General features: G+C 46.6%; 9 protein-coding genes and 1 non-coding gene across 30 annotated transcripts in view; 6 read left to right on the top strand and 4 right to left on the bottom strand.

Annotated features, from left to right (window-relative positions):
* Positions 1 to 1,454: 1,454 nt before the first annotated feature.
* On the bottom strand, positions 1,455 to 21,412 carry C11H14orf28 (chromosome 11 C14orf28 homolog). 2 transcript variants are annotated; one of them, XR_006387081.1, is made up of 6 exons: positions 21,260 to 21,412; positions 18,183 to 18,707; positions 8,828 to 8,917; positions 7,700 to 7,834; positions 6,446 to 6,869; positions 1,455 to 4,588 (listed from the first exon to the last, which is right to left on the bottom strand). XR_006387081.1 is itself a non-coding variant. In XM_044272509.1 (5 exons), exons 2-5 carry the CDS (start codon positions 18,704 to 18,706, stop codon positions 6,686 to 6,688), a joined length of 933 nt encoding a protein of 310 aa, XP_044128444.1. In that variant the 5' UTR covers position 18,707; positions 21,260 to 21,412; the 3' UTR covers positions 5,860 to 6,685. The 2 variants fall into 2 exon arrangements, 1 of the variants encoding a protein (XP_044128444.1); XM_044272509.1 differs by lacking the exon at positions 1,455 to 4,588 and having other exon boundaries at positions 5,860 to 6,869.
* Positions 21,413 to 21,453: 41 nt separating this feature from the next.
* On the top strand, positions 21,454 to 70,171 carry PRPF39 (pre-mRNA processing factor 39). 5 transcript variants are annotated; one of them, XM_044272504.1, is made up of 14 exons: positions 21,454 to 21,616; positions 29,118 to 29,446; positions 30,605 to 30,730; positions 31,340 to 31,458; positions 32,405 to 32,572; positions 33,981 to 34,134; positions 36,655 to 36,762; positions 37,150 to 37,314; positions 37,611 to 37,737; positions 40,763 to 41,031; positions 49,435 to 49,619; positions 59,168 to 59,242; positions 66,474 to 66,615; positions 69,464 to 70,171. In XM_044272504.1, exons 2-14 carry the CDS (start codon positions 29,141 to 29,143, stop codon positions 69,521 to 69,523), a joined length of 2,004 nt encoding a protein of 667 aa, XP_044128439.1. In that variant the 5' UTR covers positions 21,454 to 21,616; positions 29,118 to 29,140; the 3' UTR covers positions 69,524 to 70,171. The 5 variants fall into 5 exon arrangements, with proteins under 5 accessions (XP_044128439.1, XP_044128440.1, XP_044128441.1 ...); XM_044272506.1 differs by lacking the exon at positions 21,454 to 21,616 and having other exon boundaries at positions 29,423 to 29,446; positions 30,605 to 31,206; XM_044272508.1 differs by lacking the exons at positions 21,454 to 21,616; positions 29,118 to 29,446 and adding an exon at positions 31,100 to 31,206.
* On the top strand, positions 49,280 to 49,364 carry LOC122922260. The gene has a single exon (XR_006387117.1). It is a non-coding gene; the product is annotated as a small nucleolar RNA SNORD127 (small nucleolar RNA).
* Positions 70,172 to 88,213: 18,042 nt separating the features above from the next.
* SPATA7 (spermatogenesis associated 7) lies at positions 88,214 to 108,007 on the top strand. Of its 2 annotated transcripts, none has more exons than XM_044272107.1 (12): positions 88,214 to 88,321; positions 95,361 to 95,435; positions 96,302 to 96,394; positions 97,412 to 97,459; positions 99,250 to 99,368; positions 100,433 to 100,845; positions 102,577 to 102,625; positions 104,174 to 104,250; positions 104,375 to 104,431; positions 104,616 to 104,693; positions 104,770 to 104,827; positions 104,956 to 108,007. In XM_044272107.1, exons 1-12 carry the CDS (start codon positions 88,246 to 88,248, stop codon positions 105,673 to 105,675), a joined length of 1,863 nt encoding a protein of 620 aa, XP_044128042.1. In that variant the 5' UTR covers positions 88,214 to 88,245; the 3' UTR covers positions 105,676 to 108,007. The 2 variants fall into 2 exon arrangements, with proteins under 2 accessions (XP_044128042.1, XP_044128041.1); XM_044272106.1 differs by having other exon boundaries at positions 104,171 to 104,250.
* Positions 108,008 to 111,674: 3,667 nt separating this feature from the next.
* On the bottom strand, positions 111,675 to 150,943 carry PTPN21 (protein tyrosine phosphatase non-receptor type 21). Of its 2 annotated transcripts, XM_044271747.1 has the most exons (20): positions 150,639 to 150,943; positions 141,973 to 142,250; positions 139,026 to 139,195; positions 138,554 to 138,651; positions 134,059 to 134,126; positions 133,179 to 133,249; positions 131,338 to 131,425; positions 130,036 to 130,124; positions 128,638 to 128,725; positions 125,894 to 125,970; positions 123,824 to 123,928; positions 123,337 to 123,391; positions 122,818 to 122,899; positions 120,747 to 122,209; positions 118,611 to 118,751; positions 116,720 to 116,941; positions 116,499 to 116,627; positions 115,170 to 115,404; positions 113,541 to 113,701; positions 111,675 to 112,925 (listed from the first exon to the last, which is right to left on the bottom strand). In XM_044271747.1, the coding sequence occupies exons 2-20, from the start codon at positions 142,150 to 142,152 to the stop codon at positions 112,797 to 112,799; spliced, it is 3,651 nt and encodes a 1,216-aa protein (XP_044127682.1). In that variant the 5' UTR covers positions 142,153 to 142,250; positions 150,639 to 150,943; the 3' UTR covers positions 111,675 to 112,796. The 2 variants fall into 2 exon arrangements, with proteins under 2 accessions (XP_044127682.1, XP_044127683.1); XM_044271748.1 differs by lacking the exon at positions 123,824 to 123,928 and having other exon boundaries at positions 150,639 to 150,940.
* A 2,596-nt stretch (positions 150,944 to 153,539) lies between these two features.
* ZC3H14 (zinc finger CCCH-type containing 14) lies at positions 153,540 to 182,650 on the top strand. Of its 4 annotated transcripts, none has more exons than XM_044272102.1 (17): positions 153,540 to 153,689; positions 155,513 to 155,555; positions 155,643 to 155,757; positions 161,517 to 161,557; positions 162,803 to 162,977; positions 166,163 to 166,589; positions 167,357 to 167,529; positions 168,765 to 168,865; positions 169,420 to 169,560; positions 170,724 to 170,795; positions 173,443 to 173,584; positions 174,453 to 174,676; positions 175,556 to 175,670; positions 176,134 to 176,270; positions 181,693 to 181,775; positions 181,867 to 181,973; positions 182,367 to 182,650. In XM_044272102.1, the coding sequence occupies exons 1-17, from the start codon at positions 153,654 to 153,656 to the stop codon at positions 182,371 to 182,373; spliced, it is 2,139 nt and encodes a 712-aa protein (XP_044128037.1). In that variant the 5' UTR covers positions 153,540 to 153,653; the 3' UTR covers positions 182,374 to 182,650. The 4 variants fall into 4 exon arrangements, with proteins under 4 accessions (XP_044128037.1, XP_044128039.1, XP_044128038.1 ...); XM_044272104.1 differs by having other exon boundaries at positions 170,721 to 170,795; positions 174,453 to 174,664; XM_044272103.1 differs by having other exon boundaries at positions 170,721 to 170,795; positions 181,696 to 181,775.
* A 1,037-nt stretch (positions 182,651 to 183,687) lies between these two features.
* Positions 183,688 to 298,154, bottom strand: EML5 (EMAP like 5). 8 transcript variants are annotated; one of them, XM_044271781.1, is made up of 43 exons: positions 297,787 to 298,154; positions 259,172 to 259,331; positions 257,330 to 257,428; positions 256,973 to 257,041; positions 250,548 to 250,733; positions 250,044 to 250,179; positions 247,876 to 248,077; positions 245,153 to 245,290; positions 244,039 to 244,295; positions 243,562 to 243,774; positions 235,780 to 235,947; positions 233,815 to 233,921; positions 230,308 to 230,426; positions 229,889 to 230,075; positions 228,033 to 228,138; positions 224,295 to 224,388; positions 222,589 to 222,689; positions 219,575 to 219,777; positions 218,952 to 219,063; positions 216,833 to 216,960; positions 216,525 to 216,666; positions 215,931 to 216,083; positions 215,714 to 215,845; positions 212,985 to 213,073; positions 212,622 to 212,798; positions 210,820 to 211,021; positions 210,392 to 210,518; positions 206,595 to 206,609; positions 205,387 to 205,465; positions 205,153 to 205,282; positions 204,978 to 205,076; positions 203,229 to 203,249; positions 202,867 to 203,040; positions 196,955 to 197,163; positions 196,697 to 196,854; positions 193,214 to 193,328; positions 192,921 to 193,109; positions 192,658 to 192,830; positions 192,425 to 192,587; positions 192,050 to 192,153; positions 187,846 to 187,999; positions 187,655 to 187,755; positions 184,891 to 185,058 (listed from the first exon to the last, which is right to left on the bottom strand). In XM_044271781.1, exons 1-43 carry the CDS (start codon positions 297,981 to 297,983, stop codon positions 185,022 to 185,024), a joined length of 5,925 nt encoding a protein of 1,974 aa, XP_044127716.1. In that variant the 5' UTR covers positions 297,984 to 298,154; the 3' UTR covers positions 184,891 to 185,021. The 8 variants fall into 8 exon arrangements, with proteins under 8 accessions (XP_044127713.1, XP_044127714.1, XP_044127715.1 ...); XM_044271778.1 differs by lacking the exon at positions 187,655 to 187,755 and having other exon boundaries at positions 183,688 to 185,058; XM_044271779.1 differs by lacking the exon at positions 187,655 to 187,755 and having other exon boundaries at positions 183,688 to 185,058; positions 192,658 to 192,827.
* A 16,255-nt stretch (positions 298,155 to 314,409) lies between these two features.
* Positions 314,410 to 345,271, top strand: TTC8 (tetratricopeptide repeat domain 8). Its single transcript, XM_044272113.1, has 14 exons — positions 314,410 to 314,638; positions 323,701 to 323,821; positions 325,158 to 325,221; positions 325,478 to 325,637; positions 326,496 to 326,585; positions 330,868 to 330,912; positions 332,595 to 332,680; positions 334,168 to 334,255; positions 335,050 to 335,160; positions 336,400 to 336,539; positions 337,392 to 337,566; positions 342,968 to 343,090; positions 344,408 to 344,491; positions 344,848 to 345,271. The coding sequence occupies exons 1-14, from the start codon at positions 314,525 to 314,527 to the stop codon at positions 344,962 to 344,964; spliced, it is 1,518 nt and encodes a 505-aa protein (XP_044128048.1). The 5' UTR covers positions 314,410 to 314,524; the 3' UTR covers positions 344,965 to 345,271.
* Positions 345,272 to 381,675: 36,404 nt separating this feature from the next.
* LOC122921922 (cholesterol 24-hydroxylase-like) lies at positions 381,676 to 456,234 on the top strand. The gene is made up of 16 exons (XM_044272249.1): positions 381,676 to 381,850; positions 410,752 to 410,829; positions 415,059 to 415,140; positions 416,670 to 416,743; positions 418,742 to 418,828; positions 419,641 to 419,779; positions 419,860 to 419,973; positions 420,102 to 420,258; positions 422,532 to 422,594; positions 423,073 to 423,145; positions 424,372 to 424,456; positions 432,013 to 432,123; positions 434,660 to 434,748; positions 435,339 to 435,405; positions 446,660 to 446,845; positions 456,097 to 456,234. The coding sequence occupies exons 1-15, from the start codon at positions 381,696 to 381,698 to the stop codon at positions 446,798 to 446,800; spliced, it is 1,515 nt and encodes a 504-aa protein (XP_044128184.1). The 5' UTR covers positions 381,676 to 381,695; the 3' UTR covers positions 446,801 to 446,845; positions 456,097 to 456,234.
* An 11,640-nt stretch (positions 456,235 to 467,874) lies between these two features.
* Positions 467,875 to 482,300, bottom strand: part of FOXN3 (forkhead box N3) — a 141,465-nt gene continuing 127,039 nt past the window's right edge. For 3 of the 4 annotated variants that reach the window (XM_044272819.1, XM_044272821.1, XM_044272820.1), the window contains exons 5-6: positions 474,165 to 474,273; positions 467,875 to 469,137 (exon numbers count right to left, since the gene is read on the bottom strand). In XM_044272819.1, the coding sequence (XP_044128754.1) occupies positions 468,600 to 469,137; positions 474,165 to 474,273 (647 nt within the window). In that variant the 3' untranslated portion in view covers positions 467,875 to 468,599. Of the gene's footprint in view, positions 469,138 to 474,164; positions 474,274 to 481,189; positions 481,256 to 482,300 lie in introns of all 4 variants that reach the window. The other variant, XM_044272822.1, reaches the window with a different exon arrangement.

The following is a 482,300-nucleotide window of genomic DNA, read 5'->3' as shown; positions in this document are numbered from 1 at the left end:
TCCTAAGTGCAGGTCCAAAAGGTGGAACTTGCCATTATCTTCCATGACCCTTGACCTGTTGAAATCCAAATATTCTTCTCCCAACATCTGCTGTCTGGAATTTAAGGACACCCCCATACACATTAGATGGTTGACTAGCACAGCTGAGCTCGGCGTGTTCAGCCAACATTTATTGTAAAGACTGTGGCCCAGTGCACAGAACTGAAGAATTTAAAGGGAGTCTGTCACCAGGAAATGATGGCACAAAGTCTTGTAGGGCTAGCTCAGCTGATTGTATGGACACCTTTCACTTGGCAATCCGCTGCTTCATTCTGGAGAAAAAGTGCTTTCAATCCATATGGAAATGAGCAGTTAAGTGCAACAGGGGCGGGTCCAAGCCACTTTGCGCACCCTCGCTCCTCCTACTTCCTCTGCCAGTTGCTCACTCTCCTTGATTGACAAGACCAGATAATATAACTATGTAGCAATCTGGCAATCAAGGAGAGGGAGGGGCTGAAGAGAAAGCAGGAGGAGCAAGGGTGCACCAAGGGCAGGCCCCTCCCTCTCCTTGATTGACAAAGCCAGGCAAGATGACTATACAGGAACCTGGTCTTGTCAGTCAAGGAGAGGGAGGGGCAAGGATGCACAAAGTGACTTAGCCCCGCCTTTGGTGCACTTAAGTACTCATTTGCCTATGGATGAAAAGTACTTTTTCTCCAGAATGTGGCAATTTCTTGGTGCAAACTCTCCTAATAAATAACAATTTTTACAATTTTTTGGACTATGAGGGACATCATTTGGTAGTTTTTGTGTCACTTTTAAGTCTGGTTTTGCTTTGTGTGGTTGTGCCAAATTTATGAAATGGCGCACAGTTTTCATGTATTTGGCGCAACTGCACTGTGTCTTACGACTTAGTCTTAAAAAAAAAAATACACCAGGGGCCTTCCTTTTGTAGGTTGTGACTCCATAAAAGGTCACAGAATTTGACCAAATGTCGCCAAAAAAACAAACCTGAAACACCCTAACGTGCAACATTTTATTCCAAAAACCAGACGTATCTGGTTTGATAAATGTCTCCCGATAAACACACTTTTTAACAAGAAAAAAATCTTGCTAAAAAGTTAATGCGTCTTATAGTCCAAAGTCTGGGTGTCAAAGTCAATGTGTGCGGGAGGCGAGTATACCCCCTTTTTTCACGCTAAGTGAAATATTATTTGATTCATCCTCAGGATAGGTCATCAATATCAAATCGGTGGGGGTCCGACCACTTCGCTCATCAGCTGTTTGAAGGGGCCGTGCCACTTGGATGAGCGCTGTACACTGTATAGTGGCGGTGCTTGGTATTGCAGTTGGGCGACCAGACACTGATGACCCGTCCTTAGGATAGGCCATCTGTATTTAAATCTGAGAAATCCCCTTTAAATAAGCTTCTGATACACTGTACAGTTAATAAAAACACAAAAACTGATATTTTTATAAGAAATTTATTCCTGGGACAAATGCGAAAGTGTAGAAAGAATTACAAAGTATTGCATAGATCATTTCCCACTTAATCATTCTGAGTCACGATATACATATAACATTATAGAACTATCATAGTCCAAACATTCTTCTTGGATGCCAAGTGTGAACAAGCAACAAGCCCTTATTACACCAGGGGCGGTGGAAGGAATTATTTTTTAATATACGGATTTTAACATAACAACTAAAATGTAACCGAGTATTTGTGAACTTATATTTTCACACCAAAGCATTGGAAATTTTAGAAAAAAAAAAAAATGCAACAAATTTTTTTTCCAAAAACAAACTTCCCTTTTTTTAAGACATTTGAGATCAGCAGATTTGGGGGAATTTCTTAGGCGGCAGCAATGTTCCATGTATTATGGGCACAGTAGAGGTGATAAATGTACGGTTGCTGGGGGTCCGACCGATGGGACGAGTCCAACATGGGTTCCCCAAGTCCCATACGTGTGTGTGTGTGAATGGGGCGGTAGTTTACATGTGTGAAGACCACTCCGTTCTCCGTCTATAGTGCTGTGCATGTCTCTCTTCATCAGTCCCACAGACAGAGAATACATACTCCCTGAGTTGTATTAAAGGGGTTTTCCACCTTCAGGGACCTTTCAACCATCCCCTCCACCCTCCACATGTTGCAGGACCTGCAGATGCAAACATACCTACCCTCTCTCCGTCAAAGGGTTTCCGCTCCTACGGTTCCCGCTGCCACGCTCTAGTCCCGTTGGTCACCATCCAGTTTGATGGAGGTCACGTGCGACACTGCAGCCGATGACTAGCCACAACAGTGACACGTCTCCCATGCGTGACATGACGCACAGACATCACTGATGCCGCAGCTGACATGTCCCCCATCAAAGCAGATGGTGACCAGCAGGACCAGAATGTGGCAGCGGGGAGCCAAAGGAGCTGGAATACTGCATCGGGAGCTGGTATGTATGCTTACCTCCACAGTTCTAGCAACATGGACAAGGCCGAAAGGTCCCTGGAGGTGGACAGCCCCTATAACAGTGATGGCGAACCTTTTACAGATCGAGTGCCAACACACCAATTTAACCTAAATGCTACAGTCCAATATAGTGCATCTTCCATGTACTGCTATAACAGCCTGACTACATTCAGTGCGCTGCCTGTGCCGTTCATAGCGTGCCCTGCACTGACGAATGGCAGGAAAATTCTAAGGCATATTGGTACAGCTTAGACTGTTTCCAGGGTGCGGGTGCCCACAGAGAGGGCTCTGAGTGCTGCCTCTGGTACCCGTGCCATAGGTTCGCCACCACTGCCCTATAAGCACAACCCACTGGTTACTGGAAACATCCATGGAAAAATAAAAATGGAAGGCACGATTTATATATACTTCACTGTCATACAATGGTAGGAAGGTATGGGCTGCTGGGCTTGGATGGGCTGGTTGTTAGATAACAGACTGCCCAAAAGTTAGCCATAAATGTGCAAACACGCTCCATTATATTCAATGACAGAAGCATGAGCAGCAAGGCAAGGGGTTGTGCCAGCAGAATAACCCCCTTTCCATATGCCCTATTAAAGGGTCTATGAGTCTTAGTGCCCAAAGGGTTGTGCAGTGCAAAGATATTATTGACCTATCCTCAAGAGAGGTCATCAATACCAGAGTGGCGGGGGTCTGACTCCCAGGACCCCCCTGCCGATCAGTTGTTGGGACGTCTCAGTTGCAGCGGTGGCACAGTATAATTACGGGTGGTGGTGCCCGGAGTCAGAACCCCGCCGATCTGGAAGTGATGACCTATCCTGAGGATTGGGCACCAATATCTTTGCACTGCACAACCCCTTTAAACATAATTTTGAATTGCCGTCATGTAATACTACACCTTCACCTACAGGGAAACGTATGGCTGGTCTGGAGTTTTCAGCTGATCACTGGGGAGGTCAGAAACCGGACCCGTGCTGATCCGCTGATCGCACGGCTGGCATTTACGGAATGGAAATGCAGCTTCATTTTAACCACCAATACTAATGGACAGTCTATGCCCAGATTACACTGAAAGGTTTTTTTTTGGTAATGAAATATTTATGATTAATCCTTATGTAAGCCTATGGACGTGACATTCACCCAAGTACTGCAGCCTCTTCACACAGCCGATCGTCGGGGTGTCAGACCCCCACAGACTTGATAATGATGAACTATCCAGAGTGTAGGTCATCAAAATTTTAATCCGAGAAAAAAAACCCTCTAAGCGGGCCATAAACATTACTTGGTTGGCAAAATCTGCAGACTTTGGCGGGAGCAGGCGACCATCTAATCTGTATGAAATGCTCAGCACGCGTTCATCACAGATTAGGGGGCGAAAGGATTGGACATGCTGCATTTCACCATGGCCGAACTTTGTTCTGAAGGGTGATGAGCAATGGCTCATTCCCCTCTCCCTGTTGGAAACACATGCATGCTCGGCCTATGGGAAGTTTCTAAGTAATAGCTCCGAGCTGCACAAGTGTATGAAAGTGTATGGCCCTAAGGGTTAAATGGGCCCTATAACCTACCTTTAAAAAGGACGGGGGGGGGGGAGACACCCACCATTACAAGTGATGGCGTATCGCTTAGATATGAAATTACATCCTAAATGGTGGAGACGGGGGGCAGACTGCAGAGACCCCTACCCATCTTCAGAAAGAAGACTCCTTCACAGACACCTCCCTGTGCCCTGATGTGCAGGGTAAACGTTGACTGTGGGGGACGCAGAGGTTCACGAAGTGCCGATATATCCAAGTGATATGCCATCACCTCTCATGGTGGTCCTACCCCATGAAACAGTTAATGACATGATTCCATATATAAAACAATAACCTATAAATGACAGTAAAGTAAACCGTAAGAACCTGACCACACACGTACATCATGATTGTGTAACGTAATAGCACAAAGTATATTGCTTTATCCTTACACTGTCCGGCTAGATTATCCAACTCGATATTAACCATTTGCATTACATAGCACTACACACAGCTACAGCCACATTGTGCTCCTGTACATTTTACAGCACGTCACAAGTTACCTGTCATTCTGCAGATATTTCTAGGGGGTCTGCGCGTCACCGCTGTAAGAAACTTCTCTGTATACCTATTAAAAATCATAGAATATAAAATGAATCTTAAAGGGGTTTTCCCAGACTTTTATACTGATGATCTATCCTCTGGATAGGTCATCAGTATCTGATCGGTGGGGTGTCCGACACCTGGGACCCCCTGCAATCAGGTGTTTGAGAGCCATGGCCTTCTCAGTGCTCGTCAGGCACAGCGCCGTACATCGTAAAGTGGCTGTGCTTGGTATCGCAGCTCAGCGCCATTCACTTCTATGGGACTGAGCTGCGCCTAGGCCAAGTGACCAATGACTGTGACGTCACATGGCCTAGAGAACGCTGCGGTGCTACTGCAAACTGATCGTCAGGGTTCCCAGTTGTCAGACCCCCACCGAACAGATACTGGGGACCTAGCCAGAGGATAGGTCATTAGTATAAAAGTCTAGGAAAACACTTTTTAAAGAAACCTGTCACTAGGTCAGGCCTTCACAATATGCTTTCGAAATGCTGAGCTAGAGGGCGCAATTGAGTCCACTAAACAGTCCCTCAAAGGGTTTGTCCATTTTCTTTTTTTTTTTTATCAAGCCCCCTCCCAAACCAGCAAAACCTGGGAACGAAAGTATATGTAACTGCCCCGCACCTCTCCACAGGTCCCTGGCTGTCCTCATTAGACTTCCAGTTCCCGCATGTAAAACTTCCTGCACTGACAGGGTCATGTGTGCTGCTGCAGCCAACCACTGGCCTCAGCGGTGACGTGTTCCCAAGCAGTATGCCTATGCTAGATGACATGCAGATCATCTCTGAGGCCAGTCACTGGAACAGCGCACATGACCCTCGTCCAAGGTGGAAATTTACATGCGGGGACAGAAAGTGAAGGGAGGACACTTCGGGACCCATGGAGCTGGAACAGAGTGGCAGGGAGTAGGTAAGTATACTTCCCTTCACATGTCCCGCTGGGTGAAGAAAAAAAGTAGACAACCTCTTTCAAGATTATTTCTATCTTATAAAGTGATGGCATAGCGCTATCACTTATGACTACTGGTCGTCTAACCTCTGGGACCCCCCCACTGTTCCTTAGTATGGTGTAGCACTTTATTCCCTTACCCCAACTGCTTAGTAGACACTGCCGATATATGGGTATTGTACACAATGTAAGGTCTCGTTCACACGAACATATTTTGCGTTCCGTATACGGGCCGTTTTCTACATTCCACATACGGAACCATTAATTTCAATGGGTCCGCAAAAGATGCGGACAGCACTCTGTGTGGTGTCCGCATCCGTTGCTCCGTTCCGTGGCCCCGCAAAAATTATGAGTCCTGTTCTATTCTTGTCCGTTTTAGCTGACAAGAATATGCATTTCTATAAAAGGCCTCCTGTTCCGTTCCGCAAATTGCGGCAGAGACACACGGAGCGCCTTCCGTGTTTTGCGGACCTAAAGCAGTGATTTACCCAGGTGACCGCTTTCTCTGCTGTCCCTGGCTCCATCTGCTTCTGCACAAGCACCGAATGGATATTGAACGTGTCCAGGGCATACGTACAGTAGGTACAGACAGCATAGTCTTGGGTACCTGCACAACAGCTAAGTTACTGTTTAGCAGAGTGGGTAAAGTACGTGACCACCGCCATCTTGCATCCTGTGGACGCAGAGACCACGGCTCTACAATGTTAGTCTGCAGATGGCAGTGGGGAGCCTTCTACTAAGCAGCTGGGGTAAAGCACAGGTTTATGGGCCACACCAAACAGCTTAGGGTCCTTTAGAAGCTATTTTTATAAAGTGGCCAACCACTTTACTCTAAAGCGACCTTCCCTTTAAAATAACGTATCATTAGACTCTTCTCTGCCACCACTAGGATCTTACACTGTCCATGAAGTATCGCATGTCTCGGTGAGGTTACCTGCTCCATATATCTCTATAGAAAGAATACCGTCTCCACAGCGTGCAGCTTCACCTCCACTCTACCTTGTAGAAGATACAGCGTAGCTGAAATATTAAACATTTTTAGCACCAACATGATTAAAGTTTCTATAAATGACAAAAATTTTAACTTTTTTTTCTAAAATTTCCATTTTTCTAAATTGCACCTTAAAAAATAGAATTCTGTAAAAAAGAAAAAAAAAAAGAAAAGAAATTCCGGTCATTTCTCGGCTGCGCGTATGTAAACCAGCGATGACAAGAGGAGCAGCTCCGGAGGTTTGTGTAAAAGAATTAAGTTTACATTCCTGAGGCCGTCGTAATGCATCCAATACCCATCGATCTGGAATGCTGCAGAGTAATGGTGTTCTTCCTTGTTGAAAAGAGTGGCGCCTTCTAGAAGATACCTGAAAGCAGAGCAGGTGGACAACATTAAGTCACTGGTTTCATCCCGTGCCTACCACCTGGGCGTCTTTTGCACAGAGACCTCTGGGTCTCCCGGCCAATGGTGATGGGTGCCGTTATAAAAATGAATGGGGCTGTAACACGCATTTCAGTTCCATACAATACTATGACACCTCAGCATTGGCTTGGAGGACCAGTAATAAAGCCAGAAGGTTCACCCATGTGCTGTCCGCATCCGTTGCTCCGTTCCGTGGTCCGCAAAAAAAATATAACCCGTCCTATTATTGTCCGTTTTGCGGACAAGAATAGGCAATTATACTAATGACTGTCCGCACACGGACGCCATCCGTGCAGTTTGCGGACCGCAAAACACACAAAGGGTCGTGTGCATGAGGCCTTAATTTGGAGCTCCGAATTTCTAAAACCTCTCCGCCTGCATAACGGAGTTCAAAGATAAAAATCCTAGCTGCCTGCAGCCACCAATAGAGGGAGCTAACTGCATACTGGTTTAATTATTTTATTATAACTGGCATGCTGTTAGCTCCCCCTAGTGGTGGCTGGAATTTTATCATTTTGCCCAGTGCCACGGATTTAGAGTTCTGTGTAAGAAAAACAGAGCTCTGATCGTTATAAAGACCTATTCAAAAATGAATCAGCACGGAATACTGAGCTGCAAAAAGGACACAGTTGTCACGTCAGGTAGGGAACAGTGCAGACCTGACCTCCACCTACTTGGACAATCTGCCCCCCAACTGGGGGTCTCCAGCCTCGTGAAGAGCTATGCAATAGGTTGGTGCACTAAATGCGGAGATTACAATCACTCTTCACTTACTTATGGTCGGATAAGTCCAGATAATACGGCACATAAGCCAGGTCTTCTGACTTCCACTGTTCCATGTTTAAGATGACAAATGGAGGAGCTCCATGGCAGAAAATCCGCTGGGAAAATTCTCTCAGGCAGCCGCACCTGGAGGACACAAGGGTCATCATCATCAATCCGGACTGCGAATATCCTATGTGTGCATTTATACATTCATCCGTCTATAGCGAGGCTGGAAAAATACCAGGAGATGGGGGAGCCAATACACCTGGATAGTTGCCGTTGCTGCGGCATCTGCCGCCATATGGTGTGCTGTAGTGCACTGTGAAATTCACAGCCTCGCAATACAGCGTCCTATGGTAGGTACCATCATTTCTTGCTATTGGATGCATGCAGAATCCAACAATCCCAAACAAAAACTGGCATAAAGAGGTCTATGGGCACATAGTGTACAGAACAGTCATAGGCGGCCACATAAACATTATATCGCTGGGGGTCTGACTCCTGTTACCCTTCCCGATCTGTTATTTGAAAAAAGGGACAGTGAGCACTGTATCCCCTTCATTTTAGTAGCAACTGTCCCTGGTATTAGGCTAAGGCAGTGATGGCTAACCTCCGGCACTCCAGCTGTGGTGAAACTACGACTCCCAGCATGCTTTACTTATTTCTATGGAATTCTGAGAACAGCCAAGCATCTTGGGAGTTGTAGTTTTACCACAGCTGGAGTGCCGGAGGTTAGCCATCACAGGGCTAGGGCTACACGATGATGTATAGGGTACAACTACACTGAGACATATTTCATAATGCTAGTCTATGGTGTTGCACTGCGACGCGATCTTGGATGGATTTTTGCAACACCATAGACTAGCATTACAACATATGTCGTATGCCCCCCACCCCCCCCCCCCCATATCAGATTGGTGGTGGTCCTACACCCCTCACTCCCCGCCAATCAGCTGTTCTCTTGTGAATGAATGGGAGCAGCCCTGCGGTTACCAGCTTTTTGGTGCCGGAGCCACAAGTTAACAGCTGATCAGTGGGGGCGCGCGGCGTCAGACTCTGAGGATATGCCATCAAATAACAAAATCCTAGACAACCCCTATAAATCAGGAGAAAACCATCTACCCAGGGATCACTCACCCAATCTGTTCACATACTTCAATCCGAGAACAAAACAGCTCATCCACCGCCATCTGAATGAGATCTCCATGCGGTATGTCATGGGGAGGGCTGAGGGAAACAATCAGCAGGTGAAACAACTTGGACTTACAAGGCTAAACTTTACACTAATATTTGCACTGTAGCTACCCCCAGACAGCTGTGGGAATGTACTGTAGAGGCTCACAATTCACATAGATGACTCCAGCAGCACCAGCCTTCACATTAGGCTCTGTGCATTATGCCTCCGTCAGAGGTATACAGCGAGAGGATCCAGTGAGGTACACCAGTGTAACGCCTCGCTCTATACACTTTAGGAAAAGTCAGGGATCGGTCGTAATGACGTTTTCGCAGCCTGGTCCTGTCCATCAAAATGCAGAGGGCGTGGCAGTTGCATTGAGAGCAGAGCCTCTAGGTGTAACGGCAACGCCCCCGTTGCTCCTAGAGGCTCATTTGCATATAATAAAACATCCTATGTCTCAGCAATGCGGGCACATATGAACATGGGACCAACACAGATGCCTTCAGTTGCCAAGCACACATGTAGCAAGTCAGCCAGTGTCATAGGTACAGAACTGCTGACAGATGCCCTTCCAGTCTAAATTATACCTTACAAATACTGATAGATTAAAAAGCGTAGTTTAACTCAATTTATATCTAATGATACCATTTTCTTGCAAATCTGACATGTGTCACTTTATGTGATAAAAACTTTGGAACACTTATTTATCCAAGCCATTCTGAGACTGTTTTCTCATAACACATTGTACTTTATGATAGTCATAAATGTGAGTCAATATATTTTCTTTATTTATGAAAAAAAATCAAAAATTTACCCAAAAATTTGAAAACTTTGCAATTTTCTAAATTTCTATTTCTCTGCTTTTAAAACAGAAAGTGATACCTCATAAAATATGTATTACTTAAAGGGGTTGTCCGGGTTCAGAGCTTAACCCAGACATCCCTCCATTTTCACCCCGGCAGCCCCCCTGATTTGAGCATCGGAGCAGTTCATGCTCCGATGCTCTCCTTGACCCTGCGCTAAATCGCGCAGGGCAAAGGCATTTTTTAGAGATCCGGTGACGTACCGGGGCTCTCCATGGGGCTGCCAGGAAGCCCGGTGACGTCACCGGCACTGATGGGCGGGCTTTAGCCGGTGACGTCACCGCCCGGCAGTGTGTTTTGATGAACAAAAGAGCCTGTGCCCTGCGCGATCTAGCGCAGGGCAAGGGAGCGCATCGGACCATGAGATGCTCCGATGCCAGCCTCAGAGGGGCTGCCTGAGTGAAAATAAGGGTATGTCCAGGTTCAGAGCTGAACCCGGACAACCTCTTTAACATTCCCCATATGTCTACTTGTTGGCATCATTTTGTAAATGTCATTTTATTTTTTTAGGACGTTAGAAGGCTTAGAATTTTAAAAGCAATTTTAAACATTTTAAGAAAATTTCCAAAACCCACTTTTTAAGGACCAGTTCAGGTCTGAAGTCACTTTGTGGGGCTTACATAGTGGAAACCCCCCATAAATGACCCCATTGTAGAAACTACACCCCTCAAGTTACTCAAAACCGATTTTACAAACTTTGTTAACCCTTTAGGTGTTCTACAACAATTAAAGCAAAATAGATTTCCCTTTTTTGGCAGATTTTCCATTTCAATAAATTTTTTTCTTTAACACATCGAGGGTTAACAGCCAAACAAAACTCATTATTTATTACCCTGATTCTGCAGTTTACAGAAACACCCCACATGTAGTCGTAAAACTGCTGTATGCCATATGGTTTTTGGAAGGTAGATTTTGCTGGACTGGTTTTTAGATGCCATGTCCCATTTGAAGCCCCCCTGATGAACCCCTACAGTAGAAACTTCCAAAAAGTGACCCCATTTTGGAAACTAGGGGATAAGGTGCCAGTTTTATTGGTATTATTTTGGGGTACATCTGATTTTTAATTACTCTATATTCCATTTTTTGTGAGGCAAGGTAACTCCAAAAATTGCTGTTTTGGCACAGTTTTTATTTTTTACAACATTCATCTGACAGGTTAGATCATGTGCTATTTTTATAGAGCAAGTTGTTACGGACGCAATGATATCAAATATGTCTACTTTACTTTGTTTGTTTCAGTTTTTTACATAAAGGATTTTTGAAAAACAAAATTATGTTTCTGTGTCTCCATTTTCTGAACGCCTTATTTTTTTTAAATTTATCTGCCAATTGTCTTGTGCAGGGGCTCGTTTTTTTGCAGGAAGAGTTGACGTTTTTATTGGTACAATTTTTTAGGTACATATGATTTTTTGATCATTCATTATTACACTTTATGGGGCAAGGTGACCCCAAAAAAATTGGTTGTTTTGGCACTGTTTTTATTTTATTTTTACAGCGTTCACCTGAGGGGTTAGGTCATGTGATATTTTTAAAGAGCTGGTTGTTACGGATGTGGCGATACCTAATATGTATACTTTTTCTTGTTTATTTTTTACGCAATAATAGCATTTTTGAAACTAAAATTATTATGTTTTAGTGTCTCCATAGCCTGAGAGCCATAGCTTTTTGTCTTAGGTAGGGTCTAATTTTTTGCGGGATGGGATGAGGTGATGGTTTGATTGGTACTATTTTTTTTTGGGGGGGGGGGGGGGGTTATACAGCTTTTTGATTGCTTGGTGTTGCAATTTTTGTGATGTTATATATTTAAGGCAGGACAGTCTGGCTTTCAGACTCCCTGTCCTCCGTCAGGCGCAGAGCCTGGACGGACACAGGGATGTCCTTTTGAACAGCTCACTCTGTGCTGTCTGAGTGTGATCTGCAGGAAGAAAGTCACCCTCCCTCCCACCCCTGCAGCTGACAGAAGTTGATTTCCTTCATTTTTTTCAATCCCCGTCAGCTGCGGAGTTGAAGGGGACGTGTCTTAGCGGGATCTTGGGGCGAGGTTTTTAAGTCCGTCTTTTGACCCTACCTGCCCCCTGAACTGTGACCTCCACAGCACTTACAGGCTTCAGGAATACCACTGACCTCAGGCTCACAGCACCAGAATAAGTGGAGCCATGAGGCCACACCTAGATCCACACCTTAACCCCACACACACCAGACTGGGAAGGAACAAAGATAAAGGGAGCAGTGCACAAACATGCAGAACAACATGTTGCCCCAGGCAACTGCATGCACGGCAGACGTGTCACGGCAAACAACAACCGAGACACCGCTGTCACACCAGGCTTCTGTTGGCTATCGCATATTTTGGGAATATCTCAGGAACTGTACGTGCTAGAGGGCCGAGACGGTCTAAAACCTTCCCGGACACCTGATGTACCTGTGTGCCAAATTTTGTGAGTGTAAATGCGACGGTGCGGATTCCTTTAGTGGACATACACTCAGCTTTATATATTAGACGAGCAGAAGGACCCGGCTTCACACGGGTATATTTCATCTATTTCATTTAATCGTTAAAAGATAGCGACAGTATCCCCCATAATAGTGACCTCTACAGTACCCCCCCTTTAACAGTGACCTCTACAGTACCCACCCCCCCTTTAACAGTGAACTCCACAGTCCCCCACTGTTACGTACCAGGGACCACCAGACCGGCCCACCGCGTCCCGTGACAAGGGTTGCCCAAGGCCTTCAGGCCGATTCACCTGACGCCCTCATACTGTTACGCCCTGCGCCGGGCCGTAACTCGAGCATAAATCGTCACCTGAAGCCTGTAAGCACACCCACGCAATAACAGGAAACTTTTGCCGCCACCACCTGCCCGTTATAAGGTCGACAGGACACCCCTGAGTGTTCCACTCGCAAGCAGACCCCCACACGATAGCAAGCCTCACAGAACAACATACAGCCGCAGACTGCCCACACACTCTTCATGGAGCTAACAGGTTCTTAAGGTTACAAGACAAACCATCAAACTTTTAGGTTTAATGTATGGAAAATGGACAGCACTTGGTTACAAAAAATGATTAACAAGAGACATACATAAATGGCAAACAATTGTAAAAAGGAGAAAACAAAGAAAGTTCTGATACTTAGCAGTGGCATGGTAAAAGTCCTTTCCTCCCAGGAGATTTGGGCAGAGCAAGGGTCCATTCACCCGTTTGCAAAATCGGTCCACATCCGTTCCACAATTTTGCGGAACAGGTGCGGACCCATTCATTTTCACTGGAGCCGGAATGTGCTGTCCACATCCGCATTTGCAGATCCGCACTTCCGTTCCGCCCAAAAAATCAAACATGTCCTATTCTTGTCCGCAATTGCGGACAAGAAAAGGCATTTTCTATGAGAGTTCCGGCAATGTGCGGTTTGGTTCAAGATGGATTTTTCTGCGACTGTCGCGTCGTAGCATGTCACGTTCCAGTGCAACACCATAGACTCATTATAAAAAATGTCGGGCGAAACATGTAGCAGTGTAGTTGTGGCCTATGTGTCATGAGACTTATTGTCGTGCGACACATGTCGTCCTGTAGCCCTAGCCTAAAGCGGACCTACAGAAATGAAGAAAAATGGCTGGGTTGTTATGGAAGCCTGGAGTAAAACTATGTGTATGTGGAGACTGAAGGGCCTGCGAGCTTCTATTGGCTGATAAGGGTCATGTGACCAGGCTTCTATTGGCTAATGCATTTTTTGGGAATATCTCACACAGGGATGTCTTTTTGAACAGCTCACTCTCAGACAGCAGCACTGTGCTGTCTGAGAGTGAGCTGCTGGGAGAAAGTCACCGTCCCTCCCACCCCTGCAGCTGAAAAAAGTTGATTTTTACCTTCCTTTTTTCAATCCCTGTCGGCTGTGGAGTGGGAGGGGCGTGACCTAACCAGATTGGGGGCGTGGCTTACCAGGACCCGAGGGTGGGGTTTTTAAGTCCATCTTTTGAGGGTGGCCCGAATCAGGGCAGTTTCTAGGGAAATTTACCAACAGGGAGAACATCAAAAAAGTGCCCCCCTCCCCCCGAGATTGTGGCTGGAGTTCTGCCGTACCCCATTGTAGTTGATGGGGGCGGCGGGCATTCAGTCTGCAGTGCCGGATCCAGTGAATTCCGGCAGGCTGTCCTCAGCTGGAACAGCCTGCCAGAATCACTAACGCAGATGTGAAAGTAGCCTCATACAGCGCCCCATACCTCTTCCATCCAGTGACGTCTCCTCTGATGTAGATGTTCTCTTTCTTTATCTTCTCTATTCAGACCGGACCGCCATGATGACTTCTTTCAGCCAGCTCTTCTCTCTGCAGAGTTTAACAGACATCTTAGTTTCCTACTTTTCCATCCTCCTCCCACCTTCTCAACATCCCATTATACACCTCCAAAACTATACTGTAGAAACAGATAAACCCCCTGAAAATACTAGTTACACACAGATAGCGCCCCCTTCAATAATTATTGGAACACAATGCTCTAAAAAAAAATAACTGCACCAAGCAAATAGTGTCCCTGACACTAATAGTGTAACCATAATGTCCCTCAAAAATAACTGTGCTAAGCTGAGTGCCCCCACAGTAATAGTGCTCCCCAAAATCCCAACAATAGTAATAATTCTGTGCCAGAGTGCACTTAGTAGTAATAGTGCTCCTACAGTGCCCCCAACAGTAATTGTGTCCCACAAGTAATAATGCTCCCATAGTCTCCCAGTTGTAATAAAGGCCACCATAAACACCACATCTCTTAGTGCCCCCAGTAGAGCCCCAGAATGCCCTCATGTGTTCCAATGACCTGTACTGTGTACCACTAGAAAAAACACTTAGTGCCCCCAGTTGAGCATAGGTGCCCATAGTGCCCCTATAATTTTTGCCAGTATAAAATACTCCTATATAGTGCCCCCAGAAGATGCCCCATAGTGCTTCTCCCCCGTCCCCATAGTGTCCTCCATAATGTGCCAGTATAAAATGCCCCTATAGACTGCCCCACAAAGATGCCCCCATAATGCTCCTCTCCCCCCTTCCCCATAGTGGCACCAAAATGGGTGCCAGTATTAAATGCGCCTATATAATGCCCCCATAGTGCTCTTCTCCATAGAGCCCCCCATAATGAGTGCCAGTATATAGGGCCCCCAGTAGATGCCCCCATAGTGCTCCTTCCCCCCCCCCACTTCTCCATAGAGCCCCCCCCAATAATGCGTGCCAGTATATAGGGCCCCCGTAGTGCTTTCCCCTCTTCTCCATAGTGCCCACCCCAAATTTTGGCAGTATATAGGGCCCCCATAGTGCTTCCCCCTCTTCTCCATAGTGCCCACCCCATATTTTGGCAGTATATAGGGCCCACAGTGCTTCCCCTCTTCTCCATAGTGCCCCCCATATTGTGCCATTATATAGGGCCCCCATAGTGCTTCTCCTCTTCTCCATAGTGTCCCCCCTTAATGTGCCAGCATAGTGCCCCCTATAATGTGCCATATGTCTCCATAGTGCCCCCCCCCCATATTTTGGCAGTATATAGGGCCCCCATAGTGCCCCTCCCCATATTGTGCCAGTATATAGGGCCCCCATAGTGCCCCCCATATTGTGCCAGTATATAGGGCCCCCATAGTGCTTCCCCATATTGTGCCAGTATATAGGCCCCCCCTAGTGCTTCCCTCTTCTCCCTAGTGCACCCCCATATTTTGGCAGTATATAGGGCCCCCATATGGCACCCCCCATATTTTGGCAGTATACAGGGCCCCCATAGTGCTTCCCCTCTTCTCCATATTGTGCCCCTCCATATTGTGCCAGTATATAGGGCCCACAGTGCTTCCCCTCTTCTCCATAGTGCCCCCCATATTGTGCCATTATATAGGGTCCCCATAGTGCTTCTCCTCTTCTCCATAGTGCCCCCCATAATGTGCCAGTATAGTGCCCCCTATAATGTGCCGTATGTCTCCATAGTGCCCCCCCATATTTTGGCAGAATATAGGGCCCCCATAGTGCCCCCCCATATTGTGCCAGTATATAGGGCCCCCATATTGTGCCAGTATATAAGGCCCCCATAGTGCTTCCCCATATTGTGCCAGTATATAGGGCCCCCCTAGTGCTTCCCTCTCTTCTCCCTAGTGCACCCCCCATATTTTGGCAGTATATAGGGCCCCCATATGGCACCCCCCATATTTTGGCAGTATACAGGGCCCCCATAGTGCTTCCCCTCTTCTCCATAGTGCCCTTCCATATTGTGCCCCTCCATATTGTGCCAGTATATAGGGCCCCCATAGTGCTTCCCCCTCTTCTCCCTAGTGCACCCCCCATATTTTGGCAGTATATAGGGCCCCCATAGTGCCCCTCCATATTGTGGCAGTATATAGGGCCCCCACCCCCCTTCTTGCCACAGTATACTATAAATAATAACAATAAACACATATACTTACCTTATGCTGCTCTCAGCGATGCGATGCAGGCCTCTTCCGGCCTGTGTCCCGCTCTGTACGGCTCAGGCGGCGCGATGACGTCAGGCCTATCAGAGGACCGGGCAATGGAGATGCCTCTCCCCTGCAATGCACCGTTCATCTGTATCGCTGTCCTAAGGACGGTGATACAGATGAATATGGAGATGAGCGCTTCCACAATGGAAGCGCTCATCTCCACTCCTGCTGCCTCCAGACAGAAAGGGTCCCCCTCCGGCGCTGGGCCCTGCTGACAGCGCCCCCCTCTTCTGTCCTGAGTAACGTGCCCTGTGCGGTCGCACCCCTCGCCCGGCTGTAGAAACGGCCCAGGCCTGAATGGCCACCCTACCTGCCCCCAGAACGGTCACCTCCACAGCACTCCGCTACCTTAACAGTGTCATCCACAGCGCCCTACTCTTTAAAGCTTACCTGCAGCAGTGAAGAAAAATGGCTGGGTTGTTATGGAAACCTGGTGTAAAACTGTGTGTATGTGGAGACTAAGGACCTGCGAGCTTCTATTGGCTGATAAGGGACATGTGACCGTGTGTATGGCAGTTGGGATATGAAGAGAAAGACCTGCAGGCTTCTGTTGATGTGAGGTCATGTGATGTGCCTTATTTGCATTTTTTGGGAATATCTCAGGGACGGTATGTGCTAGAGAGCTGTGACCCCCACAAGATTTCTTTCCAGGTAGCAGGGGATGTGTATACCAAGTTTCGTTGAAATCGATGGTTGCGTTTTTGAATGATTGCGGAACATACATACATACGTCCTATGGTACCTAATATCCTACCGTTATATAACACTGCACGTATAACTATTACTGAACATCCTACTGTTATATAATACTGCATAAATAACAATTACCCAGTATCCTACTGGTTAAATAACACAGCATATATATAGTAATTCCCCAATACACACATGCATACACTCAGCTGTATATATTAGATGTATTGTACTCTTGTCTCTAATACATCAGATCATGCACATTGAACAAGTAGAGGCTGGTGAGACATGACAGCGAAGAAACCAGCAACATCCTAAATATCATTGTAAATGGTGCCAAAGCGTGACCGCCGCTCCATCCACTTCTATGGGACTGCTGCAGACAGAGTAGTGCATCCCCATCAGTGAATGAATGGATAAAGTTTGTTGGAAAACTCAGGATAGATGATAAGGGTCTGATCGCTGGGGGTACAACTGCTTGGATAAACAGCAGTCATGAGTACGGGGGTCCCGGAGTACCCATGTGAATGGTGTGGTAGCATGCATATGTGACCATCGCTCCATTTACTTCTATGGTACTGTTGGAGATTGGGCTTAGCTCTCTCTCTGTCTTACAGAGGTGAATGGGTAACGGGTGACTGTTCATTGCGGGAACTCTTTTTGTTTTGTACCTATGACACTGTCTGACCTTTTACATGTGCACTTGGCAGCTGAAGACATCTGTGTTGGTCCCATGTTCATATGTGCCCGCATTGCTGAGAAATATGATGTTTTAATATATGCAAATGAGCCTCTAGGAGCAACGGGGGTGTCGCCATTACACCTAGAGGCTCTGCTCTCTCTGCAACTGCCACACTCCCTGCACTTTGATTGACAGGGCCAATCGGTGAAAACATCATCACACCTGGTCCTGTCAAAGTGGAGAGGGCGCGGCAGTTGCAGAGAGCTGATCCTCTAGGAGTAAAGGCAACGCCCCCGTTGCTCCTAGAGGCTCATTTGCATATATTAAAACATCATTTTTCTCAGCAATGCGGGCACATATAAACATGGGGCCAACACAGATGCCTTCAGCTGCCAAGTGCACATGTAACAGGTCAGCCAGTGTCATAGGTACAAATCCGCTGACAGGTGCCCTTTAAAAGGGACATTCCTAGTAGAATATTCTATGACTAGTGCAGGGCCCTTGGGGGCTCGTGTCATGCTGCTCCCCCCCCCCAGAGAATCAAAACTTGATGACCGCGAAACAGCATCCCGTCCCCCCCAGCAGAATCCATATTCCTTACTTGATTAGAATAGTTTGCATGTGGCTCTCCTGGGCACGGAGCGGGCACCTCGAGCTGGAGCAGTAACTCTCCTGTATGGTGGCCATGAGATGCTCCAGATTTCTAGTGAAATTCTCGTGCTCGTTACCAAACAAGTCAATCTCCAGAGTGGCCTTGTGTATCCCGGACTTGTACTGCCGCTTCTCCATCTTGTCCCATATCCACAGCAGCTTTACCGAGGTGAAGCTGTAGGTGTCCATCAGGTGAAGGAAGCAATCCACAAACTCCCGGCCCAAGTAGACCGACAGCTCCCGGGGGAAGGAATTATTCTCGCGCAGGATGACATACAGCAGCATTAAGAAGCCATCGATAGTGCAGGTGTTCTTCAGCGTTATCTCCACGTACAATGGCATACAAGACACCGCTTTCCTGCCGGCTTTAATGGTGAAGACCCCTCCCCATGGGAGTACCGGCCTCCAGAAAGATCGATCCTGGTCGGAGTTGTTCTTAATGGAAGCTTTGATCTCTTGAAACAATGTCTTCATCCTGCAGAGAAAGGAAGGGTCACAATATGATAAATCAAACCCCATACCGAGCACGAGAATGTTACTTGAGGGGGGACGGCGTCACTTAGGTGATTTTGTTTAGTTGACCTTCTGTACATGAACGTGCAGTATGCTCTGCTTTCCTATCCCAACTGCATCCCCCCCCCCCAAGGACCCTGAAAATGAAAGGTCCCTTCTCTAAATGGAGTAATAATGCGCATGTCTGTCCACTACTCCATTCACCGCAGTGTCTACGTCAGTCCCACAGAAGTGAATGGAGCACTGGACCACTGACCCACTCAAGAGTGGACCCCTTGTTCCAGGCCCCCTGCGATCCAAGATTTATCAAGTATCCTGCGGATAGGTGATAAATAACATTTCATGGGATAACTACTTTAAGAGGATCTGCCCCCAACAGCGGCCGATTAGGAATGTAAAGTGGCCCTGAAAAAATAAATAAAAGTGGCCTCATGTTGTAGGCGGGTCCAAATTGACAAGTAGGCGGAGCCAGCAATACCCTAGTGCAGAACTAAATACCGCCCCAGCAGAACCAAATACTACAGTGCAGCACAATATACCGCCCCAGCAGAACCAAATACAACAGTGCAACACAAAATACCATCCCAGCAGAACCAAATACCACAGTTCTTCATAGTACACTGCCCCAGCTGAAGCAAGTACCACAGTGCAGCACAAAACCCTTCCACCTGCCCCACCGTATAAAGCTGTATTATCGTCCTGAGGATGGCCATATATTAGAATTCGGGAGGACACCTGTGGCCACTGGTCAGGTGTATAAGTGCCTGATGCTCCTACATTAATTAATGCTGAGAGCATAAGATCTTTATGTACCAGGCTGGCGGCCATAAGGAGGGATTAAGCGACTCCCCTGGGTATCAGCACATCTGGAAATTTCCCTGTATGGTCTATGACCAATCTGCCTATGGCCCCTAATGTCTGAAAGGTGCGAGTCCCACCTCTGGGACCCGCACCTCTCTCTAAAATGGAGCCTGCATACAGAAGGAGAGCAGACTACGCATGTGAGGCCACCCTCCATTCATTTCTATATGACTGCCGAAAATAGCTGAGCAGTCCCATAGAAATGAATGGGAAGTTCACAGCGCAAGAGCGGCCACCACTCCATTCACTTCTATGGGAGTGATGGAAATAGCTTAGTGTGAAGCTCTGGAGGGCGGCATGTTGCAGCAGTGACATAGAAGTGAATGGCCGCGCTTGCACAGCGTGCAGTCTGTTAATTTCTACGGGAGTTCCGAAAATAGCCGAGCCCATTTGCATCAGCGTTTTTGTTTGATTGGAATGAGTCCTGGAAAACGAAGTGTCTTGGACTAACGAACGCACAGTGTGCGCCAGGTAGTCCGAGATGCGGTGCGGCCACCTTGGATGACAGAATAGGAGCCTGGAAATTGATAAATCTGCAGCTGAGAGAAGGTCACCAGGTTGGTGTTCTGTTCATTCCTCAGTTCATGTGAATTTGTTTCTTAAAGCGGAGGATTGCATTAATAAAAATGGGCAAAAGGGCAGAGCGAGAAATGCACCTGTAAATGACAAGTGGCCTACGCGCCACCCAACCCTGACCAGCTCACCCAGAGCAATGCGAGAAATGCGCAAGCCACCGGAGGAGCGCGGCCAGAGCGTCAGGTCACCGAGCTAAGGAACAAACATGCCAGTCCATGGTGTGCATGGGGGGGGGGGGGCACACCCCTACAGCACATAGCTAGGAGGCCAACGGGCTACTACACTCGGTTAGGGTGGCCGACACACCCCACAGCTAGGAGGCGGATGAGCCAGTATACCTGGTCAGGGTGGCTGACGCACCACTACACCGCACAGCTAGGCAGATGACATGCACTACACCCCATAGCCGGACGTCTGACACACCCCATAGCCGGACGGCTGACGTGCTACTACACCTGGTCAGGGTGGCAGACGTGCACTACACCCCATAGCCAAGTGGCCAACGTACCCCACAGCTGGGCAACCGACACACCCCTACACCTCATAGCCGGGCGGCTGACGTCCTACTACACCCCATAGCCAAGTGGCCAACGTACCCCACAGCTGGGCAACCGACACACCCCTACACCTCATAGCCGGGTGGCTGACGTGCTACTACTTACCCATCCAGGCAGGCCAAACAATGCACCGCTACGCCCCAGACAGGGCAGCTGGTGAGCCACTACGCTCCATTACACCCCCCATGCCAGGGTGGCCAAAGCACTGCTACCCATTCCTCTGGCCAAGGCGCCGCTACACCCCGGGCAGGGCAATAGATTTATTTGGCCCCAGATCCATGTAAATTGGCAAATGGATCTGGGGCCCCTGAGCACAGCCACTGCTGCAGCTTGTTACTGTGCAAGCTCCAGCTAAACCCATGTCCTAGAATTAACGTGACAGGAGTCAATGTGACAGGAAGGTTCTGTCAGCCCCGCTGTCATTGGCCCTGCGTCCAGCCAATAGCAGGCGAGCTTCACCACTACTACCGCGGGCCGCAGACAGAGCCCCCGTCCGTCCTCCGAGCCTTCAGACCCTCACCCGCTGGTCGAGCTCGTTATCAGTCCAGGAGAAGACCGGCGGGGCCCCGAAGGGCGACTCCAGCCAGCACCGACATCCACTCAGCCGCTCCTCCACCCAGCAACGTGCATAAACAACCGTGACGTCACTGCGTTCTTTGCGTTCCACGCTGGAATTCGACGTACGTTACGTCGGGCGTTCCTGACGTCCTTAAGTGCGTGCTTTCGCTGGGCGGAGCGGCCCTTTCTGGCGGCGTGTGTTAACTCACCAGCGCGTTACCGCCACGGACACCCGGGCTGAGCGTAGTCTGTGAGGCGTGTGACCGGTGTGGACTGGAGGACACCCCGGGAGACGAAGAGAAGCGCGCTGCGGTCGCCGGTACGTGTCAGGAGTGGGGAGGTATAAAATGGCGGGAGGCGCTGAGGGGACCGTGTGCGAGGGGAGTCCTCGCCGTGTGGCGCCATTAGAGCCAACAGCCGCACGTTTGGTTCACGACACGTAGGTGCACCTGGCGTCTCTCTCCGTGACGGTGGGCCTCAGTAGCGCCCTTCACGGGCGAGGATTGGTCTCAAGGGGCTCGTGAGGCCGAAGAGGAGGAGGAGGAGGCGGCTGCGGCCTCCACGTGCCATAGACCCGAGTGTCCCGGGGGTTTACCCTGGAGGAACCCTGGGGCCCCCGCTCACTACACCAGGGGGTGCAGGTGCATTTGCGTGGAGTTCTCTCATGCGGCTTTGGCTCAAATTCTGTCCCAAAACCCGCTCCCCACGTGTCCGCGGCTTCTGTGGAGGTTTCCAACAGTCAGTGCCCCGTCTCTTGTTTCGGCTGTTAGGCTCTGTACACACATGCCCTATTCCCAGGGCCCATCCGTCACGTGACTGGTACCAATACAATGGCTGGTAACCGGACCCGTCTGTTTTCCGTTATTTTATTGACATCGTTGACTCCAAGGCAAATGTGAATACAGCCTGCAAGGCCTTTGAGGGCAATATAATTTATATATATCAGCTGTGGAGTATCTTCATGTCCTGACAGCTGAGTATGGTCATTTAAAGGGGATGTCATCAGAGAATATGGTAACCTGTTTCTTAAAAAAAAAAAAATTATTTTTTTTTTTTTTTTTAAAGATGTACTTTAATTTTCCATGTCACAATTTATAGTTAAACAGCCTGCTGGATCTCGCCAAAGCTAGTGGGAAACTAATAGGTGCCACTTTGTGGTCTGTACAGATCACTTTACTGCAGTTATCTTCTTATCTACACACAGAGGTGATATCATTACAGGCAGGATTAGAATGACAGATAAGACAGGATCCAACATTCACAATAGGTGATTGTCACATCTTATCTATTCTTTCCTGGTACAATGACCTCTGCAATGACCATGCCTAGAAGACTCTCCCATAGAAGTCAGTGAGGTCCCATCCTGACCATTGAGTCTATGGACCATGGGGCTGTCATAAAGCAGTTTTCTTAATGTTTTGCAAATGCTGTTAAGAACAGTTTAGACAAGATGTCCGCCCCCATAATCATGTTCAGGAAATTGAATAAATCTACAATTAGAATATAAAAAAGGATGTTTGTCACTATCTGGTTTTAACTGGAAGATACCGTATTTTTCGCCATATAAGACGCACCTAGGTTTTTGGGGAGGAAAATAAGAAGAAAAAATTTTTTGAACCAAAAGGTGCGCTTTTGAACTAATTGTGGTCGGGGGTGATGCACTGTTATGGAGGATCTGTGGGTGACGCACTGTTATGGAGGATCTGTGGGTGACGCACTGTTATGGGGGATCTGTGGGTGACGCACTGATATGGGGGATCTGTGGGTGACGCACTGATATGGGGGATCTGTGGGTGACGCACTGATATGGGGGATCTGTGGGTGACGCACTGATATGGGGGATCTGTGGGTGACGCACTGATATGGGGGATCTGTGGGTGACGCACTGATATGAGGGATCTGTGGGTGACGCACTGATATGGGGGATCTGTGGGTGACGCACTGATATGGGGGATCTGTGGGTGACGCACTGATATGGGGGATCTGTGGGTGACGCACTGATATGGGGGATCTGTGGGTGACGCACTGATATGGGGGATCTGTGGGTGACGCACTGATATGGGGGATCTGTGGGTGACGCACTGATATGGGGGATCTGTGGGTGACGCACTGATATGGGGGATCTGTGGGTGATGCACTGATATGGGGGATCTGTGGGTGACGCACTGATATGGGGGATCTGTGGGTGACGCACTGATATGGGGGATCTGTGGGTGACGCACTGATATGGGGGATCTGTGGGTGACGCACTGATATGGGGGATCTGTGGGTGACGCACTGATATGGGGGATCTGTGGGTGACGCACTGATATGGGGGATCTGTGGGTGACGCACTGATATGGGGGATCTGTGGGTGACGCACTGATATGGGGGATCTGTGGGTGACGCACTGATATGGGGGATCTGTGGGTGACGCACTGATATGGGGGATCTGTGGGTGACGCACTGTTATGGGGGATCTGTGGGTGACACTTATGGGGGATCCTCTCTGGATGGCACTGTTATGAGGATCTGTGTATGACACATATATAGCATCTTATGCTATGTGTCATCCACAGATCCCCTCCATAAGTGTGGGGGTCGCATTTGCTTTTATAATGGGGGTGGGGTCGCATCTGCATTTATAATGACTATTCTACTACACGGGCCCCGCTTACTGTATAATCATATCCCTAATAGTTAATTGTGTGCATGTAATCGCATAATGAGCGATAATGATGAGCGCTATTACTTACAATTAGAAGCGCTCGCCGTTCGGAGCAGAGAGGAGGGAGGACGGGCGCTGGCAGTGTGAGTCATACATCATGCGCCCACGCCGCCTGCTTCATTCATAAAGTGGGCGGCGCAGGCGCGTGACGTATGACTCACGTTGCCAGCTCCCGGCCTGCCTCCTCCCTCCTCTCTGCTCCGAACGGCGAGCGCTTCTAATTGTAAGTAATAGCGCTCACCATTGCTCATTATGCGATTACATGCACACAATTAACTATTAGGGATATGATTATACAGTAAGCGGGGCCCGTGTAGTAGAAGTCACTGCACGGGCCCCGCTGTCATTATAAATGCAGATGCCGCCCCCAGTCCCTCCTCCCTCACAGCTGATACACCCGCCGCACGGCATCGCGGCGGGTGTATCATTGAAAACTAGGCAAAATCGGCTACATTCGCCGTATAAGACGCACTGCTATTTCCCCCCCACTTTTGGGGGGGGGAAAGCGTCACGGCGAAAAATACGGTAATCTTTTTGGTGACAGTTCCTATTCTCTTCAGTTTGCTAAGAATATAGCAGTTTTGGTCCACATCCGATACAAGTTTTTTGCAGATCGCACGGGGACCCTTTAGTTTCTATGTGTTTGTGAAAAATGGGGCCAGCGTGCTGATGTCATCCGTGTGGCCATACCGCGATTGATCAACCTTTGTCTAATTATTTAGAACGTTCTTATCCGCAAATGAGATGTCAACTGATGGAAGTTAGAATATTGCAGAACGTACATGGAAGGGATCCGTATTTTGCAGAGCTGCTGTTTGTGGACAACATAACTGATACCGTCGTGTGCGTGAAATAGAAACTCAGACTTTCTGCAGCTCGACTGAAACTGCTGAAAACGTGATAAAGACCAATTTGAGAATAAGATTTATATCCAAATATGAGTAAAATCGCTCAAGTGAAGCGTCTGCAAAAGTGTGCGTCCTATAAAATCTTGAGACAGTCGGCAAGGACGAGCAAGTTGGAGCCTTGGGCTGTAATCTGGAATGAGAAAACAAAAGGGCGACCCAGGGGGGCCCACAAGGAAAAGGATGGGATAAGGCAAGGGACCGTGCCCAAACCTGATATACCCACCAAACCACCCCTATGGAGTAACTCGGCAACAGCTCCCGAGTGCACATATACGAAAACAAGAAAAAAGGAGCCAAAGCGCCGGATAATAAATATAGTTAATCCTTTATTGGAATGATATAAATATAAAATACACATATAAATGCGGGGGAACAAGAGAAAAAAGGGAAAGCAGGGAGGAACAAAGAGCGTCACCCTGGTAGGTCCACTCCGGTCTGGATAGTAGAGTATATACAAAGTCAGCGGGAAAAATAATTTTATATAGTAAGTTCATAACCTACCCGCTGAAAGATCTAATTGTACAGTAAACAGGTGGGTCAGGAAAACTAGCAAGACCAAGGATCAAGCTAGACATTAGCACCCGGCCATGCAAAAGTCAAATATAGAAATGAATGGGTACGTGAGCAACAGGCCGGGGAGAAGTAATGGAGCGAGACCTCACCTTAAACAGAACCAGGAGTGGACCGACCAGGATGGCGCTACCCCAACGCGCGTTTCGGCGTGCCTTCGTCAGGGGGTGACAACATAACGGATACGGTCGTGTGCGTGAAATAGAAACTCAGACATTCTGCAGCTCGACTGAAACTGCTGAAAAAGTGATAAAGACCAATTGAGAAAAAGATTTATATCCAAATATGAGTAAAATCGCTCAAGTGAAGCGTCTGCAAAAGTGTGCGTCCTATAAAATCTCGAGACAGTCGGTAAGGACGAGCAAGTTGGAGCCTTTCATACCTGAAGTGCTGAGGCCCGGGGTGGACTGGGCTGTAATCTGGAATGGTGGGTCTTGACCTTTAGCGTGGTACACTTCCGCAAGTGCCAAACAATTCCATGGCGCTATGGTGACCTTTGACACTGCCAGTCCCTTGCTTGAACCATCCGGAGTAAGTGTATGCACATCTGAAAGAAAACATCTAAGTGAAGTAGACGTGGTTTGCTCAAACTAGAGTGTGACTGAGAGGGACAAAAAAGTAAAAACAATATCTTCGTTGGAATGAAAAGACACGATTCATGGTTAAAAAAAAAAAAAGTGGCACCAGACGAAGGACCACCTTATCCTGATGGTTTACCATCAAAGAGCTGCAAGTTCTGAAACCCTCGAAGGTTATGGGGGTTTGGTAAAAAGATGGGGGTAGAATGGGCAACCTCTTCCAGGAATGTGCTGACTGTAGAGTTGAATGCTAATTTGCGCTGAAACTTGCCCTTCAAGAGAGGACAGACAAAGACCCAATTGCAGACTGGACTGGTGAAAAGCCAAATGTTTGGGAAGCAAGAGTGGAAAAAATATCTGTCCTCGCACCAATGGTAAAAGTCCACATCCTATGAAAAATCGTGGAGGGGGGGGGGGGGTTACTTGCACATGGATCATGGTTTGAATAACTGAATCCGAAAACCCACAAGCAAAATATATAATGTTGCGTACCCAGCCGTCTGAAATGTGCACCGACCAGGCATCTCAAAACAAGTGGAGGTGACTTCCCACCTGACTGCTTTGGAGGATGTCTTTTAACCCTGGACACATTGGGTGCCAAGATGGGTGTGGTCTGAAGTTCTTGGGAGGGTTTCCTGTCTGTGTTTTGGACTAGAGAGAGTTCGAAAGGGATAACAAAAATGGTCTACCCTTCCTGGCTTGGCCGGACCAGGAGGACTTTTTCTAAGGCAAATGAGTCGTTAACACCCCCCCACCCCCCCTTCCTTTCCAATTGTGCCAAATGTTGTCCAGTTATCCAGCTACCCCAAAAAGGGGGTGCCCTGTGTGCAGGAGAGCCAGAGCGTTGTGCAAATCTCCATAAGTGAAGCTGAAGGGCAAGCCATGAGTCTGGTTGTCTTGTGCTTGTGAGGTCTCTCAAAGATCAGAGCTGGCATGGAAAAGCTATAAGACATTATCAACAAGTTCTTAAGGAGATTCTCCCAGAGAGGATACCCTAGTTCAGACTGTTGGCCATGGCTTTAGTGACCAAGATGAGGTGTATACCGGGCGTAACACTGAGCTGACCGCCTTAAAGTAAGACTGCTCCTAGTTCTGCATTTAAAATTGCACCCTCTGAATTATTGTCGTCTTTGGAAGACACCTCTGAGAGCCTTGTGAGGGAGAGAGCAACTATTTAAGAGAAACAGAAGGTTTCTGGGGGGGGGGGGGGCGCGTTGTTCAGGCCCTTCATTGTGGATGCTCACTGTGGGAGGCCCACATGTGACCTCATGCGTCTCAGTATCTATGATGGCCCTGTAAGTTTAAGAAGGTCTTGCGTGGTCTTGGCCAATAAATGGGCAATAAACGCGCTAATGACAGTTCAGCGAACACCTGGGGGAGTTGGGACTAATGGGCTGGGTCACAGGTGCTGAGCAGGAGATGCACAGGGGGTCTGACCGACCGCATGGAGACTTGGTGTGGCAAGAACAAGCAAAATGCTGCACTTTATGTGGAGGGTTTAGCCTTGGATTCCGACCTGGTGGTCATGAACTATCCCTAGGAGAGAGGCAAGAGGGTGGAGGCTTACACCTAGTAGAATGGAAAGTGTGCCAGCTAGGGCTGATCTTACACTCTGGCAGGTAAGGTCCCCAAGGCATGGAGAAGACTGTCCCGTCTGTCTGGCAAGCAGCTGTTTCCACAAGGATCTCCAGCGGAAGATGGACCAAACGAGAAGGTGCAAACTTTTCTTGCCACTGAGGGGGTAGTAGGCAGAGCGATCCAAAGTGAGTGAAAAAGCAAAAACAATGAATGCCGTCCCCTTACGACCTGGAAGAGGCTTAGGCCTAAAACCTGGGATTACAGTGAACATCTGAGCTTGCATCCCCTGCTCCCTTAAGCAGAGGAGAGGTGCTGAGGATGGACTGGCCTCTGGTATTGAGCCTGGCTGGGTTGTGCCAGTTAGTGACGTGTGCTAAATGGAGCACCCACTCTGCTCCCATATAACTCCACTGCCTGGGAAGACAAAGCCAAGCAGGGGGGCTGAAGTAGCCAAATAGTGCTGGAGCCGGGAGTGAGGGGCACGGAGAGTCGTACCCCTGCAAGCCAGACCAACAAGGCAAGAAGCTTGACATCTGTTAGAACCCTTCAAAAAGTGGGGCAGGTTGGGAAAATACCAGCCTTAATCTGAGGGAACCCGCAAGGGGCACCCTATATATATTTACCTGCCACGCTGTCTGAAGTTTTCAGCCTACCCAAATTCAAGCCTGTCAGCCTGTTGCCCCATAGGGAGGTTAAGCTGCATTGGACTAAGGGGAGCCTCTGCAGTGAGGTGACCCGATTGCTGGCAGGTGACGGTGGATTTGCAATCTACCATCCCCGCTTGCTTTCCAGAGGTAGGCAACAAGCAACAGTATTGGTGACCTGTTGGTCTTCCCTTTTCATGTGTGGGATAATAGGCGTTTTGGACTCCCTGTTTTGCCCCATAGTACCTGCCAAGCATTTCATTTGTCTGCCTCCTACAGATGGAGCTAAAGCTGTCTTAAAGGGGTTGTCCCATGATTAATGTAACCGTACAGTACATAACTGCCTCTAACAAGAGTGGGACCAGCCCTGTACCTTATATAAATCCAGAGATCTCCCCATTCATAGCTCCAATTGCTCTGCTAGACTTATTTTAAGCTGGCAGTTCAGAGGGTGTCTCCGGTCTGCTGCAGCTAGTTGAAGGATGGAACTGAGCATGTGTGACCACCGCAGTGAGGTGAACAGAGAAATTAGAAAGGAAAAACTGCAGAAATTTAATAAAATTAGTATAGCCACAGTTTTTCAATTGCAAATGTATTTAGATGCAGGTGCTGGTTTGAAAATGTAGAATACGTCTTGTGGGGCAACCCCTTTAACGTGTTCTCTGTAAGATGATTATAGCAGGCAAGTTTGTTCTTTTTGCTTAGTGTCCCCAAATGACATGGGTGAGAAATAGTTACAGCTTTTCGAAGGCAGGAGGAGTAAACGCTGCCACTGTACAGTCTCTCTGTGCCAGGCTAAGTGTTATATCTAATTTTTGTTCATGTTTTCTTGCAGATCCACAGGAATATTGTGCCACGATGCAGGAGCCAAGGCCAGATCCTAGTCCTGTGACTGAGAATACAGAGAAGAAAGTGGAGGCCCCTTCAGAGGCTTCACAATCTAATAAGGACAGTGCAGATATCCTAGAAGTGACTGCAATGGAGCAATCTCCAGAACAAGAGGCTGCCAATGAAGTGGAGGAAGCTGCTGAACCTCCTGAGAAAGTAGAGACAGAGCCTGAGCCGCCTCTTCCTCCAGAATTTGATAAGTATTGGAAGGCCGTTGAAGCAAATCCTGAGGAGTTTACCACATGGACCTACCTGTTGCAGTATGTTGAACAAGAGGTTAGTAGCAGTGACATCAGTTACCTTCTCCTTTCCAGGACCCAATCACATTCTCTTGGGCTAATTTTAGACAGGAGTGTCCACACTGGCAAATATGGTCAGCCCCATACTGCCTCGGATAAGCCCCATACTGCCTCATGTTTTATAAAATAAGAAAACCTCTTACCTCTCCTGCTCCAGATGCCTCTCCTCTGCTCCAGCGCTCCTCCTCCTCCGTCGACTGTGCTGTTTTCTGACACGCACAGCGTGAGGTCACAGAGCGCCCTCGCGCTGTGCGCAGCCACTGCACAGCAGTTGACCAGGAAGAGTTGAGTACGGAGCCTTCATCGCTTCCCGGTCCTCCGGTACTAATGAGTGCTTCCATAATTGAAGCACTCATTAGTATTGACCCCATAAGACGCAGGGGCATTTTTTTCCCCCCTACTTTTTGGGGCGAAAAATACGGTATTTAGTTGTTACCATAATTGCGTGTCATTCAATCTTTGCCCAACGATCACAAGAATGAGGGCCCTGCAGCCTGAAATAAACAGAGCGACCGGTCGGGCATGAATGCAGCCACTATTTATATGGGACTCCTACCCGCTGAGCTGCAGTACCGAGCACAGCTGCTATCAAATGGACAGTGTTGTGCTTGGTAAGTTGCGAGGAGGCTGTGGTGCTCACCAGTCTGCTGCTACTTTCTCAAAAAGCCGGATTTCGGACCCTTGCAATCTGATATTGATTACCTATCCTGAGGAGAACCTTAGATCTTGTGTCCTCACCGGACTGAGTGTTATGTGCCTTATATATGTATGTCACTGCTACACCCAATGAATGGCCACAGTAATGATTTGTGTAGCAATAGCACATGTATTTGCCATATATACTACTTGAGACCACCATTGGCAGTGATGGCATATTGCTAAGGCATTCATCAGAATGAAGCAGCTGCACTGTGTCGCTCCGGACCCCCTCCTATGCGGCACAGGCCGATTAGGGTAAATGAAGTAGTGTTACAGTTCTTTACAGAGGGGCTCAATGCACAGAAAAGGCACTCACAGGCGTCACCGTTACCCTATTCAGAATGTCTTATCACGTAATTGCGGGCTCCAGTGTATCAGTGTGTGTGCATTAATGGAACGAAGTTTGTCCTTGACACGATTTCTGTCTTTTATCTAGAATCATATATACGCTGCTCGGAGAGTGTTTGATATGTTCCTTGCTCGTTATCCATATTGTTATGGCTACTGGAAGAAGTACGCTGACATTGAAAAACGGAACAACAATGTGATGGAGGCCGACGAGGTAAATGTGACGCTATGTAGACATAAGAACGGAGACTGGATGTTTGCTTAGGGCTTCTCTGGCCCCCTGTGTAAGGTCAAAGCAGGATAATTATTACAGCATTTGTCACTCAGCGTGACATTTGTCCTAATATCTCCTTTCTTTGTTGACAGGTGCCTTAAATCTCCACAGTTTGTCAAGCTGTGCAGTGCAAGCCAATATTACACTGCAGCTTAACAAGTAGGGCAGGGCTTTCTGTCATTCGTTGTGTGGTGGCTTTAGTTTAATTTTTTTGCTGGTTTACATTTTGCTACTTGTTTATTGAATTTGTGGTCAGACGCTGTGAATGAGAATCTAATGGGTCTGTGCCTTATGGTCTGTACCCCAAAGCCAGCCCTCAGCTCCTGCTAAGAATACAGCTGCACATTGAAGATCAAGAGACACTGCAAGTGGAGCTCAGAACATAAGCCATGTTCTATCCAACCTCCACTTCAATGGTAATGGCAGATTTTCAACGAAATTCCAAATATTTTAGCCTTTGTAAGGTTGACCGGATACAAATCATTCTTCTGGGTCATGAGACGTATCATTCTCCTTGGTGTATTTTTTGTCTTTTATCTTGCTGTACAGGTTTATCGTAGAGGAATTCAGGCGGTTACCTTAAGTGTTGATCTTTGGATACAATATCTTCTGTTCTTAAAAGAAACTCTAGATCCTTCTGACCCAGAGACCACCAACACTATGAGAGGGTGAGTTATTCTACAGTTTTGCCTGCTCTTCACCCTGACCCATGGGTTCAGCATTACTGAACCATGTAACACGGATCTGTGATATGGCTTCCAGGCATTTTTCACAGACTCCTATGAACATTTAGTTTTTTGCATGTCTGTTGCAGTAAGGATTTGGGTAGTCAACGTTTGAACAGTTTAGTTGACTCGTCTGATTTCACCTTTCCCTTGCAAAGTGACCCTAAAGATACTGCCATATTTGTCACTCTATAAGACGCATCTAGGTTTTAGAGGACAATAAGATTTTTTTTTTTTTCTGTTAGACTTCAGATCAGACCTCGGCCCACAGCCCTAATTAGACGACCAATGTTAAGACCCTCAATCGGACCCCAATGTGAATGACCTCCCCCAATCAGACCTCAGATAATAGCCCCAGTATAAATAAAAAAATAAAAAAAACATTCAGACCTCAAATGGAGCCCCCTCTCCCATGCCTCATATCGGCCGCCTATCAGCCCCCACACGTCAACACAAAGGGGGGGGGGGGGGGGTTGTCTTATGGGGCGAAAAATATGGTACTTGTGTACCTAGTAGTATCCTGATATTTTTTTATTATTCAGTCTTAAGTCATTTTCTATTTAAAGGGGGGATATTTGGGCTACAGATAATGGTGGCCTATCATGAGTATAGGTCAATATCAGGTTAGTGGGGTGGCAGCTGCGGCACCAGAAATCATACTGTGTATGGAGCATACTCTACACTTTGTAGTGGTTGTGCCAGGGTTCTGCAGCTCAGCTCCAGTTCAATGAATGGGAGCAGTGCTACAGTATGCAGGGGTTGTCTGGGCTATAGTATAGGTCATCAATATCAATCAGCTATTTCAGGGAGCTAAGGGGCCAGAAAGTATACAGTGTATGCAAAGGTGAGATATGTTCTGTATTATGATCTTTTATCCTTTGTCTTGCAGGACATATGAGCATGCGCTCATGTCAGCAGGTCTAGACTTTCGGTCAGATAAGTTATGGGAAATGTATATTAACTATGAGACCGAACAGGGAAATCTAAGTGGAGTCACGTCAATTTACAGTCGCCTTCTGGGAATCCCAACTCAGCACTATGCCCATCATTTTCAAAAGTAAGTTTGAGAGAAGAAACACAAAGAAATTAATTACCTGTTGTCTGTTCTAAGTTACCGCACCATTTTCTGGCTTTGAACTTCGTCAGACCATGGTTTGCTACACCCCTCCTGCTAAACATTTCCACAATTGGAGACAGAAGCATAAATGTATTTAAATATGACATGCGTCATAATTTGTGACTTTTTATGACAAAAAAAAACTTGATTTCTCCCTTGTGCCCCGAATTTATTAATCACATTTATCATTAAAGGGGTTTTCCTATCTCAGACAATGGGGGCATATCGCTAGTATATGCTCCCATTGTCTTATAGGTGGGGGTCCCACCTCTTGAACGTAGCCCCGAAAGTTGTGGAGGGTGTACTGTGCATGCACAGCCGCTCTCCATTCATTTCTGTGGGGCCGCCGAAAATGGCCACGCCAGCTATTTCCGTCGGGCCCCATAGAAATGAATAGGAGCGATGGCCGCTCAAAGCACAGTGCACTCTTATTTACTACTATGGGGAGAGAGCTTTTCCCTAGAAAACCCCATGATATACTTCACAAACTTTAAAATATTTTTTATAACAAGACTTTATGCCCTATTGCCATCAACAAATTTCTGTATTTTTCCTTTTAGTTTTACTTGGCCTGCATCACAGCTATGCACTGACTCAGAAGAACAGGTTCTCTGGCTGGACAGTTGTGTACTTAGTATTTGTGCAGCCTTAGATCTGCTTTGTAGGAAGGATAGATGTTCATGTAAACTATAGGACTTGAAAGAAACTACCTTTTACATCAAGCCAAGTGGAGGCTAAAGTGGTGACATTTCAATTCTGCCTTTCTATTTCAAAGCTGTATTCGAAGGTTCTAAGTACAGCAATATCTGCAGAACTGCCTGCTCCTTTGCATACAGTATTCTCAGAACCCTTATATTTTTGCAGTTCCTGATACTACTGCTGAGCCTGTTCAGGTGAATGGGTTGCGCTTACATGTCCAGATGAAGCACCACAGCTTCATTCTGTTCTTTGGTGGGTGGCTGAAAAGTGAGATCACCACCTCCCCCGTTGATCATACATTATTGGCATTTCCTTTCAAAAGGGACTAATGTATAATCTGACTCCTTGTTTCATTGAACACACTAATTAGTAGATCTTATCCTCCCTTTTAAAATGTTTCTAGGCCTATACTTGAGCTGAAGCTGCCAGCAACCTAACTTTGCAATCCACTGTCATTAACAGATTAAGTCTCGCCTCATGCAGAGGGTTAATTTTCAAATGGTTTTATGGAGAGTCCACTGGACATGAAATGCTGCTTTACAGCTTGAGGGAATAATTGTAGGTTGTATAACCTTCCCTTCCTCAATTGATTACATGCATTTGCATTTTGTTGACAATTTACTATACGAACTGCGTTCCCAATCTACAGGTTAAAAGAACACATACAGGGTCACTTGCCAAAAGAGTTTCTCACTGCTGAAAAATTCATTGAGCTGCGAAAAGAGTTGGCTTCGATAAGTCATCACAGTGGGGCTAAATTTGAGTGTCCCTCGGGCCTCGAGGACATAGCTGATCCAGCACAGGTACGCAAAGTTGTCTTTATAAGATCGGATCACAGAGCGTTGGTCCCTTTTCTTTGTTGCAAAAAAGCACTATTTGGTTTTGTGCTAGAGCCTGAGTGGTGACATTTAGGCTGAGCTGTAAGGCACACGTTCAGGATTCATGTGCGGAGCATCCGCACTGAAATCCGCAGGTGTTCGCAGGCAAATCTGTGCGTTCAATCCGCATCAATTGGTGCAGATTTGGTGTGGATTTTCCGCATGTGGATTTTACTAAGTGAATGAAGAAAATCTGGTCAGGAAAAATTGACATGCTGCGGATTTTAAAATCCGCGCGGAAAAAAATCTGCATAGTGTGCACTGAGAATTTCAAATTCTCATAGAATACAATGTACATCCGCGTGGAAAATCCGCACGCAATCCTGATCGTGTGCATTTAGCCTTACATTTTCTTGTGGAAAGCGACCAGAGAGTACAAAGACCTGTCGGGAACCAGGAAGCCGGGATCCCTTTTTTTTTTTTTTTTTTTTTTTTTTTGTCTCTAACCATTTTGTATAACTAAATTTTTTTTTTTATAGAAGTCTCCTTGAAACTTTTAATATGCTCCGGGTTGGTCCAGCCATTCTTCCTATAATCTCCCTTGGCCTACAGTCACATGAGCCACAGTTCAATGTGACAGTCATCAGAGTATAAGGACTTACTTGTATAGAGCTGAAGCAAAATTAAAGTGGTTGTGCAGTGCTAGGATATTGATGGCCTGTCCTTAAAGGGGTTCTGCACCTTCATTTAACTGATGATCTATCCTCTGGATAGATCATCAGCTTCTGATCGGCGGGGGTCCGACACCCGGGACCCCCGCCGATCAGCTGTTTGAGAAGGCAGCAGCGCTCCAGCAGCGGCGCTGCCTTCTCACTATTTACCGCCGGGCCGCCCGCCCACTGACGTCACGACTAGTATCAACTAGAGTGGGCGCGGCTAATCTCTGTTCACTTGAATGGAGCTTAGCCGCGCCCACTCTAGTTGATACAAGTCGTGACGTCAGTGGGCGGGCAACCCGGCGGTAAACAGTGAGAAGGCAGCGCCGCTGCTGCCTTCTCAAACAGCTGATCGGCGGGGGTCCCGGGTGTTGGACCCCCGCCGATCAGAAGCTGATCTATCCAGAGGATAGATCATCAGTTAAATGAAGGTGCAGAACCCCTTTAAGGATAGGTCATCAATATCTGATCTGCAGATGTTGCACTCCTAGGACCTCCCGCCTATCCGTTGTAGCAGGTTTGTCTTCACTGTTTAACTCCATGCCATCTAGCTTGTGGCAGTGCAGTGTGAGTACAACTGCTTGTCCTGTTCACTTGAATGGGGTGAACAGTTGTAATTACACTGCACCTCTGCTTCAGTTACAGTGAACAGGATGTGGTGCTTTAAAGGGGTTGTCCAAGTTATAATTATTGATGACCTATTCTCAGGATAGGTCATCAATATCAGATCGGCTGGGGTCCGGCACACCCCTGCCGATCAGCTGTTTGAAGAGAAATCGCATGCTGTGCCAGCGCTGCCTCCTCTTCATTGTTTACCTGCTCGCCGTTGCATCTGCAGGTGTAATTACACCCAAGCCGTCCCATTCATTTCAATGGTACGGATTGCTTCCATACAAGTGTATGGGAACGATCCTTCCCATTAAAATTGATGGGACGGTTAGGTGTAATTACACCTGCTCACAGCTTCAGATGCAACGGCGAGCAGGTAAACAATGAAGGAGGTAGCGCTGGCACGACACGCGCCTTCTCTTCAAACAGCTGATCGACGGGGGTGTGCCGGATGTCGGACCCCAGCCGATCTGATGTTGATGACCTATTCTAAAGGATAGGTCATCAATAAATATAGCTTTGACAACCCCTTTAACGAGCGCCACAACCCTTTCAAACTGCTTATTGATGGGGGTCCTTGGAGTCTAACCCTAGCTTATCTGATGCACAACCCCTTTAAATTATATCTTTTTTTTAAGCATAATCTCATCCCTTTCGACATCTGGCATGGAGAGAAATATTGTGGATGCAACTGCAAAACGCTTGAGTGTCATGCAGAGTGCTATTTTTATATTGATGGCATATTTGTCAGGGATCTGAGATCCCGCACCCCCGCTGATGATTCTAGGGTGCTGGAACTATAACTTTTGGCGCTCCAGCTACTGTGAAACTACACCTCCCAGCATGCATACTTACTCGGCTATTCTTGTAACTCCCATAAGTGAAAGGAGGATTCTGTGAATTGTAGTTTCTGGCCACATGGAGTGCTGAAGGTTGCTGATTCCTGGTCTACTGTGTAGTGAACAGAGCGTGGGTGCTGCAGCGCTGACAGTTGCTGACTGTAATTTTTTTTGCCCATGGCAGAATTAAAATATTTGTCGAGATCTAAGTAATCCAGTACATACACACTAGCTATGCAAGCAAGACTATTGTGCAAGTGAGAAGAGGTGGTTTCATCCTGCAGAAACAAAAAAAACTGCTTGAGGGGTGTTCAGTTTTAATTCCTGCTATCGTCTTACAGCGTACAACAGAAGTGGAGAACATGAGACATCGAATCATTGAAGTTCACCAAGAAATCTTCAGCCTCAACGAAAATGAAGTCCACAAAAGATGGACCTTGGAGGAGGGAGTAAGTTTCATTTTTGATTTTTTTTTTTTCCCATGCAGGCTCATTGTAAGGGGTCATGCACAGAACTGTATTTTATCTTATTTTTATTTTCTTGTGGGTCAGATAAAAACCCATTCACTTCAATAACGCTGCAAAAGATGCAGACAGCACACCATATGCCTGCTTCGTGGCACCACTATAAAATAGAACATGTCCGATTCTTGTCTGTATTACAGACGATAGAGTTATTATGGACAGGATGTTCAGTTCCGCAAAATGCAGAATGCACAAGTCCGGTATCCATGTTTTGTGGATCTACAATTTGCGAACTTCAAAAACAGCTACAGATAGATGGATGTCTAAAGGCCCTTAAGGGAAGCTAACTGTTAACTCTTTCTTTTCTTAAAGATTAAGAGACCCTATTTTCATGTAAAACCTTTGGAGAAGGTGCAAATAAATAACTGGAAGGAGTATTTGGACTTTGAAATTGAGAATGGAGCCCATGAGCGCGTGGTCATCCTCTTTGAGAGATGTGTCATAGCCTGTGCATGCTATGAGGAGTTCTGGATAAAGGTAAGACCCGTGACCTCTTACTTGGAATATCGTCTGACACATTGATGTCGTGCCTAACCCTGTATACTTTTGAATTCTGTTCATCTATAACTATATCTATTGCATTAGGGGATGGTCTGCTTGCAACCAGATTTGACTGCTGCATATGCCAACAGCGTTGCCTCCCTTCGCCCTTCCTTACAGAGTCTAGTCTAGTGGTTCAATAAAGGTGCTGAATGGGTTTAAAACAAGAATTTTATTGTTCACACGTTACATAGTTCTTAGACGCATTAACGGAGAACTTCTCTTGTGTTTAGTATGCCAAGTACATGGAGAATCACAGCCCTGAAGGAGCAAGACATGTCTACAACCGAGCCTGTCATATCCATCTCCTGAAGAAGCCTTTAGCTCATTTACTATGGGCTGCATTTGAGGAACAACAGGGTAAGATATCAGAACTCTTCTCTGCCCTAATACAGTAAAAACATAAAGGTTATGGACTCCTTTGGGGTGCAGTTTTCTTTTACATTGCACTCCTTTTTGAGTTGAATCATTTTTTTCAATTGGTCTTTATTTAAAAATATTGAGCCTCTGTATTTTTTACTGTTTCTTGTCAGGCAGCTCAGCTGAGGGCTCCTTACATCTCTCCTTAAACACTCATAGTTCAATTCTTACTGGTAACAATGTGGGTTACAAACTGGTATGCTTACCAGATGGGGCACCCCCTACAGATGCCAGCCCTTTTTTTTTTTTTTTTCCCCCATTCTAAAATACCCCTCCGTTCTGGCGCTGTCCCCTGCTGTTTTTGATGCTTCAAATGTTAGTTTGGAGTATTAGTACAGGGAGGAGGCGACGGCCGGGTTTATCAATGGCTGTAGTGCGATCCAATCACAATAATCCAAATTACCATATGAGGCGCCAAAACCAGTGGCGGACACAGAGCTGGAATGGAGAAGTATTTTAGAGAGAAAAAAAAAGTGCGAGAGAAAAAAAAAGTGCGAGAGAAAAAAAAAGTGCGAGAGAAAAAAAAAGTGCGAGAGAAAAAAAAAGTGCGAGAGAAAAAAAAAGTGCGAGAGAAAAAAAAAGTGCGAGAGAAAAAAAAAGTGCTGGCATCTGTATGGGCCCGCCCCATCTTGTAAGCATACCACTTTGTAACCCATAATCCCATGAAAGGTCCTCTTTAAAGTGGTATTCCCATTTTAGACAATGGGGGCATATCTCTACGATATGTCCCCATTGTCTGATAGTTGCAAGTCCCACCGCTGGGACCCGCACCTATATCGAGAACAGAGCAGGGAGCACTGTTGCTGGAGGACCTCAGATTTCCCAGGGTCCATCCACCACCAAGCGCTAATCCCTGCCTCTCCCATAGAAGTGAATGGGAGCGCAGCCCATGCTCCCAATCATTTCTATGGGACAGACGGCAATAGCCGAGCCAGTGCTCGGCTATTTTTGGTGGCCCCATAGAAATGAATAAAGGGCGGCTGAGCATGCGCAGTGCGCTCTCCTTCACTTTCAGGGCTTCGTTCTCGATACACCTGTAAAGGTACTTTCACACTAGCGTTTTTCTTTTCCGGCACTGAGTTCCATAAAAAGGGCTCAATGCTGGAAAATAACTGATCTGGTATATCCCCATGCATTCTGAATGGAGAGTAATCCGTTCAGGTTGAGTGGCATTTTTTTCCCATAGGAATGTGATACTGCCGGATCCGGCATTCAAAATACTGGAATGACTGATCTGTCCTTCAATCTGCGCATACGCAGACCGAAAAAAAGGTGAAAAAATATAAATTCTGCATCCGTTTTGCCGGATGACACCGGAAAGACTGATCCGGCATTTGAATGCATTTTTCTGACCGATCAGTCTTACAAATGCCATCAGCTGGCATACGTTTTGCCGGATCGGCGATGGAACTGCTTGCTGGATCGCTCTGCCGCAAGTGTGAAAGTAGCCTAAGACAATTGCCCCATTGTCTGAGGTGAGAAAACCCCTTTAAGGCTCCTTTCACACTAGCGTTCGCTGGTCCGCTCGTGAGCTCCGTTTGAAGGAGCTCACGAGCGGACCCGAACGCAGCCGTCCAGCCCTGATGCAGTCTGAATGGAGCGGATCCGCTCAGACTGCATCAGTCTGGCGGCGTTCAGCCTCCGCTCCGCTCGCCTCCGCACGGACAGGCGGACAGCTGAACGCTGCTTGCAGCGTTCGGGTGTCCGCCTGGCCGTGCGGAGGCGTGCGGATCCGTCCAGACTTACAATGTAAGTCAATGGGGACGGATCCGTTTGAAGATGCCACAATGTGGCTCAATCTTCAAGCGGATCCGTCCCCCATTGACTTTACATTGAAAGTCTGGACGGATCCGTTCGAGGCTATTTTCACACTTAGCTTTTTTTTTGCCATTTTAATGCAGACGGATCCGTTCTGAACGGAGCCTCCGTCTGCATTATTATGAGCGGATCCGTTCAGAACGCTAGTGTGAAAGTAGCCTAAGTGATTTTGTTTTTGAGCCATTTGTAATTTAGCAATAAGTGTAGATGACAGCACAATATGGAAAGTGAAAATATGATTCTAACAGGTGGAATTTAACCCTTTATAACAAAGCTGCTGAACATTTTTACATTTGAGGACCTCACCAAAAAATGCAGTGCAATCTGACATCAGTGTTGTAGAGCAGGAGATGCCAAGCAGATTGTATATTTTTGTTGGAAAAGATGCAGTAAAACCTGTAATTTATATCTCTGCTTTTTCTACCTCCTGTGAACGGCTATCTGTACAGGCAGGAGGTTTATCAGTAGTGGCATTGTGTGTATACAGAGCTGTCCGTCGGTGGTAACCCCTCCCTGTACAGTTGGCTGTCCACAGGGCTGCAGATAAAACTGTAAAATAAACATGTTATACTGAATTTTCCCCCCCCACAAAAATATATATCAATCTGCTCAGCTCCCCTTGCTTCTATAACATGGTGCTTTCAGATCACATAGCATTTTTATTGGTGACAGTTCCTCTTTACAGCCCAAAATGGAAAAAATGCAATAAATATAAAAAATTGCCCCTGAAGGTGTATATAGCCATTAAACGGGTCTTCTAGCCAAATAGAAAAGGGATGAAATGGGATCTAAATAGTGAAAAGAAAAACAAAAAACAGACCTTACACTCACGATCTGCCGCCACTACTGTTTGTTCAGTGCCCAGGGTCTCCACTGTGCTCTTCCGGGCCACTGTTCCATTGTGGCAGGAAATAGCTGTGAATGCTGCCCAGCCAATCAGCTGCAGCAATCCCTGCCGCAGCCACAGGTGGTCTGAACGGCATTCCCAGCCATTTTCTACTGCGTCAGAACATGAGCACGTAGAGCACAGCAAAGACCCAGGCACCATCAAAACTGCATTGGTGAGGTATACTGCAGCCTTTTTCTTTTTATTTGACTGGAGTACCCCTTTAACATAGCTTTGTCTTAATTGTCTCTGGTGTTGCAGGTAACGTTGATGACGCAAGACACATATTAAAAACACTGGAAGAGTCTGTAGAAGGTCTAGCAACGGTTCGACTAAGAAGAGTGAATTTAGAGCGGCGGCACGGGAATATGAAAGAGGCTGAGGAGCTCTTGACTGAAGCAATGAAAAACTCTAAAGCCACACATGAGTTATCGTTTTATGCAATTAAGCTTGCCCGCTTTTATTTCAAAATTCAGAAAAATGGCATCAAGGCAAGGAAGGTGTTAAATGATGCCCTTCAGAAAGACAAAGTAAGTGACTTGTCAAGCACAATGTAAGCTAGAGTGATTTCAAGAACCATAATCTGTGGCATGGATGTTACTATCAGACTTTTGGTGCGTTGCGGTTTGCTGAACCAAATGATTCATTACAAGTAATTGATATTGTTGCAATGGGGCTGTCTTTTAAACCGTGTAAAAGTTCCTTGCATTGAATTGTAATTTTTAGTTACATGAGAGCTAGAGGGAGCTTTTAGGCTCTGTTAACATCTCATTTAGCTGTTTTAAGGCGAATGCACACAGTCGTGGAACACTGATGTGAGCAGTCCGTGGTATCCCGGTCTGGCATCCTGCTGACAGCAGGAGCGCACGGCGTCATTGGTTGCTATGACGCCGTGCTCTTCATGCCGCAGCTGCACTACAGTAATACTCGTATGATCTATACATTACTAGTGCAGCGGCGGCATGAAGCGCACGGCCTCATAGCAACCTCTGTCCCCTGCCAGCAATTGCATCACCACGGCCGCCCCAGCGAAAGTCCCCTCTGTTTCCGGTTAAGCGTCCCTCATGAAGGGGTCGCACACCGAAGGTGGTGATCTGGCTGGAGCCAGGGGGTGCAGGGGCAGAAGATTTTGCACACTGGCTCGCTGAAGCGTTCTATTCTGTTCAGCTGGGATCGCTTCCCAGCCTCCTTGGATCGGCCAATGTGTCTCCTTGCGCCAGGCCTTCAGATGGTGGATTGTCTTTGTGACATTGGGCCGACCATCTCAGGGGTTGTGCGGAGCGGGTGCAGTCCTACAACTCCACGGCTGTGGCGTACATCAATCACCAGTGTAGCACCTGGAGCCCAGCAGTCATTGTGGTGATTCTCAGCCTGGTGGAGAAACATGTTCCGGCACCGTCAGCAGTTTACATACCCGGCGTCGACAACTGGATCGCGGACTTCCTCAGCCGGGAGAGTCTCGATACCAGCTAGCAGGTCTTTCGGGCCATCTGCGAGAGGTCAGCCAGATGTGGATCTCATGGCCTCGCGCTTCAACAAGGTCGAGGACTTCGTTGCACGGTCCAGGGCCCTGGCATGTGATGCACTGGTGATCCCGTGGAGTCGGTTCAAGTTTCCTTACGTGCTCTCGCCGACTAACCTTGGCGTCTTCTGGTCCTAGAGGACCTGCTGTCGCAAGGGCTGATCTACCGCCTGAATTTAGGGTCGCTACATTTAATGGCATGGCTGTTGAAGCCTCTGTACTGAAAGCTCGTGAGTTTTCGAATGCAGTGGTCCAGACTATGATTTGGGCCAGGAAGCCGTCGTCTTCCTGAATCTACCACTGTACCTGGAAGTCCTACTTTAGTTGGTGCGAGCGGCTACAGCTGTCTCGAGTTAGCTTTTCTTTGGCACGACTTTTGGCTTTCCTGCAGTCGGGCATGGACTTGGGGCTGGCTCTCAGTTCTCTCAAAGGGCAAGTGTGTCGGCTCTCTATTCTTTTTCAGCGACATTTAGCTTCACTTTCGGCGGTTCGGACTTTTCTGTAGGGGGTGGCACATGCTGCGCCCCCTTTTTGTCCTCCTTGGGATCCTTGATCTTAATCTAGTGCTCACCGCTCTTCACTCTTCTCCGTTTGAGCCTTTGCAGCAGGTGTCGCTGCGCCTCCTGTCTAAGGTGGCTTTTTTGGTTGCAATTACTTCCATCCGTAGAGTGTCGGAACTTGTGGCTGTCATGTCGGTCGCCCTTCCTGATCCTCCATAAGGATAAGGTGGTCCTTCGCCCTGTGCAGTCCTTCTTGCCGAAGATGGTGTCGACATTCCATCTAAATGAGATTATTCTTCCTTCATTTTGTCAGGACCCGTCTCCTCCGCGAACAGTCGCTTCATACTCTGGATCTGGTGTGTGCAGTGCGTATCTATCTGTCCCAGACTGCATCTTTCAGGCGGACGGATTACTTGCTTGTGATTCCAGAGGGTCCGCGACGAGGTGTACAAGGCGGCGACCTGGTCGTCTTTGCATACTTTTTTCAAGTTTTACAGAGTGCACACCTTTGCATCTTCTGACGCTTCTTTGGGGCGTAGAGTTTTGCAGACAGCAGTTCTGATTTGGCAGGGGGTTGTAGTTAAGCCCACCCTCAGGGACTGCTTTGGAACATCCCATGGTCAAGGCCTGTCGTCGTCCCCCCCCCCCCCCCAATGAGACCTAGATTTTTGTACTCACCGTAAAATCCGTTTCTCTTCTGTTCATTGGCGTACACGGCTCCCACCCATTCTTTTGTTTATGGGCCTTTTCAAGCCTGTGTGGTTCTGGGTTTGCACATAATGTGATTTTCTTATGTCTGCCTTCTCCTACTGCTTTTGCACTAAACTGATTAGCTTGTTCTCTGCAGGAAGGGATATAGCTGAAGAGGGAGGAGCTTACACTTTGTGTGCTTAGTGTCGCCTCCTAGCGGCAACAGCTATACCCATGGTAAATGCTTGTGTCCCCCAATGAACGGAAGAGAAAACGAGATTTGTGAACTCGCCTGTAAAATCTCTCTCTCGCTGAGTTTTCATTGGGGGACACAGGACCTTGGGTATAGCTTGCTGCTGCCACTAGGAGGAGACACTAGGCTAGAACTGTTAACTCCTCTCCTGCAGGCTATACCCCCTCCAGCCAGGAGAGAGCATCTCAGTTTGTGCCCAAGCAGTAGGGGAAACAAACCGAAACCAGAAGAATAAAAATACACAACAAACGCCAGTAGTCCGAACCAAACAGAGGACGCACCTGGCTAACCCATCGCTAAACATTAGCGTCAAAAGGAAATATCCATACTGGGTGGGAGCGGTGTCCCCCAATGAAGACTTGGCGAGAGAGATTTTACAAGTGAGTTCACAAAAATCTAGTTTTCTCGCTCGTTATCATTGGGGGATACAGGACCGTGGGACATCCCAAAGCAGTCCACGGGGAGGGAAGAGCCCACACCTCTGAAAAAACGCCCTCATGAAAGCTCAAGACACTGCCGCCTGCGAGACCTTGCGGCCAAGGCAGCATCTGCCGATGCAACAGAGTGCAGCTGGTAAAACTTGGTGAACCTGTGCAAGGAGGACAAAGTCGCTGCCTTGTACAACTGTGAAGCTGACGCATGGTGGAGATGAACCCAAGAAGCGCTGGTCAGGTGTACCGTAACTCCGCTGGGTGGTGCCTAGCTCCGAGAGCGGAATGCCTCAGCAACTGTAAAACAGATCCACTTGGAAATGTCCCCTTAGAGGCCGCCGAGCCTTTACAAGGACCTCCAAGAATAAGTAGGCAAGAGTCCGTACGGCGGAAAGAGCTAGTCACGGACAAGCAAACCTCCGAGCCCGAATCCCATGGCTGATGGAGAGCTCACTCTCTAGAATGCGGGGGGGGGGGGGGAAAGGAAAACCGTGTGTGACGTGGAAAGTATTGGCAGATCCTTGCCTTTATGTGGGTGCATGACGAGAGAAAATGTACGTACAAGAAAAGCGCCACCAACTCCGAAATTCGCCAAGTGGATGAGCCTGTCGCCAGGAATGCCACCTTCCCAGAAAGAAAAGGGGAGAAGATGTCAGAGGTCATGTTCCTCACTGAAAAGCCACCAAACGACCTGGCCCTAACCCCGGAAGCAGAATCAAAATTCCAGGACCGCAGGATCCTCCTCTGCTAAAGGGAAACGCTACCTAGGAAGCGGTAAATTGGTATCCCGATGCCCGTAGAGGCTTGTGGTGAAACTTCTAGCTCGAGAAGCTGGTTGACCAACCACAGAGAAAAACACCTGAATCAGCCATGCCCAACCGCAGGCAAAAGAACCAGTACCTGGGAGATGGGTAGAAATAAAGCTGATGTGAGAATCGCCAGCAGTGGGAAGCCTAGTCAGCGACCATATATAGACAGCGTGGCAACGCTGCCTGACAAGGAAAAATGAACAGGACCAAGATGAGAGAGATGCTCCTGCCGGATAGTGCGGAATATGGCTGGAAGTAGAAGGCCACAAACTAACACCCCGTGCAAATGCAGATGAGGGGAAGGTAGTAACGTAGGAGCCAGCAAGGCATGCGGGGTGGCTATGAGCCCTAAGCCAGAGCAGGAAAGGACGGAAGGAGAAAGAGGCTAGGTTTAAAGCCCATTCCCCATGAGACTGCCGCTATACCGAAGTAGCCACAGGATCTAGTGGCTGTGCAATACTCTGCCTGAGGAGGAAGCCATGCAAGGGGAGCTGCAGCTCAATTACTAGCACCATTCTCCAGCTGAGGGGGCCACAGGGCAGAGGCCACCGAATTCAGTGCTAGAAGAATCCGCCACCTGACGAAGGAACTGTGCAGTAGGAACCATAGTATGTAGTGACGCAAATGCCACTCCCACAGTAGTAGCCGCCAACGCAAAACTGAGGGGGGTCCTGAGGATATCCAGTAGAAGCCATGGTACCATACTGCCCCAGTTCAGTAGAGCTGACCTTAAACACTCCACATGGGAAGGGTGCTGAACAGGAGTTAGTGCCAGGGTAGAACCCCTACCTGAGGGGGGCTGCCCCACTGCAGAGACTACGAACTCTGGCACTAGCGTAAACACTGCACCTGCGGAGAAGAACACTAAAAAACAAGAGTGCCAGCATAATCACTTTCCCAGATAAAGAGGAGTGGCGCCTACGGCGGAAACTAATGCATATGGCTAGTCCTGTACCCAGTGGGAGTGAAATTACTCCACCTATGTAAGGGGGTAATTAGGGGTGGGCGATATAAATTTGTGCCACGATATGGATTTTGTGCATATCGCCTATATTGCTGGACCGCGATATGATTGCGCTCTCTGTGCGCACCATGTTCTCCTGAGCCGGCACAGTGGAGGAGGAGGGAGTCCCTCCCTCCCCACTGTGCGCAGCTGCCGCTGACCACCAATGAGAACAGAGGAGGAGGGGAGGGACTGACAGTTAATCATCGTGTTTTCGTGATCTCAGTGAGATCGTGAAAACTCAAATCCGATGGTATATTCTAACCCCCAGGCGTTCCCATGGTGACAGGGACGCTTGCCTGGGGGTTAGAATATACAGGGCCACGCTGCTCACAGGAAGACATTTATAAACTAATCAGTAACTTTAATAATTGTTGATCTCTTTACTGGATACCTTACTCTGTTTTAGCTCAGGTAACAGCAGGCAGGGCAGGCGGCGCTCACTCGCTGACGTCACGCGCCTCCGCCGCCTAGTGGGAGGAGCAGACGCTTGACGTCAGTGAGTGAGTGCCGCCCGCCCTGCCTGCTGTTACCTGAGCTAAAACAGAGTAAGGTATCCAGTAAAGAGATCAACAATTATTATAAAGTTACTGAAACATAGAATGTGTCGGCAGATAAGAACCATTTGGCCCATCTAGTCTGCCCAATATATCTGAATCCTATGAATAGTCCCTGGCCCTATCTTATATGAAGGATAGCCTTATGCCTATCCCATGCATGCTTAAACTCCTTCACTGTATTTGCCGCTACCACTTCTGCAGGAAGGCTATTCCATGCATCCACTAATCTCTCAGTAAAGTAATACTTCCTTATATTACTTTTAAACCTTTGCCCTTCTAATTTAAAACTGTGCCCTCTTGTGGTAGTTTTTCTTCTTTTAAATATGCTCTCCTCCTTTACCGAGTTGATTCCCTTTATGTATTTAAAAGTTTCTATCATATCCCCTCGGTCTCTTCTTTCTTCCAAGCTATACATATTAAGGTCCTTTAACCTTTCCTGGTAAGTTTTATCCTGCAATCCATGGACCAGTTTAGTAGCTCTTCTCTGAACTCTCTCTAGAGTATCTATATCCTTCTGGAGATATGGCCTCCAGTACTGCGCACAATACTCCAGGTGAGGTCTCACCAGTGTTCTGTACAGCGGCATAAGCACTTCACTCTTTCTACTGCTTATACCTCTTCCTATACATCCAAGCATTCTGCTGGCATTTCGTGCTGCTTTATTACATTGTCTTCCCACCTTTAAGTCTTCTGAAATAATTACTCCTAAATCCCTTTCCTCAGATACTGAGGTCAGGACTGTGTCAAATATTCTATATTCTGCCCTTGGGTTTTTACGCCCCAGGTGCATTATCTTGCACTTATCCACATTAAATTTCAGTTGCCAGAGTTCTGACCATTCTTCTAGTTTTCCTAAATTCTTTTCCATTTGGCGTTTCCCTCCAGGAACATCAACCCTGTTACATATCTTTGTGTCATCAGCAAAAAGACAAACCTTACCATCGAGGCCTTTTGCAATATCACTTATGAAGATATTAAACAAAATTGGTCCCAGTACAGATCCCTGTGGAATCCCACTGGTAACATGACCTTGTTTTGAATGTTCTCCATTGACTACAACCCTCTGTTGTCTGTCACTCAGCCACTGCCTAATCCACTCAACAATATGGGAGTCCATGCTCAATGACTGCAGTTTATTGATAAGTCTTCTATGTGGGACAGTGTCAAAAGCCTTACTAAAATCTAGATATGCGATGTCTACTGCACCTCCACCGTCTATTATTTTAGTCACCTGATTAGTTTCCTGGGAGGGGGATCTGTGGATGGCATTGTTTGGGGGGGGGGGGAGAGGGAGAGATCTGTGGATGGCACTGTTTAGGGGAGGGGGGGTCTGTGGATGGCACTGTTTAGGGGAGGGGGGGTCTGTGGATGGCACCGTTTAGGGGAGGGGGGGTCTGTGGATGGCACCGTTTAGGGGAGGGGGGGTCTGTGGATGGCACCGTTTAGGGGAGGGGGGGAATCTGTGGATGGCACCGTTTAGGGGAGGGGGGGAATCTGTGGATGGCACCGTTTAGGGGAGGGGGGAATCTGTGGATGGCACCGTTTAGGGGAGGGGGGGATCTGTGGATGGCACCGTTTAGGGGAGGGGGGGATCTGTGGATGGCACCGTTTAGGGGAGGGGGGGATCTGTGGATGGCACCGTTTAGGGGAGGGGGGGGGGGGATCTGTGGATGGCACCGTTTAGGGGAGGGGGGGGGGGATCTGTGGATGGCACTGTTTAGGGGAGGGGACTCGGCTCCCTGCTGTTGTGTGCACAAAGCACAGGGCAGCAGGGAGAGTGTAAAGTCCTATTCACCCTGATAGAGCTCTATTAGGGTGAATATGACATGGGTTCTAGCCCTTAAAGGATAACTGTCACACTTGGACCCTAATTTCAGTTTTCATATATGTAGTTACTAATAACATGATATTCCAGAATCAGTTACTATTAGACTGACTTACCCCATATTTAATAAGATTCAGCCCTTAGCAACCAGTCTGCATAAAACTGCAATTTCACTATTCAGTTAAGATGGCCGCCACTGCCCTCGCCCTGAGGCGAATCCCGCCTGCCCTCACTAGCCAGTAACAATAGCCCCCCAAAAGTGTCAGTAACCAGAGCCCTCCCCCTAAAGGGTTAATCTCCTGCAGCGCAAAGGGGTCCTCTTATCACATGTTGCTTTCATTTATACACTGAGCAGACAGCAGATCTCCCTTCCCTGGTCTGCGCTGCTTCAGCTCTGCATTCTCCAGCTCTGCTGAGTGAGGGAGCGTCTGCCAAGCGCAGGGACAGGGAGAAGTGCACACAGTCCAGGCACTGTTATCAGCTGCTGGGAGGACCTGGCTTTAATCATTTACTTACAGTCCCTGGCTGTCTGTAATCTGACCTTGCACGCTGTGTGTCCTCCAACACATAGACGGACCCTGCATAGCGACCTGATTTTAAGCAGAGGTAAAAGTAGGCAGTACAGGTAACAAAACTGTGGAATTAAGGGGTAATTGAATACACAGTGAAAAGTTTAAATAGGGCCACCAAGGAGATGTGGGTTGGGAGAGAAATAATCAGCTAAGTAAGCCGCCCTGCATAAGGCAGGGAAGTCTGCCTCATATCTACACTAAGATAAAAACTGAGATGCTCTCTCCTGGCTGGAGGGGGTATAGCCTGCAGGGGAGGAGTTAACAGTTCTAGCCTAGTCTCGCCTCCTAGTGGCAGCAGCAAGCTATACCCACAGTCCTGTGTCCCCCAATGGTAACTAGCGAGAAACAGATTTTATGGTAAGTACAAAAATCTAGTTTTCATGTGTAAACAGGGATGTTTGCCGGCAAGCATAAAAATTATATTCATGCATCACCGATCATTGCTGTGTATATGCAGCTAACTAACCTGGAATGAGCTGCTATTTCCCACTTATTGCCCTCTTTCGGCCCATGTTAAAGGGCCCCTAGTAAGCAAGTCCTGTAGACATTGAAGGTATATTTTGTGGGTGCTTACCCCACCCTTTTGTAGACTGCGCTCTGTGTGACGTAGCCAAGGCAATAGTGATGACACATGTGACGTCTGTATGTAGTTTCTATTACTACATGATGACAGCAGTCCCTCTAAGCTGACATTGCCTGGTAAGTCGCAATGAAAATGTATGCCCTTGAGGGAGAGAAAAATACTAACTGGTGTTTCTTTCTGGGCAGGAAAACATAAAGCTGTACCTCAACTTAATTGATCTGGAATTCAGCGGAGACGTGAAACAAAATGAAAGCAACATCTTGTTACTTTTCGATAAAGTGATAAAAAGCTCAATGCCTTTGACTACAAAAATTACCTTCTCTCAGAGAAAAGTAGAGTTCTTAGAGGATTTTGGTTCAGACATTAATAGGTAAGTTTAATAGAGAACTATGACATATGGGAAGTAGTTATATTGTGATGCCTTTCTCTTGGGGCTACTTTACAGTTTGTGTTTAATTGGAAAACTGCATTGTATTCATGTAGTGTGTTGTATTAGTGGCCTTATCCTCAGCTTCCAGCATCTGTGCCTGCAGGCTCTTTGTAAGGGCTCATGGACACGAATGTGGCTTCCCCCCAATGTCTGTTCCTTGTATTATTATTTTTTGTGACTTATATGCGGAACCATTCACTTCAATGGGGCCACAAAGAAAACCAGAAATGAGTGTGCATTCTGTTTCCGTATGGCCGTTCAGCTAAAAAATAAAACGCATTGGCCACATTACAGACAAGGATAGGACTCTTCCATCAGGGCTACTGTTCTGTTCCGCAAAATATGGAATGCATGCGGCCAGTATCCATGTTTTGCAGTTTGCCGACTGTTGTGCATGAACCCCAAGCGTTACCTCTCTGGTCAGTAAAAAGCTTCTTTGGGAATATGGGAACTAAATATATAGGAAGAGGTATGATGATGGAAAGTAAAGACAATATATATTGTATTTAGCTCATGCAACATTTACTACACATTGCAGCTGCCTGAGAGTTCATCTTATGTAATGAAATTCCCTAACAAGGTCTTTTGCCCTCTATCAGTCTGACAATATGAATTGCGGTCAGAATGGCTGACTGTCGGCCACTGACTACTCTCACTAATTTCTTTTTTAAATTGCAGCTCTGAGAGCTGAGCGTATATAATAACTTTATGGACGTCTATATAGCTGACCCTGTGCTTAAAGGCTATGTACACCTTTTGGGGGCAAGTGTTTGACCTTTAAGTAATTTACAGATAAGGTTCATTAGATGACCGGCACAAAGTGACAGTACAATTCATAGATGAAACAGTTAAAAATGAACCTGTCACCGGGATTTTGTGTATAGAGCTGAGGAAAAGGTCTGCTAGATGGCCGCTAGGCCTAGAATATTTATATATTAACCTTAGATGAGTCCAGCTTGAAGGAGCCCAGCACCGCCCCGCATCCTCCGAATCTCCTCCCTGCTCCCTGACGTCACAAAGCTAGAGCGCCGTAATCTGGAGATGCGCAGTTCCTTCCCTGAGGCTGATGCCAGCACAGGGAAGGAACACTATGCCGACACTGCGCATCGTGAGATAACGGCGCTCTAGCTTTCTGACGTCTGGGAGCAAGGAGGAGATTCTGAAGATGCGCGGCGGTGCTGGGCTCCTTCATGCTGGTCTCATGTCATGTACAGGACACATCTCAGGGTAATTTGCATATGTATCAATAAAACAAAAGCACACAGAGCTATGGGGACTGGATATTGCGGATGTGCTAGCGGCCATCTAGCAACCCATGTCCTCAGCTCTATACACAAAATCCCGGTGACAGGTTCCCTTTAACCATTTTGGGACAGAACCGCTCAATATTTTAATAAAGACCAATGGAAGAAATGATTAGGCCAAAATGAGTAAGATGCAACCATGCATCAAATATTTGTGCGGTTTACAACAATATCTAGTTGCCACCACACTAGTAAATATGGTTTGATTGTGTTTACAAGTCCAACTTTGTCAGGCGGTAATAATTCAATTAAGAATTATTAATTATGGTCATAAAATAACCATATAATTTGTCATAAGTTCTTGAAATCATGACCTAGTGAGTTGTAGACAACCTAATCGATACAATTCACATCAGAGTCCGGCGATTTCCTCAGATAAGTTCTTTTGATGTGAGATGAGGTCAATGCTAAAGGTAGTTCTGCGTTATACAATAATACACAAGTATTATAAAAAATATGCAGCTTTCTTGGTCACAAGGTTATAAACAAGTAAACACAATGATGCATGCAAATGAATATATTCAGCGTTGATATAAAGCTAAAAGCTTAACAATACATGTGAGTAGAAGTAACTTGTCACAATATAACAAAGCTATTAGGTTAGGATATCAAAATAGGAAAAGAAGTTATATACATCACTTCTGTTCAGAGGAAACCTTATGATATCGGGAAATGGGCATGTTTAATCCTAGACCTCAATATGGAATGCTAAATACATTCCGGCCCCTTGTAACCAACTACACATCACATGACTTCCAGAATGGGCAAATCCATTCAAAGATATAACTTGGAGAGAACTGTATCCTTCCGCCCTATCATGGACTATTTTCACACATATGACTTTGGTAAGGCTATTCAGACAAACTGGGATCTATGATCAAAGCTATTAGATTCCCACAGACTTGTTCCAAGTTCTTCCCATTTAAGATATATCGCTTGGCGAAGAATATTACTATATATCTTCTATATCTCGTCTATAGATCGAGTCTTGATTTTTCTGCAGGTAGAATAAAGCCCCACAATATTCTAAGACTACATCTCAATTTGAAGATTATTTATTAGCCAATCCCAGATGGTATAATTTCACCCACATTATCAAATTTAGTCTTAATAAAATGAAATATCATTCTTTGTGTCTTATCAAGTCCTAGTAGGAATCTCACTTCTGCTCCTAGGAAAGCTGGGTGGTCAATCGCATATCTCACCATGGCTTTCATCTTGATAGACCCCTCTAGAGAGCTCAACTTGTCCTTGTGTGTCTAAACCTGTCTTCTAACCTCTGTAGGTTTCTAGCTCTTTGCTTTTCTAATCTCCTGGTTGCTTGGTCCCTTTGGGCTTCTTCCTCCTTTTATACCCCCTCTATGTGGGTTCTTAACTAAAAACTTATAAGATGAACACGCCTCCTTAGTTTGGAACTTTCCAATCATTGTTGGATAGGTGTGTACATTGATGAGGAATGTGATGTCATAACACTACCCAGAAAGCACTTTTGCTACTGGTGTAGTGTTACCTACTCATACTTAGGTGGCACTGTTTTATAAATCATAAGCATCATGCCCTAAAGAGTTAACTATGCAAATCTTACTTCATCTTCACTACACACACCTGACATCTGGAAATTTAAATCAAAGCTAGAGGGATTAATTCTTACACTTCTAGCGATATATTTTAGGGGTGGAAGCATTCGTAGAGGAATTATATAAGAATATATATGTATTATATATCTTTTTTCTCGTGCATGGCATTGGGGGACACAGCACCATGGGTATATGTCCAACTACCACTAGGAGGCACTAGACACAAAAAGTGTTGGCTCCTCCCAGGTGGGCTATACCCTCTCCACAGGCACGAGGCTATTCAGTTTTAGTCTAGTGTCCGTAGGAGGCAGACCTGTCCTGCTTTTTTGCAGGTTCTGCTGTTTATTTTTATTCTTTTTTTCTCTCTTCCGCAGGTCGGTTTTTTTCCACCGTTATACCTGCTGCAGGCTGGGGCTCCATCGTGTTCCACTTTAGTTGCCCCCCCTGCGGGCGCGTACTTCGGTACCATCGCCGGTCACCCAGTCCCCACGGACTGCATCCGCAGTGGCTTGCCGGCATTCCCACGGTTCCCGTGTTGAGTCTGCCGAAGGGGTGACCGTGCTGCGCCCGAAGACATCGGATGGTGAGTATATCGGATGGTGAGTATACTCCCCTGTCCCTGTGTCCCTGCCCCAGGGTTAGGTTCCCTTCTGTGGCCAGGGGGATGGGATCCACCTTAGCTGGGGGTCCTGGGGAGCCTCTTCGTTCCTCCTAGCCAACCCCCTCCCCCTCCTGGGGGGGTTATATTCATTTTTTTCCTCCCTTCTTTTCCCCCTCGGTTGGTCTTTTCTCTCCTCCCTGGCCACAGTCTCTCCCTGGCTTCCCCGCTACTTTAGTCCCCGGCTTCTGCCGGGACTAGGCCTCATCTTCTATGGCCTGTCCCCGGCTCCCAGGTGCTCTGTTTGCCCTGATCTGCCTATCCCCAGGTGTCGCTTCTCCCCCCCTACCCTACTCACCTATTTTTATGGTTCGGTGGGCCCTCTGTCGGCCGCGGTTCGCCCCGCCCCCCTTGCTCCATTCCCGGCCGCCTCATAAATCGAGGCCCCGGCTTTTGGGCCTGCTAGGCCGCAATCTTCCCGGCCCCTCCCCCTTGCTTCCCGGGCTTTTCTGAGCCCCGCCCGGCCCTCGGGAGGAGCTATCTCCTCACCCTTTCCTGGGCTAACATGTTTTTTCTGTTGGAGGGGGTGGTTAACCCCTCGATTGCTTCATGTCCCCTGCAGCCCTACTGACCACCTCTTTTTTGGGGAACAGCTGCTGCTGCACCTCTTTGGGGGAACACTGCGTCCGGGTCAGGATAGACAGCCTCTGCTGGCTGCTTTTTGAGCATCTCTTCTCCCAACAGCTCCTCGGTCGCCACGTGTTTTCACGTGCGTCCGCTGTCTACAATGGCTGCCATGTGGTCATCCTGTCCCTGCTGGTGTGCAGTACCTCTTCCCAGATCCCATTGTTTTCCCTGAACAATCTTTTTGTGTAGGTTCCCCATGAATGGGTCCCTCCGTGTCAATGCCATGGGAACCTTGGCCGACTCTCCCTGGCAGTGTCGCTGGAACGCTACCAACCCAAATTGCGGCCACCTCTGCCCTCCCAGGGTCCTCCCTGCAGATGGGGCATGCTCAGTTAGGGGTACCTGCACCCGGGTTCGGCGAGGGGTAGCTCACAGTACACCCTCGGGTGGTCTCAACGGGGTCCCACCCCTCCTCGGCATCCTCGGATCCCCCCCAGGACAGGCCTGAGGCTGGTGACGAATCCTTCCTGTCACCCCATCCGTTGCCTCTGGGGACACCTCTGCACCGATTCCCTCGGAACAGAGCATCAGGCGGTCTTCCTCCATATAGAAGCCCTCTGGGAGGTCAAGACTACGTGCACGGAGGAACCTCTCCTACCTAAACAGGGTTGGTATCCCCTCTAGTGGATTTTCGGATGGTGCTCCCCTGACCGCACAGGTATTCAACCGCACAGGTAAGGCAGCCGTCCCCGTGTTTAGCATACTGAGTCACCTACCCGGTGTCTGATACGTACGCCTTCTCCTTAACAGGGGGGTTCCTGCACCACTGCCATAGGCTGTCCCTGACAAGCCTTCCTGGTTCCCCTATACCAGGGGTTATCCTCTACACATTTGAGAGTGTTTCCGTGGGGTTCCCATCCTGGTGTTGGTGTTCGCCACTCTACCTCATTACAGGGAGTTCCTGTTCTGGGCAAGCGGTTAGCTCGGCTATCGCCTCCTGTAGGTTGGTGAGTTCAGAGCAATTGTACAGCCGCCTTGCCCCTTTTCTTAGGTAGTGTACCTACAGGAGCCATTACTCCTGGCTGGCTCTATGGTGTTCCATACAGCACTATTTCTCCCTTCCGGGTGAGATATACAGGCCGCTTCAATTGCCGTTGCAATTGCACCTGTCTGTTCCCAGCCACTTTGCTCCTGTCATAGGTGGAGTACCTACACCATCTCCTGATGCTGTAGCCGATTCCCCTGGCTTGGCGCTATGGTGTTCCATGCGACACTATTTCTCCCTTCCTGGCGAGATATACAGGCTGCCTTTAATTGCCGCTGCAATTGCGCCTGTCTGTTCCCAGCCAATTTGCTTCCTTCACAGGTAGAGTACCTACGCCATCACCGGTGCTGTAGCCGATACCTCTGGCGGGCTCTGTTGTGTTCCATGCGGCAACATTTCTCCCTACGGGCGGAATATAGAGGCCACTTTCAATTGCCGTAGAATTGCCCCTGTCCGGTTCAGTTACCTGTCTGTTCCCTGCCGCCTTGATCCCTTAACAGGTGGAGTACCTGAGCCATCTCCGGATGCGGTAGCCGTTCCTCCTGTCCGGCTTTATGGTGTTCCATGTGGCATTTTCTCTCCTTACAGGACGAGATATTGAGGCCTCCTCCTATTGCCGTGGCCATTGCACCTACCTCATCATAGTGTGCACCAAACGGCCATCTTACTCCCTTCATGGGTAGAGTCCCTGAACCGTCTCCGATGCTGCAGCCGTTCAACCTGTCTGGCTTCTAGGGTGTGCTATGCGGCCCTGTTTCTGTTGCCATTGCACCTACCTGATTGTGGTGTGCACCTGTCTTGTTCTTTGTGGTACCGTGCGGCCCTACTGGGTTCCATTGTTAACGCGGTTGCTGTTGCACCTCTCTGGGTCTAGGGTGCACCATGCGGCCACATTGCTTCGATCTTAAATGTAGTTCCTCTAACACAGCCATATTTCTACTTTACAGGTTGTGTACCTGTACCCTCCGTATGCTGTCTCATTCCCAGATGCTGTGGCTATGTTTCCACTCTCCTTAGTTGGCAACATGCAGCCACTTTGCCCATATTTTAGGCGTGTGTTTGTAGTACCCCAAGCGCTGGGCCCTGTGGTGCGGTCTGTAGCTCAGACAGTTTCTGTATCACTGGGTGTTTTCTGCCCACGGGTTCTAATCTGTGCTGCGGATGTTGGTTCCATCCATTTGGTTCTTCCATACATCTGCCACTCCTTTACTGTCGCGCTCATTGGTCTCCTTCTACCTCTCAAGGCACTGTCTGCACCAGGCCCCCTTCGTTCAGCGTGTGCATGGTTTCCATGTCTGGCAGGTGTGGGCCAGCCCAACCCCCACCTTGTCGGTCTACTGCTACTTCTGGTAGCTCCAGTATATGACTGATCTGTCTGATCCGGCGGGTGGTCCTCATTCAACCACGCTCCCTACTCCGTGGCCAGGTGGTTGTTGGCCTTCGTGCTGTAGTTGCTCTTGCCTTCTCTTTACGGTACTACGGTATGCTGTGCTCCGCGTTACCCCATGTTATAGGGGAGTACTCGCGTTGTTTCCTAATTGCTGAGCGGCCCATTCCTGGTGAAGTACAAGGATCTCCACTGGATCTTCTACCTTGTTTGGACACGTAGCTGGTGGCATCGGCCGCGGCTGCGGTTTTCTGTCATCGCTGGATGTCCGCCACACGGAATCCTTCTGGGTCCACGGCTTTTATCATTGCTGGACGTCCTCCCTGATGGGTCAAGGACAGGACCTCTGAGCGCCACACACACCTGTCTGAATTTTCAGCTGATTGCTCTGGTATCGGACAGGGCCCCGTAGTTCCTTTTGGGTCCAGGTGTTTTCGGTATTCCCTTGTATTTTCTGCTTAGTTGTGCTACATGGCGGAGGGGCAGTCCTCTTGGACCTTGCCGTCGTCTGCACCTGTCTGGTGCTTTCTCCCCCCTGGAAGTTTTCTGTATGCCGGTCGCAGCTGGTTTCTACATTTCTATGTAGGCTACCCCGGTTTTTTCATGGCGACTTCTGCATTCCTTATGCATATGGATGTCTGTCGTTTTGTGGTACATCCCGAGCTGCTGTACTTGCCCTCTCTGGGACAATGTTTAAGGTTTGCTGGTCAATATTCTTGGTACGGCTAGTTGTCCATGGCCAATGCCCCTTCCCCTATGGTGGTTTCTTTTCGCCTTTCCTGGATATTCTGGCTTGCGTTGTCTTCTGGTGGTTCAGCTTCTGGTTCCTTGTGAGCCCATACTGGGTACTCCTTTCTGGAGTCCCTGTCCCTGTTCATTTGAGGTCCTCTTGGGATTTGTGTCTCTTTTTCCAGCCTCCCACGTCAAGTACCTGGTATTGAGTGGTTTAGTGCTGCGGTTTGCAGTTCCACCGTATGGTCTCCTTCGGGAGGGACCTCCTCCTGTTGTAGGACCTTTCCTCTTTAGGTTTTTTGGAGTGCTCTCCTTCTACTCCCATGTCTCTCAGTCCAGTGTGTCCTGCCGAGGTTGCCTGGCCTGTATCTGGCTTCTTTTTTCCATGATACTTCACATGCCCAGTGTTTCCTCTGGTCTTACGCTTCACGGTGATATCTTGTTTTCGGAGGCTTGCGCCTCGTCTCCTGTTTTTGGGGACGCAGGAGCTATCGTTCTTTTCCTGGTTTTTTACCTACAACCCCCTCCTTCTCCAGGGTTGGCGGTTTCCTCTAGCAGCCTTGGGTTTTCACCTTTACATGGGGCGCTTAGCTTCTTTCCTGGCCTTGCGGTGAGGGGAGTCCCCTCCCTTCACATGTGAGCCTTGCTATGGCTCCCCCACTCGTTTGGTTTTCAGTGCTTCCCTGTTTCTTTTCTCCCCTGGCCTTTCAGGGGATGGCCACAGGTTTTTTTGGGTCTGGAACAATGTAGAGCGTTGGGTAGTTTCACCACGCGGTGCTGTCCTAATTTTTTCTCCAGCCCTTGGCTGCGCTCTGTTTCCTTTTGCCACCTTCTTGCATTTGGGATTTTCTTCCAGTCATTTGTCCTGGGGTGCTGGCAGTCTTCCCTGCTTCTTCTGAGGTTTCTTCCTTGTTATGGAACCTCTTGCCCATCTCGTGTTTTTTCCCGTTGGGTCACATGGTTCTCCTGCACCTGTATGCCCAACCGGTGGCGCGTCTCTTCTTTTCCCTCCCTCAGGGACTGCTTTGGGACGTCCCATGGTGCTGTGTCCCCCAATGCCATGCACGAGAAAATTGGATTTTTTGTACTCACCGTAAAATCCTTTTCTCGTAGTAGGCATTGGGGGACACAGATCCCTCCCTATGTTTTTTCTTCCGCTTCTCCGGGCTGGTCTCTTGATCTTTCCCGGTACGGGAGTTGTTGGTTCCTTGCTTTTCTTCTCTCTCCTACTGCTTTTGGTACAAACTGAATAGCCTCGTGCCTGTGGAGAGGGTATAGCCCACCTGGGAGGAGCCAACACTTTTTGTGTCTAGTGCCTCCTAGTGGTAGTTGGACATATACCCATGGTGCTGTGTCCCCCAATGCCTACTACGAGAAAAGGATTTTACGGTGAGTACAAAAAATCCAATTATAACATTTAACATGCATAATACCATATATCCTATTGATTATCTTATACTTAACTGATCTTATCTTGTACTCCTCTGGATAGATCATCAGCTTCTGATCGGCGGGGGTCCGACACCGGGACCCCTGCTGATCATCTGTTTGAGAAGGCAGCGGCCCTCCAGCAGCGCCGCGGCCTTCTCGCTGTTTACCGCAGGCCCAGTGACGTCACGACTAGTATCAACTTGCCTGGGCGGGGCTAAGCTCTGTTCACTTGAATGGAGCTTAGCCCCGCCCAGGCCATTTGATAGTAGTCATGACGTCACTGGGCCAGCAATAAACGGTGAGAAGGTCACGGCGCTGCTGGAGCACCGCTACTTTCTCAAACAGATGATCGGTGAGGGTGTCGGACCCCCCCCCCCCCCCCCCCCCGATCAGATGCTGATCTATCCAGAGGATAGGTGCACACTCAATGGGAAAAGGCTTGAGATAGAGGTAGAGGTTTTCGTTTATCTTATTCCTCTATTTGCTCACCCCCTGCTTCATTAACAGACAGCAAGCTGTAGGGGCGATTTGTACCAGATGTTGAGAACATACTAACTTCCTCATGCTTTATCTTTAAATATAAATCTTTTAAAAGACGAGGAGTACCCTCCCAAACTGGCACAATTATAGAGGAAAATATGAGAATACACTTTAGGAACGTGTGGCCTTTCCATAAACTCGCACAACATGGACATATCACAAGATGGCAGATGCCATACTATTAAACATAGCAATTCATGTTTGATTCATTTCAGGTCAATAATAATTGCGACAACTTTTGTTTCAGGTTGTTGACCACTTATGATGAGCACCAGAGGCTTTTAAGAGAGCAGGAAATTCTGAAAAGGAAAGCTGAGAATGGGTAAGTTAATCTTTTGCAGACACTTTGTTTTCTATCCTTAAAGGGAACCTGTCACCGGGTTTTTGTGTATAGAGCTGAGGACATGGGTTGCTAGATGGCCGCTAGCACATCCTCAATACCCAGTCCCCATAGCTCTGTGTGCTTTTATTGTGTAAAAAAAAAAATGATTTGATACATATGCAAATTAACCTGAGATGAGTCCTGTCCCTGACTCATCTCACATACAGGACTCATCTCAGGTTAATTTGCATATGTATCAAATCAGGTTTTTTTACACAATAAAAGCACACAGAACTATGGGGATTGGGTATTGCGGATGTGCTAGCGGCCATCTAGCAACCCATGTCCTCAGCTCTATACACAAAAACCCGGTGACAGGTTCCCTTTAACCACTTCAGCCCCGCTAGGTGAAACCCCCTTCATGACCAGAGCACTTTTTACACTTCGGCACTACACTACTTTCACCGTTTATCGCTCGGTCATGCAACTTACCATACAAATGAATTTTACCTCCTTTTCTTCTCACTAATAGAGCTTTCATTTGGTGGTATTTCATTGCTGCTGGCATTTTTACTTTTTTTGTTATTAATCAAAATGTAACGATTTTTTTGCAAAAAAATGACATTTTTCACTTTCAGCTGTAAAATTTTGCAAAAAAAAACGACATCCATATATAAATTTTTCGCCAAATTTATTGTTCTACATGTCTTTGATAAAAAAAAAATGTTTGGGCAAAAAAAAAATGGTTTGGGTAAAAGTTATAGCATTTACAAACTATGGTACAAAAATGTGAATTTCCGCTTTTTGAAACAGCTCTGACTTTCTGAGCACCTGTCATGATTCCTGAGGTTCTACAATGCCCAAACAGTAGAAAAACCCCACAAATGACCCCATTTCGGAAAGTAGACACCCTAAGGTATTCGCTGATGGGCATAGTGAGTTCATAGAACTTTTTATTTTTTGTCACAAGTTAGCGGAAAATGATGATGATTTTATTTTTTTTATTTTTTCTTACAAAGTCTCATATTCCACTAACTTGCGACAAAAAATAAAAAATTCTAGGAACTCGCCATGCCCCTCACGGAATACCTTGGGGTGTCTTCTTTCCAAAATGGGGTCACTTGTGGGGTAGTTATACTGCCCTGGCAATTTAGGGGCCCAAATGTGTGAGAAGAACTTTGCAATCAAAATGTGTAAAAAATGACCGGTGAAATCCAAAAGGTGCACTTTGGAATATGTGCCCCTTTGCCCACCTTGGCAGCAAAAAAGTGTGACACATCTGGTATCGCCGTACTCAGGAGAAGTTGGGGAATGTGTTTTGGGGTGTCATTTTACATATACCCATGCTGGGTGAGAAAAATATCTTGGTCAAATGCCAACTTTGTATAAAAAAATGGGAAAAGTTGTCTTTTGCCAAGATATTTCTCTCACCCAGCATGGGTATATGTAAAATGACACCCCAAAACACATTCCCCAACTTCTCCTGAGTACGGCGATACCAGATGTGTCACACTTTTTTGCTGCCAAGGTGGGCAAAGGGGCACATATTCCAAAGTGCACCTTTCAGATTTTGCAGGCCATTTTTTACACATTTTGATTGCAAGGTACTTCTCACACATTTGGGCCCCTAAATTGCCAGGGCAGTATAACTACGCCACAAGTGACCCCATTTTGGAAAGAAGACACCCCAAGGTATTCCGTGAGGGGCACTGCGAGTTCCTAGAATTTTTTATTTTTTGTCACAAGTTAGCGGAAAATGATGATTTTTTTTTTTTTCTCTTTTTTCCTTACAAAGTCTCATATTCCACTAACTTGCGACAAAAAATAAAAAATTCTAGGAACTCGCCATGCCCCTCACGGAATACCTTGGGGTGTCTTCTTTCCAAAATGGGGTCACTTGTGGCGTAGTTATACTGCCCTGGCAATTTAGGGGCCCATATGTGTGAGAAGTACTTTGCAATCAAAATCTGTAAAAAATGACCGGTGAAATCCGAAAGGTGCACTTTGGAATATGTGCCCCTTTGCCCACCTTGGCATCAAAAAAGTGTCACACATCTGGTATCGCCGTACTCAGGAGAAGTTGGGGAATGTGTTTTGGGGTGTCATTTTACATATACCCATGCTGGGTGAGAGAAATATCTTGGCAAAAGACAACTTTTCCCATTTTTTTATACAAAGTTGGCATTTGACCAAGATATTTTTCTCACCCAGCATGGGTATATGTAAAATGACACCCCAAAACACATTCCCCAACTTCTCCTGAGTACGGCGATACCAGATGTGTGACACTTTTTTGCAGCCTAGATGCGCAAAGGGGCCCAAATTCCTTTTAGGAGGGCATTTTTAGACATTTGGATCCCAGACTTCTTCTCACGCTTTAGGGCCCCTAAAAAGCCAGGGCAGTATAAATACCCCACATGTGACCCCACTTTGGAAAGAAGACACCCCAAGGTATCCAATGAGGGGCCTGGCAAGTTCATAGAATTTTTATTTTTTTTGCATAAGTTAGCGGAAATTGATTATTTTATTTTTTTTTCTCACAAAGTCTCACTTTCCGCTAACTTAGGACAAAAATTTAAATCTTTCATGGACTCAATATGCCCCTCAGCAAATACCTTGGGGTGTCTTCTTTCCAAAATGGGGTCAGTTGTGGGGTGTTTGTACTGCCCTGGCATTTGAGGGTCTCCGCAATCATTACATGTATGGCCAGCATTAGGAGTTTCTGCTATTCTCCTTATATTGAGCATACAGGTAATGAGATTTTTTTTTTCCGTTCAGCCTCTGGGCTGAAAGAAAAAAATGAACGGCACAGATTTCTTCATTCGCATCGATCAATGTGGATGAAAAAATCTCTGCCAAAAAAAAAAATGGAGGGGAAAGGCGTCTGCCAGGACATAGGAGCTCCGCCCTACATCCATACCCACTTAGCTCGTATGCCCTGGCAAACCAGAATTCTCCATTCACATCAATCGATGTGGATGAATAAATCATTGCCGGGATTATATATATATATATATATATATATATATATATATATATATATATATATATATATATATATATATATATATATATATATATATATATATATATATATATATTATACACATACACAGTGCTTGCCAAAGCATAGGAACGCCGCCTCAGCTCGTATGCCTCGGCAAACGTATCTGTCACTGCAGAGGAGAAAATCCCGTCTTGCAGCGCCGCATACACCGACTTGCGTGTAATCTGACAGCAGCGCAATGCTTCTGTCAGAATGCACATCGGTGCTGCAGCTGGTCGATCGGTTGGTCCATCTGGAAGGTAAAAAGACAAAAAAAAAAAAGAGAAAACCAGGCCGCAACGCAATAATTTTATTAACTTTGCAACAGAACATGTAACTTAAACTTTTTGAACTGAACATTAACGTGTTTGCTTACTGGTGTGTTTTTTTTTTTTTTGTTTTTTTTTACCTTTATAGAACAAACCTCTCCTTCCCCATGGGTCAATGTGCAAAGCGCAAATCGCCCAAAGATGTGGCGAAGTGCGTTATGCACTTTGTCCCATGTGAAAGGAGACGTTTGCAGCAGCAGTGAGTGAATGGGCCCTAATAGCCCTGTGTGCCTGTCCTGGTGAGATGATCCCTATGCTAATAGTGTACCTGTGAGTGGTACTTCCGGAAACACTCTCCAAAGCATAGGGCAGGGTGGTCCGGACAGTCAGGACAGAAATAGCGGGTGTCACGCCTTATTCCACTCCTGCTACAGACACGACATCTTTTTCGGGGTGACTGTTGGGTTGAGGTACCAGGAACGACATTGGGGAAATGTCGCTCGTGTAGACGGCTAACTACACTGGTGGTTGGGGCCACGGAACCTCCTGGATACAGGAGGTTCTCGATGATCTCTTCCTGAAATTTGAGGAAGGATCCAGTTCTCCCAGCCTTACTGTAGAGAACAAAACTATTGTACAGAGCCAATTGAATTAAATATACAGACACCTTCTTATACCAGCGTCTGGTGCGTCGGGAAACTAAATACGGAGACAACATCTGGTCATTGAAGTCGACCCCTCCCATGTGGAGGTTATAGTCGTGGACTGAGAGGGGCTTTTCAATGACACGGGTTGCTCGCTCAATTTGTATTGTCGTGTCTGCGTGAATGGAGGAGAGCATGTAAACGTCACGCTTGTCTCTCCATTTCACCGCGAGCAGTTCTTCGTTACACAGTGCGGCCCTCTGCCCCCTTGCAAGACGGGTGGTAACGAGCCGTTGGGGGAAGCCCGCGCGACTAGTTCGCGCGGTACCACAGGCGCCAATCCGTTCTAGAAACAAATGCCTAAAGAGGGCCACACTTGTGTAAAAATTGTCCACATAAAGATGGTACCCCTTGCCGAATAAGGGTGACACCAAGTCCCAAACTGTCTTCCCACTGCTCCCCAGGTAGTCAGGGCAACCGACCGGCTCCAGGGTCTGATCTTTTCCCTCATAGACCCGAAATTTGTGGGTATAGCCTGTGGCCCTTTCACAGAGCTTATACAATTTGACCCCATACCGGGCGCGCTTGCTTGGGATGTATTGTTTGAAGCCAAGGCGCCCGGTAAAATGTATCAGGGACTCGTCTATGCAGATGTTTTGCTCTGGGGTATAAATATCTGCAAATTTCTGGTTGAAATGGTCTATGAGGGGCCGAATTTTGTGGAGCCGGTCAAAAGCAGGGTGGCCCCTGGGACGGGAGGCGGTGTTGTCACTAAAGTGCAGGAACCGCAGGATGGCCTCAAAACGTGCCCTGGACATGGCAGCAGAGAACATGGGCATGTGATGAATCGGGTTCGTGGACCAATATGACCGCAATTCATGCTTTTTTGTCAGGCCCATGTTGAGGAGGAGGCCCAGAAAAGTTTTAAGTTCGGAAACTTGGACTGGTTTCCACCGGAAAGGCTGGGCATAAAAGCTTCCCGGGTTAGCGGTGATAAATTGTGTGGCATACCTGTTTGTTTCGGCCACAACTATGTCTAAAAGCTCCGCAGTCAAGAACAGCTCAAAAAATCCCAGGGCCGAACCGATCTGAGCCGTCTCAACCCGAACTCCAGACTGGGCAGTGAAAGGGAAAACTACAGGTGCGGCTGAAGTTGGGGACTGCCAATCAGGGTTTGCCAGCACCTCTGGGATTCTAGGGGCTCTACGGGCACGTCTTTGCGGTGGCTGCGACGGGGTCACTACTGCACGTGCCACCGTACCAGCTTCAACTGCCCTTCTGGTGCTCGCTACTTCACCAGGTTGTACGGCAGTGCTGGTACTAGGTCCAGGGAGGGCTGGGCTGCTGGTGTATGCCTCACCACGTAATCCGACAGCACCAGCCCCACTCTGCTGCTCTTGAAGCGGATCCTGCGCAACCTGCGGTCTAGCGACACGGGGCCGGGTACGCCTGGTGGTATCAGGGACCTCAGCCTCCTCGTCCGAACTTTGGGTCAGAGAGCCACTGCTTTCTACAGGTTCGTATTCTGACCCGCTGGATTCATCAGATGAGGGTTCCCACTCCTCATCCGACTGGGTCAGAAGCCTGTAGGCCTCTTCAGAGGAATACCCCCTGTTAGACATGTGGGCAACTAAATTTAGGGGTATTCCCTGAGACTACCCAAGAAAAAAAAAGCAAGCCTGTCTTACAAAGGGGAGGCTAGCGAAGTACCGGAGGCCGCTGCGGTTGATAAAAAATATCAAAACTGATTTTTTTTATCGCCGCAGTGCGTGTAAAGTGAATGTGCAGTGATCAAAAAAAAATATTTTTTTTGTCACTGCGGTGGGGCGGGTGTGGGCGAACGCACGTGTGGGCGACCGATCAGGCCTGATCGGGCAAACACTGCGTTTTGGGTGGAGGGCGAACTAAAGTGACACTAATACAATTATAGATCTGACCGTGATCAGTTTTGATCACTTCCAGATACTATAAAAGTACAAATGCTGATTAGCGATACGCTAATCAGCGAATAACGGACTGCGGTGCGGTGGGCTGGGCGCTAACTGATCCCTAACTACCTAACCAAGGGACCTAAACTATACCTAAAACCTAACGGTCAATAACCGTGAAAAAAAAAAGTGACAGTTTGCACTGATCACTTTTTTCTTTTCACTTGTGATTGACAGGGGTGATCAAAGGGTTAATTGGGGTTCAGGGGGGTGATCAGGGGCTATAGTGTAGTGTTTGGTGTACTCACTGTGAAGCCTGCTCCTCTGCTGGATCCAACCGACGAAAAGAACCAGCAGAGGAGCAGGCAGCCATATAACAGATCATATTTACAAATATGATCTGCTATCTGGCACTTTGATTGGCTTTTTTAAAAATCAGCAACCTGCCAGCCACGATCATTGGCTGGCAGGTTGCTGACGAAATACTTCTCGATTAAATGCCGGCGCGAACTGCGCACGCGCGGGCGCATACTCGCGTCATCTCGCGTCTCGCGAGATGACGCGTATATGCGTGACTGTGCGCAGCGCTGCCACCTCCGGAACGCACATGTGTGTTAGGCGGTCCGGAGGTGGTTAAACATTCGGATCAGGGTTGAAATTCAGGCTGCATGGGTCGTGTGCAGTTTCTTAAATGCAGTCCATGGGACTGCGACATTTTCCAGACCTTTATGTGAGCCGAACTCGCTGCATCTCTGTGATCTCTTATGCTGTGAGTGCGGGTCTACTGTCCTGTACTCACAGCATTAGTCGCGTACGGGGCAGTAGATTCATGGTTGGGCTGGAATTCACAGCATTATAGAGGACTGACACAGTGAGTTGTGCTCACTTGAACTGCAGTCTGTTCAGGAATATGCGGCAGTCACATGAACTGTACAAGACACATGTGAATGCAGCCTTAGATTTGTATTCCAGAATTTAATTGGGTACGGTATTTTCTGTGCCTCATGGAGTAATGGCAGTTAATGGGATGTCAACAGGTATTTAGTAAGAGGTCAGGTGGCTGCTGTACAGGACTGTTCATTGAGTGGCACATTCATAGTTCAAAGTGACCCTTTGTTGTAAATGTCATTCACTTTACTGCTTGATCCTAGGTTTTCATGTTGGCATCAATGGACTCAAGCTGGCCATACACAAGATGGCTGTTTGTTGGTGTATAATTACTAGACATGCTTATTTTAATGACAGGAGGGGATGAGCTGCTGCCAGACACTTGATCTGCAGGGATCTGGCATGTTCTTGTTTTTGCATTTTCCATATTTGCACACTGACTTTTGTCTATTGCAGGTTAGAACAGCAGGATGCTAAGAGATTGCACACAGAGGATGGTGCAGTAATGGCTGCTGCTCCAATGGCTGCAACTCCAATGGTTGCTACAACCACTGCTGCAGTTCAACCAGCATATAATAACTATGCAAACTGGTACCAGGTATGTTACCTCTGAGCGTGTTAAAAGGCATGTTCTGGAGTCAAGTAATCAAAAGGTTTGTCTGGGAGTTAGAGGTATTTCCATCACAGACAATGGGGACTCGCCCCATTGTCTAATGGGTGCGGGTCCCACCTCTGGCATGATGGAGGGCACATGCACAGCTGCGGGGCTGCCGAAAATAGTCGAGCACTGGTTTGGCTATTTTCGTCAGCCCCGTAGAACTGAATGAGTGGTGGCCCTGCAAGTGCGGTCCATTTGCTTGTATGGGGAGAGCGCTTTGTGATGGCTGGACCCTGTGTTTTCCCTCCAGCCACCACTCCCTGCTCAGTTCTCGGCATATGTGCGGGTCCCACCTCCTAGTGATATGCCCCCATATCTGTGATGGGAATACCCCTTTAATGTGATGTTCAGTCAGAAACAGTCATTACCTTTCTGACAATCGGGTTGAGTCCCAGCAGTTAGGCACAGTGGATAGGTGAATATAGCTTTGTTTCTTTAAAGGGGTATTCTAGCCAGAAGCAGGCCTTCATCCTTTCAATATGAACAAATAGTAAGAAGCCATGTTTAGAACTTTTTTTGTCTCTACTTCTGGAGAATGAGAGAACACATTATTCAAGGCATTTCACACGAACAACATGTCCACAGGTTAGGGTCTGGTGGTTAAAAACCTGTTGATCACAAGAATGGTGTCCTGTGTCCTCTTTAAATGGAGCCACAGTTGTGCATGTCTGCTTGTGCTCCTTTCACTTGTATGGGACGGGCTGAAGATAAGACTGCAGGGCTCTATCTGCAGATGAATGGAGCAGCAGCGTGCATGTGTGATTTCTACCCCATCACATGACCAGTGGAGGTGACAGTGGTTGAATGCCCTCCTATCCGACACATCTCCTCCTATGCTGTGAATGAGGGATAATTGGTGTTCACCAGAAAAACTCCTTAAAGGGAACCTGTCTGCATCAAAATGATCATAAACCGCCAGCAGTACCTTTTTTAAAGCTGTTAACATCAGGCTTTCTAATCTTGTGTAAGATGTCCGAGGCGCATGAATGCTGTAAAACAACTTATTCCTCTGCAGGTCGTATGCAAAGGAGGTTCTTGAAGTCAAGCATGCAGTGACCCCCTTGCTTCCCCCTTCACATTTGATGGCAATTTGGATTCTTTCAGGTGCGATTCCATCCTGAGATTTCACGCATTTGCTATATGATCTAGTTTTCCGGTGCCTGCGTATTGATTCCTGCTGTAGTGTAATTGGCTTCAGCGAGTCAATGCGCATGGGTAAGCGCTTCAGAGAAGACTACCCTGCATCACAGGATCAGGAGCACCTTCGCGTTGACTCGCGGAACAAAGTACACTACAGCTCGGATCAATACGCAGGCGCCGGAAACAAGATCAGGATGGAATCGCTGCTGGCGGTTTATGGTTCATTTTTGTGCTAACGGGTTCCCTTTTAAATGCAGCATTTCCCTCCTTTTCTCCCTGATTTTGTGCTCTACACTAATGAGAACATTTAAAAAAAAGTTAATTTATAGTTTCAAATACTGGTTATCAAAATTTTGAATTATATACTGTGTAATCAATGTTCTTAGTCTGCAATATCTTGCATAAGTTAGACTCGTGTTGTATCTACACAAAATTATTCCTTTTGCTTTCTCGTCTAAAAGCTACTTGGATTACTCCCACGTATCATCCTGTGGGGACATAAAGGTTCTTGTTACAACATTTGGGATAATGCAAAAGGTCAATTTAAAACCCCTGCTGTAAAGCTTAACACCTGAGGGTTGTTTCCCCCCCTATAAATTAAAGAACCTTCTGGATTTGTGGGGTACCGTCCTTATGGAGAGCACCTTAATTGGCATGAGGAGGCTCAGAGGCCAGGCGTCGCTCCTGTGGAATTATGGGAAACTTGCATATATTCCACAAATTCCAGAGGAGCGTTTGCCTGGCCTGTGACTCCTCATCCTGATTTAAAGTGCTCTCTATGAAGAGATATTACCCCCAAATCCAGACCTAGGCCTCTCACCAGGTTAAGACAGTACTAGGCAAACATCAGTGCAGAGCAATCGCCCTGAAACAGCTGTCTGCAGATGAGGTGCTACTTTCACACTTGCGTTTTGTGCGGAACCGTCTTGTATCTGCACAGATGGATCCGCACAAATAGTGCAAACGCTTGTAATCCGTTAACGCATCTGTTTGCATTATTTGTTCAAAAAAAGTCTGTCAAAACAGATCTGTCCTGACTTACATTGAAAGTCAATGGGGAACTGATCTGTTTCCTATTGCACCATATTGTCAGTGAAAAACTGATCTGTCCCTATTGACTTACATTGTAAGTCTAGACGGATCCGTTAGGCTCCGCATAGTCAGACGGTCACCAAAACACTGCAAGCTGCGTTTTAGTGACGGTCTAAAAAAAACGCAACTGAGACCAACCAAACGCAGCCAAATTTTATAAATTCTAAACTGATTCTTATCCATTCAGAATGCATTGGGCCTGAACTGATCTGGTTTGGGCCGCTTGTGAGAGCCCTGAATCGGATCTCACAGGCGGACCCAGAAACGCCAGTGTGAAAGTAGCCTTAGTTATTTTCGAAGTTGGTTTGGGGCCTATTTAAAGGCTCAAACGTTGACTTATAGGATAGCTGCCTTACATCTGGTGACATTAGATGCAGAGCTTGATAAGAGCTCATTTGCATCCCTTCTGGAGGAACGCCAAAGGATATATCCCACATTAACATGTACTGCGTCCCCACACTGAATCTCTATAGTGCATCCTGTGTGAATGTCATTGAACGTCCAGCACTTTTGCATGAGCCTGAAATCTGTATTTATTTTTTATTTTTTTATGTAGCATTACAACTACCAGAACACGTGGAACTACGGACAGTACTACCACCCTCCTTCCACATGATGGCCTTCTCGCTCTCCCCAGAATCCATTTCAAGGCATATTGAAAGTTGATATAACTTATAAAATGTTCTAATTTTGTCTTTCACTATGGGGAAAAGTTGTTTTGGCACCTGAGGGTTGTGCGGCATATGAGTAGACTGTAAACTAATTTTTGGGCTGAAATTCACAGAAAAATGGGTTGGGGGGCCTATTCTCATACCCCCTCTTCACCCCTGTGTTTCCGATTTTTCTTTTGTTGGAAGTGGTTTAGGTCCGGTATGATCTTTTCTTTTTGTATTTTCTGCTCCTGACTTTTGTACCATTTTTAAGACCTAATCCAATCACTTTGCTTTTAAATACTGGCGTGTTTTTTTTTTTTGCGAAGAAAAGTATTTAAAAAGGGACATGTACCAGATAAAGGGTGTGGCTGTGTTGGATCAATCTCTAGCAGGTAATGGACGCACGACGTGGTGCAAACAGTAATTTAATTTTATTTCGGTTATCCGATTTTTTTTGAGATGTTCATGTTTGTATTCATCTGTACGTACTTTCTCTATCACATTTTGCTGTTAATAAAATGTTGGCAAAGTCATGACCTTAACTTTTTTCTCCCTCCCCCCCCCCCCCCCTTTCCTTAAAGTACTGTATATATTAAATCAGATTAAGAATTTCCTCATGTATTTTCTTCATATGCTTGAGTTTGGTTTTCAATGTTGCGAGACAAATTTTGTTTCCTATTTCAATAAACATCCAATGAAACGCAGCAATTCAGTATCCAGTATGTAGTCTGCAGCGTATTACAGTACTGGCATAGTGGATGAGATTTTAGCTGGCCTGATCTACCTGCTGCTGGAAGAATCTGAAATGTGAATAGACCCGCGGGGCAGATTTAAAATGTCAATTTCTGATGCAGATTTAAATTGTGGGTTTCATAACTTGTAATGCATGAGGTGACATGCACGGCTGATCTGCGGGACAATCCGAGAAAAATCAGCATTTTCTCCTTCACCCGTAACTGAACCCCTGGAGCAGACCTCCTGCTGTTGGACAAGAGACGCCTCACTTCAGGTTTCCTGTCAAGAGTATAATGAAGCCGGTAAGAAACCTGAGGGAAATATCGCCCAAAATGCTATCTTCCATTTAAAACACACCTTTTTTGCCTAATGTTTTTTTATTTTCTGATTGCAGATTTATTCTATTTTCAAAACATGCTTATGGTGGCGGTCATCTTCTCAGGGGCCACAGACACTGGTCTAGAGCTGACCCTATTAGCTTCTATAGTAGAGTTTTCTAGGTATGCTCTGTGACCTGTGCAGAGGTCAGGATGGAGCTTTGGCCCTCGCCTATTTTGAATGGTGGCTCCTGTCTCTATAGACAGAGGTGATATCGTTACAGGCAGGATTAGAATGACAGATAAGCAAGTAACTTCAATAGTGATATGTACAGACCTGTCAGAAGTGGTGCCCATTAGGCTGTGGCCAGTGCAAAAACCTGCAGCATTTTGTTTAAGTATAGATTATCGATTCTTTAAAAATGTTAAAACATAATAGGATTTAAACAATAGGTAATTTTCTGATGGCACCTTCCCTCTAAAGAGGACCCGTCACCTCTCGTGACATGTCTGTTTTAGTAACTACTTGCCAATGCTTTCTAAGGCCCCTTTCACACGAGTGAGTTTTCCTGCACTGGTGCAATGCGTGACATGAACGCAATGCACCCGCACTGAATCCTGATCCATTCATTTCAATGGGTTTGTGTACATGAGCTTTTTTTCACGCATCAGTTCTGCGTTGCATGAAAATTGCAGCATGTTCTATATTCTGTGTTTTTCACGCAGCCCTGGCCCAATAGAAGCGAATGGGGCTTTAGTGAAAAACGCATTGCATCCACAAGCAAGTGTGGATGCGATGCGTTTTTCACTGATGGTTGCTAGGAGATGGTTTGTAAACCTTTCAGGGTTTTTTTTTTATCATGGTTGTGAAAAACACATCAAAACGCAATGCACCCGCATGGGGAAAAACAAAACCCAATCGCAGACAAAACAGACTGAACTTGCTTGCAAAATGGTGCGAGTTTCACTGAATGCATCCAGAGCCAATCAGTCTCGCTCGTGTGAAAAAGGCGTAATACTGTACAGAGCGCTCGCTTCGGACATCATACATGACAATCTCTTTCTAAGGCTACTTTCACACTAGCATTGTTTGAATCCGGCGTTCAATTCCGACACTGGAACTGCCCGCCGGATCCGGAAAAAAATGTGAAAACTGATTACATTTGAATCCTGATCAGGATTTTGATCACAACGAAAAAATGCATTGGAAAAAACGGATCTGCCATTTATGGCCTTTTTTTTTTTTTTTATTCACATTTTTCTGGTTTAACATGCAAAAGCTGGATCTGGTTTGATGGAACAGACGGCACCGGATCCGGCATTAATGCAAGACAATGGGAAAAAGGCCAGATCCGGCGTTCAGTCAAAGTGTTCCGGATTTTTGGCCGGAGGTAAAAATACAACATGCTACAGTTTTCTGAAAAGCCTGATCAGTCAAAAAGACTGAACTGAAGACATCCTGAACGGATTGCTCTCCATTCAGAATGCATGGGGATAAAACTGATCAGTTCTTTTCTGGATTTGAGCCCCTAGGACGGAACTCTGCGCCGGAAAAGAAAAACGCTAGTGTGAAAGTACCCTAACAAAGTTAGAACCAGCCCTGTACCTCACATGGATCCAGAGATCGCCACATTCATTGCTTTGCTAGATTTATATGAAGCTGATAGCTCAAGGGGCGTCTCTTTTCTGCAGCAGCTCTGGGGGCGTGTCCATGCTCCTCCTATTCCAGCTCAGGATGCAGTTGAAGGATGAAACTGAGCATGTGCGGCCATCTCGGTGAGGTGGACAAAGAAGAAAAACAGCAAGTGCCGCTAAACAGATTTTATTTAACGTGGGGGCTATTCAATTTTTTTTATTACATGCAATTACAATAGAATTCAGATCCAGGTGCTGGTTTAAAAACTAGAATATTTTTTTGTGGGACAACCCCTATAACGACAACATTGCAGGATTTGGGGAGTACGATCTCCTTGGGGTGAGAGCGCTGACTTGGCCTCTCACCCAGTTAAGCCAGTACTCTCTGCTCTGCACTGATGAGGGTCAATCATCCAGAAACAGCTGTCTGCAGATGAGGTGCAAGATTAGTTATTTAATATCTGAGTCATGTCTCAAGGCCTACTTCAAGGGCTTGTCCAGGATTGGTGACATTTGCTTAAGTTCAATGCAGTCACTTTAATTGTACATGCCTGCAATTTCCTTTTCTGATGCCCTGTTTTTTGTAATTTCCAAATTCTGAGCTGGAAGTGTAGTTTCTCTACAAGTTAGTGATGTACCGGGCCCCTTTTGTGGAGAGTGAAGCCTCTTCCGCTTCACAAGGAGCCTGGTGATGTCACCGGCACGCAGGGAGGGCGGGTAGTAGGCGGGAACAGGCTGCGCTAATTAACGCCCCTCTGGTCCGGTGATGTCACTGGCACACAAGAATATTCTGCAGAGGGCAGGGAGGGAGGTTTGTAGGAGGTAACATCAGGGATATGTAACACCCCTCTGGTCCGGTGACGTCACTGGGTATTGCTCAGCCTTATCTATGAAGATGGAGAGGAGGGATATGCCGTCAGGAGGTGGAATCTCTCGCCTGTGCCGTTCCGTATTCGGCGCAGGCATAGTGAAGGAAGGACGCTCACCGACTGCTGCCTTCCTTACTGCGCTGAATGCTGAACGGCATGGGGCAGGCGCGAGACTTACCATGCACTCAGGGCCGGCAGGAGAATGCAAACTCTGCCTGGCCCTGTTGATCAAGACTTGGAGAGAGGTCACAGAGGCTAATTTGCATATTATAAAAGTCACATTTGTGGAGTAACGCGGCATAGATAAAACTAGGAATAGGCTCGTTAGGTTCAGCTGACATTAGCACATCGATAATATCAGCCAGTTTAATTTAGGTATTTCTGGTGACTGAAACCCTTTAAGGGCAAGTCTGATGACTGTGAGGGAACAACCGTAAGGACCATGTACACTGGAATTACAGGTAGGAAGTCTGCATGTTCTACAGTGGGAGCAAAATAGGTAAGATTTTCACATCTCATTCCGATGCTTAATAAAATAAAATGCACAGAAATTGACCTGCAGTGCAGATTTTCAAAGGTTTTAGTCACTATATTTCTAGCTGCACATGTGCTGGGAACATCGCATAAATGCAGCTAGCCATAAGTTATTAAACCATCGGCACTGACCGTTCAAGGCAGAGTTCACACTGAAGTTGATTGGTCAGTTATTTCCATCCAGGTGTCGGTCAAAAACACAGAACAGGTGCAGATCTTTCCGTTATACCTGTCCTCTGAATAGGCTTCACTACTGATTTTGCCGGGGCTGCTGTCCTAAAATTGCTGCCGATGGATGGTTATGTGAATAGTCCTGTCCATCAGTGGCCTCCTTTCACTTACAGTGCAGGTAGACTGCGCATGCGCGATTTGCCCTGTGTGAGTGAATGGAGGCCGCGGATGGATGTGGGTTCTAATGCAGGTCCCCAGGTAGTTGGTGACAAAATCCACAGCGGAGAATCGCAGAGAGGTGGTGAAGAAGGGCCCAAGTTTTGGGGAAATGTTTTAACTTGCACTGGTGGCACCTCTCCAGTCAGACCGAGCCCCATGCTCGAGATTCTGCAAGTCCCTGAGTATTGGCGATTCCATAAATGATGAGGTTGGAATATCCCTTTAGCTTTATTTATGTGAAACCATAAAGGGGTTTCTGAGAGGTATGGCATATCTTCACAAGAGGTCATCAGTATCTGATCTCTGGGGGTCTGACTTCGGGCACCCCCACCTATCAGCTGTATGAACAGGCTGCAGAGCTACGCTAGGCGCTGCGGCCTCTTTCTAGGCCAATGATGTCACATGATCTACTTGGCCCCTTCAAATTGGTGCGGATGGCTGTAGTCTTACCCCCATCAACGTTCAGTTTTTTGCTTTCCGTATATGGAACCATTCATTTCAATGGATCCGCAAAAAAAAGGAAGGTACTCCGTATGCCTTCCGTATTTCCATTCCAAAGATAGAACATGTCCTATAATTGCCCACAAATCACGTTCCGTGGCTCCATTCAAGTCAACTGTTCCACAAAAAAAAAAAAAACTGAATGCACCCGTATGTCTTCCTTATCCGTTCCGTTTTTGCAGAACCAGCTATTGCAAAATCTTATGCCCAGCCCAATTCTTTAATGTACTTACTGTTTGTTTTTTTACTCTTTATTGACAGTTAACAGTACCACATCAATATACACATGTTATCAAGTACAGAATATACATGACGGATTCAAGACCTTTATGGTCAGTTTCTCGATTCATTAAACAACAAAAATGAATAATAATAATTTAGTTACTGTCTTAACTATTCTTCTGACCGCCATCTACTTTATAATAACACTTGAAATACAGTGATCCGATGCATACAGGGTTCCTGTTACACCTGTTGAGCCATATCCCCTCGAGGTGTTGCGATTGCCTGTCTCAATCTCGAGGTTGAATACATAGTTTGCGCTGCTCCACACCATATGCCCCATACTTTGTCAAATTTTTGTGGCTTATTGCGGTGTTTATAAACTAATACTATGTAGGGTAGACTCTGATTTAGTTGTCATTTCCACATGGTCAGAGTCGGTGTATTAGGACTGTACCATCTCAGTGCTATACACTTACGTGCCGTAAACAGAGATTCCCTTAGGAATATTGTCATATAGTGATCCCAATGATCATCGCCCATTATACCCAACAGGCAGACCCCAGAAGTGCATGGCATCCAGATCGGCAGTAGTGAGGAAAGCAGATCCGTCTCTTCCCTCCAGAATGTGGCTATCGGGTTGCAGCTCCAGATCATGTGCCAGAAGTCTGCTTCTAGTTCCCCACACCTCGGGCATGCAGTGGAAACCGTTCTGCCCATCCTAGTTGGTGTTAGATATGACTGATGAATAATATAGAGTTGAATTATTTTATTTATTGTGGGAGATACTTGCAGATGTGACTCTAATAAATCCGTTATAGTTTTATTTGTAAGTGTGGGTATCCTCCTTTTCCATTTGTCAATTACTGGTAGAGGTTTTGCACTAATCTTTGTTTGAACTAAATGTCAGTAAACTGCTGATATTAATCCTTTGGGGCCCTGGGTTTTGACAATGACCCAATACTTGGACACTGGTGCTGTTGTGTGGGAATTTGCTCTGAACTGCAGCCCTGCAGATAGAAGAAAAAATGGGTACGTGGTAAGTCCATATTTCTGAGTCAAGGCTTCAAATGTCATCATGATACCTTACTCATATATGTCACCTAGAGTCCTGGCTCCCGCTGATTTCCATTCGTCCGCTCCCATTACTTCCTGCATAGTCTGTATAATCTGATTATCCCACGAAGGTGTGTCCGAGGCTACCTCAGTAAATTTGGCTAGTGCTTTGGCTTCTTTCCAGACCGTCTGGGCTAGTCTGTGTACTGGTAGCATTGGCTTTTGGAATTTTAAGTGGTCCTTCTAATACTGCCCTTAAGGTAGGACTTTTAAGGCCCCTTTCACACGGGCGAGAATTCTGTGCCGGTGCAATGCGTGAGGTCAATGCACTGAATCCAGACCCATTCACTTTAATGGGGCTGTGCAGATGAGCAGGGATTTTCAAATGTGGATTGAGGGGTTAAAAATTAACTCCCCTCATCCAATTGATTGCGCAGCTGGCATAGTCTTCTTGCTTCTTCTTTCAGGACCTGCAAAAGGACCTTTGACGTAATCAATTTCTATCTTTATTCAGCAGAACCTGCGCTGATGTCATCAAAGGTCCTTTTTTTTTTTTTGCAGGTCCGCAAAAGAAGAAGCAAGGAGACTATGCCGGCTGTACGATCAAGTGGATGAGGAGTGAGTTAATAATTTATTTTTTTAACCCCTCAATCCACATTTTAGTAAGCATTCTGTATTAAGAATGCTATTTTCCCTTATAACCAGGTTATAAGGGAAAATGATAAAATGAATAGAACACCTAACCCAAACCCGAACTCCAGTGAAGAAGTTCGGGTCTGGGTACCACATTCAGGTTTTTTTTTTGGGGTTTTTTTCACGCGCGTGCAAAATGCATTGCATTCGGGTGGAAAAAACATCGGAACACAATCTCAGTCAAAACTGACTGCAATTGCGTGCCTACTCGTGTGGTTTCCTGCAATGCACACATGACAAATCCAGAACGCCCGTGTGAAAGAAGCCTAAGTCCTCTGATATGGGAAGGTCCTCTATCGTAAACCAAGTGTGAATGAGCCATAGTTGGCCAGATAAGTAATATATAAAATAGTCTGGTGAGGCCATACCTACCTTCCAGTTTCCAAATTTATTATGGATATGTTCAATTAATGGAAGCATATTGAGTGCCTGGGAGTGGCGCCTGGTAATTTTGACACCTAGGTATTTGAAGGTATCCACCACTTTCAGCTGGGAAACCTGGAAGGGTCCACTCCAATCTGTCCTGTACACCGATTTCCTACAGTTAATTTTCAATCCTGAGTAGTTCCCAAACTCCTCTATTAGGTTCACCACATTATGGAGAGACGAGTCAGGCGATGACAGATATAGAATCATGTTGTCAGCGTACAGTCCTATTCGAACCTCCCTTTCCCCATGATTATTCCTGTTATATGGCCAAGGTTTCAATTGCCAGGGCGAATAGAAGTTGTGAAAGGGGGCAACCCTGCCTTGTCCCTCTATGGAGGGGGAAGCTGTCTGACATTTCTCCATTTACTAATAGCCTACTTATTGGGTTATTGCTCACCCATCTGAGGACCAAATCCAAAGCTTCTAAGACAGCCAATCAAATATGGCCATTCTATAGAATCAAACGCCTTGGCTGCGTCCAGTGAGGCCAGCGCCCAGTCTGCATAGTGTCCCAACTGTGCCACCACCTGTACCCTTATATTCTCAGTGGTAGATTTCCCTGGCATGAAGGCAGTCTGGTCCTCGTGAACTAACGAGAGGATTACCTGGTTAAGGTGTGGGGCTAATATTCTAGTTAGTATTTTATAATCCACATTTAGCAGTGCTATGGGCCTATAGGACCCACAGTCTAAAGCAGGGATGCCCAACCTACGGCCCTCCAGATGTTGCAAAACTACAACTCCCAGCATGCCTGGAAAGCCTACAGCTATCAATCTACAGCAGGGCATTGTGGGAGTTGTAGTTTTACAACAGCTGGAGGGCCGCAGGTTGAGCATGCCTGGTAAAGGATCCTTGTCAGGTTTAAGCAAAAGTACTACTGTGGCTTCCCTAAATGACCCTGGTAGGTGTCCTGTCTCCAGAGACGAGTGAAGAGTGGTCAACAGTTGGGGAGCTAACACCTCTCTGCATACCTGGTATAGACCTCTTTGGAGGGCCCATCTGGACCTGGTGATTTCCCATTATTGAGATCTGCTATAGCTTGCAGTACTTCCTCCAAGCATCTAGGTCGATACAGTTGGGCACTTTGAGATTTAGTGAGTTTGGGGAAGGAAATGTCTTTTAGGTATTTTGCTATTTCCATTTCATTATATTAGACCTGTGTAAATCACAATAAAAATGTGTGAAGGCATTAAGAATGGTTTCTAAGTTCTTGCCCCGTGTGGTCCCTAATAGCTAAAATCACTGTAGATGGTGAGTCATGTCAAATTAACTGGGCCAGTAACTTAGCTGATTGGTTTTCTAGCTCGAAGGCAGTTTGTTTCATAACTTTATCCTTAAGTATTACCAAATATTGTCGTCCTGCCTGCAGCCATTCGTTTCTGTTGGCCTCAGGCGGGTGACTAATACTGCTGTTCCAGTGTGGTGCACCGGGATTCCAGCTCAGATCTTTTAGTGTCTCTTTTAATATAGGATATATTGGAATGCAGTGCCCCGCACAGAAATGCTTTTAGAGTGTCCCATACCAGCCCAGTATTAGGTTCATTTTCGTGTGTTTTAAGAAAGATTCCTGTAGTTGGTATGATATCCCATCTGATGCACCCATAAGACTCAACAAGAATGGATGTATGTTCAATCTATACATGACTGAGGGGGTGCTGTGAACCAGTGTGCCAAAAATTGGCGAGTGATCTGAAATTCCTCAGAGCATGTATGTTATAGACCTCAAGTTTAGTAGTGCTGGTTCATTACCTAATATAAAGTCTATCCTGGTTAGGGAGTTATGACTGCTGCTGTGACATGAGTATATTCTAGATCTAGGATGCTTAGACCTCCAGAGGTCGAGCCATCTAAACTCTGTTAAGAATCTGCTAAGTTGTGACGGGTTCCCTGTTTTAGGTGGGCTTACCACATCCGTGAAACGATCCAGTGAGGGATCTAACATCATATTTAAGTCTCCCATGCAAAGTATTTTGGCGTTTGGATATGCAGCTGCAAACGTGGCTGCTAGATGTAAAATCTGCATGGATCCCGGGGGAGGGTTGTAGATGCCGATTAAAACATAATGTGCATTGTCAATAAGTATGAAGGCATATTTGCATACCGTATCTATGGTTTTGTTCTTTTACCTCTCATCTTAATTGCTTGTGCACTAATAGGGATACCCCCTTTGAGGACGAGGAGTGATAGGAATGTGCAGGCCATTGTACCCGTGTGTGTGTGTGTGTGTGTGTGTTTTTTTTTTTTTTTAATATAGTACCTGTGATGTATTAGGTGTGAGGGGTGTCTTTTGGAGACATAGTATTTGCGGGTTAGTGTTTCTGATAAAAGTATGTACTATTGATCTTTTTTGTGGAGAGCCTAATCCTTTGACATTCCACAAAATAATTTTCAATTCAGCCATGGAATTTTGTGCCTGTATGTAACCTAAGGAGGTAAGCATATTGCAATGGTCATGGTAACTCTGGACAGGTTTATTTGGATGACCATAAACGTCTTAACAATAGCAACGAAACCACGAAAACGTTAACTCTTAACAACGTAATATTGGTTAATTGTTATGTCTGGTATAGCTATCCATCTACCAGACTCTGGGCCAGTAAAACCGGGATGCCTCTGTCTCTAGTGTTAATGTGACAGAGGCATGCCGGCTACATCAACTGCCATGATACTTCCATCTATAGTGAGTGCGGCCCTGGATAAGTAAATAAGTGGGACCTATATAGTTCTAAACCAGAAGCTGAATATAAGAATGTTCGATGCACATCAACTTGGCATAGCCAGTCCCCTGGTGCCATCAGGTGACTTTTCAGCAATTGGTTTCAAGGACTTCATCGACTTGGTGACCTTCTTCGTAGGGCTAGCCACTTGTTAACCTCTCCAGGAGAGGTAAAGAAGACCGCTCGATCACCATCTATTATTTGTAGCTTTGTTGGGTAACCCATGGAGTAGGGTATGTTGGCATCTCTCAGCCGCCGCTTGAAATCCATGACGGTGGCATGTTGTTTCTACAGTTCCATGGAGAAATCCGGAAAGATGGAGACCTTGGTGTTGTCATACTTGATTTTTTTTTTTGTTGTCTTTTGGCCAATCTCAATATTTTGTCCCTATCTTTTCAATTTAGAAACCTTGCGAGCATAGGTCGAGGTGGGGCCCCAGGAGGTGGTGGTCTGGCTGGTACCCTGTGGGCTCATTCCACTGCGTAGGCCGCTGAGAAGTTTGCATCAGGAAAAAGTTATTTTATCCAGTTCTCTATGAATTCATCTGGTGACCGACCCTCTGCTTTTTCTGGCAAGCCGATGATTCTTATATTGTTTCTATGGAGCCTGTTTTCCAAGTCGTCCACTTTTTGTCTTCAGCGGTCTGCTTTGGTGTTGAGTTCAGAAAAAGACCTAGGAACATTGGCCGTAGCATCCTCTATTCGGGATATACGCTCTTCAGTGTGTTGGACTCTGTCCTTCAGGTTGTGCATGTCTTGTCGAAGGAGGCCTAAGTCAATTGTGACCTCGTCTAGTTTTCCCATTAGAGACGTCTTGCAGGCAGTGATGGCTTCCAGGACCTGTGCTGTTACTTGTTTAAGAGTGGGTTCATCTGGAGCGCGCTGATCCACCGGATCTTTGTAGGGTGATTCAGCCGTCTCTATTATGGCTCACTTGCCTTTGATCGGAGTCAGTTCTCTGCTGCGATGGGAGTTGATGGAGAACAGGATTTATCCCGCAGTGCTGTGCCGGCCACGGAGCTCTGCTTAGGCACGTCTACAATCTTGGCCGCTGGCCATGCCCCCTAATGTACTTACTGTTACAACATTATTTTATGTTTGCGACCCGCAAAAAACTGATCACAAACGTGTAAACACTACCTGCAAGAGGCCTAAGGTAACGCTCACACATTCAGGATTTGATGAAGCTTAATGTAGCTTTGGATTCTGCATCTAAATCCTCCTAATCTGATGACCATTCACATCCAGTGGGGGATTTTCCACAGGGAAAAAGCCATGGATTAGAATGAGGCTGATCCACAGAAGAATCCCCTTCATATTTGTCAGGCAAATTCTCTCCTCTTTTTGAATCCAGTCCAAAAACTGAAAAAACATGAACGAGTGAACACACAACATACTTACCATTGAGGCAGACCACAGAACCGCTATGTGGCCCGATGCCGAACTGCTTCTGTTCCAGACATAGATTCAATGCATGTACTGGCAACCACCACTAGGGGGAGCTCTGTGCAAAGCAATAATTACAGCTTTCAATTATATCAATGGAGACTGTAAAAATGTCTGTGCACTGAGCTCCCCCTAGTGGTGGCTGCAGACAGTTTTCTAGTATACTATGTGAGGGAAAGCAATATCATTGTATTTATGCCACTTGTCAGAATTAGCGACATATGACACTTCCTCTGCCAGTTAGGGGACATAATGAGGTTATTGGGGACTTCAACTGCCCAGATATAGACTGGGAAACTGAACGCTGTACAGGTCCTTCTCCAAAAATTTGCATATTGTGATAAAGTTCATTATTTTCTGTAATGTACTGATAAACATTAGACTTTCATATATTTTAGATTCATTACACACAACTGAAGTAGTTCAAGCCTTTTATTGTTTTAATATTGATGATTTTGGCATACAGCTCATGAAAACCCAAAATTCCTTTAAAAAATCTAAAAAAATTAGCAGATCATGAAAAGGTTCTCTAAACGAGCTAATAACCTAATCATCTGAATCAACTAATTAACTCTAAACACCTGCAAAAGATTCCTGAGGCTTTTAAAAACTCCCAGCCTGATTCATTACTCCAAACGGCAATCCTGGGTAAGACTGCCGACCTGACTGCTGTCCAGAAGGCCATCATTGACACCCTCAAGCAAGAGGGTAAGACACAGAAAGAAATGTCTGAAGGAATAGGCTGTTCCCAGAGTGCTGTATCAAGGCACCTCAGTGGGAAGTCTGTGGGAAGGAAAAAGTGTGGCAGAAAACGCTGCACAACGAGAAGAGGTGACCGGACCCTGAGGAAGATTGTGGAGAAGGACCGATTCCAGACCTTGGGGGACCTGCGGAAGCAGTGGACTGAGTCTGGAGTAGAAACATCCAGAGCCCCCGTGTACAGGCGTGTGCAGGAAATGGGCTACAGGTGCCGCATTCCCCAGAAACAGCGGCAGAAGCGCCTGACCTGGGCTACAGAGAAGCAGCGCTGGACTGTTGCATGTCATTCGGAAATCAAGGTGCCAGAGTCTGGAGGAAGACTGGGGAGAGGGAAATGCCAAAATGCCTGAAGTCCAGTGTCAAGTACCCACAGTCAGTGATGGTCTGGGTGCCATGTCAGCTGCTGGTGTTGGTCCACTGTGTTTTATCAAGGGCAGGGTCAATGCAGCTAGCTATCAGGAGATTGTGGAGCACTTCATGCTTCCATCTGCTGAAAAGCTTTATGGAGATGAAGATGTCATTTTTCAGCACGACCTGGCACCTGCTCACAGCGCCAACACCACTGGTAAATGGTTTACTGACCATGGTATTACTGTGCTCAATTGGCCTGCCAACTCTCCTGACCTGAACCCCATAGAGAATCTGTGGGATATTGGGAAGAGAAAGTTGAGAGACGCAAGACCCAACACTCTGGATGAGCTTAAGGCCGCTATCGAAGCCTCCTGGGCCTCCATAACACCTCAGCAGTGCCACAGGCTGATTGCCTCCATGCCACGCCGCATTGAAGCCTCCTGGGCCTCCATAACACCTCAGCAGTGCCACAGGCTGATTGCCTCCATGCCACGCCGCATTGAAGCATCCTGGGCCCCCATAACACCTCAGCAGTGCCACAGGCTGATTGCATCCATGCCACGCGGCATTGAAGCCTCCTGGGCCTCCATAACACCTCAGCAGTGCCACAGGCTGATTGCCTCCATGCCACGCCGCATTGCAGCATCCTGGGCCTCCATAACACCTCAGCAGTGCCACAGGCTGATTGCCTCCATGCCACGCCGCATTGAAGCATCCTGGGCCTCCATAACACCTCAGCAGTGCCACAGGCTGATTGCCTCCATGCCACGCCGCATTGAAGCATCCTGGGCCTCCATAACACCTCAGCAGTGCCACAGGCTGATTGCCTCCATGCCACGCCGCATTGAAGCATCCTGGGCCTCCATAACACCTCAGCAGTGCCACAGGCTGATTGCCTCCATGCCACGCCGCATTGAAGCCTCCTGGGCCTCCATAACACCTCAGCAGTGCCACAGGCTGATTGCCTCCATGCCACGCCGCATTGAAGCCTCCTGGGCCTCCATAACACCTCAGCAGTGCCACAGGCTGATTGCCTCCATGCCACGCCGCATTGAAGCAGTCATTTCTGCAAAAGGATTCCCGACCAAGTATTGAGTGCAGAACTGAACATCATTATTTGAAGGTTGACTTTTTTTGTATTAAAAACACTTTTCTTTTATTGGTCGGATGAAATATGCTAATTTTTTTTGATAGGAAATTTGGGTTTTCATGAGCTGTATGCCAAAATCATCAATATTAAAACAATAAAAGGCTTGAACTACTTCAGTTGTGTGTAATGAATCTAAAATATATGAAAGTCTAATGTTTATCAGTACATTACAGAAAATAATGAACTTTATCACAATATGCTAATTTTTTTAGAAGGACCTGTAGATCTCATGAAGGAAACAGGTTCTTGGCAATAACCAAAGACAATTACCTTTCCCAACTGGTTGAGGACCCGACTAGAGGGACAGCCCCGCGTAGATCCAGTATTAACCAGTAGACCTGACAGAGGAACAGATGTGCAGGTTGAGGGACACCTGAGGATAGTGACCATAAAGTAATAATATTTTTAAAAGCATCCTAAACTCTAAGGCCTCTTGCACATGAATGTTGTGTGCCCACCACAAAATGCAGTCCCCAATGCACAGAACGGATGCCCAATGTTCGTGTGCAAGAGGCCTTGTTGTGAGAGGTACATACCAAAGGCTGTCAAAGCATGATGGGAGTTGTAGTTTTGCAACAGCTGGAGGCAAGCTGGTTGGGAAACACTACCTAAGGCCTCATGCACACGACTGTTGTGTGCATCCGTGGCCGTTGTGCCGTTTTCCGTTTTTTTTCGCGGACCCATTGACTTTCAATGGGTCCGTGGAAAAATCTGAAAATGCACCGTTTTGCAGCCGAGGCCGTGATCCGTGTATCCTGTCCGTCAAAAAAATAGGACCTGTCCTATTTTTTGGACGGACAACGGTTCACGGACCCATTCAAGTCAATGGCTCCGTGAAAGAACACGGATGCACACAAGATTGGCATCCGTGTCCGTGATCCGTGGCCGTAGGTTGCTTTCATACAGACAGATCCGAAGATCCATCTGCATAAAAGCTTTTTCAGATCTATTACAATAGAGGGAGGAAGGGGGGGGGGGCACACTGTGCCACCAACGATTTATTACAATAGAGGGAGGGAGGGGGGGGGGGGCACACTGTGCCACCAACGATTTATTACAATAGAGGGAGGGGGGCCTATGGGGGGGCGCACACTGTGCCACCAACGATTTATTACAATAGAGGGAGGGAGGGGGGGCCGCACTGGCCACCAATGATATTCAAACTGGGGAGGGGGGGTCTGCCCCCTGCTGCCTGGCAGCCCTGATCTCTTACAGGGGGATATGATAGTACAATTAACCCCTGAGGAGTTAATAGTGCTGATCACGGCCCCCTGTAAGAGATCGGGTGCTGCCAGGCAGCAGGGGGCAGTCTTGTACACAGTTTGTAGTGTATTCTAACTAGAAGCGTCCCCATCACCATGGGAACGCCTCTGTGTTAGAATATACTGTCGGAAATGAGTTTTCACGATGTAACTCATATCTGACAGTATATTCTAACATAGAGGCGTTCCCATGGTGATGGGGACGCTTCAAGTTAAAATATACCATCGGATTGGAGAAAACTCCAATCCGATGGTATAAAAGGGACTCCAGACTTTACACTGAAAGTCAATGGGGACGGATCCGTTTGAAATGGCACCATATTGTGTCAACATCAAACGGATCCGTCCCCATTGACTTGCATTGTAATTCAGGACGGATCCGTTTGGCTCCGCACGGCCAGGCGGACACCAAAACAACTTTTTTTTCATGTCCGTGGATCCTCCAAAAAATCAAGGAAGACCCACGGACGAAAAAACGGTCACGGATCACGAACCTACGGACCCCGTTTTTGCGGACCGTGAAAAAATACTGTCGTGTGCAGGAGGCCTTAAGGGAATAAAAAGAAACAAGAAAAAAAAGCCAAATGTGGATAAATAGAAATGTAGAGGAAGAAATAAAAGGACAAAAAGAAAGCATTTAAATCACTAAAGCAGGAGGGTAGCGAGGAAGCAAAGTATAAATCTGAAGGTGTCTGCCCTTTAGGCCTCATGCACACGACCATTGTTGTGTTCCGTTCCGCAAAATGGGGTTCTGTTGTTCCGTGATCCATTTCCGTGTGTCTTCCTTTATTTTTGGAGGATCACCAGACATGAAGGAAAGTAAGAAAAAGTCAAGTTTGCCATGCAAATGATAGGAAAAAAACGGACACGGACGCGCGGACACGGATGACAATCTTGTGTGCCTCCGCGTTTTTTCACGGACCCATTGACTTGAATGGGTCCGCAAACCGTTTTCCGTGAAAAAAATAGGACAGGTTATATTTTTTTTGACGGACTGGAACCACGGACGCGGATGACAAACAGTGCATTAGCCGAGTTTTCAACGGACCCATTGAAAGTCAATGGGTCCGCAGAAAATCACGAAAAAACTGAACAACGGACACGGAATGAAACAATGGTCGTGTGCATGAGGCCTTACAGAGTGATGAGAGGGGAGTTGCAGAGAGTCATGAGGAAGAAGCAAAGCTATTAAATATTTTTTTCTTCACTGTATTTACATTTTTAACCCTTTAGCTTCCAGCGAGTGCAGCAGGCGCCATGACCCACAGCTAATGACCACGACCAGCAATAATGCCAGTCGCAGTCATTAAAGCATTTAGAGGCCTTTATTACAGCATCTAAAAGCTAAAAAAAACGTATTACCTGCATCCTCTGCAGTCAATGAGTATGCCGGTAATTGATTTCAATATGCTGGGTCTCTCAGAAGAGACCCAGGGTATGGAGCTGCAATTCTTATTTTTGCCAGCAGGTGGCAGGCCAACATAAGAAATCATCAATTCACATATTTCCATGCTCCTGTATGGAGTGTGATAATATTGAAGAAGAAAAACAATAGTCCGTTTACAAAATAAACATCTGGTGTCGGGCGGAGCCTCCCTAGCATCGCAGATGACGCTAGGAAGGCTCGTCACCGTCACTGCCTGCCATTGGCTGCCCTTCACCACCACTCACCCACCCTGAAACCAGATGTTTTCATCCGCGCATGGGGAGAAGCAGCTGCGGGGAGCCGGAGAAAACTGTGAAGGAATTACATTTTTTTTGCACTAGAAAATAAAGCTTATTCTTATCTGTAAAACGGACAAGAATAGGATAGGTTCTAAAATTTGCGGCATGGATGTCATCCGTATTTTTTTGCAGACCCATAAAAATGAATGGGTCAGTGTGTGAACCGCCAAAATATGTGGATCGGACACGGACCAAAAATACAGTACATGAGGCCTAAGGGTAAGTTCATACCCTGGCTCAGAAACCCTGGAGGCACCAGTTTGAGCCACTTTGACAGATTTTTGTCGCAGACACGTAAGGGCCCCTTCACACGCTGCAGATTTAGTTGCAGAATTTTCAACGACTGAAAAAAATCAGTTCCATTCATTTGAATGGGGCGGCAAGCACATGGATTTCTGTAAGCCCCATTCATATATAAATGAGGGGTCATGCACACGACCGTATGTATTTTGTGGTCCGCAAAACGCCAATCCACAAAAAATACGGATGATGTTTGTGCAACATCCATGTTGCATCCTTTTTTTTTTTTTGCAGCCGGTTTATTTTCTACATGGATTTTGGGAAGGGGGGGTGTTCCACCAGTAAAATTCGCATGCAAAACACATCCCGCCTCCCATGGATTTCAATGAGAGAACCACATGGTAATTTACACAGCGGTTTTTTTCACCCCCATTGGCATTTTTAAAAACTGCGACATGGAAAAAACTACATTTTCATTCTTGGTGCGAATTCTCCATCAAATCCGCATTGAACCTTTCCATTAAAATGGTCAGGATCAGGAAACCACGTGCAGTTTTGAAGCCGATTCCCCTTTGGGTTTTTTCAGCACAGAAACTCCATGTGAACATACCTGAAGGGTTTATTCACATATTGGCTTTTTGCCGCTGATTTCAGGGTACTTTCACACTAGCGTTCTTATTTTCCGGCACAGAGTTCCGTCCTAGGGGCTCAATATCGGAAAAGAACTGATCAGTTATATCACCATGCATTCTGAATGGAGAGCAATCTGTTCAGGATGTCTTCAGTTCAGTCATTTTGACTGATCAGGACGGAGATAAAACCGCAGCATGCTACAGTTTTATCTCCGGCGAAAAAAACTGAAGACTTGCCTGAATGCCGGATCCGTAATTTTTTTCTATAGGAATGTATTAGTGCCAGATCCGCATGCGCAGACAGAAAAGAAAAATGTAGGATCCGTTTTGCCGGATGACATCGGAAAGACGGATCTGGCAATTCAATGCATTTTTCAGACTGATCAGGATCCTGATCAGTATGCCATCAGTTGGCATACGTTTTGCCGAATCTGGCAGGCAGTTCCGGCGACAGAGCTGCTTGCCGGATCTCTCTGCCACAAGTGCGAAAGTAGCCTTAGCGCTGTAACCACCTCCCATTGTTTTCAGTGGGAGCCCGCACCGCCGTTCATGCAGCTGCAGATTTACGCCTAGGCTGCTAAGAAAATGGACATGTCCAGTCTTGGCGCGGATTTCGCGTGGGCACCAGCGGAAACTGCGTCAGGCGTCTGCTCGCGGTTTAGCTCCATTCAGTACTTGGCAGAAACGGTTGAATAATTTGACAGCCTCAAAATCTGCAGTGTGAACACGGCCTAAGGTTAGGGTCACAACTGCAGTTTTTTTTTCTGCCAAAGCCAGAAGTGGATCCAGCAGCCTGGAGAAGAAGAACCCTGTCTTCACCAGTCCTTTTGAATGCGTTTTTCTTAAAAAGAAAAATAAACCCTTCATCAACCAGTGCCTCCTGGTCCGGGGGTCGCAGAGCTCAGGCAGGGGGCGCTGCACCAGTCCCGGCTTCCTGTGTGAGGTCCCTGTGACAGGAAGCCCCGCCCCCTCCGGTGATTACATCCCAGTATCCAGGGAGACGCCGGAATCACCAGCGCCCACATGTCGCCCGGACACTGCGCTGCGACAGATGAGCCCCGGCCTGCGACACACAGCGGCCATGGCGGAGCCCGACCGGGTGAGTGACCGGAGATCGGCGGGAACCGTGAGGAGAGACCCGGGTACAGCGTGCAGCCTCTACTACATACATGTATACACATGACATAGTGTACAGCGCGCAGCCTCTATATACAGCACATAGATACCTCTGTGTACAGCGTGCAGCCTCTATATACAGCACATAGATACCTCTGTATACAGCGTGCAGCCTCTATATACAGCACATAGACACCTCTGTGTACAGCGTGCACCCTCTATATACAGCACATAGATACCTCTGTATACAGCGTGCACCCTCTATATACAGCACATGGATACCTATGTGTACAGCGCGCAGCCTCTATATACAGCACATGGATACCTCTGTGTACAGCGCGCAGCCTCTATATACAGCACATAGATACCTCTGTGTACAGCGCGCAGCCTCTATATACAGCACATAGATACCTCTGTGTACAGCGCGCACCCTCTATATACAGCACATAGATACCTCTGTATACAGCGTGCATCTTCTATATACATCACATAGATACCTCTGTATACAGCGTGCATCTTCTATATACATCACATAGATACCTCTGTATACAGCGTGCATCTTCTATATACATCACATAGATACCTCTGTGTACAGCGTGCATCTTCTATATACATCACATAGACACCTCTGTGTACAGCGTGCAGCCTCTATATACAGCACATAGATACCTCTGTGTACAGCGTGCATCTTCTATATACATCACACAGATACCTCTGTATACAGCGTGCATCTTCTATATACATCACACGGATACCTCTGTGTACAGCGTGCATCTTCTATATACATCACACGGATACCTCTGTGTACAGCGTGCATCCTCTATATACATCACACGGATACCTCTGTGTACAGCGTGCAGCCTCTATATACAGCACACGGATACCTCTGTGTACAGCGTGCAGCCTCTATATACAGCACACGGATACCTCTGTGTACAGCGTGCAGCCTCTATATACAGCACACGGATACCTCTGTGTACAGCGTGCAGCCTCTATATACAGCACACGGATACCTCTGTGTACAGCGTGCAGCCTCTATATACAGCACACGGATACCTCTGTGTACAGCGTGCAGCCTCTATATACAGCACACGGATACCTCTGTGTACAGCGTGCAGCCTCTATATACAGCACACGGATACCTCTGTGTACAGCGTGCAGCCTCTATATACAGCACACGGATACCTCTGTGTACAGCGTGCAGCCTCTATATACAGCACACGGATACCTCTGTGTACAGCGTGCAGCCTCTATATACAGCACACGGATACCTCTGTGTGCAGCCTCTATATACAGCACACGGATACCTCTGTGTACAGCGCGCGTCCTCTATATACAAGTGTTTCTGTAACACCATCCCGGTGTGTTGTGTTTTTTGCTGTGGATTTACCACAATCTCATTCTTCCATGAGAGAGAAAATTAAATCGCAGAAGCAACTAAAATGCCGCAGATTTGAAAATCCACACAGCGAGGTGACTTCATGCAATAAAAAAGCAAAGTACATGAGATTTGTCTGAGCTCATACACTGCGCTGGTACCGGATTACTCTGCGGTTGTAATCTGTAAACCGTGGCTAATTAGGGCGCCTTCACATGCAGCCATTTCTGCTCAGCGATCAGCAGTGAGGCCCACTGGTCCCTCGTCCAGCGTAGATGCTCCCTGTGGTCAGGTAGCCTTGCAAGTCGCAGACCGCGCTGATCTGAACGGTTTCGAATGGTCTGACGTGACACTCGGGTGCCTCTCACCTCCCTTAAATGTGCCAGGAGCTGTGTGGCATTCATCATCCGGTTCCGCGGGGCATTGTTGACAATGAAGCGGTCATCAGTGTGGGATGTGGCCAAAGGAGGTCCACTTCTCTGCCTTCCTGTGACTCTTCCAGTCTCTGTATCTCTGATACAACCTGCTGGGGACACTCTGTGACCCTCTAAGCTCCGTGGCCACTTCCGTCTGAGAACATCCTGCTTCAAGCCTCGCAACGGCGAGGTACTGATGATCAATTGTTAGGTGTCATCTTGGTCTCATGATGTCACAATGTGAACAGCATGATGAGGAGGACTGTTTAATTGCCAATTCTAATTGAACCGGGAAATTTATTGGGCGATTCGCGGATCAACCGCCTGATGTGAATTTTGACATTAAGCTCCTTGTTAGAGAACAGCAAGTTGTGCGAAAAAGTACTGAAACTCTGAACAGTTGGACATGTGCAACCAAAAGTTTAGAGAAGGTCACATTAAGTTCCCCTTGTAAAGGTTAGAGGGCATTTTAGGTTCATCCTGAAATTTCACCCACAAGCCAAATATCCACTTTTTGTGATTAGTGTATATTACACATATAATGGCTACAGCTGTACATGTAATACACTGTAGAGACCGTGGCTACAGCTGTACATGTAATACACTGTGTAGAGACCGTGGCTACAGCTGTACGTGTAATACACTGTGTAGAGACCGTGGCTACAGCTGTACGTGTAATACACTGTAGAGACCGTGGCTACAGCTGTACGTGTAATACACTGTGTAGAGACCGTGGCTACAGCTGTACGTGTAATACACTGTGTAGAGACCGTGGCTACAGCTGTACGTGTAATACACTGTGTAGAGACCGTGGCTACAGCTGTACGTGTAATACACTGTGTAGAGACCGTGGCTACAGCTGTACGTGTAATACACTGTGTAGAGAGCGTGGCTACAGCTGTACATGTAATACACTGTGTAGAGACCGTGGATACAGCTATACATGTAATACACTGTGTAGAGACCGTGGATACAGCTATACATGTAATACACTGTAGAGACCGTGGATACAGCTATACATGTAATACACTGTAGAGACCGTGGATACAGCTATACATGTAATACACTGTAGAGACCGTGGATACAGCTATACATGTAATACACTGTGTAGAGAGCGTGGATACAGCTGTACGTGTAATACACTGTGTAGAGACCGTGGCTACAGCTGTACGTGTAATACACTGTGTAGAGACCGTGGCTACAGCTGTACGTGTAATACACTGTGTAGAGACCGTGGCTACAGCTGTACGTGTAATACACTGTGTAGAGACCGTGGCTACAGCTGTACGTGTAATACACTGTGTAGAGACCGTGGCTACAGCTGTACGTGTAATACACTGTGTAGAGACCGTGGCTACAGCTGTACGTGTAATACACTGTGTAGAGACCGTGGCTACAGCTGTACGTGTAATACACTGTGTAGAGACCGTGGCTACAGCTGTACGTGTAATACACTGTGTAGAGACCGTGGCTACAGCTGTACGTGTAATACACTGTGTAGAGACCGTGGCTACAGCTGTACGTGTAATACACTGTGTAGAGACCGTGGCTACAGCTGTACGTGTAATACACTGTGTAGAGACCGTGGCTACAGCTGTACGTGTAATACACTGTGTAGAGACCGTGGCTACAGCTGTACGTGTAATACACTGTGTAGAGACCGTGGCTACAGCTGTACGTGTAATACACTGTGTAGAGACCGTGGCTACAGCTGTACGTGTAATACACTGTGTAGAGACCGTGGCTACAGCTGTACGTGTAATACACTGTGTAGAGACCGTGGCTACAGCTGTACGTGTAATACACTGTGTAGAGACCGTGGCTACAGCTGTACGTGTAATACACTGTGTAGAGACCGTGGCTACAGCTGTACGTGTAATACACTGTGTAGAGACCGTGGCTACAGCTGTACGTGTAATACACTGTGTAGAGACCGTGGCTACAGCTGTACGTGTAATACACTGTGTAGAGACCGTGGCTACAGCTGTACGTGTAATACACTGTGTAGAGACCGTGGCTACAGCTGTACGTGTAATACACTGTGTAGAGACCGTGGCTACAGCTGTACGTGTAATACACTGTGTAGAGACCGTGGCTACAGCTGTACATAGATCCAGTCTATGGGGCAGATTATATATATTACACGTCATGCAGGATGGATATGGAGCAGATTACATATGTATTATTGATATATATGTTTATGCTTCTGCTCTTACAATCCCGGCGTCGCGCTGCTTGCTGTGCCTTTCTCAGACCCCATTCCCTCTCCTTGTTCTTGGTTGTGGATTTTCAGTGCAGATTCCACATCTGAAAATCTGCACCAAACCTGTGTGTGAACTCGGCCAAGAGGAGGTTTTCCCTCCCGGAGATGAGCTCTGGTGACAGATGGGGATTTACCTGGGGACTCGGGGACGTGTCGGCGATTAGCTGCCCAGTTGTCAGGAGAGGCAGCGAGGGATTGTGTGACTCCCCCTCCCCCCACCTTCCATTGACTTTACACTGTTATCACCGACACCAGTAGTTTTCTGGGGGGGTTTTATAGTAGGAAAATCTGAGAGTTTGGCTAAAGTCACCATATGACGGTTTATGCCATTTTGTGACGAGAGAAAATTTAGTCCTGATTGGATGTCATAATTTCTTATACTCGCCGGACTCCTCAGTCTGTGTCTCGTCTCCCATGGGAATAACGGATCAGGCATGTCGAAATCCGACAGGCCAAACTGTCATAAATGACCCCCATTGTATCTAAAGAGGTTAGAGGAAGTGGTGAGCTATGCAGTAGCCATCAGAATTGGGGATCATTCATATGGCCGTATGCTGTCCGCCCCCAAAAAAAAACAAACGGATTGCATTCTGTATGTTTGCGGACCCACAGTCTTCAGTGGGGCCATGTCCTGATTTTCACTGACAAGTACAGGATATGTTTCATTTGTTTTTCGGAGCCGTGGAATGGAAGAAAAGGGCCCCATAGAAGTGAATGGGTCAGCATTTAATCCGCCAAAAAACGGATCTGTGTATTTTGCGGACAGCATATGAGCCCTTATGAATGCAGTTCTTGATCCAAATTGAGTAGTAGACCCCTTTCACACCTCCAAGTCTGTGATGACATCCGTGACGTTTGGTCCGTGTATCCGTTTTTTGCCCACTGCGTGTGATCCATATTCCACGGACACCGCTGGGCTGAAAAATAATTTCCAGAGCATCTCCTAGCAAGGATCCGTGAACAGCACTGACCAAACACGGATGGCGTCTGTGTTCTGCCCGTTGTGTTCATGGACCCATAGGCTGTGATGTATGTGAGCGATCCGTGATCATGGACAAAATGGGGCTCTCCAGCTGTAGCTAAACTACAGCTCCCATCATGCCCAGACTGACTAAAGCAGGGCATGATGGGAGTTGTGGTTTTACAAGAGCCCTAAAACAGGGCATGTTTACGTGGAAAACCACTGATGTGTAAAGTCAATGGATTTCTGTGGAAATCACGGACAGCACACGTATGCGATTCACTGGCCTAAGGGGGGCTGTGCAGTCAAGACTGTAAAAAATGGCCGTCACGCCGCTCTTTTTCAGAACCATTGCAGTCTGTAGTTCTGTTCACATGGCATTTTTATTTTTGTAATTTTTTTATGGGACATCAAAAAATAGGACATGTCCTCATTTGTGCACTTTCACGTACTGATGCCCCCCCAACAATTCAGAGGGTCTGTTTTTAAGGTCCGTTTTTCAGCCGTTAAAAACAGACCATTTTGCTGTTATGTGAATCTACCCACAAGCATTTTGTAGTAATCACAGCTCTTGTCCAGAGCACTACATTGACTTCGATGTGATCGGTGCCCTGCAGCGGTCACTTAATAGTTAAAATACAACTGAAAGTCCTACAGCAAGTCCAGGTGCAGCCCCAGCCGGGGACCTGAGAGAGAACTGCGGCTGCAGATGTTGGACGTCACAATGAGTCCTGTGATGTCACACTGCCCCGGATTGCTGCTCTCAACCCTGGAACGTCCGCTGCCAGAGATCTGGTCACCAGCAGGTGAGGGCGCATCTTTCTCTATAAAGTGTTACTGCCATACACATGCAATGCAAATACCGTAAGGATTTTATATACATTACATTTTCCTCTCCGGTAGTGCCCCTTGCTGTTTGTTCTTCTGTGTCCACCATCGTCTGTGTAAAGTGCTGGACGGACATGCTCAGTAGCGCCCCTGCTCCATAGTGATCTGATAGAGAAGTGGTCCAGGCGCCTTCCATTCATTCGTCCCTCCTTCTACATTCTGTGTCTCTCTCTCTAGACCAGGGACACTCAACCTGCGGCCCGCCAGCTGTTGCAAAACTACAACTCCCAGCATGCCCTAATAGCTGTACTCTGTTTGGGCATGCTGGGAGTTTTAGTTTTGCAACAGTTGGAGGTCCGCAGGTTGAGCGTCCCTGCTCTAGACAGCGGAGAAGGAGATTTGTGGGGGCATCACCTACCATATGTATCTCTGGGGCTATATGTAAGGGACTATTTGCTATAAAGGGGTTAAGAAGAGCAAATTTTTTTGGATAGGACATTTATGGGATAACCCCTTTTATTTTCTGAGCGTCGTCACAGTTTTATATTGTTTAGGAAAAATGTACCGTCCCTTTAAGGGGCTTGGCACTTGTAGCATTGTTAAAATTGTATTCTATTGCCCGTTTTGTGCCCTGCGAGATGTTTTAGTTTCGTCCTTGCGTTGCGTCATAAATTAGGCTTATCTATGGCAGTCCTTGCGCCAAAAACAGCCCCTGACTGATGTCGCTTTCTGCCAAGTAAATTTCCTGGGGCCGGAGTTCTGTCCTAACAAACTCTGTGTGACACCTGATAAAGAAGAGACTTGTGACTATTTTAGTGGAAAAATAGTCACAAGTCCCTTTAATAAATGACCCCCTTTATCCTTCGAGTCAAGATCCTTCGTATTTGGTCACAGGTGCTGTTCGTTACAGTGTATCAGCTGGATAGGTAAGAGCGATGCTCCTGTGAGAAACTTCTGCTGCTGTTCACAGAGGATTTCCTGCACTGACACACTGTCAAGAACCCTCAGCTGTGTGCGCCGAACTAAATCAGTATAGAGTTTCTGTCTCCTCTGAATGTAAAGAATGATCGTGATACTGTTGAACATGATAGGAGATTGCGCCATTTTTCCGGCACGTTGATGCTACCTGCGCAGTTGCAGTATATATAATTATATGACTGTTTGTTTCGGTTGCAGGGTCTCGGGCTCCATCCGTTCCCCCGTGCGGAGTATCGAGCCCGTTCAGAGGACACCTCAGTACAAAGAGTAATGGTAAGAATTCATAGCGGCACATTTAACTAAGCGCGCCTTTTTCTAAAAAAAATAAATAAATTACCCTCCCCCCATGCGATCACCCACATGTCCTGTCCCAAAAGCGGCATATTCGTTTCTATCTTTGGAGGATTTTATTTTCTTTGTTATTGTTTATTTATTTGTATTTTTGTATTTTTTATTTATATTCTGGATGTACAACCTTTTCTGGTCTGAGGGCCACAACCGCCAAGGGTTGCAATAAAACGTAAAGGGGTATTACCATCTCAGAATTTATGGAATATCAAAAGTAGATTCCATCAATGTTTGCTTAGTGCAGGGCTCCTTCCCCCCGATTAGTTCTCCACTAAAGATTATGGGGTTATTTATAATGACCGGCTTTTTACGCTTGTCTTTGTTTCCCCCTGCGCTGGTGGAGAAAGCCTCGTCATAAATTGGGTGCACCGCCGGCAGTCCAGCCCCTGACCGCAGTCGTTTTTACTCCCTTTTTACACCTGTTTCCAGGCGTAAAAAGTAGTAAATGCTTCAGGGCCCAAGTCCCAGCCCCATCACTCCCTCGTGGTTGGAACAGCGCAAAAACGTCCATGCAACAAATATTGTCACAGGCATTGAAAAAGAGAATCTTACGACTATTTTTGCGCCAAATGACCCCCTATAGGTGATGTGGTAACACCCTAGCATTTCACAACCCTCATGAACTACAATGGAGAGAGCCACGTGTGTCGAAAGCCACCTTTAACTGGAGGGGTGAAAGGGACCCCATTCTCCTGATACGAGGGTCCCAGAGTTGGCTCCATTAACACTTGCCTGTCCGCAGGTTTTGCACTATTGTCGTTCGTTTCCTTAATTTTCTCTTCTGATTGCAGCATTTTGCATCGGCCACAGCAGCCGGCTGAGCGACCAGTACCGGATCCGGGACCGCATGCTCATCCACTACAATAAAATCCTCTCGGCTAAAGGTAAGGCGTCTACCTAGGGTCATGGCAAGAAGCCAGCGCCTCCGTGTTCTTCAGAAGTGACAGGATTGTGTGTGATATCAGTCACATGTGATGTAATGTCTCTGGAGGTTATATCAGTACTGGAGCGTTATAAGAGGAGCGGCTGATATCAGTCACATATGATGTAATGTCTCTGGAGGTTTTATCGGTACTGGAGCGTTATAAGAGGAGCGGCTGATATCAGTCACATATGATGTAATGTCTCTGGAGGTTATATCAGTGCTGGAGCGTTATAAGAGGAGCGGCTGATATCAGTCACATGATGTAATGTCTCTGGAGGTTATATCAGTACTGGAGCGTTATAAGAGGAGCGGCTGATATCAGTCACATATGATGTAATGTCTGGGGGTTATATCAGTGCTGGAGCGTTATAAGAGGAGCGGCTGATATCGGCCACATATGATGTAATGTCTCTGGAGGTTATATCAGTGCTGGAGCGTTATAAGAGGAGCGGCTGATATCGGTCACATATGATGTAATGTCTCTGGAGGTTATATCAGTGCTGGAGCATTATAAGAGGAGCGGCTGATATCGGTCACATAGGATGTAATATCTGGAGGTTATATCAGTGCTGGAGCGTTATAAGAGGAGCGGCTGATATCGGTCACATATGATGTAATGTCTCTGGAGGTTATATCAGTGCTGGAGCGTTATAAGAGGAGCGGCTGATATCGGTCACATGTGATGTAATGTCTCTGGAGGTTATACCAGTGCTGGAGCGTTATAAGAGGAGCGGCTGATATCAGTCACATATGATGTAATGTCTCTGGAGGTTATATCAGTACTGGAGCGTTATAAGAGATAATGTCTGGAGGGTCTCTGCACTGGACATATGACAAAGTATTATACGTGGGGTCAGGTAGGTTTCTATCACTCATCCCAGTGGTCGGCCTCTCCCCAGCCTGACATGGCCGATAACGGGGAGAAATAGACTAAGATCTGTGCGGCCAGTAATGTTTTGTGTATTTTCCTCTCCAGCTGCTGTTGACTGTTCCATTCCAAAGAGTATGATAAAGAGCGTAAAATGTAAGTGTTTATTCCCATTTATCTGCCCTTCACAATGGAAATGCTCAGTGTACTTATTGAGCCGTGTATCTAATCCTCTCATGTGTGATTCTGTCTGCTGAGCGGCTGTATCTAATCCTATGATGTGTGATACTGTCTGCTGAGTTGCTGTATCTAATCCTGTGATGTGTGATGCTGTTTGCTGAGCCGCTGTATCTAATCCTCTCATGTGTGATACTGTCTGCTGAGGCTCAGTACAAGTCCTTGTGTAATGCTCGGTTAATACCTTGGGGTTGGGGCTATTCACTTGCTGTGCAGCCAGTTTCCAAGATCAATACTACCCGGCCCTTGGACACGTTTTTCCTGCTCCTCCTGGCACTGACTGCTGGGTCTGTCACTGTGAGCGTGGCCTCGGGGCAGGTGAAATTCTGTGACGTTCTTTCGTCTACTATCCAGCCATGTTTATGAGCCGCCTGGGCATCCGCACAGGAATCCTTGATCATTCATTGTTGCAAACCTTCAGCTGTGAGAAATATTAAAGGGGCTATACTATGACTATTGTAAAAAACTTAAATCAGACATCATATAGTGCATGACGACCTCTTTGTAACAAAGCTAGAACCAGCCCTGTACCTCACATGGATCCAGAGATCTCCCCATTCATTGCTCTGCGAGATTTATATCAAGCTGAACGCTCAGGGGGAGTGTCCTTTCTGCTGCAGCTCAGGGGGCGTGTCCATGCTCTCCCTATCACAGCTCTGGGGGGGCGTATCATTTCTGCTGCAGCTAAGAGGGCGTGTCCATGCTCTTCCGATCACAACTTGGGAAGAATGAAACTGAGCATGTGCGGCCTTCTCAATGAGCCGGACAAAGAAATAAGAAAGATAAACAAACAGCAGGTGGCGCTATACAGATAAATTTTATTGAATAACTCAGTGGCTATACAAAATTTTTAATTAGTGGCAGTTACAAAAGTATTCAGATCCAGGCACTGGTTTGAAAAATGTACAATAGCCTCTAGACAAAGCCGTTTCCATTCAGTGACAGCAAGCAGGAATCTTTTTAAAAAAATGTTGGGGATCTATATATTCCTTTGTGACCAGTGATATACAGTAACATTGTAGATTGAAGGTGTTAAAGGAGTATTTTGGTTTCGTGTGACTTGGGGTCCATTCAGACATCCGCGTGAACGGGTCCGCATCCGTTCCGCAATTTTGCGGAACGGTGTGGACCCATTTATTTCAATAGGGCTGCAAAAGACACAGACATGACACCATATGCTGTCCGCAGCCACGGACACGAATAAGCATTTCCATCACCGTGTCGGCCATGTGCTGTCCGCAAAATACGGAATTTACATGGCCGGTGTCCGTGTTTTGCGGATCCATGTAGTGGCCATGCTGGGGTACTGCAGCTCAGCTCCCATTCCGTCCCCCAGAAAATCCACAGTACAGTGTCCAGTGCACACCCAAAACAGCTGATTGGTGGGGGCGGCAAGCGTCACACCCCAAAAGATCTGATATCCTTAAGTCCTGGAAAACCCCTTTAACACACTTTCTGTTCCAGTTCACCATTTTCAGGGAATGAGAGCATTCTTTCCTATAGACTCTGAAATCCACCCTGACCTAAAACTTCTCACAGCTGAAGGTTTGTCACAGTTGCATCCAGCACAGAGAATCCTGTGTCAAGCAGCCTGAGCTGGTTACACAGATCTCCGGGGGTCTCTTCTTGTGGTTTCTGTGCGCTGTCGGACCCTTATGTCAGGCTCTTCTCAGTATTTTGTAACTTGTCGTCCTGTATTTGTCTTGAAGACAGCGACCAGCAGAAACGGGAGAGGATGAAGAAGGAGGTGGCGCGGATGGAGAGGACCTTCACGGTTTCTTCTCGCCCTCGCTCCAGAGACAGCGTGGACTCCATTATGCACAGGAAGGTGAGGCGTTGTTTTTTTTTTTACCTCGGTCACTAATGGGCCTTAGGCTAGGGGTCTCCCTTTTTACAGCTGCATAGGTCTCCGTCATGAGAGCCAGGCTCCGGTTCTAACAGCCTGGACCGGCAGAAGTGCCAATACAGGTCATTGAGCTCCTTAGATGCCACAGTCAATAGAGACACCGGCATCTAAGTAGTTTAGAGAGTGGAAGCTCCCTCTGTACCCCATCAGCTCCTGGTGAATGAGATTGTAGGTTTTCCCCTAATGAAGGCACCAAGCTTGCCTGCAGAGTACCCTAGGAGGCAGCACCCCTTTGGCGCAGCCTGCTGGTGACTGTTAGTATAGCACCAACACTATAATTCTCTGCAGTGCATGAGTAGTACAGAGAATTATATAAGCGATCAAAAGATCACCTATTAACGTCCTCTTTTTTGGACTATTACCGTAAATGGTTAAAAAAAAGTTTTATTTAAATTAAAAAAATAACCACTTTTCAGTGTAAAAAATAGCAAAAATAAAATCTCCTCTCCACATATTTTGGTATATCCCCTTCCATAACGACCCTAACTGCACAATTTATACGGTGTATGTATGTTTAAGTATACATATTTAATATTATAACTTATTATACTGTGCCATTCTCCCAGTAGTTCCCTCCTAGGCGTCCCCTAGCTCCAAATTCATGGGAGACCCCCCCCCCCCCATAGCTCTCTTGCTGTGTGCCACTTGTAAGTCGTGCCCACTGTGCCTTCCTCCTAGCACAGCACACTTACCTGTTCCTTGCCCACGTGCTGCTCCCCTCTCCACTCTATAACTGTTCTATAAGGGCGGATGACCACTTACCTGTACAATATTTTGGTGGTCACAGCATCTTGTGGGCAGAGCACCCCTGGATGGGTTACAGGCATACCCTGACCTGTTAGCTTAAAGAGCTGAGAGCAGGACTGCCTCTGAATGTGTTCTCATTCACTGGCAGGGAGCAGAGGTCTTAAAAAAAATGTGAGGCATTCCAAGGTCGTAGATCTATTTCAGCCTAATGCTGACTAATGACTTGCGCTTCTTTCCAGGACCCCTATGACTCTCGCTCTCCTCTCCTGAGACACTCCTCCCCGTATTCGGATCCTGGACCCGTTTATTCTCCCAGCTCCTTCTTCTCCTCCCCGAGACCCTTCAGGTCTCCGGCCCACACTGGCGAGCTGCAGGGAAGGTACCCTGAGTCCTCCAGACTACCCGGCGGGCTCATCACCCCCACTGCCTGGTCCAGTCCCTGCAAGTTCCAGGACAATCAGACCAAGACTTACAGCGGGGACCTGCTGGAGAAACACTCCCATCATTTCACCAACAAGGAGCGCCCTTTCACCCCCCGCACCCTAAAGACCCAGGCCAAGTCTGCACTCGCCCAGTCCCGTTATTACACCCCACCCAGGAGGAAGAAGAAGGGGATGGTGACCGAGGCAGAGGCCCAGACTGAGATCAGCAGGTAAGAGGGACCAAATATCTCAGCAAAATTGTGTATTCCAGTATGTAATATACGATAGGTGGTCAAAAGTATGTGCACCCCCTTCTCCGTAGCGGGTTTGGCTATTTTGGCTGCGTCCATGCATAACTGCTCATACACAAGCATTAGAATAGATGTTAGCGGGGCTCTCCGCACTGTCCGCAGAGATAAGACCGGTCTGACCGCGCTGCGGTCACAGTAAGGATCCTGGGGACCAGGCAAAGTGGTCTCTCCGCTACAATGATCCATCGCAGTGTAAAAGCCAACAGGGGCGCATTGTTCTTTATGTGAGAGCGCCCCCTGCTGGCTGTAAAATTAACTGTGAGCTTGCAGTCTATGAATTTCCCCCTTGCTGCCCTGACTGTGGCAGGAAGGAGTTAATTCCCCCTTTTTTTTTTTTTTCTTTCCAATTAAAATAAAATTAAAAAATCCTATAAAAAGTGAAATAAAGAAATTAAAGTAAAAAAAGTTCTAGCTATAGTTCCTAGACTATGTACACACATGCACATTTTTACCCCCTTTTGGGCGAATGCATACAGCCATATATATTTTGCGGTCTGCAAAAGACTGATCCGCATTATATACGGATGATGTCCATGTGCATTCCGTATTTTCTGGAACGGAACAGCTGGCGCCTAATAGAACCGTCCTATCCTTGTCCATATTGAGGAAAATAATAGGACATGTTCTATTTTTTTGCGGAACGGAAATACGGACAAACAAAAACGGAATGCACACAGAGTAACTTCTGTTTGTTTGTTTGTTCTTGCGGACCCATTGAAAAGAATGGTTCCGCAAAATATGTTCGTGTGTAAAATATACAAACACACTTTTTTTTTTTTTTTTAGAAATGTTGTCTTGAAACCTTTTGTAACTTTTTTTTTTATTGACTACCTATCCTCAGGATAGGTCATCAATATTAGATTGGCGGGGATCCGACATCCGGGACCACCGCTCATCAGCTGTTCGTGCCAGCGTCACCTCCGCAGTGGTGAACAGGTGTCATTACAAACTGTCCCATTCATTTCAATGGGACGGCTGCCTCCTATACACTTGTATAGGAACGAGGAGCTTCTTGTAATTACACCTGTTGACCACTGCGGAGGCGACGGCGGGCAGATAAACAATGAGGAGGCGGCAGCGCGGGCACGAATAGCTAATGAGCGGGGGGTCCCGGATGTTGGACCCCCGCCGATCTGATATTGTTTACCTTTTCTGAGGATAGGTCATCAATAAAAAATAAGTTGGACAATTCCTTTAAATCTGTCGTCCAATGGCAAAAAGGAAAGATCTAAGGCAAGGATGGCCAACCTGAGGCTCTCCAGCTGTTGCAAAACTACAACTCCCTGCATGCCCACACTGCTTTCAGCCTACAGCAGGCCATGATGGGAGTTGTAGTTTTACAACAGCTGGAGAGCCATAGGTTGGCCATCCCTGATCTAAGGTGTCCTGTGCTAAATCATACCAAATCCATGTAGATTGGCTCAGAAATGAATTAGTAATTTGCAGTTAGATAGGCCCATTGCTAAAACTGAAAAATTGGCCAAGTAAGGAAGTGGGGGGGGGGGGGGGTCAGTGCTCCAGTAATGAAGCGGTTAAGCAGCATTTTGTATGTATATTGCCCCCATCCTGAAGGCTGTGATGAGCGCAGACCCTCTGCATGTGACTTTAGCCTCAGACTCATTTAAATTAATTTTTGTTTTAACCCCCCAGTTTTCGTCGAACATCACCGGAGAGGGAGTCCTCACCCATTGGAGATCAGGTAACCGGTAACCTCACCCCTGAGGACCTCAATGGGATTTTCTGGGACTTAGATATTGATGACCTACTATCAGGAAAGAGCTGATGTTGGGGGGTCCAACTCCTGAGCCCCCCACAGATCAGCTGTTCCCCGCAGGCTCCTTCCGTTGTGTAGTTCCTGACACTGGTGTACTGCAGCTCACTTGAATGGGAGCAGAGCTGCAGTACCTGGCATGGCCACTACACAGTGGATGGCGCTGCCTGCTTCAGGCTGCATCCACTGTATAGTTTCTGGTGCCAGTGGCTGCCGAAAACATCATCCTCAGATAAATCTGCATATAAACCATGTGGATTAGGGCTCATGCACACGACCGTATGTATTTTGCGGTCCGCGAAAAACATATCCGCAAAAAATACGGATGACGTCTGCGTGCATTCCGTATTTTGGGGAACGGAACAGCTGGCCCCTAATAGAACAGTACTATCCTTGTCCGTAATGCGGACAATAAGGCTAGATCTACACGACGACATGCATGTGTAAAAAAAATTTAAAAAATAGAACATGTCCTATAAGGCTAGGTCTACACGACAACAATGTTGCACGACAATTTTTATAATGATAGTCTATGGCAGGCATGTCCAAACTGCGGCCCTCCAGCTGTTGCAAAACTACAACTCCCAGCATGCCCTAATAGCTGTAAGTTATCCAGGCATGCTGGGAGTTGTAGTTTTGCAACAGCTGGAGGGCCGCAGTTTGGACATGCCTGGTCTATGCTGTCATAATGCAACATGCTGTAATGCGACAGTCGCAGAAAAATCTATCTCGAATGGATTTTTTGCGACTGTCGCAGTGCGACACCATAGACTATCATTATACAAAATGTCGCGTCACAAATGTCGTTGTGTAGACCTAGCCTTATAGGACATGTTCTACTTTTTTTGCGGAATGGAAATACGGAAACTGAATGCACACAGAGTAACTTATTTTTTTTTTTTGTGGACCCATTGAAATGAATGGTTCCGTATACGGAAAGAATATACGTTCGTGTGCATGAGCCCTTAGTTGTAGACTTTTTTCACCACAAATGAGGGTTTAAAAGATGTAATCACAATGTTTCCATTCATTGACAGCAAGCAGAGATCTTGAAAATGGTAAGGCACTGAAAGAAAGTCTGTTAGAAAGCTGCAGAACCATTTATGGTACAGTCATTTAAGCTTTATATACATAGAACTGTTTCCCTGCATCCTCCATTGGGGGGAAGCTATGCGCACAGAGATTTTACAGCTTCCATGGAGTTTAATGGTAACTGTATAAAATCTTAAGCACTGAGCACCCTCTAGTGGTGAGGGCAGGCAGCCAGTTTTACAGTATACTTTTGTGAGGAGAAGCAGAGGATTTAGAATTTAGTAGGTGAGAGATTTCACCGACTGGTCAGATATAATACACAAGCTTTTTTTATTTTATTTTTATTCCGTCATAATTGTCACTGGAAGGCTTTTTATATAGAGTGCTGTCATATCTGTGCACACCCTGGTGTCAGGTGTGTAAATAACTGATTTCTTACAGCAGGGAGGGAACAATGAAGATCTGCTACTGAGTGATGAAGACGATGAAGGGACAGGAGAGCAGCGGCGCCCCCTCTCCAGGTATGAAGCACGGATCCCAGGGTGGGGGAGCGGCACTATTTTCTCATGCATCTTTTAAAAGGGTTGTGTCCACCCCCCAGAGGCCCAATTGTTTATAATCGCTTTAACATTTGTGGTTTTCCAGGTTGTCGACCAGTGACTTCATGTCTCCTTCTCCAACGCTCCAGAAGATTCACTCTGAGTAAGTCAGTCATATTTGGGGGGGATCTTGCTAATCTATGATGTCTGCCCTCAAAGTGATGGGTCCCTGCACCTCCATCCAGTAGCTGGTGACTGGTTGTAGGATCTGGGCTTCCTCTATAAACCTGCACTGATGGAAGCGGCGCACCCTCCCACTCACACCCCCACCTTATTTCTCTATACAGGGAGGAAGAATTGGCGTATCTCAAATTTGTGGCCGACGTCACCAATGAAATTCTGAGCCTTGGACTGTTCTCTGACAGGTAAGTCGTGATCACATGATGGTGGGGGTCAAATCTCATTGTAGTCGCGGCTCTAAAGACCAGTGTATGTTTTCAGGGTTCTAGAGCGCGTGTTTCAACGACACCTAGAAGGAAACAGACATCGATTAGACGAGGTAAGAATCGCTGAGACTGATGACCAGATCGGCACACCCCTATCCTGAAATACTCTGTGCTGCTGTGTATATTTGCCAGTCTGATGTCTCCCATGCTTTACCAGCTCTTGGCTTCTCTCACTCTACAGGGTAAAATGCGCCACCTGCTGGACATTCTCAGGGCTGACTTGGACTGCAAGCAAGAAAGCAACCTGAAGTCAGTTGTGGGTCACCACTTTGACGTCAGAGGACATTTTACCAGTTCTCCTTGGGTTATTAATGGGAGCTCCCAGGAGGAAGAGTCCTCTTATCTAGATAGTCTTATCACTGACCACCATGTACAGGTGGACCCCCTACCAGACATGAAGCACTATCTCCAGCACGATGCCCTTGCTGAACCAGGCACCAAAGACACTAAGCATGGAGACTATGTCCAAGTAGTTGCAGATGGACCAGAAGGTGATCACCACCAAGAGGACGATGCCCAATCTGATCAGGAAGATGGAGGTGACCTCAGTCCCCAGCATTCACATGACCACCTGTCTTCCCTGGATGGTCCAGAAGACAAAGGATCTCCTGACCATGAAGATGATGTTGATCTCCAGATGTTGAAGGAAACCCCTGAGGACAATCTCCTGCTGGACGTCTCTAGTAAAGATCAGACTTTGGACAACTTACTGGACGCCAGACATATTTCTGAGAATGTCGACAACTTGGACACTCTTGAAGACCTGCAGCAGAGCTTTTATAAAGTCGTCCAGATCTCCAGGGCAGATGATGGTGATGTCACCCAGGTCTCCAGGGCAGATGATGGTGAAGATTCGGGAGAGGAGGAAGCATCCGAGACTGAGGAACCGATTGACTTGTAAAGAAATAAATGATGCCTGGCCGCTGCTTGTAGATATTCATTCACATACGGGTAATAATGTAGGGCTAGCAGACTAGACATGGCGGGTATTGCACCATAGAAGGGCCTATTCATGCTACTGTCTTGTAGGTGGGTTTGTTACAATGTATCAGTTTTGTTCAGAGAATTGCTTATACTAATACATTTTCCTGCTGAGGTTAGGTTCACATTTGTGGCACTGCTCATTTTTTCATTTCCGGTATAGGAACTAGAACAGAAACCATCCCCCACTAGATCCCATTGACCATAATTAGATCCGGTGGCTTTCCGTAATAGATTCTGACATTCCGGCCAAAGTTTAAATCCCAAGGAGGGGTTTTAACTTTAGAGACCAGGCATAACTTGGACACAGCTGTAACAAACCTCCTTGACCCAGGGATGTTCTGCTAGTCTAAACTCCAAATAAGGCACTTAAAGCAGATATCTGGACTAGTACTAGGCCTGAGTTTTTTTTCTTCCAACCTTCCTGTAATAATTGTAGCACGAGCGGAATGTCAGGAACCTCTAACACATCCACAGGTCTATTGGCGAATCTGAAAAAGGTCTTCCAAACTCTCAGATGGATCTCAGAAGTAACCCTCTTTCGACTGGCCAACAGAGTGTTAACCACCTCGTCAGAAAGACCTCTTCTTTTTAAAATCTCCCTCTCAAGAGCCAAGCAGTCAGATGTAGATTTCTTACTTCTGGGTGAAAGATTGGACCCTAAGACAGAAGCTCCTGGGACTCCGGAAGCACCCATGGGGTTGCTATTGATATCCTGCGGAGCCAGGAGAACCAAACTCTTCTTGGCCAGAAGGGGGGGGGCTATAACTATTACAGTTGCTTCCTCTTCTCTGATCTTTTTGAGAACCCCCAGTAACATTTTTAGTGGGGGAAAGGCATAGACCTATCAGGTCTTTTCCATTCTCTGGCGATTACCGCCTGAATGTTCTTATGTATATTAAACACTTTCCTCTTGCTAGGCCCTCAAACATAGAGTCTTGCACTGATTGCTGAGGTCTTTGATCATCCAACCCTATAGTTGCTCTAACACGGGGTCTCAGCATCTTAAGGCTTCATGCACACAGCTGTTGTGTGGCCGTTCCGTGGATTGGGGACTGCGACATCTGTGCAGCGGGCCAGACCCATTCAACTTGAATGGGTCTGTGGTCAGTCCGCACCGCAGAAAAAAAATATGACGTCATATTTTTTTGCGGTGCGGAACAATGAAAAGAAACGCCACGGAAGCACTCCGTAATGCTTCCGGTGTTCTGTGACTCCGTTCTGCTTCTCCGGAATTGCGGACCCATTCAAGCGAATGTGTCCGTATCAGTGATGCGGGGTGCCGACTCGCCGTTTGCTGGCTTCCTCCCACCGCTTGAACCCGGAAGTAGATGCACATGCCGAACAGGTTCGCAGGAATCCCAGAGAGGTCAAAACTCGCCAGGCTCCGGGAAGGGGAGCGTAAGGTGAGGGACAGAGACTGGAGCCCAGACTTTAGCAGCGGCTCCCCCATGGAGACTTACGCCGCCCGGGGTAACCCTCCTAACTGCATCAATTGCCGGGGCCCCCGCAGCTCTAGAACAACTGCATACGGCGGTTCCGATTTTCTCCTGCCTCTTAGGACAGGAAACAGAACTGGAGGTAGCGGGGAGGATCCCTCTTTTAAAAGGCGGTTCTGGTTCCTGTCCGGAGGAGGAGGCGGTCTCTCCACGGGTGCTATCATAGGCGAAAGAGAATTATATTTTTGTTAATAATGCTCAATTATGATGGGAGTTGTAGTTATAATGAGACCTGGCATTGTTTTCTCCCAGGTCTCCGCTGTATGGTGGGGCTGGATCACTTCGATATGATAAATGCATATTAATTGGTATTTTCTAGTGATCACTTATAGACCTGTCGGATTTGTTTGGTAGTGGCGCCTGTCGTGCGCCCCGAGAGTTATGGAGTCTGTGTCTGCTCCCCACATCCACCTCTTAAGCAGCTTATTGCGTGTTCTTTGTAATCATGCCAGGCCTCCTGTAATGGAAATTCTCTATCTATGCTCTGCCTTCCTGCTGACCTTGTGCTTATACACTGAAGCAGAACTGCAGTGTAAAGCAAGGAGGAGACAGCAGCAGTCAGTTTCTGATTCAACAGGAGGTGGGTTTCAAGTCATTGACCATAGCTGTGTCTTAGCAGTGTGGAGCTGCAGTATAAAGAAGGGGAGAAAGCCTCTGATGAGGATACTGCAGCTTAGCTGGAGTCACTGACTTGTACAAATTTTATGTATAAGGCCACTTTCACACGTCAGTGTTTGGTCAGTTATTGTGAGCCAAAAACACAGAACAGGAGCAAATCTTTCCATTATACCTTATGTCTGTAGCATTCACTTCTGGTTTTGGCAGACAGATTGTGTAAAAAGCAGCTGAAGCGGGGTGCACACAGCCGAATGTATTTTGCGGTCTGCAAAACACAGATCCGCAAGATACGGATGAGTCCGTGTGACATCCATGTTGCATTTTTTTTATTTATTTTTTATTGACCCATTGAGTTCAGCGGGTCTGTGGTCTGGATTTGTGGCCTGTAGCCCATACGGATGCAGAAAGCACACGGATGTGTCCTATTCTTGGACGCAAATGTGGACCAATATAAGGCAAGTCCACAAAAAAAAAAAAAAAGTCTGTCACACAGATGTCAGTGTTTAACAGACCACAAAATACACACTGTCGTGGGAATGTACCCCAACTCTAACACTGTCTTCTGTTTGGGGTAATGGCGCCCATCTTGTGCTGCACAAGAACAAAGACTGCAAGACTCCGGTAACCGCCCCAAATATTTTATTTCCATGGCAAAAATATACTATATTCATTTTTGCGTAAAATATTACATATTTGGTTAAACAGGAATTACCACACAATCTGTACACCGAGCCACGCTGATTGTACAATATCATACACGGACCCCTCTACAGCCCTGGGGCAGGGGAGAGGGGTCAGCTGTGCCCGACCTGTTCTGTAGTCATTAGAAATGTCGATGCCTTCCAATATTATACTAGAACAGGTCAAGGGGTGCAGAAAATGCTCCCCTAAAATTCTAAATTTGCCCTGGAGTCATCCTCAGGTAGATACATTGTGTGTATAAATATTAGTTTTTTTATGCCAAATGTTTTAAAATGTTGCAAGGCACCGATTAGACTTGGGTAGGATCGCTGACCATAGCGGTCACTGTTCAGCACTGGTGCTGTGTACAGCAAACCAACCCTCACTTCACAGGTCTATGTCTAACTCTGTAGGAATAGAACTCCCAGCATAGGCTGACAATAGGTTTTTCTTCTCTTAATTTGGTTTCAAACAGAACCATAGACTTTAATGCACATTATAAACCCTCATAATAATGGCTCCAAGCCGTACCAGCGGTCAGTGAACGTCACATCCAGAATCAGGGGGACTTGGAAACCATGAACAACCTGATGGTGATGGATCCATTTAGTAGTTTGAGGGCACAAGGGTGAAGAATGTGAATGTGATTGGGACATTACCTCTGGTAACAGCCAATCAACACATGAATTCAAGAAGTTTATGAAATTCTTTGCAAAAACTTTCTGAACCAAGTCTGCCATGTGTATATCTACCCTTAATATGACTGGGTATGGAACGTGTTAAAGGGGTTGTCCTGTTACAACACCTTATCCCTTAAGTGTCTATCTGGGACCTCTTCGGTCGGATCCCTGCTGATTACTCATGAATGGGGCCTGTGTTGCCCTATTTGAATAGAGCAGCGAACACACATGTGCACTGCTGCCTCATTCATCTCTATGGGGCTGCGGAGGTACCAGAACGCTTGTACTCATTTCCAGCAGTCCCATAGAATTGAATGGAACTCACGAGGTGGGGGTGGGAAACATGCTCCCGCTCTAATGATCAGTGGTGGCCCCAGCTGTTGGACCCCTTCCAATCAAACACTTGTTCCCTATTTAAAGGACAGGGGCTAAGGCTACTTTCACACTTGCGGCAGAGTGATCCGGCAAGCAGTCCCGTCGCCGGCAAAACGTATGCCAACTGATGGCATTTGCAAGACTGATCAGGATCCTGATCAGTCAGAAAAATATATTGCAATACCGGATCCGTCTTTCCGGTGTCATCCCAAAAAACGGATCCGGCACTAATACATTCCTATGGAAAAAAATGCCGGATCCGGCATTCAGGCAAGTCTTCAGTTTTTTTTGGGCCGGAGATAAAACCGTAGCATGCTGCAGAATTATCTCCGTCCTGATCAGTCAAAATGACTGAACTGCTGCATCCTGAACGGATCGCTCTCCAATCAGAATGCATGGGGATAAAACTGATCAGTTCTTTTCCGGTATAGAGCCCCTAGGACGGAACTCTATGCCGGAAAAGAAAAAAGCAAGTGTGAAAGTACCCTAAGCTGTTCTAATGGGACAACCCCTTTGATGACTGCAGAGCATCACTGTTAGGGCTCATGCACACGACCACGCCATGTTTGCGGATCTGCAAAACACAGATGACAGCCGTGTGCGTTCCGCAATTTGCGGACGGGAACGGGCAGCTCATGATAGAAATGCCTATTCTTGTCTGCAGTAGGACATGTTTTATTTCTTTGCGGGGCCACGGATGCGGGCAGCACTCCGAGTGCAGTCTGAATCTTTTGAGGCCGCACTGAAGTGAAGCCGCAAAAAAATTAGCAAAGGCGGCTTAATCTGACTTTTTTTGATGGGACTAGCCAAGTAGCTCAAATGTACTGGGGGTGTGCCAACTCTCCCCTGACAGATAATGTCCGTCATAAGAAGGACTGGGCATTGTAGACTTCAGCATGCCCGACAATGGTTTATTCCCCTCCTGCCATTAAAAACACATGCATGCTCAGCCAAGCCCTGCATACATGTGTCCATTGAAGATGGGAAAAACAGCATTTGGCTGACAGCTACGGAAGGTGAACAAAGGTGTATGTCTTAAAATAAGAAAACAGCCTACTTGTTGATGGTTTCCAGCCGATTCTGGCTGTTACGTTTACTGACTCTAGTAAGACTTGCTTGCCTGATCTATGCTATGCTCCCCCATTGCCTTAAAACAGGCATGCTCAACCTGCGGCCCTCCAGCTGTTGTAAAACTACAACTCCCACAATGCCCTGCTATAGGCTGTTCGGGCATGCTGGGAGTTGTAGTTTTGCAACAGCTGGAGGGCCGCAGGTTGAGCATGCCTGCCTTAAAATAACCTACATGTTCCATCATCTGTCACACACACACAGCGCCACTGCTGGCAGCCCCTACTCCTTCATATCCGGATACAATTCACACTATATACAATATTCATCCCTTAATGCACTGAACTTGACATGGATGATTTCATTATGGAGAAATCTCCCCAGTTTACACTCGTCAAATGTCTAGTTTTACAAATTCTTAACCCGAGTTATGGTACGTCTTCTACTCCAGTCACAACCAGAGCTGCATTCACAATTTTGCTTACCTGTTACCAGAGTGCAGTGCAGCAGCTCCCAGGCCAGTTACACTGTCAGACCTTGGTTGTGGACTACTGTCTGTGTAGCCCCTGACCCCCAGACGAAGGTTCGCCAAAACGCACGTCGGGGCTGGCGCCATCCCAGAGGAGACACATAATGGGTAAATAGACTCTTGGTTCTGTATGTATTTAATATTTTTATGCACTTTATTATTGTTTATATATCTAATAGGTGTCTCCAATGTGGATGGCGCCTTTCTTTCCCCTGCACTTGTGTTTATGAATTGTCAGTCATGAATTATGTCAATAAATTATATTTATACTTCATGCGGTCTGGCAATTTTTAATAGATATTATATATACACACACACACACACTTTTGCCATAGGCATGTGCGGATTACATATTGCATGGTGTTGAGAGAAAAATATATATATATATATATATATATATGCTCCTGTATAGAGCCGAAACGTCACATGACCTTTGTGGGTAAATAAAGTATTTTTGCTATAATATATAGTTTGAAGATTTTTTGGCTTACATTTTTGGGATATACTGTCTGTAGCTGTAGGCAACATTTTGAATGCAGCTTTGGCAGGATTTGGAGGATAAGAAACTACTTGGGTCAAAAACAGCAAAACATTACATGTAACCGATGAAATGTTTAAGACGTAGCTTTACTCTACTCACATTACAAGCTGATCCATTCCCTTCTCCACCTCTTACCATGCAGCTTTTATTTTCGACATCTCTAACACCTCAATCACATCCACCATACCACAACATTTCAGGGTCCCCCTTTTCAATGAGATCAACATGTTTTGGGTCATCAAACCTACTGAAAATTGCCATTACAAAATAACAAAAGAAGAAGAAATATCACAATATAAAACAAATGTCAGTTCTCTCCATAAAAAGTAGCCTAAAAATATACAAATCACTTCAAGGGCACCTGTACAAAAAAAAAAAAAAAAAAAAAAAAAAAAAAAAAAAGCGAGGCTCACGCATTTCATCCACTTATCTGGTTCTAAAATCCAAAGGTAGGCGCAAAAACTGCAGCCGCTTCCTGTATGTAAAAACGGAAAGCGCCTGCATACATCACACAAGCCCCAAAGGGAATAGGGAGGACTCTGCTGCCTGGCAGTGCAGCCCCATTATTGAGATCACCCCTGCACAGTCTCCTACAGCAGGAAGCCAACTGATCCGTAGGCAATCTCAATCCCTGCGCTGACCGGGTAGCGTAGACCTAATTGTGGGCAATAGGTTAAGAAACTGAAGGAAAAGGTGGGGGGGGGTCAATAAGCAACTTCATAAATAAAATAATAAAAAAAAGTGCTTTAAACATCACAAACGTCAGGTTTGATTTCAACCAGTAAAATCAGCGTTGTAGAGAGTAATACTGCTGCATGTGCGGAGTCCAGGCTAGAGCGCCCCCGAGTGGTTGAAGCTCTTCCTGGCACTTGAATGGTTTTTCGTTTCGGCACTAGTGTGTGATGGAGACCCTCACTGAGCTCCTTAAACATCAGTGGTTCACTGCAGTCGCGAGAGGCCACGGCCGGCCAGTAGTAGATCGCCCAGCGACTTATCTACTGTAACGGGACAGTGGCCAAGTCTCCAGTCGCACCCCGATTCCCTGAAGGGTCAGATTAGGCGAGAGTTCTTCAGGAACTGGATCAGGACTTTGTATACGAATGTGTACTGAGCGATCGTCTGCACCACCATCATCCGCTGGTGCCGCAGCATGTCCAGAACTAGAGGGATGTCCAGCATCTAGAGAGAGAGGAAAGGAGCAATGAGCCGGGGCTGTCATGGAGTGGCGGTCATACCCGTGCGCTGCCGCTCCATTCACCTCTATTAGCCATGTACTCTACTTCTCTTCGGCGGTCCCACAGAGCTGAATGGAGCGGGCGCGGACATGCATGACTGCCCCTCCATGTGATCAGTGTGGGGGTCCCAGTGCAGATACCTATCCCCTATTCATAACCCTTTTAAATGAGATTTTCCAGAAAAATACCAGAACTTGCTAATAAAATTTGTATTTCGCTTTCTTGTCCTTTTTCAACACCTCTGCTTGCTGTCCGGTGAATGGGAAGACTCTTGTTTACATCTAGAGGCTACAAACCCATCCTGATGTTTCACAGCTGAGGGTTTGTTACAACAGTATCCACTGGGAGGCAAGTAGCACAAATCGCTTATGTTGTGAGGTCGCTACAATGTATCAGACTGGATACAATACTAGCAATTCAAACGCTGAATGTACACACAGTGTTCCCTGACAGCAAGCAGATGTGTTGAAAGCAGTGACAGACTGACGGGTCACAGGCTTCATTTGCATAACACCCCTTTAATGATGTTATATAATTCAGGGATCAATCAAGTCCTCACCTCATTGTGTTCCAGGCAAGCGATCATGATCTCTGACAGAATGACCACCCCTGTCCGGCCAACGCCCGCGCTGCAGTGAACGAGCACAGGGGGGTTCGAACTGTTGGGGTCACTTGTGCTGTTTGTGTGCCGGCGGACTGACTGGATCTCTTCTAGGTAGGCTGTTAAAGAACAACTCAGTGAAACAACACGAGCAGGTAGGAAAATCCTCTAGTCACATCTAAAGCAAACAAATTCTGCTGTTTCTGGTTTGTCTGCACCTCTCCGGCATTCCAAAAAGAGGGAACACCAGCAGCATTGTAAATGCAGCTCTGGGTGTGACTGGAGTATAAGACTACACCTACAGCAAGATCAGTATGAATGTTTTTATGCAGATTTCAAATGTGCTTAACCCTTTCAGAACCTTGCGATTTTCCATATTACTCTCTGCCTTCCCAGAGACTAACTTTTTTCTAATTTTCTGTTCACATCGCTGTATGAGGGCCTTTTTTTTGTGGGTCAAGTTGCACTTTCTAAAGGCACCATTTACTGTTGCATACAATGTAACGAGAAGCTGAATTTTTTTTTTTCCAAGTGTGGTGGAAAAAAATATTCCACCACAGTTTTATGGGTTTTGTTTTTACAGCATTCCCTATGCATTAAAACTGACCTTCATTCTCCAGGTCATTACAATTACAGCAATACCACATTTATATAGTTTTTCTTGTGTTTGATACTGAAAAAATAAAAAATTTGGAAAAATATTTTCTTTACATGGCCATATTCTGACCCCATAACTTTTTTTTTTTTAATAGTCATGTCTACGGCTCACTTTTTGTGGGACGATCTGTAGTTTTTATTGATACGATTTAGGCCTGTGTATGACTTTGAAAGCTTTAATATTTTGGGGAGGTTTATAATTTTTATTTTTTGATTATTTTTAATCCATGAAAAAGGGGGAGATTTTATATTTCTATTTACATAGAACAACAAGCAATCGTCAGACTGCCATTCTATTTAGCAAAGGGATTCAGTACATTGCTAAACAGAAAATTTGGTATACGGTATTCCAATGCAGTATTGCCACCTGCAGGCCTACATTGAATATACCTGTGAAAGGCCTGGCCATCTGCAGGCCTTTCACAGGGAATGAATGACTCCACCCAATCACTGCATGGAAGAGCTATCCCAGGCCTGAAAAAGCAGAGCTTCTGGGTTTGCATGCTGATGGTCACATTTGTCCATGGGATTTGAGGGAGTAAATGTCTGTGATGAGCGATCTCTCCGATCGCAGACATTAGCCCAGAAACCTGGCAGCTATGGCATCTGCCTCGCTCATGAGCAACCACCATTTTTAAAGACCGGACTTACAGTGGAGGTCTGGCAGGGGTTAAGAGTTGAGTTTTGCGGTCCTTTACTTGTACATATCTTGGCTTACATCAGGTCTTGAAAGCAACATAAGTATAGAAAAAACAGACAGACAGATCTGTGAACCGGCCAGGGCCGCAGGTGTACGGATTCAAACCCACAGCATCATAGGGATCTATGGGAGTTAAACCCATGGTCAGGCCAGCTCACACATACAAAATACGGACACATAACGCCATAATACCTCTAAGACTAGGTCCACACGAGTGTAACAGAACTTACAGAGGAAACCCTTGAGATCTTCGGGGTGTCCATGTTCTGGCCAGTCCGTGTACTGCAGGTGCCACACTGTCCTCTCCTGACCGGTCAGAAGGTGTTTTATCTTGAGGCCTGTGGTGGCATAGCAGCCGGAGTCTGTGCGGAATCGTGTGGTGATCTTGAACCTGCCATAGGTCACCGTGTTATGTCTCGAGCCCAGTCGTGGCCAGTAGCGGTAACTCTTCTCTCGGCCGCCCTCCTGGAAGAGAGGAGTTATTATGCACCCAATGATTATGTCCTGCTGCTGGGGGGCACTGGTAAAGAAGCAAGACCCCAGCTCTGGTTAGTATCACCCACACTATGGGGGGACCTGGAGAGAACTCCCCTCCCTCCACAATTAATTACACCCTTCAAAAGAACAATCACCGTCTCAAGATATTGAGAGGGTCTGAACATACATCCGTAAGGGCTACCATGGTTTGGGACCTCTCCAGAGCTGCACTCGATATTCTGCTGGTGCAGTCACTGTGTACATACATTACTTATCCTGTACTGATCCTGAGTTACCTCCTGTATTATACTCCAGAGCTGCACTCACTATTCTGCTGGTGCAGTCACTGTGTACATACATTACTTATCCTGTACTGATCCTGAGTTACACCCTGTATTATACTCCAGAGCTGCACTCACTATTCTGCTGGTGCAGTCACTGTGTACATACATTACATTACTTATCCTGTACTGATCCTGAGTTACATCCTGTATTATACTCCAGAGCTGCACTCACTATTCTGCTGGTGGAGTCACTGTGTACATACATTACTTATCCTGTACTGATCCCGAGTTACATCCTGTATTATACTCCAGAGCTGCACTCACTATTCTGCTGGTGCAGTCACTGTGTACATACATTACTGATCCTGTACTGATCCTGAGTTACATCCTGTATTATACTCCGGAGCTGCACTCACTATTCTGCTGGTGCAGTCACTGTGTACATACATTACTTATCCCGAGTTACATCCTGTATTATACTTCAGAGCTGCACTCGCTATTCTGCTAGAGCAGTCACTATGCACATAAATTACACATATAACTGTACAGAGCCTGGTATGAAGAGAACACTTCCCAGAATACAATTCATTAGAGGAAGCTCTCGGCAAACATTGTACAAGCAGGGAATGCTGTGAGATTTCAGCTCTGAAGTATAATACAGTTGTTATTGAAGGACATATATAACACATGGGCTCTTATACTAGTAAATAGCTGCAGTTTCTAACAGTTGCTCCTCCAGATAACTTTGGTGATAACTGGCATATTAGATTGATGACACCGGTGCCACACGGGACCCACCTCTTCCAGCGTTACCATGGCGATGATGGCCACTCCCTGTTCCCACACCATCTGCCAGAAGTCTTGGCAAGTGTTCTGCATAGGACCCTGCGTGGCGATGTAATCCCACTCCACGCCGCCGACCGTCACCTGTGAAAACGGCAGCACACGTTCACCATCACTGGCGACTGGACAAAACACTGGTGACTCGAGATCCCTCTAAATTGGGGCAGGGGTGTTACCTTTATGTGAGAAGCATTGATGTAGCCGGTGTTGTTCTCTTTTGTTGGCACTAGTTCCACGCGGGTGTCATCGTACGGCAGCACGTCCTGGAAGCGGTTGCGCTCTGCGTTCTCCGGAAGGCGCGCCGTGGTGCACTCTGTGTCCGGCAGCCGTTTCTTCAGGGTCTTCTCGTACTCGGTGAAGACCATGCCCTGCTCCAGCCGCTCCTCCAGGAGTTTACACTGAGAGATGAGCAGAGAGGTCACAACCAAGGACTGACTACGCAGGGTTAATTAAAGGGAATGTGGAAGTTATCCCTTATGCACAGGATAGGGTATAACAAACTGTGGTGGTCCGACCGCTGGGACCCCCTCCGATCCCGAGCATGGGGTATCCAGTTCCCCCTAAAGGAGCAGGAGGTCAAGTGTGCACCCTGCCGCGCCATTCACTCTCTATGGCAGGAGTCAGCAACCTCCTGCACTCCAGCTGCTGAGAAACTACAACTCTGAGCATGCACACTTGGAACTCCCATACAAGTGAACGGAGCATGCTGGGAGTTGTAGTTTCAGAACAGCTGAAGTGTAGGAGGTTGCTTATACCTACCTATAGAATAGCGGAAAATTGGCACACGTTGCACTTGACCATCGTCAGCAGTTTCATAGAAAAATGAAAGGAGCGGCAGGGTGTCTACCTGACCAGCGGGAGAACGGGACCCCTATTCTCGGGATTGGTGGGTGGAGGTTCCAGCGGTCAGACCCCCATTGATCAGTTAGTTATCCCCTATCTTGTGGATAAGGGATGATAACGTGTAAACTTGGTACGACTCCTTTAAAAAGCGGCTTCCAGTTCTGAATCACTGCTGCTTAGCCTCAGTTATTCACTATTTTTAAAATCTCTGCTTGGTGTCAGTAAATGGAAACCATGCAGCCTTAGTACTTCTCACAGTTGAGGGTTTGTTCCAATTGTATCCGTTATGGACAATCCTCTTCAAGCTAAATACATCAGCCTCACAAATCTCCTCCTGATACTTGGATACATTGTATCCATGCAGGTAAAATGTAACAGGGCGCCTCACAGAAGATTTCCTAGACTGGATATAATTGTAACAAACCCTCAGCTCTGGGGAGTAGTTTTAATCAATACCTGGATGCAAGCAAGAATGTTCCCATTCACTGACAGCAAGCAGTCATCTTACAAATGGTGACAAACTGAAACGGAGTGCGATTTGCCAAGCAAAATGCAACAGAACTCTATTTGCGCCAAAAATCAATTGTACATAGACATGTCACTTTCTCTTCCTTGCTTCGATCTAATATTTCTCGCCGTAATAAAGGGACACGCTGTTAATAAATCTGGCGCATGTGTAACGTATCAAAGCCGTTTTTTGCTGCAATTTGTGTTAAAATTCTAGAACATTTCACTTTATTTGCACCAGACTCTTCCGGTCCTTTAAAGGTGTTGTTCCTCAAAAAATATTCTAAATTTTTCAAACCAGCACCTGGATCTGAAGACTTTTCTAATTGCATGTAATTAAAAATGTATTACAGCTACTGAGCTATTCACTGAAACCTATCTGTATAGCGCCACCTGCTGTTTGCTCGTTTCCTAATTTCTCTGTCCTGCTCACTGAGAAGGACGCACATGCTCAGATCCATCCTTTAACTGCCACCAGCTGCAGCAGAAAGGAAACACCCCTAAGAAAGTTCCCGCTCCTAAGCTTGATATAAACCTAGCAGAGCAATTGGAGTAGTGAATGGGGAGATCTCTGGATCCATGTGAGGTGCAGGGCTGGTCCTAAATATGTTAGTAAGAGATTGTCATGTATTATATGATGTCTGGATTTTATTTTTTGCATTAATCATGGGGTAACCCTTTAAGGACACATCCAGATCGTATGTAGGAAGTAATTACCCTCTCATCATTGGATGCTCTGGTTGGCTCCTCCCGCTCGTCATCCAGCAGGGGCATCCTGGGCATAGTTAACCCGTTCCATGCTGCCAGCTTCAGGGGTCCCACCTTTTTCGCTTCTGTGCGGTTCCCTTTCTTTATACCCTGTAGTGAGACATGGAGACAACTTTCAGGCAATGCCCCTGCCCCTACACATTTGGTTCTGTCACTCAGCTCCCTGCGCTCTGTCTCTCCCGCACTGTGTGGGCGGAGCCTGCCTGTGTGGGCGGAGCCTGCAGCCTGGAAATCTGCATAAGCTCCGCCCACACAGTGCTGCAGAGCGATCTGTGTCTGTAGGGTAGAGAGGACTGAGCTTCAGGAACGGGACAAGGCGAGTAGTTACTGTGCTTTTTTTTATTTAACAGAAGGCATTTCTACCATGGATGGGGCACAGAGGGCATTGTTACTACTGCAAAGGGGGCACAGAGGGCATTGTTACTACTACAAAGAGGGCACAGAGGGTATTACTACTACTACTACTACTACAAAGAGGGCACAGAGGGCATTACTACTACTACTACTACAAAGGGGGCACAGAGGGCATTACTACTACTACTACTACTACAAAGGGGGCACAGAGGGCATTACTACTACTACTACTACAAAGGGGGCACAGAGGGCATTACTACTACTACTACAAAGGGGGCACAGAGGGCATTACTACTACTACTACAAAGGGGGCACAGAGGGCATTACTACTACTACAAAAGGGGCACAGAGGGCATTACTACTACTACAAAAGGGGCACAGAGGGCATTACTACTACTACAAAGGGGGCACAGAGGGCATTACTACTACTACTACAAAGGGGGCACAGAGGGCATTACTACTACTACTACAAAGGGGGCACAGAGGGCACTACTACTACTACTACTACAAAGGGGGCATTACTACTACTACTACAAAGGGGGCACAGAGGGCATTACTACTACTACTACTACTACAAAGGGGGCGGGGACCCAGCCGATCAGCTGTTTGAGAAGGCAGCGGCGCTCCAGCAGCGCCACGGCCTTCTCACTGTTTACCGCCGGGCCGCCAGTCAGTGGGCGGGCGGCCCGGCGGTAAACAGTGAGAAGGCTGTGGCGCTGCTGGAGCGCCGCGGCCTTCTCAAACAGCTGATCGGCGGCGGTCCCGGGTGTCGGACCCCGGCCGATCAGAAGCTGATGATCTATCCAGAGGATAGATCATCAGTTAAATGAAAGTGAAGAACCCCTTTAAGGGATTCTGTCACCAGATTTAACCCTATTAAGCTAGCTGACATTAGCGATGTGCTAATGTCAGCTAAACCTAACTAGCCTATTCCTACTATTATCTATGCCCCCGTTATACCAGAAATCTAACTTTTATAATATGCTAATTAGCCTCTAGGGAAGGGGGGCATTGTTCCTGCTCCTAGAGGCTCCGTTCTCCCACCTTTGTCGCCTCCCTCCCAGTCCTGATTGACAGGGCCAGGCAGCGCTTTCATCTGTCTGCCAGCCCTATGCCCTGGTGAAATCTCGCGCCGTTCAGCATTCGGCGCAGGCGCGTTGAGGGAAAGACGCTCGCAGGCTGCCAGCTTCCTCACCGCGCCTGCGTTGTACAATGAGGGCAATACTACTGTAAGGGGGTACAATTTTTTTAAAGTACTGGTGGGGGGTACCAGAGAAAGGACCCGCCCCGGGTGCCAAACACCATAGACACGCCACTGCGCCCACCATCTACCGCTCTAGGTTATAGGCGTCCGTATTTAAAGTACCAGTGTCTAAACTCTAGTCGCATCCAAAGCTGCTTTCTTGATCCTGTTCTTAGCAGAATGCAGTGGCAATAGCAAGCTCATGCCTTTTAACCCTTAGTCACTTCCAGAGCCATACTTCATAATCTGTTTGTTCTCCGGCTGTCGGCTCTGCGAAGCATGCTCGGCTGTGGTGCATTGTGGGAGAGGTAATGTCCACAGCAGGTAGTGTCATAGCTTTGCAGAAACTGAACCGTGAGCGTTTTCTAAACTACGATGCTTCTGGTCTGCTAATGCATTCAGAGCAAAGTCCAGGATGCAGCTTTGGATGTGACCGAAGCTTGCTTTGCAAGCCATTTGCTTGTACGGATCGTCTGGTGCGTACTCACTCCTGAGGGTGGTAGTCCTTCTACGATATCCTTCTTTCCAGACAGAACATCCGACACGGGTCTCTTCTTCGTCGGCTCCTTCTTGGTCCGGTACCGCACAGTAACTGCCGTCAGGTCGGACTCCGATACTGAAGGAGGAATTGCTCCGTTGCTTCTCCTCCCGGTCAGGTGGTCTCCGCCAAACTGCACGGGGCTGACGGCGGTCACTCTCCGCTCCTTCTCGACTTCGGGCGGCTTGTGCTCGTAGATGTGGAGATGGTTGACGGGCATTGAACTGAAGGGGTAGTTGGTTTCAGACTCATCAGTGTAGGTCTCAATTACCGGCTTCAGCTGGGACCGGTCATAGAGCGGTGTCTGAGAGACATCGGCGCCATGGTCTTCGTTGTCCTCGTCGTCGTCCTCGCTGCTGTGGATGAGCATGGTGGCATCTGACAGAGATTTCTTGTGTCCGTAACGCCCCCTCTCGTGCTCAGCCGCCTGCTCCTCCTTCGTGCGTTCCATGTAAACATTTGTTTGCGAGTCGGTCGGCATGATCCGTTGAGATGCCACATTGGCGGCGGATGAAGACCCCGTCCTTTCCTTCACCCTCATCCCTTCAAAGCTTTGGGTAATCCCAGCTATCTCGATGCTGTTCCTCTTCTGAAGTTGGGCGCGACGGGCAGCGGTCAGCGGCTCACTGACTTCCTGCAGGGAATGCGCCACCGGCAAGCTGTCCTCCTGAAACATCTGGACAGAATGGTGGACGCGCCGGGTGATCAGATCTGGGTTGCTGCTGCTTGTATGGTGGCGGGTCAAATCCGGGGTGCTGTTGGCGGGCCGCGGGTAGGGATATGGAGGTGGAGGCCTATAGACCTGATTCTTCATAATGTTGGAGGGTGTGTAGTCCTGAGACTGGAGCTGGACGTTGGTCAGCTCGGGGACGCTGACCGCTCCCACCACCGGGCGACGCTCAGCCTGGTAAGGGTACGGGGACTGGCTGTGGAAACTATAGTTCAGGTTGAAAGGATAATGGTGGGACTGGGGCGAGGCAAACTGGGCGTGCTCTCGGATTTCCGGCTGGCTGTAGACCAAGGCGTCGGGCCGGCTGTAAGCGTAAGAGTTGCCAATGTTGAGGTTCCTCATGGAATGGCTTTGCCGGTCGGTGTGCATTATGCCCCTGTTCAGCTGTCTCATGACGGTCTCGTAATCCGGCGTGGGACGATAAGAGGGCGGGATGAGGGCGCTGTGGCGGTGCGACGGGATGTACTCCTGCCTCATGATGTCACTGCCCGTGATGCTGGGATTGGAGGACATGGGAGACGGCTGCATGTAGTGCTGCTGGGTGTTGAGCGAGTTGGTGCTGTGAGCGCTGTAGACGCTTCCGTTCCGGATCCTGCCGTTGTAGTCGTGGGGGCTGCGGTCGAGGCTGGTCTGGGAGTGATAGTAGTAACCGTTCTGATTGCTCACAAACACCGGCAAATTGTCTGCAACGAACAAACAAAGCGCATGAAACAAAAGGAGGACACATGGCTTAAGCAGGTGAAGACTGACGCTGAGGTCCTGAAATTTGCACAGACCTACACAAAGGTTTCTAAGCACTAAATCAGGCATGCTCAACCTGCGGCCCTCCAGCTGTTGCAAAACTACATCTCCCACGATGCCCTGCTGTAGGTTGGGCATGCTGGGAGTTGTAGTTTTGCAACAGCTGGAGGGCCGCAGGTTGAGCATGCCTGCACTAAATGGACTGGATTGATATAACAGCAAGTTATGGCTCTAGGGCCTCTGGAGATCCAGCAGTTGTGAAACGACAACTCCCAGCATGCTCCATTCACTTCTCTAGCAGTCACAAGAGCAGCTGTGCAACGGTGCATGCTGGGAGTTGTAGTTTTACAACAGCCAAAGATTGCTGACCCTGGTCTATGGGATCTGCATGCTGAGCTAGGTGGAGGGTCAGCCCCGAAATATACCGTACACCAATTAGATCCTGCTGTACGTTATCAGCCAGTCCAGAATGAAAAGAGACTGGTGAAAAAATAAAAATAAAAATGTGAAAAACTGTGTTGATAACATTGCATTAAAAAAGTCCTGTTACCCTGTGAGGAGGTGTAGGGCTCGTTGTAGTGTCCGTTGTAATGCATCTGCGGAGGGGGGATCATGTATGGCTGGTGCTTTGGCTGCAAGATACACAACACAAACATCTTCCATCTGTTACTGCTGACAACCAGCCTCTATATCGTGTCGGAGAGGTTGTCACGGCCACAACCCCTTTTACTGACATTGCTGAGCATAATTACATTGTGATCAGACACAAGATTCACCCATTATACTATTATATAGTACAGTAACAGCTATTTCACCCATTACTACTGACAACCAGCCTTTATACTGTGTAAGAGGTTGTCACATCACAGTGATATAATTACATTGTGATCAGACATGAGATCCTCACACCTTATACCCCAGACAACCAGCCTGTATATCAGGTCTGAGAGGTTGTCACAGCCCCACCCCCGCTACTAATATCAGTAAATAATACGATTTTTTTTTTAGACTCTTTATCCTGACATGTCAGTAAATGTAACCAGCTAAGGGTATGGACGTGTGGTCTTACCAGTGACATTCTGGTTGATGAGCGGCGCCGCACTGGATTCACTGCCGGAGTTTGCCTTGAATAAAACAAACAATATTTATCCATATGAAGAATGCTAACATTCACTGACAGCAAGCAGTTGCTACAATGGTTACAAGCCGTTCAGATGTCTGGGAATGCTGGAAGGCAACCTCTGAGAGAAATATAAATCTATCCTATGGACAGAAGAGGGCGCCACATGGCCGTGCATTACACACACACACACACACACACACACACACACACAGGCAAGATTAGGCACGACAGCTGCTGTAGGACTACAAGCACCAGCATGCTGCGACTAGAAGCGGCTCTGGGCAGATGGTAAACCCTATGCCAGGCCTGGACTACGAGGCGGCCATGCGGTACAGAAGCTCAAAGCCGTTGCCCCATGATACGAGAGGGCAGATCATGCAGGGCACAGCGGAGGCGACAGGCTACCAGTCCGGGCGAGATCCCTCTAGCTCACCCTTTAGGAAGAGACGGACGGGAAAGAATTGGAAAGCGTTGGAAGGAGAGAAGAGAGGGAAATTTCTGGGCAGAGTCCGCAGGAGGAGGAGGATCTGAGGAATCACTAAGGATAAACGGATGCATGGGTCAAGAGGAAGAACAGAGGCGCTGCTGAAATACTCTGTGCCGCTGCTACAGCCTAAGGGTTTTGTGTGTCCACAGGTAGCAAAGCTGGGTGAAAAAACGCTCGTCGTCGTATTGGTCGTCAGCTCTCCCAGAGTTAGGGTCCATTAACACGTCCACAATTTAGTTCCGCATTTTGCGGAACGGAATTGCGGACCCATTCATTTCTATGGGGCAGCACGATGTGCCCCATAGAATTGCGGACCCGCACTGCCGGGTCCGCAATTCCGTTCCCGAAAAAAATAGAACATGTCCTATTCTTGTCCGCAATTGCAGACAAGATTAGGCATTTTCTATTACGTTCCGGCGATGTGCGGTCCGTGTCAGTGTTTTGCGGATCCACAAAGATTGCTGAAAGTACAGTGCCACTTTAAAGGAGTATTCCAGTTACAGAAAGTTATCCCCTACTTGACCCCCACCGATCATAGGAATGGAGCCCTGTACCCGGTAAGGCAACCCCACCGCCCGATTAAATGGAGCAGCTGGTCAGAAATGCACTCATTTCTATGGGAGTTCTAATAGGATAGGGGATAACTTTCTGCAACCGGAATACCCCTTTAAGGGGAAAACGCTTCTTAAAGGGCCCTTGTCCAGATTTTGGGTCTCGATCCCTTATCTTTATTAAAATCTCTGCTTGTTGTCGCAGAACGGGAATATTCTTGTTTACATTTAGTGGTCCTCATGACCTAACACTTCTCACAGCTTAAGATTTGTTACAGTGTATCAGCATAGATAAGAGCTGGCCTCACACTTGGGGAAAATGCATTTAAAAAAAAGGTGGAAAATCTCGGCACCAAGATAAACAGCTGCTCTCCGTGGGACATGGGGACGTTTCCATTCCCACACTAAACATAGTCAGATCTTCCACACTCTTATCATAATTGGTCACACTTTGGGGGGGGGGGGGGGGTGTCACGTTCACTACCCAACCAGTGATGCCAGCACTACCCAACCAGTGATGCCAGTAGCAGGCTGGGCAGGGACACCGCAATTGGTAACACCCAGTTGTATAATATGAACTTATAGCAGGAATAATAGAGGAACTGCACAGAAAGGATAATTGCTCCAGAATTGTTATTGCATGGGAAATGCAAGTAGTTACTAAAACAGACATGTCAGGAGAGGGGACGGGTCCTCTTAAAACCTTTTGCTACAATTGTATCCATTCTAGACAATGCTCTGTAAGCAGCCTGGACTCCAGATTGATACATTGTAGCAGACTAGCATTGTCTACAGTGATACATTGTAACAACAACAAACACACAGTGAGGTCTGTGTAACATCTCAGCTTCTGGATGTAAATAAGATGTTCCCATTCACTAACTGCAAGCAGAGATCATGAAAATAGCGAGGATTTTTCTCTCCTTAAATGCACTTTTGTCAGTTTGTTCCTAATCGCTTAATACACACTAATGATCATGAGGAGGACGTAAGGCGATATCCTCACTAATCACATAGGAGGTTACAAGAGGACAGCTGGCGGCAGCTAAAAGTGTCAGGTGCGATGGACAGATGTCCCTATAAGAAGCCTCATATGGGGGACACTGGACAGAGAAAGGTTTATGTGAGGGGGGACTGGTGGCCGAGAGTCACACAGCACAGCCACAATGGCTCTCTATCCTCCTGTGTGTGAGCAGCGGTGGTGGGAGACCAGGATCTAGAGGAACATATGGGGGAGGGGGGGCCGATGCAGACTCTCACCCCAAATACCAAATGGCACTTTAATAACATTTCTCCCCCCCCCCCCCCTCCCAGAGGACAGTAACTTCTCGGACTCCCCCATTAGAATCTGTATAACACAAGCCTCTGTCAGCCTGACCCTGCTGATAACAGGGAGCAATGGAGACCCTGGTACGGGATGGGTATGGCTGATGTATGGGAGGGGGTTGGTCATGCAGCTACTCACATGTTGCAGTTCATTCTGTAGAACTTGTGCCTGGCGACGCACATCCTCCACACGTACTTGGCCGTTTCCATGTCTTCCTAAGACCAAAGAACAAAACAGGAAAGGTTTCTGGAAAATGAGACTCAGATTATACAGCTACAGCCAAGTGACCACAGCGATGACCCTCAGTGACCCACCTACAGTGTACGGCCCGGACGCTCCTCATCCACACGTTATACATTACATTACTTATCCTGAGTTAAATCCTGTATTATACTCCAGAGCTGTACTCACTATTCTGCTGGTGCAGTCACTGTGTACATACATTACTTATCCTGTACTGATCCTGAGTTACACCCTGTATTATACTCCAGAGCTGTACTCACTATTCTGCTGGTGCAGTCACTGTGTACATATATTACTTATCCTGTACTGATCCTGAGTTACACCCTGTATTATACTCCAGAGCTGTACTCACTATTCTGCTGGTGCAGTCACTGTGTTCATATATTACTTATCCTGTACTGATCCCGAGTTACTACCCCAGAGCTGCACTCACTATTCTGCTGGAGCAGTCACTGGGTACATACATTACTTATCCTGTACTGATCCCGAATTACATCCTGTATTATACTCCAGAGCTGCACTCACTATTCTGCTGGTGGAGTCACCGTGTACATACATTACTTATCCTGAGTTACATCCTGTATTATACTCCAGAGCTGCACTCACTATTCTGCTGGTGGAGTCACTGTGTACATACATTACTTATCCTGTACTGATCCCAAGTTACATCCTGTATTATACTCCAGAGCTGTACTCACTATTCTGCTGGTGCAGTCACTGTGTTCATATATTACTTATCCTGTACTGATCCCGAGTTACTACCCCAGAGCTGCACTCACTATTCTGCTGGAGCAGTCACTGGGTACATACATTACTTATCCTGTACTGATCCCGAATTACATCCTGTATTATACTCCAGAGCTGCACTCACTATTCTGCTGGTGGAGTCACCGTGTACATACATTACTTATCCTGAGTTACATCCTGTATTATACTCCAGAGCTGCACTCACTATTCTGCTGGTGCAGTTTCTGTGTACATACATTACTTATTCTGTACTGATCCCGAGTTACATCCTGTATTATACTCCAGAGCTGCACTCACTATTCTGCTGGTGGAGTCACTGTGTACATACATTACTTATCCTGTACTGATCCTGAGTTACATCCTGTATTATACTCCAGAGCTGCACCCACTATTCTGCTGGTGCAGTCACTGTGTACATACATTACTTATCCTGTACTGATCCCGAGTTACATCCTGTATTATACTCCAGAGCTGCACTCACTATTCTGCTGGTGCAGTTTCTGTGTACATACATTACTTATTCTGTACTGATCCCGAGTTACATCCTGTATTATACTCCAGAGCTGCACTCACTATTCTGCTGCTAGAGTCACTGTGTACATACATTACTTATCCTGTACTGATCCCGAGTTACATCCTGTATTATACTCCAAAGCTGCACATCTGCACTTAACATATTTTTTTTTAAACTCGTTTTATTGAAGTTTAACAACAAGCATGGTTCATCACAGTCTGAAGCAGTGGCAACCCACGCAGGGGAGCCGCTCGCTTCGCAGCATATCGCCAAAGTACACAGTGCATTGGGCAAGTATCCACAGTATTCCACATTTGACATAAGAAAACACCCAAGATCTGCAGTTTAGTGTTCAGACACCCAGCACAGTGGGATCCTCCGACACAGAGTGTAAATGTAAAGATTGCAAGGAGTGAGTAGATGAGCACCACTCCCCCCCCATACTTTCTAAAATTATCGAGGACACTTTCTATGGATATACACCACTTTTTCCATCGTCATTGCATGATTCATCAAGGTCTTCCATTGGCCTACCGTAGGGGACCTTTCCACCATCCACCTCAGAGCTTCTGCCTTTCTGGCCAGAAAGAGAGCTTCCCCCAAAAATACCCTCTGATAATGTGTCCACTGTTCCTCCTCCAATACTCCCAGGATACATATTTTAGGGCAGACCCCTATCGGTGCAGGCACCATCGTGGAGAGGATTTCTACTACTTTACCCCAAAAGACCTGTAAATACCTACATCCCCACATCAAGTGCCAGAAATCAGCACTCTCCTCCTGACATCTATGACACCTGCTGCTAGGCGATCCCCCCATCCTATGCAGCCGAAGAGGGGACAAATAACTCCTATGCAAAATGAACAGTTGTGTCAGCCTATTGTTTACCGATGGGGAAACCTTAGTGGGTACTAACATAGCCTCCTCCCAGTCTTCAGCGTCAAGAGTTGGGATGTTAGCTTTCCATTTTGCCTCTACCTCCAATGGTTGAAGAATCATGCGTTCACCCAGCAAATAGGTGTACAATATAGAGATAATGCCCTTAGGTCCCTGTGATCGCAGCACCCCTATCAAAGGATACTTAGAAATACTGCGACTCATCTCTCTAAACTGAGCGCTCAAGGCATGCCTTAATTGAAGGTACCTATAAAATAAGGAGTGGGAAATCTCAAACTTCTCCTGTAGTTGCTGTAAAGTCCGCAATACACCCCCATCATACAACTCAGCCAGTGTCATCACCCCACACCCTTTCCATGTCACCGAACCCTCCAGGTTTATCAAGTGTGGGAACATGGGATTGTTCCAGAGTGGGACTACATCTGGCAAATCCACATACGAGTGCACTTAACATATTTAAGGAGATTATGGCCATACTTACAGTCTGGAACTGGATTGTTTCCTCCTTGCTGGCTAGCTCCAGGGTGAAGAATGATTTGTTGTGGGACATGTTAGTGATGTCCAACCACCTACAGAGAGGAAACAATCCAACATCAGGAGTTTAGAACACAGACCCTCAAATAGGGATAAAGATGCAGTTTGGGTCTGGATACAATCTACCTAAACTCTGCTTTACTCACCTCTCACTGATCTCTAGATACAGTGTCTCTTGTGCCTCAGTCACATTCACGGCTGCATTAGCAGTTCTACACGTTTTGATCTCCCATCACCCCCTGCTGGTTCAGTGTCTGTATAGGGAATGCTCTGATGATTGTCATTTTGAGCCATCTGATGTTATAGGAATGATCCCCCCACATCCCCGATGCAAGCAGAGAATTCAAATGCTGCAGAGTGATATTCTAATTAATGTGTGGCATTACAAAAACATGGCTTCTTTCTTCCAGGGGCAGTGCCACACCGGTCTGTGGATTGTGACTAGTACTGCAGCTCAGCTCTGTTGAAGTGACTGGTGCTAAGCTGCAATGGCATACACAGCCTGTGGACAGGGGTGGCGCTGTTTATGGGTTCCGGCACACGTTGCAGTCATCTTGGGTTTTCTTTTTTTCTGGCGGTTTTCAAAAATCAACGCAAAACCGCAACATGATTGCATGTAAATAAGCCCGCCTCAGGCACATAATCTATGAAGCTGCACATGATTTAACTTGAAGGTTTAATGCCTAGTTCTATAGACTTGCTACAATGTATCAGTAACAAGCAAAAAGGAAACAAAGTATCAGCGCTTTCATCAGATGCTACAATGCATCAGTGCAGACAGTTCTCACTGAGGCAAGCACAGACTAATAGCTCTTACACACTGTAACAAACACTGTGCTGTGTGTGTGATCAGGACAAGCTTTCAGCCTGTGGATGTAGACAACAAACGTCCCCAGTCACTGACTGCTAACACAGATTCATTTACAGAAGACTGGACTCCAGCCCCTTAAAGGGGTTGTTTCGTCAGAGACAATGGTGGCATACCCTAGCGATGCCAATGTCAGATAGGGGCAAGTCCCAGAAAGTGAAGGAGAGTGCACAGCGCATGCGCAGAGTGCTCTCCATTCATTTCTACAGCCGAGCAAGCGTGCTTCGTCAGTCCCGCTCCATTCAGTTCAATGGGACTGCCGGATTTTCAGGAGTCCGATAGATAGAAATTAATGTAGGGCAGCTGCTCTCCGCTCACTTCAGGGGTCCTGCTCTGAAGATAACCTCTGGGACCTGCACCTATCTGACAATGGTAGTATATGCTAGCGATATGCCCACCAATGTCTCAGATGACAAGACAACCCCTTTAAGTAACTCCATAATAAAAAATAAAAAAATAAAAAAACTGGACACTCACCGGAAAACAACAGGCGACCGGCCATTTTTGTGCCTAACAAAGATCCCATTCAGGCATGCTCCAATGAAGAGGTCGGCACCTTGGCTATCCTGGGAAGAAGAGATCGATCTTCATATAACGACCGTGCCTAACATTTCACAGTTTACATCAGGCCGGCTTCAGACTGTGGCGCGTCTAAGGCCTGTTTCACACTTGCATTGACATCTCCAGCACGGAGCAGTCTGCTGGAGACGTCTTGATCTATCACTGCCAGACGCTACCCGACACCTGCTATAATGGGGACCGGCAGCGATCCGGCCGCAACCTGGCAAACATGCCGAGAAGCGGCCGGATGAAAACCGCTGCGTGCAGTGGTATTTGTCTGCTGAGTCTCAGCATATTTGCGGGATTTTAGCTGGACGGACCTCTGGTGGTCCCCATTATAGTGAAAGGGGCTGGACAGCGATGCGGTTGCTTCCGGCAGTGCCGGTACAGCCTGCCGGATCTCAAAACACTAGTGTGAAAACTAGTCTAACCTGAACTAATAGTGATCTGTGATGCTTGAGTCTACCGTCCTGTACTGACCCCATCATGTGAGTATGGGACACTAGACCCGAAGTTGGGCAGGAACTCACAGCATCTTAGATCCGTATGAGCTCTGGTCAGACGGCCGCAGTGGGTCTGGGAAATACAGCCGTCACATGCACCGTCACAGGTCATCCCTTCTGTGGGTGTTGTGTGAGCGCAACCAAATTAGTGGCGCATGGGCTTATACATTGTGATCGGAAACCTATACTAAGGCCCTCACATGCCAGGAGCGGACATAGATTTGAGGTGTAACCATCACCACTTTTCTGGCATAAGTGACCTTTAATCTGGCAGGCTGCCTAGGCCCCGTCCTCTCGCGGCCGCTGCTACAGCGGCTCACGTTAAAAATGGGTAAAAAGTCGCACATTTTGGTGCACAAAAAAATCAAGGATTCCACAGCTCCAAGCTAAAATCAGGATGAAAAGGTGTAGTGTAGACAAAAGGGGGGCACAGGAGTAATCACTATTAACAGTAAAGTTACAATAATTCAGATAAAAAAATAATAATTATATATATATATATATATATATAATTAGGTGCAGTAACAAGCAACAGCCTGCAGGTGGAGCAGCACTGCTATCCCGACAGACATATGGAGGCAAGATATGGTGTTTTCAATGAGCAGCATGTGTCAGGAGCGTTTCTGCAGCTGCACGGAAACAACATGTACTTCAGTGAGCAGAACATGCCCAGACGTTTCCCGCGCCAGTTACCTCTGCCCCGCTGATTGATTACCTTGGCCGGGTACGTTTCCTCTCCATAGTTTTCCAGCCTCTCAATTTCCTGCATGTACAAGAGTTCGGCCTCGGGAGGGGACAGACCCCTACAAAAGAGACACCAGATTAGAAGCCATACACATACAGTTGCAAGAAAGTGTATGTGAACCCTTTGGAATGATATGGATTTCTGCACAAATTGGTCATAAAATGTGATCTGATCTTCATCTAAGTCACAACAATAGACAATCACAGTCTGCTTAAACTAATAACACACAAAGAATTAAATGTTACCATGTTTTTATTGAACACACCATGTAAACATTCACAGTGCAGGTGGAAAAAGTATGTGAACCCCTAGACTAATGACATCTCCAAGAGCTAATTGGAGTGAGGTGTCAGCCAACTGGAGTCCGATCAATGAGATGAGATTGGAGGTGTTGGTTACAGCTGCCCTGCCCTATAAAAAACACACACCAGTTCTGGGTTTGCTTTTCACAAGAAGCTTTGCCTGATGTGAATGATGCCTCGCACAAAAGAGCTCTCAGAAGACCTACGATTAAGAATTGTTGACTTGCATAAATCTGGAAAGGGTTATAAAAGTATCTCCAAAAGCCTTGCTGTTCATCAGTCCACGGTAAGACAAAATGTCTATAAATGGAGAAAGTTCAGCACTGCTGCTACTCTCCCTAGGAGAGGCCGTCCTGTAAAGATGACTGCGAGAGCACAGCGCAGACTGCTCAATGAGGTGAAGAAGAATCCTAGAGTGTCAGCTAAAGACTTACAAAAGTTTCTGGCATAGGCTAACATCCCTGTTAGCGAATCTATGATATGTAAAACACTAAACAAGAATGGATTTCATGGGAGGATACCACAGAGGAAGCCACTGCTGTCCAAAAAATCATTGCTGCACGTTTACAGTTTGCACAAGAGCACCTGGATGTTCCACAGCAGGACTGGCAAAATATTCTGTGGACAGATGAAACCAAAGCCGAGTTGTTTGGAAGAAACACACAACACTATGTGTGGAGATAAAGAGGCACAGCACACCAACCTCAAAACCTCATCCCAACTGGGAAGTATGGTGGTCGGGGCATCATGGTTTGGGGCTGCTTTGCTGTGTCAGGGCCTGGACGGATTGCTATCATCGAAGGGAAAATGAATTCCCAAGTTTATCAAGACATTTTGCAGGAGAACTTAAGGCCATCTGTCTACCAGCTGAAGCTCAACAGAAGATGGGTGTTGCAACAGGACAACGACCCAAAGCATAGAAGTAAATCAACAACAGAATGGCTTAAACAGAAGAAAATAGGCCTTCTGGAGTGGCCCAGTCAGAGTCCTGACCTCAACCCGATTGAGATGCTGTGGCAGGACCTCAAGAAAGCGATTCACACCAGACATCCCAAGAATATTGCTGAACTGGAACAGTTCTGTACAGAGGATCGGTCAAGAATTACTCCTGACCGTTGTGCACGTCTGATCTGCAACTACAGGAAACGTTTGGGTGAAGTTATTGCTGCCAAAAGGAGGTTCAACCAGTCATTAAATCCAAGGGTTCACATACTTTTTCCTCCTGCACTGTGAATGTTTACATGGTGTGTTCAATAATCTGAACAAGCAAAGCTGAAGTTCAAAGCATGGGGGAGGAAGGAACTGCAGTCAGAGACTCTGCAATGGAAGATTTCAGATGGACTCAAACTCCAATGGGCAGTGCAACTAAACTGGGGGTCCCTAGTAGGGCAGAGCTGCAGTGTAAAGGATGGGGAGAGGGACTGAGCAAAGACTAGCTTCTATTAAGATGGGAAGGAGGAAACATGACAAAGCTGAAGGCAATCAAATTAAAGGCAGGGTGAAACCTACCGCAGCTTTTGGTGCAGCACGGCTACGCTCTGTGTCGCCTCCTCCAGCGTCTTCTCATCCTGTATCCATCCCTTAAAGGGGCAGATTACCAGAAATCAGAGTAAAGAAACAACCCAACACCACAATATAAGTGATCTGTCCGGTATCGGTTAAAGGGGTTTTCTGAGATTTCTATACTGATGACCGATCCTCAGTATAGGTCTGAACGGTGGGGGTCCAAATCCCAGGACTCCCGTCGATCAGCTGTTTGAGAAGGAATCGGCATTCGCAGTAGCGCTGTGGCCTTCTATGTGCTCACCAAGCACAGTGCCGTACATTGTATAGCGGCTGTGCTTGGTATCGCACTCAGCCCAGGTCACTTCTATGAGGCCGAGCTGCGTTCAGGTCACGTGACTGATGAACGTGACGTCACATGGCCTAGGAAAAGCAGTGAGAAGGCCGCGGCGCTACTCAGTGCCTTCTCAAACAACTGATCGGCGGGGGTCCTGGGTTTCGGACTCCCACCGATCAGATACTAATGACCTATCCAAAGGATCAGTCATCAGTAGTAAAGTCTCGGAAAGCCCCTTTAATAAATACAATTTGGGTCTAAGCGTCAGGATTCTCGCCTGAAACATTGACACAGATTACAACAGGAAAGAGACTGTAAGCACTGGATACATTGTAACACATTCAGGACTAGGTTAGAGGACGCTTCAGCCTCTGGATGTCGTCAAGAATATTTTAACTCACTGACAGCAAGCAGAGTGGTGAGGAACCCATATAGAACATCACAGATATTTTTCTTTATACTATGGCGAATCCTTATTTAGGTCAGACTTGATGACAGGTTGAGGTTCCATCCTTCCTGACATGCAGGGGTTAACATCGAGGGTCTTACCACAGGAAACAGCGCGTAACGTTGCAGGAAATCCTGAGATTCATACTGATCGTAGTCTCCGAAATCAGCTGGAGAGGGATGGAAAAAAACAGAAGCCGCCTGTAATTGAGGGTAAAGCAGGGAAGGCACATCGGGGGTCATCTGGCGTGGTCCATACCCAGGGACCCTCACATGGGGGAAGGGGAACCAGAACATTAACCCTCCCTGCACTGGAACAGATCATGAACTCTGTAACCCAGGGGTAGGCAACCTCCGGCACTCCAGCTGTTGTGAAACTACAACTCCCAGCATGCATACTTGCTCTGCTTTTCTAAAGAACTCTCATAGAAATGAATGGAGCATGCTGGGAATTGTAGTTTTACAACAGCTGGAGTGCCGGAGGTTGCTGACCCCTGCTGTAACCTATTGCTCTGCAGATGTTGAAGAACTACAACTCCTGACAGGTTGGAACTCACATATCTACAGTGCCTTGCAAAAGTATTCACCCCCACCCCCTTGACTTTTTTCGTATTTTGTTACATTACAGCCTTAAGTTCAATGTTTTGTTCATCTGAATTTGATGTGATGGATCAGAACACAATAGTCTAAGTTGGTTAAGTGAAATAAGAAAAATATATAAATAAAACTATTGTTTAGAAATAGAAAACAGAAAGTTGGCATGTGCGTATGTATTCACCCCCTTTGTTAGGAAGCCCATAAAAAGCTCAGGTGCAACCAATTACCTTCAGAAGTCACATAATTAGTGAGATGATGTCACCTGTGTGCAATCTCAGTGTCACATGATCTGTCATTACATATACAGGTCCTTCTAAAAAAATTAGCATATTGTGATAAAGTTCATTATTTTCTGTAATGTACTGATAAACATTAGACTTTCATATATTTTAGATTCATTACACACAACTGAAGTAGTTCAAGCCTTTTATTGTTTTAATATTGATGATTTTGGCATACAGCTCATGAAAACCCAAAATTCCTATCTAAAAAAATTAGCATATCATGAAAAGGTTCTCTAAACGAGCTATTAACCTAATCATCTGAATCAACTAATTAACTCTAAACACCTGCAAAAGATTCCTGAGGCTTTTAAAAGCTCCCAGCCTGGTTCATTACTCCAAACCGCAATCATGGGTAAGACTGCCGACCTGACTGCTGTCCAGAAGGCCATCATTGACACCTCAAGCAAGAGGGTAAGACACAAAGAAATTTCTGAAGGAATAGGCTGTTCCCAGAGTGCTGTATCAAGGCACCTCAGTGGGAAGTCTGTGGGAAGGAAAAAGTGTGGCAAAAAACGCTGCACAACGAGAAGAGGTGACCGGACCCTGAGGAAGATTGTGGAGAAGGACCGATTCCAGACCTTGGGGGACCTGCGGAAGCAGTGGACTGAGTCTGGAGTAGAAACATCCAGAGCCCCCGTGTACAGGCGTGTGCAGGAAATGGGCTACAGGTGCCGCATTCCCCAGAAACCGCGGCAGAAGCGCCTGACCTGGGCTACAGAGAAGCAGCACTGGACTGTTGCTCAGTGGTCCAAAGTACTTTTTTCGGAGGAAAGCAAATTTTGCATGTCATTCGGAAATCAAGGTGCCAGAGTCTGGAGGAAGACTGGGGAGAGGGAAATGCCAAAATGCCTGAAGTCCAGTGTCAAGTCCCCACAGTCAGTGATGGTCTGGGCTGCCATGTCAGCTGCTGGTGTTGGTCCACTGTGTTTTATCAAGGGCAGGGTCAATGCAGCCGCTATCAGGAGATTGTGGAGCACTTCATGCTTCCATCTGCTGAAAAGCTTTATGGAGATGAAGATGTCATTTTTCAGCACGACCTGGCACCTGCTCACAGTGCCAACACCACTGGTAAATGGTTTACTGACCATGGTATTACTGTGCTCAATTGGCCTGCCAACTCTCCTGACCTGAACCCCATAGAGAATCTGTGGGAAATTGGGAAGAGAAAGTTGAGAGACGCAAGACCAAGTATTGAGTGCAGAACTGAACATCATTATTTGAAGGTTGACTTTTTTTTGTGTTAAAAACACTTTTCTTTTATTGGTCGGATGAAATATGCTAATTTTTTGAGATATGAATTTTGGGTTTTCATGAGCTGTATGCCAAAATCATCAATATTAAAACAATAAAAGGCTTGAACTACTTCAGTTGTGTGTAATGAATCTAAAATATATGAAAGTCTAATGTTTATCAGTACATTACAGAAAATAATGAACTTTATCACAATATGCTAATTTTTTTTTTAAGGACCTGTACACCCCAGAGGCTGCAGCACCTAAGTAAGAGGCATCACTGACCAAAACACTGCCATGAAGACCAAGGAGCTCTCCAAACAAGACAATGTTGATGAGAAGCACAAGTCGGGGTTAGGTTATAAAAAAAAAAAAATCCAAATCTTTGATGATCCCCAGTAGCACCATCAAATCTATCATAACCAAATAGAAAGAACATGGCACAACAGTAAACCTGCCAAGAGACGGCCGCCCACCAAAACTGACGGACCGGGCAAGGAGGACATTAATCAGAGGGGCAGCACAGAGACCTTAAGGTAACCCTGGAGGAGCTGCAGAGGTCCACAGCAGAGACCGGAGTATCTGTACATAGGACGACAATAAGCCGTACGCTCCATAGAGTTGGGCTTTATGGCAGTGGCCAGAAGAAAGCCATTACTGTCAGCTAAAAACAGTTTGCGAGAAGTCCTGTGGGAGACTCCCAAATGTATGGAGGAAGGGGCTCCGGTCTGAGGAGACTAAAACTGAACTTTTCGGCCATAAAAAAACCCCGCTATGTCTGGCGCAAACGCAACACATCACCTAAAGAACACCATCCCCACAGTGAGACCTGGTGGTGGCAGCATCATACTGGGGGGGACTGGGAAACTGGTCAGAGCTGAGGGAAAGATGAATGGTGCTAAATACAGGGATATCCTTCAGCAGAACCTGCACCACTCTGTGCGTGACCTGAGGCTCGGACAGAGGTTCACCTTCCAGCAGGACAATGACCCCAAACACACGGCTACAGCAACACTGGAGAGGTTTAAGGGGAAACATGCAAATGTGTTGGAATGGCCGAGTCACAGCCCAGATCTCAGTCCAATAGAAGATCTGTGGTCAGACTTAAAGATTGCTGTTCACAAGTAGAGATGTTTTAAGTTCGGCGTCTAAAGTTCGGGTTTGGATTAGTGGAGAATCCCGATCTGGATCCGGATATGGATTCCGACTTCCGTTGTGGTCCGTGGTAGCGGAATCAATAATGGCCGATTATTGATTCCGCTACCACGGACCACAACGGAAGTCGGAATCCATATCGGGAACCATATCGGGAACCATATCGGGATTCTCCGCTAACCGGAAGCCGAACTTTAGACGCCGAACTTAAAACAGAAGTTCGCTCATCACTATTCACAAGCACAAACATCCGACCTGAAGGAGCCGGAGCAGTTCTGCAAGGAGGAATGGGCAAAACTCCCAGCGGTAAGATGTGGCGACTGCTCATAGAGACTTATCCAAAGCGACTTGGACCTGTGATTGCCGCACAAGGCGGCTCTACAAAGTACTGACTTCAGGGGGGTGAATAGTTCTGCACATCGACTTTATCTGTTATTTTGTCCTATTTGTTGTTTGCTTCACAATAAAAAATAAAAATAAAAAATAAAAACACAACATCTTCAAAGTTGTGGGCATGTTCTGTAAATTACATGATGCAAATCCTCAAACAATCCATGTTAATTCCAGGTTGTGAGGCACCAAAATACGAAAAAAGTCAAGGGGGGTGAATACTTTTGTAAGGCACTGTACATCTATAGATGTAGATGATGGCACCACTGTGTGCATTGAGGTTGCAGCAGCTTTTCCAACGTGACACGATTTGTGAACATCCCCTTAACGGTGATATCCGAGTGTTTATAACCGATGAACCTACTGTCAGGATAGGGCATCGGTATGGGACAGATGGGGGGTCCAACGCCCAGCACCTCCGCCAATCAGCTGTTGGAAGAGACTGTGAAGCTCCGGCGGGCACCACCATCCACTTTCAGATTACCAAGCACAGCACCATCCATTGGATAGTGGCTGTTCTTGGTACTGCAGCTCACCCCCATTCACTTGAATGGGACTAAGCTGCGACGAAGCCATGTGATTGATGAACGTGACGTCACTAGCTAAGGAAGAGGCTGCGGTCTCTTCAAATAGCCGATCGGTGGGGTCCCCAGTAGTTGGATTTCCACCAGATACCGTTGACCTATCCTGAGCATAGGTCATCAATATTAAACACTCGGACAACCCTTTTAAACTAGAAATAAACAGGTGTGAGCCCAGCTTCATGGGGATCTGGCTTATTGCAGCCAGAGGGAATATCCCATCATCCCATCAGGCAGCGGTGGAGACTAATGCCGTATATAATGTACACAGCGCAACCACTTGCTGCAAATAATACTAACACATAGTGCACTGTCCCTAAATCTGGATCATCATTACCAGAGGTGCGCGTGTACTCACCCTGCACAGCCAGGCCCGCCAGCTGGATCGTCTGCTCCAAGCTACAGGGGATCTTTCCCTCCAAAATGTCCTTCTTCAGCTGCAGGTAATACTGGTATCTGCCCAAGACAAAGTGCAACCATACTTAAGAGCCTTTCTGTCATTCATAATTTTAAACTCTCCGTTTGCCGTCAATGAATGAGGATTGAAACACAGCAGGAGCACAAACCTCTTGTCTTGCGCTGATAGCTGGTTACAATGTATCAGTCTGGACTCCAGAAGACAAAGCAGTGTCTAGACGCGATACATTGTGACCAACCCTCTGTGCTGGTTCTTAGTCTGAGGATGTAATCACTAATATTTTATTCACTGACAGCAAGCAGACATCTTGAAAATGGTGAACAATAGGAATGCAAAGTTAATGAGAAAGTTTACCAACTTTTCATGATACTTAACACTGTGGGGACACTGACGGCTCTCTCCATATCCTCACCTGGTGATCTCCTGCTGAAGCTGGGACACTGAGGGCACATAGTAAACCACCCCAAAATACACAGTGGGCTCCAGGGCGTACTTGTCCAGCTGCTTCTTCAGAGGTTTCTCCAGGTCCACCCATCGCTGCTGGTTCTGCTTGTTGTAATACCACAGGCTGAAGTACGTCACCTGACGAGAGCAGAGCGGTAATAAGGTGATTACAGGGCAGTGACATCACATTATAAGGCGGCATCATGGGAACTGCAATCCGTCATCAGGGATGATATACAATAGAGTTAAAGCGTCCGGCGCTGCACTCATACTATACCGCCCCCTATGTACAAAGAACAGTAATCCGCTCCCCTCTTACTATACCGCCCCCTATGTACAAAGAACAGTAATCCGCTCCCCTCTTACTATACCGCCCCCTATGTACAAAGAACAGTAATCCGCTCCCCTCTTACTATACCGCCCCCTATGTACAAAGAACAGTAATCCGCTCCCCTCATACTATACCGCCCCCTATGTACAAAGAACAGTAATCCGCTCCCCTCTTACTATACCGCCCCCTATGTACAAAGAACAGTAATCCGCTCCCCTCTTACTATACCGCCCCCTATGTACAAAGAACAGTAATCCGCTCCCCTCTTACTATACCGCCCCCTATGTACAAAGAACAGTAATCCGCTCCCCTCTTACTATACCGCCCCCTATGTACAAAGAACAGTAATCCGCTCCCCTCTTACTATACCGCCCCCTATGTACAAAGAACAGAAATCAGATTCAGACTTTCTGGATTGTTGGATTTCACAGGATATTAATCATCATAATCTACAGCCCCTAATCATAATCTAATCTACAGTGTGCAGAGATCAGCAAACTGTATCACATAGTATTAGATACACAGCTCAGCAGACAGTATCACACATGATGGGATTAGATACAGAAGCTCAGCAGACAGTATCACACATGATAGGATTAGATACAGAAGCTCAGCAGACAGTATCACACATGATGGGATTAGATACAGAAGCTCAGCAGACAGTATCACACATGATGGGATTAGATACAGCAGCTCAGCAGACTGTATCACACATGATGGGATTAGATACAGTGGTATCTGTGGTAGTCTGCGTCTTCTCTATATAAGTTTTCCAGCTCGCTCTTATTTTTCCACCGGGCAGTTGCACTGTACCCACATTGCCCTTGTGAACCCTGGTGGCCGCTCGGCACGATGACGCAGCCGGGCAGGAATGATGTGAAGACATATTTAGCCGTCATGCAGCAGGACTGGCATGTTAATCTACTGCCGAGAGTCATTAGTCATCAACCATCTGGGTCATGGAACTACAAACCCACAATCACGCATCAGAAGCCTCCCCAGAGTCCTCCTGGCTTTCTACCGACTCCAAGGGGGGATAACCAGCGCATTGCGACAACCCTGGGGAGAATGGTCCTGCAACAAAGAATGCAGGGAGGACAACTCTCATCATGGCAGCCACCCAGGGAGCCATCACTGCCCTGGAATGCCGTGCACAACCCAGGCCGCTGCATTCCACTCATGCTTCTGATAGTTGCCGGGTCGGTGGGACAGGTTTGTTTGTGAGCACAAAGCCCCAGCTTTCCCAAGTGCACAATGAGAACATGACACCCGGCTGTCAGCAGGCAGGTAGCGTCAGAGTCCCGGGCAGCCTTGCGCTTCGCATTCCACATAGCAGCGCAGTTATTACAGTTATCGCTATAGTTTCAGTGAAACCTGTGACTCAGACACTGAACCCGAGCTCCGCACACTCACTATAAAGAAGAGGGACAACTCCCCCCGGCAGAAGATTTCCCAGGATCCCATTTATTGAGGACCTGTAACCTTCCCTTTAAGAAACGCAACATTACAGAGGAGCTGTAACCACTTGCATTCCCCAAGTAATAATAATTCTGGAGCATCTGTTCTCATGACACTATGTAGTAACGTCCCTCTATTATTCCTGCTAGAAGTTTATGATTAAGGTCCGGCAGGGTTTTACTGGAGGGGCAGTGTCACACTGGCAGAACTGATTGGAAAGCATCAGACTATGCAGGGACACCCCCCTACTAGTATAAACCATCTTTATTCATACATTTCTAGCAGGACTAATAGAGGAATGGCACATCATACATGGGGAATGCAAGTAGTTACTAAAACCGACCTGTCCTCTGTAATGTTATGTTCCTGAAAGGGAAGGTGCCTAGGTTTCAGAAAATAAAGCTTTGTATGTAAAACTTTCTGCAACTTCTTGATTCCTTTCTTCACTCATTTCCAGATCACTGCCTGCTATCAGTTAATGGAAACATTCTTCTTTACATCCAAAGGCTTAAAACCTACCCTGACCCAATACTTTTCACAGCTGAAGGTTTGTTACAATGAACCAATGTAGGCAATCCTCAAAAAACTAAACTCATCAGTAGCACTAATCTCTCTCCTACCTGCACACATGCATTGCCACAAACCCTTCGCTGTACGAACAGGACAAGGTCAAAGTCTTCATCCTCAGAGTCTAAGCAAAAAGGTTTCCAAAAGCTGACATCTTTAATTGCTTTACATTTACAATCTCTCTACTTGCTGTCAATGAATATGAAGATTCCTGTCACACAACCTTCCATCCAGGACAGGAGAGAGATACTGAGCTGCAGCATTTGTTCACAGTGCTACAATGAATCACATGCCCGACTTTTTATTTATTTATTTTTTACCAGGACCAGGATGTAAATCATCCCATTCACTGACAGCAAACAGAGATCTTGTAAAGTTGCAGAACATTTCATTATCCAGTATTACTTAACTGACAAAAATGTGGACAACCTTTAGGTAATCAGATTATATTGTCTGCAATGTAGAGGGAAAGGTGCTGCCCCTCACTACAACACAAGCCTGACGGGCACTGCCAAAGAACAACTGCAGAACTACAAGTCCCAGAATGGACAATCATTACCTCTCGGAGCTCCAGCCTCTGGGCCACGGCCTCCAGGCACTCCTGTCCTGAGCTTTCCACCGACAAGGTAAATTCCACAAACTCATTGTTGAGCAGCTGGATGCGGGCCACCAGGCAGCTTTTACTGGACACCGTGTATCTTCTCGTCCGCTTTAACTTCAGCCCAAAAGGAAGCGGCATCTTCCTAGTGAGTGCGATCAGCTGAGCGTCCCGTCCAGATCATCCAGCGGCCATTAAATAGAGAGAGAAGAATCTGCACGTGCGACACATTCAGGACCCTGCGGAGAAAAGGAGCAGAGAGGAGGTCAGCACGGGGAACGAAGGAGCACAGAGTAAAGGAGGAGAAGAAGCAAATGAGATCAGAACTGGGAATAAAGGAGCAGAGCGGAGTAAAAGAAGAAGCAAGGAGGAAGGAGAAAGACAAGATGCAGAGAGGAGGGCAGTACTGAAGGAGCAAAGAAGAGATCAGCACCTGGAGAGAATATGCAGAGTGGCAATCAGCAGTGGAAGAGAATAAACAGAGGTGATCTATTTTCCTCTATCCAGCCCAGACCACCATGATGACTTCATACAGGCATGACTTTCTGTAGAGTTTGTTGCACAGAACTCTTTGGCTCCTCCAATGTGTTCCAACACACCTATTTTCCACATTCTATACAAACCCTATCCCCTACTGCCACACCACTTGCTGCCCCATTACTATACATGCCGTGTTGCAAACTGCCCCCCAAAATTCTGCACTTCAGAAATAATAGTTTCTCAATTAGTGACTCCATAATAATAGTTCCAGGTGAGTCCCCAAAAATAATCAGGTAAAACAGTGCCGTTGACAGTGTTCATCCAGCCTCCACCTGGCCGCTATATGTTTCAGCATACTCTTAACCATATTCAGGTCCAGAGGATGCAAGTACAGTTGAAAATGTCTCTGCTGCTATGCAGCCCGATGCAGGTGCACTGTTATCACTAATGGTAATGCAGCCCTGGAGGTCGTCAGAGGGAGAAGGAGCAGAAGAGGGGCTCATGCAAAATATCATATTCTTTCAAAGTATCCAGTTCACCTTCACATGAAAGTGATAATCTCAGAGCGCGGGCGACCTTAGGAAAACTTGCCAAAGTACGAAGAGAAACAAATCCCCCCAAAAAATCTATTTTCCACTTTTTTGGCCAAAATTAAAAATTCCAGGATGAATCACGGTGTAATGTAAATAGATGGCCGCTATGATTATGCTGTGACTCATGCTGGAATTTAAAATTTTGGACAATAAAAGTGGAAATTTCATTGGATTTTTGTCATCATGCTGGGATTTGTTTGTCTTCAAAATATAATATTTCTATATATTAGATACTTAAAAATCGTCAGCGAGCTGAAACCAGAAAAGAGAAGCATCTGACAGGCGGCTACAGTATCATTAGTAACCAGACGGTGAGTTATCAGCAATGTCCTGTAACATCATTCCAGCCGTTCCGTCCCCCTATACATTTAAATACAGTAGTTATATAACAGCCACATAACAGGTGAGAGGAGTAGTTATAGTCAGACCTTAGTCACAGCCATTATTATAGCATCAGGAGAAAATCCAAAAATTTACATAACTAAATCAGCAGGCTGAGGATGCAAGGTGAATATTTCAGTGAATTGCATAATTAGAAATTCCACAGACAGAGTGACCTAATACAACGCCATTTACATTACTTATCCTGTACTGATCCTGAGTTACCTCCTGTATTATACTCCAGAGCTGCACTCACTATTCTGCTGGTGCAGTCACTGTGTACATACATTACTTATCCTGTACTGATCCTCAGTTACATCCTGTATTATACTCCAGAGCTGCACTCACTATTCTGCTGGTGGAGTCACTGTGTACATACATTACTTATCCTGTACTGATCCTGAGTTACATCCTGTATTATACCCCAGAGCTGCACTCACTATTCTGCTGGTGCAGTCACTGTGTACATACATTACTTATCCTGTACTGATCCTTACCTCCTGTATTATACTCCAGAGCTGCACTCACTATTCTGCTGGTGCAGTCACTGTGTACATACATTGTTTGTCCTCCTGCAGGTGTCAATAAGCAAAAAAATTCACATCCCCCCTATACCTATGATTGTGTATTTATATAGTGCATTTGATAACACAAAAATAAAAGTAATAAAGATCCCTCAAATACCGGAGCCGCAATCTTCTGTCTTCTGTTTCTGGGAAAGCTGGGTGACAGTCAGTAAGGCTGACATTACAACTTACAGTCACATACTGTATAATTATGTATGCACCCAATATCAAGTTTGCATTCACCAGCCTGAAAAAAATACTGGTTAAAACCCTCTAATGTCAGCCATATTGGTAGTCACCCAGCTTTCCCAGACGCAGATACATCTAAACTCAGCTCGAGACAATATTAAACTCTGGGATAATGACCATTGTAATTGGTATCAATGCAATATATTATAATATAAGCGGCATGATCTTGGGGCTGTGGCGGCCATGATGGGGCGTCAGCAACAATGGTCATCACCCATCTTTAGAGTGAATGTCCGCCCTTGAATGCCACAATTTTTCTGATACAGAGCGCCAAATCCCCTTCAGACTGGAGATAAAATGTGTCATGCCATATACCTGCACCCGCCACTAGAGGGAGCTTGCGGCATACTGTATATATACATCCAACTTAATTCAAACACAGTATGCAGTGAGCTCCCTCTAGTGGTGGACACCGAAAGCAGAATGTTATCCTCTGATGTGCAGGAGATTTGAAGCTCTGTATCAGAAGAACTGAGCCCCAACCGCTCTAAAGACATTAAGAAATGAATCCCCAGAGAATTAAGAAACAAACAAAAAAAAAAAAAAAAAAAAAAAGATGTGATGGCAAAATTTGGATATTCCCTTTCAGTGCACCCATGATACAATAATATCTTTTCATCACACTCACTGAATTCTTGTGGCTTTATTCCACTGCCAACTTAGAGGATTAATTTTTATTTTTGCCAAGTCGAGCGGCTGCAGAGTGAAGAAAAAAAAAAAAAAAAAAACGAAGACCCAGTGCCCGCTGGCTGCAGGGTTGACGCTGGCAAAGCACTGGTAATACTGGACCACACCTGACACAGCAGGGTCATCACCTCTGCAGAACTGACCCACAGGAAGCCGCCCTGATAATTCATGGAATGTTCCAGGACATCAGGAGGGCAGAGCTTAACCCTTAGCATGCCATAAGTGCATCACTGAGACCTGCTCATGTATCACAGAGGTGTACCCAGAGAGGAACCAAAGACATTTGGAGCAGATCGGATACGTCACGTCATTGACGATAGTGATTGTTACAATGTATCCAATCTTCTCTAAGTATATGAAAGTGCCACTAATCTCTTCCCTGTTGTAATGGTTTGTTACAATGTAATCTGTCCACGTAAAATGTATCAGCCTGCAGTCCAGAATGTTTAGCTTCACAAAGGACTGCTTGCTTGGGATACAACTGTGGCAAACCTTCAGCTGTGAGAAATAATAGGATAGGACTGTACAGGGTATGTTTTATTTTTGCTCCTGGATGGAAATAAAAAAGCAACCCAGAGATCCTGAAAATGAGGACGTTCCGACCCTTTCATTTGGAGAATGTAGGAGACACCTGGTGTCGGAGGGGGGGCACTGGCTCTGCAGTGACTTAGGCTACATTCATAACTCCTTTAGATCATATGAGTGCGGGACAATAGCCCTGCGGGCGGCCCGACGTGCACAGCATCATTGTAACCTATGATGCTGTCTACTCCCGTGTGCACGATCAATGCTGCTCCGGGACATATGGCCCGCTCACGGACTGCATGTCTCGGAGGGCATACGGTCGTGTGCAAGAGGCCTTAAAGAGATCCGGCGCAAATGCTGGCTGTTGGCTGGACAAGAATACGTTGCATTTATGCCGGAAAGCAGCCGGATCACCGCTGGACCTCATTGCAGTCAATGGGCATCTGGCAGTAAAGTAGAGAATTCAGCAACGCCAGATCCTGCAAGATTCATCACGCGGCTCTGTGCCGGAACAGCTGCTGGATCTCCTAACAGAGATGTGAACAAGGTATAAGGGTATTTCCAGAAGTATCTATATTTTTTTTTACTTTGTAGTAGTCGAAGCAAAAAAAAAAAAGAAAAAAAAACACACCCCTTAGGCCTTATTCACACTGTGCTGTCAATGTTCTGTACGGACAACACATGTTCCCATTGACTTCTAATGCGTTTGCTCACACATCAGTGGTATAAATCATGGGAGCATGCACCATGTTGGTCCATGATGTAGAACAAATATGCCCAGTGAAGTCTATGGGTCCAAGAAAAATCACTGACAATGTGGATGGCATTCGTGTTTCGTCCATATCTTACGGATCGTTGCCAGGAAACGCTCTTGAAATTAAAATTTCATCCCAGCAATGTTCGTGGAATACGGATGACACATGGAGGGCAAAAACGGACACGTGGACCAAACACTGACCCATCACGGACAGCTTCACTGATGAAATACAGACCGATTTTCTTCATGGATGTCAAACGGACAAGAAAATGTATACGAGGCCTTACTGGTTTTCACTGGGATCCCAGGGCTTCAAGTTTCAATGCAGGTTACCGATCAAAGCTTGTTTTTCACATTTCTGGATTTTGGGACAAAGTAAGTGCCCAGATCTGAATATACTGAAGCTACATACATAGTGTATTAGAGTGACCGTCCAGCTCCTGTGGACATGCTGAGAGTTGTAGTATTATGACAACTGAAAAGCCACAGTTTCCAGACGCCTGATGTCGATCAGGCACAATCCACAGGATCCTCTAACAAGCTAATGTCTACTGAGCCTGGCAGACTCTATGGCACAAACACTGAAATGGGTGGTCGTGACCCATTATTGCAGAAAGTTAAGTGGCGCCAACATTTTTTTTAAATGCTTATTAATTAAGCTATTGTATATATGAGCCATAACAACCCCTGTGCCCTTCACACTGCTTCATTCCTGGACACTTCTGGTCGGTGCGGGACCAGGTAGCGGTTGGGTCCCATAACCGCTGCAGCCAACCAGGCCTCAGTGGGCACGGGACCCAGCTACTTTCTGGTCCTATGGGGACAGGCGAGTCCACCGGGCAACCCCAGTAAGACATAAATATGACACATTATAATATTAGTGATCGAGCAGCGTTCACCTTTCCAAGGATAATCATAAAAATACCCAAGAAAATAAAATATGGACACTACCCTTCAGGACAAGCTCACACTTCACACCTGATAGCAGGATGAACCCTATTAGGCCCCTTGCAGACGAGCATGTCCGGATTCGTCCCGGTGCATTTGCGCGAGTAGGTCCCCAATTGCAGTCAGTTTTGACTGCGATTGCGTTCCGTTGTTCAGTTTTTATTGCGCGGGTGCAATGCGTTTTGCACTCGCGTGATAAAAAACTGAATGTGGTACCCAGACCCGAACTTCTTCACAGAAGTTCAGGTTAGGATTCAAGGTTGTGTAGATTGTATTATTTTCCCTTATAACATGGTTATAAAGGGAAAATAATAGCATTCTGAATACAGAATGCATAGTACAATAGGGCTGGAGGGGTTAAAAAATAAAATAAATTTAACTCACCTTAATCCATTTGTTCGCGCAGCCCGGCTTCTCTTCTGTCTTCATCTGTGAGGAAAAGGACCTTTGATGACGTCACTACGCTTATCACATGGTCCGTCACATGATCCATCACCATAGTGATGGACCATGTGATGAACGTAGTGACGTCATTAAAAGGTCCTATTCCTCACAGATGAGGACAGAAGAGATGCCGGCTGCGCAAACAAGTGGATTAAAGTGAGTTAAAAAAAATATATATTTTATTTTTTAACCCCTCCAGCGCTATTGTACTATGCATTCTGTATTCAGAATGCTATTATTTTCCATTATAACCATGTTATAAGGGAAAATAATAAAGATTGGGTCCCCATCCCGATCATCTGTTAGCAACAGTGTGTGAAAATTGCACCGCATCCGCACTTGCTTGCGATTTTCACGCAACCCCATTAATTTCTATGGGGCCTGCGTTACGTGAAAAATGCACAAAGAGGAGCATGCTGCGATTTTCACGCAGCGCACAAGTGATGCGTGAAAATCCCCGCTCATGTGCACAGCCCCATAGAAATGAATGGGTCCGGATTCAGTGCGGGTGCAATGCATTCAACTCACGCATTGCACCCGTGTGGAAATCTCGCCCGTGTGAAAGGGGCCTTAGTGCAAACTACCTGGTAGGGTTGATGCTGCTTATTAAAATTAAACCATTTAGTAAATCAAGCGGCAAGGGCATGGCTTATCCCCTTCTCACAGCTTCCCCTAGGCCAAGTGGCATAATGTCCATTGGTCATGTAACCTAGGCGCAGCTCAGACCCATTGAAATGAATGGGGCTGAGCTTTGATACCAAGCACTGCCACTACCAAATGGATGGCTCTGTGTTTTTTGAGCGTGGACTCCTTCTCCTAGAGCTGATCGGCGAGGGTCCCTGGTGTCAGACCCCCTACTGATCAGTTACTGATGAGCTATCCAAAACAAATTGCAATTGTACCCGTAACCTGCACCTCCACGGCTGAAGGGGCACACAACAGACAGTAATATTTACAATGTAGAAGATCATAATTTACAAAGAAGTTATTTCTAAAGGATGGCGATACAATCATAAACAATGTATCGCCATAAAAGAGATGAGTCAGTGCAACACTCGTGCAGAAAATCCTCTACATCCAACCACTGACCCGTTATCGACTCTCAGACACGTCAGGACCACACAACAACAAAGACAGCATCTATGCCATTTACCATGGGTGTAGTGCAGGGATCAGCAACCTTTGGCACTCCAGATGTTGTGAAACTACAATTCCCAGCATGCTCCGTTCTCTTCTATAGAATTTCTGGGAGCAGCTGAGAAAGTGTGCATGCTGGGAGTTGTAGTTGCACAACAGCAGGAGCGCAGCAGGTTGCTGATCCTCCGGTGTAGTGATTACAGTTACCAGTGGCAGTTTATAGTCCTGTTCATCATCTTTCCATTAATGGCCAAGCCTAAGATTACAGTAAAGTCTGAAATAAAAAGGAAAGGACCTGATAATAATAACAGTGCAGGGTCCTGACAAATAGTAACCACCCCCAGCTGTCATTTCACAGGAGCCCTCTCAGCTATTCCAGATTTGTTGGAGCAGAGAAGGGACAGGCTGCCCTGCCAAGACCTGGATCCCCCTGCTACAGTCACCGTTCTTAATATAGAGCTATAAAAATCCCATCTAGACTTCCAAGAAAGCACCGTACCCCACCCTGAACCTAGCTACCCCCAAACCTGCACCTCCCTGATCCTACAGCAGAAGTGATACAAGGCATCGTCCATATACAACATATCACCCCTGATCAAGACAACAGATAGTGTATCACTCCTGAGCGACAGATACAGCGTATCATAAAGTACATAAATATACAACTGGATTCATAGATGACACACAATGTATCACAGGTAAATAAAGGTAAACAGCAAATACAAGGTATCGCTCCTGAGGGGCACAGCAGACACAAGGTATCACTCCTGAGGGGCACAGCAGACACAAGGTATCGCTCCTGGGGGGCACAGCAGACACAATGTATCGCTCCTGAGGGGCACAGCAGACACAATGTATCGCTCCTGAGGGGCACAGCAGACACAATGTATCGCTCCTGAGGGGCACAGCAGACACAATGTATCGCTCCTGGGGGCACAGCAGACACAATGTATCGCTCCTGGGGGGCACAGCAGACACAATGTATCGCTCCTGGGGGCACAGCAGACACAATGTATCGCTCCTGAGGGGCACAGCAGACACAATGTATCGCTCCTGAGGGGCACAGCAGACACAATGTATGGCTCCTGAGGGGCACAGCAGACACAATGTATGGCTCCTGAGGGGCACAGCAGACACAATGTATGGCTCCTGAGGGGCACAGCAGACACAATGTATGGCTCCTGAGGGGCACAGCAGACACAATGTATCGCTCCTGAGGGGCACAGCAGACACAATGTATCGCTCCTGAGGGGCACAGCAGACACAATGTATCGCTCCTGAGGGGCACAGCAGACACAGGGTATGGCTCCTGGGGCACAGCAGACACAATGTATCGCTCCTGAGGGGCACAGCAGACACAATGTATCGCTCCTGAGGGGCACAGCAGACACAATGTATCACTCCTAGGGGGCACAGCAGACACAATGTATCACTCCTGGGGGGCACAGCAGACACAATGTATCACTCCTGAGGGGGCACAGCAGACACAATGTATCGCTCCTGAGGGGCACAGCAGACACAATGTATCGCTCCTGAGGGGCACAGCAGACACAATGTATCGCTCCTGAGGGGGCACAGCAGACACAATGTATCGCCCCTGAGGGGGCACAGCAGACACAATGTATCGCTCCTGAGGGGCACAGCAGACACAATGTATCGCTCCTGAGGGGCACAGCAGACACAATGTATCGCTCCTGAGGGGCACAGCAGACACAATGTATCGCTCCTGAGGGGCACAGCAGACACAATGTATCACTCCTAGGGGGGCACAGCAGACACAATGTATCACTCCTAGGGGGGCACAGCAGACACAATGTATGGCTCCTGAGGGGCACAGCAGACACAAGGTATCGCTCTCACCTGTTACACAAATCCAGGGCTGAGCTGCTCTCTTCTCTGCCTCGGCCTCTAGAGCACACAGAGCTGGGGGTCTCGTCCTCCGGGCTGCAGGGGCTCAGTCTGCATTACAGGGTGCACACCTCAGGACCCCCCAATCTCCACGGCGCCTGCTCCACTGGACACTTCTGCTCACTTCCTGTCTGGCGGAGCTGGCAGCAGATCACTGCGCGCTGTGATGAAGCCTCGGAGCGGAGGGACGGCCAAGAAACTTCTCTTATGAAATAGTCCGTCCTCCTGCCACCTTCACCCTGAGTGCCAGCTGTGCGGGCGAGGAAGGCTGGCACTATTTACTAAGAGAGCGCAGGAGACAGAGATGTAGTCCCTGGCGGAAGGATACGTGGAATGTTTCGAGAACTCTGCCTGCTGCTGCCCATGATGTCAGGGGGTTGGAATGCCAGGCAGTGGGAATGTCAGTGCGGGGACAGCTGCTCCCCTCCAGAAATAGAGGGCAGCCCAATAAACAGGGGCAGAGAACACTACTACTCCCAGCATCCCAGGGCACTGTCACTACTACTCCCAGCATCCCAGGGCTCTGTCACTACTACTTACAGCATCCCAGGTGGCAATCAACAGATGGGTCTGTCCTGTACCTATGGAAGTATACATAGGTGGCTGTCAGTCAATGGTCTGCTACCTGGGATGCTGGGGGTTGTAGTCACCTGGGGTCATTTGCCTGGTGATATAGTGGGACGTCTCATAGGTAGGCAGAAATGCCTTATAGGAGTCTGGGAAAGCTGGGTGATGACCTCTGTGGGAGCAGTGACTTCTCCAGAATCAGATAAAACTGAAAAAAATACATAAAAAAATGGAAATAAAAAATATTCACATCCTACAGGTAGTGAGTGCAGCTCTGGAGTATAATGCAGGATCTAACTCAGGATCAGTACAGGATAAGTAATGTATGTACACAGTGACTCCACCAGCAGAATAGTGATTGCAGCTCTGGAGTATAATGCAGGATCTAACTCAGGATCAGTACAGGATAAGTAATGTATGTACCCAGTGACTCCACCAGCAGAATAGTGAGTGCAGCTCTGGAGTATAATACAGGATGTAACTCAGGATCAGTACAGTATAAGTAATGTATGTATACAGTGACTGCACCAGCAGAATAGTGAGTGCAGCTCTGGAGTATAATACAGGATGTAACTCAGGATCAGTACAGGATAAGTAATGTATGTACACAGTGACTCCACCAGCAGAATAGTGAGTGCAGCTCTGGAGTATAATACAGGATGTAACTCAGGATCAGTACAGGATAAGTAATGTATGTACACAGTGACTGCACCAGCAGAATAGTGAGTGCAGCTCTAGAGTATAATACAGGATGTAACTCAGGATCAGTAGCGGATAAGTAATGTATGTACACAGTGACGGCACCAGCAGAATAGTGAGTGCAGCTCTGGAGTATAATACAGGATGTAATGAAGGATCAGTACAGGATAAGTAATGTATGTACACAGTGACTCCACCAGCAGAATAGTGAGTACAGCTCTGGAGTATAATACAGGATGTAATGAAGGATCAGTACAGGATAAGTAATGTATGTACACAGTGACTCCACCAGCAGAATAGTGAGTGCAGCTCTGGAGTATAATACAGGATGTAATGAAGGATCAGTACAGGATAAGTAATGTATGTACACAGTGACTCCACCAGCAGAATAGTGAGTGCAGCTCTGGAGTATAATACAGAATGTAATGAAGGATCAGTACAGGATAAGTAATGTATGTATACAGTGACTGCACCAGCAGAATAGTGAGTGCAGCTCTGGAGTATAATACAGGATGTAACTCTGGATCAGTACAGGATAAGTAATGTATGTACACAGTAACTGCACCAGCAGAATAGTGAGTGCAGCTCTGGAGTATAATACAGGATGTAATGAAGGATCAGTACAGGATAAGTAATGTATGTACACAGTGACTCCACCAGCAGAATAGTGAGTACAGCTCTGGAGTATAATACAGGATGTAATGAAGGATCAGTACAGGATAAATAATAGGATGTAAGTACATGGATAAATTCTGAGACAATTTCATACAAAATATGAGTAAAATTCCTCATGACATCCATTTCTGGACACAAAATGGGTGGAAACAGAGAAAATATCAGCACAGGGAATACACGTTGTGGAATGTGTCGGTGCTATATATATATACAGATTATTATTAAAGATGGCACCAGGTGTGGCGGAGTCCATCACGTTCATCCTGTGCCCGCATCACCCACAACGGTCTTTTTCCCCCAGATTTTCTTTCTGATTGTAGGTTGATCCGTCCGGCTAATCCCATGACCTCCGCCATATGTCTGCAGCGGGATAATCCCTGCACCAGTCTCAGACTACCCCCCTGATACTATAATAGTGCCAGTGTAATATTCCTCCTGTCCTACTCCTATCACTCCCATCGTCTGTGTCTGCTGCAGGCGAAACTGGTGTAAAAGGGAATCTGGCCTAGTTACCCATAGCAACCCAATCAGATTCTACCTTTTATTTACCAAAGGAGCTCTGAAAAATGAAAGGCGAAATCCGATTGGTTGCCATGTGCATCTCCAGTGTTGCTTTACACCAGTTTCATGAGAAGACCGTTTAAAAGGATGAGCAGTCATAAACGATTTGTAACATGACTGTGTCCAGATTATTCTCCTGACAGAGGATGACCTGTTTTCTGGAAAGGATTTTAGCACACTGTCAGGTGTCTGAGCAGCAGTAGGTCAGGATTTCATCCACTGACAGCAAGAAAACGGGCTCGACCTGGAGTGGGCGGGGCAGTTCAGTTTGATGACAGCTGGTGGGCGGGGCTACATGGTTAGCTTTCCAGGGCTGCAGTTTCTCCTCCGCTCCGCCTGGTGTCGCTGTGATGCTGTTGCTGCCCGGTGATATCCGTGCATAGTGTAGTGAGGCCTGCTGTACAGCTCCACTCTCCGGTAACCTGCGTCGCTTCTCCCTGTGTTCGGTACCTCAGAGCCTGGGCCATGGAGATCGGGACCGAGATCAGCCGGAAGATCCGGGTGTGTAACCGCAGCTATGTCCTCCAATACAACGTGTGACCGGGGGGTGACCCGAATATTTACTGAGGGGTCCTGTAGGAATCAAGAGGGGACTGTATACCGTAGTACTGGTGACGGGGGGAGGTGTGTATATTGGGGTGTACTCTAGTGACGGGGGAGGTGTGTGTATTGGGGTGTACACTAGTGACAGGGGCGAGGTGTGTATATTGGGGTGTACTCTAGTGACGGGGGGGAGGTGTGTATATTGGGGTGTACACTAGTGACAGGGGCGAGGTGTGTATATTGGGGTGTACGCTGGTGACGGGCGAGGTGTGTATATTGGGGTGTACGCTGGTGACGGGCGAGGTGTGTATATTGAGGTGTACGCTGGTGACGGGGGCCAGGTGTGTCTATTGGGGTGTACTCTAGTGACGGGGGGCGGTGTGTGTCTATTGGGGTGTACTCTAGTGACGGGGGGCGGGGTGTGTCTATTGGGGTGTACTCTAGTGATGGGGGGCGGGGTGTGTCTATTGGGGTGTACTCTAGTGACGGGGGGTGGGTGTGTATTGGGGTGTACTCTAGTGATGGGGGGCGGGGGTGTGTCTATTGGGGTGTACTCTAGTGACGGGGGTGGGGTGTGTATTGGGGTGTACTCTAGTGATGGGGGGTGGGGTGTGTATTGGGGTGTACTCTAGTGACGGGGGGCAGGGTGTGTGTATTGGGGTGTACTCTAGTGACGGGGGGCGGGGTGTGTCTATTGGGGTGTACTCTAGTGGCGGGGTGTGTCTATTGGGGTGTACACTAGTGACGGGGGCGAGGTGTGTCTTGGGGTGTACACTAGTGACGGGGGCGAGGTGTCTATTGGGGTGTACTCTAGTGACGGGGGGCGGGGTGTGTGTATTGGGGTGTACTCTAGTGACGGGGGGTGGGGTGTGTGTATTGGGGTGTACTCTAGTGACGGGGGGCGGGGTGTGTGTATTGGGGTGTACTCTAGTGACGGGGGGCGGGGTGTGTCTATTGGGGTGTACACTAGTGACGGGGGGCGGGGTGTGTCTATTGGGGTGTACACTAGTGACGGGGGGCGGGGTGTGTCTATTGGGGTGTACACTAGTGACGGGGGCGGGTGTGTCTATTGGGGTGTACACTAGTGACGGGGGCGGGGTGTGTCTATTGGGGTGTACACTAGTGACGGGGGCGAGGTGTGTCTATTGGGGTGTACACTAGTGACGGGGGCGAGGTGTGTCTATTGGGGTGTACACTAGTGACGGGGGCGAGGTGTGTCTATTGGGGTGTACACTAGTGACGGGGGCGAGGTGTGTCTATTGGGGTGTACACTAGTGACGGGGGCGAGGTGTGTCTATTGGGGTGTACACTAGTGACGGGGGCGAGGTGTGTCTATTGGGGTGTACACTAGTGACGGGGGCGAGGTGTGTCTATTGGGGTGTACACTAGTGACGGGGGCGAGGTGTCTATTGGGGTGTACACTAGTGACGGGGGCGAGGTGTCTATTGGGGTGTACTCTAGTGCCGGGGGGGGGGTGTCTATTGGGGTGTACTCTAGTGACGGGGGGGTGTCTATTGGGGTGTACACTAGTGATGGGGGCGAGGTGTGTCCGCTGGTGACGGGGGCCAGGTGTGTCTATATTGGGGTGTACGCTGGTGACGGGGGCCAGGTGTGTCTATTGGGGTGTACACTAGTGACGGGGGCAGGTGTGTCTATTGGGGTGTACACTAGTGACGGGGGCCAGGTGTCTATTGGGGTGTCCGCTGGGGGCGAGGTGCGTCTATTGGAGTTGCTCTGCCCCTGTGTCTTGGTTATATTGTAATTTTTGGGTTTCCCGACAGATGGCCATTAAGGGGAAGCTGCAGGAGCTCGGCGCTTATGTCGGTAAGTTCCTAAGATGTGAATGAAATGGCGAGTCTTCTGCTGGGCGAGTGGCCTGGACCCCCTCACCCCTGTGTCTTCTCCATGTAGATGAGGAGCTCCCCGATTACATCATGGTGATGGTGGCCAACAAGAAGAGTCAGGAGCAGATGACGGACGACCTGTCGCTCTTCCTGGGGAACAACACGGCCCGATTCACCACCTGGTAACCGCGCTTCTGCCTCCCGGGGCGCCGTGTGTAGAATTAGCGCAGAGGATGTGTCCTCCTAGCAGCCAATCATGTCGCTGACGACCACTGGAGTAATACCTGCAGGTTCTCACTGATTGCTAGATGGCGGAACACAGTAAAAAGGGCAGGCTCGTCTCTGTTAACACTGTTCATACTGCCGTGCACACGACAGTGACCACTTGTGCCCGGCGCAGGTTTTGAGACAAGAATTACGCCTTTGCTGTCCGTGGATGCTCTGGCGGCAGTGGAACTCGGCCGTAATGTGTATGGGATTTGCCGCAGTATCGGTTGGGCTTTCTCCCCTCCCGCAAATCTGTATGGAAAGCTGGAGAAAAATACTGCAGCAACGCCATGACCAGGACACGACGTAGAGCGCCGCCATTCCTCTGCACTTTAGAAACACCTTTGATACGTCATAGCAACATATCACATGTTTTAAAGGGGTTTTCCCATCTCAGACAATGGGGGCATATTGCTAGGATATGCCCCCATTGTCTCATAGGTGCGGGTCCCACCGCTGGGACCCCCACCTATAATGAGGACGGAGCTGGGAAATGAATAGAGGGCGCGCATGCGCAGCCGCCCTCTATTCATTTCTATGGGGCCGCCGAAAATAGCCGAGCGCTGGCTCGGCTATTGCCGTCTGCCCCATAGAAATGAATGGCAGTAGGGGCCGCGCATGTGCAGTGCGCTCTTATTCACTTCTATAAGGGCAGTGCTTGGTGGTGGACAGACCCGGGGTCCTCCAGTCACCGAGCTCCCCGCATTGTTCTCGTTGTAGGTGTGGGACCCGCACCTATCAGACACTGGGGGCATATCCTAGCGATATGCCCCTTTAATATTGATGACCTATCCTCGGGATACGTCATTAATATCAGATTGTGGGGGGGCCCGACACTCGGGACCCCTGCAGATCTGTAATTGATGAGCTATCCTGAGGATAGGTCATCAATATTAAAGGCCCGGAGAACCCCTTTAATCATTGGGGGTTGAAGTGCTGAGACTTTCCATTGATGCTGTCTTAGTTTTTTTTCTTTAGCAGCAAAGTGGTAGTTGGGGGTCTCAGCACATAGACCCCCACTGATCAGAACCTTTCACATGTCAGTTTTTTTTGTTTTTTTTTATCATCGTGACTGTATGTAGAATTAGCCCCTGCTTGTATAATGAGAAGCTTTGTTTATGAAACATCTTTGCTGCCAGCCAGTGAATGGAACCAGATGCTGAAAACCTGTACACGCTTAAAGGGGTTTCTCGTTAATGTCATTGGGGGACACAACACCATGGGTATATGCCCAGCTACCACTAGGGGGCGACACTAGATATGAAAAAGGTTGGCTCCGCCCAGGTGGGCTGCACCCTCTCCAAAGACACTAGGCTAATCGGTTTTAGTCTAGTGTCTCTAAGAGGCAGACACGACCCGCTCTTCTCCTGCAGGTCTTGCTGCTACTTCTTCTTTTTTTTTATTTTTTTTTTTTATCACTTTACAGGTGCAGGTTTTATCCTGCAGCAGGGGGGTCTTCATCGTGGAAGTCCACTTTAGTAGCACCCCCTGCAGGCACGTACCTCGCGGTTCACCCAGTCCCCCATTACTGCATCTGCAGTGGAGTACCGGTAATCCCACTCTAATGTGAGTTTACCGAAGGGGTGACCCTGCGGCACCCGAAGACGTCAGATGGTGAGTATGCTCCCTACCCTAGTTAGGGACTCCTTTAGATCTCTGTGTGGCTCATTTTTTTTTTTCTATAAGGGGGATGCTATGACCCTCCCCCCTCAGGGCATTCCTTCCTCCCCTCCCCAGGTCCAGCGGTGTCCGCCCGCTTATGGGTCATTTTTCTCACCAATGGAAGTCGCTTTGACCCCCTTTCCGTGCCTACCTTTTTTTTTTTTTTTTTTTTTTTTTTTTTTTGTGGCCTTTTGGAGCTTTTTTTCCCACCTCCCAGCACCCTGCAGGATCAGTCCGCCGGGGGTGCCTCATTTTCGGCTACACTATCTACTCTAGCCCCCGACTTCTGCCGGAACTAGGCCAAACTCTTTCCTGCCATTTTTTTCTAGATCCTGTTTTTTTTCTAGGGGTGTGGCCTCCCTGATGGCCTTCTAGAGGTTTCTGCACAGAATTTCCGGTGAGAGGGCAAGATGTACTTCTTCCCAGAGGGTGCTTTCCCCATCTTCACGGTGCCCCCCCGCCCGCATGTAGTGTCATTGGTGGGACGTATTATCTTGGGCCCCTGTTCAGTGGTTCATGTTGTGGCAGGTCCCCTTGCCCTCCACCCCTCCCCCTGGGTTGCTTCTGCTCCTGCGGTGGCTGGGGGTTGCTGTGCTATCGGCCTGGCTGGCCTGCATGCTCGGCCTGGATCCTGGGCTCAGCCGGGTTACCCTAAACTCTGTTCAGGGGTCACCTTCTCCCCACGTGGGTCCCTCACCTCCACCGTAGCCTGCGCCCATTCTCAGCTATGATGATATTATGGCGCTCTTCCCTGCCCTCATGCAGCAGCATCGGCCCTCCCGGGAGTGCTTTGCTTCCTACCTCTGTCCATATCAGGGGGCAGAGTCCAATAGCGGCCTAGGGTTTCCCCTCATAGGTCCCGCTCATCCCCAGAATCCTGGTTTCCTCCAAGGACGGGACTAGCACTGAGGGAAACGCCTTAGGTTTCTTCTGCCTCATCGGGGGACTCCTCTGCACTGATTCTGACTCTGAATAGAGCATCGGGCGGTCTTCCACCATACAGAATCTCTCTGGGTGGTCAAAGACAAATGTCTACTGAGGAACCTCTCCTCTCCAGGGTTGCTATCCCCTTTAGTGGATTTTCAGATGGCACTCCCCTGGTTGCACAGGTAATTATCCGCCCAGGTAAGTCAGCTTGCCGCCTCTCCAGATGGTGGCGCTTCACCCACCACTGTGTTTAGCACGCCGACACACCTATGTGGTGTCCCAGGTACGTACGCCTTCCCCTTCACAGGGGGGTACCACCACTGCCAAATACTGTATTCGGCAGACTTTCCTGGTTCCAATGTATCTCCTTTTCAGCTGGAGTAATTTCACTATTACCAGGGGCTATATTCCACACACCCTCCTAGTCGGAGAGTGCTCCAGGCCACTGTGTTACTTCTCCAGACTCTGTAGCCAATTCACCATCCTGGTGCTAGTGTGCTCCACGCAGTCATATTACTCCCTTATTAAGCGGAGTACCTAGCCATTACACCTGTCTTGTGTTGGTGTACATCACGCAGTTATAGTACTCCTTTATCAAGGGGAGTACCTGTACCATCTCCAGATGCTGTAGCCATGTCTCTACTCTCATTATAATGTGCACCATGCAGCCACATTACTCCTATTCTCAGGCGGAGTATTTGTAGTATCTCCAAGTGCTCTGCCCTATTGGTACAATCTGTGGCCCATACGGCTCCTGCATTGCCCTTTCCTGGCTCTAATGTGTGCTAGGCAATCACATGGCCCCTCTTCATGCGGAGTGATGGTACCATCCCCAGACACTATTCATCACTCTTTTCTGGTTCTAGTATGCATCTGGCCCCCATTACGTTCCCTTCGCCTGGCCATTACCAAGGACCCCCTTCTCCCCCAGAGGTTTGCTGCTTTCTCTGGCGGGATGGGGTTTCCACCTTCTCATAGGGCGTTTCTCTTTTCCCACCTGCCTTGCAGTGGAAGAAGGCTTGCTCCCTTCCCATGGTGAGTCTTTACTATTCTTTCTCTCAATCATTCAGCCACAGGGTCTTCCTTTAATTTGTCTTCAGGAAGTTTTTTTTCCCTTGGTTCAGGACTGCTCCTGTCCCTTTCCCAGGCATTTTCTCTCCTGCCAGGTTCCCTCATGGTCTAATTTTTCTTGTTGGGTCTGTCCTCTTATAGATCCTCCTCCTGGAGCATCCGTCTATATGCAGAGCGCTAGGCCTTTACCAACAGACGCCTTCTGGTTGTGCTGCTCTCCTTCAGGGGGAGCCCTGGTTCTTCCAGATCCTTCCTCCGGCTCTCTAGTGCGCACTTGTTCAACTCTCGGTTCTTGCGCAGGACATCTAGCCCTGCTCCCTATCCTCTAGCCTCTTTATTTTTTATTTTTTTTATTTTAAAATATTTCATTTTTAATCACAGAAAATATACAGAGTAAACAGAACACCAACAGTGGTGTTAATCGGTACCAGACACATAGTCATGAGGATACAACCGTGTATAAGAAGGTTAGAGGATAATAGCAGCTAATTTCAAGTAAATGAAACACCAGTATACATATTGTAGATACAAGGACGCAGGAATACAGTCAAAATCCTATAAGACAATGTTAACCTAATTAGAAGGGTGAACCATTGTAAAGGAAACCCTAGCCAAGGATTTTTGATCGAGAACCCCGACCCGCCTAAAGTGCGCGTGACGTCAGGAGTCGGACAGATTTACCTTCCCAGCTTTCATCTGGCGGTAATGCCAATTTGGCCTCTCTCTGTTTGGCAGTGGGGCCCAAAAGGCAGGGCAAAGAGTATCAATGAGGTGGAGCTGAATAGTTTAGGTCTTAAGAAACCTGTATTTTGTCCAAAGAGCCCACCGTCTTAAAAATGTCGGATGCGTTCGAGATTTCCAAGATGCAAGCTCCTCGAAACGGTAAATTTGATCAACCTTGAGCCTCCACTGCTCCACCGAGGGAATGTTAGTCTGTGGCCAATATTTAGGTATACCTCTTTATTTTTTCCACCTTGGGTGGAGCTGGGTGTTTCACTTCGTTCTTTTCTTGCATATGGCCTTTTTTTCCCAGGCAGTTGTCCTTGGGATCCTGAAGGTCTCCCACAATTTTTTTGGGGGGGATTCTTCCTGGTCCTGGAGCCTCTCGGCTCACTCCCTTAGTTTTCTTTTTGTACTTGCCGTAAAATCAGTTTCTTGTTAAATTCATTGGGGGACACAGATCCCACCCTTTGTTTTCATTCATTCTCCTTGTCACCGGGCTGCTGTTCTTTTTCGGTTCTTTGCTTTTGTTTCTCTTTCCTACTGCTATTGGTACAAACTGATTAGCCTAGTGTCTGTGGAGAGGGTATAGCCCACCTTTTTCATATCTAGTGTCGCCTCCACCACCAAGCGCTGCTCCCATAAAAGTAAATGGGAGCGCACCATGCACGCGCCGTCCCTGCTCCTATTCATTTCTATAGGGCAGCCAGAAATAGCCGAGCAGTGCGCCCTCTGTTCATTTCCCCGCTCCGTTCTCATTGTAGGTGCATAAAGGGGTTCTCCAGCTTTTTAAACGTTTTTTGAATTCCCCCCCCCCAGGACCTGTGGATTCAAGCTTACTTACCAGCTTCTCGCTACTTGGTTCCGGCTCCTTTGGCCCACCTTTCTCTTCACTGGCCTCTGGTCCCCTATGTGCCCCAGTCTCCTGCTGCAGCAGTGACGTGTTCACCAAGTGGGACGTGACCCAATGACATGCCGCTTGGGGGACATGTCACCACTGGGGCAAGTCATTGGCTGCAGCGGCGCACGTGGGGGACTGGATCGTGGCGAAGATAGCGGAGGACTGAAGGAGCCGGAACCAAGCAGAGGAGAGCAGGGAAGTATGCTTGACTCCAAAGGGTCGGCGGGGAGGGGGGAGACTTTGAAAACTTATGAAAAGGCTGGAGAACCCGTTTAATAGTTCTCCACTGTATCCTGTCCCCTGTGAGGTAGGAACATAAGCAGCAGAATTCTCCCTCCTGTCCTGGGGGTTTGTTGCAATGTGTCATGATTAATTGTAACATCTGTTTTTCAGGTTGCAAGGCGTGCTGGATAAGCTGCGCTCTGTCACTCCAGGTCTGTGCTTCACGACTCCTCTTCTATCCAAGGGTTTATTTTTCTGAATTTTTTAAAGTAAAAAAACGGGCAGAGAAAGCGTGTGCGCTGAGGCAGAATCCACATGCAGCGGTATTTTTCTGCGCAAAAGCTGCTGTAATATATTCAGATTTCGGAATGGATCTGCCACATCCATCTTTTTAAAGTCGCACCCTTTATGTATTATACTGTACTTTGCTGCTTGTTTCGGGATGCAGAATCCTCACTGCAAATCCATGGCCTGGAAATTGACCCTAAGGCCTCTTTCACACTTGCGCTGTTGTTTTCGGGTATTGAGATCCTGCAGTGGATCTCAATACTGGAATTTTTTTTTCATTTTAGCCCTCATGCATTCTGAATTGAAAGAGATCTGTTCAGGATGTCTTCCGTTCCAGCAGCATTACGTTTTGTGACCGGGCAGAAAACCGCTGCAAGCTGCGGTTTTGTGTCCAGTCATAAAAATGTTTAAAAAAAAATGCATCCGTCACTAAAAACAATGTAAGTCAATGGTGACGGATCTGGTTATTTAGGAGCCTAAAATTCCAGTATTGAGATTCTCTGTCGGATCTCAATGCTGACATTAACAGTGCAGGTGTGAAACAGGCCTAAGGCCCCTTTCAGACGAGCGGGTGTCACACTGCGGACTCACAGCGCAGCACCCGTCCTGACCTCCCAGCACTGCCGGAGTCGCATAGCATTAAATTGATTTATGATGCTATGTAACCCTTAGAGGTCTGGAATGTATTGATAACACTGACATAATACTGTCAGTGGTATACAATACATGCAGACCGCGCAATACATCCATATGTCGGTGCGGCCCTGCAAAAAAATTAAAAATAAAATAGAACGTGTCCTATACTTGTCCATTCTGTAGACAAGAATAGGCAGTTCTACAGTGCAAGTGGGAATGCACTTGGATTGGCCAGTATCTGAGTTTTGTGTACCGCAGAACGGGTATGGTCGTGCCCCCTCTCGTATTAGATGATGCGCTGTCCTTTATATGAAGAACCTCAGCGTTAAAGAGCTTTCCCTGGTATTACTTTTATGGTTTGTCTCAATGTTCGGGCCCCTCTGGATCAGACCTTTTATGATATTTGCTGAAGTCAATTGTCGGCGCACAGACGCTTGGTGCTATCCTCCTGCACGCCAGTAATGCTACATAAGCGAGTCTCCGTTATAACCGTTTTCATGTCTATTGATGTGTTGTGTTTTTTGTGTGGCTAGAAACCAATAACCTGAAAGCCTCAGAAGCCATCATCTTCAATAGCAGCATGCCTCCCCTGAAAAGCCTGCCTCAAAGCAGAGAGGATCCTGGGAGAGGAGCTCCACCGTCGCGCCTGGAGAGCCTGCACAGCGCGACCTCTAGTGACTCGCGAGCACAGCGTCCTGCGGATATCAGGTAGTGCTGATGGGTGGACGTGTACACGGCACAGCCCGCTAATATAAATTCCTTATAAGGCCTCATTCTCACGAAAGTATTTTATTTCCGTGTCTGGTCTGTTTTTTTGCAGACCGTATACGGGGCCATTCTTTTCATTGGGTCTGCAAAAAAAACGCGAGCTACTCTTGCATTCCGTTTCCATATGTCCATTCCGCAAAAAGATAGAACGTGTCCTGTTTTTCCCTTTCATTCTCCATGACGGCATTACCATGAGAGATGAGGTAGGGACAGGAGGAATATATTTGACCCTCCTCCGGCTCCTCCTCAGTGTCTTTCTGTCCCTTCCTCTCCCCTTCTGCGTGTCGGGGAGAGGATTCCATGTGGAGACAGGACACTCAGTGAGTTACTCCGGTCACGTGCACGCCCTCTGCCGCAATCCGATAGGTTCGGCTCTAGCGGTGACATCACAGGAAGCCGCCCTGCATTCCAGCGGCGACTTCCTACGTATGGCCAAGCGATGATGCGTTGAGTGGGCGGAGCTTATTTGGTGCGCTGATCAAGGCGGAAATCGTCTTCTGATCTGAGGTCTGCAGTTAAGGGAGATATATAAGGGGGACTATGTGGTAAATAGCCTGTCAGCATGTCTGAGCTGGGGACTGACTCAATAGAGACCACTCTGGGTCCGACTGTTGTAAGTGTCTGTATGCATGGGGAGATGCTGGTTATATCATTAACCTAAGCTAACCCCCTTGTTACCTCCCTGTATGCATGTAGAGCGATAAAGATGGCGCAAAAACATCCTAAGGGCTCTTTCTCACTTGCGTTGTTCTTTTCCGGCATAGAGTTCCATCGTCGGGGCTCTATGCCGGAAAAATCCTGATCAGGATTCTGAATAGAGATAAATCCGTTCAGGATGCATCAGGATGTCTTCAGTTCAGGACTGGAATGTTTTTTGGCCGGAGAAAACACTGCAGCATGCTGCGCTTTTTGCTCAGGCCAAAAATCCTGAACACTTGCCGCAAGGCCCGATCCGGAATTAATGCCCATTGAAAGGCATTAATCCGGATTCGGCGTTAAGCTAAACGTCGTTTTGGCGCATTACAGGATCCGATGTTTAGCTTTTTCTGAATGGTTACCATGGCTGCCAGGACGCTAAAGTCCTGTTTGCCATGGTAAAGTGTCGTGGATGACGTGATCGCATGGATCACGTCATCCATGCGCATGGGGCGCTCTGACGTCACTCTGGAGCGCCCCGGGAGCCGCGCGGACTGTAAGTATACTGCTCCCCCGCTCCCCACTACTACTATGGCAACCAGGACTTTAATAGCGTCCTGACTGCCATAGTAACACTGAACGCATTTTGAAGACTGATCCGTCTTCAAATGCTTTCAGTTCACTTGCGTTTTTCCAGATCCGGCGGGCACTTCCGACAAATGGAGTACACAACGGATCCGGACAACGCAAGTGTGAAAGAGGCCTAAAACTAGAAAATGTGTGATTTGTTCTTTAAAATTACCTGAATCCTGCACAAAGAAACTTTGCAAAAAATGTACTTCTAACATGGCAAAGGATTTAGTTCCCGCTATTAGAGAAGAACTAGGAGACATAATCGGACAAGAAATGCGTTTAGCTTTAACTGAAAATCCTATGTCCGTACCTGGTCCCTCTACATCTAGACGCAGGGATCCTAAAATGGTCAGCTCAGATTTGTCTTCCTCAGACTCAGTCTCAGGATTCGGTCGATTCCTCTGGGTCTGATATTGAATTTAAAAGTTTTCTTTTCTCTTCTGAAGGTACTAAAGAATTAATAAAAGCAGTTAGAGCGACCATGAACCTCTGGGATGAGAAGGTACAAAGGTCGGTACTGGACGAAATGTTTAGTGGCCTTGAACAACGGAAAAATAGTTTTTCCAGTTCATAAGAACAGGCATGAATTAAATGGGAATGGAAGGCTCCGGGAAGGAAGTTATTCCTTCCCAGGGGAGTTAAGCATAGGGGTATTACTAGACTACTAGACTCAACTCGTCAAAAAAACCTTTCTTCCCCCTCAAAGTCTCCGGTGTAATAGACAAGGTTTCTAAATCCCTTGTTCGTCCGTTTTGTACAGTCAGAGAGCCCATGAAATTTCTAGGCACTCTAACTGCCTGTATCCCAGCGGTAAAAGGGGCCCAGTTCCATTCTCGAGTATTTCAGCAATGGCTACTGAGAATTGGAACAGGAATCTAAATTTGCTAGAAGGAAAAATCGCCATCCGTAATTCGGTCTCTACTGTGGTGGCTAAACCCAGTTCACCTACAGAAAGGGGTTCCCTGGAGTCCCAGGCACCTGCAAATTACGACGAATGCAAGCCTGTGAGGTTGGGGGGGCTCAATGCTCTCAACACTCTTTCCAAGGCCAACGGTCCAAGGAACAAATGGTTCTATCCTCCAATCGGAGGGAATTAACCGCGGCCTGGGAGGCAGTAAATGCTTTATCTCAAAACATAGAAGGAAAAGACACATACAAGTGAGATCCGACAACATGACTGTAGTGGCCCATCTAAACCGGCAGGGAGGAACAAGGAGTGTAGCCCTAAATCAAGTGGCGGAAAAGATCTGTCTGCAGTGCATTTAAAATGCTCCCTAAATGTAAAAGCAGACTTTCTAAGCAGGGTTCCCCCTAAATTCATCAGAATGGAGTTTAAAATTGCAGATTTAGTAGACTTGTTCTCGTTAACTTTCTTACCCAAGGTTGCATCCAATTTTCACAGGCAGGAAGAGGTTATCGTTCCCTCGTTTTGTACGGATCCGAAATCGGATTTCATAAATTGGATGCGAGAAGGGCCCCAAAAAGAAATAAAAATGTTGTAAATATGTATATGTAGTAGTTAGTGTGAATGTGTTTGGATGAAAAAGACTCTCTAGGCTGTCGCTCCAGAAAGACACTGAGGAGGGTCAAACTTTATTCTTCCTGTCCCTACCTGGTTGGAGGTGGGTCGTCTCTCATGGTAATGCCGTCATAGAGGATTTATGAAAAGGAAATTACCGGTAAGTAATATGGTTATTGTCCGCATTACGCACAAGGATAGGACTGTTCTATTAGGGGCCATCTGTTCTGTTCCTTAAAATACGAATGCATATGGCGGTCGTCCGTATTTTTTGCAGACCGCAAAATACATACGTTTGTGTGCATTAACCCTAACACTGAGATTTTTATTTCCATAGGGTCTCCTGTGATGTTGTCACCGCCGCCCGTCTTACCTCTGCAGTAAAGCCCATGTACGAGTTCTCCCCCTCCGAAGCAGTTATTGACATCAAACTGGACTCCGACGACCAATTCAATGATGACTTCGGCTATGGACCTGAAAATTCGCAGCTCTCTAGAAAGAGGTCTGTTGCAGCCCCCAGTAACAGAGTCCAGCGGCCCACAGCCCCACTGTACAGACCCCCTGGAAGCAGCCAGAGTGTCTACCAGGTGACAGAGGGCAGCAGTGCACATAGACTCTTGCAGAGCAGCAGGCAGCCCGCAAGACCAAAGGCTTCCCAGGTCAACCGGGCGCTCGGTGCCGCAAAGCTGTACGAGCCGCAGGATGTCAGCCCCACTGAGGAGACCTACATATCTGCCATGGCCGCAGAGAGAGCAGCACGAGAGGTAGGTGCGGGCACTCGCTGACCATGCAAGTGAACCACCGGGACACTGGAGGGCTGGGCTGCGCCTGCTAAACAGAAATGGGGACGTGATGCTTCCCGCGTTACACACAGTGAGCTGAACCGGCACCATACACGTGTCATCTCTAACAACTGGGGCGTTTAACCCCTTAGATGCCGCGGTCAATAGCGATCACTGGTTCCTAATGAAAGGCCCCTTGGTTTGCCATCTTTCTGCACTTGCTAGGTTCTGCTAGAGGGCCTAATAGGATGTCTGCCAAGCCAAGATAACTTTTCCTACCCACCAAGGGACTAAAAAAAAAAATGTAAAAAAAATATTAAAGAAAGAAATCATTATCTGTTCGGAGAGGGTCTGACGCCCCCTCCCTCCAATGATTAGCTGTTCTGCAGTAGCTCCGCTACATCGTGGATGGCGCTGTGTAGTCTGGTGCCAGAGCTGCTTGAGAGAACCTTGTATCCTCACATATTGATGGACTGTGCTGAGGATAGGCCATCAATATTACGAACCTGGAATGCACCTTAAAGGGGTCAATCAGCTGATCATTGGGATTGCTGAGAGTCAGTTCTTCCTCGATTCTTGCAGATATAGATCAAACCATCACATTATTCTCTGTCCATTGTTTGTTGTAATTCTGACATGTTTTTTTAAATTCTTACGGAGTATAACGGGAAAAAGGCGACATTGAACTGTCTGCCCCTCTAAACACCCTGCCCACCCTAGGTGCTTTCTAAAACCCCTCTTTGTTATAGGGCGACAGTTCCCGCAAGAGGAAGACCCCAGTGGCCAGCTCTGTGGTGAAAGTGAGGAGGTTGGCTGACGATGAAGAGGAAGAAGAAGAAGAGGAGGAGGAGGAGGAGGACCACATGGCCCCAGCAGCAGGCCTTTCCAGTAGCGTCTCTGTGCCCTCCCGACCAGAGAGGAGGTAAGGAATATTCAGTGAACAGCTAAAACACGGTTATGCTGGAGGAGCGGACCATGACACAGAGATTCAAAGATATAGGCTCTTTTCAGACGAGCGAGTTCCACACTCCAGACTCGCAGCGTGAGTATGCAGCAGCTCCCGTCCTGACCTCCCAGCATTATACATAGCATTATATTGATTTCTGATGTTCTGGAAAGTATTGGATAACACTGGCAGCATTATGTAACCCTTACATAATGCTATGTAAGGGTTACATAGCATCATAAATCAATATAATGCTATCCGACCCTGTCAGTGCTGGGAGGTCAGGACGGGTGCTCTCGCTGACTGCAGGTCTGATGAGTGGAACTCTCTCGTCTGAAAGGGGCCATATTGTGCTATGCCTAGTGCAGGGACTGAAGGAAACGCACTTACATTCTATCTGCTTTTTCTGGAGGGTTCCTTTAAAGAGGACCCGTCCTCTCCTGACACGTCTGTTTTAGTAACTACTTGCATCCCCCATGTAGTTAAAATTCTGGAGCATCTAGTCTTATGAATCTATGCTGTGCTATTCCTTTATTATTCCTGCTAGAAGTTATGAATGAATTACTAGCATTTTGCAGTGAAGGTCCAGCTGGGTGTTACCAGTTGGGGGGGGTGTCCCTGCACAGTCTGACACTGTCAGCAGTCACTGAAAAGATTGAGGCTGTGCAGGGAGACGCCTCCAACTAGTAACACCTTCTAGGGACGGCCGCAGACCCTATCACAAGACAAGGACATTCTGAGGGGCAAGAAGGCAACTGACTTCCAGGTTCCCTTTCTTACAGTCGTGTTGTTGCCACCCACTAATGTCTTTCCACTGAGAATGAATGGGACCCGCCAAGCAAAGTGTCACTACATTGTCCTCTTAGTGTAGCGATAGAACTGGGGTGGACACAAGGGCATCACTTATAAGAATGTGTACCTTACCTCCGGCTGCTGGAAGTGGTGGAGGTCCCTACTTCTTTTACAGTGGGTGCTCTGGGTGCCCTCCTTTTAATCCAGCCTTGGTTCCACCTGGTGGGGCAGCTGTGGCATCCAGGTAGTAAATGAATAGAGAAGCGATTCTTATGTGCGCTCAATCTCCATTCACGAGGTTCCCAAATCTGCCCCTATTTCCTACGTGTTTGTTTTTTTTTTTGTTTTTTTTTGCACACAGCTGTTGATTGCGTAGTTATTTTATAAATAACTGATTTTTACTTTTTCTCCTGTCTTAGACCTACCCTGCCCCCTTCTAAACAAGCCAACAAGAACCTCATTTTGAAAGCCATATCCGAAGCCCAAGAATCCATCACAAAGACTACAAATTACTCCACAGGTAACGAGGCTCATTCCCTGTTATTGGTGTGATTATTGCCTGCGCAGGAAAATGAAATCTCATGTCTAATGTGTACTCCCGGTAAACCTGCATACATAATACACAGAGGCTTCTGTTACACTGAAACGGATATGCTGTATGTGTGCGGCTTTCAGTGCTCATTACTTGTACAACTATTCCTATTTTATTTTTAAAGAGCCAGTAAGTCTAAATTCAGCAGCTTATATCAGTACTGGAGCGTTATAAGAGGAGCGGCTGATATCAGTCACATATGATGTAATGTCTCTGGAGGTTATATCAGTACTGGAGCGTTATAAGAGGAGCGGCTGATATCAGTCACATATGATGTAATGTCTCTGGAGGTTATATCAGTGCTGGAGCGTTATAAGAGGAGCGACTGATATCAGTCACATATGACGTAATGTCTCTGGAGGTTATATCAGTACTGGAGCGTTATAAGAGGAGCGGCTGATATCAGTCACATAGCAGTGCTTATTGTGCGGTACTGTGATGTTGTATCTGCCCTTAGTGTCTCTTGTCACCTGATCCTATAGCTCCCCCAAAGCAGACGGTGCCAGTAGCACCACGAACCCGTCTCGTCCCTGAGGAGGAGCTGATCCTCCAGAAGAGCCGAGCTTCCATACTGCACTACCAGGAGGAGCCTGAGGGCCCAGCTGCGATGGACACCATGCCAGGTACGCTATAATCCCCTGCCCAAGGAAGGGACGGCGCAGCCACAATCGCTTTCATATTGGAAACTGACAAAGGAAAGCCTTGTCCTGCCTTATAAACCATACACAATATGAAGGTCTGTAACTTTTCTTGCTGAGTCTCTGCTTGCTGACATTGAATGGAATTTTTCCTCATGCCATTCGCATGATTCATGTAAAAAATGAAAATCAGACCTCGTATAGTACATGGCTTTAACCTTTTAACAAAGCTAGAACCAGCCCTGTACCTCACATGGGTCCAGAGATCTCCCCATTCATTGCTCTGCTAGATTTATTTCAAGCTGGCAGCTCAGGGGGCGTGCCCTTTCTGCTGTTGCTCTTTCCTTGTAACTGCCACAGCTTCTAATGGAAGATGCCGCTGGTTACAGTTAAATATATAAACTGAGCATGTGCAACCACCTCACTGAGGTGGACAAGAAATAAGGAAAATAACAAACAGCAGGTGGCGCTATACAGATACATTTTATTAAATAACTCAGTGGCTATACTACATTTTTAATTAAATGCAATTACAGAAGTACTCAGATCCAGGAGATGGTTTGAAAACTGTAATATATTTTTTATGACACAACCTCTTTAAAGGGGTTTTCAGATACTTTACTTTTGATGGCTCACCCTCAGGATAGTACATTGTCTGATTGCGGGGGTCCGGCACCTGGCACCCTTGCTGATTAGCTGTTCTGCAGTAGCTCTGGTGCCAGCGCTACACAGCTCGGTCCATTGTGTAGCAGACAGAGCTGGTTACTACACCACTGCTTACAATGAAGTGAATTGAGAAGCGCTGCAGTACCCAGTAATGGATGGATCTGTGTAGTTCCGGTGCAGAGTTCTGCAGCGACTGCAAACCCTTTCATTTTGTGCCCTTTTTGAACTGATGACTTCTGGGATTTGCCTTTTATGTGCAGTTTCCCTGAAGGTGGCTATTTTGCTTTAAAGGGAACCGGTCGGTGGCAAAAGCCATTCCACACCGCCAGCAGTCCTTTAAGTAGCCGGCAGTGAGTTTCTAATGATTTTCTTACTGCATTCTGCATGCTGGCGGTGTGGGATGGCTTTTGCCACTGACAGGTTCCCTTTAATGCTGTGTGCTGTTCATGGTCATAATATTAAATTATTTTTTTTTTAAGCAGAGCAACGCAGAATGGACATCCTGTCAAGACTTCAACCTGATCCCTCCAGTGAAGTGCAGCTCTGGAGACAAGGTGTCTGCCCAGTGAAAATTTTATGTTTGTAGTATGAGGCCTACTTCACACACTTTTTTTTATTTATTTTTTCCCTCCAGAATTTCTAAATGCTTGTAAAAAAAAAAACAAAAAAAAACCCTCGAGGGTTTTTCATGGCCCTTTTAGAGAAGCTTATAGGGGGGGAGGAAAAAAAAGCAGGGCAAACACTGCCGAAAGATGCTGTGTGAATTCAGCTTGGTACAGGCATTTTTTTTTTATCAAATCTTTTTTTGTTATTTGTGTACAGAACACATATATAACTGAAATACAACAGTATCAATGTACATGTTTAAAGATTCCAATGAAAAATGTAATATGCACATGGATAAAAGCATTACAATCCCCCCCCCACCCCCAAAACCGCACCAAATCGAGTATAGTCTGCTACGCTCTCCCTTCTCCAACATTCAATACCAATGCATAGATCAATATACCAGCACCAATGACGGCTATATTTTCTTTGTTCGCTATCCCAGAATATTTCTCCTCATGTTGGTAAGCAGAAGTCGCCCGGACGGTATACCCGGTGTTTGTATCCACGATCCCCAAATAGAATAAAACATTTTAAAGGTACCCCTTTTGATATACACTCCCCTTTCCACTTCAATGATCACGTTCATTCGAGCAATAAATTCCCGCTTGGTAGGCACATCAGTGCTTATCCAATACTTGGTGATCATTTTTCTGGCATAATACAATATTCTGCTAATACCTATAGTTGTGCCCTCTATAGAATCATCCTGTAAGAGACCCAATACACTTATAAAAGGAACGTCTGGAAGTCTAACCCTATAAACCTCCTAGAAAACGTCTAGAACATCCCTCCAGAAGGGGCCCAGGGCCGTGCACTCCCAAAACATATGCATGATGTGTGCATCTGGAACAGCACATTTCGGGCACAGAGACGTAGCTCGCAGGCCCAACTTGTGAAGAAACATGGGCGCTCTATACACTGTGTATCAGGTACAATTGCGACATTCTTTGTGGTTCACATAATGATAGCATAGGACCCTTCTCTAACACCTCTGACCACTGGAAGTCGGACAGAGGCCCCAGATCTGCACTCCATTTATCTTTTACCTTCAATGGGAAATAATCTTGATAAAAGGAGAGCAGAATCTTATAGAATGCCGATATCACCCCTTTAGTATCTCCACCTTTTCTAACCCGATCGGCTATTAATGATATCCTTATCGTGAGATCCTTCACTTTTCCCTGCGCCACTAAGGCTGGGTTCACACCTGAGCGTTTTACAGCGCGTTCCTACGCGCTGTAAAACGCTCAACAAGGAGAAACCAATGATTCCCTATGGGAATGGTTCACACTTGGGCGTTTTACAGCGCGTACGATCGCGCTGTAAAACGCCCGACGCTCCAAAAAGTACATGAGCGACTTTTGGGGCGTTTGTGGCCATAGGACACTGTAGTGAATCACACAAACGCGCGTCAAATGCGCGTTTACTATTACAAAAACGCGCATAAAAATGCACGTCAAAAACGCGCGTAAAACGCGCGTTTGCGCAACGCTCAAGTGTGAACCCAGCCTAAAGCATGACGCAGCTGTAGGTACTGATAGAAGTTAGAGTTAGCTAGGTTAAATTCTGTTTTCAATTGATCATAACTCATACAATTGTGATAGCCAAAGTATCCCCTTATCCTTCCATATCCCAAAACCCACTAGCTTCTTTACCTCCGGCAGATCATTTATGATCCCAAAGAGTAGTGACCATGGTACACCCCGATGCTCCTGTAATTTCTTTCACTTTTTGCCACACTTTGCGGAATAACGTGATGCTAGGAATAATATCTGGCGGACGTGTGTCAGAACTGAGCTCCAAACTATAGGTCGGTGGTTTACCTCCCAAGAGATTGCTTGGTACAGACATTGTGCAAGAACACAATACATATTGTATGGGAACTGCATTTGCAATTTTGCATGTTTCAGAGCTGAAATCTACAAGCAGTCGCTGCTTGTTCTGTGTCTTCACATCAGGCACTATACAATCATCTGATACACAAAAAAAATAAAACTGGGGAAGCTTTTTCACAAACGCAAACGTGCCTGATGTTTCCGGTAACGGTCATCAAACTTGTGACTGCGGCTCTGGAGCTTTAAAGGCTATGGACACCTTCAGGGGCATTTTTTTTTTATGTTGCATTGTAATCATTATAAGTTGCAAATCATTTTTTCAATTGATATTTATTAAATATATTCAGCAGTTTCTGAGGTACAAGGGTTAAAAATCAGTCAAATTGCAAGCTGTCAGAGTTCATTTTCTTTGAATCCCGTCATCTGGCGGCTCATGTATAGCTTTTATTTATGAGGTCAGGAGATCAGAGATGAGAGCTTTAAAAAAGCCGTCAGATGACTGGATTTATAGACTACATACTGTGACAGCTTGCAAATAGACTGGCTTTCAACCCTTGTAGTTCAGAAATGACTGAACATTTTTAATAAAGGCCAATTGAAAAAAGAATTTTTAGCCTAAAATGGGTAAAATGCAACCCTAAAAAAATTGCCCCAGGAATTTGTGAGCTGCTCATGCAAAAAAAAGGTGTTTATTTTTACACTGCGGTTGCGCTGGGGACTGTCAGTGCTCTTCATGCTCTTTGTGTTACTGTATTAGAGGAGGAGATGGGGAACCTCAGACCCACCGACAGTCGCTCCTTCATCCTCAAGAGACCAAAAGTCACTAAAGATTCTGCTGTCCAGGGAGCTCCCCCAGCACCAGAGGGTCAGCCGCAGCCCGGACGACTAATCCAGCCCCGGTATGTGAGATGCTGACTTCCTGACATTATAATTTATTACAGCAATATTCTGATAACCCGGCATATGGATTATCTGATATATCAATATACACGTAGGTGGCTGTGTACTTACCTGCTCCACAGTGACGTCCATTATTGCACAACACTGTTGGACAGGATTCACACATTATTTCACTGCAATGTTATTTTTATTTTTTTCCAATGTTGTATCCACTCGTAGCTTTGGCTCTCAAAAACCGTATTGCTTGTGTGAATTCGGGCAGGGTGTAAAGTTGCATTAATATATTTTCCTTTATAATAAGCTCTTCATGATACAGCCTGCAGTGTAAAGCAAGGAGATTTACCTGATAAATTTGTCTTCTGCTTTTTAATTAAAGGATTTTCTGAGATTCTGATATTGATGACCTTTCCTCAGGATAGGTCATCAGATTGATGGGGGTCCGACACCTGCTGATCAGCTGTTTGAGGAAGGGGCCTTCTCACAGTTTACCAAGCACAGCGCTGTACACTGTATAGTGGCTGTGCTTGGTATTGCAGCTCAGCCTCATTCACTTCAATGGGACTAAGCTCCACCTAGGCCATGTGACAATGAAAGTGATGTCACTGGCCTAGGAAGAGGCCGCAGCAATCTCCCGAAGAATCTCAGCCCCATCATACAGCTGATCGGCGGGGGTGCTGGGAGCCGAACCCCCACCGATCTGATATTGATGACCTATCCTGAGGATAAGCCATCAATCTCTTGGACAACCCCTTTAATTTTGACGGTAACAAGGACAACGCAGCTTACAGAGATGAGTAGTGGTTATTACTGTATGTATACTGTATGTGTAGTCTGATATAATGCAGTTTTTCTGTTCATTCTTATCAGGGAAAGTGTGGTGCCTGAAAAGCCTCCAAGTCCAAAATTTATAGTCACCTTAGAAGGGGTTCCCAGCCCCCCGGGATACATCTCTGACCACGAACAGGAGGAAGACCAAATGTGTTACACAGAACAGGGAGAGTCTTATCCAGAGCCATATAATGCCCTGAGCAGGACGGAGCCGAGCTTCCCCGTGCTACAGGACCCGCCCAGCATGAACGGTACAGCGTACAGTAGGTTTATGTGCAGTCCTATGTAAATCCACAGCTTGGGATGAGCTATGAAACTAGGCAGAATATGCCAGGTGGAGAATTGCCCACTCGCCTATACATGGAGGCGATCAGATTCATTAGGGAGACCCCAATGTAATGGCGGGGTTATGTATAGTGTCCCCTACTGCGAAGTCAGTCGACCACGTTCTCAGAATTCCCTGCTGTTTTTTGTGTTAGCGCTTTAGTCATGTGACTTTACAGCATAGCATGAGCTGATCCCTTTCACCTGAGCTCCCACCGTGCACGGCTGTCTGGTAACAGGAAGCCATTAGAAATCTAATTGTACCTTTGGCCAGGCATGGAGGAGAAAACCCGTAACTCAAAATCAGTACTAGAAAATATCTAGTTAAAGGGGTCATCTAACGTCAGCAAATGGCACCTACTAATGTATTGTGATTGTCCATATTGCCTCCTTTGCTGGCTGGATTCATTTTTCCATTAGATTATACACTGCTCATATCCATGGTTACGACCACCCTGCAATCCAGGAGCAGTGGTCGTGCTTGCACATCGTAAGAAAAAGCCCCAACCTCTCAGGTCCTCTAACGACCACCGCTCTTATCTGCACTCCTGTGGTGGTCATAACCCCTGGATATGAGTGAGCAGTGTATAATGTGATGAGAAAATGAATCAAGCCAGCAAAAGAGGCAATATGGACAATCGCAATACATTAGTGAGTGCCTTGTATTCACTGTGTCTACATGATAAATGCCATCTGCTGAAGTGAGATTCACTGGTTGTATTATCAGTAACGGAAGTGTTTTTGGTGAACCCTGCTGGATCCAGTAGAAATGCTAGTGTGAAAGTAGCCTAACGCGGGTTCCTTTTACGTTGCATCAGTTGCAGAGTCCATTGACGTTCCAACCAAAGCAAAGATCCCAGAGCGCTGCAAGTACTGGCCGGCGTGTAAGAATGCAGAGCGCTGTACCTATCACCACCCCACTACTTCCTGCAAGTAAGTGCCTGCACAATCGCCTATTCTTACCGATGCTGAGATTCGGAGGGCTGCAGATTTTCCATACCTGAAGACCTCCTTACAAGCATCTCTCATTGATTATAGAGCACCCCCATAAGGGCGGCAGCAGCACGGATGTGGGCTCCTTCACTTCAATGGGGCTGCAAAAGATGCAGACTGCAGACCGTGTGCCGTCTGCATCCATATGTCCGTTCTGCAGCCCCGCCCAAAAAAATAGTACACATCCTATTCCTGTCTGTTTTGAAGACAAAAATAGGCATTTTTATTATGGGCAGCCCGTTCAGTTCCACAAATTGCGGAACACACATGGGTGGCATCCGTGTTTTGTGGATCTGCTATTTGCGGACCGCAAAACACGGCGCGGTAGTGTGCTTGAGCCCTAAGACTTGAGTGTTGTGGCCGCTGCAGGGGGAACTTACTTGTGCTTTTTCTTTTCTTCCAGAGCTTTTCCTAAGTGCCGTTTTGCAGAGAAATGCTTTTTCATACATCCAAACTGTAAATTTGATGCAAAGTGCGCCAAGGCCGACTGCCCATATACCCATGCCAGCAGACGGATGCCAGCCCCTCTGGTAAAGCCAGGTACGTCATCAGTGGTAATGCATCACCCATTATGTAGATGGTAGACGCTGTCAGTCATTAGACCGTTCTGGGCCAGGCTTGTTAAAGGGGTTGTCCTCTTATCCTGTATTGATGAGGTATCTTCAGGACAGGTCGTCAATATCAGATTGGCTGTATGAAGACTGCAATGGGGGGGTGCTCCCTCCTATTCACTTGAATGGGACAGAGCCGTCCCATTGAAGTGAATGCGATGGGGGAGTTGTAATTACACTGCCCCACGGCTGCACTGTCGACAGCGAGGAGAGCTCAGCACTCGCATGAGCGCTGTGATCTCTACATACAGCTGATCGTCGGGAGTGCCAGGAGTCGGACCCCGGCCGATCTGATAGTTATGACTAGGGATGAGCGAATCGACTTCGGATTAAACATTCAAAGTCGATTTGCCTAATACTTAGTTTGAATACTGTACGGAGCGAGTGCCCCTTACATTATTAGAATGTATTGGCTCCTATGAGCCGGAGTTATTACTTCGCAAAGTCTTGCGAGACTTCACATAATAACTTCATAAATCAACTTCTACTGTAAAAAAAAACACATTTCTTGAACTCTGGTTCGGTTTTAAGTGGTTTTATATAGTAGAAATCGATTTTTCTAGATATGTGAAGTCTCGCGAGACTTCGAAGTAATAACTTCAGCTCATCAGAGCCAAGGAGCGCTCGCTCCGTACAGTATTTAAACGAAGTATCCTGAGGATAAATCATCCATAGGATAAGCAGACAACCCCTTTAATGCCTTGTCACGATAATGTTGGGTGACTTCTGCTCTAATCACACATTCTGCTTCAATCTTCTTGGCTGTTGCCTTTCTGCTTGCTTTCATTTTGGATGCTATTTGGGGAAGGTACTGTAAAATCAAAAGTGGGGCAGCATCTGGTCAAGTGGAAGCATGCAGCTTTGGATGTGATTGGAGTATAAAAAAAAATGCTATAACCTGTTGCATGATTAACAAAAGGTAGTTAGTTATCTACACAGGATATATTTATCTGTGCAACACAAACACACGGGATACTGTCAAAGGCTTTTCTATCTACTTTACCTATTTGAAGTGGGACTGTGAGCAGTTTGGGGCGTGACGGGGCCGCGTGCCTCTGTCCCGCAGTTTGGGGCGTGACGGGGCCGCGTGCCTCTGTCCCGCAGTTTGGGGCGCGACGGGGCCGCGTGCCTCTGTCCCGCAGTTTGGGGCGTGACGGGGCCGCGTGCCTCTGTCCCGCAGTTTGGGGCGTGACGGGGCCGCGTGCCGCTGTCCCGCAGTTTGGGCGTGACGGGGCCGCGTGCCTCTGTCCCGCAGTTTGGGGCGTGACGGGGCCGCGTGCCTCTGTCCCGCAGTTTGGGGCGTGACGGGGCCGCGTGCCTCTGTCCCGCAGTTTGGGGCGTGCCTCTGTCCCGCAGTTTGGGGCGTGACGGGGCCGCGTGCCTCTGTCCCGCAGTTTGGAGAGTGACGGGGCCGCCTACGCATACCTCTGTCCCGCAGTTTGGGGAGTGACGGGGCCGCCTACGCATACCTCTGTCCCGCAGTTTGGGGAGTGACGGGGCCGCCTACGCATACCTCTGTCCCGCAGTTTGGGGAGTGACGGGGCCGCCTACGCATACCTCTGTCCCGCAGTTTGGGGAGTGACGGGGCCGCCTACGCATACCTCTGTCCCGCAGTTTGGGGAGTGACGGGGCCGCCTACGCATACCTCTGTCCCGCAGTTTGGGGAGTGACGGGGCCGCCTACGCATACCTCTGTCCCGCAGTTTGGGGAGTGACGGGGCCGCCTACGCATACCTCTGTCCCGCAGTTTGGGGAGTGACGGGGCCGCCTACGCATACCTCTGTCCCGCAGTTTGGGGAGTGACGGGGCCGCCTACGCATACCTCTGTCCCGCAGTTTGGGGAGTGACGGGGCCGCCTACGCATACCTCTGTCCCGCAGTTTGGGGAGTGACGGGGCCGCCTACGCATACCTCTGTCCCGCAGTTTGGGGAGTGACGGGGCCGCCTACGCATACCTCTGTCCCGCAGTTTGGGGAGTGACGGGGCCGCCTACGCATACCTCTGTCCCGCAGTTTGGGGAGTGACGGGGCCGCCTACGCATACCTCTGTCCCGCAGTTTGGGGAGTGACGGGGCCGCCTACGCATACCTCTGTCCCGCAGTTTGGGGAGTGACGGGGCCGCCTACGCATACCTCTGTCCCGCAGTTTGGGGAGTGACGGGGCCGCCTACGCATACCTCTGTCCCGCAGTTTGGGGAGTGACGGGGCCGCCTACGCATACCTCTGTCCCGCAGTTTGGGGCGTGACGGGGCCGCGTGCCTCTGTCCCGCAGTTTGGGCGTGACGGGGCCGCCTACGCATACCTCTGTCCCGCAGTTTGGGGAGTGACGGGGCCGCCTACGCATACCTCTGTCCCGCAGTTTGGGGAGTGACGGGGCCGCCTACGCATACCTCTGTCCCGCAGTTTGGGGAGTGACGGGGCCGCCTACGCATACCTCTGTCCCGCAGTTTGGGGAGTGACGGGGCCGCCTACGCATACCTCTGTCCCGCAGTTTGGGGAGTGACGGGGCCGCCTACGCATACCTCTGTCCCGCAGTTTGGGGAGGTGACGGGGCCGCCTACGCATACCTCTGTCCCGCAGTTTGGGGAGTGACGGGGCCGCCTACGCATACCTCTGTCCCGCAGTTTGGGGAGTGACGGGGCCGCCTACGCATACCTCTGTCCCGCAGTTTGGGGAGTGACGGGGCCGCCTACGCATACCTCTGTCCCGCAGTTTGGGGAGTGACGGGGCCGCCTACGCATACCTCTGTCCCGCAGTTTGGGGCGTGACGGGGCCGCCTACGCATACCTCTGTCCCGCAGTTTGGGGAGTGACGGGGCCGCCTACGCATACCTCTGTCCCGCAGTTTGGGGAGTGACGGGGCCGCCTACGCATACCTCTGTCCCGCAGTTTGGGGAGTGACGGGGCCGCCTACGCATACCTCTGTCCCGCAGTTTGGGGAGTGACGGGGCCGCCTACGCATACCTCTGTCCCGCAGTTTGGGGAGTGACGGGGCCGCCTACGCATACCTCTGTCCCGCAGTTTGGGGAGTGACGGGGCCGCCTACGCATACCTCTGTCCCGCAGTTTGGGGAGTGACGGGGCCGCCTACGCATACCTCTGTCCCGCAGTTTGGGGAGTGACGGGGCCGCCTACGCATACCTCTGTCCCGCAGTTTGGGGAGTGACGGGGCCGCCTACGCATACCTCTGTCCCGCAGTTTGGGGAGTGACGGGGCCGCCTACGCATACCTCTGTCCCGCAGTTTGGGGAGTGACGGGGCCGCCTACGCATACCTCTGTCCCGCAGTTTGGGGCGTGACGGGGCCGCGTGCCTCTGTCCCGCAGTTTGGGCGTGACGGGGCCGCCTACGCATACCTCTGTCCCGCAGTTTGGGGAGTGACGGGGCCGCCTACGCATACCTCTGTCCCGCAGTTTGGGGAGTGACGGGGCCGCCTACGCATACCTCTGTCCCGCAGTTTGGGGAGTGACGGGGCCGCCTACGCATACCTCTGTCCCGCAGTTTGGGGAGTGACGGGGCCGCCTACGCATACCTCTGTCCCGCAGTTTGGGGAGTGACGGGGCCGCCTACGCATACCTCTGTCCCGCAGTTTGGGGCGTGACGGGGCCGCGTGCCTCTGTCCCGCAGTTTGGGCGTGACGGGGCCGCCTACGCATACCTCTGTCCCGCAGTTTGGGGAGTGACGGGGCCGCCTACGCATACCTCTGTCCCGCAGTTTGGGGAGTGACGGGGCCGCCTACGCATACCTCTGTCCCGCAGTTTGGGGAGTGACGGGGCCGCCTACGCATACCTCTGTCCCGCAGTTTGGGGAGTGACGGGGCCGCCTACGCATACCTCTGTCCCGCAGTTTGGGGAGTGACGGGGCCGCCTACGCATACCTCTGTCCCGCAGTTTGGGGAGTGACGGGGCCGCCTACGCATACCTCTGTCCCGCAGTTTGGGGAGTGACGGGGCCGCCTACGCATACCTCTGTCCCGCAGTTTGGGGAGTGACGGGGCCGCCTACGCATACCTCTGTCCCGCAGTTTGGGGAGTGACGGGGCCGCCTACGCATACCTCTGTCCCGCAGTTTGGGGAGTGACGGGGCCGCCTACGCATACCTCTGTCCCGCAGTTTGGGGAGTGACGGGGCCGCCTACGCATACCTCTGTCCCGCAGTTTGGGGCGTGACGGGGCCGCGTGCCTCTGTCCCGCAGTTTGGGCAGTGACGGGGCCGCCTACGCATACCTCTGTCCCGCAGTTTGGGGAGTGACGGGGCCGCCTACGCATACCTCTGTCCCGCAGTTTGGGGAGTGACGGGGCCGCCTACGCATACCTCTGTCCCGCAGTTTGGGGAGTGACGGGGCCGCCTACGCATACCTCTGTCCCGCAGTTTGGGGAGTGACGGGGCCGCCTACGCATACCTCTGTCCCGCAGTTTGGGGAGTGACGGGGCCGCCTACGCATACCTCTGTCCCGCAGTTTGGGGAGTGACGGGGCCGCCTACGCATACCTCTGTCCCGCAGGGGGCCTACCTTGTCCCGTTGGGGAGTGACGGGGCCGCCTACGCATACCTCTGTCCCGCAGTTTGGGGAGTGACGGGGCCGCCTACGCATACCTCTGTCCCGCAGTTTGGGGAGTGACGGGGCCGCCTACGCATACCTCTGTCCCGCAGTTTGGGGAGTGACGGGGCCGCCTACGCATACCTCTGTCCCGCAGTTTGGGGAGTGACGGGGCCGCCTACGCATACCTCTGTCCCGCAGTTTGGGGAGTGACGGGGCCGCCTACGCATACCTCTGTCCCGCAGTTTGGGGAGTGACGGGGCCGCCTACGCATACCTCTGTCCCTGCTTTTAATAAGTGGAGTGCTGTGAAAATGATCTTTGAATGTTGTGTGCATCAGGGGCAGGCCCACAGGATGCAGTGCTTCAGGCTAAGGGGCGCATTCACACGACTATGCCGTGTTTTGCGGGTCTGCAAAACATGGATGCCGTTCTCGGCCCATTATAGAAATGCCTATTCTTGTCTGCAATTGCAGACAAGAATATTAAATGCATTATATTTTTTGAGGAGCCGGGGAATGGAACAACAGATGCGCATAGCACACTGTGTGCTGTCTGCATATTTTGCGGCCCCATTTGAAATGAATGGGTCTGCACCCGTTCCGCAAATTCATATGGTGGTGTGAATGAGCCCTAAATGTATGAGCCGCTGCACAGTCCCTCCCTTTGCTGTGTCAAACCGGGGGACCGGTAGCTAAAAGCTTTTGAGGATAGCCATGGGCAGCCAGTAATTAGTCGCCGACACTCATTTCTGCTCCATGAGCCCAAGAGGTTCTCACTGGATATGTTTTACCCTCTTGAATGAACCTGATTTCTTGTTCCAGTAGCACATATTCCGCCTGTGGTGCAGCAGTGCCGCTACTTCCCGGCCTGTAAGAAGACAGAGTGTCCGTTCTATCACCCCAAGGTAATTATGGCTGATTTCATTTTTGCTCCAAGTGTCTGTCAGGATCCGAATAGCTTCTCATTGTCCTTTTCTTCTGGTCCCGTACTATTAGCACTGCAGGTTCAGCAGTAACTGCACTCGGCAGGACTGTGAGTTTTATCACCCCACCACCTCTGTTCCTCCCCGACACGCTCTAACATGGACGCGGACCCAAGCCAGGTATGACGCCTTCGCCTCTTCTCAAATATATTATCCTTATTGGAAGGGGGCTACTGGTGATACAGTAAGCATCGGCTTTGGGCAGACAGATTTACGGAAATATCCGAGTGGCCTGTGCTCTGCTGTCCAGTCACTCGGATATTACAGAATAAAACAGTCCAGCCTTGCTGTGTTACGCTTTTTGTACAGCTTCCATTCATTGCTATGGGAAACAGCAGAACGCCAGTAATTTCCATACCTCTCCTTTACCCTGCCGGTACTTACTGTGGTTATTCTCATCTCTGCCTTGAAAGGATGAAATGGGGATGACCCCTTTTAAGTCACTTAAGTGTTAAGCGCCAATTTCTGTGATCCGTCAGGTCCTCACTTAACTTTTTGTTTCTCTCGTGTCAGTGACTGATGCAGCAGCTTGGACTCCGCAACCTCAGCCTTAATTTTACGAGCCTAGAAGCCGCAAGATCATCTCGGGCATCGCACCAGCAAATGCCACTTTGGGTTTTATGGATTTTAGACTTTATTTCACGTTAAATGTTTTATATTCTTGCGGTTTTCAGTACTTCTAATTTTCCAGACTTTATTATCTATAAACTTTTTGTGCCGATTTCAGACCTCAAACTTTATTATAAAAAGTGAAAACCGTTCTAAATACACCTAAAGATTATCACACGTCCACTGAATGCAAGTGAATTGTCCGTTTTTAATCCTTTACTGATCAGCAGAAGGTCTTGGTTTTAGCTCCTGCTGCTTTCTCCAGCCCAAGTCACCCAGGTACGAGCTCCAGCAATCTAATGACAGATTTGCTTCACAGCGAGCGTCCACAATTCAACCCAGTGTGAACAGGTTGCATATTGTCTGCTGATCGTTATAGCAGTCGGAGCTATGCCTGATACAGAGCTCCAAATCCCCTGCATACACGTCATTGAAAGGGAACCTGTCGCCATGAAAATGCAATGTAAGCTGGGGGCAGCATGTTATAGAGCAGGAGGAGCTGAGCAGACTGATTATATTCAGTATAAGGGAGAGTTCACATCACCGTTTCATTTTCCATTCTTCTGATCTGTCGGAACAGAAAAAATGGATCCTGCACATTTGGTAGAGTTGAGCGAAGCGAGATTCAGATGCTTAATCCAAAGTCACTTCGCTCAAAACTGCGGAATAATACTGTATGGAGATCAGTCTCCGTACAGTACTAGAATGTATTGGCTCCCATGAGCTGAAGTAAGTTATTCACAAAGTGGCGCGGAATAACTTTGGTGGTAATTTATTTTTATTAAAAATAAATAAATTTAAGTGCAAAACCGCTTTACAACTTGAAACCGAACTCTGCTTCAATTCTGACTAGTACCTTAGGGACCGAAGCAGAGTTCGGTTTCAAGTTGTAAAGCGGTTTTGCACTTTAAATTTTTTTTTTATAAAAATCAACTACCGAAATTCTTCAACGAAGTCATGGGCTTTGTGAATAACTAACTTTGTCTCACCGGAGCCAATACTGTCTAAGGCCCCATTCAAACATCCGCATTTTGCGGAACGTATTGCAGACCTATTCATTTCTATGGGGCCACACGATGTGCGGCCCGAATCCGGAATTGTGGACCCGCACTTCCGGGTCTGCAATTCCGATCCCGAAAAAAAATAGAACAAACTTGTCCACAAAAGCGGTCAAGAATAGGCATATTCTCTTAGTGCCGGCAATGTGCGGTCTGCAAAATGCGGAACGCACAATGCCGCGGTCTTTGTTTTGCAGATCCGCAAAACACACATGGATGTGTGAATGGACCCGAATACTGTACGGAGATGGATCTGCACAATGCTAGACTGTGCGGAAACCCCTCCCCCCAAAAAAAACTGGTAACAGAAATAAGAGAATGGCACAACATGGAGTCATAAGAATACATATTCCAGAATTGTCATTTCCTGCGGAATTTAATTATTTTCTAAGGCTACATTCACATGACAGTGAAAAATGGCCATTTTCAGAACCATTGCAGTCTATGGGGCTATTCACATGGCTTTTTTTTTTTTATTAAGTCAGTGAATAACACCCATCTAATGGCCGTTAAAAACGGGTCCACTTGTGCAATATGGCCTTTAAGGGGTTAAATAACTTTATTTATCTTATCCAATGGCAACTGCAGAGGCAGTCACTTCTGTCTTGATTCCGAAGGACCTGCACTCAAGTGTGATGATGTCATCTCGCTTGTGCACAGGTCCTCAAGAGAGGAGCGAATGCCTCTGCGCGTGCAAGTGGCTGAGGTGAGTTGTTTTTTCCGGCTAAAAAAAACTTTACAGCTGATGACCAGTATGGGGAACATTTATACATGCGTCAGGGGTTGGAATTTTATTTTAAAAAAAAAAAGCCAGTGAAATTCAGCCGATCATGGAACAGATGCGAAAATGGCCAGGAAAAACGGACAGTCTGTTGTGTGAATAAGGCCTAAGACGCCCTCCACCTTCATTGATGCCAAATAAAACTTGAAAAAAACTTATCAGAAATTCTATTTGTTACTCAGAGTAAATGCTCCCACTGACCCCCAATATGAGATACAGCCCCCTTCTAGCACCGAAGAGGCTTAAGAACAACGGACCGGAGAACATCTTCATAACAAGCAGCACATAATATGGCAACGTCAGCGCGGAACGGACTGAACAAGGCAAAGACGGGAAACGTCAGACTTTGGGAGAGAAGGGAAGGCACTCGCATCCTGGCTGGCACAGCTATTAGAGCAAGCGAGGCCCTGGTGCCATGTCCTGGCTGCTCTGCGCCATCCTCAGAGGGGAATCTCCATGCTGGTATATGGTTCACAACGTAACGCCACATCTTTCCGGCAACTGGAATAGAAACATCGACTCCTGCTCTGAATAGATCAACCCCCGCGGAGAAGGGATTGCACATGCTTCCATGTAAAGCTGATCCACTCGACTCCCGCCTTCTCCGCAGGACGCGCTCTTCTCTGGATTTGGATGCTTCCTCTTTGCGATTCTGCAGGAACAAGTGTTCCCGGGCTCCACCCGCTGGCAGAGGTGGAAGGTCGTGCAATCGTGCTGCCATCAGTGCGGCATGTGGACACATTTCCATACAAATAAGCTGCAGAAGAGAGAGAGCATGTGAATGAACGTGCAAACGGGAATTAGTGTGTTACGGTCTAGAGGTGAAGTCTCTCAGCCTCCCCTGCTTGTTCAGTGTCTGCCAAAAAACTTGCTATGGTGGTTTGCATTCAGTGAAGTCATTTTTACACCAGGTACCGTACAATCGGGAAATAACAGGAGCTCGGCTGTTCAGGGGGCTTGGACGCACTGGTTTTAGTGGTAAAATGTTAGATCCAGGTATTAGCTGAGCGTCTTTAGGAAATACTAATTTTTCTTTGCTAATGGCCTTTTTGTTAATTAGGTGGCATTTTTCTTTATTCCAGGCTTCTTTAACGAAAAAAAAAATTTGGGCCAGCTTTGGGACTTTTTGAATGCCGGTGTGCCTAAATTTAGGTGCACTCAGCATTTTTACTCTGCTCTTAACACCGGGGAGGCAGAGCCATCAGCCCCGGCAAATTCACAAACATTTACAGCAGTTTCCTGGCATAAACGACAACTGAAATCTACTTCACCGAGGGGCTTAAGCAGACTTCAATCTAGGCTCATGGAATGCCAGAAAATGTGCTTCCTAATAAATAAAACATCCTCCAGCAGCGCAGGGGTTATCAAAGACCGGCATAAAATGCTGGCCTTTAATAAATGACCCCCACTGTGTGCAAAAATAAATAAAAAAAATGCAAGTGGCAAAAAAAAAACCACAGTGCTCATTCTATTGTTGTCTAAGGCTGGGTTCACACGGGCGTCACGTTTTGGCTCCGGATGCGTCCTGGTGCATTGCGGCAAACCCGCGCGAGTAGGTACGCAATTGCAGTCAGTTTGGACTGCGATTGCGTTCCGTTGTTCAGTTTTTATCGCGTGGGTGCAATGCGTTTAGCACGCGCATGATAAAAAACTGAATGTGGTACCCAGACCCGAGCTTCTTCACAGAAGTTCAGGTTTTGGTTAAATGTAGATGTTATTATTTTCCCTTATAACATGGTTATAAGGGAAAATAATAGCATTTTTAATACAGAATTCTTAGTACAAGGTCAATTGAGGGTTGAAAATAAATAAAAATAAAAATTAACTCACCTACTCCAATTGATCACGTAGCTGCCGGTCTCCTGTTCTTTCTTCTGGACCTGTGGTGACGTCACTTAGCGCATCACATGATCCATCACCACGGTGATGGACCACGTGATGTGACGTCACCACAGGTCCTTTAGCCGGCAGCTCATGATTAAAGAAGTAAGAAGAGATCGGCAACTACACGATCAAGAGGAGGAGGGGAGTTAATTTTTTTTTTTTTTTAACCCTCAATTGACTTTCTACTATGCATTCTGTATTAAAGAATGCTATAATTTTCCCTTATAACCATGTTATAAGGGGAAATAATACAGTGAATAGACTGTCATCTTAGCAACCATGCGTGAAAATCGCACCGCATCCGCACTTGCTTGTGATTTTCACGCAGCCCCATTCACTTCTATGGGGCCTGCGTTGCGTGATAAACGCTGAATATAGAGCATGCTGCGATTTTCACGCAATGCATAAGTGATGCGTGAAAATCAACTCTCAAGTGCACAGCCCCATAGAAATGAATGGGTCCGGATTCAGTGCGGGTGCAATGCGTTCACCTCACGCATTGCACCCGTGCGGAAATCTCGCCCGTGTGAACTCAGCCTAACAGGTTAAAAACCACCAAATTTATATGAGCAAGGATCCTAAGGCTACTTTCACATCAGCGTTTTTGCTGGATCCGGCAGGGTTCAGCAAAAACGCTTCCGTTACTGATAATACAACCGTCTGCATCCGTTATATTATCTTTAACATTGCCAAGATGAATCCGTCATGAGCTTCACTGAAAGTCAATGGAGGACGGATCTGTTTTCTATTGTGTCAGCATGCTGTGGTTTGCTCTCCGGTATGAGAACGTAACGGAATGCATTTTGTAGCGCTCCGTTCTGTTCTGTTTTGTCCCTATTCATTGTCAATGGGGCCAAAACGTAACTGAACAGAAGAGTTTGTAACACTAGTGTGAAAGTAGCCTAAGCAGAATAGTGAGTGCAGCTCTGTAGTATAATACAGGATGTAACTCCGGGTCAGTACAGGATAAATAATGTATGTACACAGTGACTGCACCAGCAGAATAGTGAGTGCAGCTCTGGAGTATAATACAGGATGTAACTCAGGATCAGTACAGGATAAGTAATGTATGTACACAGTGACTGCACCAGCAGAATAGTGAGTGCAGCTCTGGAGTATAATACAGGATGTAACTCAGGATCAGTACAGGATAAGTAATGTATGTACACAGTGACTGCACCAGCAGAATAGTGAGTGCAGCTCTGGAGTATAATACAGGATGTAACTCAGGACCAGTACATAAGTAATGTATGTACACAGTGACTGCACCAGCAGAATAGTGAGTGCAGCTCTGGAGTATAATACAGGATGTAATGAAGGATCAGTACAGGATAAGTAATGTATGTACACAGTGACTGCACCAGCAGAATAGTGAGTGCAGCTCTGGAATATATTTTGGCTTTCCAGACACGTGACAATAGAGCTGTTTTCTGCCATTATACTGGGGACATCTGGCTTGGTCTCCTCACCTGCAGTCATCCCCTCCTGCACTGACCACATAGTGATCCGCACTGGTAAATCGTATGTTCGTCACGTGGGCTGAATGCCCCAGAAACCGCTTATGCTTTGTCTGGACACAGAAGAAACAGACTGGTTACAATGGAATTCCTGCTCCACCCTCACAGTATACGACACTTGCACTGGAAAAACATTTACTTACAAATTTCTCAGGACAGGGGAAGTCGAACAGTTTGACCATTCCAAAGTCATCACCCGTAACCAGGCTAATTCCTGAGTGAGAGACGCAGGCGCATGTCACATCTGACTTCTCATTATGTCTGGACCAGATTCCTACCACCTCCTCGCCCAGGACGCTGCAAGGGGAAACAAACAAAGGAGTGACAGCCTACAGGGTACAGTGGCTGAAACCTGATGTCCCACTGCAGTTCCATCTCTGTCCCCCAGGTTGTGATAAAGCTACAGTGTCCAGTGCCGCATGTATAGCACATGTCATGAGTGTAATGCTCTGGGGAGGACAACATACACGCAATGTATTTCATGGAGCTGCCGTCATACTAAAGACCTACCCTCAGAAAAGTTCATCAATATCAGATACGCAGTTGTCCGATTCCTGGCATATCTAATGTACTTTGCCGCGAAAAATGTTTCATCAGATCTCCCTACCCCTGAGTGCGCAGGCTCCCACAAATCATCAGTTGCAGTTCATCCTTACCGCAGAGCTGAGTGCTGGATACCGAGCTCACCACATAGTAGAGCTGAACTGCAACTGATGATTTGTGGGTGCGTGCGCACTCAGGGGTAGGGAGATCTGATGAAACATTTTTCGCTGCAAAAGCTCTATACCCCTAATTGCGCACGCGCGGTGTGCGAAGTACTTCTATTGCGGCGCTGCAATAATTCTTTGCTAAGCCGGTGGATGTGCGCTTGCGCAGCGCCGCTCACACCCTCCTCCAGCTGATTCCTTGGCGGCCTCGTCACTTCCGGTATAGACTTTTGGCAAGGTATAGAGATTTGGCAGAACACCCCCTCAAAGCCTGCTCTTCTTGCTCCTCCTCCCCCCAGCCACCATCCTCCTCTGACTCCTCTTCAGACTCCTGCTGACTTGTCTCAGATGGAGTTGCCCCCCCCTTTGAATTCATCCAGCATTGCGACTTCCTCATCTTCCTGCTCCTCCTCGACGGCTTGATCAATGACACGACGCAATGCACGCTCCAGAAAGAAGGAGTAAGGTATGATGGCGCCCTGGCTGCGACTGACCAGTTTGGTGATCTCATCAAATGGTTGCATGCGTCGCGTATGAGCAGCCACTGGTGCGGTGAAAGGAAACCAAGCTCCCAGAACCTGTCCTGCTGCAGAGTTCGTACAGGTATTCATTAATGGCACATTGCTGCTGGAGCAGCCTATCAAGCATATACAAGGTGGAGTTCCAGCGCGTCGGGCTGTCACAAATCAGACGTCTGACGGGCAAGTGGTGTCGCCGCTGAACGTCAGCAAGGCGAGCCATGGCCGTGTAAGATCTTCTAAAATGGCCAGAGATTTTCCTGGCCTGCCGCAAGACGTCCTGGACCCCGGGTATTTGGCAATGAATCGCTGCACGACTAAGTTCAGGACTTGTGCCATGCACTGCATGTGTGTCATTTTGCCCTGTTTCAGCGCGCTCAGCAGATTGGCACCGTTGTCGCACACCACTTTACCAACTGTCAAATTGAGCGGGGTTAGCCACTGATCGGCCTGTGACCGCAGAGCTGAAAGCAGTCCAGGACTGGTGTGGCTCTTGGCTTCCAGGCACAACAGCCTCAGCACAGCATGGCAACGTCTCACCTGGCACGTCGAGTAGGTTCTGGGGAGCTTGGGGGGCGCAGCGGAAGAGGCGGTAGTAGTGGAAATGGAGGAGTCAGCCGAGGAGGAGACCGAGGATGGAGTAGGAGGAGGAGAAGAAGAGGCAGGTCTGCATACAATCCTTGGCGGTAACACCAAATCCACACGGGAGCTACGGGTTGCATGCTTGACGACCGTCAGAAGGTTCACCCAGTGGGCAGTAAAAGTTATGTACCTTCCCTGCCCGTGTTTGCTAGACCACGTGTCTGTGGTCAGATGTATCTTGGCACCGACACTGTGTGCCAGAGATACATTCACTGGGAGAAATATTTTCTTTCGGGGACCTTCCATTGCGGTGTGCCAATGGCCACAAATTTTCTAAAGGTCTCAGAGTCCACCAGTTTATATGGCAGCAGTTGGCGGGCTAGCAGTTCCGACAAGCCAGCGGTCAGCCGTTGGGCAAGAGGGTTATCCGGCGTCATCAACTTTTTACGCTCAAACATTTGGGCCACAGAAGCCTGCCTTCTGCCAGATGAACCGGACGATGGCATGGTGGAAGGTGGAGGACAAATTGGAGGAGAGAGGAGAAGAGGCAGGACGTGCAGCGCCGGGAGTGTGTCTTTGTGAGTTCTGACGACGTTGCTCCCACTAGGCTTGAAGATGGGAGGCCAGGTGCCTTCTTAAGGCGGTTGTCCCGAGGTGAGTGTTGGGCCTACCGCGACTTATGCGTTGACAGCACAGGCTGCAGATGGCAACACAATTGTCAGCAGCTGACACGTTAAAAAAAGCCCATACTGCGGAGCCATGTGCTGGCATCCTGGGAGCGCCAGATGTGACCAGGCATGGTGGATGGCTCGCTCCAGATACATTTGCAGTCTGCTTTTTACCTCCTGTGCCCTGCGAGCTCTGCCCGCTTCTCCTCCTTCTCTGCTGCTCAGTCTCTCCCTTTGAACTCCCCTCTTCTTCCTCTCGTGGACACCCACGTGACGTCTATCGACACGTCATCATCGTCACCTTCACCGCCACTGACATTTGAGATCTTAGAGTAGGCAGCAACAGCGGGGACCTCCCTCCTTGGGCTGATCTGGGTACTGTCGTCAGACCGCTGGGTGGCAGCCGTCACTACCTCATCTTCCTTATCCGTTGTCCAGAATGGCTGCGCATCAGTAAGGTCTGGGAATGGATGGGAAAATAATTCCTCTGACTCGAGTGGAGGGGCTATGGTGGTGGTGTATTTGGGGGTGCAGATACAAAGGATGAGAAGGGTGCAGAAGCGGAAGGGCGAGTGAGCCACTCAACCAACTCTGGTGCGCCCTTTGAAGTAATCGCACACGCCTTCTCCAACTTACCACTTAGGCTCCGGCCTGGTGCACCTGCCCGACCCCTACCACCCCTGCGGAACGGCCTGCCTCTTCCTCTGCCTGTTATTTTCAAAATGACCCTGTGCCTAAGTCCCTAGAGAAGAGCAGTATTTGTGGAAGCAGGTGTATCACAGGACTCAATATTTGGTGGAAACAGGTATATCGAACCCCTTAATCAGTATTTTGTGGAAGCAGGTATATCGCAGGCCTCAATTTGTATTTTGTGGAAGCAGGTATATTAAACCCCTTAATCAGTATTTTGTGGAAGCAGGTATATGGCACCCCTTAATCAGTATTTTGTGGAAGCAGGCATATCGCAGCCCTCAATCAATATTTGGTGGAAGCAGGTATATCAAACCCCTTAATCAGTATTTTGTGGAAGCAGGCATATCGCAGCCCTCAATCAATATTTGGTGGAAGCAGGTATATCAAACCCCTTAATCAGTATTTTGTGGAAGCAGGTATATCGCAGCCCTCAATTATTATTTTTTTGCCACTACAGTTATATCACATTACCCTGTTTATTTGGGGCAACAGGTATATCGCAGCCCTCAATCAGTATTTTGTGGAAAAAGGTATATCACACCCCTCAGTCAGTTTTTGGGGGGACAACAGGTATATCACACCCGTTGCAATTAGTTATTCTAATAGCGTTTGTCCCTCTATATAGCTGCGGTGTCGCAGCAGAACCACACACAACTGCTGCACAATACAAATGTACTATAATATACTTTCTATGTTAGAAAGTATATTATAAGTATATCACATCCCTCAGTATATCACACCTATCGATATCACACCTATACCAGTCCTTAAAAGGACTTTTGTGGCCCTAACAGCCTGTCCCCGCTCCACAAAGCAACCTCTCCTTACACTGGCAAAACACAGAATGTAAAATGGCTGCCAGATCGGGTTCTTTGTTAGGGTGGGTGTGTGTCCATGTGCTGAAACGTCTGAATTGGCTGTCCTGTTCCACCTGATGGATGTGTCATGGGGCATAGTTTGGCGCAATGCAAAAGAATATGGTGCTGGCAGACATCGCCATATGTTCGCATGTTTGGCGAACAGAGAACGCGCAAAGTTCACAGCGAAACGACCGCCGGGCGAACCGCAAGGACATCTCTACTGATGTCTAGGATTATCTAGCAAGAGAGTCTCTAACTACTGCTTTAGCAACATCATCAGTGTGAGGGGGTAGTAGTAGTCAGAAATCCTGTCACTTGCCTGGTCCAGGTGGCCCATGTTATCCGGTCAATCACAGCTTGTTCCGTGAGGAGTTTTCCTGAAGGCACTTCATAGACCAGTCTCTTATAACAACCCGTGGAAACCTGCAAACAGGAAAAAAAAAATCAGAACGGCCCTTTTAAGACATGCCATGGAATTACAACTCATATAGTTGCTGCGGACTGGGCATGCTGGGAGTTGTACACTGCACACCGCTCTTATAAGCTTTGGACGGAGCAGGTTCCCAAAGGGCTGAGGGGTGATATGCCTGACAACCCCATTCCCACAACAGAACTGACACCCGTGTGGTCACAAGTGGATCCACTGTACCAGTCTGTCCACTCCCCCACCCCGTACACGGAACAATCATCGTACCTGCACGTAACGACTGTCGGCAGAGAAGTCTATCTGCAGCACAAAGCTGGGGATGTCTTTGCAGTAACTGATGCGATTCAGCGAGGGCCCGATGGTGAGATCATAGAAATCCACTGCGTTTTCACTGGATCCCACTGCCAGGTAATGAGAGTCTGGGCTGAACCTGGGAATGAACAGAGAAGAGTCAGCTCTTGTGCCCACGCTGATACAAGCCTATGATACGCTGATCTCACCTGATGTCATGGATTGTCGACCTCCGGTCTCTCTTCTTTCCCCAGATCTTTAAGGAAGCCACGAGCAAGATGATGAACTCTCCATTCTTCATCCCTATGGCCACCATATCTCCCTCCGGACTGTAGCAGACGGTGCGAGCCGCGTGGCCCAGATTCACCTTATTAAGCATCTTCTATTAGAAAAAGAATTCCCGTAAAATTAAGAAAAGTTTCGCTGTCGCCTGCTCGCTGTACCGCCGTAGAATTTCATTTTGGATTTCTACCTTGTCTACAATGTCCCATAACCGGACTGTCCCGTCTTCTGCTGCCGACAGGAAGAAGTCTCGGGTCGGATGAGTTGCCAGTCCCCACACGGGGCCGTCCATGTGACCATTAATCAGTATGTTACACGCCGCGTTCTTCTCCCCGACTTCAATGATTTCTGCATTTCGGGTTCCTACCAGAATCTTACCCTGAGGCCAGAGGACAAGGTGTTAAATGTCAGGACTTACAGACCCAGGAGACCCCGGAGCCTCAGACACATCCTGAATATGAAGACAGGCCGTGTGTATCTTACCTTCCCCCTGCACACGGATCGCACGCAGTCCGTCGTCTGGCCGGTTTCTAGCCGGAAGGCACGACATCTTTTCAGCTCTTGGTCCCAAAGCTTCACTGCGCCTCCCTCTTTGGACCTACATGGGGGTTATTAATCCATGACTATCACATAGGACAGAAGAGTGACGTCCACACTAACAGCTGCAGTCTGCAGTACCGTCTATTGCTCCCTGCGGGATAGGTGAACACTAGATATAATCAGGTGTGAGAGAGAGGTTTTTATATATAATGTGTAAATCCTGTATTACCATGATGCCAATTGGAAGTGTCCTCTGACCAATCCTATCAATCTAGTACCGCACCCACTCTTAGTCCTTATTCAGACTAAATTTGGTTGCAGTCACAGAAAACCGTAGGAATACCTGCATCATTGTATGATGTACGACATCTACTGCCCCCAGTAGTAACATCCACACCTGCCCTACCTCAACCAATTCTACCCTACCGTACTCCTAGGTACTTAAACCCTAAAGTCGCTCCTCCCAAAGGTCCAAATAATGGCTCTGATGAACCGATATATCGTCCTTGGTCCCCTAGTGAAAGGTTTGTCATGATAAGTAGAATTCCCAATCCAGAGGACTTACCTATGCCGTTCTGTAGAGAGTGAGCTAAAATACGGAAAGCTCTCTCATGTTGTTGGTGAGATTTGGAAGGTTTAGTCCAATGTAGAGCTGGTGATTCAGCTCTACATTCAGTTCTGCATGGGAGAATCTTAAACGCTGCCTTTGTGGATGGTATTAAGGAAAGTATCTGGAAAGGTCTGGTATTAGCTAGGCCTGAGTGAAGATCACTACAGACCGCCATTTAGTTGCACGTTGCAAAAGGTGTAGAAGCTGAGTTGAATTGAACAAAAGGCCTAAGGCCGTGAATATTCGAATCGTGAATTTTAATCGCGAATATCGCCACTTTGAGAATTGGCGAATATTTTGAATATAGTCATATATATTCGTAATTTTGAATATTCAAGATTTTTGTTTCCATCAGTAACCTCCCTGCTTCTTGCTTGTGGGCCAATAAGAAGGCTGCAATGTCTTTGTCTGAGGTTAGCAACATCCCTAGCAACTAATAGGAAAGCAGCCTACCCCTTACTATATAATAGCTCCAGCACCAACAGAGGCTGGAGGACAACTAAACTCCAGGCTGCAAAGGCGATATAAGCACCTAGTGACCCCACCCAGCCAGGTAGTTAACCCCACAAGCACCAAACAGGGAATTAAGGGGCAGAGTACACACATGCTGCAACACAACACGTTGCCCCTGGCAACCAGCATGCCCGGCTAACGTGTCACGGCGAACAACATCGAGACCGTGACACAGCCGTGACACTATGGTAATTATGCAGTGTTCAGATATGACCATACCAACTGTGGACAGTGGAGATTAGCAGGATGGGAGACTAGTCCTAAGTGTTGGGGATATAAACCAGTGGAGGTTACTTCTAGAGACAGTAAAGGTGAAAATGTATTACAGAGGATGACTATCCTGAAGGGAACACCACCAAACAATTGTAAACATAATGAGTATAATCCTCTGTTCCTGTCCATTAGAAATCCCATCCAACAGGATTTGGGAATATATGGTTTAGGAGCATCGGTAAGTGGCAAAGACCCCCTAGGCAAGAGTTCTTGGTAGTAGTGAGACTGTATTCCCTGATCGGAAGAATCTAGGTTAAATATTTTTGTGGTTTCCCGATTAGGAAGGATAAATAATAATGTGTGTCCCCTAATCAGGCTAGATAGCAGCCGAATATCTTTAAAACTGTGTGTTCCGTAGGATAAGTATTGCTTGGATATTTCTAAGACTATATGAGTCCCGAAGGGTTGATAACGGCTGCATATCTTTAAGACTGTGTGTCCCTATTAGGGAGAATATTAATAAAATATTAAATAAATAAAAATGATCAAAGTTCAACTGCACCTGTGGCTCCTACATCATTACCTATAATTGGCATTAAATATTTGGCCAATTTAAAATTATGAAGACAAACTGGCCATAGAGACAGGATTTTATACAGGCAAGCCACTTGGTGTTTTCCCTCCAGGATATTGTTCTTACATAATCCAGTTAAATTAGACAAGTAGTGACTCTGACGTTTATCAACATGCAGATATCTGGTGGTTATGTGGAGATTTGGAACGCTGACCCAGGATGCAAATAGAATGGATTGGCCAATGTACCCTGATCAAAGTACTGATGCCATTTGTTCTATTTTCACCTCCTGAGTGGGATCAAGTCAGTCAGCAACACAATGTCCAGCCATGACTAAGTAGGTCACTTCCTTTGAGTCTCACATATACATTGATGCCATAGGAGTCCCTAGAAGAGTTCCTGACGAATTTAAAGCTAGGAAGTAGGTTGGAGTAACATCTCTATTATCATCATCAGAGATTCGTGAATTACACATGAAGGGAATAGAGGAACAACTGAGCTCTTCTTCAATGATGACTCTACAGAACCTGGTCCTCGACAGGATTTTAGCGGAAAAAGGAAGGGTTTACAAGATCTTTGGAAGTTCCTGATGCACCTACATTCCGAACAACACTGCCCCTGACGGAAGTATCACCAAGGCTCTGAAGGGACTGTGATGGTTTTATCAAATGAACTGGCTGAAAATTAAAATTGTTTTTTAAAATGTTTAATACATATATGCGCTGTGACCCTGTCGGAGACCAGGATTATGAACAACTATTTGAAGAATGCAATTACATCCTGAAGCAAATAAAAACCTTGTTGATGGTTGCGGGACAAATAGGACAAGGTGAAGGCAAACCCAAAAGGGAGTTGGGGGGACCTGGTGAAGAAATAAGGAAAGTCCAGCTCTTCGTTGTTTAGGGCACTGGGATAGTACCTCACTTTGCCTGTTCACCTTGAGTCTATTTCCCGCAAAAAGAAGGGATTTGTGAGAGATAGGTTTTTATATATAATGTGTAAATCCTGTATTACTCATTCTTGACCACAAGAGGGCAGCTAATTAGCTATGTGAGCCACATGTACATTTCTTTGTCCTAAGATCACTGTGTGGGAAGGGAAGTACTTTCAATGAAACCAACTTGTGTCCTGGTCTCATTGCTAAAGCAGTATGGCGCGCTCATACTTAAGCCTCATGCACACGACCGTTGTTTGGGTCTGCATTTTTGGCGGCTCGGATGCGGACCCATTCACTTCAATGGGGCCGCAAAAGATGCAGACAGCACTCCGTGTGCTGTCCACATCTGTGGCTCCGTTCCGCGGCCCCGCTAAAAAAATATAACATGTCCTATTCTTGTCCGCGGTTTGCGGACTGCAAAAAACTGAACGGTCGCGTGCATGAGGCCTTATACTTCTAGTTGATTTGGCACCACACAAAGAAGATGAAAATCGCTAGAGTGGCGATGACACAGGGGAGGAGGGATGAGTGTATCCACACCGTTACGCCCCTCACTATAACCATGGCTGCACCACTTACGGTCTTTCCTTGCCCCCGGTCACGATCAGCCCGTCCCGCAGGGTGGTGTACATGGTAAACACCGGCCCATTGTGAGCTTTGGCCACAATCCGTGATAAAATGTGGTCCTTCCAGACGCAGACGTCCCCGCTGATTGTACCAGTAAAGGTCAGGTTTCCCTGTAAAAAAAAAAGGAACACAGGCATCCCTGGAGTAAAGCCAAATTTGCCATTCAGGGGGTCCAGGGAAGCTGGAAAAAAGAACAGAAATGATACCCACAGCTCCGAACGCCACAGCCAACATGGTCTGCATCCTGGCATCCTCTATTGAACTCAGCATCCCCTTCTTACTCAGTAGCGCCCTCCCGGCTAGTGTCCAGAACCGCACATGTTTCACCCCCACAGACACAAACTGGGTGTCAGAGTCCGGGCGGAATTCAGCCACAAAAATCCGCTGGTTGTGACCGACTTTACTGGCAAGTTTGGCACCTGGGCAGATAAAGAACCTGGGTGAGATGTAGGAAACCTGCTGCGCAGCACATGGCCGTCCTCTCACACCCAACATTCATTCACCTTATTCCCTCCACAAGTCTACAGTACATCGCCATTCATTCATCCACCTTCAGTAATCCATTGCTGCACAGCGCTCCTCCTATATACCATTCATTCCTGCACAGCGCTCCTCCTATACACCATCCATTCCTGCATAGCCCTCCTCCTATATACCATCCATACCTGCACAGCCCTCCTCCTATATACCATCCATTCCTGCACAGCGCTCCTCCTATATACCATTCATTCCTGCACAGCGCTCCTCCTATATACCATCCATTACTACATAGCTCTCCTCCTATATACCATTCATTCCTCCACAGCGCTCCTCCTATATACCATTCATTCCTGCACAGCGCTCCTCCTATATACCATTCATTCCTGCACCGCGCTCCTCCTATATACCATTCATTCCTGCACAGCGCTCCTCCTATATACCATCCATTCCTCCACAGCGCTCCTCCTATATACCATCCATTCCTCCACAGCGCTCCTCCTATATACCATTCATTCCTGCACAGCGCTCCTCCTATATACCGTCCATTCCTCCACAGCGCTCCTCCTATATACCGTCCATTCCTGCACAGCGCTCCTCCTATATACCATTCATTCCTGCACCGCGCTCCTCCTATATACCATCCATTCCTGCACAGCGCTCCTCCTATATAGCATTCATTCCTGCACAGCGCTCCTCCTATATACCATCCATTCCTGCACAGCGCTCCTCCTATATACCATCCATTCCTCCACAGCGCTCCTCCTATATACCATCCATTCCTCCACAGCGCTCCTCCTATATACCATCCATTCCTCCACAGCGCTCCTCCTATATACCATCCATTCCTGCACAGCGCTCCTCCTATATACCATACTTTCCTGCACCGCGCTCCTCCTATATACCATTCATTCCTGCACAGCGCTCCTCCTATATGCCATTCATTCCTGCACAGCGCTCCTCCTATATACCATTCATTCCTGCACCGCGCTCCTCCTATATACCATTCATTCCTGCACAGCGCTCCTCCTATATACCATCCATTCCTGCACAGCGCTCCTCCTATATACCATCCATTCCTGCACAGCGCTCCTCCTATATACCATTCATTCCTGCACAGCGCTCCTCCTATATACCATCCATTCCTGCACAGCGCTCCTCCTATATACCATCCATTCCTCCACAGCGCTCCTCCTATATACCATCCATTCCTCCACAGCGCTCCTCCTATATACCATCCATTCCTGCACAGCGCTCCTCCTATATACCATCCATTCCTCCACAGCGCTCCTCCTATATACCATCCATTCCTCCACAGCGCTCCTCCTATATACCATCCATTCCTGCACAGCGCTCCTCCTATATACCATTCATTCCTGCACAGCGCTCCTCCTATATACCATTCATTCCTGCACAGCGCTCCTCCTATATACCATCCATTCCTCCACAGCCCTCCTCCTATATACCATTCATTCCTCCACAGCCCTCCTCCTATATACCATTCATACCTGCACAGCGCTCCTCCTATATACCATCCATTCCTCACAGCGCTTCCTCCATATACCATCCATTCCTGCACAGCGCTCCTCCTATAAACCATCCATTCCTGCACAGCGCTCCTCCTATATACCATCCATTCCTGCACAGCGCTCCTCCTATATACCATCCATTCCTGCACAGCGCTCCTCCTATATACCATCCATTCCTGCACAGCGCTCCTCCTATATAACCATCCATTCCTGCACAGCGCTCCTCCTATATACCATTCATTCCTGCACAGCGCTCCTCCTATATACCATCCATTCCTGCACAGCGCTCCTCCTATATACCATTCATTCCTGCACAGCGCTCCTCCTATATACCATTCATTCCTGCACATCTCTCCTCCTATATACCATTCATTCCTGCACAGCCCTCCTCCTATATACCATCCATTCCTGCACAGCCTCCTCCTATATACCATTCATTCCTGCACAGCGCTCCTCCTATATACCATTCATTCCTGCACAGCCTCCTCCTATATACCATCCATTCCTGCACAGCGCTCCTCCTATATACCATCCATTCCTCCACAGCGCTCCTCCTATATACCATCCATTGCTACATAGCCCTCCTCCTATATACCATCCATTCCTGCACAGCGCTCCTCTTATATACCATCCATTCCTGCACAGCGCTCCTCCTATATACCATCCATTCCTGCACAGCGCTCCTCCTATATACCATCCATTGCTACATAGCCCTCCTCCTATATACCATTCATTCCTGCACAGCGCTCCTCCTATATACCATTCATTCCTGCACAGCCCTCCTGCTATATACCATTCATTCCTGCACAGCGCTCCTCCTATATACCATCCATTCCTGCAAAGCGCTCCTCCTATATACCATTCATTCCTGCACAGCGCTCCTCCTATATACCATCCATTCCTGCACAGCGCTCCTCATATATACCATCCATTCCTGCACAGCGCTCCTCCTATATACCATTCATTCCTGCACAGCGCTCCTCCTATATACCATCCATTGCTACATAGCCCTCCTCCTATATACCATCCATTCCTGCACAGCGCTCCTCCTATATACCATCCATTCCTGCACAGCGCTCCTCCTATATACCATTCATTCCTGCACAGCGCTCCTCCTATATACCATCCATTCCTGCACAGCGCTCCTCCTATATACCATCCATTCCTCCACAGCGCTCCTCCTATATACCATCCATTCCTGCACAGCGCTCCTCCTATATACCATCCATTCCTGCACAGCGCTCCTCCTATATACAATTCATTCCTGCACAGCGCTCCTCCTATATACCATCCATTCCTCCACAGCGCTCCTCCTATATACCATTCATTCCTGCACATCTCTCCTCCTATATACCATTCATTCCTGCACAGCGCTCCTCCTATATACCATTCATTCCTGCACAGCCCTCCTCCTATATACCATTCATTCCTGCACAGCACTCCTCCTATATACCATTCATTCCTGCACAGCCCTCCTCCTATATACCATTCATTCCTGCACAGCACTCCTCCTATATACCATTCATTCCTGCACAGCCCTCCTCCTATATACCATCCATTCCTGCACAGCGCTCCTCCTATATACCATCCATTCCTGCACAGCGCTCCTCCTATATACCATCCATTCCTGCACAGCGCTCCTCCTATATACAATTCATTCCTGCACAGCGCTCCTCCTATATACCATCCATTCCTGCACAGCGCTCCTCCTATATACCATCCATTCCTCCACAGCGCTCCTCCTATATACCATTCATTCCTGCACATCTCTCCTCCTATATACCATTCATTCCTGCACAGCCCTCCTCCTATATACCATTCATTCCTGCACAGCGCTCCTCCTATATACCATTCATTCCTGCACAGCCCTCCTCCTATATACCATTCATTCCTGCACAGCGCTCCTCCTATATACCATTCATTCCTGCACAGCCCTCCTCCTATATACCATTCATTCCTGCACAGCGCTCCTCCTATATACCATTCATTCCTGCACAGCGCTCCTCCTATATACCATTCATTCCTGCACAGCGCTCCTCCTATATACCATCCATTCCTGCACAGCGCTCCTCCTATATACCATCCATTCCTGCACAGCGCTCCTCCTATATACCATCCATTCCTGCACAGCACTCCTCCTATATACCATCCATTCCTGCACAGCACTCCTCCTATATACCATCTATTCCTGCACAGCTCTCCTCCTATATACCATTCATTCCTGCACAGCTCTCCTCCTATATACCATCCATTCCTGCACAGCGCTCCTCCTATATACCATTCATTCCTGCACAGCTCTCCTCCTATATACTTGCCACACCGGTGACAGGTTTTAGAAGGTCTGAAAGATTATCTGCACATTAGTGATCTGACAGCCTCTTTTGGTTTTGGTTTCCCTTTGTCTGTGTGTTGCTTGTATGTCCGCACCTCCTGTTCAGGTGTGGATCATGTGACCTTTACCTGCCCCTATTTAGTCTGACTTTACCCATCACTCCTTGCTCTGGTTAGCTTCATTTGTTTTTTGGAAGAGCTGGAGTGTGGTTCTAGTTGAAGTCCTGATCAGCCATCAGCCTCAGAAGTGTTCCGCTTGTCGTGTTTTGTATCCCCCCCCCCCCCACCTTTGTTGTTTACTAGGCCTCAGCAAGACGCTGGTTCCTTCACCAGGGAAGGAGCAGGTAGTCTCTGCCCTGTCATTACCATTAGGGCATCCGAGGGCCACCAGGGTTTTCTAGGTTCCTGTGTATGGGCATCTCTACCATCGAGAGGTGCCAATACGGATAGGAGTTAGGGCCAGGAGCAGGGTTTTATAGGTGGTGACTTTTTTCCTTCCCTAGCGGTGAGGCCTAGTGTCTTTTCACTTCCTTCTTGTTGTCTTTTGGTGTTCTTCCCTACTACATCCGTGACAATACCATTCATTCCTGCACAACCCTCCTCCTATATACCATTCATTCCTGCACAGCGCTCCTCCTATATACCATTCATTCCTGCACAGCTCTCCTATATACCATTCATTCCTGCACAGCGCTCCTCCTATATACCATTCATTCCTGCACAGCTCTCCTATATACCATTCATTCCTGCACAACCCACCTCCTATATACCATTCATTCCTGCACAGCGCTCCTCATATATACAATTCATTCCTGCACAGCTCTCCTATATACCATTCATTTCTGCACAGCGCTCCTCCTATATACCATTTATTCCTCCACAGCGCTCCTCCTATATACCATTCATTCCTGCACAGCGCTCCTCCTATATACCATCCATTCCTGCACAGCGCTCCTCCTATATACCATTCATTCCTGCACAGCTCTCCTCCTATATACCATTCATTCCTGCACAGCGTTCCTCCTATATACCATCCATTCGTGCACAGCCCTCCTCCTATATACCATTCATTCCTCCACAGCGCTCCTCCTATATACCATTCATTCCTGCACAGCCCTCCTCCTATATACCATTCATTCCTGCACAGCGTTCCTCCTATATACCATCCATTCGTGCACAGCCCTCCTCCTATATACCATTCATTCCTGCACAGCGCTCCTCCTATATACCATTCATTCCTGCACAGCCCTCCTCCTATATACCATTCATTCCTGCACAGCGCTCCTCCTATATACCATTCATTCCTGCACAGCCCTCCTCCTATATACCATTCATTCCTGCACAACCCTCCTCCTATATACCATTCATTCCTGCACAACCCTCCTCCTATATACCATTCATTCCCGCACAGCCCTCCTCCTATATACCATTCATTCCCGCACAGCCCTCCTCCTATATACCAATCATTCCTCCACAGCGCTCCTCCTATACACCATCCATTCCTCCACAGCACTCTTCCTATATACCATCCATTCCTGCACAGCCCTCCTCCTATATACCATTTATTCCTCCACAGCGCTCCTCCTATATACCATTCATTCCTGCACAGCCCTCCTCCTATATACCATCCATTCCTGCACAGCGCTCCTCCTATATACCATTCATTCCCACACAGCGCTCCTCCTATATACCATTCATTCCCGCACAGCGCTACTCCTATATACCATTCATTCCTCCACATTACACATTATCTCCCACCCCCTATCTCCTTCACTCCGTACATACCTTCCTGCCATTTCCAGATGGTGACGGTATGTTCTGGGTCCAGCCCCACAGACAGGAGCAGTTTTCCGGTGGCACTGAAGCTGACGGAGCACACGCCCTTGGAGTGAAAGCAGCGCAGTACGGAGAGGGTCTGCTTACTCATTGCATCCCACACATGTATGGAGGGGGCCGAGGCTGGGGATGGCGGGGGATAAGGGACATGGTTAACAAAACAAGATATAGATAAACCCCAACAAGTCTAATACAATTTTGAAAAGGACCCGTATACAATGTGGTATCACAAAAATTACAAAAGAAGCCACGACCAAGACGAATAGAGATGTTAACCCCGTATCACATAGATTACACAACGCTCGACTTACCGGACATGTCCGCTGCATCACCTGAAATCACATAAATGAAATGTCTACTGTAACTATGATTTAGAACAAATAATAACATCACCAACCGGAATATATAAAGTGTAGGTCTTATATGTTTATGTAATTTATCTACCAGCTGGGGCACAAGCTCCGGATCTCCAGATGACCGCCATTTTAAACGGCATGTACAACTTCAGAATGCAGATACAGTTGAATACTATGGCTATGGCATAGCTATAATCACTGGCAAACATTAAGGTGGTGCCAACAGACATTAATATTGAGTTTTCGTGGCACCATTACTGAGTAGAGGGCATTAAGGTGCATCACTACAGAGTGATGAATGGGGGCACTAAGAGGCACCATTATTGAGTGGGTGGGGAAAGAAGGCAGCATTATTGTGTGGAGGGCACTAAGTTGGCACCAAAACTGGAAGGGGCATTTTTAATGCGTATGAGGGAACCAAATGGGGCACTATTACTATGTGGGACCCAAGGAGCCACAATTATTGTGTGGGACACTATTAACATGCTCTCCGGGCAAACTCTTGCTAGACAAATGGGCTGGAGAAGTTGTCAGGGAGGTCTGGGGCAGATGCAAAAGAAAAGATTAACCAAAAATTATTGGTTTATGTGGTAGTTATAGGAGGTGTTGGTGTGGACGTATGATTTGTTCCTTATACAGTGGTATGACTTGGTAAATGTATGAGAGTTACTCAGTGATGATTTTCATTAAAGCTATAATTTATTCTAAAAGTGACTGTTCCAATCTGTACACAGGGTGCTGCCCCTAATGGTGACTGCATCAATCTGTATGCAGGGAGCCCCCTTTAGTGGTGTATATATCAATCAGTATGCAGAGTTCTGCCCCTAGTGGTGACTGTATCAATCAGTATGTAGGGAGCTCCCCCTAGTGGTGACTGTATCAATCAGTATGTAGGGAGCTCCCCCTAGTGGTGACTGTATCAATCAGCATGTAGGGAGCTCCCCCTAGTGGTGACTGTATCAATCAGTATGCAGGGAGCCCCCTTTAGTGGTGAATATATCAATCAGTATGCAGAGTTCTGCCCCTAGTGGTGACTGTATCAATCAGCATGTAGGGAGCTCCTCCTAGTCGTGGCTGTATCAATCAGTATGTAGGGAGCTCCCCCTAGTGGTGACTATGCAGGGAGCCCCCTTTAGTGGTGAATATATCAATCAGTATGTAGGGAGCTCCCCCTAGTGGTGACTATGAATCTGAATGCAGGGAGCTTCCTTTAGTGGTGAATACATCAATCTGTATGCAGAGTGTTGCCCCTAGTGGTGACTGTATCAATCAGCATGTAGGGAGCTCCTCCTAGTGGTGGCTGTATCAATCTGTAAGTAGAGAGCTCCCCCTAGTGGTGACTGTATAAATCTGTTTGCAGAGAGCTTCCTTTAGTGGTGAATATATCAATCTGTATGCAGAGTGTTGCCCCTCGTGGTGACTGTATCAATCTGCAGGCAGCTCCCCCTAGCGGTGGCTGTAACAATCTGCAGGGTGCTGCCCCCAGTGGTGGCTGTATCAATCTGCAGGCAGCTCTCCCTAGTGGTGGCTGTAACAATCTGCAGGGTGCAGCCCCTAGTGGTGGCTGTATCAATCTGCAGGGAGCTCCCCCTAGTGGTGGCTGAATGCAGAATTCTATCATGTAACTCTATGGCGGTGTGTGATGAAGCAGGGGATCTGGTGCACTGTAACGGTGCTTAGTCAGGGCTTAACGTACAAACATACCTACTTGGCCAGTTGCCACTATGTTGGTGAACTTTGGATGCTGGTTGATCGTGAGGCACAAAATGTCATCTGTGTGTTCCTGGTAAAAACTCTGAGATCCTAGAAAACGAGAGAAGACATAAGTGAGAGGTGGAAGATCTTGGGGCGTGCCCCTGTCACCGCGTTAGTATGTTACCTGTGGCGACATTGTACAGGATCCCAACAGAGGCAGCATGGTACAAGATATCAGCACAGTCATTCAGATAGTGCACGTTATTCCGACAGTCTTTACCCCGGTACCCAAACACCAGCTCCAGCACCAGATCCTGCAGGACAATCAAGATCCCATCATGGTCAAAGCAATGGATGATGGGAGTCACCTCTAAACCAGTACAACTGAATATGAACCCATAATGGGTTGCTGCTGTACCTCAATGGGTCTCTTCTTCTTCCCGACGTTATTGGTCTGAAGTTTCTCGGGCGGCGGTAACGCTCTGCTGACGGGAGGCCTGAAACAGAGGACGGAGAGTAAGAGGAGGCCGTCTCACACCCGAGAAAGATCTGCGGAGTGCGAAAGGGCCACGGCACAGACCATAAGACATGATACAGGAGCAGACTGCAAGCTGCATGGACTGGAAGGTCTGTAGATCCCCCCAGTGTCCTCTAGGAGGCAGCACTTGTATGAATGAAAACCGCCTGGTCAGTGATGATGGGTTTTAGGTACGTCGATGGATGTGATGATGGACGGGACACTGAGAGCGAGAGATTTACCTGGAACCTCTACACAGCAGCAGGTAAGAGAAAGATAAGAGTTACACACACGAGGACAGTGAATGGCGGACTCTAGAAATATGAAGACAAGTCAGATGCGTCCAGGAATGCTACAAAGGTCAGTATTAAAGCCGAAAATCCCGGAGCAGTGAAGGTAAACACCCATCGAGGAACCCATGCTCATGTATTTTAGGACAGGTCCCCTTTAAGAGCACAGCTTTCATACAGGTCCCATATACGCAGACCCCAGATTTACAGCCATAGTATGGGGGCGTCAACGGACTTTACAGATTCCCACCGCATTCCGGTAATTAGGAAATGCAAATAAACCCAAAGATGAATGATGGAAAAATATAATAAAAAGCTCGGAGGAGGAGGAGGCAGCAGGAGACACGCACTTAAAGGGGGATCATTGAAGAACACATTTAGAGGGTGTGTAGACTTCTGCAACCGTTTTTATTGCTCTGATGCTAATAATTTAAGAAGATGAGGCAAAACTGCAAATATAATAAATCTCGCACCGCTTGGTGCGTGCAGCTTCTATGCGTTTTTGGGGTGCATTATACATCTGTGTATTATAGGATGTAAACCAAGCTGTCTGTAGATGAGTCTGTCAGCATTCTTTCTATGTCTGCCAAGTGGCAGCCTGTAAAACTGTGAATTGTGTGCAGCTTTGGGTGTGACTGGAGTAGAAGACATGATATAACACCTCATTCAACAGTAAATAAAAAGTAGCAGCTGCAAAAATGAGGATGCAGAGGTCACATGCAAGAACGGCTGCCGCATTTCAGTGCTGCAAAGATCCAGACAGATGATCCCCTTCCCCTAAAAAGCATAATAGACTGGGGTGCAGCAGTGACCACTTACCGGACTACTCCCTGCCTTCAAGTAAGCGAGGATGGAAGAAGAGAAATATCAGTTATTTGTGGTTTCAGCAAAATATGAGAATTTACACAAAAAAGGAGAAAACAGGAGAGGAGGGGACCCATCGCGCAGGGAGAGGAGGGGACCCATCGCGCAGGGAGAGGAGGGGACCCATGGCGCAGGGAGAGGAGGGGACCCATCGCGCAGGGAGAGGAGGGGACCCATCGCGCAGGGAGAGGAGGGGACCCATCGCGCAGGGAGAGGAGGGGACCCATCGCGCAGGGAGAGGAGGGGACCCATGGCGCAGGGAGAGGAGGGGACCCATGGCGCAGGGAGAGGAGGGGACCCATGGCGCAGGGAGAGGAGGGGACCCATGGCGCAGGGAGAGGAGGGGACCCATGGCGCAGGGAGAGGAGGGGACCCATGGCGCAGGGAGAGGAGGGGACCCATGGCGCAGGGAGAGGAGGGGACCCATGGCGCAGGGAGAGGAGGGGACCCATGGCGCAGGGAGAGGAGGGGACCCATGGCGCAGGGAGAGGAGGGGACCCATGGCGCAGGGAGAGGAGGGGACCCATGGCGCAGGGAGAGGAGGGGACCCATGGCGCAGGGAGAGGAGGGGACCCATGGCGCAGGGAGAGGAGGGGACCCATCGCGCAGGGAGAGAAGGGAACCCATCGCGCAGGGAGAGGAGGGGACCCATCGCGCAGATAGAGGAGTTGAAAATCATCACGTTCATTGGTCTGTATCACCCAAGGCCTAGATTTTTAACAACTTCTATATGACATTGCCATAAGCTGTAACATCTTCTAGAACAGTGGTGGCGAACCTATGACACAGGTGCCAGAGGCGGCACTCGTAGCCCTCTCTGTGGGCATCCGCACCCTGGAAAGACATGGGGATCAATAATCCATACAACTACATGCTATGGTGACCAGCAGACTGCGCAACCAGGTGGGGTTTAAATAAGGTGCATGCTGTCAGTGAATTAAATAAATTTGCATTCGGAGGTTGAAAAAAAAAACCTCACCTACTCACACAGCTGGTCTGTTACAATGCATCCAGTCCTCTCTACTGTACTGGATTTCAGGCTGACAGCTAATACATTGTAACAAACTCTCAGTTGTGTAAGCAGGGCTAGGTCAGGAAGGTTTTAAAAAGCCTTTGTCCGCAAAATTAACTCCATTAAACCAAACATACTGCCTGGTTGGGTTGATCACGTTGAATAAAACAATACCTCTCTTTTGTCTGTAGGTTAAAGAGCTGCAGAGATATCTACATTTTATTCATATGCAAAACAGCAGTTTGGAGAACCAGGGGGCAGGGCCGAATCCTTGGAGCACTGCTTTTGTAAAACCCCCTGTGCTCAGCCTCCTCCCCTTGATTGACAGGGTTAGATATCTGCATGCTAAGGGCAGGGCTGTATCCTAGCATGTAGATATCATATACACTACTTACTATAGCCTTACCATGTTGAGAATAGAGGTTTTCTGTACTTAGAAAGCCAATACATGTTGTTGGTTTATTCACAGGCACAAGATATGATTTTATAGACACCAGTAATATGTATTAGCTTTCTAAGTATAGAAAACCACTCCTTTTACTATGATAAGGCTAAAGCCTGGAGGAAAGTGATAAGCCTTGAATATAGATGTCCCAGGATCAAAGAAGAGGAATCACAGGAATTCTCAAGCGAGAAGTCTAGATTTTTTTCTTTAGTTATTTTTTTTTCTCCCTCATTTATTCCTTAAAGGGGTATTCCGGTTACCATAAATATAACTTATGTGAAATTTATTGATGATGAATTAGTCTAAAACATATTTACTGTTCAAAAGTAGTTTTTTCTGCTACTCACTGTGTTTCCTCATAAAATACCATGGCATCGACCTGTAGTTCTGAGCCTTTGTTAGGTCGAGCATGCTCAGTGTGTCAATTCTCTAGCTGAATGTCTTGTGAAACAAAGGGAGTGTTAGTGTACTGGTGATTACTGAGTAGAGGCGGTCTGACTGGACTGCATATCAAGCAGCCAATCAATAAACATCAACAAGCACAAACTCATAGCAGGAAAGCTAGGGATTGTGGGTATTGTAGTCTTTGAAGTTTTGTTGCAGGCTCTCACAGGAGCTAGACAAATGGATGACAAGTTAAATTAAAGCTCGGGTTATATGTATAGGTATGGGTTCTGGTTGGGTCACAGCTTGCAGCCTTAAAGGGTTTCTACCACTTAGGTGTCACATATTTGGCTGTCAGACACTAGCGATCCGCTAGTGTCTGCTCTGGCCAACCATCCTAATATAATTGCTTTTGGGGCGGTGGTTTGGCTAAAAAAACTACTTTTATTAATATGCTAATGAGCCTCTAGGTGCTATGGGGGCGTCATTAGCACCTAGAGGCTCCGTCTACCTTTAGAAACTGCCGCCCCCAGCGCGTCCCTCCAGCCCGCCCATCTCCTCCTGAATGCGATCCTCCTTGTGAGCGCCTGTATTCTGCGCATGCGCAGTAAATGTCTGACAGCTTCCCTGCTCAGACATCTCCACTGCGCCTGTTCCTCGGAGCACTATGGCGTCATCGCGCAGGCGCAGTGGAGATGTCTGAGCAAGGAAGCGGTCAGACATTCACTGCGCATGCGCAGAATACATACGAGGATCGCATTCAGGAGGAGATGGGCGGGCTGGAGGGACGCGCTCGGCGGCGGCAGTTTCTGAAGGTAGACGGAGCCTCTAGGTGCTAATGACGCCCCCATAGCACCTAGAGGCTCATTAGCATATTCATAAAAGTAGTTTTTTTAGCCAAACCACCGCCCCAAAAGCAATTATATTAGGATGGTTGGCCAGAGCAGACACTAGCGGATCGCTAGTGTCTGACAGCCAAATATGTGACACCTAAGTGGTAGAAATCCTTTAATGGAGTTTTTCAAAAACGAAGTTACTTTACCCGAATACCCCTTTAATAAAAGGCTATAGCCTTACTATATTGAGAATAGAGGTTCTCTATGCTTAGAAAGCTAATACATATTCCTGGTTTATTCAAAGGTACAATATATGATTATAAAGACAACAGTAATATGCGTTAGCTTTCTAACTATAGAAAAACTCTATTCTCCATATAGTAAGGCTATAGCCTTTTTATTATGGGTTAAATGAGGGAGAAAAAATAACTGAAGAAAGAAATCTAGAAGCCTCTCCTGGCAGTTGAACCAATGACATCTACATGCAAGGCTGACCACTTACTTCCAAGCTACAACCTCTCATATTGAGAGGGGTGGTATTCTATACTCAAAACGCTAATAAATATTACTGGTTTCTTTATAATCATATGTTGTGCCTGTGAACAAACCAACAATATGTATTAGCTTTCTAAGCATAGAAAACCTCCATTCTCAACATGTTAAGGCTATATTAAACATGATATGTACATGCTATGACACAGCTCTGCCCTCAGCATGCTGATGACTAGCCCTGTCAATCAAGGGGAGGGGGAAGCGTGCATAGCACAGGGGTGTTACAAAAGCAGTGCTCCAAGGATTAAGCCCTGCTCCCTAGTGCTCTAATGTGCTCATTTGCATATGGAAAAAACACAGATATCTCTGCAGCTGTTTAACATACAGACAAAAGAAAGGTATCATTTTAAACAGCATGATCAACCCAACCAGGCAGTATGCAGTAATCAGATGGTCGCCAGGGAAGCTTCTGAGAACGGGACATCCCCTTTAAGGTTACCTAGTGCTCGACAAGCCCTTTAAGTGTTTATTGGGGACTGGAAGGGGCCTGTATACTCAGCGCTGTGGAGATGTCACCTGTTACCTTTCGTCCAGGGACAGCTCCTTCTGCTGCAGGTGAGGCTTGATTCCCGCCATTGGCCGGATGCTGGTGGATAAGGCTTTGATGGTGTACATCATCTCATTCTCCCTCGTCACGTCGCTGTCATAACCTGGGAGTAATGGTGATGACAGTGGTCACTATGCTTGCAGATCCTCAACCAACCACAGGGTGATTTCATAATGGTACCCAACTGGCTTAGGCTTCTGAATGGAAAATCTACAGAGCATGTGATTTATCGGTACTCTAGGAAAGCTGGATGGCAACTCCTATAGCAGCTTTAAAAGCATCCATATTGGTTGGCATCCATCTTTCCGAGAAACAGAATTTTTTACAGTTTGACAGAAGAGGATGACTCCAGGGGCCCCTTCGAGCTATGACTACACCCATCAGGCTCCTATTCTCTGCAGTACCTCCATCTTCTTCAGAGTCTATGTCCGACTCCTCACTGTCACACTGTCTCATCTCCCGATGTCCTTCCACTTCGTGAGTCCAGAGCATGAGGGAGGTGTCCGGCCCCCCAACACTGACCAGGAGGCTGTCATCATAGATCCAGTGCAGGTTGGTGACGTGGGAGCTGTGAGCCACATACCTCTTAAATTTCCCAAACTTCCCCTGCGGAATACACAAAGAGAGACACAGTCATATAGAGATGTAGCAGAGTCCAGATTGTGATATCACTGTATTCTCTGTGGCATTACATAGGACTGCAGGTAAACATCTGCTACATTATCTGTACTCAGAGAATTAGCACTGTTACCTGTGGTGTTACATAGGACTGCAGGTAAGATCTACTACATTATCTGTATTTAGAGAGTTACCACTGAGTTATCTGTGGTGTTACATAGGACTGCAGGTGCCATCTACTACATTATCTGTATTCAGAGAGTTACCACTGAGTTACCTGTGATGTAGTCTAAGGCCCCTTTCACACGGGCGAGTATTCCGCGCTGATGCGATGCGCGAGTTGAACGCATTGCACCCGCACTGAATCCCGACCCATTCATTTCTATGGGGCTGTTCACATGAGCGGTGATTTTCACGCATCACTTATGCGTTGCGTGAAAATCGCAGCATGCTCTATTTTGTGCGTTTTTCACGTAACGCAGGCCCCATAGAAATGAATGGGGTTGCGTGAAAATCGCAAGCATCCGCAAGCAAGTGCGGATGCGGTGCGATTTTCACGCACGTTTGCTAGGAGACGATCGGGATGGAGACCCGATCATTATTATTTTCCCTTATAACATATATAAGGGAAAATAATAGCATTCTGAATACAGAATGCATAGTACAATAGCGCTGGAGGGGTTAAAATAAATTAATTAATTTAACTCGCCTTAATCCACTTGCTCGCGCAGCCGGCATCTCTTCTGTCTGTCTTCTGTGCTGTGCGGAGGAACAGGACCTGTGGTGATGTCACTCCGGTCATCACATGGTCCATCACATGATCCATCACCATGGTAAAAGATCATGTGATGGACCATGTGATGAGTGTAGTGACGTCACCACAGGTCCTTTTCCTGCACACAGCAAAGAAGAAGACAGAAGAGATGCCGGCTGCGCGATCAAGTGGATTAAGGGGAGTTAAATTATTTTTTCTTTTTTTTTTTAACCCCTCCAGCGCTATTGTACTATACAATCTACAGAACACCGATCCCAAGCCAGAACTTCTGTGAAGAAGTTTGGGTACCAAACATGCGCGATTTTTCTCACGCGAGTCCAAAACGCATTACAATGTTTTGCACTCGCACGGAAAAATCGCGCGTGTTCCCGCAACGCACCCGCACATTTTCCCGCAACGCCCGTGTGAAAAGGGCCTAAGGCACACCTGGGCAGTATTCATGCTGTCTAATCAGCACCTTGATATGCCACACCTGTGCGGTGGGATGGATTATCTCGGCAAAGGAGAAGTGCTCACTAACACAGATTTGTGAACAATATTGGAGAGTAATGGGTCTTTTGTGTTTGTAGAAAATGTTTCAGATATTTGAGTTCAGCTCGTGCAAAATGGGAGCAAAACCGAAAGTGTTGCGTTTATATTTCTGTTCAGTGTAGGACTGCAGGTAACATCTACTACTTTTTCTGTACTCTGTGAGTTATCGCTGTGTGTTATCTACTTTTATTACACATCCAGCTCTGCTACATCTGTAGGTTTCTTCCTATAGCCCTGACCATAGGACTTGTATAACCCTCTATCACATATGATGATTCTTACTTTCACCGGATACCGAAAAAGCTTCACAAATCCAAAGTCGTCCCCGGTGGCTAAGATTCTGCCGTCGTTGCTGAGTGAGGCGGCTGTCACGTCGCTGACCTCCCCGATCACCGGCCAGATGCCCTCACAGCTCGGACCCAGGACACTTGTCCAAGAAGACCAGGAAATTTTTTCTACCTAAGAAATAAAAAGCTTACTACACATGAAGCCTGCCACAATCTTGTGGCTCCCCCACAGAGGCCTGCAAGGGGTCATCTGTTCCCAGGAAAGCTGGGTGAACGTACATCTACTGGGGGACACTCCCTAATACTGCACACACCGCTCAAAATCCATTCACACTGGGGCCAACCCCCGACATCTTACCTCATGAGCTGGAATCATTTGTCTTTTCCCTCGCGGGGCCTCAAAAAACAGTTGCTCCTTTGCACCAGTGTTCACCTGTAAGAGTTTACCTGAGGAAAACACAAAGAACTGACTGAGCACCAGGGGGCAGCACTGAGACCCCATCACTTCATGATCATGGTTTCTGGGGTAAATACTACATCTCCTGCAATGCAGCAGAGCAGGACATGCGCAGCACATACTCTGACCCTGCCGGGGGTGGCAGTGAGATATGAGGGTCTATAGCCTGAGATAGAGCTGGAAATGCACAGGATATTTGCATGAGGTCTTATACTTTAGTCACCACCAGAGCTGCAGTCCAATCGGTTACCAAAACAGACTGGGGCCTGCTGGAGGTTCCCAAACCTGTCATGGTAATCTGCCTGCAAAGCTGTGCATGAGGCACAGCTTCACAGGCAGGCAGTGAAAATCACATAGACCATAATAGTTCTCTATTATGGTCTAAGGGACAAGCGATCAGAAGATCGCGGGTTATAATCTCCTAAGGCTACATTCACATGAACGTATTTTGTTTCCGTGTCCATTCCGTTTCTTTTGTGGATTAGATGAGGAGCCATTCTTTTCAATGGGTCCGCAAAAAATGCGGACAGCACACCGTGTGCTATCCGCATCCGAACATGTCCTATTCTTGTCCATTTTGCAGACAAGGATAGGCATTGTTACAATGGATCTGCAAAAAAACAAAAAAAAAACGGATGCCATATGGACGTCATCTGTTTTTTTTTGGGGGGGGGGGGGGATCTGCAATTTGCGTACCGCAAAAAACATACGGTCGTGTGAATGTAGCCTAAGGGGGCTAAATATAATTGAATAAAAAGTTAAAAAATAAAGTTCAGGCTACATTCACACGACCGTATGTGTTTTGCGGTCCGAAAATAGCGGATCCGCGAAAAAAACTGATAACATCTGTTCTTTTTGCGGATCAATTGTAACAATGCCTATCCCTGTCTGCAAAACAGACAAGAATAGGACATGTTTTATCTTTTTTGCGGGGCTATAGAACGGACATACGGATGTGGACAGCACGCGGTGTGCTGTTCGCATTTTTAGGGGACCTATTGAAATGAATGGGTCTGCATCCTATCCGCAAAAAAAACTTAATGGACACGGAAACAAAATACGTTTGTGTGAATGTAGCCTAAAAAATATAAAAAATATTAAAAAAAATGTAAAATCACCCCCTTTCCCAATTTTACATATAAAAAAAAACTATGAAAAAAACAAAACAACAGTATCACCATGTCTGAAAATTTGTGAATTATTAAAGTATTTTTCCTGCGTGGTGAATGCCGTAATGGAAAAAAAAAAAAACACGATTCTCCATTTTTTTGTCATCTTGTCGTCCCCCCCCCCCCAAAAAAATAAAAGATGATCAAAAAAAGTTACAATAAAAACTACAGTTCGTCCTGCAAAAAACAAATCGGACGGAAATATAAAAAGTTATGGCTGTCAGAAAATGGCGATGCAAAGAAATTTTAGATTTTTCCAAAGGTTATTAATTAAACAAAATAAAAACTATACAAATTTGGTATTGCCGTAATCGTACTGACCAGCAGAATTAGGCCTCTTGCACACAACCAGGGGCGTAATTATAGGGGAAGCAGCTGCTTTGGGGCCCTGACCCAGAAGGGGCCCATCCAGGAGGACTACAAGATTTTGTCAGGGCCCCCTCAACAGTATTACACAATGAAATTATATACAGTGACAGTATAGACCGTGTAGAAAACGGATGGAACAGCTGCCGGGCCTGGTCTGAGAGAGCGATCTTTACTAGCCACAGGAATGAGGGCGGCATGAAAGGAAGGGGTTGCAAAAAAATTACTGGGGGAGGGGGGCCCCATTCAAAAATTTGCTGTGGGGCCCAGTCATTTCTAGCTACGCCACTGCACACAACCGTATGTCTTTTTCAGTATTTTGCGGTCCGCAAAATATAAAAAATGGATGACATCCGTGTGCATTCCGTTTTTTGCGGAACGGAACAGCTGGCCCCTAATAGAACAGTCCTATCCTTGTCCGTTATGCGGACAATAATAGGACATGTTCAATCTTTGAACGGAACGGAAAAACGGAAATACAGAAGCGGAATGCATAAGGAGTACATTCCGTATTGTTTTGCGGACCCATTGAAATGAATGGTTCCGTATACGGAACGCAAAAAAAACTGAACCTAAACAGAAAAAAAATACTTTTGTGTGCAAGAGGCCTAAGCACGCCATGTCATTTTTAGCACGCAGTGAACTCTGTAATGTCAAAAACCATAAGACCTTGTTGGAATTGTTGTTTTTTTTATCAATTTTACCCCACACAGAATTATTCCGGTTTTCCAATACAAAACATGGCAAATTAAATGGTGCCATTAAAAAATGCATCTTGTCCCGCAAGAAATAAACCCTGATATAGCTACAGTATGTGAACGAAAAACCCAAAAAGTTATGGCTATTGGAATGTGGGGAGGAAAAACTGAAAATGCAAAACTGAAAATGGGCCCGGTCTTTAATGGGCTAAACAGCTTATCTGCCCGTCTTCTGGGCTCCCGTAACGGACTGCACTCCGGTAACTGGATGGTCACAGTGACTGTGAATGCAGCTCTGGATGTGACTGGAGTAGAAGACACGGTGCTACTCGACTAAAGCAAATGGATTCCACATGATAACATGTCGTGGGGAAGTGACATCGAGCCTTGCGCTCACCCCTCATGTCCCAGTCCAGGTGGGTGATGTAGCTGGACGACCCCTTGCACACCCCGACCCGTTTGCTGCTCATCACGTTATAAATATCCACAAAGTTGTCGAAGGAGGCAACGGCCAAATATTTCCCGCTGCCTAAAGACAAAATGTAATTAACAAGATACCTCAGGGGCGTAAGACAACGGGGGGCGCAGGAGGGATGAACCGGTTATCGACTTACCAGGGGAGAAGCGGATGTCCGAGATCACATCCTTCCTGTGGTGGAAGGACACCAGGTCTTCCAGCGTGTCCGCATTCACAATCAGGAAGCTTCCGTCATTCAGACCCACGGCCAAAGCCTTGCCATCCGGGGAGAATGAACAGCAACGGCCACCTGGGGGCAGCACAGAGCGCAGGGCATCAGCCGTCACAGCTTCATTCATCACCAATGGCCCTGACAACCATCGCTGCTCAACGTCTAGTAGACTTTGTGATTGTCAAGATCTCTGCTAACTGTCAGTGTAAAAGCCTGTTCACACAGCTGAGGCCTTGTTACAGTGTCTCTCTCTCTTATCCAGACTTACAAAATGTATCAGTAACAACCTGATAATAACTATCAATTTAGCTCACAGGGGATGGTCTATACTGGATACACTGTAACAAATTCCCAGAAGTAAGTTTGAATGCTGCAAACAATGTGCAGAGGTTAGTGCTTGTAATGGGGATGACCCAGCCAGTAAATGCATATTGGAGAATTCCTTGATATTAACATGTGGCTGGAGAAGCGAGGGAGGGAGATCACGGCCATTATTTTGGAGGGCTGACATCTTCTTACCCTTCTTGAGTTTGCGCACGGCCAGCATGCAGTGACTGGGGGACAGGTCCCAGATGCGCAGGGTCTTGTCATCGCTCACAGTGGCACAGATTGGTAAGTGGGGGTGGGCAGCCAGACCCCAGACCTCCCCTTCCATGTGTCCCTGCAGAGTACAAGATGAGTAAGAAAAACGACCAGAAGCCAAGGCCGTTACTTGTATTGAGCTGGACGGCAAAGAAAACTGAGCAAGCAATCATTATCCTGTCTACAGCAGCACAGAGCATTACAGGAAGGGTGCAAACACAGAGACAGACATTGCAGGCAGTTACCTGGACCAGCAGAGTGACCGGTCCACTCTTGTCAACCTCCAGAATCTCTCCATTCTTCGTTCCCACTAGGATATGGCCGTGTCCCAGAGTTATGGCACGAATGGAAGGGTTGTCTTCTAGGAGCAGCCCTGGAAAAGAGGCAAGGGGGTCAGTGTGGAAAAAAGGCAGTGTCTACAGTGAGGGGTCTACACTGTGGTCAGTGTGTGCACGGTGCAGTCAGGGGTCTACAGTAAGGTAAGTACGAGCAGTGAGGGGTCTACACTGTGGTCAGTATGTGCAGTGTGGACGGTGCAGCCAGTGGTCTACAGAAAGGTAAGTACGAGCAGTGAGGGGTCTACACTGTGGTCAGTATGTGCAGTGTGCACGGTGCAGTCAGGGGTCTACAGTAAGGTAAGTACGAGCAGTGAGGGGTCTACACTGTGGTCAGTATGTGCAGTGTGGACGGTGCAGCCAGTGGTCTACAGAAAGGTAAGTACGAGCAGTGAGGGGTCTACACTGTGGTCAGTATGTGCAGTGTGCACGGTGCAGTCAGGGGTCTACAGTAAGGTAAGTACGAGCAGTGAGGGGTCTACACTGTGGTCAGTATGTGCAGTGTGGACGGTGCAGCCAGTGGTCTACAGAAAGGTAAGTACGAGCAGTGAGGGGTCTACACTGTGGTCAGTATGTGCAGTGTGCACGGTGCAGTCAGGGGTCTACAGAAAGGTAAGTACGAGCAGTGAGAGGTCTACACTGTGGTCAGTATGTGCAGTGTGCACGGTGCAGTCAGGGGTCTACAGAAAGGTAAGTACGAGCAGTGCGGGGTCTACACTGTGGTCAGTATGTGCAGTGTGCACGGGGCAGTCAGTGGTCTCATCACGGTCAGTGTGCACGGGGCAGCCAGTGGTCTCATCATGGTCAGTGTGCACGGGGCAGTCAGTGGTCTCATCACGGTCAGTGTGCACGGGGCAGCCAGTGGTCTCATCACGGTCAGTGTGCACGGTGCAGCCAGTGGTCTCATCACGGTCAGTGTGCACGGTGCAGCCAGTGGTCTCATCACTGTCAGTGTGCACGGTGCAGCATTTAGTGGTTTCGTCACAGTCAGTGTGCACGGTGCAGTTAGTAGTCTCATCACGGTCAGTGTGCACGGGTCAGTCAGTGGTCTCATCGCAGTCAGTGGTCTCATCGCGGTCAGTGTGGATGGTGCAGTTAGTGGTCTCGTCATAGTCAGTGTGGATGGTGCAGTCAGTGGTCTCGTCACAGACAGTATGGATGGTGCAGTTAGTGGTCTCGTCACAGACAGTATGGATGGTGCAGTTAGTGGTCTCATCACGGTCAGTATGGACGGTGCAGTTAGTGGTCTCGTCACAGACAGTATGGATGGTGCAGTGAGTGGTCTCATCACGGTCAGTGTGGACGGTGCAGTCAGTGGTCTCGTCACAGTCAGTATGGACAGTGCTGTTAGTGGTCTCATCACAGTCAGTGTGGATGGTGCAGTCAGTGGTCTCGTCACAGACAGTATGGATGGTGCAGTTAGTGGTCTCATCACGGTCAGTATGGACGGTGCAGTTAGTGGTCTCGTCACAGTCAGTATGGACGGTGCAGTTAGTGGTCTCGTCACAGTCAGTATGGACGGTGCAGTTAGTGGTCTCGTCACAGTCAGTATGGACGGTGCAGTTAGTGGTCTCGTCACAGTCAGTATGGACGGTGCAGTTAGTGGTCTCGTCACAGTCAGTATGGACGGTGCAGTTAGTGGTCTCGTCACAGTCAGTATGGACGGTGCAGTTAGTGGTCTCGTCACAGTCAGTATGGACGGTGCAGTTAGTGGTCTCGTCACAGTCAGTATGGACAGTGCAGTTAGTGGTCTCGTCACAGTCAGTATGGACGGTGCTGTTAGTGGTCTCGTCACAGTCAGTATGGACGGTGCAGTTAGTGGTCTCGTCACAGTCAGTATGGACGGTGCAGTTAGTGGTCTCGTCACAGTCAGTATGGACGGTGCAGTTAGTGGTCTCGTCACAGTCAGTATGGACGGTGCAGTTAGTGGTCTCATCACAGTCAGTATGGATGGTGCTGTTAGTGGTCTCATCACAGTCAGTATGGATGGTGCTGTTAGTGGTCTCATCACGGTCAGTGGTCTCATCACCTTTAGAGCCTGGAGCCAGTGCAGCCCTCTTGATAGCGTAGGTTTTGAGGCATCGTTCAAAAGAATCATCCCAGAGCGCCACCACTCCATCCTTCCCACCGGTCACAAAGCCCTGCGATAGGAAACACTGTACTCAGTTCTCTACTATACAGGATCTGCCAGAGCAATATGGAGTCGACCAAACGGTGTACCGCCATACTGTGCACACAAGGAGCGAGCATTCAGAACCCTCACAGCAGGATAGGAGAGAGGATTGTCTAACATTATAGATCAACTACAGCCTCTGGATATAAACAAGAATATTCCTATTCACTGACAGCAAGCAGAAATCTTGAATGTGGTGAGGAAGTGAAACTCAAAGTTGCAGAATCTTTCTTTATCTATTGAAGAAGCTTTATGTACAGGAGACTAGACAACTTATACTCCAGACACATCTAAAGAAAAAGCATACAACCTGCTGGCTGCTCTTGGTATCAAACTTATCTACACTCGGTGTCAGTTTTGTGACCACGCAGCTTTGGATGTGACTGCAGTATAAGATGCGATGTAACTATTAGTAAATATAAAGCAAAGGATTTGATAGGATTGATTTTCGGAGGATGTCGTGGAGATTTCCTTCTCACCTTATCCAGGGCGTGCATACTGAACACCGGCCCGTCGTGAGCCTTCACAGTCTTCATCAGGAACAGGTCTCTCCAGATACAGATGTCTCCAGTGGAGGTTCCTGAGAAGGACATCTCCTCTGTCCACCCGTACACCACACACATCACGGTGTCAATCTTCGAGCCGGTCCCTATGCACGCCTTGCGTCCAATCAGACCCCCACCTGTCAGTATAGGACGGCAGCGTTACGTATAGTGAGGAAGCACAGGGGGTCTCATGCACATTACTGAACAGGGGGAGGGGGGGAATTTCCTCATTATAGGTGCCAACCTGCTGTCAAATTACTCTACCCCCCCCCCCCCCCTCCGGGGCTCAGCTATAAGGGTTCATTTATTCCCATGATTACATAACTCATGAGGTTCACATCAGAACACGTGCGTTTAACGAATGCCACTGACTCTGTACGGAGTGGTATAGATTGCGGCACTATTACACACAATACCCAAAAAATTATATCCTCGATGTATACCGCCCAATGGAGGTCTCGGTTGAACGTATGTGCCGGAAGCTTTCCTGCTGCGTACAGAAAAACGTGCAGGGATATGTAATGTGAAGGGAGCCTAATGAAGGGGGCAGGGCAGCAAAACACTAAAGGGGGTGTCACGCCTAATTACCATATAATGAACAGTTTGGAACTTTCTAATAGACATGGAATTTCAATTCTCCACCATTTTCAAGATCACCGATTGCCATCAGTGACCAGAACATTCCTTACCCAGAATGTAATCAGTGCAAACAGTCCTGTGTCAGCAGCAGGACAGATCTCTCTCTAGTCCTGGACTCCAGGCTGATACACCATAAAACTACCCATCAGCTTTGCAGATCTGGATGTACACAAGAATGTTCCAATTCATTCACTGCCAGCAAGCACAGAACTTGAAAATGGTGAGCAATAGAAACGTGTATATTAGAAAGTTGCATACCTTTTCCTTAGACAACCATTAAAGGGGTTATCCATGAATTTGATATTGATGGCCTATCCTCAGGATAAGTCATCAATATCAGATCGGTAGTGGTCCATCTCCCGGACCCCTGCCGATCAGCTGTTTTAAGAGGCAGCTGTGCTCGACGGAGCTTCGGTATCTTCACAGCTTACAAAGCATAGTGCTGTACACTGGATAGTGGCTGCGCTTGGTATTGCAGCTGAGCCCCAGTGACTTAAATGAGACTGAGCTGCTCCTAGGCCACATAACTGATGTACGGTGGAGTCAATGGCCTCGGAAAAGGCCTAAGCGCTGCGGCCTCTTTGAACAGCTGATTGGTGGGGTTTCCAGGAGTAATAAAAAATGTTTGTTGTCTGCACAGAGTATCCCAGACACTACACATGTTTTTCATGTCAGGGCTTTCCTTCTTCTGTTCTCAGCATCACTGCATCCTGGCAGGATGTTTACATGCAGAACTTCCTGTTTTCATCAGCTTCCTGCTGGGTGTTCTAACCAATCCCAGCATGCTTTGCTCCAATGTTTCATATTGCTTGCACTGACTAACATAAATGAAGATGGGAGGTGTAGGCGGCGAGGTTACTGCTGACAGAACAGCAACACTGCACAGCAAAGCATGCTGGGATTGGTTAGAAAACCCAACAGGAAGCTGATGAAAACAGGAAGTTCTGCATGTAGACATCCTGCCAGGATGCAGTGATGCTGACAACAGGGGAAGGGAAGCCCTGACATGAAAAACAAGTATATGGTCAGGAGTATGTAGTGTTGGGGGTACGCTGGGCAGATAAAAAAATAATAATTATGGGGCTGTAGAAATCCTTTAAAGGGGCTGTCCTCTTAAGATGACCTCTCCCCTATCAATAGGATAGGGAATAAGTGTCTGATCAATGGGGGTCTGACCACTGGGGTCACGAGAGCACGGGTCCATGCTTCCTGTTTGAATGGTGCAGCGGTCACACATGCGCATTGCCACTCCATTCAGCTTAGAGTTTGCACTCGGCTATCTCTGGCAGTGTCATAGAGCTGAATAGAGCAGCGGAGACGCATGTGTCACCAAGGTCCCTGTTGTCATAATAAGTGGGGTGCCCAGGGGTCGGACCCCTGTCATTCAGACACCTATCCCTTATCCTGTCGATAGCGGATAAGTTGTCCTAATGGAACAACCCCTTTAATATAGTGGCTATAATGTTGACATATTGTCTGTGGGTCATATGCTGCAGACAGGGACATAGCTATAGGGGGTGCAGAGGTAGCAGTCGCTACCGGGCCCAGGAGCCTGAGGGGGCCCAAAGACCCTTGTGCCACAAAATAAGTATTATAGAAAGTGCATGCTGGTCAAGTTACACCTCTGGCTGAAGGGAAGGGGTCATTTTTTACTTGGGCAGCATGAAGGCAATGTGCTTCCCTGCCCCTGGCCACAAAGCACTGAGTTAAGGGGCCAAGCTGAACTCTTGCACCAGGGCCCATGAGCCTTTAGCTACGCCTCTGGCTGCAGATATTACAGAGTCCACTAGGTGTCGCTGTTAGAACATATTTCCGCCCAATGACGGTGCAAAATGGAGCAGGATATTTGCCAATATCCTTTAGATTTTAACTAGCACTGATCATCACTCTCATCATCCAGCCTTCCCTTGTTCTTAGACGTTTAATTACTATGTGCTTTGTGCATATGTTTCTTAGGCTACACCAGGGATGCTCAACCTGCGACCCTCCAGCTGTTGCAAAACTACTCCCAACATGCCCTAATAGCTGTAGGCTGTCCAGGTATCCTGGGAGTAGTATTTTTTTTCAACAGCTGGAGGGCCGCAGGTTGGGCATCCCTGGGCTATGCTATGATACAGTTGATGGAATGTGCCGGACACAATCTTTATGTGTCTGTGATAGCAACATGGACAAAAATTACCCAATACAATGACGTGTTTGGGAGGGAAAAAGCTAAAAATCAGGAAAAACCATTACATTTTCTTATCATATAAGACCCGTGTTGGCTAACAGCTAAATATCTGTACAAGCAGGTCATCCACACACTGCACCTGCGCGCCTCCAGAACTTCATGTGCTTCACCCCCGCAGTGATCAGTTTATCGGGCATGTAGGGGTTAATCTTCACCACAAAGATTTTATCTTTACTCCCTCTGCAAAATATAGATATAAAGGATTAGGAGGGGTCACTTACTGCCACCAATCAGGTATTCTGGAGATCGCATTCCTAATAATACACCATAGAGAGGTTATGTCCAGCATGAGGCCCCTGATAGGGAACAAGATGTTCTGCAGCAGCTTCTCCATTTATAATCCTACTTTTGGGAGTTTTTAGTCATCCTGAACCCTTCTCATATACTTTGATTAGTCATCATTTTAAAAATCTCTGCTAGCTGTCAATATACTGGAACATTGAAAGAAGTCAGATCCATGCTGGCTTAGACCTCCTCACACAGCTGAGGGCTTGTTGCAGTGGATCAGTAGGCAATCCCTAGTGAGCCAAGCGCAAGCTTGTCTCATTCTAGACTGATACAGTATATCGGCGCTGGCAGATACTGATGTGTTTAGCTCGCAAAGGATTGTCTAGACCAGTGATGGTGAACCTTTTAGAGACCGAGTGCCCAAACTGCAACCCAATACCCACTTATTTATCGCCAAGTGCCGACACGGCAAATTAACCTGAATAATAATATAGTATATCTTCCATGTACTTTATCATTTAGCTATAATATCCTGCCTACATTCAGTGCCCTGCCTGTGCTGTTCATAGCGTGCCCTGCGCAAATGAATGGCAGGAAAAGTCTAAGGCATATTGGTACGCCATAGACTTTTTCCAGGGTGCGGGTGCCCACAGAGAGGGCTCTGAGTGCCGCCTCTGGCACCCGTGCCATATGTTCGCCACCACTGGTCTAGACTGATACACCAAACAAACCCTCAGCTGTGAGAGCAGGACTAAAACAGATCAGGTGCTCAACCTCTAGATGTAACTAAGAACGTATTCCATTCACTGACACTAAACAGAGCAATTGAAAATGGTGAAGATCAATGTTGTGAGTCCCATGTTTAAATGGGTTATCCAGTACTTAATATTGATGACCTATCCTCTGCATAGGTCATCAATATCTGATTGGTGGGGGTCCGACTCCCGGCTTCCCCGCCGATCAGCCGTGAGACGTGGCGCTCCTTGCGAGCACTGCTTCCTCTATATTACACTACGTCTCGTCTCCAGTGGAGCGGTACAAGTACTTTCTCTATTCACTTGAATGGAGCAGGTGTTTGTATTACACTGCACTTCCGAGACGACGTGCAGTGTAATGACGGCGAAGTAGCTGGGGTCCGGGGTGTCAGACCTCCGCCGATTAGATATTGATGATCTATCCTGAAGATAGGTCATCAATATTAACTGCTAGATAACCCCTTTAAGTAAGGCCTCATGCACACGAACGTTGTTTTGGTCAGCATCCGAGCCGCAGTTTTTGCGGCTCGGATGCGGACCCTTTTACTTCAATGGGGCCGCAAAAGATGCGGACAGCACCGTTGCTCCGTTCCGTGGCCCCGCAAAAAAATAAAAAATATAACCTGTCGGACAACAATAGGCAGTTATATCAATGGCTGTCCGTGCCGTTCCGCAAATTGCGGAACGCACACGGACGCCATCCGTGTTTTGCGGATCCGCAATTTGCAGACCGCAAAACACACAACGGTCGTGTGCATGTAGCCTAAGGGGACCAGAACCACTGACGCCCTTGAGGTCGTACCTGACTGATGACAGTTTCTCGCCCTTTTTCCAGTCCCACAAGACCACAGTGTGATGGTCGTCGATGCCGACAGAGGCCAGGCGCTTCCCATCCGCTGCGAGAAAATATGACATGGAGACAAGTGACATCATCAGGTTAGAAAAAGAAATGGAGCACAAATTCTTATCCAAAGAGCTTACAATCTAATCTCATATTGGGAGATAAAGGTATAGACTACAATGAAAGTGCAACCAGGCGTGGTCACAGAGCTAGCAATCTACCATGCAGCTTTCTTCGTGCACAGTAGCGCTGCACTATGTACAGAGGTTTCCAGTAACAATTTCGGTGACTCAATGGCCATTAACAATGTCAGCCGGATTAGTGAGATACTGTAAGTACCACAAGTGACCAGTAGAGGACAGTGTGATTATAACCAGGGGTGCGTCTATATCGGTGCAGAGAAAGCATCCACACACCAAGACACAAAAGACCCCAGAATTATAAATGGGACATTGTAGGCGGGAAGACCCAATTACAGATTTTGCACCAGTATCCAGTTACCCCTCTGTACATGTGCATATTTATAAAGGGGGATTCCAGTTGTTAAAGGGGTATTCTGGCTGTATCAAGTTACCCCCTATCCACAGGATAAGGGATAATTATTAGGTAGGGAAGGGGGGTCTTACCGTTGGGCACCATCTCCGATCAAGAGGTTGGGGGCCCCATTCTCATGATAAGAGGGGGTTCCAGAGGTTGGATCCCCACCGATCTGTGGATAGGGGATAACTTGATATAACCGGAATGCCCCTTTAAAAGTTATCCCTCTATCCGTAGGAGAGGGTATAACCATTAGATCAGTGGGGGTTCCAGTGGTAGGACAAGAACAGGTACCACACAGAGACCCCCGAAAATAACAGAGCGGTAGGTCAAGCATGTGCATTGCCGCTCCATTTATCTCTATGAGACAGGCGAGTACAGCGCGCACTATTTCCGGAACTCCCATAGAGATGAATGGAGCGGCACTCTGCATGCTTGACCTGCCGCTCTGTTCATTTCAGGGGGCTCTGAGGGGTACCCATTCTCGTGGTCAGTGGGGTCCCAACAGTAGGACCGCCAGCGATGTAATAGTTATCCCTCGCTCCAGTGGATAGGGGATAACTTTGAACAACCGAATATCCCTTTTAAATCTGCAAATGGAGGCGGTTGCCAAGAACACAATGTATCAAAACTATAGTAAAATCCTGATACATTGAAACAATGTACTCTCGGACACATCTGCACAGTATTTGCCAGTAAAATAAAATAAAAAACTTTAACTTAATCTGCGTTACAATTATACTAAGTGAAATGAATGCAAATCGATGCTGAAATGAAATGTAATATGATTCAGAAGAGGGAGACGGCGCAGTGCGGACGGCGATGTCCCCAGCATAGCAAGAAGGTGATTATACAGCGAGAGTCATCCTCAACACGTTACATCTAATTGCCCGTTTCACGGATATTTAATCCTAATGAAAGGAAAGCGTCGTAACCAAAGAGCGAACAACTGGCGTTAAATCAATAAATGTTCTCGGCTTGTTAAAGGGACGGTGTCCAGTCTTCTGTAAGCCACGCGCGATCGCTGTGTAATGGCAGGTTCTGAAACTCTCTAATAGACTTTGTGATTCACTTACTCACTGTTTTCAAGATCTCTGCTTGCCCATCAGTGAATTACAAACACTCATGGTTCTCTAGTCCTGACCTAATACTTCTCACAGCTGAGGGTTTGTTACAGTTGTATGCAGTCTAGACAATCCTCTGTGAGCTAAACAGCCTGGACTCCAGCCTGATACAATGTATCAGTCCAGGTAAAATGTAACAATGGTCATGACATGAGAGAGATAAGGGAGGGTTCACATCATCGTTTCATTTTCCGTTCTTCTGATCAGTCACAAGAACAGGAAAAAAACAACAACAACTGCGTTTTAAATTCCGGTTTACAGGATCTCAAAACCATAATTTAACGGTTCAGTTTTGTCCCCATTCATTGTCAAACTGATCAGGATGCATAAGTATGCATCCGATCCGTCTAAGGCTGCTTTCACACTAGCGCTAATAGTTTCCGGTATTGAGATCCGTCATAGGGTCTCAATGTCGGAAAAAAACGCTTCAGTTTTGTCCCATTCATTGTCAATGGGGACAAAACGTAATTGAACAGAACGGAGCGCTCCAAAATGCATTCTGTTCTCATACCGGAGAGCAAACTGCAGCATGACCCACAATGCAAGTCAATGGGGACGGATCCGTTTTCTCTGACACAATCTGACACAACAGAAAACGGATCCGTCCCCTATCGACTTTCAATGGAGTTCATGACGGATCAATCTTGGGTATGTTAAAGATAATACAACCAGATCCATTCAGTAACGGAAGCGTTTTTGCTAAACCCTGCCGGATCCAGCAAAAACGCTAGTGTGAAAGTAGTCTTCTTGCGTTTTTGGGGCTGGACACAAAACCGCTGCAAGCTTCAGTTTTGTGTCTGGTTTCAGAAATGTAACAAACTGGATCTGGAAAGAAAATCAATGTAAATAAATGGTGCTGCATCCGGCGCCCACTGACTTATTAAGATTTTCATACCGGATCCGGTTTGTTCCGTTTTGATTTAATACAACTGTATCAAGCCGAAAAGGAGCCATCAGGATGTATTAAACGGCACCGATCCAATTAATTCCAGTTTTGAAATCCTCAACGGAACTCAACACCAGATTTAACAATGAAGATGTGAAAGTGGCCTTAGGCTACTTTCACACTAGCGTTATTCTTTTCCGGTATCGAGTTCTGTCCTAGGGGCTCTATACCGAATAAAAAACTGATCAGTTTAATCCTAATGTATTCTGAATGGAGAGCAATCCGATCAGGAGGAATCAGTTCAGTCCCTCTTACGGTATTTGGCTGGAGAAAATACTGCAGCATGCTGCAGTATTTTTTCTGTCCAAAATTCCGGAAAACACTTGACGGATCCGGCATTAATTTCCACTGAAATGTATTCATGCCGGATCCAGCATTAAAATTGCCGCATTGACGGATCCGGTCTTCAGGTCTGCGCATGCGCAGACATTTAAAAATGTGAAAATAATAAATACTGGATCCGTTTTTTCCGGATGACACCGGAGAGACGGATCCGGTATTTCAATGCATTCGTCAGACGGATCCACATCCGTATCCGTCTACAAATGATATCCATTTGCATACGGATTTCCGGATCCGGCAGGCAGTTCCGGCGACGGACCTGCCTGCAGGATCCTCACAACGCAAGTGTGAAAGTACCCTTAAAGGGGTCTTCTGGGATTTTGATACTGATGACCTATCCTCAGGGACCAGCACAGGTAAAATACATCAGTCCAGGCTCTTTAGCAGGCAATTTAAGTACGGTATTACATTTCATTCAATATTGTTTTAGTTATTTTTTTTTTTACTTATTAGTTTTATATAAAGGTAAATTCTTTATTTTTTTTATTTCATAAATTATTTTGTCTAATGTATTTTAATTATTTATGTTGTATTTATTATTATTAATAATCATGTATGTATTTTGTTTAATTTATTAATCCTGCTATTTAAATTTTTATTAAAATCTATTTTATCATTTCCAGTTACTGACAGCAAGCAGAGGGCTGAGGCAACATGAAAAACAAAGTCTGTTAGAAAGCTGCAGAGCTTTTTATTACACACTGATTATAGTAGACGGGACAGCGGTCCTTTTATGTTCGGAGCAGTCACCTGAGAAGTCCACGGCGCACACTCCGTACTGGTGATGTCCTTTCAACACTGAAAGAGGTTTGATTGTCTCGCAGTCCCAGATGTGCACGGTGCAGTCTCTGCCCACCTGGAAGACATGAAACCTATGCGTCAGAAGGGCTGCACCCAGGGGCGTAACTACCATAGCGGCAGACCATGTAACTGCTATGGGGCCCAGGGCAAGAGGGGGCCCAGTCTTAGTTGGGATTATCTACTTTTCTATTGGGGATGAAAATCTTAGTCAGGACTCTACCCTCTAAAGCAGGGATGCCCAACCTGCGGCCCTCCAGCTGTTGCAAAACTACAACTCCCAGCATGCCTGGGCAGCGTACAGCTATTAGTGCATGCTGGGAGTTGTAGTTTTGCAACAGCTGGAGGGGCACAGGTTGAGCATTCCTGTTCTAAAGGAACAACTTTGAGGCTGGGTTCAGACCTGAGCGTACTGAACGTACGCTCTGTATGCGCAATTGTACGGGCATTTGCAATCGCGCATACAGAGACAAGCGAACGCCCATTGTCGCACGTTCCCGCTGAAGTCTATGTAAGGGAACACGCGACAAGACGCCCCAAAGAAGCTCCTGTACTTCTTGGGGCGTCGGGCGTTTTACAGCGCGATCGTACTCGCTGTAAAATGCTCAGGTGAGAACCATTCCCATAGGGAATCATTGGTTCTTGCCTGTTGAGCGTTTTACAGCGCGTAGGAACGCAGGTCTGAACCCAGCCTTAGCAAATGAAGCAGTGGAAAAATGGCCCAAGGGTCATTGAAAAGAGTTTAGGCAGAAACCCTTCTGTCCTGTGTGGGGGGCCTGGTTTGATCATTGCTATGGGGCCCTTACTTCTCTATGGACGTCACTGGCTGCACCTATGAACCCCCACTACTGTCCCTGCAGTAGAGCTGTGTACATGCTGGTACCAGTAGTCCCACAATAGCTGGGGAGCCGTGGGCTTTATGGTGCAACTTGAGAGGGGAGCAAGGAGGTAATAATACGTATGTTGCAGTTGATCCACGTGAAACCAAACCCTTTCTTTAGGAGTCCAAAAAGTCTCAATGTCAGTCTGTTGCCTCTAAAGCCTTACTTTTAGGGCTCATGCACACGACTGTATGCCCTCTGAGACATACTGTCCGTGAGCAGGCCATATGTCCCGGAGCGGCATACATCGTGCACACGGGAGCGCACAGCATCATAGGTTACTATGCTGCTGTGCGCATCGGGCCGCTGTGGGGCTATTGTCCCGCACTCATATGATCATATGAGTGCGGGACAATAGCCCCGCGAGCGGCCCGATACTATGATATCCTATGATGCTGTGCGCTCCTGTGTGCACGATGTATGCCGCTCCGGGACATATGGCCCGCTCACGGACAGTATGTCTCAGAGGGCATATGGTTGTGTGCATGAGCCCTTAGTGCGATAAAAAATACAGGTTGTTGCCCCCCCCCCCCCCCTTCCCAAAGAGCGTCTTTAGATTGAAAATCTCTGTTCATATACAGACTGCCCCTTGGTGACTTGGCATGGTACTGACCCCCGCCAATCTGATATTGATGACCTATCCTGAGGATAGGTCATCAATGCTAAAAACACGGAGATCCCATTTAATAAGTGAACATAAAGATCACAGGTTTAGCAACTCAATGTCAATCTGCTGCAACTAAATAGTCACCAATGAGAATGTCATCCATAAGGGGAAGAATAAATCCAGAATAACTTATTACTTCTGGACCTATTACTGCCTGACTCCCTCCATGCCTGAAAGCTCCAGATACCTCATCAAATAGGGAGCAGAACCTGAGACAAACCCTAATACGCTACTGGTTGACTCAGTTGTGCAGAACGTACCTGACCTGTAGCTACGAAATCCTTCAAGGGGTGAATGGCCAGGCAGAGAATATCATCGGTGTGGCCCAGGTAGAACCTCTGCGTGTTCTGCTGCCGGTTGTACACCACTCCGATGGCCGCCACGTGGTAAACGATCTCACCCGTCTGGGTGTAAAAGAGGTTGCTCCGGCAGTCATAGCCCCGGTACCTTCAGAATTAGCAGAAGTCTGGTTTATTTTCATAGTTCTGTCACACTCACAGCGGCGCTCACAATTCTGCTGGATGCTGCTTACAACCTGTCAACACTGTGCTGACAGACTTGCCCCTACCAGCTGAGCTCCTCTCATACCCTGCTATGTCCCAGATCTGCATGCATTTCTAATGAATCTGGACCAGATGGAAGTGAGGGCCCTACGACCTGCCACTCCCAGGCTGCTCACCCATGCACAAAATGCAGGCGGATGCTGTTCACGGGAGCGCGTTCCCTCCTCTTGGAAGAAGCACTTCTGTGTTTGTCTTTGCATTGCTCTTTAAGCTGAGGTAGATCTTCTTTATACACCTGAAAAATAATAATGAAGATTTATGACAGAGCCTAAAGGAGGAGCCGGAGTGTGAGGTTGTCACAGCCCCGCCCCCTGAATAAATGAATAGTCACATCATTACAGTGGGATCAGACATGAGGCCCACACACCTCATTCTACAGTAACGGCTATTCCATCGATTAACTGCTGACAACCCGCCTGTACGTCACATCTGAGAGGTTGTCACAGCCCCACCCCCATTACTGACATCACTGATTTCAGCCTGTAATTGTGTGTGGGGGGAAAGCTTTATAAGCTCCTCTCCCACAGGCCTCATCGCTGGCGTCACGCCGTGTCATTCCTAACCCACACCAGGAAATTTCGGAAGCTTTCCGTAACTTAGCTTTGTAAACCGCATACATATTCAATAAAATCCTAAAACTACCCTGCTGGACTTCTTTGCCCCTTATAGGCTTACCTACGTTCATGGCTATGGGCACAATCCAGGCCTTTTAGTTAGTCAACAGAATATGGATAGTTCAATCCTTGGCACCATCACGTCAGGCTCCAGCATCCGTAGCCACGGCCATAATAGTAATATAGTTACGGTACACCGAGGCGGCATAGGAGATCCACAAACCTTATACTACAGTAACATCTATGACTGCTGACAACCTTCATATCACGCCTGAGGGGTTGTCACAGCCCGGTCCCCTGTTCCTGACATCACTGCACATGATATAATAGTGACTGGTAAAAATATATAATGAATAATTCAGGATTGTCGGTGATAGCCGGCAGAACGTACGCTGGGTGGGAGCCAGCCGCATGCAAATGGGAAACTTCAGCTTCTGACCCAATTACCAGCAATGACCTGGAGTCGCCTCGTGATCTGGGAGCTTACACACACACATACACCGCTATACACACACATACACCGCTATACACACACATACACCGCTATACACACACATACACCGCTATACACACACATACACACCGCTATACAGACACATACACACCGCTATACACACACATACACACCGCTATACAGACACATACACACCGCTATACAGACACATATACAGACACATACACCGCTATACAGACACATACACACCGCTATACAGACACATACACACCGCTATACAGACACATACACACCGCTATACAGACACATATACAGACACATACACACCGCTATACAGACGCATACACACCGCTATACAGACACATACACCGCTATACAGACACATATACAGACACATACACCGCTATACAGACACATACACACCGCTATACAGACACATACACACCGCTATACAGACACATATACACACACATACACACCGCTATACAGACGCATACACACCGCTATACACACACATACACACCGCTATACAGACACATATACACACACATACACACCGCTATACAGACACATATACACACACACACACCGCTATACAGACACATACACTGCTATACAGACACATACACTGCTATACAGACACATATACACTGCTATACAGACACATATACACACACATACACCGCTATACAGACACATACACCGCTATACAGACACATACACCGCTATACAGACACATACACCGCTATACACACACATACACCGCTATACACACACATACACACCACTATACACACACATACACACCGCTATACACACACATACACACCGCTATACACACACACATACACACCGCTATACACACACACACATACACACCGCTATACACACACATACACACCGCTATACACACACATACACACCGCTATACACACACACATACACACCTATAACCACACACATACACACATAGATACACACACACAGACACACCGCTATACACACACACATACACACCACTATACACACACACATACACACCGCTATACACACACACATACACACCGCTATACACACACACACACACACCGCTATACACACACATACACACCGCTATACACACACACACATACACACCGCTATACACACACACATACACCGCTATACAGACACACATACACCGCTATACAGACACACATACACCGCTATACACACACATACACCGCTATACACACACATACACCGCTATACAGACACATACACCGCTATACAGACACATACACCGCTATACAGACACATACACCGCTATACAGACACATACACCGCTATACACACACATACACACCGCTATACACACACACACATACACACCGCTATACACACACATACACACCGCTATACACACCGCTATACACACACACACATACCGCTATACACACACACACACATACCGCTATACACACACACACACACCGCTATACACACACACACCGCTATACACACACACTGCTATACAGACACACATACACCGCTATACACACACATACACACCGCCATACACACACATACACCGCTATACAGACACATACACTGCTATACAGACCGCTATACAGACACATACACCGCTATACAGACACATATACACCGCTATACAGACACATATACACCGCTATACACACACATACACTGCTATACACACACACATACACTGCTATACAGACCGCTATACAGACACATACACCGCTATACAGACACATATACACCGCTATACAGACACATATACACCGCTATACACACACATACACTGCTATACACACACACATACACCACTATACAGACACATACACTGCTATACAGACACATACACAGCTATACACACACATACACAGCTATACACAGTGTAAGAAGGTACTAGGAATCATCGTGGATGGAAGGTACTGTGTGTGTCACTGAGGTTCCTGGCCTCAGTGAAGTAAGAGCCGGTACTTTATGTGTCAGCAGCAGCTATGACTAATTGACACCTTGAGATTTAGCATTGCTGTCATAGCTAATCCGGGACGGCTCTTACTGGGAGTAGTCAAAGTGCTCGGTGGGTGTCTACTCCCCGTGTTCCAGGCCGGGTTTTGCCAGGCATAAAAACCAGCCAGCACTGCCAGGTGGGTGGATTTACTCTGACAGTGGAGCTCAGAAGTCTGTGTGCTGTGAACTAAGGGCTGTGCTGGGATTTGGGGTTTAAGCCGGTCTGGAGGACTCAGGCCCCTCTAAAGGGGAACAGGCCGCCTATGGACTTGATGAGGCTGGACGTGAATTAACACCCAGGAGAAAAAGGTGACTTTTATTGTTTATGGATTTTCCTTGTGTGTGAACAAACACCAAGCCACCTGCGTTTTGTGATGCACCTTATCTGCATTTTGTTATACACCAATGTGTGAATAAACACCGCTGTTTGATTCAAGAACTGTGTACTTTGCCGCTATACTGCATCCGCTAACACCAGAGCGAATCCCCACAACAGCTATACACACACATACAGACATTTAGGGGCAGCACTTTACCTGTCGCCGATACGTGATCTGTGTCTCCTGTTCTATTTCAGAGTCCAGCTCTGGAACGTCAGACTGTTCCGAATCTGATTCATCACTGTTAGAATCCATTAAACTCTCTGATAGAGACAGAAGGGAAGGATATCCAGTTACAGACGGTTAAAGGACCTCTATCAGCAGTTTTGCACCTATGACACTGGCTGACCCGTTACATGTGCACTTGGCAGCTGAAGGCATCTGTGTTGGTCCCATGTCCATATGTGCCCGCATTGCTGAGAAACAGGATGTTTTATTATATGCAAATGAGCCTCTAGGAGCAACGGGGGCGTTACTATTACACTTAGAGGCTCCAGGCAGACTTGGCTCTGGCAATCAAAATGGAGAGGGTGCGGCAGTTGCAGAGAGAGCAGAGCCTCTAGGTGTAATGGTAACGCCCCTGTTGCTCCTAGAGACTCATTTGCATATATTAAAACAATTTTTCTCAGCAATGCGGGCACATATGTACATGGGACCAACACAGATGCCTTCAGCTGCCAAGTGCACATCTAACAGGTCAGGAGTGGCGTAGCGTGGGGGGCCATGGGGGCCATTGCCCCGGGCGTCAAATTTCAGGGGGCGCCAGGCAGCAGGAATTTCAATGAGGGCCACAGGAGCCCATCGCTCCCGTCCCCTCCATTATGCCTCGTAGGCTTCAGGCCTGAAGCCTATAAGGCAGAAGAGCGACGCAGGACTCGGTCACTATTACCTTGCGTCGATCTCGCGAAATGACGCGATGACCCGGTGCGGGAAGGCACAGTGAGGCGTTCGTGACAACCTGCGCCGGGACGCCACAAGCAGTGATGGAGAGAGGTAAGTATATATATATATATATATATATATATATATTTTTTTTAGGGGGCCATTATATTAATACTAATACAGAGGGGGCCATTATAATATACAGGGGGAATAATATTATGGCTCTAGCACAGTATTGGGGGGCAGCAGGATGACAGTGTTGAGACACCAGGAAGGAGAGGATGATAGTAAAGTGAGGAACCTAAAAAAAATTCCGTGAAACTCTGCAGAGATGAGAAGCGGCTGAAAGAAGGTGTCATGGCGGTCTTATCTCTGAATGAAGATGTTGAGGAAAGTCTACATCACAGGAGACGTCTCTGGATGTAACAGGTATAGTGCGGTATTCTACTGTATATAATAATGTCCATCCACAGGGTTGGGGGAGGAGATTGAGAATATGGCCCACCCTGCCGCATCCTGGCCCCAGACTTCAGGTCACACTACAGTGTGTGTTCTGAATTCTGGGGGCTCACACCCATCTACTACATTATCTGTACACGGAGAGTTATCACTGTGTTATCTGTGCTGTTACATAGGACTGCAGGTGACATCTACTACATTATCTGTACTCAGAGAGTTATCTCTGTGTTATCTGAGGTGTTACATAGGACTGCAGGTGACATCTACTAAATTATCTGTACTCAGAGAGTTATCACTGTGTTATATGTGGTGTTACATAGGACTGCAGGTGAATCTACTATATTATCTGTACAAGGAGAGTTATCACTGCGTTATCTGTGCTGTTACATAGGACTGCAGGTAACATCTACTACAGTTTCTGTACTCAGAGTTATTACCATGTTATCTGTGGTGTTACATAGGACTGCAAGTGATCTACTACATTATCTGTTAAAAGGGGCGTGCCCTCAGGTTGGGGGGGGGGGGATTTTTGGCTTGCCCCGGGTGCTGGCAACCCACGCTACGGCACTGCAGGTCAGACAGTGTCATAGGTACAAATCTACTGACAGATGCCATTTAAAATGGGTGGTGTCAGGTAGTAGCCAATTATAGAGCTGAAGCTCATGGCTGGGGCCCTTGTCTTAGAAGGGATGCTGGGACTTGTAGTCTAATAATCTGACAGGTGACAGGAATCCAGACCCCAGATGTAATCGTCTCCATCCGCCCCCTGACTATATTCACCTTGTGGAGCGATGTGCAGAGCGTCCTTCAATTTTCTGTCCGGGATAAACTTCCACTGGAACACAGAATGATCCGCGCCGCCAACCGAAATAATCCACTGATAGTCATGTGACCACCGCACGCTGGTCACATGAGCGGAGTGACCCAGGTACTTCTTAAACTTTGCTCCTGAAAGATACAAAACGCATACATTTTATTTAAAGGTTGTGACCACAAAGTCTCTGCTCCTTCCACTACGCCTGCGACACCGTGCCCCTCCTGAAATACTCTGTGCTGCTGGGAGCCCCATTTTCTACTCCTTTGCATCTCTCAGTCTGTGAGCACCCTTAAGATCAGCACAAGCCTCTTCTGAAATACTTTGTGCTGCTGGAAGACCCTTTTTATTATGTAACCCAAAGTCTATCACCTCCCAGAAGATCAGCGCAGCAATTTCCTGAAATACTCTGTGCTGCTGGGGGCCCAGAATTGAGTCTGTGATCTCTAGTCACTGATTATTATCAGTTTACATGAACCATTCCATATGTTTTCTCCAGGATCTTTAAGACACGAGTTGTGGACATCACAGACGTGTTATTATCCTGCCCCGAACCCTATTCCCCCAGCCCCACCCTAGGTGATCAGCGTTTGTCTATTAAATATACAGCCCCCTGGGGGGAAATTCCCGCTCCACCCTGTTTTTGGATGTCTCTAAGGTTCCATTCACAAGTCCGCAACGTGTTTTGCGGATCCACGGAGCCGCGGATCCGCAAAACACAGAAAGCGTCAATGTGCGTTCCACATTTTGCGGACCGCACATTGCCGGCACTTATAGAATATGCCTGTTCTTGTCCGCAATTGCGGACAAGAATAGGACGTGTTCTATTTTTTTGTGGAACGGAAGTGCAGACCCGGAAGTGCAGATCCGCAATTCCGTGTCCGGGTAGCACATCGTGCTGCCCTATAGGAATGAATGGGTCCGCAATTCGGTTCTGCAAGATGCGGATGTGTGAATGGAGCCTAAGGCGTTCGACAGGGTGGAGTGGAAATTCCTCTGGAAGGATCTAGATTTATTAGTACGGTTAGGCTTCTATATAGCTCTCCAACTGCGAGACTGAACTTTAATGGTTGTCTAGAGGTACTCGTCAAGGATGTCCCCGTCACCCCTATTATTTGACATTTATATTGAGCCTTTAGCTCTTAGTATCAGACAAGATACAATTATTGGGGGTTTTGGAGTATCGGGACCAGAGGATCGGATCTCCCTTTACGCAGATGACGTAATATTTTTCATGAATAAAACCAACACTACTCTCCCAAGAGTTATCCATTTGGTAAACCTTTTTGCGCAGGTCTTTGGTCTTGATATTAATTGGGCAAAAACTACTCTTATGTTACTAGATCATTTTGAGTACTTGAGTGAGGCTCCTCTCACAATGCTGGGCTCCATTCACACGTCCGCAATTTTCCTTCCGCATCTGTTCCGCAATTTTGCGGAACAGGTGCGGATCCATTCATTTCAATGGGGGAGTAATTGCTGTCCGCATCAGCACTTCCGTGATGCGGTTCCGCAAAAAAAATGAAGCATGTCCTACTTTTGGCCACAAATTGCGGGCCGCGACCCCATTGTACTCAATGGGTCCACAAAAAAGCGGATGACATGCGGAAAGACACCAAATGTCATCCGCATGTCATCTCCGCTTATCATCCGCATTACTCTAGCAGCATGTATTCCTCCTTCCTTTTTTATTTCTGCGGAAACACGGAACGGATGTGGATGCACTTTTTTGCAAAAAAACGAAGGTTTTTACGGAAACAGGGATCCGCCAAAAAACGGACCGTAAGGAAAATTGCGGACGTGTGAATGGAGGCTCCATTCACACGTCCGCAAAATGGTTCTGCATCCGTTCCGCAATTTTGCTGAACGTGTGCGGACCCATTCATTCTCTATGTGTGTGCTATCCGCATCCGCATTTGCGGTGCGCGGCCCCGATTTTTGGGTCCGCAACTCTGCAAAAAGATAGAGCATGTCCTATTCTTGTCCGCAGCTTGCGGACAAGAATAGGCATTTCTATGGGGATGCCGGGCGGGTGTGTTGCGGACCCGCAACACACCACGGACGTGTGAATGGAGCCTTTAAGAGGTAGTTGAAACAGTAGAATATCTTGGCCTGATGGTATCACCTAGGATTACTGTATACTCAGATTAATCTGATACCATTGATAAGTACGTTGAGATCAAAAATTGCAATATGGACGCGATTATTTTTAACCAGAGCGGATTTAGAGTTTCTTTAATTATGATGGTGATTTTGCCTCAACTTCTTTATGTTTTCAGGAACTCCCCAGTTTGGATTGAGGACAAGTTCTTTAAACTTCTTGAGAGGACAATCAACTCAATCAACTTTGGGGAAGAAAGCAAGTGAGGTTGAAATTCGTGTATTTTTATAAGCCATTGGAACACGGAGGATTGAATCTTCCCTGTTTCAAGGGTTATCTTCTAGCTGGGCAGCTACTGTTATTTTCTCATTGGGAGGAAAGTCCGTTGTGCAAAGCCTTGATAAATCGTTCACCCGTTGATAACGTGTTTACATTACTGGAATCTGGGCCACTGGTTAATGTTGAAAAAGAGTATAGAGTAACTGGGAAGTTATTTTCCAGAGCCTGGACAACTATCAGATGATGGATGGGGATAAAGGGTTCTCTTCGGTGCACCCCTCTTTGGCACAACTTTTTCTTACAGGAGATTGATAATTTACTAGGTGACAGATTCTGGCAAAAAAGTAATATTACTTGCCGTATCTTCACAAGTGGTGGAGCATGGAGAGGCACTTCCTCTTTCGAGTTTGGCATTTTTGGATAATTTAGGCAACCTAAGTTGGTTTCGGTACTGTCAGCCCTTTTAGAGATAGATACTACACTATTGAATGTTGTGTTTGGAACCTCTGATTATAGGAGTAAGATCTCCCAATTATACAAATGATTAATTAAGACACTTTTTCTTAATGTTCTTTCACCGGGTCAGAGGGCCTGGGAAAATGATTGTCCGGTAGTCACATCACTCGGGTGGGGAAATATATTCACTCAACTAAAATGAGTTCTGCACAATTCTAAATCACATAATGATTCAATTTAATATTACACATAGACTTTATATCACCACGATTTGGTTTAATAAATGTGGTTTACGAGAATCCTTGAACTGCCCACGGTGTGGATCACAGGGGGCAGACTTTATGCACATCTTCTGGCCGTGTCCAGACTTAAAAACTAGATTTTTGTACTTACCGTAAAATGTTTCTCCCCCGTTCATTGGGGGACACAGGCCTTGACCATGGGTATAGCTGTTGCCGCTAGGAGGCGACACTAAGCACACAAAGTGTAAGCTCCTCCCTCTTCAGCTATATCCCTTCCTGCAGGGACCAAGCTAATCAGTTTAGTGCAAAAGCAGTAGGAGAAGCCAGACATAAGAAAATCACATTATGTGCAAACCCAGAACCACACAGGCCCGAAAAGGCCCATAAACAAAAACTGTGTGGGAGCTGTGTCCCTCAATGAACGGAAGAGAAACAGATTTTACAGAGAGTACAAAAATCTAGTTGTTTTCTCATCCGTCTCATTGGGGGCACAGGCTTTGACCATGGAACGTTCCAGAGCAGTCCCCCTGCCAATCAGAAAACCGCTGTTTGCAAAACTCTACGCCCCAAAGAAGTGTCAGAAGATGCAAAGGTGTGCACCCTGTAAAACTTAGAAAAAGTATGCAAAGACGACCAGGTAGCCGCCTTGCACAACTGAAGGGCTGAAGCCCCGTGATGCATCGCCCAAGAGGCCCTCACTGCCCATGCCGAATGAGCAGTCACCCGGAATGTCGACACCACTTTCGGCAAAAAGGACTGCACATGGCGAAGGACAACCTTAGGGTCCATTCACACGTCCATTCTTTCCTGATCTGTTCGTTTTTTTGCAGATCTGTACCCATTCATTTTCAATGGGTCCTGAAAAAAAATCTGACATTGTGCTGTCCGATTTTTTTCAGGACCCATTGAAAATGAATGGTTCCAGATCTGGTCCAGATCTGTTCCGCAAAAAACGGAACAGATCAGGAAAGAAACAACGGACGTGTGAATGGACCCTTATCCTGATGGAGGATCAGGAAGGGCGACCAACATGACAGAGCCGCGAGTTCCGACACTCTACGGATAGAAGTAATTGCAACAAAAAAGCCACCTTATAAGACAGGAGGCGCAGCGACACCTGCTGCAAAGGATTAAATGGGGAAGATTGGAGAGCGTTGAGCACTAGATTAAGATCCCAAGGATCCAATGGAAAACGGAAAGGGGGCGCAGCATGTGCAGCCCCAAGTCCATGCCCGACTACAGGAAAGCCAAAGGTCGCGGCAAAGAAAAGCGAACAGGAGACAGCTGTCTCCGCTCGCACCAACTAAAGTAGGACTTCCAGGTCCGGTGGTAGATTCTGGAAGAAAATAGCTTCCTGGCACGAATCAGAGTCTGGACCACTGCATCGGAAAAACCCCAAGCCTTCAGTATGGCGGCTTCAACAGTCATGCCGTTAAATGTAGCGACCCTAAATTCGGGTGGAAGATTGGCCCCTGCGACAGCAAGTCCTCCCGAAGAGGAAGATGCCAAGGTTCATCGGCGAGAAGTGTGACTAGGGATGCGTGCCACACCCTGCGTGGCCAATCTGGGGCCACAAGAATGACGGGCAGTCCCTCGGACCTGATCTTCCTGAGAATCCGTGGAATGATCGGAAGAAGTGGGAACATGTAAGGAAACGTGAACCGACTCCATGAGATCACCAGTGCATCGCATGCCAGGGCCCTCGGGTCCCTGGACCGTGCAAAGTCTTCTGACCTTGTTGTTGAACCGTGAGGCCATGAGATCCACATCCGGATGACCCGACCTCTGGCAGATGTCCTGAAAGGCCTGCGGGTGAAGAGCCCACTCGCCGGGATCGAGACGCTCCTGGCTGAGAAAGTCTGCAATCCAATTGTCTACGCCTGGAATGTGAATTGCCGTTTCTCCTACCAGCTTTAAATCAGTGCCGTCTCCTCCATGACTGTCGGGCTCCTGGTGATTGATGTATGCCACCGCTGGACAAACCCTGAGATGGTTGGCCCAGTGTTGCAGAGAGAGCCGAATCCCCCCAACTCCAGAACATTAATTGGAAGGGAGCGCTTCTTGCGTGACCCCTAGACCGAGAGATTTTCTAACACTCTCTCCCCGCTTCCCTCTGTTGTTAACACCCTCCAACGGAGATGGAGAAACAAACTGAGACATCGGAGAGGCCATCCACCATCTGAGGACCCGATTCCCTTGGAACGACGGACCCTTCACCAGGATCTCGTCTAAGTAAGGGATCGCCACGATCCCCCTGGCATGGAGCAGGGCCATGACTGCAGCCAAAACCTTCGTAAAGACCCTGGGAGCCGTTGCCAGGTCGAATGGGAAAACTACAAACTGCTGCAGCAGCGTCCCAGGTATGTTACCCCTAAAAGGAGATTGCTGTCAAGTCCACACGTGGGGAGGAGGGAATACTGGCCAGGGTCCTGGAGGGGGGCACTGAGAGGGGTACTGAGGGGCTTACTAGAGGGAGGGTGGAGGCGAGCACTGCTCCTACTCGCCTGTCCGAAATCCTCTGTCCCCCTGGCTCCAGCTGGATCACCACCTTCGGTTTGCGGCCCCTTGGTGAGGGACACTACACCGGAACAGAGTGGACTTTCGCTGGGGCGGCCATGGTGAGGTTTTTACAGGGACTTCTGGTCCTCCTTTTCTTCTAGAGAGCGGGAACGAGCAGGGGGTTTGGGTGACCCCCTGGTCTCCCGTCTCCTGGGTGGGAGTGCAGGATGTTTTTACCCGGACTGCCTGAAGCTTCCCACTAGAAAAAAAAGAGACAAATTTATTAACTAGCAGACCTACAACGCAGGAAGGTCTGCCTCCTACAGACACTAAGCTAAAACTGATTAGCTTGGTCCCTGCAGGAATGGATATAGCTGAAGAGGGAGGAGCTTACACTTTGTGCGCTTAGTGTCGCCTCCTAGCGGCAACAGCTATACCCATGGTCAAGGCCTGTGTCCCCCTATGAGATGGATGAGAAAGTATATTGGGAATCAATTTGTAATTTTATTACACAAAAACTTAAGATAGTAATCCCAATGACTCCTGAATGTTGTATACTGAATGGCTTTTCTCACCTTAAGTACCGAAAGTTTCTCTTGGTTAAAATTATTTCTTTTAGCCAAATGGCTTTCTCAAAATACCCCAAGGCTCAATGAGTGGATATATCTAGTAAGCAAGGTTAAGAGAGATGAGAATATTTTGTACTCTCAAAGGAACTCTGGAAAAATGGTTTAAGATATGGGGAGATTGGAAATGGTAGGTTTTCTTCCTGCGAGACTTTTTCCTCTTCCCTCATTACTTATTTATTACCTTCTATAAAGAGAATGAGACGCACCGCGGGGGTGGGAGGTTGGGTTTGGTTTATTGGGCTGGGTTTGGGGAGAAAATGATAATTGTAGGCTTTGATTGATTATGTAATGTTTTGTATGCTCTAAATAAATAAATCATTATTTCATACCTCCTGAGGATAAAGACTCAATCAAGACGAAAACACCTCGCCACGTAAATCTGACCGCGTGTCACCGAGTAATTAACTTAAGCTCAAAAATGAATGGCTCATCATGAATATTTGATTGAAACTGGTGACAATAACTTCACGGGACATATATTCATGCAACAGGGAATTATAATATATAACATTATCATTAGATACCGAGGTTATACCAGCTGTACATATATAATCATACATAGGAGATGCCCAGGTTATACCAGCATGTTCTATATCACTATATACAAGAAGATGTATAACTTATACCAGCTGTACATATATAATTATATACAGGAGATGCCCAGGTTATACCAGCATGTTCTATATCACTATATACAAGAAGATGTATAACTTATACCAGCTGTACATATATAATTATATACAGGAGATGCCCAGGTTATACCAGCATGTTCTATATCACTATATACAAGAAGATGTATAACTTATACCAGCTGTACATATATAATTATATACAGGAGATACCCAGGTTATACCAGCATGGTCCATATCACTATATACAGGAAGATGTATAACTTATACAAGCTGTACATATATAATTATTTACAGGAGATGCCCAGGTTATACCAGCATGCTCCATATCACTATATACAGGAAGATGTATAACTTATACCAGCTGTACATATATAATTATATACAGGAGATGCCCAGGTTATACCAGCATGCTCCATATCACTATATACAGGAAGATGTATAACTTATACCAGCTGTACATATATAATTATATACAGGAGATACCCAGGTTATACCTGCATGGTCTATATCACTATATACAAGAAGATGTATAACTTATACCAGCTGTACATATATAATTATATACAGGAGATGCCCAGGTTATACCAGCATGGTCCATATCACTATATACAAGAAGGTGTATAACGTATACCAGCTGTACATATATAATTATATACAGGAGATGCCCAGGTTATACCAGCATGGTCCATATCACTATATACAAGAAGATGTATAACTTATACCAGCTGTACATATATAATTATATACAGGAGATGCCCAGGTTATACCAGCATGGTCCATATTATTATATACAGAAGATGTATAACTTATACCAGTCGTACATACATAATTACATACAGAAGATGCCCAGGTTATACCAGCTGCAATAGATCAGGAACATATAATGATATAATTACACTGGAGGTGTCACCTTTTCTTGGACATGGATACCGGAAAAGCTTCACTATCCCGTAGTCATCGGCCGTCACCAACACTTGCCCAAGATAATTGGCATCTACAGAGTTGATCTCATTGATGTCAGAATATTTGGGACCGATGCCATTCACTTCGGTTCCGGTGACGCACGTCCATCGGGCCCACTGCACGCCCTTCAGCTCCTCCTTGCTGGAGATCTCCTTGCCCCCTGGGAATAAAGCAATCATGAAGTATCAGAGCAGGATCCACGTAGATTTCACTGATCCTGGGAATCTCTTACAAACAGATCTGCTGACATTCCATAGAACATTGCTGGCAGTGACATCATTCTAAAACTGCAAAACTACCACTCTCAGCATGCAGACTCTTAGGGCATGCTGGCAGTTGTAGTTGCTCACGAGTTGGAGAGCACTGCTCTAGAACATTCATTCTGATCAGATATTCTGTCTTTTGCTTGGACAATGGCACTGACCTGGCATTCTGTAGAACATTCTTTTGCCGCTTCCATCATTGGTCTGCATATATTTACTATCGGAGGACCAGTCCATGTGTGTGATGAAGGACACCGATCCTAGACACTCGCCCACTTTCTTGTATCTTTGGACGACCCCATAGATGTCCACGGAACTGTCGTTGGAGCCCACAGCCAAGAAGTTTCCGTCTGGCGAGTACTTCAGCTCATGGATGGCTTCCTTCCTGTCCTTGATGTGCACGACTTCCGTCATGTCCCTAGAGAGAAGTCATGAACCCCACATTATAGAAGACTTCTGGCTTTAAAGGCTATGGACACCTTCTGCATTTTACTGATTTTGGGCTAAAAAAAGTTCAGCCCTTTCTGAGGTACAAGGGTTAAAAATCAGTCTGTTTGCAAGCTGCCGCAGTCTGTTTTATTTGAATCCCATCATCTGACGGCTCATGTGTGGCTATTATATCTTGACCTTATAAATAGTTATTTAAGCCATATTCTTATCTGATAAGAATTGAGCTATACTAAGTGTTTATGAGGTCAGGAGAACAGTGATAAGAGCTATACATGAACTGTCAGCTTGCAAACAGACTGATTTTTAACCCCTGTACCTCAGAAACGTCTCAACATTTTTAATAAAGACCAATTAAAAAAATTGTTTTTTAGCCCCAAATGAATACAATGCAATCATTAAAAATACCTCTGAAGGTGTACATAGTCTTTAAGGCCTCCTTTATACACTAATTATTAAGCATTGTAAAACTGCATGCCAGTGCGCCATCAGCTGCATCCACCCGAGTCTTGGCCGCCAGTTTTGCTGTACCCTTAGGAATCCTAATTATGTTGAGTGTCTATTACAATTTGCCAAGAATCCAAAAACCTGTGAGCCACTTCTCCATGTTCCTGGCAGTACCTTTAGTTGTGTGACCACTTGAGCAGCCCAGAGTAAGGGGCACACTCTGTCTAAAGCTTGTGGAGAAGGGGACCCCCAGCTTAGGTGAGCCCCTTTTCCATGGGTGATGCAGCGACGGGCAGGGAAAGTGGTCTGGCACTGTAATCTATGGGAAGCTGAGACGTCGGGGGTTCAGGGTTGGTTCGGGTACAGGGATTACAGATTCACCTGACACGGAGTACAGTAAAGGATCCATCCTTCATGCCCAGCGCTAGGTGGATGCCATCTGTGCTGACTGCTGCGCAGCGGATTGGTTCCTCCATATTGCAGCGAGCAATGAGCGCATGGTCCACCAGACTCCAGATCCTGCAAGTATAATGCATCAATCAGACAGTGACCCCCAGGAAGAGAAGACCACTTATCAGATATAGTGGGGTAAGGGTCTGGCTATGTCAGGACAGCACAACACTGCAAAAACGGAAAAAGGTCTAAAAGGGTAATGGCTGTGCAAGGAAAATGTATCAAATTACTCAGAAATGTACTAATGTACAATACTATACTTCCACTGTCATATGATGTACACCACACACTGCAAAAGTATACTGTACGCAGTATGCAGTACTCAAACACTACCAAACAGTACCCAAATACTACCATAAGACAGTGCCCAAGTAAAGCCACCATTATTCAGTGCCCAAATAATGCTACCACCATACAGTTCGCAACTACCAACACCATACAATGCCCAAATACCAATACCACCACACACTGCCCAAATACCACTATACAGTACCCAATACCAGCATACAATACTCAAATACCACTACTATAGAGTGCTCAAACACCACCACCATACAGTGCCCAAATAATACCATCATACGGTACCCAAATATCACTGCCATACAGTGCCCAAACACTGCCATACATTGCACAAACACTGCCACCACACAGTGCCCAAATAACACCATACATTACCCATACACTGCTGCTATACAGAGGCCAAATAATACCCCCATAGAGTGCCTAAATTACACCATACAGTACCCAAATACCAACACCATACAGTGCCCAAATAATACCATCATACGGTACCCAAATATCCCTGCCATACAGTGCCCAAACACTGCCACCACACAGTGCCCAAATAACACCATACATTACACTGCTGCTATACAGTGGCCAAATAATACCCCCATAGAGTGCCCAAATAACACCATACAGTACCCAAATACCAACACCATACACTACCCAAATAACGCCACCATACAGTGCCCAAATAATACCATCATACGGTACCCAATAATACCCCCATAGAGTGCCCAAATAACACCACACAGTACCCAAATACCAACACCATACAGTGCCCAAATAACGCCACCATACAGTGCACAAATAATACCATCATACGGTACCTAAATATCACTGCCATACAGTGCCCAAACACTGCCATACATGGCACAAACACTACCACCACACAGTGCCCAAATAACACCATACATTACCCATACACTGGTGCTATACAGTGGCCAAATACCACCACCATACAGTACCCAAATAACCCAACAGAGTGCCTAAATAACACTATACAGTACCCAATCACCATACAATGCCCAAATACCACCACCATACAGTGCCCAAATAATACCCCCATAGAGTGCCCAAATAACACCATACAGTACCCAAATACCAACACCATACAGTGCCCAAACAACGCCACCACCATACAGTGTCCAAATAACGTCACCATACAGTGCCCAAATAACGCCACCACCATACAGTGCCCAAATAACGCCACCACCACCATACATAAAGTAATCTAATGACACTGCTCACAATATAAATTACACACATATACAACTAATACTAAGATCTGTGATGTCACACGCCCTGGACGCCAGACCATCTGCATTCCTTCCTCGGGAGCCGGAGACACAGCCGCACAGGTTGCGATCCCCAAAAGCTGGATCTGTCTTCAATAGGAGGTGGGGGGCTCAGAGTCATTCTACCGCTGGTGAGAACATGAATGGGATCTCATGAGCATCGGGATTATACGGTTACTGGCCCTTTAAAACAAAGCGGTGACTTGTCTATCATGACATACTGGAAGATGAGGTGACTCACGGCTGTGGCGGGGGCCATGGGACGGCGATCATTACTTATTTTAATGTTATGCGGTCCGCTGAAAGATTTTGACAGGATAATTGAAAAGGCTTTTACGGGAAATGGGAGTCGGGATCATCTCATGGTGGATCAGAGCCAAGTCGCTAATGATCCGGAGAGCGGGCCAGAATTCATTACACAGAAAGGATTGAGATGGGGAGGAAACAGCGTCATGACTCAGCAGAGCCACATAATATACAGGGGGCGTCACTTACTATAAACAGCTACTGGTATCTGCTCCAGGGAAAGCTGGGTGATGACGTCAGCCATACTGGTGGTCACCCTGCTCTCCTAGATTTGACACCACTGATGCATCCCCTCTTATCACTGCCATTCAGGAGCATAGGAAAGCTGAGTGACAACTCTTTTGGGAGCCGTCTTGGACATTACCTAGATTTACCAGATCCCTGAATACCAAATTTGGGTAGAAATCCATTGATATAGCCATATATGCCATTCACGACTATGGGAAAGCTGGGTGATAACTCCTCAGGGATCTCTAATGAGTAGCTGAATCCAAAGCTTGGGTGAAAAGACGATCGCTTGTTAGTGGGTTATAGACAGACCAGGGCATGGAAAAGCTGGGTGACAACCCCAGCTTTTCCAAATACAGCAGAGTTCCTTTACTCTGGTACCTGGTAATGCAGAAAGCATCCGCCTCCCCCAATCTTGCATACAGGAGGGCAGAGATCTTTACAAACCACCAAAAATGACATATTTCATATTTGGTGGGCATTCCCCTTTAAATGAGCCCTGACGAGCCATTCACACGACAGGGACAGGCTGCAGACCTCACTGATCGGTCGTCGCTCCCGGTAATCGCCAGCGGTTTAGTTGGGTGGACGGCCAGGGCCCAGAGCTCGCCCTCACAGTGTCCCTGCATTATCAGGAAAGGTTTGTTCCGCTCGTGCACCACAATCTCGAAGATCTCGCTGTCCTGCGTCCCCACCAGTATGTGGTCTCCCCTCCAGCACACACTCCGCACGGATAAACCTGGAAGCAAAAGGGCGAAAACTTATGTGTGGAAATACAGGTCATTCATTGTGATTGGACACCACAAAGCTGCAGTTTTTGTCAATCAGAATTCCTGCTGTTGGTTCTTGATATTGTGACCCCTAGGTGGCGCTGATCTCTGGGGATTATTAAAGGGCATCTGTCAGCAGTTTTGTACCTATGACACTGTCTGACCTGTTACATGTGCGCTTGGCAGCTGAAGGCATCTGTGTTGGTCCCATGTTCATATGTGCCCGCATTGCTGAGAAAAATGATGTTTTAATATATGCAAATGAGCCTCTGGGAGCAACGGGGGCGTTACCATTACACCTAGAGGCTCTGCTCTCTCTGCATCTGCCGCGCCCTCTGCACTGTGATTGATAGGACCAGGTGTAATAAAGTTTTCACTGTCTCGTCCTGTCAATCAAAGTGAAGAGATGGAAAGGGGGCGGCAGTTGCAGAGAGAGCAGAGCCTCTAGGTGTAATGGTAACGCCCCCGTTGCTCCCAGAGGCTCATTTGCATATATTAAAACATCATTTTTCTCAGCAATGCGGGCACATATGAACATGGGACCAACACAGATGCCTTCAGCTGCCAAGTGCACATGTAACAGGTCAGCCAGTGTCATAGGGACAAAACTGCTGACAGATGTCCTTTAATAATCCAAAGAGAACAGCGCCACCTAGTGGTCACAAGATCAAGCACCAACAGCAGGAATTCTGATTGACATAAAGCCTACAACATTTTTTCGGTGGTACAGGTGCACATTACCTTACCCTTGTGTGTCATGTACTGGCAGCCATATTGATTTCCACCCAGCTTTCCCAGAATCCTGAATGTCAGTTTTTCAGTTACGCAGCACCATTTTCTTTATCTGCTACTTTGCACTTGTCGCCCACTAAAGCTGAATATCAGTCCTAGCGAGCCCTTTATCACCCAGCTTTCCCACACATCTGAATGGCAATTGTACCTAGTAGCTATGCACCCCCCACTTCAACCTCCTGTCTAGTGATGCAACCATGGCTCGGTTTAGGAGGAGCGTAGGAAAGCTTGGTGGAAAACTGGTGTGCTTGGCAATGTCACGGCAGCCATACTGATCGTCACCCTGTCCTGACGGATCTGGGTGTCATACATTGACACATCAGGGATTTATCAGTACTGGGAATTTGGTGATTTAAGAGGGAAATGCACAGGACATAGCGGGACGAAAAATGGCGCCATTATAAAATAACGTTGATGAACGTCCCTAAGCAGCAGCACAGCTGCAGGGAGGATGTCCTCCACCAGGGGGCACTGTGTGTCATCACACACCCTGGGCTACTGCCATCTGTAGCACAATATGAAATTGGGTCAGAGGAGAGATATGATTTGATTCTCAGTCTCAGACGGGTAATTTTCCTTCATTTGCAGGAACTGCGGCGACATCTCAATTCTCGTTGCGAGGAACAGATTGTGCTGAGAGCGGATCAGGCTCAGTATGCGGGTGGGGGTGGGGGCTATGTCCCAATGCCATGGCACCGTATTGATGATCGGTTCCCGCTGCGTCACCAACTCTCTATCTATTAAAACAGATTATTTTTAGCTCTCAGATATTCGTGACAAGTTAGGGATTCCAGGGTGACAACCAATATGGCCGTCACCACGCCTCTGGCGTCCGGACAGATTAATTATGCAGCAATATGATGTTGTATCACGTGCCATCCAGTCGTGGGTCTGGTAAAGATGCAATGGCCGCCACTACAGCCTCGCACAGGAAATGTCGCCAATCTTTCCCACAGTCCTACACATAAAATCTGTCTCGTTATGTCGCACTTAGTGGGTGGAGGATGAATCCCTACACAACAAAGCAGATTTCATAATCAGGACTCTGGGAAAGTTAGGTGACAAGTGTCTGATTGACATTTTACAATATGACACCTCTACTACTGTCCCTTTAAGAGTGTACGTCGGCGGCCATCGCCGTACCTTTATATCCTTGGTCTGTTTCCCTGAGATCGATAACAGTAATAGGTTTAAAGTTTAAATCCCACAGGCGCACACAGCCGTCTCGTCCGCCGGTGGCAAATCCCTCCTCGCAGGCGTTCATGCTGAAGATCCCTGCCTGGTAGAGAAGGGGTTAAAAGATTAGTGGCAGAGATCCGGTCTGGATGGAGGAGCCGGGTTTCCCTTGTGGGATCAGAGCTCAGCATTGATGGTGACTGCCTGTGCCCAGTCCCGCTCACACAGCTGAGAATTTGTTACAATGTATCAGTCCTCTGTGAGCAGAATGGAGCAATGGCGGAAACCTCCCCCCTGTCCCAGAATCTTATCTACACTGTAACAAACCCATAAGCTGCGTTTCCATTCAGCAAGCTGAAGTCTATTTGAAACTCGGATACTCGTCAGAAAGTGATCTCTGGACTTTACGTGGCACTACAAATCTCAGCCTACCCTGTGTGTGGATCAGTCCATGAAAATAGTGGTGCTCACCGTGTGCGCCCCCTGGATTGTCCGAGCGAGGTTCATGCCCTTCCATACGTATATGTCTCCATTCAGCGCTCCGGAATAGGTCACCTCGTCCCTCGCACACGCCAGGCACAGTATGGTCTGTAGGTCACCCGTCTTCCCAAAAACACCGCGCTTTGGGGTCAGTGAATTCCCACATAGGGTCCAAAACTGAAGAAGGAAAAAAAAAAAAAAGGAAACAATCTGCTCAGGAGATGACACAGAAAAACCAAAGTCAACAGAAATTAGTGACCATGGTGGACCCCTGAGGAGCCGGTGTAGAGGATAGGAGTGGTAGTAGCCCTGATGAAGTGTTGTGTCACGGTGTACTCCCTTAGGCCATTGTTCCCTGGGGATCAGTGCAGTGGAAAGGTGGTTTGAAGAATCAGGCCAGAAGTAAACGTATAAAGGGTGTCTCGTTACTTGCAAAATATAATTTGTGGGGCGCAGGTTCGGTCACCAGGTGATGAGGTATGGTGGCTGGTTAGGTGGCAATTAAATGACACTTTTGGATATAGATATCAATGATGTGATACAGGCTTGGTGTTTGACTGGTCTGGATGAGGTCTAGGTGAAGGGTGTCTGAGCTGTAGTCCCTCACCTACAGCAGCGTCTGTAAAGCTGCAATGTTGCTGATCACTCTGCTGTCCAGGCACACTGAAGCTTTTTTGGAAGCAGTGTTCTCGATTCTGATACTCTTCCTGGAGTGAAGTGCTCACAGGAGAACTGGTCATGGCCGCTTGGAGTAGGAGCACTGGCATGTGCTTCCTATCTCCTCTCTGTCTGCACTCAAACTTCCCCCTCCTAGCAAAACGTAGGACCAGCCCACTCCTACCAATAGGGGGGGGGGCAGGGCCGGATTAACGTAGGGGCTGATGGAGCTGCAGCTCCAGGCCCCTACCATAAAATAGGCCCATCCGTGCCAGGCAAAAGGCCGTCGGGAGCGGCCTTTTGCCGATTTGTACACAGCGCATCGCATCCGCATGGTGCAGGAGGGAAAATCGCGGGCGCACTGAGTTCATATCGTCATTACAGGAACAGCACCAGCTGCTCTCACGTCCTGCCACTGCCACCGGATATACGTCACAGCCGGAGGCAGGACGTCAGAACAGCTGGTGCGGTTCCTATAAATAATGCCCGCCAGATATGAACTCAGTAGTGTGCCCGCGATTATTCCTCCTGCACCACAGTTTCGACCAGGCCAGCACAGGACGGCGACGGCCCACAGGCGCTGGGTCACAGGGTCACAGGCAGCCCACACACCACACGGAGAGCCGGAGACAGCAGGCAGCAGCAGGAGCTTCTGGAGGCAGGCTGCAGCAGGTATGAGATGCCCTGCCTTCCAACTAGATGAGTGTATCAGGGCAATCATAGTGCTGTTATGATTTATGGACACAGCTCTCAGCAGGCTCAGAAACAGCCTGTGGACTGTGACAGCCTGTGGACTGTGACTCTCAAGAAGCACAGCCAGATAGATGGCTGGCTAAGCATGCTGAGAGCTGTGTCCATAAATCATAACAGCACTATGAAAATTACTGACTGGCTAAAGGGCTACTTTCACACTAGCGTTCGGTTCAGAGCGGATCCGTTCTGAACGGATCCGTTCATATAATGCAAATGGTGGCTCCGTTCAGAACGGATCCGTCTGCATTATATTGTCAAAAAAATGTCTGTGAAAGTAGCCTGAACGGATTTGTCCAGACTTTTACATTGAAAGTCAATGGGGGACGGATCCGTTTGAAGATTGAGCCATATTGTGTCATCTTCAAACGGATCCGTCCCCATTGACTTACATTGTAAGTCTGGACGGATCCGCTTGCCTCCGCACGGCCAGGCGGACACCTGAACGCTGCAAGCAGCGTTCAGGTGTCTGCCTGCTGAGCGGAGGACAAACAGTGCCAGACTGATGCATTCTGAGCGGATCCGCGTCCACTCAGACTGCATCAGGGCTGGACGGAAGCGTTCGGGTCCGCTTGTGAGCCCCTTCAAACGGAGCTCACAAGCGGACACCCGAACGCTAGTGTGAAAGTAGCCTAAGTCAATGGGGACGGATCCGTTTGAAGATGACACAATATGGCTCAATCCTCAAACAGATCCGTCCCCCATTGACTTTCAATGTAAAAGTCTGGACGGATCCGTTCAGGCTAATTTCACAGACATTTTTTTTGACAATATAATGCAGATGGATCCGTTCTGAACGGAGCCACCGTCTGCATTATATGAGTGGATCCGTTCAGAACGGATCCGCTCTGAACGCTAGTGTGAAAGTAGCCTTACATTGTAAGTCTGGACGGATCCGCTTGCTTCCGCACGGCCAGGCGGACACCCGAACGTTGCAAGCAGCGTTCAGGTGTCAGTCTGCTGAGCGGAGCCTGAACGGTGCCAGACTGATGCATTCTGAGCGCATCCGTGTCCACTCAGAATGTATTAGGGCTGGACGGAAGCGTTCGGGTCCGCTTGTGAGAACCTTCAAACGGAGCTCACAAGCGGACAGCCGAACGCTAGTGTGAAAGTAGCCTAAGCATGCTGAGACTGAGCTCAATCTAAATAACAACACATAAAGAAATTACTGTTTCTAGCTGCTAGTCCACAGTCCACAGCAGCTAGAAACAGTAATTTCTTTAAAGAGATTCTGTCACCAGGTTTCACCCCTCAGCTAAAAATATGCTGATGTTCAGGGCGTCTTCATGATTCCTAATGTGGGCTTATAAATGTAATCTGTGGGCTTATTTAGCTAAAAAAACTGCTTTTACTAACCTGTCAGTCAAACAAATAAGGTGCCCAAGGGGATGTTAATGGAGCAAGGTGCAGTCTGCACCCGCCGCCATTCGTGCCCAGCGCCGCCTTTCCGGACTTCTGCGCCTCCCTCCCTCCCCCTTCTTCTGCTGTAAGATTTTGCGCACAGGGCTCTGCCTGATGCGCCGTGCGGACTTCTCCATTTGGCTTCTTACAGCAAAGTGCTCATGCGCCGGCACTTCGCTCAACCCTTGTATGCGCGAGATCTTACAGCAGGAGGGGGAGGGCGGGAGGCGGCGCAGAAGTCTGGCACGAACGGCGGCGGGTGCAGACGGCACCTTGCATCCATTAACATCCCCTCGGGCACCTTATTTGTTTGACTGACAGGTTAGTAAAAGCTGTTTTTTAGCTAAATAAGCCCACATATGACATTTATAAGCCCACATTAGGAATCGTGAAGACGCCCTGAACATCAGCATATTTTTAGCTGACAGGGGTGAAACCTGGTGACGGTATCCCTTTAATGTGTTATGTTATTTATGATTTTATATATTATGTATATATTTCCATAAAAAGGCCCAGCAAAATCCTCAGCACCAGGCCCATGATGCTCTTAATCCGGCCCTGGGGGGGGGGGGGGAGACAGGGTGGTTAGCCCTGCTCCTGCCAACCATACCTCATACGCTGGAGAATACGGCAGAAACATATGGTAATACACAACATTATACAAAACCCCAGGTATCGAATAACAAATTGGGGCCTGCGGCGTGTAAATGAGACCCATGCAGTGTCTGGATGGCATCAGACAAGGGGCCCGTTTTTTGGCCCCTGACTTCCCCTTGCACAGCCCTGAGGCAAGTGTCACAAAACCGCAGCAGAGGGGCAATGGCGCGGGTTTACCGCAGGCCGAAATGTGCAATCCCCTGCAGCTACAAGAAAGAAAAAACACCCCGAACAGTGACCAATTCCCCAGTTAATTCCCGCCTCTCAGGGCGTCTGCACTTCACCGTCTTCCGTCGTCAAGAAACGGAGTTGACAGCGGAATAATCCTCTAAGAGCAGCAGGATGCGTCCTTCGATATAATTCATCAAAACTTGATAACGAAGCATCTGGCCCCGAGGTAATTACTTTAAGTAAGAGCCATTTCCTACTCAAATAAGAGCTAAATGGATTAGAGTCCGCGAAGCCCGCGCGCCGCGCTGAGGAGCTGAGCCCGCACTATGCAAAAACTAACCCTTCAATTACGCCGCGGTGACGGATCGATTCCGCTCCAGTGGGTGAAGGGAACGGCGAATGGTTTTATCTGCTCGCCACAACGCCGTACATCATGTGAGATGAAGAGAAGCTCCGAAAATCAGAAGGAGCGGGAATAAGCAGTAAATGAGGTGAAGGAGGGGGGGGGGGGGGGGGGGAACAGATCCTGAGCCTCAATGTACTAACGGTCATACAAACATCATCTGATCACAATGTAATTATATTACTATTATATTCAGCGATGTCAGTCAGAGGGGGCGGGGCTGTGACAACCTCTCAGACATGATATACAGATGAATAGCTGGTACTGTAGTATAAGGTGTGTGGATCTCAGGTCTGATCATGTAATTATATTGCCATTCATTTATGACGGTAACCGGGGGCGGGGCTGTGACAACCTCTCAGACATCTTTAAGACAATATGGGAGGATATTGTAGGAATACGACTTGCTTGTCCCTTGTTGGAGCATTTCACATATTTTGGGAATAATAACCCCCTCCTCCACTCCTGATGATTGCATTACTGGGGGTCCCATCCGTCACCCCTCCCCGGTGCAGTATGGCTCCTTTCTGCTGCAGACCCAACCCTGTGACCTTCTTCCAACTTAATATCAGATATGGATTCCGAAACATGAAATCTATTACCAGACAGATTGCCTCGGTGTGACAGCTGCAGCCGGGGGAGCCGGGGAGGGGGAAAAGGGTGACAGTCACAAATAAATGCAATTCATTCAATGTGAGTGAGGTACTCTGCAGCGCGTGTGTGCGACCTACGTGTCTGATCTGCTCCAAGACACAGGAGGATTGGAGTTAAAGGGGAACCTGGTAAATACAGCTGAATAAGTGTATACTGAAGAGAGCTACGACTTCATGTTTCATCTCATCATCATTTACACAATATCTGCTTGATAACAGTGAATAGAAACCTTTTTCTGACCAAGTCCTGCTCAAACAATTGCGTTATATACTGTATTATACTCCAGAGCTGCACTCACTATTCTGCTGGTGCAGTCACTGTGTACATACATTACTTATCCTGTACTGATCCTGAGTTACATCCTGTATTATACTCCAGAGCTGCACTCACTATTCTGCTGGTGCAGTCACTGTGTACATACATTACTTATCCTGTACTGATCCTGAGTTACATCCTGTATTATACTCCAGAGCTGCACTCACTATTCTGCTGGTGCAGTCACTGTGTACATACATTACTTATCCTGTACTGATCCTGAGTTACATCCTGTATTATACTCCAGAGCTGCGCTCACTATTCTGTGGGTATCTCCTGGAAACAAACAGCAAGCACAGCTTTGCCGAGCCCCTATAATACGGGGGTGCAGTTAGTTTTACCTAAATGACTGTACCGACCCTGTTGTAAACCAGACACTTTCCGGAGCCCAAATCACCAGAACAAGCTCTGTGCGGACTCTGAACAAGCAGGTACCTGTTAAGCAGGATAGAGATTATTGCTCAGCTGATTTAGTATGACGCTCCCCTCGCTCTGCACGTCCCGCCATTTAGCAATGATGCACGTCGACCACGGGGGCGGGGGGGGGGGGGGGGGCGCAGCCTCAGTGTGAATTGAAATATTTATCTTTCCATAAATAATTCATCCGATCGGATAAATAATTCAGAGTGAACAGGACAGTGAAATGTTACTCAAGTGGCGCTGTTGGTGGAAAACGCATCCTGCTGCCTGTCTGACCGCACGCTGTGGCGGAGTCAGTCTGATGGAGAGCTGCGGGGAAAGGTACCAGGCACCCCCATAAGAAGAGGCTCCGAGACGAATACTAAACCGAAACGGGATGCGGCACGGCGCTTCAAGCAATCCAGAACGCCAAGGTCGGGAACACTGGATCACAAGAGGCCTTGTTGTCGGATGACCCCTTTATAGCAGGTGTACTTCTGCACACCACTTCCTGTTAACTCCTCATGTCCACAAAAGGTGGTCACCCAAACATGACAACAGGTGGTTTGCGGTGCTACGGAACGGACATACAGACGCGGACTGCACGCGGTGTGTTGTCCGCACTTTTTGAGGACCAGTCCAAATCCTATCCGCATAAAATGCAGATCAGATCGCATCAGCTTTGCAGTCCACAAATGTGGATGTGTGTTCCGCATTTTGTGGATCAAAACGTCCCGCCGTTTGTTGGAAATGCCGAACAAGTAGAGAACACGCGGAACGGACATACGGATGCAAAAAGCACACGGCGTGAAAGGAATGGGTCCACATCTGATCCGAAAAAAAATGCAGATTGGATGCGGACCTAAAGTTTGGTCATGCGAATGGACCCTAAGAAGCAAAAATGGTCCCTGGTGGAGCAGGAAATGCTGTAAAGACTAATGTTCAGATTAACATATCACAGATGGCGACACGAGATTCATGACCAGAACTTAACCCTGACCATCCCCACCTTTATGTGCTTCACTCCGCAGCTGACCAGCTTATTCGGTTGGTAGAGATCCCACGAGATGTCAAAGATCTGGAAGAAAATTGGATAGCAATGAGATATAAAGCTGCTGTATCACATCTCAATGTGCAGGGGCCCCAGTGCAAACATGATGCGGGGCCCTCACACCTATATAACCATGACAGCAACATATAGAATACAGCAGTGTTCTCCAACCTACAGCTGTCCCTGTCATGACATGCTGGGAGTTATAGTTTAACGACTACTAGAGGGCCACAATCACCATATAGGCAGATATTCATGAGGCCTGTCTCCCCAGCCCTCCATGAACAAGCACTTGTATAGAATAGACCTCCATACCCTGTCAGAGTGACCCGGGGCCATAGAGAGCATCTTCCCTTTCCTCCAGTCCCATACACAAATCGTGTTCTTGGAGTCGAGGCCAACAGACACCAGGCGCTGTATGGAGGAGAGAAGAAGAGGGTGAGACCAGAGGAGAACTCGTAATTATATTACCTGTACCCCCGCTGAGCCACAAGGAACTTCACCTAATACATGCAGAACTACAGCTGTGCCATGAGGAGCTACACCTAAACCATACAGAGGTACACCTGTGCCGTGAGGAGCTACACCTAAACCATGCAGAACTACAGCTGTGCCATGAGGAGCTACACCTAAACCATACAGAAATACAGCTGTGCCACAAGAAGCTACACCTAAACCATACAGAAGTACACCTGTGCCATAAGGAGCTACACCTAAACCATACAGAAATACAGCTGTGCCACAAGAAGCTACATATAAACCATGCAGAAGTACACCTAAACCACACACAATGAGAAGCCACACCTAAATCATGCAGAACTACACCTACATCACAAGAAGCTACACCTAAACCATGCAAAGCTACACCTGCACCACAAGGATCTACACCTATACCATGCAGCACCACACTTGTACCACACAGAGCTACACCTAAACCATGTAAAACTACACCTGCACCACAAGGAGCTACACCTAAACCATGAGGAGCTACACGTAAACCATACAAAACTATATCTATGCCATACAGAGCTACACCTAAACCACGCAGACTGAAAAGCTACACCTAAACCATGCAGAGCTTCACCTGCACCATGAGGTTCTACACCTAAACTACGCAGAATTATACCTATGCCACACAGAGCTACACCTATACCATGCAGAGCTACACCTAAACCATGTAAAACTACACCTGCAACACATGGAGCTACACCTAAACCATGCAGAACTACATCTGTGCCATGAGGAGCTACACTTAAACCATAAAAAACTATATCTGAGGAGCTACACCTAAACCATGCAAAACTACACCAGTGACACTATCATACATAGCTACACCTAAACCACACAGAATGAGAAGCTACACTTGAACCAGGCAGAGCTTCACACCATGAGGGTCTACACCTAAACTATCCAGAATCATACCTGTGCCACACAGAGCTACACTTATACCATACAGCAATACACCTGTACCATGCAGAGCTACACCTAAACCATTTAGAACTACACCTGCACCAAGAGAAGCTACACCTAAACCATACAGAACTACACCTGTGCCACAAGAAGCTATAACTAAACTATGCAGAACTATACCTGCACCATGAGAAGCTACATATAAACCATGCAGAACCACACCTGGACCGTGAGAAGTTACATATAAACATGCAGAACCACACCTGGACCATGAGAAGCTACATATAAACCATGCAGAACTACACCTTAACAACACAAAATGAGAAGCTACACCTGAACCATGCAAAACTACACATGCAGAACTATATCTGCACAATGAAAAGTTACACTGAAACCATGCAGAACTATGCCAGTTCCACAAGAAACTACACCTAAACCAAGCATAACTACACCTGTGACATGAGAGGTTACCACTAAACCATGTAAAATCATACCTGTGCCACACAGAGCTACACCTATACCATGTCGAACTACAGCTGCACTAAAAGGAGCTACACCTAAACCATGCAGAACTATATCTAAACCACAAGGAGGACACTGGGGATTGCATATCATTACTGTCATTACAAATTTTGATCTGCCCCATCTTCCAAGATGTAGTGTGACCCCTCCCCCTTGTTACAATGTATTTTATTGTACGGTAAACTACATAGTATTTGATACATTGTATCTCAGACGTGCACCCACCTGACCATCCATATCAAACGCCAGGCAAGCAATCCCGTGAGTGTGGACATCTTTCAATATGGAGACGGTCTGCACCGAGTACGAGTCCCACACGCAGATATACGGCTCCTTCCCGACTTGCCCAGTAGCCACCAGCAGCCTCTCAGGGTGTAGGGCCAAACTAGAAAGTAAAATACAACTTCAGTGGTTGATCTCAAATATTAACGACCATTGTGTCCGATTCAGTAAGCACCCCCATAAGGCAAAAGTAATCATATCGTACAGGTGACCTGGTCAATATCAGCATGGAGGATGGATAAGAGCCGCCGGACCCCCAAACCACCACCTATATCATGCACCATGTTCAAGTAGCATCCAAAACTGCATTACCAATGACTTCTCACCGCAGGGCCTGCTGGTTCAGTATCTTTTCAGAACATGCTGTGTTTTAGGACATTGTAAGGCTACTTTCACACTAGCGTTGTTTGAATCCGGCATGCAATTCCGTCGCCGGAACTGCCCACCGGATCCGGAAAAACGTGTGAAAACGGATTACATTTGAATCCTGATCAGGATTTTGATCACAATGAAAAAAATGCATTGGAAAAAACGGATCCGCCATTTATGGACTTTTTTTTTCCACATTTTTCGGGTTTAACATGCAAAAGCCGGATCCGTTTTGACGGAACACACGGGTGCCGGATCCGGCATTAATGCAAGTCAATGGGAAAAAGGCCGGATCCGGCGTTCAGTCAAAGTGTTCCGGATTTTTGGCCGGAGGTAAAAATACAACATGCTACGGTTTTCTAAAAAGCCTGATCAGTCAAAGAGACTGAACTGAAGACATCCTGATGCATCCTGAACGGATTACTCTCCATTCAGAATGCATGGGGATAAAACTGATCAGTTCTTTTCAGGATTTGAGCCCCTAGGACGGAACTCAGCGCCGGAAAAGAAAAACGCTAGTGTGAAAGTACCCTGAAATAGTCTTAACAGAAGAGGTAAAACATTCCCCACAATGCAAAGAGGCAGCGGCTACAGGGCCTCTGGAGTGAGGGGGGCATTTAAAGTTGGCCTGCCCCCATTTTAGTGGATGGTAAGAACCTGACTGCAGGTCAGTATAATGTCAAGATCAGTAAGGGGGAAGTAAAGCAAAGTTACTGTTATAATAGAGGGCAAATATTTAGCAAATGTGAGGTTCCCATTAAAAAAATACTTACCAGTGTTGTCAGTCCTAAGCTATAAAGAATGCAGAGGTAGGTGTTTTAACAAGGGCCCTGCCTCGAAGGGCCCATAGGCACAGAGAACAGCAGAGCTACTGTATATGTGAAGGTGCAGTGACATAATAACAGCGATCACTATAATGTACATACAGCGTGATGTCATCATAATGGGTGGAGCATGAATTAGGTGGGGGCCCAAGTAAAGTATTTTCACAGGGGCCCAAGAACTTCAAGCTGTATGTCTTCACTCGAAGTCTTGGCAAGAAGTGATGCAGACAAATGTGGAGTCTACAGGATCACCTCTGGGGTTATGTTATCACCTGCTGACCAAAGTAATCTAGAGAGAGAAGAGCCAGCAATGTCCAGCCCTCTAGAACATACAAGAGATCTAGAGGAGGATGCACCATCAAGCACTCTAGAACATACATGAGATCTATAGGAAGGTGCATTGTCATGCAGTCTAGAACATACGCAAGACCTACAGGAGGGTGCAATGTCCATCAGCTGAACAGGGAAACAACAGAGTAATCTGGAGAGAGAAGGAGCAGCAGTATCCAGCATCCTAGACAGTGCAATTTCCAGCATTCTAGAACATACATGAGACCTGCAAAAGAGCCCAGTGCTCAGAACAGAACACTAGAACACGCACAAGACATGGAACAGGTGAGCATAAACCCTATTTTAGAACATACACAAGGCCTAGAGGAGGGTGCAATGTGCAAACAATCTAGAACATGCATGGGAGACCTAGACGGGGAGCAATGTCCAGCACTCTAGATCATAAAAAAGAACTACAGGAGATAGTATGTACAGCATTGTGGAACATGCACAAGAACCGGCGAAAACCACAATGTCCAGCACTCTATAACATACACAAGACCAAGAAGAGGGCTCATTGCACTCTATAATCATACAAAAGATGTAGTGGAGGACACAATGTCTACTACTCTAGACCCTACATAACTATATGAGATCATATATACAGCACTGTGGAACATACACAAAACCTAGATAAATGTGCAATGTCTAGTACTCTAGAACATACATGAGACCTAGTGGAGGGAACAATGTCCAGGACTCTTGACTATATGTAACAACTAGAGGAGATCATACGTACAGAACCATAGAACATATAGAACAGCTGGAGAAAAGTACAATGTCAAGCACTCTAGAACATACACGAGACATGGAGGAGGGTACAATGTTCAGCACTCTAGAACATACCCGAGACCTAGAGGAGGGCAGAATGTTCAGCACTCTAGAACATACATGAGACATGGAGGAGGGCATAATGTTCAGGAATCTAGAACATACATGAGACATGGAGGAGGGTACAATGTCCAGCACTCTAGAACATTCTTGAGACCTAGAGGAGGGCAGAATGTTCAGCACTCTAGAACATACTGTACATAAGACACGGAGGCGAGCACAATGTTCAGGACTCTAGAACATACATGAGACCTAGAGGGGGAAACAGTGTCTAGTACTTCAGACAATAGATGAGACCTAGTGGAGGGCACAATGTCCAGTACTCCAGAACACACAAGAGACCTGGAGGAGGGCACACTGTCCAGGATTTTAGAACACATATGAGACTTGGAGGAGGTGTATATTCAGCATTCTAGAGCATACATGAGATCCAGAGGAGGTGTATATTCAGCATTCTAGAGCAGGCATGCTCAACCTGCGGCCCTCCAGCTGTTGTAAAACTACAATTCCCACAATGCCCCGCTGTAGGCTGATAGCTGTAGGCTGTTCAGGCATGCTGGGAGTTGTAGTTTTGCAACAGCTGGAGGGCCGCAGGTTGAGCATGCCTGTTCTAGAGCATACATGAGATCCAGAGGAGTTGTATATTCAGCATTCTAGAGCATACATGAGATCCAGAGGAGGTGTATGTAGAGCTCTGCAGAACCGACATGGGACTTGGAGACAATACTAAGGATGTCAAGACATTGAGGAGAGGCCAAAATCTGAAGCATTTAGTGATCAGTCACTCTCAGGATTTCGGCATGTCTCAGCGATAATTTCTCCAGAGACTAGTGACAAGATCCAAAAGAGCGGCCGTATAAAATCTGATACAAGGGGGTCCAGGAAGAATCGCAGTGAATATTTTGGAAGACATAAAGTAAGAGATCAGAAAGCTGCAGTAAAGTGAAGCAGAATCACTCTGCAGAGCATCGCTCCAACAGTACATTACACATAAACCGCAGCCAGTTACAGAGCCGCTAACCATGGTTGTTGGCAGAGACCCTTCACTGACTTGTCATCTCTGATCAGCGGCTACCATGACAAGAATGTCTCCTGGCAAAATGTGCTCCCCATTATGTCTCCTACTGGTGCGGTCGCCAAAAGGACATCACTCGAATATCGGTCACATATTACTGGTGACCCAGAGTCATGCATCTGAGCTGTGGCCAACATGCTGGCTGCCCCGTGTAGGGTTACTGGGTCAGGTCACCGAACTGGACAGTATCCGAAGTATCACACCCTGCACTGGGCGGCATGTTACATAATGCGCTGTGTCTGCAGGAGTGTCAACCACCAGAACTACAGAGATGTCACCGCTGATCTCCAGTGAATGGATAGGCTGCATTCTCAGTGATGTCACCGCTGATCTATAGTGAATGGATAGGCTGCATTCTCAGTGATGTCACCGCTGCTCTCTAATGAATGGATAGGCTGCATTCTCAGTGATGTCACCGCTGCATTCTCAGTGATGTCACAGCTGCTCTCTAATAAATGGATGGGCTGTATTCTCAGTGATGTCACCGCTGATCTCTAGTGAATGGATAGGCTGCATTCTCAGTGATGTCACCGCTGCTCTCTAGTGAATGGATAGGCTGCATTCTCAGTGATGCCACCGCTGATCTCTAGTGAATGGATAGGCTGCATTCTCAGTGATGCCACCGCTGATCTCTAGTGAATGGATAGGCTGCATTCTCAATGATGCCACCGCTGCTCTCTAGTGAATGGATAGGCTGCATTCTCAGTGATGTCACCGCTGCTCTCTAGTGAATGGATAGGCGGCATTCTCAGTGATGTCACTGCTGATCTCTAGTGAATGGATAGGCTGCATTCTCACTGATGTCACCGCTGATCTCTAGTGAATGGATAGGCTGCATTCTCAGTGATGTCACCGCTGATCTCTAGTGAATGGATAGGCTGCATTCTCACTGATGTCACCGCTGATCTCTAGTGAATGGATAGGCTGCATTCTCAGTGATGTCACTGCTGCTCTCTAGTGAATGGATAGGCTGCATTCTCAGTGATGTCACCGCTGCTCTCTAGTGAATGGATAGGCTGCATTCTCAGTGATGTCCCCGCTGATCTCTAGTGAATGGATAGGCTGCATTCTCAGTGATGTCCCCGCTGATCTCTAGTGAATGGATAGGCTGCATTCTCAGTGATGTCACCGCTGATCTCTAGTGAATGGATAGGCTGCATTCTCAGTGATGTCACCGCTGATCTCTAGTGAATGGATAGGCTGCATTCTCAGTGATGTCACTGCTGCTCTGTAGTGAATGGATAGGCTGCATTCTCAGTGATGTCACCGCTGCTCTCTAGTGAATGGATAGGCTGCATTCTCAGTGATGTCACCGCTGCTCTCTAGTGAATGGATAGGCTGCATTCTCAGTGATGTCACCTTGCTGCAGTCATTAGGCGTCACCTCAGTTTTCTTGCAGTGAAGAGATAAGTAATTACAGCTCACCCTCCAATGGAGCAAATGATGAACTCTGGATAATGGTGCAGTTTAAAGAGGTCTGAACGCACCCTAATGGGTAACGCCGTCTCTGCCCTCACCCACCATTAACCCTCACACTACTCCCCTGTCTCTGCCTGCGAGTCACCTTGCCTGCTCTTGCTCAGGGATTAGAGGAGATGGATTAATACGGGAAGCAGAGTCAGGAGGAGGTTTAGGAGTCTCTGCACAGAATTAATCCACTCACGCTGGCAGCATGAAATAGAGGACGGCGGCCGCCGCTCGATACAACTCGGAGAATTACTGAATCTCTTAATGGGAGACCAGTGCAGGCCTATAACAATACTCAGATGTAGCAGTGTCAATTTTGTTACTCAACTGTTTGGGGCAAAATTAGTATGACGTGCCAAATGACAAACACTGTAGTGAAAGAGAAGAGGGGAACCTCGGTCATATCAAACCTTCACCCAGGAGCTAGTGTTGTAAATGGTGCTAGAGGAGGGGACGGGCACCAGGTGGCACATGACCCCTGAGCAGATACAGAGGATTACACCCAGTATACAGGACAGAGAAGTGGTACTGTGCAGAGTCCATATATACAGAATAAGAGCAGATACTGAGGATTACACCCAGTATACAGGACAGAGAAGTGGTACTGTGCAGTGTATATATATACAGAATAAGAGCAGATACTGAGAATTACACCCAGTATACAGGACAGAGAAGTGGTACTGTGCAGTGTCCATATATACAGAATAAGAGCAGACACTGAGGATTACACCCAGTACACAGGACAGAGAAGTGGTACTGTGCAGTGTCCATATATACAGAATAAGAGCAGATACTGAGGATTACACCCAGTATACAGGACAGGAGAAGTGGTACTGTGCAGTGTCCATATATACAGGATAAGAGCAGATACTGAGGATTACACCCAGTATACAGGACAGAGAAGTGGTACTGTGCAGTGTATATATATACAGAATAAGAGCAGATACAGAGGACTACACCCAGTACACAGGACAGAGAAGTGGTACTGTGCAGAGTCCATATATACAGAATAAGAGCAGATACTGAGGATTACACCCAGTATACAGGACAGAGAAGTGGTACTGTGCAGAGTCCATATATACAGAATAAGAGCAGATACTGAGGATTACACCCAGTATACAGGACAGAGAAGTGGTACTGTGCAGTGTCCATATATACAGAATAAGAGCAGATACTGAGGATTACACCCAGTATACAGGACAGAGAAGTGCAGGACCAGCAGTGAAAACAACATAACGCCTGGCCCTGTCATTTAAAGTGCAGAGGGTGCGGCAGTTGCAGAGAGAGCAGAGTCTCTAGGAGTAATGGCAACGCCCCCGTTGCTCCTAGAGGCTCATTTGCATATAATAAAACATCCTATGTCTCAGCAATGCGGGCACATATGAACATGGGACCAACACAGATGCCTTCAGCTGCCAAGTGCACAGGTAACAGGTCAGCCAGTGTCCTAGGTACAAAACTGCTGACAGATGGGCTTTAACCATTTGTGTCCATTGAATTGTATTTCTTAACGTACAGAGACGTCAGCACAGGAGAGGCGTCTTACGTGACAATGGAGCAGCCATCGACCAGTGCGGCGGCAGACACGTGTATTGTAGGGCGTTTTATGTAAGTGTCACCATTGTGATGAATAATGCAGCAGATAACTGCAGCCATCAGCGATAGTGAAGTCTATAATGTTACTGCCAAACCTCATCCATCCTCAGAGGCGAGGCGACGGCCTCCATTGTCCCGGCCATTCAGCTTTACCGATCAGCAAAATGATTCACAGAGGAGGCATTAAAGCCATAGAGGAAGATCAAGAGCTGAAGCCTGGCGCCCGGCAGAACGTACCGCCAACCTGACCATACTGAGGAGGGGGCGGTATAAACGAGAGAGGGGTGCCGACAGCGCAGTATCACACATGAGAGGATGAGATACAGCAGCTCAGCAGACAGTATCACACATCATAGGATTAGATACAGCGGCTCAGCAGACAGTATCACACAATAGGATTAGATACAGCGGCTCAGCAGACAGTATCATACATCATATGATGAGATACAGCAGCTCAGAAGACAGTAAAACACATCATAGGATTGGATACAAGGTCTCCAAAGACTGTATCACACACGGCAAGATTAGATACAGTGACTCAGCAGACAGTATCACACATAAGATTAGATACAGTGACTCAGCAGACAGTATCACACATAAGATTAGATACAGTGCCTCGGTAGACAGCATCATACATAATGGGCATAGATTTAGCAGCTCAGCAGAGTATCACACATGATGAGATTAGATACACCAGCTAAGCCTCGTCCTTTTACTGCTGGTCTCTTGCTACAGTGTGACAGTCGTGCAGCTGGATAGATATTCCTGTAACCACATACTACTTACATGTCCCCCCTCCCTCCGCCCTGCATACCCCGCAGAGGCCATGGGGGGAGAGCAGGCGTGTAAACCCCCTTTGAACATCCTAATCCTCAGTGTCGCACTCGTTACATTTCTGTCCTATAATCCCTGAATCAGCATTTAATGGAGGCGCGAGCCTGATCAGCGGGCGATGAAATTGCTGGTTTGTAGGATGTGCAGATTACGACGGCGCCTCGTGCTGAGTAACATGTGTTCGGCGGAGGACGGGGTACAAATCAGGTCATAATATGGTCACCGTGGACTGTGATCAGGACAAATACTAGTCCTTCAGTCCATTACTCTCTGCAGCCTTTCCATGGTTATAGCCGTTTCTGGAAAAATTGGGAGAAAACTAATATGGCTGCACGTAGACAGCATGTCACACCTCTGGTCCAGCGGGGACTGAAGCGGAGGAGGAAGGAGGTCGGGGCTGGAACCAGAGCACCATTTTTTTTTTAACCCCTGCAGTCTCCCTGGCAATAAGAAAAGGGGTTCCCGATCCCAGTGAACTCCTTTAGGCCTCTTTCACACAAACTATACGGATTGTGCCCGGATGCGTTCAGTGAAACTCGCACCATTTTCCAAGCAAATTCAGTCGGTTTTGTTGTCGGCGATTGCGTTCAGTTCAGTTTTTTCCACGCGGGTGCAATGCGTTTTGATGCGTTTTGCACGCACGTGATAAAAATATGAAGTTTTACAAACAACATCTCTTGGCAACCTTCAGTGAAAAACGCATTGAATCCGGACTTGCTTCCGGATGCGATTCGTTTTTCAGTGAAGCCCCATTCACTTTTATGGGGCCAGGGCTGGGTGAAAAACGCAGAATATAGAACATGCTGCGTTTTTCACGTAACGCAGAAGTGATGTGCAAGAAAAAAATCACTCATGTGCACAGACCCATTATAATGAATGGGTCAGGATTCAGTGCGGGTGCTATGTGTTCACGTCACTCATCGCACCCGCGTGGAAAACGCGCTCGTGTGAAAGAAGCCTTAAGAACTTGGCACTAATCAACGATTTATACTTAGAGGAGGAGATGTTTTGAGTTTTAGGGAAACTACTCCTTAAAAGGGGTGGTCACAGCACGACACCCTCTTCCACATGTCCTCTTAGGATACATTCACAGGACAGTGAAAACGGGTGTAAAAAGCGCATACACTGTCAGTTTTTCATGGCCATTTTGCATCGGATTGTGCATGCATTTTTACGCCTTGTATCCGTTTTTAACGGCCATTTTGCATCAGTTTTGAACAGCTGTTAAATACGGACTTTAAAAACGGATGTAGTTCATTTGCTGGTTTTGTTTTATTTATGTCAGCCCCTGCAGTGTATACAGTATATACAATGTCCCCCACTGGACATCAAATGGCCCCAGTAGGAATAATGCCTACCTGCAGGAATAATGACCCCTTTAGTGCCCCCACATCATGAATAATGGCCCCCTAAATGCCCCCTAGTAGGAATAATGACCTCCTTTGTGACCCCCTCATTATGAATAATGGCCCCCTAAAGTCAGATCCTACTGGTTTCTTCACGGGCATATATTATGTCTGTAGAAAAAACAGCAATATGTATTAGCTTTCTAAGTATAGAAAACTGCAATTCTCAGCATGGAGGGCTATAGTCTGGAGGTAAATGTCTTGCCCTCCATATAGATGGTCTCAGGTTCAAATCCCAAAAGAGAGAGTTGTAAATTTTTTCTTCAGTTAATTTTTTCTCCCTCATTCAACCCATAATGAAAGTTGATAGAAATTAAAATATTATGTGTATAGCAAATGGGCCTGAGTAATGTTAGTAATGCTGTACTTGCTAGGCTGTAAGTAGAGTATATGATATCCTGCTATGACACAGCTCTGTCACTCAAGGGGAAGGTGGAGTGCGCAGAGCACAGGTGTGTTACAGTGCAGTGCTCCGAGGACGGAGTCCAGCCTCCTGGTGCTCGAACTTGCTCATATGCATATGAATAAAAACGCAGATAGCTCTGCAGTGGTTTAACATACAGAAAAAGGAAAGGTATTGTTTTAATCAGCATGATGAGCCCTACCAGGCAGTATGCTTGGTTTAGTAGGTTTAAAAGTATATGAATATCATAGCCAGAAAGAGCTGGTCTTCTAGGCACTATGGCGGCCACTACAGCTCCCACAAGGGTTGTCACCCAGTTTTTCTCAGACTCCTGAATGGCAATTCGATCTGGCAGACTCAGGCAATACACGAAAGGGAACCGCTTCCTTCATTTCTCTTGGGGAGGTTTCAATTTCTGCATCATGTTCTACCTCTTAAAGGGGATGTCCAGGATGAGAAATAGAAGGCCGTGCTTGTTACCTGTGGATAGGTTGATAAGTGTCTGATCGGGAATAGGGGGCGGGGAGGCGGTCTGACCACTGGTGTTGCTGCTGATCACAAGGACCTGATATATTCCTGATCCTGAGAAAGGGGTATAAAAAAATAAAAAATAAAAAAAAGCAACTCCCCAGCACTGATAGAGTCGATCTGGGTTTTTGGGGGTTGTCAGGTCCTATTACTAGATCACATGTCAGGGATTATGCCACAGAGGAGCCTGGGGACCATCTGCTATCCAACCTCAACCAAATCCCTAAGAAACGCTCATGTGAGCATTGTCATCCTTAAGGCTCAGGAGGTAATCTCCATAAAAGGGGCAACTTCAGGACGCACGGATGAGCCACTAATGACCCCCTGTGCAGGGACGTGTACCATGTCCCGAAGAACGGTGCACGGAGGGACCTATACTGGCATAAATCCAACTTTATGTTGTGGTCTATATGCTCCATGTAAACCCAATGCTGTGTGATGCCTAGAGGAGAGACTGAGGGGGCGGAGCATGACACAGGGATTCATAAAATACTCCAAAAATTCCATGTCTCATGCTCTGCTTTAGACATGACACAATATATCAAGTTTACCTGGAGAGTTCCCACTTTGGACGTACAGCATACTGGCTGTGACCCTGACCAATAAGACAGGGGGTGTCAGGTCTCCACCAAAAACACAATGCCTACCGTTTTGTGACTACAGCTCCTCTGTATATGTCACCATGGTAACAGACTACAAATAAATTGTGTGTAGTCAGATCATGCAGTCTTTCAAAAAAAAACGCTACTTACTGTGTGCATTCCGTTTCCATATGTTCGTTCCACCAAAAAATAGAACATGTCTTATTACTGTCCGCATCACGGACAAGGATAGGACTGTTCTATTAGCAGTCAGCTGTTCCGTCCTGCAAAAAATGCAATGCAGACAGACGTCATCCGTATTTTTTGCGGATCGCAAAATACATAAGGTCCTGTGCATGAGCCCTAAAACAGTACCATCTATGGAATTTTTTAAATCTCATGCACACAGTGCAAAAATGTTCCACGTGGAAATTGACCCACGGTTAAGATTTCGAAATCTGCAGCTTGTCAACTGTTTGTGTGGATTTTCAGGGCATAGACGCTTAATAGGTAAAGTAAGGCCTATAGGCTTGGAGAGTATAGTTTGGGGAGAGTCACTTAGGGTCCATTCACACGTCCGTAAGTGTTCTGCAGATCCGCAAATTGCGGATCCGCAAAACACAGACACTGGCAATGTGCATTTAAAATGAATGGGTCTGCACCCATTCCGCAAAATTGCAGAACGGATGCGGACATGTGAATGGACCCTTATAGAGAAAGATTTGGGTGTCCTTGTGGATGGTAGATTAAAGGGAACCTGTCACCTAGAAAATGCATATTAAACTGCCAGCAGTACCTAATTGCAGCCTGTAGCATGATTATAAATGTACAATGCAGCAAAGGTCTAAAAAAAAGACATTTATTCATCTGGCCACACTATGGAAACGATAGTCTTGAAGTCAAGGGGGCAGCGGCTTTCTCGCCTGAAGTCAAGCGCGCCCCGCCCCCTTTTACCTCCCCCAAAGCGTTTGATTGATAGGATGCCCGATTCCTTCACTGCCGGTTGCTTGAATGTAGTCTCGCGCATGCGCAGGCTCTCGTGTGCCTGAGCATTGAGCTCATAGTGGAGTAGCGCAGGCGCCGGTATTGTAGGGGCACTGCGCACGCGCAAGACTACTTTAATGCGTCCAGAAGTGAAGGAAATCCTATCAATCAAACGCCAAGGGGAGGGAAAGGGGGCGCGCTTGACTTCAGGCGAGAAAGCCGCTGCCCCTTGACTTCAAGACTATCGTTTGCATACCGCGGCCTGTTTAATAAAAGTATTTTTTCAGCCTTATGGCGCATTGCACAGAAAAGACAGAGACACCTTTATAATCATGCTACAGGCTGCAATAAGGTACTGCTGGCGGTTTAATATGCATTTTCTAGGTGACAGTTTCCCTTTAAATTACAGCACTCAATGTCAATCAGCTGCTTCTAAGGCCACCAGGATATTGTCATGCATTAAACGAGGCATGGACTGGGCAGGGATGTGATATTACCACTTTACAAAGCGCTGGTGCGGCCTCATCTGGAATGTGCAGTTCAGTTCTGGGCACCAGTCCATAGAAAGGACGCACTCAGTGGAGGATCCATAGCCAGGTCTCGGGAGGGGCACTTACCCGGGCAATAGGAGATTATGGGGCCCCTGTGTCCCCGCCCACCCTCAAGCCACACCCACACACAGCCCCACCCATATATCGCGCCCATACCTCTTCCATCCAGTGACATCTCCTCTGATGTAGACGTTCTCTTTCTTCATCTTCTCCATCCAGACCAGACCGCCATGATGATTTATTTCAGCAATCTCTATTCTCTGCAGAGTTTGACAGACGGACATCTTAGTTTCCTACTTTTCCTCCCACCTTCTCAACATCCCATTATGCACCCCCAATACTGAGACGCTGTGCCCCCCAAAACTATACTGTAGAAACAGATAAGCCCCCTGAAAATACTAGTTACACACAGATAGCGCCCCCATCACTAATTATTGGAACACAATGCCCTAAAAAATAACTGCACCCAGCAAATAGAGCCCCTAACACTAATAGTGTAACCATAATGTCCCCCAAAAATAACTGTGCTAAGCTGGTACTGTGCCAGGGCGCCCCCACAGTAATAGTGCTCCCCAAAATCCTAACAATAGTAATAATTCTGTGCCAGAGTGCACTTAGTAGTAATAGTGCTCCTACAGTGCCCCCAACAGTAATTGTGTCCCAGAAGTAATAATGCTCCCATAGTCCCCAGTCAATGTCCCCAGTGCCCTCATGTGATCTAATGACCCGTACTGTGTGCCACTACAAAAAAAACACTTCGTGCCCCCAGTTTAGCTAAGGTGCCCATAGTGCCCCTATAATTTGTGCCAGTATAAAATACACCTATATAGTGCCCCCAGAAGATGCCCCCATAGTGCTCCTCCCCCGTCCCCATAGTGCCCTTCATAATGTGGCAATATAAAATGCCCCTATAGACTGCCCCACATAGATGCCCCCATAATGCTTCTCTCCTCCCTTCCCCATAGTGGCACCAAAATGGGTGCCAGTATTAAATGCCCCCATAGTGCTATTTTCCCCCCTTCTCCATAGTGCCCCCCCATAATGTGCCAGTATATAGGGCCCCCATTAGATGCCCCCATAGTGCTTCCCCCCCATAATGTTCCAGTATATAGGGCCCCACCCCCTTCTTGCCATACAGTACTAAAAATAATTAAAACAATAAACACTTATACTTACCTCCATGACACTGCGATGCGATGCAGGCCTCTGCCGGCCTGTGTCCCGCTTTGTACGGCTCAGGCGGCGCGATCGTACCGCCTGCACGGGCCTCTGATAGGCTGCAGGCCTAGTGCCTGCAGCCTATCATAGGAACGGGCAAGGGAGACGCCTCTCCCCTGCTTCTCCGCACCATTCCTCTGTATCGCTGTCCTGAGGACGGCGATACAGATGAATATGGAGATGAGCGCTCATCTCTCCCTGCTGCTACCACCGCCGCCAGGCCCGGAATGTTCAGTCCGCTGTCCGCCCCTGGCTCTCACTACATTCTCAGGGGGGCAATTGCCCCGTTGCCCCCCCCCCCGGATCCGCCAATGGAAGCACTACAGCTGGAAAAAGTACAGAGGAGAGCGACTAAACTGATGAGGGGCCTGGAGGGTCTTAGGTATGAAGAAAGATTAAAAGAATTGAATTTATTTAGACTTGAGAAGAGACATCTAAGGGGGGCATGATTAACCTGTACAAGTATATAAATGGGCCATACAAAAAAAATCATGTAAAATGCCCTCAAAAGACAAGGGGGCGCTGAATCCGACTGGAGAAGAAAAAGTTCAGTCTCCGGATGCGTCAAAGCTTCTTTACTGTAAGAACTGTGAATCTGTGGAATAGACGTCCTCAGGACGCGGTCACAGCAGGGACACGGGACAGTTTCAAAAGGGGTTTAGACAAATTCTTAAAAGTAACCAACATTAATGCTTATGAAAACGGGCAGAAATCCGAGTCTCACTTCCTTCTGGGATTCGCGTCCCCACCGATCCCTGGGGTGAACTTGATGGACTCATCTAACCGTTTAACTATGTAAGATTTCAGCCATTGCAATGAATGATAAAAGGTGAGGATCTGGGGGAAATTGGCGCCAAAATTGGCAAGTAAAATTGGCGCGGAAATGTAGTGAAAATCTCAGGAAAAGCCACAAACCGCTGTGTGCGTGTACCCTAAGAAACGCCTGATTAGTCAGAAGGAGAGGACAGATCGAGGGGAATGTGACCGCGAGATCAGACTGTTACCATGGAGACACATAGCCGGCGGAGGAGCTGCAGACACGGAAGGAAACTTTTCATGAAAATCTATTGCAAAGCTGCTTTGTTTTAATGGATATGCATCGAGAGAATAAAAAAGTTTATTTAGGAGGATGGACATGGCTGTTAGGCCTCTTTCACACGAGCGTGACGGATCGGCTCCGGATGCGTTCAGTGAAACTCGCACCATTTTGCAGGCAAGTTCAGTCCGTTTTGTCTGCGATTGCGTTTGTTTTTTTTCCACGCGGGTGCAATGCGTTTTGATGAGTTTTTCACGCGCGTGATAAAAAAACTGAAGGTTTAGAAACAACATCTCTTAGCAACCATCAGTGAAAAACGCATTGCATCCGCACTTGCTTAAGGATGCAATGCGTTTTTCACTGAAGCCCCATTCACTTCTATGGCCCCTTTCACATGAGCAAGTTTTCCACGCGGGTGCAAAGCGTGACGTGAACGCATAGCACCCGCACTGAATCCTGACCCATTCATTTCAATGAGTCTGTGTACATGAGCGTTTTTTTTTACGCATCAGTTCTGCGTTGCATGAAAAACGCAGCATGTTCTTCAGGGCTCATGCACACGACCGTATGCCCTCCGAGACATACTGTCCGTGAGCGGGCCATATGTCTCGGAGGGCATACGGTCGTGTGCATGAGCCCTAAGGGTCCATTCACACGTCCGTTTTTTCTTTCCTGATCTGTTCCGTTTTTTCAGGAACAGATCAGGACCAGATCTGGACCCATTCATTTTCAATGGGTCCTGGAAAAAATCGGACAGCACAATGTGTGCTGTCCGTTTCCGTTGTTCCGTTCCGCATGTCCGTTTAAATATAAAACATGTCCTATTCTTGTCCTGAAAAATCGGATCCTGGTACAATACAAAGTCAATGGATCCGCAAAAAACGGATGACATTCGGATGTCATTCCGTATGTCATCCGTTTTTTGCGGATTCCGTTCCTGGAAACACATAACAAATTTTTTTTTTTTTTTTTTTTTTCAATTTTTTTTCAAAGAAATCCAAACAACTTTATTTGATTATTGAAATGTATACATGTTCCCGTTTTTTGCGGATCCGCAAAAAACGGATGATATACGGATGACATACGGAAACATTTTCAGGAACAACGGATCCGCAAAAAACGGACCGTTTTTCAGGATGAAAAAAAACAGGACGTGTGAATGGACCCTTATCCTGCGTTTTTCACACAGCCCTGGCCCCTTAGAAGTGAATGGGGCTTCACTGAAAAACACATTGCATGCGGAAGCAAGTGCGGGTGCGATGCGTTTTTCAATGATGGTTGCTAAGAGATGTTCTTTGTAAACTTTCAGTTTTTTATCACGCACATGAAAAACGCATCAAAACGCATTGCACTCTCGCAGAAAAAAATCTGATAAAACTGAACGCAATCACCGACAAAACTGACCGAACTTGCTTGCAAAATGGTGCGAGTTTCACTGTGTGAAAAACGTAGAAAATGGCTACATGCACACGATAGTTGTGTGTTTTTTGCGGTCTGCAAATCGCGGATCCGCAAAACACGGATGGCGGACAGCCTCTAATATAACTGCCTATTCTTGGACATGTTATATTTTTTTTGCGGGGCCACGGAACGGAGCAACGGATGCGGACAGCACACGGAGGGCTGTCCGCATCTTTTGCGGCCTGATTGAAGTGAATGGGTCCGCATCCAAGCCGGCAAAACTGCGGCTCAGATGCGGACCAAAACAACGGCCGTGTGCATGAGGCCTATAGAACATGCTGCGTTTTTCACGCAACGCAGAACTGATGTACACAGACCCATTGAAATGAATGGGTCAGCATTAAGTGCGGGTGCTATACATTCACGTCACGCATCGTGGAAAACTCGCTCGTGTGAAAGGGGCCTTAGGATCGTAATACTGGTTTATGGTCCAACGTACAGAACCCACACCTCTCCTGCCAGCAGTGAATGTGGTCAGCATGGGCACCCCTCCTGTATGTACCCCCCAATAACAGACATTACCCCCTCTTTCTGGGATAGGCAAGACCCATGCACCAACTGTGACAGGCGAACCTGGTCTTAAAGGGATCGCACATTTAGCGATGGTCAGTTAGACATGACTATACATATATATCCTGTATTATAACGCCAGGCAGTAATCAATAGATCGTCTAATATACCGGAGGTCAAGTGACCTAAATCCTCACACAAATCTTTATCCTTCAGGGTCTACCTGGACCAGGACCAGAACCTCGGCGGGTCACAACCACAAATCTGCAAATACAAATTCTTGCTGGTGCCTCATCAGGGCGGGTGGCTAATTGCTTATGTGATGACATTATGCGCTGTCAGCCCCGAAATTGTATCTTCTTTGGGGGCTGCCAGGCTCAATTCGGGAGATCTGGGTTTGGCTGAAAATCCCTGACCGAACAATGACCGTGTGAATAAGGGCTCATTCACACGAACGTAAGCAGTCCATGCCTGTGCTGCGGACCGCAATTTGCGGCCCACAATGCAGGGGCACCAGCCGTGTGAATCCCGTATTGCGGCACAGACCCATTCATTTGAATGGGTCTGCAATAAACGGCAAAAGATAGGACATCCTCTATCTTTTGCGGTGTGGAGGCGCTTCTGTGGGCTTCCGATCCGTGCCTACACTCTGCATTGCGCTGTGTCTTGCGGATTGCGGACCCATTAAAGTCAATGGATCCACATCCGCGATATGGGCTTCACGCGGCCGGTTCCAGTATACTGCAGAACCGCCGTTTGCGGTCCGCAATACGGGCACGGACAGCCTAGGGCCCTAAGGCGTAACTGTACTTGTATTTGTGACCCCAGACAGGAGAGAAATTTTGCTACTGCATCGTAAAGCTCAAAGGAAACTGCCTAGACTGATGCACTGTAACAAACTCTCAGCTGTGTGGGCAGGACATGGTCTGGTCAGGATTTCAGTCTCTGGATGTAAACAAAGTTCTCATTCACTGAGCACAAACAGAGATCTTGAAAAGAGAAACTGCAAAACAGAGCTGGAATGTCTCATCATTTGCTACAATGTATCAGCGTCAGGTCCAGACACTTCAGCTCACAGAGGATTGTCTAGACTGGATACATCTTCAGCGGCATTCAGTTTCATTCACTGACAGCAAGAATAGATATTAAAAACATGTAGAACCATTATTACCAATATTCGAAAGTTGCAGACTCCTTTACTGCATGAGAGGCTGCTTCACACTTAAAGGCTATGTACACCTTCGGGGGCAATTTTTTTTTTTTATGATTGCACTTTACTCATTTTGGGCTAAAAATCATTTTTTCAGGTGGTCTTTATTAAAAATATTGAGCCGTTCTGTCACAAGGGGTTACCAGTTTTTCTAGCTGTGTAAATCCTACTTTTTACTTTCACTTTTTTCTGATCATCTAATAAAACCTCTCTCAAAATGACAAAAAAAGTTCAAACACTTAAAAGAATTGGGCTACAATGAGGAGGTCAGAGGTAAGACGCCGTCAGCTGAGCTGCCTGACGGAACACAGTGAGAATTCAGATCCTGCTACTAGGGAAACTCAAGGCTGCACAAAGACAGAGGTTCAACATTTTTAATAAAGGCCAACTGAAAAAATGTGGGACTAGTCCTTTAAAGGCTATGTACGGAAAGGTGTCTTTTATAGCTACTGAGTTATTTAATTAAATCCATCTGTATTGCGCCACCTACTGTTTGTTCTTTTTCAAAATTTCTCTGTCCACCTTACTGAAGTGGACGCACATGCTAAGTTCCATCTGTCAGCTGCCACAAGCTGCAGCAGAAAGGACACGCCCATTGAGCAACCAGCTCAAAATAAATTTAGCAGAGCAATTGGAACAATGAATAGGATGATCCCTGGATCCATGTGAGGTACAGGGCCGATTCTAGCTTTGTTAAGCCTCTTGCACACGGACGTTTTTTTTTTTCCGTTTATGCTCCGTTTCCGTACTGTATATGGAACCATTCATTTCAATGGATCCGCAAAAAAACGGAAGGTACTTCCGCATAACGGACAAGGATAGTACTGTTCTATTAGGGGCCAGCTGTTCCGTTCTGCAAAAAACGTAATGCACACGGACAGCATCCGTATTTTTTGCGGATCGTTTTTTTGCGGACCGCAAAATACTGAAAAAGCCATACGGTCGTGTGAAAGAGGCCTTAGAAAGAGATTGTCATGTCCTATAGGATATTGGATTTTTATATTTTTCATTCATCATGTGATGACCCCTTTAATAACTACTCCAATCACCACTGGTCCCACTAGTGGCATACCAGCCGCCCGTGTACGAGGATTGGGGAGGGACGGGTGCTGTGATTTCCATTTACTGTCTTATTAATGAAACCAAATGAAAACTGTGTCAGATCTAATAATAGCAAGAAATAGCATTGCGCCCCGTAAAGTCATTACTTTTAATAGCAGCGGGGGGAGGGGGGGGGTCCACGCAGAACTGGGGCAGGAATATCTGGATCATTCCTTTCACTGGATGGATGCGGAGCTGTGGGGTCGACTCTGGATGACACCAGGGACCCCAAGAACCATGGTCACCACAGAGGAAATAATGGCTGACCGTGCCCCCTCCGAAGTCACTGGCTGGCCATGTAATGTCATCCAGGGAAAGAGCTGGGGGGCCCAATCAACCCCCTCCCCCCCCTCCAATACCAGAGATGGCCTTCACAGGATAGCAATGACTATCACACAAGCCCCAGTGTCAGGTTCCTGTATCGTAGGGAAAGATCTGATGAAGCACAGGAGCGATCGCTATCACAGCTATGACCGGTATTAAGTGCTCCAGGTGGACGCAAAACAATTAAAACCCCAAAAATATGCTCAGAAAATGAAGGCCACTGTGAGGCCAGCCACAGATGAGCGAGTTCAATGCGAGAAACTCGCGGCGTGGCGTCAGTGTGAGGTCCCGTTCCGACCTCTGCTTCTCTGACAGGATCGCGCAGTATTGTCATGAATATAAAGGCTCATGAACACATGTGCAGGCCGTGGCCGTATAGCAGGTCCGCAATATACTGGCACCGGCCGTGGGCGTACCGTTTTCACGGATGTGGACCCTTTCACTTGAATCCGGAAGATATGGCGCGTAAGGCCATGGAAGCACTACAGAGAACACGCTCTATTTTTTTGTGGTGCGGACAGATTACAGAACCATTCAAGTTGAATGGGTCTGCGTCCGTCAGCACCGGCCACACGGACAGCGCCCGAGTATTGGAGACCGCAATTTGTGGTGACCAATGCACGGCACACGTTTGTGTGCATGAGCCCTAAGACTGTGTGTCCTGAAATCTATTGAATTACACTGACTGCATTAAGTCAGTGCAAGGGCTCATGCACACGGCTGTGGTTTCAGTCCTCATCCGATCCGCATTTTTTGCAGATCAGATGACGACCATTTCAAACGAGGCCGCAAAAGATGTGGAAAGCACACCATGTGCAGCCCACATCTGTATGTCCGTTTTGCGGACAAGGATAGGACATTTTTACAGAAATTAAAAAAATAAAAAATGGTGGCATGCACTCGGCCGGGATTCGCAGACCGCAAAGCACTTACGGCTGTGTGCAGTAGATTCCAGAACTCTCCGGGTCACACGGCATTATAAACCATTATATAGCCTCATTCACAAGTCCGTGGTCGTGCTGAAATCAGTGATGCCTCCGTAAAGATGTTTGTGAAGGACCCAAGTGTGGTCTGTGTGTCCGGTTTTTGCTGTCCATGTGTCATCCGTGTTTCACAGACACTGTGCAGATGAAAACATTTTCAAAGTATCTCTTCCTAAGTCTACATGCACACGAACGTTCTTTGTTTCCGTGTCCGTTCTGTTTTTGTTTTTTTTTTGCGGATAGGATGCGGACCCATTCATTTCAATGGGTCTGCAAAAAATGTGGACAGCACACCGTGTGCTGTCCGCATCAGTATGTGCGTTCCGTAGCCCCACAAAAAAAATAGAACATGTCCTATTCTTGTTCATTTTAGGCATTGTTACAATGGATCCGGCAAAAAAATCAAAAACGGATGGCATATGGATATTAGAGCTCCTTTGCATCCCTTTCCTCCCAGAATTCCAGAGGAGCATGTATGGCCTATCCACGCTGATTAAGGCGCTCTTCTCCCTAAGGAGAGACAGTACCGCCCTAACCCTGACAGGCCTCTCACCCAGTTAGGCCCCTTTCACACGAGCGAGTATTCCGCGCGGGTGCGATGCGTGAGTTGAACGCATTGCACCCGCACTGAATCCTGACCCATTCATTTCTATGGGGCTGTTCACATGAGCGGTGATTTTCACGCATCACTTGTGCGTTGCGTGAAAATCGCAGCATGCTCCTCTTTGTGCGTTGCGGTGCGATAATCCACGCAACGCAGGCCCCATAGAAGTGAATGGGGTTGCGTGAAAATCGCAAGCATCCGCAAGCAAGTGCGGATGCGGTGCGATTTTCACGCATGAGTTCTAGGTGACAGTCTATTCACTGTATTATTTTCCCTTATAACATGGTTATAAGGGAAAATAATAGCATTCTGACTACAGAATACATAGTATAATAGTGCTGGAAGGGTTAAAAAAATAAAAAAGTTAACTCATCTTATCCTCTTGTTCGCGTAGTTGGTTCCCGGTCTGCTAGCTGTGGGCTTGGGCTAAAGGACCTTTGATGATGGACCATGTGATTGGAGCATGTGATCTGACGTCACCACAGGTCATTCAGCCCAAGCCCACAGCTAGCAAAGAACAGACCGGGAACGAACTACGCGAACAAGAGGATAAGGTGAGTTAACTTTTTTATTTTTTTAACCCTTCCAGCACTATTATACTATGTATTCTGTAGTCAGAATGCTATTATTTTCCCTTATAACCATGTTATAAGGGAAAATAATACAATCTTCAGAACATCAATCCCAAGCCCGAACTTCTGTGAAGAAGTTCGGGTTTGGGTACCAAACATGCGCGATTTTTCTCACGCGAGTGCAAAACGCATGACAATGTTTTGCACTCGCGCGGGAAAATTGCGCATTTTCCCGCAACGCACCCGGCTCTTATCCGGGCAAAAAACATGACGCCCGTGTGAAAGAGGCCTTAGGCCAGTACTCTCTGCTCTGCACTGATGAGGAGCAATCACCCCGAAACAACTGTCTGCAGATGAGATGCTGGCTTATTTAATATCCAAGTCATGTCTCAAGGCTTAGCTAAAGAGCTGAACACTGACTTATAGGATAGCTGCATTAGAGGCAGAGCTTGTTAAGAGTTCATTTGCATCCCTTACTCCCTATATTAGTAGCTAAAACAATGGGGTAATTTACAAAGTTTTATGCCCTCTTTTTGGAGTAAAACTGTTGCATGTCCCCCTTCTTGCGACTTTTTACAATACTTGTGACATGGGCGTTTTTTACTGCGTGTTTAACACATAGGAGTGTTTTACGGCAGCAATGCCAACGTAAACTAAAAAAGACCAGCAGCGCCGCGGCCTTCTCACTGTTTACCGCAGGCCCAGTGACGTCACGACTAGTATCACTGGCCTGGGCGGGGCTAAGCTCTGTTCACTTGAATGGAGCTTAGCCCCGCCCAGGCAAGTTGATTCTTGTCGTGATGTCACTGGGCCTGCGGTAAACAGCGAGAAGGCCGCGGCGCTGCTGGAGTGCCGCTGCCTTCTCAAACAGCTGGTGGGTGGGGGTCCCGGGTGTCAGACCACCCGCCGATCAGATGCTGATGCAGAACCCCTTTAATGTAAATGACCTTCAATACACCTTTGTGTTTAAAGGTATTAAAGTCCAAGAAACTCACAGTAACATCCAGTATAAACGATGCGACGTGTTGGCATTTCCAGGTTCGGGCCGCTCGTGCTTGGGAATGACATTAAAAAAAAAAAAAAAACATGCTCCAAAGGCTGGAAGTGACATAGCGTCGCCCACAAGGTGATGTGGAAAGGACATTATAGAGATGAAAACGCGTTCCAAAATACCAATTAACCATCAAAAGCAAATGTTTATATAAGCCCAATCGTAAGAAAAGATTAGAACAAATTACTAAATCATTCAGACCCATAATTTTCACTTAGAAAATAGTAATTACCTAAATAATTTCACTCCAACAGGATCACTGTGCGTCACACACATTAAGTAGTAAGAAAGTAAATTCAAATTCGCCATACCAAATGATATATGGAAACAGATGACACAATGAAACAGCTCTAGGCCTCCTGCCATGAAGCGGGCCGCAACGCACGAACACCGTCCGTGGGGCAGCCGCAGCGGATCGTGGACTCATTCACTTTAATGGGTCCATGATCCGGCCATTCTGCAAAAAGATAGGACATGTTCTATCTTTTTGCGGAACGGAAGTACGGGACGAAAGCCCACTCCGTGCTACCCTTCCGCATCTCCGGATTTGCGAACCCATTGAAGTGAATGGCTCCCGCATCCACGATGCGGAATGCACACGGAACGGTCCCAGTTTATAGCGGGTCCGCAATACGGCCACGGGGCGCACACGTTCGTGTGCAGGAGGCCTAACACAATGCAGAGCATACACAAACCTGCTCCTCCTCAGGTCCCCCACCCACTGGGCTCACAGACACTCAGGAGGAATCATTACTAACAGGTGTATGCGTCATGTGACTACGCCACCTATCAGGAAGTTTACCACACACAGTGGGGGTCATTTACAAAGACCTGTGCTTTGCCGGACGGGCGAATCTACCTTACTAAAGATGGCCGCCCGCATGTGTTCGCTGGCGAACACTGCGAACTGACCATCACTGGTGAGGACAGTGTAAAAACGCCCGTGCAACAAAATATTGGGATCTTGCAACTTTGTAAACGTCAAAAACTGGCGTATAAATGTTTCGTAAATGCCCCTTCAGTGCAGCGAACTCTAGTGGGGTCAAGTTGAGAAATGCACTACATTCTGTGCGAATCCAGCCAGATGCAGTGCAATGTACCACACGGCGGTGCAGTGTCTGCTGTGATGGGGCAGCACGCTGGCTCGGTGGTTAGCACTGGGGTCCTGCATGGAGTTTGCGTGGGTTTCCTCCGGGTTCTCCGGTTTCCTCCCACACTACAAAGACATACTGATAGGGACCTTTGATTGTGAGCCGCATTGGGGACAGCGTGATGCTAATATCTGTAAAGCGCTGCGCTATATAAGTGTGCAAAATAAATAGGGGAATTCAGGCAAAGACAGGTGATCTCGGGGTGTGTAAGAGGCTCCGCCACCCAGTGCTGCATGCATACGGACACATGGAGGGGACGTGAATGTCTCCATTACAGGAGACTGACACAATAAGCCTGTGTGTGACATGGGAGGTATACAGAGGTGCGGTATTATGGCTCCGTACAGCTGGGGGGCGGTATACAGGCCTGTACCAGTCTCCACAGTGACCCAGAAGCGCAGAGCCTCAGCTGTAACCTCAGTGATCCGCTCTGAAGCGCCAGATGTTCTGCTCCATTTGTGGGGTTTTTTGCAGTCTGGAGCGCGGCCAAGTAGAGCAATATACAGCATAATGAGTCTGAGACAAAATCGTCATAATTATAGGAAAACCAACAAGATGACAAAGCATCCAAAACCCCCAGAATCCCCAGCACAATCATACATAGCAATTACTGAGCGTCCTACTGTTATATAATACTGCATAAATAGCAATTACCCAGTATCCTACTGCTATATAATACAGCATATATATAGCAATTACCCAGTATCCTACTGCTATATAATACAGCATATATATAGCAATTACCCAGTATCCTACTGCTATATAATACAGCATATATATAGTAATTACCCAGTATCCTACTGCTATATAATACAGCATATACCGTATATAGTAATTACCCAGTATCCTACTGCTATATAATACAGCATATATATAGTAATTACCCAGTATCCTACTGCTATATAATACAGCATATACCGTATATAGTAATTACCCAGTATCCTACTGCTATATAATACAGCATATATATAGCAATTACCCAGTATCCTACTGCTATATAATACAGCATATACCGTATATAGTAATTACCCAGTATCCTACTGCTATATAATACAGCATATATATAGCAATTACCCAGTATCCTACTGCTATATAATACAGCATATACCGTATATAGTAATTACCCAGTATCCTACTGCTATATAATACAGCATATATATAGCAATTACCCAGTATCCTACTGCTATATAATACAGCATATATATAGTAATTACCCAGTATCCTACTGCTATATAATACAGCATATATATAGTAATTACCCAGTATCCTACTGTTAAATAATACTGCATAAATAGCAATTACCCAGTATCCTACTGCTATATAATACAGCATATATATAGTAATTATCCAATATCCTACCGTTATATAAAACTACATGTATAACAATTACTGAGCGTCCTACTGTTAAATAATACTGCATAAATAGCAATTACACAGTATCCTACTGCTATATAATACAGCATACATGTTTGTGTGTCGTTATAAGGTATCAAGAGTATCCCCTATAACAGTGACATCTATAGTACCCCGACCCTTAACACTGACCCCCTCACAGTGCCCCGCTTAAAATGGGACCTCTACAGAAGCCCACCCCTTGACAGTGACCTCCACAGGGGCCTGCCCCCTTAACAGCGACCTCTACAGCACGCGCCCCTTAAGGCCCCTTTCACACGGGCGAGTATTACGCACGGATGCGATGCGTGAGTTGAACGCATTGCACCCGCACTGAATCCCGACCCATTCATTTCTATGGGGCTGTTCACATGAGCGGTGATTTTCACGCATCACTTGTGCGTTGCGTGAAAATCGCAGCATGCTCTATATTCTGCGTTTTTCACGTAACGCAGGCCACATAGAAATGAATGGGGTTGCGTGAAAATCGCAAGCATCCGCAAGTAAATGCGATTTTCACGCACGGTTGCTAGGAGACGATCGGGATGGAGACCCGATCATTATTATTTTCCCTTATAACACGGTTATAAGGGAAAATAATAGCATTCTGAATACAGACTGCTTAGTACAATAGCGCTGGAGGGGTTAAAAAAATAATAATAATAATTGAACTCCCCTTAATCGCGCAGCCGGCATCTCTTCTGTCTGTCTTCCTGTGCTGTGTGCAGGAAAAGGACCTGTGGTGATGTCACTCCGGTCATCACATGATCCATCACCATGGTAAAAGATCATGTGATAGATCATGTGATGAATCATGTGATGACCGGAGTGATGTCACCACAGGTCCTGTTACTGCACACAGCTAAGATGAAGACAGAAGGAGATGCCGGCTGGGCGATTAAATTGTAATTTTTTTTAACCCCTCCAGCGCTATTGTACTATGCATTCTGTATTCAGAATGCTATTATTTTCCCTTATAACCATGTTATAAGGGAAAATAATACAATCTACAGAATAATGATCCCAAGCTTGAACTTCTGTGAAGAAGTTCGGGTTTGGGTACCAAACATGCGAGATTTTTCTCACGCAAGTGCAAAACGCATTACAATGTTTTGCATTCGCGTGGAAAAATCGCACGTGTTCCCGCAACACACCCGCACATTTTCCCGCAACGCCCCTGTGAAAGAGGCCTAACACTGACCATAGGTTATAGTCCCCTTAACTGTGACCTCCACCATTCCCGGCCCCATTAAGAGAGACCTCCACAGCGACTGCCCCTTTAACAGTGACCTCACAGTACCGCGCTGCTTTAACAGCAGTATTTTATTGTGTCAGTGAAAACGGATCCGTCCCCATTGACTTACATTGTGTGCCAGGACGGCCGTTTTTACTGACACAATAAAAGGCGCAATAGAAAACGGATCCGTCCTCCGTTGACTTTCAATGGTGTTCAAGACGGATCCGTCTTGGCTATGTTAAAGATAATACAACCGGATCCGTTCTGAACGGATGCAGACGGTTGTATTATCTGAATGGAAGGGTTTGTGCAGATCCATGACGTTTGGACCACTTGTGAGATCCCTGAACGGATGTAAAAAAAAAATGGAAAGCCAAAACGCGAGTGTGAAAGTAGCTTTAATGGGCTAAACCGTGAGCAGACTCCCGCTGCGGTGTCCTGTAGTGTCCGAGTGGAATCCGTGCCAAGAATGCACATAGCGCATACTGGAAAACCACATGTAAAAATAATCCACGGCCACACGAACAGCAGCACGGACGTCTATTGAAAACAATAGGAGGTGATTTTGGCATGGAAAGTGCGCTGAAATCCATGGCAAAAATCCTCTTTCACACACATTTTTGTGGCATTTTTATATGCCGAAAAATGACAAAAAATCATGTGACTTGATTGGCATTTTTTTTAGGTGTTTTTACCCCAGAAGGTGTGTTTTAGCAACTGGTGTTTTTTGCATGCTCGGCATTTTTTAGAGCAAAGTATGCGCCCCCCCCCAAGTGATGTCACTTTCTTTATAGAGCTGTATGGGAAAAAAGGCACTGGTGTAATAAAAAAATAAAAAAACATAAAAAAAACACCAATGCACATGCATTTAGTTTTTTTTTTAAGCAGAAAAAAATTAAGAAATACATAAATAACAAAAGAGGCAATAAGGGGAAAAATGCCAGATCCAGAGCATGATGCGATAAAATAAATAAAAAGACACTGATGCAAAAAAACCACACCTGAAGGCCTCATGCACACGACCGCTGTTTTATTTCGTGTCCGTTGTGCCGTTTTTTGTGATTTTCTGCAGACCTATTGACTTTCAATGGGTCCGTTGAAAACTCGGCTAATGCACCGTTTGTCATCCGCGTCCGTGATCCGTGGTTCCAGTCCGTCAAAATAATATAACCTGTCCTATTATTTTCGCGGACCCATTCAAGTCAATGGGACCGCTAAAACACACGAAGGCACACAAGATTGTCGTCCGCGTCCGTTTTTTTTCCTAGCATTTGCATGGCAAACCTATCTTACTTTTTTTTTTTTTATTTCCTTCATGTCTGGTGATCCTCCAAAAATAAAGGAAGACACACGGAAACGGATCACGGAACAACGGAACCCCATTTTGCGGATCGGAACACAACAACGGTCGTGTGCATGAGGCCTTAGGGTGAAAAAAAAACACTACAAAAAAAATGTTGTCCTGCAAAAACATAGCAAAATGGCTTATAGATTGAGAATATTAACAAGGACCCTTAAATTCTGGGGACCCAAGGGCCCCTCCAGCAGCACAAGGCACTGTTCACACCCATCACGTTCATCACGACACATCTTACTGGAGTTTCAAGCTGCATAAAATTGTTTCAAAATGCCTCCCCTCAATCTATGGCGGCGTCGCCTGTCACAGAAAGCGACATTTCACAGATTTTAGATCAATGGGAAGATGGATGTGACGGGCGACAACCAAAGCATTGATCACCCTGCTGACGCAGGGTCATAGGGGGCTGCTGCAAAAACAGATGTGCAGTCCTTTAATTCAGCACTTTCTGGTCTGCGAATTCTGATCATCTGGCGCAATGATACGATTTATCATGACCGGGTAAGTACTGGCGGCTCTAGTGTCAGCAGGTTAGCTTGGTCTTAATGGAGCGGGGCCCAATTTGTGCTGTGGGGCCCCACAGTAGTTTGTGATGCAGTGGTGACTATACACTATGGGGGGAATTTATCAAGCCCCCTGCACCAAGGTGCCAATTTGGCCTCATGCACACAACCGTTTTTTCTTTAAAAAAACGGGGTCCATAGGTCCGTGATCCGTGACCGTTTTTTCGTCCGTGGGTCTTCCTTGTTTTTTGGAGGATCCACGGACATGAAAAAAAAAAAAAAAATCTAAGTCAAGTCACGGATCACGGACGCGGATGACAATCTTGTGTGCATCCGTGATTTTTCACGGACCCATTGACTTGAATGGGTCCGTGAACCGTTGGCCAAGAAAAAAATAGGACAGGTCATATTTTCTTCACGGCCAGGAAACACGGATCACGGATGCGGCTGCCAAACAGTGCATTTTCCGATTTTTCCACGGACCCATTGAAAGTCAGCTAAAGACTGGAGTGTCAGCTAAAGACTTACAAAAGTCTCTGGCATATGCTAACATCCCTGTTAGCGAATCTACGATACGTAAAACACTAAACAAGAATGGATTTCATGGGAGGATACCACAGAGGAAGCCACTGCTGTCCAGAAAAACATTGCTGCACGTTTACAGTGTAATATTCTGCGACCAATTAACCAAAAACAAAAAACACTGCTCTGTCCATGTTCCCGCTGTTCCCACACTGCTGCCCCTTTCCAACAACTTCCAATCCCCACTGGACTGGAAGGGACTTTGTCTCGTGACTGCTGCAGCCAGTCACTGGCCTCAGCGGTGACGTACTGGAGCGGAACGTCACTAGCAGAGAGCAATGGCTGGCTGCAGTGGTGACAGGACAAGCCCCCTTCTAGTCCATCTGGGGCGGCAGCGTGGGAATGGCGGGATGGCTGGCTGGCAGGTAAATGCAGTGCTGTGGGCAGGCAAGGGGGTCATGTGGCGGGACCAGGTATGGTGTTCATCACTGCGTTCACCGCTTGTTCTTATCAGTCCCCGCGCTTGTCCAGATGGAGGAGGATTACGCTTACAAGAGCGGGATCCTTTACGCAGTGAAATCCAATGCTGTGGATTCATTTCTACAACAGGCCCAGGCCACGAGTCAACTCTGCGCGGACACTGGCCACGGACGTGACGGCGGACCTGAAGGCACTGCTGCGCGCACTGATAGCGCCACCATCAGTCAGGTCACAAGGATGGAGAATCTACAATCACTTCAGGAGTGCGAGAGATGATAAAACGTCCCGCGCCGGATCCGACAGAAAGAGACGGCTATTCCAAGAGACGCGTGCATCACCCTACAGGCGGCAATGTTACAGGAGATCATCCAGGGGTTAATTTCAGATCATGGATCCACCTGAGCATTTATAGGCACTGGATCCTATGTCCTCCGCCAATCCTATGCACTGCAAACCCCCCTTCCCCATAGATCTGTTTGCCCTGAAAAAATAAAAAGCCAGAACGTCAGTGGAGACTGACACACCGGCAGAACAGCAGATTTACACACTGTTCACGTGACTATTCCCTTTCTGAAGGGATAACCAAAACCATAATCTGATCCAATCTAATTAAAGGGGTTGTCCACGATTTAAATATTGATAGCCTATCCTTAGGCAATCCTGCCGATTAGATGTCTGAAGGGGCCGCAGAGCTCTGACAAGTGCTGGGGCCTCTTCATAGTATAGCAAGCACAGCGCCATCCACTATATTGTGGTTGTGATTGGCAATGCAGCTCCTATTCACTTGAATGGGACTGAGACGCAGAAAGGCCACCTGGCCATTGGACACTACGTCACAGGCTGAGGAAGGGACCGGAGCCCCTGCCCACGCACCGTGGCCCCTTCATACAGCTGACTGGCAGTGGTGCCAACAGTCGGACCCGCACCATCAGATATTGCTGACCTATCCAGAGGACAATCCCTGTACTATAGCTGCACGGATGACAGCACTCCAGGACGCTCTATCCGTACTGAACTGCGGATCATGGAGAACGTCAGGGGACACTGGACGCCATCGCCTGAGTCACAATGATGAGCTGAGCTCACTACTACTCCTAGCATCCGTCCTGACACAGTTAGTGAAGTCATAGTAATACTTACATTATTACAAATTACCTGAAATCTTTATTTTTATATATGCGATTGATACATAGATGATAGATAGATAGATATGAACGATAGATAGAAAGATAGATATGAACGATAGATAGATAGATAGATAGATAGATAGATAGATAGATGATAGATAGATATGAGATAGATATGAGAGAGATAGATAGATGATAGATAGATATGAGATAGATAATAGATAGATAGATAGATAGATAGATAGATAGATAGATAGATAATAGATAGATAGATAGATATGAGATAGATAGATAGATAGATAGATATGGGATGGATGGATAGATAGACAGATATGAGATAGATAGATAGATAGATAGATGATAGATAGATAGATAGATGATAGATAGATGATAGATAGATAGATAGATAGATAGATAGATAGATAGATAATAGATAGATAGATAGATAGATAGATAGATAGATAATAGATAGATAGATAGATAGATAGATAGATAGATGATAGATAGATAGATAGATGATAGATAGATGATAGATAGATAGATAGATAGATAGATAGATAGATAGATAGATAATAGATAGATAGATAGATAGATAGATAGATAGATAATAGATAGATGATAGATAGATAATAGATAGATAGATAGATAGATAGATAGATAGATAGATAGATAGATAGATGATAGATAGATGATAGATAGATAGATAGATAGATAGATAGATAGATAATAGATAGATAGATAGATAGATAGATGATAGATAGATGATAGATAGATAGATAGATAGATAGATAGATAGATAATAGATAGATAGATAGATGATAGATAGATAGATAGATGATAGATAGATGATAGATAGATAGATAGATAGATAGATAGATAGATAGATAGATAGATAGATAGATAGATGATAGATAGATAGATAGATGATAGATAGATGATAGATAGATAGATAGATAGATAGATAGATAGATAATAGATAGATAGATAGATAATAGATAGATAGATAGATAGATAGATAGATATGAGATAGATAGATAGATAGATAGATAGATAGATGATAGATAGATGATAGATAGATAGATAGATAGATAGATGATAGATAGATAGATAGATAGATAGATAGATAGATAATAGATAGATAGATAGATAGATAGATGATAGATAGATAGATAGATGATAGATAGATGATAGATAGATAGATAGATAGATAGATAGATAGATAGATAGATAGATGATAGATAGATAGATAGATGATAGATAGATGATAGATAGATAGATAGATAGATAGATAGATAGATAGATAGATAATAGATAGATAGATAGATAATAGATAGATAGATAGATAGATAGATAGATAGATATGAGATAGATAGATAGATAGATAGATAGATAGATGATAGATAGATGATAGATAGATAGATAGATAGATAGATAATAGATAGATAGATAGATAGATAGATAGATAGATAGATAATAGATAGATAGATAGATAGATAGATAGATGATAGATAGATATGAGATAGATAGATAGATAGATAGATAGATAGATGATAGATAGATGATAGATAGATAATAGATAGATAGATAGATAGATAGATAGATAGATAATAGATAGATAGATAATAGATAGATAGATAGATAGATAGATAATAGATAGATAGATAGATAGATAGATAGATAGATAACGGTGTGGCCCCTGTGTGCAGCGAGGTGATCTGTATCGGAGGTAACTGTATACGGTGGGGCTGGCCCGGCTGCTGATCTCCCCGCACACCAGCTGTAGGAGGCCACACTATCCTCCTGTCTGCTGCCCCCACATGTAATATGTATAACAGGGACAGAGGTAATCAGACATATATACCTAGCGCACATCATATAACATGGAGCATGTACACCAGTGGCTGAATATTCCGTCAGGGCCCTGCAGAGAGGAGCGTGCTGCCATACGTAGCCTTCACGTGACATACCTGCACGTACACCCGGGGTGGGTTATACATGGCATGCGCTGCAACCTGCGGCCCCTCACCTATTGCCCTGACAGGCTGCAGTTTTCTAGGCATGATGGGACTTGTAGTTTCAGAAGATTTATGAAGTAACAGTCGGCAGAGCGAGGACATGTATGTGTGACAGCGTGCAGGGGTAACTGATCCACAGCACACGGACTGCAGCCCGACATGACCCTCTGCGAGTCAGACCCTACATACATGTATTGTACACACACAGGCCTCATATCTGTGATACTACAACCCCCAGCAGGGTCAGGACTGCTGAAACACATGCACCGATATACATCCCCTGAGACACAGCCCACAACTTGTAATATACCCCAGACTGCCCATATAGCACATATAATATACTTAACACAGCTTATAATACAGCCCAGAGTACCACATATAACACCCTATAATACACAGCTTATAATACAGCCCAGAGTACCGCATATAACACCCTATAATACACAGCTTATAATACAGCCCAGAGTACCACATATAACACCCTATAATACACAGCTTATAATACAGCCCAGAGTACCACATATAACACCCTATAATACACAGCTTATAATATAGCCCAGAGTACCACATATAACACCCTATAATACACAGCTTATAATACAGCCCAGAGTACCGCATATAACACCCTATAATACACAGCTTATAATACAGCCCAGAGTACCACATATAACACCCTATAATACACAGCTTATAATACAGCCCAGAGTACCACATATAACACCCTATAATACACAGCTTATAATACAGCCCAGAGTACCGCATATAACACCCTATAATACACAGCTTATAATACGGCCCAGAGTACCACATATAACACCCTATAATACACAGCTTATAATACAGCCCAGAGTACCGCATATAACACCCTATAATACACAGCTTATAATAAGGCCCAGAGTACCGCATGTAACACCCTATAATACGCAGCTTATAATACGGCCCAGAGTACCACATATAACACCCTATAATACACAGCTTATAATACAGCCCAGAGTACCGCATATAACACCCTATAATACACAGCTTATAATACAGCCCAGAGTACCACATATAACACCCTATAATACACAGCTTATAATACAGCCCAGAGTACCACATATAACACCCTATAATACACAGCTTATAATACGGCCCAGAGTACCACATATAACACCCTATAATACACAGCTTATAATACAGCCCAGAGTACCGAATATAACACCCTATAATACACAGCTTATAATACAGCCCAGAGTACCGAATATAACACCCTATAATACACAGCTTATAATACAGCCCAGAGTACCACATATAACACCCTATAATACACAGCTTATAATACAGCCCAGAGTACCGAATATAACACCCTATAATACACAGCTTATAATACAGCCCAGAGTACCGCATATAACACCCTACAATACACAGCTTATAATACAGCCCAGAGTACCACATATAACACCCTATAATACACAGATTATTACGGTATATACCCCAGAGTACTGCATATAACACCCTATAATACACAGCTTATAATAAGGCCCAGAGTACCGCATATAACACCCTACAATACACAGCTTATAATACAGCCCAGAGTACCACATATAACACCCTATAATACACAGCTTATAATAAGGCCCAGAGTACCGCATATAACACCCTATAATACACAGCTTATTACGGTATATACCCCAGAGTACTGCATATAACACCCTATAATACACAGCTTATAATAAGGCCCAGAGTACCGCATATAACACCCTATAATACGCAGCTTATAATACAGCCCAGAGTACCGCATATAACACCCTATAATACACAGCTTATTACGGTATATACCCCAGAGTACTGCATATAACACCCTATAATACACAGCTTATAATACAGCCCAGAGTACTGCATATAACACCCTATAATACACAGCTTATAATACAGCCCAGAGTACCGCATATAACACCCTATAATACACAGCTTATAATACAGCCCAGAGTACCATATAACACCCTATAATACACAGCTTATTACGGTAAATACCCCAGAGTACTGCATATAACACCCTATAATACACAGCTTAGAATACAGCCCAGAGTACCGCATATAACACCCTATAATACACAGCTTATAATACAGCCCAGAGTACCATAAAACACCCTATAATACACAGCTTATAATAAGGCCCAGAGTACCGCATATAACACCCTATAATACGCAGCTTATAATACAGCCCAGAGTACTGAATATAACACCCTATAATACACAGCTTTATGGTATATATATACCCCAGAGTACTGCATATAACACCCTATAATACACAGCTTATAATACAGCCCACAGTACTGCATATAACACCCTATAATATACAGCAGCCAACTTAGTTGGATACCATGTTGGGGGCCTCTAACACCACTGAGGGCATTCTTTAGGTTAGGATACCAGTATAGAGGGGGTCTCTTCCTCCAGTGGGGACTTTTTGAGGGTAGGACAGCAGTATAAGGGGGTCGCTTCCCCCACTGAGGACCCTTTTAGGGTAGGATCCTACTATAAGGATGATCCCTGACACTACTGAGGACCCTTTAAGGGTAGGATACCACAAGGGGGTCTCTTGCCCCACGGAGGACCCATGGAGGGTAGCACACCACTATTAGAAGGTCTCTTCCCCCACTAAGGGCCCTCTGAGGGTAGGACACCATTATAACAAGGTCTCTTCCCCCACTAAGGACCCTCTGAGGGTAGGACACCACTATAATGGGATCTCTTCCCCCACTGAGGAACTTTTGAGCGTAAGACACCACTATAAGGGGGTCTCTTCCATCACAGAGGACCCTATGAGGAAAGGACACCACTATAAAGGGTGGTGCCTGACACCACTGAGGACCCTCTGAGGGTAGGACACCACTATAAAGAGGGTCTCTGACACCACTGAGGACCCTCTGAGGGTAGGACACCACAATAAAGGGGGTCTCTGACACCACTGAGGACCCTCTGGGGGTAGGGCACCACTATAAGGGGGGCCTCTGACACCACAGAGGACCCTCTAAAGGTAGGACTCCACTATAAGGGGGGTCTCTGACATCACTGAGGACCCTCTGAGGGTAGGACACCACTATAAGGGGGTCTCTTTCCCCCATATAGGACACTTTGAGGGTAGGATACCACTATAAGGGGGTCTCTTCCCCCACTGAGGACACTCCTGAGGGTAGGATATCACTATAAGGGGGTCTTTTCCACCACTGAGGTTGCTTTGAGGGTAGGACACCACTATAAGGGGGTCTCTTCCCCCACTAAGGACCCTTTCAGGGTAGGGTATCATTATAAGGGGTCCTATTCCTCCAATGAGGACCCTTTGAGGCTAGGATACCACTATAATGGGGTCTCTCCCCCAATGAGAACCTTTTGAGGGTAGGACACCACGATAAGGGGGTCTCTTCCCCCAGTGAGAACACTCCTGAGGGTAGGACACCACTATAAGGGGGTGTCACGCTTCGGTGTGTTAGGGAAACACCACACCGAGCATACAAGGGAAGGGGGGAACAGGGAATCAGACCAGAGAACTAGGGAAGGAAGATGGACACCTCCTAGTGAAAACCCTAACCAAAATCCTGACTGACTACCAGTATGAACAGACCCCAGAGGTAGGTGAGTTCATACGCAGGAATACCTAGAGTCCTATCTAGCCCTAAAGGACCCTGTTACTAATGGCAGGGACGAGACTACCTGCTCCTCCAGAAGGAAGGGAGAACAGGAGTCTCCTTCAGGCCTAATACAAACAATAGTGAAATGCAACACACAGAACCCAAACAAAATACAAAAGGGAAAGGAAAAACTTAACTTCTAAGAGGCTATGGAAGCACCAGCCAAGATCCAACCACAAACAATCCACAGGCACAGAAGCTATAAACTGCACAGCATTGTGGGAGAAGCAACTATAAATAAGGAAAGTTAAATGACCACATAAGCAACACCTGGAGGCAAGGGGTGTGGCCATTACCAGCATAAACAACACAGAAACCTATTGATCCACAAGGAAAACCTGTCAGATAAAACCACGTGTTGGGGGACAATTGCTACTGTGGGGGCAGTGTGGGAGAAACTTACTACTGTGGGACAGTGTGGGGGACAATTGCTTCTGTGGGGGACAATTACTACTGTGGGGGCAGTGTGGGGAACATTTACTGCTGAGGGGGCAGTGTGGGGGGAAATTACTACTGTGGGGGCAGTGTGGGGGACAATTACTACTGTGGGGGCAGTGTGGGGGACAATTACTACTGTGGGGGCAGTGTGGGGGACAATTGCTACAGTGTCATCCACAGATCCCTCATAACAGTGTCATCCACAGATGCCCATAACAGTGTCATCCACAGATCCTCCATAACAGTGTCATCCACAGATCCCCCATAACAGTGTCATTTACTGATCCTCCATAAGTGTCATCCACAGATCCTCCATAACAGTGTCATCCACAGATCCCCCCCATAACAGTGTCATCCACAGATACCCCATAACAGTGTGTCATCCACAGATCCCCAATAACAGTGCCATCCACAGATCCTCCATAACAGTGTCATCCACAGATCCCCCATAACAGTGCCATCCACAGATCCTCCATAACAGTGTCATCCACAGATACCCCATAATAGTGTCATCCACAGATCCCCCATAACAGTGTCATCCACAGATCCCCCATAACAGTGTGTCATCCACAGATCCCCATAACAGTGTCATTCACAGATCCCCCATAACAGTGTCATCCACAGATCCCCCATAACAGTGTGTCATCCACAGATCCCCTCCATAACAGTGTCATCCACAGATCCCCCATAACAGTGTGTCCTCCACAGATCCCCCATAACAGTGTGTCATCCACAGATCCCCCATAACAGTGTGTCCTCCACAGATCCCCTATAACAGTGTTTCATCCACAGATCCCCCATAACAGTGTGTCCTCCACAGATCCCCCATAACAGTGTCATCCACAGATCCCCCATAACAGTGTGTCCTCCACAGATCCCCCATAACAGTGTGTCCTCCACAGATCCCCCATAACAGTGTGTCCTCCACAGATCCCCCATAACAGTGTGTCCTCCACAGATCCCCATAACAGTTTCATCCACAGATCCCCCATAACAGTGTGTCCTCCACAGATCCCCCATAACAGTGTGTCCTCCACAGATCCCCCATAACAGTGTGTCCTCCACAGATCCCCCATAACAGTGTGTCATCCACAGATCCCCCATAACAGTGTCATCCACAGATCCCCCATAACAGTGTGTCCTTCACAGATCCCCCATAACAGTGCGCCTATGCACTGAGGAGAGACAGAAAGGAGGGGAAAGAATCTGCGGAAGCAAGCAGAGGACGGCACAGCAGACGACTGAATAGCTTCTTTTGTAAGTAAATTGTTTTGTTATAAATGTAGTTTAATGTCTGTTTTTGCTTAAAGGGACAGTAATTTTTTTTTGTTTTTTAGTTATGTATGATGCTTTTTGCTAAATAAATGTAAATGTAGTGGTGCTATAATGTGGACCCCGGGCCTCTCTATGTCCTGCAGGCTGGCGCTGTGGCAGCGTACGGTTGGGCAGGCAGCAGAACGGCTCTGGGGCTGTCATTGTGCTCTGGAACTTTTCCCTTCACAGCCCTGCAGACCGCAGTACTCTCCTATTTTGTAATCCTATTTATATATACTTATTTCGGGTTTTTTTTCCCAGTAGTATGATTAAGTGGTGAAAAATATTAGTGCCCCCCCCCCCCTCTATATATTGTTCCTAGAGTCACCACTGCTGACACCACTGAGGACCCTCTGAGGGTAGGACACCACTATAAGGGGGACCTCTGACACCACTGAGGACCCTCTGAGGGTAGGACACCACTATACGGGGGAGCTCTGACACCACTGAGGACCCTCTGAGGGTAGGACACCACTATACGGGGAGCTCTGACACCACTATAAGGGGGACCTCTGACACCACTGAGGACCCTCTGAGGGTACGACACCACTATAAGGGGGACCTCTGACACCACTATAAGGGGGACCTCTGACACCACTGAGGACCCTCTGAGGGTACGACACCACTATAAGGGGGACCTCTGACACCACTATAAGGGGGACCTCTGACACCACTGAGGACCCTCTGAAGGTAGGACACCACTATAAGGGGGACCTCTGACACCACTATAAGGGGGACCTCTGACACCACTGAGGACCCTCTGAGGGTAGGACACAACTATACGGGGGACCTCTGACACCACTGAGGACCCTCTGAGGGTACGACACCACTATAAGGGGGACCTCTGACACCACTGAGGACCCTCTGAGGGTAGGACACCTCTATACGGGGGAGCTCTGACACCACTGTGGACCCTCTGAGGGTACGACACCACTATAAGGGGGACCTCTGACACCACTGAGGACCCTCTGAGGGTACGACACCACTATAAGGGGGGCCTCTGACACCACTGAGGACCCTCTGAGGGTAGGACACCACTATAAGGGGGACCTCTGACACCACTGAGGACCCTCTGAGGGTAGGACACCACTATAAGGGGGTCTCTGACACCACTGAGGACCCTCTGAGGGTAGGACACCACTATAAGGGGGACCTCTGACACCACTGAGAACCCTCTGAGGATAGGACACCACTATAAGGGGGCTCTCTGACACCACTGAGGACCCTCTGAGGGTAGGACACCACTATAAGGGGGACCTCTGACACCACTGAGGACCCTCTGAGGGTAGGACACCACTATAAGGGGGACCTCTGACACCACTGAGGACCCTCTGAGGGTAGGACACCACTATAAGGGGGTCTCTGACACCACTACAAGGGGACCTCTGACACCACTATAAGGGGGACCTCTGACACCACTGAGGACCCTCTGAGGGTGGGAGTGGGACACCACTATAAGGGGGACCTCTGAGGGTGGCATTCCACCATTACCCTCACACTACCTGATGATGTCGTCGTTGTGGCCCACGTAGAATTTCTGCTTGTGCTCCCGGGTGTTGTAGACCACCCCGACCCCCGCCACGAAGTACACGATCTCCTTGGCCGCCGTGTAGTACAGGTTGTTCCGGCACTGGTGGCCCCGGTAGCCGTACACCCATTCCAGCCGGAGGTGGCAGTTGGGCGCCGTCCTGTCAGCCATGTCCTCCGGGTTGAGCTCTTCATACAAGACGGGCAGATGTGCGGGGATGCGGCCGCATCAATGGAGGAGTGAAGGAGGGGACGGGTCCGCTGCTCAGCGCCGCTTCTTGGGGGAGAAGGTGCCGCGGGCACCGGGCATGATGCCGCCGCTGTCCGTGGTGCTGAACCTCCTGGGGCCTCCCTCTGTCCCAGCCTCCTCCGCGTCCTCCCGCAGTGGGCACTGAGCTCCGGAGCCCAGGACTTGGCTGCTGGCACGGGAACGCCCCCTGCTCAACGCTGATTGGATGTTTGATAGGATTGACGTGTGTACAGTCCAATCACAGTCCGGGATCGAAATTACTGCGGGGTCTGGGGGGCGCAGGAGTGAGGTGTCATGTCTACCTGTGCCAGCGTCTGCCACCTGCGGATCTCCACTTGGTGTGGAACCAAAAGTCCCAGCCAGCCAAACCATCCCGGGCAGGCGCATTGGTTGTGTGAGCGGGGATGTTGTCATTATTTACCAGATTTCTATACTAAACACATAACTTAAAGTAGTAGTCTCCTATCTATCTATCTATCTATCTATCTATCTCATATCTGTCTATCTATCTATCCATCCCATATTTATCTATATATCTATCCCATATCTATCTATCTATCTATCTCATATCTATCTATCCTTTCTTATATTCATCCATATTTTCATTAATTTATCCATCCATTTATCCATCCATCTATTAATTTATTCATTCATCCATCCTTCCATCTCTTCATCCATCGATTTATCTATTTATCCATCCATCCATTTATTCCTCCCTTCTTCCATCCATCCATCCATCCATCAATTTATCCATCCATTCATTCATCCTTCCATCTATTAATGTATTCATTCATTCATCCATCCTTCCAGACATCCTTTCATCTCTCCATCCATCCATCCACCAATGTTTTGCAATCTCCTATGTGTTCTAATTTTTTCACCACTCTGCTTGCTTTTAGTGAATGGAAACTTTCACCTATGCCTCCAAAGGCTGAAAACCAGAACAGTATTGACCAAGCACTTCTCACAGCTGAGGGTTTGTTACAAGCATAGCCAGCCTAGACAATCCTCTGCCAGCTAAATAGGCTTAACTCCTTCTAACTGCACCGACACACTGTAGCAAATAATCAGGTCAGGAGAGAAGAGATTTGTGATACTGATGCACTTAACTCAGAGAGAGAGAGAGAGAGAGTTATCTAGACCTGATACCACTGTAACAAAACCTCAGCTTTTAGAAATAACAGGTCAATATAGTTTTTTTTTCAGCCTCTGGAGTACAACATGAATGCTATCATTCACTGACAGCATGCAGAGCTGTTGAAAATGATTAGAAATTAAAACATTTCTGTTAAAAAACTGCCGAAGTTTTAAATAGGAAACATGCTTATGCCAAAATGTGTTTTTAGGTCACATATTCCACCTCCCATTGTTTTCAATGTGAACCTGTGCCATAATCCAAAAAATACAATTGGCATGTCAATTCTTGAGGTGCAATCTGGGGGGCACCACTGAATGGGGGCTCATCACTGTGTGGATCTGTGTCAGTGCAAAGTGCAAATCTTCGGTTCAGATTTGGATTAATGACGCAGATATTCTCTCAAATCTGCTGTCTGAACAAGCCCCAAGAAAGCTGCTCACAAAGGTGCTTGAATGTCACAGACAGATTATAGTCCGGATGACAACCCCTACAAGAGCTGTAACGGCAGCCATATTAGTTGCCACCCAGCTTTCCTAAATACAGATCACTTACAGGGAATCTGAAAGCAGTTTTGACCATGCTAAACTGCTGACAGCGCTACGTAGGTCCTGGGTAGAGCGTTACAAACCTGTCTTTACTGGAGCTTTCCTCTTCAGGAGTAGTGTGAATATAAACGTCTATTCTGCCAGAATCTGCTCCTGCAAGTGTCCAGTAGGCGGAGATTCACTGTGAAGTGCACTCTGCATTGAGCTCCTTCTAGCCCCTCCCCTCTGCTTTGAGTGACAGCTGTAGCATCCAACCAGAAGAGCACTGTAGCTGTCATTCAGAGCCAGGGGGAGGGGCTAGAAGGAGCTCAATGCAGAGTGCACTTCACAGTGCAGCTCCGCCTCCTGTACACTTAGCTCAATGCAGAGGGCACTTCACAATGAAGCTCCGCCTCCCGGACACTTAGCTCAATGCAGAGGGCACTTCACAGTGCAGCTCCGCCTCCTGGACACGGTCGTGTGCATGAGCCCTTAGGCAAAATCTATACAGGGCCCCACCTTTTTCAATACTAGGGTCTTCACATGAGGGACCTTCGGACCCCTTAGATGCCAGGGCCCATATGCACCCGCTGATCCTGAGACATAAGTCGATGAATGGCGTCATGTGGCGCCTCAGTCACCGGCCCCGCAGCGCGGCCTCCAAGGGCTGCAGGTACATTCATGGGACATGCATCCTCTGAGATGGAGAAGGACAGAATGAACAGCAGATTGTGCAGAGAGAAGAGACTCCGCCATTCTGCCCGTCCTCACCGCTACTGCAGAGGCAGGAGGCAGGCAGCGCTGTAAGACCCAGCTCCAGCCCCCGGGTACGGGATGACCTTAATAATGTATTGCTTTTCATTAGAGGATTAGATGTGATTGCATTCTTTCAGTTTCTCTCTTCTCCAGGCCTTCAATATGACGGATCTGCCAGGTCATGTGACAAGTCATGTGACGCTCCTGCTACTGCAAAAAAATCATTTATATATACTGTATATAATACCGTATTATTTATAAGACGCTTAGGTTTTAGAGGAGGACAATAAGAAAAAAATATTTTTCATCAGACCTCAGCGCAGACCCCTAATCCTCATCAGACCCCAGATCAGACCCCCGATCTTTATTAGACCTCAAATCAAACCCCCAAGCTTCATCAGACCTCATATTGGACCCTTAATCTTCATCACACCTTAGATCAGACCCCCAATCCTTATCACGCTTCAGATTAGACCCCCCCAATCCTCATCAGACCCCAGATCAGACCCCCGATCTTTATCAGACTTCAGATTAGACCCCCCAATCTTCATTAGACCTCAGATTAGACACCCAAGTCAGACCCCCGATCTTCATCAGACCTCAAATCAAACCCCCAATCTTTGTCAGACCTCAGATCAGGCCGAAATCTTCATTAGACCTCAGATCAGCCCCCCAATATTTATCAGTACTCAGATTAGACCCCCAATCTTTGTCAGACCCCCAATCTTCATTAGACCTCAAATCAAACCCCCAATCTTCATTAGACCTCAGATCAGATCCTCAATCTTCATCACACCTTAGATCAGACCCCCAATCTTTTTCAGACCTCAGATCAGCCCCCCAATATTTATCAGTACTCAGATTAGACCCCCAATCTTCATCAGACCTCCAAATCAGACCACCAGTCTTCATCAGTTCAGACCCCCCAATCTTTATCGGACCTCAGATCAGACAGTAAATTAAATAAAACTACTTACCTCTCTTACCTCCAGGCGGCGCACACTTCCTGCTCTCACCAATCTCTGGTCTTCTGCCGGCGCCGCACTGAGATCAGACATTGCGCAGCGACAGGTCATACTGTGCACCTACGTGCATTTGGTCCTGACACTATAAGCAATCAGGACACAGCACAGCAGGCGTCCAGAAGAAGACCAAGGTGCGGCGAGTACAGCCAGCGCAAGCAGCGCTACAGTCAATGCTCCCTGCACCTCCTGCACTCTAATGAGCGCTTACATAATGGGAGCGCTCATTAGTATTCACTGTATAAGACTCACTGCCATTTCTGTCCTTCTTTGGGAGGAAAAGTGCGTCTTATAAGCGAAAAATACGGTAATTAGTAAAAAGAATCCCAGAACATACAGCAGAAGCTGAACGACATCCTGCAAATGGTAGCCATACCACCATGTAAGGTAAGTGCACTGACAGACAACTACACCTTTTTTTGTCAAAATCCGGTCTTTTAATCCTGAGAAATGCATCTTTTTATTTTTATGCAAATAAAGTTTTTAGTGCACCGTGGACAGGGCCGCTCCGCTCTGTGCACCCAGCCGCCCCTGTGTCATCTCTACCATCTGAAATCTCAAGGACGGTCAACGCGGCACGTGGAGGAGGTCTGTGCAATGTTACTGGCGGAGCGATGGTGCACCAAAAGGAGCAGCCCCGCCCACAGTGCACCGATTTACTTATTTGCATAAAAAAAGGGCTCATGCACATGAACGTATTTTATTTCCGTGTTTTTTTTTGCGACCCGTATGCGGAACCATTCACTTCAACGGGGCCGTAAAAAAAACTAAAATGACTCAGCGTGCATTCCGTGTCCATATGTCCAACATGTCTTGTTATTGTCCTCATCACGGACAAGGATAGGACTGTTCTATTAGGGGTCGGCCGTTCCGTTCCGCAGAATGAACGCGGCTGGTATCCGTGTTTTGCGGATCCACAATTTGCGGATGCTTATGTTTAAGGGTGCCTATGCTATATGGCGGTATGCTTACTTTGAAACCGCTTTTGGAGGTGACTCCCCTTAAAGGGTTTTTTCCAGGATTAGAGAAACATGGCTGCCGTCTTGGAAGAAAAAAAACATGGCTTTTGTCTGCTATGGCAGCTCAGCTACACGGAAGCCAATGGGGCTGCAATAGCAAACGTAACCCAGGTGCTGAGCCGCAATACCGCTTACATCCTGAGGACAGGTGTGGCGCTGTTTTTGGAAGAAAGCAGCTATATTTTGCCAATACCAAACAACCCCTTTATTAAGCCCTGTTTGGGTCTTGCAAATCTTTCTAGGGGCCCTATTATTAGAGCATGCTGGACTGACCGAGGGGCCCCCTCATGTATGATTGACCACTGACCTGCAGGGGTCAAGTGTGGACTGACCCACCAGAAGATCAGTTGTACCCCAGGTGCCCCCAACCTGAACAGGGACTCCTTTTCTAAAGGGCTTATTCAGTCTCCTGGAAATAAACCTCCATTCATTCATTCACTCTGCTTTCTGTCACTGAATGGAAACATTCTTGCTTACACCCAGAGACTGAGGTGGTGGCACAGAACATGGCTGTGTGTTCCCTGCATCCCAACGCCGGGGAAGGGATTGGGTGACAGGAGGCGGCTCCAGCTTTGTATAATCTATGAGCAGCTCAGAATAAGAGGCGCTGGAGCCGAACATGCAGCTGCCCCAGATTCCTTACGGCTGGAGATGAATTTTTTCTCTTGTGACGGCACCCAGGCCCTAGCTCCTGAGGGCACCCAACGCATGCCTCCCAACCCTCCCGGATCCAGTGGGACAGTCCCGATTTTCAGCTTGTGCCCCACGGTCCCAGCACGGCTGCCGCAAGTCCAGACTTCGACTGTATGTGTGTCCTTAAGACGGGGATACAGTGGATCACAACGGTAAAGCACATCAGCTTCCTGCTCTACCATTTATTGGTTTATTACTGGCAGGCGCGATGATGTCACAGTGACATCATCAAGCCTGTGGCACTAAGGGAGTAAAGACTGGAGTCCAGAGCAGATCTACTCTGCACCACTCAGCATGGGGATGTTTTAAAATTTTTCTTTATTAAAAAATGTTCAGCGGTTTTTGAGATGCCGGGGTTAAAAAAAAAACACTTTGTAGACAATCACTTTAAGTTCCGTCAGCTGACAGCTCATGTGAAACCTCCTCTCTGATCTCCTGACCTCATAAACACTCATTATAGCCAGTGGCGTAGCTAGAAATGACTGGGCCCCACAGCAAATTTTTGAATGGGGCCCCCCTCCCCCAGTAATGTTTTCGCAACCCCTTCCTTTCATGCCGCCCCCATTTCTGTGGCTAGTAAAGATCGCTCTCTCAGACCAGGCCCGGCAGCTGTTCCATCCGTTTTATACACTGTCACTGTATATAATTTCATTGTGTAATACTGTTGAGGGGGCCCTGACAAAATCTTTGAGCCCCTTTTGGGTCAGGGCCCCAAAGCAGCCGCTTCCCCTATAGCTGCGCCCCTGATTATAGCTAAACTCTTATAAAACTGATAATATGGCTCAAATGAGAGTTTATGAGGTCAGGAGATCAGAGATAAGGTTTCACATGAGCTGTCAGATGATGGGACTGAGAAGTGATACTCTGCAAACAGACTGATTTTGTAACCCCTGTATCTCAAAAACTGCTGATTTTTTTTTTTATAAAAACCAATTGAAAAATGCAACATCCCTAAATAAATTGCCCTGAAGGTGTACATACCCTTTAAGCTTTTTTTCCATAAGACTGGACAATTTCTTTAATTAGATTTTTGGATTTTAGTGGGAAATTACATTTGATTATGAATTATACTCTGTGAACTGCCCGGTGTAGCTGCCTAGTTTGCCCGTATGGTAACTCCATGCAGACTCAGAGGTCATGTAAAGAGCTCACCTCCCACCCCCTTAATTCACTTACCCCAATGCTTGGCTGCTCCTGAGAATACAGATAAGTAAATGGGAAGGAGACGGATTGGAAATCAATACCGGTACAGGAAAGCTCTATTCATACACAGGATCCATTGTCATCTACAGTGAATGATCAGCGGAGCAGGGAGCACATACAGGTGGCAGACGGCCGCTGATCGAATGCAGATGGTGCCCTAGTGTATTGTGGGGAGAACCAATCATCTCCTGGGAGAGAAGCGGCGCCACGTTTATGAGGCAGCCACTTATCTCTAACATGCATAGTAATTATATGATATTTACAATGTGTACTTTAAAGGGGGCATCCCCTATTTATATGCCCTTCTCGGAGCAGGGCTGCACCACCAATGAGGCCAGGTGAGGCGACCGCCTCGGGCAGCACCAGGTAGGGGCAAGAGAGGGGGCAGCGGGAGGGCCATGGGCAACGAGCGTTTTCATTGTGGGAAAGGGGTTAGGTTAAGAAATCGCCTCAGGCAGCATAAAGGCTAGGTGCACCCCTGTCTAGGAGGACACTTGAGACCGCCGGAGTGGAGGACCTCTGTAAAGTATGGCTACCATCTTGAAGAACTAGATTAAATGTGGATACAACCGCAGCTGAACCCAGACAATCTACGCATTATTGGGGGTGCTGCTGGGGGGGTTGTCTGCACATGTAAAAAATCTGGCAAACTAAGGCTACACTCACATGACCGTAGTGTTTTGCGGTCCGCGAATTGCAGATCCGCAAAACACGGATACTGGCCCGTGTGCGTTCCGTAATTTGCAGACCGCACTATGATAAAAAAAATTGTCTATTCTTGCAGACAAGATTAGGACATGCTCTATCTTTTTTGCAGGGCCGCAGAACGGAACTACGTATGCGGACAGCCCACGGTTGAGCTGTCCGCATCTTCTGCCGCCCCATTGAAATGAATAGGTCTGCACCCCTTCCGCAAAATTGCAGCACAGATGCAGACTCATTCATACGGTTGTGTGAATGAGCCCCTATGCAGACTGTAGACAGACTCACCCAGCTCTCCGGCACTCCTGAAAGGTAAATCAGTGATGGAGCCTTGATCTGTCAAGATCATGCGGATTATCCCGTGATTTCCCCTCCAGATTTGCTGTGGATTAGGGCTCATGCACACGACCATGCTTTTTGTCCGGACGAGGACCCATTTACTTCAATGGGGCCGCAAAAGATGCGGATATCACATAGTGTGCTGTCCGCATCCGTATGAACATTCCGCGGCCCCGCCAAAAAAAAAATAGAACATGTCCTATTCTTGTCCGGACAAGGATAGGACAGTTCTATATAGAGGGCGGGAGCGTTCATTACGTAAAATGCGGAACGCACATGCCCGGTGTCCGTGTTTTGCTGACTGCAAAAGCAGCTACGGCTGTGTGCAGGAGCCCTTAGGGGGACTTTACACGTGGCAGGTTTTGATGCAGAAAATTTCTGCGACTGAAAATCGGCTCCATTCCTCTGAAGAGGGTTGTTTTGGCGACAAGCGCACGGATTCCTGCAAGCTCCTTTTAGAGGAATGGAGCTGATTCTCGAAATCTGCCGCATGTGAAGGCGCCCTTGTGCCTCTGATTTGTGAAATGCAAAGGGTCAGGGGTGCACCTAGCCTTTCTGCTGCCTGAGGCGAAAACTGAAACAACCCCCCTCCCCCCCTTTCCAATGCTAATTTCTTAACCTAACCCTTCCCTTCAGCCCATGGCCCTTCAGCTGCCCCCCTCTTACCCCTATCTGGTGCGGCCTCATTGGTGGTGCACCCCTGGCAAAGGGTGAAACCTGTGTTGGGAATGCCCACCATAAGGACTCATGCACATGACTGTATGTATTTTGCGGTCGATGTTGCGTCGGCATTTTATGCAGATCCATTTACTTCAATGGGTCCGTGGTCCAGATTTTCCGGCCAGGTATAGGACTCGTTCTGTCTCTTTGTGGAACTGAAATACGGACGCAGATCATCGTCGTGTATGCCCACTCTGCAGAAAGATAGAATATGTCGGCAGTATGCAGACCATGGACCCATTGAAGTCACCGTATCCATATTTTGTGCATTCCTGATTCGCGGACCGCAAAACAGATAAGATCGTGTGCATGAGGCCTAAATTGACATGCTGCGGCTTTGAAATCTTCACCACCAGTTTATGCAGCAGATTTTTTTTCTGCAGCGTTAGAAAAACTGCTAATTTTGATGCAGGCAAAGCCGCAGCGTATCAATCCCGGGTGAACGTTTTTCTTGTTTTATGTAAGTGAACCTCAGGCTGGGTTCACACCTGAGCGTTTTACAGCGCGTTCCTACGCGCTGTAAAACGCACAACAGGCAAGAACCAATGATTCCCTATGGGAATGGTTCTCACCTGGGCGTTTTACAGCACGTACGATCGCGCTGTAAAACGCCCGACGCTCAAACAAGTGCTTGAGCTTTTTTTTGGGCGTTTGTCGCGCGTTCCCGCACATAGAAATTCGGGAACGCGCGACAATGTGTGAACACCAGTCTCTGTATGCGCGATTGTAAACGCCCGTACAATCGCGCATACAGAGCGCTCGTTTCAGAACGCTCAGGTCTGAACCCAGCGTCAGAGGTCTTTTCTAGGAGTTTGATATCGACGGCCTATCCTCATCAGGGATCCTCAATATCTGATTGGCTGGGTTCTGACTCCCAGCACCCCCCGCCATCAGCTGTTTGAAAAGGCTGAATTGCGGTGGCCTCCTCACATCATACCAAGCACAGCGCCATACTTTGCATAGTGGTCGTGCTTGGTATTGCACTTTCTGAGCTTCAAATAAGCCAATGAACGTGACATCACTGGCCCAGGAAGGGGCTGCAGCGCTCACCAGCTCATTGGCTGGGCGTGCCAGGTGTTGGATTCCCACCGATCAGATACTGATGACTTTAATCCTGCGGATAGGCAATCATTATCAAACTCCTGGCAAACCCCTTTAACCTTTATATTAGGGCTTATGCACACAAACTTATGTTTGTCAGCGTTTGTTTTGCAGCCCGTATACGGAACAATTTATTTCAATGGGGCCGCAAAAAATAACCAGAAATGACTCAGTGTGCATTCCGTTTCACAAAAAAATAGAACATGTCCTATTCTTGTCTGTTTTGCGGACAAGGATAGGCATTGTTACAATGGATCCGTAAAAAAACAAAACTGATGCAATACGGAGGTCACACAGACGTCATCTGTATTTTTGCGGATCCGTGTTTTGTGGACTGCAAAATGCATACGGTCGTGTGCATGAGCCCTTAATAAAACGCTCTACTACTTTCTTAGGCTACTTTCACACTAGTGTTTTCGCTGGTTCCGGCAAGGTTCAGCAAAAACGCTTCCGTTACAGATAATACAACCGTCTGCATCTGTTTGAACGGATCCGGTTGTGCTATCTTTAACATTTATTTAACATTGCCAAAACTGATCCGTTTTGAACTCCACTGAAAGTCAATGGAGGACGGATACGTTTTCTATTGTGGCAGATTGTGCCATTGACTTGCATTGGGCTCATGACAGATCTGTTTTGCTCCGCATCCCAGGACGGAAAGAAAACGGCAGCATGTTGCGGTTTTCTCTCCGGTCTGGGAACGGAATGCATTTTGGAGCATTCCGTTCCTTTCAGTTAGGCCTAGTTCACCCAAACTTTTTTTTGTGTTCCGTATACAGTCCGTATACGGAACCATTCATTTCAATGGTTCCGCATTAAAAACGGAATGTGTTCCGTAAGCATTCCGTTTCCGTATTTCCGTTTTTACGTTTCTGTTGAAAGATAGAACATGTCCTATTATTCCTCGCAAATCCGTATGTCTTCCGTATCCGTTCCGTTTTTGCGGAACCATCTATTGAAAATGTTATGCCCAGCCCAAATTTTTCTATGTAATTACTGTATACTGTATATGCCATACGGAAAAACGGAACAGAAACGGAAACAAAAAACGGAACAACGTATCTGTGAAAAATGGACCGCACAAAACTATAAAAGCCATACGTTCATGTGAACTAGGCCTTAAGTTTTGTCCCCCTTGACTATGAATGGGGACAAAACTGAAGCGTTTTTTTCCCGGTATTGAGCCCCTATAACGGAACTCAACACCGGAAAACTTTAACGCTAGTGTGAAACTAGCCTTATATACTTTGTGTTTGAATCCCTCCCCATTTTCAATATCTCTGCTTCCTGTAAAGGAATGAGAACCCTCTTGTTTATTTTCTCTTGTTTTCAATTGTATCAATTTCAGCCAAAGTCCCACTGATACATTGTAGCAATGATTTGTGCTGCTGCTTCTTAGGGTACTTTCACACTTGCGTTATTCTTTTCCGGCATTGAGTTCCGTCCTAGGGGCTCAATACCAGAAAATAACAGATCAGTTTTATCCTAATGCATTCTGAATGGAGAGCAATCTGATCAAGATGCATCAGGATGTCTTCAGTTCAGTCTTTTTGACTTTTCAGGACGGAGATAATACCGCAGCATGCGGTCCAAAATTCCGGAACACTTGCCGGAATGCCGGATCCGGCATTAATTTACATTGAAATGTATTAGTGCCAGATTCCAGCATTAAAAATACTGCAATGCCGGATCCGTCTGTGCATGCGCAGACCGGTAAAAATGTGAAAAAAAAATTGAGAAACTGATCCGTTTGTCCGTATGACGGGTCTGTTCTTGCAATGCATTTGTGAGACGGATCTGCATCTGGATCCGTCTACAAATGCTGTCCGTTTGCATGCAGATCGCCGGACCCGGCAGGCAGTTCTGGCGATGGAACTGCTGGCCGGATCACTCTGCCGTAAGTGTGAAAGTAGCCTTAGGCTACTTTCACACTAGCGTTTTTAATTCTGCTATTGAGATCCGTCATAGGGTCTCAATAGCGGAAGAAAATGCTTCCGTTTTGTCCCCATTCATTGTCAATGGGGACAAAAGTGCATTCTGTTTGGTTGCACTCCCATCGTGGACAGAATAATGCTGCAAGCAGCGTTTTTCTGTCCGCGATGTGGTGCGGAGCAAGACGGATCCGTCCTGACACACAATGTAAGTCAATGGGGATGGATCCGTTTTCTCTGCCACAATAGAAAACTGATCTGTCCTCCATTGACTTTTAATGGTGTTCATGACGGATCCGTCATGGCTATATAAGACATAATACAACCGGATCCGTTCATGACGGATGCATGCGGTTGTATTATTGTAGCGGAAGCGTTTTTGCAGATCCATGACGGATCCGCAAAAAAACGCAAATGTGAAAGTAGCCTTATGTGCTTTGTGTAGACAGGTTACCCTTACGTCTTCTGTACGGTTCGTGGTTTCATGTGTGATGGATGGAGGGAGAAGAAAGTGTTTCCAGCCCTCCTTCTGCACCAGTCCTCTGATGAGTCGGACGCGCAGGTACGAGGCAGGAATGATAACACTGAACGCACCAGGGACCACAGGCAGGAGAACAAATGGAATACTCAAGAACTGGCTGCCGATGAAGACACAGAGAAAATACGTATCACGCCCTTCACTCAATAGGGGCTTAGGCCTCTTTCACATCTGCGTGGTTCCAGCACAGAACAGCTTGTCTGAATCCGGCATAGCCGGATGTTACCGCCCCGATTGACTATAACCGGATCCAACGGAGATCTGGCAAACATGCACACCATTTTTTTTCTTTGGCCGGATCCCAGCATATTTGCAGGTGTAGTCACCGTATCTCAACCGGATCCCATTTAAGTCAATGGGGCCAACAGGCATGCGGTAACATCCGGCTATGCCAGATCAGCCTGTAGGAGAGCTCTAAGGGCTCATGCACACGAACGTATTTTCTTTCCGTGTCCGTTCCGTTTTTTTTGTGGACTGTATGCGGAACCATTCATTTCAATGGGTCCGCAAAAAAAAACGTGAGTCACTCCGTGTGCATTCCGTTTCCGTATGTCCAAAAAAATAGACCATGTCCTATTATCGTCCGCATTACAGACAAGGATAGGACTGTTCTATTAGGGGCCAGCTGTTCCGCTCCACACAGACCGCAAAATACATACGGCCGTGTGGATGAGCCCTAATGCAGAGGTGAACGAGGCCTTATCCCTCTGATGTATGACCGCTGTAAGTAATGTTGAGCGAATCGAGCTTCGGATCCTAGATCTGAAGTCGATTCATTCAAAAATTAATTCATGCTGTATGCAGATCCGTCCGCGTTGCGGACCCTGGATCCACAGGACACGGGCACCGTCCATCGTGGTGCGGACCCATTGACTTGAATGGATCCACGATACGCAAGATACCGCAAAGGATAGGACTTGCCCTATCTGATGGGGGGGTCCTCACATTCACTTCTATTACAGGGGCCCTCTGCCGTCAGTGTCCACCTCTGCACATAATGCAGGAGTAATTCATTTTCTGTGGAGTACCACTTTAAAGCCAGTAGGACTGACGGGAGACGCGGCGCGCCCTGGGATTCAGAGTGACAGCGTTAAGGATGTCATCTGGGAGATTGTAATATCTGCAGTTGACAGGACCCATCACATCCCATTAAGAGCCGGGAAGGGAGAGACGTCCCAGGCCCTGCGCCGCGATGACAGTGAATGGCAGCGGGGAGATCTGCAGAAGTGACAGAACATTTGGCATCGTCACATTCTGCTCCGTCCTTATACAAACCCATAGGTGAAAGGATAACAGATCAGTGGGCCCCTGCAGAGGGTTATAACAGGCTATATGCACGCTTCCATTTATTTTAGGTCATTTCTAAGTCCTTTATGGACTGGACTTGCCACATTGTCACTCCTGAGTCCACTGGTTCATGAATACAATACCAGAATTACAGTAAATACTGCCACACAAATGAGTAGAAGACGGAGTAGAGGAAGGTTCATTCCCCCCCCATGCCAATTTCTTAACCTAACCCCTTTGACATAATGAACGCGCTCATTGCCCATGGTCCTTCTGCTGCCCCCACCTGGGGCGATCGCCTCATTGGTGGTGCGCCCCCGACTCCACATAAAAGGACAACTCAGGGGCTGAGATTTCTGGCTGCTTCTACGTTCTTATTTAACTGGGGTGCTCTTTAGGGGCTCATGCACACAAACGTATTTTCCGTTTGCGGACAAGGACAGGCATTGTAACATTTGATCCCCCCCCCAAAAAAAACGGATGCAACACGGACGTCATATGGATGTCATCATTTTTTTTAATATTTTTTTTGTGGATCCGTGTTTTGCAGACCACAAAATTACATATGGTCATGTTCATGAGCCCTTAAAGGTAAGGAAAGGAAAATTGAATGATGTTTTCTGGGAGTTGGATATTGACTACCTATCTTCAGCATTGGTCATCAATATGAGATTGTTGGGGACTGATTAGATTACCAGCTGTTCGGTGAGTGCTGCAGCCCCTTCACAGCTTATCAAGCCCAGCACCCTACACTGTGTAGTGGCTGTGCTTGGTATTGCAGCCCAGGCCTATTCACTTGAATTGAAATGAGCTGTGCTTAAAGGGAACCTGTCACCTAGACAATGCATATTAGACTGCCAGCAGTACCTTATTGCAGCCTGTAGCATGACTATAAAGGTGTCTGTGTCTTTTCTGTACAATGCGCCAAAAGTCTGAAAAAAAACTTTTATTCAACAGGCCACGGCTTGTAAACGATAGTCTTGAAGTCAAGGGGGCAGCGGCTTTCTCACCTGACTGCAAGCGCGCCCCGCCCCCTTTCCCTCCCCTTAGCGTTTGATTGATAGTATGTCCAATTCCTTCACTGTTGATTGCTTGAATGTAGTCTCGCGCATGCACAGGCTCTCGTGTGCGAGTACCTGACCAATGAGCTTTTGAAAACTACCTCACAGCGGAGTAGAACAGTGTGCAGGCGCCGGCATTGCAGGGACAAAGCGCACGCGCAAGACTAGATTCAAGCATCCAGTAGTCAAGGAAATCCTATCAATCAAACGCTAAGGGGAGGGAAAGGGGGCAGGGCACGCTTGACTTCAGGCGAGAAAGCCGCTGCCCCTTGACTTCAAGACTATCGTTTACATACCGTGGCCTGTTGAATAAAAGTATTTTTTTAAGACCTTTGCTGCAATGTACAGAAAAGACACAGACACCTTTATAGTCATGCTACAGGCTGCAATAAGGTACTGCTGGCGGTTTAATATGCATTTTCTAGGTGTCAGGTTTCCTTTCAAGGTTATGTGCACCATTGGAAGCATTTTTTTAAATTATTGCATTGTACTCATTTTTAGCTAAATTTTGAGCTAAATATGGCGTCCTTTTTTCTGTACAGAGCTGAGATGCTCTAGAAGCACCCTTTGGATTTTCTGTCTTTTCCGTCAGACGAGGAGCTGACAGACTCCTTACCTCTGCTCTCTGACCTTATAAACACCCATTATAGCTCAGTCCTTATGTTACTGATAAGAATGTGGCTTAAATAAGTGTTTATGAACTCTTAGTAATTTGGAGATAATTTTTTTTGATGTTTTAGTTTCTTCCAACATGCTCAACACTTTTCCAAAAAGTGGACAGGACGAGACAGGCAGAGACAGGCCATGAGGGAGGCAGCTCCACGGCCTGACTAATTAAACCACACTGCGCCAGAAAACTGATGCGCTTTACACCAGAAATCTGCTCCAGGCCCTGGCTGGCGGTATCGTCAGATTTTAAAGGGTTTCTACCACTTAGGCGTCACATATTTGGCTGTCAGACACTAGCGATCCGCTAGTGTCTGCTCTGGCCAACCATCCTAATATAATTGCTTTTGGGACGGTGGTTTGGCTAAAAAAACTACTTTTATTAATATGCTAATGAGCCTCTAGGTGCTATGGGGGGCGTCATTAGCACCTAGAGGCTCCGTCTACCTTCAGAAACTGCCGCCCCCAGCGCGTCCCTCCAGCCCGCCCATCTCCTCCTGAATGCGATCCTCGTATGTATTCTGCGCATGCGCAGTAAATGTCTGACCGCTTCCTTGCTCAGACATCTCCACTGCGCCTGCGCGATGACGCCATAGTGCTCCGAGGAACAGGCGCAGTGGAGATGTCTGAGCAGGGAAGCTGTCAGACATTTACTGCGCATGCGCAGAATACATACGAGGATCGCATTCAGGAGGAGATGGGCGGGCTGGAGGGACGCGCTGGGGGCGGCAGTTTCTGAAGGTAGACGGAGCCTCTAGGTGCTAATGACGCCCCCATAGCACCTAGAGGCTCATTAGCATATTAATAAAAGTAGTTTTTTTTAGCCAAACCACCGTCCCAAAAGCAATTATATTAGGATGGTTGGCCAGAGCAGACACTAGCGGATCGCTAGTGTCTGACAGCTAAATATGTGACGCCTAAGTGGTAGAAACCCTTTAATATAGCTTGCAATAATCCATGCTCTTATATAAGTGCCACCCCAGTATGAGAGTATGGGGTCCTACTGTGATGGCAACATGCTGTCTGTATTGCCCCAACGAAAGGGCATGAGTAGATTAGCGGGTCTCGTCTCAGTTGCAGTAATGGGTGTGGTCAGATTATTGAGGGAGGGTCTGAGATATGGAAAATTCGCTATGTGCAAGCGCAACGGCGAGAATATGAGGAAAAAAATCTGCAGCAGAACGATTACAGGGTGGCAGAATGGATTTTTTTTTATTTATTGATTCCTATAAGTAACTTTGTGCATTTGTTACATTATGTGGAAATTACTGAAAAGGCCAAAAGTCATGGCATGGACAAGGGCAGACAAAATGGCGGCATCACCCATGACAACCAATCAGATTTTAGCTCATTTTTTTCTGTGAAGGCTAGAATATGAAAGCCATCATCTGATTGGTTCCCAGCTGTTTATGGGCCTCTGATGGTCTTGTTGCACTCATGGTCATGATTGTACATGCAACAAATTGCAGCAGTAACGAAATAGAAGTATTAAATATCAATAATATCCAGTGTGGAACAAAAAGGTGTCTCTGAGTGACTTCAGGCACACTCAGAACAGCTCCTGCAAGGACCCTCAAGCAGGGCGGGATTTCAGCTCTGTGATCAGGCAGCGCGGCGGACAGCTCTCACAGTCTAAGGACCTAGCGGTTGCTAAGCTGAGGACTCCGAGCTTGAGCCGTTGTCAAGGTGACGGGGCCTGGTCCTCCGCTCTATCCTCGGCCTCTCTTAGTGTTTCTGGCCGGGGGAAATCTTCATGTGGGAGGATGGGGTTAGAAATAGATCCCCTGCTCCAGGCTTGGAGCTATTTTCGCCGCAGGAAGTTCGAGCAGTGCTCTGTGCTGTGCGGCCGTATCCTGGACAAGGAGCCGTATGACCAGGTGAGGATGATGGATGGGGGAGGGGGTTATTTACCTGAGAGCGGGTGACAGGTGGAGCTGAGGAGGGACGTGATGAGCCGCAGCCTGTGCTGTGGTACTGTCAGCTGAACTGTTGTATCTAAGCCCGTCATTGTGGTACTGTCTGCTATACTGCTGTATCTAAGCCTGTTGTGTTCGGTACTGTGCTGAGCCGCTGTATCTAACCCTGTGCTGTGGAACTATCAGCTGAGCTGCTGTATCTAAGCCTGTTGAGTTTGGTACTGTCTGCTGAGGTGCTGTATCTAAGCCCGTCATTGTGGTACTGTCTGCTATACTGCTGTATCTAAGCCTATCCTGTGCAGTACTGTCAGCTGAGCCGCTGTATCTAAGCCTGTCGTGTTTGGTACTGTCTGCTGAGCTGCTGTATCTAAGCCTGTTGTTTGGTACTGTCTGCTGAGCTGCTGTATCTAAGCCTATTTGGTACTGTCTGCTGAGCTGCTGTATCTAAGCCTGTTGTTTGGTACTGTCTGCTGAGCTGCTGTATCTAAGCCTGTTGTTTGGTACTGTCTGCTGAGCTGCTGTATCTAAGCCTATTTGGTACTGTCTGCTGAGCCGCTGTATCTAAGCCTATTTGGTACTGTCTGCTGAGCCGCTGTATCTAAGCCTGTTGTTTGGTACTGTCTGCTGAGCTGCTGTATCTAAGCCTGTTGTTTGGTACTGTCTGCTGAGCTGCTGTATCTAAGCCTGTTGTTTGGTACTGTCTGCTGAGCTGCTGTATCTAAGCCTGTTGTTTGGTACTGTCTGCTGAGCTGCTGTATCTAAGCCTGTTGTTTGGTACTGTCTGCTGAGCTGCTGTATCTAAGCCTGTTGTTTGGTACTGTCTGCTGAGCTGCTGTATCTAAGCCGGTCGTTTGGTACTGTCTGCTGAGCTGCTGTATCTAAGCCTGTCGTGTGCGGTGCTGTTTGCTGAGCCTCTGTATCTAAGCCTGTCGTGTTTGGTACTGTCTGCTGAGCTGCTGTATCTAAGCCTGTCGTGTGCGGTGCTGTTTGCTGAGCCTCTGTATCTAAGCCTGTCGTGTGCGGTGCTGTTTGCTGAGCCTCTGTATCTAAGCCTGTCGTGTGTGGTGCTGTTTGCTGAGCCTCTGTATCTAAGCCTGTCGTGTGCGGTGCTGTTTGCTGAGCCTCTGTATCTAAGCCCGTCATGTGCGGTGCTGTCTGATGAGCCATTGCCACTTTTTCTAAGCCGATTATGTTTGATACTGTTTTCCAAGTCTGTTGTGTGTGGTACTATCTGCTGAACCATGTATCTCATTCTGTCATGCGTGATACGATCTCCTGAGCTGCTGTATCTAAGCAAGTTATATGTGATGCTGTCTGCTGAGCCACTGTATGTAAGCCAGTTGTGTGGTACGGTCTGTTGATCTACTGTATCTAAGCCAATCATGCTTGATACTTTCCACTACACCTTTGCTGCCACTGTAAGTGTGATACGGTTTGCTAAGTCACTGTATCTAAGGCCTCATGCACACGACCGTTCTGTGTTCTGTGTCCGCAAAACGGACAAGAATAGGACATGTTATATATATATATCTTTTGCGGGGCCAAAAGATATATAGTGATACTACTGCGATCAGTTGTTCCCATAGAGACTCATTATTTCTGGGCAGCGGATCCCTGTTGATGCAGGACAATCTTCTGCCCCAAAACGATGATTTTTGACGCCGTCACTTGGGCCAATTATCAGGAACGAGCATTTCTACAACCGCTACGTCCTTCTGATGATTGGCTCGATGACAGGAGCACATTTGGAGGACATGGCGCCACCTTGTTTTCCCCCGGCCACGTATTGTATTTGTACAGCTGACACGTAGTATACCGAAGCAGCGGATCGCCATCAGACATGCATTGGGATTGTGCCGTCATATGGTGTATTTTGCACCTGGTGTTCCCATGGTTTTTGTAGTGCGGTACTTGCACGTGGGGGCAGGAAGGGATCTGTAATCAGATTATGTACTAATGAGATGATCTTGAGGAAGCGGTGTATGTCCTCCAGGAGAGTGCATGTATGTGTGTATTATATATACCGTATATTTCTACCATTGTGCTGCTGCAGCACTAACCGGTGTCGGAGCCTGAGCTGTCTGTCTGTCTCCCACTATGGGAGTATTTGTTAATATTCGTGGGTGACCTTGAGCAGTGACATTGGAGGAATGTTACTACGCGTCACGGTGTGATACGTGATGCGCAGGATGGAGTGACCCCGAGTCTGCTCCACATGCGCTCATATATGTAGACATACAGTTGTGAAGGAAAAGCGTTGTGCTGTGCCTCCATTGTTGCCTACGTCGGATCTATAGGCCGTTACCTACGCAGGAGATGGTGCAGCCAGAAGCCCACGCTCCCATTTAGGGCTCATTCACTCGACCAACATTTTTTTTTTTTTGCGGTCCGCAAATTGCGGATCTTCAAAACACGGATGCCGCCCGTGTGCCTTCTGCAATTTGTGGAACGGAACAGGAGGCCCATTATAGAAACGCCTATTCTTGTCCGCGGGGCCATGGAACAGAGCAACGGATGGGGACAGCATCTTTTGCGGTCCGATTGAAGTGAATGGGTCCACACCCGAGCCGCAAAAAAGCCGCTCGGATGCGGTCCAAAACCACGGTCGTGTGAATGAACCCTTATTGTGTTATAGAAGATAGCGATTTTCCAGGCGGCCATGACATCCCGTAAGATAGTAGGCTATAAACGATTGGAGTGCAACACAGGGATCAGAAAACCCCCTATTCTGCCGAAATATGTGGGTCCCAGAGACGGCCACGCAGAACAGATGGTTGGGGGCTGCATTATAGCATTACAGGTTGTGCACCCCTGTTCTAAGGGTATGTTCACAGGATTCTTCCTAGAGGTTTTTTTTTTAACTGATGACCTATCTTCAGGATAGTTTTATCCAATAGGTCGGCACTGCAGGTAAGTATCGTGGCGCTTGCGTCCTAGGATCGGCATCCCAGATAGTGGTGACAATGAAGGGCCGGCACTCGCTTCCAGATATTGTGACATCAACATATGTGACAATAAATCCGATCATTGAGAATATCTGGAAATGAGTGCCGGCCCTTCATTGTTACCACTATCCTACGGATAGGTCGTCAGTATCTGACCGGTGGGGGTCCGACACCCGGAACCCCCGCCGATCAGCTATATGAGAAGGCGGCAACGCTACGTCCTTCTCTCTGCTCACCAAGCACAGCGCCGTACATTGTATGGGTCCGAGCTGCGTTTACGCCATGTGACCGTTGAATGTGACATCACATTGCCTAGGAAAAGCTGGAGAAGGTTGCGGCGCTCACAAGAGTGCAGATGCCTTCTCAAACAACTGATCAGCAGGGGTCCCGGGAGTCGGACCCCCACTAATGGCATACTGATGGCCTGTCTAGAGTAGTGTTTCCCAACCAGTGTGCCTCCAGCTGTTGCAAAACTACAACTCCCAGCATGCCCTCACAACCAAAGACTGTCCTGGCATGCTGGGAGTTGTAGTTTTGCAACAGCTGGAGGCCCACTGGTTGGGAAACACTGGTCTAGAGGATAGGTTATCAGTAAGAAGCATCGTCATGTATTTGCTCAGGATAGGTCATCAATAGCAGATTGGTGGGGGTCCGATGCCCAACACCCCCGCTGAACAGGTGTTTCAGGCAGCTGCCTGCTCCATGGATGGAACTGGAAGCAGAAGACTCCGTCCATGTGCCGGGGTGCTGCCGCTCACCCCCCATTCATTGGAAAGATGGAAAACAAATCCAACCAAGGACAACATCTGCACGGAGTTTGTATGTTCTCCCCGTGTTGGCGTGGGTTTCCTCCCACACTCCAAAGGCATACTGATAGGGAACCTCGTGTTCGCATTTCCGTGTTTCATCTGTAAAGGGTCCGTGTGTCTGTTTTTTGCCCCCGTGCGTCATCCGCTCTCCACGGACGCTGCTCAGCTGGAAATTTTATTTCAAAAGCATCTTCTATCAGTGGTCAGTGAAAAAAACGGACGCAACATGGATGCCATCCTTGTTGTGTCTGTGATTTTCACTGACCCATAAACTTCAATGGGCGTGTTTGGGCCGCATCACAAACCAAAGTAGCAGTGCGTGTCTCACACGGTCAGTAAAAAAAATACTGAAGTGTGAACAGACACGTGAAATCAGTGGGTACATTCTGTCCGTGGAAAATGCGGACAATACATGTCAGTAAAAAAAAAAAGGAAATGTGAATGAAGCCTTAGGCGTGCGCCCCTTGGACGGAACGAAACCCCACGGAAGCACTCGTAGTGCTTCCGTTCCGCATCTCCAGATTTGCGAACCCGTTGAAGTGAATGGCTCTGCATCCATGATGCGGAATGCACACGGAACGGTGCCAGTGTATTGCGGATCCGCAAATGCGGCAAAGGGAAGCACACGGGAGGCCTTAGATTGTGAGCTCTATTGGGGACAGCAAATGATGCTAATGCCAGCGCTATATAAGAGGGTACAATACATCTGGGTTTCAGATCCTCACTAACACACGTTAGACTGATGGCCGAACCTGCGGTTCTCGGCGGGTTTAGTTGACGATAGACTAATATGTATGAGGACCTTAAAGGGGGGTATTCCAGTTACCACAGGATAGGGTGTAACTATTAGATGGCTGGGGGTTCTACCACTGGGACCCTCACCAATAACGAGAACGGGGGCCCTGTACCCCCGTGTAATCAATGGAGCGGCCGGACGGACATGCATGCGGTCGCTCCTCTCATTTCTATGGGAGTTCCGGAGATAGTTGACCACTGTACTCCCATAGAAATGAATAAAGCGGCCACGTGCATGCCCGAACAGCCGCTCTGTGTTTATTTCAGGGGGGCTGCAGGGTGTACGAGGCACCTGTTATCACGACCAGTGGGGGTCCTAGCGGTAGGACCCCCACCGATCTAATAGTGATCCCCTGTCCTGTGGATTGGGTATAACTTAAAGTAACCAGAATACCCAAAGTTCAGCCTCAGATTTCAGTTGCATAGTCCACGGCAAATTCTCATCTGATTTCTCCGTCTGAACATTCCCTAGGGGTACGTCCTCTTCGGTCATGATAGTTTTTCACTGTGTGTGAATGAGGTTTCTGAAATCTTACCCACTTTTCTGGTCCTGTAAAATGCTGCGGATTTTCCGCATGCAAATCCATGGCGCCAGTTGCGCGACAGATGTACCCGTGGTTATCTCTGTTAATGTTGTGACTCAGAGTAGGAGGCATCCATGAATAGCCCTGATGGACCGCAGGAAATTACTGTTCCCAACTTCTGTCCCACGGGAGCCGTCAGCAGACATGACTCCATTCAGGCCTCTGTGTGCAGTGTATTGGCAGAGTACAGGCTGCCACACACAGCACCTGCAGTGGAGGGGCCCCGGTAAGAGTATTACCTCCAGCTTCAGTGCTGGGGCCGGCTGTGCTTTATTCTCATGTGAAGTGAATACTATGAAGAGCAATGTGTGGGGTCCTAGTTAGTTGGTTGTTGCTGCCATTTGCAGTTTCTGTACTTATGTTTTAATACAATTGTTTTTTTTTCTTTACTTCCATCCTAAGGAAAAGAGTTCTGAGGATTTAATACAGGTAATGATCGTACGGTGTCATATTGTGGATGTACAGTAGATATCTACACAGCCGTTGTTGCTGTAGTTTAGTCTGTAGTAGTTTTAGTAATCTCATCTGATTTATTTATTTAGCAGAAAATGAATTGCAGTTGGTGAAGTGTTCTGTACTGATCCTGGGTTACATCCTGGATTATATGCCAGAGCTGCACTCTCTATTCTGCTGGTGCAGTCACTGTGTACATACATTACTGATCCTGTACTGATCCTGAGTTACATCCTGTATTATACTCCAGAGCTGCACTCACTATTCTGCTGGTGGAGTCACTGTGTACATACATTACTTATCTTGTACTGATCCTGAGTTACATCCTGTATTATACTCCAGAGCTGCACTCACTATTCTGCTGGTGGAGTCACTGTGTACATACATTACTTATCCTGTACTGATCCTGAGTTACATCCTGTATTATACTCCAGAGCTGCACTCGCTATTCTGCTGGTGGAGTCACTGTGTACATACATTACTTATCTTGTACTGATCCTGAGTTACATCCTGTATTATACTCCAGAGCTGCACTCACTATTCTGCTGGTGCAGTCACTGTGTACATACATTACTGATCCTCAGTTACATCCTGTATTATACTCCAGAGCTGCACTCACTATTCTGCTGGTGCAGTCACTGTGTACATACATTACTTATCCTGTACTAATCCTGAGTTACATCCTGTATTATACTCCAGAGCTGCACTCACTATTCTGCTGGTGCAGTCACTGTGATGTGGACATGGTTTTTCCACCTGTGGTAGTTGCTTAGGTTCATACACCTTGAAGGAAACCTCAGTAGACTACAGTCATACACAAGACATGGGCTGTGGCTGTCTTGGAGCCTATAAGTGGTTATGCTGTAGCCGCTCATGTTTCTCCTCGTTCTGTCTGCATGCTCCTTGTACAGGTAAGTAGCCATCCCTTTACAGTGGGTGGTAGGGAATAGCCTGGCACGGTTGGAGTTGTATGGCAGTTGGATTCTCTCGCATCTTCTTCGCCCCCATCTAATTTCTTGGACGGTCTGTGGCGCACACTACATAAACTGGTGTGGCGGTAGGTTACTTGGAATCTATTATTAAGATACCCTTATCTGAATACCCATATAAAGCTTCTATCCCAGCGATCCGCTTGATGCAAGTTTATTAAAGAAGAATTGATTTCCAGGCTGGAGACGGAGCAGAAGTCCGGGAGACGTATTCCTCAGGATGTTCATTATTTTCATAGCATATTTTAATTAGCGTCCTGCATCGTTACCAGGCTGCAGCCCCGGCACCCTCTGGGCATTGCTGACATTACAATTTCACTGCAGGCTGGATGAGAACCTACTGACAGCGGTGTAAATTGGTTGTATTTCCTCTGTTATGTGCGCTTGCTGCTATTTGCACCACTTTGTGTTTTTTCATTGATGACGCCTAAAAACAGCGACCTGTATGGAAATTGCTGGAGGTGATTCTGCGCAGGATCTCCACAGCCAGGAAAAAGTTCACAATAATTTGGTGGGGTGGATTGCAGACGTCAGACACCGTTATTTAGCACGTGTAAAAATCTTGATTTCTTTATAAAATATGTCTATCTAAAAAAATATATAACTCTATTACTTATTCACTACACATTAGCCACATAAATTAAAATGAACAACAAACTATAAATCCAAATTTGAAACCATTTACCATATTTTTCGCCCATAAGGCGCACCTAGGTTTTAGAGGAGGAGCCCCAATGTTAATCAGACCTCCTATCAGACCCCCCATGTTAATAAGACTCTCATTAAGACTCTCAGATCAGGTCCCTAAAATGCCCGTGCCCCTTATGCTGGTCATACTTGCCTCACTCCCCGGCACCTGCGTCACTTCTAATGCCCACACCGCTGCGGCACCTGTATGTCCCCCCCCGATGATTTGATCCGCATGACAGGGGGGTGGGCAGATTTGGCAGCCAATAGCAGGCTGTGACGGGGATGAGCATCCCAAGCATCGCACCTCAGATCAGACCCGCATGTTAATAAGACCCCTTTTCAGACCCCCAATGTTAAGACCACCATTCAGACCTCAGATCAGTCAAAAACAATAAATCAGCTTGCCTCTCCTGCTCTGGACGCCGCTGCCACTCCGGGGATCCAGATCCGACTCTTCCTGCTGTGCTGTGACCCAACGCCACACAGAGTGAGGGCACCGCACGCAGACGTCCTCACGTTGTGCACAGTAACAGCACAGCGAGCGAGTACAGAGCCCGGGGAGCGCTGCATTCCCAGTTCTCCTGTACTAATGAGAGCTTCCATAATGGAATCGCTCATTAGTTTTAGTCTCATAAGATGCACTGATATTCCCCCCCCCCCCCCACACACTTTGGGGGGAGTGCCTCTTATAAGGTGAAAAATGTTAATCAATACATACTTTAAACTAATAATTATCACCACAGAATGTGCTCCATTGTACAAGAATATACAATTTATGTTATGTAAGAATTCTAAGGGGAGTACGCGGCATGTCAGTGCCAGGCTGTGTTCCTTCCGTCTGCTGGCATCAGCCTCAGGGAACGAACTGCGCATGCGCTAGCTGCGAGATTACGGCGCTCTAACTTTGTGATGTCGGAGAGCAAGGAGGAGATTCGGAGGATGCTGTGGGCGGTGCTGGTCTCCTTTTACAGTGGGCGGTGCTGGTCTCCTTTTACAGTGGGCGGTGCTGGTCTCCTTTTACAGTGGGCGGTGCTGGTCTCCTTCCTTGCCTCATTTACATATTTATAAAATCGTTTATTTTTCCTAAATAAAAGCACTCACAGCTATGGGGAATGTATATTGCGGATATGCTAGCGGTGATCTAGCAGCGCATGTCCGCAGCTCTATAGGCAAAATCCAGGTGACAGAATCCCTAAGTGGACTATGTCTTGATAGTTATTGTGATATTTGGATACATATGTTGTGGCTTTATTAGGGGGATACTACTGCCTAAGTACTTTTATTTGTTTTTATCTGTTAATAAATTTTATGGCAAATTTTATTCTATCTATCCATGTGATACCGGATATTTGTGTGCCCTCCATTTACTACATCATTTTTATTCAATTTTTTTTTTTAGCAACGTAGGGTAGTGTTGCGGCGTGAACACCAATTCTTTATCTGGCCAGTTGGTGGAGCCACTACCTATTTGATCTCAAATGTTTTAATTACATGCAATTACTAAAGTATTCAGATCAAGGTGCTGGTTTGAAAACTGTAGAATATTTTTCATGGGACAGCTCCTTTTAATTTAAAAATATAAAAAGTTACCGTTTAAAAAAAAAACAAAAACAAAAAAAAACAGGAGGATTTTGCATTCTAGCTTCTCCTGACCTGGGTGGGTCTTTCATCCAGGCTAGAAGAGCTGGGCAGCTTCTCTCTGGACTCCCCTCAGTGCTTGTCATTTCAGTTGAATGCTGCTTTCTTGTATCCCTGCAGGCAGCATGGAGCCTGAAGACCCGAGCCCAGACCGAGATGGTTTATGTGGATGAGATCGATGTGGACCAGGAGGGCATCGCCGAGATGACATTGGATGAAAATTCTATTGCACAAGTGGCACGTAAGTCACTTTGCTAGGGCCATATTACACTGATGTTCGGGGAGTGCGAGCGCCGATAACAGTGGGATTACACAGTCTGATGCAAGCTGAATGTGGGAGGAATGAACACTGCCGCAGTCGTTTCTCTCTCATTCACTTCATGATTACCGTCAGAACATCTTTCTGTGTAATCGGGGATCTTTCATCAGAGTTTGCTGATTCATCAGCTGATTGGCTGCTTGAACATTCGTGCCAAGCATCAGGAATGAGCTTTCCTATGAACGCTTGTTCCTAATAATTGGCCCAAAAATTTTCTAGCCTTATAGGGCACTTTAGATGCTACACCACTAAAGGGCCGTCATTACTGGTAAATATCCTTTGTAGTAAAGCCAGCCATATACAAGGTGATATTAGATCATTGATCTTATGCTAGCCAGTGGCTATCACCCCCAATCGTGATTCAATAATCACGGGAACCGGGGTGTCGATAAGTATGATCCCTGTTGGTTTAAGAGGTATTTTTTTTGTCAATTGGTGCTGTTTCTGTCACGCTAGCCGCAGAGCCAGTGGTTCAAACGGCCATGTAGTCGCGCTGCCAAGTTCCGCCCTGTTTTGGGAGACTTAAAGGGTTTTCATGAAATTGACTAAGTGCCATAAAGTCTCTGAAGTCTAAAGGACCCCATACACATACACAATTCTAGAGAGAAGGATCAGGCAAATAAAAATTTTTATATTTTTTTTTTGCCTGATCCTTTTGTTCTCCCAGGAATGAAGCCACCATAGGAGGTGTCTAGCAGAGGCTTTTCTCCTCTCTCCTTGAAAAAAACACATACAAGCTTTTGCCAAACCGAGCCTTTATGTACATGGGGAAGTCAGGAGAGATACCTGCCAGACAAACAAGTGTTCAGCAGACGGCTGTTGGAGCTGTATGGGCACCTGAAGCTCCACCAGTGCCCCCTGTGGCAAATCCTACAAGCTAAAAATGTATTAAAGTAACCACCCATTGGTTCAAAAAAATAAATTGGGGGAAAAAAAACTCCAAAAATGCCTGGATTCCGTGCTGAATTTTGAGGTCGGATTTAAAAAAAATCTTGTGTGAGAAATGCTTCTTTTTACCAGGGCAGATTCAGACTCCTCTTCTGGTTGAAGTACTCGTACTTGGCATTAGAGGAAATTCTACCTGAACTACTAATCCCCTTAGCTCTTCAGATTAGAGCAGGCCAACTAGTGATCTGTGGAGCAGATGTTACACTCCACTAGCCGGATTAAATATGCAGTGTGCACTCGGGTCTATTATAATCTCAATGAGCACGTTTGACTTCATTAACTCGCGTAAAAATGTGTAAATTATTTACAGGCCCTGGGACTTCCCTCAGACAAGCAACAGCAAAGAAACTTGAGGGCCCGAGTCCCGCAGTCCGGTATGTTATCGCCGCATACATTCTTGTGCTCAAAAATATCCAGATTTATAAGGCCTCATACAATAGTTTTTGCAGTCCGCAGATTACGGATCCGCAAAACACGGATACCGGCCGTGTGTGTTCCGCATTTTGTGGATTGGTGCGTGCTGCCCCTTGTTAAAAAAAAAAAAAAATGCTTATTTTTGTCTGCAACATGTGGACTAAAAGTACAGTCTTGTGCATGACACCTAAGTTTGACTTTTATATGTTTCTGCAGACCTGTCACTCAGTCTGGTCGGCCACTCACTGGCTTTGTAAGACCTGGGACCCAGTCTGGCCGGCCAGGTACCATGGAACAGGCAATCCGCACCCCAAGAACAGCGCACACAGCCCGGCCAATCACCAGCGCCTCTGGACGATACATACGACTTGGAACGGTAATCAGGAGTTGCTTTAAAGTGGGACTGTACTTTGGGAAAACTTTTGATATGTCATTATGATGATCAAAGGTTTTGATTGATGGGGTTCTGACCGCTCAGACCCCGGCAAGTCGCTAGAATGAGGATAGAGAAGCGCTCAAATTGTGCGCTCTCTCCTGGCTGCAGGAGATGGAATCATTACAGACTCAATAGAAAGTCTATGGGCCATCTCAATTAAGTCTCCTGCAGCGAGGTGGGAGAAGCGTACAATATGAGCGCTTCTCTCTCCTCATTCCAGCGATCTGCGGGGGTTCTCAGCGCGCTCAAACTCCCACTTATCAAGTTTCTATATGTCATTAAATGGGTTGTTTAATCATGGGTGACTCTCGGGCAGACCCCCAGCGTGGCTGGACCTGTGGAGAAAATCATTCTTGCGTTCAGGCTCCTTTGCTCACTCCAGGACCGCTGCAGCTCTCAGGTGACCCAGTGACATAATGCATAGGAGACATGTCACTGCTGCAGCCAGTCATTAGCTGCAGCAGCCACTTGACCGCATCAAACTGGATGTTGACACAGGGAGACCCTGGCCTAGAGCTTCTGCAGGCTGTGGACAGCAAAGGAGCCAGAACCCAGCGGCATTGATCAGATAAGCATGATTCCCTCTGCAGCTCTGGCCACACGTGGGGGGGGGGGTTCTGCCCGAGAGGCCCCCAGGAGTGAACAACCCCTTCATGTCTACAATAGCAGCTTATGTGGAAATCGTAGAGATCCTAGAATAATATAGAAATAATTGGTTTCTTCTTTGTTTAATACTCTTTTAGTAAGTTACTTTCCAATACCAATGTTTTACCCTAAACTGATATCTTTTTCTCCTAGGCCTCAATGCTGACCAATCCGGATGGACCTTTCATTAACTTGTCCAGGTTAAATCTGTCTAAGTATGCACAGAGTCCGAACTTGGCCAAGGTCAGTGTCTGAATCATGAGATCAGAGTCAATAATAGTTTTTTAGATGGAGAAGAAAAGAAAAAGAAATGCAAATGTATGAATAGAATACTACTATGGAGTGCTGGAATCCTGCAGGATTAGATCTGTCTTCTTAGTGAGATCAACTGCACCCATTGTGCTACTGGAAAATATGGTCCCCACCCAGACCCTCCTACGACCACATTAAATATACCTGGTAATTGCATATGGTATGTACTGATATTATTCAGGGTTATTTACCCGTTGAGCTATCAGTATGTCCATAGGCCTTGTGGTCATTGTGTCCCTCCTATGCATTTCATCCTTAGTACAGCAAGGACACGTTGTGAAGCTGGTGGCTAAGCAGCCGGGCAACATTGAAGGTATTTTTGTGGTCATAGGATGGAGTCTATAGAGGGGGCCGTGACACAGGAATATATAGGCCATGTAAAGCTTGGGGGCTCTCTCTCAGGAACAGGCTAAGTTATATTACATGTATGCTTTCTATGTATGTATGATATCCCAGTAGACTTTATATGTGTACATATAGAAATGTGCAGCCTGTAGTTGCGTGTCTGTGTGTGTGTGCGTGTCTGTGTGTGTGTGTGTGTATGTGTATTTAGGTACAGTATATATACCATGTGTAATGTGGAGATATATAAATATATATTACCCAGGTCCATAAATATTGGGACATCGACACAATTCTAACATGTTTGGCTCTATACACCTCCACAATGGATTTGAAATGAAACAAACAAGATGTGCTTCAACTGCAGACTGTCAGCTTTAATTTGAGGGAATTTACATCCAAATCAGGTGAACGGTGCAGGAATTACAGCAGTTTGCATATGTGCCTCCCACTTGTTAAGGGACCAAAAGTAATGGGACAGAATAATAATCATAAACAAACTTTTACTTTTTAATACTTGGTTGCAAATCCTTTGCAGTCAATTACAGCCTGAAGTCTGGAACGCATAGACATCACCAGACGCTGGGTCTCATCCCTGGTGATGCTCTGCCAGGCCTCTACTGCAACTGTCTTCAGTTCCTTCTTGTTCTTGGGGCATTTTCCCTTCAGTTTTGTCTTCAGCAAGTGAAATGCTCAATCGGATTTAGGTCAGGTGATTGACTTGGCCATTGCATAACATTCCACTTCTTTCCCTTAAAAAACTCTTTGGTTGCTTTTGCAGTATGCTTTGGGTCATTGTCCATCTGCACTGTGAAGCGGCGTCCAATGAGTTCTGAAGCATTTGGCTGAATATGAGCAGATAATATTGCCCGAAACACTTCAGAATTCATCCTGCTGCTTTTGTCAGCAGTCACATCATCAATAAATACAAGAAAACCAGTTCCGTTGGCAGCCATACATGCCCACGCCATGACACTGCCACCACCATGCTTCACTGATGAGGTGGTATGCTTAGGATCATGAGCAGTTCCTCTCCTTCTCCATAGTCTTCTCTTCCCATCACTCTGGTACAAGTTGATCTTGGTCTCATCTGTCCATAGGATGTTCTTCCAGAACTGTGAAGGCTTTTTTAGATGTCGTTTGGCAAACTCTAATCTGGCCTTCCTGTTTTTGAGGCTCACCAATGGTTTACATCTTGTGGAGAACCCTCTGTATTCACTCTGGTGAAGTCTTCTCTTGATTGTTGACTTTGACACACATACACCTACCTCCTGGAGAGTGTTCTTGATCTGGACAACTGTTGTGAAGGGCGTTTTCTTCACCAGGGAAAGAATTCTTCGGTCATCCACCACAGTTGTTTTCCGTGGTCTTCGGGTCTTTTGGTGTTGCTGAGCTCACCGATGCGTTCCTTCTTTTGAAGAATGTTCCAAACAGTTGTTTTGGCCGCGCCTAGTGTTTTTGCTATCTCTGAGGGGTTTGTTGTGTTTTTTCAGCCTAATGATGGCTTGTTTCACTGATAGTGACAGCTCTTTGGATCTCATTTTGAGAGTTGACAGCAACAGATTCCAAATGCAAATAGCAGACTGGAAATGAACTCTGGACCTTTTATCTGCTCATTGTAATTGGGATAATGAGGGAATAACGCACACCCGGCCATGGAACAGCTGAGAAGCCAATTGTCCCATTACTTTTGGTTCCTTAACAAGTGGGAGGCACATATGCAAACTGCTGTAATTCCTGCACCGTTCACCTGATTTGGGTGTAAATGCCCTCAAATTAAAGCTGACAGTCTGCAGGTAAAGCACATCTTGTCCGTTTCATTTCAAATCCATTGTGGTGGTGAATAGAGCCCAAAATGTTACAATTGTGTTGATGTCCCAATATTTATGGACCTGTGTATGTGTAAATATCTCTCTCTCTCTCTCTCTCTCTCTCTCTCACACACACACACACACACACACACACACACACACACACACACACACACACACACACACACACTATATGTGTGGTGAAGTAAGAGCCAGTCTTTTAAGGTGTCAGCGGCAATAAGTGGTTGACACTCTTACTGGGAGTAGTTATAGTGCTGGGTGGATGACTACTCCCTACGTTCCAGGCCGGGTCTTGTCTGGACAACAAAACAGCCAGCAGTGTCAGGTGGGGCTGCTTACCTCTCTCTGCCAGTGGAGTGCTGTGTGGGATCAGAGTCTGAGCTGGAGTTGCAGTGCCTGAAAGACTGAGGACAAAGTGGGGTCCACATACACCCCGTGGGGTTTACGGTACTGTGCAAAGCCATACCTGTGCTGTGCTATAGATACGGAGACTTTGTTTCTTTAAGGCCGGCTGGAGCAAGCTGTTCACTGCTGTTTACTGCCTTATGGTTTTGTCAAGAATAAAAGACAACCGTTGCTTTGCTTTCACCACTAAAAGGCTGCTGCTATGCTCTTACCTGAAGGCTACCATTGGGGCAGATCCTTACTATATATATCTATAAGATGCACCTAGGTTTTAGAGGAGGAAAATAAGAACAAAATAATATTTTTGATTAGATGTCAGATCAGACTCTCAATGTTAATTAGACCCCCAAACAGACCTCAGATTAGAAACTAGCTCAGACCCTCAATCAGACCTTAGATTGGGCCTCCAATGTTTCGGACTCCCAATGCTAATTATACTGCAGCTCCCAACCCCAATCAAACCTCAGAACAGACCCCTGTCCCAATGCTAATTAGACTGCAGCTCAGACCTCCAATGCTAATTAGAACCCAGCTCAGACCCCTAATCGGACGTCGGACATCGCACAGAGCTCTCCTACATCCTCGTGCTGTGCGCAGATCACCGCACAGGGTGCAGCCTCTGCATAAGAAGACCAGGAAGCGGTGAAGTACATGGCCAGCACAAGAAGCGCTGTATTCATTGCTCCCCAGTCCTACTATACTAATGAGTGCTCCCATAATGGAATTGCTCATCAGTATTCGCCTTATAAGAAGTACTGACGTCTTATAAGGTATATATTGTATTTGGATACATATTACTGGCCACATTTGCTTAGTATCCAGGGAGGGCAGAAAGCAGGCAGCGGTGTGTGGTGGTGTCCTCCATGTAATTTGTTGTGTCTTAATGTAATGTCTATTGCTTTGTCATCTCTATAACTAAAGTATTTGTGTGGGGGTTGTATGTTACTCCTGGGGTATGTGAAGGACTGTAGGGTCTGTATATGATACACAAAGCAAGTGAGCTGCTTAGAAAACAAAGATAACCGCCTGGGAACCCGTTGCGGACTGCCCTGGGAAAAAAAACTGAAAGTGGCCTCATTTGTAGGCGGGTCCAAGCTGAAAGAAGGTGGGGCAACATAAGTAGGTGGGGCCAGCAATACCCTAGTGCAGAACAAAATACCGCCCCAGCAGAACCAAATACCACAGTGCAGCACAAAATACTGCCGCCTGCACCACAGTATGAAACTGTATCATCGTCCTGAGGACAGCAGTACAGTTGAATTCAGGAGGACACCTGCGGCTGCTGGACAGGTGCTTAATGCTGAGAGCATCAGATCTTTATGTACCTGGCTGGTGGCCAACAGGGGGGTTTGGGCGGCTCTCTAGGCATCGGCCCACCAGGAAATTTCCCTGTTGGGTCTGTGGTCAGTCCACCCATGCTGGGAACAGAACAAAGGGACAGAATACAGAGATGTATATACATATCTCCCATTTCCAATAAGAATTTTTCCTTTTTTCACACAGCACAGCCTGCTCATAGCATTCCTACCACAATATCAGTGCTTTCTTTAGATTCCAAAAATTACTGAAAAACGTTTCTGCATGATGCTTCTCTATTTCGATCTGTCTCATGGTTTTCTTTTCCTTTCTTGCAGACATTGTTTGAATACATATTCCACCATGAAAACGATGTGAAGAACGTAAGACTTTCCTTTTTAACTTGTACTCATAATATATGTATTTATTGTACTTCAGTGAGGAACAATATATATAAAAAAACAACTTTTTTTTTTTGTACCAGTCCTCCTGGGAAAAAAATAAAAATATAAATATTTCACCACTAAACTGTAATATACCCCATAATGGTATTTGCAGAAACTACGTTTCCCACATAAAGAAAATGGATCCCATATTGCTAAAGGGGTTGTTCCACAGGATAGGGGATAACTAGCTGATTGTGGGGAGTCCAATTGCTGTACTCTGCTTTCTCTGGCATTCCCACAGAGAATGAATGGGTGGCAGTGTGCATGCACCAGAACGGGTGAACGGGATGCCCACCGATCAGCTAGCTATCTTAAAAAAGTGGCACAACCTCTTTAGGTTGAATGTGGTAAGTTAAAGGCCTTATTTAATCGTGATCAGTGTCGGATCACTGGAGATCCAATATCTGGGACGTCCAGCGATCCAGAGAATGAAGGATCCCCACAGGTTATGAGGAAGCAATAGGTGCATGTCATTGAAGGGCATGCCTTGAGATGCCTTTATAGTCTATCGACAGAGCAGATCAAGTCACCTGGTCAGACCAGTAGGAATCTATGAGAATATGGCAGGAGCTGTCTAACACTGTTAGGCCCCTTTCACACGAGCGAGTATTCCGCGCGGGTGCAATGCGTGAAGTGAACACATAGCTCCCGCACTGAATCCTGACCCATTCATTTCTATGGGGCTGTGCACATGAGCGGTGATTTTCATGCATCACTTGTGCGTTGCGTGAAAATCACAGCATGCTCCTCTTTGTGCGTTTTTCACGCAACGCAGGCCCCATAGAAGTGAATGGGATTGCGTGAAGATCGCAAGCATCCGCAAGCAAGTGCGGATGCGGTGCGATTTTCACGCACTGTTGCTAGGAGACGATCGGTATGGGAACCCGATCATTATTATTTTCCCTTATAACATGGTTATAAGGGAAAATAATAGCATTCTGAATACAGAATGCATAGTACAATAGTGATGGAGGGGTTACATTTTTTTATTTTTTTTTAACTCGCCTTAGTCCACTTGCTCGCGCTGCCCGGCATCTCCTTCTGTCTTCATCTTAGGTTTGTGTAGCAACAAGGACCTTTGGTGACGTCACAGTCATCACATGATCCATCACATGATCTTTTACCATGGTGATGGATCAAGTGATGACCGGAGTGACGTCACCACAGGTCCTGTTGCTACACAAAGCTAAGATGAAGACAGAAGGAGATGCCGGGTACGCGAGCAAGTGGACTAAGGCGAGGTAAATTATTATTATTTTTAACCCCTCCAGCGCTATTTTACTATGCATTCTGTATTCAGAATGCTATTATTTTCCCTTTTAACCATGTTATAAGGGGAAATAATACAATCTACAGAACACCGACCCCAAGCCCGAACTTCTGTGAAGAAGTTCGGGTTTGGGTACCAAACATGTGCGATTTTGATTTTTTTATTTTTTATTTTTTTATTATTTTTTTTTCTCACGCGAGTGCAAAACGCATTACAATGTTTTGCACTCGCGCAGAAAAATCGTGCGTGTTCCCGCAATGCACCCGCACATTTTCCCGCAACCCCCGTGTGAAAGGGGCCTTAGACCTAAGCCTTGAGAATTGAATAATTAAACACATTTGTTTTCCAGGCCTTGGAGCTTGCCGCTTTAGCCACTGAAAATGCCCAATACAAGGACTGGTGGTGGAAGGTTCAGCTGGGGAAATGCTACTACAGGTATGGCGTGACTGAGCGTATTCGTCTTCAGCACTGTCATTATGAAATGTACACGTATTTAATCTGACAGTAACTCTTTGTTCCCAATGACTTCTGCTGCTGCATAATACTTATTGTGTACCATGGTCTCATGTAACGCTTTGCATCATTTATTTATCATCATCATTTTCTGGTAACAATCTGCTTTGCTTGCAGTACTCTTCCTGACCACCTGGTGTGCTGTTGATTTGTAGTATGCCAGTGAGATGCAGGAGCCAGCGCACTTTGGTTGGTTTTTAGTACGGCATGTAAAGCACCATCTAGTGGTCGGAATCTTCATTGCTGTAACTGATGTGTTTTGCTCCAAACTTTGCTGTAAACTTTTGCATAGTGATTTGTTTTGTTACAAGAAATATCAGCGCTCTGGCCATTTAATGCATATCATACTTTTCTGTGATGTCACCTATGTAATGTACATTTAAGAAGTTTTGTTAAGAGGGAGAAATATGTGGTATCACATGCGCACCATCCCAGCATATGACATGGGTGCGACTGCAAGGGGTTGATCTATCTCCACTCACTCACTTTAAGCTACAGATTAAGAATAAATCTCACCCCAAATACATGCTGCCACTACCTGTCAATACAGCTGATGATCCGTTAACACACAGACACACAGCGCCTTCAGACATCACTCAGCCATCTATGTCAGATAGGTGCGGGTCCAATCACTGGGACCTGCTCCAATTTCCAGAACGGGGCACCTAAACTGAAGGAGACCACATCGCGCAGGCACAAATTGATCTCTATTCACTGCTATGAAAGTTCCAAAAATGGCTGAGCAAGTACGCTCGGCTATTTTCGGAATCTAATATCAGTGAATGGAGAGCGCACGGCCACTTCTCCATTAACTGCTACGGGACTACCAGAAATAGCGAAGCCAGCGCTCAGTTATTTTCGGAACTCCGATAGCAATAAAAGGAGTGTGGCCGTACTTGCACGGTGCGCTCTCCTTCTCTTCTGGGGACCCGTTCTGGAGATAGGTGTGGGTCCCACCTCTATGACCCACTCTTGTCTAATATTTGATGGCATATTGTAGCAGTATGCCATCAATGTTTGATACTAAATAGCTGATTATCCTGTAACTCGCCCACTATGGTAGATGGGAGAAGTTCACTTTAGACAGACCGACGTCCATTTGCTGTTCTTTGAAGGCAAAAGAAACCAGGCCGCAGTGTCCCGTCTTATATTTTTTGTACTGACCAGGAAGAAAACCCCCCACAGCTCTGTTTCCTGCAATAAAAATCCCCTCGACATATCAAAAGGGTATTTTTCTCCAGAAATTAACCATTTTTGCGTCCAATGACATACAGTCATGTTGCCTAATCATTACATGTGGTCATTTAAATATGAAATCTGCCTGCAAAACATAAGGTGACTCTAGTGCTCACTGAGGATGAGCGATTCTGTAATTACCACCTTACACCTTGTTTTGTTGCTTCCTATAGATTGGGCTTGTTACGTGAAGCAGAAAATCAGTTTAAATCTGCACTCGTGCATCAGGACATGGTTGATACAGTCCTTTATATAGGAAAAGTAAGTCCCTGGGATTTATATTATTATCACATTATAGGACGTTCAGGATGTTTGCTTGTAAAGGGTCAACGAGTTTTCAGAAAAAGTAGGGACTTTGATTGTTGGGGGTCTGAGCAATGAGACTTCCACCGATCACTAGAACTAGGAGAGAGAATTGCTTGTATATCGTGCTCTCGCTTCCTCTCTTGCAGTGAAGTGAGCGAAAGCGTGATATCCGTGCGCCTCTTTTCGTTTTAGCGGTTTGTGGGGTTCTCAGCACTCAGACCCCCTCCGATCAAAAATTTTGATATGTCTCCATGACATATCAAATGTTCTCAGAAAATTCAGTGACCCTTTAAAGGGCCACACACTGCAAGATGTCTGGAAACAATGTTTCCCGCGATAAATCAATTACAAATATAGTTCAAGTCATTTGTTGCTCTTGCATACGCTGCTTGCAGGCTTTCTACAGGAATTTGAAGTAGAATAGAGGATTTGGATTGTAGTTGGGGTGAGTTTAGAAGCTCCAGACTTGCAGTAAGGATTCTGCACCGCAATTATATAGTGAATAAAAATACAATACATGTGTACAGGGAATTAAAATACAATACATGTGAATGGGTTTTTGAAAGCCACGTGTACATGTAGCGGGAAAATATTAAAAAGCACACAAAATCTAGTATGCTGTAATTTGTGCTGCTGCGGATTTGCCATGGTGGGAAGTGAGGACTAAGCCTTATTGTATTAGGTTCTATTTCATTTACGTTGATTTATTATATTTTTTTTGGTTACAGAGTTTCTTCCATGTATTTCAGGTTTACGCCCGCATGGACCAGCCTCTGACGGCACTCTCTATGTATAAACAAGGTCTGGACCGGTTTCCTAAAGAAGTGACCCTTCTGTGTGCTGTGGCTCGCATTCACGAGGTTGGAGTCTGCAGTCATTTTGGTTGTGTCCTGCCAAAAAAAAATAATAATCTAAATTCCCTCCCCCTGCATATTTCCATAATGAGCATCCACCTTTGGTGTGTCTTTGCATGCATGCTGCCTTTCACACAGGCGAGATTTCCGTGCAGGTGCAATGCGTGAGTTGAATGCATTGCACCCGCACTGAATCCGGACCCATTCATTTCTATGGGGCTGTGCACATGAGCGGTGATTTTTCACGCACCACTTGTGCGTTGTGTGAAAATCGCAGCATGTTCTATATTGTGCGTTTTTTTTCACGCAACGCAGGCCCCATAGAAGTAAATGGGGGTGCGTGGAAATTGCACCGCATCCGCAAGCAAGTGCGGATGCGGTGCGATTTTTCACGCACTGTTGCTAGGAGACGATCGGGATGGGACCCGATCATTGTTATTTTCCCTTATAACATGGTTATAAGGGAAAATAATAGCATTCCTAATACAGAATGCATAGTACAATAGGGCTGGAGGGGTTACATTTTTTTTTTTAATTTAACTCGCCTTAATCCGCTTGTTTGCGCAGCCTGGCTTATCGTCTGTCTTCATCTTTGCTGTGCACAGGAAAAGTACCTGTGGTGACGTCGCTACACTCATCACATGGTCCGTCACATCACCATCACCATGGTAAAAGATCATGTGATGAGCGCAGTGACGTCATCAAAGGTCCTATTCCTCAAAGAAGACAGAAGAGATGCCGGCTGCGCGAACAAGTGGATTATTATTATTTATTTTTTTACCCCTCCAGCGCTATTGTACTATGTATTCTGTATTCAGAATGCTATTATTTTCCCTTTATAACCATGTTATAAGGTGTAGATTGTATTATTTCCCAACACCTAACCCAAACCTGAACTTCTGTGAAGAAGTTTGGGTCTGGGTACCACATTCATTTTTTTATCACGCGCATGCAAAACGCATTGCACCCGCGCGATAAAAACTGACTGCAATTGGGTACCTAATCGCGCAAGGTTGCCGCAACACACCCGCAACTTATCCGGACACGCTCGTCTGCAAGGGGCCTTTCTGTGGCATATTGTAACCAGTCAAAATTTGCACATGCAAGGAAAAATATGAAAATGGAAATTTAGATGTGGGGACAACATTTTTATTGTTTTATTGTACAGTCTTTACCTGTTCTACAACCAAAGCTATAGTATTTTGATATCATATATTATTCCGTTTTACCCATCCTGTCATTCAGGAAATGAATAATCTGACGTCTGCCACAGAGTATTACAAAGATGTTCTCAAACAGGACAACACTCACGTGGAGGCCATCGCCTGTATAGGAAGTAACCACTTTTATACTGACCAGCCGGAGGTCGCGCTGCGGTTTTACAGGTGAGTAGTATAGTGTGACTGTCATAGGCCAGGGATGCTCAACCTGCGGCCCTCCAGCTGTTGTTAAACTACAACTCCCACGATGCCCTTCTGTAGAATGATAGCTGTAGGCTGTCTGGGAATGATGGGAGTTGTAGTTTTGCAACAGCTGGAGGGCCGCAGGTTGAGCATGCCTGTCATAGGCCATAGAGGTTATGCTGAAAGTTAAAGGGGTTGGCCAGTTTACATTGACATTTCTCAAAATGCTATAAACGGTCATGTGTGCTCTATATAGGCATACAGGACTTTGTACTGTCTCCCAGCTGTGAGAGTAGGCCCCAGGCCTTCTCTGCATCCATGGGCTGTAAGAGAACAGAACTAGTCATGTAACTGCTTAATTAGGCTATTCCTGGCTACCAGTACTTCTGTGCAGGAGCTGAATAGCAAGAGGACCCTTCCATCGCATGCATACAGGTGAATCTGCAGTCTGTGTCTTTGCATGCGCCAGATGTCTACTTGCCATTCGGCACCTGCGCAGAAGTACTGGAAGCCAGGAACAGACGAAGTGGTCCTATGAACAAGTCACAAGACCTCTGCCATCTTGCAGCCAACTTGGCTTGTAGGATGCTTGGTGGGTACTTTACTCCACCGATGCAAGTTCAGCCGGTAGCCTTCTCCGGCAGCCGCACGGATGTTGCCCTGTGCATTGGGGACCACAAATTGCGTCCCCCCAATGCACGGAACGGTCGAACAATGGCCGTATGAATGAGCCCTTATTGTCAGAAGCCAAGAAGTTTATTTTCACTTGTGAAAGATTTGTTTTGGTGACTGTCCTATTCGTTTTACCCCGGTTTGAAATCCTTTGTTTCACAGGCGTCTTCTACAGATGGGTGTCTACAACTGCGAGCTGTTCAACAATCTGGGGCTGTGCTGTTTCTATGCTCAGCAGTATGACCTTATCCTAACCTCTTTTGAGAGAGCACTGTCCCTGGCTGAGACTGACGAGGAGGTCGCCGAGGTCTGGTACAACTTAGGACACGTTGCTGTGGTATGTCCATACATTGATGACAACAATGGCAATTTTTTTTTTTTAATTTTTTTTTTTTAATAGTGATTTATATTTAATGAGTTTTAGAGGCTGAAAATTTGTCCAGATCATATTCTGCATAATATTACTTGTCAAAAGAGGGAGTGCTGAACTGTGCATGCATGAGCAGGATAGTTTTTCACCCTCTAGGTCTAAAGGAATGTTCACTGACAGCAAGCAGAGAATATAAAAATGGTGAGGAATTGAAACACTAAGCCTGTTGGGGCAAATGCAGAATGTTTTTTATTTTGCGAGGAGTACGTTACAGAAAAGCCCTTAGGGTGGCTGCGCACAGGGCAAATTTATGTGCAGAAAATCTGCACCAAAACTGAACAAAAAAAGCACATAAATCCACGCTAGTAAATTTACTGGGGCCGATCTTCGCTCCCAACCACTCCCAAGTGATGTGGATGTTAGTAAATGACCCTCGATATGTTGATGCAGAAACTCCACGCTATTTTTATTTTTATTTTTTTTATGCATTCTTTCTTGAATACCAAAATGCAGAACTGCCGCAACGTGCGTCACCACCCAAACTATGTAACCTAGCTGGGACTATCCCTCTCATGTTATTCTCTTGGTAAGGGCTCATGCACACAACAGTGCCGTTTTTTGCAGTCCGCAAATTGCGGATCCGCAAAAAACTGATGCCGCCCGTGTGCCTTGTGCAATTTGCGGAACGGAACAGGAGAGGAGGCCCATTATAGAAATGCCTATTCTTGTCCGCAAAACTGACAAGAATAGGACAGGACTCATAATTTTTGCGGGGCCACGGAACGGAGCAACGGATGCGGACAGCACACAGATTGCTATCCGCATCTTTTGCGGACCCGTTGAAATGAATGATTCCGTATACGGAACCAAAATATGACCCGTATACGGAATGCAAAAAACTTTGTGTGCATGAGCCCTAACTCTGTGGATTTTTGTCTACAAAAAAACAAAAAAGAAATTTTCATAAACTTTCTACAGAACTTGTTAGGCTGCCTGCACACCTTGCGGGTTAGGCACAGTTCTTGCACAGTAAAACCGCAGTATAATACAGTACCAGCAAAGTGAACGAGATTACACAAATCTCATGTACACTTTGCTTTTTTTCCATGCGGAAATTAACCTGCCGTGCAGATTTTGAAATCCGTTTGCATGTCCATTCTTTGTGCATTTTTTTATTTACTATTATTTTATTTTTTTGGTGCAGACTTCACCAATTTAAAAGCAAGAGTGAGATCTGCGGAATTAGACGCAGTGTAAGGCTATTTTCACACTTGCGTTTTTGCCTGATCGGGTAGGGATCAGCAAAAACACTTCCGTTACTGATAATACAACCATCTGCATCCGTTATGAACGGATCCGGTTGTATTATCTTTAACATAGCAAGGACGGATCCGTCATGAACACCATTGAAAGTCAATGGAGGACGAATCCGTTTTCTATTGTGTCTGAGAAAACTGATCCGTCCCCATTGACTTGCATTGTGGGTCATGCCAGATCCGTTTTTGCTCCGCATCCCATGACGGAAAGAAAACCGCAGCTTGCTTAGGTTTGCTCCTCGGTATGGCAACGCAACCAAACGGAACGGAATGCATTTTGGAGCATTCCGTTCTGTTCAGTTACATTTTGTCCCCATTGACAATGAATGGGGACAAAACAGAAGCATTTTTCTCCGGTATTTAGACCCTATGACAGATCTTGATACCGGAAAATGTAAACGCTAGTTTGAAAGTAGCCTTATACTGGCCAAGGATCACTATGGACAGATAAGTGGATCTTCCATTGTTAATGGCTGCACAGTTTTGCAGTTAACCTGCGAAACCACATGGCCATTGACAATGAATAATCAGTAATCAATTCTTAATGATCTATTTCATAACCGCTGTAGCGTGCATTGCCATACAGCTTTTGGCCTCATATGGCCTTTCCATCTGGCTTGATGCTTACCTTCACTGCACCTATTAGTGTTCACCTTTCAAAGATTTACGCTAATTAACCACTATTCATCATGATAAACCTTTGTCTTCTGCACAGAGGATCTGAAGCATGACCAATGATCTGCTGATGCCAGATTAAATAGTCTCTTCAATTATTCAGTACCCGCTCCCTAAAGCCAGGGCTAAGTTTGTGTAAGACTTTATTGCAGCTGCTTCATCAATGGCCTCGACTCTGGAAATCTGCTGTGAGGCAGAGAATATATGGGCACGAGCGGTCTGTCATTTGTAATTGTGATGTCACCTTCGCCGCATGGCTGGTTAATCAAAGAGCAGCAGAACAGTAAGGCCTCTTTCTCACGGGCGAGATTTCCGCGCAGGTGCAATGCATGAGGTGAACGCATTGCACCCGCACTGAACCCGGCCCCAGTTGTATTAAGAATGCTATTATTTTCCATTATAACCACCTAACCCAAACTCGAACTTCTGTGAAGTTCGGGTTTGGGTACCAAACATGCCGATTTTTCTCACGCGCGTGCAAAACGCATTAAAACACTTTGGACTCGTGCGGAAAAATCGTGCATCTTCCCACGACGCACCCGCATCTTATTCGACCCTCACACGCGATGCCCGTGTGAAAGAGGCCTAACAGTGACTTGAAATTGCATGAAAATGCCGAAGTTGCATCCTTCTTGTGTCAAACTTCAAGAAAAGTGAATGTTTAAAGTCACACAGTGGTCACAGCACTGCCACAGTCCCTTCTTCTGTAAGAGCACGACTGCAGCCAGTCGCTCCAAACCTGACGTGCAACTACTGCTGAGCATCACTGCAAAAAGCCTATAGATGTGACTAAAGTTACATTACGGCCCAGGTTTTTGGCTAAAGAAAGGCCATGGAGTCTTAAAGAGGACCTGTCACCACTCCTGACATGCCTGTTTTAATAGCTTCATGCATTCCCCATGTAGTTACAATTCTGGGGCCTCTATTCTTATGTGTCATTCCTTTATTATTTCTAATAGAAGTTATGAATGAATTGCTAGCAGTCTGCAGTAAGGGTACCTGCACAGTCTGACAATGGCAGCACTGATTGACTAGAGTGAGTCTGTGCAGGTACACCCCCCCCCCCCAACTAGTTACCACCCCTCTGTACCCTTACTGCAGACTGCTGGCAATTCATTCATAACTTCTAATACAGGAATGGTACAACATAGAGCCATAAAAATAGCTGCTCCAGAATTGTTATTACACTGCGAATGCATGTAGCTATTAAAAAAAAGCATGTCGGGAGAGGTGACAGGTCCTCTATAAGTGTAAGAGATATATTACACTGCAGATCGAGCTCCGATGGATTAGAAAACATCCATCGCCGCTTGTTTGCACTGACTTGATTACACCGGCCGAGGCAACCTGAATGCAGGAGGAAAGATCCCAATCCCCCGATGAAGGATTAGCTGCTCGATTATACGAGCCAATTATCGGAAATGAGTGTTTGTATGAACGCTTGTCCCCGATAACTGGCCTGAATATCGGGCAGTCTGATAGTGGTCAGACCTCAGTAGCAAGCATATAAGGCCCTATCTTCCCATTGATCACTGGAAAGAAGTAACCATAGTGCAAGGAAAGCTCCTTGCCACCTCCTCTCCTGACAACCACGTAGTCTGTATTTGGCTATAAAGGTACCTGCACACTGTGCCGATTTGTATGCAGAAATCTGCACCAAAACTGCATTAAAAAAACTCACATAAAACCATACTATTTATCACAGTTTTGGTGCCTCTTTTATACAATTTTTGTTGGAAATTTATGTTAGCAACCCCATTGAACTCTGGGGAAAACCCCTCTACAGAAGGTGCAGAATCGCACAAACAATTGACCTGTTGTGCTGATTTTAAAATCCGCAGCATGTCAGCTTCCGCACGGAAGATGCTGATACTGTATTAGGGCTCATGCACACAAACGTATTTTCTTTCCGTTCCATTTTTTTTTATTTTTTTGGAGGACCGTATGCGGAACTATTCACTTCAATGTGTCCGCAAAAACAACGGAAGGTACTCCGTGTGCATTCCGTTTCCGTATTTCCGTTCCGCAAAAAAAGTAGTGCATGTCCTATTGTTCCGCAAATCGCGGTCCGAGGCCCCATTCAAGTCAATGGGTCCACAAAAAATACGGAACGCACACGGAACACATCCGTATTTTTCAGATCCATACTGTAGAAATGCTATGCCTAGCCCATATTGCTCATGTTTTTGGTGATTTAATAAGTTACTGTTTCCATTTCCGATCCCCCCCCCAAAAAACTTCAAATCTCAGATTGAATGAAATACAAGTTTTACTGAATCTTTTCCCACAACTTTATACCAGTCTGCTCAGCTCCTGCTCTATAACATGGTGCCTGCAAATCTCACCGCATTTTTAGGCTACATGCACACGGCTGTGGGGTGAAAAAGAAATGTCCGTTAAAAACGAATAACGAATAAACTGTCCGTTTTTAAAAAGTTGTATTTTTTATTTTTTTCCCCTTATGCTTTTCTGAGAAACGGACGTTAAAAACCGACCCGTTCAATTGTATGGGGGCAGTTGGTCAGTGAAAAATGGATAAGATAGAACATGTTATGTTTTTTTTACGTCCATTAGTCACTGGCCGTCAAAAAACTGCTGTATGAATAACACCATAGACTATCATTGGTCTTAAAGCGGACATGTGATGGACGTTAAAAAAAAATAAAAAATAAAAAAAATCCATCACATGTCCGTTTTTCACTGTGCATGTAGCCTTATGGGGACCGGTTCCCTTTAATTCACACAAATGTTTAGATAATTCTTACAGACTGCCATCCCATAAACCAGCAGATCCCATAGAGCAGGGATGCACAACCGTTCCTGGTCTGAGGGCCCCACTGCCATACTTAACCACTTCCAAGGACTGCAGTAAAACGTACATGGGTGTTACCATCCAAAACAGGCTTTTTACGCCGGTCTTTGTTTCACCGCTGCGCTGCCGTAGGATTTGGCAAATTTATCTACAGCAGTCCATGCGCCTGGAGTGGAAAACCTACTCCACTCCCAGTTGCACAGGCGTTTAAAAAGACGCAAAAAGGGCTCTTGCGACTATTTTTACTCCAAACACTGGCGTAAAAATGTTTGTAAATGACCCCCACTGAGTGACTACACCTATAAAAATACAATGAATATTTCACATGCGTGACCACCTCCCCACCTCATCTGCTCCTTTCTGGTGTTCCACAGGAGACCTCTGTTCTGCTGATGTATGGGCATCCGAGTGTTGGCTGCACAGTGCACCATTAGTACTTGCCAGTCCTTGTTCTTGCGCTACCCGCCACTCCTCTCTAACATGGATAATACCTATGTAGCCGCAGGTATTGGTTTTTGCGTAATTGCTGTTATGTGATGTTTCCTTTCTTCTGTATTTGATTTAGGGCATTGGAGACCTGAATCTGGCTTACCAGTGCTTCAAGCTGACTTTGGCCAATAACAATGACCATGCAGAAGCGTACAATAATCTCGCAGTACTGGAAATGCGTAAAAATCATATTGAGCAGGTCAGTCTCAGACTCTTCATGGCAATTTCCTGCATTTTTATTTTTTAACTCTTTCGGTGTGCAGTGGGGCACATTTATCAAGCTCACCTTTTTTTGGCCATATAATTTAGAGCGGCGTATTTCATTCTGCTTTCTTTCTTTTGCCGAGAATTTATTAAAAGTCGCACAGCTGTTGATGATATAGACTCTGCGTATTCTTATTAATCTGACCCCTGGTGGTTGTTTTTAAGTTAGACAGGTTCATATTCACTTATACTGGTCCAATTTATTTTCGCATGAAAAAAGTCGCATCTTTGTTCCCATGTCTCCTGGAAAGTGCGACTTTTAATGCTACAAGAGTCGCAACTTACCACTGAAACGAGACTAAGAAAATTACGCCAGCCCTGGAGTGGTTTAGAAATTAGATTGTTTTTGCAACAAATTCAGGCACAAAAAAAAAAGGCGCGCCTACATAAATAGGTTGGAAAGAAGTCGCAAAAGTTAGAAGACTTCTAGTCTAAAAAAATCTAAATAGTGGTATGAGGCACAAGAGGAATTTCAGTAGTAATATAAGACTGCCTAAATCTGAATTTTATTAGACTAAAACCACACGCAAAGTGTCTACATCCCCCGCTATCATAAAGGTGCTCAAGTCCGTATGACTCACCCAGTGATATGCAAATTGCGGTCCCGTGTAATTAATGTCCTTCAATAGACAGTCAGTTGAAGTAATGTGGCATCCCTCCACATAATCTCAGCATCAGCTACACTGGCATCATTTACAGACGTGAGTATAGCCGCACATACAGACAGAAGCGGTCCAGTGTTCCGCTGAGCTAACTGTGGCGTCCCACGTAGCACCAGCACTGTGACCGCCGTTACCGGTCTCGGCGTCTTGAGCCGCTTCGGACGTCTGTGTGTTACGTCTCCGTAGCGTACGTACTCTGAGAACCTTGTGAGTGCGGCGTCTGTTATGTAGCGTGCCACGTGTTAGTAGTTGTGCTGATGCGGTTGAATCTTGCATAAGGGACTGTGCATATAGATCGGAAGCGCTTCCAAAGGATTACTGGAGGTTATAATAGTCCATCATATCATATATAGGTGCGGGTATTATCCAAATTATTTCAAACGCGTTTCGGGGTCTTATCCTGACTCCTTCATCAATGGTCCACTGATGGAGTCAGGATAAGACCCCGAAACGCGTTTGGTATAAATTTATCAGGCTTTTATTCCATTTCTGGATTTCAGAATGTAGAGTGCCTGTCCTTTCACATTACATATACTATTAATGCTTTAGTAAATGTGCCCAGTGTATTATAGTCTCCCTTTTTATTGCAGGCCCGAGCTCTCCTGCAGACATCTTCTGCCCTTGCACCTCACATGTACGAGCCGCATTTCAACTTTGCCTGCCTCTCTGACAAGGTGAGCGGTGTATTTGTACTGTTTAGATTGCATCTAGCTCATACAACATCTTCTTCCCCTTCATAGCCTAAACTTGTAGAGGGACCTAGCTTTGCATGGATTTTTCGAGTGGTTCATAATGTGTCTTGGTTTTTGAGCGTTGACAGGTAGGTCTGCATCCAAATTCTCCACTATGGCCTTTTTGTATTCAGTTGTGGCGATTTGGTTTTTACAGAACTGCTTTGGCAGGGAAAGGGTCAACATTCATTTTTTATTTTTTTTTATGTGGTTGCATCCATAGACCTCGTTTTCTTTGTGTGATCTAATTGCGTATAATAGCAGAGAACCCTTTAACCCCTTGCCACCTTGTCTTGCAGATTGGGGACCTCCAGAGCAGCTACATCGCCGCTCAGAAGTCGGCAGCTGCATTTCCTGACCACGTGGAAAGTCATCAACTCCTGGAAAAGTTGCGGCAGCATTTTGCAATGATTTGAGCCGATCGGTCTCTAGAAAGCATCGAAGGCCATGTAGAAAAAGAGATTTAACATTGACCGTTGGTTATTGCTCCGGCACATGGTGACATGGTTCTGCTGGTAACACGAATGTATACAGGAGATGGTTAGAAAAAAAACATTTGACCTTTCACTCTGGATATAGCGACCACGGCTATGAAGCAGTTTATTTTTTTGGTTTCTTTTTTATGGTTGGTCGTTCATTTGTTCATGCTCTTTTGCCCAGCAGAGCAACTGCTGACCAATGATGTGTCCCAAAAATATATGGCTCTGCCATGTTAGGACTTCCCATCCCGTAGTCAGTCCTGATTATAAGTTTATCTTGCAATCAGTTGCTCTTTCTGCCTGATTGTATGTGTGTATAGCCAGTTATTGTAGATGGCCAACGCTCGTTTGACTGATGGCATTTTATCTTGATTGCCCACTCTTGACTTGGCACGTGTTCTGAATGGGGAGAGGGGAGACATCTCTGAGGACACCTCTGTCCCCTCCAGACATCTCTCCAAGAATATAAGGATTGGAATTGCTGAAATCTGACATCTAATCTGACATGTAAATCAAGCTTAAAGGAGTTGTGCAGCAATATATATGATGACCTATCCTCGCGATAGGTCCTCAATATCTGATCAGTGGGGGGTCCTATACTTGGCACTCCCGCTGATCAGCTGTTTGATGAGGAGGTGGCCCTCCATATGAGCGCTGCTTCCTGTTCGTTACACTATGCGCATTATCCTCTGCAGCGGCGGTGTAGTGTATTTACAAGTACTTGCTCCATTCAAGTGAATGGAGCGAGTATTTGTCGCTACACTGCACTGCCGAAACATCTGAGACAATGGGCAGTGTAATGAACAGGAAGCAGCGCTCGCATGGAGAGCTTCCTTCTCTTCAAACAGCTGATCGGTGGGGTTGCCAGGGTGGCGGAACCCGCCAATCTGATATTGATGACTAGAGATGAGCGAATTTTTCAAAAATTCACCTAATTCAAACAATTTGGTTTGATCAGAATTTATTTGCAGCGAATCGCTTTCAAAAACTGCTTCAGAGAGCCTTTATAGTGGTTGTAGAACACTGTGCCTGTATAGTGGTGTAGAACACTGTGCTTTGCAGTAACACAAATAGGGAGTCTGCTGTGGTAGTGAAATAATACTGTGAGTCCGTATGACATGCAGATGACAGGCGTCGCTCTTAGAATCACTGCACACTTGAGTTATTTGGTCAGTTTTGGCCCCGTAACTGCCCAAATAAGTGAAGTATAAACTCTGCCTTACAGGTCGATGTTGGTGGCAAGAAGAAGCGCACTCCTTTTACACCGTCGTCAGCTGATTCCTCATAGATGTCTACAGAACCTGTTCTATTAAACGCTTATATAAGTAGAGCTCCCCGACAGAGGAGAGGGGGTCAGCAGTAAGTTTGTGTTGACGTCACAGATTATTTTGCCCTTCCTCTGATCCGTCACAACAATAACCCCCCCCCCCCCCCCCCCCCAAAAAAAAAATGGATCCTGTCTGTGGAGCATCTGCCTTCACTCAGTCAGCATTTGGTCAGTAATCCATCAGTATTGCTAATGCCAAAAGAAAACGGTAATAGATCTAAAACGGAGATGACACGTGAATGAAATATTTGCATGTCTTCTGTGTTTTGTACCCACTCCTGCTTTTGGCTACCAAATCACAAGCCAATTCTTCATTCTTTTTTTTAAATTTAAAACCAGGGAGAAAAAAAACAAAAAAACTTTCTTTCACAAACAGGACACAGCAGGCACAGAAGGGGCAAAACCACAAGATTTAAAAGACAAACTGAAAAAAAAAAAAATGTGTGCTTCATCAACCAGAATGGATTGACGACCAGTGTCGGGGTGATCGTGAATTGTATGGGGTTATGGCTGATTACTGGAGGACTCCAGCTCATTCCTACAGTGCAGGCTACACAATCACAGCTGGAAGGTCACTGGTCGTTACAGGCAACACCCGAAAATCTTCATAAATAAGCCTTAGTATGTGCAGGTCTCACAGCCGCTGTAACAGAACGGTCAGAAGCGGTATAACATGTAGTAAGCACTGCAGGGATCATGTCTAAGACATGTAAGACGTCCGGGTAACACCTCCAATAGATCGTCCTCTGTGTACGTCCCGCAGAACCAACCTGTCCACACAATCCGGTCCTCTGTGCTTGCCTTGGTGAGTGTGGAGGCTTGGATAAAAATCTGTATGGGCACAGCCAGTGGATCTCTGTCCTTTCCTTTGAGTCCAGGTAAACAGGAAAATTTGGCTTTTAGGTTCAGCTCTGAGCCCACTTCAGTGGCAAGACCCTTCTGCTTCTTGGCAGCTATGTGGGCAGACAGGTGCTGGGAATACTCTTTCAGTCTGGTGTATGAGAAATCGGTGTCACGCTGTACAGAATCCATTGTTTTTGAAGGACCAAAGCAGCCTGCGCCGGATCAAGAGTTTCCTCCAAGAGGGTGCACTGCGCCACAGCTCCAGTTCCCTGACCAGACAGATTTACCAGCATCTGTTCCAGGACATGAAGCAGTGGAATGATGTTGTTCATCCCGAAGTCCTGGCGACTGACAAATAACGTGGCCTCCTCAAAGGGGCTGAGCAAACGGCAGGTGTCACACATGAGCTGCCACTGGCTGACATCGAAGTGACACAGAGGAGTACTCCTGTCCGCTTGGATCATCAAGAAATTATTTATGGCCTTTCTCTGTTCGTATAGTCGGTCCAACATATTGAGGGTTAATTTCTAACAGGTCAAAACGTTGCTTATCAGCCTATGTTGGGGGATGCCGTTCTGCAGCTCAAGGAGGGTGTGCTTTGCGTTGTACGAGTGGCTGAAGTGCATGCAAAGTCATCTGGCCAAGTTGCTGGTGTGGCTGGGCAGGAACCACATTAACCCAGTGGACCGTAAAGGACTTGTACTGTCCTTGACCATAGGTATAGCTACCGACCAATTTTCCGGAAAAAGGCTGCATCACAAACAAATTTCACCACTGAATGGCTAATCGACGTAATTCGGTTCATACAGAAGGTCTACAATCGCCCATCAATTTTCCTGTATTCTTTTTCCTATTAATACACCCCAAAATAAATAAACATAATCACAATTCACCGCAGAACGGCTAATAGGACGTACGTATCTATCCTATTAATACACCCTGTAAACGGCTGTAGTACAATGGAACTTCACCGCTGAACGGCAAATAAATTTATTTATTTTTGCCACTAATACACATCAAAAAGGGCTGTAATTTTCTCACTTCAACACACGACGGCTAATAAGCCCTTTTTCTTTTTCTCCACTAATACACTCCAAAAAGGGCTTTAGAACATATAACTGCACCGCAAACGGCAAATAAATAATGTATCTATTTTTTTTGTATCCGCAGTCAGTGCAGCAAGGTGTAATAGGATTGTTCCTATTACCCAGGCTGTAACCTCCCCTACTGAACCCTGTTCTGCTTCAATACCGTGGAATGATTCCTCCCTATCCTTTCCCTACACCTTGAATAATCTTTCCCTGAACTTGTAAATTGTCGTTTTTTTGTTAGTTTTTTTTTAGCACAATTAGTCTTTCCTAGCACTGTCCCTAGCGCCTGCTGATGTCTCTTCCTGCACTAAGTACACTGGAAAATGTCAGAATCCAAGATGGCTGTGAGGCTATTTATAGGGCTGTGACATCACAGGGCTGGCTGGCTGCTGATTGGCTGCATGCACGGCATTATGGGTGATCCCCGCCTTCCCAGAGTTCCTTGCTCCATGTCCTCACACGTGCAGCAGCCATTTTAGGAAAAAATGCAATTTCCTTACCACGAAGCGTGAGGCAATTCGGATTTGGTGCGAATCAAATTTTTCCTGAAATTCGGATCGAATTCCACTTTGTCAACTTTTATTCGCTCATCTCTATTGATGACTTATGCCGAGGATCGGTCATGAATATATATTGCTGCACAACCCCTTTTAAGATTTCTCTCCTATACGTGTTTATTTTTTTATTTTTCCTCTTTTCTTCCCCCAAGTTTTGCATAGAAGCCTATGGTAAAACATCCATAAAAAAAATATTTTTTTGTCTCAAACCTCGCATTTGCAACTTTTTAAATGAGACTTGACATTTCTGAGCCGCCCTCGCCACTTTCTGAAAAGAGGGAGCGCCAGGAAGTGGTCGGGGCCGCCACGTTTATCTACATTTGTGCCAGTTTTTAGGCCCAAATAAAGACAGAAATGTATGGAGCTCCGACCTGCTATAAATTTTATTCCGGTGCACGGACTGTCAGAGGATGCACCTAATTTATGACACTGCCTGCGCCTTGTCATAAATCGGTCACATCCTCCGGCAGCGCAGGAGATTTCAAAGTCCCCCACTTTGTATGTAATGTGCTTCATCTTTAACATCTGGTTGCTTCGTTTTTGGTTAAAAGGGGAAAAAAAAAAAAAAAACCTGCACACAAATGCCATGAAAAAGTCAGCGTTTTTTCAGTAACCTGCTGCGTGTGAAACCACCGTAATGCTGTCTGCTAAAAGTGCAGTCACATGACCCAGCGGAAATGTCATGCGGTGTTGGAACGGGTAAGGATGATGCCTCTGTGGACAGGTACTGTAAACGTCGATATCTGGATTTCCTTCCTCTCGTCTGTGCTTCTTTGCGTATTGAGAATTGACAGGCTGCGTTTCACATTTTGCTTTTTGAAAGTTGACAGGCTGTTGCGGCAGAGGAACCGCCCGCCAGAGTACATAGCCGGTTAATGGTGCACACACCGCCGGATCCCTATTGATTTATAATGGGATCCGGTTGCTCTCTTGCATAAAAGCTGTGCTATGCAGTAAATTTTCGTCAGGCTGTTCCTTTTGCTGGATCTCAAAACCCGGATGTGGAACGGCGATCGTGCGAGAAATATAATTGTTGTTGCGCTTAGCCTTTTACTACGGCTATAGTCACATGTGACGGATTTACTGTAAAATGTCTACAGCTGAAAATGTCCTAAACGGAGCCGTTTCTGCAGCAAATCTCCTGCATATAAATATATCCTTAAAGAGCATAGATAAGCAGGATCAACCCTAGGAAACCAGGCATAATGCCTAGTAGTGTTGTTCCTGCTGAAGAAAATAAAATGATATCTGTCTTTGTTCCCAAGGAAAAAACAATGTATCTTTATGCAAATTAATGCTTCAGTGCACTGAGGGGAGTGGCCAGGACTGTAAAGATGCACTGAAGGAATAGGCCACACCCCTTGGTGCACTGAAAACACAAATTTTCACACGATTATTCGGTAGGATCAACCCTGCCAGGCAGTATAACTGACTGGTGTTATATATATATATATATATATATATATATATATATATATATATATATATATTTTTTTTTATTTACCTTTTTATTTTCTGTACAAATACAAACCCCTCTCAAAACCCCCCCACTGGGGAAGAGGAAGGAAAATGGAGCAGAAAAAATAGTTAATACAGTTGATCCTGCTGGCTTTAATGATTTTATAGCCAATATAAGAAGCCATATAAGAATCTGTTTTTCCAGTTTTATGTAAATGTTTTGTTCTTCACCTGTTTCAAGATCTCTACTTGCTGTCACTCAATTGGAACATTCATGTTTACTGCTGTTCTACAGAAACGTATAGGATTACGATCTGCTCTGCAGAAAATGTCTATCCAACATATGCAGAAGTAATGAAGAGAAATGGCCCTCACCCGGACCTGAAGCTTTTTTTGGGGGGGGGATGGTGCAGCTCCCCTGAACTGACTGTATATAGTGCAGGTCATATGGGATTGCAGATCTCTTGTACTGAGCTTTGAGTTCAGTACAACAGATTCCAGATCAGATATGAACTGACTGTATCATAAAATACTAAGATACCGTCAGTTCAGGGGAGCTGCGGTCGGACCCAGGAGATCCAGCAGACACACAGACTGTTCCCCGGAATGATCACCATCGTGTGCATGAGCCCTTGATGGGTCATATAACTGGAAGATTCCTCTTTTTAAGGGTCTATTCAGACGTCCGCAAGTGTTTTGTGGTCCACAAATTGCGAATGCGCAAAACACCGGACCGCACATGGCCGGCACCCCAATAGAAATGCCTTTTATTGTCTGTGTCTGCGGAATAGGACATGCTCTGTTTTTTTTTCGGGGCTACGGAACGTAAGTGTCGATGCGGACAGCACACTGTGTGCTGTCCGCATCTGGACTTCTTCTCCACGGTCCCATAAAAAAAAAAAAAGAATGATCCAGGCGGAACGGATCTGAACCCATTCATACGGACATGTGAATGGACCCTAAATGGTATCTGTCAGCAGTTTTGTACCTATGACACTGGCTGACCTGTTCCATGTGCGCTTGGCAGCTGAAGACATCTGTGTTGGTCCCATGTTCATATGTACCCGCATTGCTGAGAAACATGATGTTTTAATATATGCAAATGAGCCTCTAGGAGCAACGGGGGCGTTACCATTACACCTAGAGGCTCTGCACTCTCTGCAACTGCTGTGCCCTCTGCACTTTAATTGACGGGGCCAGACATAATATTTTCACTGCACTTTGATTGACAGGTCCAGGCAGAGAGAGCAGAGCCTCTAGGTGTAATGGCAACGCCCCCGTTGCTCCTACAGGCTCATTTGTATATACGAAAACATCATTTTTCTCAGCAATGCCGTTACATATGAACATGGGACCAACACAGATGTCTTCAGCTGCCAAGCGCACATGTAACAGGTCAGCCAGTGTCATAGGTACAAAACTGCTGACAGATGCCCTTTAAAATACCTTTGTTAATATATGTAATGGTTACGAAAATCAGTACATGTCAACCTTTGTTAAGTGACATACATGTAATGTGTGATTGTGAAGAGACTTGCATGAATGCAAGTCTGTTTGTAACTAGAAAATAAATTATTTTAGTATTTGATAATGTTCGTGGCCGCAGCGTTTTTCCACCTGGGACACGAGACATAATTACCGCCCGATCACCATTCAGAGTTTGGGTTTAGCCGTTTCCTTACAGGCAGCGGACGACACATTTATTAGGCGGGAAGATACTTAAATCATTTATATGGCCGCCCAGTCCTGCCGATTAAGGGAATACAGCAGCAAACGAGCCATTTACTCTGAGTTATTGTGTACGAGCGCGTTACAGGGTAAACAGAAGCAGTCGGGGGGGTTTAATTAGCATTTATAATGCATGAAGGCAAATTATAACTTGTTTTCTTTGTCAGGCTGACAGCACGGAGAGCCGCGCACCCATAGAACGCCGCTGTATCGCTCCTTATGTAGTCGCATTTCTAAGTTACTAACCGCTCATAAACCCTTATTTAAGCCACAGGCTTACGTGCAAGGGTCCGGGAAAAAAATACCGCTTTTTTTCCTGCCCGTCACACGGCCTTTTTCCGAATCCTTGCAGTCTATCTATGGGGCTATTCACATGGCTGTTTTTTGTTTGTTTTAGCAGCCGTCAGAAAATACGACATGTCCTATTTTTGGCTGTTTTCACGGCCTTATGGACCCCATTAAAATCAATGGGTACGTTAGGATAATATGGCCTTTTAGGGGTTAACTAATAAAAAAAAAAAATGCTCATCTCATCCACTTGCACGCGCAGATGCAGTCGCCCTTGATTGAAAAGGGGCTGCTGAGGAACTTGTGCTTAGCGTGATGACGTCGCCACGCGCTCATGCTGGGAGCGTGCGGGGACGTAATCGCGCTGAGCACAGGTTCTTCGGCAGGTCCTTTTCAATGAAGAGAAGAGTGACTGCCTCTGTGCGTGGATGAACCAAGTTTTTTTTTTTTTTTTCTTTTGGTAAAATAAAACATTACAGCTGGGGCCACTGTGGGGGACATTATTACTGCAGGGGTCACTATGGGGAACATTATTGGCCACCATGGGGGACATTACTACTTCTGGGGGCCATTATGGGGGATATTATTACTGGTAAGGGCCACTACGGGGGATATGTGTACTGAGGGCACTGCAGGGGTTGGGATCCCTATATAAAAAAAATGAAATTAATCCGTTTTTCATGGCCATTTTTAACAGCCATGAAACATGGATGCAGAATGGCCATTAAAAAAGGACAAACTGCCAGAAAATGGATGCATAATTGGTTGAAAAATGGCCATCAAAAACTGACAGTGTGTCCGTTTTTAACTGACCTTTTTTTCCCACTGTTGTGTGCATTTAGCCTAAGATAAGAATTGAGTTATAATAAGTGTTTATGAGCTGTTAGGAGATCAGAGATAAGGAGCCATCAGCTGAGCTGCCTGATGGAACACAGTGTGAACACGGAGCCTGGTACTAGTGAATCTCTGCCCCGTACAGAGAAGGAGACTGAACATTTGTATTAAAGACCAATTGCAAAAAATGATTTTGAGCTCAAAATGAGTACAATGTAATAATAAAATTAAAAAAAATCCCCCAAATCTGTCCATAGCCTAAATATACAAGGGTGTTTTCAGGTGCCCATTTCAAAAGGGTTGGCTCGTAAAAACAACCACTGTCCATATGACCCATAAGGGTACCGTATATGGACATCATAAGGGTGCTCCCCTATTCAGACCTCTCTTTATGAGCTGTTCCAATATCCCAGGCCCGTTTATGCATTATATTGAAATAAATCAATCTCAATTGCCACCACATGTAAAGACACCCAGTGATCTGAAGGACACCTTGCCGTGTAAACAGGAGATATGCGGCCAAAAATGATGGAAAATAATGTCTGCAGGAACGTAAGTATTGAATGATAATTCACGCGGGCATTCGTTCAGGAAGTTGTTTTTAAAGGGGTTGTCTTATGGCAGACTTTGGTGGCAAATCGCCAGGATATTCTACCAATGTCAGATAGGTGCAGGTCCCACCTCTGGAGCTGCTTTTATCTCCAGAATGGAAGCCCCAGAGTGAAGAAGAGCTCACTGCGTGTGCACCGCCGCCCTCCATTCACTTTGGGAGTTCCAAAAATAGCCGAACGCTGGCTCTGCCATTTCTGTGAAAGGAGCGGAGACCGTGTATGCAAAATGCGCTCTCCATTCACTACTGCGGGATCACCGAAAATAGCACGCCTGCTTGACTATTTTTGGAACTCCTATAGACGTGAATGGAGAGCACACTGTGCATGCACGGCTGCCTCTCCATTCACCGCAATGGGGTTGCCAGAAATAGCTGAGCCAGAACTAGGCTATTTTCGGAACTCCAAAATATTGTAGGGTGGCCACGCTTGCTTGTTGTGTGTGTGTGTGTGTGTGTGTGTGTGTGTGTGTTTTTTTTTTTTTAATTTTGTGTTTATTTATTTTATTTTTATTTTTTTTAAAGTATAGTGGCATGGAATTTTTTTTTTTAAATCACCAAAAATTCTAGAAAAAAGTTTGAAATTAAGACTTGATTTAGGCCTCATGCACACGACAGTATTTTTTCACGGTCCGCAAAACGGGGTTTCGTTGTTCCGTGATCCGTTTCCATGTGTCTCCCTTGATTTCTAGAGGATCACCAGACATGAAGGAAAGTTAAAAAAAAAAAATTAAGTCAAGTTTGCCTTGCAAATGATAGGAAAAAAACGGACACGGATCACGGACGCGGATGACAATCTTGTGTGCATCCGTGTTTTTTCACGGACCAATTGACTCGAATGGGTCCGCAAACCGTTGTCCGTGAAAAAAATAGGACAGGTCCTATTTTTTTGACGGACTGAAAACACGGATCACGCACGCGGATGACAAACGGTGCATTATCCGAGTTTTCAACGGACCCATTGAAAGTCAATGGGTCCGCAGGAAAACGGAACAACGGACACAGACGGAACACAACAACGGTCGTGTGCATGAGGCCTTAACCAATAGATCATTTTCTGACAAAACATTACTTTTAAAGGAAACCTGTCATCCTTTTAATGCTGAACTCACTAAGGACAGTTCTCTTCTAGGGGAAAAAAGGAAGGAGAAGGTGGGGAGAGCAGGAGATTAGGAACAACGCTGACTCTTCTCGGGTAGATTTGGTTCTTTTCAAGGCCTGGGCTGCAATGATTATGATGCTGGTTCTCGGCAACCACTGACATGCTCATGAGCAGCGCATCCATCACTACTTTACTTTATGCTGCTCTGAGTGAGGGTAGCATAAAGTTGATGACGGGTTCCCTTTAAAGGGGTTGTCCCATCTGGGACCTGCTGCTATCACCAGCACAGGACCCGTCACACTCTCGTGAGCAATGCAGAGCCGGCCGTACGTGCACGCTCTCTCGGTTCACTTCAGCAGCACTTCCGAAAAATAGCTGAGTGTGACCCACTTCTATCGGACATTTATGGCCTATCCGGTGGATCTACCGGAAATGTCTCAAGTGGGAATGCACATTTTAGGGAAAAAGTGCAATCGCTATTTCTGTGAAAAGGTCTCTGTTCCTGGTGAATGTTGCCTCGCTTCATAAGCATTGGCTACTGAGAGGCAATTATGGAAGTGCAATGTGGATGTTCTTACAAGACGGAGGATTGATCTGGTCTCCGGCATCCTGCATTCGGGGGTTACTGTACACGCTTGTGCTGCTCCTTCCTCGTAGGTACATGAAGCTGAGCCGTGGCTGCAAGGCAAGTACTTATCTTTTTACTCAATTACTTTTGAGGCCAAAATTAAAGAGGTATTCCCATCTTGGCATATCGCTAGGACTATTTGTAATAGTCAATGGTGTCTCACTGTGACATGTTAGACAGTCGCACAAAAATCCAACTTTGAAGGCATTATGTGTGACACCAAAACAGTGGCGACTCTAGGAACAATATATAGGGGGGGCACAAAGATACCACAGTCAAAAATGGGGGGGCACAAACAAAATAAGTATATATCAATAAGATTACAAAATACGAGTGAATTGCGATATGCAGGGATACAGTTATAATAAAGCAATTTACTTACAAAAGAAGCTACTCAGTCGTCTGCTGTGCCGTCCTCTGCTTGCATCCACGTATTCTTTCCCCTTCTTTCTGTCTCTCGTCAGTGCACAGGCACACTGTTATGGTGGATCTGTGGAAGACACACTGTTATGGGGGCATCTGTGGATGACACATTATGCCTCTCATTAGCCCTCATTATGCCTCTCATATCAGCCCCCATATCAGCCCTTATGCCTCATTAGCTCCCATATCAGCCCTTATGCCTCATTAGCCCCCATATCAGCCCTTATGCCTCATTAGCCCCCATATCAGCCCTTATGCCTCATTAGCCCCCATTATGCCTCTTATTAGCCCCCATATGCCTCCAATTAGCCCCCATATGCCTCCTATTAGCCCCCATATGCCTCCAATTAGCCCCCATATGCCTATTAGCCCCCATATGCCTCCTATTAGCCCCCATATGCCCCCATATGCCTCCAATTAGCCCCCATATGCCTCCAATTAGCCCCCATATGCCTCCTATTAGCCCCCATATGCCTCCTATTAGCCCCTATATGCCTCCTATTAGCCCCTATATGCCTCCTATTAACCCCCATATGCCTCCTATTAGCCCCCATATGCCTCCTATTAGCCCCATATGCCCCGATATGCCTCCAATTAGCCCCCATATGCCTCCTATTAGCCCCCATATGCCTCCTATTAGCCCCCATATGCCTCCTATTAGCCCCCATATGCCTCCTATCAGCCCCCATATGCCTCCTATCAGCCCCCATATGCCTCCTATTACCCCATATGCCTCCTATTAGCCCCATATGCCCCCATTTGCCTCCAATTAGCCCCCATATGCCTCCAATTAGCCCCCATATGCCTCCAATTAGCCCCCATATGCCTCCTATTAGCCCCCATATGCCTCCTATCAGCCCCCATATGCCTCCTATTACCCCATATGCCTCCTATTAGCCCCATATGCCCCCATTTGCCTCCAATTAGCCCCCATATGCCTCCAATTAGCCCCCATATGCCTCCAATTAGCCCCCATATGCCTCCTATTAGCCCCCATATGCCTCCTATTAGCCCCCATATGCCTCCTATCAGCCCCCATATGCCTCCTATTACCCCATATGCCTCCTATTAGCCCCATATGCCCCCATTTGCCTCCAATTAGCCCCCATATGCCTCCTATTAGCCCCCATATGCCTCCTATTAGCCCCCATATGCCTCCTATCAGCCCCCATATGCCTCCTATTACCCCATATGCCTCCAATTAGCCCCATATGCCCCCATATGCCTCCAATTAGCCCCCATATGCCTCCAATTAGCCCCCATATGCCTCCTATTAGCCCCATAGGCCCCCATATGCCTCCAATTAGCCCCCATATGCCTCCAATTAGCCCCCATATGCCTCCTATTAGCCCCATATGCCTCCTATTAGCCCCATATGCCTCCTATTAGCCCCAAATATGCCTCCAATTAGCCCCAAATATGCCTACAATTAGCCCCAAATATGCCTACAATTAGCCCCAAATATGCCTCCAATTAGCCCCCATATATGCCTCCAATTAGCCCCCATATGCCTCCTATTAGCCCCCAAATATGCCTCCAAATGCCCCATATGGCTCCAATTAGCCCTTATATGCCTCCTATTAGCCCCCATAATGCCCCCAGCAGCCACATTTTTTATAAAATAAAAAATAAAAACACTTACCTCTCCTGCTCCTGGACGGACGCCGCCTGCCATTTTCTCCTCAGTCGACTGTGCTCTAAACTGGCGCGCACAGCGTGAGGTCACAGAGCGCCCTCACGCTGTGCGCAGCCCTGCACAGCCGACAGCCGAGGACCAGGAAGTGGTGAGTACAGAGCGTTCACCACTTCCTGGTCCTTCGGTACTAATGAGCGCTTCCATAATGGAAGCGCTCATTAGTATTCACTCTGGGGAATCAGCGGGGGGGCACCCGGGGGGGCAAGGGACAACATAGGGGGGGCAATTGCCCCCCCTCGCCCCCCTCTAGCGACGCCACTACACCAAAATATTGCGTGACGCTGTACAACAAATGTCATCGTGTAGCCCTAGCCTTGGGCCTCATGCACACGGCCGTTGTTTGGGTCTGCATCCGAGCCGCCGTTTTTGCGGCTCTAATGCGGACCCATTCACTTCAATGGGGCCGCAAAAGATGTGGCCAGCACTCCGTGTGCTGTCCGCATCCGTTGCACCGTTTCGTAGCCCCGCTAAAAAAATATAGCCTGTCCTATTCTTGTCCATTTTGTGGACTAGAATAGGTATGTCTACAATGGGCCGCCCATTCCGTTCCGCAAATTGTGGAAGGCACACGGACGGCTTCCATTTTTTGCGGATCCGAGGTTTGCGGACCGCAAAAAACGGCACGGTCGTGTGCATGTAGCCTTACTCTGTTATTTTCAGAACTGCCATAGAAATGAATGGGGAGCATGCTGTGCATACATTTTGTGCTTGCCTTCTTCACTTTGGGGGCCCAGTTCTGGAGATGGGAGCAGGTCCCAGTGGTGGGACCTGCATGTATGTGACATTGATGGCTTATCCTAGCAATATGAAAAAATCAAACGGAAGAAAAATCCAGCTTCCCAAGAAAAGTGATAATCTTTAATACATACCGTACGTGCCTTAAAAGCCAACATTTAATACGTACATGTCTATGCGTTTCGGATCACAAAAATGTGGACCCGACTCGTGGTTTGAAACGCATAGACATGTACGTATTGTATGTCGGCTTTTAAGGCACGTACAGTATGTATTCAAAGATTATCACTTTTCTTGGGGAGCTGGATTTTTCTTCTGTTAGATTTTTTGCATTTGGCGCTTGGTTCCTGACGTCTATCCGCGCCTCCCTTGGTTTTTGAACAGCCGGGTGAGCACTGCAATCTGACTTTGCTTGTATCCTAGCAATATGCCATCAATGTCGGAGATGGGCCCTTACAGAGGAACCGATAATCAGGCCAATTATTGGGGATGAGCGTTTGTAGAAAAGCTCAGGTGTAAAATGCTCAGGTGAGAACCATTCCCATAGGGAATCATTGGTTCTTGCCTGTTGAGCATTTTACAGCGCGTTCCGCGCTGCAAAACGCTCAGGTCTGAACCCAGCCTTAGTGTAATGCTACTGCAGTATCCAGGGCTTGTCTGTCACCAGAATCCAGGCAGAGGACAACCTGCATTCTGCGAATGGACATTTGCGCTATTGACCGTTGATGCAGGAAGACTGACCGCATCTGGAAATTCTGGTCCTTATTAATATCATTATTAGAATTGCTCCTGTAGGGAGTAGAGGATTACGGTTATGGATTTATGCAGTTTCATAGTAGAACACTACTGCGACTCCAGTTGCCATATCTGGCGCATACAGATAATGGCTGTAGTGCATTACGGTGCACTGAGTGTGGAGGATACTGGAAGATGAGGTTCTGAGGAATAATGCTGATAAAAGGACACGAGTCAGTTTATGAAAAGTGATAGGCCTGCCTAAAAAGCTGGATTTTTAAGGCGTGAGTAAAACTGGATGCTGGTAATGAATGTGTCCAGAGAACCAGTGCCGCATGAGAGAAGTCTTGGAAATGGGTGTGGAGGGTTTTGATTATGGAAGAGGCTAATCTTAAAATGAGAATCCCAAAGATAATCGCTATCGAGCGAAAATGTATCGGCGATTATCCAATGAATGACCGAAATGCTCGTTCGTCGGGTAATTGGATCATTTGTGCACCCAAAGAAATCATCCTTTACCGGTAGCAGATGCTGTGTAATCACGGTCTGCTGCCGACAGACCACAAGTCTGTATGGGGAGGAGCGATGCTGTCCGCATTTGCGGAGCGCGGCCCCGATCTTCGGGTCCGCAGCTCCGCAAAATATAGAACATGTCCTATTCTTGTCCGCAGCTGCAGACAAGAATAGGCATTTCTATAGGGGTGCCGGGCGGGTGTGTTGCGGATCCGCAATTTGAATGGAGCCTTAGATTAATGGCGGAACGGAGAGACCAGGTCGGGTGGTAGTCGGAGATGTAGGGAAGTGCTGCAATGTGTTTCACTTCTTGGATGAGTGATCGGTTTAAAGGGGTATTGCTATGCGACGAAGAGAGCAGCGAGGACGCCTGGCCCTGTCAATCCTTGGAGGAGAAGAAACGGTGCTACCAGGGGCTAGACCTGCCTCTTGGTGCTTTCAGTACTTTATTAGCATACTAATACAAGTATGAATTTCTCTGTAACGGTACATCCAATTGCAGTGAGAGGCCCCATTAAACTCTCCATGATCAACCCTACCAGGCAGTATGCCTGGTTTAATAGGCTTTATCATCATGACTGATGCTCTTTTAAAAGGGTTTTTTATTTACTAATGACTTATACTCTGGATAGGTCATCAGTATCTGATCGGCGGGGGTCCGGCACCCAGGACCCCCGCCGATCAGCTGTGAGTGCCACGACTTTCTTGCCACCTACCAAGCTCAGTGCTGTGCTTGGCGCTGAGCTGCGCCTAGGCTACGTGATGTCACTGGCCGAGGAAAAGCCGTGAGAAGGCCTTGGCGCTACTGCAAGCGCAGCTGCCATCTTAAACAGCAGATTGGTGGCAGTCCCGGGTGTCAGACCCCACCGATCAGATACTGATGACCTATCACAGAGGGAAAGTCATCAGTATTTAAAATCTTGAAAAGCCCCTTTTAAGCTCTATATGCATACGATTGGAGAAGCTCTTGAATTTAAAAATATCAAATGAGATATTAAATCTGTTAGTTTTGGTGTTGATCATGTGTAGACCAATCGAGAAGCTCCCAGTTCTGAGACTGACTTCCTTTTGTTTCCTCAGTCTCTGCTCCTATGGGTCGCTCTTTCTCACTGTATACAGGGTACAGCTCGGCAGAGATGAGCCTCACCGCCCTTCAGTACCTTGGTTGTCTTCAAGGGTATGGGCCCCAGACCAGAGGTAAACACATTCTGACTCCAGTGTACTTACCACTCTCGTTTTGATACTCTTCACTTCCTGGTGCCACCTCGCTGACGCTTATGAGTAGAGATGAGCGAATTTCCGCTTATGAAATTCATTTGCGATTTGTTTATTGGTAAAAGCAGAATTGGGTTATGGATTCCGTTATCACGGACCATAACACAATTCTACGACGGAATGCCTAACGGAATGCCTTTAGAGGCATTCCGTTATTCATTCCGTCATAATAGAAGTCTATGGGCTGCATAACGGATCCGTCCCGTTTCCGTTATGCAGGAGAGGACTCCCCTGCAGAACGGACACGGAGCGGATCCGTTTTGCAGCCCATAGACTTCTATTATGACGGAATGAATAACGGAATGCCTTTAATCATAGAGTTGCGTTATGGTCCGTGGTAACGGAATCCATAACGCAGTTCACCTTTTACAAACAAACGAAGTGTGAACGAATTTCAAAATATGAAATTCTCTTATTTCTACTTATGAGATTGGCTGCCGCTAACATCAGGAGATTGTGTGTCAGGCAGGTGGCCTCAGCGTCCTTCAGTCAGGGGCCCTGTAACGGATCTCCTGGCACCCTGACTGGGTTACCTCAGTTGATGGATGCCCCTAGTGCAGTGGTGGCGAACCTATGGCACGGGTGCCAGAGGCGGCACTCAGAGCCCTCTCTGTGGGCACCCGCACTAAGGCATATGGTGTACCAATATGCCATAGACTTTTCCTGCCATTCATCAGCGCAGGGCGCACTATGAACGGCACAGGCAGCACATTGAATCTAGGCAGGCTATTATAGCTAAATAATAAAGTACATGGAAGATATACTGTATTGGTATTCAGGGTAAATTGCCGTGTTGGTACTTTGCGATAATTATGTGGGTTTTTGGTTGCAGTTTGGGCACTCTGTCTCTAAAAGGTTCGCCATCACTGCCCTAGTGCTTCCCGAGGACTCCAAGCACTCCACTTGACACTGTAAGCACTGCCGACCCCACGAACCGCCTGGACCTACGACAAGGCTTCCAGGTTCCGGTTGGTGCACCTCTCTTCCTTCAGAGAGCGATACAGGAACAGCTCTTACAAGAGCTAGGGATTATACTCTGGAGAGTATAATGATTATAGCAATCCCCAGAGTGTAGTTCTCCAATCCCCTAAACTTCATGAAGGGTAGAACAGGACACTTTAATGGGGCAACATGTCAGCCTTTTATGCAGGTCTTCCAGCAAGGGACACTCCCATGGAGGACCTTGTGGAAGACTGAGACCGTTTCTTACATAAACCAGTCACAGGCAGACAACACACATGTGATACAATTAACCAACACAATGGGATAACGTAATCACTCACAGGCAGAAACTACCCAATTTCCCTTTGTAGAATAATGAGCCGGGCGGGGGTGTCTCCATAGTTCTGGGTTGATAGTCCATAGGAAGGAGGCTAGCCCTCAGGCCTCTCCAGACGCCCCAGTGACTGTTCAGTCAGTCACAGGCCCCATAGCGGCTGTAGTAGTTGCTATGGCATTGGTTACATGGTTGATGGAATGTATTGTCAGCCCCGTTTTCATCTGTCATGTTCTTCAGCAGAACGGCTAGATCAGGGCTGGCCAACCTGCGGCTCTCCAGCTGTTGTAAAACTACAACTCCCACCATGCCTTGCTGTAGGCTGATAGCTGTAGTAAGACTAGGCATGCTGGGAGTTGTAGTTTTGCAACAGCTGGAGAGCCGCAGGTTGGCCATCCCTGGGCTAGATGATCGGCCTAGGTTTTTCCTCTTGTCATTCGCCATCTGATGTTCATTATCTGTCATCATTAACAGTCACATGGCCAATCTGTTGTCCCTCTAATGGTCATCACATGTTTATTGTCAGTTATGCACTTTATGGGGTAGTGTCACTTCAGCAAGTGGCATTTATCATGTAGAGAAAGTTAATACAAGGCACTCACTAATGTATTGTGATTATCCATATTGCCTCCTTTGCTGGCTGGATTCATTTTTCCATCACACCATACACTGCTCGTGTCTAGGGGTTATGACAACCCTGTAGTCCAGCAGTGGTGGCTGCGCTTGTACACTATAGGAACAAGCTCCAGCCTCTCTGGTGGCAAAAACCATGGGAGCGCTCATAGGCACGCGTACATAACCCCTTAACCCCTGGATGTAATGAGTCCAGCCAGCAAAGGAGGCCATATTGACCATCACAATACATTAGTAAGTGCCTTGTATTAACTTTCTCTCCATGATAAACCCCTTTAATCTCATATTTGTGTTATTTTCAGTTTATTACCTATGTCATGAACCAAATGGAAAAGTTCATGGAGCATTCCTCCCGCAGCGAGTCCGCATCGCAGCACCCGGCCTGACCTCCCAGCACTGACTGGATTCACATAGCATTATATTGATTAATGATGCTATGTAACCCTTAGGCCCCTTTCACACGGGCGAGTTTTCCGTGCGGGTGCGATCCGTGCGGCGAACGTATGGCACCCGCACTAAATCCTGACCCATTCATTTCTATGGGGCTGTGCACATGAGCGATGTTTTTAACGCATCACTTGTGCGTTCAGTTCAAATCGCAGCATGCTCTATATTGTCCGATTTTGACGTGACGCAGGCCCCATAGAAGTGAATGGGGTGTGTGAAAATCGGATGGCATCCGCAAGCAAGTACGGATGCCGTGCGATTTGCACGCACGGTTGCTAGGAGACTATCGGGATGGAGACCCGATCATTATTATTTTTCCCTTATAACATGGTTATAAGGGAAAATAATAGCATTCTGAATACAGAATGCATAGTAAACCAGCGCTAGAGGGGTTAAAAAAAATAAAATATAATTTAACTCACCTTAGTCCACTTGATCACGAAGGCCGGCATCTCCTTGTGTCTCCTCTGCGCTGAAGTTGAACAGGACCTGGGGTGAGCTTCTCCATTAAATATCGGTTAAGGACCTTCGATGACGTCACTCCGGTCATCACATGGTCTTTTACCATGGTGAATCACCATGGTAAAAGATCATGTGACGTACCATGTGATGACCGGAGTGACGTCATCGAAGGTCCTTAACCGATATTTAATGGAGAAGCTCACCCCAGGTCCTGTTCAACTTTAGCGCAGAGGATACAGAAGGAGATGCCGGGCTTCGCGATCAAGTGGACTAAGGTGAGTTAAATTTTATTTTATTTTTTTAACCCCTCTAGCGCTGGTTTACTATGCATTCTGTATTCAGAATGCTATTATTTTCCCTTATAACCATGTTATAAGGGAAAATAATACAATCTTCAGAACATCAATCCCAAGCCCGAACTTCTATGAAGAAGTTCGGGTTTGGGTACCAAACATGCGCGATTTTTCTCACGCGAGTGCAACGCATGACAATGTTTTGCACTCGCGCAGAAAAAAAACGCGCATTTTCCCGCAACGCACCCGGCTCTTATCCGGGCAAAAAAACTGACGCCCGTGTGAAAGAGGCCTTACAGTTCTGGAATGTATTGGATAACACTGGCAGCATTCTGCCAGTGTTACCAAATATATTCCAGAACTGTAAGGGTTACATAGCATCATAAATCAATATAATGCTATGTGACCCCCGGCAGCGCTGGGAGGTCAGGCCTGGAGCTGCGTTGCGGACTCGCTGCGGGAGGAACGCTCGTCTGCAAGGGCAGGATCCTCCATCACATAACATGTCAGCAGATGTGATGCAGCTTCATAGGAAGATTTGCGTTGACCGTTTATTATCTCTTTTCAGGCCAAACTTTTGCTGCTTTCCATTTGCACTGGGTCCTTCTGTCTTGGTCTGGTTATATCCCAGGTAGGTCACCTGTAAGACAATGACATTCAGTTCTGACCTATTTAGTAGTGGATTTCTGTTTAGATACTGTAGCTCCCTTTCACTGCTAGTTACAGAAAGTCTAGCACAGTCCCCTCTGCTTTTTCTATAACTCTGTTTACCCCTGGGTGCCACTTTTGATGTTTTTTCCAATTCCAGGCGTGTTTTATCACTGTCATTAACACATCCTGTATCATACTTCAGAGCTGCACTCACTATTCTGCTGGTGGAGTCACTGTGTACATACATTACTTATCCTGTACTGATCCTGAGTTACATCCTGTATTATACTCCAGAGCTGCACTCACTATTCTGCTGGTACAGTCACTGTGTACATACATTACTGATCCTGAGTTACATCCTGTATTATACTCCAGAGCTGCACTCACTATTCTGCTGGTGCAGTCACTGTGTACATACATTACTTATCCTGTACTGATCCTGAGTTACATCCTGTGTTATACTCCAGAGCTGCACTCACTATTCTGCTGGGGGAGTCACTGTGTACATACATTACTTATCCTGCACTGATCCTGAGTTACATCCTGTATTATACTCCAGAGCTGCACTCACTATTCTGCTGGTGCAGTCACTGTGTACATACATTACTTATCCTGCACTGATCCTGAGTTACATCCTGTATTATACTCCAGAGCTGCACTCACTATTCTGCTGGTGCAGTCACTGTGTACATTATCCCTGTATTCAGTGCTGGTTGGTATTGGATACAGTCAGCAAGCTTGTGGGCAGACACACCACTGCAGAGACACTGAATCTGTACTGTGGGCACAATAACCTGTTATAATCTGCCTCTTCTCTTCCTGCAGCTGGAGGCCAAGGTTGTGAGTTTGAGTTGGTCACTGGTCAGTCCTATCAGACAGTTGAGACTCCAGGGAATCTGCACCCTGAGACCCCGAAGAGCATCTTGGTGACTACGACAAACATTCATGGCCATTAATCCTCGTCTGTCTCCTGTCAGCGGTAAATATTTAGTGTAAGGTTTGTATAGAAGGTGTTTAAAGGCACACAATCTTAGTTTTGAGGGGGCTAGAGATGGGTCACAGACCAGTAAAGACCGTAGAATAGAGACTCTGCACTCCAAAAAATGTTATTCTCTGACCTGTTAGAAAGGTACATGATGTAATCTGTAGTGAATGTAATCTTTTTACCAGTGACTGTATTTGTGAGTTATAACCTCCCTTCTGATCCTCTGTTGTGTCATGTGACCAGCAATCAGACTCTCCAAAATCAGCAGCAGTGGCTGTGCTTGCACACTATAAGAAAATGCTTTGGCCGGGACCACGGGAGTGTGCATAAGCTGGTGCTTTTTCCTATAGTGAGCAAGCACGACCACTGCTGCTGGATTGCGGGATGGTCGTAACCCCTGGAAACGAACCGTGTATAATGTGATGGGAAAATGAATCCAGCAAGCAAGGGAGGCAATATGGACAATCACTATACATTAGTAAGTGGCTTGTATTCACTTTCTCTACATAATAAATGCTATTTGCTGAAGTGAGACGACCCCTTTAAGATATCTTCTTTAATGCTTTGCATTAGGGGATTTTGGTCTATATTTAGCAGATCTGGTTTAACGGTATGAACCAGGTGTCTGTATTCGTTCAGGGGGTTCTGGTCTGGGGACTGTCATAGTTTAGGGGTTGTGAGGTCTTGGGTTTGAATTTAGATTGAGGGTCTGCATATATTTAAGTTATCTTTTCTGCTGTCTGTTTAAGGATATCTGTATTTGTTAAAGGGCTCATGCACACAAACATAGTTTTTGTCCATTTTTTGGTTTGTTTGTTTTTTGTGGCCCGTATGTGCAAACATTAATTTCAATGTGGCCGCAAAAAAAATGGAAATGACTCCATGTACATCCTGTATCCATAAGTCCACTCTGCAAAAAAATAGAACATGTCCTATTCTTGCGGACAAGGATATGCATTGTTACAATGGATCCACTTAAAAAAAAAATAACTATGTAACACGGACGTCACTCGGATGTCTTCTGTTTTTTTTTTGTTTTTTTTTTGGGCGGATCGCAAAATACATACGGTCGTGTGCATAAGCCCTAAGAGGGTAGTCTTTATTGGGTCTAATTTGGGAACTGAATTTATTAGTTTTGCTGTAGCGTCTGTGGATTGCTGCACAAACAGGGTCCAGAGTTGTCTCGCCAGCAAACTTTGCATTCGAGAGGAGAAGTCTTCATGGCTGTCTGGGATGGTTTGAGAAGAAAGGGAAACAAAATGTCAAAGGGGAGGACACCCGTAAATCGCCAGATTTATAGAGGAGCTGTCACCACTCCTGACGTGTCTCAAAATCCTTTTATTCCGCTAAAGTCTCCATGTAGCCCTGAACTAAAAGACAGCTATTACCATTCTCCCTGTCTGTAGTATGATACTATCCGTATTTAGGGACACTGCCCTTTAAGGGGAAGTATGGCTTGTCAATGCTAGCGCACAAAGGTAGTGTTGACTTTAGGCTGTATGGGAGCACGGTGGTGGGTATGAAGGAGGGGAGTGTTGACGTTTTCGGAACAGCCCAGGGCCAATGGTCTACTTAATCCATCACTGCTAATGGGTTCCTGTATTGTGTGCGTGAATCTAAGCAGAGAGGGAAACAGTGCATCGCATGAACTACTGACGCAGAGTAAGGGCTCATTCAGACGACCTTAACTGGTTTGCTGTCCGCAAATTGTGGATCCGCAAAACACTGATACCGGCCATGTGCGTTCCGCATTTTGCGGAACAGAGCGGCCAGCCCTTTGATACAAATGCCTATTCTTGTCCGCAATTCTAGACAAGATTAGGACAGGCACTATCTTTTTTGTGGGGCCACGGAACGGAAGTACGGATGCGGACAGCGCACGGTGTGCTGTCTGCATCTTTTGCAACCCCTCCCCCCATTGAAATGAAGGAGTCTGCTCCCAAAATTGTGGAACTGATGCGGACACAAATACACGGTCGTCTGAATGAGCCCTAATAATGCATTCTCTGCAGCTGGAGCCAGCACCCCTCATTACAGCTGAATGTTGAATATTTGGGGGGGAGCCGCCCACTGGAATGGGACAAAGTAATCCTAAAGCCTGACTATAATCAACAACACTCAAAAAAACAAAAAAATCCTGTAACATGTAAAGCGGGAACTATAAATTGCCACTTCCTGGAAGGGCTGGTGGCCCTGGAAACAACTAAAATTGGCCAGTGTTCCATATTGACAATATATGTAGGCACGGCTAATACAAGAAGGTTGGGCCAGTGATACTGTAGTGCAGCACAAAATACTGCAGAACCAAATACACAGTGCAGCGCAAAATACTGCAGAACCAAATACACAGTGCAGCGCAAAATACTGCAGAACCAAATACACAGTGCAGCACAAAATACTGCAGAACCAAATACACAGTGCAGCGCAAAATACTGCAGAACCAAATACACAGTGCAGCACAAAATACTGCAGAACCAAATACACAGTGCAGCGCAAAATACTGCAGAACCAAATACACAGTGCAGCGCAAAATACTGCAGAACCAAATACACAGTGCAGCGCAAAATACTGCAGAACCAAATACACAGTGCAGCACAAAATACTGCAGAACCAAATACACAGTGCAGCGCAAAATACTGCAGAACCAAATACACAGTGCAGCGCAAAATACTGCAGAACCAAATACACAGTGCAGCGCAAAATACTGCAGAACCAAATACACAGTGCAGCGCAAAATACTGCAGAACCAAATACACAGTGCAGCGCAAAATACAGCAGAGCAAAATACTGCCACAGCATTCAACTTGTTTAAGAACGGCAATACAGCTCCATGCAGGAGTGCACTTTCTTCTGCCATCCGGGGGCATAAGTACCAGGTGCTCCTAGCATTAATTAATGCTCAGAGCATCAGATCTAGTGGTCATGAGGAGGGCTTGCCTCCTGGACATCGTCCCACTGGGAAATTTCCCTGCAGGGTCTATGGCCAGAACGCCCTTACTTAGAATAAGGACCATGCAGTCAGTGACAGAAAAGTGTCACCTGCAGTGCTGCTGGTCCACCGCAAGGTGTCGCTGCAGCATCAGGTGAGCATAATGACAAGTCAGGGAGGAGAAGGTTTCCATAGACATTCCCAGCATCACAATGAGGAGCTATTGAGGCTTTTCCAGCGTCACGTGTAAGGGGCCCTGGAAGCTGAGAGCTGTTAATACAGGACACTTCCACATCCTTCTGAGGCCCCCGCTGCTGCCTGCTCTGTGCATTCCCTTGCCACAGAATTGAATAGAGATCTTTGCAAATACCCAAAGCAGTAGAGTAAATCGGAGGACAGAAAGAAGTCCTGAACCCTCTCCTCACTCCCCGCCATTCCTCAACTACTATGAGTAAAATATAGCCGTAGCACTAATCTGTCCCCTGGACATTAGGCTTATAGCTACCTACACAGGTCCATTGTGGCAAACCCTCAGATTAGTCAGCAGAACTGGACCAGGATGACATTCAGCCTCTGGATATTATTATTAAAGTGCCATTCATTCCATAGCGCTGTACATATAAAAGGGGTGCAGATACAGTACAGACCAAAAGTTTGGACACACCTTCTTATTCAAAGAGTTTTTTTTTATTTTCATGACTATGAAAATTGTAGATTCACACTGAAGGCATCAAAACTATGAATTAACACATGTGGAATTATATACATAGCAAAAAAGTGTGAAACAACTGAAAATGTCATATTCTAGGTTCTTCAAAGTAGCCATCTTTTGCTTTGATTACTGCTTTGCACACTCTTGGCATTCTCTTGATGAGCTTCAAGAGGTAGTCACCTGGAATGGTTTTCACTTCACAGGTGTGCCCTGTCAGGTTTAATAAGTGGGATTTCTTGCCTTATAAATGGGGTTGGGACCATCAGTTGCGTTGTGGAGAAGTCAGGTGGATACACAGCTGATAGTCCTACTGAATAGACTGTTGGAATTTGTATTATGGCAAGAAAAAAGCAGCTAAGTAAAGAAAAACGAGTGGCCATCATTACTTTAAGAAATGAAGGTCAGTCAGTCCGAAAAATTGGGAAAACTTTGAAAGTGTCCCCAAGTGCAGTCACAAAAACCATCAAGCGCTACAAAGAAACTGGCTCACATGCGGACCGCCCCAGGAAAGGAAGACCAAGAGTCACCTCTGCTGCGGAGGATAAGTTCATCCGAGTCACCAGCCTCGGAAATCGCAGGTTAACAGCAGCTCAGATTAGAGACCAGGTCAATGCCACACAGAGTTCTAGCAGCAGACACATCTCTAGAACAACTGTTAAGAGGAGACTGTGTGAATCAGGCCTTCATGGTAGAATATCTGCTAGGAGACCACTGCTAAGGACAGGCAACAAGCAGAAGAGACTTGTTTGGGCTAAAGAACACAAGGAATGGACATTAGACCAGTGGAAATCTGTGCTTTGGTCTGATGAGTCCAAATTTGAGATCTTTGGTTCCAACCACCGAGTCTTTGTGCGACGCAGAAAAGCTGAACGGATGGACTCTACATGCCTGGTTCCCACCGTGAAGCATGGAGGAGGAGGTGTGATGGTGTGGGGGTGCTTTGCTGGTGACACTGTTGGGGATGTATTCAAAATTGAAGGCATACTGAACCAGCATGGCTACCACAGCATCTTGCAGCGGCATGCTATTCCATCCGGTTTGCGTTTAGTTGGACCATCATTTATTTTTCAACAGGACAATGACCCCAAACACACCTCCAGGCTGTGTAAGGGCTATTTGACCATGAAGGAGAGTGATGGGGTGCTGCGCCAGATGACCTGGCCTCCACAGTCACCGGACCTGAACCCAATCGAGATGGTTTGGGGTGAGCTGGACCGCAGAGTGAAGGCAAAAGGGCCAACAAGTGCTAAGCATCTCTGGGAACTCCTTCAAGACTGTTGGAAGACCATTTCAGGTGACTACCTCTTGAAGCCTATCAGGAGAATGCCAAGAGTGTGCAAAGCAGTAATCAAAGCAAAAGGTGGCTACTTTGAAGAACCTAGAATATGACATATTTTCAGTTGTTTCACACTTTTTTGTTATGTATATAATTCCACATGTGTTAATTCATAGTTTTGATGCCTTCAGTGTGAATCTACAATTTTCATAGTCATGAAAATAAAGAAAACTCTTTGAATGAGAAGGTGTGTCCAAACTTTTGGTCTGTACTGTACATAATATAGACAATTGCACTAAGCATGAACAAGACGAGTTACAGACTGGTACAGAAGGAGAGAGGGCCTACAATCTACATGGTATGGAAGAAGGACACAGTGGGTTAAGCTGGTTCTGGCGGTATAGAGGCAGCAGGGTCACTGGTTGAAGGCTTGTCTGAAGAGGTGGGTTTTAGGTTTCTTTTGAAGGATTCCACTGTAGGTGAGAGTCTGATATGTTGGGGTAGAGAGTTCCAGAGTGTGGGGGATGCACAGGAGAAATCTTTATTCGGGCAGCAGAGTTGAGGATAGATTGGAGGCGTGCGAGATGGAAGGCCACAGAGGAGAATGTTGCAGTAGTCTAGGCGGGAGATGATGAGGGCAGGTACAAGCATTTTCACAGACTCAAAGTTGAGGAAAGTGCGGATGCAGGAGATGTTTTTTGAGTCAGAGGCAGCAGGTGGTGGAAAGGGCTTGGATGTGCGGTCGGAAGAAGAGGGCAAAATCCAAGGTCACTCCAAGGCAGCGGACTAGGTTGACCGGGAAGAGTGTGCAGTCATCGATCGTGATAGATAGGTCTGTTGGGGGGTTGAGCAAGATGGGGGAAAGATGATTAATTCTGTTTTATCCCTGTTAAGTTTTAGAAAGTGAGAGGAGAAGGAGGATATGGAAGATAGGCATTGTGGGATTCTGGATAATGTGGTGATGTCTGGACCAGAGAGGTAGATTTGTGTGTCATCAGCATAAAAGTGATACTGAAAGCCATGGGACACTATGAGATGTCCCAGGCCGAAAGTGTAGATAGAGAAGAGCAGGGGTCCTAGGACAGAGCCTTGCGGGACACCAACAGAGAGGGAATGAGACGAGGAGGTGGTGCGGGAGTGGGAGACGCTAAACGTCCGGTCTGTGAGGTATGATGTGGTCCGAGAGAGGGCCAGGTCAGTGATGCCAAGAGATGAGAGTTTGCAATAGAAGGGAGTGGTCGACATTGTCAAAGGCAGAGGACAGGTCAAGGAGAAGGAGGACAGAGTAATGTTTTTTTGTTTTGGCTGTGAGTAGGTCATTGGTGACTTTGATAAGGGCAGTCTCGGTCGAGTGGTGGGGTCGGAAGCCAGATTGTAGCCGGTCAAAGAGGGAGCAGGAGGAAAGATGAGAGGACATTTCAGAATAGACATGTTGCTAAAGTAGCTTTGAGGCATATGGAAGAATTGATATGGGGCGATAACTGGGCAAAGATGGGTCAAGTGAAGGCTTTTTGAGGATGGGTGTAATGGTAGCATGTTTAAAAGCAGAGGGAAAGACACCAGAGGTTAGTGATGGGTTGAAGAGATGAGTTAGGGCTGGGATAAACACTGTGGTGAGGTTAGGGATGAGGTGGGATGGGACCGGGTCAAGTGCACAGGTGGTGAGATGAGATCTAGAGAATAGAGTGGAGAGTTTTCCTTCTGTAATGGTGGAGAAGCGGGTTTTGGGAGAAGAGGACTGAGCAGTTGTGTAGAGGGTCTGTGGGGACTGTGTACTGAAGCTTTCTCTGATGTTGACTATCTTTTGTTTGAAGTATGTGGCAAAGTCCTCAGCTGAGATGAGCGTAGAGGATGGGGGCGTTGGGGGACGGAGAAGGGAGTTAAGTGTTGTTTAGGGCTGTGGGACAGGGAAGATATGAGAGATGAGAAGTTGTCTGTTTTGCATCAGCGATTGAGGATTTGAATATGAGGAGGGATTGCTTGTATGTGGTGAAGTGATCCTTAGAATGGGATTTCTTCCATCGCCGCTCAGCAGCCCTGGAAGCTTGTCTGAGTTTTTTTGGGTCAGGTTGGTGTGCCAGGGTTGCCTGTTGATTTTTTCGGGTTTTGTATTGTGTGAAGGGGGCAACAATGTCCAGAGCTGTACTTATTGTGGTGTTGTATAGGGTGGTGGCAGCATCTGGGTCTTGGAGGGAACAAATGGTAGAGAGTGGCAGAAGAGAGTCAGAAAGCAAGCGAAAGTCGAGATGTTTAAGGTCCCTGCGGCGGCGGGGGGGGGGGGGGGGGCGCTAGTGTGTGGACCGGGGGAGCAACAGAAGAGACCAGTGAAGAGAAGGTGAGTAGGTTGTGGTCGGATAGGGGGAGAGGCGAATTAGAAAGGTTACATAGGGAGCAGAGTATATACTGGAACTCAGCTCAGGGGTTCGACCACCGGAATATATCCCCTGTATACACTTAATCCGTAAGCTATGGGGTAAACTGAAAGACATTACTAAAATTACGGGATGTAGTGCCCTTACCCCTTTATGGCATAATCCTAATCTTCCTGAAATAGTTCGATTGGAGGGCTTTGGGGCCTGGGAGAAGAAGGGAATATGCTGGTTGTCCCAACTATATAATAATGGGTTGCTCAAAAGCTTTGACCAGTTACGGGAGGAATTTACCCAACTCCTGTTTCTACCAATACTTACAACTACGTCATGCCTTGGCAGAGCATGGTAAGAAAACAGATCTGACGATACAAGCATCTTTGCTTGCGGAGCATATTAGGAATGGAGGGACGATGAGGGGGACAATCTCTATGTTCTATAAACTGTTACTGTCCTTTTATCAAGACCGATTTCCCCTGATTGTTAGGGAAAAGTGGTCTCGGGAAGTAGGTGCCCTATCCGGCTCACAGTGGACAGAAGTACTCACTGCTGGCCCTACACTTTCCCTGTGTGAAACGCGCAGACTCTCTCGGCTTTATCGTATCCACAGGGTATACCGGACACCGGCATGCTTACACAAATTAGGCTTTTGCCCCAAATGCGACTTGCCTGAGGCGCATTTATTACATATGTTTTGGGAATGCGCAGCCATAGAGCCGTTCTGGCTTACAGTGCTAGATATCATTTTTACAGATTTCCGGATTAGGCTTCCGGCGGATCCCCTGGTATGCATACTGGGCCTATTGCAAGATGATTCCACGGAGGGAGTTGTAGTTGGTATCCGTAGGTCACTATACCAGGCTAGGAAATTAATAGCCAAACATTGGATAAACACAACGGTACCATCCAGAGAGGAATATGTTGCACGTATGAACGCTATAATTAAGATGGAAAAGGGTATATATTGTAAAAGGGGCGCCCTTAAAAAAATTGAGGCTATTTGGGGATCATGGCTAGGAACACCAAGAGTACCCTCAGCAGGCAAGATGAGTACGCAGAGAAGGGGCTTTGCATTACTACGATTGTACTATCATTATACTATGACGGTCAGGATAACAGCGCTGCTTCATAGAGGCACAAATGTCTTTTTGCACTTTTCATGTCTGTATACTGTACTTTATTGTTGAGGTGGGGTGGGGGGGGAGGGAGTTCGATATGTTTTTCTTGCTCCAATATGTATGTCGCATTCTATTTGGAGAAATGTTTACACAATCGTGCACTTGTATATAATGTGAACACTTGAGTATGACATCTTTGTTAAAATCAATAAAAAACATTTCATTTAAAAAGATAGGGAGCAGAGGGGGGTAAAGATAAGATCCAGAGTGTGACCATCTCTGTGGGTGGGGGCTGAAGACCACTGTGATAGGCCGAAGGAGGAAGAGAGTGATAGGAGTTTAGAGGCGGCTGAGTGACGGGTATAGGGATGTTGAAGTCACCCATGATGATAGTGGGGATGTCGGCAGAAAGAAAGTGTAGGAGACTGGTGCTAGTGGTCAAGAAAGATGGTGGCTGGGCCTGGGGGGTGGTAAATGACTGCTACTTGCAGGTTTGAGTGAGAGTAGATGCGAACAGAGTGTACTTCAAATGAAGTGAGTGTAATGGAGGGTGGCAGTGGAGTTGGGCCGTATGAGAAGGTGTCTGATAGGAGAAGACCAACTCCTCCACCATGTTTGCTGCTGGGGCTATAAGAGAGTGCAGGAGGGGAGGAGGGCATACGGTCATGTGCAAGAGGCCTAAGTGTGTATACAGAGAGAGCTGTCAATCACTGATGGCTATACACAGGGGAGGTGTTATCAGCGATTGATTAGAATTCTCTGTGTAAGTGTTGTAAGGCAGTGACGGGGCTCATATATGAGGGAAGATATGTGTCTCCTAGAATGGTTCAGGAAACCTATTAGAGGAGGGTGTTCACCTGGCCTGAGGTGAGGTCAGGTGCGATAATCACTTTGGGGTAAAGCGATCCTCAGTATGGGAGAGGAGGAGTTGGGCCCCAGGGAACAGACCTGCAGAGGACCTGTGTGGTCCCAGCCTGGAGGGCTGAGGAAGCCTGAGCGTTGGGGGGACCCAGCGACTCCTGAACAAGAGAGGTGTCACAAGGTTAGAGTCAGGAGTACTGCTGGACCATATCCCCCCCCATGGTATTTCGCTGCTTCCACCAGAAGGACTGGTGGGTTGCACTTGTCACAGCTAGGAGGCTGACTGACCGAAGCCGAATACAGCAGTGTGAACACTGACCTAGAGGTGAGTTAGGGACACCTCTGTACAGGTCCTAAAAAATTAGCATATTGTGATAAAGTTCATTATTTTCTGTAATGTACTGATAAACATTAGACTTTCATATATTTTAGATTCATTACACACAACTGAAGTAGTTCAAGCCTTTTATTGTTTTAATATTGATGATTTTGGCATACAGCTCATGAAAACCCAAATTTCCTATCTCAAAAAATTAGCATATTTCATCCGACCAATAAAAGAAAAGTGTTTTTAATACAAAAAAAGTCAACCTTCAAATAATTATGTTCAGTTCTGCACTCAATACTTGGTCGGGAATCCTTTTGCAGAAATGACTGCTGCAATGCGGCGTGGCATGGAGGCAATCAGCCTGTGGCACTGCTGAGGTGTTATGGAGGCCCAGGATGCTTCGATAGCGGCCTTAAGCTCATCCAGAGTGTTGGGTCTTGCGTCTCTCAACTTTCTCTTCCCAATATCCCACAGATTCTCTATGGGGTTCAGGTCAGGAGAGTTGGCAGGCCAATTGAGCCCAGTAATACCATGGTCAGTAAACCATTTACCAGTGGTGTTGGCGCTGTGAGCAGGTGCCAGGTCGTGCTGAAAAATGACATCTTCATCTCCATAAAGCTTTTCAGCAGATGGAAGCATGAAGTGCTCCACAATCTCCTGATAGCGGCTGCATTGACCCTGCCCTTGATAAAACACAGTGGACCAACACCAGCAGCTGACATGGCACCCCAGACCATCACTGACTGTGGGGACTTGACACTGGACTTCAGGCATTTTGGCATTTCCCTCTCCCCAGTCTTCCTCCAGACTCTGGCACCTTGATTTCCGAATGACATGCAACAGTCCAGTGCTGCTTCTCTGTAGCCCAGGTCAGGCGCTTCTGCCGCTGTTTCTGGGGAATGCGGCACCTGTAGCCCATTTCCTGCACACGCCTGTACACGGGGGCTCTGGATGTTTCTACTCCAGACTCAGTCCACTGCTTCCGCAGGTCCCCCAAGGTCTGGAATCGGTCCTTCTCCACAATCTTCCTCAGGGTCCGGTCACCTCTTCTCGTTGTGCAGCGTTTTCGGCCACACTTTTTCCTTCCCGCAGACTTCCCACTGAGGTGCCTTGATACAGCACTCTGGGAACAGCCTATTCCTTCAGAAATGTCTTTCTGTGTCTTACCCTCCTGCTTGAGGGTGTCAATGATGGCCTTCTGGACAGCAGTCAGGTCGGCAGTCTTACCCATGATTGCGGTTTGGAGTAATGAACCAGGCTGGGAGTTTTTAAAAGCCTCAGGAATATTTTGCATGTGTTTAGAGTTAATTAGTTGATTCAGATGATTAGGTTAATAGCTCGTTTAGAGAACCTTTTCATGATATGCTAATTTTTTTAGATAGGAATTTGGGTTTTCATGAGCTGTATGCCAAAATCATCAATACTAAAACAATAAAAGGCTTGAACTACTTCAGTTGTGTGTAATGAATCTAAAATATATGAAAGTCTAATGTTTATCAGTACATTACAGAAAATAATGAACTTTATCACAATATGCTAATTTTTTTAGAAGGACCTGTATAGTGACTGCCTAGTCGGGCAAGCGTTTGTTGTTTTGTGTTGATGTAAGACATTTGTGAGGTGAAGCTGCGACTTCATTGTGTCAAGTGACACCAAACTTGGAAGTGTGATGAGCTGTGTGACAAATAAAGCATTGTTTGCACTTTAAAACCCCCTGTTTGATGCGAAGTCTGTCATTGCCGACCCCTGTGAGAGAGCGATCCCTTACAGTGTGTATACAGAGATAGCTCTCAGTCACTGATAGCTGTACACGGGGAGGTGTTATCAGTGATTGATAGCATTCTCGGTGTAAGTGTGTATACAGAGATGGCATACCAACCAATGCTTGCTCATCAGATAATTGTATCTTTTGTGCAGCACAAAAGATCCTTGTTTCCCGGTCGCAGATCGTGCGGTGTAAACACAATCTGCTGCCAGGAAGCAACGAGACACTGTCACTGATAACACGGCCCCCGTGTACAGCTATCGGGGACTGACAGCTATCTGTTTACATACTTACACAGAGTATCTATCAATCACTGATAACACCTCCCCGTGTACAACTATCAGTGACTGACAGAGTTCTCTGTATACACACTTAGAGAATGTCCTCAATCACTGGCTAATGCCATCGCTCTTCCCAATACTCTGGAAGAGCTGGAGGAGATTGCTGCATGTAATAGCAGAGGTCGCATCCTCTAGTGATGAGCAGATTGTCGGGAAGGAACGCTTCCTTCTCAACAATCTGCTGGACTGTCGTCCCGTGTAAAGGGATCTTAAGTGTGTATACAGAGATAGCTGTGAGTCACTGATAATTGTACACGGGGAGTGTATACAGAGATGGCTGTGAGTCACTGATAATTGTACACAGGGGAGGTGTTATCAGTGATTGATTGCATTCTCTGTGTAAGTGTGTATACAGAGATGGCTGTGCATGGGGAGGTGTTATCAGTGATTGATAGCATTCTCTGTGTAAGTGTGTATACAGAGATGGCTGTACACGGAGAGGTGTTACCAGTGATTGATAGCATTCTCTGTGCAAGTGCGTATACAGAGATGGTTGTACACAGGGAGGTGTTACCAGTGATAGCATTCTCTGTGTAAGTTCGTATACAGAGATGGCTGTACACAGGGAGGTGTTATCAGTGAGTGATGGCGTTCTCTGTGTAAGTGTGTATACAGAGATGGCTGTACACGGAGAGGTGTTACCAGTGATTGATAGCATTCTCTGTGTAAGTGCGTATACAGAGATGGCTGTACACAGGGAGGTGTTATCAGTGATTGATTGCATTCTCTGTGTAAGTGTGTATACAGAGATGGCTGTACACGGGGAGGTGTTACCAGTGATTGATAGCATTCTCTGTGTAAGTGCGTATACAGAGATGGCTGTACACGGGGAGGTGTTATCAGTGATTGATTGCATTCTCTGTGTAAGTGTGTATACAGAGATGGTTGTACACGGAGAGGTGTTACACAGAGAATGCTATCAATCACTGGTAACACCTCCCCGTGTACAGCCATCTCTGTATACGCACTTACACAGAGAATGCTATCAATCACTGGTAAGTGCGTATACAGAGATGGCTGTACACGGGGAGGTGTTATCAGTGATTGATAGCATTCTCTGTGTAAGTGTGTATACATAGATAGCTGTACACGGGGAGGTGTTATCAGTGATTGATAGCATTCTCTGTGTAAGTGTGTATACATAGATAGCTGTACACGGGGAGGTGTTATCAGTGATTGATAGCATTCTCTGTGTAAGTGTGTATACAGAGATGGCTGTACACGGGGAGGTGTTATCAGTGAGTGATGGCGTTCTCTGTGTAAGTGTGTATACAGAGATAGCTGTACACGGGGAGGTGTTATCAGTGATTGATAGCGTTCTCTGTGTAAGTGTGTATACAGAGATGGCTGTACACGGGGAGGTGTTATCAGTGAGTGATGGCGTTCTCTGTGTAAGTGTGTATACAGAGATGGCTGTACACGGGGAGGTGTTACCAGTGATTGGTAGTATTCTCTGTGTAAGTCAGTGACTGCTCCTCCTGCTCTGTAACATGCTTCCTGCAGATTGCACTGAATCTTGTGATGGCAGGTCCCCTTTAAAGTGTCCACCCAGATACCTGAATGGAGGCTATGTGGAGAATAGTTGCCCATTCTTTGGCGAGACAGTTTGGGTTGAGCATGGTCACTGCATGTGTCTTTTATACTCCTTCAGTTTTGTCTTTTTCCTGTGCCCTCTGCTCCCCCCGCTATATATGGTTGGAAAACGGCCAGTGCCCCGGCATCGTAATTCCCAGTAATCAGCACAACAATTATCTCACATCTCCACTATGCCAGCACAAAGCCGAGCTGCAGCTTTGCCCAGCGTACCCTTGTTGCCTGGTGATGTAGACGAGTCTTTGTTATCAGCTCCAGCCCAATAACCCAGGCCAGCAATGCAGGTTATTGGACTAAAATATGGCCCTCCTCAGGAGAACTGCTCATAGGACCTAGAACCGTACAATCAAGACCATGACCACGGGGGACCATGGTGCAATTTGTATCTGATGTGAGCCAAATTCACAAGACACTGTCAGCCATGAGGAAAACCAGGAAAAATAGCAGACTCTTCCTAAATACATTGTACGGGCTCACACCACTGTTAGCACCCTATGTACTATGTGCACAAGCAGCCACCTTAGCTGGTATTAGGCCGGCATGTTCATATTTCCCGTTTATGCACCTGGACTGGAGTAATTGAACGTAAAGGATCACACTCTGAGTATTAATCTGACTTGTCGATTAATGACATTTCTGGTATATTGAGGAAATCTCATCATAATCGAATGATTAATTCACTAGAGATCAGCGGTGACATCACTGAGAATGCAGCCTATCCATTCACTAGAGATCAGCGGTGACATCACTGAGAATGCAGCCTATCCATTCACTAGAGATCAGCCGTGACATCACTGAGAATGCAGCCTATCCATTCACTAGAGAGGAGCAGTGACATCGCTGAGAATGCAGCCTATCCATTCACTAGAGATCAGCGGTGACATCACTGAGAATGCAGCCTATCCATTCACTAGAGATCAGCCGTGACATCACTGAGAATGCAGCCTATCCATTCACTAGAGAGGAGCAGTGACATCGCTGAGAATGCAGCCTATCCATTCACTAGAGATCTGCGGGGACATCACTGAGAATGCAGCCTATCCATTCACTAGAGATCAGCGGTGACATCACTGAGAATGCAGCCTATCCATTCACTAGAGAGCAGCGGTGACATCACTGAGAATGCAGCCTATCCATTCACTAGAGATCTGCGGGGACATCACTGAGAATGCAGCCTATCCATTCACTAGAGATCAGCAGGGACATCACTGAGAATGCCGCCTATCCATTCACTAGAGATCAGCGGTGACATCACTGAGAATGCAGCCTATCCATTCACTAGAGATCAGCGGTGACATCACTGAGAATGCCGCCTATCCATTCACTAGAGATCAGCGGGGACATCACTGAGAATGCAGCCTATCCATTCACTAGAGATCAGCGGTGACATCACTGAGAATGCAGCCTATCCATCACTAGCACTCTCTACTATAAGGTCATGCTTGGAGTTGCAGCCGCTATGTTAATGGCCGAGCAGTTATAGCCTCTACACTTTTCACTACAGCTGGACCTGTGTGCGCCATCTTCTACCTGCACATGTGGATAATTAAGAACTTTAATTTTAGGAAGCAAAAAAAATAAAATAAAAAATTGGGGTTTGGTGCTGTGAGCGGGCACAGATGGAGAGGTTTCTGCACAGACTCGAAATTTTGCATTTGTGCAGGAACCCACTGAATTTCCCAGCGTTCATTATCAGAAGCAAGTCCCGAAAATCTCTGCTCTCCAGGACCGAGCTCCAAAATCATTACGTAACCCGGTCATTAACAGAAGTAAAGCACAGAGGACACAGAGCAGTAGCAGGACTGATGCACGTCAGCTCTGCTACATCTTTATCCGTTTTATTGCACAGTACAGATAATGTAGTAGGTATTAGCTGCAGTCCTATGTAACACCCCAGCTCTCACGCACGTTTCTGTGCGGAACCCACACAAGTAATGACTGTGTTGTGGATGGGGGTCTGCAGCATGTTTATTATTCTGCACAGATTTTTGCAGCGTTTTGGTGTCCGTCTGACGAAACTTAGCCAAACGGATCCGTCCTGACGCACAATGTAAGTCAATGGGGACGGATCCGTTTTCACTGACACAATCTGGCACAATAGAAAACTGATCCGTCCCGCATTAATGTTCAATGGTGTTCAAGACGGATCCGTCTTGGCTATGTTAAAGATAATACCACCGGATCCGTTCTGAACGGATGCAGACGTTTGTATTATCTGAACGGATCCGTCTGTGCAGGTCTATTGCGGATCCGCACCAAACCCGGGTGTGAAAGTAGCCTTAAAAATTAAAAAACATTTAAAATACCCCCCTCGTCTGCATTAGTCTGGATTTAGGTAAAAATCCAATGACCGTCTGCGTACTGTAACATGTGGCATCGCGCCGCTGATCTTTTTAGCTCGCAGATAATTTTCTTGAATAGATACACTTGTAACAAACCCTCAGCTGTGAGTGATTTAAGACTCTGTTTCCATTCGTCCCCATTTTCAACATCTCTGCTTGCTGTTGGTAAAAAGACACCTTCTTGTTTGTACCCAAAATCTTTTGAAAGTTGCGGAACTTTTTATGAAATAAGGGTTAATTATATTGATTTGTGTGATATCATTGACTTATAGAATGTGCTTTTTTTTATTGATTGCTGCAACATAAACATTTGTAAACGTAACTGTGAGTGACGGCCTGAAGGGGGCAGTGTGTGTGTCTGTGTCACTATAAAGCCTCCCGAGACCAAGGATCTGGACTGAACCGTCCCTCTGCTCCGTCTCTGCTCCTTCCTAGTGAAGTAGTAGGATGTGGAGAACTGTGGGGTCCCTGTGCCTCTCCTGGGCACCCTCGCTGCTCCTTTGCCTCATCCTTGGCATCCTGGTTGCTTTCCTTACCTACTGTGCCTATGTCCAGTACATACACCTGAAGTATGACCACATCCCTGGACCCCCACGAGACAGGTCAGTAGCATCACTGTAATGCCTGCTGCTGCCCATAGACTAGTGATTTTTAGAAGATTTTTATTTTATTTTGCTGCCGACTAACGTCTCCTTTTTGTGACATGAGCGTGACGGACGCCAGGAGAAAGCAGACAGATGCGAACTAACGAGAGAACAGCTCCTGAGACTTCAGCATCCACTGCTGCCCACCTGGTTGCAAAATACGGGCTCATTCACATTTGCATACGCAAGAACAGGTCCAATATGGATTTTTTTATTTTTTATTTTTTCCCCAGTTTCTTTAGTTTTCGTCGTCTTTTTTTTTTTTTTAACCAAATTAGGGCTCGTTCACACGAACGTGTGCTGCCCGTTGCCGTATTGCGGACCACATTTGCGGATCCTCAATACACGGGCATCACGGATGCGGACCCATTCACTTCAAAGGGTCCGCAAATCCGGAGTTGCGGAACGGAACACTACGGAGGGCTTCCTGGGGGTTCCGTTCCGTGCCTCCGCACCGCAAAAAGATGCAGCATGTTCTATCTATTTGCAGAACGGAGGGATCGCGGACCCATTCAAGTGAATGGGTCCACGATCCCCATGCGGCTACCCCACGGATGGTGCCCGTGCATTGCGGACCGCAATTTGCTGTCCACAGCACGGGCACGGGCTGCATTTTTATTTATTTTTTTGGGTTAAGGGATTAAATGTTTGTTTTGGAGCATGCTGCGCCTTGACCAAAAGAAAACAACATTTGCATAAAAAATGTGCCTATTCACAAAAATGGAGATTTGAATGAAATCATTGAACCCTATTGGCAATATTTTCTTGCATGATGAACGCAGAATTCAGACGGAGGTGTAATGTGCCGGTGTGAATGAGTCCCCAGGCAAAGAGCGATCTATGTTTTTGGTGAGAATTTCTCCCGGCGCAGGACCTGCGATAGACACAGGTTGAGTGGAGCAGCGCCCGCCCGTAGTGGTGGGCACGGTTCAGAAGGAGGTAGAGTGTGTGTGGTTTATTTCATTTTTTTTTATTTATTTATTTTATTTTTTTGAGACTAAAAGAGGTTCTAGACACACACACATTTAATAATAAAAGTATCACAGGGTTAAAATGGAGACAGGATCTTTTAACCAAAAAGTTGTTCACAGAGGTTGAAACTACGATGAGCGCCAGGATTGTCTTTCGTGTGGATAGCTGGAAAATAACGGGTATTATCAGAAAGAGCTGTAAAGAAAAGGAAGACAAAATATCTAGGGAAAAGGTGCGCGTGTATGTAACTAGGAGAGCGGGGACATTAGGGAATATTATTTCCCCGAGCTTGTTCAGGGATATAAAGGACCTGGTTACATAATACCGGATGAAATATATTACATTTCTTTATTATAGCATGCGATTCTTGCATTGTTCAGTATGTAGGCAGTACTATGAATAGGGGAACCCCTGCCTAATATTGCAAATCTGGGTACACATAACATATCTTCATTACTGAACATGCTGGGAGTTTGGCTGCCATGCAGAAAAGGAGAATAAGCCCCTATGAGGTGGTAATTGGGAACACAAGCTATGGGCTAGAGAGGTCTTTTGTACCCTAAATCTAGAGACAAGGTTCCCCCGGGGGTGTGAATATGAGAAGAGACCTCTTGTACTTCTGTAAATATGATTGTGTCATTTGTGTATTGTGTAGAGATCCACTTTTTGTATTATTATTATTATTATTATTATTATTATTATTATAATGCATCTTATGCCCTGTGTATGTGAACTGTCACTAACCCTGGGTTCAGACCTGAGCGTTTCTGAGACATGCGTAAAACGTATTTGACGCGCGTTTGTGTGATTGACTGCAGTGTTGTCCAATGAGTCTATGGGCCAAAACGCGCGACAAACGCAGCAAAAAAAGCTCAAGAACTTGTTTATGCGTCGGGCGTTTTACAACCGGGGCAGTGCTGCGGACCACAAATACATGGGCACTGACTGTAGGTCCGCCTTATGCGCACGCAGACCCATTCATTTGAATGGGGGCCGTGATCTGTATCCGACGGTCTGCACCGCAAAACAGAAGTGCTTGCACTACTTTTTTGCAGTGCGGAGGTACGGACACAAACCACACGGGAGCACTCCGTAGCGTTTGCGCTGGGTTCCGTGCCTCCGTTCCACACGGACCTTCCAGTTTGCGGACCCGTTCAAGTGAATGGACCCGCATCCGGATAGGTTAGGTCATCAATATCAGATCAGCGGGGGTCTGATTCCCGGCACCCCCACCAACCAGCTATATGAGGAGAGGGCAACGATTTGCTGCGGCGCAGAGAAGGCAGCGCACGTAGAGGTGATCGGCAGGGCTACGGACCGCCGCTGAACGGATATTGATGACCTTTTCTGAGGATAAGTTATCAATAGTAAAAAGGTGGACAATCTCTTCAAGGTCTCATGCACACGGTCAGCAAATCGCGGATACCAGCCACATTTTCCCTTCCACAGGTCCTGAAGTATTTTTTCTGCAAAACAGACAAGAATAGGACAAGTTCTTGGAACAGACATACGGGTGTGGACAGAACACAATATGCTGTCTGCATTTTTCCGGCCCGAATCTGATCCGCAAAAAAAAAGCAGACTGAAGCTGCAGTCATGTGCATGAGGCCTAAGAACAAGCAGTACTCTGTTCGAAACGCGGAAGCGTCTTTTTAAAGTCATTTTGGAGATGTTTTTAATGAAGATGAATAAAGAATATTGTCATTTAGGGTCCATTCACACGTCCGCAAAACACAGACACCAGCCATGTGCGTTCCACATTTTGCGGAATGCACATGGCCGACACTATAATGGAGATGCCTTTTCTTGTCCGTGTCTGCGGACAAGAATAGGACATGTTCTATTTTTTTGCGGGGCTGCGAAACGGAAGTGCGACTGTGGAAAGCCCTCTGTGTGCTGTCCGCATCTTTTGCGGCCCTATTGAAAATGAATGGGTCTGCACCCGTTCCGCAAAATTGCAGACCCATTTTGCGGACGTGTGAATGGACCCTTAAGGAGTGCTGGAGAACTTTTTACTTTGGATTTTCACGCAAGTGCCTGTTTACGATTTGGGATTTCTCCTCCTTGAAGTCTCGGTCTGTAATTTAATCCATGGTTCCAGGTGGTGAGCTAATCCATATACCTTTTTTGTTTTTTTGTTTTTGTTTTTTGTTTTTGGTTTAAGCGAGATCGCTTCACACCATCTATTGTAGAGAAGTATAAAGAGGTCGCCCTCACCCCCCCTACGCAGCTCTGTAAGTGGTTGCAACCAGTCCTGCTCTAGGACAGGCTGATTGTGGACAGTTTAACCCTTGCGTGTGCATGTAAGGAGTATGGAACAGACTGTGATGGGCTATAACACTGATCGTAGTCTTTTAACCTGTCATGTGCAGCAGTCAATAGAGCTTGCAGCATCTGTGGGGTTAGGAAGCGGGAGCCCCAAAATGGGAGGCTCCAGTTGGTTGTTTTGAGAAAGTTCTCAGGGCTGTCACGGCGAACGACACTGTGTCAGAATACCATAGACCGCAATAGTATTCTAATGACGACTATGGGACAAGCGATCAGAGGATCACATGTTCAAGTCTACCAAGGGAACTAAATACAGTAAAAAAAAAATTTTTTTTGTTTGTTTTTTACTTTAAAAAAATCATTCAAATCCCCCCCTTTCCCAACTTTACATATAAAAATAAATATCCCACTTCCAAAATTTCTGACCTATTTAAATATAAAAATATCTTTCCTGCGCTGTGTACGCCGTAACGGGAAAAAAAAATACTCAATTCACCATTTTTGGTCACATTGTCCCACCCAAAAAAAAAGTTGAATCAAAGTGATCAAAAAGTCTTATGTACCCCAAAATGATACCATTAAAAACTACACTTTGTCCTGAAAGCCTTATACAGCTTTGTAGACAGAAATCTAAAAATGTTATAGCTGTCCGTATCCATATATCCGTTCCGGGTCCTATTCTTGCCCGTAGTATGGACAAGGATAGGGCTATTCTATTATGGGCCAGACGTTTTGTTCCGCAAAATGCGCAGCGCACTCATCCGGTATCCTTGTTTTCAGGATCCGCAATTTGCTGGCCGCAATAACGGCTACGGCTGTGTGCATGAGCCCTAAGAGAGATGATCCACAGCCATGGATGCCCGGTGGAGGGTACAGAGGGGTTTGGAGGGGGGGGGGGGGGGTCTGGCAGCGGTTTACTCCCCTCTTTCTAGTGATGACACTTGGGGGTCAGAAGTAATAGCCAAAGGCTGAACCAGCTCCCTCGTGTATGGTCAGCGTTACAATTGTATCTAGTCTAGAGCAGCACAGATCTCTCTCCTGATACATTGTTACCTTTACCTGTACTCATACATTGTAGCACGCTGGAATGTTTATCTCACAGAGATTGGACACAGTCACGTCAGGAAGTGATAGATGCTGTAGAAAGGATATGGTGGGGGCTAATTTTCATCTACATTGGCGTCTAGTCTTATGTAATTAAAGTTTGACCCCTTCCCACAATTTTGACATAACTTTACGTCAAGGTGAGGACTAACGTCTCACACTCCAATGTACAGTTACATTATGGGGATGGAGCAGGTACAGCAGTGGTGCCCATGTCGTTGGCAGTAGGAGCTAACTCCATTCCTGGCTGTTTATGCCCTTAGATGCTGCAGTCTACATCGACTATTGCATCAAAGCAGTTAGAGTGAGGGGGTTTCTTCTGTCACTCCATCAATTCCCCCATGACATGACTGTACAGTGCCAATGGTTATGTCGGGGGTCTAACAATGGCCTCCTGGTCTGCCAAGTATCGAAGCCCATAAGACCCTGCCGGAGGTCTAATAGCAGTATAGTGGGGCGCCAGTTACATGTGACCGGTGTTAAAAGGATAGCAGTAGAGAAATATATGTATATAATATAATATACAGGTTATCTACAACCGCTCAATTGGCGGGTCTATTGATGTTATGTCAAAGCAATATAGAAAGGTATGCTATAATAATAGTGAAATAATATTAAAATAAGAAATAAGTTGAGTCAAGGGACTTACTTCACCAGGGAGGAGGATGAACAGGATAAACTTAAGACACCTGTCCTCCTTACCTCCCTCGCCGAGGTCGCCTGTAAGATGGATACACACCCCGTCCTCGTGATGGAAGAAAATTCGAGGGCTTCAACCAAGGATGCTTATTTTATTTCAAAAAAGCTCGACGCGTTTCGGGGATTACAACTAAGTCCCCTTTATCAAGAACACAAATAAAAGCATAGGTCTAATAGGCTACCTGTCAGTAGTATATTGACTGGCATAGGTAATGTACTGAATAATAAAAATAATACAAAAAAAAAACATTTTATATCAATAAGAGTCAACAGAAAAAAAAAAAAACTCCAAATTTGGTATTGCTGCAGCCCATAAATTTATCATGTCTTTAACTCATAAAAACATGCAGGGGCATAACTAGAAATGACTGGGCCCCATAGTATCTCTATAGTTTTGATCCGATCCTGGTTGTGCCTTTCTGGTTCTGACGATGTCTCTCGGTGCAGATGCTGCACAGGGATGTCTCTCGGTGCAGATGCTGCACAGGGATGTCTCTCGGTGCAGATGCTGCCCAGGGATGTCTCTCGGTGCAGATGCTGCCCAGGGATGTCTCTCGGTGCAGATGCTGCCCAGGGATGTCTCTCGGTGCAGATGCTGCACAGGGATGTCTCTCGGTGCAGATGCTGCACAGGGATGTCTCTCGGTGCAGATGCTGCACAGGGATGTCTCTCGGTGCAGATGCTGCCCAGGGATGTCTCTCGGTGCAGATGCTGCCCAGGGATGTCTCTCGGTGCAGATGCTGCCCAGGGATGTCTCTCGGTGCAGATGCTGCCCAGGGATGTCTCTCGGTGCAGATGCTGCCCAGGGATGTCTCTCGGTGCAGATGCTGCCCAGGGATGTCTCTCGGTGCAGATGCTGCACAGGGATGTCTCTCGGTGCAGATGCTGCACAGGGATGTCTCTCGGTGCAGATGCTGCACAGGGATGTCTCTCGGTGCAGATGCTGCACAGGGATGTCTCTCGGTGCAGATGCTGCACAGGGATGTCTCTCGGTGCAGATGCTGCCCAGGGATGTCTCTCGGTGCAGATGCTGCCCAGGGATGGGATGTCTCTCGGTGCAGATGCTGCACAGGGATGTCTCTCGGTGCAGATGCTGCACAGGGATGTCTCTCGGTGCAGATGCTGCACAGGGATGTCTCTCGGTGCAGATGCTGCACAGGGATGTCTCTCGGTGCAGATGCTGCACAGGGATGTCTCTCGGTGCAGATGCTGCCCAGGGATGTCTCTCGGTGCAGATGCTGCCCAGGGATGGGATGTCTCTCGGTGCAGATGCTGCCCAGGGATGTCTCTCGGTGCAGATGCTGCCCAGGGATGTCTCTCGGTGCAGATGCTGCCCAGGGATGTCTCTCGGTGCAGATGCTGCCCAGGGATGTCTCTCGGTGCAGATGCTGCCCAGGGATGTCTCTCGGTGCAGATAGATGTTACCTGCCTGGCTGAAGACTCCTTACTGCGGGGCCAGGGCCTTCTGTGACTGGGGCTGTAGCTCATGATGGGGGCCTCAGTGAAGGAGTGAGGGGGCCTGAGTGGACCCTACCTGTCTCCTGCAGCTATTAAAGGGGTTGTCCTGCCATTTATATCAGGCCTCTTGCACACGACCGTATACCCTCCGAGACATACGGTCTGTGAGCGGGCGATATGTCCCGCAGCGGAATTGATCGTGCGCACGGGAGTACAGCGCATCATAGATTACAATGATGCTGTGCACTTCGGGCCGCCCGCGGGGCTATTGTCCCGCACTCATATGATCAAGTGAATGGAGTGAGTACTTATATTACACTATGAGACTAAGTGCAGTGTTACGTACAGGAAGCGGTGGTCGCATGGAGCGCCGCCTCCTCTTCAAAAAGCTAATTGGCAGAGGTGCCAGGTTTCAGATCCCCAGCGATCAGATATTGATGACCTATTCTGACAATCGGCCGGACAACCCTCCAAAGCTCCCTAGACTCTTCTCTCCAGCCCTCAGCTAGACAGAGGTGTCAGACTGTAGTACTGCGGACCCCTGCTGCTGTCGATGGCAGGCCCTGTATAATTATCATGTACTGGCTGGCTGACGTCCCAGCCTGGGACCATACTGGTGCAGGACCTAGCTGCTATGGTGGTAGTTACGCCCCTGAAAACACTGTTCCTATTTCCCAGATTCTAGAATTTCTTCAGAGAAGGTTAGAATTGGGTTTAGCTGGTTAACACCTTTAAAAGTATTCTTTAAACAGAGTTTTGCCTCCAATCCCTGGGTAATGAGATTTTTTTTTTTTAAATGGGTATTCTGGTTGGTAAAGGTTGTCCCATATCCACAGGATAGGGGATGACTATTGGATTAGCGGGGGTCTCCATGCAGCTCCCCTGAAATGACCGGAGCAGCTGGTCCCACATGCACGCAGCTCCTCCATTAATTTCTATGACCGTTTCAGAGATAGGTGAGCGCTGCACTTGGTGATCTCTGGAACTCCCATAGAAATAAATGGAGCGGCCGCACACATGTTCAACCGGCCGCTCCGGTCATTTCAGGGGAACGGTGGTGGGTATGGGGCCTTCATTCTCATGATCACTGGGGGGTCCAAGTGGTAGGACCCCACCAATCTAATAGTTATTCCCTATCCAAGAACATGCCAAAATACAAAGCAGGGGGCTTGATTCTGGGCTCCTCATGTCCAGACACCCAATCCATTGTCTCTGACCCATCTGGCTGTAGGTGATCCTGACCAGATTGGAATTCTTCCTCACACTTTTTGCCATAAACTCCAAGTAGCCATATTATTATTTTTATTGGCGTCAAATGGCTTGTCTAGATGGGCTGGTCATAGTGATACTGTACTATGGCTTCTTTAGCAGCTTCAAAAGTGGCTTGTTCTTCATTTCCCCAGTAAAAGGCCTTTACTTCTTTACCGCATCATGTATGGGCCTTAGAATCAGTCCAAGATATGGAATAGAATCTCCTCAATATCTCATAAGTCCTTCAAAGGATTAAGCATCTTTCTTGCTTGTAGGTGTCTTGAAATTCTAGATTGTCTCAATGGCTTTCTGTGGCACTTTTTTAACTGGGGGACCACCCACATCATACCAAATACTTTGACCTCAGGGGATGGGCCTTGTATTTTGTTCTGGTTCGGCGCCCATCCTCGCCTTTGCATATGGTCAGCAAAGGAAGGGCCTTCATCACTTTTTCTTTTGTCCTATGATGGACATTCTTGAGCAATGGGGGATACTGAAGAAAGTGTTCACAAAGTCATTTCTCAAAGGCACATTGTATCTTCAACCATAGTCACTATGTCAGGTACTGCAGCAGACAACGGTGCCGCCATTTTGTTTCAGCCACGGTTATTCTCCACGACCTGTCAGCCTTGAGAATGGTCCACACTGGACTATTGAAAGGACTCACCACGGGTGGAACAATTCCCACCGGTAGTAATTCCTCAGTAGTCTCAGTGATTTCTGTGTCCCAGTATATCAATTGCCTAACTTCAGTGATGTTGTCTTCGCCATTATTTGAGCCCCACCATACCCAGTCACTGATGTGTTCAGTGGGTTGCCATGCAAGTGACACTTCAGCTCCAATGTCCACTATGGCTAAAAGTTGCTGAGGTTGTGGGGGGGGGGGGGGGCTCAGCTCGCAAATAAGAACCAGGATCCTACTCTAGCGGCTTGGATCGGCAGAATTGACTATCCGGTCTGTTTTAACCCCTGAGATGCCGCTGTCAATAGCAACCATGGTATTGAAATGGTTTAGAAGGAGGGGACCCCCTCTGTCTACCATCGACACTCTACGAATGAGATCATGGGGTGCTGACGTCTTCACTGCCATGTATGCCGGTCAGGCTACGCCTCTCTGCCTGACCGTATAGTACACTGCATACGGGTGCAGGTCAACGTGCAGAAGATCCGTGGATTTCTGTACATTTGTACATCCAAACCCTATCTAGCCTTCACTAGAAAAGGGTAAAATCTGCAGCTGAAACCACAAACATAATTGGCATGCTGCAGATTTCTAAATCCGCGCAGCAGGTCAGTTTCTGCATGGAAAATATCTGCAAAGTGTACATGAGATTTGTTTAAAGGGGCTATCGAAACCCCTATAATGACCCCCCAATGCCTTGGCCCCTGATATACATTATACTTACCTGCTCCCAGCGCCAGCTTCGCTCCAGATCCCTGGATCAAAACATCCGGCGACAGGGGGAGCAGCCTCACGAAACGACGGTGACCAGCCTCCCTAACGTCAGGGGGAGCAGACTCGCGAAATGATGGTGACCAGCCTCCCTAACGTCAGGGGGAGCAGCCTCACGAAATGACGGTGAGCAGCCTCCCTAACGTCAGGGGGAGCAGCCTCACGAAATGACTGTGACCAGCCTCCCTAACGTCAGGGGGAGGAGACTCACGAAATGACGGTGACCAGCCTCCCTAACGTCGGGGGGAGCAGACTCACGAAATGACGGTGACCAGCCTCCCTAACGTCAGGGGGACCAGCCTCACGAAACAACGGTGACCAGCCTCGCTAACATCATCCACGAAGCTAGGGAGGCTGGTCAGCATCGCGGCCTGCTATTGGCTGCTACCCCCTTTGCCGGATGTTTTGAACTGTGCGACGTGGAGATGCAGCAGCGGCCATGCAGGGGTCCGGAGCAATGCAGGTGCTGGAGAACAGGTAAGTATAATGTATACGAGGGGCCCCGGGCATTGGGGGGGTCGATATAAGGGTTGGATAACCCCTTTAATCTCATACCCTTTGCTAGTACTGTACCGTGCTGTGTTTTTTCTGCACGTATTCCGCTGTGTCTATACAGCTGGCACAAGTTTGAACTTTTTGTAATGTTTTTTCCTTTTTGCATTCACCATACGTAGAGCTAAAACACAACACTTTTTCTCCTGCTGATCAGCTTCATCTGTAATAGATTCTAACATGTCTCCAGTGATAACATTCGTTTCTCTCGATGCACTGATCTCTTGCATTTGTTTTGCAAATGCTTCATTGAATCATCAAAGCTTGGGAGCACAGTGAGAAAAAGCCGCCCCAAAACTTTCCCGCTGCGATAAGCTGCGAACTTCCTTGTGATTCCAGTCCTAAACCAACCACAGCTGCCTCTTAAAGCGTCAGGAGGGACACCTTCCTCTCACTCGGGCCATGCTTTTGGTGCAGCCCACCGACTAAGCAACTCGGCCACAGGGGTTTAATGACCCAGTGGTCATGGGCCACCCGGGGATGCAGCTATACACTTTGTCTACTTCGGACTCTTTGCCTCAACCAAGCCGTCTGCTTCTAATTAAACTGGTGATCACCATTGTGCACGTTGACACAGCAATAACTTAAAACAATAGGAAAATAATCTATATACTGGATTATGTGACACAAAGGCTTTCACAATGGCAATCCAAATTTCTGAATTATTGAATTGCAGAATACAGGAGAATCCCATCCTCGCAGCCAATATATCAAGAAGTGCAAACCTATTGGGCTCGCCCCCCTGAAGGTTCTTTCAGTATACTAAGCGATTTAAATAATCTAAAACAACCATAATGATAAATAACTTCTTCAGGACCCAGCTATTTTAAGTTTTTGCGGTTTTTCGCTCCCTGCCTTCCCAGAGCATAAATGGTGTTTTTTTTATTTTTCTGTTCATATAGACATACGAGGGCTTGTTTTTTTGCGGGACAGTTGATGTCAGTTTGCATATTTAAAGGGGTTCCCCAGGCATTAGAGAAAATACAAGCATTCCTCGAACCTGTTAAAGAAAGATGGTTACACATTACACATTTATACAATTTTCTCCCTGACCTGTCTGTGGTGTTCCTTGGCTTTCATGATGCTGTTTGATCATTAATGTTCTCTAACAAACCTCTGAGGCCTTCACAGAATAGCTATAGTTATACTGAGAGTACATTACACACAGGTAGACTCTATTTACTAATTAGGTGACTTCTGAAGACAATTGTTCACACTGGATTTTATTTTGGGGTATCGGAGTACATAGGGATGAATACAAATGCACGCCACACTTTTTTATTTATTAAAAATTTTGAAAACCTGTCACCACCAGATCTTTGAGAAGTTCTGATAGATGTTCTTCAGTACCTCCTGCATGATCTTCTTCTTTTGTTTTGCTTTCGTTTTGACATCTCTCCTCCCTCTCCCAGCTGTCATCTATTAGCAGTGATTGCCTCCCTATATACAGTACAGACCAAAAGTTTGGACACACCTTCTCATTCAAAGAGTTTTCTTTATTTTCATGACTATGAACATTGTAGATTCACACTGAAGGCATCAAAACTATGAATTAACACATGTGGAATTATATACATAACAAAGTGTGAAACAACTGAAAATATGTCATATTCTAGGTTCTTCAAAGTAGCCACCTTTTGCTTTGATTACTGCTTTGCACACTCTTGGCATTCTCTTCATGAGCTTCAAGAGGTAGTCACCTGAAATGGTTTTCACTTCACAGGTGTGCCCTGTCAGGTTTAATAAGTGGGATTTCTTGCCTTATAAATGGGGTTGGGACCATCAGTTGTGTTGTGGAGAAGTCAGGTGGATACACAGCTGATAGTCCTACTGAATAGACTGTTACAATTTGTATTATGGCAAGAAAAAAGCAGCTAAGGCTACTTTCACACTTGCGTTCGGCGCGGATCCGTCTGGTATCTGCACAGACGGATCCGCACCTATAATGCAAACGCTTAGATCCGTTCAGAACGGATCCGTTTGCATTACCATTAACAAAAAAAATTTTTATATATTTTTTTTTTGTTCATGATAGTGCAAACGGATCGGTTTTGACTTTACATTGAAAGTCAATGGGGGACGGATCCGTTTGAAAATTGAGCCATACTGTGTCAACTTCAAACGGATCCGTCCCCATTGACTTACATTGTAAGTCTGGACGGATCCGTTTGCCTCCGCACGGCCAGGCGGACACCCGAACGCTGCAAGCAGCGTTCAGGTGTCCGCCTGCTGAGCGGAGCGGAGTACAAACGGTGCCAGACTAATGCATTCTGAGCGGATCCGCATCCACTCAGAATACATTAGGGCTGGACGGATCCGTTCGGGGCCGCTTGTGAAGCCTTTAAACGGAACTCACAAGCGGAGCCCCGAACGCTAGTGTGAAAGTAGCCTAAGTAAAGAAAAACGAGTGGCCATCATTACTTTAAGAAATTAAGGTCAGTCCGAACAATTGGGAAAACTTTGAAAGTGTCCCCAAGTGCAGTCACAAAAACCATCAAGCGCTACAAAGAAACTGGCTCACATGCGGACCGCCCCAGGAAAGGAAGACCAAGAGTCACCTCTGCTGCGGAGGATAAGTCCATTCGAGTCACCAGCCTCAGAAATCGCAGGTTAACAGCAGCTCAGATTAGAGACCAGGTCAATGCCACACAGAGTTCTAGCAGCAGACACATCTCTAGAACAACTGTTAAGAGGAGACGGTGTGACTCAGGCCTTCATGGTAGAATATCTGCTAGGAAACCACTGCTAAGGACAGGCAACAAGCAGAAGAGACTTGTTTGGGCTAAAGAACACAAGGAATGGACATTACACCAGTGGAAATCTGTGCTTTGGTCTGATGAGTCCAAATTTGAGATCTTTGGTTCCAACCACCGTGTCTTTGTGCGACGCAGAAAAGGTGAACGGATGGACTCTACATGTCTGGTTCCCACCGTGAAGCATGGAGGAGGAGGTGTGATGGTGGGGGGGCTTTGCTGGTGACACTGTTGGGGATTTATTCAAAATTGAAGGCATACTGAACCAGCATGGCTACCACAGCATCTTGCCGCGGCATGCTATTCCATCCGGTTTGCGTTTAGTTGGACCATCATTTATTTTTTCAACAGGACAATGACCCCAAACACACCTCCAGGCTGTGTAAGGGCTATTTGACCATGAAGGAGAGTGGTGGGGTGCTGCGCCAGATGACCTGGCCGCCACAGTCACCGGACCTGAACCCAATAGAGATGGTTTGGGGTGAGCTGGACCGCAGAGTGAAGGCAAAAGGGCCAACAAGTGCTAAGCATCTCTGGGAACTCCTTCAAGACTGTTGGAAGACCATTTCAGGTGACTACCTCTTGAAGCTCATCAAGAGAATGCCAAGAGTGTGCAAAGCAGTAATCAAAGCAAAAGGTGGCTACTTTGAAGAACCTAGAATATGACATATTTTCTGTTTCACACTTTTTTGCTATGTATATAATTCCACATGTGTTAATTCGTAGTTTTGATGCCTTCAGTGTGAATCTACAATTTTCATAGTCATGAAAATAAAGAAAACTCTTTGAATGAGAAGGTGTGTCCAAACTTTTGGTCTGTACTGTGTGTGTGTGTGTATGTATATGTGTGTGTGTATGTATATATATATATATACACACAAATGCAATGAATGGCAGCACCAACCTTTTGATTTTAAAATTGGGTGCAAGCTCCAATAGGAAAAGCGTCCCAGGATAAAAAAATAAAAAAAATAGAGCAGCACTATTTTTTATTTATATATATATATATAGATCTATATATTTAGTATTATAAAAAATTATATATATATATACTGATCTAGATATTTAGTATTAAGATGATATAAAATTGTAAAAAAAATTGCCCATGCCAACCAAAACCGTTGCCATAGTCCCCTTATTCAGGAGAAACTATTCATATTAAATACAAAATAGGGAACTTGCTTTAATACATTTTGATGTCACTTTGTATATTTAAAGGGGTTCTACGGGCGTTAGAAAAATGCAGGCATTGCACAGACCTGTTAAAGATGGCTTTGTTAATACATGGATGTGTGCATTTCTCTGTTCAGCTGCATACTAGACTTGTTGACGTGAGCAAGGAAGTTGTCCAAAATAAGATGGGCCGATTTGCTGGTGCTAGACACAAGACGGTTTTCTATTTCTGGGGTGCCATTATTTCATGACTACAGGGCCCTGATTTTTATTTTTTTTCCAAACGATGGGCTACTCAATTAGGGGGTGAACAAGCCAAACATAAACTTCTGATGTGCCGGCGTGTAATTTGTAGGCACGGAGGGATACACATTTTTTGGATAATGCATGAAGCCATCTGTCCATTTAATCTTCTTAAATCTAAGCCTAAATCGGAACGTTTGACTCATTGCCTCGAGGGCAAAACAGAGGGTGTGGATTTCTGCCATGGTTTATGGGAGGGCACAGCATTGAAGTTGAGTTTTGGTTGGAGGTACGCCAACTGATCTGTGACGTAGGATATTCGGTGCCACCGCTCTAACCAGTTTCAGATATATTCACCTTTTCTGGCTCATGGAATCATAACAACCGGCATAGGAAAAGGTCGTCGTCTTTTATTTTCTCAGTTAAAAATATATAAATAAATAAAATAAAATACTAATAAAAATAAGAGCCTGAGACCGCTCTTACCAGTGACTTGGCTCTTTTATTATTTTGCTATGAATAAATCTTTGGGTACACTGCAGATGAACGTCAAATATCCCATATACATGTATAGCGGCCAAGAGGTGCCTTTTGCAATCTTGGCTACAACCCTCACCTCCAATTATAGGAGGGGGTTGATCAGTTCAAAATGCCTCTTGAACGTCAAAAAATTAGATACCGAAAAATGCAAAAGTCAATGTACAGGTGGTTTCTTTAGAAAATGGAAGGCCTTTATTGGGAAACATCACTCTGCCGCTGAGACTGCTCCTTTAATCTCCCCCTTTCACCCTTACTGAATGGTGCCTGAGGGAAAAATTACAGGGAGCTTTAGGATTGTGCAGTTAGTCTGCGGATTTCCCGGAGGGGGAGCAATACACTATGGGTTATGGAATATGCAATTGGCTCTGTCGCCTAACTGCTCCAGGACCGGGTTAGTGTTGAGCGAAGCGAGCATTAGATGTTACATCCGATGTCAGTGGCCTACATAGAGAAGTAAGGGCCCCATAGCAAGGATCAAACCAGGCCCCCCACACAGGACAGAAGGGTTACTGCCTAAAACCCTTTCAATGACCCTTGGGCCATTTTTTCCACTGCTTCATTTGCTAAAAGTTGTTCCTTTTAGAGCAGGGATGCTATATAATGAAATCGTGGATAGGGATTGTCTTGGTGGCAGAGCCTGTGATTGTTTTTGAGACAGAGATAAAACTGAAGGCCTTACAAGTGCCACAGCGAAACATCCCTGTAGGACGTCGGTCAAGGCCGGTGCCATGTAATGGCTGTGTTCAAGACGGTCCCTTAAGCTCCTACCCCTGCGGTATGTAATACTAGGGTACGGGGGGGATAGTCTGCGTCAGATCCTGGTCCATCAATAAGATGGGCCAGTATTTGTCAAGGTTGGTTTTGATTTCAGGATTGGCCACGTCATAGGTAGATATGATAATTGATTGGTTATCTTCTGGTGGTTTTTTTTGGGGACCAAAAGATCTTTTCTCTCTCATCCTAGTGCATATTGAAGGGTGGTCTTAGGATAACTCCTTCCAGTGAACCTAGACTCAGTGTAGATCTCCTCGGGGTTCATGCAATTCCTTCGATCTCTGAGGTACTGGCCCCTGGGGTTCCCTCTTTTAAGTGTGGGGGGATGGTGGCTATTCCAATGCAATATGGCATTGGTGGAAGACGGTTTCCTAAAGATCGTCGTAACCAGTCTGTCGCCCTGTTTCTTGACCTTAAAATCCAAAAAAAGTGTTACATTCAGAGTGCAACTCGTATGTAAACCTCAGACCGATGATGTTGATGTTCAATGCTTCAACAAAAGTAACAAACTCCTCCTCGCCATTTCACAGTACAAACACGTCATCGATATAACGTGACCAAAATGTTATTTTGTTATTCCACCGCATATCGTGGTCAGGGAAAACAATATTATCCCCCCACCAGCCCAGGAAGAGATTAGCATATGTGGGAGCACAGGGGGCTCCCCATTGCCGTCCCCCTGAGCTTGTGGTTGAATCGCCTGTCCCAAAAGATAATTATCACACTCCTTGAATTCACCCTCACCCACAAACTGATTGTGCCCTCTACAATACGTCCCTCTAGTGCGCAGATATTCGGCCACCGCTGTGAGACCCTTATTGTGTGGAATGCTACCATATAGTGACTCCACATCTATACTCGCCGGAAGACACGAGGGATCAAAACTGAGTCTCAATCTTGTTGAGAAAATCCATCGTGTCTCTGGTGTACGATGGGAGAGATGGGACAAATTGACGTAGGACCTGGTCCAAATAAACACCACAATTTTGTGCAACCGGAGGCGAACATGTGACCTGATATCCCCGGAAGCGACCACTGCGTTCCATCTACCGCAAGTGGTGCGTTCCATTAGTCAAAGTCACATGAAGATGATTGGAACGCACAATGGATACTGCATTGAAGCGCTGTATGCGCTCCACATACCGGAGGTGGGCGGTACTAGCATTCCACTGACGGGAAGCGAGTCCTCTGGTGCGAATTTTGCGCGCCGAGGTGATATATTTAAAGCCAGCCAAACACGAATACCTGCTCCTGCAACATTTTTTGTAGGACAGGCGATACACGTCATGTATCGCAACCTGCATTCTTTCCTATTTCTAAGGTTTTGATTATCTTCTTTGACAAGTTATGCATGGTTCTCCTTTTCTTTTTTCCCTTCCTTATACTTTGCAGGTAGTATCCTTTACTATCCAGTTGGATAACATGTGAGGTCCCTGAGTATGCGCTTGACCGAATGTCTACCATAAGTACTATATATATTTTTTTTCATCTCTTTTTTTTATCCTGTTTTGACCACTCATCTAATCTGTACCAGCCCCCTGAAGAACCCAAATTGGGGGAAACGCGTTGGAGAAATGTGTTTTAGGTCCCACGTGGTAGGGACGGTTAGGGCTCATCAGGCCTAGGCACGAGGACGGTGAAATCCCACCATCGGGGGTTGTCTCCGGGCTGAGGCTACAGTAGGGTCGGTGTAGGGAGAGAATAAGACCCAACTACTTCCCCCGTCTGCCTCTTGGCCATTGTCCCTTACTTCATGTTTTGTTTTGGTATTCAGTGATGTATACTGTACCTAGTTTGATTAATTGGGCACTTGGTTTGCCCCCTGGATGACCTTTATCTGTAGGTCCGTATTTTAGGAATTGAGTTAATTAAAATCTAATGTTTTTAGCGTTCATTTCAGTGGGTAAAAAAATAAATAAACGACGTTACTCCGTGTGCATTCCGTTTCCGTGTGTCCGTTCCGCCAAAAAAATAAGACCTGTTCTATTATTGTCAAGGATAGGACTGTTCTATTATGGACATGGACGTCATCTTTATTTTTTGTGGATCCGTGTTTTGCGGAACTTAAAATACATAGTCATGTGCATGAGCCCTAATACTGTATGGAGATCTGTCTCTGTACAGTGTTAGAATGTATGGGCTTCAATGAGCCGAAGTTAGTTATTAGCGAAGTCGCATGGAACTTCTTTGAATAACTTTGGTAATTGATTTTGGAAAACCACTTTAAAACTTGAAACCAAACTTTGGTTCGGTTCCGACGGGTACCACGGAACCGAAGTCGAGTTCATCAAAGTTCAGTAATTTAAATGCTGGTAATGAGATCGTATCAGTATATTGAGCAGTTTTCTCCCAAAGTCACTTAAAGGGGTTATCTGCTTTTTCTATATTGATGCCCTGTCCTAGATTGCAAGCTTTAATAGAAGCCCTGTCCGGTGTCTCTAGCTGTTCTCTGATTGACACTTGTTCTAAGCCAGGGGTCAGCACTCCAGCTGTTGTGAAACTACAACTCCCAGCATGCTCCACTCACTTCTATGGGTGTTCTGAGAACAGCCAAGCAAGTGTGCATGCTGGGAGTTGTAGTTTCACCACACCTGGAGTGCCGAAGGCTGCTGATCCCTGTTCTAAGCCCATGCAATGCTAGTGGCAAGCACTTGGACCAAGTTAAACCGGTATTATTATAAATTTATTAGCTCATGTCTAATCCTAAAATTATGCCTTTTTGATTTTCCACTGGGTGCAGCTACGGAGTTCATTGTATTTTGCACTTGTGATCTAACGCCTTCCAGTGGGGTGTGTCCTCTTTTCATTACTGAACCGATTTTAGCTGAATGGTTTTGATTTTACATCACTGCATTCAGCATTTCTGCAAATTCTGTTTTTATTTAATGCAGATTTCCCTCAATGGGCATATAGCCGTGACAAGCTTGGGGCCTTTGATAGACCCCTGGCACCTATGACCAGCTTTGCCAACCGTCCAGAGATTTCTGGACAGTCTGTAAAAATAGACTTCTTTTTTCCTGTGTCCATAAAAAAAAGATGTGTCTGTAATTTTTTTTTTTTAGGCTGGTGGTAGCTGAGTAGATTGTTTTGGTGATAATTATCACCAAAACATTCTTACAGTTCACAGTAAATGCTGGTAATGAACTCTTATCAGTATATTGAGCTATAGACGGTATTACTTATAATCTTTATCATTCATTATGTTTTTCCAATTTGTCCTTAAAAAACATATTGGCTGTCCATGATTTTGGGATAAATTGTCCAGAAAGAAGAAAAAATTCTGGTTGGCAACCCGGGCCACGACAGCCACTGGCAGCCCACAATGGCAATGCGGGGCACCAGTGGAGTAAGAAGGAACCCACTCCTTCTAACCCCGTGGATCAGGGATGGCCAACCTGTGGCTCTCCAGCTGTTGCAAAACTACAATTCCCACCATGCTCTGGTGTGGGCTGATAGCTGTAGGCAGTCTTTGCATGCTGGGAGTTGTAGTGTTGCAACAGCTAGAGAGCCGCAGGTTGGCCATCCCAAATGTGGATGCTGACCATGGCATCTAAGGGGTTAATGCAGCAGTGCAGTCCTGTGCCGTCTCCTGTGTAGGACAGCAGCATTCACAGGGCTCGGAAGTGTCGCCCAGCGGTGACACCCTGCAGATTCAGGTGCTGATAATCGGGAACTGCTGCAGTGGTTTAGCACTGTACGGTCCACAAGTGGTTAACTTCCTTGTCCTTCCCCATTTCCTTGCAATCTGGTTTGCGTTCCTTCTGTTAACGACTGGACGTCTCCCGTGGCTACCATCAACATGAGGCGGCAGGTGTCTGGAAATGCTGAGTGCTCCGAAGTTACAAAGCACTGGGCCCCTTCTCCCTGGCATTGGCATGGGTCCCAGGCTGCTCAGTCCTGCACTGGTGAACGCTGTGGGAGGAATTTATTAGGACTGGCATTTCTTACACCAGTCTAAGTGCGCTGGAGTAGGATACCGCAAGGCCTCTTAGTGGAAAAATTTTATCTGCCAGTTAAAACCAGATTGCAACGCATATTGTTTTTTTTTCCGAATCTGTATTTATTTTCTGATGGCAGGTTTAGTTATTCTATTTCCTGAACACTATTGTGGGGGCGGCCATCTTGCCTGAGCTATTCTTAACAGCATTCACAAAGAATTGCTTTACGGCAGCCCCATGGTCCATAGACACAATGGCATGGAGGGGACCTCATTGACTTCTATGGGAGAGTTTTCCGGGCATGCTCTGTGACCTGCGCAGAGGTCATTGTACAACGAAGGAATAGATGAGCTTTGACCATCGCCTGTTGTGAATGATGTATCCTGTCTTATCTATACACAGAGGTGGTATCATTACAGGCAATCGTTACAGGCATTAGAATGAGTTAAAGACAGTAAAGTGTCTGTTCCAACCAAGAAGTGGCGCCAATTATCAGGCATAGTGGCCGGTGCGAAAACTACAGGATTTTATCTTTTCATTTTATCGTATCAAAAACATGTTATACATAAAAACGATTTAGGCTGCTTTCACACTGGCGTTTTGGCTTTCCGTTTCTGAGATCCATTCAGGGCTCTCACAAGCGGTCCAAAACGGATCAGTTTTGCCCCAATGCATTCTGAATGGAAAAGGATCCGCTCAGAATGCATCCGTTTGGCTCCGTTCAGTCACCATTCCGCTCTGGAGGTGGACACCCAATTCGCTGCTTGCAGTGTTTTGGTGTCCGTCTGATGAAACCGAGCCAAACGGATCCGTCCTGACGCACAATGTAAAGCAAGGGGGACGGATCTGTTTTCTCTGACACAATCTGGCACAATAGAAAACGAATCCGGCCTCCATTGACTTTCAGTGGTGTTCATGACTGATCCGTCATGGCTATAGAAGACATAAAAAAAACGAATCCGTCATGACGGATGCAGACGGTTGTATTATTGTAACGGAAGCGTATTTGCAGATCCATGACGGATCCGCAAAAAGCACTAGTGTGAAAGTAGCCTTAAACAATAGGTCATTTTTTGATGACACATTTACAGCGGGCCGCCCCCTATTAGAAGTATGGTACCCAGGTGTAGGAATGGCCGAGTGGTATAGGGTGGCCTAAAATGTCCCTTCTAGTGTAAGTAAGTGTCGCGGTGCTCCTACCTGGATACGGTTAGAGCCCAGGCGTTAGCTCCGAAGCAGACAAATAGGAGGGAATAGTTGAGGAATTTGAAGAAATAATTGAGTCCAGACCTTGTGATTAAGTTGAATAGCAGCTTTACTTTGATATAATTTCATCAGACACAATCTTCCAACTTTGTCTTGGTCCCAGCAGGCTTTAGCATTACAACTCTGGCAGGCAAACTCAACTCTGCTACATCTGTTGCTCTCTGGCTCTGCTGTGCTGACAGGCCTGCTGTATAACTTAGCTTCTTCTTTATGCTGCAATTTCTCTCTTTGTAGTCAAATAAATTCACCTTGTGATCAATTACTTTGTCACAAAGTGCATTTCTTTGTGAGTAACGGGCGCAATGACGGGGAACAGTGATGGTGCGGCCCCCCTTAATTGAACCTCTCAGATGCCGCGTTGATCGCTGCATCTGAGATGACCATTAAGGGCTGTCAGGGGTTAATCTGTAAATAAAAAAAATAAAAAAAAATATCACCTTATCCATTTGATCTCGAAGAGTCTGCCGCGGCCATCTTAATTGAAGATCCAGTGGGAAATCTCTGCCGGCGCATGGTGACGTCATCGTGCTGACTGGCGTGGTGATGTCATACGTCACCGCGCACGGGATCTTCAATCAAGATAGCTGCAGTGGACTCTTTGCGTGCAAATGGACGAGGTGAGTATTCCTTTTTTTTCTTTTACCGTCATTTTAGGGAAAATTGGTTTGTTACCATGAAGCAGAAGGAAATTCGGCTTCGCAGCAAATTAGAATTTTCCCTGAAATTCGGATGGAAGTCCACCTCGTGAACTTCAATTCGCTCAACACTAACTATAACCCCCCATAAAGCTGCAACATTCTTGCACAAATGATTCTAGCGCAAAAATTTGCTACTTTTTGATGCCAGAAAGCTGCTGCAAAGACCATGAAAAATTCTCCCACAAGAGAATGTTTTTTTTAAACCTATGTAAAGTTTTAAAGGGGATATCCCGTGATTAATGTCAAAAAGGAAAATCAGACATCATATAGGACATGACAATCTCTTTCTAACAAAGCTAGAACCAGCCCTGCGCCTCACATGGATCCAGAGATCTCCCCATTCATTGCTCTGCTAGATTTATATCAAGCTGACAGCTCAAAGGGGCGTGTCTTTTCTGCTGCAGCTCAGGGAGTGTGTCCATGCTCTCCCTATCACAGCTCAGGGGGCGTGTCCATGCTCTCCCTATCACAGCTCAGGGGGCGTGTCCATGCTCCGCCTATCACAACTCAGGAGGCATTTGAAGGATGAAACTGAGCATGTGCAGCCGTCTCAGTGAGACGGACAAAGAAAACAGAAAAAAAAAACAGCAGGTGGCGCTATACAGATACGTTTCATTTATTAACTCAGTGGCTATACAAAAATTTTAATTACATGCAATTACAAAAGTATTCAGATCCAGGTGCTGATTTGAAAACTGTAGAATATTTTTTGTGGGACAACCCCTTTAACCACCTCCGGACCGCCTAACGCGCCGATGCGTCCGGAAGGTGGTTGCTTTTCTCCTCCTGGACGCATATACGCGTCATCTCGCGAGACGCGAGATTTCCTGTGAACGCGCGCACACAGGCGCGCGCGCTCACAGGAACGGAAGGTAAGCGAGTGGATCTCCAGCATGCCAGCGGCGATCGTTCGCTGGCAGGCTGGAGATCCGAATTTTTTAACCCCTAACAGGTATATTAGACGCTGTTTTCATAACAGCGTCTAATATACCTCCTACCTGGTCCTCTGGTGGTCCCTTTTGTTAGGATCGACCACCAGAGGACTCAGGTAGGTCAGTACAGTCGCACCAAACACTACACTACACCCCCCCCCCCCCGTCACTTATTAACCCCTTATAAACCCCTGATCACCCATGATCACCCCATATAAACTCCCTGATCACCCCCCTGCCATTGATCACCGCCCTGTCATTGATCACCCCCCTGTCAGGCTCCGTTCAGACGTCCGTATGATTTTTACGGATCCACGGATACATGGATCGGATCCGCAAAACGCATCCGGACGTCTAAATGGAGCCTTACAGGGGGGTGATCAATGACAGGCGGGTGATCACCCATATACACTCCCTGATCACCCCCTGTCATTGATCACCCCCCTGTAAGGCTCCATTCAGACGTCCGCATGATTTTTACGGATCCATGGATACATGGATCGGATCCGCAAAAACACATGCGGACGTCTGAATGGAGCCTTACAGTGGGGTGATCACCCATATACACTCCCTGATCACCCCCTGTCATTGATCACCCCCCTGTAAGGCTCCATTCAGACGTCCGCATGATTTTTACGGATCCATGGATACATGGATCGGATCCGCAAAAACACATGCGGACGTCTGAATGGAGCCTTACAGGCGGGTGATCACCCATATACACTCCCTGATCACCCCCCTGTCATTGATCACCCCCCTGTAAGGCTCCATTCAGACGTCCGCATGTTTTTTGTGGATCCGATCCATGTATCCATGGATCCGTAAAAAATCATGCGGATGTCTGAATGGAGCCTTACAGGGGGTGTGATCAGTGACAGGGGGGTGATCACCCTGATCACCCCCTGTCATTGATAACCCCCCTGTAAGGCTCCATTCAGACGTCCGCATGTTTTTTGTGGATCCGATCCATGTATCCATGGATCCGTAAAAAATCATGCGGATGTCTGAATGGAGCCTTACAGGGGGTGTGATCAGTGACAGGGGGGTGATCACCCTGATCACCCCCTGTCATTGATAACCCCCCTGTAAGGCTCCATTCAGACGTCCGCATGTTTTTTGTGGATCCGATCCATGTATCCATGGATCCGTAAAAAATCATGCGGATGTCTGAATGGAGCCTTACAGGGGGTGTGATCAGTGACAGGGGGGTGATCACCCTGATCACCCTGATCACCCCCTGTCATTGATAACCCCCCTGTAAGGCTCCATTCAGACGTCCGCATGTTTTTTGTGGATCCGATCCATGTATCCATGGATCCGTAAAAAATCATGCGGATGTCTGAATGGAGCCTTACAGGGGGTGTGATCAGTGACAGGGGGGTGATCACCCTGATCACCCCCTGTCATTGATAACCCCCCTGTAAGGCTCCATTCAGACGTCCGCATGTTTTTTGTGGATCCGATCCATGTATCCATGGATCCGTAAAAAATCATGCGGATGTCTGAATGGAGCCTTACAGGGGGTGTGATCAGTGACAGGGGGGTGATCACCCTGATCACCCCCTGTCATTGATAACCCCCCTGTAAGGCTCCATTCAGACGTCCGCATGTTTTTTGTGGATCCGATCCATGTATCCATGGATCCGTAAAAAATCATGCGGATGTCTGAATGGAGCCTTACAGGGGGTGTGATCAGTGACAGGGGGGTGATCACCCTGATCACCCCCTGTCATTGATAACCCCCCTGTAAGGCTCCATTCAGACGTCCGCATGTTTTTTGTGGATCCGATCCATGTATCCATGGATCCGTAAAAAATCATGCGGATGTCTGAATGGAGCCTTACAGGGGGTGTGATCAGTGACAGGGGGGTGATCACCCTGATCACCCCCTGTCATTGATAACCCCCCTGTAAGGCTCCATTCAGACGTCCGCATGTTTTTTGTGGATCCGATCCATGTATCCATGGATCCGTAAAAAATCATGCGGATGTCTGAATGGAGCCTTACAGGGGGTGTGATCAGTGACAGGGGGGTGATCACCCTGATCACCCCCTGTCATTGATAACCCCCCTGTAAGGCTCCATTCAGACGTCCGCATGTGTTTTGCGGATCCGATCCATGGATCCGTAAAAATTATACGGACGTCTGAATGGAGCCTTACCAGGGGGGTGATCAATGACAGGGGGGTGATCCGGGAGTCTATATGGGTGATCACCCCCCTGTCATTGATCACCCCCCCTGTCATTGATCACCCCCCCTGTCATTGATCACCCCCCCCCCCCCCTGTAAGGCTAAATTCAGACATTTTTTTTGGCACAAGTTAGCGGAATTTTTTTTTTTGTTTTTGTTTTTTCTTACTAAGTCTCATATTCCACTAACTTGTGTCAAAAAATAAAATCTCCCATGAACGCACCATACCCCTCACGGAATCCAAATGCGTAAACATTTTTAGACATTTATATTCCAGACTTCTTCTCACGCTTTAGGGCCCCTAAAAAGCCAGGGCAGTATAAATACCCCACATGTGACCCCATTATGGAAAGAAGACACCCCAAGGTATTTGCTGAGGGGCATATTGAGTCCATGAAAGATTGAAATTTTTGTCCTAAGTTAGCGGAAAGTGAGACTTTGTGAGAAAAAAACAAAAAAAATCAATTTCCGCTAACTTATGCAAAAAATAAAAAATTTCTAGGAACTCGCCAGGCCCCTCATTGAATACCTTGGGGTGTCTTCTTTCCAAAGTGGGGTCACATGTGGGGTATTTATACTGCCCTGGCTTTTTAGGGGCCCGAAAGTGTGAGAAGAAGTCTGGGATCCAAATGTCTAAAAATGCCCTCCTAAAAGGAATTTGGGCCCCTTTGCGCATCTAGGCTGCAAAAAAGTGTGACACATCTGGTATCGCCGTACTCAGGAGAAGTTGGGGAATGTGTTTTGGGGTGTAATTTTACATATACCCATGCTGGGTGAGAGAAATATCTTGGTCAAATGCCAACTTTGTATAAAAAAATAGGAAAAGTTGTCTTTTGCCAAGATATTTCTCTCACCCAGCATGGGTATATGTAAAATGACACCCCAAAACACATTCCCCAACTTCTCCTGAGTACGGCGATACCAGATGTGTGACACTTTTTTGCTGCCAAGGTGGGCAAAGGGGCACACATTCCAAAGTGCACCTTTCGGATTTCACAGGCCATTTTTTACAGATTTTGATTGCAAGGTACTTCTTACACATTTGGGCCCCTAAATTGCCAGGGCAGTATAACTACGCCACAAGTGACCCCATTTTGGAAAGAAGACACCCCAAGGTATTCCGTGAGGGGCACGGCGAGTTCCTCGAATTTTTTATTTTTTGTCACAAGTTAGCGGAAAATGATGATTTTTCTTTTTTTTTCTTTTTTCCTTACAAAGTCTCATATTCCACTAACTTGCGACAAAAAAAAAAAAATTCTAGGAACTCGCCATGCCCCTCACAGAATACCTTGGGGTGTCTTCTTTCCAAAATGGGGTCACTTGTGGCGTAGTTATACTGCCCTGGCAATTTAGGGGCCCAAATGTGTGCGAAGAACTTTGCAATCAAAATGTGTAAAAAATGACCGGTGAAATCCGAAAGGTGCACTTTGGAATATGTGCCCCTTTGCCCACCTTGGCAGCAAAAAAGTGTGACACATCTGGTATCGCCGTACTCAGGAGAAGTTGGGGAATGTGTTTTGGGGTGTCATTTTACATATACCCATGCTGGGTGAGAAAAATATCTTGGTCAAATGCCAACTTTGTATAAAAAAATGGGAAAAGTTGTCTTTTGCCAAGATATTTCTCTCATCCAGCATGGGTATATGTAAAATGACACCCCAAAACACATTCCCCAACTTCTCCTGAGTACGGCGATACCAGATGTGTGACACTTTTTTGCTGCCAAGGTGGGCAAAGGGGCACATATTCCAAAGTGCACCTTTCAGATTTTGCAGGCCATTTTACACAGATTTTGATTGCAAAGTTCTTCTCACACATTTGGGCCCCTAAATTGCCAGGGCAGTATAACTACGCCACAAGTGACCCCATTTTGGAAAGAAGACACCCCAAGGTATTCCGTGAGGGGCATGGCGAGTTCCTAGAATTTTTTATTTTTTGTCGCAAGTTAGTGGAATATGAGACTTTGTAAGGATAAAAGAGAAAAAAAAAAAAAATCATCATTTTCCGCTAACTTGTGACAAAAAATAAAAAATTCTAGGAACTCGCCATGCCCCTCACGGAATACCTTGGGGTGTCTTCTTTCCAAAATGGGGTCACTTGTGGCGTAGTTATACTGCCCTGGCAATTTAGGGGCCCAAATGTGTGAGAAGTACCTTGCAATCAAAATGTGTAAAAAATGGCCTGCAAAATCTGAAAGGTGCACTTTGGAATATGTGCCCCTTTGCCCACCTTGGCAGCAAAAAAGTGTGACACATCTGGTATCGCCGTACTCAGGAGAAGTTGGGGAATGTGTTTTGGGGTGTCATTTTACATATACCCATGCTGGATGAGAGAAATATCTTGGTAAAAGACAACTTTTCCAATTTTTTTATACAAAGTTGGCATTTGACCAAGATATTTTTCTCACCCAGCATGGGTATATGTAAAATGACACCCCAAAACACATTCCCCAACTTCTCCTGAGTACGGCGATACCAGATGTGTCACACTTTTTTGCTGCCAAGGTGGGCAAAGGGGCACATATTCCAAAGTGCACCTTTTGGATTTCACCGGTCATTTTTTACACATTTTGATTGCAAAGTTCTTCTCACACATTTGGGCCCCTAAATTGCCAGGGCAGTATAACTACGCCACAAGTGACCCCATTTTGGAAAGAAGACACCCCAAGGTATTCCGTGAGGGGCATGGCGAGTTCCTAGAATTTTTTATTTTTTGTCGCAAGTTAGTGGAATATGAGACTTTGTAAGAAAAATAAAAAAAATAAAAATCATCATCATTTTCCGCTAACTTGTGACAAAAAATAAAAAATTCTAGGAACTCGCCATGCCCCTCACGGAATACCTTGGGGTGTCTTCTTTCCAAAATGGGGTCACTTGTGGCGTAGTTATACTGCCCTGGCAATTTAGGGGCCCAAATGTGTGAGAAGTACCTTGCAATCAAAATGTGTAAAAAATGGCCTGCAAAATCTGAAAGGTGCACTTTGGAATATGTGCCCCTTTGCCCACCTTGGCAGCAAAAAAGTGTGACACATCTGGTATCGCCGTACTCAGGAGAAGTTGGGGAATGTGTTTTGGGGTGTCATTTTACATATACCCATGCTGGATGAGAGAAATATCTTGGCAAAAGACAACTTTTCCAATTTTTTTATACAAAGTTGGCATTTGACCAAGATATTTTTCTCACCCAGCATGGGTATATGTAAAATGACACCCCAAAACACATTCCCCAACTTCTCCTGAGTACGGCGATACCAGATGTGTCACACTTTTTTGCTGCCAAGGTGGGCAAAGGGGCACATATTCCAAAGTGCACCTTTTGGATTTCACCGGTCATTTTTTACACATTTTGATTGCAAAGTTCTTCTCACACATTTGGGCCCCTAAATTGCCAGGGCAGTATAACTACGCCACAAGTGACCCCATTTTGGAAAGAAGACACCCCAAGGTATTCCGTGAGGGGCATGGCGAGTTCCTAGAATTTTTTATTTTTTGTCGCAAGTTAGTGGAATATGAGACTTTGTAAGAAAAATAAAAAAAATAAAAATCATCATCATTTTCCGCTAACTTGTGACAAAAAATAAAAAGTTCTATGAACTCACTATGCCCATCAGCGAATACCTTAGGGTGTCTACTTTCCGAAATGGGGTCATTTGTGGGGGTTTTCTACTGTCTGGGCATTGTAGAACCTCAGGAATCATGACAGGTGCTCAGAAAGTCAGAGCTGTTTCAAAAAGCGGAAATTCACATTTTTGTACCATAGTTTGTAAATGCTATAACTTTTACCCAAACCATTTTTTTTTTGCCCAAACATTTTTTTTTTATCAAAGACATGTAGAACAATAAATTTGGCGAAAAATTTATATATGGATGTCGTTTTTTTTGCAAAATTTTACAGCTGAAAGTGAAAAATGTCATTTTTTTGCAAAAAAATCGTTACATTTTGATTAATAACAAAAAAAGTAAAAATGTCAGCAGCAATAAAATACCACCAAATGAAAGCTCCATTAGTGAGAAGAAAAGGAGGTAAAATTCATTTGGGTGGCAAGTTGCATGACCGAGCGATAAACGGTGAAAGGAGTGTAGTGCCGAAGTGTAAAAAGTGCTCTGGTCATGAAGGGGGTTTCACCTAGCGGGGCTGAAGTGGTTAAGTGGAATTCTTGGTCTAAATCCTGCCCTGTTTTAGTTTAAACATAAAGACAATCTCTTCTCTGGGTAGAGGTTTTGTTACAATGTATCCTTGTAGAAGTCCAGGCTGTTTATTTGACAGAAGTAGGTCAAGATGAGTTTTCACTGACCAGAAGCAAGATCATTAAAATGGAGAGGAATTGAGACAGAAGTGCCTCAGCTGCCACACTTTTGTGGACGTGGACTGCATTAGTAAATCTACCTAGATATGCAAAATCACAGCAAAAGATGGGATTTGACTGCACTGTGTGAATGAGCCCTTACTTAGTCTGCTTACAGAATGAGGTGACGCAGGGAAGACCACCATTATCCGCCTCTAATTCCCAGCCCTTATGACCTTACGTACTGGGATCTGCTTGGGGTTGGTCTTTGTAATATAAATCAATTACAGGTTCTCTCTTCTCATTGCAGCTTCCTGCTGGGTCACACCACAACTCTGAAGAAGGCTTCGGAAAACTACAAGGTGGTGCACGATCTCTTCCTGAGGTGGTACGTATCTACGTTTTTACAACGATAACCAATATAGTTAGAGCTCAGCCCCCGATCGCTGTGGATTTTCAACCCAAATTTTCAGATGGAAAATCCACAGCGGATGATGGTACCAAACAAAGTGAATGAGAGGTCTATGAATCTGTAAACTGTTTGTGCGGGAAAAAATGACCTTCCAAGGATTTTTTGCGCATTTGGATTTTTTTTTCTTCCTTTGAGTTCAACAGGCAAGTCAGAATCTGCATCCAAACCCAATGTTTGAGGATTTTGCTGCAGGTTACATGCAGAACCAGAGCGAAATCTGCAAGTTATAAATATAAAAAGTAAAAAAAAACAACAAAAAACCCAAAAAAAAACATCCTCTTCTCCCGTGGTGCGTCTGTGGCCACCTTGTCTGCTTGCCTGCTCTCCTTCTATATACCTGGTCTCCTTTGATGATGTCTCCTCACTGATGGGAGGACTGGCCATAGACCCTATAGGGAAATTTCACAATGAGGCGATGCCCATAGGGCCGCATAGGTCTTCCCCTTGGCCGCCAGATAGGTACATGAAGATCTGATGCTCTCAGCTCTAGATCTTATTCAGACGACCGAATGCCGCCCATGTGCGTCACGCAGTTTATGGAACGGAAGCACCAGGCCTGTGATAGAAATGCCTGGACATATTTTTTGTGGGGCCGGGAAACGGAAGCGCGGATGCGTACACACTGTGTGCTGTTCAGATCTTTTGAGGTCCCATCGAAATGAATGGGTCCGCACCCGTTCCGGAACGGATGCAGAGACAAACATACAGTCGTCTGAATGAGCCCTTAATTAATGTAGACGCATCAGGCACTTATACAGGCACCCTTCTGAATTCAACTGTATTACCGTCTTCAGGAAGATGATACAGTTTCATACTGTGGTGCGGGTGGCAGTATTTTGTGCTGCACTGTGGTATTAGGTTCTGCTGGGGCGGCATTTTGTGCTGTACTGTGGTATTTGGTTCTGCTGGGGTGGTATTTTGTGCTGTACTGTGGTATTAGGTTCTGCTGGGGTGGTATTTTGTGCTGTACTGTGGTATTTGGTTCTGCTGGGGTGGTATTTTGTGCTGCACTGTGGTATTAGGTTCTGCTGGGGCGGCATTCTGTGCTGTACTGTGGTATTTGGTTCTGCTGGGGCGGCATTTTGTGCTGCACTGTGGTATTTGGTTCTGCTGGGGCAGTATTTTGTGCTGTACTATGGTATTTGGTTCTGCTGGGGATGTATTTTGTGCTGTACTGTGGTATTAGGTTCTGCTGGGGCGGCATTTTGTGCTGCACTGTGGTATTTGGTTCTGCTGGGGCAGTATTTTGTGCTGCACTGTGGTATTTGGTTCTGCTGGGGAGGTATTTTGTGCTGCACTGTGGTATTTGGTTCTGCTGGGGAGGTATTTTGTGCTGCACTGTGGTATTTGGTTCTGCTGGGGAGGTATTTTGTGCTGCACTGTGGTATTTGGTTCTGCTGGGGCGGTATTTTTTGCTGCACTGTGGTATTAGATTCTGCTGGGGCGGCATTTTGTGCTGCACTATGGTATTTGGTTCTGCACTTCGGTATTGATGGCCCCCCTACTTCTGTTGTCCTTTCTTCTGTCAATTTGGACCCGCCTACAAAATAGGGCCACTTTTTTAGGTTTTTTTTCCAGGGCCACTTTGAGTTCCCAGTCTGCCCCTGTCCTCACTTGCAGCCCAACCACAGACTGCAGTGGCCGCATGGGATCAGACATGATCACAGAGGCTGGGTGGACAGGGGGGACCAGAGGTGCTTTGGTTGTGGAGTGATGGGAAGTGATGAGTTTTTGCTGCTGAACTGTTTTCTACACAGAAATCTGTTCCCAAATCAGCAAGATTTGGTCTGGAATTGCTGCTGCTGATTTCCCCCGCAGACTCTCGCACAGAGGGGATGATTGCTGCCTATGTAAATACAGCTAATGAGTGGCAATCATTGCCCTGTGTATTGGCCCATGTAAATTGCTCACTAAGCACAGCACTGCCCGTTTGATAGCACATGAATGGGACTGAGCTGAGCCTAGCCCATGTGACCGATAAATGTGACATCACTGGCCTAATAATGTTTCTATCAGTGCTGTATATTCTAATTTATATAGATTTTATATTACTGTTACTGTGAACAGTCAAAGGGAACCCGTCATCAACTTTATGCTACCCACACTAACGGCAGCATAACGTAGAGACAGGTGAGTGGATTTCAGGGGTCTGTCATTTAAAAATTAAAAGTAAGTAGTTGCTGAGAACCAACATCACAATCATTGCAAACTGGGCCTGGAAAAGAGTCCTGGACACCTGAGAAGAGTCCTGGTTATTCATGAATCTCCTGCTCTCCTGCTGATGGCTGACAGTCTTCTACCTAGTTTTCTCCCTTTCTCTCTAGGAGAGAACTGCCAATCATCAGCAGATGGGAGAGAGAGCGGGAGACTATGAATAACCAGGACTCTTCTCAGGTGGCAGTGACTCTTCTCAAGGCCTGGGCTGCAATGATTATTATGCTGGTTCTCTAGCTCATGAGTGACACACCGCTAAAATCAGCATTTCTGTCACTATTGTATGCTGCCCTTTAGTGAGATCAGCATAACGTTGATGACAGGTTCCCTTTAAGCAAGTTGAAGATGAAATGATCTCCAAAAGGCATGGAATTAAAGATGACACACTCACTGTATTTTAAGCAAAAACAATTTTTGATTTTCCTCTTTTACATAAAAAAAAAAAAGGAAAAGGGCCCGAAGCGAAACTTTGGGCACCCTGTGTGGTTGGCAAGTATCACAACTTGTAAACATTTTTTGTATCAGCCAAGAGTCTTTCAATTTTGTTTGAGGGATTTTCATCCATTCTTCCTTGCCTTGCACAACTTCCAGTTCTGTGAGACTTCTGGGCCGTCTTGCATGCACTGCTCTTTTGAGGTCTATCCACATATTTTCAGTGATGTTGAGATCAGGGGACTGTGAGGACCATGGTAAAATCTTCAGCTTGTGCCTTCTGAGGTCGTCTGTTGTGGATTTTGAGGTGTGTTTAGGATCATTATCCATTTGTAGAGGCTATCCTCTCTTCAACTTCAGCTTTTTTTTACAGTTATGTTCTATTTTAACCTCATCGGTCCACAGGTCTTGTTTCCTGTTTTTAGATGTTCTTTTGCAAACTTCTGGCACTGAATTTTGTGGTGAGGACGCAGGAGAGGTTTTCTTCTAATGACTCTTCCATGAAGGCCATATTTGTGCAGGTGTCGCTGAACAGTAGAACAATATACCACAACTCCAGAGTCTGCTAAATCTTCCTGAAGGTCTTTTGCAGTCAAGGAGGGGTTCTGATTTGCCTTTAGCAATCCTACGAGCAGCTGTCTGAAATTTTTCTTGGTCTTTCAGACCTTCTCTTGACCTCCACTGTTCTTGTTAACTGCCATTTCTAAATTACATTTCGAACTGAGGAAACAGCAACCTAAAAATGCCATGATATCTTCTTATAGCCTTCTCCTGCTTTGTAGGCCTCAACCATTTTCATTTTCAGAGTATTAGGTAGCTGCTTAGAAAAACCTATGGCTTTTGTATTTTTGGGACAGGCCTAGAGGAGTCTAGTTATTTATAAAGTTTTGAAATTTGCATCACCTGGCCTTTCCTAACGATGACTAAAACCTCGGTCAAAGAGTGCACAAATCTCCTTGGGTTCCCATACTTTTCCATGTTCCTTTTCTCACTCCAAAATTGTACAAAACCAAAGTAATACACTAATATTGCTTAAAATGTTGAAAAGTGTCTTCCGCCTTCCGGAGATCATCTCATCTTCTGCTTGCTTAACTGTTCACAGTAACAGTAATGTTGGATAGGGGTGCCTAAACTTTTGCATTCCACTGTGTTTTGCCTATATCAGTTTTGTATGTTATCGTGATCGCTGAGATATTTGTTTTTGGTCTACCTATATATTGTTCTGTTCGCAGTGGTTGGAGAGCCGATCTGTTTGTATTGTTTAATCGTATTAGTTCTCATGGGTAATGTTTCCATTCACTGACAGGGATTAGGTCACAAAGTCTATTAGAAAGTCGCAGAGTGATCATTATCCTTTCTTCTTGCATGAAACTGAAAGAGCCCTTATGAAATACCTTTCACAAGCATGTATTGTCTATCTGCTGGAATGGCCCAGTCACAGCAGGGGGGGGGTATGTGAATGGACTCGCCTCTTAATGCGACTTTGGGTTTTTATCTAGGGCGGAAGAATATGGCCCAGTTTACAAAATAAACATGCTGCATCATGTAGTCCTGTGCCCGACGAGTCCGGAGGCTGTCAAGGTAAGGAGAAGGGGGTTGTCAGCAGGATAACCAAGATATAGAAAAATATACTGTATAAATGTACATACATTGATCATTTGCTACCTGGAAACAGTCATCAAGCAGGTCAGCTGCCATTTACTGATCTTGCGTTCTTGTGATATACTATTGTGTGAATTGGAGATATGAGAAATTGATATGGTGATGAGACTATTTGGGTAAATGTTAATGTCACGTCCTTATGGCATTCATGTATTCAGAGATGACAAAAAAAATATAATAATAATAATCCTAGTTAGAGATGAGCAAATTTCATATTTTGAAATTCGTTCACACTTTGTTTGTTGGTTAAAGGTGAATTGCGTTATGGATTCGGTTACCACGGACCATAACGCAATTCTATGACTGAATGCGTCCTGAGTGAATGAGTCCTCCCCTGCGTAACAGAAACGGGACGGATCCGTTTTGAAGCCCATAGACTTCTATTATGACGGAATGAGTAACGGAATACCTCTAAAGGCATTCCGTCGTAGAATTGCGTTACGGTCCGTGGTAACGGAATACATAGCGCAATTCACCTTTAACCAACAAACGAAGTGTGAACGAAATTTAATAGGCGGACATTCGCTAATCTCTAATCCTAATAATAATAATCTGCCAGCAGCAGCAGCTTGCCAACAGTTTCTGGGTAGCAACAGATTGTTGGCGCTGCCCAGAGTAAGAATGAAGAAAGACAAGTCGGTGTTTATAAAACAGATTACTGAGCAAGGAGGAGACTGACTGGAGAATTTACTGTAGACTATATTTTCAGTGGCCAGAGGGGGAAGGAGACTAACCAGAAATCTTACTGTGAGCTGTAAATACAGCTGCCGGTGTAGGAAGGAGCCTTACTGGGAAATTGCTGGGGATTATGGGGGTCATTTACTATCAGATGTACGGCACTTTCCTGGCGTATATATCTGTCGCAGATTGTGGCTCAAAGGTTATTTGCGCCATAACCTGTCAATTTTCCCCGCTCGCACCAGGTCTATAAAAGGGGGCAGAGAAGGGGACAGGCAAGATGGTCTGTCTCATTTATCATTTTCTATGCCTGTTTTAAGCCGTCTTACATTTAGACTGGCGCTGGATGCGCTAATGTTCTGTAGAGGCCGGCGCCTCTTGATAACTTCGGCGGATCCTTCACCAGCACAGGGGTTATTAAGACCGGCGTCTAAAATGACCCCCTATATGTTCAGTTGCCAAAAGGGGGAGTAGATTGACTAGAGAACTTTCTGGGGACTATATTTCCAATATAGGAAGGAGTCTTACCGGTTAATTCCTGGGGACTATATTTCCAGTGGCCAGAGGGTGGAGGAGGCCGACTAATGGAAATGTGGAGCAGGGGGAAGTGAAAGACCTATAGAGCACACGCAAGAGGTCTTGGGAGTTGTCGGCAAAAAACGGAGCAACTGCCCACAATAGTACAGATTAGTCGTGGTGGGCCACAGAGGAGGAAAAAAAGAATCAAATTAATATATTGATTAAAATTGTTGGCATTGTACTTCTCACAGGAATTCATGATGTCGCCCAAGTACCCGAAGGATCCATATGCCTACAACCGCCTGTTTTATCTGTTTGGCAGGAGGTGCGTACATACAAGAGCGCACACTACATGACCGGCTACAGGGGAGAAATGCAGCCAGGGGTCTCTGCATCTGTGGTGAAAATCATACTGGACCACCAGGGGCGTAGCTAAAGGCTCAAGGGCCCTGGTGCAGGAGTTCAGCTTGGGCCCCCCACCGCCACCTTCCTTCAGTGCTTTATGGAAAGGGGCAGGGGTGCACCTAGCCGTTCTGGTGCCTGAGGCAAAAATTTAAACACCCCCCCCCCCCCATGCCAAATTGTCAACCTAACCCATTCCCTCCAGTCCTACTGTTAAAGGGGTTGTACTCTTTTTACTACTGATGACCTATCCTAAAAAATAAAGTGGACAACCCCTTTTAAAGACATACTTGGAAAACATTACATACAGCGCTACAGAACATACAGGGTAATGCAGCCCCACATATGTGCCTCTTCCATCCAGTGATGTCTCCTCTGATGTAGATATTCTCTTTTCTCTTCTTCTCCTCTCAGACCAGACCGCCATGGTGACTTCTTTCAGCCGCGCCTCGTCTCTGCAGAGTTTAATAAACAGACATCTTACTTTCCTACTTTTCCATCCTCCTCCTCACCTTCTCAACACCCCATTCTGCCCCCCCCCCCATACTATACTGTAGAAGTAGTCCCCCTGAAAATACTGGCACCACACAGATAGTGTGCCAGTACAAAAAAATACCCCCTTACCTTTCAGATTAGACCCCCATATTAAACCCCAGTCGAGACCCCCCATCTCAGACCAGACCCCCCTTTAGACCTCTGTCAGACCCCATATCAGACCCCCATTAGACCTCAATGTCAGACCCCGCCCCAATATCAGACCTCAGATACGATCCCCATTAGACCTCAGACCAGACCTCCAGACCCCCATTTGACCTCCAAACTCCCATATCTGACCCCTATTAGACCTCTAGACCCCCAATCAGACCCTTCAGACCCCCATATCAAACCTCAGATCAGACTATATAATAAATAAACAAACTCCCCTCTCCTGCTGTGCCGCTCCTCTTGCGGTCAGGCTGTCTCCTGGGCTCTCCTCTTTTCTCAGGTCCCGCGCTGCAGTCACCTGACCTCCTGCAGCGTCAGGTCAGAGAGCGCTATTTACGTCCGGATGCTGCAGGCAACCAGGACATAGCAGTGCGGGCCGCTGGAAGGAACGAGCAGGAGGAGGGGTAAGTACTGTACAGCGCTTCTCCCCCCCCCCCCCCCCCCCGCAGACTAGTGAGAGCTTTCGTTATGGAAGCGCTCACTAGTATTACCTTTATAAGATGCAGTGCATCTTATAAAGGGAAATATACAGCACCACTGGCAAGGGGGGGCTAAGGGGCCCGGTTGCAACTGCGACCGCTGCGACTCCTATAGTTACGCCAGTGTGTACCACAGAGGCGGAAAAGGCAAGACTGGGACTGCTCCAGCATACCACTACAGACACTCTATCAGACCTTCGCATTGTACCTGAATTTAAAGGTCAGCAGCTTTGTACCTATGACACTGGCTGACCTGTTACATGTGCGCTTGGCAGCCGAAGGCATCTGTGTTGGTCCCATGTTCCTATGTGCCCGCATTGCTGAGAAAAATGTGGTTGTAATATATGGAAATGAGCCTCTAGGAGCAACGGGGGGTTACCATTACACCTAAAGGCTCTGCTCTCTCTGCAACTGCTTTGTTCCCTGTACTTTGAGTGACCGGCCAGGGCAGTGTAAATATGATCACACCTGGTCCTGTCAATCAAAGTGCAGAAGGTGCATCAGAGAGAGCAGAGCCTCCAGGTGTAACGGCAACGCCCCCGTTGCTCCAAGAGGCAAATTTGCATATAATAAAACATCATATTTCTCAGCAATGCGGCCACATATGAACATGGGACCAACACAGATGCCTTCAGCTGCCAAGCGCACATGTAACAGGTCAGCCAGTGTCATAGGTACAAAACTGCTGACAGATGCACTTCCCAGATGAAAATATATGTATTCTTTCTTCTCTGCAGATTCCTGGGGAAAGGCTTACTGACTGATCCAGACCACAATCACTGGTATAAACAGCGGCGCATCATGGATCCAGCATTTAGCCACATGTAAGGAACATTTTGTTATAAGGGAACAGTTAGATGAGATGTATGGCATTCTCAGTGATCTCTCGTGAATGGATAGGCGGTGTTCTCAGTGATGTCACCGCTGCTCTCTAGTGAATGGATAGGCTGCATTCTCAGTGATGTCACCGCTGCTCTCTAGTGAATGGATAGGCTGCATTCTCAGTGATGTTCCCGCTGCTCTCTAGTGAATGGATAGGCTGCATTCTCAGTGATGTCACCGCTGATCTCTAGTGAATGGATAGGCTGCATTCTTAGTGATGTCACCGCTGCTCTCTAGTGAATGGATAGGCTGCATTCTCAGTGATGTCACCGCTGCTCTCTAGTGAATGGATAGGCTGCATTCTCAGTGATGTCACCGCTGATCTCTAGTGAATGGATAGGCTACCATACACCTATTCATCATCCCACACTTTGCCCTTATTGACAGGCGCTATGTTTGTGCACACTGCCCACCTTTAATCATTAGCGGGGGATGCAGTGGACTCGTAATAAAGAAATCTGTATATTATACTGGCAGATTGACTGTTGATTTTCCGATCCCTATGATGCTGAGAGTTTGGGTTAGTTAAACCTGCGGTTAGGCCATGACACTGAATAATATGGCCGGATAGAATCGCTTCCTGAGAAACTGATGCTCCATTTATTTCCGGCATATACGGGGTCTTTTTTCTATGGTGGGCTCAGTCCATGTTGTGAGATAGATGTGGAGCATTTGATATAAACCCCCCCCCCCCCCCCACATTGTATCTGAACCTGTCGTCGGCCAACTCCAGTCTGATGCCAGTCCCTCACAGGTACCTCATGCAGATGGTCGGGGTGTTCAATGAAAAGGCCGAGCAGTTAATGGAGCAGTTGGCAGAGAAAGCAGATGGCAAACAGCAAGTGAGTCTCCATGCCGTCATCAACTGTGTCACACTGGACGTCATCACAAAGGTGAGCTTAAAATGTGGAGCCTGCAGCGTGGACAGGGCAGACAGCCAAGTGTCACCAGACCCCCCTCTTGTCTCCTGTAGGTCGCGTTTGGAATGGATTTGGGCTTGGTGGAAGGAAACCAAACCGCTTTTCCGAATGCAATCTCCATGGTTCTTAAAGGGATGGCACAATATATGACTGACCCATTTATGGAGGTGAGTGCGCCATCTACAGACGGACTCTTTAAGACCGGTCTCTCATCATGTGATACCTGACCATTGTCCTGCCGCTGGATCTCGTAGTCAGTAACTGCTGTAATGTATCTCATGTCCATCGTGTGTAGTACATGCCCCGGCACTGGTCTTTCATCCGTCAAGTCCAAGAAAGTGCAGACCTCCTGCGGAAAACTGGCCGAGAATGCATCATGCGGAGGAAGAAAGCAATGTTGGATGGAGAGGAACTTCCCAAAGACATACTGACCAAGATCCTGAAGTGTGCAGGTGTGACCATGCTGAGATGATGGCTCAAGTCAGAGTTGGGCATTTAAGCCTAATCTACCGATAAAGGGGTTATCCGGTAATTTATATTGATGACCTATCCCTATCACAACTCAGGAGAAAAAAACAAACAGCAGGTGGCGCTATACAGATAGATTTTATTGATTAACTCAGTGGCTATACAAAATTTTTAATTACTGGCAGTTACAAAAGAATTCAGATCCAGGTGCTGGTTTGAAAACTGTAGAATATTATTTGCGGGACGACCCCATTTGTTGTGGAAACGGCACCATTCAGTTACAACAAGTCTGCAGCGTGTGAATCCACCCTAAGGCCCCTTTCACACGGGCGAGTATTCCGCGCGGATGCGATGCGTGAGGTGAACGCATTGCACCCGCACTGAATCCCGACCCATTCATTTCTATGGGGCTGTTCACATGAGCGGGGATTTTCACGCATCACTTGTGCGTTGCGTGAAAATCGCAGCATGTTCTATATTCTGCGTTTTTCACGTAACGCAGGCCCCATAGAAATGAATGGGGTTGCGTGAAAATCGCAAGCAAGTGCGGATGCGGTGCGATTTTCACGCACGGTTGCTAGGAGACAATCGGAATGGGGACCCGATCATTATTATTTTCCCTTATAACATGGTTATAAGGGAAAATAATAGCATTCTGAATACAGAATACATAGTAAAATAGCACTGGAGGGGTTAAAAATAAAATAAAAATTTAACTCACCTTAGTCCACTTGATCGCGCAGCCGGCATCTCCTTCTGTCTTCTTCTTAGCTTTGTGTAGCAACAGGACCTGTGGTGACGTCACTCCAGTCATCACATGATCTTTTACCATGGTGATGGACCATGTGATGACCGGAGTGACGTCACCACAGGTCCTGCTACTGCACAGAGCGAAGATGAAGACAGAAGGAGATGCCGGCTACGCGAACAAGTGGATTAAGGTGAGTTACATTTTTTATTTATTTAATTTTTAACCCCTCCAGCGCTATTTTACTATCCATTCTGTATTCAGAATGCTATAATTTTCCCTTATAACCATGTTATAAGGGCAAATACAATCTACAGAACACCAAACATGCGCGATTTTTCTCACGCAAGTGCAAAACGCATTACAATGTTTTGCACTCACGTGGAAAAATCGCGTGCGTTTCCTCAACGCACCTGCACATTTTCCCGGAACGCCCATGTGAAAGAGGCCTAAGGCTTTATATGCAGAAAATCTGTATGAAATCTAAACCCAAAAATGCACATTATTCCCCACTATTTATATCCATTTTGGTGCAGTTTTTAAGCATTTTTATATGTAGATTTTCTTTTTATGTTAAAGGGGTTTTCTGGGATTTCAATATTGATGACCTTACACTTGCTCACGCAGCGGAAAGCAGGTGTAATTACAAGAAGCCGTTCTATTGACTTCTATGGGACGGCTCCTTCCTATTCAAGTGTGTACTGCAGAGCCGTCCTACAGAAGTGAATGGGACGGCTTCTTGTATCTGCACTGCTCACAGCTGCGACGTCGACAGCAGGTAAACAATGAAAGGAAGGTTGCGCTGGCACGGAGAGCGGCCTTCTCTTTAGGGGGGTGCCGAGTGTTGGATCCCCCCCCCATCTGATATTGATGTCCTAGCCTGTGGATAGGTCATCAGTATTAAAATCCCAGAATACCCCTTTAAGAAACCCATTGAAGTCTATGGTGAAAATCGCTATATCTACAATTGACATGCTGCGCATTTTTTTAAATCCGCACGGCAGGTCAAATTCTGTACTTCCAAAATAAGCATAGTGTACACGAGATCTGTCAGTTATCCACTTTGCTGGTACTGTATTAAGCTGCGGTTTTTCTGCACGGGAATCCGCGCGTAATACAGAAAAGTGAGTGAGATTTTCCAAATATCATGTATGTGCAGAAATTGACCTGCGCTGCAGATTTTAAAGCATGCATGTCATTTGTGCGATTTCACACCTTATATATTGTGGTTTTCTCCATAGACTTCAATGGGTTGTTAACATAAACAGAAAACCTGCATTAAAAACTGCACAAAAAAATGCATAAAAATGCATCAAAACTGTGGATTTATGTGCGGCTTTGGTGCAGAATTCATTCATTCGGCGCCGTGTGCAGGTTCCCCGAAGATGACATTTCCCAGAATGCAAATCCCCAGAGCAAGTTCTGTGCAGCCGCTGAACCAGCAGGAGTGCGGATCTCCATGTACATTTTATAGACGGCCCGGTCTGTTCTTTTGTCTTGTGCTTTCAGAGCAGGAGGACGGGTTGGATGACGAGATCATGCTGGACAATTTCATCACATTCTTTATAGCTGGTAAGTAGAGGACGTCTTCATTTTCCAACCAGGGGGGCCTTAGGGGACTGCACGGTAGCCTAGATGTGAGGGGATGGGTCACAATGCGCTTTATATTTGCACCAATAGGATTACAGCTGTTGGCCCAAGTCTAGTTTGAAAATGAAAGCCGCGCTGCTCGTTAATTTCGCTTCCTATAAAAGAAAAAAAAAAAAGAAAAAATATTTAGTGGGACACAGACCCCTGAGGTTTGATTCATCATTGAGATCTATGGAAGTTCTATAAATCTACATACTGTCAGCGCCCCCTACTGGTGGCTGCAGTAAAAAAATGGATTATGTCACTGATGAAAAGCAAAACTTCACCCTCTAAAATATATATTACGAAATGTTTCCACACTTTAATGTTTGATCTGTTTAAATAAAAAAAAATAGAGCTGCAATATAAACCAAGGCTGTAAGAAATAGTTCTGTAGACCGTTTTTGTGTTTCATACACAGGACAAGAGACCACGGCCAATCAGCTGTCATTTACAATGATGGAACTGACGAGACAACCGGAGATCACACAGAGGTGAGGTGCGCACAGGGCCCTGCAGCAGCACGAGAGCAGAGCGTAGCGATATGTTCACAATAATGGCCGCGTAATGGTCTGGAGAATGATATGGCATCAGTAATGTATGTACACAGTGACTGCACCAGCAGAATAGTGAGTGCAGCTCTGGAGTATAATACAGGATGTAACTCAGGATCAGTACAGGATAAGTAATGTAATGTATGTACACAGTGGCTCCACCAGCAGAATAGTGAGTGCAGCTCTGGAGTATAATACAGGATGTAACTCAGGATCAGTACAGGATAAGTAATGTAATGTATACAGTGACTGCACCAGCAAAATAGTGAGTGCAGCTCTGGAGTATAATACAGGGTGTAACTCAGGATCAGTACAGGATAAGTAATGTATGTACACAGTGACTCCACCAGCAGAATAGTGAGTGCAGCTCTGGAGTATAATACATGATGTAACTCAGGATCAGTACAGGATAAGTAATGTAATGTATACAGTGACTGCACCAGCAGAATAGTGAGTGCAGCTCTGGAGTATAATACAGGATGTAACTCAGGATCAGTACAGGATAAGTAATGTATGTACACAGTGACTGCACCAGCAGAATAGTGAGTGCAGCTCTGGAGTATAATACAGGATGTAACTCAGGATCAGTAATGTAATGTATGTACACAGTGAGTTACATCCTGTATTATACTGCAGAGCTGCACTCACTATTCTGCTGGTGCAGTCACTGTGTACATACATTACTTATCCTGTACTGATCCTGAGTTACATCCTGTATTATACTGCAGAGCTGCACTCACTATTCTGCTCATGGAGTCACTGTGTACATACATTACTTGTGCTGATTATCTTTCTTGCAGTTTGGATAATGTTGGCCGCACCCCCCCCCCCCTCCTTCCCCCCTATTTACTGTACATATAATAATAATTTTTGCAGATGCATAACCGATCTGATCAGCCGACAGGTAAACATTTGGTCCCAGGCCTTGAACTCTTATGCCAATTGGTTTATATAGTTTTGGTGGTGACGGGTATGAAGACAGGCTTCCTTTTGAAATGCAGAAAGAAATACAAACGTCTGGAGTTCCCATTCACTTCTATGGGATGGCTCTGCCTGTTCATGTGAATACTACAGAAGTGAATGGAATAATATATTGTTAGATATGTATATACACTATGGCCCCACAGAGGTGCTCTAGTATTGTTATTATTGCACGTATCTTTCAGATTGCGGCAGGAGATTGATGATGTCATTGGCTTTAAAAAGGATATCAGCTTTGAAGATATATCAAACCTTACATATATGACTCAGGTAACAGCGGCTCAGGGAGGCAGGGGGGCGGCCATGGAAGACCTAACCAGAAGTATGTCAGAAAATCATATGTACAGCGCTGTGGAATGAATGGAGCTTTAATAATAAATAATAATAATAATGTAGAAATTCATCCACGTGTTATACATTTCCAGAAGGTTTTAATTATAATTTATTATGCATAACAAAAAAAGAATCAGTAAATTCAGTATACAATATATAACAGTAATTGTATCATTACACAACATTCCTCTTCTGGTAGGGAGGACACACCAAATATAACTGACCCACCAAATCTTCCCAACAGACCTACAATACATCTACGCCCATTCCCTCGCGTATATCACCTTCATTCAGGTGCCACATGTTCTGTACATTGATCTAATGCATTAGTCTCCATGATATATTTCCATTCTGCCACCGAAATATCGTCCACGTCCTTCACCCAGTGTGAAATACATTTATGTGGATTTTTGGCGTAATATATTCCATGATCCATGCGCTTTCTGAATCTGTATGTCTGTTCTGCAAAACGTAGAACATATCTTATTCTTGGCCACAAAATGCAGTCTACTGACCCTTTGAAGTCAATGGGTCCTCAAAAAACACGGATGCAACACAGACATCATCCGTATTCAGTGGATCCGTGTTTAGCAGAGCGCAAAATACATAGTCAGGTCCATAAATATTGGGACATCGCCACAATTCTAACATTTTGGACTCTATACACCACCACAATGGATTTGAAATTAAATGAACAAGACGTGCTTTACCTGCAGACTGTCAGCTGTAATTTGAGGGCATTTACACCCAAATCAGGTGAACGGTGCAGGAATTACAGCAGTTTGCATATGTGCCTCCCACTTGTTAAGGGACCAAAAGTAATGGGACAGAATAATAATCATAAATCAAACTTTCACTTTTTAATACTTGGTTGCAAATCCTTTGTAGTCAATTACAGCCTGAAGTCTGGAACGCATAGACATCACCAGACGCTGGGTTCCATCCCTGGTGATGCTCTGCCCGGCCTCTACTGCAACTGTCTTCAGTTCCTGCTCGTTCTTGGGGCATTTTCCCTTCAGTTTTGTCTTCAGCAAGTGAAATGCTCAATCGGATTCAGGTCCGGTGATTGACTCGGCCATTGCATAACATTCCACTTCTTTCCCTTAAACTCTTTGGTTGCTTTTGCAGTATGCTTTGGGTCATTGTCCATCTGCGCTGTGAAGCGCCGTCCAATGAGTTCTGAAGCATTTGGCTGAATATGAGCAGATAATATTGTCCGAAACACTTCAGAATTCATCCTGCTGCTTTTGTCAGCAGTCACATCATCAATAAATACAAGAGAACCAGTTCCGTTGGCAGCCATACATGCCCACGCCATGACACTACCACCACCATGCTTCACTGATGAGGTGGCATGCTTAGGATCATGAGCAGTTCCTTTCCTTCTCCATACTCTTCTCTTCCCATCACTCTGGTACAAGTTGATCTTGGCCTCATCTGTCCATAGGATGTTGTTCCAGAACTGTGAAGGCTTTTCTAGATGTCGTTTGGCAACATCTAATCTGGCCTTCCTGTTTTTGAGGCTCACCAATGGTTTACATCTTGTGGTGAACCCTCTGTATTCACTCTGGTGAAGTCTTCTCCTGATTGGTGACTTTGACACACATACACCTACTTCCTGGAGAGTGTTCTTGATCTGGCCAACTGTTGTGAAGGGCGTTTTCTTCACCAGGGAAAGAATTCTTCGGTCATCCACCACAGCTGTTTTCCGTGGTCTTTGGGATCTTTTGGTGTTGCTGAGCTCACCGGTGCGTTCCTTCTTTTTAAGAATGTTCCAAACAGTTGTTTTGGCCGCGCCTAATGTTTTTGCTATCTCTCTGATAGGTTTGTGGTGTTTTTCAGCCTAATGATGGCTTCACTGATAGTGACAGCTCTTTGGATCTCATGTTGAGAGTTGACAGCAACAGATTCCAAATGCAAATAGCAGACTGGAAATGACCTCCGGACCTTGTATCTGCTCATTGTAATTGGGATAGAGAGGTAATAACACACACCTGGCCATGGGACCCTTAACAAGTGGGAGGCACATATGCAAACTGCTGTAATTCCTGCACCGTTCACCTGATTTGGAGGTAAATGCCCTCAAATTACAGCGGACAGTCTGCAGGTAAAGCACATCTGGTTTGTTTTATTTCAAATCCATTGTGGTGGTGTATAGAGCCAAAAATGTTAGAATTGTGTCAATGTCCCAATATTTATGGACCTGGCTGTAGGTGTGCATGAGGCCTAATACTTACGGTAGGTCTTTGACTAGTAACAAGCCCTATCATCTCCAGAATACTTCTCCCAGGTGCTAATTTCCTCACAAAGGGCTTATGATCAGAATTTCGTCAATTCCTAATATACATTTAACGTCTCTCCACACATTCGCTACAAGCTGCGGTTTTGTGTCTGGTAGGGTTCAGCGAATCGAGCGTCTGATCATACAATCAGTTTAGTTAAAAAAAAAACGTTGTAATCCTGTTTCTGTACAGTATTTACAATGTATTTGCTCCATGTAGGAAAACGTTTTCTCGTTCGAAGTTGTGCGAGACCTCGGTGAATGACTTCGGTATTCCTATCTGCGGATTTAGAAAACATTTTAAAATAGGAATCCGAAGTCTTCGGTACCGAGGTACCCGCCAGCACTGAATCCAACCTCGGATTCATATTTTTGTGTTTTCAAATCCGCAGATAGGAATACCGAAGTCTTGCGTAACTTCAGACGACACAAAGTTTTCCTACACTGAGAAAATACATTGTAAATGCTGTACGGAAATAGCATTACAAACAAAGTTTAACAAACTGACTTCGGATCTATGATTTGCTCAACCCTGGTGTCTGGTCATCGAAACGGAACAAACCACATCTGTCGCTAAAAACAATGCAAGTCAATAGTGACGGATTCTAAAAACAACGGATCCGTCACCCATTGAGCGACAGATCTGGTTTGTTCCGTTTTGATTCCACACATCTGCATCCTAAAGCAACCGATGCATACCTATGTGTAATCAAAACGGAACCGCGATCCTTTGCTGCATTTCAAAACTTATTCGTTCCATACTTTATAGGGGTATTCCAGGATTGTAATACTGATGCTGTATTACTTCTATTATATTTGTGGCCTATAGCTAGAATATTCCACCAATGTCAGATAGGTGCGGGTCACAGAGGTGGTCCCCAAAGGGAACAAGGGCACACTGCACAAGCGCAGCCACCCTCCATTCACTTTTATGGGACAGCCGAAAATAGTCGAGTGCACTCACTTACGCTTTTTTCAGAACTCCTATGGAGCACGTGAGCGCTCTCCTTCACTTTGGGGGCCCTATTCTAGAGGTAAGTGTGAAACCCTGAAGTGAGTCCTAGCGATATATGCCACTAATGTGTGAGATGGGCCAACCCCTTTAAGACCCAAGGTTTATCTTCAATAACAATGGCTGTCTATTCTGCTCCCCCAAATCCCCTATATTTTGAGATATGTTTACCCCCCAGGTACTTAAAATGTAAATCCAATGGCAGAATCTGTATGTTGGCCATAACGTTAGCAGGACTTGGGCAAATATTCAGTTAGTTTAGAATAAATTGGTCAAATAGCTCAAAAATAGATACCACCTTATTCACAGACGTAGAAGTAAAAAAAACTAGTAAAAATAAAAAGCTAATTGACATTTTTGCCCGTACTAAAAACCTATCTGTACCTTATGTATCTATAATTAATATAACCGTAGGGGTGATAACGGACCCTCTAAAGGAAATCTCAGGGACTGTCAATTAATTGAGAGGGGGAGGTGATACTGGCGCAGTGATGGTCCATAAAATAGAGCGGCCCCATCCACGGTGCGCTGAAAACCGTATTTTCATAAAAATAAGCATTTCTTGGGATTAGAGGAACTCATTTTCGCAAATAAAGTATGGTTAGGTTTTGGGGCAGATGCCCTTGATGGTGGTATGCTTACTTGGAAACTGATTTAGGAGGTTACACACAGGAGTGGATCCTAAAAGGTATAAAGGACGGATACGACTTCTATTTTTATAATTTATTTCTGGCTTTGGCTTCTAAAACTACATCAGAAAACCTGACCGCGTGGCTGTACCCGGACCCTTCACTGCATTCGTTACAAACCTCAACTGGTTTTCCATCATAGAAACATAGAATGTGTCACAGATGAGAGCCATTTGGCCCCTCTAGTCTGCCCAATATACTGAATACTATGGATAGCCCCTGGCCCTATCTTATATGAAGGATGGCCTTATGCCTATCCCATGCATGCTTAAACTCCTTCACTGTATTTGCAGCTACCACTTCTGCAGGAAGGCTATTCCCTGCATCCACTACTCTCTCAGTAAAGTAATACTTCCTTATATTACTTTAAACCTTTGCCCCTTGTGAGAGAGTGACTGGAAAAGTAGTAGCGAATCGTTATATTTCCCCTAGGTTTCTTTCATATACCATGTACTATGCTACAGGAGGTGGATATCTCAACTAGGAAACTGGGTGAGATATCAGAAATCCAGGAAAAGCTGGTCTGCCTTAGCAAAACAGTTTGCTGAGGACTTTGGTAAATGGTGTTGTCGGGCCTGGATTTAATGGAATGAGGATGCAGGTTGGTAGTGGGGCTCCTCATTCCCTTCCTGTCCAGAACGGGTTTCATATAGAGCTCTCAGCCAGGTGATGGATCTCAGCTCGTTTCTGGGCTTTAAAGGTTTGCACTATGAGCATGTCTGGGTGGGGACTGGTTGAACGGACTGGCTTTCACCATTGCTGCAGAAATCTGCTAAAGCAACAGAAAGGACACTGTGAGTTTATTTTGAATTGTGTCGTGTGGCTGGTAGTAGGCCGCCCGTATAGAAAGGGTGATTTTTCTGTTTAGTTAGTGCTCAGCCGAGCAGGAATTTATTTTGTATCTTTGCCTGAATGTAAAGGTCTTATATTTTGTTTGTGGACGAAAATAAAGAAAACAGGCAAATCCCTGTGTGAACTGTGCCATTGTGTCACTGTCTCTGACTGCTGTGCCTACTACTATGGAGCCGACCCCCACACCCTCTAATTTAAAACTATGTCCTCTTGTAGCAGTTTTTCTTCTTTTAAATATTCTCTCCTCTTTTACCTTGTTAATTCCCTTTATGTATTTAGCAGTTTCTATCATCTCCCCTCTGTCTCGTCTTTCTTCCAAGCTATACATGTTAAGGTCCTTTAATCTTTCCTGGTAAGTTTTTTCCTGCGATCCATGTACCAGTTTAGTAGCTCTTCTCTGAACTCTCTCCAAAGTATCGATATCCTTCTGGAGATATGGCCTCCAGTACTGCGCACAATACTCCACATGAGGTCTCACTAGTGCTCTGTAGAGCGGCATGAGCGCCTCCCTCTATCTACTGGTAATGCCTCTCCCTATACACCCAAGCATTCTGCTAGCATCTCCTGCTGCTCTATGACATGGTCTGCCTACCTTTAAGTCTTCTGAAATAATGATCCCTAAATCCCTTTCCTCAGATACTGAGGTTAGGACTGTGTCACTGACTTTATATTCTGCTCTTGGGTTTTTACGCCCCAGGTGCATTATCTTGCACTTATCAACATTAAATTTTAGTTGCCAGATTTTTGACCATTCCTCTAGTTTTCCTAAATTCTTTTCCATTTAGTGTATCCCTCCAGGAACATCAACCCTGTTACAAATCTTTGTGTCATCAGCAAAAAGACAAACCTTACCATCGAGGCCTTCTGCAATTTCGCTGATAAAGATATTAAAGGGAACCTGTCATAGGGATTTTGTGTATAGAGCTGAGGACATGGATTGCTAGATCGCCGCTAGCACATCCACAATATCCAGTCCCCATAGCTCTGTGTGCTTTTATTGTGTAAAAAAACAACAATTTGATACATATGCAAATTAACCTGAGATGAGTCCTGTCCGTGAGATAAGTCAGGGACAGGACTCATCTCAAGGTAATTTGCATATGTATCACATTTTTTTATTTTTTTTTACACAATAAAAGCACACAGAGCTATGGGGACTGGATATTGCGGATGTGCTTGCGGCCACCTAGCAACCCATGTCCTCATCTCTATACACAAAATCCCGGTGACAGGTTCCCTTTAAGCAATATGGGTCCCAGAACAGATCCCTGAGGTACCCCGCTGCAAGAGCGGAAGATGTGGTCTTGGACATTGGGTCCAACGCCGGCTGCAATTCACACCCTCTTTCCAGGTTTCAGCAGTTGAAATTTGCACAAATGGCATTTCGTCAAAGAAAATCATACAGTTGGCTGATGGCGTATCCCTCACTAGAGGCCTATAGATCTAAATGTGCCCGAAATATATTCAGAATATTCTAACAGCTTCTCCTCTACGTAACTGCCCCTATTAATGAGCACTTTTATGATCACCTTAGCAAATAAGTCAAAGCATTGCTGACCTGGAGCCGGTATTACACAGGCCGATTGAGCAAGCGATTGTCGGAGGGAAGTGTTCCAGGCAATCGCCTGCTCGCTAGTGGAGGAGACCGCTGCTATTACATGCGGCAATATCCTCCATGGAGAGAAGCGATTGCTAATGCCATTGCTCGTCCCCATGCTGTCTAGTGGTTTGCCGGCAGCAGATTGTTATTAGACAGCATGATCCGCCGCCGGCAGGTTTTGTTCCTGATAATTGCCTGCTCACTCGGATCACATAAATGGGCCTTCCTTTGGATTTTATATAACAATCTTTCCCCCAAAATTAAGTTTCACCTTGACTGGGGAATGATCTGATAATCCCCTTTCCCTCATCTGGAACTTTAATCCTGACCCAACATCAAGCTGTTACATATACGTCACCTTTGCGACTCAGAATAAGAAGAATACAATCTTTCACCAGAATGGAGACCCTTTCACCCATCATTTCCTCCTAGAGATATCTTGTGGCACTCGGCAATTGCTGGTGCTAGGGATAGGTTCCTCACCACGTAGATGCAATGCACAAAGATTCCAATTCACGATTTATCTTCTAGCGGCGACAAAGGGACCTTCACCGCAATAAAGCCGCAGGAGGAAAAGATTGCGTCAGGTAATGAGCACCCGGAGAGTGTGGAATCACACAGGCAGATGGGCATTTATCTGTATGATTCCCTCGCTTACCTTACTGGATCTTTTCCTCTTGTGTCTTTATTGCGGTGAAGGTCCCATCATAATTCCTTGGAGTGCTGGAATCTTTTTGCATTACCTCCACACATCATACCATCCCACTTCTCCAAAAAACGTGGCCAAATTGGTGTTTCAATGTGAACAATACCATTTGTGAATGTGAACAATACCTCCCAGCAGACCACCAGGACCCCCTGCATTAAGGCAAAGAGCCTTTTTAATCTGGGTCACAGCAACAGCAGTCACCTTGCCGTACTGGACCATGTGGACAGGCCACACAATAGTGAATACATTTGCTTAGCAGCACTAGATCAGTACAATGCACTGTCCTCGTCTTTTTGTTAATACACATTTATGGCATAAAGCAAAAATGTATTTTCCTATCTGGCTTCTAGGTGCTGAAGGAATCTCTGCGCATGTACCCACCCGGCCCAGGGACATCGCGTTATACAAAGGACGATACCATCATCGAAGGGATCAGGATACCAGGAGGCGTGACACTGGCGGTGAGTTATATTCAGTGACCCCCCCCCTCCATACATATGGCAGAGTCAAAGTCAGATGTAGATATGAGATCCAACTAGATCGATACGGGAGGCACTGTTAGGCCTCATGCACACGTCCGTTCCTTTTTTTTTGCAGTCCGTAAATTGCAAATCCGCAAAACACTGAAGCAATTTGCGGAACGGAACAGGCGGCCCATTGTAGAAATGCCTATTCTTGTCCGCAAAACGGACAAGAATAGGACATGCTGTATTTTTTTTGCGGGGCTACATAACGGAGCAACGGATGCGGACAGCACACTGAGTGCTGTCCGCATCTTTTGCGGCCCCATTGAAGTGAATGGGTCCGTACCCGAGCCGCAAAAACTGCGGGTCTGATGCGGACCAGAACAACGGTCGTGTGCATGAGGCCTAATGTTCAGGTCTGAAGAAGAACACCACAGTCACTGATCACTCCCATCATTCATGTCTCCTGGACCCGGAGCTTCAGTATGTATAATCCAGGTGGCTTCACACTGTGAGGCCACTTTCACGGGCCGTTTTTTTGCGTTCCATATACAGAACCGTTCATTTCAAATGTTCCGCAAAAAAAAAAGGAATGCACTCCGTATGCATTCTGTTTCCGTATTTCCGTTCTGTTGAAAGTTAGAACATGTCCTATTATTGCCCGCAAATCACACTCCGTGGCTCCATTCGAGTCAATGGGTCCGCAAAAATATGGAACACATAAGGGAATGCATCCATATGTCTTCCGTATCCGTTTTTCCGCAACCATCTATTGAAAATGTTATGTCCAGCCCAATTTTTTTCTATGTAATTACTGTATACTGTATATGCCATACGGAAAAACAATGGAAACAAACAACGGATCCATGAAAAACGGACCGCAAAACACTGAAAAAGCCATACGGTCGTGTGAAAGACATTTACATGTCCGTGCTCAAATCAGTGAAAAGGTGGTCAGTGAAGGATCCGTGTGTCATCCGTGTTTCACAGACACAGTACAGCTGAAATTTTTTTTTCAAAGCATCTCTTCCTAATGATCCGTAAAACAGGGATGGCATCCGTGGTTTTCACGGACCCATAGACTATAATGGGTGTGATGGATCCGTGGACATGGACAAAATAGAGCATGGTTCGGTGCTAAAACCATGGACTGTAGTAAAACACTGATGTGTGAGTATACACGTTAAAATGAATGGGTACGGGTCCGTGAAGAACATGTACAGCACACGTCCGTGGAACACTGAGGTATGAATGAGGCTTAATAGTCTAGTATGTCTCATTACCACTTACAGGCTGCAATCCTGCAAATGATGGACTTGAACGATGGGAGTGATCTCTCCTCTTTTTTTTTGTGGGGGGGGAAGTAACTTGTGTTTTAAACTTAGTAACGTTGTTATAATGTCTGTTCATTGGCAAATTGTAGCTTTTGTGTAATGGCACTATTTGTGTGGACACAGCGGTGCCATTGACAAAGTGCCACGGTAAACAGCCATAGGCCGCCATTATTGCTATGGTAACAGGAAACTGCCGTAGGCCGCCATCGTTGATATGGTAGCTATTACTGCTATGGCCGCTATTGTGTGTCCGATTTCCACACTTGGGCCTGTGTGCATGTGCTGAAATAAAGACACCCCCTTCCTCTAGGATTATAGACATGAGATATAGGATGAAACACAGGGGTGTAACTGGAAGCGGCTGGGGCTCCAGCAATCTGCTCCAGCTCCGTGTAAAAGTAGAGGTAAATACACACTGTCAGATCGCATAAATATACAACTCCGTCGTCATGTGTTCCCTCAGATCCAATTCCCGACTGCTCGTTGACTGTGTATGTCTGGGCGATCGGCCATCATCTCTGAATGGATGTTTTAAAATTCCTACAGATTCCCCCATCCTGTCTCTAGACAGCTGAGGAAACTGCGGATCCGCAAAACATGGCTCCATGCCTATTCTTGTCTGAGATTGTGGACAAGAATAGGACATGCTCTATATTATGCGGAACATCTTTTGCGGCCCTATTGAAATGAATGGGTCCGCACCCGTTCCGGCAAATTGTGGGATGGATGCCAACCCGACCATACGGCTTTCTCTGCAACTGCTGCGCCCTCTGGACAGGACCAGGCAGCGAAAACTTGATCTTGTCTGGCTGTGTCAAAGTGCAGACAAAGCAGAGCCTCTGGGTGTAATGGTAACGCCCCCGTTGCTCCTAGAGGCTCATTTGCATATATAGCAAAACCAAATTTTTCTCAGCAATGCAGGCACATAGGAACATGGGACCAACACAGATGCCTTCAGATGCCAAGTGCACATGTAGCAGGTCAGCCAGTGTCATAGGTACAAAACTGCTGACAGATGCCCTTTAATTGTTATTATTTTTATTTTTTTTGTCATTCTCAGTGTTAAATTTGTTATGTGCCAACATTTTGCATCTGATTATTTTCGCTGATGGTCACATGACCAGTTAAGCCGAGGGGGAGGTTTTAACCCCCATAGACTCCATCTTTACACTTCAGTTCCTTCTCTCTCTTTCTTCCAGTTTAACACCTACGTCATGGGACGAATGGAAAAGTTCTTTCCAGATCCTTACAAGTTTGATCCGGAAAGATTTCACCCATCGGCTCCCAAGTGAGTAAAATAGAGAATATATACAATACGTGGCGAGGAAGAGGAGGAGGAGGGGGGGGGGGAAGCGTACTCCGGCCGATCGGACGCCAGAGACAGAAGATTCCCTACCACCAGAAATGTCGCATTGCATCTGAGATGACCGTGATTTCCACCGGGGGCCATGTAAGGAGCATACACACCGGGACATCTGCAGTGACGTTCCTCCTGTGACTATGTCCTAAGGGTATGGCCACATGTGGTGGATATGATGTGGATTTTCCGCTACAGCGGTGTACCCAGAAAATCCGCAGAAAAGTGGATGAGTTTTTAAAAGAATTACACTATGAATTCCTCAACAAAACTGCACCATTTGGTGTGGAATTGTGGCAGATATTTTCCATTGTGGCCCCCCATCCTATGGGACCTATCCTAAATGTCGGGAATACCCATTTAGCCCTTTGTTCTCATGGACATATACAGACCGCAGCCTCCGCCACATTAAATGTCATCAGATATGATGCCGCCTTGTTCCTCCGCTCCTATTTTGACAGTGATATGATGGGAAGGTTTTGTGTCAACCATTTACTATGGGATTGTTGTCTCTCTTTCAGGCCATATTACTGCTACTTCCCTTTTGCTCTGGGTCCTCGCTCCTGTCTTGGTCAGGTATTCTCCCAGGTAGGTCACCTGTAAACCATGCACATCAGTCCTGATGGAGGAAGTTCTCAGTTCCTCTGCCTCTCCACGGCCACAGACCAGATTTTAAAATAACTTGTTAGTTAAGTGGATTTTCAGCTTTAGGGCTCATGCACACAAACGTATTTTCTTTCCGTGTCCGTTCCGTTTATTATTTTTCTTGCGGACCGTATACGGAAACAATCCATTTCAATGGGTCTGCAAAAAACACGGAAGTCCACATTATGGAAAAGGATAGGACTGTTCTATTATGGCCAAGCTGTTCCGTACCGCAAAATATGGAATGCAAATGAACGTCATCCGTATTTTTTGCAGACTGCAAAATACATACAGTCGTGTTCATTAGCCCTTAGGCTAAGAAAGCTTAAAGGGGTTGTTCAGTCCTGGGGACCATTTCTGCAGACCCTCCCAGCATGGCGGGAATCACACTTGACTGATCGCTGCCGCTGCGTTTAAAGGGGTATTCCCATCAGCAGTTTTCATACTTGCCTTCGTCGAGCGCGACGTTCACTTCCTGGATTCAGCTGGGCTTGATTGACGTCTTCTCCCGGCCAGGCCGCGCTTGCGCAGAAGACTTTCTCCCGGCCGGGCAATGTCCTGAACGCGCACGCGCCTTGGTGACTTATTCCTAGCCTGTATAGTACAGAGCCGGCGTGCGCATTCGCGGCTCTGTACTATACTGGCCAGGAAGAAGTCATCATGGCGCGTGCGCGTTCAGGACATTGCGCGGCCGGGAGAAAGTCTTCTGCGCAAGCGCGGCCACAGGATTCGGCAGGCGAGAGGTGGCCGTAGCCAGGGGAGACTAAAGACAACAATCAGTTAAGAGGGGACTTATTTTCTCAAAAAGGGTGAGAATTGGATAATAAAATGTATTTACAAAAATGATCACTGTCAAATCATTAACAGATTTAACAGTGATCATTGTGATGGGAATACCCCTTTAAGCTCCATTGCTCCCATGCCAGTGTTGCAGGTCTTGGGTCTCTCTGAGTGAGTGCATGACACGTGGGTGCTGCTGCAGCTACGTGGCCTGCATCTAACTTGATGTTGACACGGGACCTGCAGAGCCAGCACACAGTGGCAGGGATTAGGCAAGTGCGATTCCTTTGGTGGCTCGGCCACGCTGGGGAGTCTGCAGAAAAGGTTCCCCGGGGTGAATAACACCTTTATTCAGTGCATGCTCTGTGCACCGTATCAGTCGCTGCTTAGCTCACACAGCATGGATACACCGGGGCAGATTTACTAATCCTACGTAATACTGATGGCAGAGAATTAGCAACCAAGCAAACCAGTCGCACAGCGGGGATCAGAGGGGCATGTGCTTCCAAATGATGTCGTCCACAGCAGCAATGGATCCAAACTGATAAAATTCTCATATAAAGCGCGTTTCTGGTCTCACAGGTTAATAGAGACCGTAGATAAAATTAGACAAGTACAAATGACAGTTTTAAAGCGCAAAAGGCAGAAAACACACCATTCGGTGAGCTTCCCTTCCATTAATGAAATGTGATTGCATATAGATCAAGCAGAGCCCTTGTAGCACTCAGTGGATATTTTTCTGGAGTAGGGTTCCCAACCCTTTTAACATTTAGTACAAAAACTCCAGTTAGACCGTATTGGATGCAACTTGTTTATTTTGTGTTAAAAGTTGGTTGCTGCGGCGAGGTGACGTTTCGGCAAATCTGTGCCTTCATCAGACTGCAGCAAAAAAAATTATATAGTATCTATATCATTCAATATGACAGCGGATATTCAATGCACATTTGTATATAGGAAAAATACATAAGTGAAAACAAATTTAAAGAAAAAAGGAAAAATTAAGGCATAAGAAAATAATAATAAATTGGATTTCCGCTGGAGTTCAAAGATAAAGAGCCTGTTGCAGCAAGGACAGTCAACCAGTGTCATCCTCTTTTTGTCAAAAAAAGCTGTAGTGGTGAGTTAAGGGAATCGCCCGATAAGCCATTATAGCACCTCTCTGTAGTAATATGCTCCTATCTACATTGCACTCAGTTTATTATAGGCATGATGATGTTGGACCAGAGTCCCAGGGACGGCTTACCTATAATTAAATTTAGATATATTCCTATCCATATTGTATTCAGTTAGTTACAGGTTAATTGCAGTTAATTACAGGTAAAACGATGTTGGCCCAGGAACAACTTACCTAATGCCGCTTGTAGAAGAAGAAGCCACGAGGGTATAGACGCAGTTGTGAAGAAAACATGCGGTTGTACCGCTAGAGGTGTACCCATGCATCTACAGCACGGCGCTGCGCTCCACCAACACACTTTTTCAGGTGGTGGAACGCATCGCGGTGATCCTATGCGTTCCACGTGATGCACTTCCGGTTCCAGAAGAGCGCGTGATTATTTAAACCCATGCCACAGTACTCTAGACATGGCGCATCTATCCTCTAGCGGTACAACTGCATGTTTTCTTCACAACTGCGTCTATACCCTCGTGGCTTCTTCTTCTACAAGCGGCATTAGGTAAGTTGTTCCTGGGACACTGGGCCAACATCGTTTTACCTGTAATTAACTGCAATTAACCTGTAACTAACTGAATACAATATGGATAGGAATATATCTAAATTTAATTATAGGTAAGCCGTCCCTGGGACTCTGGTCCAACATCATCATGTCTATAATAAACTGAGTGCAATGTAGATAGGAGCATATTACTACAGAGAGGTGCTATAATGGCTTATCGGGCGATTCCCTTAACTCACCACTACAGCTTTTTTTGACAAAAAGAGGATGACACTGGTTGACTGTCCTTGCCGCAACAGGTTCTTTAACTTTGAACTCCAGCGGAAATCCAATTTATTATTATTTTCTTATGCCTTAATTTTTCCTTTTTTCTTTAAATGTATTCATTTGTTTTCACTTATGTATTTTTCCTATATACAAATGTGCATTGAATATCCGCTGTCATATTGAATGATATAGATACTATATTTATTTTTTTGTTGCAGTTTGATGAAGGCACAGAGTTGCCGAAACGTTACCTCGCCGCAGCAACCAACTTTGAACACGAAATAAACAAGTTGCATCCAATACGGTCTAACAGGAGTTTTCGTACTAATGCATATACAGTACAGACCAAAAGTTTGGACACACCTTCTCATTCAAAGAGTTTTCTTTATTTTCATGACTATGAAAATTGTAGATTCACACTGAAGGCATCAAAACTATGAATTAACACATGTGGAATTATATACATAACAAAAAAGTGTGAAACAACTGAAAATATGTCATATTCTAGGTTCTTCAAAGTAGCCACCTTTTGCTTTGATTACTGCTTTGCACACTCTTGGCATTCTCTTGATGAGCTTCAAGAGGTAGTCACCTGAAATGGTCTTCACTTCACAGGTGTGCCCAGTCAGGTGTAATAAGATTTCTTGCCTTATAAATGGGGTTGGGACCATCAGTTGCGTTGTACTGAATAGACTGTTAGCTGCTTTTTTCTTGCCATAATACAAATTCCAAGTAAAGAAAAACGAGTGGCCATCATTACTTTAAGAAATGAAGGTCAGTCAGTCAGCCGAAAAACAGGGAAAACTTTGAAAGTAAGGGCTATTTGGCCATGAAGGAGAGTGATGGGGTGCTGCGCCAGATGACCTTGCCTCCACATTCACCGGACCTGAACCCAATCGAGATGGTTTGGGGTGAGCTGGACTGCAGAGTGAAGGCAAAAGGGCCAACAAGTGCTAAGCATCTCTGGGAACTCCTTCAAGACTGTTGGAAGACTATTTCAGGTGACTACCTCTTGAAGCTCATCAAGAGAATGCCAAGAGTGTGCAAAGCAGTAATCAAAGCAAACGGTGGCTACTTTGAAGAACCTAGAATATGACATATTTTCAATTGTTTCACACTTTTCTGTTATGTATATAATTCCACATGTGTTAATTCATAGTTTTGATGCCTTCAGTGTGAATCTACAATGTTCATAGTCATGAAAATAAAGAAAACTCTTTGAATGAGAAGGTGTGTCCAAACTTTTGGTCTGTACTGTAGATCAATACATATATCATCAGATAACAAAAACATATACAGCGGTCCCTCAAGTTACAATAGTAATGGGTTCCAGGATGACCATTGTATCTTGAAACCATTGTAATAGGTTCCAAAGCCCTAAAATGTCATCCAAGATAAGAGAAAATTAAGATTTAAGAAAAATAAGCAGATAACTAAAGGCTCTTTCACACTTGAGTTGTCCGGATCCGGCGTGTACTCCATTTGCCGGAATTACACGCCGGATCCGGAAAAACGCGAGTGAACTGAAAGCATTTGAAGACGGATCCGTCTTCAAAAATGCGTTCAGTGTTACTATGGCAGCCAGGACGCTATTAAAGTCCTGGTTGCCATAGTAGGAGCGGGGAGCGGGGGAGCGGTATACTTACAGTCCGCGCGGCTCCTGGGGCGCTCCAGAATGACGTCAGAGCGCCCCATGCGCATGGATGACGTGCCATGCGATCACGTCATCCATGCGCGTGGGGCGCCCTGACGTCACTCTGGAGCGCCCCGGGAGCCGCACGGACGGTAAGTATACTGCTCCCCCGCTCCCCACTACACTTTACCATGGCTGCCAGGACTTTAGCGTCCCGGCAGCCATGGTAACCATTCAGAAAAAGCTAAACGTCGGATCCGGCAATGCGCCGAAACGACGTTTAGCTTAAGGCCGGATCGATCCATGCCTTTCAATGGGCATTAATTCCGGATCCGGCCTTGCGGCAAGTCTTCAGGATTTTTGGCCGGAGCAAAAAGCGCAGCATGCTGCGGTATTTTCTCCGGCCAAAAAACGTTCCGGTCCTGAACTGAAGACATCCTGATGCATCCTGAACGGATTTCTCTCCATTCAGAATGCATTAGGATAATCCTGATCAGGATTCTTCCGGCATAGAGCCCCGAATACGGAACTCTATGCCGGAAGAAAAGAACACAGGTGTGAAAGAGCCCTAAGACTGATAACACAAGTGTCCTTACATATAACAGTCTGGAACAACTGATAACTAGCAATTAATCAGCTATTTCACCAGAGAAGTGGCCTTGGTTGGTTGGATCTGAGACATTGTATGTTGAGTCTGGTTTCACCTTACGATGGGTCAGAAAAGACCATTGTATGTAATATTGTATCCTGAGGGATGACTGATATATATATATATGTATGTATATAGATATATCGCAGCAGGCATGTATACTCATCAGTATCAGACGGAGTGTCACTCCTGTACAGTGTCCTAGTTACTAAGTAACCGGAAGGTTAGGCAACAGGTGAAGCTGCGCATGCGCCTCATGATCTTGCTGCTAGGCCCCTTACTGTCAAGGTAACTAGAGCTCCAGACATCGGTTTGGGGGGTGCGCATGCGCCTCATGATCTTGGCGAGGACTCCTGGTCAGGACAGCTTACTGTCTATGAGCGGTGGAGAGGAAGGGGAGAAAGCATGTGCCATACAAGTGGGGCGCAAGGCATCGCCAACCAAGCCTGTTCTGCTGTGGTGCCTACAGAGATCTGCATATGAAGACCATTAGTGCTATAGGAATGGTTTAGCTATTACCGTAGTTCTTAAAGGGGGAGATTTATTGCCCTGCACCTGATTTCTGCCAAAAAGAAGAGTTGTAAATCTTGTGTTTGCAAATTTTTAGACACCATTGCCAAGTGCCCTCATGCAGGGCAAGGGTGGTGACCAGAGGCCTGGACAAATTTATCTTCATTTTCGCCAGTTTTCTGGTACAAATGAAGACGCTGTAGATTTTAGTTTAGGCTGACGGACTGCCAGAGGATGACCCTAATATATGATGAGACGTGCACCTCGTCATAAATTAGGCGCATCGTCTATCATGACATGCGGATATCAAGACCAGAATAAGCTGCTTTCTGTATAAAAAAGAGGGGTTGTAAAAAATATAAAACAAAAAGATATGAGGACAGAATTATTTGGTCTCCCATCTTTTCTATAGATATATAGTATATAGAACCACTACTGAATGTAACAAAATATATATATATATATATATATATTATATATATATATATATATATATAAAAATATTCATTGAATATAATTACAAATGAAGAGCAATACTTACAGTATATGCAAATATAAAGAAATGTATAATATATTAAATGTAAAAATATATAATAATGCATGTTAAATAATAAATATATAATAAAAATGTATAGTAGATGTTAAACACCATACAGAAATATTCATGGGGAAAATATACTGCCAGGGACATGTCCGTTCTCGGCATGGCCGCGGCTGTAAGCCGTTGCTCCCGATTCTCTGCACTGCCTCCCAATGAGGTGTAATGGAGTCAGAAAGGGTGAGGCCACTTGCGGGTTTTCGGCATGCCAAAATTCCACCAAAAAAGCCACTGTGCGAACTTTCTCTAAGAAATGGTTATCTAAACATGCACTAGGCCGCCTTCAAACAGGGCAGATTTTGATGCAGAAGATTTCTGTGAAGTCACTTTCATTCATCTGAATAGAGCTTGCAGAAATCCATGTGCATGCTGCCCAAACGGCTCCATTCAGATGGAAATCTTCTGTGTGTGAAGTCGCCCATACACACACACACACAATTGCGATTTGTCTCCGTTTTCCATCTTACCCGTGTCCGTTTTAATTACTATGTAGAGAAATGTTTTGGATCTTCAAGTTACCGTATATACTCTAGTATAAGCCGACCCGAATATAAGCCGAGGCCCCTAATTTTACCCCCAAAAAATGGGAAAAATTATTGACTCGAGTATAAGACTAGGGTGGGAAATGCAGCAGCTACTGGTAAATTTCAAAAATAAAAATAGATACCGTACCAATAAAATTACATTAATTGAGGCATCAGTAGGTTAAAGGTTTTTGAATATTTATTTCAAAGAAAAACAATATGGTATCAACAATAACTTTAACAGTACAAAAACCAACTAAAGTGAATATTCGATTTTTGGGAAAATACAAGTTCATGCGAATTTTTATGCGAAAATTTGAATGCGATTTTTTGCAATCAAGACCTAGACTCGAGTATAAGACGAGGGGGCTTTTTGAGCACAAAAATATGTGCCAAAAAACTTGTCTTATACTCGAGTATATACGGTACATTGTCTGTAAATGATAGCCTCAAGGGCAACTTTTAGCCTTTTTTTAACCAAAAATATTTCTAGCGCAGATCTGCTGCAATCTGCAACGTTTCTCTGCTCACACCAGGTCTAAAAAGTGTGTGTGGCGTGGGTGGGCAGGCAAGCCATTCATATCAATCATTTTCTACTCCTGGTTTTAGGCATAGAAAAAGGTCTAAATGTCTTACATTTGGAACTGGCAGAGGATGCGCCGAAGTTATGTAGATGCCGGCGCCTCTATATAACTTTGGCAGATCCACCACCAGCTATAGGGGTTATTAAGACCGGTGTCTAAACCACTCGTTTTAATAAATGACCCCCAACGTTTTTATATATATTTTTCCTTATATTAGATATAAATTGTATGCATTTCTTTGAGTTCATATTCAATGAGAATTTCTTTTAGATAAGTATATATATATATATTTTACATTTAGTAGTCTTCATGTGGTTCTACATATGACTGTATAGAAAAGATGGAAGACCAAATAATTCAGTATTCACATCTTTTTTTACTTTATATATTACACTCCTCTTTTATACAGAAAGCAAGCAATTCATTTATTTAGTATGGATCCCATACTGGTATAAAATAGTTCGAGCTGCCACTTCAACTGTACAGTGGCCGGAAATGAAATCACAAGGTTGCGTCCGCTGTGTAGTGGCTGTGCCAGGGTCCTGCAGCTCCGCATCTATTCAGGTGACAAGGAGCTGAGCTGCAGTACGCCAGCGCTGTAAACTGCACATTGGAGTGACCCTTCTGATTCCGGCTCTGTCCACTGTATAGTTTCTGCAGCTGCCGGGGTCTTGGATGCCCACCAATCAGATACTGATACCTGTACTTGGCATACATCATCAAAATCACCGTCTTGGAAAACCCCTTCATGCTAAGTAAGCTACACCCCCTAGAAAAGAGCATCTAGAACACGTGCTAGGATATGCCACCTATGTCAAGTGGGTCCTGCACCTATCTACAGACTGGACCCCCCCCCCCCCCCAAGTGAAGGAGAACGCACTGCGCTCTCTATTCACTGCTATGGGAGTTCCAAAAACTGGCGGGCGTGTTGGCTATTTTCAGAAGTCCCATAGCGGTGAATGGGGAGTGCATCCACAGCCACCTCCCACTCACCGCTATGGGACTCGGCGCTCTGTTATTTTTGGAACCCCAAAGGGGTGAATGGCGGTGGCTGTGCTTGTCCGGTGCGCTCTCCTGCACTTTGAGGGTCCTGTTCTGGAGATAGGAGCAAGTCCCACCTCTGGGACCCGCACCTATATGACATTGGTGGCAAATCCTAGCGTTAGGTCACCAGTGTCGGAGTTGGGGAAATCCCTTTAATAAATGTGGTTTGCTAATTTCTTGGCGCAAAGTGTGCCACAGTTCTGGTGGATCTTCCCCACTGTCTCCTCAGCTGAGAACAGCATCAGGTATGTGCAGGTCTGTAGCCTCTTAGGACATGTTCACACAGCAGATTTTTGAGCAGCTTTTCACTGGAGTCGGTATTAGAAAAACAAGTAATTGGAGAGGCTGAGCACTCAGCACCTGGGCCCCACAGAGATACGTACAAGTATGGGGAGTGGTTACAATTACATATTTATTATTACACCTAATGCAGATATGACAACTAAAATATACAGTAATAAAAACCGATAAAAAAATCTGACTAATATAATACACTCCAATATCTCTAAAATAATTGCTGAGGTAATATAAACATCATTCAAATATATATCATGGTATAAAAATATAACATAGTGTAAGAATGGTGTATTTGGCTTCTATGTCATATAATACCCTTTCGATTAAATGATATCAATGTTCTAAAATTCAATACATTTTCGCTGTTTTGAAGTGCCCAATAAATGTTCGAATAGCTGTCTAAACGAAAGTCACATTCGATAATCTGTTCAATATTATGAAAAATTCGGCATCTATTCGCTGACTGAGATGCTGTGATTGCACCTCCTAACATGGTATAGTTCAATTGCCGTACGACTTGCGCACAGTGGCGTCCCACGTGGCTAGCAATGTTGGATATGGCGGTACCTGATTACAGTTTGTCAGCTGGAACGGCTCGGATGGTTCTGCAGTCACAGATGTTCACGATCTCCAGTTGTCTTCTGAGTTATCTCCAAATGTGGAGGGTATTCAAGTGGGATCTCACAATTTATCAGAACCGAATATTTAGATCGAGACGTTCAGTCTGTGCCAGAAAATCGAACTTTCATAGTCAAGGGTAAGGATCCAATTCCAAAATATAGGTCCATCAGCTGATGTGTGGGTCTTGAAACAACCAGACGCGTTTCGGGGTCTTTTCCTAGCCTTTGCGGGTCACCACTGAGGAAGGGGCTATGAAAAGACCCACACATCAGCTGATGGACCTATATTTTGGAATTGGATCCTTACCCTTGACTATGAAAGTTCGATTTTCTGGCACAGACTGAACGTCTCGATCTAAATATTCGGTTCTGATAAATTGTGAGATCCCACTTGAATACCCTCCACATTTGGAGATAACTCAGAAGACAACTGGAGATCGTGAACATCTGTGACTGCAGAACCATCCGAGCCGTTCCAGCTGACAAACTGTAATCAGGTACCGCCATATCCGACATTGCTAGCCACGTGGGGCGCCACTGTGTGCGCAAGTCGTACGGCAATTGAACTATACCTTGTTAGGAGGTGCAATCACAGCATCTCAGTCAGCGAATATATGCCGAATTTTTCATAATATCGAACAGAGATTATCGAATGTGACTTTCGTTTAGACAGCTATTCGAACATTTATTGGGCACTTCAAATCAGCGAAAATTTATCGAATTGTAAAACATCGATATAATTTAATCGAAAGGGTATTATATGACACAGAAGCCAAATACACCATTCTTACACTATGTTATATTTTTATACCATGATATATATTTGAATAATGTTTATATTACCTCAGCAATTATTTTAGAGATATTGGAGTGTATTATATTAGTCAGATTTTATATTATCGGTTTTTATTATTGTATATTTTAGTTGTCATATCTGCATTAGGTGTAATAATAAATATGTAATTGTAACCACTCCCCATACTTGTACGTATCTCTGTGGGGCCCAGGTGCTGAGTGCTCAGCCTCTCCAATTACTTGTTTTTAATTCTGTCTATGAGCGGGTGAGTCCTTAGGCTTAGCAGCACCCAATCCACAGCTATAGACAGAGTGAGCCACCATACTATTCATATTCTACCTGGTATTAGAAAAACACCTAACAAAAACATCCCATTGTTTGGAATCTGCGTCTCCGCGCGGTATATCCATTCTCAGTAAAGAAACTGCAGTTTGTAGCCACACAGATTAGCCCCATTGAATGGTTGGATTTCGAGGAACCGCAAACCACAGGAGAAACCCAAGGGTCAGCCTCAGATTTCTTCTGGGGGCTCCATGGCAAAAATACATGTCACATTTTTCTGGCATATATTTCTACGGCGTACACATGCCTAAATGTAAAGAAAAAGTGTTTTCACTCACTGAAAATGGTGAAGAATAGGAAAACAAAGTCAATTAGAAAGTCAGTGTGAATAGCGACTACTATAATTCCTGTTCTGCCATCTAGAGGGCACTTCAGGAATTACTTCACTGCAGTCACCTCAAGATTGCTCTCTGGGTGGAGTACTCCCCTGAGTCCCCTGTGATCTACAAGCCCCATACATTACTTATCCTGTACTGATCCCGAGTTACATCCTGTATTATACTCCAGAGCTGCACTCGCTATTCTGCTGGTGCAGTCACTGTGTACATACATTACTGATCCTGTACTGATCCTGAGTTACATCCTGTATTATACTCCAGAGCTGCACTCGCTATTCTGCTGGTGCAGTTACTGTGTACATACATTACTTATCCTGTACTGATCCTGAGTTACATCCTGTATTATACTCCAGAGCTGCACTCACTATTCTGCTGGTGGAGTTACTGTGTACATACATTACTTATGTACTGATTCTGAGTTACATCCTGTATTATACTCCAGAGCTGCACTCACTATTCTGCTGGTGTCGCACTCCTTGCAGGACGGGATGGATATTGTGGGCACAATGACCGATTCTAACCTTTCTTTTCTCTTTCTGCAGCTGGAAGCCAGGGTTGTGTTGAGTAAATTACTGCAGAGATACGAGTTTGAGTTGGTCCCTGGTCAGTCCTATGAGCTGATGGATACTGGGACTCTGAGACCCCGAGATGGTGTCGTCTGCACCCTGAGACCCCGCAAGTAGCTTCTGAGTGGCAGTGATGGATGAGAATGACTGCTTCTGTCAGCGGTAAATACTCTTACTTCTTGTTCTAGGGAAAAATACCAATAATAGAATAAATTAATAATTTGAGTTTGTTAAAGATGGCCTCAGACAGCAAGCAAGGCTGTTTATATAACTCAGGATTTACGGACGCAGCCCGGCCAACTCAGGAGGCCACTTAGTCCGTTCTCGCTATGGAAACTGCAAGATGGGACCCCCCTTTAATGATTACTTGTGGGAGGGGTCTTTTAAGGTCAGGCCCACAGACCCCAATGTTGAAAAGTTCTATGTAATTTCTGTAACTTTTATTTCTTACCATTTTCAGCATCTCTCCTTGTTGTCAGTGACTATACAGATTCTTGAGAAGTAAAAAAAAAGTCCTAGTTACAACGTATCAGCCCAGGTAGGTGATTATTAGCCTGAAGGCTAATAAGGACTGTAGAAACACTGTATGCTGCTGTTTAGAATCATACACTGCAACAAACCCTCAGCTGTGTGCAGGACTGATGGCGACTGTGTCAATACCCAGTTCTGACACATCTCCAAAAAAAACTACTACTGTATACCCCTCAGCTGGGTCAATGACCCCTTATCACCTCAGGGGGCCAAGTGCTGTGGAAGTTACAGACTCGAACAGGAGGGAGCGAGCCTAAAACCTGGCTATAAAAAAAATCCCAAAACATGGCTTTAATACCCATAAAAACGCTAGCTATAATAATACCCCCCAAAAAAACATTCCTATAGTAATACCCCCAAAAACATTCCTATAGTACCCATAAAAAACTTGCTTATAATAATACCCATAAAAACATGGCTATAATAAACATCCCTTTACTCTAGTAATACTTCAAAAACATTCCTGTAATACCCATTAAAAACACATACCACACAAAACCCATAAAAACCTGGCTGTAATAAACATCCAAAACATGCCTACAATAATACCCACAAAAAACATTCCTATAATACCACAAAAAGATTCCTGTTACACCCATAAAAACCCTGCCTATAATAATACCCATAAAAACACAGCTTTAATAAACATCCAAAAACATGCCTATAATACCACATAAAAATTTCTCTTAATACCCATAAAAACAAACAAACAGGTAAAAACATGGCTTTAATAATACTCACAAAAAGTAGATCAAAAGGCAAAGTGTGAACCATAAGGGGCGTTTCCTGGGTGGTGATATAAGGATAGTGCAGTCAGTGACCAGTTCCCTTTAAAGGGAACCTGTCACCGGGATTTTGTGTATAGAGCTGAGGACATGGGTTGCAGGATGGCCGCTAGCACATCCGCAATACCCAGTCCCCATAGCTCTGTGTGCTTTTATTGTGTAAAAAAAATGATTTGATCCATATGCAAATTAACTTGAGATGAGTCCTGTACGTGAGATGAGTCAGGGACAGGACTCATCTCAGGTTAATTTTCATATGTATCAAATCGTTTTTTTTACACAATAAAAGCACACAGAGCTATGGGAACTGGGTATTGCGGATGTGCTAGCGGCCACCTAGCAACCCATGTCCTCAGCTCTATACACAAAATCCCAGTGACAGGTTCCCTTTAAGATTTTTACTTTCTGGGAAAACCAGAAAAGTGTCACCTGCAGTGCTGCTGGTCCACCACAAGGTGTCGCTGCAGCATCAGGTGAGCATAGTGACAAGTCAGGGAGGAGAAGGTTTCCATAGACATTCCCAGCATCACAATGAGGAGCTATTGAGGCTTTTCCAGCGTCACGTGTAAGGGGCCCTGGAAGCTGAGAGCTGTTAATACAGGACACTTCCGCATCCTTCTGAGGCCCCCGCTGCTGCCTGCTCTGTGTCCGCTCGCCACGGCACTGAATATAAATGCCAAAGGAGCACATCACAGTCCTGAACCCTCTCCGCACTCGTCCCCATCCCTTCATTGTATCACTGCAGACAATCCTCTGTGAGCAAAATAGCAGCAGCACTTATCTCTGTCCCATCCTGCCCTGATACATTGTAACAAAACGGATTCAATGCCTCTGGATTCAATAAATGACTGCTTCCATTCACTGACTACTAGCGGAGATGGTGAAGATCTGAAACACAAAGGCCTCCTTTGATCTGTGTGCATCCCCCATTTTCCCCTCCGCAGGTCCCGCACTACGTTACAAATGCCTATTCTTGTCTGCAAAACTGACAAAAATAGGACGTGGTTTTTTTTTGTTTTGTTTTTTTTGCAGGGCCGCAGGACGGTTGTATGGACTGAAAGGAATGGGTCCACATCCGATCCGCAAAAAAATGCGGATTGGATGCGGACTGAAACTTCGGTCGTGTACATGAGGCCAAAGTGTAATAGAAAGTTGCAGAACTTATTATACACAGATTATACTTCATTTAAAGAACCTTAAAGGGGGTTCACTAATTTGCAGACAGAGAATCCGTGTACTCAGAGACTTGGGGATCATGGGTAGATTTTCACACAATAGATCAGAAGTTATTTAAAGGGGTTCTCTCTCTTCAGCAAGTGGCATTTATCATGTAGACAGAGTTAAAGGGCATCTGTCAGCAGTTTTGTACCTATGACACTGGCTGACCTGTTACATGTGCTCTTGGCAGCTGAAGGCGTCTGTGTTGGCCCCATGTTCATATGTGCCCGCATTGCTGAGAAAAATGATGTTTTACTATATGCAAATGAGCCTCTAGGAGCAATGGGAGCGTTACCATTACACCTAGAGGCTCTGCTCTCTCTGCAACTGCCACGCTCTCTGCTCTTTGATTGACAGGTCCAGGTAGGGAAAGCCTCATTACATCTGGCCCTGTCAATCATGTGCAGAGGGGGGAGCAGTTGCAGAGAGAGCAGAGCCTCTAGGTGTAACGGTAACGCCCCCGTTGCTCCTAGAGGCTCATTTGCATATAGTAAAACATCATATCTCTCAGCAATGCGGGCACATAAGAACATGGGACCAACACAGATGTCTTCAGCCGCCAAGTGCACATGTAACAGGTCAGCCAGTGTCATAGGGACAAAGCTGCCCTTTAATACAAGGCACTTACTAATGTATTGTGATTGTCAATATTGCCTTCCTTGCTGGCTGGATTCATTTTTCCATCACATCATACACTGCTCGTTTCCAGGAGTTACGACCACCTGCAATCCAGGAGTGGTGGCCCTGCTTTGGCCTCTCTGATGGCCGGGACCGTGGGTGCACGCATGCGTAGCAACTTCCACCCCGGCCACCTTATATCTGTACTGCAGTGGTGGCTGTAACCATGGAAATGAGCAGTATATAATGTGATGGAAAAATGAATCCAGCCAGCAAAGGAGGCAATATGGACAATCACAATACATTAGTAAGTGGCTTGTATTAACTTTCTCTACATGATAAATGCTATTTGCTAAAGTGAGACGACCCCTTTAAGGATAGGATAAGGAGTTGGTAAAATGGCAAGGGTCTGAAGGAGCCACTCCGATGAAGGAAAATGATAAAAAAAATATATCTCTGCCACTAGGGGGAGCCCACTTCATATGGATATATACAGTTATTAATATGTGTGCATTGAGCGCCACCTTGTGGTTGCTACAGGCAGAAAGTATTCTTTCATGCAACTGAATGCTTGACGGTAAGCAGAGGATTTGGATTTTTGTACCAGAAAGGTGACGCTCCCACCCCTGGGAAGTTGTATTATTTCCAGTTGTAAGGCGGTGTCACCCGACGCCTGCAGTTACAGTTTCACAACCACCAGCGCCGATCGCTGCTATACGATTTTCCATTAGTGACAGTTAAGACTCTCGGCTGGAACTTATTTTTTTATATTAGTCACGATATTTCCGCTCCCATAAATCTCCCGGGCAGATAAAGGCAGCGCTCGCTCCGCTGATTGATACCACAAACACTGCTGCCGTGCGTGGGAAGCCCTGTATTCTACGACTCCCGACAACTCATCCACAAACACATCAGTCAGAGCCGCGTCTGTCTGCAGCCCCTCATCTAATGCCACCTCCATGAGGAGGGGGATGGGTAATTTATACAACAAACAGGCGGGTGACGAGTCGTCGTATAATATACCAGATGTATTTGTCAGGAGGTAGAGGCGATGGTGCGATGTTCTGCATATCTCTACACAGATCAGTTATGTAAGTACGTCGCGTGGATGGTGCAATGTTCTGCAGATATCTACATGGGTCATATATAGAGGGGATGGGTGCAATGTTCTGCAGATATCTACATGGGTCATATATAGAGGGGATGGTGCAATGTTCTGCAGATCTTTACACAGATCAGGTATGTAGAGAGGACAGTGCAATGTTCTGCAGATCTCTACACGGTTAGATATCTAAATATGTAGAGTAGGTGGTGCAATATTCTGCAGATCTCTACATGGGTCAGTTATCTGAGTATGTAGCGGGGATGGTGCAATGTTCTGCAGATCTTTACACATGTCAGTTTCACAATAATCTGCAGAATATATTACTGTTTACCTGTCAGATTAGATGGTTCAATGTCCTACAGATGTCAGTGGTGTAATAATCTGCAGCATATATTATGTAGGTGTAAGAGGGTAGACGGTTCAGAGTAATGTTCTGCAGATTTCAGGAGCGAGAAGTGGTGTGATAATCTGCTGGGGAGGGCTGCGGTCACATTATTCGGACACAGTAAATCCTGGATTCGCCTACTATTGTGGACAGTGTTGGGGGCGACGTGTCAATAGATCGCCCCCGCAGGCGCTGCTCCTGTGAACGGCCAGCTGGGGGTGACATCGGATTCTGTGGCTGGTCCCGTCGCGGTTCATCCCTCGTCCATTAAGTGGATTTATTAGCTGCCTTTCTATGGAGTGGTCAGAAGTGGCCACTTCCTCGCCTGAGAGTCGTCTCCGGCGCTGTCACCGCTCACTCGCTGAATGAGCCTCTTTACTGCAGCGCAAATTTATGGTTTTACTTTTGTGCCTACGAGTAAAGCATCCCAATCTGCCGGGATCTCCTCATGAATATTCATAAGGTCACCAAGTAACCGCCAACCTGTGCCGTCACGTTGTACGAGACTCTATCTACCGGCTATGTGTGTTTCTGGGAAAGCTGGGTGACAACATGGGCGACATTAAACCACCCACAGACGTTTCCCAGATCGCAAATTCATGACAGCTGTGAAGAAGACCGCCAGATGATTCCCGAATACATTGTTTGGGCTCATGCCGCTATTAACTCCTTATTTACTACAAATAAATGTCGACTGACCTCCACCATTGTACAGAAGCCACCATCTTGGATCCCCGGGTTGGCGCGTTCATATTTTCGTTCATCCACCTGAACTGGAGAGAAGGATCCTGGGGGCCAACACAACAGATGGATTGATGCTGCTCCTGGTGCCCTGAGGGATCATCTATGAGAGCAGTCAGGATAACGTACCTCATGGAGTGCCGAGTCTTAAAGGAAAAGTTACATGTGCAGAAAACTAATACAATGTAAGAAACTCTTCTAAATGTGAAGAATATCTATATACTAATCAGCACTGTGGCACCTGTCTTATCTCTCCACCATGCTGTACACTGCAGCTCTGATTTTGTTCAGATTGGCTGCTGTGTGTACGCACAAGCTCAAGAGGAAGTGGAGAGAGATGATTTATTATATACAAAAAACGAAATCACCCATTGCCATAATTACAATGGGAGGATCCTGGACAATGACATGTCTTAGTTTAAAAAGAACCATGTGCAGATGACTGCTATCTGCTGGTCCACACATGGGCCCAGGACCATGAGGATCTTATCTAGAGGAACTCTAGAAACTTCCACCCGAGAGGTGGCTGTGGACCGTCCTGAGGGAGCTCCCAGAAGTAAAGGAGAGGACCTTGTGGTGGGTCTGATCAATCAGTGCTTTACTGGCTTCCTTGCCTTTCCTCGGTAGGTAAGAAACAAGCCTGAGATGGCCAAACCTTGGTCACCTTCAGTAGATGGAGAACGTGTTCTTCTTGGCCAGACAATTAGCTAACACTCAAGTATGGTTTCCTGCAAGAGATTGTTTGGATATCAATGATACCTCTAGCCAAAGTAACAGTTATCCGGAACAGAAGAAATGAATTTTGGCTTCTTCTGGAGGTTCAAAGGGAGCCTACACCAACTGAGAACCCCCAAGACATCCCATGAAGGTACTGGAGAACGCTGGCCTTAACTAGCTGCTAAGTTCCTCCTTTCAGCCTCCATGCACTGAAGCCATGAACTTGAGACTCCTGGTACAAGAATTCAGATGAAGCCTTAAATATTTTACCTAAATGGAGGGGACCAGGTGATTATGTTTGTCAAGAAGCCGGAATCCCTTTCTATACCGATGAAGAGCTGGACATCAGAACGGAGCAGATTTTGGCAATGATTATCCAATCATCTAGGTATGGAATGACACAGATGCCGCTGTAAGGACACAGACTCCTAATAGTCTCAGAGCTGAAAACTGACCGAATGGGAGATGGGTGAACTGGAGATGTAGAAGATCTTCCCCTCCTCTGACCACCAAGCGTAGAAATCTCCTGTAGGACTGCAGAATGGGAATATGGAGGCAGGCTCCATTGAGGTGATGACAAATCTTATAAACCCCATGATGAACTTCTTCTTGGGTTATGCTGCTGAAGTTCAGGGAATATCAACGAAGAATAATGGATATGACCCAAGCTCTTAAAGAGGTCTCTAGCCAGGCTGAAGAGAAAAGGTAAAGTCTTGTCCATACTGGAGGATGAGAGTTGGCGACACATTGTTGGGTGTCGATTCCTTCGAGGTGTGCTTTTAATAGATTACTTTTCTCTCTCTGTGATTTCTTCTATAGTTGGGAGAGCTCTTGAACTGTGGTTTAAAAGAAGGTCTCTTAGAAGACATGCCTTCAGACATGGACTCCAAAATCTTGTGGACCGAAGAGGCTACTTGCGTGAAATGCCAAGGCTATCCCTTTCCATTTCTTCCTCCAGAGTTCTTGGTAAAGAAGACTGAGACAACCTCAAGAGGCCAGACTAATGGTATCAATGACATCACATAAATTTGGCTTCGGCAAGACCAATCTTAGGTGGCGACACCAAACCCTAAATATCTTTAGATCTGGACGACAGTCAGCTTTGAAGCAGGCCCTTACACCACATTTCTTCTCTGGCTTAGGCCAGTCGCTGACAAAGGAATCTTCCAAAACAGGATGAGGGAAGAAGAAAAAATAAATAAAATAAAATCTTTCTTGGAAAATTGTAGACCCTTTCCTTTCTGTGCTTTTGTCTCAGTTCTAGCTCCTCAGGTGATCAAAGCTTCTATTTGTTTCACAAGGCGTCCAAGTTTCCTAAAGGCTATGGTCACATTTGGGCTAGAATCATCACAGGATTCTCTGAAAGAATCACTGTATGTCGTGAGGCCTCTTTCACACGACCATATGACTTTTTCAGTGTTTTGCGGTCCGTTTTTCACGGATCAGTTGTTCCGGTTTTTGTTTCAGTTTTTATGGCGTATACAGTAATTACATAGAAAAAATTGGGCTGGGCATAACATTTTAAATAGATGGTTACGCAAAAACGGAACGGATACAGATGCATTTCCGTATGTGTTCAGTTTTTTTTGCGGACTCTGACTTGAATGGAGCCACGGAATGTGATTTGCGGGCAATAATAGGACATGTTCTATCTTTCAATGGAACGAAAATACGGAAACTGAATGCATACGGAGTACATTCCGTGTTTTTTGTGGAACCATTGAAACGAATGGTACCGTATACAGAACGTAAAAAACGGGAATACAGGGGGAAAAAAAAACGGTTGTGTGAAAGAGGCCTGAAGAGGAGGCTGAAGGACAGGTATTCTTATGGTGCTTACGTTTGCGCTTGAAAGTGCAGGGCTTCAGACCACTGAGCCTTGAGAAGATTCCTCCTGAGGAGTGCATGCGCCGTTTGGTTGTCTGGTGGCGGTTGTTCACAATGCTTGCGCATCTTCCTTACTGTTGGACATCTGGAAAGAGAAGGTCTGAGTAAATGCAAGTGACCCCCCACAAAACTATGTCTACCAGGGCACAGTGTCTCTGCAGCCAGAGCTGAAACCTGCGAGATCCCATGCATATGCCGTAATCTGAGCACAGGGCAGAGAAGGCCAACGAGAATGATAACGGGCGGGTGCCCAGAATGCCAATACTTCCGGTAAATCCAAAGAAACCCCAACACTGTCTGTGGCTAGAGCGGCCGGCAGAAATGCATACAGACCTGTGGCAGGCAGCGATGCCGGTTCTTGCTCCAGTCCTTCTAGAACAGCAGGGAGCTGAGGGACAGACACACCGTAGACCAGGGATCAGCAACCTCCGGCACTCCAGCTGTTCTGAAACTACAACTCCCAGAATGCTCCATTCACTTCTGTGGGAGTTAGGCCTCATGCACACGACCGTTGTTGTGTTCCGCAAAATGGGGTTCCGTTGTTCCGTGATCCGTTTTTGTTTCCGTGTGTCTTCATTTTTGGAGGATCACCAGACATGAAGGAAAGTAAAAAAAAAAGTTTAAGTCAAGTTTGCCACGCAAATGATAGGAAAAAAACGTACACGGACGAAAATCTTGTGTGTCTCTGCGGTTTTTTCACGGTCCCATTGACTTGAATGGGTCCGTGAACTGTTTTCCGTGAAAAAAAATAGGACAGGTTATATTTTTTTGACGGACTGGAACCACGGATCACGGATGCGGATGACAAACGGTGCATTAGCTGAGTTTTCAACGGACCCATTGAAAGTCAATGGGTCCGCAGAGAATCACGAAAAACGGAACAACTGACACGGAATGAAAAACTGTTGTGTGCATGAGGCCTTAGAACATGGATGTCAAACTCATGGCCCTCCAGATATTGCAAAACTACAACTCCCATCATTCCCTGATAGCTGTAGTATGCCCAGGCATGATGAGAGTTATAGTTTTGCAACAGCTGGAGGGCCACGGGTTTGACATCCCTGCCTTAGAAGAACAGCCGAGCATGTTGGGAGTCGTGGTTTCACAGCAGCTGGAGTGCCGAGGGTTGCCGAACCCTGCAATATACAGTTGAATCCCCAATCAAAATAGGAATGAAAACTAGGCCTAGGTCCTAGGCTGGGTTTACATGCCAGTCCACCCATGGTGGCCAATGGTCACACGATCTTGCCAGTATGACCTGGGTATTACCCTCAAATCCGTGGCTGTTACAGGAGGGTTGGATTTCAGAGCCTGTAAACCTGGCTGAAGAAGAAATTCACATCTGGGTATCGGCGTCCTGTAGCTTTTATAGGAAGCAACAGTTCAGTATTTAATTACTAATTATCTTCTCTTCTGTCTAATTCAGGGTCCAATATGTCATTGCTGGGCTGCTGTAGAACGAGCTCCACACTGCCTTCCCTCGGACTGGCCACAAGAGGCGCTATTCCACTGTAATAATGGATAACCTCTAACTTTCTCCAAGTAATAAACCTTCAGTAGATGTTGCAGTTTACACACATAAGGCTCTTGGTCTTTTTTTCTTCTTTCAATGAGACCCTGGCGGCAGCATCACCACCAAATGAATATGTAAACCTAGAATTAAGATGCTGCAGCCACTCTTATAGGATAACATTTAGCAATGAGAATTGAATCTTAGAGCAGTATATACTGACACTAGGTATGAAACTGCTGCGTAGAGCTGTACAGTTAGTCCGCCGTTAAATCTGGAATCTCCTCAAGTGCGTAACAAATGGCCGCCTCATGATTCATTCTGACCACGCTCAGAAAAGGGATGGCGTGCTGCACTCATCCAGCTCTGAATTAATCAGCTGAAGATACCTTTGATAATAATTTCCAGTTAATTATTCATTTCCGAAGATTGTCCTCTAATTGGTACAATATCTTTCCCAGAACAGAGGACATTTGTTTTATACAGCTTACAGGGGGGATTACGTATTTTTCCTACGGGCGCCCTGGGGTCTTCTAGAGCAAGCATGCTCAACCTGCGGCCCTCCAGCTGTTGCAAAACTACAACTCCCAGTATGCCTGAACAGCCTACAGCAGGGCATTGTGGGAGTTGTAGTTTTACAACAGCTGGAGGGCCGCAGGTTGAGCATGCCTGCTCTAGAGCTTACCGACGTCTGAAGAGGACACGCTTTCTACTACATGGGATATTACACAGATGTGACGATGACGCCTTCTACTACACGGGATATAACAGACATGCGAGGAGGACATGCGTTCTATTAAATGGGATATTACACCGACGTGTGAGATGGACACACCTTCTACACAGGATATTACACTGACACGAGGAGGACACACCTTCTACACAGGATATTACACTAACGTGTGAGGAGGACACGTCTTCTACTACATGGGATTTTACACTGACATGGGAGGGGGGGGGGACACACCTTCTACACGGAATATTACACTGACGTCTGAGGAGGACATGCTTTCTACTACACGGGATATTGTGAGGAGGACACACCTACTACATGGGATATTACACAGATGTGAAGAGGACGCCTTCTACTACACAGGATATTTCATTGATGTGTGAGGACGACACACACCTACTACACGGGATATTACACTGACGTGTGAGGGGGACACGTCTTCTACTACATGGGATTTTACACCGACATGGAAGGGGGGGGGGGGGCGACAACACCTACACGGGAGATTACACAGACGTGTGAGGGGACACACCTTCTACACAGGATATTACACTGACACGGCATGTGAACAACAGACACTAGAGGGCTCTTTAAATGGAGTGCTTCACCCCCACTGAACAAGCAGCCGATTATCGGAAAGGAACACTCAGTGGGGGTGAAGCCCCCCGTTTACATACAGCAACCACCATCACATCTATTGTGATCGCTCATCCTCATAGAGCTGCAAGCACTGACGACAGTTTCACCCAATGAACGAGCGTTTCGCAATAATCTGACCAAATATCTCCCCGTCTAGATCCACCATAAGGGTCCATTCACACGTCCGTATGTGTTTTGCGGATCCGCAAAACACGGACACCGGTAATGTGCGTTCCACATTTTGCTGACCGCACATCACCGGCACTCTCATAGAAAATGCAAATGCGGACAGCACATTCCGGCCCCATTGAAAATGAATGGGTCCGCACGTGTTCCGCAAAATTGCGGAACGGATGCGGACGAGTGAATGGACCCTAATAGCAGTCGCTACAGAGGTCTACTGTACGAGCAGCCACGCTACAGAGGTCTACTGTACGAGCAGCCACGCTACAGAGGTCTACTGTACGAGCAGCCACGCTACAGAGGTCTACTGTACGAGCAGCCACGCTACAGAGGTCTACACTGTACGAGCAGCCACGCTACAGAGGTCTACACTGTACGAGCAGCCACGCTACAGAGGTCTACACTGTACGAGCAGCCACGCTACAGAGGTCTACACTGTACGAGCAGCCACGCTACAGAGGTCTACACTGTACGAGCAGCCACGCTACAGAGGTCTACACTGTACGAGCAGCCACGCTACAGAGGTCTACACTGTACGAGCAGCCACGCTACAGAGGTCTACACTGTACGAGCAGCCACGCTACAGAGGTCTACACTGTACGAGCAGCCACGCTACAGAGGTCTACACTGTACGAGCAGCCACGCTACAGAGGTCTACACTGTACGAGCAGCCACGCTACAGAGGTCTACACTGTACGAGCAGCCACGCTACAGAGGTCTACACTGTACGAGCAGCCACGCTACAGAGGTCTACACTGTACGAGCAGCCACGCTACAGAGGTCTACACTGTACGAGCAGCCGCGCTACAGAGGTCTACACTGTACGAGCAGCCGCGCTACAGAGGTCTACACTGTACGAGCAGCCGCGCTACAGAGGTCTACACTGTACGAGCAGCCGCGCTACAGAGGTCTACACTGTACGAGCAGCCGCGCTACAGAGGTCTACACTGTACGAGCAGCCGCGCTACAGAGGTCTACACTGTACGAGCAGCCGCGCTACAGAGGTCTTTACTGTACGAGCAGCCGCGCTACAGAGGTCTTTACTGTACGAGCAGCCGCGCTACAGAGGTCTTTACTGTACGAGCAGCCGCGCTACAGAGGTCTACTGTACGAGCAGCCGCGCTACAGAGGTCTACTGTACGAGCAGCCGCGCTACAGAGGTCTTTACTGTACGAGCAGCCGCGCTACAGAGGTCTTTACTGTACGAGCAGTCGCGCTACAGAGGTCTTTACTGTACGAGCAGCCGCTACATTGGTCTACTGTACGAGCAGCCACTAAAGAGGTCTACTGTAAGCAGTCACTACAGAGATCTACTGTAAGAGCAGTCACACTACCGAGGTCTTTACTGTAAGAGCAGTCACTACAGAGGTCTTTACTGTAAGAGCAGTCACGCTACAGAGGTCTACTGTACGAGCAGTCGCTACAGAGGTCTTTACTGTAAGAGCAGTCGCTACATTGGTCTACTGTACGAGCAGCCACTATGGAGCTCTCTACTGTACGAGCAGCCACTATGGAGCTCTCTACTGTACGAGCAGCCACTATGGAGCTCTCTACTGTACGAGCAGTCACACTACAGAGGTCTACTGTAAGAGCAGTCACACTACAGAGGTCTACTGTAAGAGCAGTCACACTACAGAGGTCTACTGTAAGAGCAGTCACACTACAGAGGTCTTTAAGAGCAGTCGCTACATTGGTCTACTGTACGAGCAGCCACTAAAGAGGTCTACTGTAAGCAGTCACTACAGAGATCTACTGTAAGAGCAGTCACACTACCGAGGTCTTTACTGTACGAGCAGTCGCTACAGAGGTCTTTACTGTACGAGCAGTCGCTACAGAGGTCTTTACTGTACGAGCAGTCGCTACAGAGGTCTTTACTGTACGAGCAGTCGCTACAGAGGTCTTTACTGTACGAGCAGTCGCTACAGAGGTCTTTACTGTACGAGCAGTCGCTACAGAGGTCTTTACTGTACGAGCAGTCGCGCTACAGAGGTCTTTACTGTACGAGCAGTCGCGCTACAGAGGTCTTTACTGTACGAGCAGTCGCGCTACAGAGGTCTTTACTGTACGAGCAGTCGCGCTACAGAGGTCTTTACTGTACGAGCAGTCGCGCTACAGAGGTCTTTACTGTACGAGCAGTCGCGCTACAGAGGTCTTTACTGTACGAGCAGTCGCGCTACAGAGGTCTTTACTGTACGAGCAGTCGCGCTACAGAGGTCTTTACTGTACGAGCAGTCGCGCTACAGAGGTCTTTACTGTACGAGCAGTCGCGCTACAGAGGTCTTTACTGTACGAGCAGTCGCGCTACAGAGGTCTTTACTGTACGAGCAGTCGCGCTACAGAGGTCTTTACTGTACGAGCAGTCGCGCTACAGAGGTCTTTACTGTACGAGCAGTCGCGCTACAGAGGTCTTTACTGTACGAGCAGTCGCGCTACAGAGGTCTTTACTGTACGAGCAGTCGCGCTACAGAGGTCTTTACTGTACGAGCAGTCGCGCTACAGAGGTCTTTACTGTACGAGCAGTCGCGCTACAGAGGTCTTTACTGTACGAGCAGTCGCGCTACAGAGGTCTTTACTGTACGAGCAGTCGCGCTACAGAGGTCTTTACTGTACGAGCAGTCGCGCTACAGAGGTCTTTACTGTACGAGCAGTCGCGCTACAGAGGTCTTTACTGTACGAGCAGTCGCGCTACAGAGGTCTTTACTGTACGAGCAGTCGCGCTACAGAGGTCTTTACTGTACGAGCAGTCGCGCTACAGAGGTCTTTACTGTACGAGCAGTCGCGCTACAGAGGTCTTTACTGTACGAGCAGTCGCGCTACAGAGGTCTTTACTGTACGAGCAGTCGCGCTACAGAGGTCTTTACTGTACGAGCAGTCGCGCTACAGAGGTCTTTACTGTACGAGCAGTCGCGCTACAGAGGTCTTACTGTAGAGCAGTCGCGCTACAGAGGTCTTTACTGTACGAGCAGTCGCGCTACAGAGGTCTTTACTGTACGAGCAGTCGCGCTACAGAGGTCTTTACTGTACGAGCAGTCGCGCTACAGAGGTCTTTACTGTACGAGCAGTCGCGCTACAGAGGTCTTTACTGTACGAGCAGTCGCGCTACAGAGGTCTTTACTGTACGAGCAGCCGCGCTACAGAGGTCTTTACTGTACGAGCAGCCGCGCTACAGAGGTCTTTACTGTACGAGCAGCCGCGCTACAGAGGTCTTTACTGTACGAGCAGCCGCGCTACAGAGGTCTTACTGTACGAGCAGCCGCGCTACAGAGGTCTTTACTGTACGAGCAGCCGCGCTACAGAGGTCTTTACTGTACGAGCAGCCGCGCTACAGAGGTCTTTACTGTACGAGCAGCCGCGCTACAGAGGTCTTTACTGTACGAGCAGCCGCGCTACAGAGGTCTTTACTGTACGAGCAGCCGCGCTACAGAGGTCTACACTGTACGAGCAGCCGCGCTACAGAGGTCTTTACTGTACGAGCAGCCGCGCTACAGAGGTCTACACTGTACGAGCAGCCGCGCTACAGAGGTCTACTGTACGAGCAGCCGCGCTACAGAGGTCTACTGTACGAGCAGCCGCTACAGAGGTCTACTGTACGAGCAGTCGCTACAGAGGTCTTTACTGTAAGAGCAGTCGCTACAGAGGTCTTTACTGTAAGAGCAGTCACTACAGAGGTCTTTACTGTAAGAGCAGTCACTACAGAGGTCTTTACTGTAAGAGCAGTCGCTACATTGGTCTACTGTACGAGCAGCCACTATGGAGCTCTCTACTGTACGAGTAGTCACTACAGAGGTCTACTGTAAGAGCAGTCACACTACAGAGGTCTTTAAGAGCAGTCACTACAGAGGTCTTTACTGTAAGAGCAGTCACGCTACAGAGGTCTTTACTGTACGAGCAGTCGCGCTACAGAGGTCTTTACTGTACGAGCAGTCGCGCTACAGAGGTCTTTACTGTACGAGCAGTCGCGCTACAGAGGTCTTTACTGTACGAGCAGTCACGCTACAGAGGTCTTTACTGTACGAGCAGTCGCGCTACAGAGGTCTTTACTGTACGAGCAGTCGCGCTACAGAGGTCTTTACTGTACGAGCAGTCGCGCTACAGAGGTCTTTACTGTACGAGCAGTCGCGCTACAGAGGTCTTTACTGTACGAGCAGTCGCGCTACAGAGGTCTTTACTGTACGAGCAGTCGCGCTACAGAGGTCTTTACTGTACGAGCAGTCGCGCTACAGAGGTCTTTACTGTACGAGCAGTCGCGCTACAGAGGTCTTTACTGTACGAGCAGTCGCGCTACAGAGGTCTTTACTGTACGAGCAGTCGCGCTACAGAGGTCTTTACTGTACGAGCAGTCGCGCTACAGAGGTCTTTACTGTACGAGCAATCGCGCTACAGAGGTCTTTACTGTACGAGCAGTCGCTACAGAGGTCTTTACTGTAAGAGCAGTCGCTACAGAGGTCTTTACTGTAAGAGCAGTCGCTACAGAGGTCTTTACTGTAAGAGCAGTCGCTACAGAGGTCTTTACTGTAAGAGCAGTCGCTACATTGGTCTACTGTACGAGCAGCCACTATGGAGCTCTCTACTGTACGAGCAGTCACTACAGAGGTCTACTGTAAGAGCAGTCGCTACAGAGGTCTTTACTGTACGAGCAGTCACTACAGAGGTCTACTGTAAGAGCAGTCACACTACAGCGGTCTTTAAGAGCAGTCGCTACATTGGTCTACTGTACAAGCAGTCACTATGGAGCTCTCTACTGTACGAGCAGTCACACTATGGAATAGTTTGATGAATCAAGGGGTCTGTAATCGGTGGCTGTCCATCTGTTAATTAAGGAACTACAACTCAGGCACTCGGGGCATACTGGGAGTTGCTGTTCTACGGCCACACTTTTCACTACAGCTGGATCATGATCTGTGTGCGCCTTTTTCCTACCAGCATGTGGGTTTTTTGGTAAGGATGATTAACAGCTTTCCTTTTTGTTTCCTCTAATTAATTTGGTGCCGGGTTCTGTGCTGCGAGCGGCTGCCAGGAGGAGCGGGCACAGATGGAGATGTTTCTGCACAGACTCGGAATAAATAACAAACATTTTGCATTTGTGCAGGAACACATTGAATTTCCCAGCGTTCATTATCAGAAGCAAGTCCCGAAAATCTCTGCTCTCCAGGACCGAGCTCCAAAATCATTACGTAACCCGGTCATTAACACCACAGCTAACCCCTAGTAAAAAACAGGCAACATAGTGGATTCTACCTACAGTCCTGTGTAACACCACATAGCACAATGATAACTCTGAGTACAGATAATGTAGTAGATGTTACCTGCAGTCCTATGTAACACAATAAAAGCAATTTTCTCTGCCCTGCACCATCTGATGGAGGAACCTGGATTTGGACAATATCTGGAGAACATCTTCACCTGGTGGAGGAAATCTAATGTTCATGGTCTACTTGGTGCCTCCTCTACAATGAATCTGAAGAGCTCTGCAACAATAACAGCAAACACCTGTAAATGCACTTTTCTTACCCAAGGGACTTTTTGAAATTCTTGTCATGTGGAGCGTTGAGGAGCAGAGGATTCAGCGGCTGCTACGTTGGCACTCATGCCCCAGCACCCACTAGGGTCAGTGTCATAGGAAGCCAATTACCCCCTCAGCATGTTTTGGGGAGTATGGGATAACACACAAACTCCATGGACATATTTTCCCTGGTCAGATTTGAACCCAGGACCCCGCATTATAAATCGGTCATCCCCAACCAGTGGCTCCGGAGTCACATTTGGCTGTCACCCCTCCTGTGTGGCTCGCCATGGGAGTCCTGAGTTATGATTATAGGTACAGGCAATTGCCATTTTTGCAGACTATTACAAGATTTACCACCACAATTAATACCAATTCGGATGGTATAATAATAGTGCTAAAAATCAGCAAACCTGCAATTTCATGTATTTTTTTTTTTGTTTCTCCACATTCAAAATTTCTCTCCTCTATTTTTCCAACCATCACTGAAAATTAATCACAAAATAAAAAGAGTTGAGGACCTCTGCTACAAGGTAACAAGGCTAGCCCCTGAGCCATCGCGCTGACCCTAGGAATGAAGTCCACCCTAATGTAGGCCTTCCGATCACCCCACACCAGTGCCCGGTCTCATTTATGCCCTAATGGCTGAAGGGACCTGAATTTCTGCAGCCACGTCCCAAAATCTAGTGGGACCACAACAATGGGCGAGTGGGGTGACTCCATATTAAGACTCACAAGTGAACAATCACCTATGGATGTGTTGCTCATGTATTTAGACTACAGGGATAACACTTGAGAAATTGTCAGGGGGTGCGAGCTTCGTGGCCGGTGCGGACTGTCGGGTCTGTGCCGTTCCAGGATTTATCGGGAACCAGTCAAAAAGACAGCGACTCGTCAATTGATGCAACTCAGTAAATTTTTATTGCAACTGGAAGACAATACATCACAGAAACGTTATGGTAGATTTTGGGGAAGTGTTATTTACAAGAATCGATGAAATTGTTTCTTTGGCAATATGATTACACATCAAGAAAAAGTGAAATGCAGGAAAATATGCGCTGAAATAAACATAGTACGCCATCCACCGCCGCTGCTCTCCACAGCTCAGCGGCGCCCCTGCTCCGTATCACAGTTCTCGCGTTTAGGACGTTGGCAGCTACACACAAGTACAGAAAAAAATATTGCATTTTTTTTCCCCTGCACTATCCTTGGTTTCTCGGCCAATCCGGGTGCAGACCATTCCCCCCCGTGTTATACCTCAACCCTTTCACTGCTGGAGGGTGTCCTGGAACAATCCACAGTGCAATAGGTTGCATGCGCCACCGCAGAAAGGCAAAATAAACCTAAACAAAACAAAAAGAAAATGGAAAGAAAAAACAGGAATTTCTCCGCAGGAGTGACATCGGCATGCAACGCAGGGTTCTCTGGCAGTGAAGGGGTTAACCAAAACCAAATATTTTTTTTTTCTTTCTTTCATTTTTTTTTTTGATTGCTTTATCACTTAACAAAATAAAATATTTTTTTTTTTCTTAGAAATGTTACAGAATCCATAAAATAAAAATAAAAAAAAATCTACAAGTTTTAAAATGCTTTCCATACAGACATACACACGATATATCTCACAAACATTGTTTAATATCAGAACCACTGGAGGCGGTGGGCGAGGGCCGGGGCGCCCCAAAAACGTCTTTTTGTCCTAATGTACATAAGAATTTAATTTGGCGCTTTACTGTCAGAGAGATCTGGAAACGCACGGTGAAAAATGAGAAAATCGTGAAAGAAGAAAATATAGGTAGATATATGAAGAAAAAGCATAACGCGCAGCAGCAGATGACTATGGGGGGAGTGAGTGTTCGGGCGCCTGTGCCCGGGTGCAGCGTTGGCACGCAGCGCTGGGGCTGGCAGTGAATCTCATGTTTTTACAGAAATGTAAACAAAAACATTAACAGAATCCAAGAGAAACGCCGGCGCCAGGAAGCCACATGACGCAGTCGCCGTCACGGACTGCGCTCCATTTCCCTCGTTCTGATTGTTACATGTAAGAAGGAGCAGCAGATTACATTAAGGTTTGCCCCATTTCCCAGAGGTAGTATGAGGCCGGCTCGTAGACCTGTGCCCATGTGTGGGCCAACAGCTCATGGCAGGACAGGAGGTGAAGGAGGGCGCGTGCAGTTATCTACTAGTGGCCCATGAAACCCAATCTGCACAGTGGAAATGTATTTAGTAGCAGCAGCGCCATCTGGTGGTAAAATGAACATGAACCTGCTGGCACTTCCATGAAGATCTATAAGAGATCTAGGCTGTAATGTGGCAATGAGATGTGAGGTGTACACGAGCTGGGCAGCAGTACGGTATGGTGTATATGTGTGTGTGGTGGGGGAGGGGGGTGGCAGTGGAATATGAGTTTGGGTGGCAGTGGGGTGCACTGGTTATATGAAACAGGAGGCGGGGTATATAAGGGTGGTGGCAGTAGGTGAATGGTGTATATGAGGCATACAATATATAGGGTATAGGTGGCAGTGTTTGGGGTATATGAGGTGGGATGGCAGCGATTTATATATGATATATGAAGGGGCAGCAGTGTATGAGGCAGGTGGCCGCGTATGGGGCAGATGAGGCAGGTGGCCGCGTATGGGGCAGATGAGGCAGGTGGCCGCGTATGGGGCAGATGAGGCAGGTGGCCGCGTATGGGGCAGATGAGGCAGGTGGCCGCGTATGGGGCAGATGAGGCAGGTGGCCGCGTATGGGGCAGATGAGGCAGGTGGCCGCGTATGGGGCAGATGAGGCAGGTGGCCGCGTATGGGGCAGATGAGGCAGGTGGCCGCGTATGGGGCAGATGAGGCAGGTGGCCGCGTATGGGGCAGATGAGGCAGGTGGCCGCGTATGGGGCAGATGAGGCAGGTGGCCGCGTATGGGGCAGATGAGGCAGGTGGCCGCGTATGGGGCAGATGAGGCAGGTGGCCGCGTATGGGGCAGATGAGGCAGGTGGCCGCGTATGGGGCAGATGAGGCAGGTGGCCGCGTATGGGGCAGATGAGGCAGGTGGCCGCGTATGGGGCAGATGAGGCAGGTGGCCGCGTATGGGGCAGATGAGGCAGGTGGCCGCGTATGGGGCAGATGAGGCAGGTGGCCGCGTATGGGGCAGATGAGGCAGGTGGCCGCGTATGGGGCAGATGAGGCAGGTGGCCGCGTATGGGGCAGATGAGGCAGGTGGCCGCGTATGGGGCAGATGAGGCAGGTGGCCGCGTATGGGGCAGATGAGGCAGGTGGCCGCGTATGGGGCAGATGAGGCAGGTGGCCGCGTATGGGGCAGATGAGGCAGGTGGCCGCGTATGGGGCAGGTGGCAGTGAAGTGTCTGAGGTGGGATGTATGGCACTGTATATATATATATATTTTAAGTGCTTTTAAGATGCAGGAGAGCGGCCGCCATCTGGAACTGTTCACATTACACCAGATCTAGGATATGATCTGCAGAATTTCACTTCAATTCAGCCAATCAGGGTGAACGTTTTCGCGGCAGGAAGCGGTCTCATCAGTTACAGAGTTTGGCAGGGTTGCCGCAGTTACTGGGTCCCATTAAGCACTAAAAGTCACCCCAGTACCCCATGTACACATACAGAAGTGCTCCCCCTAGTGCAGGTGTGATGTATTGCACATGTTAGCAGCGTGACGTAAAGGCAGTGAGCCACACGTAAAATGTGTTCTGGTTCGTGATCAATGGCACTTGAACGAAAAAGCAGACCGGGAGCGGAGAATTGAACACAGCAGTGGCCACAGATTGCATTGGGCCCCCAATATCTGAACCTGTTCTGCAAAATGGGGGTTAAAAAAACAAACAAAAAACCAAACGACTGTAGGCTCAAGCCGTGTATATCAGGAAGTACTGTCACACACTGAGGGTTTTGTGTTTGCAGGAACCATAGACCTAAAGCCCGAGGACGTCATGAAGGCGAGCAGAAGACGCACGTGACGACCCGCAGGAGCAGAACTCTCTGAACCAGTAAAGCTTGTAGCACCCCGCCAGCCGCCGTCATTGCCCAGTTTACCAACATATTATTGCCTTATGTTATCCGATAAGACATAAAGGACATAAACTCTTTTTTCTATATAACAGAGAAGCACAGTAGGGTTGTATGTTGGGCTGAATATAAAGACAAGGCAGATCCGAGCCCGACGAGAGGATGAGCTGTAATTATTATTATATTGCAGAGAGAAGAAGTTCCCCAACAGTCAAATGTGTGTCCCTGAAGAAGGTTAGACCTTAGAAACCTGCTTCCAAAAAAATCTGATAAAAAATAACAGGGGCAGGGGTAACTGAAGTCCAGGCCCTGGGCCTAACATTAGAGGCGTTGCCTTTTTTTTTTTCTCTATTTATATGAAAATAATCCATGCGTCATGCTAAATACAGATTTACCTTACAAGAACGGCGCTCGTCTCTGGAAAAAACAAAAAAAAGTAAAATAAAGCCCCAGAACTTGTTTCTTGTCATGAGATCCATGCACCTGTGTGTGAAACGATTGTGGTTTCTGGTGGTCGACCTGATTCTAGGCGCTTCGTGGCAGCTGAATACTGGCGGCAGGTTCCATAGCGCTTTGTAGTTTTTTTTTTTTTTTCGTTTCCATCAGCCGGGGGGGGGGGGGGGGGGGGGGGGGGTTGTTTGTGATCCGCGTCGTTCTGGCAGTCGTCTGTATGCGGTTTCCTTAGCTTTGTCACCGATTGGCAGCATTCGGTCCGGGAGTAAACGGGTTAATCCGGAAAGGATTACGTTGTGATAATTTGAATACAATAGCAATTGGCAACACTGTAGGACTCCATGATTTTTTTTCCTTCTTTTCTTTGCATCCAGGTGGGGGACGACGAAAAAAAAAAAAAAAAAAGGGAGAAGGTTACGGGTCAGATCTATGGCACAGAAGGCTTGGCGGCAGCGGCGACGTTGTTACCGAATCTGCTGTAGAACCGTGGGCACCGCCGGAGGAAGATAAAAAGGAAGGCTGCGGGATCCGGGAACAGCACCCTGCGTCCTAAGCCCCCCAGAGGGTCGGTGCACCAATTTCCATCTTGGGGGTTGTAATTTTTTTGTTTTGTCACCGCCTGCTTGTTTGGCGACTGTGACTGTAAAATTTTGGTATTTGACATTTTTTATTCCTTTTCGGTAAATGAAAAGTGTTTATAAGTTGGCTGAGTTCTATGGCTTCAATATCCTTTAAAAAATAAAACACTATAAGGGAACCCACCCCACCCCCAAAAATAAAATTAAGAATAAGGGAAAAAGAAAAATATGGTTGATATTGCCACAAAATTGTTAAAATTCCTGACGTGCGTAAGGAAACGGTCCAAAGTTCACCAAAATCGGATTTTCCTCTAGTTTTTCGTCGTTTCCTTGTCTTTCTGCCCTTTGGCCGTCCGATTGGTGATGTTATTCAAACAAGACCGGATTCCCGCCAAGTGTAAGAGAGAGCCGGCCGCCTCTTTCATCTCCTCGTCGTCGCTCTCGGGCGGTTTTTCTGTGCGTCTCTTTTTCAGGGGCAGGGCGTCGCTGGGGATCCGTCGCACTTTCAGCAGGTGCTGCTTTTTCTTGTGTTGGGAGGAGTAGCCGCTGTCCCCGAGATAATCCTTGGGCTCTTTCTTTATCTGTTTTTTGTCATCTTCCTCTGTCTCGCTGAAGCTCTCGTGGCTCTGGAAGCTGATGTCACAGCCGTCCCGGCAGACTTTGGCGGCGAACTCATAATGGTCGTCGGCGGAGGAGGACGAGACTGAGTCGCTGGCAGGGGATGAGCTTCTTTTGATGGCAGATTTGGCGCTGCTGTAATTGTGGTCCTCTTTGGGGTCACTGCTGACTACCGGGGAGTCACACGATGGCTCGCTCTCTGTCCTCATGCGGCAGTTTCCGATCCCATTCCTGTAAAGAGAAAGAAGGAACAGAGGTCAGGACGCACCACGGAGAGGACAGACACTTGTGTGGATCAGGACTGGTAATGGGCGAGGACAAATGGGATCTAAATCATCAAGAACAATAGACAAAGTTTTACTGCAGCTCTGCTGAAAAGCATCATGGTCCAGTGGGGGTGGGGCTGTGACAACCTCACAGACGTAATATACAGGCTGGTTGTCAGCAGTAATAGATCAATAGCTGATACTGTAAGGCATGTGGGTCTCCTGTCTGATCACAATGTAATGATATTACTAGTGTATTCAGTGATGTCACTAACAGAGGGCGGGGCTGTGACAACCTCACAAACATCAAATAGCGTCTGGTTGTCAGCAGTAATAGGTAGAGCAGCTGTAACTGTAGTATAAGGTGTGTGGTTCTACTGTGGAGAAGATCAGATTTTTTTAAACTCCAGACTATTTTGTACGTTGCTCTATTTCCTTTGCTCTCCCCGCCCCGCTCTGGTATCGCGCACTTAGTCTGCGCGCCGCGCCTCCCCCGTCTTGCATCTTCCTAGAATATATTTGATCCTCCGGGGTCTATTAGACAGAATGATATTCCAATAAACGCGGCCGTCCGGCCTTATAAATATTCCATGCCATGCTATTTATTTTGTAGCCACAGGGCAGATTCTCAGCTTCAGATAAGAATTATAAAGAAGAAAAGAACCCTTCACTAACGAGACATTAGAAGTGGCTCATACTGGGCGATTTTTTACATTTTATTTTTTTAATATAAGCGGTCACGGGGTCAGATATGTATCCGTTTTCCTCCAATCTGGTGTTTAGTTCTGACCTAGTTCTTATCAAACAGCTGAGGCTTTGTTACAATGTAATAGTGTCGACAATATCAGTCAACCTGGAATCCAGGACAGGGAAGCTGCTGCAGTATTAAAGAGATTTTTTCAAGACCTAAATATTTTAAAAAAACATAAAAAAAAAAAAGATAGGTCATCAATATCAGATCGTTGGGGGGTCCGACTTTCCGCGCTTGCGCAGATCAGCTGTAGAAAGGGCCATGGCGCTTAATCAAGAGCTGCGGGAACTTACTTGTCACATGGCCTTTATGTAGCTCATTCAAGTGAATGGGACTGAGCTGCAATACCAAGCACAGCCACTAAACAGTGTATGGCGCTGTGACTGGTATAGTATGAAGAGGCAGAGGTCACTTTAAACAGCTGATCGGTTGGGGGAGGGGGGGGAGAGTGTATGACAACCACAAATCAGATATTGATGACCTATCCTGAGGATACGAGTCCGTGGTTAGGGTCCGCATTTATTGCGGGTCAGATGCGGACCCATTAACCCACAAAAGATGCAGACAGCACTCAGTGTGCCGCCCTGGTTCTGAAAAAAAATAAATAGAACATGTCCTATTCTTGTCCGTATCAAGTAAAAGCATAGGACTGCTCTGTTGTGGGCCAGATGTCTCGTTCTGCAAAGTGCAGAATGCACACGGCCGGTATCCATGTTTTGCAGATTCGCAATTTGCAGACTGAAAAACGGACACGGTCGTGTGCATGAAACCGAAGTCATCAACAATTAATTTCAGGGAAACCCCTTTAACCAGTTAGCATGATTGTGATACACTGTAGCAAAGTCTCAGCTGTGAGGAGTTTTGTGTGCCTTTTGAGTCCCTTGATGTGAAGAATGCTCAACTTCACTGACAGCAGGCAGAGATCTTGAAAAAAGGTGAATAACTAAGACTAAATCTAAAGAAAGTGGCGAAATATTTCTTTATACAAGGGTTAAAGGGGTTCACCGGGCTTTTTAAATTGATGACCTATGCTCTGGATAGGTCACCAATATCAGATCGGCGAGGGTCAGACACCCGGCACCCCGCCGATCAGCTGTATGAGGACACAGCGCGCGCCGTGCACACGTGCCGTCTCCCTACTCTCTTCCTGTCCGCTGCTGCAGTCTATGGTCTTTGCTATAGATAGACAGCAGCAGCGGAAAGGAAGAGAGACAGGAGGCGGCACGTGTGCACGGCGCGCGCTGTGTCCTCATACAGCTGATCAGTGTGGTGCCGGGTGTCTGACCCTCGCCGATCTGATATTGATGACCTATCCTGAGGATAGTTTAAACAATAATAAAAGCCCGGTGAACCCCTTTGACCCTTGTATAAAGAAATATTCCGCCACTTTCTTTAGATTTAGTCTTAGTTATTCACCTTTCTCAAGATCTCTGCCTGCTGTCAGTGAAGTTGAGCATTCTACACACCAAGGGACTGAAAAGGCACACAAAACTCCTCACAGCTGAGACTTTGCTTCAGTGTATCAGGGTAGACAACCATCATGCCAACTGGTTAAAGGGGTTTCCCTGGAATTAAATATATATATATTTTTTTAACATCAAGGGTGGACACCGGCCCTTTAAGTTTGCCCTCAGTTCACAGCACTGTGCTCATGGCAGGATGTTGCTGGAAACAACCTCGGGGCAGAAAGCGCTAAATGTTTCCACACTGGTTGACATAAAGTTAGCGCGCCGGGTCTATTCCTCCATCCCTCCGTAGAAAAAGAACAAAAAAAAAAAAAGTTTCCAGCTGACGGAGGCAACACAAATCCAAAATTTAAAGGGTTTATGCCATGGCTCCTTCTAACAACCTAGAACCAGCCCTGTGCCTCATATGGATCCAGAGATCTCACTATTCATTCCTTTGCTATCTTCTCAGGCTGGCAGCTCAGGGGGTGTGTCCTTTCTGCTGCAGATCTCTCTCCCTGTAACTGCCACAGCTTCTAAGGCCCCTTTCACACGGGCGAGATTTGCACGTGGGTGCAATGCGTGAAGTGAACGCATTGCACCCTCACTGAATCCGGACCCATTCATTTCTATGGGGCTGTGCACATGAGCGGGGATTTTCACGCATCACTTGTGCGTTGCATGAAAATCGCAGCATGCTCTATATTGTGCGTTTTCCACACAACGCAAGCCCCATAGAAGTGAATGGGGCTGCGTGAAAAATCGCATGCATCTGCAAGCAAGTGCGGATGCGGTGCGATTTTCACGCACGGTTGCTAGGAGACGATCGGGATGGAGACCCGATCATTATTATTTTCCCTTATAACATGGTTATAAGGGAAAATAATAGCATTCTGAATACAGAATGCATAGTGCAATAGCGCTGGAGGGGTTAAAAATAATAATAATTTAACTCACCTTAGTCCACTTGCTCGCGCAGCCCAGCATCTCTTCTGTCTGTCTTCTGTGCAGGAAAAGGACCTGTGGTGACATCACTCCGGTCATCACATGATCCATCACCATGGTAAAAGATCATGTGATGGACCATGTGATGACCGGAGTGACGTCACCACAGGTCCTTTTCCAGCACACAGCACAGAAGACAGACAGAAGAGATGCCGGCTGCGCGAGCAAGTGGATTAAGGTGCTATCGTACTATGGATTCTGTATTCAGAATGCTATTATTTTCCCTTATAACCATGTTATAAGGGAAAATAATACAATCTACACAACCCCGATCCCAAGCCCGAACTTCTGTGAAGAAGTTCGGGTACCAAACATGCTGATTTTTATCACGCGCGTGCAAAACGCATTACAATGTTTTGCACTCGTGCGGAAAAATCACGCATTTTCCCGCAACGCACACGCCTCTTATCCGGGCAAAAAACATGACGCCCGTGTGAAAGAGGCCTAACAGTAGATATGGCTGGTGACAGTTGAAGATAAAGGGCTCATGCACACAACTGTATGTATTTTGCGGTATGCAAAAAAATACGGCTGATGTCCGCGTGATTGCATCCGTAACAATATCAATCCTTGTCCACCCAATAAAATTTGATTGGGTTTTGGGGTGGAAAAGAATGTTATATGTTATATGCAATGGTAATGACTATATGTTGTATTTGAAAACGTATAAATAAAGATTTATCTAAAAAAATAATAATAAATCCTTGTCCACAAAACGGAGGCGAATAGGACATGTATGTTTTTTTGCGGGGCTACGGAACGGAAATACGGATGTGGACAGCACACTGTGCTGTCTGCATTTTTTGTGGACCTATTGAAATGAACGGGTCCGCAACCGATCTGCAAAAATAAAAATGGAACGGACATGGAAACAAAATACATTTGACGTCACAGAGCTGGAGCGCCGAAATCTCGCGATGCGCGAGCTAGCGCATGCGTAGTTCGTTCCCTGTGCTGATGCCAGCACAGGGAATGAACATGATGCCGACACTGCGCATGCGCTAGCTCGCGCACCGCGAGATTTCGGCGCTCCAGCTCTGTGACGTCAGCCAGCAAGGAGGAGATTCGGAGGACGCGGGGCGGTGCTGGGCTCCTTTCCGCTTGACTCATCTCCGGATACAGGACACATATCTGATCATTTGCATAACGATCAAAACGTTTTTTTTAGCACAATAAAAGCACAGAGAGCTATGGGGACTGGGTACTGCAGATGTGCTAGCGGCCATCTAGCAGCCCATGTCCTCAGCTCCATGCAAAAAAATCCTGGTGACAGGTTTTCTTTAAACCAGGGATGCCCAACCTGGGGCCCTCCAGATGTTGCAAAACTACAACTCCCAGTACGCCCGGACAGACTACAGCTATCATCTTACAGCCGGGCATGATGGGAGTTGTAGTTTTACAACAGCTGGAGGGCCGCAGGGCGAGCATCCCTGCCTTAAACTGAGCACGTTCGACCCAGCTCAGCGAGACTGGCAAACACATAAGAACAAAAAGTGGCGGCATACAGATAGATTTTATAGCTCAGCGGCTATACTAAGTTTTTAATTACATGCAAAAACAAAAGTATTCAGATCCAGGTGCTGGTCTGAAAAAATTTCATTTTCCATGGCACAACCCCTTTAAGGGCCCATTTACACGGGCAGCTGTTCTACCACCATTATGGTTGGCAGCACGCCCCTGTGCGCATGAGGAGATGATTGTTTGCCAGCAGATCGCTGGGCATGGTTACATGGGGTAATGATCAGAAGGTGTATCCAGACGATGACATCACCAGAATGGCGGTGTACATACCTTACAGCAGCAGCCATACTTCCAATAGGGTTGATTGGTAAAGGTCTGACGCCCTGGAAGATCCCTCTGCTGAGGACGCGGGCTCCATTTTGTATCACTCCAGGAGAAACTGTGGAGACAGAAGGAGAGGGATTGTCAGTATCCGGCAGAACATTGGGGGGACCCTACAAACCAACGTTACCACTATACAAGGTCCGGCATCCAGACAAAGGGCAATATCCTGCAAGCCCGGCCCTAAACAAAAACAAGACCATTTCCAGTTTTTTCCTGGTTCATACACAGAATGGTTTGTGGCTGGAGCAGCGACTACTGTATGAGAAGGCCAGTCCATAAATATCATTCATTTTGGCCTATAGCAACAGAAGTGGACTTGTCACCCAGCTTTCCACAAACGAATCGCTTCTCTCCTGCGGATCCTCACTGTAGTTCTGGTATTCTACTGATGAACCAGGAGGCTCTGGATGAAAAATGATGCATGGGATTGTAGGAGACACAGATTATCAGTGTTGCAATAATCTTAAATCTGGTGACACATCAGAGGCGTCACGATGTATCACACGACTGAGCCCTGGAGATTCCTCATTATCTGGCAGGGGTAAGATCAGCCATTCATACCTTTCCAAGGTTTAAACCTGTCACTAAACCCACCACGTCCCCTGATTTTCCATAATGGGGGGACGCCCTGTCTACAGAAATCCCCGTCATAGGCTGACATGAAGCTGGCAGTGTTGGCACCTGCTCTCCCATTGACTGTGCGGTAGACTGAGGATGGACTAGTAATGGAGATCTTCACTGCAGCCGTTGCTACCTCCCATGATCAGTACCTGTATCACATATTGGGGTTACCGGCCCTTTAAGCCTAAAAGGAACAGCGAGTTCCAACTATAAATCCATATCCGACATGGAAAGCCTCCAGGGACAGGTGATGTACACATAGTGAGGAGGGACATCTCCACCTCCCTCTCTCCCCTCCATCGGATTTGTGATTCATAATCTCTGCCCTCCGATTACCCGGCTCTGGCACAAGCTGCGCACAATCAAGGCCTAATTGCAGCCGAGACGTGGATCCGTCTGCGCTGTTTAAGCTAAACACGTGCGGCTGATCATAATATTGAATTTATTTTTGACAATTTTCATTGAAGTGACATCTGTTGGTGAATAATTTGCCGCCGGCGGATTTTAATTCCATGCGACGAGATTCCTGAAATTAGGCGGAGCTCTCTGATCGTTATTATCCGTGATAACGACCGGCGGGGGCTCTGCCAGGAACGGGGGCGCTCGCCCATCACAACAAATTTACCAGGAGGGATCCCCCAAAAAATTTCTCACAGAGAGCCAGGATATCACAAGAGACGGGAGGAAACGGGGAATGTCAGGTCGGAGAGGGGGAGGGGACGGCACCAGCTACGAGGACTGCGCGCGAGGGACCATAGGACACAATGGCGAGGTAACATCAAGGAGAAAAAAATAAATAAATAATCTGACCGATATGAAATCCCAGCCGCTGGAATCAGAAATGCAGAAACTCCGTTGACATTATAATAAATTATTCTGCAACTTTCTGATAGACTTTGTGTTTCACATCGTCAACTGTTTCTGTCTTTTTTTTTATTATTTTTTGCAATTACGTAACATTAACAAATAACAGGAATAGGACAGCATGTGATCAAAGAGAAGCGCAGCGCTGAAGTGTGATGTCATCAGCAAGCGCTGAGAAAAAGTGACATCAGAATAAGGCCCCACATACACGACGTGTCGACTTTGTGGTCGTGGATCTGCCAAAGACGCCTGTGGTTCGTGTGCTGTCCGCATTTATTTTGCGGACCATAGACTTGAACGGGTCCCGTGGTCCGCATTTTGCGGCCAAGTTTAGGACATGCCCTATCTTTTTGCGAAACGGACATATGGATATGGAAAGCACACAGAACCTACATATCTGTTCTGCATAAATATAGACTATGTCCGCAAAATGCATGATGTAGGTGCATGATGTACACGGAAGTAAAGGGATCCGCAAGAAAATGTGGTAGTATCCGTATTTGTGCATCCACAATTAGCAGACCGCAAAATACATAGGGTCATGTGCATGAGGCCTTAAAGAAGCACTCCCACAAAAAGTTGTAATCTCTGACCCGTTAGAAAGGTACATGATGTGAACTGTAGAGAAGGTAATCCTCTCACCAGTACCTCCCCTCTGATCCTCTGCTGTGTCATGTGACCAGCACTCTGACTCTCCAAATGACACAGCAGGGGTGAACAGGAAGGCAGTTTCTCTATGTAATCCTATGGGAGCATAGGATAGAGAAGTAACCGACTTCCTGTCCTGTGTTAGTTGGAGGGTCAGAGTGCTGGTCACATGACACAGCTGAGGGTCAGAAGGGAGGTTATAACTCACAAATGCAGTCACTGGTAAGAAGATTGCCTTCACTACAAAGTACATCATGCACCTTTCTAACAGGTCAGAGAATAAAGATTTTTGGGGGAGTGCTTTTTTAAAAGAAAAGCAAAGCAATTCATTAATACAGCACCGAGTGTAAAGTGTCATGTCACCCTCTGAAGATCCACGAGACCAGCACAATCAGTGCGCAGTCTGAACACATACTGAAGGGGTTCACTCACTGTCCTGACCCCCAGGAAGCTACCCCCCCCCCCCTCGACATATTGAGCGACTGTGTAAAATATCTGTCCAATGTGGACAAAATAAAGGGACTCCACCTGGGAAGAGATGAGGTCTCTCGGTCGTGATGAAGAGAAAAGTAATAAACTGGTAGAACTATCCATCAGGACTGGTGAATCCATAGACACTGGACTGCGAGGGCGTTCGGGCAAATACCCACCATGGGAAGATAGCGCTGTAACCTAAGAAACCAATTCATGAAACTGTGGCCCATCCCGCTCAAGTCCCTCCCCCGTGACTCCTATCAGGAGGCTCGGATAACCCTGCAGCCCTACTGAGTCTCAACGGCACAAGATTAATGCACAAAGCCCAACTTTTGCGGAACCCCCTTTGTCTCGGAGTAGATACTAGGAAGGGCCAGGAAACACATTTGAGGCTACGTTACATGATGGATCGGGGAGAATTAGTTAAAGTCTATTATCTGGGACCCCCACCTCTAACAATGCTCTCAGGTTGTCTGAAAGACCCGGAAGGGCAAGAGAATCCAAAAAATATTCTATACTAGGTGGATCTGATGGTCCGGACCTATGCAGATCTTCAAGGTATTTTACATGGGAGTATGCTCCAGGGGCGGACTGGCCACAGACACTACAGGGAAACTAACCGGTAGGCCGATGCCCAGAGAGACGCCCAAGTCCCCCTCTTAGCCATCAGCCAGTGTGCCGCACTGTGGTATTTTGGTTGGGGCGGTATTTTGTGCCGCACTGTGGTATTTTGGTTGGGGCGGTATTTTGTGCCGCACTGTGGTATTTTGGTTGGGGCGGTATTTTGTGCCGCACTGTGGTATTTTGGTTGGGGCGGTATTTTGTGCCGCACTGTGGTATTTTGGTTGGGGCGGTATTTTGTGCCGCACTGTGGTATTTTGGTTGGGGCGGTATTTTGTGCCGCACTGTGGTATTTTGGTTGGGGCGGTATTTTGTGCCGCACTGTGGTATTTTGGTTGGGGCGGTATTTTGTGCCGCACTGTGGTATTTTGGTTGGGGCGGTATTTTGTGCCGCACTGTGGTATTTTGGTTGGGGCGGTATTTTGTGCCGCACTGTGGTATTTTGGTTGGGGCGGTATTTTGTGTCGCACTGTGGTATTTTGGTTGGGGCGGTATTTTGTGCCGCACTGTGGTATTTTGGTTGGGGCGGTATTTTGTGCCGCACTGTGGTATTTTGGTTGGGGCGGTATTTTGTGCCGCACTGTGGTATTTTGGTTGGGGCGGTATTTTGTGCCGCACTGTGGTATTTGGTTGGGGTGGTATTTTGTGCTGCACTGTGATATTTTGTTGGGGAGGAAATTTGTGTCGCACTGTGGTATTTGGATTTGCAGAATTTTGCGCTGCACTGTGGTATTTGGTTGGGGCGGTATTTTGTGCTGCTCTAAGGTATTGCTGGCCCTGCCTACTTCTGTTGTCCCGCCTTCTGTCAGTGTGGACCCATCTACAACATGAGGGTACTTTTAGCTTATTCCCATTCCCACTTTAAGTTCCCAGTCCGCCCCTGGTATGCTCCCTCTGCGTACCAGGATCACAAATTTCAGGACCTCTTAACAGTGTATAAGCCGATCAAAGAGGGGTCCTACCCGGTTACCACACTATAATATTCATATTGCAAGGATCCACCTTGGCCACATGCTATACCGCGGAAGACGTTATTTACGAGGAATTCTGCCTCCAAGTATTTTTCCTTCATAACTGAGGAAGGAGATTGGCTCGAGTCTGGAATTACGTCTTTGGCTATGTGCCCCCTCATTGCAGCCTTGGAGGTAGTAGCCCACACTAATGCTATATCATCCCTATGCTGTATTAAATTCTCACCGTTTTCAAGATCTTCGCTTGCTGTCAGTGACAGGAAATTGTTTATCTTTAGAGGCTGAAAACCACTCCTGGCTTAATGGCAATCTGTCACCAGCGACCTCTGTATCCATAGACACACAGCTGTGGTTCACCTGATTAAGGCTTTGTTCTTAAGTTATGATACTATTTTTTTATCAGCAAATTTGGTGCAATTATGGCGTCACCATTGCTCCTGTTGCACCCAAGCTCCACTTATTTCTGTGGTCAGCCCCTCCCCGGCTGCTTTGATTGACAGAGCCAGACAGTGGCAGAGCAGTAAGGAAGGGGCCGGCGACAGAATCCCTTTAATACTTATCGCAGCTGAGAGTTTGTTTCTATTGTATAAGGACTTGTCATCGCTGATCTCTAGGCATGAATACATCACTAGAGAGCAGCGGTGACATCACCGAGAATGCCGCCTATCCATTCACTAGAGAGCAGCGGTGACACCACTGAGAATGCCGCCTATCCATTCACTAGAGAGCAGCGGTGACATCACTGAGAATGCCGCCTATCAATTTACTAGAGAACAGCGGTGACATCACTGAGAATACAGCCCATCTATTCACTAGAGAGCAGCGGTGACATCAATGAGAATGCCGCCTATCCATTCACTAGAGAGCAGCGGTGACATCACTGAGAATGCCGCCTATCAATTCACTAGAGAACAGCGGTGACATCACTGAGAATAAAGCCCATCTATTCACTAGAGAGCAGCGGTGACATCACTGAGAATGCCGCCTAGCCATTCACTAGACATCAGGGGTGACATCACTGAGAATGCAGCCTATCCATTCACTAGAGATCAGGGGTGACATCACTGAGAATGCAGCCTATTCATTCACTAGAGAGCAGCGGTGACTTCAGGCGCTTCTCTCCACCGACACATTTCATTCTTGTGAATACTAGAACACATGGCTGCTTGGTGAATGTGCCGGCCCTTTAATGCGATGCTCTTCCTCTATTACAGTGGAGAATTATAATTATTTACTGTGTGTCATGGCCGCTCTCTATTTCTGGATTACTCGACAATGACATGAAAGGCGTCGTCTCCAGCTGACTGACACAGATAATAAGCAGTGACTCATTGGGATTCTCCCCGTGCTGTTAAGGTCTCGCTTAGAAAACCCATTCAGTAAGTTAATAAAATACATCGTGTCGGATTCATGATGTGAAAACACATCTACACATCCCCAGACGCCACACATACACAGGGCTATGCTGGGCTTTGTGGTGCCCTGCTCGAACCTAAGGGAACAGTTTGTATCTAGGCTGGGAGGATTTACGCGTTTCACTCCAGATCTGTTCCCCATAGATGTAGCAGAGACAAGCTGCACAGATAATACAGGGGTGGACTGGAAACTTAAAGTGGCCCTGGAAAAAAAACTAAAACCTAAAATTGGCCCCGTGTTGTAGGTGGATCCAGTCTGACAGAAGGCCGGGCAAAACAAGTAGACAAGAAGTAGGTGGGGTTAATCGTACCTTAGTGCAGTACAAAATACCGCCCCCTGCAGAACCAAATCCCACTGTGCAGTACAAAATACCGCCCCCGCAGAACCAAATCCCACTGTGCAGCACAAACTACTGCTGCCCCCTCTGCAGTATTAAACTGCATCACTGTACAGGAATTCAGGAGGGCACCTGTGGCCACGGCCAGGGGCATACCGTATTTATCGCCCCATAAGACGCATTTTTCCCCCCCAAAGGGAGGGGGGGGGGGGGAATGTCCCTGCGTCCTATGGGGGTGAGTACTAATGAGCACTTATTAGTACCATAGGACCGGGTAGCGGTGAAGGCTCTGTACTCACCGCTTCCTGGTCCACGGCTGTGAAGGCTGCGCACGGTGTGAGGGCACTCTGTAACCTCACGCTGTGCGCGCCAGATCACAGCACAGCCGGAGGCAGGATGAAGAGGATTGCACTAAAGGAGAGGAGCGGCGGCGTCCGGGAGCAGGAGAGGTAAGTGTTTTTTTTTTGTTTTGTGTTCTGTGACTGATGAGAGGCATGGAGGCTGCTATGGGGTCTGAAACATGGCCATGGGGGCTGAAATATGGCAATGGGGGCTGATATGGGAGCTGATGAAAGGCATGGGGCTCTTATCTGAGGTCTGATTGGGGGTCATTCACATTGGGGTCTGAGCTGAGGTCTTATTAACATTGGGGGTCTGATTGGGGCTGTCATCTGAAGTTTGATTAACACTGGGGATCTGACTGGTGGTCTGACCCGAGGTCTAATGAAAAATAATTTTTTTCTTATTGTCCTCCTCTAAAACCTATGTGTGTGTCTTATTGGCCGATGCGTCTTATAGGGCCAAAAATACGGTAAGTACCTCATGCTCCTAGCATTAATTAATGCTGAGAGCATCACATCGTTAAGTACCCAGGTGGCGGCCATTAGGAGGACTCTGGTGGCCCCCTAGGGCATCGGCCGTCCGGGAAATTTCCCTGTAGGGTCTAATGGCCATTCCACCTCTGTAGATATAGGTTCCCGCTGTAATGTCAGTCACATGTAGTGTCGCTGTCTACTCACAACCTGCGTGTAAATCATGTGGAGAATTCAATAGCATCATGGCGCTGGCAGCGGCGATGTCGGGATCTGTGAAAATCAACCAACAGATACGTTACTAAACGTCAGCGTGAAATCTTACACTAAACTTATAGACTCTATGACAGGGAAGAGACGCAGGTAGCCCACCACCAGGGGGCGCAGGCCACCGGCCGAACAGTCACATGATCCGAGAGCGGAGGAAGGAAAGGGACAGAAGAGACGTCACACAGAGCAGAGGACACGGGTCAAACCCCCAAGCCCCCCCCCCCCACAATCTCCTAAAACGCCCAGTATCATAATGTAATATAGAGCTTCAACGCAGCCTCGTGTTGTCACTGAGGTATGAGGTACTTTGGGCTTCGGGTATCTAAGAGGCTGATCTCTGCAATGGTCTCTGGCAGTAAGTCTAGCCTCCAGGAACGGTCTGATGCCCCCTGTCCATAAGGCCCTCTGAACCTCGTGCCTCTGCTACAGCAGCTACACTCAATGAAAAGAAAACTCATTTTGTAATATGAACATTTCTGTTTTGCTCCGTTTCAAGTTCTCTGGATGCAGCCTGCAGTGTAAAGGATGGAGGTTTTCATCCTCCTGGTCACAGCTATGTCCAGGCTCCAGCCTATATGTATACACAATAACCGTCCTTCAAGCTGTATCGTATCCATACTCATTCACACAGATACTAGGCCACATAGGGTGAACCCTGGATGTAACCATGACAACCACAATACTAAACCTCCATTCTTTACACTGCAGGATGCATTTAGAAAAATATCAAATAGAAACAAAGTTTAGAAGACGTTTTTGTTCGGCATTTATGACTAATCGACAATTTCTATTAAAGGGGTTGTCCCGAATTAGAAAAACATGGCTGCCTTCTTGTAAAAACCGCACCACCCCAGTCCACAGGTTGCGTGCGGTACTGCAGCTGTGCTCCAATGGCTACAATAAAGCCAAGTTGACACTACCTATGGATGGCGTGGTCTCGTTTTGGGAAGCAAGCAGCCATACTTTTCTAATCCTCGACAACCCTTTTAAGTTTAGCCCCTACACCATAAAAATGTTTATTTATAAAACCAATGAGCCCATAACCCCT

The sequence above is a fragment of the Bufo gargarizans genome, chromosome 11 (assembly GCF_014858855.1).
Source record: "Bufo gargarizans isolate SCDJY-AF-19 chromosome 11, ASM1485885v1, whole genome shotgun sequence".
Classification (NCBI taxonomy): Eukaryota; Metazoa; Chordata; class Amphibia; order Anura; family Bufonidae; genus Bufo; species Bufo gargarizans.
The sequence above is the reverse complement of the archived record's forward strand: the minus strand, read 5'-3'. Positions and strand labels throughout refer to the sequence as shown.

Excerpts from the sequence above, each read along its gene's own strand:
- C11H14orf28 (XM_044272509.1), bottom strand. The coding sequence starts at position 18,706 with ATGAAGACATTGTTTCAAGAGATCAAAGCTTCCATTAAGAACAACTCC. Across the intron at positions 7,835-8,827 it reads GAAGTATGTGAACAGATTGG|GTGCGGCTGCCTGAGAGAAT; the intron begins GTGAGTGATCCC and ends TGTGTCCTCCAG. Across the intron at positions 6,870-7,699 it reads CTGGACTTATCCGACCATAA|GTATCTTCTAGAAGGCGCCA; the intron begins GTAAGTGAAGAG and ends CTCTGCTTTCAG.
- PRPF39 (XM_044272504.1), top strand. The coding sequence starts at position 29,141 with ATGCAGGAGCCAAGGCCAGATCCTAGTCCTGTGACTGAGAATACAGAG. Across the intron at positions 29,447-30,604 it reads TGCAGTATGTTGAACAAGAG|AATCATATATACGCTGCTCG; the intron begins GTTAGTAGCAGT and ends TCTTTTATCTAG. Across the intron at positions 34,135-36,654 it reads ACATAGCTGATCCAGCACAG|CGTACAACAGAAGTGGAGAA; the intron begins GTACGCAAAGTT and ends ATCGTCTTACAG.
- SPATA7 (XM_044272106.1), top strand. The coding sequence starts at position 88,246 with ATGTCGCCCGGACACTGCGCTGCGACAGATGAGCCCCGGCCTGCGACA. Across the intron at positions 100,846-102,576 it reads GCCCAGACTGAGATCAGCAG|TTTTCGTCGAACATCACCGG; the intron begins GTAAGAGGGACC and ends TTAACCCCCCAG. Across the intron at positions 104,251-104,374 it reads CAGCGGCGCCCCCTCTCCAG|GTTGTCGACCAGTGACTTCA; the intron begins GTATGAAGCACG and ends GTGGTTTTCCAG.
- PTPN21 (XM_044271747.1), bottom strand. The coding sequence starts at position 142,152 with ATGCCGCTTCCTTTTGGGCTGAAGTTAAAGCGGACGAGAAGATACACG. Across the intron at positions 123,392-123,823 it reads CGTCCGTCTCTTCCTAAAGG|GCAAACTCCGGCAGTGAATC; the intron begins GTGAGCTAGAGG and ends GTTTTATTCAAG. Across the intron at positions 113,702-115,169 it reads AGATCTCAAGGGTTTCCTCT|CCTACCTAGAAGAGATCCAG; the intron begins GTAAGTTCTGTT and ends GTTCTTTAACAG.
- ZC3H14 (XM_044272101.1), top strand. The coding sequence starts at position 153,654 with ATGGAGATCGGGACCGAGATCAGCCGGAAGATCCGG. Across the intron at positions 161,558-162,802 it reads GCTGCGCTCTGTCACTCCAG|AAACCAATAACCTGAAAGCC; the intron begins GTCTGTGCTTCA and ends TTGTGTGGCTAG. Across the intron at positions 162,978-166,162 it reads CAGCGTCCTGCGGATATCAG|GGTCTCCTGTGATGTTGTCA; the intron begins GTAGTGCTGATG and ends TTATTTCCATAG.
- EML5 (XM_044271778.1), bottom strand. The coding sequence starts at position 297,983 with ATGGCTGACAGGACGGCGCCCAACTGCCACCTCCGGCTGGAATGGGTG. Across the intron at positions 257,042-257,329 it reads CCCCGGGTCACTCTGACAGG|ATCTTTGACATCTCGTGGGA; the intron begins GTATGGAGGTCT and ends ATTTTCTTCCAG. Across the intron at positions 216,667-216,832 it reads CGGTCACTCTGCTGGTCCAG|GGACACATGGAAGGGGAGGT; the intron begins GTAACTGCCTGC and ends TGTACTCTGCAG.
- TTC8 (XM_044272113.1), top strand. The coding sequence starts at position 314,525 with ATGGGGTTAGAAATAGATCCCCTGCTCCAGGCTTGGAGCTATTTTCGC. Across the intron at positions 325,222-325,477 it reads GGCCCGAGTCCCGCAGTCCG|ACCTGTCACTCAGTCTGGTC; the intron begins GTATGTTATCGC and ends ATGTTTCTGCAG. Across the intron at positions 337,567-342,967 it reads ACTTAGGACACGTTGCTGTG|GGCATTGGAGACCTGAATCT; the intron begins GTATGTCCATAC and ends TATTTGATTTAG.
- LOC122921922 (XM_044272249.1), top strand. The coding sequence starts at position 381,696 with ATGTGGAGAACTGTGGGGTCCCTGTGCCTCTCCTGGGCACCCTCGCTG. Across the intron at positions 416,744-418,741 it reads TTTTATCTGTTTGGCAGGAG|ATTCCTGGGGAAAGGCTTAC; the intron begins GTGCGTACATAC and ends TCTTCTCTGCAG. Across the intron at positions 435,406-446,659 it reads TTGGTCAGGTATTCTCCCAG|CTGGAAGCCAGGGTTGTGTT; the intron begins GTAGGTCACCTG and ends CTCTTTCTGCAG.